Genomic DNA, 567511 nt, shown 5'->3' on the forward strand with positions numbered 1-567511 from the left:
CCCAATGCAATCCCTCCCCCCTCCCCCCTCCCCATGATAGGCCCCAGGGTGTGATGTTCCCCTTCCCGAGTCCAAGTGATCTCATTGTTCAGTTCCCACCTATGAGTGAGAATATGCGGTGTTTGGTTTTCTGTTCTTGTGATAGTTTGCTAAGAATGATGGTTTCCAGCTGCATCCATGTCCCTACAAAGGACACAAACTCATCCTTTTTTATGGCTGCATAGTATTCCATGGTGTATATGTGCCACATTTTCTTAATCCAGTCTGTCACTGACGGACATTTGGGTTGATTCCAAGTCTTTGCTATTGTGAATAGTGCCGCAATAAACATACGTGTGCATGTGTCTTTATAGCAGCATGATTTATAATCCTTTGGGTATATACCCAGTAATGGGATGGCTGGGTCATATGGTACATCTAGTTCTAGATCCTTGAAGAATCGCCATACTGTTTTCCATAATGGTTGAACTAGTTTACAATCCCACCAACAGTGTAAAAGTGTTCTTATTTCTCCGCATCCTCTCTAGCACCTGTTGTTTCCTGACTTTTTAATGATCGCCATTCTAAGTGGTGTGAGATGGTATCTCATTGTGGTTTTGATTTGCATTTCTCTGATGGCCAGTGATGATGAGCATTTTTTCATGTGTCTGTTGGCTGTATGAATGTCTTCTTTTGAGAAATGTCTGTTCATATTCTTTGCCCACATTTTGATGGGGTTGTTTGTTCTTTTCTTGTAAATTTGTTTGATTTCTTTGTAGGTTCTGGATATTAGCCCTTTGTCAGATGAGTAGATTGCAAAAATTTTCTCCCATTCTGTAGGTTGCCTGCTCACTCTGATGGTAGTTTCTTTTGCTGTGCAGAAGCTCTTTAGTTTAATGAGATCCCATTTGTCAATTTTGGCTTTTGTTGCCGTTGCTTTTGGTGTTTTAGACATGAAGTCTTTGCCCATGCCTATGTCCTGAATGGTACTACCTAGGTTTTCCTCTAGGGTTTTTATGGTATTAGGTCTAACATTTAAGTCTCTAATCCATCTTGAATTAATTTTTGTATAAGGAATAAGGAAAGGATCCAGTTTCAGCTTTCTACTTATGGCTAGCCAATTTTCCCAGCACCATTTATTAAATAGGGAATCCTTTCCCCATTTCTTGTTTCTCTCAGGTTTGTCAAAGATCAGATGGCTGTAGATGTGTGGTATTATTTCTGAGGACTCTGTTCTGTTCCATTGGTCTATATCTCTGTTTTGGTACCAGTACCATGCTGTTTTGGTTACTGTCGTCTTGTAGTATAGCTTGAAGTCAGGTAGCGTGATGCCTCCAGCTTTGTTCTTTTGACATGATTCAATTTATATGACATCCTGGAAAAGCCAAAACTATAGGGACAGAAAACAGATGGGTGGTTGCCAGGGGCTGGAGGTGGGAGAAGGGTTGACTATAAAAGGGCATGGGGAAAACTTTTAGAAATGATGGAGTATTCTATATTTTGATTGCAATGCTAATTACCCATCTTTATACATTTTTTGAAAATGCATAGAACTTTGTATTAAAAAGGATGAATTTTCCCGTACATAAAGTATACCACAATAAACTTGACTTTTAAAAATAAAATTTAAAGGTATGTAAACTGAAAAAGTGTTTAAAACAAGCATGATGAAGTATTCATATTGTTAATACATAAGCTGCATAAAAAATTATAAGACAAACAGCAGTTGTTACATAACAAAAGCAAACAATGTTTATTCTAACTGGTAATCAACTAATCAAAATTAAAGCACACTGAGATAACAGTTTCCTCATAAATTAGCACCTTTCTTATCTTCTCCCAGTACCTTTTCTAAAAGGTTAATGCAGGGCCAGGCACAGTGGCTCACACCTGTAATCCCAGCATTTGGAAGGCAAGAGGATTGCTTGAGCCCAGGAGTTTCAGACCAACCTGAGAAGCAAGATCACTTCTCTACAAAAAATAAAAACATTTTCTGGTCATGGTGGCACAGGCCTGTAGTCCCAGATACTTAAGAGGCTGAGGTGAGAGGATCACTTGAGCCCAGGGAGGTGGAGTTTGCAATGAGCTTTGATCCATGCCACTGTACTCCAGCCTAGGTGACAAAGCAAGATCCTGTCTCAAAAAAAAAAAAAAAAAAAAGAAAGAGAGAGAGAAGGAAGGAGGGAGAAAGAAAGAAAGAAAGAAAGAAAGAAAGAAAGAAAGAAAGAAAGAAAGAAAGAAAGAAAGAAAGAAAGAGAAAGAAAGAAAAGAAAAGAAAAGAAAAAGGTTAATACAGAATGCTTGTAACAGTATGTAGGGATATAAAGGCTCACACAATTTTTTTGTGAGTGTAAATTGGTTCAAATCTTCCTGGGAAGCAGTCTGGCAAGTCTATATCAGAAGATTAAGAAGTGTTCACACATTTTGTCTCAGTAATTTCACCTCTGGGAATCTATCCTAAGAAGATAAAGCAAGTTGTGAGAATAGTTTTATGTGTGAAGATAGTGGAACAAATTATTTACGGTAATAAAAAGTTTGGAACAACCTAAGTATCTGCATTAAGGTAATAGACAAATTATAGTTTATTCATATGAAGACATAGTATAAGGTAATCATTGAGAATGTTTTCGAAAAAATTTTAATGATATAAAAAATGCTTATGAAATAATGTTAAAAATAAAAATTAGTATAAAATGTGTAATCTCAACTGTCTTAAAAGTATTGATAGGCTGGGCGTGGTGGCTCATGCCTGTAATCCCAGCACTTTGGGAGGCCGAGGCAGGTGGATCACCTGAGGTGAGGGGTTCAGGACCAGCCTGACCAACATGGCGAAACCCCATCTCTACTAAAAAACACAAAAATTAGCCGGGTGTGGTCGTGGGCCCCTGTAATCCCAGTTACTTGGGAAGCTGAGGCAGGAAGAATTGCTTGAACCCAGGAAGCAAAAGCTGCAGTGAGCAGAGATCACACCGCTGCACTCCAGCCTGGGTAACACAGTGAGACTCCATCTCAGGGGGAAAAAAAGTATTAATACATAAAAAATTCAAGGGCCAGGTGCAGTGGCTCACGCCTGTAATCCCAGCACTTTGGGAGGCCAAGGCGGGCAGATCACCTGAGGTCGGGAGTTTGAGACCAGCCTGACCAACATGGAGAAACCCTGTCTCTACTAAAAATTAGCTGGGCATGGTGGCTCATGCCTGTAATCCCAGCTACTCGGGAGGCTGAGGCAGGAGAATTGCTTGAACCTGAGAGGCAGAGGTTGCAGTGAGCCAAGATCATGCCACTGCACTCCAGCCTGGGGAACAGAGCGAGACTCTGTCTCAAAAAAAAAAAAAAAAAAAAAAAAAAATTGAAGAAGACAATTTCTTACCATGGTGAATATAGTTATTTGTGGTAACTGATTTAGTTTTATTTCTTATTGGCTTCTATTTCTTCTTTAAAAGACCCCCAAAATGTTATTATGAAAGAAGCAACCTAAGATTAACAGGACTCAGCAGATATCCCTGACTTTGGGTTAACATCTTGGAAATTGACTACATTTTTGGTTTTCATCTTCAAAAACTATAAGCCATAACAGTTTGAAATAAACACAATGCTGTTAATGTTTCTAATGTATTCATTTTTCTTAGAAGTTAAATTATGGTTCTGTTTATATTCTGTAGTTAAAGTTCAAAACTTTTGAATATGATACTTAAGGCTATAAAATTGGACTGTCTAATATGGTACTCATTAGACACATTCATGGGCTATTGAGCACTTAAAATGTGGCTGGTCCTAATTGAGAGGTGCTGCAAGACACACCATATTTTGAAAACTTCCAGTGAAAAATTATAAAATACATTATTAATAATTTTTATATTTACCTGTAAAAATGACATGTATATATAGGATAAATAAAATGTATTATTTAAATTAATCTTACCTTTTTTTTTTTTTAACTTTTTCCATGCGGTTACATTAATCAGATCAGCATGCAACAGAAACCACATTAGGAAACTCAACCAAATAGGTATTTCTCTTTCTCATGTGTCTAGAGGTAGGCACTCCTGGACTGGAGTGGCAGCTTCCGGACATCATCAACCTCCAGACTCTTTCTACCTTTCCTGTTTCACCATCCTTGGGGTAGGGTTTTTCTCTTCCTGGTCACTTTCTAGTCAAAGAATGGCTACTCTGCTTCCAGCCATATGTCTGCATCTTAGGTAGAGGAAGAAAAAGAAAGTAACAAGGAGGAAAGGAGACACCTATAGTAACACAAAAAATTCTAGAAATCTTCAGCAGACTTTCACTTGTATTTCATTGGCTAGTATTATGTCAAATGATATCCGGGTTTGCAAAAATGAAAAATACAATTCTTTCTGTTTTTCCTCTTGTATTGTTGCTGTTATTATTTGTTGCTCTTTTTGTTGGCTTTGGTTTTTGTTTTTGTTTTGCTGGACACATTGCTGCAAGGATATATTAGTAAGGAAAAGGGGTTTCTAGTAGTGCCTGCCCACACTTCTTTGATTTTTTTAGTCAAAATTTATTTCAGTGGATGGTGCTGGATACACATTGAAAATTGTTACAATTTTTGTTTCCCCTTTCCCAACTTCCAGAGGGACTTTGTTTCTCCCATAAACATAGTTTTTCTTCTAGCAAAGAACAAAATAGTTGATCACATTTTGGATTTTCTTAATTACCATCACATTTCAGTCTTGCCTCTAGGGCCTTTTCATTCATTGCACACAATGCCTAAAGTCTAAGAGCTTTTCGGGGCCTAAATATTTAAGACCTGAAAATAATATATTGGTTTCTACCTGCACAAAGGAAACAGTGATATCAAAAATCATTAAATATGTAGTTAAATATCTCTACAAAATATACTTAATATATTAACTGTTAAGGTTAGTATTCATAAAATGTTATGTTTGAAATATATTTGTAGATTATGATCTCACTTTTCTGAGTATGCATGATGATTACATAGAAATCACAGCTAACCAGAAATTAAATGATTTATTCCTAGTGTTAGTGGACGTGACTATTGCCTCTCTATGTCCTTTCCAGCTGGATTATTGCTCCAAGCCTTTCACAGTATCTTTAATTCTAAATGAGTTAGTGAGTTGTGAATGGACATGTTTAAGTCATTCAGACTCATGAAATATAAGTAGAAGTGTGCTGGCCCGTTTTAGATGTAAGTAAGAAAGGATTTTGCCCTTACTGCTGCTGGCAGTCATCTATCTCAGCATCGTAAAGATATGTAGACTTAGGAAAAAGTCCACACTGTGGTGTGCAGAGCAAAGAGGCAATAAAAAATAAATAAATAAATAAATAAATAAATAAATAAATAAATAAATCTGGGCCTTCGAAAGATTAATCCACAGAATCAACCCTGAAGTCTGTCCTTTCTCTGTACTTTTGGTTATGTGTGCTAGTGTTCTCTTTAGCACTACCCCATTAAAATAAATCACATATTTAAGGTTTAAGAATAGTCCAGATCTCATAATCTCATCCTCTAGTTTGTTTGAAAGAAACTGAAGCTCACAGATTCAAGTAATTTACTCAAGCATTGCTGTATTAATTTTCCAGGGCTGCTTTTACAAAGCACCACAAACTGGGTGGCTTAGACAGCAAAAATGTATTTTCTGACAGTTCTGGAGACTAGAAGTCCAAGATCAAGGTGTGGCAGGTTTGGTTTCTTTTGAGGCCTCTCGCCTTAGCTTGCAGATAGCAAATTTCTGGCTTCTCACATGGTCTCTCCTCTGTGTGCACAAGTCCCTGGACTTTTTCTGTGTGTCCAAATTTCCTCTTCTTATAAGGACACCAGTAAGATTGAATTCGGGCCCACCCCAATGACTTCATGTTAACTTAATCACCTTTTAAAAGTTTTATCTCCAACTATTGTCACATTGGGAGGCACTGGGAGTTAGGGATTCAATTTATGAACTTTGTTGTGACACAATTCAGCCCATAACAATTACACTGGACTTTTCTTACCACAATGCTAGAGCTCAGTTTAGGATCCGCATTTCCCGACTCCCAGTTGCACTTTCTTACTGCAGTGAAAAGAATACTGAATTTCTGCATAATGTCTGTATGGAGTATGATGAAATTCTTAGCAGAAAAAAAGTAGCATTTGTAAGGGCGTGGAGGTGGGAGTTTGTGAGCAGCAGTGCTGGAAAGAATGTGGAAACTTCAAAAAGCCTGGCTAAAGTGACAACTCTAGAAGCCAATTACATAGAGAGGGAAATTTTATTTTATGATCCAGAAACAATTGAATGTACCTAGGTTATTCAATAATAGAAGACTGGTTGGGTAAATCATGATGTATCTGCTTGTATGAAATACTATGCAGCCTTAAAAATTATGAAGTTGAATATATTTCTTAACATGAAAAGATAAGTGTGATAAAATTGGGGAAAGACAGTCTCTTCAACAAGTGGTGCTGGGAAAACTGCATATCCACATGCAAAGGAATAAAGTTAGATTCTTACCTTACACCATATACAAAAATTAACTCAAAATAGATTAAAGAACAAAATTTAACACCTAAAACTATGAAACTCCTAAAAGAAAACATAAGGGAAATGCTTCGGAACATTGAATTTGGCAAGGATTTCATGGCTATGACACCTAAAGCACAGGCAACAAAAGCAAAAGTAGACAAGTAGGACTACATCAAACCTGAAAACTTCTGCATATCAAAAGAAACAATCAACAGAGTGAAAAGGCAACCTGTGGAATGGGAGAAGATATTTGCAAATTATATACCTAAGAAGGAGTTAATTTCCAGAATATATAAGGAACTTCTATAACTCTATAACAAAACCACAAATAAACTGATTTTTAAAATGAGCAAAAGACTTGAATAGATAATTCTCCAAAGACGACATACAAGTGGCTAACAAACATATGAAAAGAATGTACAGCATCACTAATCATAAGAGAAAGATAAATCAAAACCATAATTACATATCAACTCATACCCATTTGGATGGCCAATATCCGAAAAACAGAAAATAACAAATGTTGGCAAGAATACAGAGAAATTGGAATCCTTGCACACTGTTGGTGGGAATGTAAAATGGTTCAACCACTATAAAAACGGTATGGAAGTTCCTCAAAAAATTAAAAATAGAATTGCCATATGACCCAGAGATCTCACTTCTGGGTATATATCCAAAAGAATTCAAAGCAGGATTTTGAGGAGGTATTTGCACACCCAGATTTATCACAGCATTATTCACAATAGCCAAGTGGTGAAAGCAACCCACATGTCTACCAACAGATGAATGGATAAAGAAAATGTATAACAGTATACACATCTAATGGGATATTACGCTGCCTTAAGAGAGAAGGAAATTCTGTCACATGCTAACATGGATGAACCTTGAGGACATTATCCTAAGTGAAATAAACCAGTCACAAAAGGACAAATACTGCATAATTCCACTCAGATATCGAGTCTAAAATAGTCAAAATTAAACAGAAAGTTGAAAGGCAGTTGCTAAAGGCAGAGGGGACAGGGAATTAGTGTTTAATAGGGTTTCAATTTTGCAAGATGGAAAAGTCCTAGAGATCTGTTGCACAACAATGTAAATATGCTTAGCACTCCTGAAGTATATACTGAAAAATGGTAAGATGGTAAATTTAAAGTTATAAGTTTTCCACCACAATAAAATTATTCTTAAAATAGATTACATAACTATGGTATGTTCTGGTTTAAAAACATATACATATATGTATATATGCAGTTACTGGCAGTTTACACATGAAACTATTAGTACTAGATATTTATGAAAAACATTTTTCCCTCTGCTTTTTTTCTTATTTAAATAAATCTGGATAATGTGTGTGTGGAGTACTGAGAAAGGTCTCCATATCTAGGGGTAAAATGTGGGGACTTTTTCTGGCCAATCAAGCCAGCAGCAAACAGCAGGAAAGCAGACAAATTTTGGACGCAAATACAGCACCAGTCTCTGCGCTGGGCCTCTCCTCCATTCACCACAGATCTCTTAGAGCTTTTCTTCAGAGCTTGGCCCCCTGCCTGCCCACTCCCTTTAGCGATGTGTGGGGAAAGTTCCTTTTATTTTGTCCTTTCTTCCACCTTTTCCAGCCGCTGTGGAGAGCAGCGCTTTGGAGCTTGAGCACGCGCGGTGGGCAGCCAGAGCGTCTGCACACTGGGCTCGCACAGCTTCTGGGCACACGCGCCCCGGGTCAGCCGGTCGGCTGGCTCCCCACCGCCCTGGTGAAATGGTTTGTCCCCAGTCGCAAGCTGTTGGGTTGTTTGGAAATGTCTTTTCCTTGCCTGTGTCTCACCCTGAGCACATCCCCTTGCTTCTGGTAATAGCCTTATAATAATCGCACGTTCGGCACGTCCTGTGTACCGACCACTCCGGGAAAAGGAGCAGCAGGGAGGCTAGGCTAGGAGCGGCCTAATCCAGGCGCCAGACGGTCCTTCGGAGAAGGGCCCTGCCCTTTGGAGAAGTCTGAAGTTTGCTGGAAATGTTTAATGACCGTTTTCCACTAACTTTTGTCATGCAGAGCCCAGGCTCAAAAGCTAGTCATCACATTCCAGTGTGGTCAAGGAGCGGTAAGGAGTGGATCTGAGCTTTCCTGATCTCCTGGTCCCTCTCAGAGCCCCAGTCCCCACCCTCTCCAGCCCTCAGCAGAGGAGAGAAGTGGCGGGGTGCTGGGAGGGGCTGAGGCCCGTTACTGATGAGTGTGACTTGGAAATTGGACAGAAGAACTGCTTGCTGGTGTACATTTTCCCCCTCCTGCTTTAGTATAAAAAGCAGGAGCCCCCAGAAGGGAAAATACGTGGCTTTTTTTTTTTTTTTTCCTCTCTCTCGGACCTTGGAAACCAAGTGTTAAAATAAAAGCAATGCGGACGAAACTGTCCCTGAAACACTAATAAGAAAACTAATTGCAGATTCCAGGAGAAGTCTCTCTTTCAGTGCCTCTGAGTGTTGCCATTTTGCTTACAAAGAAGTGAGATAAAGGGAGACAATGAAATACGTTAAGTAGGTCATTGTGGGGGGAAAGTCTGAGTTCTAAAGCACTTTCAGTTGCTTTTAGTCTCTTGATTATACCCAATGTTGACTGATACTGGAATCTTATTTCCATGGCTGGACAGAGTTACAATTTACCTCGATTATTTATTAAGAATTGCAATGTATTGGGAGGCCGAGGTGGGTGGATCATGAGGTCAGGGGTTCGATACCAGCCTGACCAACATGGTGAAACCCCATCTCTACTAAAAATACAAAAATTAGCTGAGCGTGGTGGCGGGTGCCTGTAATCCCAGCTACTCAAGAGGCTGAGGCAGGAGAATTGCTTGAACCCAGGAGGTGGAGGTTGCAGTGAGCCGAGATCGCGCCACTGCACTCCAGCCTGGGCGACAAAGCGAGACTCCATCTCAAAAAAAAAAAAAAAAAAAAAAAAAAAAGGATTGCAATGTAAATGTCAGATCAGTAGTACAGAAATTAAGTACAGATTTGCTCTTAGGCAATTTTGCTTGTATTGGTTAACAGTACGGTAAGCAGCAAAGAAAAAGACCGCTTGAAGAGTAATTATGCAAATAGAAGCTGTTGCTATACGTTTCAAGCGGATTATTTGTAGAAAAATCTATAGTCATCTACAACAAATATTTAATTAATTTCCAGTCTTCTACTTGGCTAGGAACTTCATCAAATGAAGATGATACAATCGGCACAAATTTAGGGAGTGACACCTCTGTGTGGGATACTGTTCTGATCACCTTCTATTCACTCCATTATTGAAAGAGGAATACCCCACCCTAAATAGTATGAGATGGTGGAACACCCAGCACCCCACACTGGACAGGTGAGATTGATGGCAGTTTATGACTCACATATGCTCACAGCCTAGGGGAGGACACAGGACACCATACAGGGTCACTTGGGGTTGCACTCAGGATTATAGTGGACAAGCATGGCCTATGGGAGGCAAGCTTTGTAGCAACACAGACTGGAGTGACCCCTGGTTCCCACTGGAGGATGACTGGCTTACTTGAATAATTTCACAGGCTAACAGGGAAGTAGAAGCCCTTAGGTTGAAGATCAGGTAGAGTGCAGCTCATTTAGCTAATAGGGAAATTAGCCAGGTGAAGAGTCTTTTCCATTGGGGAAGGCATATCTGGCAAAAGCAGAATTCACAGTTAAGCTTTGGGGGCTCTAGGAAGCTCAAAGATGTTAAGGCAGCACAGGAAACTTTGGGCCTTACACTATAGATCCAAAAGAAGAGTAAGACAGTTCTTGGCTGTAAAGAGCTTGAATTCTCTAGGCTAGGTTGGGAGTGGGAGTGCCAAACTATTATACATGGTTCTAACTGTAAATGCAGGAGGACTTTTGAGCACACAGAGGAAAGTAGGTATAGTAACAGCAGCAGACACTCTTCACAGAACACATGATGCTTGGCTAGAACTTCAAGGGTGAGTAGGGTACATGGTTGAAGTGAGTCAAGTTGGGAAAGGGAAGCATTTTAGGAATGGAACAAGATGAGAACGGTCTTGCTGATGTTTCAAGACTGGCCAATTCATTTATTCAATATGTACTTATTAAGGGCCTGCTTGGGGCACAGGCCTTCCAGGGTACAGGATAAGAAAGAAACTCTAAGGACAGCATGTGCCTTGCCAGTTGGACTCTTTGGTCCAAATTGGTGGTGAACTGTATGGCAGTGGCAGCCAGGAAGCTGTTTAGCTGGGGCCTACCATTCACTGGTAGCCACAAATGTGGACTTTGGTTGTAATCTCCAATGAGGGGGAGCAACCCTAGAAATATATCAGTGGGATATAAATATATTCAATTTGTAATTATAATTGTTGTAAACACCCGAAATATACCACAATCTTAACACCCTCTTCAGCTTTTATTTTTTAATATACCAGGACTCTTAAAAAGATGGAAGTGGCCCTGGTGTCCCTTAACTTCTGGGAGGCCCTGCTAGCCAGACTGCTCCCCATCCTGCCAGAATGTGGTTGGCTCTTCTGGGCTCACCTCTGGACTCTATCTTCTCAGGTCTGCACTGAGCATTCCCATTTTTGCACTCCTAGAGCACTTTGGGCCTGTTCTCTCCTGTGGAGCATTTAGTACTTAATGATCCTGCCAACCAAACTACCCAGCATGTATGGGCAGCCACAATCAGAAAAAGAAGCTTTTAAATTACTGAAGGGAGCGCTCTGTTCTTTCCAGCACAGGGTACTCATTTTCGGGTTGTCCAGCACCAGTGTGTGCCCCCAATGATATTTATTGGAGACATGTTTCACCTCTTGTACTTGGCAACCAAAGCACAAAGATGCATACCAACATGTTCTTAGGTTTGTTCTAATTTTATATCCCAAATGGCCTGAGAGAAAAGAAAAGGGTGTTCTTTGGCTCCAGGAAACTCATTGTGACTTAACTTTATCTTCTTTAGTAAATTACTATGTACTATGTGTTACTTATTCGTAATATATCAAATAGTTTAGCTGGTAAAATATAAAGAGAAAAAACCTCACCATATGTTCAAAGTTAACAACAATAATAACAAAAGAAAACTTTTTTTTTTTTTAAAGGGGAGAAGAAAAAAGTTTGCTGGATATAATTATCACAATTGACAACAACTAAGTCCAAAAGCTACAATATAAATAGTTAAAATTCTCATGGCAAGGAATGAACTTGCCCCAAAATAAATGATTGTACAGATGAGCCCAAAATGTTCCCACACAAGTAAATTAATAGTTTGGTTTTCTAGGGGTAGATGTGCATAAACATCACATTAACCATTCTGAGGACTGTTTGCAGATTTTAAAGACAACTGTGACCACTTTCATGATGATCCCATGGATGGTGATGTTCCCAGAACTGGACATCAGGAAATCTTTAAGTATGTACTAAATCAATTAGAAGGAAATCATGCTGACTCTAGAAGGGATTAGGAGTTTAGTTGACACCTTAGTAGAAAAATGAAATATCCTGTTAATGACTCACTAAAGCATATAATGTCCTGGAACAGGGAATCACTGTACTGTACTTTCTTGCAAGAGGTGTAACGTTTGAGATGTGCTCTTTGAGACTGGAGTTATTTGGGAAATGAGTACATGAAAATCATGAGACTGAGACAAATCACCACTTACACCCTGAAGAAATTCTGACCTCATCTGTACACTGTGGTTTTCTTTGAAACCCTGAGTTGCTTTTGAACCATAATGTGTGCTTATGACCTATCAAGTAGCTATGACATGAAGCTTCAGGAGACACAAACCTTAGACATACCACAAAAATATGAGCTTAGAGGATACTATATGGTAAAGTAATGTGGGAATTGCTGAAACCCTAGTGTCAGCTCTGGATGTACTGGCACTGCTCCTTTGCTCCTGATTGGCTGAAAGATCTTTTGATCTGGTGGATGCTTGTGCCTAGGTCTATTCCACCTGGGACTAGAAGGTACCATGTGGTCCATCTTCTCTCTCACTCATAAAAAAATTCCTCTATGTAAGAGGAATTACATAAACATAACGCACGTGTAACTTCATTTTGTTTTACATGACATATTTTGCATAACTTTGTTTTACATTAAAACTTCTTTGTCATTTAACCTGAAAGGAAGTCACAATTTACCAGTTCCACTCAAAGCCAGGATTAGGGTGAGGTGAGCAAGGTACTCACCTTAGGCACATAGTTTAAGGTAATGCAGAAAATACTCAGTAATCAAGATAAAAAATATAAGTCCACATAACAGCATCTTGGTCAATGATGAACCACATGTAAAATATAAAGATACTTTAAATATATTTTATCAGTTGGCGGTCCCATAAGATTGTAGTGGACCTGAAAATTCTTATCATCTAGGGACATTGTAGCTGTCACAATGTCCTAGTGCAACAAATTACTCATGTATTTGTGGTGATGCTGGTGTTAACAAACTCACTGCACTACCAGTCATATAAAAATATAGCAACAGAATCATGTACGGTACATAATACTTGATAATGATAATAGATGACTATGTTACTGGTTTATGTATTTACTACACTATACTTTTTATCCTTATTTTAGAGTGTACTCCTTCTACATATTAAAAAACAGTTAGCTGTAAAATGGCCTCAGGCCAGTCCACCAGGAGGTATTCCAGAAGGAGGCATTGTTATCATAGGAGATGACAGCTCGATGTGTATTATCGCCCCTGAAAACCTTCCAGTGGGGTAAGATATGGAGGTGGAAGGTAGTGATATTGACGTTCCTGACTCTGTGTAGGCCAAGGCTAAGAATGTCTGTGTCTTAGTTTTTAACAACAACAAGAAAAAAAGTTTAAAAACTTTTTTTAAAGCTTTTAAAAATAGAAAAAAAAATCTTGTGAGATAAAGATATAAAGAAAATATTTTTGTACAGCTGTACAATGTGTTGTGTTTTAAGCTGTGTTATTACAAATACATCTAAAAGTTTTTTAAAATTAAAAGTTTATGAAGTAGAAAAGTTACAGCTAGCCAAGGTCAATGTATTATTGAAGAGAGAAAACTTTTAGAATAAACTTAGTGTAGCCTAAGTGATATGTGTAGACACACAGCACGTGTGCTACCACTGCCTGTAGTACTCAGTACAGTAACATAGTGTATAGGTTTGTAGCCTAGGAGGAATAGTCTATACCATAGAGCCTGGGTGTGTAGTAGGCTATAGCATTTAGGTTTCTGTGACTACATTCTATGATGTTCGCACAATGACAGAATCACTTAGTGATGCATTTCTCAGAATGTATCCCCATCATTAAGCAATCCATGACTGTATTTTAATGCAATGCTTAAAAAACCAAATTGGCAAACCATGGCTCACAGGTCAGTTGCCTATTTTTGTAAATAAAGTTTTGTTGGAATCAGGGCCAGGATTAGGGTGAGACATATGAGACAAAGTCATGCAAATGCAGGGTTAAATCCTGTTATTTAAATTTTTATAGTTTGTTCATCATTGAATTTTTTGCATTAATTTCATTTTTAAAAAACCATCTTATATATCTAAATTGCCTTCCAATCTTCCTCCCATTTCCATCAATTTAGGCAGTGACCAAGTCATCCTAGATTAATAGTTATCAATTAGTGGCTAGTGCACAAAGCTGACCCCTCACCATCAATTTTTTCTTTCTTCCTTCTTAGGTATGTGATCAAGTTCAACATTGTTCTCTCATTATCCTGTCTTTCCCAGTGCATGTGTGCGCATGCACACACACACACACACACACACACACACACACTTTTTTTTTTTTTTTTGAGACAGGGTCTCACTCTGTCACCCAAGCTGGAACACAGTGACTCAATTGTAGTTCACTGCAGCCTCAATCTTCCAGGTTCAAGCGATCCTCCTACCTCAGCCTCCTGAGTAACTGGAACTATAGGAGCGCACCACCATGCTTAATTTTTTTTTTTTTTTTAATATTTAGTAGAGATGAAGTCTCGCTGTGTTGCCCAGGCTGGTCTCACACTCCTGAGCTCAAGCAATCCTCTCACCTCAGCCTCCCAAAGCACTGGGATTACAGGCATGAGTCACTGCACCTGGTCATTTTTTAAATTAGAGACTTACATATGCTGAAATGTGTTGATTTTAAGTCTAAATATCCTACTTAATTTAATGGTCTGTAAGTGGATACTTTAGTGTTGATGAAAAATACAAGAGCGTACCTGAAGTAGCTTTCAGAAAAGAGCCCAGGTTACTGATATAGCGTTCTCCTATGTGTATCTCTTTAAAATGAATAAACAGATATACTTTAAGCAGTTTTATATTAAAAATGTTTATTAAATAAATGGAAAGAGCTCCAAACAAATATAAAAAAATTAAGAGACCTGCAGCTATGGTATAGATACATTAAAAATTATCTGTGCCCAGTTCCATTTTTCAAAATGTTAATTTTTAAGTGAGCAATATTTAATATGAAAAATTGCTTGGATTTTGACAGCGTGCCTGACTGAGAGTATGCAAATTGTACACAATCCCCATGGAAATGACCTGTGACCCCTGCATTTTATTTAGGTCAGCGTGGCCAGCAGTAACCACCTTGTTCTTGTCCATGCAATTGCTGTGAGGAAAGGAAAAAAACTGCTACAATGACAGGCGTTGGGGGTTGGGAAGTGTGAGGAGCTGAGAAAGGCAAGAAGCCAGAAAGGCCTGCCCTGGGGAGCATGAAGGCTCTGTGAGCCTGCATGGTGAAAAAGAGTTCTAAATTTTCAGCGTGCCAAGTGTGGCAAGGTGAACACACGTAGCTACCTCCTTCTCCTGCTCCAACTTCATGGGGGGAACATTTTCTATTTAAAGAAAGTGCGCACTCACCAAATTGATAGAAATATAATTAGGTTTTTCCCAGAAGAGGAATTTTAGAGTGATCTTGTCTCCCTGCTTTCTGCCTTGCTCCAGCTGCAGGGCTCCCTCTATATAGAATGATGCTGAATGAGCTTTCAACACTCGAAATCGATCCTGTCATTTCTTCACTAGACCCCTGGGCTTCCTAAATGAAGTCCAAACTGCTTAGCTTGGCATTCAAACCCTATCGTGAGCTGGTCCTTGCCTTCAGTGCTGGCCTCAAATCCCAAGGTGATTTCAGCTTGACAGTCTTCTATGTAATTTTTATTTCATTTTATTTTTTATTGAGGTATAATATACATAATGTATACTAATCAACAGGGTACAACCTTATGATATTTACATATGTATGAATCTGTATATAACCACACTCAGGTCAATACACAAAACATTTTCTCTACTCCACAAATTTCTCTGGTGTCCTTCCTCGTCTGTATACCACTCCAGGTTTTCCCTGTTCTTAAACTTTATGTAAATAAAATTATATAATATGTATTATTTTATGCCTGCTTCTTTCAACATCAATGCTTGTGAAATTCATCCATGTTGTACAGTAATTTAGTTCATTCTTTCTCTCTTGCTGAGTTAGTATGTCGCTGTGTGAGTGAACCACTATTTATCCATTTTTTTGCTGCTTCTTCATATTTTTCCCTTGGCACTCAGCATTGTGGAAGGTTTGAATGCAAAGGCGTGAGGAGGCCTAGCCACTGCCCTGGAGGCACTTTCCTGAGGCCTCAGGGGACTGTCACCTGGGACAGGGTCTGACCTTCAGCCCCATAGCCTCAGCAGCCTGGACTGTGAGCTCATGAAGAGGGATCTGGTGCAACCATGTCCTTAGGACTCAGAAAATCAACACTCATTTATTTATTTATAGTGAGAAATACAACCGTCATATATTCAGGTGAACACATTTCATATATTTTTAAAGCAGTTCTGTAATATTTATGTAGCCTTTCTTGCAAGGAACTATGAACACATTTAAATAATGAGCTGCCACAACATTCTGGTAAATAGACTGTTGGAATTTACAAATGCAGAATTTGGGACAAAAGAAGGAGCTAAATGTTCTCAAGGCAAACTTGTAAGGGAAAAACACATCAGCTTTAACCATATCTCTGCTTTGCTTTATCTCAATCCCAGGAGGTAGGGCAGTCAAATGGTTAAGGCTACAGACTGGGGCCAGAGGCCTGGTTTCAAATACATGCTCTGCCACCACCTCTGTGACCTTGGGCAAGTTATAGTGCCTCCTCATGCCTCAGCTGTGCCACCTATACGAATGGGATGGTAACAGTAGTTAAATCAGCTGAGAGGCAGAGTGATTTGAAAAATGCTGGCATGTAGCAAGCAATTTAAAAAATGCCAGCTGCTATTATTGTCTTGGGCTCTGTAAATTGTCACTTTCCTCATTATCAGAAAATTAGATCACATTTAGGCATTGCTAACTACTGAGGCCTCAGCTTGAAGTCATAATGGTAAAACCATCACTTTTAAATTCCTGACGGACAAGGTATTTCTAGAGGAGAGTCAGTGCTGGCAATACTCAACGCATACACTTTTTTTCCCTTTTTAAAAAAAATCATTATTTCATAAGTTATTGGGGTACAGGTGGTATTAGATTACATAAATAAGTTATTTAGTGGATCTGTGAGATTTTGGTGCACCCATCACTCGAGCAATATACACTGCACCCTATTGGTCGTCTTTTATCCTTCACCCCCTACTCTTCCCAAGTCCCCAAAGTCCATTGTATCATTCTTATGCCTTTGCCTCCTCATAACTTAGCTCCCACATATCAGTGAAAACCTATGATGTTTGGTTTTCCATTCCTGAGTTACTTCACTTAGAATAATAGTCTCCAGTCTCATCCAAGTCACTGCGAATGCTGTTAATTCATTCCTTTTTATGCCGGAGTAGTATTCCATCGTACATATATATGCCACAGGTTCTTTATCCACTTGTTGATTGATGGGCATTGGGTTGCTTCCATGATTTTGCAGTTGTGAATTGTGCTGCTATAAACATGTGTGTGCAAGTGTCTTTTTTGTATAATGACTTCTTTTCCTCTGGGTGGATACCCAGTAGTGGGATTGCTGGGTCAAATGGTAGTTCTACTTTTAGTTCTTTAAGGCATCTCTACATTGCTTTCTATATTGGCTGTACTAGTTTACATTCCCACCATCAGTGTAGAAGTGTTCCCTGATCACCACATCCATGCCAACATCTACTGTTTTTTTATTTTTTGATTATGGCCATTCTTGCAGGAGTGAGGTGGAATCACATTGTGGTTTTGACTTGTACTTCCCTGATCACTAGTGATGTTGAGCATTTTTTCATGTTTGTTGGCCATTTGTATATCTTCTTTTGAGAATTGTCTATTCATGTCCTTAGCCCACTTTTGGATGGGATTTTTTTTTTTTCTTACTGATTTGTTTGAGTTCTTTGTAGATTCTGGATATTAGTCCTTTGTCAGATGTATAGATTGTGAAGATTTTCTCCCACTCTGTGGGTTGTCTGTTTACTCTGCTGAGCGTTCCTTTTGCTGTGCAAAAGCTATTTCTTTTAATTAAGTCCTAACTATTTATCTTTGTTTTTATTACATTTGCTTTTGGGTTCTTGGTCATGAAATCCTTGCTAAGTCAATGTCTAGAAGGGTTTTTCCAATGTTATCTTCTAGAATTTTTATAGCTTCAGGTCTTCTATTTAAGTCCTTAATCCATTGAGTTGATTTTTGTATGAGGTGAGAGATGAGGATCCAGTTTCATTCTCCTACATGTGGCTAGCCAATTATCCCAGCACCATTTATTGAAAATGTTGTCCTCTCCCCAGTTTATGTTTTTATTTGCTTTGTCAAAGATCAGTCGGCTGTAAGTATTTGGGCTTATTTCTGGGTTCTTTATTCTGTTCCATTGGTCTCTGTGCTTTCTATACTAGTACCATGCTCAACACATATACTTTTGATGGCAAATATAAGGAGATTAGAAAAATAAGACCAAATATCACGGTATCTCAAGATGTTAGAATGTTTTAAATGAATATATTGTATTAGGGACACTAGTTTGTCTGTTTTGCTTTGGCTTTTTAGAATATGGTTCTAGAAAAGCAAGGAAGGTGAAGAATTATTAAAGCTTAAGACTCCCTGGAATGTTGTTAAGGAAAGTCAGAAATCTAGGGCTACTAAGTAAAATTAATTCTACTTATTGTCCATAAATTAGGTCCTAATAAGGTAAGAAATTGCAGTGAATAGTTAAAGAATGAAAATATTTTCTCTGAATATAAAGAAAAGCCAGGGAGGCTTTACCCTCTCAATTCTATCTTATTTCTCTTTAGCTACTGTTGGATAAAAAGGAAGCAGCTCTGAGAATTGGGAGATAGAAAATACAAACAAAACCATTCATGTAATTACCTTACACAGTCTAGGCAAGGTGAATGGAACACCTGTGAATAATAGAGAATAAAGTCTTTGTAAGCATTGAACGATAAAGCCACTCAGGGGCATTTTAGCTCAAGACCAGTTAAAAGTAAAGGACAAGTGCCTGGCGAAGGATTGTCATTCCAAGCCAGAGTGACATGAATATGAAAAGTTAAAGATTAATGCCAGAAGAACCAAATGATGCCTTTAATTATTTATATATTTCAAAGGTTACTCTTAAAGAATAACTTGTTGATAAATGTGTTCAAATTACCACTCTTTTAATGAAGATAATTATTTTTAGGTAACAGAGTGAGAGAAGGAGAGAGAAAGAGAGGCAGTGGAAGGAGGGAGGAGAGAGAGAAATGAAAGAGATACACAGAAAGTCTGAGTATTTCAATGTGTTGGACTTTCAAAAACATGAGAGACCCAATGGGACTTCCTGGAAAAAGCAAATTCCAGGCTTCCAGTTCTTGGTAAGATGCAATGTTAAATACAATGAAAAGGTTGGACATGGGGACTCCTGAAATCAGATCACAGTCTTAGGACTCCCTAATTAAACCTGCCTGAAACCCCATTTTTGTTAATCTACACTGGGTTTTAAAATGTTTTAAAACACTATCAAAAAAGAAGATGTCGTATTAAAATATCCAATTTCTGGCTTCCCTCACAAACCCTGACATTCTGGCAACCTTGCAGCGTGCCTGCCTACTAAAGGTTGGCTGTACCTGAGTAGTGACAGTTCCTTTGCAGTTCAGCACAGCCCCAGTTTGGTCTGCCCTACCCACCTGTGCTACTGCTTTTTCAAAGCAAAATGTATCTGTCTGTTTGTAGAAGGAGGAATGAAACTGATGGGAATATTGTGGAATCTCTTTGGGATTAGGAATATGACATAAGGGACAGGTCTTTGCTCCACCTATCAGGTGGCATCGGTCACTTTTCACGTAGCTATCAAGGTACATATATTTGGATAACTACCTCCAGACTGAACTTCTCCAGGGCAGGGGATTCAGTCTCATTCATTATTGTGTTCCCTGTTTAGCACAGTGCATAGCATATGGTTGGTGCTTAATAAATATTTATTGAATGAATAACAGATTAGAGGACTGTAATGTTCTCCACCTCTAAATCAAGCATGAGAAAGTATCTGCTTTTAAAAAAAGTATCTCAGTTTTCTGGATATCATCTCTCCCCACCATATACCTATATACCATCCATTCATTCTGTTGACCTTTTTGGACCTGGGGAGTTCAACTCCCACTTACCAGCAAACTGGACAGGATAATCTCTGAGCCACCTCTAGACTCCCATCACTTAACATGATCCTCACAGGAAATGGGCCAAGAGTATACCAACTGACGACTAGTTGCATGACACAGAGGGAAACACAGGGGATTTATCACTTGCATATCTGAACAACACAGATTGTTTAAAATCCAGACACATTGGCTTTCACGAAGTCAATGAATAATTTTTGTATGAACCAACTGCTTTCACTTTGTTAAAAGGACACTGCTTTTCATTGTTCCAACACATAGTTGCTTGGACAGATTTTTTTTAGGATAATGATGAGGAGAGCAAAGGTTGGTTGTTCAAAAACTCTACTTATAAACTAGGGATTCCAAACTCAGTAGCCTCCAGGGCCAGGCAGGTAATGGAAATGAGTGAAGCCTGCTGGGAAAGTGAAGAGGGACAGCTGCTCCTTGCTGCAACTAACTGAAGCTATTACAGGAATCTGGACCCACTGTTTCCAGGTCTTCCAATTTTTCCAGAAAACCCAGATGCCCAGATTTATAAGGACATTTCCCAACTTAGAAAAAAAAAAAAATACAAAACAGGCCAGGTTGAGCCCAAGCCCTTAGGTTTTTGAAATCTGCTATTTAGCCAGGTAGGGCATAACATTCCCTCATGAAGGCTTTTATGGAAGGCACCTTAGTGGCCTGTGACTAGCAATAGAAGACTCCCTTCCCTTCCCCCTACCACACCACAAAGGGCCCTGGAACCCTCTGAAAGGAAATCATTGGTTTTATTTTTTTATTCCCTTGGGTTTGTTCTTAATTAGGCATGTTGGAATCTTTACAAAAAAAATAACCATATAAATGTAAAGTGTTTAACTCACAGAGTACCCATGTGAAAATGAATTAGTAGTATTAACTGGAGAAAACAACAAAACTCCCTGCAGGCAGCTGAAACTGTTCTGCGCATTAACGTATGTATGTTTGTGTGTATGTGTGTATATGTTTATTTTTACTTGTTTTAAGAATGCTTTTTTATCCAAATTGGACTTTAGTAGGCTTTTTTTTTTTCCTTCATTATAACCATGGGATAGAAATGCATCCCTTGCCCAGAGCTATTTTGTTTTGAATGTGGGGAAATGAGAAAACTTCAGGCTTTGATCCTTAGACCAGATTACTTTCTATCTCACACTGAGGTCACAGACAGGACATGTGAATGGAACAAATGCTGAGAACTTGCACTGGCCAAAATCAAGGCAGTAGTTCAGGCCCCTCTAGCTTGATTTATTTTACAGTAATAATGACAATAATAGAAACAAGGATATTATCATTTTCTTGCTGCTTGTGTGTCCTGATTTGTGGGGGGAAAAAAAGTTGTGTCTAAAAGTTAAACCATTTCTGATTTTTAAATTTTTATTTGTAAACTGGAGATATTAATAACTACCTTGAGGGATTTTTGTGAACATTGCTAAGTTTGACATCTATAAAACACCTAGAACTGTACCTAGTACATGGGAGAACTTAAAAGGTAGTAGGTAGTATTATTCTGATTTTTAAATTTTCATTTGTAAACTGGAGATATTAATAACTACCTTGCAGGATTTTTGCGAATACTGCTAAGTTTGACATCTATAAAACACACGTACACACACACACGTATATATATATGTGTGTGTATATATGTGTGTGTGTATGTGTGTGTGTATATATATATATATATAGAGAGAGAGAACCTAGTGCATAGAAGAACTCAAAGGGTAGCAGGTAGCATTATTGTTATTACTTTATACTTTCATTTGTGCTTTATAACCAGGTGTGGTCCAGGATCAGCAGTATCGGTATTCCCTGAGTACTTGTTAGAAATACAGTGCCTCAGAGCTCTTTACAGGTCTGCTGACTCAAAATCTCCATTGTAGCAAGATTTGAGGTGATTTGTGTGTTCAGTCAACCTGGACATGCACTGCTTTATAAAATGTACTTTGTACTTAGAACTTTTCACATTTTAAATGTTAAATGGTGTTCTAAAACTTGAATTATTTTATACCACCTATACAAGATTTCCTATATCTGTGTTTCATCTGTACCATTACTTATTTAATAGATATTTTGAATAGTCTCAGCAGTTTGGGAGGTCGAGGCAGGTGGATCACCTGAGGTCAGGAGTTTGAGACCAATCTGGGCAACATGGTGAAACTCTCTCTCTACCAAAAATACAAAATTAGCTGGGCTTGGTGGCGGACGCCTGTAATCCCAGCTACCCGGGAGGCTGAGGCAGGGAGAATCTCTTGAACCTGGGAGGCAGGGGTTGCAGTTAGCCAAGATGGCGCCACTGCACTCCAACCTGGGTGACAGAGCAAGCCCCCATTTTAAAAAAAAAAAAAGAAAAGAAAAAAGAAAAAAGAAGAAAAAAAAGGATAGTCTTAATTTAAAAAAAAAAAAAAAAGACCTTAGCCTGCTCCTAAAAATGATATTGTGAGTCTTATATCCTAGCTATATTCATATAATATAGCTATATTCTATATTCATATGAAATAAATAATAGACTGTGAAGTTTAAATTGTCCTCCATATACCAATAAAAGCATCCTGGGTATCACTGTGATACACACACTGTCGTTCAAGCAACAGTTTCCCAGGGGCTCACTATTTACAAGAAGATTGTTCTAAGTAGTTTAATAAAGCAATGACTCTCAATAAAATACTGGTAAACCGAATCCAGGAGCACATCAAAAAACTTATCCACCAAGATCAAGTTGGCTTCATCCCTGGGATGCAAGGCTGGTTCAACCTACACAAATCAATAAATGTAATCCATCACATAAACAGAACCAAAGACAAAAATCACATAATTAGCTCAACAGATGCAGAAAAGGCCTTTGACAAAATTCAACAGCGCTTCATGCTAAAAACTCTCAATAAACTAGGTATTGATGGATCATATCTCAAAATAATAAGAGCTATTTATGACAAACCCATAGCCAGTATCATACTGAATGGGCAAAAACTGGAAGCATTCCCTTTGAAAACTGGCACAAGACAGGGATGCCCTCTCTCACCACTCCTATTCAACATAGTGTTGGAAATTCTGGTCAGGGCAATCAGACAAAAGAAAGAAATAAAGGGTATTCAGTTAGGAAATGAGGAAGTCAAATTGTCCCTGTTTGCAGATGACATGATTGTATATTTAGAAAACCCCATCGTCTCAGCCCAAGATCTCCTTAAGCTGATAAGCGACTTCAGCAAAGTCTCAGGGTACAAAATCAATGTGCAAAAATCACAAGTATTCCTATACACTAATAACAGACAGAGAGCCAAATAATGAGTGAACTCCCATTAACAATTGCTACAAAGAGAATAAAATACCTAGGAATCCAACTTATAAGGGATATGAAGAACCTCTTCAAGGAGAACTACAAACCACTGCTCAATGAAATAAAAGAGGACACAAACAAATGGAAGAACATTCCACACTCATGGATAGGAAGGATCAATTATCGTGAAAATGGCCATACTGCCCAAGGTGATTTATAGATTAAATGCCATCCCCATCAAGCTACCAATGACTTTCTTCACAGAATTGGAAAAAACTACTTTAACGTTCATATGGAACCAAAAAAGAGCCTGCATTGCCAAGTCAATCGTAAGCAAAAGGAATAAAGCTGGAGGCATCATGCTACCTGACTTCAAACTATACTACAAGACGACAGTAACGAAAACAGAATGGTACTGATACCAAAACAGACATATAGACTAATGGAACAGAACAGAGGCCTCAGAAATAACATTACACAACTACAACCATCTGATCTTTGACAAACATGACAAAAACCAGAAATGGGGAAAGGATTTCCTATTTAATAAATGGTGCTGGGAAAACTGGCTAGCCATATGTAGAAAGCTGAAACTGGATCCCTTCCTTACTCCTTATACAAAAATTAATTCAAGATGGATTAAAGACTTAAATATTAGACCTAAAACCATAGAAACCCTAGAAGAAAACTTAGGCAATACCATTCAGGACATAGGCATGGGCAAGGACTTCATGACTAAAACACCAAAATCAATGGCAACAAAAGCCAAAATTGACAAATGGGATCTAATTAAACTAAAGAGCTTCTGCACAGCAAAAGAAACTACCATCAGAATGGGAGTAAAGTTTGCAATCTACCCATCTGACAAAGGGCTAATATCCAGAACCTACAAAGAACTCAAACAAATTTACAAGAAAAAATAAAACAACCCCTTCAAAAAGTGGGCAAAGGATATGAACAGACACTTTTCAAAAGAAGACATTCGTGCAGCCAACAGACACATGAAAAAATGCTCATCATCACTGGTCATCAGAGAAATGCAAATCAAAACCACAATGAGATACCATCTCACACCAGTTAGACTGGCAATCATTAAAAAGTCAGGAAACAACAGGTGCTGGAGAGGAGGTGGAGAAATAGGAACAATTTTACACTGTTGGTGGGACTGTAAACTAGTTCAACCATTGTGGAGGACAGTGTGGTGATTCCTCAAGGATCTAGAACTAGAAATACCATTTGACCCAGTGATCCCATTACTGGGTACATACCCAAAGGATTATAAATCATGCTACTATAAAGACACATGCACACGGATGTTTATTGCAGCACGATTCACAATAGCAAAGACTTGGAACCAACCCAAATGTTCATCAGTGATAGACCAGATTAAGAAAATGTAGCACATATACACCATGGAATACTATGCAACCATAAAAAAGGATGAGTTCATGTCCTTTGTAGGTACATGGATGAAGCTGGAAACCATCATTCTGAGCAAACTATTGCAAGGACAGAAAACCAAACACTGCATGTTCTCACTTATAGGTGGGAATTGAACAATGAGAACACTTGGAAAAAAGGGCAGGGAACATCACACACTGGAGCATGCCATGGAGTGGGGGGAAGGGGAAGGGATAGCATTAGGAGAAAAACCTAATGTAAATGACAAGTTAATGGGTGCAGCACACCAACACGGCACATGTGTACATATGTAACAAATCTGCACGTTGTGCACATGTACCCTAGAACTTACAATATAATAAATAAATTAATTAATTAATTTAAAAAATAAAAAAAAAAGAAGGAAAGCCTCTTTTTCCAATCTGAATAATCACTCCTTGGTTTTTCTCTTTTATCAATTCAAACTAGGGCCATATGATGTGACAGAAAAGATTTTATCAGTCTGATAGACCAGAGGTGTCACTTTTTAGCATGTATCTAGGCCAGATTCCTTCCTCCTTTCTTAACTTCTACCAACATCTATTGAACAACCACTGCATGCCAGCCCTAGTGCTTAGCATGGAAGACAGAGTTGAGGACAACAGTGCCCCTTCCCTAGCATCTTACCACCTGGTTGGTTGCGATAGTACAGGAAAATGTGACAAAGCTGATGGTAAAGCAACCCTTAGGACATTGTGGAGGCACAGAGTAGGTTACCTGCCCCAGACAGGGGGTCTAATCAAGGCTTCCTGGCCAGAAGTAAGGCCTTAGCTCAAACCCAAAGGACTGACAAAGGGAAGAGTCAGGGGGGCATGCTTAAAAGGGGAGATAGCCTGGGCAAAGCTGCAGACCAAGAAACAGTAAGGCACATCTCCCAGAGTCTCAGTTTCTTCATTTGTGATATGAAACAGGAAGGACAGTTACCACATTAGGTCATTTAGAGTAAAAACCCCAAGGCTTGTGTTTATATGAGAGAATTACATCTGCATATCCACATATACAGAGACAGAGGCAGTGACAAGCAATAGCTGTAGTTCCACTCCCAGATATATACCCAAGAAAAATAAAAACACAGGTCCACATAAAAATTTGTACACAAGTGTTCATAGCGTCATTATTCACAATGGCCAAAAGTGGAAACAAATCAAATGTCCATGATTTGATAAATAAAATGAGGTATATCTACACAATGCAATATAATTGAGCAATAAAAAGAAATGAAGTATTGATATGTGCTACAATATGAATTAACTTTGAAATGCTATGCTAGTGAAAAAAGCCAGAAATAAAAGGACACATACGTGATTTCATTTATATGAAATGTCCAGAATAAGCAATCTATATTCCATAGATTCTTATAGATCTATAAATCTATAGAGACACAAAGTAGATTAGTGGTTGCCTATGGCTGGAGGTGGGATGGGGGAGGGAGTGATTATTAATAGGTACTGGGTTTCTTTTTGGGTTGATAAAATGTTCTAAAGTTGATTGTGGTGATGATTGTACAATTCTTTCTTTTTTCTTTTTTCTTTTTTTTTTTTTTGAGACAGAGTCTCGCTCTGTCGCCAGGCTGGAGTGCAGTGGCACGATCTTGGCTCACTGCAACCTCTGCCTCCCGGGTTCAAGTGATTCTCCTGCCTCAGCCTCCTGAGTAGCTGGGATTACAAGCATGTACCACCATGCCCAGCTAATTTTTTGTGTGTGTTTTTAGTAGAGACAGGGTTTCACCATGTTGGCCAGGATGAGCTCGATCTCTTGACCTTGTGATCTGCCCGCCTCGGCCTCGCAAAGTGCTGGGATCACAGATATGAGCCACCACGCCCAGCCTGATTGTACAATTCTTTCAATATACTAAAAACCATTGAATTGTAGACCGTAAATGTTTGAATTGAATGGTATGTGAATTATATCTCAATAAAGCTATTTTTTAAGTGATAGCTAACACTTTCATAGTATAACCTAGGCACAGTTCTAAGTGTTGTATACATGTTAACTTATTAATTCTTACAATATCCAATGATATAGGTACTATGATGGTCCCCAGAAAAGACTGTCTAGGGTCACATGGCCAGTAAATCGTAGAGTTGTGATGCAAATCCACGGGGGCTGGCTTTGGCACACACTCACTTAATTTCCAGCCTAACTGTCCTAGCTTGGGAACCATCAAAAGCTTCAGTTTTAGATTCAGATAAACCTAGGTTCTAATCTCATCCCTGCTATTTATCAGCCAAGTGATCCTGGGCAGGCTACTGAACTCAGTTTTCTCATATGTTCAATGGAGATAATAATAGTGCATACCTCACAGGATTGATAGCACAGGGACTATCTATAGTAAGCTGTTAACAACCATGAGGTTCTTCTTTATGCAGAGTTGTCACTGGTTTGAGAACTGAAAAGCACCACCTAAAAGCAGCAGGCAGGCTAATACCAGGCAACTTGAAGAGTCAGCTTATTATTTCTGCAAAGACAGAATTTTGTTTTCTGTATGAAAATGGCCTAGTAAACTAGTGGTCTGGCATGCTACTTTTTACATAACATAACTTAAAGTCTTAAATGAGGATAAAAATATTTGCCACATGCACTAAGCATTTGAAATGTTGAAGATCTGCTTTTTATGGCATGAAAATAAGCAGAAGTGTGGGATGGAGAAAGAAATGTGTCACTTCCCCAGCACTGGCCTGCAAGGGCAGAGTGACCTTACACAAGAAGAAAAATGCCAGTAATTTCCAAACTAATCTAATTTTAAATTTCTTGATTTTTCATTTCATTATGTAGAGACATATTTATTCTTGAAAGGAAAGAACAAAAAAACCGACATTAGTGACAAAATAAGTCATATAAGTTTTGCTGGCAAACTCCTATTGCACAGTGCTACAGAGTTCATTTGCAAGACAGGGAAGCAAGTCAAAGTCCATTGCAGTTCTCTGCCCAGAATGTTTCTTTGAGCACAGTTTGTGACCGGAATTTTTTAAATTTTAAATTTGGGGTTGGCATAGTTTGCTGCGGTATGATTCAGTCTCTTCTTTCATCTCCTATAATTTTCCTCCTAACATTCAACGGACCCACTCTGGGGTTTCCATACCATGGGAAACGTGCCAGTATTCATTCTGCTGTTTAGGCCACCTTTGATTCCTCCTTTCTCCCCCATGGCCAGTGAGTAGGTACATTTGCTAGGCTTCCTCCAGAATATATCTTGCATCTTTTCACTTCTCTCTAACTCCTTTGCTATTATTTATCCAAGCCACTTACATCCACTGAAAGGACTACTGCAATAGTGTTTTAAATGTTCCGTCTACTTCCATTGTATTTCCCTACAGCCAATTCTCCATGGAGCAACAAGAGGTATCTCTAAAAATATGAATAAGATCAAACTTCTGCCTAAACCATCAATGGTCTAAATTCAAATATATGATTAGAATACTTAAAAGGTGTTCAACATCATTAATCATCAAGGAAAGTAAACTTAAAGCTACAATGTGATACTAAAGATTGAGTATACCTTATCCAAAATGCTTGGGACCAGAAGTATTTTGAATTTCAGACATTTTTAAAAGTTTGGAATCTTTGTATATACATAATAAGATATTTTGTGATGTACCAAGCCTAAACACAATATTCATTTATGTATTTTTAACAATTTTGTGCATATAACTTATACACATAGCCTGATGGTAAATTTATACAGTATTTTAAACAATTTTATGTATGAAACAAAGTTTGTGTACATCGAAAGCCAAGGTGTCATCAAAAAGCAAAGGTGTCGCTATCTCAGCCACCCATGTGGACAATCTGTGGTTGCATGGCATCACCATCATTCCTGGCTCTCAATTTATATGCTAACAATAAGTAATCATTTTCTAACATTTATTTACACATAATCACTTAACTGTAAAAAAAAGACATAATATTAATACAGTGAAAAAATAATGTGGTTTACAGAAACTAGGCAGAACAATAGCATCAACAGAATAATGTATTAACTGTTAAACAACAGCAACAACAAACAATGGCAGGCTTTCAGTCTCTACCTATGATGCTGTGTTTTGTTTAAAAGGTTACTACATACACTTTTTTTAAAGGTGAGAAGAAACATCAGAAGCACTTGAGGGACCAGCAAGTGGGTCCTCTATGGATGAGGAGGCTTTCTGCTGGATGGCTTTTAAAAATATTTCCCCCAGAGTCATCTGCCTCATTAACTATGGTTTTTGTGTTAGAAGTCTGATTTTATACATTGACATGAATTCTTATTCTGTTCTGAATGCACACTACTCTAGTCCTTCAATAAGCCCATCACAGATTTTTACCATGTCATCTATAGGTGATTTTTCTGCATGCTTTCCACTTGTGATGCCATGTCAGTGCTCAAAAAGTTTTGGATTTTGGAGAATTTTGGATTTTGAATGTTTGGATTAGGGATGCTCAACCTGTACTAGGCACCCACCAAAATAGCTAAAATTTTAAGAATTAAAAAGACTGACAATACCAAATACTGTTGAGGATGTAAAGAAACTGGAACTTTCATGCACTGCTAGTAAAAAGGAATATATGACACATTTGGAAAATTGTTTGGCTACATCTAATAAAGCTAAATATATATAATTCTACTCCTAGGCATATATCAGAATAAATGAGTGCCTATGTCTATCAAAAGTTTCAACACTATTTACACTAGCATTATTTATAATACACAAACATTGGCAACAACCTAAATGTCTACTAACAGCACAATAGATAAATGGTGATACATTTGTACAACAAAATAGAACAAGTAATAAAAAAGAATGAACTACTGGCACATCCCATAACATGGATGAATCTCCTGGATTAAGCAAGTGAAGACATACAAAAGTCTGTACTGTATGATTATATTTATTTATGTTCAAGAATAGGCAAAACTAATCTGCATTGACAGAAGGCTTTGCTAGGGACTGGGGACGGGGTGGTTAGATTGAGAAGTGGCATGAGGGAATCTTCTGAGGTCTGGAACTGTTCTATATCTTGAACTGGGCTGGATAGTTGCTTCATGAGTAGTGTGTGTGTGATTGTGTGATCAAGTTGTACAGTTTTTGTGCACACTATAATTATGAATGTTTTTCTTCAGTTATAAAAAGTCAATGGCATCCCAATGCACTTACAGTTGACTCTATAAATCATATCGTGGTCTGGCGACTGCCTTCCTTTCCTCATCTCACACTTTATTCCTCCTTGTTCTTTATGTTTTTGCTGCACAGGCCTGGCCTTCTCATTTTCCCTTACACATGCCACTCCCTAATCATTATCCTCTTTTAATTTCTTCATAGCCCCTTCCACCATTTGAAATGATTTTATCTGATTACTTGTTTATTTCCTGCTTTCTTGCTCTAGAATGTCAGCCTCATGAGAGTGGAGTCTTTGTCTGTCTTATTCACTCTCTTTTCCCAGCACGCAGAATAAGACAATTGTAGGACTCAGATATTTGTTCCATAAATTGATATGATCTTCAAATATTTGTAAACAGTAACACTGCTGAGTGTTTACAATATCGCAATATTCTTAAAAATATATCAGATGAAAATGTAGCTATTATGACCATTTTGTAAATATCTTACCTGACAGATTTATTCATTTATTTATATTTATTTAATGTAATAAATGTTTATCAAATGTTCTCTACAAGCAAGGTATTGATTTAGCTAGTATTGTCTCGGGTACAATAAAGGAGAATTGAAAATACAGCAGACAGGAGTAGTAATTTCGAACTGTGTCCTAAAGCTAGCCTAGGAGTGGAAGAAGGTCATTGTTTCATGTGAGACTGAGGGGGAAATATGGGTGGGGGATATAGATAAATTTATGGTGGAGGAAGTGGAAAATGTTGAGTTCTTACTTGATGGTTTCTGTTTCCTCCAAAGTAGGAAGCAGGATCACGTGCTAAAACAGAGAAGGCAGGAATAGGTTAGAAGACTTGAGAATCTTCAGTGCTTTCTTGTTCTTGATACATATGGGCACCTCTCCCAAATTGAAGGTTTGCAGGGTGGTGCAGTGGCAAGGCAAGGAGTGAGGGAACTAGGGGCCTTTGTAAGTCATGGAAGAAACGATATACAGAATGGGGACTCAAGAATTAAAGGCTATGAAGCCAGGAAGAATTCAGAGAAAGGAAGAGATAAAGAGGCTATTGTAATATCCAGATCAAGATGATGGAGTGGTCATACAGAGAGGGGGTCTTCTGTGTGATTCTTTTCAAGCACAGAGAAAAACATTTTAAACCAAAATCTAGACAATAATAACATGAGCATTTGGGGAAAATGATGAGTCAGGAGGGAAGTTTCATTGCTCTGTCTTGTGCAGGAAGAGGCTAGATATATGGATTAAGTACTGACTTTGTTAAAAATATATAAACCTCAGTCTGTTAAAACCACTAAATGATTAGAACTAAAATGTGTAGTTTCCAAACCCATTGAAGAAAAAGAAAAGGAATTAGGATAATCCAAAAGAAGACAAAAAAAAGGGAGGAAAAAAAGAACTTCATAAATCGGGACTATAAAATGTCAGAGATAAATTGTCAGATTTAAACTCACCTATTAATAGGTAAGACTTTTAGATAGGCTTTAGATAGGCTTTTCAAAAATCCAGGTATATATCTGTTTATAAGTTATATGCCTCAAACAAAATAACGTAGAAAGATTACAAATAAAGGGATGAAAAAAGACATACCAGAAAATTAGTGACAACAACAACAACAACAACACAAAGCTGGCCTAGCAATACTAGTGCTAGATAAAAATGGATATTAAATTAAAAGTATTTCTAGGAACCAAGGTCTTATACAGACAACAAAACTACTTACCAAGACAGTAGGACAACCATAAATTGGTTTGCCCTTAACAACAAATTTGTTATTGTGGAAGGTTTGGTAGAAGACTGGGAAATTGGCTCATTCAATATGACTCAGCCTTCTGTTTATCATGGAAAAGACTACATTTCTCAGTTTCCCTTGCATCTATATTCTTCACATGACCGAGCTTCTGCCAAGCAGAGATGTGGAAGATGAAAGCAGCTACTGTGAGGTGGCCACATGTTCTGGTGGCTGGAAGGGCAGTAGAGGTGCTCAGTTCTCTAGCGACAGTTATTGAGGAGTTCTCAGATTCTGGTGGAGTGTTGAAGTGGCTAAGTGGCAGGCAGCGGCTGGCCATGGGGTTTCTGCATGATTGTGGATGTTTCTCCTGGCTAGGTTGCTCACAGTCCGGGTAATACCCAAGCTTGGCTCCCCAGCTTCCCAGAAATTCTGTAAGCTCACTTGGATCCTGTAATAATCCTGTTCTGCTTAAACTAGCTGGAGTGTATCACAATAGGACATGACATAAGCTGTGCTAGAGGTAAGCTTCAAGCACTATAAGCATATGTGGGATTCTGAAACTCTGAGTGGGGGCAAGTGTAGAATCCTTGTAGGCTTCTTAGAGCAGGTGATAGCTGCAATATCAGCTGAAGTATGAGTTGGAATTAGCCAGGTAGAGGCAGAAAGATTAGGAAGGCTTAGAGAAAGAAGGAACAACATGTGCAAAGGTGGAACCCAGAAGTTGCAGAACTCTAATTAGTTCAGAATATCCCTTACACAGGATGAGAGGTACAGAGTGATGAAAAAGGAGGCTATGGCAGTGGCAGGGGTAATTCACAGATGACCCTGCATGCCAATTTGTAGAATGCAACTGTTGTTTTTCTTGTCTGCTCAGCACCTTGGCTGCTTCTCCTCTAATCTTCTGCTCCCCTCTTTCCACTCCAATACACACACATTTCCTTTGGGAAGCTACTGCTTCTCCACTCCAGCAGGTGATTCTGATGAACCTGTCAATCATGGTACCCTCATCCCTGATGACAGGAAAGGTCTCTTGTTCTAGATCTGACCAGTCCTGATAGCCATTCCTATGAGTATGGTGATTGGTCTAAAGTGGGGCTGTGAGTCAATTCTGACCTGTCAAAATCTTCCTGCGGATTTTTAAAATTTAGGACTGGCTCACGGAGTTGTGGATTCTGGTAGCCATTATCTGCTGTAATCCTCCCTTAATCTCCAACAAGAAAGTCTGTCTGTGATGGAAGAGACTTACGTACAGTAGAAAAAAGTAACAATGAGAAATGGAAGAGGAGATATGAGACAGAGTTAGTTTTAGCAAGGACAGGTCTCAGGATCTAGGCCCTGACATGGCCACCATATTTCCTGTAGTCCTTATGTCATGCTGATCAAAACCTGACCAACATACCTATTTATAATCAAGTTACTCATAGAATTTGTTTACGCATATTTTAGTAAACATTTCTCCTCCTCCTCTTTTCCCTCTTCTTTTGTTCATTTTTGGTTATTGTATAATATTCTATTGAATTTAAATATCTTTATCTAACTATTAGGTTATTTCCAGTATGTCAAACATTGTTGGTTTGGATTTGGACAGAAGACGAGGAGAGAGGATGTGGCATAGTGTTTGTCAGCTTCAGGGAATGGCATAGAAAAAGGAATGGAGGCGAGAAAGTACACAGTGTGTTTAAGGATTAACGAATAATCCTGTTTGGCTGGAGTCGAAGAATAGTGGGAACACAACTAGCTATAAAAATAGAGTCTCTGCTGCATAGTGTATTAATGATAGGGTAGCTGAAGATGAAAAAAGGTGTGCAAATTTGTACTATATTTATTGCTAAAAAAAAAAATAAGGAAGTTGTCATGGACAAAATCATGGGGCAGCCACATGGAAACTCCACAATGCTGTTCTAAGAGCTACAAATTACAAGTGTTGGGAAGAATTGCTATAACTATAATAATCTGACTCAGCATTGTGAGGACTTCTTTTTGTGCATTCAGTCGATTTTCTGTAGTTAGAAGGAGTTCTCAAATTCTGGTGCTAGTGTCAAAGTGGCGAAGTGGCACGCAGTGGCTGGTTATGGAGTTTCTGCAGGATGTATGATGTTTCTCCTGGCTAGGTTGTTCACAGTCCAGGTAATACCCAAGCTTGGCTCAAAACTACAGAAAATCAACTGAATGTGCTAAAGGAAGATTTGGGAAAATGAAGAATAGTTGACCAGGTGAAAAGACTAAATTTTATACAACTGTCAATTATTAAACTGATAGATTTGGTTGCAATATGTGTAGGAGGGTGTGGGTGGGGTGCTTTTTCCCTACTCCTCTGGTTTTCATGAGGAGAGATTTTCCTGGTCTCATGTCCTAACTTTTGTAAGAATATAATCTGTCATAAAGAAGGCATTCAAATCTATGAGGTAAATCATTATTTAGTAAATGATACTGAAACAATTCAATACATGCTTAGGAAAGAAATCAGAATAGATCCTCATTTTATAGTTAACATCATACCAAATCCAATACGGAATAAAAAGAGCATAACAAATCACATTATAAAATACCAGATGAAAATAGCTTTTGTAGTAGTTGTAAGTGAGAGGAAGTAAAAAGGGATCAGGGGTAGTTTCTAAACTTGAAAGTATTGAAAGAAATTTTAAAAAGAAAAGAATTAGTGCACTTGACCACACAAACATTATAAATTTCTATAAATGTTTTACTCCCTCAATTAAAACATTCTCTATAAACTTAGAATAACTTTTGCATCAATATGAAGAACAGCTTATTATGTAAAATGTTCATGCATATGAATTGAAATCAGCAGAAACTTAATTTCTAAACACCTACCCCAGGCCAGGTCCGTGCTGGATACTTTGCAAACATTCAGTTAAAAAACACTTCAAGGTGGATGTATCCAGTCAATCCAATTAGAAACTCAGGATCAGAGTTATATAGGAGTATGCCTAGTAATTCACCTCATGGGGTACCTTTTGTTTTTTCCTACAAAATAACTGTTTCTTCCTAGCCCCACAGCAGCCAGGTTCATAATTGAACCCTGATTCCCTGCAGGTACTTTTTCCCTGTGTTCAAGGGAGCCTGGCCCCTCCCCAGACTAGGAGGTGGGTTCTGAATGGTCTCAATGTGGAATGGAAAGTGTGGTTCCAGTGATTAGGAGTGGATATTTGGCAAATTCTGGTTAACAGGAGAGGGAGAAATCATCTAAGGGGCTTTGGTAAATAATTTTTTGCCCTTATAAACAGACAGTGCCTTTTTTTGTTTCTGGATGCTGTTGTGTGTAAGTGTGATACATGGAAGTCTTCACCTGAATACAGGGTGATGGAGGATGGACGAGTGGCTATCTGAAGGAAATCAGAGTTTGAATATGAACCTGGCTGAGGTGGGGCTGGGAAGAAACCGCTGTCTCATAGGCAAAAACATAAGGTGCCTCATTAGATAAGTGACTAGGCATGCCTCTACACATCTCTGGCCCTCAGTTTCTACCTGGGTCAACTAGAAATGTCCACCTTATAGTGTTTTTTTTTTTTTTTTTTTTTTAAGAGAATGTTTGCAAGTGCATGATCTCATGATCAAGTGGGTGGGGCAGAGCCACACCATCTCAGGGAAAAAGGTCTGAGCCCTAATCATACTCATCCCTTCCCCCATGCAGCTCTATTTAGGGACTTCCTCTTTTGGGAGATAGTACATTTCCTCAATATGTAGTCCTGTGGAAACTGGGTGTTCCATTGCTCACTGCCAAAGGCCTAAACAGTGCAAGTAAATTGAAGAACTGAGGTTTGAACCCATAGAACTCAAAATTCTAAATGGGAATATAACCAATTAACTAACACTTGGAAAAGAAGTTTCAGCAATTCTAAATGGGAATATAACCGATTAATTAACATATGGAAAAAAGTTTCAACCTCATTAGTAATCAAAGAAAGGTAAATTAATCAGGAATGAGAATCTGGTTTTTAAAAACTATTACATGACAAAAGATTTTTTTAAAGGTGAGTACTGCCATGCTTTGCTGGCATTTGAAAATGTAAACTCTCATAGCTCTTTAAAAATAATAACAGCAGCTATCATTTATCAAGTGCTTACTACATGGCAAGTAGTATGCAAAGCAAGCAAATGGATTTAACCCTTATTCCCGTGAAATGAGTATTATTATTATCTGCAGTTTAAGGATAAGGTTTGAAGAGACCCACTGACTTGCTGAGGTCTCACTGGTACAAAGGACCCTTTGTGGAAAGATGATTCCATAAATGAAACAAACATGTGCCAATAGCACTGGTGAAGTGCAGGCCCCCTCAAAAATATTTTTGAGAAAAAATTTTAAAGAGAATTTGACATTTCATGTTAAAAAATAAAAGCATTAAAGTAGATACCACAGGGAAACATTCATTATGAGCCATCCTCACAACCGATTTTCAGCTAGGTGTTGTATTTCTTTGAGTTTCCTAAATGAGTGGGTGGGTAGCCCCACACACTCTTATTGTTGCTGAGGGCCTCTAAGTGTCTCTCTCCAGCCCAGGGAGCCATGATTCAACCTGACGTGACTCCAAAGCCTGTGCTCGTCACAGACCACAGGGAATCGACTTAGAAAGTAATTTAGCAAATTAAATCAGTAGCCTCAAAAACATTCATATTTCTTAATCTATTGAATATTGTGACAAATTATAAAAGCTTTAAGAATAAATGCACGAAAGGCAGAGTTTCCTTGTTATAGTAAAGATCAGAAATTAATACAAATATTTAACCATAGGGACCTTGTTAAATTATGTAATGCAAACATTAAAAACAATCTTTATGAGGACGTTATAATAAAGTGGGAAGCTGTATTATACAATGTCAAGTGGGAAAAAATTGACCTATAGAATATGTATAAGAAGCAGAACTGCAAAAAGGAAAAATTTAAGTCTGTAGAGAAAAAAACAGAAAAGAAATGTGCTTAAAAATGTTAACAGAGGCTGGATCTTGGTATAATGAGTAATTTTCTCCAATTTTTTATGTTTTCTGTAATGAGGATTTTCTCTAATGAGTACTATTTTAGAGTAGAAATCATCCTAAAAATCTTTATTTTTAAACAAGGAATAAAGGCCTGGGAAGTAGTCTTTAAATAGGAAGTAAAAATTACTGAGAGATGGAGAGGCTTCCCCATGAAGATATCATGATTATGATTCCTCAGTGTCAAAGCAAAGGCTGGGAGGAAACACCCATGGCTGACCTTTACTCACAGTTTTCCAGCACCACCCAATGTCAAATATTTTGCCTCACTGTCAGACCACGTGATTCAATATTTGATTTAAGAGTCATGTTATGGTAGATTTATTCAAAATGTATATGCTCATGAAGCATCTGGATAGGTTTCATATGTTTGTGGATCATTAAGCCCCAAAATATCTAGGTGAGTGAAGAATTAAGAAGTTAATTAGCAAAATAAAATACTATAATGGAATACATCTATAAATATCATTATTATAACTTATAAAAATTCACTCCCTCTTTTTGGAAACTCCCATGATTTCTGTATCACCCAGTGGCCTCTCCTGGTTCTCCTGTGATCCTGTCTGGCTGTTTCTTCTCTCTTCTTTGAGGCTCATCATTCTGTGCTTCCCTAAAAGGTACAAGCTCATCTGGTCTGTCCCAAGTCCTGTGCTTTTCTCTCTGTACCCTCCCCTGGAGAACCTCATTTTACTCTATTCGTTGCTGCGAACCTCTGTATACGAATCACCCTTCAACAGCCCCTCACAGTTGGTACTTGATGGCTTATAAATAAGTTTAATATAAAAGTTTTCATCAGCCTTCATTTCTGAATAACAGATAATTCTTAAAAATGATTATCAAAGAATAAGCATGTAAAACAATGTGTTAACCTTTGATGACCCTTTCCACCACTCTCTCTGACAGCTGATGCTTCAGTCTTAAGATGCACAGACTGTGTCTTGCTTTCAATGTACTTCCTCTAAAGCCACTTCATCACAGTTTTAACAACTGCCAAATCAGTGTAGTACTTCAAAAAATCCATTGAGGAATACCCTATGTTGAAGAATTAACTTGGAGGGTACAGCCACTCCATTGCTTCGTAGCTGGCTAAACCTTAGTGAGGGATCACGGGTGACCCCTACTGAGTAGGATGTCCATTCCCAGGATGAATGTATGTATAAATATAACATCCCCAAATTATCCTTCCAAAGCAAACTGTGCCTTTCCTTGTAAATGGTTTAGATTGCATTTGATTCTCATTGCTTTGCCTTAACTGAGTATCAAAGCATTTGTGTTGTCATCCATCAAAAGATCTGAGACAGGGCACATCAGCCACTTCTTCCTCTTTCCCTTCCTTGGGGTCACTCTTAACTATTTTGGGCAATTCTCGCTCATCTGCACAAGCTCATTTAAGTATCTCCTTGTCTTCTATCCCCTCCCTTTATTGTGTTTGTCCAGTTGGTAGCAAATCACCAGCTCAACAAACATTTTTGAGTGCCAATTATATATGAAGAGCTGTGCTAGGCACTGAGGAGTGCAAGATGAAAGTAAAAAGAATCTTACAAAGTAATTCTGTCCCTTTCCTCTGGTTTCCAGGCCTGACCTGAGCTGTCAGCCACTATTCCCAAATACAATTGCTCTGTGGCTGGAGCTCAGTGTCAAAACCAGTAAGGAGCTAGTGCTGGTTACTTTGCTCTCAATCCCAACCTTTATTACAACTTTAACTTAGAGCTACAAACTTAGGTGTAAAAAAAGACTAAATTCAAGATTAGACATTCCAAATGCTCCCCAGCTATCCCATCCTAATGTTTGAAATGTTCTTTCTTCCACCAAATCCTCCCTCCCTCTTCCTTCCCATCTAGCAGCCTTCTCAGGCAGTAGCGTGACTTAAAACCATATAAACCATTACATTCACAGGCAACTGGCTTTCTGTGGAGCTAGGTGAAAAAAATTCAGAAACTCCCAAGATCAAAATTGGCCCATTGTTATTTGTTTACCCTTTCACAGCAAGTTAGCAAGTTTGATGATCACTATTGTTTTTCTTCATTATTAACACTGACACTGGTTTTAGCCTTTACACTAATTTTTTTGCTCCAAGTTTCAAACAAAGAGGAGCAGACATTATTCTGCATTCATTAAAAATAACCTTGTGTTTTCCTTCATGGATTTACTACTTAGTGCCATGTGAAAGCATCTTATACATAGTAAATGCATAGAACTGGTGCCATCCATTCAAGAGCAGAGAGGGTCCATGGAGCAAAGACCAGCTGATCTGGAGCTGTGAACTACACCTCCCTCCCCACTGCAGTGGCACCATCTGCAGCGTGAGGCTGGACCCCCTCCAAGTACTCACTGCTTCCTTTAGAACTCTTATGAGACTGTTTTTTGAAAGCATATTCATTCCATATGCAAAGGATGGGATACATATGCACACTAACAGCTTCTATGCATGCAAAATGTGCAGATGGGCAGAAAGAAATGAAGCAGGGGTTTGATGTTAAGACAAATTATTAACCCCAGAAATTCCTAAAAGCCACATAGGGGTCCTATAGAAAAGCAGCCTCTCTTAGAACTGGTAACTGGAACTTATTTTATATTTCAGTAACTGGTTTAGTAAAAGAGTAAGAAAAACAGCTTTTATAACTTTTTTTTTTTTGACATTGTTCCCTTTGAGAACAAACATCTGATGGTCACAGGATTTTAACCAGGAACATAGTATCATCCCCAAAATTGATCTTTCCTCCAGGGTTCCCATCACATGTGGACCACATCATTCTTAGCTGAAACAGTGCAAGAAAACTAAAATATGTGCCTCCTTCAATGAACAGCTGTGTGATTCTTTTTAGAAAGGGAAAGCAAGTAGAATTTTTAAGCAGTATACAATAAATTATAACACATTTTCAAATACTTAATATGCATGTAGTATTTATAAATACATAATAAATCTTGCAACAGATACACCAAGAGTTTTTATTGGGGTTATTTATTTCTGACTAGTTTACAGAATTAAAATGCTTAGATTTGTAGACCACATTTAGGTCTAAGGGCTTCTAGGTTTAGTCAGCATTTCTAAATGAAGATACATGGCTGACTGGATGGGGGTTTGAGAGAGCAAGTCAAGGGTAATGTCAACATTATTTGGGCAACTGGATACAAATTGATATAGGAAACAATGAAGAAATAACATGTTTCAGTCATAGCGCTGAAGGTGCTACTGAGATATCCAAATAGAGCTATTCCAAGGCAGTTGGATAGAGGGATGTCCAAGAAAGCTGTTTAGGCTTTTGGGGAGTCACTAACATATGGATGGCAGTGAAAGCCCAGAGAGTGAATGAGATTGCCCAACATGAGAGTGTAGACAGAGAAGGATCAGGATGAATTCTGAGACCCTAAGAATAAAAGAGGCCAAGGAGGATAAGAGGAAAGTTAGCAGAGAAGAGCAGAATGCTTCAAGAAGGAAGGAATGGTCAGCAGGGTCAATGCTGCCCAGTCAAATAAGGTAATGACTGAAAAGAGGAATTTAGCAATGAAAAGTTCTTCAGTGACCTTGAGGCATTGAGAGGCATTGGGGAGTGGAGTACACTGAGCCAAATTATAGTGGTAGAGGTGTGAATAAGTGGTCAGAAAAAGGAGGCAACGAGTCAAGTTTAATGATGAATGAGGACAAATGAGGGTAGGTGGAGGGATAGATTAGGTTAGATCAGTATTTCTTAACCCTGGCTGCACATTAGAATCATGTGAGGAACTTGAAAAAATTTTGATGCCTGACCCCAACCCCTGACAATTCTGACTTGATTGTTATGAGGTACAGTCTGGGTACCAAAAACATATTAAACACCCAGGTGATTCTAATGAGCAGACAGAGCTGAGAGCAACTGAGATCGGAAAATAATTTCTTTTCAGGTGGAAGTGAGTTGGTTATCTCCAAATGCTGAAGATGGGAGTCATAGAGAAAAAGCAGCTGAAAGTATATGGATGCAGAGATGATGATAGTTTATGGTTTGGGGCTCCTGAGATGGGGGCCAGGATAGTCAGCACAGGTAGGGGATAAGCCTTGGACAGGAAAAGCATTATTTTACTATGACCAGAGAAAGGGTGAAACGGGTGTGGGTGGTACTGGGGTTGAGTTTCTTCTGGCAGGAGGGCAAGGAGGTGACCTTTTAGTGCATCCTGTGTTCTCTGTGAATTATTTTAGAAAAGAGGGGGAGGCAGTGGTAAGGTTAGCATTTGGAGGAGAGTGTGGAGAGGACTTGGCAATGTCGAGTGCCTGGTTTAGGTTAGAGACCCTGAACATGTAGTGTCAGCAGGATGTGAAGCTGATGGTTCTAAACAGAACATTAAGTACAGGGTTTGCATTCTTCATGTCATGTTAGGATAATTCAAAGCTGAAAAAGTGAAGACTATGAGAAGCACTGGCTGGTGGCTGGTTGCAAACTAACCAAGGAAATCCCTTGTAAATAGTTACATTTATTATATCTAAAACAAATGAACAAACAAAAACCTTTATTGATACTAAAACTTATATCCATAATAAAGAGAATATAAACCGCATTCAACATATTTTAAATGAGTAAAAAGTAAATGCTCTATATTTTTATATTTGCTTCCTCAAAACATGGCAAGATATCCCCCTTCTGTGTTTGCAATGAGATGTTTCCAAATTCATTCACAAGCTGATTTCCCACACTTCCCATATTTGGTCTTGTCCAATACTCACTGCCTTTCTGATTTTATAACTAAATAACTGATATTTGTGCACATGCAATCTAGACATTTTGAAGTTGTTAAAAAAAAAAAAAAAGGTATGTCTATATGAGTCCATGGATAGTTGAATTTTCTGTAAGATCACTCCAGGTAGGTGAGAAGAGTAACTGCATGGTTTTCAAAGGAACTGAGAGTTTCCTGGGACACCAGACTTTCTATGTTAAAGCCTAGAGAGTCCCAGGCAAACATGAAGGATTGATCACTCTACAATATCTCCGTGTCTCTCCCTCAATAATCCTAATTCCCTTATTAGTGACAAAGTGCCCACTTTCATATGGCCTGTGAGACTAGCAGAAAACAGGATGATGTCTGGTTTGTGTGCCAGGTTTTTGGTGGGAAGCCAACATGGTGAAAGAAGACACCAATAATTGTTTGAAGAGCACAGCACCACTCTATTATCTTCCTTCTACTCTGATACGGTTTGGCTGTGTCCCCAGCCAAATTTCATCTTGAATTGTAGCTTGCATAATCCCCACATGTTGTGAGAGGGACCCAGTGGAAAGAAACTGAATCATGGGGGTGGATTTTTCCCATGCAGTTGTCCTGATGGTGAGTAAGTCTCATGAGATCTGATGGTTTTATATAGGGCAATTCCCCTACACATGCTCTCTTGCCTGCAGCCATGTAAGATGTGCCTTTGCTTCTCCTTCACCTTCCACCATGATTGTGAGGCCTCCCCAGCCATGTGGAACTGTGAGTCCATTTAACCTTTTTCTTTATAAATTACCCAGTCTCAGGTATTTCTTCCTAGCAGTATGGAAATGGACTAATACATACTCCATTTGTCTTCTTACTCTAGTGTAGTAGAGCACACACATATATTTAATTCTTGAAGTCCCTGCCCAGTTTTCTTCAGGACCATGGTTTCTTTGAGGAGGGTGTTCTGACATCTCTTGCCTCTGAGACACCTTGTTTCACCTTGAGGTTAGTATCCTAAGGCCTCTTCCCTTCTCCTACCTTTGGACCTCTGCAGTTCTTTTCTCTCATCCTCAGGTAGGATAAACTAAGTCAAGTACATACCTTAATTATCCAGCCACAGCACTTCTTGATTAAGGAACCATAAACATCTCAATACAAAAAGGGTGTTTTGCCCTTTAGAACGCCCCAGGACAATAGAGGCCTTGACTTTGGAAGAAAAACTACTTTCTTCTTCCAAAACTCTGCTTTCTTCTTCATTCCAGGATGTTCTTTGCTTAGAACCAATTTTAAAATGATCAACAGATGAAAAGTCATATTCTTGAGGTGCATAGGATAACAGATGGTACAATAGACTGAAGAAATAAGAGTTTCATCTTTATTAAATCCTCAATACATGTTTATGGATTCGATGAATAAAAGAAGACAAACTAGATTTCTTTTCTTTAATAACTGAAAAATTTATCTTTCAACTCACTGTTATTGTTTTCTGCCTTCACTGTAACCAAGCAAGTACAAATATTGCAACACTGGGTATAAAGTCATGGATCAAATCTGTAGAATATACAAGGACAAGTAAAGCAAGGTTTTTGCCATAATAATGGGCTATTACTAGTTAACAGATGTGATAAGGTGAGGAAAGAAACTTATAGAGCAAAGACCAAAAGAATATCTATTCCACAATTACATGACAAGTCAATCCAGCCATAAAATAGAAGTCATTAAGAGTTTAAGCAGAGTATCACAGAGGAAGAAAGTGTAGTGAATAAATTATGCACATCCTATGCAAAACAGAGTGAGTTCCTCTTTCCAAGGAGAATATGGTGGGTTCATATTTTGCTCATTCTGTACAGAGTCATATTCAAAAGAAGCATGAAGTTGCCTCTGGAAGCCTTGAAGATTAATGCATATCTTTACCCTTGGTGTTCCTAAAGAACCAGACCAGATACATAGCACCTTCTAGAAAGCATCCCATAAATCCTCTTCAGCCAGAGTTCTTTTCTTCAAAGCTCATTTATGGCAGCCCTTAAAAATCGCTCCTCCTTCCTTTGGTCCACACAGTGGTCCCTCTTGACCTCCTCCTTCACCCCAGTGCTACTTTCCCAGTTGTAGCTAACTGTTTGGGCTCCTGCCCCTACTTACCATTTCTGCCAGGTTGCCCTAGGATGCTGGAGAGTTCTTTATTTGTCCCCACCCCTGTTTCTCCCTACTTCCCACAAAGCAGTTTGTGGAGTGCTCTGAGAAGTGTTCCCTTTCTCTGACTGTGGTGTGAAAAAAGACCATGAAGTATTCCTGGTAAATAAAATTCTTCACTTTTTTCTATATGCATTCCTGGGTGGGGATAACTCTCTTTGAGGACAGCTTGAGTAGCTGGGGGCAGATGAGACTCAACTTGAATTACAAGTGAAATGAGGGTGAGGGGTGAAGGAGGCCTTGTTTTGCTATGGGTCAATCCACTAGGGACAGCTGCCTAACTAAAACAAGAAACCCCCAAATTCATCTATTAACAAGATTTAATCCTGTTGAATAGCAGCTCAAACAAATCTTTTTTTTTTTTTTTTTTTGCTTCATGAGGCAAGTGCTACAGTCTTCATGTTCAACTTCGTTCTTCTTGGCTTCCCACCATCCCCATGCCCATTGTCTGAGCCTTTGTAGAATGCAGTCATTTCCCCTTACCTTACACCTTGCTATGGTTGGCTCCAGGCTAGTCTGTGTTTGTACTCATAAGGTTGTTCACATACTTTGGCCCAGTTTCACCACTCCTGGAAATCTATGCCAAAGAAATAATCAGAGATGCAGACGTATATTTATACCTAATATAGATATAATAGCGGAGAAATGGATACAGCTTAAATGTCCCCAAATCAAGAAATGGTTAAACATTTTTGATAAAAGTTACGTGATGAAATATATAGCTATCAGAATTCTGATATCAAAGACTATTCAATGACAGAAAATCTTTCTGGTTTAGTTTTAAATAAAATCATACACAAAAAATTTTGAAGTATGATATTAATTTTGTGTATGTATATATACATATGTATGTGTGTGTCTACACACATGCAGACATTTGGTTGCTCCTGGATGGCCAAAATATAGGTATTTATCTTTCTGCATTTTATTATGAACACATCTGCATTTTATTGTGAACATATGTTTATTTTACAATCATAAAGAAAGAAATATGACTGTAAAATAAATGAAAAAGAAAGTAATTCTTAGCAGAGTAACTGTCTTAGTCTGTTTTCACATTGCTATAAAGATACTACCCGAGAGTGGGTAATTTATAAAGGAAAGAGGTTTAATTGACTCACAGTTCCACAAGGCTGGGAAGGCCTCAGGAAACTTACAATCAAGACAGAGGGGGAAGGAGGCACTTACTTCACAAGGTGGCAGGAGGGAGAAGTGAGAATACAGGAAAAAACTGCCACTTTTAAACCGTCAGATCTCATGAGAATTCACTCACTATCAAGAGAACACCATGGGGAGACTGCCCTCATGCTCCAATCACTTCCCTCTCTCCACACAACGGGATTGTAATTTGAGATGAGATTTGGGTGGGGACACAGAGCCAAACCATATCAGTAACTGATGTAGAAGGAAACTGGAAAGCACCCTATATGGTTAACAGTTGGGGCATGGTTAAATAAAGTCAGATATATTTGTAGGGTCCATCCCCACTGAGGTCCTTATTCCTGCCCCTGGCTCCTGAATGTGTGTGAATGTTGGAATCACTCCTTGCCTGCCTCCCTTTCCTCTCTCATGATCCTGCTGCCTGTGATGGTGCAATCATTAATCTCTTACCTGTTTCGACATGACTCTGCCAGCATTTATTCCTTATTTGGAGAAATCCCCTTCTCCTACTCTGCAGTTTAGTAGTGCTGACCCTCCTACACCCCACCAGGTGTGGTCCCCAGGAACCAGCTTTGTCAATCTGGTATTTTTTTCCCCCTGAGAACAGTGATTGGTTCACCTTAAGCAACCAGAATCCTTGCAGGCAATTTTCTTTAGGAGCCATTAGAAAAAAAACACTCGTTTTCAGGGATCAATAACTATAACGATGTTATAACCTGGAAAGTCATAAGATAAGCTGTCTTTCAGGAAAATACCCACTGTATTAGTTCTGTTTTCATGCTGTTGATAAAGACATACCTGAGACTAGGAAGAAAAAGAGGTTTGATTGGACTTACAGTTCCACATGGCTGGGGAGGCCTCAGAATCCGGGCGAGAGGCAAAAGGCACTTCTCACACGGCAGTGGCAAGAGAAAATGAGGAAGAAGCAAAAGCGGAAAGCCCTGATAAACCCATCAGATCTCATGAGACTTATTAACTATCCCAAGAATAACACGAGAAAGACCAACCCCCATGATTCAATTACCTCCCCCTGGGCCCCTCCCACACACGTGGGAATTCTGGGAGATACAATTCAAGATGGGACTTGGGTGGGGACACAGTCAAACCATATCATTCCATCCCTGGCCTCTCCAAATCTCATGTCCTCACATTTCAAAACCAATCATGCCTTCCCAACAGTCCCCCAAAGTCTTAATTCATTTCAGCATTAATCCAAAAGTCCACAGTAAGAAGTCTCACCTGAGACAAGGCAAGTCCCTTCTGCCTATAAGACTGTAAAATCAAAAGCAAGCTAGTTACTTCCTAGATACAATGGGAGTACAGGTATTGGGTAAATACAGCCATTCCAAATTGGAGAAATTGGGCAAAACAAAGGAGTTACAGGGCCCATGCAAGCCCAAAATCCAACAGAGCAGTCAAATTTTAAAGCTCTAAAATGATCTCCTTTGACTCCAGGTCTTGCCTCTAGGTCACGCTGATGCAAGAGGTAGGTGCCCATGGACTTGGGCAGCTCCACTTCTGTGGTTTTGCAGGGTACAGCCTCCCTCCTGGCTGCTTTCATAGACTGGCATTGAGTGTCTGCAGCTTTTCCAGGCACATGGTGCAAGCTGTTGGTGGATCTATCATTCTGGGGTCTGGAGGATGGTGGCTGTCTTCTCACAGCTCCATTAGGCAGCTCCCCACTAGGGATCCTGTGTGGGGGCTCTGACCCCACATTTCCCTTCTGCACTGCCCTAGCAGAGGTTCTACATAAGGGCCCTACCGCTGCAGCAAACTTTTGCCTGGGCATCAGGCATTTCCATACATCTTCTGAAATCTAGGCAGAGGTTCCCAAACCTCAATTCTTGACTTCTGTGCACCCATGCACAGGCTCAACAACATGTGGAAGCTGCCAAGGCCTGGGGCTTCCACCCTCTGAAGCCAAAGCCCAAGCTGTATGTTGGCCCCTTTCAGCCCCAGCTGGAGTGGCTGGGACACAGGGCACCAAGTCCCTAGGCTGCACACAGCACAGGACTTGGGCTGGGCCCACAAACCTACTTTTTCCTCCTGGGCCTCAGGACCTGTGATGAGAGGGGCTGCCATGAAGGTCTCTGACATGACCTGGAGACATTTTCCCCACAGTCTTGGGGAAAAACATTAGGCTCCTTGCTATTTATGCACATTTCTGCAGCCGGCTTGAATTTCTTCCCAGAAAATGGATTTTTCTTTTTTATCACATAGTCAGGCTGCAAATTTTCTGAAATTTTATGCTCTGTTTTCCTTTTAAAACTGAATGCCTTTAATGATACCCAAGTCAGCTTTTGAATGCTTTGCTTCTTAGTAATTTCTTCTGCCAGATACCCTAAATCATCTCTCTCAAGGTCAAAGTTCTACAAATCTGTAGGACAGGGGCAAAATGCCGCCAATCTCTTTGCTAAAATATAACAAGAGACGCCTTTGTGCCAGTTCCCAACAAGTTTCTCATTTCCATCTGAGACCACTTCAGCCTGGACCTTATTGTTCATATCATTATCAGCATTTTGGTCAAAGTCATTCAACAAGTCTCTAAGGAGTTCCAAACTTTCCCACATTTTCCTGTCTTCTTCTGAGCCCTCCAATCTGTTCCAACCTCTGCCTGTTACCCAGTTCCAAAGTTGCTTCCACATTTTCAGGTGATCACATTTTCAGCAATGCCCCACTCTACTGGTACCAATTTGCAGTATTAGTCCATTATCACATTGCTGATAAAGACATACCCGAGACTGGGAAGAAAAAAATGTTTAATTGGACTTACGGTTCCGCATGGCTGGGGAGGCCTCAGAATCATGGCGGGAGGGAAAAGCACTTTTTACATGGTGGCAGCAAGAGAAAATGAGGAAAAAGCTAAAGTGGAAACCCCTGATAAACCTATCAGATCTTGTGAGGCTTGTTCACTATCATTAGAATTGCATGGGAAAGACTGGATCCCACAATTCAATTACCTCCTCCTGGGTCCCTCCCACAACAGGTGGGAAATCTGGGAGATATAATTCAAGTTGAGATTTGGGTGGAAACACAGCCAAACCATATCACCCACATTGTCCATATTGAGAGAGAATGATGCCAACATAGAGATGAGAGATAATGAATAAGAAAGTCATAAAGATGTCATTTGAGCCTCTGTACTCAGCAGTAATGGAACTTATTATTTACCTCAGCTAATGAATTTCTCTTCTGCCTCCCTTTCTATCCTTCTTATCTCTATTAATTTTTTTCTGTTGTTGATTTTTTCTTAAGCTTGCTTGGGAAGGGCTTCTGTTACTTGTAACTGAAAGAACTCTGACTCAAACAGGTACCCTCCCTTGGATTTGGTGACCTGAGTTTTGGAAGGAACCACTGGCTTTTGTATGCCAAGCAAGTCTGAATTATTTTTCTAAAGAACCTCTTGACTCAGGAGGCAGGGCCTCATACAGGCCTTTTCCTTCTATTTCTGGACATTTTCTGTCTTTGTTGGCTAAAAACGTGTTTCATTCTTACCAGTAAGGAAGTGATATCAGACATGTATAACTTTTTACAGGCACTAAAAATTATATTTTGAAATCATTTTTAATGACATAGGAAAATACTTGTAATATATGACCTCAATTATTTTAAGTACATAATAGCTAATCATAGAAAAATATTAGAAGGAAATATATCAAAATATTAATAGTGGCTATATCTGAGCAATAAGATTATGGGTGATTTATATATTACATTCTCTAATTTTGTAAATGGACACAATTATTTTGTGATTAGAAAATAATGAGTTATTAAAATAAATATGTGAATTGTGATATACTCATCTAAAGGGCAATTTTGTAGTCATTGTAAAGAATACTTTGAAGGCATTTTTGGTGACATTGAAAAATACTCATGATGGAATAATTGGAAAGGTAGTCAAAACTATATATAGCACTGATTACAGATGTGGAAATAAATGTATAGGAAATGACTAGAGAAATTGCTTCAAAATACTAATACGGGTTATCTCTGGGTTGTGAGGTCATGATTAATTTTTGTTTTCTTTTTTATTTATTTTATTTTCTTTTTGAGACAAGGTCTTTCTCTGTTGTCCAGGCTGGCATGCCTGGTGCCCTGGTTGAGGCTCACTGCAGCCTCAACCACCCAGTCTCAATCAATCCTCCCATCTCAGCTTCCCAAGTAGCTAGGACTACAGGTACAAGCCACCATGCCCGGCTAATTTTTGTTGCTGTTGTATTTTTTGTAGAGATGGGATTTTGTCGTGTTGCCCAGGTTGGTCTTGAACTCCTGGGCTCAAGCAATTCACCTGCCTTGGCCTCCCAAAGTGCTGGGATTACAGGTGTGAGCCACTATGCCTGGCCTTTTTCCTTTATATGTGTTTGTGTTTTACAATTTTCAGAATCAGAATTCTTTCTTTGTAATAATAATTGTATTAGAGTTATCTAAATAAACAACTAATAGGATACACACACATGCACAAATTAGTTAATTAATTATAGAATTAACTCATGCAATTATGGAGGCTGAGAAGTCCCATGATCTACTGTGTGCAAGCTGGAGGTCCAGGAAAACTGTTGCTGTAGTTCCAGTCCAAGCCTAAAGATCCGAGAACCAGGGGAGTCAGTGGTGTAAGTCCTGGTATGAGTCTGAAGGCTCGAGAAACAGGTGCGTCAGTATCTGAGGACAAGAGAAGATGGATGTTCCAGTTCCAGAAGAGAGGAAATTCCCCCTTTCTTTGCCTTTTTGTTCTATTCAGGTCTTCAGCAGAATGGATGCTGCCCACCTGCATTGGTGAGGACAATCTTCTTTACTCAGTCCACTGATTCAAATCCTGATCTCACAGATCCTTCCAGAAATAATGTTTTACTAGTTATGTGGCTATCCCTTAGCCCAGTCAAGGTGACACACAAAGTTAATGATCGCAGTAATAACACAGTAAAATGTTACTCTGGTGGGGAATTAGTTTGAGAAGGTAATTGTTCTTCCCTGCTACCCTTTTGATATAGGATTTGGACACCTTTCATCTTCTCTTTGGGTCAGGAGCTGAAATCCCCTCTGTCTTTAGGGATCTCAGGGATCCCCTTTAGGGGTAGGGATTGCCTTTTGTGCTGTGCAGAGACTGAGACCTTTTAAAATTTTATGAGGAATGACTGTCTTCTTGAAGCAAGTTTCCCTTGCTTTATCTCCCAAGTTATCTACACACACACACACACACACACACACACACACACAGTTATTTATAAATAATTAATAATACAAATTAAAATAATTAATCATGACAAATTAAATAATTTCTCAGAAAGGGAGAAGCTAAATCTGGGAATGTAGCAAAAGAAAAAATATTTATATGATGATTTGAATGCAAACCATGTGTCTTGAACTGTAATAAGTACTTTATGTACATGAGAATATGCACATATCTTTACAAAATCCCTGTGAAATGGTATAATTATTCTCCTAATGTATACATTAGCAAAATTGGGTCTTAGAAAAATAAAATAACTTTCCCAATTTCATACAACAGGTACGTCATAGAAAGGGAATTTGAATTAAGGCACTCTTACTCAAGTGCCTATGCTGTTAATCACTATGTATATGACAAACTGTGACAATATGCACTATGATTTTTGTGTTATTAATAACTCCAATGCCTTCTTAGTTGACAGTTGGTGAAATCCTTGCAAAGGGGCTAAGGCAAAAGTCTCAGTTCCTTTTCTTTGTTAATTATCTGATTCTGCATCATTTCTTGGTGCTCATCTTTGTAACATTCCTAGGTGATGTACAGTAGAATGAAGCCTTCTTTGGATCATAGATTTTAAAAGTAATTATAGAAAAAGCTGAACTTATCTGTAATTGATTGGAGCTCAGGCTTTAAATATATGGTATTCAGCAGTGTGTGGTTTTAGATATTTCTGTTTCTATGAGCTACTGTACATATTTTGTAGTAAAAGAAGACAAGGAAATATATTGCCTAATGTGCTTGTTGTAAAGCTCTGTATACATTTTCCTGTTTCCTTTCACTTTGTTCTGTGTGACTAGGGTGTGAAGCAGTTTAAAGATGATCTCAGTTTTGGTTAGTTAGGAAGCAACATAGTGTTTAAGGCTATCTGAACAAGTTATCTCCATTTTGCCAAAATTATTGCCAGTGTGGTACCGCTTATTGAAGCCTCTGACTGGAGCCACCAGAGTTTTACCCCTGACCATTTCATATTTGTGTGAGTGGGCAGACCCACCCCAAGAATCAGAGAGAGGCAGTGGAGTCAAAGCAGGGGCCACAGAAGGAGCTGTCAGAGAGGAAGGAGAAGAACCAGGGGTTCCTCCAGTTTCACTGGAGATAAGAGAACAGAAACTTTTGAGAGGATGAAATATTTAATGGTGTTAAATGCTGAAGAGAGGTAAAGTGGTTAAAAATGAAAGAAAGAAGGCTGGATTTGGTGATTTAGTAGGCCATTTCTGGAGCACATTCAGAAGAGAGGGCAGGAGTAGAATTCAGGTTGCAATATGGTAAGGAATGATTGGGAAGTGAGTCTGAACAAACTCTTTTTTTCTTTGTTAGCCAAAAGCGGGTGGAAACTTCAGGTATGCAACAGAGCTGAGGGGAAGTGTGTGCATGCACCTGAGCATGTGTAGGAAATGTGTTTGTGGAGAAAATGAGAAAGCTGTGCAGGCTTAACAGTTGAACAGGAGGCAACACATCAAGAGAAAAAAGAGGACAATTTACCCTGTACCAGTCACAGTACTAGGGCCTCACATTATTTGTTTCATTTAATGCTTACAGCAACCTTGTGAACCTAATGAGAGAAGTGAAGCTCAGAGAAGTTAAGCAATTTGCCTGAGAGCACACAGCTATTGTTGTGACAGATTAAACAGACAGGCCTTTCTGATTCTAAAGATCTATAAGCTGTATGCATGGAGAAAAGGATTTTAGTACAGAAAGGTCCTAGAGGGAGGTGGTTGGAGTTGGAATAAAAAATATGAGTTCTTGAGACAGAGGCAAAGGAAGGTGGAATTAGAAAATGCTGTAAAGGGATTAGAACTGAATTTCATTTTATTTCTTAGATAAAAACACAGTAGACTAGGCAGCTGGCATAGGTGTTCGGCTAGGTTTCCATGAGATGTTGGTGATTCCATTGATCCATGGTGACAGAAGCACATAATCCTCTTTTTTCAATTCCTTATTGTGTCTGGTTTTGATCATTCCCCTAAATACTTCATAGAATGATTTGAAAATTGTAATACTGGGCCCTTTTATGATTGTGAACTTGCATGCTGTATTAGTTCGCTTTCATGCTGCGGATAAAGACATACTCGAAACTGGGAACAAAAAGAGGTTTAATTGGACTTACAGTTCCACATGGCTGGGGAGGCCTCAGAATCAGGGCAGGAGATGAAAGGCACTTCTTACCTGGCAGTGGCAAGAGAAAAACCAGGAGGAAGCGAATGCAGAAACGTCTGTTAAACCCATCAGATCTTGTGAGACTTATTCACTATCATGAGAATAGCATGGGAAAGACTGGTGCCCACGATTCAGTTACCTCCCCCTGGGTCCCTCTCCACAACATGTGGGAATTCTGGGAGACACGATTCAAGTTGAGGTTTGGACACAGCCAAACCATATCATCCCATCCCTGGCCTATCCAAATCTCATGTCCTCACATTTCAAAACCAATCATGCCTTCCCAACAGTCCCCCAAAGTCTTAATTCATTTCGGCATTAACAGTCCAAAGTCTCATCTGAGACAAGGCAAGTCCCTTCTGCCTATAAGCATGTAAAATCAAAAGCAAGCTAGTTACTTCCTAGATACAAGGGGGGAAGAGATATTGAGTAAATATAGCCATTCCAAATGGGAGAAATTGGGCAAAACAAAGGAGTTACAGGGCCCATGCAAGTCCAAAATCAAGCAGGGTAGTCAAATTTTAAAGCTCCAAAATGATCTCCTTTGACTCCAGGTCTCACATCCAGGTCACGCTGATGCAAGAGGTGGGCGCCCATGGTCTTGGGCAGCTCTGCCTATGTGGTTTTGCAGGGTACAGCCTCCCTCCCGGCTACTTTCATGGGCTAACATTGAGTGTCTGCAGCTTTTCCAGGTGCATGGTGCAAGCTGTTGGTGGATCTGTCATTCTGGCATCTGGAGGATAGTGGCCCTCTTTTCATAGCTCCACTAGGCAGTGCCCCAGTAGGACTTTGTGTGGGGGCTCTGACCCCACATTTCCCTTCTGCACTGCACTAGCAGAGGTTCTCTATGAGGGCCCCGCCCCTGCAGCAAACTTTTGCCTGGGCATCCAGACATTTACATACATCTTCTGAAATCCAGGTGGAGGTTCCCAGACCTCAATTCTTGACTTCTGTGCACCCACGCACAGGCTCAACACCACATGAAAGCTGCCAAGGCCTGAGGCTTCCACCCTTTGAAGCCACAGCCCAAAGTGTCCATTGGCCCCTTTCAGCCATGGCTGGAGTGACTGGGACACAGGGCACCAAGTTCCTAGGCTGCACACAGCATGGGGATCCTGGGCCCGTCCAATGAAACCTCTTTTTCCTCCTGCGTCTCCAAATCTATGATGGGAGGGGCCGCCCTGAAGGTCTCTGACATGGCGTGGAGACATTTTCCCCATGGTTTTAGGGATTAACATTGGACTCCTTGCTACTTATGCAAATTTCTGCAGCTGGCTTGAATTTCTTCTCACAAAATGGGTTTTACTTTTCTACTGCATAGTCAAGCTGCAAATTTTCTGAAATTTTATGCTCTGTTTCCCTTTTAAAACAGAATGCTTTTAACAGCACTCAAGTCACATTTTGAATGCTTTGATGCTTAGAAATTTCTTCTGTGAGATACCCTAAATAATCTCTCTGAAATTCAAAGTTCCATAAATCTCTAGGGCAGGGGCAAAATGTCACCAGTCTCTTTGCTGAAACATAACAAGAGTGGCCTTTGCTTCAATTCCCAACAAGTTCCTCATCTCCATCTGAGACCACTCCAGCCTGGGCATTATTGTTCATATCAGCATTTTGGTCAAAGCCATTCATTCAACAAGTCTCTAGGAGGTTCCAAACTTTCCCACATTTTCCTATCTTTTTCTGAGCCCTCCACACAGTTTCAACCTCTGCCTGTTACTCAGTTCCAAAGCTGCTTCCACATTTTCGGGTATCTTTTCAGCAACTGGTACTGATTGCCAATTTACTGTATTAGTTCATTTTAACACTGCTGATATAGATATACCCAAAACTGGGAACAAAAAGAAGTTTAATTGGACTTACAGTTCCACGTGGCTAGGTAGGCCTCAGAATCATGGTGGGAGGTGAAAGACACGTCTTTTTTTTTTTTTTTTTTGAGACGGAGTTTCACTCGTTACCCAGGTTGGAGTGCAATGGCACAGTCTCAGCTCACTGCAACCTCCGCCTCCTGAGTTCAAGAGATTCTCCTGCCTCAACCTCCTGAGTGGCTGGGATTACAGGCACCTGCCACCATGCCCAGTTAATTTTTTGTATTTTTAGTAGAGACGGGGTTTCACCATGTTGGCTAGGCTGGTCCCAAACTCCTGACCTCAGGTGATCCGCCTGCCTTGGCCTCCCAAAGTGCTGGGATTACAGGCGTGAGCCACCGAGCCTGACAAGAGACACTTCTTACATGGTGGCGGCAAGAGAAAAATCAGGAGGAAGCAAAAGTGGAAACCCCTGATAAACTCATCAGATCTTGTGATACTTATTCACTATCATGACAATAGCATTGGAAAGACCAGCCCCCATGATTTGATTACCTCCCCTTGGGTCCCTCTCACAACACGTGGGAATTCCGGGTGATACAATTCAAGTTGAGATTTGGGTGGGGACACAGCCAAACCATATCACATGCATTGTTCCTTTTTCCTGGAATTCCTTTCTTTATTTATTTGTGAGTATGGAGATGGACTTTACTAGTCAATTAGTAAACCAAGTGAAATAAATAATGAGATTGAATAAATCTCACCCTGGCATTTGGTCTCATGATTTCATCTAGCAAGTTGTGAGATAACATTGACTGGGGGCTGTGAAACAGAAGAATTTTAAAAGAGTCCCAAAAGATGAGCAACAAATTACAGCTGGCTTCTGTATCACCTAAGCCATTCCAGTTGAAATTCGTGACCTACTTTGTCTTACATTCTGTTGCCATAGTGCCTGGGTTAAATGTGTAATGAAAGAAAATTGATTTCCAGTGTAAATCTTAATTTTTATTGTGCCCTGCAGTGCTGCATGAATGATGCATGTGTGATAAGCCTCACATTAGAAGATTCTTGGGGGAGTTTTGAGATTTAAAGTATTATGGCCTCTATCAGTGGTTATTAAAATAATACATTTTCTGTAGATGTGTATCATTTTCTTAAAGAAGTTAGTGACTTTATGAATATCCTTAGGCACAAAGGGAACAGATTTTTCTGACTGCTTCAGAAGCAATCCCCCATTTACGCTGGTCACATAAGTGTTTCCTAAAAAGGAAAACAATATCTGTCTTGAAAAGTATAAGGTTCAAGCTCAAAGACAAATGCTTGTTCCCCAAGTGTTTTAATGCCTCATTGAGTTTAAAAATCAATTCCATAGTAAAGTACACTTTTAAAATTCTTGAAACCTTATCTTCATTAAAAAAAAAAAATCACAGCTGGCAAACATCTCCTGTCAACAGTAGCATATGTGTGTAGGGGAATGGGTGGTTGGGGGAGGAGGTCTAACCAACAATAAGGGCCAACTTCCAGCATTCTCTCCAAAAGAACACAGTTTCTTCTGAAATGATAAGACTTTATATTTTTAAATTACACTTTACATTTTTTAAATATTATTTGCATTTAAGTCTGTTTCCTTAAACTGGGGAATTTATGGGGCAGATTAAACCCCAAATCTGCTGTGTTTGGCCTACACAAAATTTGCTGTTGATTCTAGTTTTCTTTCTGTTTAATCTCTCTATTTCAGTTTGAGTGTTTTTGGAAAGGTCAGCTTTCCAGTTGTATTGACCCTACCACTATCTCATGTCCTATGCCTGGCACAATTCACTCCCTGAAGTTATTTACTTGAATCTTATAGACATTTTGATCTTGTTACCTTTGCCTTAAATCTTTTGGGTGGAGTGATACATAAATTAACAAATTATGCTGAGTACAGTTATTCATCTAGATGTTCATTTACATGTAGAAGTTGTTTATATTATTTATTTTAATAGATTCCAGATCTGTTTTGCTTTCATTTTTTGAAAGAGTATTTTAGCTTTATTGTAGGTAATGGGGGTTTCTTTCAAGTCTAGAGAGAGAAATAAGGAAGCCTGAAAGCCCTTTGAGCATCTCTCTAATTTTCCCTTTTCTAATTTATGGTTGCTGGGGAGTTATGATTTATGCTTTCCACCTCTTCTCAGTTTGCTTCCCTTGTTCTGTATATATCTATTAACTGTTTCTTTTTTCTGGGGTTTCATTTTCAAACTCCCCGAGACAGAGATTCAGGTATGGAGAGCCCAGGCCTGCTCACCAAGGTTTGCCTATTATCCTATCTGTCCAAAAATACACTAGGGAGAGCTGCAATGTGACAGGACTATGCCTGATAATTAATGCATAAGAAACTGCTTTTGGCTGCTTGCTCAATATAGGGCTTTTGTGAGCAGGCATGCAGAATCAGAGATTCCACTGCATGGAGGAGACCAGAATTCATTTGTGGTTAAGAGCATGCATCCTGGAATCATATTGCTTGGGTTCATAACTTGACTCCACCATTTACTGGCTGTGGAATCTAAATGAGTTATTTCACTAATCTGAGTCTCAGTTTCTTCATCTGACAAATGGGGATAGCAAAAACATATACCTCCTAGGGTTGCTGTAGGGATGACTCAGACAATATGTGTGAAGGACAAAGCACAGAGGTGGACATATAACAAAGACTCAATTCATGTTGGTTATCAATCAAAATAATCATGATTATTATTTGGATACTTTCACAGGTTTTGGACAGCACTTTTCATGTAGTAGCTTCTCAATAAATATTTGCTGAATGAGTACATGAACTAATGAATTAATCAAATATCAGTGGCTGAAATATGTAGTCTGGCTGAGTAAATCATTTTACAGGCGATACTTTAAAACATTATACTTAGGGACTAATATAAGTGTTCCATCTCTTTTACAATTATTCCCGTCATGAGATTTGCATTTCAAGTAGGCTTTAAAACAGAGTAGTTTTTTTTTCTTTTTTTTTTTTTTCCCTCCCCACAGTAGCCCTGGATGATCCATTTGTTATTCTGTGAAGGTCCTAGTGAAAAGCTAGCAGCGGCTTTCTATATTGGCTAGGCAACTTGCAGTGTCTGACACAGAAAAATATGTTAATTTTTAGCATGCTAGATTTTCTTTCACAAAGTCATCAGTAATCTCTTACCATATACCTGACAGCAATAAATATCATTGCTTGGGTTTTTCCCCCAATCTGGAAAGAACAAAGTGATATAATAGAAATGTTAAGCCTGAAATTCATAGATTAGACTCAGACTGGTATGGAATCAAGTACATTTGATTCCTTTAGAGTTAAGCTGTGTTGAAATGGGCAAAATATATTGTAGATCTTTGCTTGGGTAGAATTTATTACCCACTTCTCTTTCTGTTTCTTAGCACATTGTGTACCCTGCTTGTCCAGTGTGCCACAGCTATATATGCCACATACAAGTGATCCTTAGGTCTTGCTGCTTGCTTTTCAAAGGGAACTAGGTAGCTCTGGTGCAAGAAAACACTGCTTCAGTACTCCAAGCGTGCTACCTTCATAACTGTAATTGTTGCCATTACCAAAAATGTTGTATCATAAGTATTATTCCCTATCATATTTCTCTAATTTACCCCCATGAAAGTAATTTAAAACTCCTATTTTAGATTATCTTCTGTTATCTGTAGTTATCTGTAGCTTTAAAAAATGTATTAATTTTTTTCTACTAGTTCTTTTATTATATCAATTGTAACATTTATATCCACTCAACATTTCAAACTTTTATCTTTCCTATTTTAGTTGTTAAAATATTTTTCTCAGGCATAATTCTTTTAAATCTCATCATTATTGTTTCTCCTTTTCTTCTTTTAAAAGAAAGATGATTGTTGTCTCTTTGGATCTTTTAGTTTTCTGAGTTTTTTTTTTTTTTTTTTTTTGATGGAGTCTTGCTCTGTTGCCAGGCTGGAGTTGGAGTGTAGCGGCGCACTCTTGGCTCACTGCAACCTCCGTCTCCTGGGTTCAAGTGCTTCTCCTGCCTCAGCCTCCTGAGTACCTGGGGACTACAGGTGTGCACCACCATGACAGGCTAATTTTCGTATTTTTAGTAGAGATGAGGTTTCACCATGTTGGCCAGGATGGTCTCGATCTCTTGACCTTGTGATCCATCCACCTTGGTCGCCCAAAGTTCTGGAATTACAGGCATGAGCCACTGTGCCCAGCCTCTGATTTTTATCTTTTATCTTCTTTTTATATCCTTTGTTTGTTTATAAATAGGCAGAAGAAAATCTAGTTATAGAGACAGATCCAAAAAGTTTTATTTATGAATTGGTCACAGATGGAGAAGGAAAAAAATAATTAGTGTTGAAACCCACCATTTTAACCAGAGCAAATGGGTTTAAAAGAATGCAACTGAGATAGGAAAAACTGGGGGAGGAGTATGTTGTAAGAGAAAAATAATACTTTCTTTTTCTATCACTACCATGTAATAAAAAGCATTTTTAACATCAAAAAAGACATAAACCCAGATATTTTTAAATGAATACCTTTGATTTTCTGAAAAATTCAATAGATGGTCTGTTTTCTTTTTCATTTTGTGGTGAATTAATGAAAACTTCTGGCATTAAGGAATACTTGCAGTAGATAATGGAAGGATTTATATTTCAGGAAAACTCACTCTGGTACCTGTATAGAGAATAGATTGGAAAATATTGAAGACAAAAGCTCAATTAGGACTAGTAATAGGAAGCTGTGGAGGTAGATTACAATTTGAATACTGTGAGGAAGAAAGGTATCTACAAAACTGTTGATAAGGAGGCTGGAGGTTGAGGAAGTTGTGCCTAATGCACTGGTGTGTTCTCAGTAATGAAAAGCAGCATTTGCTGGGAGTGATGTGGTGGAAATTTTTTTTTTTTTTTTTGAAGAAAAGATAATGTGTTGAGTTAAAAATGGAATCCAGCTGTTTTAATAGGCATACTTAAATCTTTCTGAGCTTCAGAGAAGGAGTCCTGCCTAGCCAACTTGTTCTTAGTAATATGTTTTATTTAGCATGGCTTTGGAAGCCACAAAACTCTATATGTTTATTTGAAATAAAATAGTAAGTAACTTGTAAGTGTATTAGACATATATTAAATATTACCTTCATCAATAAGATCATGAGTTTCTTAAAAACAAGAGTCCCATTTTCTTCCTACAGAGGTGGCCTACTGTTAAGTGAAAAGAGCCCACGCCTTGGAGAGCCACACCGCAGATCTACCACCCTCAGGCTCTTCATCTGCAGTGGCGGTAATGACGCGCACGTCATAAGATTCTTCAAGATATTTGGTGAAATAAAGGATGTGTAAAGGAGAAGGGATTTTACATGAGTTAGCTATACCTTTCTCTTCTTTCTCCTTCAATGTACTCAGTCCAGGGTACGTACAGAGGGCACTAATGGCGTGGGGCCAGAAGAGCTTTTAATTTTGGAATTCTGAAGAACTGAGAACTCATGACTCTGTCATCAGCTCTGAAGTGGAATATAAATAAAGTTTTGTCACTTTTTTTAAAGCACCCACTAAACTACAAATCCCTTCTCTCTCCTCGAGGTGGACGGGTCACGTGGCTTTCCAGGAATCCGGAAGTCTGGTCCGCTCCCCCAATCACGCCCGGAAGCCTAGCTAGCGGCGCCAGGTTGGCCATTCCTGGGGAAGCTTGCTCTCCGCCAAGCCGGGTCCCGCCTCCGCGCGCCGCGCTGACGGGTCGTTAGCGGATACGGCGGCCGCAGGGGCGGAGTCAGGGGCTTTTGCCCGCCTTGGCAGCCGGCTGTACCTTCCAAGTTCTCGCCTCCTGCTCCGTCATGGCTCCCAAAGGCAGCTCCAAACAGCAGTCCGAGGAGGACCTGCTCCTGCAGGATTTCAGCCGCAATCTCTCGGCCAAGTCCTCCGCGCTCTTCTTCGGGAACGCGTTCATCGTGTCCGCCATCCCCATCTGTGAGTGCTGGGAGCGAGGCTGGTTTGGGAGGCCGCGGGCGGGTCGGGCGGGTCGGGCTGGGCGGGGACGTGGCAGGACCCAGCGAGCAGGCCAGGCGCGGGTGCTGGCCAGGGGTCGGCGATCTCTCCAGCTCCCCTGAGCTCGGGGAGGCACAGAGCCTCTTCTTTGGGCACGGCGTTGTCGCCTGGGATTGTCCTGTTAAAGCACTCCGGGAGGTCACTTGTTAAAAGTACGCACGTTCCCGAGCTCCACCCCCGGAGAAGGTGGTTAACTAGTTCTGGGGTGGCGGCCCCGAATCTGTATTTAAACACACTCAAGCATACTGCCTGCTGCTCTTTTCCATACAACTGTTGCTTGCCGTTACGAAATTTTAAACTTATGTTATTACTTATTTTGGATAAATTAGTTAGGTGAGAGACCCATGAAGTAACCCACTGAATTAGAAGTGCATCTGTACGTGAGCTACTTTACACCACTGCATAATTTTCCTGGTTTTTGCAGAAAGAGAGAAATTGAAGTGCCAGGGGTTGGGGATCTACCTTGTTTAGACTTTTTAAATAATCCCACTGTACCAATTCTAGAATTCTCACTGGGCTGGGAAAGTGCAGACTTGCACAAGGTTGTTTCTAGTAGAGCTCAAGGTTCCAGAACTCTTGTCTTTTGCTGCACTGTTGTTGGGGCATTTAAAACCAAATGTATTTTTCTCTTTTGTCCTTATACAACCCAGCGTGCAATTAACGTGATGTGAAGCCATATTATGGCTCACTCATTTGACAGAGCACTGCTTGGAGTTCTGATAACAGCCACGTCAGCAAGGAAACTATGGTTTGGGACTGCACGTGGCATTTTGGAATGGCCTGTATTTAGCATGCTAGTACCTTGATGAATGAAATTTGAAGTCTGACTTGTGATTACATTGAGCCAGAGTTTGTTCTCATTTTAGAAGCAGAAATCTCATCTGAACTAGTAATAGGAAGGTGATATTTTTCAAATGTTCTGAACTGGAAGGCTTGAGACTATACTGTTAACTGGTTATCTCACTTCTGAAGATCCTCAGATACTGTATTGATTGCATAACTAATAACCTGGTATTTTACCAGGCTTAGCTTTAAATAATTTCGCAGGCTTTTGTTATGGGGTTGTAATATTTTGTTTCTTTTTGTACTTTCCCCCTATTATTTTAATTCAGGGTTATACTGGAGAATATGGCATATGGATCTTATTCAGTCTGCTGTTTTGTATAGTGTGATGACCCTAGTAAGCACATATTTGGTAGCCTTTGCATACAAGAATGTGAAATTTGTTCTCAAGCACAAGTAAGTATGTTTTTCAAGTGAAAGTACGTACTACGTGTTGTATTTTTATATGTCTTCTTACAGATCGTTTGTGTGTGTTGGTTTTAATAAGCATTAATTTGAGATATCTATGTATTAATATATGTATTTTGGGGGAAAGGAACATTGATGCTAGGAAGAATTATTAACTAACTGAAGTGGAGATAATCATTCTGACATGGCTACAGAAGATTTTGAGGGTGGAATTAGAACACTTAAGCCCAAGCCTTAATAGGAGGTTCATAGGAGAAACAAACCCACCAAGTAAATTAACATTTCAAAAGCTAAATGTAATTCTTTATGGAGAGAATTGTTCTGGGCTCTTCACATATTGTTTTTGGAAGTTAAAGAAATGATCTTTTTGTCATTATTATTATTATTATTATTTTTTTCTTGAGACTGCATCTCGCTCTGTCGCCCAGGCTGGAGTGCAGTGGCCGGATCGCAGCTCACTGCAAGCTCCGCCTCCCGGGTTTACGCCATTCTCCTGCCTCAGCCTCCCGAGTAGCTGGGACTACAGCCGCCACCTCGCCCGGCTAGTTTTTGTATTTTTTAGTAGAGACGGGGTTTCACCATGTTAGCCAAGGATGGTCTCGATCTCCTGACCTAGTGATTCCCCCGTCTCAGCCTCCCAAAGTGCTGCATTATTATTTTTTGAGCCAAGGTCTAGCTCTGTTGCCCAGGCTGCAGTACAGTGGCATGATCATGGCTCACTGCAGCCTCAACCTTCCCAGGCTCAAGCGATCCTCCCACCTCAGCCTCCCAAGTAGCTGGGACTACAGGTGCAGGCTACCATGCCCAGCTAATTTTTTTGTCGAGACAGGCCACGTTGACCAGGCTGGTCTTTTTGTTTTATTACTTTTTTAAAAAATTAAACTCTCTGTCATTTTCAATGCTAATTACATTTGTTTTCATACAAGTGTATAACATGTAAAGGATTAACATATTCTAAGATCACACATGTTGTAAAATACAGCTTTTAGAGAAGAAAACTCAAGCCTCACCACCGTAAATTGAAACATTAATTATAAGCAATTAAATATTCTAGTTTCATAGAGGTTAAAATGCAGGAGCATCTAGACTTAGGAAAGATGGGAACATTTATTATTTCTCAGTGTCATGGTCCTCATTGTCTCATTGGAAGTGGTATAAATTATTGTTTAATTGACGCCCTTTGATGTTGCTTTCACGTACACTGTGATACTTGGGTAGGGATAGCAGGATTATTTCCCTCCTTCCTTCATGGGGCCATCTAGGTGCCATATTGCTTTGGAAGTAATTTCTTAAAGGCAATTGGAATTTCACTGAGACTTGAAGTGTGGACATACTTTGTATGTGCATTATCTTTTCATCCATAGTTCTCACTCTAGTTTGGACACTGTTTATACTCATATTGCTGTAACAGCCTCCATCTGGTCTTTTAAAACAAGTTTAGGGCCCACCCTGCCATGCACTATATAAAGCACATTACCCTATGTAATCCTTATAGCATCCATATGAAGTGCAGGTATTTCCCTTGTTTTATTGAATGAAGAGTATGTATTTCTCCTTATGTGACATCATTTTTATCATGTCATTCTGATAACTCATCATGGCTTTTTTTTTTTTGAGACAAGAGTCTCACTCTGTTGCCCAGGCTGGAGTGCAGTGGCCCAATCTTGGCTTACTGCAACCTCTGCCTCCTGGGATCAAGCGATCCTCTCACATCAACCTCCCAAATAGCTGGGACTACAGGCACGCACAACTACCACGCCTGGCTAATTTTTGTATGTTTTGTAGAGATGGAGTTTTACCATGTTGCCCAGGCTGGTCTTGAACTTCTGAGGGCTCAAGTGATCCATCTGCCTCGGTCTCCCAAAGTGCTAGGATTACAGGTGTGAGCTGCCACGTCCAGCCATGGCCTCTTTTTTTAAAAATGTATTAAAGCCAAATTCTTCTAGACCTCTGGAATGCAAGTCATCTGCTTCCTTCCTATGAGTCTGGCCTCATCTTTCAGAATTAGGCTTTAACTCTTCTGCCTCGCCCTCACATCATCCTTTGACCATGTCTTGTGCCCTCCCCCATTTAGGATTAACTTACTTCCTTTCCATTCTTACCTGTGTTTTATTTTGAGACCTAGGAATCTTTTCCAGAGAACCCCTTCCTGACTTTGATCATTCCTTTGCTTTGTTGTCCCTGTGTTAGACTGTTTCAGAGAATGAGGAATAGAAACATGTTGAGATGATCTCAGTTAACAGGGATTTATTTTAAGAAATGGCCCAGAATGGCCTCAGCGGCTGAAGTGGCCTTCGCAGTTTCCTCCCTATTGTTCTGGACACAAAGGAGCTCAGGTTTCGGGGCAGCCGTTCTGATGGACCAGCAGAGAAATTGGGTTATCTTTATTATCTTTCTGCTTGGCAGCCCCTCAACCAACTGCCATTCCAGGATTCAGCTCATGTGGGCCTCCACTGTATGAGACTGTTTCTTGTGAGGCGTGGCCATTTGTGCATCGGGAAGCCCTCGCAAGTGGGCATCTTGTATGACCCATTCTTTGTAATACTCTTGGAACTCAGTCCCTTTGAGACTTACATTTTTTACTTGTTCTTCATATCATTTTTCATTCATCTCTTTAGAATCAAAGTCATGTTCTTTTTACCTTCTCATTTCTACTTTAGGCTTCTTGAAGACACCCGCCATGTCTTATTTTATACCCCTTAAAACAGTTAATGGTACATTTAGTTCAGTAAAATTTCACTGACTTACTGACTTAATAGACTCAGAGTAGAGGTTTTTTTTTAGTCATAGTTTTGGCTTTATATTAAATATGCTACTGACTTTGAAACTCCTACAGATTTGCAAGATGGTTAAGGTTCAAAGATCCCACAAGATGCTGAGTGTGGGTAGATGTTGGCTGTAGAAAGAAGATGGCTTCAGAGTCGCCAGTCTGGGTTCCAGTGCCAGCTCTGCCACTCTTAAATGTATGGCCATGGGCATAGTTTTCCCTATGTAGACTTCAGATTCCTCAGCTATAAATTGGGGATGCTAATGGAATCTCAGAGGGTGGTGAGGATTCATTATGATCATACATGTGACATGTTAAGCGTAGAGTCTGGCACATAATAAATGTTTATGTGCAGGGTTGAAGAGGTTGGGACTAAGAGAGCCCTTAGAAGTTGTTTTTGTTTTTTAAGGTGGCATAATTTAAACGATGTTTGCAAAGATGTTTTTATTTTAAGAAATCAGATAGTGTCTTTTTTTATCTTTAATTTTGGAAGTGTTCTGACATACTGATGTGAAAGAATAAAGGAAGAAAAATACAATTGATTTTATGGGTTATCTCAGTTGACTAAGTGCTAGGTCACTAGCGTGACTTTTGTTTTAGAGTATTCAGCACCGAGTGAGGTTTATTTTCTGAGAGCTCTAAGACAGAGGGGAGGGCTTCCTCTTAAGTTGCAGTAAACCTGCAGTGTGGTTGTTATGCCCCTGGTAGGTGAGGATAAAATTCTAGACTTAGAAGATAAATTGCTTAGTTATCTGGTGTAATGTCTTCATGAGGATTTGTCATGTGGATAATCGGTTGACTGTTTGCCCTAAAGACACATAGTGATAACCAACTCTTTTGAAAATGCAGTAGTTTATTCCTGTGTCCTAACACCTTGATAGTTGGGGTGTGTGTGTATATTTTTTATGTTAAGCTAAGAAAGATTTCTGCAGTAAACTGTCCATTTCTTTTCCGTTGGTCTTTTGTAGAAAAAAAAAAAGTAGTCTGATGTTAAGTTCAGGAAACACATTTATTTATTTTTAATTTTTCTTATTTTTCCTGTTCTCATAATCTGTTCTCATGAAGAAACATATTTAGTGCCTGGTCTGCTAAAGAGGTTCAGAGAGAAGAATCTGCCTTTGGAGCTGAGTGTCTCAGAAATGCAAGAAGCATATGAAAAGATAGTTTTTACATAATGAATCAAAGGAATTTGGATCTTTGGAGTAAAAAGTTCATTTTAGTGTCCTAAAGTGTCTCGTAAAAAGACAGCTGTCTGCCCCCTTAGCAGCCTTTTTCTTTAGGTTTCAGAATTGATTTCCTCTTATTGTGTGATTTTTTTTGTTTGTTTTTTTTAAAGAACTGTTTTTTCCTCTTTCCAGTTACCAATTTGTGTGGGGTAACGAGGTTTAAAAAGTAACTTTGTAAACCTTTTAAAAAATACATTATTTGAAACTGACTAAACGTTTTCTTTTTATTAATAACAATGTCAATTCTAACTCAGTTCTTGAGTGAGAGAGCTAAAGATGGAGACATAGGTAAAATCAGTTGTAATTTGTGCTTCACTTGTATCCCAGACACCCTTGTAGTTGAAGAAGGGTCGAAAACTCCTGCCTTGAGTGACCTGGGGCTTTCTGTCCATCACACCTAGCTTAAATCGTCCTTTGGAGTAAAGTTAGAAGAATAATTACTTTAAGATATTACAGCTGTTATTTCCTCTTTGTTTAAGCCTAGTTTTCATTCCTGTTATGTACTTGGAATTGAAATAATACATCATATACTAATGCCTTATGAAATTTATTTGTTGAACAGTTAGATGACAGATTAAAACAAAATGTAATTAAAATGATTCTTAACTAAATTGTGTTAATAGCATTTGACTTTATTAACCACATTGATTCCTAAACTTTGGAAAATTCTTCTTTTTAAGCAGAAATCAAAACATGTCACTAATAAATTAACCACATCTTGGACATTTCTTGAACTTTTGGCTAATGCAGTGTAATAAACTTGGACTTTCTGCTCAGCTTCTTTTCTTGAATTGTGAAATATCATTCTGTTGCCAATACGAAATATGAGTACAGAGTGTTTCTGAGAGAGTGTGATGTTCACCTCTGTAGCATATGGAAACTTTTTCTTTTTTTCTTCCAGAGTAGCACAGAAGAGGGAGGATGCTGTTTCCAAAGAAGTGACTCGAAAACTTTCTGAAGCTGATAATAGAAAGATGTCTCGGAAGGAGAAAGATGAAAGGTTTGACTCCTATTTAAAGTATGGTCGTCATAAAAGGGGATACTTTTTGAATAAAATTTTTTTTTATTTTTGCTTAAAGAATGTGGATTTTGGAATTGTCTGAGGTAAATTTTGGAATTGTAGTAGTAGTAGTAATGGAAATAGTAATAGCTGATGTTTAGAGTTTTTATTACAACCGGATACTTTTATCTGTGCTATACAATAGTTGATTTATTCCAGTAAAGAGCCCTGTGAAGTAGGTACTATTTTTATCTCCTTTTTGTACCTGAGGCAACAAAGGTACAGAAAGCCTGGGTAACTTGCCCAAGGTCCTGAATTAGTACATGGTAGATCCATGATAAGAACACAGGCAGTCTGACTTGAGAGCTTGTACTTGTAACTGTCTGCTGGAATTGAGGAGGCAACAGAGCTTTGTACAGAGCAGGCTTTGCCTGTTAATAGGTGTGCAACCTTGAACATATCGCCTAACCCCTCTGGGTCTGAAGGGTTTATGGGTTAACATGTCTATGTGGTGGTATTTCTGTTCCTGAGCTTCCCGAGGGATATCCAGTAATTAGTTATCTGTATTGGTTGGGAAAAAGAAAATAACTGGACTTTTCTCCTTTTGCCTCATTCTATGCCACATTTATTAGCCCCTAGTCCCGATTTTTTCTGCCAGCTGCTCTTAGAAGGCTTATTGGGCAATCTTAACATCTGAGTAGCAGAAGTCCCTGAGTCAACTTGTGCTGAAGAATTGCCACAGTTTAATTGTTGTGAGTCTGCTGTTTTCATGGATCTTTAGCTTTAGTATCAAGAAGGGGCTTTGTTGGAACATACTTTTTACCTCACTTTGCTCCAGAAAGACTTTTGGAGCAGTGTGAACTTGCAGTGTTAGTGTATATAATATATTTTCTGCATTTAATACGGTTTTCTTAAAGTGCATGCATATAAAACAAGTAACGCAACTTTAAAGAACAGAAACCATTTAAAAGGAAGAAAAGGTGGATGAGCAAGTACCTTAGAGTTAGTTACAGCAACTGAGCACTGAACTTAGTTGTGGGTTTCCAAGTGTCAGGGGAAGCATCTGAGGTCACATAGCTTTCATTGTCTGACGAGAAGCAGCATGCAAGTCCTTCTGAAAAGAAACTTTCCTGGCACTGGATCTTGGAAAGACTTTATCAAGTGGATCCTTATTTAAGGGACACTGAGTAACTTAATGAACAATGTCTTCTATAGTGGTTTTGGAAAGGTACCAAAACATTATTAAAATGATTATCTCTTATGGCTCCTTTATAAAACTGAAGGCACAGTATTACGACAATGGAGGCCTTTCTGCATGGAGCAGCTTTAATGAGGTCGGACTGCACAGTGTTCCAGTTGCATATTTTTTGCATAGGGTTCAAGGTTAGGGAATCTAGATCACTGTTTTAGAAAAAACCTTCTGTTGGATTTTTCATTACAATGGTGTTTCTTAAACTAGGGTATGCATAGTTACCTAAATTTCAAAATGTTTGTTACAGGTTTTAAAGGTTTTCGGTGATTAATTATGTCAGGGATAGTAAATGGGTTTCCTCTGCCGACTGCAGTCTTGGACAGATTTGGTCTGGCACTTGTTCTTGAACCGGGGTCATGTCTCGGAATCTTTTTCAGTTTAGTGTTCAGGTAGTGACTACTAGTGAATCAGTTGAAATTGGGAATGAAACCTTTGCCATTTGCCGGATTAGGTATTTCAAAGTGGGGTGAGGTGGAGGTTTCATGGATATATATAAGTGCAGAGTATCAGAACATCATACAATTTCTCTTTTCATTGGTAGAAATTTGGCTGTAAAAGCCATACTGGATACAGTTTGTACTGTATTGATTACCCTTGATAACTGGGACCAGAGCCTCTCATTAAGATCTAGTTTGTTTCCCTCTGAAAGAATTCCAGGAGATTTGATGTAAGGAGAAGGCTTATCAGCATTTCTTTGCTTAGATGTGTATTTCTCAAAGCTCTGTCTACATTCATTTGGAATATATACTCCATGCCGCTTAAAAGTACTTCAAAATATTCATTTATCCAAGGATGGAAATAAGCAGAGGAGAACGTGAGATTCATTAACATTCATTCCAGAGTGCGAGTGTGGTTTCTTCTTGATTTATGGGTGATCTGTCATTTCACATTATTTGATTGTAACTGTTGCTTGGTCTCAGCTTTTCTCTTGTAGGAAGCTCTTCCTGAAAACATCCTTAAGATATTGGGAAGTGCTCTCCCAAACCAGGTTCCCTACTAGGAAGAAAATGTCTTCTACTAGGCAGAACCGTTGGCAATGAGGGCATTTGGGGGTCCTAAATTTAAAACAGAAACAAAAAAAAAGGATATGAGTGGACTCAGAAAAAGTTCTAAAGGCTGTCAGGCTTTATACACTGATGTAACTAACATGTGGTCATATTGGGATCTAGGGAAATCTAAAGGATTGGGCCACTTCTTTCATTAAAACTTTTTAAAAAATGGTTCTTGTATTAGTCCATTTTCACAGTGCTATAAAGATACTACCTGAGTCTGGGTAATTTGTAAATAAAAGGGGTTTAATTGACTCACAGTTCTGCGTGGCTGGGGACGCCTCAAAAAACTTACAATCATGGTAGAAGGTGAAGGAGAAGCAAGTGCCTTCTACACAAGGTGGCAGGAGAGCGAGTGAGCGCAGGGGAAACTGCCATTTTTAAACCATCAGATCTTGTGACAACTCCCTCACTGTCACGAGAATGGCATGGGGAAACCACACCCATGAACCAGTCACCTCCCACCAGGTCCCTCCCTCAACATGTGGGAATTACAGTTCAAGATGAGATTTGGGTGGGGACACAGAGCCAAATCATATCACTTATTTAGGGCTTGACAGAAAAGAAGTTAGGGAGAAGCACTGTGTTGCAAGTGAGATAATTTTATCATCTAGAGTAAAGTCAGGCTGATAACCTACTTAAGCAACCTGCCTTCACTGGATCTCATGCCAGAGTCTTAAAAATGGAGGCAGTTGTCCTGAGTGTTCATTCTAGTGTGAAACCATGTTGAGACTATGCATCTTACTAGGCTGGTCTCACTGATCAGTGTTAGAATGATGTTTCCTGGAACTCCAACTCATGATTTTTAACAACTTACATTTAAACTTCTATGAAATTACAAGGTGTTTTATAGTTGATGACTATACTTAATGTAATGTCCTTCCCTTCCTCCAAACTTACAATAAATGGAAGAGTTATTAAGTTGATGGTGTCTGTAATATGGCATGTGTTGGAGACTACAGATTTCTTATGATGAGCGGAAGATGTTAATTATTAGCTTTCATTTAGCTCCTTTACAGCCAAACCTGTTGTCTTTGGATTAGTGTACATGGTGAATAAAATGTGTCAGTTACCAGTGACTTAAAGTGCTGTCCTTAGGGTTGAGGGAATGTGTCATCTGACTCCAGAGTAGGTTTCTCTTTTGAGGAGACAAAGTGTCTACAATAGTGGCCTTCAACCTTTTTGATAATGACCTACAGTAAAAAATATGTATTTTACCTTTTGACCAAATAAACTCACATGTGGACACATGCACATGTTTCATAAAACAATAATTATCCTGCTCTGTGTGATGTGCTGCTGATGTTTTTCTATTCTTTCCTGTTTCATTTTTTTAAAATGCTGGTCTCAGCCCACTCAATTAATTTCTGTGGGCATTCGATCCACTTGATTGAGTTCACATCCCACTAATGGGTCACAACCTACCCTTTTAAAAACTGCTTTACAAAGTTAATTAACCAACAAGAATAAAGGCTCCCTTATTCACAGGCATCCTCTAACTTCCTTTTGCCTGTTTGAAGGCGTAAAAGAAAAGATGGATGAAATACTAGTAAATTAGTAAGATAAACTATCAGATCAAGTAAAATAGAATAAAAAGTAAAAGAATTTTACAGACATTAAAAAGTCCTCCTAATGATTAAGTGCCTTTTTTGTTTGAATTAATAAAGATGGCTAACAATAGCCTGCTTCTGTGAGACCACAGGTAGTTTTTGTCATTGGGATTGTCTTCTGAAGGTGTGATATTGAAGTCTGATATTCGTAGGCTGTAGAAAGCCTCAAGCCCAAGGCATAGCCAAGGAACCTCCACAGGCTGCCAATCATGGAGTCTGAGTTTTAGGTAAGGGCCAAGAGAAAGACATTTGACTCAGCTGCTGATGAAAACATGCCAGTTGCCATTAATGAGTCCCTTCTTCCATAACCCTAGTTGCCTGGGAAAAATGGTAACATAACCAGTATGATGTTTTCTTCACTATCATAGAGTGAAATATTTTTTTTTCAGTGTAAGAAAGGGGAGAATTCTGACTAAATTTAATATTACATTCTTATCCTAGAACACTCCAGGAAAATCTTGTTTTATGATGAACTAGAGCCATATGCTACTTAAAGTGGTTTTTTTTTTTTTTTTTTAATCATATTTATAAGCTTGTTTGACTTGGTTCTGTCTCTCTAGAATCTTGTGGAAGAAGAATGAAGTTGCTGATTATGAAGCTACAACATTTTCCATCTTCTATAACAACACTCTGTTCCTGGTCGTGGTCATTGTTGCTTCCTTCTTCATATTGAAGAACTTCAACCCCACAGTGTATCCTTTTCAAGGTTGATTATCTTTTTTAGAAGTCTAGAAACAGTAGTTCGTTTTGGTTCTGACTTGTCTGGATATTTTAAGTGGAAAGAAAAGCTGCTCTGGGAGTCAGTCCATTAAATAGTGCCGACTTTAGGTAACTTTCTGGACATTTAAAATAACAGCTATTGGTTTAAGATTCTTTTAAGTTTATGAATTATGACTTTATGATAAAGTATTACAAAGCAGTCTATGGGAATCTGTGTCCTTGCCTACTTAAAAAAAAAGCTCCAAAGAGCCAAAGCAAACTTGTCATTTTTGATAGCTTCTGAAATAATAAGGCCCTGTATCTGCTGTTATTTTTGGGCTCAGGGGGTTGGGTGGATGGCCCATGCAGTTAAATAGGTTAATTCCAGTGTATCTTAATAGTGTTTCAAGATGCTGTTAAATTGAGCTTTTGGGCAAGAATCAGTCTTCTCTTTTTAATTTATTAAAGGTGTTATCCAGGAATGTGCAGCCAAGATTTTGGAGCCAGATACCCTCCAACGTGTACCTTTTGGGAATGCTGGAGTGGTTTGCTGAAAATTGTACAGTTGTGAGGCTGGGAGTAGCTTTGAACTTTTAGAACCTCCTTGCTGTTGCAAGCCAACTGCAGCAAAACACTGATTCGCAGGGAAGACTTATTTTTCCATTGCTCTTAGGGGGGAAAAGGAAAACAAATCTCTTTTCTCCCCATGTTCTTTGATCAGCTTTTTTCATGAAGGTAAATGGAATTCAGATTATTCTTTGTGATCGTGTGTTCTAGGTTTCTGTCTTAAGTGTTTTTTTTTAAATTGGAACACATTTCCTGTGAATGTTTTCCATTTCTTTTTGGTCTTCTGTCTGTCTTGCAAATTGTGTTTGCAGACAATGGGGCTGCACATCATTATGATTACACCAAGTGTCAGGAAGGAAGCAGTACGTTCCAAAGAGAACGGGCTCTTTATTTTGTCGAAAAACTAATTTGGAGTTACTCATTTTTCCATAACATTAAATTTCTTACAGGAACTACATCTTGTCCATAAGTGCTTCATCAGGACTCATCGCCCTCCTGTCTACTGGCTCCAAATAGACCATGTCAGCTTCACCCCCTGGCTTTGTGTCTATGGGTGGCCTGTAGTATATGGAAAAGTCACAGGGTGGTCAGGGTGGGAGACACACAAGATGTTTTCATAGTCTAGAGCCTTTAAAAAACCCAGCAGAATGTAACTCAGTATTTGTTTATTGGCTGTTTTTGACAGATTGTTGAAATTAAATGAATTCAAAGGGAAACTCAGAGTACCAGGACGTTTATTAAAAGGAAAAAAAATGTCTTGCAATGTGCTATAATCACAAGAGGAGAAAATAACTTGTTTCCTTGATCTGTCAGAGGTCACAGTAACCTGGGCCGAGCTGTTATTATTTATTATATAACAGTAGTAGGAAGTTAATAACTGGTTCTCTGTGTTCCAAGCACAATATTGCAGCTTCTTTTGAACCATAAATATCCGAATGAATCCTCTTCCCAGGGGATTGAACAGAAGCTTAATGTTTAAAAGTGTTTGAATTTGTGATCTGAAATAACGCAAAATTAAAAACATGATTTCTCCAATTTTCCAACTTGAGGAAGAGAAACTTGTGGAAAAGTTCTGCTTTTTTTTTTTTTTTTTTTTTTTTAAAAGAAGAAGGGCAGCCAAGGTAGTAACCTAAAAATAGTGCCCAGGCATATGAGAGTTGTCCTACGAGGTTGAAGAACACACTGTTCGGCTGTATGGCTTTGGCCCTGAGTGGCCAGGGAGGTCAGCTTGACCCTGCCATGTTGGTTTGACTTACTAAGACATAGGAATCATTGTTTTCCTTGACCAGGGTCTCACACCCTGGAGGAATGTTAAGTAAGAGAGAGAACCTCTTTCCTGAATACTGACATGTAAAAGACCAAAGTAATTTTTCTGAACTTCTGCAATTCTGAGAACTTTCCAAGGAATTTACAGTGATTTTAGTGCTTGTCAGCATTTTTCCATGAGGACTTTCATACATTTGACTCTTTAGTTCACAGATTCCCATTGATTGTGAGTAAAATATTTCTCTCTTTAGCCCTTGGGGATCCAGCTGAGAGGAATCTCTTGCATTTTATTACCAGTGTATGTACAGATATTTTTTGTGTGTGCCATGACTTGAAAAAGTTTGGGAAGCTCTTTAGCAATATCAGCTAAAAGGCTATGAAATCACAGGTGACAGCAGTTGTCATTCAGTAATTTCCTACAAGCAGCACCCCAAAGGAAATACAGTCCTAATCTTTAGTATCCACTTCTAAATTTAATGTGAATTTCATACATGTTATTAATTGTTTTCTTTATAATTTTATAAAAATTATCCATCAGGAGTTTAACTTCCACTTCCCATGCTATTGGATGTGTTGGGCTCCATCCAACAACTTGGAAGAAAAACGGGCAGGAATACATTTGCATAATGACCCACATCATTTTCTGCAACTGAGAATTATATTTCATCATTGCTTCCAGAAGTCTGCAATTCTTTACTTTTCGTTGGTGGATTATTATCTAGCTGCCATCACTGGATAATGTGGAGTGACTAGAGAAGTCACATTCACTGCAAGGTACAGTTAGGGTAACACTTAGGAGGTTTATTATTTTTAAAAAACTTTTCTTGAACTCCTGGCCAACATGGTGAAACCCTATCTCTACGAAAAATACAAAAATTAGTGTATTTTTTGTACACTAATTTTTGTACACACCAGATGTGGTGGCAGGCGCCTGTAATCTCAGCTACTCAGAAGGCTGAGGCAGGAGAAGCTTTAACCTGGGAGGTGGAGGTTGCAGAGAGTCGAGACCCTGCCACTGTACTCCAGCCTGGGTGACAAGGGTGAGACTCCATCTCAAAAAAGAAGCAAAAAAAACCCAAAAATTTTTCTTTACTGTTGATTTAAAAAAAAAAAAAGAGCCAGACCATAGTTTGACTGGTGGCATGGAATTTGTGTATCAAATAAATGCATTTCCTTATTTGACAAACCATCAGTGTCTACTATTTGTTACAAGAGTTGGGCCACTATCTTTTAAAATTGCTGGTGAAAACTTGCCACTAGATGGCAGTGCCTGTATAGATGGGGAAAAAAATCACCACCATTCTTGGTATAATACAGTGTGGCTTAGATGAGGTGGTGAAATAGGGGTATCAGCCTAATATTCCTAATATACTTTCTCTTGAATTAATAAACTGAAGATTTGTAGGAAAATGAGTGAGCAAAATTTGTTTCCTGTTGTGAATTTTTCCTACAGCACTCTTTTTAATCTTGATGTTTTCCAACTTTCTGTACTAATAGATACATTTCTGTGCATAAGATTATGAGGCATATACTCACAGTTCAGTAGTTTTTGTTAAGAATTTACTGTGTGAGTACTTCACTGTCAGGAATTGCAGAACCTTTTCCCCACTGCTCTCATCGTCTAAAAGTTCTGTGTGGCACACAGAGATGCGACCCACTCAGTCAGACTTAGATAGTGAAACCATACTGCAGAATTTTTGTTGTAAAAAGACCACATACCCAGCACCCTTGAAATAAAAGATTCATCTGTAACTGGGATTCAAACAGATTAAATTCCTTTGCTCATACTCTTAAATAGCACTAAAATGTTACAACATTTTCATTTACCTATTTTTAGTTCCTTCATTTTAACTTATTAAAAATCTTGGATTGATATTCTTAACCAATAAAAGTTTACTGGTAGTCCTATTTGGCATATTATTGAAACTTGGAAAGGATAATTTGAAACAAGGTTTGAAGTTCACTGAAATACAGAGATTGAATTTATACTCAATTCTTGTGAAAAGTCTTGCTTAATAAGTATGATTAAACTTTGCTTTTTGAAATTTGTCTTTTCCCTACACTTCTTTATAAGAATCCTATGATGAAGTACATAATCTTTATTATATTACATTAACCATCATTTTTCTTTTCAAATTGTTTTATTTTTAATTTTACTTTAAGTTCTGGGATACATGTGCTGATCATGCAGGTTTGTTACATAGGTATACATGTAACTATCATTTTAATATCTCACACGTAAATGCACATCTTTGTAGTTACCGATCAGATATATGTGAGGCAATGAAAGGCATTGAGCGGTTACAATAAAGGGCAGACATCAGTCCTCTGCCTATATGTACCTGCTGTGCCTTTCTGCCTGCCCTCTTTCTTTGTTTTCAGTGTGCATGCCAGTCACTGCTGCTACTGGAGACAGGATGGAAGGATACATGTATGTGTCATTTATGGAGAAAACCAATTTATAGATGTATCTATTAGAGCTCTAAGGGATTCTCTTTCACTTCCTTGAGACTCCCAAGCAGAGGAATTAATAGAAGACTAGAAGGGTCTTGGTTTAAATTTTCAGGAAGATAGAGACTAACTTCTCGTTGGCCTTTATGAATTTTCAGTATATCTATTCGCTGACTTTTCCCTGTTTGATTTCTGAGTTTGGATTAATACTTAAGTTTTTTAACTTCAACATTCTCACAATTTCTGCATAAAACTTTAAAGCCTAAAAAGAAAAAAAAAAAATCTACCTAAAGGAGCACTGACATAGAACACAAAATATTTAGGTTCCAGGCCTGGTTCTGCCATCAGCTAGCGGTGTGTGAGTTTGGGCAAGTTTTTTTCATCTATCCAGGCCTGCTTTGCTCATTTGTGAGAGGGATGGCTTTGCAGATTGCTAAGGTTCCTTCAGGCTCTGACATCTGTCTAATGACTTGGGCAGTCTCTTCATGAAGATGAAGTGACAGTTCTTAAAGTGGGAAGCCAGACACAGGGTTTCTAGTTTGCCTGAGATTTCCATATAGGGATGGCTGCTACCCAAGTTACCTTTTGGAATGATATATTCTCTGCCAGGGAATTCTTTTCGGAAGAGAAAAGAAAATTAGAGTGCGTGGAAATTTTCCTAAGGACGTAACTGAAATACATTATCTAGTATATTTACCATGACAGATTCGCATATAAAAAACTGGCTGTTCCCACAGCTAAGCCATAATATTTATATTTGGTTTTGATTTGCAAGTTTTTAAAAGTGAATTCATGAAGCCTTAACCTTAGTGCAGAGTGTTCTAAAACTCAGCGAGAAATGATATCTTCAGTAGTTAATCTCCATTGATAGACAATGTTTGGATTGCAATTTAAATCTCAGACTTTTGATCACTACTATTTCTGTTGAGTATTCAGTGCAGCTTAGCTGCCAATATAATTTTTATTTAGATGATTATTGCCTATTTTATCGCCACATATATTTTATATGTGTATATTTTACATATATGGAAAATATACATAAGCCTTAAAATGAAAGATCAGATAAAATCTATTGTGAGATTTAGTGCACAAAATGCTTTTATTACTCTAAGCAAATAAATCACATTTCCCATTAGACGGCACCTCAGCTCCTCTATACGTACAGCAGTTCACTGGATTGAATACACAATGAACAACTGAAAAAATGATCAATTTCCATCATTCTGATATTCGGGCAAAAAATTCAAACTTTGTTAGAATACAGGTGCTGGTAATCAAAAAGAAAATTTCTTGATATCTCCCACTAGCATTTTCAGATTTAGAACTTAACCATGAAATACACATTTAGAAATAATGACAGAAAATAACATTTTAAAATGATACTACAATTCTTCTGTAAACCTCAAAGTGATTTCTGTATGGGGAAGTTGCTGACCAGAAAATTAAATTAGAATTTTCTACATCCTCAGATATCCAAATAAAGTTAAAGGGCTACCTCCACACCACCCCCTTCAAGAACAAAAAACATATTTTCTCTCTTTTTACAGATATTGACACAGTATATTCTCACAATTTTTCTCAAGTGGGATATTAATGAGGGTAAGTAGCCAATAGTGGCAGGGCTAGATAGATCTCAGATTTCGAGTGCAACAAGGGTAAGCCCCATTAATCCATGCAAAGAACTTTCATGCATATAGTTTAGTGCATATAATATTATATAACCAGAAGTTCTTTAACATTTTGCTTTTCACTAGGCAAGTTAATTTACCCAGCATATTCTGAATAGTGACATAGCATTTTTTCACAAAGCCAGTGGTTGACTTTCATGTTAACAACGCTTAAAAAATACCAAACATTATGTTGAAAATCCCAGTGCTAATTAAACAATGAACATTTGCCTTTCTGGGTATTTTACAGGTTTACTTAAAAAACTGAGCATGTATTATGTTTATTTTTAAAGCTCAAATATTTAAACTTGCAGAAATTGTGCCTCCAAGCAGTTGACAGTATAAAGCAGGTTTTAATAAAATGTAGTAACAAATGAACACCTAATTGCAGATACATTGCATTTTCTTCAAAGCTAAGTTTCCGTAGCAGTGTAGCCCTCTCTTTTATAAATCAGCTGCAATGTCACTAAAGATTGGGGTATTCATCCTTTTACTGTCACTACTTGTAAGTGGATGTAACATTAGAATCCTAATAGACATTCTGGATAAGTTGTACAAGGCCATTCTTGGGGCCAAGCAACAGTAAATATTTGAAAGGTAATAAAGCCAAAATACCCAGAAATTGTAGTTTTGTTGAACAACAAATGGAACAAAACTTGTTAATATGAATGTGAAAATAGAAAAAAATATATATAAAATTCTTTCTGCTCATTCTTCCAAGCAAGACTTTTGAGTGAAGATACTGTTTTTTTTTTGTTTTTTTTTTTTTTTTTTTTTTTGCAGTGAGATATGTTTTTAATAACTATTTACTTAACAAGAATCTATTTCCTAAGAAAAATCTCTGAATTCCTTTCCTTCACTGAATTTAGTCTGTCTACTCTGTTTCTTATGCAACTCATATTGCATCTGTGGATTTTGTTCTTTTGAAAAAATATATCTGTACAGCCTTCTTTGAGTTACCAAATGCCTGAAGGTAATACATCACCCCCCGGCCCCCATATTCTTCCCATTGCATAAGCATGAGGTGTATACAGCAATGCAAGAATAGGTGACTCCAGTCCAAGATAAGAAAATAGAATGGATTTTCTTGGTTGTGAGTTTTCAGATGTGCACAGTGGTAGCAACAGCAGACACCTCAGAGAATCCAGGGAGGGACACTAGAGGTTGAGCAGCAAGCTGCTAAGTGATTGAAAAGACTGGTTAGTAACACCTTTCTGTACTGGGCACAGGCCGCTATTTTAACCATGCAGCTTCTGTGGTTCATGCATTGCCTTATGATCTATAGTCCTTCTTGCTGTAGGGCTTGTTGCGCAATATGTTATCAATCTCATTTACCACATGTGATGTCATCTTTGGGAGAACCTGAGAGCAGGAGGAGAAGTACAAAGGATATTGTTAGCAGTGTTGATCATTCTTTTTTTGTGCTCTATATTTAGCAAATTAATCTAGAATCGTGTATCTTCACAAATCACAGCTGAAATATAACGACGCCCCCATCACATTGTAACCTCCTTGAGGTCGGGGCCTTGTTGATTGCATAAATGAAGGCATAAAGGCATAAGTGAAGGCTCATAGAAATATAGAGCAGCTCTATCCAATGGAAATATAATGCAAGCCACATTTGTAATTTTTAATTTTCTATTGGATACCTTAAAAAGAACAGTGAAATAAATACACATTTTTACTCCATTATGTCCAAAACATTATTCCAACATGTAATCAATATAGAAAAGATACTTGACAGTTGTTTTTGGTACTAAGTCACATCTTGTGAACAGGTTACACTTAAAGCACATCTCTGTTTGGACTGGCCATCTTTCACGCACACAGTAGCCACATGTGGCTAGAACTATGGTACTGCACAGCACAGGTCTAGAGACTAAGAAGAGATTTATTCTGACTGGTGGTCTGAACCCTGGTGAAAGATGGCTGGGGTTTAACAGGCATCCCAGGTAGATGGAATAGCATGGAAAAACGAACTGGAGTGATAATGTACAGTGATTAGTTGTGGGGATGGTAAAACAGGATATGGATGGTAAGAACGGGATAAGAGTGTGGAAGGCCTTAAATGCCATTTTATGGAATCTCCACTTTAGGCAGTGGGGAACCTGTCAGGACGTCTGATCTAGGAGTAACCCCATCAGACACCTGGAGGTGGTTTGAAGGGTGAGTTGGAGGAGGTTGAAAGGGGACACAGATGTTAGATATGTATTACAATCCAAGCCGGGCAATAGGGCCTTAACTAGGGCAGTGGAGCAGAAAAGAAAAGTAGACCTGAGACACATTTTGGGTGATGATGGTGGTTTCAAGACTGAGTAACTAGAAGAATATTGGTGTTGATTATTGAGATTAGAAACCAAAGGGAAGTAGTTTGGGGAATAAGAAGTTGGGAGGGAGTAGGATGTGTTGAGTGTAAGGTGCCTGTGGAATATCCACCTAGGAGTGACTGAGCAGCTGCACGTGCAGCTGTGGAGCTTCGTAGTTGCCGGAGGGCTGGAGTTGAGGGTTTGTGAGTCATTTGCACCGACATGCTGATTGAAGCCCGGGGAAAGGATGAGCTCATTCAAGGCTAGCATTTATTGTGAGAAGTGGGCCAAGGGTACACATTACACCATAAGACAAGGGACAAAGGCAGACTTTCTCACTGGAAAAGTCTGACCTTGTGTGGAGACCATGGTGAAATACAATTCTGACGACCAGTTCTGAGGTTTCAACCTCATTCTCCCTTTGCTGCAATCCTGCTGGCCAAGGTGACCTTGTCTCCACTCAAGTGCTATCCTCAGAAGCCTTAGGGTTTGGCAAAATAGTAGAGCTGCCAGCCTGGGAAACTTCATTCTGGTTAATGTTTTACTGTGAAGCTGAAGAAAGAATTTGATTTCCCACTAGCTCTGGAATTTCAGTGTCCAAACAGCTAATGTGTTATTTAAAATGAGACTGTAATAATGAGACCAAAAACCTAGAAACTGGATTTGTTGGATTTTTTTTTTTTTTTTTTTTTTTGTCTAAAATACAGTGGGTTAGCCATGTGAGGAGAAAAATCCTTCATTCATTACAGCAAAACAAATTTTTGATAGGAAAGAGATTTAGACATTAGAAAAACGAAACCATAAAAGTACTCGAATAAAACAAGATGTAGTATCGCAAGACCAGAATTTTCAAGAGAAGCCCCACTTTAAAACATTGTAAACTACTACAGATTTTACAAACACCCCACAGGCTACTAGTCTTGCAAACTTGATGTTACAATGCCTGGGGTAGGTGGTGGGTGAGGGAAGGTCTGGCTAACGTTGCTGGGGCTGGCTGGACATTAGTGAAAGTCCTCCCAGGATTCGGTTCCTGTTGATCTGGAACTTGGGGGTGGAGGAGGATTTTGCTAGGCTGGGGTAGTGGTCAGTTTGTAGGCAGAGGGCCACTGCTATCGCCGAGGCTCTGAGTGGTTCAGGATGGCTGAGGATTCAGATTCCGGGGAGGTGTGGTGGGGAGTGATGAGGCCCGACTGCTGCGGAGCCTGGCCTTCTCTGAGTGAGTGATGGGGAACCTCAGAAGGGTTTTAAGGCATGTGGGGAGGATGAGGAGAGGTGGTTCTCCCACCTTTTAGGTGGGAGTGGGGAGGATGGAACCTGTGTGGGTGAAGGCTGGCTGCCTGCAACTGTGCTTTCACCTGTTGTCTCTCCCACCTATGGGGCTCTGATTTATATACGCCCCTTCATTCCTGCACGTCCTAGGCACATGGCATCCCTTGAAGCAGCTGCCTTCCCAGCCTACTAGAAATATTTTCTTACAACTACTGGTGCTCCATATTTTCCATCCTTCTGCAACCAGTCCCACCACTGCTGGGCACCCCTAGTCACCCAGTCTGCTCTTCACCATGTTGTGGGCCCAATCACAGCTTGTCTTGGGTGGACTTCAGTGAGAGGTGGAGTAGAACAGGGGAGGATTGGTAAGCCCGCAATGGTACCAGCCTTGCTGCATGGATAATGTCCCCTTTAGGATAGGCAAAACCTCATCCTGCTGCAAGCAAAAGCCTTGCTAGGGAGGAAATGTTTTGGGAAGAAAAATTACTCAAGACTTTTCCTCTGAAAGTGTCTCCTTCCCCGTCAGCTGCCTTGTCTACTTCCACAGCTTTTAAAACTCAGCCTGAGACTTGCCTCATATGCCATCCCCAGGCACTATGACTGCCCCCAGGAATGGCAGTGATCTCCCAGTAATAGCATGATAAGAATCCTCAATTCCTCCCTCTTCTGCCAAGCCATGGTGTCTCTCTTTCTCAAACCTGCAGAATCCATGCACTTCTCTCCCCCTCCATGGCCACTACCCTCATTCAAGCCACCATCGCCTCTTGCCTGGATGACTGCCCTTGCCCTTCATTCTACTTTCCATACAGCAGCCAGAGTGACCTTCAGACATTCAAACAGGAGCATGTCCCTCCTCTTAAAACCCTCCACAAGGACTTGTCACATGTAGCATGAACTGTAACCCATGGTGTCCTGCGAGACCTAGCCCTGCCTGTCTCTCCTCATCACTGCAGCTGCTGTCCCTGTGCTCAACTACATGTTGACCACATTGGCCTTAGCTGACAGTTCCTGGGAGAAGTCAAGGTCCTTCCCATCTCAGGGCCTTTCCACTGCTCTTCCCTGTCCCTGAAATGCACTTTCCTGGACTCTTCACATGCTGTGTGAAGGCATGTGAATCATTGTCAAAGAATGTAAAAAATGAAGGCATGCGAAGTCCTTGGAATAAACGTATTCCAGAGGGGCTTTTTGCAAAGACATTTAAAATAGGCTCACCCATTCCTCAGTCTCAGTAAAATAAGCATTTATTTACTTAATGGCCCTTTTCACAACCTGAAATTATTTTGTATATTTATCTGTCTCTCCTACTGGCATGTAAAAAACCCCTTGAAGGTTAGACAGTGTTATTCTTCTTTCCTGTGGGTACCTGGTATACAGTAGGCTCTCAAAGATCTGTTGAATGAATTAAGGGATAGATTTTTTAATTCACTGTTTCTCAGCCAGCACATGAGCTCTTTGAAGGCCGGGTCCTGTTGCCCATCTCAGTCCTCCCACTGCCTAACATGATGCCAGACATAGAATTAAGTGCTCCATAAATATTAGTGAAACTGAAGTCATTGGATTGAATTTCAGTTCTTTTTTGTACAAACTGTTCCGTCCCCTCATCACTGTGTACCCTTATCTTTTCCCAGAGCATAAATGAAAATGAGAGGTGGCATTCATAAGAGGGATAATTCCTCATGTAGGCACAGGGAACCTAACAATCCAGTAGGAGTTACAGGGCTGGGTATGGGAGTTGTTAGAAGCAGAGAGGCAGAGGTGATTACACAGCTGCACAGCCCGAAGAAAGGTTGGGGGAGTGGGCAGCGGATCTATGCCATTTATTCCACAGTGTGTTCTGGGCTATTTTTAAAAAGGATTTTAAATCATATTTGTCCCTACCTCCACCTGTTTCCTTTTGGGAATGGTAACAGGGCTATGTGCTTGTTGCAAGGACAGGTAGATAGGGAAGAAGCTGTGAGATAGTTCTTTTCCTCCCATGAGCAGGAGAAAAATAGACAACCTTTCTTGTTTTAGCAGGTAGTGGCAAGAATTGCGGGCAGGATCATTCCTAGGGCTTTTAGCAGGGTTGAGAGTAGGACAGACTCGACTAGCTGTGGCCTTTGGGGAAAGGTGGTGGTCACAATAGATACTAAACTCCACCCCTCTCCTTAGAGTTCCCAGGAACATCCTTTCAACCCACCCACTGCCACTACAAGCTCCCCAGAATATAGCTGCAGTCCCCATCTAGTGCCCTGAACCAGCGGCCATCCTCATGGCATAGGGAATGGGGATGGGCCTCCTAAATCTGCTTCTAGGGAGATGTGATCCTGGAAGTCCAAAATGGAATTTTGAGCCCATTTCTCTTAAAACATGGCAAATATTATTCAATAGATCTTGAGTATTAATTAAGGAACATGTGGTAAGTACCCTAGGAACTGGAAAATCAGTGGAAAAGCAAAGACGCAGGTCTCTGACCTCAGAGGGCTTGCAGTCTAGCAGGAGAGACAGGCAGTTATACTACATTATCATAAAAGTTATCATGGAAGGGGGAATACAAGATGCTCAGCAAACAGAAAGAAGAGGCTCAGCACACAGCAGGTGGGCAGTATTTGTGGAAAGAACAAATGAGTAAATGATGTATGTATATTGTCCTATGACTTAAATTTCCAAGCAAGTTAGCCAGGCTTTCATGGCGAGGCCTGGGAAGTCAGTTGCCGGGTTAACACTGGAATGCACTCTTCCACAGAAACAAACCGTCCCGAGAAATGAGCTTTGGGAATACTGCCTGTTCATAGGCAGAGGACAACCCTGGATACATGTTCTGGGAAAGTGTTCTTTGCCTTTGTTCCCCCTACTCTTGCCCCACCCAGAAGGATGGAGCGGGGCAGAGACAGACACTGCCTGGAAATAGCCTCAAAGGCACCATTAAATTCCCTGGTGTTTGTTGGAAGGGGCTGCAATACTTGCCTGAATGGCACCAAGGTTTTCAATGAGTTGTTCAGGGGTGGATGATCCCAGGAGCACAGAACTCACACCTTCATTTCTCAGGCACCACGCTGGGAGGAGAGGACACTGGGTCAGGTTATCAAAGCACTTCCAATCACTGATTAGCTTATAAACACCTGCTACAGCTGTTTGTTGCAGCCAAAATTTATTAACTCCTTTTGTGGAGGATGTACAGTGCTTCCTAGATTAAAAACCTGAGCAGCACCCCCTGTTGTGTAGAAGATTTGACAGAATCTGTCAAAGCCCACCTGGGAGGGGAGATGTGAATGCACAGAGGCGTCGGATCATGGATTGTAAGATTCTCTCCAGCACGCTCAGTTGCCCTCAAGTAGAAGCAGAAAACACAGATGCACTGCTGTCTTTCTTGCTTCTCTGTTGGTTTTCCAATTCCTAGCCTACTATATGTCCCTTAGTGAACACTCAATGCATTTGGGTTGGCTCAGGGCTTAAGGCCTTTTTGCTTTCCACATAAGGCCTCGTCACCACAACCGGGGCATTCAATCCAGCTCCCCACCCTAGAAACACATTGTTCCTGGAAACACCTAACATTGCTCACCAGCAGATGGCTCGATTCCTGTTTCTACCTTGACCCACAACCTCCTGTCTTTCCATCGTATTCATGGTCTCACTTTTCCACATCTGTTGCTTGTAGCCCTTGTAGACTCTAGGTTTCTGGTTCCTTGATTCCCACCTACCTGGCAGTCCTCTCTGGACCTCCCTTTCTTCCTAACCCAAGATTCATTCTGTGTTGATGATCTAAATTACTCTCTTATGAACCCTCACACCCTTCACTTCCTCTGCTTCCTTAGCAGATCCCCATCAGTACTGCATCTGTGTTTCTGGCTTCTACTTCAGGGCAGCTGAGCGTGCTGGAGAGAATCTCACAGTTCATGGTCTGGTGCCCCTGTGCATTCACGTCTTCCCTCCCAGCTGGCTTCAGCCAGCCTGGTCAGCCTCATTCTTGCCCTTGGTCATCTTTCTTTTCCCAAAAATGACCTTACACCTGTACTCTTAAACCATTCCATCAAACCCTGTCCCCTGACTCTTACTAGATGACCTTGTCCTAATGTCTATAGAAAATCAAGTCCCTCCATTGGAATATTCCTTAATTCCCCACTCTCCTACTGCATAAGAATCCACATCCATATCCTCCAGTTTCAGAAGAGGATGTGTGCGGTTTCTGTCAAAGACCAAACTCTGCCTTGGAGCCATCTCCTTTTTGCCTTTTCTTGGACTTGATTCATACGTGATTCCACTGCCCCCACCACCCCATTTCAAAATTTCTTACGGTGTCTTTCTGTCAACAAAACATGCTAAAATTTCTCCCATTCTAAAATAAGCTTCCTCTGACCCTTTTTACCTGCTTAGATACTTCCCCAACCTTCTTCCCCTCTTAAACTTCTAAAAGGTCAGTTCGGATTCCCTTACTGACCTTCTTCACATCCCAGTCACCTTGTTGCTGTGTCCCAAAGCTAAGGTCCCCAGGAGCCTCCTGGTGGTTACGGTGGACTTCTGAGTCCTTAGCTGTCTGGAACTCAGTGTTGCTGGACTAGATGCAGTGTCTGCTGGGCCTTCCTGCGAGATGCCCCACAGGCACCGCAAACTTCCTGCTATGATGCCTGGCCCTCTTGCATTCCCAATCACATTTGGGGGCATCACCAGCAATGTGGCTCCCCAATCTGGAAACCTGGGAGTAATCTTTAAGAACTGTCCTTTTCCAACCCCCTTTTCCCTTTTAACTGCTAAGTCCAATTAATTATTCCTCCTAAATATTCCTCTAATCAAGTGCTTTTCAAACTTTGGTATGTGTCAGAATCATCCCAAGGGCCTGTGAAACACCCACTGTTGTGGCTCACCCCCTGAGTTTCCGATTCAGAAGTTCTGGGGTGCGGTCTGTTCATTTTTAACATACTCCTAGGTAATGCTTATGCTGATGCTGCTGATCTGGGACCATGCTCTTTTGTGTTTTGTTTTTTAAACCAACTTTATTGAGGTAAAATTTACCCATCAAAAATTTTACCCATTTTAATTGTATATTAAATTTTTTTATAAATTTGCAAACCACCATTTTTAATATGCAGCCTTCACTATTTTCAATCCAGTTTTATAACATTTCCATCACCCTAATAAGATCCCTACTTCAAGTACCAGGCAACCACTGACCCACTTTTTGTCTCCAGATTTGTCTTTTCTAGACATTTCACCTAAATGGAATCAAACAGTAAGTGGTCATTTGGGTCTGGTTTTCACTTAAGCATATATTTTCTAGGTTTTTCCATGTTGCAGCATGTATCCGTACACCATTTCTTTTTGTTGCTAAAGAGTATTCCATTGTGTGGATACAGGGCTCAGTTTGACAATGACTGCTTTGGTTCAGCTGTCTTCACCACCTCAGTCACTGCTGCCCTCACTCAAGCCCTCATCATCTCTCTCCTGGAAAACTGGTTTTCCTACCTCTTGCTTGAATTATCCCCTTATATTTCCCCCATACAGCTCTCATCCAGCCAGCAGCGGTCTTTAAAAACACAAATCTAATCATATCACTTCCCTAGTTGGGCCTGAGGTTCTTAATTCTTACCTTGGAAAACCTTATTTTCTAGCCTACCTCTGCAGCTTCATGGCTCCCTACCTTGAATTTTGTGCTTCAGGAGCACTCACTTGTCTTTAAATCCTCTCCATCCCCAAGCATCTTGCTGTTTTCTCCTCTTCCTCTCCCTTCCTTCTGGGGCATATTGCTCAAGCTGTTCCTTTTGCCTGGAATGTCCTTTTGCCTCCCCCTTTCTTTTCGCCTCACTAATATCTGCTTATCATTTGAGATTTCCCAAAGGTATTGCCTGCTCCTAAAGTACTTCCCTGAATTCCAAGCTCCTAATTCCCTAATCCTCTGTTCCCTTCTCAGTATTATGACCTGTATTAAAATTATCTGTTTATTTGCTTGACTTGCCTACCAGGCTGTGAGATGTGTCTTATTTGCATTTGGATGCTCAGCCACCAGCCCAGTGTCTTGCACAAAGTAGGAACTTATTAAATGTTTGTTGAATAAACATAGGCATGGATGATTGATGGATATCCCCAAGCACATCTTCTGCCCCCATTTGGACAGCCATATTGTCAACTGATACTCTTAAGCTGTTACCATGTCCAGGCCTTTTATGGTAATCACTGAATTTCCACATGGGCAAAATACAAAATAGTGCTCTATAAAAGTACCAATCCAATCTTTCTCTCCTTTTTTTGACTGCATTGTTTCCTGCTTTGCACTGAGAACTGTTTTTGGCCTTAAAAGTAGTTCTGAGGACAAAGCCAATTCTAGGCAAATTATTGCCCATAAACTACCTGACTACGCGAGGTCATCAACAGCTGATTCCCCTAATGGGCCTCTGGGGCACAGGAGAACCCACTGGGCAGAGCTGGTCAACTCCATGGTAGCAACTGCAGCTGATTCTGGATAATTAGCACCTCTAACCAAGTGTCACCAGCAAGTATGTCCAGAGTGTTCACTAAGAACAAAGTGTGAATGCTGGCTCCACTGTACCTGTGTGACTTGGGGAGCAGGCACACAGTTGGGTTCAAGTAGTTCGCTTCCTGCTGGAGGATCTCCCCTCTCCCACACTAGCAGACCAAAGATAACACACCTGGAAATAATTTCCCTTTTGATTTTGAGAGTTTTGTGGCTATAAACAAAATTATTTATTTACAAAGAAAGAAGTGACAGGTGAGAAAGACATCTGAGGGGATAGAGGGAGGAAAAGGGGAAAAAAGCATGTATTAATTTAAACTCAGACCCCGTAAAGAAGGTACTTCATGCATATCTAATATCCAGTGAGAGTCTAAATCTTGTAAAGATTTCCTCTCTAAAAAGACAATGTTCTTCCCTACTTTTCAGGGCTAAGTTTAATACTTCATGTTGCTGTCTAAAAACCATATTTATGATTGTGCAGAATATGTTTCTCTGCATATTACTCTGATTGCATGCCATGGCTAAGAGCAGACAGAATTTCAAGTTTTGCATGTCTACTCTTTGCAAGAACATTATCATCTTTATTAGCACTCACTGAGCACCTACTTTTTGCTTTATATATATAATTTCCCTTTACTCAACTGGTTTGTAAGATATGTACTATTATACCCATTTCACAGATAAGAAAATTGTTATCAGGTTAAGTAACTTGCCTATGGTCAAATAGCTAATATGTTTTACTGTGCTTGTTAAAGCTGTAGGGTTGCTAAGTAAAAATATTAAATACATTGCTTTATTTTATTTTTTTGAAGAAAGGATTAAAGCAACAGTCATACATATACTTAGGTACATGGCATTTCCCCCTCTTTCTAAAACCACTTCCCATTTCTATCTTTCTATGACTGTTAATTGCAACTAACATTTCTCTGCCTTCCAACCTCTGAAGAGTCAAGCTACCAACAAATATTCTATTAAATTATTTTATTTGCATAAAGCTTATCTTGAGCTTTTTATCTCATTGGGTTAGTGTTTCTGATATGTCCCAATTCCTGCAATTTCTTAATCTTTAGGATTTTTTTTTTTTTTTGTCTAGAATCAGCACCCATTTTATTCCTTTCTCATAGCTACCACATGAACTCTTTTATCTCATTTCTTCATTTGTAAGTGGAGATAGTAATAGCAAAATCCTCCACTAGCATCTGTAAAATATGACTAGTAATAGTATAGACCTCAGCGGATTATTTTGATGATGAAGGAGACAAGACAGTGAGCGTGAGCCTGAGGTGCTTACCATAGAACCTGACAAACATCCCCTAGTAAGGGAACTGGAAGTCTCAGTGCTTTTCTGCCCAGTGTGTAGCCTTTGGCAGCATGTGGCTATTGAGCATGCAACATGCAACATGTGTCTAGCTTGAATTGGAATGTGCTTGCTCTAGGTGTAAAATATATGCTGGATTTCAGAGATTTGTAGAAAACAAAAGTAAAATATCTCAATAATTTTTAATATTTATTACATGTTGAAATGATAATATTTTGGCTATATTGGGTTAAAGAAAATCCATTATTAAAATTAATTTCACCGGTTTCATTTTAATGTTTTAACGTGGTCACTAGAAAATTTAAAATAAGATACAGTTATGCATCCCATAGCGACAGGGACACGTTCTGAGAAATGCATTGTTAGGTATTTTCCTCATTGTGTGAACATCACAGGGTTCTTATGCAAACCTAGTTGGTATAGCCTACTGCATATCTAGGCAATGTGGTATAGCCTGTTGCTCCTAGGCTCCAAATATGTACAGCATGTTACTGTACTGAATACTAGAGGTTGTTGTAACACATGGTGTTGTGTATCTAAACATAGAAAAGGTATAGTAAAAATATGGTATAAAATAGTATACCTGTGTAGGGCACTTCCCATGACTGGAGCTTGCAGGACTGGGAGGTGCTTTGGGTGAGTCAGTGAGTGAGTGGTGAGTGAATGTGAAGGCCTAGGATATTCTTGTACACTACCATAGACTTTGTAAACACTGTGCACTTAGGCTACACTAAATTTATTTTTAAGATTTTTCTTTCTTCAATAATTAACATTAGCTAACTGTAACATTTTTACTTTATAAACTTTTAATTTAAAAAAACTTTTGGCTGGGCACGGTGGCTCATGCCTGTAATCCCAGCACTTTGGGAAGCCAAGGTGGGTGGATCACAAGGTCAGGAGTTAGAGACCAGCCTGACCAACATGGTGAAACCCTGTCACTACTAAAAATACAAAAATTAGTTGGGCGTGGTGGTGTGCACCTGTAATCGCAGCTACTCAGGAGGCTGAGGCAGGAGAATCGCTTGAACCCAGGAGATGGAGGTTGCAGTGAGCCGAGATCACGCCACTGCCCTCCAGCCTGGGCGACAGAGCAAGACTCTGTCTCAAAACAAAAAACAAAACAAAAAAACCTTTCAACTTATTTGTAATAACATAGCTTAAAACACAAACACATTGTACAGTTGTACAAAAGTATTTTCTTTATATTGTTACAAGCTTCTTTTCATTTTTAAAAAGTGTGTTTTTAGCTTTTTAAACTTTTTTATTTGTTACAAACTAAGAGACACACTCATTAGCCTTGGCCTACACAGGGTCAGGACCATCACTATGTTCCACCTCCACATCTTGTTCCTCTAGGAAGTCTTCAGGGACAGTAACACACATGGAGCTGTCATCTCCTGTGATCAGAATTCCTCTTTTGGGAACACCCTTCAGGAGAAGGGCCTGCATGAGGCTGTTTTACAGTTAACTTTTTTTTTTTCTAGTAAGTAGAAGGAGTAACACTCTAAAGTAAAGATGAAAGGTATAGTATAGTAAATACATAAACCAGTAACATGGTCATTTATTATCATTAGCAAGTATTATGTACTGTAGATAATTGTGTGTGCTAGACTTTTAGATTACTGGCAGTGCAGTAGGCTTGTTTATACCAGCATGACCACAAACACACAAGTAATTCATTGCACTAGGACCTTAGGACAGCTACAACATCACTAGGCAATAGTAATATTTCAGCTCCATTATAATCTTATGGGTCCGCCTACATATATGTGGTCCATCGTTGACTGAAACACCCATGATTGAATGTGGTTCATGTTATCTTTCTCTCAAACAGTGCAGGTGGTTTTTCAATTGTTACCAGCAATCATGACCTTTCATGGACTCCACAGCATTAGGAGGACAATTTTTATGGCCTTCAAGAAGTTTCAGGGTGAAGCTATTTCTCTAGGATCAGCTTTTCATGTGGCAGTAGCCTTGGGCCTGTAACAGTGCTGTATCTCAGCCTCTAACCAACCCTGGCTCAGTTTTCAACAGAGACAGCAACTTGAGCTAAAAGAAATGGATGTCACTACACAGTTCACCCCTGACATCTGTGATAGTGTGTGTCATCACTGACATGTTCTCATTTAAACTATATTATAAGGGCAAGGGGAAAGAAGTAAGAAAAATTTGCTATCGTGTAGAAAATTCTGGGGAACCTCAAATAACTCACTTTATATCTAGCAGGAGTTTATGCTTCAGAGATATCTGTCCCTACAAAAGACATTTTATCATGATAAGGGTGTGGTCAGCAATAGAAAACTATGATCTCAGCAGAAGTCCCTCTACCACCCCATAGCTTAGTAATTTTCTTACCAACAGCTAGCTGAGGTAGTGTGCATCCCAGACGCTCCGCAATTGGGGAAAGGTCTTTTAGCTTGTTTTGCTGTTTTCTCCCTTCTTCACTTACAATTCTTTCTTTCAACCACTGGTAGCACTGAGGAAAAGCATAACATTGAAATGTTAATGTCTGGTAAAGATCTGATGTCAAAGAATGGTAATTCAATAAAATATGTGAACCTTATGATGATTTTCTGAATTTTTGACCCTTATGTTTCACACTGCCAGGGATGATTTCATCCAAAGAAATGTTCCTCACAATCTTGCTCCTTGTTTATTGATTCAAAGCAGATTGATTTTGACTAATATTCACCATTCAAATTGATCAGCCTGCACAGAAGTTGTTATAACCCTGATCGTGACATATAAGCACTTATATCCTAGCCTGTCCAATAGAGGAGGTCATATTTCTTATTGGGATAGCCCAATTTTAGAATGTAGCCAAAAAAAAAAAAGTGCATTTACATTTTACCAAGATCTATTATGTCTCCTTTTTATTAAGAAAACTGGGTGCCAAGCTTTCTGCTCAAAGAAAATCATTATTTTACATTTTTGTTTGACTATTTTTCTCCCCCTTGCCTTCAATTCACTGCTAATCTCTTATTCTTTTTATAATAGGGCTTTGTTGTTAGCTTCTGCAGCTTCTTCCTAGAAGCAGACATGGCATAACTGATAGACACCGAGTAGATTTTTAAAATTTTAAACTGGATAAAGACTTTGCAAATGTTATTACCTATTGTATAACTATTGAAACTTAAAAAAGTAAAGAAACTCAAAACAGGAAACTATTCTTTAAAGCCAATGAGAAGAAACTGACCCTGATCTATAGACTACAAAATGAATCTAATTTCCTCAATATAAAGAGAAAAATATTTTAGAACTTCTCAATGCCCTACTTTCCAGAAGGCTCTGCTCTTACTATGAGAAAGGGAACAACAGTCTCTTCTACATAAAGCGAGCACTAAGCAGCAACACTCAGAGGAAAAGAATATTTGTAAGAGTGTTAGTCTGTTTTAGGGAAAATAATTGAAAATCATCACACTGTGTGGCAATGTGGACTTTCTCTCTTGTGTGTATTTGCGACACAATCGCCATCGCAGATCTTTATCTTCCCAGAGGCCGCAGAATGCTCTGCAACAGGCAGTGGGCCATGGACACTGCACTCACGTGATTTCAATAGGCTACTGGCTTTTGTTTTTTGAGCATTTTTTTCATCATTCTAAGACAATATTTCCAAAGAAAAGGGTAACCATATTATGTTTTATTGTGATTTTTTGAGTTATTTTGCTGATGAGAAAAGGAGAAGGGCAAGCTGCCCATTTTGCCTCCTAAATCTCAAAGGCTTATTGGGCTGGCTCCTAACTTGGTAGCCTGCTTGGGGAGATGGCTAAAGTTTTCCCAGCCTTAGCTCTGGGAAGCCTCAGCTCCTTCAAAAAGAAGAATGGCCTGAAGCATCTCTCCAGAGATGACAGTTGGTACCAGTGGTGATGAGATGGACATTGTGAACAATGGACACTGCCTGGGGACCGGGCAGACTTCCTGGGCCAGTGCTGTCTACGTCAGAGAGTCCCTGAACTTACTTTTGGTGTCCTCCATGGGAAAAACATCACCAATCCTCACTAAAGTTTCATAACATCTTTCAGGGGACCAATATCTCTGAATGTATTCAAACAGACTAACAAAGATTAAAAACTAATAGCCAACTGCTTTTTGAACAATTGCTTCTTATTAGTATTAGCATTTCTGAGTTTCAGTATATACCATGCATGTAAAGAGTGGTTGGTTTATCAATCTTTTGTAACTTTTCTGGTTTTGAAATCTTGTATGCAGTGCATTCTCTTCCTTAGGATTGGGTTACAAGTTCTATGTATGTGTGTGTGTATATATGTATGTGTGTGTAACACACATACACACACACCATTTTCAGAGACAGACTTCCAAAAGTAAAAAAAATTAAAAAGTAAAAATCAAGCAATTATTTATTGAGTCCCTATCTCTCCATCTTCAACACCATAAATCTCATTGTTGCTTTAGCCTATGGAAATACAAGCAGATTAGGGTTTTTAAAAAGTAGATGCATAGTTTTTATACTGCTTTCCTCATACCAAAGGAAACAAAAGTGTGTTGGAAATAAACAGCTTTAACTGCTTTACAAATGAGAACGTGTTAGCAGAGATAGGAATGAGGCTTAATTAAAATATTAATTAAATATGGAAGCAAACAAGTGTGTTTTGTAGGAAGGTTGGAGGTGGGTGTGCTTGTGGCAGTAATATACCCAGCTTGCTGACTGGGCAGTAATCCATGAATCAAAAGGTGAAATCTCATCCAACCCTATTCTATCATCCCACTGCACTGCAATGATTTGATTACTTGTTGGTTTTTCTAAACCTAGCAGGTGGAAGAAGCCAGGGATGGCTTGTTGCTCATGTCAGCATCTCCAGTTCTGACACTTGTAGCTGGCAAGGAGGAGGGGCTCAGCTAATATGGTGGTCAGGGAGGAGTCAGAGAAACCAGAGTTCTGTGGGGTCAAAATAAATCTCTTCCCATTTTTCAGATTGATCATGACACCTCCTCCCCAATGCAGTGTGACTCTGTCAGCAGTCCTGTGGGACTCCACACGGCTTGTGGATTCCATATTATTTCAGGATTCACCCCTTCATATGTCTGTCCCTCTCACAAGGCCTGGAGCTACTCCTTGAAGGTTGCGACTGTCCCATTCATCCCTGTATCCTCAGCACCCAGCACAAAGTCTAGGTACATTCAGTAAATATTTGTCAATGGGACAACTGAATGAGCTTTTCTCCACAGATTAGTTGGCTATTAGTTTTATGTATGTTACAAAACTAAATTTTCTTAAAGCCTATTTCTTTGCCCTCTCCCAATGCTATGATGATTTTATAAGTCCCTGTTTCATAGGTATTGATATTGGGGTAAGAATAGTCTGTGAGACTTGCCCCAAATCCCTAATTAGTTGTTGGTTAATCTTGGATTGAACTCAGGCTGAAACTGGAGCCATGGACAGAATCAGTCACATTTCAGTTCTGAACACTGTCTAGAATAATTGAACACCCAAGATCGCTGACTATTTCTACTTAAACATCAAAGGCTTTGACTCAAAACAAAAGCAAAGTCACTATTGAGGTTGAGATCTCTAGGTAAAATGCTAGAGCTGAAAACTTGCCTTCTGAAATTTTGCCATAATGTACAATATGCTTTGTTTCTTTATATGAGCACTTGACGTACTTGGACCACCTGTCTCCCCCAACTTTGATTCATCAAGGTGTGCATGCTTCTTATTTTTTTTTTTGACAGAGGGGTACATACTTTTGTATTTTTTTTTTTTTTTTTTTTTTTTTTTAGAAAGGATCTCACTATACTGCTCAGGTTGGAGGGAAGTGGCATGATCTCAGCTCACTGCAGCCTTGACCTCCCAGGCTCAGGTGATCCTCTCACCTCAGCCTCCTGAGTATTTGGGACTGCAGGTGAGCATGATATCTAGCTAATTTTTTGTATTTTTGTGGAGATAGGATTTCACCATTTTGCCCAGGCTGGTCTCAAACTCCTTGGCTCAAGCGATCTGTCCACCTCCACCTCCCAAAGTGCTAGGATTATAGATATGAGCCACCATACCTGGCCTAAATTTTTCTAGAAAGCATTTTGCCAAGAACAGGGAGGAGCTGCCAATACATTTTATTGCACTATTTATTTCTATTTAAAAGCTGTACACCTGGTCTCTTGATCAGACTTTATTGATTTGGTTATGACTCATCAAATTAACAAAGGCTTAAGTACCTCTTATGTACTCATCAGGCTCTGTGATGGGTCAGATGAGAAGGTTTCAGTTTCTGTCCTAGATGTATTCACAAATCATTACTTAGTAACATGGGAAGTGTTTTTTTGTTGGGGTTCCACTCCTGTCAATGATTTCCTTACAAGCTATGTCTTTACTGCCTTCTAATGGAAAATGCCATGATGAAGTGGTGCATAACCTGAGCTGATCATAGTACCTTACCCTTTTAGCCACTGTCATTGGTCTCACAGGGTGGCACATGACCTAAGCTTGGCCAGTCTTCTCTGGACTGAAGTTGGTAAAGAAAAGATCGCTTTTATCTTAGGTTACATGCCTTTAGAAATGCAAACCTGCAACCACCAGTTTTCCTGCTCCTGGCGTCATGGAGGAGACCCATTTGTAGTATAAGAAAATGACACCGACAAGCAGAGAGAACTAGAGAAGATGGAAAATCCTAACAATGTACAAGTTCATGGATGGAGTCATTGCTGAGGCCACTCCATATTTCCCAAGGATGTCTTTGTGAACCAATAGAGTCCCCATTCTCTGATCAGGTTAGTTTTCATTGAGTTTTGTTACTTGCAACCAGAGAATTAGAAGACTCTGTAAGAAGCGTTCATGGAATAATAGAGAAGGTACAAATAGCTCATTTTTGTAAAGTTAAGGACAGTCTTCATAGAGAAGAAGACAACCAAGCTTTGCCTTTAACAATAAGAAGGGGTTCCACAGGAGAATGAAAAGAAGGACATTTCTGGGAGGCAAAGGAGAGTACAGTGCATTTGCATGGAAAATGAAGTAGTATGATATGGGAGACACAAATGAAAAAATAGGCTCAACTTAGATCCCAAAGGAGTTTCCTTGAATGCTTTATTGCGGAGTTATGGCTTTGTCCTATAAGCAATAATTGGGAAATCATTAGAGGATTTTAAGCAGAGTTATGATATGGTCAGATTAACATCTTAAAAAGATTAAGTGGTCACAATGGTGGGTTGTTGAGGAAAGGGAAGGAAATCAGAGGCCAGATGGGAGGCTACTATAGTAAATCTGACAAGAAATGATGAAGATCTAAACAAGGGCTGTGCACAAGATGGATCTCAGAGTCAAGATAGAGTCTGGAGGATTTGGTGCCTTGTTGAACAGGAATAAGGAAGGAAAGGAGGCAGTCTGAGATAATGCCTTGGCTTCTGACCAAGATAACCAGATGGATGGGTGGAGGCACTGTTAAGCAAGAAGGAATGGCAGGTTCTGGGGCTGAGGATAGATTCCATTAGGCATGACTGATGCCCATGGGACTTCTACTTGGAGATGTCTAATAGACACAAAGAAGGAGTGCTGTGCAGTTCAGCAGTGAAGTCAGAGCTGATAACACAAATTTAGAAATCATTGTTAGAGTAGTGGGGCCAGATGAGGGGGCCCAGAAAATCCAGAAAAAGTAGTATTACCTTCTAAAAGAGCTCTAGATAGGTATTTTTTATGCTGATTTAATTTATCCTTCAACTGCAGTTCAATACTACAACAGATGCAAAATATTAACATCTTAATCTTATTAGTATAACAATAGCCAATGTGAAACACAAACTACTTATTCTCTTTTAGGGTGAGATGAATGTTACCAATTTATTTATCTACTTGCCCAGATATCTATCTTTTAATTTAACTTTCCTTCCTTCCTTCCTTCCTTCCTTCCTTCCTTCCTTCCTTCCTTCCTTCCTTCCTTCCTTCCTTCCTTCCTTCCTTCCTTCCTTCCTTCCCTTCCTCCCTTCCTCCCTCCCTCCCTCCTTCCTTTTTTCTTTCTCTTTCTTTCATGGTATCCTCATTCACTCCTAAGGTTGCTCTGATACCTGCCTCCTTCACTTTTTATTTTTTGTTTTTTTGCTCTGGAAACTATACTCAAGTGGCTTTCCTAAGTGCACATACATTACTCCGAAAGCACTCAGGCTGATAATGTAGAGCCTTGAGAGTCTGCAGACCTCTAAAGAAGCATACTTTGTGATCAGCCACCTTTCATCTGTTGAGAGCTCTTAATGTTTATTGTTAAGGATGTTCCAGTAGATACAGAGTTGACTTTATAAAAGTCAGCAATAGAAATATTTCCCAAACTGCTTTTGGGCTTAGCCACCTTCAAACATTTGTTACTCTTTCTTTTTTTTTTTCTTTTTCCTTTCACTAGTGAATTTGTGAAAGCTTTTTCAGCTGTTTGCAAGCTTTTCTCAGTGATGAAGGTTAGACAATCATGCACTCCAAATACAGCATAGCTACTTCTTTCTCCTTTAAAAACCTGGGTTTAAAGAGTAATAAAGATGTCTTTGAGGGAGATAATTAACTGAAAGCCAGGAGACCTGGGTTCTAATATCAGCATTTTCTGTTATGAGTTTATGGTCTTGGATTGTTATTTAAGGTCTTCATGTTTTAGTTTCTGCATCTGAAAAGGGTCTGCCTCTCAGCAGGTTATTGTGAGAACAAACACTCAGCCTATATAGAAATGCTTGGAATTTGTCAGCAAGCCTCCGAAAGAACATGTGACACCATGCTTAGCTCAACTGACTAAAAGTCACCTGTATCCATTCTGTTTGTGAGAATAAAAGTTGTTGAATGAAAACACTTAGCTCAGTGCTTGGCACATAGTAGGTATTCAGTAAAATTGTAATGATCAGTGCTTCCCTTCTTCCAATTCCTTCCTTCTTCACTCCCTTCTTGCCTTCCTCTTTTTATACTTCTTTCCTAAGATGCTTTTAGTTTGTCTTTGTTGACTTGTTAGACTTGTTTCAGAACAATCTTTAATTTTTAGAAGAGAGACCTTATTTAATATTCTGGGATAATTGTTTTTTATAATAATACAAAACTAGAAATAGGACCATGTCATCGTGCTTTAGGAGATATTTATGTTGTATTATTTTAGAGAACAAACAAGCAAAAGCTCAACTGTTACACACAGAAAGGAAAGTCAAAGGCCTAGAGCCTTGAAAATATTCTGATTAGGGAAGCTCATGGTGGCCACAGCCACAGTGATTAAAGGATTGGTGGTTCAGACTTGACTTGAGCTGTTTTCCCAATAATTTAGCGCTGATGGAGGCAAGAGGTTGCGTAAGGCTTATACTTCCTCATAGAAGGACTCTGGTTTATCTGATTTCTTTAAATGCCTGTATTTTCTCTCCCTTGACAATACAGAGTAATTTGTGATTCTAATGTTATTACACATTCTCTCAAGTTTTAAAAACAGGCATGTTGTTATTAATAAGGAGAGATGTTTGGAGTACTCTCCAATAAATTAGTCATCAAGATGTCCTGAATGGAGGTAATTTTGTGTCGATGATCTTGAATATCTTTTTGCTTCAGAGCAGAATTTAAACTGCTTTAAGTGACAGAAGCTTTGCTATGTATCTGTCTCCTGAAGTCTCCCCTTCCAACCCACTGCCCCCAGCACACACTAAAAAGTGTCAAACATACTCAGCTACAACTGTTGGCCTTATATGGATTAAGCCTCTATGGCTTACATTTTATTTTGTAAGTTACATTTTATCAGTTTCAAATGATGGAATGTTTTCTTTAATATATGAATAAATAACAATGTAGGAATTTGAGCCCTGCAAGTCCAATCAGGTCATTGTGCACTTTTTCCCCAGTCCCCAGAGGAAGAGAATATTCGACGCAGGCGGATTACGAAGGGCTGACTGATACATGGCCAGGAGCCGAAACCTCCAGAAGGCTCAGAGGAACCTGCCAGAGGGCACTGGCCCGGACAACACAGTCTGCCTGAGCTGGGAAGCCCTAGGCTGTTGCAGAGCTGTTCTTATCAATCTTCCCTCCTTCCTAGCCCGAGGCTTTTTTCTAGACATTGAGAAAAATACCTTCAGTGAAGCCCTGGAACTTTCAGGCACCCCATTTCCGTATTTTCCTGAGATGATTCCACAGGCAAGTGGAGACCACGTCATTGCACCAACCCCTACAGAAGAAAAAACTGAGAAAGCTGCTTGTGCAAATTGGGATCAAAAGTTGGGGGGGAGGGGGACGGTGGTGTTTAAATAGAATTTGGTAGGTTATAGGGAAAAACTGTCCAGATAAATGAGTTAATATCGGCATGCATTTTTTCCATTACAATTTAGGAGCTTACAAATTGTGTTTCATTCTTTCATCAACCAATTAAACATGGACTGTCAGTTCTTGGGAGTGCATATAAGAAAGCCTGAAAAATGTGGTTCATCCATGAATTTTTGTTGTCCATTGAGTGCCTAACATAGTGCCTGGTACACAGCAGGAGCACACACCTGGTACACAGTAAGCACTCAATAAGTGAGAGCAATAATAACAATTGTTGTTGAATTTTTATCTTTATCTCCTTTTCCCAGAATTTTCCTGCTCATATGAACCTCTAATTTTTAGGAAGAAAATTATCTCTGGAAACTTTTGATAAATAAGCCTGAAAATGTGGCTTATTCGTCTTTTCCTAATGTCTAAATTTCCTGGGTATATGTTATATATATATTTCTCCCCTCTCTCTGAAGGCATTAGTTCTACCTACACAAAGTGATCGTGCCCGACTTAGTAGTTGTTGAATTTCCCAATTCTCACTCAGTGCCAGGGCTAGGGTAGTAGATACAGATGTATATATCCACGATATTTTTGAAAGGTAGTCATTGTTTACTCGAGCAAGCACCAATGAAAAATGAATTTATTCATTGGTTGTTCCCTTTATTCAGTATGCATTTTTTTGAACACCTGCTGAGTACAGCTGAAACACCAGTCACAATTTACAACTCTGCTTGGCTTTCATCAGTGATACCTTGTAGACTAGGTGCAGATTCTGCTACATTTTGATTCTGCTACAATCTCTGGAATGCATGGTTCTTACAATGTCTGTGTTAATTAGGGACATTTAGGAAAGCATTTCAGTAACACTGTTTTTATTTCTTCCCCCCAATCAGTGATCTTTCTCTTGTTAAAAATACCCAGTAGCTTTTATTCTGAAGATTACCTATTTTGTGGTAGAGCTCTGGCAGCTGGACCTCCACTTTCTCTCTCTGGAAAAGATGGTATTCAGCTTGTTCACAGACTGGTGGGATCATATTGAACTGTCTTGCTACAGAATAGGCTTCCTAGGGAGGAATGAGATTACAACTGAATTTATACTGATGAGAAATGAGGCTTCACTGTAATTTGTATGCATGAGAAATGTTTACTTTGGTGAAATCAGTACAAACCAAGAAACATGTAGGATGCCAAATAATAAGCAAATTTGTCACCACCAATTTCACTAAGAGCAATATGAAATGTAGGAAACCCTTATTAATTTTTTGGGAGGGTTTGGATTGAGTTAAGTCCAGGGCAAATTAGTCAAAGTGTGAATTATACACTATGATAAAGAAAATGTAGTTTAACTATTTTTAAGTTCCTAAAGAAATAAGACTTAGACTAACATATAAAAGTATCTTTAACTAGCTTGGTATAAACAATGTAGTTAATACAGTTTTTTATAAGAAAACTAGAATACTCTGTTAATATATCTCCATAGCTGTGAAATTCACTTTGTCCTCTTGCCACCAGGGAACACTGTATTCTCTGTTGTATTCTGAATGGATGAGCTCCGGCTCCAATATCCATCTCTATAATGATGGAATTGGTTCTAGAATTCCAGTACCATAGTGATTGTGAGAAAAGTTTGCAAAAGATCTTGCAATTTATGCATGGCATCTGAAAAGCAATAATAAGGTACTCAATAACCATTTAAAAATAGAAATTAAATTACCATTATCTCCATAGCACTCCACCTCGAGGTGCCCCAGTACATCGCCATGCCTTGGTTTATCACATGTGTCATGGCTCGGACAATTTCTATGGAAAGTCAAACAGACAACATTTCATGAATTCATCTACTTTTCAAAGTTATGTGATTTTTACCCCTCTAGCCAAAGCCTAGAAGCTTAATGCAGTTATTTGTTTGATTAATAAAATTAGTCTAATATTGGTGACAACATTATTGTCTGACACGAAATATTGATGGTTTGGAGGCTGATGGTACTTTTAGGTACACTGACATTCCATTTTCCATTTGCAGCAACAACACTAAATGGTATTGAAAATATAATGACCACTTTAAGTTCTTCCTTTACTTTTATTGCTTGATGATTCCTGGCCTAATAAAGAATACACGATTCACCTTTTTAAGAGCCTGGGTACCTTCCTCACTAAAGTGAGAAGTAAGAGAAGGTATCTGCTTTGACTTTGCAGAATGTAAGGTCACTGAGGGTGAAAGGCCTGTCTCTGTATATTGGACTTGCAGAGCATGGCCGCACACAGAATGGGTCTCTAAGAGAGGTGACTCAGCGACAGTGTGTTTAGCAGAAAGATAAACATATTAAATGCTGAACAAACAGCTGAAGCCACAGGGGCTCACAGCTTGCAATGACACACCCTGTCCTTGATCACTTTGAACCAAAATTTGTCCTAAGACACCCACATAATTGATTTCATTGGGGCCTGTTTGTGGTCCCACCCGGTGTGCTCATCAGCCTCATGCAGCTGAACATCACATTTCCTAAACAGGAAAATGAATCCCTTCCCCAGAGGATGGAGCTGAGCAAATCCTCTTGGCACCAGCCGGATGTGTTGCGGAACAAGAGAGCGTGGAGACCCTCAGTTTAATTTAGTTAAAATTTACAGACGGGGTTGGATTTCTTTCTCAAAGCAGGTCAGTTAAACACTCAGGATGCCAGGTCACTCGACATTTTCAAATGGTCACGTGCCTTGGGCTTTTCTATTTCTCAGTAATACCAGTCAGTTAAATGCCCTTCAAAAGAACCAAATCCTTGTCTCAAAGTAGAGTTGCAGTAGATGTATTCTTTTTTATTATTATTATTTCTCATGAGCAGGCACTGTCTAAATCGATAGGGAACAGGATTTGAATGAAATGGCCAGAGTCAGAGTCTTAGCTTCTTTGCTTGTTTGGCTTGTGTAAATTATTTTTAATCGCCCTTGATTTCTTTGTTTGGAAGATGGGAATGCTTTCATTCACCATTGTGTGTCCAACAGAGATAAAAGCTGGCTTTATAAGCAAACGTTTTCTTTCTTGGAGAAAGACTCTAGAGTATCAAATTATTGCCCAGCAACTAAAACTATGAAGTTCATTCTCCATTTATAAAACATATGATTAAAAACGTGTAAGGAACCGCTTTTCTTCTCTTTTACTGTACAAATGGAGATGCGTGCCTATCATAAACATTTCTAAAAGTTGAAGACAATGATATGAATCTCCGCCCCAGATGAATTTTCTCTTTGGATGTCTCCATCACTGCACCAGCTCCCTTTCCCTTCATATCCTGTGTCATTCAGAGCTGGGAGTTCAGTCAATCAACAGTATCTATTAGGTGTCTGCTGTCCTGGGTGCTGGAGATATTGTGGTGAATCAAACATGCTGGTAAACATAGAAGAAGTTAACAGAAAATAAACTGGACCTGGCCTCTCCCTTAACTCTGTCTCTGCCATCAAGTAAGACAGGTACAGAGTGCTGACAGGTGGCTTGGGCAGGTGGGAGTCCTTGACAAGAGCAGTGAAGATGGAGTGGAAGTTGTGACTCTTCCTGCACACTCATTCAATTATACAACACACAGGTGTTACAAGCTTAATATTTGCCAGTCACTGTGCTGGTTGCTGGGTTCATCTGTGAGTAGAACAGACACAAACTTCCTGGACTCAGAGTTTCAAGTTGAGTGGGAGAGACAGAGAGGTAAATAAGTAAGTCATTATAAAATGTAAAGTGTTATAAAGAAAATAACATAGGGGACTGGGACAGGAAATGAAAGAGAAGACATATTTAGTGGAGTAAGCAAGGTCTCACTAAAGAGCAATCATGTTTAGGCATAAAAAAGCAAACAGGAGCCATCCATGTGAAGAACAGTGGAAGAGCATTCGAGGTAGATGGTATAGTATGTGCCAAGGCCCTGAGGAAGGACAGAGCTTAGCGAGTCCCAGCAATGGGAGGGAAGGAGGACGGGGGTGCAAGATAAAGTTGGCAGAGGGCAAACCATGTCATTTGTATGTTATTCAAGGTTTAATGACGCCATTAACATTTTATCAGGTAAGGGGATGGTAGAATATAGTTTGCATTTCAGAACACTGTCTCTATGCTGTGGAGAATCATTAGTAACAGGGAGGACTGGAGGAAGTAGGAAAAGCTTGAGGAAGGTATTGCTATATTCTAGGCAGGAGATGAGGGTGATTTGTAATAGGGTGGTGGTGGCAAACATAGAGAGAGGTGGATGTATTCAAAATATAAGTTGAAGGCAGAATCCACAATACTTACAGATAGATGGGGTGTGGTGAGGGAAAGGGAGGAATTAAAGCTGTTTCCCAGATATCTGGTTGTTTACAGAGATAAGGGAGACTCAAGGAGGAACATGTTTGGGCGAAAAATCAAGGGTTCTTCTTTGGACATGCAAAAAATGGAGATGCATGTGAGATACAAAAGGGGAGATGTTGAGCAGATATTTAATAGTTGGATAAATAAGACACTGAACAATCTGGGCCGGAGGTGGTATATACATTTATTAGTTACCAATCTATTGATTATATTTAAATTCATGAAAATGGATGAGCCTTGTAAGGAAAGTCTATAGAGAGAAAAGAGAAGAGGTTCTGATGGCCAGCCCAGGGGTTAGAGACAGGACCCATGCAGGATGCTGGGTAGGAGGGGCCAGCCAGAGGGGCAGGAAGGAAGCCAGCACACAGGGACGTGTCAGACCAAGAGCAGAGGGCACTTCAAGAGGGAGCTGTGCCCACAGGATGGAATGCTGTGGACATTCATGTCAGAACAGCCCCAAACAGTATCCACAGGATTTGGCCACATGTAGGGAGATCACTGCAGACCGTGAGAAGAGCAGCTTCAGTGTCAGTGATGTGATGGGATCAAGCAAGGCTGGAGCCATTGGAGCCACTCAGTGGAAGAATGAGTGGAAGAAGGAGAGGCCTTAAAGACAATGCATTCAATAAGTTTGGAAGAGAAACAGGACACGAGCTGACGGGACATTCAGGGTCACAGGACATTAAGCCTGTGTGCCATTTGGAGTGACCTAGGAAGAGGGAGTTATTGATGAAATGGACTGGGGGCTGGGAAGGAAGAGGGAGGGAGACTTGATAAAGGGAGAGGGAGGAGGGGCAGAGCCCTCATAGGTGGGAAGGACACTTCTGTCAAGATGATGGGACCCAGGGAGGTTTGTAGAACTCATCATGGGAAGACATGGGAGCACCTGTTTGATGAATTCTAGTCTCAATAAACTGTGAACCAAGTGTACAAGGAGGCGTGAGATGTGTAGGAGAAATGAGAAAAACGTGAGGAGAGCCTCTGCAAGGCACTCCAATGGCCATGTCTTTTTGTTCCTGGTAGTTTTTTCCTCACTGTTTAGCTTTTGACTCTGAAGAGAAAAGCTTGGTGGAATTGGGAAAAGAGAACTCTGTGAGTTCTTGTCCTGGAAGGAGGCTGCAACATCAAAACTAGGGAGAAATTGCAGGAGAACCAAGAGGCTGCAGTTTTGGAGATTCATGTTGCCATGAATTAAAATTTAATTCTATTTCAGAGAAAAATTTGTTTAGCTTACTAACAGGAAAGAACCATACTGATGGCTGAGGTGGGTTTTTACATGATTTGAATAATTAAGAACACTAGAGGGCAGCATTGCTGAAAGGAAAAATCAACTGTCTTCTAGATACTGCTGTTTTAAGCGTATAACATGGAGATGCATTTTAAAAGCCTCCTAGGCAGAGTAACAATTCTGAGTGGGGAAAGGATGTTAGAAAGGTAGTTTAGTGCACCGCGCCAGCTGCCTCTGGGAAAGGAGACTCAGACGAATGTGATTAAACCTGATAACCCAGTACTGAATGTGACTCTCCTGCTCTGGACTCCTTCCCCAGTTTTCTAGAAGCCTTAACCCCAGTGGTTCGCAACTCCAACTGCATATTAGAAACACCTGGAGTGGGGGATTTACAACTACCCATGCCCAGGCTCCACTGAAATTCTGTTATATTAGAATCTCTTGTGGGTGAGGCCCCAGCATCAATGATAATTTAAAAACTCATCCCAGATGATGATTCTAGTGTGCAGCCAGGATTTAGAACCAACGCGCTTGTCTACACCAATGGTCTCGGGGTATAGCTTCTGGACTAGCAGCAGCAGCAGCACCTGGAAACTTGTTACAAATGCAAATCCAAGGGCCTCACCCCAGACCTAGTAAATTACAAAGTCTGCATCTGTGTTTTAAGTAGCCTTTCGAGTAATGCTGATACACACTGCTTTATACTATTCCCAAGCAAGCCATTTCAATGGGTACGAACGTCTTCCTACATTTCTGCCTTTGCTTTTTTATCTAATCCAAGTGCTTCATGCTATAATCTTTAGTTATTTGCCTTAGTACATAAGCGAGGAGCTAGTATGATATCTATGCTGTCTCTCTCTCTCTGTCTCTCTCTCTCTCTGCTATGAATCAGAACCACCTGGGAAGTTTGATAAAAATGCTGAGGTCCAGGTCCTAGCCTCCTTCAATGAGCCAGGGCCTTTGCATTATTTTCATTAGCTCTCAATCACAAACTTTTAGAAAAACTGACTAAACTATTGAAAGACTTTGTGAAGTCCTCCCTCTGCACTCCTTTCCAAGTGGAAATAATCATTATTCTTTAACCTAGTGGTGCCTCCCCAGGGCTCACCCGCCACAGGCAGCTCTCGCACAGACTCCCTGTATCCTTAGCACACAGGTGGCTCCCTATAAATGCTGCAAGTCCATTTTGTTTCCTTGAGTACTGCATTTCCTTCTGTAAATTGAGAAATGATATGGATGTTGTGAAATTCTTTCAAAGCTTGACATGGGATAATGGGTGTAGAATAATTTGTGAATTTGAAACAGTAACACAAACTGAAAATGGCCCAGGTTTCTTCTCAAGTAGGCCCAGATTCTAACATTTTGGGGACAGTTGTTTCAGTAATGTAGGCCATCCATCTTTTTGAAAATATGCATTTTATGTCAAAGAAATTAATATAACTATTTGTTCTGAGTGAAAACAATTTTGGTTGATCAATATTTTAATTTTCTAAATTGGATCAGATGCCAAAAGTGGTAGCTCACATTAAACTTTTTTCCCTGCAAAATGTTCCCTAGAACTTTGAAAATTGTAAGCAAATAGTTGTACTGCATGAACAATAAGCCATAGGAGTAAAGATAAACATATCTTTATTAGAAATGAGTGTTTTAATCATATAAAATTTACGCAAATTAATCTGGCCATAGAGACAAAAAGACAAAAGCAAAAGAAACCTTAGAGGTAATCCAGTGCAGTTTCTTCTCATTCTAGATGAGGAAACAGGTTAGGAGTGAAGTTTTTAGGCATAATTAAAAGCTTGAATATTATTAACAATTATAAATATTTTAAATATGCTTGCAAAATGCTAAGAAAAACATGCAAAATAATAATTGTATTATTTAGTGAAATTACATGTAGTTTTGTTCTTAATTTTTCACATTTCCAGTAAACATGTGTTATACTTTTATGTAAAAAAGAAAGATTATCTAACAAGCAAAGGCACCACTTTAAACACTAACATGTTATATATTTAACCAAATGAAATTGCTATTTTTAGAGCCCCATAATAGTTTAATATTGGCAGTATCCTATGGTTCAACCCAGATGATATCAGATTTTTTTTTTTAAGAGGCAAGGATCAAGATGGAGGCTAGAACACTGGTATAATGCAAGAATTTGGTTTCATCAGAGGAATTGCTGTTAACACTAATAAAAAATAGGCCTAGACCTAGGCACAATTTTTACTTCAGATCAGCTTTTGTGATTTATCTACCTTAAGTTGTTTGTTTATTTAACTTCAGAAGCTTGTGGTGGTGGTGGTTTATAATTGTGCTTCTTTGAAGCTTAGAGGAATCCTCTTGAATCTTGATCAGTCCTTCATCTTCTGAGCTGTGGAGAATCCTCTCAGCTTGATGCCTGGAGATAGAGGACTACCATTCTTCAGAGGACTGGAAACTTATCATCATAAATGAAATGATGTCATCCTTAGTATGGATCATGAGTCACATGTCTTAAAGGTTTGCTGACTGTCTAAGGACAGCCTGGTTCCATTTGCCTTACAGAGCATGTCCTAGGATGCAGAAGACATTGGTTTTTTTGGCCCCATCACAGTCACTAACCTTTGACATCTCTTGTCCTTGCTGAGATCTCAGTTTCTTCAATGCAAATGAGCAGATTGATCTTAATTAAGCATATACTGAATCTTGACAATAATTGTTTAGGTGGGAATATTTGAATCCCATTTTGTTGAGGAAGAACCTGAGACTCAGAAAGATAAAATCACTTGTGCCAGGTCTCAGCAGATAGTCTATAGACTCTGTCTAGTTTTGAAGTTCTGTGATCAGTCATCGTGAGAGGCTCTGTGCATAGTGCATTGAGGGAGAAGACAGTTTTGGGAGAGAAAACTAACAGGGCATTTACTTAATTCACCTCATTGTGTGTTTATGAACATGTGATGCCTTGCGTGGTTATATCCATCCATCCCTTTGCATTTAATACACAGATGGCTATAGTTCATGATGAGTATAAATGACTTGGGAAATATGATCTCTCTTTTTGTTTTGTTTTTTTTTTTTTTTTGAAGAAAGACTAAAATCTGAAGACTCTTTGAAAAGAAAGGCAAAAAAGGGCTGGTATGTGCATCTGATCTGTAAAGCTTAAAGAAAGAGTAGTATTCACAGGGCAGTTTATAGGGAATATGCTTTCTGGATCAGGGCACTGGCCAAACTGATTCTGAATCAGAACGGAACAGATTCAAGAGACTAGAAAGGAATTCACACACTGAGCCAAGTCAATAAAACCTCTTCTATCTGGAGAAATTGAACCTTCTTTAAAACTCTGGCCCAAGAATGGAGCTTTATGTCTCTGAAGGCAATGCATTTTCCTCCACCCCGTAGCTACCCTGAGAGAACCCTCCCTAAAGAGCTCATGGTCCTCAACCTCTCCTCTCTGTCACACACTAGTTTTCCCTGACTCTAGACAGTTTGAAGTGAGACTTTGATATTGCCCAAATATGATTTCAGAACCTTATTCTAAAATGTGAAATAGGTTATTGAAATGGGACACTTTTAGTCTCACTTTTAGCTCAAGTCCAAAGGCTCTGAACAGCAACTGTTGTTTTTAAGTACCCCTGAGTTCCAAAGTGAAGAACTAGACCACCTATGCAGGAGACCATGGTGAAAAATGGTCATCTTTAGCCCAGCCTTCACCTTGAAACAAATAAATGAGTGAAAAAAACCCTTTTAGAACTGATCAATAAATTCAATAAGGCTGCAGGACACAAAATCAGCATATGAGAATCAGTACCATTTCTATACAATAGCAACAAACTAGCTGAAAAAGAAATCATGAAAGCAATCATTTACAATAGCCACAAAAAATTAAATACCAAGTGGTATGGTTTGGATGTTTGTCCTCTCCAAATCTCGTGTTGAAATGTGATTCCCAGTGTTGGAGGTGGGTCCAGGTGGGAAGTGACTGGATCATTGAGTGGATCCCTCATGAACGATTTAGCATCATCTCCTTGGTGATAAGAGAGTTCTCACTCACTCAATTCACATGAGAGCTGGTTGTTTAAAAGAGTCTGGGATCTCCTTTTTCTCTCTCTCTTGCTCTCTCTAGCCTTGTAATACACCGCCACCCCCCCCCCGCCCCTGGCCTTCCACCATGATCATAAACTCCCTGAGGCCCTCACCAGAAGCAGATGCCAGCACCATGCTTTCTGTACAACCTGCAGCACCATGAGCCAATTAAACCTCTTTTCTTTGTAAATTACCTAGCCTCAAGTATTTCTTTATAGCAATACAAAAATGGCATAATACACCTAGAAATAAATTTAAGAAGGTAAAAAAATCTCTACAATTATGAAACTCTGATGAAAGAAATGGAAGAGAACACATTAAAAATAGGAAGACATCTCATGTTCACAAACTGGAAGAGTTAATACTGTTAAAATGACTATACTACCCAAAGCAATCTATACATTCAATGTAATCCCTATCAAAATTCCAATTACATTCTTTGCAGAAATAGAGAATATGATCCTAAAATTTATATGGAACCACAAAAGACCCAGAATAGCCAAAGCAATCTTGAGCAAAAAGAACAAAGCTTGAGATATCACACTACCTGACCTGAAAATATACTACAAAGATATAGTAACTAAAATAGTGTGATACTGGTATAAAAACAGACACATAGATCAATGGAATAGACTAGAAATAAATTCACATATTTACAGCCAATAGATTTTTGACAAAGGTTCCAGGAACATTCACTGGGGGAAAGGGAAGTCTCTTCAATAAATAGTTCTGGGGAAACTGGATATCCATGTGTAGAAAAATGAAACTATATTCCTATTTCTCATCATGTACGAAAATCAACTCAAAATGGACTAAAGACCCAAATGTAAGACCTGACCTGAGGCTATGAAACTACTAGAAGAAAACAGGAGAAATGCTTCAGGAAATTGGTTTGGACAAAGATTTTATGGGAAAGACCTCAAAAACACAAGCAACAAAAACAAAAATAGACAAGTGGAATTATATTAAACTAAAAAGCTTCTGCACAGCAAAGGAAGTAACCAACAGTGTAAAGAGACAACCTACAGAATGGGAGAAAATATTTGTGAATTATTCGTCTAACAAGGGATTAATTTTCAGAATATACAAGGAACTCAAAACAACTCAGCAGCAAAAACAAACAAACAAAAAAACAACAAGAAAACCCCCAAATAATCCAATTTAAAAATGGGCAAATGATCTGAATAAATATTCCTCCAAAGAAGACATACAATTGGCCAACAAGGAAGACCTTGTCCCTAAAAGAACAAAAACAAGGCATAAGATACCATCCCACCTATTAGACTGGCTGCCATCAAAAAGACCAAAAAAAAAAAAAAAAAAAAAAAAAAAATGCTGGCAAGAATGTGGAGAAAAGGAAAATCATATGCTGTTGGTAGGAATGTAAATTAGTACAGCTATTATACAGAATAGTATGGAGGTTTCTCAAAAAACTAGAACTAGAACTGCCATATGATCCATCAGTTTCACTACTAATTATATATCCAAAGGAAAGAAAATCATGTGTTGAAGAGGTATCTGCACTCTCATGTTTACTGCAGCACAATTCACACTAGCCAAGATATGGAATCAACCTAAGTGTTCGTCAACAGATGAAATGATAAAGGAAATGCGGTATAGATACACAATGGAATATTATTAAGCCATAAAAAAGAATTAAATACTGTCATTTGTGGCAACATGGATAAGCCTGGTGGACATTATATTAAGTGAAATAAGCCAGGTGCAGAAAGATAAATACTCATATTTATCCCACTCATATGTGGAAACTAAATCAGTTAATCTCATAGAAGCAGAGAAAAGAATAGTGGTAACTAGAGGCTGGGATGAGTGGGAGGGAAAGGAGAATAGGGAGAGTTTGGTTAATAAACACAATATTACTTTTAAGTAGCTTTGTAGGGAGACTATAGTTAACAACTGTTTATTCTGTATTTTCAAATAGCTAGAATAGAGTACTTTGAATGTTTCTAACACAAAGAAATGATAAATGTTTGAGGTGGTGGATATGTTAATGACAGATTTGATCATAACACATTGTATATGGGTAGCAAAATATCACACTGTGCTCCATAAATATGTAGAATTTTTATGTGTCAACTAAAAATAATAATAAGAGAATAAATAAATGGAGGTTGAGAGATTATTTGGTCTTATTTGAGTTTTGTGGTATTGCCCCTGTGATCTTTCCCTCCGCCTCTACCTTTCACCTCATCTCTAAGTAAATAAAACTTTGGAACCTAAAATTCCCATTTGTAGAACTTGCAAGTAAGAACGGTTCCCTGAATTGAGAGCCTGACCTTGCTGTGACTTCTCCCAGACAGACACAGGCTGTCCTGGGAACTCTGCTCACTCCTTGTACAACTCTCCCTACACAGGGGAAGCTATGTGATGCTGTATCCTCTTAATATTATTTCTTGCTCCACCAGACATGTACTCTTTAATCCTAGCAAGACAGCAGTTGTTCACCTTACATTTAGATAAAAATGGCGAAGTGACTTGCCCAAAGCAATGAGAGAGCTTTCTACTCTATCCTCATGATTTCCCTGTAATTCTTTTATCACCACCCCCAGTTTTTCCAGCTTCTCACCTAGACTTACCACTGCCTGCTGACATGCTCCAAGAAATAATTATGTAGAATACGGTTCACAAAATTGCACCTTTTCTTTCAACATAATCTAAATATGGCCCCACCATTTTCTACTAAAACCTGGTGATTCCAAGTAATCAGTTTGCTGTGTTTGGTTAATGCTAAATGGTAGTAATTAAAGAGGTTATTCTATTCTGACAAAAGTGAGGTGGCATCCACAATGAGTATAGAGTACAATGCTGTTATTGCATATGTCAAATTTTACAGGATTTGTCAATAGTGCAATGAATTCGAATTCATTTAAAAAAACTCAAAATGAAAGTAAACTCATCACTTTAAATTTTATCTGGAGCATCGCAATGAACAAATTTAAACAAACAAACAAACCTAAGTGAACTGAAATTACAGGACTGTGCAACTTTCCTAGATACCTAACTTATATCTTCGTTTGTGAAGCTAAAAGTTTTATCATTACTACGTTGTAGGACACTGGTCCTCTAAGCATCCTGGGGGTTCCTTTGGCAATGTTACTGAACTCAGTCTGTAAAAAAGGAATTTTTATAGTTTGAACATGGGTCTTACCTGGATATGGGATATTTCCGTGACACAAATGAAAATGTTAAAATTTGAAAAAGAAATCTTTGTCCTCCTAAAATTTGTAAAGTTTTGCTCTTGTCACCTAAGTTTTTGATTCACCTTGACTTCATCTGTGTATGTGTGTATCTGTGTGTGTGTGTGGTGTAAGGTAGGGATCTGGTTTCATTTTTTTTCATATTATAGGACATAGAATGCCACTTTTTCCATGTCCATTTATTGAATAGTCCCTTCTTTTCCCACTGATGTTCTAGACTACTTTGTCAAATATCAATGTTTTATAAATGCTAGTGACTGTTTCTGGAGTGTCCATTACAGGGACGTATATTATATTACATCAATTTCTCCCATAGCCAGTACCTTTCTTAATTACTGAGGTTTCATAATGAGTGCTGGTACTGTGATAGGGCACGTCCTTCCCTTCCACTTTACCCATTTTCAGGAGTCATTTGGCTCTTCTTGGCCCTTTACCCTTTCGTATATATTTCATAATTAGCTTATCAAATTATTTTAAAAGCTTGCAAGGATTTTGGTTGGAATAGGACACATTTAGCAGAACTGGCATCTGATATGGTTTGGCTGTGTCCGCACCCAAATCTCAACTTGAATTGTATCTCCCAGTATTCCCACGTGTTGTGGGAGGGACCCAGAGGGAGATAATTGAATCATGGGGGCTGGTGTTTCCCATGCTATTCTCATGATAGATAAGAAGTTAATAAATGTCACGAGATATGGTAGGTTTATCAGGGGTTTCTGCTTTTGCTTCTTTTGCTTTTGCTTCTTCCTCATTTTCTCTTCCTGCCACCATGTAAGAAGTGCCTTTTACCTCCCGCCATGATTCTGAGACCTCCCCAGCCCTGTGGAACTGTAAGTCCCATTAAACATCTTTGTCTTCCCAGTCTCGGATATGTCTTTATCAGCAGCATGAAAATGGACTAATACAGCATCTTTAAGGTACTAAGTCAGGCCAGGCGTGGTGGCTCATGCCTGTAATCCCTGCATTTTGGGAGGCTGAGGCGGGTGGATCACCTGAGGTCAGGAGTTCAAGACCAGCCTGGGCAACATGGTGAAACCATGTCTCTACTAAAAATACAAAAATTAGCCAGGCATGGTGGCACATGCCTGTAATCTCAGATCCTCGGGAGGCTGAGGCAAGAGAATCCCTTGAACCTGGCAGGCAGAGGTTGCAGTGAACCAAGATCGCACCATTGTGATCTCCAGCCTGGGTGACGGAGCAAGACTCGTCTCAAAAAACAAAAAAAAAAGGTACTAAGTCTTCCTGTCCATGGATTTAGGATATATCTGCATTTATTCAATCTCCTATAATGTCTTTCAGTAAAGTTTTATAAATTTCTTCATATACTCCTTGCACATCTTTTAAAATCTTTTTATTCCTACTTACTTGATATTCTAAAAAATATTCTAAATGGTTTCTTCTTGCCTGTACAGGCTTTTTGGACTCTCCTTTTCCCTTCCTTTTGTTTCTGTGGAGGTAAATAGCAGTTCCCTGAGGAGCAGAATGGAAGCTGACTGGGGAATCTCATGCATTATTAATGTTTTTCCCTGATCATACTGGTGTTCTGTATTGAGGGTAATTATATTTTAGAAATCAAAGAAGCAGATGACAATGACAGCCTCTAGTAGAGATGGAAAGGCCTACTTTAGGACATTTGCCTGGTTAGAAGGTTATCTTATCTCTGTATGAGACTCAACTGCTGCAGTGTATGCTAGTACATTGATATGTAGTCAGTGAAGCCCCTCAAATTCTATCATAGAACATGGTCAAGATAGTTTTGACCTAGAAAAATTTCAAAGCAGGTGTTACCAGTTACTCATCACTGCTATTGATGATGATACTTCCACAAACATCTGATTTTCAATAACCTGATTTTTCCAGTGAATGTACCAGAATGAATGATCTACAAAATGTATACAGAAATACATAAGGAAAATAACCTACTCTGTAAGTTTATTTGATAGAGCCCATTTATTCTAACTTTAGAATAGTTAAATGAGACTTTTTTATGTATCAGAAACAATTAATAAACCTAATCAGCAACATGTGGAAAGATATAAGTTGTTGTTACCCTTCATTTAACTATAATATATAAAAATGTCTAAAGATAATATCTTTAAGAATTGTTAGTTTTTTATTTGCGATTCTCTTGAGCTTTGGGTTGCAGTTTCTCTTATGGAGAAATCAAGATACCTCTAACTTCTTGATGTATTGAATAATTAGGTTTTTTTTTTTTTCTTTTTAAATGGAGTAACTTGTTGAAAACTCAGTTGGAAGTCTTAAATTGTAAAAGATTTATCTGCTCTTGTCACTGGAAATGCAGTCACATGGTGCTTTAGGAATGATTGTTCCAACAAATCACTGAGAACTAATCTTTTATCTAACCCTCCACGCTGCTATTCCCAGGCTGGTTGCCCTTGTGGCACTGGTGTGGCTGTCAGTGACATGTGAGGCCATGTGCTTCCTTGTACCTATTCAGCCAGGCCCTCTGTTTCACCATTCCAAGAAAGACTCCTGAGATTTACTCTGACTGGGCTGTTCCTGTCACATGAACCAATGACTCTAGCCAAAGAGGGGGAAAAAAAGGATCATTTAGCTTACAACCCAGAGCCTACCTCACAACCAAGGAGTGGCAAGGAGAGAGTAACGCAGCCTTCCTCTGGGTCAACTGGCAATCTTGGAAAAGAGTCACCCCCATATGAAATTTGGGCACCTGAAAAAGCAGGGTGGCTGCTGGGTAGACAACCAACAATTTCTACTCTGCTTAGATTGGGTCTTGTGGATCACACCAGGGAGCTGGGTTCCTAGGTCACATGGCAACAGAGGGACAGAGAGGGCATGAACTCTATTGAGTGCCTACCTTGTGCTTGGCTTGGCTCTGTGCTGGGAATTTTTCCATTATTGCATTTATGTTTTGCTACAGCCCTATGAGGTGGTATTACATTCCCACTTTATGTTTGAAAAAATCAGGTTCAGGAGAATGAAAATTTGATGAAGCCAGTTTTAAATTTCTCTCTAAAACCAGCCCCACCCACTAGCCCCCAAGCTGAAGCAGAATGAAGCAAAATATCTTTATCCCTTTTTCTTCATCCACATTTGTATTTCATGCAAACTCTTTTGATTATGCAATTTGAAGCACATAGAGGGTTAACAATATGAAGGGACCTCAAAAATTTCATGGAAAAAGGAAATTAAAAGATAATAATAAAAAGTGTAAATTTTATTTCTCAACTTAAGCCCCATCAAGTTCAAGGCACTTTTGTAAGCAATGGTACCAGCCATTTAGTTCACCCCTAAAGAACTGAGGGTCCTAGACATTTACTATATCAATACAGTCTTTTCACATTATTAACTAAAGAAAAATGGGTCCCCTTTAAAGATTATTTTTAAGATTAAGAAACAAAAAAAGAACTCAGAAGGAGCCAAATCAGGACTACAAGATGGATCCCTCATGATTTCCCATCAAAACTCTCGCAAAATTGCCTTTGTAAGAGCAGGAGCATTTTCATGATGGAGAAGGACTCCTGGTAAAGCTTTTCCAGGTGTTTTTCTGCTAAAGCCTTAACTAACTTTCTCAAAAACACTCTCATAATAAGCAAATGTTATCATTCTTTGGGCCTCCAAAATGTCAACAAGCAAAATGCCTTGAGCACACCAAAAAGCTGTTGCCATGACCTTTGCTCTTGACCAGTCTGCTTTTTCTTTGACTGAACCACTTGCATCTCTTGGTAGCCATTGCTTTGATTTTGCTTTGTCTTCAGGATCATACTGGAAAAGCCATATTTATCCCCTGTTACAGTTCTTCAAAGAAATGCTTCAGCATCTTCATTCCACTTGTTTAAAGTTTCCATTGAAAGCTCTGCTCTTGTCTGCCGCAGCATTGTGTGCAATGGTTTTGATACCCACGGAAAGAAAACTTTGCTCAATTTCAGTATTTCAGTCAGAATTGTGTAAACTGAACCACTTGAGATATCTATGGTGTTGGATATTCTTTCCACAGTTAATCATCAGTCTTCTTTAATTAGGTCATGTATTAGTCCATTGTCATGCTGCTGATAAAGACATACCTGAGACTGGGCAATTTACGAAAGAAAGAGGTTTATTGGACTTATGGTTCCACATGACTGGGGAGGAAGACATGCAGGAGCAAGTCACATCTTACATGGATGGCAACAGGCAAAGAAAAGAGAGATTGTGCAGGGAAACTCCTGTATTTAAAACCATTAGCTCTCATGAGACTCATTGACTCTCATGAGAACCTCACAGGAAAGACCTGCCCCATATTCAATCACCTCCCACCAGTTTCCTCCCATAACACGTGGGAATTGTGGGAGTTACAATTCAAGAGGAGATTTGGGTGGGGACGCAGTTGAACCATATCAGGGCATAAGCAAGATGAATTTTTCTTCTTGCAAACTGATGTGTATGGTTTGCTGCTGTGGGCTTCATCTTCAACATTGTCTTGTCCCTTCTTAAAATGAGTTATCCATTTGTAAACTTCTGGTTTCTTTGGGGGCATTGTCACTATGAACTTTTCATAAAGCATCAATAATTTCACCATTCTTTCACCCAAGCTTCACTGTAAATCTGATGTTTGACTTGTTTCAATTTTAGCAGAATTCATGTCGCTTTGACAGGGGCTCTTTTCAAAGTGACGTCTTATCCTTCTTAGTGCTTCAAACTAGATATTGTTTAGACATGCTATACCAAGTTAGTATGAGTTTATTTTGGCACAAAATAAATATGCAGTCCATGCACAGTTTTTTCATAATACACATTTTTCCACAAACTTTTTGAAGACCCTTTGTATCTATATCAATTGAAGAAACAAGCCTTTGGGCCTATCGGAATGTGACGTATTAGGCAACATACTCACTAAAAATAGTTTTCCTAATGTTCATTGAGTTGCTAAAAAATAAATTTAACCAAACCCAACCAGTTCTTCATGGCATCTAATATTTCTATATTCATTAGTGGAACAGTTATTTTTATACTTGGAAGCATCTGTCATTGCATTGCAGACATCTGACTCAAGTCTTAAATTTCTGATCTTTTAAATTGTGTAAATGTCATCCTTATTGGTCAGACAGACGGATGTGGAATCTTGACATATAACTTCTTATTCTATGATCCTGTCTGGAGATTTTTATTTATACAACTGTCTGTGTATCAGCTTCTTGGGACAGGCTTTTAACTATTTTAAAAGGAATTCTGTCTTGTAGATGAAGGAATAAAGCAAGAATCTTGGCAGAGGATTGATAAGAGTAAAAAAATATTTACCCTAATGAGATTTTCTACTGGTAAATCCAGTTTCATGCTGTGACAGGAAGCAATCTTCATTGCTCCTTTAATAGTATAGAGCTGGCCTTCCTTCCTGGTTGTGTCATGGCACATGTCTGGAAGGAGATGCTTTCTTCATGTTAACGATATTAAAACCTCCACTTAGTTCATGCAGCTCACTGGCAGTCTCAAATGCATTTTAGTTCTGTAGCACTTATTTATATTTGTCAGATATCTGGTAACAACCAAAAGGCAAGTTTAAAACTTGATATGTTAGAATAAACTGCTTTTTAAGTTTTTCAACAGTGAATTACCCAGCCAGGAGGAGTTTAATATTTTAAATATTAAAGTTAATATTTTAAAATACAGCATCTGTCACTCTATATGTTAAAATGTGAGGCTGGCCCAGTAGTGGCTGGGCAACTGTCACTGCAAGGGCCATTACAGAAGAGGCTGTCCTGTCTCCATGGGTGTTCCCTAGGATGCCCCCTTTTATTTTCCTTATACCTATTTCACTGTTCCACACATTGTCTGGTTGTATCTGGGGCCCTTAATCTCTTTGGGGCTTTCCTTGATGTTTCTGAGGCTCTTCCCCATTCCCCATACAATGTTGGCTGTTTTCCCTTATTTTCTCCTTTAGAATCTTCTACTAAGGAATGACGCATCAAAGTTTATCATGGTAAGATATTGCTTCTACTACATGACCCATTAAAGTGGCTACAAAAACAAATATATAGTTTTGGGTTTATCATAAAAATGTATGCAAACATTGTATATCACGTATATTAGCCCATTTTCATACTTCTATGAAGAAATACTTGAGACTGGGTAATTTATAAAGAAAAGGAGGTTTAATGGACTCACAGTTCCACATGGTTGGGGAAGCCTCACTCTTATGGTGGAAGGCAAAGGAGGAGCAAAGGCACATCTTACATGGTGGCAGGCAAAAGAGCATGTGCAGGGAAACTGCCCTTTATAAAACCATCAGATCTCATGAGACTTATTCACTATCACGAGAACAGCACAGAAACACCTGCCTCTGTGATTCAATCACCTCCCACCAGGTCTCTCTCAAGACACATGGGGATTATGGGAGCTACAATTCAAGATGAGATTTGGGTAGGGACACAGCCAAACCATATCACCATAAGAAAGAAATTGATTTAAAACAATAATAATATTTTTCTTTACAAATCTTCACAAATATCATGCCTTTACAAAACTGATATGGAGAAAAATGTCACATGTTTACTCTGTGGCTTCTTCAACTCACCTCCTGCCTCCTAAACCCACCTCTTACACACACAAACACATTTCCTTGTGCTTCAGGGGAAACACCTACCTGGTTGTGAGGCAAAGGGCAGTAGGAAGGAGTCAGTGACAGAAAATGTGTAATGTATTGTCCTTCTCAGGGACTACACATTCATCAGGCACTGTTAGTTCAGCCTAACTCTTTATGGTCTGAACTTTTGTGTTATCTTCATGAGACATTTTGAGACGTTCCCTTACATTAATACTAAGGGTCTTTTATCTTCTGGGGTATTAAAAAGGACAGTTAACACATATGGCACCTTCAATGTGCCTAGTAATGTTCTAAACACTTTACATGTTAACTACTTTATTCCTTACAGTGATCTTATAGAATAGGGTTATTGTTATTCTTATTTCGCACATGAGGAAACTGAGGCACAACAAAGGTGGGTAAATTGTTCAAGGTTACCCAGCTAGTGATGGAGCTGAGATTTGATAGCAGGCAGTCTGGCTCTAGTCTGCTGTTGTTCACAGAGAACACTTCAGCAAGTTAGAAATCAGCAAACTTAGTATTCCATGGTGTGTATGTATCACATTTTCTTTATCAAGCCTATCATTGATGGGTATTTAGGTTGATTCCCTGTCTTTGCTTTTGTGAATAGTGCTGCAATGAACATATGTGTGTATGTATCTTTATAAAAGAATGATTTATATTCCTTTGGGTACATACCCAGTAATAGGATTGCTGGGTTGAACGGTATTTCTGCCTCTATGTCTTTGAGAAATTGCCACACTGTCTTTCATGATGGCTGAACTAATTTACATTTCCACTAATGGTGTAAAAGTATTCCTTTTTCTTCACAACCTCACATACCACAGAATACTATACAGCCACAAAAGGAAGGAGATAATGTTCTTCACAGGGACATGGATGGAGCTGGTGGCCATTATCTCTAGCAAACTAATGCAGAAGCAGAAAACCAAATACCATTTATATGTGGGAGCTGAATGATGAGAACACATGGACACACTGCAGGGAACAATAGACAATGGGGACTGTTGAAGGGTTAAGGATAGGAGGAGGGAGAGCATCAGGAAGAATAGGTAATGGATGCTGGCCTTAATACCTGAGTGATGGGATGATCTGTGCAGCAAACCACCATGGCACACATTTACCTATGTAAAAAACATGTACATCCTACACATGTATGCCTGGACCTAAAATAAATTTGGAAAAAAAAAGAAAAAACATTGGCAAACTTGCCTGTAACCAGCAAGGTAGATCAAGAAGCTTTGACAGAACATAACAGGTTACATTGAAGGAATGAAATGTTAACTCTTGAATGTCTTTGGGAACCCACGGGAACCATATTCTTCTTCCTGAGGTCATTTACTTCATACAGTGTGTGTGACTACATGGCACTCCTCTGTGACACAGCAATGTGAAAAGTCTCTTTTCCCTACTTGGCCTTCATTGCCTTGAAACTTTCATACGTGAATCTCTTTCAACACAGGAATTTGACAGGACAGATATAGAACAGTGGAGAAAGAGGTCATTAGTTCCCAAGCTATCCTTCAGTCATAAGCTATTGTCTACAATAAAGCGGGAAAAAGTAAGTGCTGAGTAGAGAAGGAGGCACCATGCAGAATAGGTGAGAAAGGAGGTTGCTTAAATTTAACTCAGGGCATTAGGATCACTTCCCAGGGAAAAGTCTAGAGAAACACTGGTCGACCTAAGAGCCGTGCTCTTCCAAATTTTTTATTATGCTTCCCAATCAGTCAGAAAAAAAGGGCATAAATAACAAATAATGCTAGTAATGAATTATAAGTCATAGAACAAAATCAAAGTCTATGAGTTCATATTGATATAAATAAACAAATAAATGGGGAAGGAAAGAGAGTTCTTTTTTACAGTAGAATGCCAATCTGCCTCCTTCCCCTGCAAACGTTGAAAGTGTGATGGAAATAGAAAACCACCTTGGCAAGCACAACAGCGCTGGTTTCAGGCAAGAATCACTGATGAATGCTAAAATTAAGCATCATCCTGATGAGAAACAGGATATTTGCATAGTTTCAAAGTATCTTCCCCAAAGACACTTATTAATTACTAAAGGAAAAATAGTAACTTTACAATGGAGAAGCCTCATAGGTACCACCATAAAACCAAGTGATCAAAGTTAACATCATCAGTAATGGGAAAACTAGACATTCTGCACCCTCTAGCATGATGTATTGGGAAGGATACAAAATTATTTCGGTGGTCCTCCTGCCAAAAGTGCTTAATCTGAATTTAATCACTAGAAAATGCCTGAAAAACTCCAACTGAAGGACATTCTACAAAGTAGTCAATAGTCTTGTAAAGTGTCAGAGTTATAAAGACAAAGCCTGAAGAGCTGATCCAGCTTACAGGAGACTAAAGACACATGATGAGTAGCTGCAACGTGTGATCTTGGCCAGAAAAGGATATTAATGGGCAGCTGGAGAAACATGAATAAGACTCAGATTATATAATATTATTGTGTTAATGTTAATCTCCAGGTTTTGATAATTCTAAATGGTTACAGAAGATATTAACATTTGGGGGAATCTGGGTGAGGGGCATATAGACATTTTTTGTGCTATTTTCCTTACTTTTTATGTCTGACATTATATCAGTGGAAAGTTTAAAAATGGACAAATATAATACAACAAATAGAAACTTTAAAAAGGATAATATAATTTCAATGAAGGATTCATTTTTTAAAAAAGAAAAAGGATGCTGTAAAATAGAAATGGTAATATTTTCTTCCTATCCTGCAGTGGATTATCTGGCACAGCCCACTTTGGTGGTTACTGAGGAAGAAGTCAGGCTCCCTACAGCTTGTTTAGGAAGAGGTGGGTGGGGCTCTGGTGTGGGCATATTTCTGGAGGGATCTGGTGAGAGATGAGTTGGCATCTGATCAAGCAATCTGGGCTAGAAAAACTAGCATTGGTTGTGTGTTTCTAAACCCTAAGGACTGTGTCTGGACTTTGACAGCCACAATCATATTTAATACTGCCCACTCAAAACCACTGGTATTTTTATCGCATTTGTGTGGTTACTGCTTTCCTCTTTAGCTTTGTCAAAGTAATACATGCACAGTGTTTAAAGCGTCAATGCTCAAAGGCTTGTAACAAAAAGCAGCAGTCCCTTGAACTCTTTCCATGCACTGCAGCAGGAACTACTTCCAACTTATGTAGCTGTGCACTCTGGTATTAATTTCTGTATTTCTCAATAATATTTATGTATTGCTCTCTTAGTTCAGCTTTTTGAGACATTATCTATTGACCTCTCCTGGAGGTGAAAGCTTTAGCTTCCTCTCATATATCCTTCAACACCCACTATCTTATTAATATATTCATATCTCAACTTTGGGTTAAGTTCATATTTCGTGTTTTCAATTTTTTAGTGGCTTAAACATTTTATTTCTTCCAGCTTTGGAGTTGTTGGACTCAGCTGGGTGTTGCTTGTGACTCCTCCTGCAGTTGTAGTCATACAGAAGCTGAGGTAGGAGTATCCGAATTTCTTCCCTAACATATCGGGTGCCTGGGCTGGGATGGTTGGAACAACTGAAGATTGGCTAGGTACTTCTCTGTATATATGGTGTCTCCATATGGCAGTTCAGGGCTTAGAGAGTGAGTGCTAAAAAAGAGTGCAATGAAAACTGCCAACTTCTTAGTCCTGGGCCCCAAACTAATGTAACATCACTTGTGTCTTATTGTTTTGGTTAAAGCTGTTACAGAGCATGTCCAGATTCAAGGGGAGGGACTTGTACTTCAGAATGAGCAAGTAAAAGAAGTAACCAATCTGTTAGGGCTTTTATCTTCTTTTTTATTCTTTATAGCACTTAACGTGGTCCTGAGTTTATTGTAAGTAAGAAACAATTTACTTTTATTTTTTGAAATGGAATGTACCCATCACCAACCAAATTAGAGGTGATATAGTTAGTATTTATTAACATACATTTTTATAGGAGCACTAGGGCTAGGAGTCAGAATTCTGGAGAATTGGATTCTAGTTCTAGTTCCTCCAATAATTAGCTATGAGACCTGAAACAAATGACTTACATTCTTGTCTGTGTCTTGATGTTTTAAAAGAAGATGGTGTAATTAAATTTAGCCAAATTACATTCCAGAATCGAATAATTTCTCTGATACTATGCAGTGCTAATCAGGACACTTAGAGTTCTCTATCTGGTTCTGTTCTTTTTATTGCTTCCTAATTTTATCACCTCCTATTTTTTCATCAAGGAATAATTTTAGATAGCTAGCATGTATTAAATATTAATTATTTATAGAGTACTGTGGCCCTATAAGAGGAGTAAGAAGACCTCCAAGGCCAAATAAAGGCAATATAAGAAAACAAATTACAGGCTAATTTTGTTTATGAATATAGGCATAAAAGTCCTAAATTAAATATTAGCTTACCAGATAATAGTATGATATTTAAAATGATAAAATAATACATCATGAGCAAGTTAAGTTTATCTCCAAATGTAAGTATGATTCATTGTATTTTCATTTTTATGACTAAGTATTTAATATCCATGGCTGAGCAAAGTAGTCTATAATGATTGTATCTCCTTTCTCCCATATATTTTCATGTTACCTTTCATTAACAATTGCTTTATTAATTTAGTTTGATTTGGAGCTACAGCCAAGTCTTCCATACTTTGTGCAAAATATCTCTCAATACAGTTTTCCACATGGTCAAGCTGATAAGAAACTCAGTTCCCTTTTGTTTTCTTGGCAACATTTCTTCTAGAGCCCTCCATTGTCTTGTTGCAGTCTCTGCTGGTCACTTTCTGTGCCATAAGCTGTCCTCTTGGCATTTCCCTTCCCATCATCTGGAAAATTCTTCTCCTCCCTTTAATGAATTGGATCCCATGGCTTCCACTTTGTGACTTTATTCTCTCATTTTTTCTTTATTCTCTCATTAAAAAAAAAAAAGAAGAATAAAGCACTAAAATTGTGCTTGAACAGTGCTTGTTAAAATTTTTCCTGGGACAGTTAATTTTCTCCTAAGAGATATTCTGTCTTCTGCATGGGGAGGGTGTGACCTGGCTGCTGGTGATCTGGACATGGGTGAGAGAAGGGGTCTGGGGTCTCAAGTCTCATAGTCTTTTTATTTGCAGCCTGGCTCCACCTTGCTCTGTGCCTGGTATCTCTCAGCTTAGAGCCTGTCAACTCAATGTCTCCAGTTAATGAAACTCCTCTTCCTCCGTTGGAGGAGAAAGGCAGGACACTGACTGCAGACCTGGGGACATGGAGCTTTAGTAGCTCTATATCCTCTTTTAAAGAACTACCTTGTTCCTACTTCCTGCCTCACCCACATCTTCTGTGGCACTGGTTTCTCTAATAGATGAACCATCCTGAGGTTGTGTGGTACATATTAACTTGTTTCTCATCTGCAGGCACTTAAAAAATCTTTCCTCAGTTCTGCTAAGTCATATAATCCTCCATCCCTTTTCCATTTTCATACATATTGGTCTAGGTTTTCAGTTTACTGACACTTTCGTGAGAAATGAAGTTTCTGTTTCTGTTTCTTTGTCTCTGTGTTGTGTATTGGGTAGCTTTTTATTTTTTAAAAGGAAAAGGTAGAAGCATTTGTCCTGCTAATTCCAGGTGTTTTTTCTTACTTTTTTCCAAATGAGGAAACTGCGAGTCAGAGGCGAAGTGGCTTTCGCTCACCCACTCACTCCTTACTTCACCAGAACTCGCTTGTCAATGTTGTTAAAGATTTCCACATTGTTAACACCAATAATGTTCAGTCTTCATCTTACTTGACCTATCAGTAGCATTTGATATAGTTGATCCCTTCTTTCCTCCTTGATGTGATTTATTTCTTTCTTTCTTGAACACTACACGCTTCTTCCCATCCTCTCAACCTCCTAATATTGGAGAGTCCCAGAGCTCAGTCCTTAGTCCTTTCTTTCTATATCTTCTTTTTTTTTTTCCCGCTTTTACTACTTGTGTGATTTCATCAGTTCTTAAAGGTTTAAATACCATTCACATGCAGACAGCTCCCAAATTTATGTCCCCATCCCAAGACGGAGTCTCAGCTTTGGTGTCTAACTCCCTACTCAGCATCTTCACTTGGCCACCTAATAAACATTTCAAACTCAAGATGACTAAACTCAAATCCCTGAGCTTCCCCACAACTGGCTCCATATCAGCTTATGATCCCCATATCAACTAATGGCAACTCCATTCTTTTGGTGACTCAGGCCTAAAACCTTGGAGTCATTCTTCACTCTTTTCTTTCCATCACACTCATATCTAATTCACCAGGAACTTCTGTTGCCTCTCATTTCATTATTTATCCAAAGTTAACCACATTACACTTCCACGGCTAGCACCCTCATCTGAGCCTTATTCTCTCACCTAGATTGCTATAATAATTTTTAACATGTCTCCCTGCTTCTACATTTGCCCCTATAATGTATTCTCAATCCAAGGGAGGAGGTATCCTTTTGAAATGTAAATCAAGTCACATCACTTTTTTGTCAAAAATTCAGAGAGCCCCAAAAGATCTGGCCTCTCTTATCTCTCTAAACTCATCTTCTTCTACCTTCCCCGTTCCTTACTCTGCTGCAGCCACATCAATGTCCTTGATGTTCCTCAAATATGACAGAAGGCTTCCATCTCAGGGCCTTTGCACTGTTTCTACAGCCAGAAGCAGTCTCCTTATCTCTCTTCTGGCTATTCACTTGACTTCTTCAAGTCCTTGCTCAAACCCTACCTTCTCAATGGCCAACTCCAACTTCCTAAGCATTCCCATTCTCATTACCCTGCTTTAGTTTTTCTTTTATTCATAGCACCTATCAACATCTAATATTCTATATAATTTAACTTTTTGTTATTTTATTGTTTCTTATCTCTCCTGACAGAAAAAATGTGCCCAACAGGGTTTGGGATCTTTGTCTATGTTGTTCTCTAATAAATCCTGTGTATGCTGTGGTATACAGTAGACACTCAATAAATATTAGTTGGGTATGAATAAATGCACAAGCCAGGTTTTGCACCTGAGTGTTTATACTATGTCATGTTCTTCTGTGGGTCATCTGAGTACTATATGGTGACACTTAAAATGCATTGTGTAGGTTTTTTGAGACAGGGTCTTGCAACATTTGATCTCTGCTCAGGAAGAGAGTAGGGAAAATGGGTGAGAGAAACCAAATTTCATTCTTTCTTCTTACCCATTTTTTTTTTCTTTTTTTATCTCCCTTTTTTGGCTTTTTGTTAATTTTTGTGTGAATTCTTTTGTCAGATGGGTTAATCTTCTATCTCATTAGATAAAAACATTCATTTTAAAATGGTAATTGGGTTTGTTTCATTACCAAACTTGCTTCTAATTTCAAAGGCAATGATACAATGCTTTCCTTTTTGCCCTTAATACAGAAGAATACTAGTAATACTAAGCTTTCTTTCCCTTCCTACTGCTTCTGTGTACGAACTGTTCCATCCACTGGCCCTCAGAAACAAATAAAATGGTTTTCTGGAATAAGCAAGTAAAGTATCTTATTTAATTATCAGCAATTCTGTATGGTTGGCTTCACTGAAGCTAGGCACAACATAAGCTTTCCCTTTTGAATTTAAAACAAATACATAAAACTTAACATGGGGATACATTTAGAGATGATGGGTAAATTCCAAATTGCAGAGGTTGAGGCTTTTGTGGCATATATTATTTTCCGGTATTTGAACATTAACAAATAATTACTCACCAAAGTTGAAGTGACACCTCAAAAGTGTTCGGATTCCCAAGGAGGGTATGTGGGGTAGAGTTGTGGTGGAGTATGAGGGATGTCTTTGTATAATCTATGAATTTTATACAGGGAGCCAAGTGCCTTATTCCGTAATTTATGGAGACTTGAATCTTAAGCACACAAGGTTTCCCTAAACTTCCAGTTATATTGGACTTAATGGTATTTTCTTATAAAGGAAACACATTTGTTTCTGAAACTAAGAGTTAAATTTTTTTTGGCATGTGCATGTGTAATTTAAGTCAGATAGATTTAAACTTAGGTATTTAAACATGTGTAACAAGCATAACTAATGATAATGTAATCCTTCAGCTTAATATTTTAAATCTCCTACTGGTCCTTAATATTCAGTAGAGCAAGTATCCTCTGGCCTTGATGAAAACTCTGTTATATGGTAATACAGTGTCCTAAAGTCATTTTAAGTCATAAGCACATCCTCCAACAATCTCAATCAAAACTTTAAACTCAAACTCTTTTTTTTTTTGCCCAAGCTGGGACCTGTTTAGGCTAGAAGACTACAGGAGTGTCAGGTACGTTTGGTTTATCTATTTCTTTATTTTCTCCTTCAAACCTCTGTCCTCCAGCCTTCATCCTCCAGAAGGCCCTGAAGGGAAGGACCCAAGATGACCCCACACAGGAGACATTCATAAGTACCTTCCCTACCAGTCCCAGGAGGTCAGCACTCCCCCAGTGGTGCCACCAAGGCAGAGAGTCAGCCCTCCTCTTCACCCCTAGATTTTCCAGTCACACAACAGCTCCAAGGCCACCATGTTCCCCAGTCATGGGGTCATGTTTCAAATCATCTGAAAGGCCTTGAAACCCCCATCCCAACCAGGGTGGCAATGAAGAGGCAGCTTTCTCCTGTGCTGGGGTGGATGGAGCTCACAAGCACAGCTTTCTTCATACATACCCTTCTCACTAGATCCCCTTTACTCCCATCTCTCAACTTTTATATTTTTAAAACCAGTGAGGAGCTCCAGAGTCACTGAACAGAGAGTAGGGGAAGAGGAGAAGGGAAGGCTTCTCTTTGCAGAAGAAAACCAACTCCTAAAGAAAGAGGAGCTGATGGAATCAGGAAAGCACCATCTCACAGCCCTCCTTGTAAAAGAGGATGCAGGCAGGGATCCTTGGTGGATGCCAAAATGCGGTTGTGGGGGACAGCCTATTCACATAGTCTCAAATAATCACATTCTAGGTTGTTTGTTAATTATAAAGTTAAAGAGGTACTGTCACAGTGGAGAAACCTGGCAGACATCACTTTAATCGAGTGATCGACCTGAACAGGACCAGCAATGGGATGCAACAACCCTCCTGAGCCCTCAGAAAACAGTGTGGAGAATACTATGGAATAGTACACAGACATTAAAAAAAAAATGAAATCATGTCCTTTGCAGCAACATGGGCGGAGCTGGAGGCCATTATCCTAAGTGAAATAACTCAGAATCAGAAAATCAAATACCTCATGTTCTCACTTGTAAGGAGGAGCTAAACAAGGGGTACACAAGGACATGAAGATGGAAATATTAGACACGGGGGACTCCAAAAGAGGGGAGGGTGGCAGGGAGATGAGTGTTAAGAAACTACCTATTGGGTACAATGTTCACTATTTGGGTGATCAGTTCAGTAGAAGCCCAAAGCTCAGCATTATGTAATATACCCATGGAATAAACCAGCACATGTACCCCCTGAATCTAAAATAGAATAAATAAAAAAATTAACAGTCATGACAATAAATGTACTGCAGGATTCACGCCCCCTCCAAAAAAGCAAAACAAATAAATCCTATAAAGGACATTTTAGAAAATTTGAATATGACTTGTATATTCTTGAATGTGATGATTGTGTTATGGTCATATAGAAGAATGCCTTATTCTCAGGAGATACTAGAGAAAATATTGATGGGTGAAATGTCACAATAGCAGAGAACAAGAGAGGAAAAAATAAAGGCAAAATGTGGCACTATTTGGTAAAAGTATTGGGTATTTATTCTTTCACCATTTCTATAAGTTTTTAATTTCTCAAAATAAACAGCTAGGAGGAGAAAGAGCTATGGAACAAGCTCTCGCACACTTCATTTGAAAGTACAAATGGAGAACTGGCATCTCACTCTAAAATTTCATTTCAATTGTGTCTTGGTGTCTGGCTGAAACTTCGATTATTATATTTTCCGGGGCTTATATATTCCTAAAAGTGTAAACATATGTAACAACAACAACCTCAAAATATTTGTGCAGGACAATTACAATTTGTAACATGTTTCCACTTATCTCATTTTGTCTTCACGACAATCTTGGAAATAGCTAGAATATTTTTATTCTCCCAGTGTACAATGAAAAACTGAGAAGTTGAAAGTCTGAGCAACTCAGTTAAGTTTATATGCCTAAGACTAGCACCCTCATCTTTTGATTGCAGACCTCATATTTTTTCAGGACACATATTAAACATTCAGGAGGGGGGTTAACAAAACCACTTACTCTCTTATTATTAATACTTCCTTTTGTACAGAGAGTAAGAGAGAGACTTGAGGGTGTTTGTTTATCCCCGGCTGTCTGAGAATTTTCGATTAGCCTGACACAGGTGGCTCTGCCCACTGCATTCAATCAGCATGCCAGTAAACCCTCAGAGTGTGTTACTGCTAAGTAACGTTAGTCTCCAAGTCCTCTGCATGTCCTTGCTGATCTGCTGCAGCAGATCGAGGAACTTACAGAAATGAATTCTCCTGAGATCCAGTCAACATCCCCTCAGAATATGGAGTTAGATTTTGTCACAACTCCAAATATCTTTCAGAGAAATGACAACTCACAGAAGGAAGTGCACATGAGTCATAAACCCACAGCCCCAGAATACTAAGCAGCTGTTTTTCACCTGACAGCTGGGGTGAGCAGAAGCAGTCTCTGTTCTCCCTCTCCCTCTCTCTCTCTTTTTTTCTTAACTAAAAACAACTTAAGGGAAAAAGAAGAAGAAGGAGAGAAAAGTACCCTTTTGGAGCTTGGTGAAGTCCACAAACTTGTTGTGAGAAGGTACAATAGTCCCCCAAACATTTGACCCACCTTGTTTCTCCTTTTTCAACTTACTAATGATATAGATTGAATCTCTTCTGCCTTCAATGTTGAGTAAAGATGTCATGAAAGAAAAAAACGGTGGTGGGGGGGACAGAAAATAGAGGAAGTAGTTAAATTGCATAGCATGTAAGCATACCCTTCTTTAGAATCTTCCCTTGAAACCAGGACTTTATGGAATAAGGTTGGGAATCATTGATTTCCAAAGAAAGCAAAAAATAAAACACCAGATGAGTACAATTGTTTTTCTGGAGTATAGTTTTCTTTAAAGCCAGCTCTTTGTATATTTTCTGCAGCCTTGGCCATTGTAACTTCTCAGTAGTTCTAGTAAAGATAATTTTTCTAAAGCTCTTGTTCTTTCTATGGAACTCAGTTGGAAAAGATCATTTGTTAACCAGGGCTCTGTTCCTGATAGATGCATATCAGAATGATCCACAGTCAGAACTTTGTGGGCCTCTGTTAATGCTGGAAATTTTTCAACAGGCCTGGAGGATTCGCCGGCCTGAGGCAACATGTCAATGACTGAGAGTGGTGAACTCTGTAATGTGCCTTTATTGTATTACTTAAGATTATTCAGTTCTGCTCAAGAAAGTAAGTGAAACAAAGAAAGAGGATAAATGAAACTGGGTGGAGATGCAAGTAGCTTGTGAGACATAGGCAGAATTTATAGGATGAGCATGGTAAAACTAAGTGGATTAGTAACCCCTGAGTCATAGTAGCCATCAACAAAGTAGAGAATGTGCAAGCTGAACACAGATAGGAGGGAGGAATGGAAAGACGTGATATTGACAACATATCCATATGCATATGACACCAAACAGTTGAAATATATTAAATATAAATATATAAAATATGAGAACTTAAGTGAAGTCTTCAGTCAGTCACCTCTAGGATAACCTGGTAGTAGACTTGGAGACTACAATTGCATCAAGGTAATTTCCTGCATAAAAAATTTATAGCAGTACTATGCAAACCGTAACAATAACAAAAATGGTAGCCCTAAATTTCGCATATTTACTAGACAACATGCTAAGCATTTTGTAGATATTATCTCAAATAATCCTCGCAATAACCCTATAGAGCAGATATTATTACCTACATTCTACAGATAAGAAACCTGAGGACAAGAGAAGTTCAATAACTTGCCTAAGATCAATTGGCTCGTAACAAAAAGAGGATTTGAACTGAGGTCTGACTCTTAAAGCCATACCCTCTTTATTTTGGAGGAGGCCGAGTTATTTCCAAGCCCCCTCCCCACTGCCCACCATTTCCTCCTGTTAGACCTTATTTGGTCATCCTAACTAAAATCTATCCCTATAACCTCCTAGCCCCCTCCCAGGATTAATTTGTTTCTACATTCTATTAACACCATCTAATATAACTTTCTCACTAACTTCTTGTCTGTCTCCCCAACAAGAAATGTGATTTTTCTAAGGATAGGATTTTCATTTGATTATTAACTTCTGCTTCTCAAAGTGCCCAGAACAGTACTTGAATAGTAAATATTCAGTGACTATCAACTGAATGAATGAGTTAATCCTATTATTGATTTTTTTTTTTTCTAGAGACATCTTTGAAAATAAAGTCACAGGCACAAGATCACCTTTCAGGCTGAATAGATTAACCCTGGAAAATTTATGATTAGGGGCATAAAGAGCTTCAGAGCAAAATTTTAGGAGAAAAAAATGGGCTATAAGAAAATTACGCTGCCAACTCCACAGCTTGAATCTTACAGGACTTCACCAGATCCTCTGCAGTCCTGCAGCTTGGCTATCTCCATTAGATTTTCATCATATTATAACCTCAGGGCCTTGGACTTCTCCCATGATTATCTCTGAGAAGAGATCCAGAGAAAGGAGAGTTTTACATGCCTTACCTAGGGTATTCTAGAAATGGGGCTTATGTTTGTGTGCCCCAGCTGTGGGTGTGGTGCTGTAACCACATTAACTCATTCAGATGGTGCTTTATGTTTCCTCTGTTTTCAGGTGAGGAAAGTGAGCCTCTGTGGGGATAGTAGCTTGTCCCGAGTGTACAGTCTGATAGGTAGTAAAGCCAGAATTTGAAGTTGTGTCTGTCTAATGCCCTAGTCCACTCTGCAGAAATACTGTTCCAATGAGGAGGTCCACCATGAACAGAAACATGGAATTTTCTAAACAGATGAACTGGAGACGAAAAGAACTGAAGTGAACCCAGCTGTCGCCCATGGTTATATTTCTTATGATGGATGAAATAAATTTGTCTTTTTATGACACAGTTTTTTTGGTCTGTAAAGGATAAAACATCAGCTAAATAGGCCTGAAGTATCAAGAAAATTTTTGATGAATTTGCAATTAAAATGGAAACAAAACTGCATTTTAAAATGGAAACACTTTTTTTTTTTTTTTTTTTTTTTTTTGCCACAAGCTTGGCTGGGTTTGGCTCATCTTCTTGGACATGAAAATCATTTTCTCCAAATTAATTTCTTGAAAACTCAACTGTCCCAGCCTTTCAAGCCAGGGGGTTAAATTGATGTGATGTACACCAGAGGCCTTGGGAACATCCTGGCCAAGGTAATAAATGAAATGCATTAAATAATCTTAATTGATATAGTAATACTCAGGGGGCAACTGTATTGCCAAAGAATTGTCCCTTTATTCATTTCTGCTCATTTAGATATCAATCACACTTCTAAAGAGAGATGCAGCACATCTGGATGCTACTGCAATTGCAGATGAGAAACAGCATGTAAGTGTCCTGGGGCTGTTTGGCAACAACCTGTCAACATCTCCTTGAAATATGTTGAACCAGGTACTAGAATGTTTATAGAGGTTAGGAAACCAACATAGGTTTTCAATCAGAGGAAAATGAAGTTAGAGCTATTTAACTTTGGAGCTTTATTCATTCAATCATTCAAACACTTGTTCAGTCCTTCATCCATCCAACCAATAAATATTTATTGAGCACCTACTAGGTGCCTGAGGCTCTGTTAGACTGGGAATATAGTTTATGAGCCTGTGTGGTCAAGTACAGTAGCTAACTAGCCACATGTGGGCTATTGAACACTTGAAATGTGACTGATCCTAATTAAAATTGTCTACTGAGCAGTTGAAATGTGTTGCTTCAAATTAGGGTGTACACAACTGATTATACAAAGACTTAGTAGGGAAAAAAAAATGTAATATATGCCATTAGGAACTTTTGGATACTCATAGATTGTGTTGAAGTGATAAGTTTTGATATATCACATTAAATAAAATATAATAAATAACCTCACCTGTTTCTTTTTACTTTTTTTTTTTTACTTTAAGTTCAGAAGTGCCATGTACAGGACGTGCAGGTTTGTTACATGGGTATACATGTGCCACGGTGGTTTGCTGCACCCATCAACCCGTCATCTAGGCTTTATGCCCCACATGCATTAGGTATTTGTCTTAACGCTCTCTCTCCCCTTGCCCCCGACCCCCCGACAGGCCCCGGTATGTGTTGTTCCCCTCCCTTTTTACTTTTTTAATGTAGCTAATAGAAAATTTAAATTATATATATATGGCTTGCATTATATTTCTATTGGACAGTGCTGTAATATTTGCAGAGGATTTCTTCCTTCTATATCATGTTTTTTCGGATAGCTTGAAGGTAACTTTCAGGGAAGATAATAAAAGACAGACGTGGAAGGGCTGATCTATTGTGGGGTAAATGATGTTTCTAGGTTTTAGGTGGTTAATTTTTGTTTTGAAAACTTTTTACTTTGGAAGTTATATATCTAGGTCCAGTATTTTGGAACTGTCAAACTGTAGAAAATTTGGGATACTGTAATGTTTTTTGCTTTCTGGCATTTTCTGAGTTGTCATTGGATATCCTGAATCCCTGAATATCCATAGATGGCTACTTTCACATGACAACACTAAAAAAGATGGCTTAGAAAGAAATACTTATGAAATGGGTTATTTGACAAGATGATACTATGGGAATAAGTGAAGCTAACTTTGGTCTTGCTTCTCTTATTTGAAATGAAGACATATGGGCTGCTTTATGTCTGCACTGATCTGCTAGCAGGAAAAAATAAATAACTGGAACTGTAATCAGTATGGAAATAATATTTAATGACTCAGGAATTCTGTAAGAATAATCAGTTTTGGCAAAAAGCTCTATGTGAAAAGTAAGGACTCAATTCCAAGTGTTTTCAAAATCAAATACTAACTAAAATTTAATTTAATTTAAAAATCATATTCTTAGATCAACAAGTTAGTGTGTCCCCTCTTTTTGCTTTTGTCTACAAGGGGAACAGGCTTACACTCTCCTTTCATGACCACAGTGAGGCTCAATCTCTTCTTCCTGGAGCAGTGAGAACAGTATAGGTAGAGATATTAGCCTGGTGTTTGGGAATGACAGAAAATCAAACAAACAAACAAACAAAAAACTCCTCATACAGGTCCCTGGACACGCAAATGCTCTTTGTCCATCCATGTCCAGACTGACTCTATTGCCTGAACTTTTTCTTGTCTAATGAGCTCGAGAGAAGATTTTGAAATACATATTAGGGATTTGTGGAAGTGAGAGAATTAAGGATATGAGCTTCATAGAGCATAAAAAACTGTCAGTGACTCTACTGGGAGGAACCCAGACCCATAAGAAGGAAGAAATGGGATGTGGGGCTGATTTTTTTCTAGGACTGGAAAACATGCCATCGTTGCCAGATATTGTAGCAGAGACAGATGGCATGACAGATGCTGTGAAAGAAAAATGACTTACTACTAGGTGAACCAGAAAAAATAAACAAGAGGGACAGAGGAAAAAGTACACAAGCTCCCCTCTGTTGTCAGGAACATCTTCCCACAGCCTGAAAATGTCTAACTGTATTCCATGGGGTTGCAGATTGCGAATGGAGTGTCTCACCCCTTTCTCCACTGATTGCACCTTTGGAATTTACAGCCATTCTTTTGAGAGGACTCACTTTTTGTCTATTGATTTTCTAAGAAATAAGGGAAGGAAACAACTAATTGGATATATGATGCCAATATATTATAAAGATGCTGCAGTTAATCTTTTTCTGGCTCAAATGGTTGCTATACGATATGTAGAAACTGGCTGAAACTCATCTTGGTTTATTTTTAAAATGTTCCCGATTAACATCATTTCATGGTAGAAATCACATGAATGCAATTGGCATTTTAATAATGTTTAAATGGAAGTTGTTTAAAACGTGTCTTAGCGATGCTCATTGTGGGCACACACATGACCCTTGACATTTGCATAGGTTATGACTGGAGACTCTCAGTGTCTCCAAGTTCTTGAACACTACTCTACTCGGTAATCAGTGACAAATAAGAGCAAGCACTGAGTTGGGTTGAACTCATTTGAAAGTGCTATGTCCCCTTATGTCAGCATGTGTTGTGACTCCATGGAGTTGACAAATAATAGTTGAAATCAATAAAAATGATTTACAAACGCTAAGGGTCTATAGTATTAATACATGTAGATTTAATATATAAATACGCAACAATATATACTTGGCAACCATTGTTTTGTCACTTAAACAGAAATGGATGCAAGTGAGCCTAAAATAGCCAATGTGAGTTGCTGAAACAAGAAAAAAGTAATATCATTTGATATTAAGGATTTTTCTGCCACTACCAAAAAATAAAAAGGTTGGACAACTATCTAGTGATGATTTTTTTCACCACATTTGAAAAATAAATTGAATAATTAATTAAAGCCAATAGAATATCATTGACTAACAGAGTTACTGCAGTGTTTTCAAGGGTAATTTGACTATAAATAACATTTGACTTCTGTCATGTTTTTAGAAACACTAATAGTCTTCCGAAGGTATACCCCCATTGTACATGTACAGCTTTATTCCCATACATACACAGTATGATTTACAAAATTGTTGCAAAGGTGACTCTCAACAACATGGAATCCAGAACTAACACAGGCACCTTATTTTTCCCCCATTTTTAGGGTGCCAAATGTACCCAAATCCACCTGACAGTCCTGTCTCTTTATTTCCTATTGCTTCTTTATTTCCCAGATCAGTACTTTCCCCTGGCACAGTAAAGTAGAAAAGACTATATGTATAGATGTGTTCCCAGAGACTTACATCAAACTCTGATTGTTCCAGTAGACCCACCTTGGAACAAATGAGTGTACTAAGTTTGAGGATAAACATTTTCTGAAAGCTAGAAAAAACTCACATGGATGCTATTTCAATCTGGAACAAGTCCTGCATGAGGAGCTGCCTGTGGAATGTCCCTGCTAGGTCCTCCCAGAAGAATAAGCCTCAAAACTTGATTGGCCTGCTTGGGTGAGTCTCCTCTTGCTGGTGAGGGGAAGCAGGCTACATTCCAGCATGAGGTGGTTGATTGCTGCTGTGCTACAAAATGCCATGTGCCTTGACCTTATCAACAAGTGGCAAATCTCCATTGTTTGACACTCTTCATTATGCTTCTGAACTTGGAAAATGACTCATGATAAAATAGCTTCCCATTCCGCTTTGTGGAATTGTATATAAGAAACTACTTGGGGAAAATGTAAATTTTCTCTGATTCCCACAAAGGCTAAACAATGTTGTGAACTCCACCAGACAGCAGCAATTATTTTTTAAAACACTTTGAAGATTTCTTTTAATAAATTTCAACATATTATAAATATTGATACAAGAGACATCATTATCTTGTTGGTGTCATATAGTTTGACTCCTAATTGAGGATTTCCTCTTTCTTCTATAAATGTAATGCAAATTATGTTTTCTGTTTGAGAGACTCCTACAATATATTCCAAAAATAAAAGGCAGAGGTAAGATGGGGAAAAAAATCCTTAAAAATCTTAGATGTTCTGCTATCCTGTACATGGTATAGTTGCAAAGAACACTGTCTAAAAGAGGAAAATAGTCACTAGGCACCTAAAATGTGAAGCAATTCCAGTCTTTCATAGACCTCACTAAATGGCATTTTACTTGACACTTTTGCAGACTAAATAACTTTAGTGCTCTGTTTTCATGTGTCATTAAGAATTGTATGACTGGAACACTTCTGCACTGCTGGTGGGAATGTAAACTAGTACAGCCACTATGGAAAACAGTGTGGAGATTCCTTAAAGAACTAAAAGTAGAACTACCATTTGATGCAGCAACCCCACTACTGGGTATCTACTTAGAGGAAAAGAAGTCATTATTTGAAAAAGATACTTGCACATGCATGTTTACAGCAGCACAATTCACAATTGCAAAAATCCTGGAACCAACTCAAATGCTCGTCAATCAATGAGTGGATAAAGAAACTGTGAGATATATATATATATATGATGGAATACTACTCAGCCATAAAAAGGAATGAATTAATAGCATTTGCAGTGACCTGGATGATACTGGAGACTATTATTCTAAGTGAAGTAACCCAGGAATGGAAAACCAAACATTATATGTTCTCACTGATATGTGAGAACTAAGCTATGAGTACACAAAGGCATAAACATGCTACAATGGACTTTGGGGACTTGGGGGGAAGAGTGGGAGAGGGGCGAGGGATAAAAGACTACAAATATGGAGCAGTGTATTCTGCTCGAGTGATAAGTGCACCAAAATCTTACAAATCACCACTAAAGCACTTACTCACGTAACCAAGTATGACCTGTACCCCAATAACTTATGGAAAAATAAGATAAAAAATAAAAAAGAGTTGTATGACATCATATTATCCTTGCAATAAATACTTCTTATGCTTATGATTTGCTTTATCAAACACCTAATCTTTGCTTTGACAAAAAATATGCAGTTTTATGTCATTTCCATGGAAAATTTCCAACACTGATACTGTTTATAATAAACTCCTAATTTTACCCAGATTCAAGAAAGAAGAAAACTCTAGGAGAAAGTTAGATATAAGAATATATATATTTTACATTTCTCTGTAGTTGAGAACGAGATAAATGGCAAGGAAAATAATTTCCATAACTTTTTTATGGTCAGAAATACAACCTAGAAAAATTTATAATATGGCAATCATTTATACTTTTCCATTACTATAACCCTTCTATAACCCTATAACAAGAAGAATCACTCTTTACAGAATCTGGTTTATTACAACATCCTGCCTTTTGAATCATCAAGGACAAAGTTACCTTCAGTGTAATCTCATGTGAATCAAACTATTCTAATTATTTTAAAAGTGGTAATCCATGTCATATTGTTCAAATAACCAGAATATTCATTTTTGCTATTTTTCTCAAATATCTTCATTCTCAGTCACCTCAGGTAAGTGATAACCCATGTGATTTTAAACTTCAGTTAACTGGAACATTCTTTTCAATTCATCTTCATCCTCTCAAACTATCTTCTGCCTCAAACATCCTAGCAAGTTCCGTAAATAAATGTAAATTGAAGAAAATCTGGTTTTAGAAACATTCTGAAAGCTTCCACAGGAAGAAGCTTAAACTGTGGTCCTCAAACAGTTATAACAGAAAGGCGATAAAATGTTGCAGCTCCTTGAGAATCAACAATCAAACTGCAATGAAATCTTATTTTGAAGCAGTTACTGCTGTGGAATCCCTGCTGGTGGCACCACTGAGCATTGCTACCACAGACTGGAAACTAATCAGACTTAGAGCCATTATAAAATAGGAAGACCCTCAAAGGATTTACTGTGAAATGATGATGGCTGAGTTATAAAGCCCCTTTCCAATTAACTTTATTGTTTTAGTTGATGAAATCATGAAAGTGAAATGAACCTGGAAAAGGTGAGCACTGTAACCAGCGGGAGCCACAAACCCAATGCCTTCAACTGCTTTAAAATAAGAAGATGCAGCAGACAGAGCATTGGTTTTGGGGGTAAATGCTGAGGCCAAAAGGCATCAGTCAGAAATATTTTTTTTTTCCACATTCAGTTCAATCAGTCTGAATACAATTCATTTCCTACTGTGAGCAGAGTAAGTCCTCAAACTGAATCAAGAATTCTAGAGTATTTTATTAAAGTTCTTAACTTACCTTCCATGGGAGTGTTACTGTCTGGTCGATTAGCAAAGACCACATCCACATACTCCAGCTGCAGCCTCTGGAGGGAGCCCTTCAATCCTGGGAGCAGAAGCAGGAAACAAACCCCAAAATCTAAATATGAGCAGTATTCAAAGAGTTGAAGTTTGGTTTCTTTCAAGAATTTACTTTAAAAAAAATAGAATTGGAATAGTTTCAAAAATGCTTTGAATACAATGATTGTTAATTGACCCTAGAACGTCTTAAAATTACATCAAGGGCTGACTTCCCCCAACAAGAAAAGTCTTAGAACTTTTTCAGGAATATTATCACTCTCACAGGAAAATACATACTTAGGAACGACCTTCACAGTGACTTGTATGCGGCAATATCCAGAAGCAAAATTTAGAAAAAAAGCAGGTTCTTTCCAACAGTTAGTGTTTTTCTTCTTGAACAATGCAAATTAATGTTTATGTTTTGGATCACTTAATAGGCTTATAGTGAGCCAGAGATACATTTATTACACATAAAACTCATTTGAATGGTTTAAATCAGAAATAAATGACTGCCCCAACTCCATCTTAATGTAAATTGTTGGTTTTAATAGTAATATAAAGGGGTTAGCAAATGAAGCCTTTGCTCAACATTTTACTAATTGGAATAAAGTTTAAGGAACATAAAATATAGCTGAGCTCTAACATTTCTATTATTCCCCATTTTGGGGGAAGAAACAAAAACACTAGAAGCTATAAAGACTGAAGAGGTAATATAAAGGAGAGAATAAGAACTTGAAAAGGGAGTCAGGAACCAACAGCCTATGTTTCAGCCCTAACCATTTGGTCGCATTTCTATGAATACTCAGAAAAAAATTAATTTTAGTAAAATTAATACTTCCCTGAAATAGAACATATTGTATATAATATTATGCAATCAAAAGGATGACAGTGTTTGAGAATCATGTTATCCCATTTCCATGGGGCACAGCATTTAGCATTCTCTTATCAGCCTCTTTAATTCCTCAGGGAGACCAGAGGCTTTACTCTCTTTATTATAGACATAAAATTAATTGCATGTTAAATGAGGCTCTTATAAATTTAAATTTGGTTCATTTCAATTTGATTTTTCATACTGGTTTATCAGCCAGCCACAATTAGTTTTCTGACAGGAAAATGGAGTGCTTGAATATTGTTCCGGAAATATTTTGCATCCATTGAGAAAGGACTGTCTGTGATGGCAGCTTATTAAAAGCTTTGATGAAGAGATTAGGGCAGACAGATGTTATGAGGTCTAATGCCTGCTCTTATAAACCTTCCGTGATGCTCAGGCACAGGGTATCACCAGCTATTTCAAGAAACGGTGTGAAATTAAATTAACGTGAAAAAATATCACGATATGAGCCACTTTTGGGAACAGTTGTATGCAGGGAAGAGGTAAGGAAAGGACAGGAATACTAAGTAAACAAATAACAGTATATCACAAGGTTTGAAAGGTTGGAAATCTGCACCCTAGCATGCTTGGGACCCCACTTGGGTTCTCTGACCTTTTTTTGAGACTCAATTCTCTAGTCTGCAGTGGGCCAATACTGCACAATACTGACACCTTCAGAATTGCTGTTCCTGGGAGAGCTGTGTAACACAGTCTACAGAACCACAATGTGAAATTTTACCGTGGTGTTCACATCTGGAAAGTTCCAGGGGGAAGACAGCAAAAGACCAAATGCCAAAAATTTGCACTAGACCCCCTGTTTTGGAGAGGGGCATTTAATGACAGTTCTGGCCTGTGCTTGGCAGACGAAATAAGTATCTTGTTTTCTGACAATGGCCCTCTCTCCCTGTTCTCTTCTAAACAGCTCAGTGTGGGCTGAGAGTAACTAGCAGAAGAAGCTACAAATAACCTGGCACTGTTACAGCACTGTGTGATGAGGCATGTCACAGACAGGTGTGACTTTTTGTCATTTATTATTCCATCCCATGAGCATGTATTGAGTCCCAATTTCATCCTGAGACTGTGCCAGGCTCTCAGCGTTTAAAGATGCACAGACACAGTCTTCATCCCAAGGAGCTCTAACAGTGCATATTGAGAGCATCTATTGGCACAGGTTCCTTGTTCAAGGTTGTAATGTGTACCTGGAAGTAATGATATGGACTTGATACTAAGGTCAGCCTCATGGTATTTGGTCATTCCCACCTCTTTAATTCTTTCTCTGAAAAGCACTCTTTCTTGATATTTGGCAAGAAATTCAAGTATCTGAGGCCAGTGATCCCTCCTCTGACTTTGAAGTGGAATGAAAGGAAATTGTCCCTCCAAAGGACACTATCCACTCACTTTACAAACCTCAATCACATAAAGTCTTGTAATCCATGGTATGAACTTTGGATTCTGTGTGAGATTTAAAGACACTGGTAGGGGAGGTTCCAGTGAGGAGGAGATTAAGCAGGGGAAATAATATGATCAGATTTCCATTTTGAACCGATGGCTGCACCTGCTGAGAGGGACCTGAAGGCACAAGAGTGAAGGCAGGCACAGCCACTGCAGCCCATCCAGCTCAGACAAAGTTAGTGAGAGGTGTATAAATTTGAGACAAGTGGTGTAAGTAGAAATACACGGACTTGCTGGTGTGCTGCATATAGGGTGTGGAGGTTAGAGTAAAAAAGAATGACTCCTAGATTTGGGGCCTGAGAAGTGAAGTGACTGTTACTAAATGGGGCAGTCAGGGGGAAAGCTAACCGGAGGTGGTCGGGAGCCAAGTTTAGTCTAAGCAGCACCTCAGTCACTACATGGAGCTCTTGGCAGCTGGATGGACCAGTCTGGCGTTCAGAGGAGGTGACGCACAGGGTCTGGGATTCAGGGTACTGATTTGGGTTGTCCTGAATGACCCTGTGATATCCCTTAGCCTCTCTGAGCCTCAGTTTCCTCATCTGTCCAAGGACGAAATGGTGCTAGCTGATCTTCCTGCTTTGGTCTTTCATGTGACTACAAACCAAAGCAGGTATTCCTGCTTTTTCATTAAGATATGTTTCATGAGTATCTCCTTCAGAGTCATTTACATTTAGTTTCAAAAAAACAAGTCATCGTGTTCTATCTCCATTTAGCAAATGTTTGTTGAGCACTGGCTTCGGGCCAGGTATTGTTTTAAGTTTAAGTAGACATGCAAAAATGCATTAACCTTGGCTCCAGAAGGGCAGCTGGGCAGCCAATCTTAACCTAAGGAGTTAAGTGCTCCAGTGCAGTAAATGCACTTGCTGAAGGCAATTTGACCTTAGCCTGTCCCTCTGCACTAACCCAGCACCTGTGGGAGGGGAAAACAGGAGAAACAGCAGAAATGCTCCCTGACCTTGAGGAGATAATTAGAAGTAAACCAGCAATTTCTCAAAAGTTCACAGGAAAATAAATTACTTAAAGAAAATAGTTTTCAAGTGACTACAGTAAAAAAAAAAAAAAAAAAAAAATCTAAGTCCATTTTTCTTTTAGGTTCCAAAGTTTAACAAGAACCATAATGTTTAGAAGGTAACCTTAATTCAATTTAAGCATATTTCACAGGTTTCTAAAGAAATATGCTTATTCCAGACAGTCAGCAGATTGGCACAGTTAGAGGTGGATGGGGTGTTCGGTGTTGCAGGTTTGTGTGGAAGCAAGGAAATCAGTAGTTTGGAGATTCTGCAAGGGTTCTATTTAAGCATGCTGTGTCGTCACCTTTTACACCTACCACGCACTTGCTTTTCTATCTAGCTTGCAAAAAAAGTTGCCTTAAATAATATACATTGTTTATATAATTTCTAGTTTTTTCTCAGCAGACCTATCGTCATAATTTGAGACATCTGCTTCTTTTTTTAAGGCTGAGTTGTATCGGAATCATATTCAGCATGTGGCTGTGCCTCCTGTTATGAAACATGGTTATCCTCGATGGGTGATGTACGTTTACATGAATGTAGTACACGGAAAAAAAATCCTGTGGCAAATCCATTTGTTCAGAAATGTATTCTTTAATTGAAAAATCACAGATTGTCTTTTTCTTTTAAAGTTCATAGAGTTTAACATTTGTTATTAATTTAAAAGTTTCAAGCAGAGCTTTCTCAGATTATTTCCGTCTCCTACTCCAAAAACAATGGCAGTGGATTTGTGTTTTGAATTGCATAACAAAACTGTTTATCTGAAAGGCAAATGTAGAGTCAGACACAGCTTTTGGCTGTTGGAATACACAAGAGATTTACTTATTCTTAGTGACCTACCAAACTATTTCTTTTCGTTTACATTAGGCACTAAAGGAACGTGTTTTATTTTTTATTTATTTATTTATTTATTTATTTATTTATTTATTTATTTATTTTTTCTGTAGAGACAAGGGTCTCACTATGATGACCAGGCTGGTTTCAAGCTCCTGGCCTCAAGCCATCCTCCCGTCTCAGCCTCCTAAATCGTTGGGATTACAGGCATAAGCCACCATGCCGAGCCAGCACCAAAGGAATCTGCTCTGCTCCATTCCAACATTGGCTCAAATTGGGGTTTAACAAATGTTTGTGGAATGGTTGAATGAGTAAACTGGATTTTAGAACCCGAGGGGACTTTGGGATTCTAAATGAGTGTAATCAATCCACTAGTGAAATTTCTTCCTCCTCCTTGTGAATCTAAGGAGAGTATTACACCTAAGCAGATCTAAGTCAAGAACTTTGGGCTCATTAAAAAGGCCTTTCAGCATGAACTCTTTCAAACATACATTATGCACAAGTCAAGCTCATCGTATACTCTGTAAACTAATTCAGGTGGTTCAGGTCAGCCAGCACAGAAGTGGCCTGAACTCTGTATCAATTTGAACTTTCTGTCTTATCCTCTAATAGTACTTTTCAAATTTAATTTGTATACAAATCTCCAATGTCGAATGAGGTCACCTTCATCACAGAACCAAGTACTAGTGAAATCCAAGGATAATGACTTGTAAACTCTTATAAACTTTATTTTGGGTCTCATCTCATGTCCTTGCTTTTCTGCAAAATTCACTCAATTCCCTAATTTCAGCCTGCCTAGAAAATACTTTGAGCTAATTCTCTTGTAATCACAAAGCTTTATCTTTGGCAGAAACTATGGACTGTAAAATCACCACCAACAACAACATAATAACAAATGATCTCAATTCTTCTTCCATCTCAAAAGTTTGAAATTTTGTGTTAAAGTTTGAATCTGGGTCAGCTTGAATTTCAGCTGAACTGGTTTATCCATCCTCAGAGATTAGTTCCTAAGAGAATTCCTGACTGATTTAAAGGTGGAGGGAATTTAAGGTATTTCTATTATGTCATATAAGGCTTGAAAAAATGCTTATTTGCGGGCAGATCACCTGAGGTCAGGAATTTGAGACCAGTCTGGCCAACATGGTGAAACCCCATCTCTACTAAAAATACAAAAAAATTAGCTGGGCGTGGTGGCGCATGCCTGTAGTCCCAACTACCTGGGAGGCTGAGGCAGGAGAATCACTTGAACCCTGGAGGCGGACGTTGCAGTGAGCCGAGATCATGCCACTGCACTCCAGACTAGGTGGCAGAGTAAGACTCCGTCTCAAAAAAAAAAAAAAAAAAAAAAAAAAGTAAAGAAAAAAAGAAGAAAGAACCCTGAAATTATGTACACACTCTGGTAAATATTAGAGCCATGGAGATTCAGTGATGAGTATAGTAGCATACCTTCTCCTTTCTTTTTCTCTTCGATTTTGTATTTCTTTGTTAATTGCCAGTGTCAACCATTTTCTGAATCTCTCTTTTCTAATTAATTAGATTAAAAAGAAAAGAACAAAAAACAAGAACTTTTCTGGCAGCAAACTGCTGCCCTGTTCATTCAGCATGGTTCTGTAAGCTGACTGGGTGATTTGTCACTGACAAACTCCATGGAAGAGAACACAAGTCATGAGGGCAAGTGCTGGAGCAGGAATGCTAGGGCAGTAACAGTTTTGAGAGGCAGGTTAGCTTTGACTTTACAATGTCAAATGGGACACTAAGGCCTGAGAAAGGACGCTGTTTGGGTGAGGAATCTGGAGGTTTTTCTGAGGGCTAGAAGTTTGTCATTGATCGTGGCTGTTTCAGAATGTCACTACTTAGTAGTATCCTTATCCACAGAATGAAGACTAGCAGTTGTACTTATAAGGACAAGGATGATGACAAAAATAACATGTATTAAGTGCTTATTATGTGACAGACATTGTGCTCAATGTGAATTATATAATTTTTATCCCCATATAGTAACCCTTATATTTATAGTCTATAGTTAAGAAGACAGAGGTTAGGTAGGTTAAGGAACTTGCACAAAGTCACTAGCTCATAAATGACAGAGTTGGAACTTGTACAAAGGTCTGTCTGACTTCAAAGCACATATGTTTAAAATTATATTTAAAAATAGTCAGTGAGAGATACCAAACCTATATAAAGACTTTGGAGACAATGGGGTGATGTAATTATTATGGTATATATCTATGTACACACACACAAACATGCACACACATATGGTTCACACTGGCAATCGAGAAAGAATACATATATATACACACACACACACACACACACACACTTTGAGATCTGGCTTCAAAAGTCTTCATTTTAAATTCAGTGATTGAATACTGAAACTATTTTTTTTTCTGTTGTAAGTCTAAGATATTTCAATGTAGTTTTGTTTATAGGTCAATAAAGATCATCAGCTTCCAAGTTGGAATAAAAATACTCGAATGAAACATTATCTCTTAGGTTCATGGAGAGAAAAAAGTTCACAATGAAATGACAGCCTGGGAGAAAATATTTGCAATACATACAACCAAGCAAACAGTGACCATCACTAGTATACAAAGAGTTCCTGCAAATTATTATGACCAAGACAGACAAATCAAAAGAAAAACAGCCTGACAACATGAAGAGTGAATTTCCAGAAAAAGAAGAACAAAATTATTAAAAGAAGCTCAAACTCACCAATAAATAAATATATACATAAGGAGACAAGATCAACTCATCTAACAGGATGGCATATTCCTTTTAGAAAGTAATTTTGTGTTAAAATTTGTATAATTCTTTGACTTAGAAATGCCACTCTGGAATCTACCTCATTTACCTAAGGATGGTCACTTGTATAATTCTTTATGACGCTAAAAACTGAAAATAATCTGTAAGTTATATATTTTAATTGAGAAAAAATCAAGACTTAAGTTAATATTTGTAGCCTGGTTCTACTGTTTATATATATATTTAAAATATAAGCAAGTGTTTGGATGGATGGATAGATAGATAAGTCAGTACAACCATAGAGAAAAGGTGAAGAAGATATATACAGATTCTCAAACTCTAGGATGGGATGAGACTGGATGAGCAAATGGAGAAGCTGGCTTCCTTATCTATTTTTATTTTTGAAGTGGTGAGATTAGAGCACATTTTACATTTCTGGTGATGTTAGTATTTCGTAAATGAAATTATTTTTTAAAAAGGAGAAAAATCACTTGTTTCAATGATCAATCATGAACCTAAAGCTACAAAGTTCTTGGATTTTTTTAAAAAATACAGATAGTTCACAACTTACAATGGTTTGACTCAGGGTTTTTCAACTTTATGACGTTGTGGAAGTGATATGCATTTAGTAGAAACTGTACATCCAGTTTCCATACAACACTCTGTTTTTCACTTTCAGAACAGTATTCAATAAATTATTAAAACATGTGACACTTAATTTATTATAAAATAGGCCTTATTATAAAATATGATTTGTGTTAGATGGTTTTACCCAACTGTAGGGCAACGTAAGTGTTTTAAGCATATTTAAGAAAGGCTAGGATAAGCTATGATGCTTAGTAGGTTAGGTGTATTAAATGCATTTTCAGCTTAAGATATTCTCAATTTAAGATAGGTTTGTTGAGATGTAATCCCATCATAAATTGAGGAGCATCTGTACTTCACAAACTAGTATAAACTCTTAACATTTTTCTTTACTGCAAAAAGTATAAGTATAAAATTTTATAATATATAGACAAGCAAGAAATAAACAAAAATTACTCACAATTCTCACAATCTTCACGATTAAGTAGAGTAGTAGTACTTTATTACATAATGGTTCTTGTTGACTGTTTTATTTCCTGTTTATTTCTAAATTACACAAAATGTTGAGTGCCTTGCAAATGTAATGCACCAGGAATCAATTACCTAGTGGTAATTTTCTATACATTTTTCTATGCATATGTATATACCCTTCTAAAACAGTAGAGTATACTACTCAGTGATGAGTGCACTAAAGCCTTAGAGGTCACTACTATACAATTCATTATGTAACCAAAAACCACTCGTACCCCAAAAGCTATTGAAATAAAAAATATATGTATTTGAAAAAAAAATCTAAACAATAATAAAATAAAAACTAAAAAGCATAGTAGTCTTAACATTTGTCTACACAAAAATTTGCACACAAATGTTCATAGCAGCATTATTCAGAGTAGCCAAAAAGTGAAAACAAGCCAAATGTAGTTTAACTAGTAAATGGATAAGCAAAATGTGGCTATCCATGTAGTGAACTATTACTTGGCAAAGAAAGGGGTAAAATACTGACATGTGCTACAACATGAATGAACATTATGCTAAGTGAAAGAAATCAGTTACAAAATATCATATATCATGGGATCTAATTTACATGAAATATGCAGAATTGTCAAATCTATAGACATAAAAAGTAGATTGGTGGTTGCTTGGGACTCTGGGAGGGGGTGAGGTGGTGATAGGAAGTGACTTCTAGTGAGTATAAAGTTTATTTTAGGGGTGACAAAAATGTTTTCACATTAGATTAGGGTGTTTGGTGTACAACTCCGTAATTATACTCAGAACCAATGAAATGTACACTTTAAATGGGTAAACTTTTATGATACGTACATTATATCTCAACAAAGCTCTTTCAAAAAATCTGTGGGAATGTTTTATTAATATTAGTAATAGCTGAAAATGAGAAGAGTTCTATACAATTTTGCCTTTTCCTTTCGAGTTCCCAGTCTCCCCTCTATATCCCTGCATTCCCTATATTTAACCCCAAGAAGAAACTTGGTTGATTGTGGTACTTTTCATATAGAACATTTTCCTCTTCCAGTGTATTCTGAACTTGTTTGGTTGAGACCTTTCTTGAACGAGGGGCCCACAGCCAAAAATAAAATTGAAGCAGAAGCACCCACCTTCAATAATATGCTTTCTTGACAGCCCTCTTTCTGTTTCAGCTCTGCCAAGAAAAAGAAGCAAGTAACTTTGAATGAGAGTGTGCTTTCTTTTCTTCTCTAAATCTCTGATCTGAAATGCTAGTTTTGTACCCTGTTCTTATCAAATTCTGCACCACTGGAGGCTGAGAAGTCTGGTGGGCAACACACTGAACCCCTTTCCTTTGGAGACCTCAGTAGATGAATTATCCACGACGGTCACCATGCCTCTATCATGCTCAGCACCAGGCTCCAGTAAACAGCAACTCAGCCACGTACACTCTGTCCATATTTAACTCAAGACAACTGTACAACCTTTTCACCTTGTTCTTAACCAATCTAAAGAAAATAAAAGGCTTGACATAGGTTTGTGAGCTTATTGTAAGATTGCCAGGCTGCTGAAGTTTCTTTGTTAGCTTTTCTGATAAAGGAATCAAATTTGGAAGTGTCTTTGACTTCCAAAATAAATTTTAAAACTAAATTAAAATGCGATGAAGCAAATGTTCCTTAAATTAGTATCTCCAGAAGACAGACCCTTAATCATAAGGACTTTTGCCTTCCCAATTCTCAAGCTCTGGCCAATTTGAATGAAATATGGTACTTGAATTTTAAAGTATTGATAACATGTTTCTTCATCTTCAATACCTTTGGCAGCTTCTTTTTAAATATAATATTTACCATTCACTTTTGTGAATGTTTTCTTATTTGGTATTTTTAATAAATATATTAGTAATACTGTAGGTAGTATTCTACTACATATTCTATGATATAATGGTTCTTGCAGACTGTCTTATTTCCTGCAAGGTTTTGTGGCATTGCAAAAGCACTGAGCAATGGCACTGTGAATCAAAACACAGGCAATGAAAATCCGCATTTCTCATAGGCATGATGTTGCTTTATTTTTGTACAGATTACTACAGGAATACAAATTTAAATTCATCTTTCTGTCTTCATATCATTATAAATAGGCTCAAAACCAACAACAAAACAGAGTATATGTTTGCAAGTGTGTATATACACATATACATTTTGATTAGAAGGTTCCTAAAGAAGAATTGGCCTCTGCCTCCAATTAAAAAAATTCCCTATCAATTATAGGAAGGTAAATAAGGTTTTGTTTGTTTTTGCTTTTTGTTAAAACTCCAGCATTTTTTTTGGTTATGATTTCTGTCTCAAAGATGGAAAAGCACAGTACCAATGATTGCTCTGGTATATGGAATAGCTTGCTGTCTTCTTACATGTTTGTCAAAAGGCCAGCCTTCTAAGTCCTGCTGAATAATGTAAGTATCAGTTCAAATGCCAGCAGGCCCATAAGAAGCCAATTCATTCCATGAAATCTTCTCTGCATCCCACAACAGAGAGCACATTTCTCTTTCATTTGGCCTGACAGCGAGTGATACAGGTAGCTCCGTGTTATTCTCCAATGAGATGGTCCTTTTGATCAGCACTTTCAGAGCCCTCTGCAGAAATGATCAGAGACTTAGACATGGAGCCAGACAAGATATTTTTATCTTTGCATTCTGTAGAAGTCTCTGAGTTTTGGCAGATTTGAGTGACTTTTCTTCTGTGATGCTTCATGCCTATTTTCCTTTCCTGAATTTTGAACTCTATTTTGGAAATGATTCTAAGTATGAGACTGGTATTTGAAAAATCTACATTAATCACTTAGTAACAAGTGACCACATGCTTTGGACTAAATTTCTTTGGGAGTACCTTGCTGAAATTAAATCTTAGGCTAATTGGTATTTCCTTAGTATGAGAAAAAAAAAATCCTCTCTCTAAGCCAATTAATCTTAGTATGTTATATGTAATATAACTGCTTAACAGCAAAAAAGCAGGAACTACTAGTGGTTTTCTCTTTAGTAGGAAAAATAACTTACTTTCCACCCCAGTAGAGTTTGGTTGTTATGACCAGACTGGACCTCCTGTATATGAAACAGACAAACACAGAGAAGTAGTAAATAAATACAGGTTATTGTACCGAGTCATATTATTATAATAGCACCAGAAAGAATTTGTTATTGTACCTCACATTTTAAAAATTGGTAAAGAGGTAAATTTGTTAATCCATCTCACTGAAATAAAGACAAAGGGAAGCTAGTGAGGGGGGACTCAAAGTTGGATCCTAGAGGAAGAGGCTGAATGGAAATGATCTTTGCCTGGAGGAGGTGGAGGGCAGTGATAACAAGTCAGATTGAGAACTGACAGCAAGTCCAGGTGGACATAGCAAAGTGAAGGTGAGTGGTGGGCCAGCATGGAGGGTCAGAAATGGCGTGTGGGGATGGAAGTGAAAGGACTGAGGGGATGAATTGCTTTAGTAGGTCAAATGAACAAACACCAATGAACACGTGTATTCAGCATCTGGCCTAACGCTGATTGCATACGAACTCCTCCCAGGAGGACTCCACTCTCTGCCAAGGAACATGGACCCTTGTGGCTCTGGGTTATTATCCCTTCTAACATCACGTTAACAGGCAGGAACTGACTACATAGAAATCTAAATGATGAAGTGAATTATAATAGTAAATATTTAGAACAAACAGGAAAAAAATGTCTTTGAGTGTCTTATTAAATGGAAATGACATTTTAGGAAAACAGTCCTAAAATCCTTAGCTCAAGGTTCTACCATTTTACTGCTAAGGGAATGAAATGTGCAAATCTCATCAGCAAACTTATTACCTTCTGAAAGCCACAACCAAGGGCAGGAAATGCAATCCTAGTATTATGATCATGGAATAAAAAATATGTCTTGAGAACTACAGGGATACAATAAAATTGGGAAACAGATCTCAGTGCAATTTGGTTTCTCTCAGTATGTAATTTGATCTCACTGGTCTAGAAAAAAAAATCATTTGAGATTCAAAGGTTAAGGCCAATCTTCAGGAGCACTTGAAATAAGGCATTTATAATTCTATCATCTGTAAAGTCAACGCCTCAGGGCTCTCGGGTATAAAAGCCTAGTATGATTAATGATAACCAACGGGGAATGACGGTGACAACTCTGACAACTTGGTTGCAACAAGAAAAATTTGTTGAAAATGTTAGCAGCCCCATCCCACTGAAGTTAATCCCCCCAAAAGTAATTTGAATCACTGTAATGGAAGGTCGATAAATACATGTACCTGGAGATCACACAACCTGAAAGGGCTGATGTACTTTCCAGGTTAATACATCAACCTCATGATAACTATTATAATAGCAATCTGCCACAGGCGAGCCTGGTCTCCTTTAGCACTTTCAACCTTCAACAAAAAGCTGGATAGAATATTATAAAAACTGAATGCAGTCCTTTTGATTATTGAAAGCTGCACATTCTATACAAACACTGCTACAGACTTAGTTTTTCAAAGTTAGGCTTCCTGTAAAACATTTGGCCTATAAGGGTATGCACACCAACATATATGTTCAAAGAGCAAGAGTAGACAGCAGCCTGGCAAATTATCACTGACTCCCACAGAGGCTATTAGAGCAACTCTTCTGAGTGTGTAGAGAATGATAATGCATTTTACAGTGATATAGCACAGCCTTCAAAATGCTTTTGCACACCTTATCTCACTCTGTCAGCATGACACTTCATGAACTGTTATGCTGTCCATTTTACAGGTGGTTAAACTGAGGATCAGAGAAGTGTAATAACTTGTCCTGGATAACATAGCTAGCAAGTGGTAACGCCAGAACCAGAAGTCAAGTGTGCTAGTCGAAACAGCTTTCATAGGCTCAAAGCTATGATGCTATGGTTTATCTTTTCACCAGTCTCATGGGGGCAACTGTGAACTAATATAAACATTCTGGAGTATAATTATAGCTTGAGTTTTTATTTGCAAGAATGAAAGGCAGTTTGTGGAATATGCATGGCAATCTATTTTCTACAAAAGGTATATAAAATAGGTTCCGCAGCTACGGAGAGTGATCATTTAATGTTCTCTGAGTGTTAAGAAAGAAAATAGCTACTGCGCTGATGCTTTCCCTTCTTCCTTAGATGTACTCCAGCAGCCTACACCTTGTTGCAGACCTCACTGTACTATTAGTGGAATTATCTCCAAGGTTTCTGTTATAATTGAATCATGTACCCCAAAAAGATATGTTAAAGTCCTAACCCACACAACCTCAGAATGTGAGCTTATTTGGAAATAGGATCACTGCGGATATAATTAGTTAATAGGTAGACTAGGCCGTTATCCAATATGACTGGTGTCTTTATCAGAAGACACACAGACACATGGGAGGAGAGCTGAAGTGCTGCAGCCGCAGGCCAAGGAATGCCCAGGATGGCTGGCAACCGCCAGAAGCTAAGAGGAAGCGAGGAAGAACTCTAAACTTTAGCCAGAATGTCAGAGGGAGCACGGCCCTGCCAACCTTGAAGTCAAACCTTGATTTTGGATTTCTGGCCTACAGAAACATGCAAGAATAAATTTCTGTTATTTTAAGATACCCAGTTTCTGGTCCTTTGTTGCAGCAACCATAGGGAATGGATACAGTCCCTATTTAGGCAGTGATGGGTGAACCAATACTTTGAGTGGGAAGATAACTCAGGCAAGGTGAAGGACTGAGTGGGAACATGAATGCTTTCCCATACATAAGGTGGAATATAGTTTTCTATTAACATCCTTACAGTTCCCTGGGGTGGGAGAGAAGGAAAAGGGAGGAGAAAGTAGGTCATCAAAGTTTATTTGTTCATATCTCTATAAATGTTTGCTTTTCCATTTCCACAGGGCCCTCTATTCCTACCAAAAGTTTGTCTCAGAGTGGGGAGTAAGCAGCCTTAAAAATACATTCAGGTCTGTTTCACCTTCTTAGTTTCGCTTCCTAGAGAGAGTTTAAATCATGTGTGCAAAAGCATAATAAAACCACTTTTGAACTCTTTGAGAATGTCCATCTTCCCTAGACTAAATTTTAGAAAATACATGCTAAGTGTTGAAGCATGAGTACACAGCTCTTTGCACAGTTGTCTTCACTAATACAATTACGCTGTCACTTATTTGGTAATCAGCAGATATTATGCCAGGGCAGAGGAGGACCCCAAATTTGTCCAGTAATCTTTGCTGAGCTTTGCTTAATTCTGTATTCGTGCGGGGGAAGTAGTGGCTGTTGTGGCTGAAATCTATAGTGAAATGGGGAAGTATTACCTCCCCACTGTCCATAGATGTTATAGCTTCCCTTATTACCACTGTCTTTGGCTACAGAAGGTGATGGAAAGGGACAGGTCAGCATAGCCATTGTGTTTCTCAAGGATAGCAGATGAAGCACTTTTCTGAATACCCAGATAACAGGGTTCCTGGGCACACAGGAGAGACGCTGACTAAATGTGTTCAGATAAGAAAGCTTTGGGGTATTTATCCCAAAGTCTTCTTGTTTCATCATTTCTTTGCATCCAGAGTTAATAAAATAAACAGCAAACATAAATGCATGTGTGTGGGGGGATAGTTTCCTGTCAAGTTACTTCCTACAATAGATTAGCACAAATGGCAGTCAGAAGCCATGAAATTGTCACCTTTTTATGCACAAATATTTCATGAACATCCCCTCCTTCTCTGCTCAACTCTTTGGTAATTCATTGTGATCAATGACTAGTCACTGATCTAGTCATTGACTAGACTAATTTTTGAAGCGCCAGAAGTGAACTTGCCGGCATTTATTTTCAAGCCACTATAAATGATTGCTTTACCAACAGTTGATTTTTTTTGACAGCCTTTTGGTCAGATGTCATATAATTTTATTTTTCCTTCTCTGGTGCAAAACAATATCTTTTTAAAAACAAACAAATAATTATGGTAAATGCAATACCTCCAGCCTTTCTTCTTGATGATGCTCCCCAGAATCACTTCAGCCCTGGAGAGGGAAACAGATAATGTCTTAGGATGCAGTGTCCTGGAAAAGCAAGAGTCAATCCAGAACACAAGAACCATTCCTTGTTTGAACTCTCAGTGCCTACATATCCCGAAAATAGAAGCCGCTCTCGGCTGGTAGCACAGTTTCCGCTGTTTCTGCTTGTGCCTGCAGAATCCTGCTCCGGAGCATTCCAGAAGCACCTGCCAAATCCTGACACGCTGGCAGGAGACCGCCTGCAGTCCTGATACTAAGCAGCAGCAGTCATTTTGCAGTTTGGTGTTTTTGAACCAATGATCCCATATATAAATGTCTTGCTTGGTAGTGTCCAAAGGAGGTCAAAGTTTTCCTTCTAATTGCTATGAAGCAATTCAATTGTGACCATGGAGAACAATGAGACCTCACATTGCTTAGATAGAAAATATTGGCTCTCAGGTATAAATTAAAAACGATGTTGTGGGTTTAGATGTCCCACATAGAGACCACTCACGTACAGAACATCCTAGGTTCCAGTGACCAACTTTGTCATAGGAGCAAAACAGAGGAAGACATAACGTAGTGTCCTTCCTGCCCCTAAGGCTGGGTTGCAGAGGCATACTGAAGGCATCCACTGTCCTCTCCTCTTCCACCTACCCAGGCTGGGACCTGAGATTGAGTAGACAGATGTTCTATGTCCCTCCCAGTATGACCAACATTGTCAGAAGCAGCTGGGCTCTCAGAGGCTTAGTGAATGGGAGATCAGTGGAATTAGCACCTTGCCCATTAGGATGCTGTGGAGAGGAGTCATGGCTAATCATTATTGGTTTTAACTGAAAGTTCTGTCTTTGTTAGAGTGTATAGCTTGCAATAAGCTATGATGCAGGTTAGCTGTGGAGTATGCCCCAAAGAGACAAGCATTGAGTCTTGCATTGGTGTGTTGTTTTTGCTTCTCCCGATCTCTCTGTTACCTTTTACAACCTTGCATTTCACAGTGGAAACCTATCTCAATTATAGACTGACAATCAATAATTAATCAGAGCAATTATCCTCACAGGAGTAATACAAACAGGACTCTAACAGACTTGCTACTTACTTCTCCCTTTTTCTACCTTAGTGCCATTTGGTACTAAGCAGGATTCCACAAGAAGAAAACAATGGAAAGGGGTAGAAGGCAGAAAGGAGCAAGACCCTATAACCTTTACTTTCTCTCCTTGGATTCAACAGAAAGCGTCAAGAATGTGAGCTATGAACCTCCTTGATGGTCCTTAAACATATACATGTCTTGAAAAGGAGGAAACTCATGCAAAGAAAATGCACTGGGACCATCCACTGATCATCCTGATTCAGCAAGTCCAGCAATTTGATTGTAATTCTCACCTGGAAGGAGGTGAATTAGGCCTGCAGGTGATTATACCTCACAGTCCAGTTAGAAAATTGCAGAGCTGTTCAAACAGCTGGGCAGCTATTTAGTTTCCTTGGTTCTAAGAGCTGGACATCCATCTTCCCAGTAGGAGGCCAGGGAGTCCCAGATCTATTCTGAAATGTGCTGGTTAGGCTGGGACCTGGACGGCATGAACCTTCAGGCCTGGCCTGGCCCATTTCCTATGTGTTCTAGTTTAACAAGCCCTGTCTCAGGGCTCCAAATCTGCCTTGGATTCAAAGGAAGGTTGCAGTTGGATGTGACTCCTTTCACAAACGAAGCAAGGACTCTCTACAACCCTTCCTGTCCTCAGAATGGGCTCTGAGATCCCCTCTTACAAAAGATAACAGATTCTTTGGCATCTTGGGGGATCCTGACTTTGACGTCTGATCTTCCTGTAATGCTAGTGTAGGGACAGGGAGGTAAACAGGAAAAGCTTCTGCTTCCCTGCAAGGAGGATGTCCCAGCTCCTCAGGGGCTGAAGAACTATGAGATATGGTTATGAAATAACGACACTAACTTTTGAGCAACCATTTTGGAACCTGTTCATTCATTTGGTCACTCATGTATTCAACTAATATTTCTCAGTCTCCACTGCCACCACTCTGGCACCAGACTCTGCTGTCCCTCACATAGACATGGCAATTGCTTCCTGGTCATATACCTCTTCAGCCCATTCTTCATACAGAGACCAGAAGCAGGAAGGTTTGGGTGAGCAGAGAGTTCCAGAGACAGTCAGTATCCCCAATTCTAGTAATGGTGGTAGAGGGCAGAGCAGAGCCATCAACACGTGGAGAAAGGACAGAACCTTTTCACCAACATGTTGGAAATGGTTTGATTCTTTTGGTGCTACAGATGCCATTTGAGCGACACAAACAGGTACTGACTTACTTTCCAGCAGCATAGACTTCAGCAGTATCAAAGAGGTTAACACCACTTTCATAGGCGATTGTCATCAGCCGTTCAGCAACCTGCAAGGGGATGGGAAGGTCAGTCAGAAAAGTCAAGTGCTTTCCAAACCTGGAAGCAACTTTGAGTCCTCTACTGATCTTTAGGAACACTGACCTCTCACTAACCACTCCTTATTTTTCTTAGTTTTAGTGAAGAGAGGGAAAGAAAGAAGGCTCAGCCAGTATCCTTAGGACTGAAGTATTCTTTCCTTCAGACATAGGGCACTGAGGAGTTACGTGAAGGCTGGGATTTAGCCTGACCAAAGTGGATAGATTTGTGTTTCTCACTCTTCTGGGAAGAGCTGGTTTGACAACATTCTTTATGGCATCTTAATCTTTCTGACAGAGGGGGGCCATTTGTATCACTGGTGACTCCATTCCTCAACTCTTTTCTCCAAGTCATAAGTTTTGGCAGCTAGGTGACTCCTGACCTGAAGGCTTGTGACTTTTTTCTTGATGCTGAGACAGAGCTGTGACTGTTATAAAATTCCTGCCACCCACAGTTCAGCAAAATCTCAGGCACCATCGTAGAGCAGCCATTGAATCAACACAGAGAGGGGGCAGTGTGCCTTTGACTCACCAGGAACCCAGTTCCTCACTGTTCTGCCTGCAAACAGACCTCAAATCTCCTTGTTCCTTGCTTTGTGCTGCTGAACGCAAGCAGTGAGTATGACAGAAGAGTAGAGAATAGCTATACACAGCTTAAGGAATAGCCAGAGAGGGATAGCCACAAACAACAGTGGAGAGGGGCCATTTTTTCATTTTGCCAATTGACTTACTAGTCATTTGGAAAATTACACACCTCGCAAATAATTATAATTGATTTTTCCATTATGTTTTAATGGCAGGCTGAAGTTGCTTCATCAGCATTTCCAAAATGAACTATTTTTCTGTTTGCTATAAAAATTAGCCTACCAAGAAAAATGTTAAGTTAGCAAAATGGAGTCCATCCAGTTTCTTTAGCATAATAGTATGCTATTAATGCTTTTAATTTAGTACCATTAAAACATTTATCTTGTATTCCTATAATTTTTAAATTATATCCTAACTGGAGATTAAAAGTTAAGACAAGTTTTCCCCATTATGACTGTTCTATTTTTAACCATTATTGTGCATGTATTTTATGTTAGCCTGTGTTATGTCATATGACATACTGGTATATTATTATTGGAAAATGTACACAAATCTTATCTAGAGAGTTTTTTTTAAGATAAGATGGAGAATTCTGCATGGAGACTTAAACTAAACGATGACAGAGATGTTTCCCAATCATTGGACTTGAAGGCCTGAATGTGAAATAATGAAAAACATCACCAACTAAGTCTGAAGAGTGGTTTCTGGCCTTGAGGGTGCTACTTACTAGATAGATAAATCTGGGCAAACCATCTGACCTCTCTGTAGATTCAGCCTCCTCGTTTGCAAAATGGGGATGATTTTGTTCAGCTATCTCCTCCTCCTGCATGAAGCCCAGAGGCCTCAGGCAAAGCTGACCTCACCTCCCTCTAGCGGGGGCCTGGGGGGCCTACGAGTGAGTTACTCAGGAAGGGTCATGTGACACACCCTGGCCAATGAGATATGAGGAGAAGTTTGCTGGGGACTTCTGGGAACATTTTTATTTGTTCCTACTGAGTTTCTAGGAGCAACACCCTTACCCTGGAATTACAGTTCTAATTGAAGCCTGGGATTCCGGCAGCTGCCTTTCTGCCTGAAGAAGCAGTTGATACACAAAGCCCCACGGGCCAAGAGACTCTCTGGGAAGCAGATTGGGAGTCACTGACAGAGGCAGCCCTGAAGCTTGCTCTTTGTCTGCACTTCTAGCTTAAAAGTCAAAATAATTTTTCTTTTATGGGTTAACCTGATTTGAGTTGGGTTTTTGATACCTACAGTTAAGGGCACCTTAACTACCTTACAGATAAAAAAAAAATCAATAAAACTCTGAAAATTAAGGCTGTAAGATGCTAATATGCTCTCATCATTATTTTAAAGAAATAATTATTCATATCAGTAACATCTATCTTTATTTTATGATGAAGCCAAATCATCTTTGAGAGGCACCTTACAGAGTTTGGTGTTTGTATCCTTTTGATAATATCCCTGCCAAATGGTAATTCAGTAAATGAACTCTCCCAGTGATGGGGACATCCCCACCTCCTGAGACAGTGTTGACAATGATGTAATTGTCAACAATTAACTCAGCACACTGTAGTATGGCCAGCCCTAGTATTCCATATTTGCATGTACTTTGTGTTGAGATTATTTGAAGCCAGAGAGAAAGCAGAAAAATCGAGGTAGGTCAACTCATTGCTATTGATCCGCATTTTTGCTACATGGAAAGCACTGAGCTCAAAGAATTCTATAATGGGTGAGACTAACTCTGGCTGTGTCTCCCTTCTTCTCTTTGCTGGTATTCTCTCTTCAAGGACCCACGGAAAGCCACAGATGCTCTCTGGAAGTACAGTAGCTATTTACCTGGTCTGCATCTGAGGTGAGCGCTTCAGCAGCCATTCGTGACAGCTTTATTGTAGTTTTTAGACTTGAAATTTTGAAATTATTCATCTCAGAGGTCAGCCCTGCACACTACAACCCGGGCAAGCTTGGCTCATTGCAGCAGAGAGCAGACACTGTGAAGAGGAGAGTGAAGACTAGGGGGAAATAATGCACTTTACTTGGCCCCTCTGCTCAGAAAGGGTACATATTTTTGTCCTTTTCCCTTCCAAGCACCATCCAGTCAGTAGTAGGTAATACATGTGCTGGATACAGAGGATTATTAACTGTAGGCCTCACTCCCTGCTTGCCACCTATTGTGTATGAGACTTCAAGTCCGTAGCTTGTGCTCTGCTTTCTGTGGCTTTGCCTTTGTGCCTCTTCCATACACCCCTTCCTGGTACCGGTCAGAGAGAGCCCTGTAGTAGACTCTGGGATGTGCCCTCAGGTTCTCCTTTGGAACTGAAGGACTTATTCCCTGAGTTGCTGTGAATGCTGCCATTAAATGGCCTTCCTCTGTCAGCCCTCTCTGGAAATTGCACTTGGCTAGAGAGAGTCACCTAGCCCAAGGTCAGACCTGCTTCCTGATCAGCCTCTGGTCCAATGATTGGTCAGTAAAAGGACATAAAGGCCCAATCCTTTATGTTGTGCCAGACTGAGACAACTCTGCAGAACCATCTCAGCTTCGGAGATCCCCATGGAGTTGGCTGAGGTCATTGTTGAGGCTGCATCATGACCCAAGTTCTCTGTCTGCCCAGTGCTGCTTTCTTCCCTGCCCTGTGCTGATCCTGAGAACACTTCCTAATAACTGTCCTGCAGGCTACTCTCTAGCTTAAAGTCTGCATCCCAGGGGAGCCTCCATGAGGCAAGCCCTCTAAGGTGACATGTGCCCAATACAGGGAACAGGCATTAGGACAGACAAGAATAGACAGTTAAGACTTGTCTCTCAGATCTGCTAAATAACACTGGTGATTTTGGGAGCTGTGGAGAAAAACCTCCGTTTCCCAAGTGTCTTGTTAGGAATGATGGTAAGCACTACCTTTGTAAAGGGCTTATTCTGGGCCAGGTACCCCACTAAGTCCTTTACAGGCATCATCTCGTTAACCTTAACCACCATCCTGCTGAACAGAGGGTATGAGCATTTTATTGATGTGGCCGCTGTTAATACACGCAAATGTTAGTAAACCAGGTCGGTCAATGGTAGAGTGCGACTGGATCCCGCTCAGATACACTATCCCTGACTCTTCTTGCAAGTAGACAAGGAAGGATCAGAGGGACTCAGGGCATTGCCCTCAGGGGAGTTCTTGGTGCTCAACGCCTGCATACCTCACTTGTGCCATGAAGGTAGTCCTTAAAGGAAACAATAAAAATGTCACTTTGGTAAGTACTGTTTTAACTGTGTAAATGATCATCTAAAGGAATTTTATGGTAAATATAATTACCATAGTTGCCATTTATTGAGTGTCTGCTACCTGCTAGTCAGAGGACTATATAAACGTCTGACAAGCATGATGTGTTAATCCTTTTAACAGACCGTGAAGGTTAGCATTAGCATCTCATTTTATATAGGATGGACTGAGGCTCAGAGAGGTTAGATTAAGTTGCTCAAGGCAGGTGACCAACTGTTCAGTTTTCCTAGGACTGAGAGGGTTTCTGCAACATGGGCTTTCAATACTATAATTGAGAAACTTCTGTGCAAACTGAGACAAGTTAGTCATCCTAGTTGCAGCTAAAAATAAACAAATAAATGAAGCAAAATCACATCACAGCAATACAATCTTTTCGTAAAGTGACTAATGTTTATTCCAAATTGTTTCATTCTCTAACTGTTCAACCTGCATGTATAGTGTACAGCTTCAAGGGCTATTAATAGTCTAAATGGAAAAAATACAACAGGCAAAATAAAATCAACAATAATCTCTGAGGCAATTTAACCATTTCCTGTGATTTAAACCTTATCCTTGTAGAATGTCAGAGTCCCAGGAAGAGGACTCCCGCTATACAGCTGTCTCTGCATTTTCTTTCATCAGCATAATACAGGCCAAAGGTAACTTACCTCATCTGAAATTTGACCTCCAAATGTCACCCATGTTCCTAGAAAAGAATAAATATTTGCATATTATTCATCATTGTTTTTCTAATATTGTGCATAATAAGGGAATTTCTTACCTTGGGACTACCTCAATAGGTTGTATGGGTAGTTCACAAAGGTACCTGGATGAGGGGCACATGTGGGCTGTGGTCTAGTTTGTCTTCTTCTCACTAAGGATTCCAGAAGGGGTCTGCATCCCTCTGGAGAAAGGGGTGCCGTTTCTTTACTGAAAGCTACCGTACACGCTATTGGCAGCCCTATCCTAGAAGATGCTTTCTCTTCTGCTATAGGACTATGGATGCTAGTGTACAAGACGCATTCTTGCTCTCACTGAGCTAAGAAGCCACATGTTCTGAAAGTGAAGATAAGACCTTGGGTTATGGTTATGGTTCTCCCCTTCTTCACCTCCAAATAGTGGCTGTATTTTATTCATTGTTACTTTTCAAAAGAAACCCTCTTAGAGGTCTTTCCAGTGCCCACTTACAAGACTCAGGAGGTGACACTTAACGTGCCTCTTCTGTCAAGACCTGCCATTCCAGAATGGAAATCTCCATTGGTTTGGGTGAGAGTGGAGAGAGCAGCAGAAGTAAGCTTTGGGAAGGCAAGGGAAGAAATGCACACTCGGTAGCCAAAGACGTTTGAAACTTTGTAAAGCAGAAGGGAAGCTGAAGTGGAGTGAGCACTTGCTATGCTGGTCTCCACTCACCTCATTTATTCATACCATCCTTTATGGATAGATCCTCCTAAAAGGAGAATTTATTCCCTTCCCTTCCCTTCATAAAGGAGGGAATGAATTCTTCTGATTCCTAATTACATGCCACGTAAAAGCATTGCACTCACGTGTGAGGAACAGTGAGATGATTGGCCCAGTTCCTGTCTCCCAGGAGCTCACGGTTTATAAGACCATTTGACAAATGCTATGACTGAGGCAAACACAAGGCAAAAAAAGGGAGTGCTCTATTTAGATTGGAGGGTGGTGGCATTGAAGGAAGACTTCCTAGAAGAGGTGACAGCTAGGTCGAGTCTCACAGGAGTTAACTGAACGAAGAAGAAATGGACAGACGTTCTAGGGAGAGGCAAGAGCATAGGCCAGGAAAGGATGTGGGAAACTCCAGAGAGTACTTATGAGCAGAGGTCTACACCATCAGGCCATGAGATGAAACATGGGAGCACAGGAAGGGATGGCAGGAGTGAGAGCAGTAGGGCCTGGGCACAAGTGATATTTGGGAGGGATACAAAGAAATGTGGTTGAAAATGCATATTTTGCATTTCATAATAACAGTCCTGGTTACCATTTATGGAACACTTTCCAAATGCCAGACAGTATACTAAGAAGCTTACCAGATCACTTTATCCTTATTTCCAGATGAGGAATCGAAAATTAACCAACTTGATAAGTGAAATACCCAGGATTCCCCAAACATGACTGGCTTCAAGAAGGGTATCCTTTTCAGCACACCACCCTGCCTTATTAGACCATTTCCAAATTAATTATGGCTCTTGGATTTCATACTTCATAGAAATACATTGATATAATTGTGCCTTTTCTCTTACTTCTCAGGGACTAAAATAAAAGTAGGGTATAGATTGTTTTACTTTTATACTCTATGTATCCAGAGGTTGCAGATGGGCAGCCACAGGGTGCCTTGTTTTGCTTGATTAGAATGGTGTTGATCCACTTGGTATTTTAATAAATTTTGAATAAGTTGCCAACATTTAAACAATTAGAAGATTTTTCTTGAAATGTTTTGATTTCCAGCTGCCTTTGACAGTGAAGGGTTGATGTCCTCACCAGGTAGACAGCCCCTAAATCAGAGGACTCTGCCCTCTCAGTTAAAGCCTCCACATCTTCCTATTGTATTCCCAGCACTGAAATCAGAGAGTAGTAGCTTTTTACCACCATGTGTTTACTGATATTTTTCTTACTGTAAAAAGAAGAGGAAAATGAACTTGTACATCTCCTAAAAAACAATTATTATAAGAAAAAAATAGGAGCATACCTTTTTTGGGGGGAGGGGTGGGGGGTGGATGGGAAGAGTATCCAACCAAAGAATGTTTGCAAAGAAAAATTACATCTTAAGGCACCATAAAAAAATATGTCAGCCTTGACTACTACACAGAAAAGATGGGTGTTGGAAAATTTAATGGACTGAAGAAATGGCAGCATTTGTTTTTGAACGAGAATAAGTGAGCTGCTGTGAAATATAGTTCTTTATTAAGTGAAAAAATTGCCTGGGCATCAAAACCTTTTTACAGACAGCACAGTTTATAAGAGTCTCTTTTGAATGCTGCAGAAATTATGTGTCTAACGAGCAACTTTGTAGCTTGGTAGGTTAAAAATAAGATTGAGAACTGTCAGGACAAGTTAATTTATGGGTGGCATTTTCTCTTGCGGCAAATGAGAACACAGATATAAAGAATAGCACACTGTTAACTATATTTATTTGTGGTGTGGTGAGAATTCTGAATGGGTCAAGGAATTTCAGAATTAGGAGCCCATGAAAGGCAAAACATCAGGAAATGGCTATGTTATGAAAAAGGTCTCAGACCATTTGGATGTAGAATGCATTGGCCAAAGTCACCAAGTGTTACTACAGATGGAGCTCTCAGGATGGGTGGAGTTAATGTCAGGCCTGTCAAGCAACAGCCCATAGGTGGCACTATTTTGTAGGGACACTATCCCTAAGTCCATTAATTTCCTCATTCATCAGAAATCCCTTTGGGCACAAAGCTAAAATGGGAGAAGTCATGGATTCAGTAACTAATACCACAAACTGGCTATTCTTCTATGTCTTTGAGCAAAATCAGGTCAACATTTGCTTAATGAATTTGCTGGCTTACTTGCACTGTGGTGCAGAAGAGATTTTTTAACTGTTAATGTAATCACAGGGGATAGCCCTATCTCTGCTTAGCAGTGGCAGACTCTACCACTTATCTGTATCTTTTGACAATTTTTCTATAGGTGCAGTCGCAAGTATTGCACAAATGTCTCATTTGTGAGCTTTTCTCAGTCCTGATAAAGTTAACTTTTTGGGAAGTTCATTTGTAAAGGAATAATTTCATCTACTTTCCTACGTTGCGATCAGTTTCCAGAAATGAAGATGATACCCTAAAATTTATTCTCTAAAACTATGCCATTGAAAACCAAATTCTAAAAATGTTCTCAGACTTCAAACTTTATGAAAATAAACTAACATTATTTAGCTTACCTTTCCTATTTTTTGATAGTACCTGTGTTGGGCTATGATTTGACATTATCAAACTGTAGTACAAAAATGATACTGAAGTCTATTTGAAGTCTAAGTAGAACAATGCTGAAAGCCAGGATTGTACATACATTTTGGAGGAGGTGATTCTAGATATAAGAATCATTTACAGTAATTCCATCCATGTCAGGAAGAGCCTACGTTTAGGAGTAGTTCAACTCCAAAATTAATCTGAGAAAACTACCAACTACCCGCCTGGCTTAAGTGTTTAAGGCTGTATTCTGTGCATCACAGTGAAAAATACAGGGCCCAAAACATGTTTTGGTACAGAAAAAAAGATGTGAGGTTTCTGATTCGAAGTCAAAGCAGTAATGAATTATGAAATAAAAATATAGCAATAATTAAATGTTTCCTTTTTCAATTAGTTTTAAAAATTTAATATAAAATAGCATATGAATATCATATAAATTTACATTGTTACATACCTATACCATAACTTAATAAGAATAAAGTGTTTGCTTCCATTTCTAGGAGTTTGTCTTTTTTTTTTTTTTTTTTTTTTTTTTGAGACGGAGTCTTGCTCTGTCGCCCAGGCTGGAGTGCAGTGGCCAGATCTCAGCTCACTGCAAGCTCCACCTCCCAGGTTTATGCTATTCTCCTGCCTCAGCCTCCCGAGTAGCTGGGACTACAGGCGCCCGCCACCTTGCCCGGCTAGCTTTTTGTATTTTTTAGTAGAGACGGGGTTTCACCGTGTTAGCCAGGATGGTCTCGATCTCCTGACCTCGTGATCCACCCGTCTTGGCCTCCCAAAGTGCTGGGATTACAGGCTTGAGCCACCGCGCCCGGCCGGAGTTTGTCATTCTTACATTCAGGTTATTTTGTTCATGATGACTACCTCCTTGGCTCTTTTGACACTTGCTACTCATTTGTTTTCTAGCTATTTGTTTATAGAGTTTGTATCTTTTACTAGAGAGTAAGCTCTCTGAGGGCTACAGTTTTATTTCATTCTTCTTTGCATCTCCACAGCCCTAGAATAGAAGTGGGTTCTTCGTACACGGTCAGTAAATGTTGGTTAAATTGAATTACATTGCCTTTTTGACTGCTATTAATCTTTAAAATTTTGGGATAATTTCCTACCAAACAAACATCTTTATTATGACTTATACAAAAATGAATAATGCTCATCAATAATCTTTAGTTCTTCTAGTCTCTAGATGATTTAAAAGTTTCTCCCTATCCCTGGGTACCCACCCAGCTATGCCCCTCTGTGGAAAAAGGCCAAGGGAAACTCTTTCTCCTTGGCTGAAATGCCTCCAGCAAGGGAATGGGTAGGTGGTCCAGTGCAGGTGGGGTCTACCGACTGCCCCTGAGGAGGAGTTGCCTCTCACAGACAGGACACATCCCCATCCAGCCTTCTAGACAGAAGAACTCTGTTTCTATGATTTTATTTTCTACTATGCTCCACTCCAGAAGAACTAAGGTGACTTGTTAGTTAATATGATTCTCAAAAACCCTCTGTGACAGTTTTCTTAACCATATATCTGCCTCTAATGAGCACATGCTTTCCTGAGACCTAGGATGGCATACAATTATTTCACTGTGTAATCTCAAATTAGCGGGATGTTATTTACAAGATGATTTTACTAAACTGACAATTGTTATTTCTAACCTTTTAAAAGAAGGGGGAGTATAAAGATAACTCTTTGAACTATTTTGTGTCTTCTGATTAAACCCCTTTTATGCACCAAGGAATATTTGCTTTGAAAACCTCTGTTAGGTCCCTTGGAGTACATCTACCATAGCATAGAAAAATGATGGAGGAGGCCGGGTGTGGTGGCTCCTGCCTGTAATCCCAGCACTTTGGGAGGCCGAGGCGGGCGGATCACGAGGTCAGGAGATCAAGACCATCCTGGCGAACACGGTGAAACCCCGTCTCTACTGAAAATACAAAAAAATTAGCCGGGCGTGGTGGCGGGCGCCTGTAGTCCCAGCTTCTAGGGAGGCTGAGGCAGGAAAATGGCGTGAACCCGGGAGGCGGCGGAGCTTGCAGTGAGCGGAGATTGCGCCACTGCACTCCAGCCTGGGCGACAGAGCGAGACTCCGTCTCAAAAAAACAAAAAACAAACAAACAAAAAAACAAACACAAAAAAGAAAAATGATGGACGAAAGGTAGAAAGAAGAAAACTGCCCACCCACACACATCTATCTTGGTTACATCATTATCTTTTGGTGATTATCAGGCTAATTGCTTCCTGCATATTCATTCAAAAAACATGTTTATCATTTAAATGACTGCCTTGTTTTGAGTATAAAGGATATTTAGACATTTAGATGAGATCATTTTGATATCTTACCTCACCGTAGTGCAATTATCAAAACCAAGGAATTAACATGGGTACAGTACTAACACAACAGACCTTTTTGGAATTTCATTGTCTTTTTTTCTCTTCCAGGATCTTCTGCAGCATCCAACATTGCATTTAATTGTATTTTTTCTTAACTGACTCCAATCTGTGACAGTTCCTCTGTCTGTCTTTCATGGTGTAGACACTTTTAAGAGTACTAATCAAGTATTTTGCAGAATGTCCCTTAATTTGGGTCTAAATCATCTTAAGATTATAAAGTTGGTGATTTCCTTTTCTATATTGCAGGTTGGTCAGCCTATGGTTTGAATATATTATTATAGCTATCAAGAAGATAATATATGAATGCAATTGTAATATTAATATTAATTATGCCACAGTTAACATTTCCTCACTCTTTCATTCAACAAGTATTTATTGAGTCTACCATGTGCCAGGTATTGTACTTAGTTTATCAGGATGCAACAGTGAGCAAAACTGGTAATTATTTCTCCCATCATGAAACAGATATATGGTAAAGAAAAAGGAATAACAAAAATAAGTTAAATATATAGTATTTATAAATGTTAATTTTACAAATAAAATGTAAAATAAAATACATAGTGTTTACTGATGAATGTTAGAGAATCAGTTTTATAAAGCAGGGATAGAGCATAAGAAATGTCTAGGGATCAGTATGGAAATTTTAGATAGGGTGGCCAGATAAGATTCACTAAGAAAGGAGCTTTCAAGAAAAGACCTAAAGAAAGTGAAGGGGTTCACCAGGCGCTTATCTGGAGGGAGAGTGTTCCAGTTGCGGGGAGCAGTGAGGTAGGGGCTTGCTCAGCATGAGCAAAGACAAGGAGGAAGCCAGTGTGGCAGAGAAGAGAAGGCGAGGTTCATGGGGACCAGATCATGTCATGTCAATCATAGGAAGGACCTAGGAAAGGCTAATGAAGAAGTTTGAATACAGAAGTGACATAATCTGACTTTCTTTTAAAAGGAACACTCTGCTATTGTGCTAAGGATAGACTGCAGAGGCGAGGCTGAAACGTGGGGGACCAGTTAGGAGGCTGTTCCCATAATCCAGGGGAGACATGACAGTGGTTTGGTCCAAGGTGGTGGTAGTGAGGATGATGAGGAGTGGTTGAATTTTGGATAAATTTTGAAGGGGAGGCAATAGTATTTACTGATGTAAAAGGATGTAGGGTGTGAGAGAAGGTGAAACCTCTAGGAGAACACCAAGGTCAAGGCGTGGGAGAATGGAGAGCCAATTCAACACATTTCAATATGGATTTAATAATTTTAAGTTGGTAAACAGAGCGTATGTGAACTTCAGCTTAATATAGTCAAGACTGACCAAATGTAGTCATAATTGAGAGATATTTCATCTGTTTTGAGGTGTTAATCTGTTACATCGCTAAATAATTTAAGATAAGAGATTCAAACCCTAGGTCACATTGACATTAAGCAATACACCAGGCAAAGTTAACATGTTCAATATCTCAGTTGTATAGAGTAACCCCCAAAAAGGAGTGGAACTGGAGGTGGGAACATTCCTCTAAATTGTATATCCAGCAAGAAATAGGTGTAAGTCCAAAACTAGAGTTGATGCGGAGGAGGGAGTCCTAAGCTTTTGGCCACCACCTGAGATCCTTAAGCTCCAGGTTATTACCCGGGTGAGCACTTTCTCCTCTGAGCTATGGTCTGAGCCTTCCACTGAAAATGTGAACTTCCCCATGCCTTTTTGTCCAAATTCTACTTACTCTTCAGGACCCAGAACTCCAGCTTCAGAGTCCAGTGCTGCTAAGCTGTAGCTTCTTAGCACTTCCCCTGGTGAGTTAAAGTATGTCTTGCTACATCACTAGAATTTTTTAGGTTCTGTTGCATTAACTCTGTGGCTCTGAGAAACCTCCAACGTCTTGATTTCTTGTTTCCTTATGCACAAAATTAGGAACCTTGAGCTTCCTTCATCTCTATTATTTCATGAGTCTATGGTTTTTCTTCGAAAGGATAGGAAGTCATTCCATTTACTCTTCTCCTACCACTTTGAACTAACTGCTGTTACCATATTGACCACATTATATTGTAACTACATAGTTTATTTTTGCCTATGACTTCCTCATTAGACTGCAACTGTCCTGGGATCAGGGACTGAGTTTAAGTTTAATTAAAATTTTAAATTTTAGCCATTGCCCTGGAGCCAGGCACAGGGTAGGTGGGTAATAATTGTTTGTTCAATCAGTAAGCATTCTCACCCTTACTAAGAAAATTTGTGGAACATTGGTCGTTTTCTTCACTACCTTGAACAAGAGGTTTTTAACCACAACTGTGCATTTGAATATCCTGGGGAGATTTAAATGGTACTGCTGACCTGATTCCTCACCAGACCCCAATTAAATCAGAATCTCTGGCAATGGAATCCTGGCATCAGTATTTTTAAAAGATCCTCAGATAATTCTAATCGCAGTCAGGGTTGAGAAGCACAGTTTAGATTCTTCTCATACTAGTAGCATCTCATCCTTTTCCTTTGTGTTTTGTTTTTGTTTCAGAGAAGAGTCTTGCTCTGTCACCCAGGCCAGAGTGCAGTGGTACAATCTCGACTCACTGCAACCTCCGCCTCCCAGGTTCAAGCAATTCTCCTGCTTTAGCCTCCTGAGTAGCTGGGATTACAGGTACATGCCACCATGCCCAGCCAATTTTTGTATTTTTAGTAGAGACGAGGTTTCACCATATTGGCCATATTGGTCTTGAACTACTGACCTTGTGATCTGCCCACCTCAGCCTCCCAAAGTGCTGGTATTACAGACGTGAACCACTGCACCCAGTCCATCCTTTTCTTTACACCCTGACTTGCCTTTCTTCTTCTTTTACTCAAGTTGTGCCATCTCCATTTTCCAGAGGTTAAATGACATGCCCAAAGTTTAAATAACTAATAAGTGGTGGAGTAAAAGTTGGGATTTAAATCCAGCAGACATGCTCCTGCGCCCTGGCAATCACGAGACGGTGTAGAGAGGGCGCTGTTATTTCAATAAGAGAGGTAAGTTACATAGTTACCTTAACCTTCTTTACTTCATGCAGAATCAAAACAAAACAAACAGAACCAAATTCTTAGAAATCTGGCCTGAGGGGAAGGCCCATGATGGTGCTGAGAGGTAAAGACAGGTGATGGAGGTGAAGAATTGGCTTCCTGCCCTTGGCACTCTCTACTAATTGAAGGGCATGGAATGAAGATACCCTCTTGCTGGTGAGGCTTAGAGTGAAGGACTAAGTAAGTAGGGGGACATCAGGAGGCTTGGGCTGGAATTCTGACTCCACCACTCTCTAGCAAGATGGGATGGTAATGGTAATAATCACAACTAGTTCACAGGATTTTTAGGAGAATGCAGTGAAATTAATTTCCTAAGTGCTTACCAGCCTCCATCATAGCTTCAGCATTAATTCCCAATCTCAGATCAACAGGTCTTACTCTTCAGGGTGTGTTCAAATCCCCCAGAACCCCCACACAGATTCTTATTCTGCAGATATGAGCTGCAACTGGGGCATCTGTATGTTTATCAAGCATCCCATATGATTTGGAGGCAAAACAATGCTCTGAGCAACCCTACTGTGGCCACTAAGATAAACTGCATGAAGACCTGTGTCTGGGTGCCTGGACGTGTTCTTTTTCAAATGACGCAGACAAAGCATTCTTCCTTGTTCTGGCTTGCATCTGTCAGTATTTCACACAGAGCCTGGCCCTTATTTTTGGATCCAAGCTGCAGCCTGGTCTTTCATTTTTGGCTTCTAGCATGTTGCTAATGAGCATCTGGCCAGAGTTGACAAATGTGATAGCAACTTAGCCTTTTCTTTTTTACTTTCATTACCTTTTCTTGCAAGAACCACCCAGGTCCTCAAGGTGGTGGGGGTGGGATGCTTTCACACCTGCCCTTTACAGAAGAGCTTGAAATAGCAATAAAAGTAGGTAAGGAAATGGTAAAGGCCAGGAGAGGTAAAGGTGGGCCTCCTCATGCAGGTGAAGTGTAAGCAGCATCTCCATTTACAAGTAAAAAATAATGTGTGTGTGTGTGTGTGTGTGTGTGTGTAAGGACTAAATATTACTTAGAACCCTTTCCACTATTTAAAGTTGCTGTGTCAGCACTTAATAAAATAGGAATCTACGGCCAAATGAGAAAGACATCCTCAGCCTCCACGATGTAGATCCGTCATGCTTTTCTATCTCCTTCGGTGCTAGGTTCTTTACATACATCAGCTCTAATCCCTATCACAACTGCAGGGTCCGAATGATTCCATCTATTTTCCTCACCTGAGGAAATAAGGAAGTGACAGTGAGTGATAAGAAGTGACTTGCCACAGCTGCTTAGCGGGTGCTCCACAGCCCCATGCTGATTCCTGGTGATGATGCTCCTTTACCTCCCCGCAGCTCCTGTGCTCTGCTCCAGCCAAATGGTATGGCCCGGCGTTTGCTCTAAATGCTTGTAACAGCATCCTGCTTTACAATCTGCCCATGTTCTTCCCTCTGCTGAATGCCTTCCCCACTAACCTTCCTTCCCTATGGTAAGCTTTGTGTTCCCATTGTTTAGCGGAACAACACACACTGGGGCCTGCTGAGGGGTTGGCGGTGAGAGGGAGAGTATCAGGATAAATAGCTAATGCATGTGGTGCTTAATACCTAAGTGATGGCTTGATAGATGCAGCAAACCACCATGGCACACGTTTACATATGTAACAAACCTGCACATCCTGCACATGTATCCCGGAACTAAAAATGAATTTTTTTTTAAAAAGCTTTGCACCTATCTCTGCCCCAAAACTGGCTGTCTAGATGAAGAACTCTGTATGTTTGCCTTCACTGCCCTGGACCACCTCCCTGCTCTCAGATTCTCTCAGTCCCACCTAAGATCAGAATTTATCTCAGGTTTTTTGCCATCTGAAGAGCATTGCCTCCAACCTCATGCACAGAACCATCCTCGACTTTTAGCCCTAAAACCCTTTTAAGAACTCTGGATCAGGGCAGAGAGCTGGGCAACAATGACACGTGATCACGGTTGAAGGGATCCTCAGGCAGGCTGTCTGCAGCTGGGAGGGCAGAGGGAGAGGGGAGTCCAGTCTTTCATTAGGAAAGGCTGGGGGGGGGGCGGTGGGGGACTGGCTGGCTGAGCCTCCCAGAAAAATCTGTGAGAATTGGAGGCTGACCTTCCAATGCCTGTGCATAGCTTGAGGTTTTGAGGGTTAAACGTCCGGGATTGATTAAAGTTCCTCATGATGCTTATAGAGATGTACAGATATTTGATATTTCTTTCTTTCTTAGATTTAAGATTTATGTATTTCAGTGCCAAGGGATACTGCTAGCTCCATTTTGTTTTAAGATTTGTTTCAGGGCAAATCTGTATAGAACCATTTTGTTCTGTTTCTCCATTAATCTGATCAGTACAGTTTAAAGACAAGGAAATGACATTGGAAATAGGATGAACGGTGGGGATGTGAAGTTTAGAAGAGGCAGTTCTGTGTAATAAAGCAGACTGCAAGGATTGACATTGCTCTCTAGAGGCTGTGTGGGCAAAACAGGAATGAAATTTCGGTGCACTAAATCTAACCCTAGAAACAATGACCTACTCTCCATACTTGGATGTTAGAATTTATGATATGTAGTAACTTAAATTAATGACTTAATCTCCTTAAATTTCCTGATGTATGTATGACACCCCCAAACTGATTAAGTTAGCACCTTGAGTCTCATAGGAAAATTTAAAATAAAATAAAGCCAAAAAGTCCTTAGATAAATTTTTTCTTCTCTAAATATTTTAGTTTTTTGACCCACATTATTGAAATAAATATTATTACTTTTATAATCAGAAGCAAAATTTATTTTAAAAATATTCTTGTTACTAGAAAATCTGTTGATGAACAAGAGTTTCCACAAATCATAGCTCTTTCTACGTTTTGGAGATGAAAAAGAGGCACTGTTCACATTTTCTTAATATTTTGTCCTAAATGTCTTGGTCAAAATTCCTCATATTTTCTCCTGCTGACATTTTAAATGTTTAAAATTATTTCTCACAATCAAGTTTCCAGGGCTGTTAAAACCAATAGGCATTACTATGCCTTAGTCATTTTGTTTTTTGAAGAACTCCTGTAGTAAATGTATTGAATAGTTAATGTAGATAAAATAATACAGTCTTAGAATAAAATTAGACACCTTCCATGTGACACTAGGATTAAATGGCAATTTCTGATTTTTAAAGCAAATTTAAATATTTTCAATATCTTCTTCTAAAATAGGAACTATTATTAAGATTGAAAATTTTTTTCCGGTGAAATATTTGTGCAGTGTCTAGAATATAGTATATGTTTAAATATATATTTTTATTTCTTTTTTATTTATCTTTTGGTTTTCCACAGTAAGTTACTATGAATAAGAAGTCTCTGGAAAAGCACTACTGTCAAGAAGTTTGAAAGTCAATGTGACCTCCTTTATACTTTCTTTTATCTGTGAAAAGCTAATGTCAAATCTTTATCTTTGTGCAGGGATATATTTTTTGATGGTTCAGTGAATTGTTCTCCCCCAAACAGTAATAATTTTGAGTAACTCTGGTTCTATCTGTACATAAAAAACACAGTGTGTGCTGATAGACCTGTCAGAATCTGCTGGGAAATACATTTTAATTGCATAGCAAGGCAAAGAAACTCTCTTAGTGAAAACAAGACAATACGTTGTAAAAAAGAATGAAAAATATATGGCAGCAGTCCTTTCAAATTCTTCCTCTTGAGGTATGTGTGAACTTCATGACATTTCGAGTATTAAATATCATTAATAAAAACTCAAGAGGAATATAAAATGATTCATGTGCTTTTGAATAAGTTTTTAAAATACAGAAAAATTAAAACTGAGGGAATATATAAGGGATAATTTAGCAAAAACCCAAAGATTTAAAAAGTTCCCAACCATATTACACTCAAATTTACCCAGTTTTCATGTTTCTCTGTAGATTTACAGATTTACATATAGGATTAGCTTATTTTACCTGTACCTGATAGATACCAACTGATTTCAGCTTAAAAAAAAACTATAATGTCCTTTTCCTAAAGAAAATTTATAGCTGTACCAAGTGGACAGGATATTTTTGCATCACCCATAGGACTATGCATAGATTCTCTTTTTATGCACTGACTCTTAGTCTATTTCTAAGTCTATTTCTTCCCTTTGCAGTAATTATATGCAGAAATTTAACATGTCAAAGAAGAAAATGGAGCAATAGTAAATCATAAAACTATGTTGGTACATCTTCAATCTTGGGAGATTGCACTTAGTCCAAATTCTACAGAGTCATTCTCCTTTGAAATGATAGACTATAAATTAATTATGGTTCAGGAAAAGCAAAGAATAGCTCCTAGCAGCCTGGCCTGAAGACAAGTTTCCGTTGCAAGAATGCTGGTATTTCCAGCCAGGCTTTGGCATGGAGGTGATGATGTTATAACCATAGTTCCGATTGTACAGGAATGAAGTGACTCTCCTAACAAGCTGCATGAAAAGTTATCCAGAAATTTAGGTAACTAGAGACATCAAAGAATATAAATGTTATATTTGTATCTCAACAGTATTTTGGATTATTCTCAAATATACAAGGCGGGCCTTCTTGAGACATTTACAAGATTACCAACATCTCGGGATGAACTCTGTGTCCCCAGAGACTATATAAAACCTGGCATAGAGGAGGTGCTTAAGCAATGTTATATGAATGATAGAATTCAAGAACAGCAGAGGAGAAGTGATGAGCAGAGAAGTAATGTCCAGTGAATTCGTGTATTGCCTGCAGCTGCTTTTTTCTTAATTAATTCATTGCTTGGAAATAAGTTAATCTAAATGAATCCATTCCTGGCCTTTATGTAAATTAGTGGTCTGGGTACTCACCAGCCACCACACCTGAATACACAATGGGAGAGCATTTTGGAGGGTGGCTGGGAGGTCAGCATTGATCCAGGGAGTTATGACAGTAGAATAAAGCTTGCATTTGCCATCTTAAAGCACTGATGGCATCCATTTCTCCTCCTGCTGGCACCAGGGTCCCTGGCTGTGGGAAACGAGGGAAATGTTCCCAGAGGGCTCCTGGAGAGCAAAGATTTCGTCTGGTGATGCTCCATTTTTCATTATTTTATGATTGGCCCAAATTTCAGGACTGCTTAAGATAAGAGAGTAGAACTTTCTGTTAACTCAGAAAGAGTATACATCTCTGGTAAAGACCATGCCATCAAAAGGCCTGTGTGTACACTGCGTGATAGTGTCAAAGTCAGATGGAGATTTTAGGGTCCACTCAGCAAGGACAGGGCTTCTGTCTGTCTTGTTCATCACTGTCTCTCCAACATCAAAATAGAGTCTGGCTTTGCAGGTTAACTATCTCCCAGACTAGGTAACACGTTCTGAAATTATTTATTTTATTTTCCAACAATTCTGAAAGGTAAGTTTTTCATCCTCCTTCCAATATGCCTGAGATTGATTATGCCCATGGATAATTAGTTCATTTTGAGACCTGTTCATCTCTAAAATGGATAATGATACCTACTCACAGTATTGTGAGAACCAAAAAATAAAAATAAAAACCACAATGATGCAAATTAATACTTTTTTTTTTTTTTAGAATTTACATTGTTCCAAGCACAGTGCTATACCCTTTATAGACATTTTCTTGTTTAAAATCCACAACCAATCTGTGATTTGAGTTTATTTGCTGGTAAGTGACTGAGCCAGGATGAGTCCAAGCAGTCTGATGACCTATCTTTTCCTTTTTTTTCTTTTTTTTTTTTTTTGAGACGGAGTCTTGCCCTGTCACCCAGGCTGGAGTGCAATGGTGCAACCTCGGCTCACTGCAACCTCCGCCTCCTGGGTTCAAGCAATTCTCCTGCCTCAGCCTCCTCAGTAGCTGGAACTACAGGCAGGTGTCACCACGCCCAGCTAATTTTTGCACCTCTAGTAGAGACGGGGTTTCACCACATTGGTCAGGCTGGTCTTGAATTCCTGACCTCACGATCCGCCCACCTCGGCCTCCCAAAGTGCTTGGATTACAGGTGTGAGCCACTGCGCCCGGCCAGCCAAAACTGTCAATGATTTCAATAGTATATGTCAGTGTCTAGAATAGTACTAGACAATAGTACTAGACAAATAGTACTAGTACAAGCCTACAACAGGTGCTCACTAAATGCTACTTTCCTTATTATCTCCAAAGAGATAATATATGAAGTAGCAGAAGTTCCACAAGAACATAAATGACTTTTTCAGAACCCACAGTGAAAGCCAAAGTCAACATTGGAATGTATCAGTTCTAACCACATACCCATCTTAACAAAGCTTAGAAAAATGTATTATTTATTATGGATTATTTTTAAGTGACACATGGAGAATGATGAATAGACTAAAACATTCAAACATTATTCAAAATTCTGAATTTTAATTGGGGATGAAATTGAAAAACAAATACCTCACCTGCTCCTTGCTTCTTGCATTGGTCACCAAAAGTGACCATCTGCCCTGCTCTCTGGCTGTGCTTGCTGCATGCTGCCTGGGAAGTAAAATGTTCCCAGGTACTCAAAGCCTCCAGTGGACTCAGTCATTGGATGAGCAAGTAACTTAGGTGGGGAGCCAGGCCACCTTTCAACTGCACAGGAAGCCAGAATTTGGAGCTCCTTATCCAGGCCAGTGATCTTCAACTGTGGCCCAATTAGGAGGACCACCTGGGAAGCTGATGTATTGCTCCAAAGCAATAGATTCTGGTTTGATTGGTCTGAGGAAAGGTCCAGGCACAGGTATTTTTTAAAAGCTCCACATGTGACTGTAATGGCAGCCAGAGATGACAACTTGTCTAAGTAGTGGGTTGGGATGTTGTAGGAAAGAACTCTATGAGGTCCCAATACAGTGAGAAGCCCTGGAGTGACAGGAAGAGAGACAATAAATATTGGTCCTAGAGGATGAAGAACAATTTGGACGGTTGAAGGTGGCCTTGACCCCAAAATGGAGATTGTAATACCTTGCAGAGTCTTTTGCCCTGATCAAATAAAGAATTACAGACTATTCCTTCAAGATTCTCTTTGATGTTTTGCCCTTCATTTTATTAGTACTATTAACCTTCTGCAAAAATCCCAGTGGCAGTAAATGACTGTAGCAAAAGAAACTTAGCAGAACTTTTTAAAATGTGAAATAAAACAATAATATCAGCAGTCTCATTTTCTGGGACAAGATTACAAGGGCCACCAATTCTGCTACAGTAAGGTGCAAGTGGGATGCATCACTTTGATGGGGTCAGGGTGGAATTTCTCCCACTGGTGTCATGCAGAATGACTAATTTATTATGGAGATCTAAAAGCTTGACTGAATGCTACTCTGAGATGGGCTACTAGATCATTATATTGCTCCTTCATATTTTATTAACTGCAGATGACTCTTGATTTTCCACTGACATGTTATGCCTGTGGCACCTAGATTCAAATAGAAATAGAAAGTGCATTCCAAAGATAAACAAAAATACAATTAGATGTATTTTTATACATCTAATTCAACATAGATTGAATACATACAGTCTATGTCACAGTTCCCTTCTCTTAGCAGAGGTAATTGAAAATCCAGTTTTCATGTGGTTCCAGTGGGTCAATTGGAAGAGAAACACAGCAGCCACTAATCCCCCTGAATAAAAGGCCAATCCTTCTTAAATTTACACTGGTTATAGAAATTACATGCGTTTAGGACACTGTGGATATCACAAACTTTCAAGAATAAACTTCAATTTAAAAAAATGTATGCAAGACAGACATTTATGTGAAACCCAAAACTATAAAAACCCTAGAAGAAATCTAGGCAATACCATTCACGACATGGCACAGGCAAAGATTTCATGACAAAAACGTCAAAAGCCATTGCAACAAAAACAAAAATTGACAAATGGAAATAAACTAGAGAGCTGCACAGCAAAAGAAACTATCATAAGAGTGAACAGACAACCTACAGAATGGGAGAAAATTTTTGCAATCTATCCATTTGACAAAGGTCTAATATCCAGAGTCTACAAGCAACTTAAACAAATTTACAAGAAGAAACAATAAACAACCCCATTAAAAAGTGGGCAAAGGACATGAACAGATATTTCTCAAAAGAAGACATTTATGCAGCCTACAAACATATGACAAAAAGCTCAACATCACTGATGATTAGAAAAATGCAAATCAAAGCACAATGAGATATCATTTCATGCCAGTTAGAATGGCCATTATTAAAAAGTCAAGAAACAACAGATGCTGGTGAGGCTGTAGAGAAATCAGAACACTTTTACACTGTTGGTGGGAATGTAAATTAGTTCAACCATTGAGGAAGACAGTGTGGTGATTCCTTAAAGACCTAGATCCAGAAATACCATTTGACCCAGGAATCCCACTACTGGGTATATGCCCAAAGGAATATAAATTATTCCATTATAGACATACGTGCACATATATGTTCATTGCAGCACTATTCACAATAGCAAAGACATAGAGTCAACCCAAATGCCCACCAATGATAGGCTGGATAAAGAAAATCTGGTACATATATACTATGGAATACTATGCAGCCATAAAAAGGAAGGAGATGTCCTTTGCAGGCACATGGATGGAGCTGGAAGCCATCATCCTCAGCAAACTAATGCAAGAACAGAAAACCAAACACCACGTGTTCTCACTCATAAGTAGGTGTTGAACAATGAGAATACATGGATACAGGGAGGGTAACAACACACACTGGGGCCTGTTGGGGGTGGGCAGGGGTAGGGAGAGCATCAGGAAAAATAGCTAATGCATACTGGGCTTAATACTTAGATGATGAGTTGATAGGTGCAGCAAACCACCAGGACATGCATGTACCTATGTAGCAAACTTGCACATCCTGCACATGTACCCTGGAACTAAAATAAAATAAAAAGACATTGACTATTAGATGGAGCAGAAGAAAATGTTGATGGGGTGGAAATTCTACAAGATAGCAAAGTTGCCATGAAAAATAGAACTGAACATGCACACAACAGAACTTGGATGAAGGTATGCCTTATTTAATTCCAAATATATTTATATATGTAAGAGCTGGTCATTAATCTCCACGTGCTAGAATCTCACTCTTGCAGATTTTGTACATTCTCCCTACATACTCTGACTTCAAACTCTTTCCCTTCTCTTCTATCTGATGTCTGTCTTCAATTCCTTCCTTATCCAGGAGGGTCAGGGTGGCTAGATGATGTGGTTCACCATTTAGAAGGTTCTCTTGCTTTATTCTCAAGTCCATTGATTCACTGTCCTTTCACTGCACCTGCCTGACAAAAACCCACATCCTTCTAAATCTGACTGTCTGGCTGCTCATCACCTATAACCGAGGTGCTGAGCTGTGCTGGAGAAAATAGCAAACTATAGAGATTGACACAGTGTAAATTACTTGTCTCTAGACCCTCATAGACCCCCAACAGTCCTCTGTTTTCTAATCAGTTTTCTCCAAAGTGTGCATTTCAAACCTGCTCCACTTTTCTCAACCTCAGGTCCTACCTCCTTTTCCTTTAACCTCAGCAGGTAACAGTGCCTCCTGCTTCACAAAGAAAATAAAAGAAGACAAATTATAACCCCCTGCTATCTGTCCCATAGCAGACACAATTGGTGCCCTGCCCATTTTCCCTGGGGCTTCCAGGTGCTTGATAACTCTCTCTGGTATGGAAACACCCCATCTCCCTCACTCTCAGGTAGGTGTGCATTCCACACTGGCTCCAGAGTCCCAGGGGAATTCCAGTTTCAGTTACCCACACTAGCACCGACTTGATTATATGCCCTTTATGACCTTCCCTTTCCAAACTCACATTTCAAAAAATCATCAAACCACCTGCCTTCAAATCCTTGTTTCAGAGCCTGCTTCAAAGAGAACATAAATTAGAACAGTACCATCTTCTCCTCCTTTCTTCCTGCCACTGTGGAAGGCTGTCCTTTCTATTCAATGCTTATTTTTCCACTTATCCTATGGATCCCATCTACTTCCTCTTTCTCAGGGACTCCACTCCACCAGTGATCACCTCTCATTACGATGTCTTTTCTTTGCCTTGAATTCTACTTTATTTCATATTAATTTTACATCCCAACTTTGATTTCCTTTTCTTCTTTGATTTGTCTATTTGCCCATTTATTTATTTTCTATTTATCTTTGACCTTTTCCTTACAGAAAATATCTAGGAACTAGCATTTTTTTCCCCACCCAATCTCAGAAACTTTGTAGTTTACTATGTTGACACCTATATTAGAGATCTTTTCCGGATATGTTATTTTAGGCTTTTAAAGGTATTTCCCTTTGTATTTTCTCTACCTGCTTTTGCCAATTTGGTCAAGCCTCATTTACCTTACTGCCCTGATAGACCTTCTGTATGGGCTGTCTGTATAGGCTCACAGTATGATGAGCTTGGCTTACAGCGCATGGGCAATTGATGTATTGCTACATTTAATCTTCTGTAAAAGTGAGAATACTCAAGTCATTGAGCCTGTCTCCCTGCCTCTATTCTCAACCCTCACCACCTTGCCATCTGCACTGTGACCAGGATGAGCTGACTGAAATGTATCTGGCCAAGTGACTCCTGGAGTTAAATGTTTTCATGACTCCCAGTCACACAATAGATAAACACCAAGCTTTGTGACATGGTTTCAGTGCTTTTCTTAATCTTTCAGAGGTTATCTTTCATCATTTTTATCCCCCATATGGCTCCCTCTCCAGGTCATACTAATTGAGGCTTCCCAGCTTCTCCTCTTCCTGAAATTTATATATTAATTCACTTAGAAAATATTTATTAAACCCCCAGTGTTCCCTCAGAGCCATGCCAGATGGTGGTGTCAAAATGGTAAATGATAGTAATGGTCTCTTTTTCCTAGAACTCTCAATCCAGTGGTAAGGCAGGCAAATACGAAAATAATCACAACCACAGGGCAACATATTGATAAGAGGGATCGTGATGGGAGCTTATAGGAAGCCTCTAGCCCAGACTTTAATGTTCAGGAAAGCAACAATCAAGTCAAAACCCAAGTGAGGAGTAAGTAGAAAATTTAACAAGATATGACTGTGGCATTCTTTCCCTTGTCAAGCTGACAGATTGCTATTCATCCTTCAACATCAGGTGGCTTCCAGAAGCACTTTCCCTACTCCCCCAAAAGAGGTGGTTACTTCTTCACCTGGGCCATTTCTATATCTTGTACCTCTATCTCTCTGCCTGTCTACTTCTATCACATTCTTGTTTAACTGTTCTTTTCCTTGTGTTCTCCTTGACCTGGCTCCTTCCCAATCTATCCTTTACTACTCTTCCTCCAGGAAGCCTTCCATGACCTCCCTTAACCCTAGCTTAGGCAGCCCTTTTACGTGTTTCCATGACACTTTATATTTCCTTCAGAGTACCGACTGTGTGGTACTGCATTCTTTCATTCATTCGTCTTTCCATAATTGAGTGGATATTGAGAAACTTTTTCTCTGTTCTAGTCATGTGTTCTGAACTGATAATCCAGCAGGAAATAAGTCAGGCTAAAAAATTAATCATCATCACACACAAGTAAAAAATGCAGGGTGTCCTTTAGGGGCACATAGCCCAAGGATCTGATCCATCCTGAGAACCACGTCTTCTCCACCCCCTAGATAGGCTCTCTGAGGGCAGGCACCTGTGTGTCGTTTCTCCCTGTTTCCCCAGCACAGCGTCTACTGCATCTTTGTAAAATCCATGAACACATGAAAAAATGACAGAAAAAGTGCCTGGTCGGTGCTTCACAGGGATGACCGAGTCAGTCACAGTGTCTAAGAGTTCACAAACTGAGATGCAGGCAACATCCGAGGCAGCAAATCCATCAGCAGGGCCAGGACAGCCAACCAGTCCTCCCTGGAAGGCACTGAAAAGGAGGGGGGCTGCTGTGCTCCTCCCTTTTGCCCTGAGGATGGTGGGGGTAGGTAATGAAGTCAGACAGAAGGTCACCTGTAGCAACATGTCTCGAGACCAGTCCTGTGTCCTCTATTCTTCAGAGAGCAGTTACAGACATTGCTGCCAAAAGAAACAGCTCAGAAAGGGCCAAAGGAAAGGCTATTGTTGAGCATAAGGTCGAGATATGGGAAGGGAGGCAAAGTAAGAGACTATGAAGAAAAATGAAGCTAATTCCAGCCACAGAACCAAGTCAAGTCCTGTCTCTTTCTTTTCAGCTAAAGAAATCCCCATGGTTAGACTGTCAGCTCCAGTTCAGCCACTGCTCATTACCTCATCACCCATTTCCTATAATTATGTGTTGGTAGCCTCTTTTTCCTCTAATTGTAATTAGTTGTCAGATATGAAATGAGTATTGATGGTATTTTCTGCTTCTCTCTCATGCAGGTCTTTCTTTGCATATTTTCATCATCCAGGTGTTAGGACAAAGCTTTTATCTGTAAATGAGTCTTAGGTCTCACTAATCCTTTGAGATTATTAAAAACATAGAAAGGAGAGAGTATATTAAAAAGGCAAAGCTGTATATTTACCCTGCAATGGAAAATTTTGTCGATTAGGCAGGTTGAATTGACTCACAAAACTCTGAGCATACCTCATGCCATAGAAAACTCTGGGAGAATTTTAATTTTCAACTATGGCTACCAATGACATAGAAATGGCTCAGATAAGCTAAAATAAGTGGGGGAAGGCATCCCAGATCCAGGAATATATTTTCTTCTTAACTATTCATGGTGGTCATCTGCTTATTACCTCAGCCACTATTTCCCCTCTTTAGGTAAGAGTTCTTTCATTTTCTTTTGAGAATGAATCACTTCCCTACTCCCAGAACGCAGTTTGGGTGGATTTAAAGTACCCTTCCCCAGTGTCAGGGTGGGTCTTGAGAGACTGAAGTCTTTGATGGTTGGCTCAGGGATGGATACATAAACCAACCAGAGCCAACAGGATGTGAGGCTTGAAGCCTCTGCAGCCCTCTTGCCAATTTCAGGACAGCTTAAGAATAGAACCAACCTGCAGCTCATAGAATTCATAGTTTGATTCCCAGATAAACCCATATGGGTCCACTGTCCAGGTAAGCCTAGAAATTCTTCCATGTGGGCCTAGAAATTTGTGGTTTTGCTAGAGCTGACGTTTTGGCTTGCTTTGAGCTGGGTTTTCTGTTGGCTTACTGTGGAAGGTTTCTGATTCATTCATACTCAATAGGCCTGAAAAGAACTGAGACTTTATTCTTTCTTCATCCAGCTGAGGCCCTTAAGGCATTCCTATGAATGTCTGCACAGTCATCCTCAGTGTGTTGGCCCCTGGAGGGTCATTCAGCCACATACGCTGCAGTTTCAGAGGTGACTGCCTGCAGCCCTGTGCTCTCCTCACCTGAGCATACCAGAGGCAGGCACAGACACAGCCCCACCCCACTGGCAGACAGGACTCAAATGATTTCTCCATTTCTTGCCTCACTGTTAGATAAACTTAATAGCATTATTGATTGAAATTACAAAACTTTCATTTGGGTTTTTATGATGCACAGAGTTTAGAAAAATAATCTTTATATAAATGTAGAATGTACAAGGCAAACCATATGAATAGACTTGTACATACACAAGATGTGCCTTTGTCAGGCTGCTGCTTAGAGTACAGGAACTATGGGGACCTCATGAAACCTTTAGGGCAGTGTGCAAAGGAGGGAAAGGCAAGCATTAGGAACTTCATTGATGGTATCCACAAAAACCAAAATGCCTGCACTCAATTGCATCCTTACTTTGAAATCTCTCATGGGGAAAGCACACCTAATCGTGGGCCAAGAGACATGGATTCTGGTCCCCATTTTTGTCTATGGAGCTTTCATAAGTCATCGTCTACCCTAACTCTGGAGATGGATGCCAGGAGTCACTCAGGTTCTGACATTTTCTAGTTCAAAAGTGAAGACATTTTCACCCAGCTACCAACCCAGAGTCATGCTGAACCTAATCATGACACCATCTGACTATTGCCTGAATGAGAGAGACACAAGGGGCCCTACACATTTGGTGCAGCCATTCTCATTTCAAGGAGGAAGCGGAAGTTCGGGACATTAAGAGATGTGGGTGACAGCAGTGGCTGTGTGTGCTTGGAGACTGGAAGTAGCTGGGCCGTAAGGGATGAAGCTGCTAGTGGAGGGGGGAGGGACAGAAAATGGGGGAGTCTGCCATCTCTACCACTGGTCTTGAACAAGACATATCGCCTCTTCCTGGCCCTGTTTTCTCATCAAGGAACTGGTGGCTGCAAGGACTAATTCTCCCTCTCATAGCAGTGATGATCTTTAGTGAGATCGTCTTTATGAATGATTAATTTCAGCAAATTACCCACATCTGGGCCTAGAGAGGACTTTTTGTTCCCCATTACTAATGGTTTTGAAACCATTTGTTTCATTTTTGAATCACAGGTTGGCAAATGAGGGCTACCTATCCCTTTGCGGCTGCGTGGAGAGAGATGAGGTGTGTGCGTGCATGTGTGCACGTGGGTTGTTTGCATGCCCAGATTGTTGAATAAACCCCTCTGTGTACAGACCCTTCTATTTTCTCTCCCTGAGTTCTCCCCTAAGCCTCAAACTCTGACAGCATGTGAAATATCAGGTTGCCAAACTCCTACCTAAGCTGTATCATCACTCCTAATAGACTCCTGGGAGCAGAGGCAAAGCCATGTGGCCAGCAGTCCCTGCTGATTTAGAGGGCAACCACTTGTCAGCAATCTCTCTCTTTCTTCCTTTCTTCCTTCCTTTCTTTCTTTTCTTTCTTTTCTTTCTTTTCTTTCTTTTCTTTCTTTTCTTTCTTTTCTTTCTTTTCTTTCTTTCTTTCTTTCTTTCTTTCTTTCTTTCTTTCTTTCTTTTCTTTCTCTCTTTCTTTCTTTCTTTCTTCCTTTCTTCCTTCCTTTCTTCCTTTCTTCCTTCCTTTCTTTCCTTTCTTCCTTTCTTTCCTTTCTTTTTTCTTTCTTTTTCTTTCTTTCCTTTCTCTCTCTCTCTCTTTCTTTCTTTCTTTCTTTCTTTCTCTCTCTCTCTCTTTCTTTCTTTCTTTCTTTCTTTCTTTCTTTCTTTCTTTCTTTCTTTCTTTCTTTCTTTCTTTCTCTCTCTCTCTCTCTCTCTCTCTCTCTCTCTCTTCTTTCTTTCTTTCTTTCTTTCTTTCTTTCTTTCTTTCTTTCTTTCTTTCTTTCTTTCCCCTTCTTTCTCTTGTCAGCAATTCTTAAGAGGGATTTTATCCATAAAATTAGGAAACTAGGAAGAAATATTTTTAGACGATTTTGGAAAAATACAAAGGTCTGCTCATTTTTTATGTGTATGCATCATGACATTTATTCAAGTTAGACTTTCCAGAAAGAGTGACATGCCTAAAGCACTCTTGTATGTTTAATATTCATACACCATTTAAATTCTATGGGTATTTTGGAGTTAAGATAGTTCACTCTGTTTGTGTTATGCAGAAAAATTGGTAAACTCTTTCAGGGAAAGCTTGCATTTTAAAACCACCTCTCAAGTGTCCTCGGAGGCACTTCATAAATATTTATTATTGCTGCTCTTATGTTGTTATAATAGGTGAGGTAGCTAGTTTATATCAGCCTAAGCAACAAGAATGGGAATCACAAAGGGTGTCATAAAAATAATACCATCCATGTTAAATATTTAATGTCGTGTTCTCCTAGTGTCAAAATATTTAGTGCAGTGAGAGCATCACTAAGGCAGAGGGAGATGAGCCAGGACTATATTCTGCACATATGAATGCATTAAAAAGAAGCCCACACAGTTTATTCTTAAGATTAACTGCTTTTGCTCTAGAAAGTTCTCTTGATTAGGGAGGAGCATAAGGCAAGACTGGCACCCAGATGTCAGGAGTCGAATGGCAGGGATACCAGCTCATCCCACCTGCCCTGAGGCCAGCCCTAAGCAGGGCAGATTCTCCTCTTTGGAGGCTTTCCAGTCCAGTTGGAAATGCCTCAGGCCAGCTCCCAGGCCTAGATCTGGGGGCGGCTACTACTACGTAGAGAAGAATCATGGCTGCTGGCACTGGGCACACTAGATATCAGTTCACACATTTTTCTATCTTCTTCCATCCAGATAAGACAATGTATTCCAACCCTGATACTGCCTCAGAACTGTCAGGGCAGCATTTTAAAAACACATGCACATGGAGCTCCTTATTCAAAAGGTCTAGGTTGAGATGGGATTATCTGAATTTTAAATTAAACAGGTAATTCCAATGTGCAGCCAGAGTTGAGAAGAAACACCTTTTGAGAGACTCGTATAAGTCCTCCAAGTTGTTAAGGAGTATTTTACTTTATGACTTTACTTCTTCAAGGATGGCATGAAGCAGCTGCCTAAAAGGACACAGAACATCTCCTTGGAATCAGTTTGCATGCCCTAGGAATTAAAGCCTTGAGGATGTGTGAAACAGGGACCCAAAGGCATGGGGGTGTTCTTTCTCTCCTTTACTGTTTAGATCCAGATCAAACCCTATCTGGCAGGGCTGCATAAATTGTCCTCTTGACCTGCGAACAGCCCAGGAAAGCTCCATTTGGATGATGGTATTTTATATTATGTTCAATATGTGCCCAGCTGAAAAATTAGCAAGTGACCACATTACTCCTCATTTGGGTCTTCCGTATCTTCCTACCTATATCCTTACAAATACTTGACTCTGTTTGGTTGGTCACATACACTTGCATGATGTTTTGAAAAAAATCAACAAAAATCATTCCTCAGGGTTCTCCAGAGAAACAGAACCAATAGGGTGTGTGTGTGTATACAGACAGAGACAGAGAGAGATGTATTATAAGGAATGGGCTCATGTGATTATGGCGGCCAAGAAATCCCAAGATCTGCAGTTGGCAAGTTAGAGACTCCAAGGAGCTAATGGTATAGCTCTGCTCTGAAAGCTGGCAGGCTTCAAGATCCAAGAAGGCTGATGTTTCAGTTTGAGTCTGAAGGCAAGAAAAGATCAATGTCCCAGCTTGAAATGGTCAGGCAGGAATTCCCTCTTATTCACAGGAGGGTAAGCATTTTTGTTTTATTCAGGCCTTCAACTGATGAGGAAAGGGCTACCCACATTAGGGAGGGCAATCGGCTTTACTCAGTTTATAGGTTCAAACGTTAATCTCATTCCAAAACACCCTCATAGGTGCACCCAAAATAACGTTTGGCTAAATATCTGGACATTCCATGGCTCAGTCAAGTTGACACATCAAATTAACCATGATGTGCCTTTTTTCATTGCAGGCATCTTGCCTGCTAGGAAGCATGCCCATTCCAGAGTGAATGTTGCAAGGTAAAGTCAGCCCCTTTCAAGCACACACAGGTGAGCTGGACATTGTGGTGTGTTACCTCCCATGAAATGAATCAGACTGGCCTACTGTTCCTAATGGGAGACTTTTTGGAGCAAGTCAGTGTGGGCAGGTGCCCCTTTCTAACTGTAGAAGCAAGAGCCCCGATGAAACAGCTCTGGGTCTAAACCCAGCCTAGACCCCATGTCACCTGTGTATGCGGTAGGTTCCCCAGTCTCCAACCACCTTTTAAGACAATCCCTGATGCTGGGCCTCTCTCTATCTCCACTCCCTACCCTACACTTCTGTCTCTTCATTGATATGCCACTGGAGGAAGTCAAAGAACTGGGCTGGGCCTCAGCAATTCATGATTTTTGACTTCAGCTGTATCCTTGCTATTACTCAGTGGACCTTTTGTCATTTCTTAGCAACTGATCATCTATTTAGTCATTCACTCAAAAATATTTTTGAATACCTGCTGCTAGCCAGATACTGTGATCTGCTCAAGGCGCAATAGGAGTGTAGAAAAATAGGCAGTCCCTGCTCTCAGGGAGCATACAGTCAGGCAGACGCCATGAGCCAGATGTCCTAAACCTGTCCAAACACCTCAGTCCTCTGTGCTTCCAGGTGATCTCAATGACAATCCTAGGGTCACCACTGTTAGAAGTTCCTAGGTCTGCATTTCCAGCCTAGAGATCTCCACAGAGTTCCCCTTGTTCTCTAGATGTCTGAAGCTGGGAGGTCACAAGCTCCTTGGTCACCACTCCCCAACAGTGCTGTCTGCCCTCACAGCTCCCTCCTGTGTCTCCTGTCTCTGAGATTTCAGCTCATCCACCTCCATGCCAAATCCAGGAATCTGGGCATCCTCCTCCACTCAGGAAGACCTCCTATTCTGTATCCAGAGATTACCAGTCCTATTTATTCTTTTCTCCTAATCACCTCCTTCCTCTACATCTTTCATACCACTGCCTCATCATCAACTCCTAATTAATTTTCCTGCCTCCAGCCTCAACCCTGTTTCCTCTATTATAGCCTTCATGTTACTTCTAATACCTTTGATCATGTCTTATTCCTGACTCAAGGTTTTCAATGGCTTATCGCAAGCTTGAGCAAGGTTTTGATAACTGTTTTTGGCATAGGATGAATTTTGTTTTCCAAAATTTAATATGAAGCACTAAAAAGAAATGAACTATCAAACTATGAAAAGACACAGAACTTGAAACTATGAAAAGAAACTTAAATGCATATTACTAAGTGAAAGAAGCCAATGTGAATGGGCTACATGCTGTATGATTCAACTATATGACATTCTGGAAAAGGCAAAACTAAGCAGACAGTAAAAAGATAGTGATTTCCAGGTGTTAGAGGAGAGGGAGGGATTGAATTGGCAAGACAGAGGATTTTTTAAAGCAGTGAAACTGGTCTGTATGATAACTATAATGGTGGATACAAGTCATTATACATTTGTCAAAACCCATAGAGTGTACAATATCAATAGTGAACCCTAATGTAAACTATGGACTTTGGTTGATAATGTTGTGGCACTGTAGGTTCATCAGAGGTAACAAATGTGCCACTCTGGTGAAGGATGCTGATAATGAGGGAGGTTATTCATGTGTAGGGACAGGGGTGTATGGGAACTCCCTGTGCTTTCTGCTCAGTTTTGTTGTGAACTTAAAACTGTGTTAAAACATAGTCTACTTTTTAAAAAAATAATAATATGAAGAAAAAGTGGAGTTGCTTTGATGGAAGCTGTGGCAGATGGAAGGAAGAGAGTGGAGAGAGATGGAGCCTTTGCTCCTCCTTGTCCCGCAAGTGTTTGTTGAGATCTGGGGACCCTTGGATTTGAAGGAATTCCAGAGACATAGAGGACAAAGCTAAATGGCTTAGCAAGGCAAACAAGGGTTCTTATAATCAGACCTAGCTTTCTTTCCAGGCTCATTTCTTGCTGTTCCCCAATACATTGTACTCATAATATTCTATAAATGTGACCTGTTTCCCCAAGTACCTCCCCTTGGTGGAGTCTCCCTCTGGAGTCGCCGTTGCTTGCATTGGTTCCTGTATTAAACCTTTTGCCCTCCCTCTCCACTTGACTTCTCCCTTCAAGTGTCAAGCCAAGTGATAACCCCTGTTCCCACATCAAGCTATCCCAAATCCCCCAGGAGACCTTCTTCGCGCTTCACTTGCCCTGTACTCTCCATTATGGCATCTGTCAGATACATTATCAGTTTGTTTTTTTGCAAGCCTAACTCCCACTGCACTATGATAAATTTGAGGGCAGGCTCCATGGTCTTGTCCTCATATCTCCTGTAACTAATGCCTGGGTTCATAAATGTTTGCTTAAGAATGAATAAACGAATGAGTGAATTAATGTAAATTCTACCATTTTTCTCTTGTAAGACAGTTCCACCTCCTACCAGATTGGGGTAAGTTTGGTCACTCTGAGTTTATTCCTTTCCCATGAGTTTTTTGACTTCAAGTATTGACAATAATGGGCAGTATATTTACAGAGCAGGCCAGCCACAGCAACCCACAGGTGGGATTGACCACATAATATTAATATGTTTTCCCATTTCTCTCCTTGGCAGAGCTGTGTTCTTTCGGATGTACCATCAGTTCACTCTCAAGTTACTTCACCTTTCTACTCCCATTTACACATTTGCTCTTAGTTCACCAAAAGGAAAATTAGCAGAGCAAGGAACTTCCAGCTGCTCCTTCTCTGGTAGAGAGGAAAGTCAGAATTGTTAGCTTTAACTATGACTTTTAGAGTATTTCAAGAAAAGACATCTATAGCTTTTTGATTTCCTGGCAGTTTTACTACTTAATTTCTAAGGCCTCAGTTGAACATGGGTAGTGACTGAACTGACATCCTAAGCCTACAGCAGTAAACCCAGCTCCATTTGGATTTGACAGCTGGGGTCTGCAGAGCCTGACAAATTATCTAAGGCTGGTGCATTATTTCTTTCTATGAATTTCTTGTCTCCTCTGGCTTATAGAGGCAGTTCAGAAAAGTTCTCAAAGAGTGCTTATTCAAGTTGTCAAGCTTTGTTACCTGTTTTGAATGAAGCCAGTCAGCCCCATGATCTTCCTTGTTTCCTCTTATTTTTCATGCAGTGTCTTATCACAAGTGTTCAGGCTCTTCGAAAAACTTGAAGCTCAAATCAGAATTTGCTGTTCCTGAATCAAGTCTGTTTCAAAGTTCGTTAAAATGCCTGCAGCTCATATACAGTCCACAGTTTTAAAAAATAAATAAATAAACAAAAACTGGAGACTGGTCTCTGGAGACTGGGACTGCACAGGCACCTGAATCTGTTATTGTCTTAAGGGCTTTCAGTTGAGTTTTCTGTGTACTTATTGACTAAACTATTTTCCACCATAGATACAAGCTTGTAAATAGTTGACCAATGCTTTCGCACTACATGTATTTCTTACTTTACATTAATAGGTAATTCCTTTCAATAATGAATACTGAACAGTTATTTACTGTAAAGATATTCTTAAAAAAATAAGGTCAGAGTGTCCCTGGTAATGAATCTCCGGGGTCTTTCAAATATGAGTAAATAGTAACAATATCAGAGCCATAAATTAAGCAAATGTCAAATTACCTTAGACTTATGGTGAACAATTACTGCCTTCACCTCCCAAGTCAGATTATTAGGAAAAAATCAGAAAAACTCAGACACTGGTGGCTTTCCATGTCTTTGAAATACCCCCTCACACATGCCAGCTCTGAATCTCACACATCCTCAGGGCTCTCGTGTTGTAGTTACTGACCCACCCTGGTGACTCCCTCTCGTTCTTTGAAAATTTTAGCTCATTTCTCACTGTCACTCTCCAATGTTAGTTTTGCTGTACTTTTCAGTGAGTTCAGTGACCCCAAAGATGATCTTCCCTGTACCTTTACCTCCAAGTTCCTTAACCTTCTCTCCTTCACTGATCTCGCCTTCTATACAACCTCCACAACTCTCTCCCAATGGACACACCATAGACTATGTCACTAACAATAACTGAACCCCTCTATAACCCCAGTTTCAAATGTTTCCCTTTTCAACCACTTTCTATCCTTCCAACCACTCTCTAATGTTTTTGCTTCAACAATTCTTTGGTCCCTCTGGGATGTATACTTTATTGATCCTATCCAGTTTTCACAGTCCCTCAGCTCCCTCATTTTAGCTCCTGGCTCATTTCCTGACTCTAGTCCTCATTTTCCTTTCTACTCAGTTTAAATGCCAACTCCACCATTAAAATGACTGCCCTACACAAGCCCTCAGCATCTTTGCCCTCCTTTTATCATCTTATTTAAAAAAACAAAAACCCACCTGGACTTGCACAGTTGAACATGGCTAGAAGAAAAACACATAACTATAGACATGGTCTCACTTCAAATTTAATCATACTGATCTTAAGTTGGTCCTTAATGCTGTCTTGTCACTGTGTGGCCTAGCCCTGGTCAATTCATTCTTCTCTCCTGCATGTCTTCTCTCCATACTTCTAACACTTCCTTCTCATCGTCACTAACAGCTGATGACTTTGCTTCTGATTCCCACTGAGAATATAAAAGCAATAGAAGAGAACTTTGACAAGATACCTCCCCCTCCACTACCCAATCAATCGCCCTGCTAGCCTCAAAGCCCATGTACTCTGCCTTCTTTCATGCACTCTCTCCTTGTGTGTGTCTCGTGTCCTCAAAAAATCATTCCAGATATTCTTGTCTCTCCTTCTGCATCATATTTTCTTCTCAAAAAGATTTCCCCATAAGTGCATAAATATGTGGTCGTTTCTTCCATGTGCAAAAGCTACCACTCTGATCCCCCTTGTCAGCTCAGTGCCACTCTATTTATCTGCTTTTCTTTATAGCAATCATCATCCAAAAGAGTAGCCTTCAGCTTGTCTCTTTGCATTCTCCCAGAGACCATTCCTATTATGCTTTAAACTCTACCATTCCACCAAAACAGACCTTGTAAAAGTCATTAATGACCTCCATGTTGCTGAACCTAATGGCCAATTCTTGGTCCTCATCTTGTTTGATGTATGAGTAGCATTTGACGGATTAGTCACTCCGTCTTCCTTGAAATGCTCATCTGGATTCCAGGACTCCATTTTCTTCTAATTGGTCTCCTGCTGCTCTGCTTGCTTTATTTTCAGCTTTCTTTGGCTCCTCCTCAGTTTCTCAATTTTTTAATGTTGGATTTCCTAGGTCTTAGACCATGTGCCTCTGTTTTCTATTCTGTCTATACGCACACCCGTAGTGCTGTCATCCAGGAGCCAGGCTTAAACAGCATCTACTTGCTGATGACTCCCAAGTTAATATATCTAGCTCCCCTTTCTAAACTTGGGTCATATGTCTATTTGCATACTTGACAATTTTTATTGCAGGCCTAATCGATATCTCAAACTTAGTATGTCCCAAATCAATCTCCTAATCTACCTAAATTTTTCTCTCATTCTGCTACCTCGTTTACTCGTACTTCCTCCTTTCTGCTGCTCAGGCAAAAAATCCTTAGAGTCATCTTTGACTTTTCTCTTTTCTGTCATCTTCCACATAGAACCCAACAGAAAATCTTCCGGATTTTCCCTTAAAAACATAGCCACAATCTGACTACTCCTCAATACCTCCTCAGTTACCATTCTGGTCTAGACTTAGGTCACAGAACAGCTCTGATTTGTGTTGAATGGCCAGAATGCCAAGGCTGCCTTTTCCTGGGCCTGAGGGATATCTGGAGGCCTCAAGCCTCCCCAAGTTTCACAGTCAGATTCCACGACTTTATGCTGTTAGAATTGCCATCTCTATTTAATCCTCTTTAAATATTGACTGGGAGGAATAACAATTTTTATTTATTAATGCATATTAATGTATGTGTGATTGTGTGTATCTCACCTTGCCCCCCCCACATATTTAAGGCAGATTGTAAAAGTATATAAAATGCATAATAATATAGAAAAGTGAGGAAATTAGGCAAAGGGAAAACAAGGATAGATAGAAAAAATTCAGGTGAATTGAGGGAGTGGTGAACTGAACCTATAAAATGCATGCCATGCAGTCCTTCATACTTGCTAAATGGGAGTGACACATGAGTCCCTTTCTCTGAGGTGTTCTTTAGCATTAGGTTGCCTTATGCTCGATGGGCCCCTGTAAGGAACCATGAACATGGTGGTTCCCTGGGAGAGGGTCATGATGGGAAGAGAAAGGCTAAAAGGAGAAGTGGGGCAATACTGGCCAGGAAGCCTCCTCCTCACCTGAGACCAGGTCCTGGCCTGGACCACAATCATCCCCTGGTGCCCTCCCCAGTCTCCCACCTTCCAGCCCACCCCCACACCACACCCTCAGTACTTACCAAGACCCAAGCAAGAAACTCTGAGTCCTGATTTTCCAAGATTCCTATAATAAAAACAAAGCAACACTTGGTCATCATTTCCTCAGGTGAAACTGTACATGCTTAAGTGAATATCGTATCTCCCTTTTGGCATGATTCTTGACAAGTCCTGGTAGAGACAGAGCCACAGATGCAGGCATATTGTCTTGAGACAAGTCTCCCTTGCATGGCCACTCAGGCACCAGGAAGCTCAAAATCTGTTCAGGCGCCGCACAGAACAAAATGTTCCTCACAGAACATAGCTTCTCAGTCCCATATTGTCTTCTTTATTAACTTGTTTACCCATTTATTGGCTTTCTCTCTCCTTCTAGAATGTGAGTTTCTTGAGGGTAAACTTTTTTACCTTATTCACCAACCATTCATTCATTATTTGTCAGCTGACCACTTCTCACTCCTTCCTCCGTTACCATCCTGGACTAGACAGTTCTGATTTGTGTTGAATGGCCTGACACACAGTGAGCCTTAATAAATATTTTTGACTTATTGACTAACAAACTGACTTCTAAAACAGAATATTACTTCTAATGGATGTGAATTATTAAAATAAATACAAAATTATCTTTTAGGTTATTTTAACTATATCCTATATTTAATATAATATACATATTTAACTCTCTCTCTATATGTGTGTGTGTATGTGTGTGTGTATATATATATATTAAACTCAAGATTACGTAAAATTACCATGGGAACATCAGATAGTTCTTTATCCCCAAAAGTTTAAGGAAAAGAAATATATTTTTGCTTTCTAAATAAGGATAGAACTAGGAGCTCTAGTATGCATTTGCCTATAAGTCTTCGTGGAAATCCAGACTCAACCCATTTTTCCGTCTTCTGACTAGCAGCTGTTAGAGAAGAAAACAAATTCTCAGAGACAGGGTGCCTCATAGCATTAGTGTAAAGGTCCAAAGTGAGCAGGTGAAGCTGAAATAACTGTAACATTGTAGAAAAGTGCGCCCTTATTCTATGATAAGAGGCTCTCATAAAAATACAGTTTCCCTTCTTGCTCCCACACCAAAGGAAACAACACAAATAAAACTTCCAAATCGGTGGCACAGCTGAACTACTCCAAGTTCTCCCTTGATTTGTCATCAGTTTTGGTTTATTTAGACTTAGCAATTAGTACTCCCATTTTGGCATCACAAGTTTTTCCACTGCTTATTAATGTTTTCTGTAAAATGCCTCCTAAGCAACACATTCAACTGCACAACATAATAAAAACTGCATAAAAATGCAAGGAGTTGAAAGACCCGGGCTTTTGACCCATTGCCACAGCTACTTGAGTGACCTTGTGGAAACTGCTCCCTTTTCTTTCTGGGGTTCAGTTTCTTCATTCGGAAGATGTAGTGTTGATGTCTATGACATTTGCCTAGCATCACTGTTTGTAGGGCCAGAGCATGAGAATGTGTGCTAAAGTGTTACACTGTAAACAAATGCAAGGCATAGTGATTTCTGGTGCTTTCTGACTCCTACCCTCCAACAGACATGGTGCTAAATTTTCCCATATGAATTGGACATGTCCAGCTGGAAGAAAACCGTTGCATAAAGAGGCATGTGGAAAATATTTTGAACAACTAAATAGGAGAAAAATAATTGGATTGTTCCAGTGAAAACACTTTATGTAAGAAATTGTTCGTTTAGTAGTTTTTCAGAAATCAATAGATGTACAGACAAAAGACTTTTCTTGGTAGTCTAAAAGTCTACTGATTTTGAAGGGTTGGAATCTAGAGCAAATGCTATATTGTAGGGAGAATTTTTTTAAAAAGTCATGGAGATACAGAGAAGAACAAGGCATGGTCCTCTACCCTCAAGGAGCCTAGAGTCCAGTGAGGGACACAGAAAAACAAACATGTAATTCCAGTAACATCAGATACATCCTACCATGGAGATCTTTGGGAACACGTGAGGTGGTGGCTTCCTCGGGCTTATATTTGCATAACTTTGTGGGTATCATGGAGAAAAGGATCTAGATAAGGGTTTTCATGTATTTTTAATGTCTTTCAGTAGGGAGAAGTGACTTGCAGAAAACTCTACAGAGCAAGACAGTTCTAAGGCTAAGTCTCTACAGTTCAGAGATTTTTCTAACAAACTCAAATAAGGCAAAGTTATATCACTGGGTACTTAGCAACATTTCGCATCCAAAATGGGGAGACTTGTCCTATTTTCCTTATGGCAGCAACTTAAGATAATGATCACTCTGTTATGGGTTTTGAAGACCAAACTTGAGAACTGTCAGCAAAAACAAACTGCAAACTAGCAAGTACTAATGGCCCATTTTCTTGCCACTGCTATTTAAACGCCCAGGATGGCCTTTCTGGAAAGAAAGCTTTACAAGATTTTAAATGTAAGAAAAATTCAATTACAGACTAATACTGCTATAGTGGTGATAGGTCCCCAGTTTGAGACTTGCTATTTTTGTTTCCCGTAACTCTTTAATACTTTTAATGCTTTTTCTAAATACCCTCATCCTCTAGAGAGAACAGTTATGAAATTCAGGTGGTCACTTTTAAAGTGAGAGGCATTTTCTCTGCATGAGATATATCTGGGTCTATATGTGCATTGCCCTAACTTTGTCCAGATGTAAGTCTCTTTGTGAGGTGTGTACCACTTAAGACACTCCCAACACAGGACGGTGCCGCTCACTTTGCAGCTGGAGAAGGTAGGAGGAACTAGCTAACTCCAATTCAGAGCATGAAATCCCAACAAGATTTCTGCTATTCCAAATGGCACGTCTGCATCGTCCTGTCGCTATCCATGTTTGTGCAGTACTAAGTGAAGATGTAGCTGTTCTCCAGTTACTCTAAGCCACTTAAAATCTGCTGTATAATAGAAACCCAAATACTTGACACATTTGATCTCATGAGTTCAGTAGCTTGTGTGGCTTTAACATCAAATAATGGCCAAGTTTGCTAATCATGCTGGGCTATAACGCATACCCTGGAACCTTCATCTCACTCATGCAGAATTTTCACAAATACCTCATAATCTTATGTGACATTGTGTAAAAAGCCAACTTTATATAATATTATTCTATTTCTTAATTCCTTAGTGTTCCCATAAGTGAGGCTACATAAAAATTCTGTAAGCATATCAAATTGCCAATTAGAATGAATTATTTTTCCATTGGATTCAAAATTGTTTCACTGCACAGGTTTAACTATTTTATCTGTGTCAGATATACCAGAAACAAGGCTCACCATGTTCATTTTTAGTATCTGCTCCTGTTCGACTCAAAATAAAGTCTCCTTTTTCTCAGGTGAACCTGAACTGCTCTGCTGCTAATATTAGAAACAAATGACATCAATGTGGAGGCACAGAACACTGAGTTTTGTCAGTCAAATTTCGGAAATCCTAAAGCATCAGTAAAGAGTTATCTGGAGAAGGGATATAGCTTCTTGAGAGCTCAAAGGTTGTGATTCCCCTTTCTTTCTGAAGGCAGACTCGCCACTCAGTGAACACATGGCTGACCTTATTTCAGGACAATAATTTGTTCCATGGCAGAGGCATTGAATGTAATTCCTAGCCTCATTTTATGGAGCATCCACTGGGCTTTTTTTGCTTTTAAGGCAATACTGGAGTAGTGAGAACTGAAATCAAGCATCACTTAGGCTCAGTATTGCAGGCCACTCTGATGCTCACAGTTTCTTTACAAGTCAAAGAGGCTTAAAGCAGATTAGTAACCCAAATTTTTTTGTTTTAAATGGCTTGTTTCTCGTTGTATGTATCTTAGACCTTATTCACAGTTTTAAACGGCTGAGAAAAGTAGCTTGCAAAAATATGTGCCTTACATTTGACCAAGCAAGAAGCATATGCATGGGGCAAAATCCCCGATTTAAAGGTTGACGTAACAGGGACAGCTGGAAAGCATATGCAAGGGGCTCCAGCAGCTGTGTCAGGCTGGCAGAAACAAGCTGGGTTTGACCTGGTTTTCATGTGGTCAGAGAATTACATCATTTGCTGTCTCACTCTATTTGAACATCTTTCTGATCCTTCTAAATCATACTCTGCCTTACCTGGAAGTTACTAATCAAATATGAGATTTGGGTTTTTTGGTTTTGGTTTTTTTTTTTAAAAGAAATGCACATTTAATAATGTACATGAGCAGAAATCATGTTCATTTTCCAGTCAGCTGGTTTTGATAGTTACAAGGTAACATACATTTTGACAGCCATGAAGGTGGCTACAAATAGTAGTAACATTTTCTTATGAGAGCACTGTTCATCATTGTTGGTAAGTAAATAATGACTCATTTGGGACTCACCAGGCATATAAATGATTTAGCCAGGCATTTTGAGGACAGACATTAACAGGTGGCACAATGAAACTTTTATTCTTACCTTTTTAAAAATAGCAACAAAGTAGAATAGGATTCTTCCAGATTCTTTGATTTAAAATTTTAAGTCATTTGTCAATTGTAAATTCCAACTAGGTCCTTATTCATTTTCTTTGGTCATATAAAACACCTGATGATCTATATCTTTCTAGAAAAGTCTAGAGAAGTATGGAAAAAAGAGACTTTCCTATAATTAATTAATTAGGTCAAAGGAGTTGTACCAAATTTTACCTACATACCAGGCCTCAGACTAGGCTGTGAGCCTGGGCTGAGTGGCGGATAGTTGCTGCTCTTATGGAGCTTATGTCATAGGAGGGCAGACAGATATTAAATAGATTAATTATTTGATTATAATATTAAATAAAAGGACAGTAGGCCCTAAATACAAAATTAGGACCCTGAGAAAACTGACCTAATATGGGTAGTTAGGAAAAGCTTCTCTAGGGAAGTAATATTGAAACTGAGATCCAAAGGAAGAGTAGGAAGAAACTTAGTGAAGAGAGGAGGGATCTGCATTTCAAACAGAGTGAACAGCATGTGCAAAGGCTCAGAGACTGGAAGAAGCATGGGTAATTGAAGAACTGAAATACGTTCCAGGCAATAGAGAAGGGGAAAACAAATAGTTGAGTGGTTCTACATGAGTCTGATGGGGTGGCAGGAGCCAGATCAAACAGTGCCTTAAACATTATGTTGCAGATTTTGACCCTTAATATGGAGTAATGGAAGACATTAGCAGGGAAAATGGGTTGAAGGGAGGTAAGAAGAGAAGCTAGAAGGCTGCTTAGTTAATCCTAATGAGAAATGGTGCTACCTTGAAATCGGATTTAGTGGAGTAGGGAGGATGGGGAAGATTCCAGATATCCCCAGCAGGTAAAATCTATAGGACTTAGTATTTTGATTGAATATGAGAGTGAAAAAAGAAGGAATAATGGGCCATTCTCATTTCTGATTTGGCCAGCTGGGTGAAGACAGGTGCTTTTTACTGAAGTAGAGTGTTCACTGGGGACATTGGGGAAACAAGGGTTTTGATTCTTTGGGCAATCTCGTGGGGACTGAACATCCTTGAGACATCCAAGGTTAATTGCCTAGAACTCAGAGTAGGGAGAGGGATTTTCTGAGTATCCAAGGTAACAGGCACCATGGGCTGGGTCAGCTGCCTAGGGAACCAATGTTCTGTTAGAGAAGAGGGCCCAGGATGGGGCCTTGAGGAGCTCCAGCACTATGGGTGATGGAGAGGAAGCTGCGTCGGCACAGAAAACTGAGAAGGAGCAGCAAAGGTGTAGGGGGAGACCAGGAAAGTGTCTGTGGAGAAGCCAAAGCAGGGGATGGTCTCAGCAGGGAGTGAGTGGGCAGCAGTGTTGAAGGCTGCGGTGAGATAGAGCACAGTGAGTGGGGTGGAGAAATTCCCTTCATGTTCAGCTTTGTGGATTGCTGTTGACTCTGTGGCAGCCATTTTAGTTGTGTCATGGATGGGAAGCCGGGCTGAGTGGGCCAAGGAGAGGAAAGGTGTAGAAATGCTGTTCACCAGATGTGTGTGACCTTGGGCAGGTTGCTTGGCTTTTTAAAGTCTCTTTCCTCATTCATAAGTGGAGGTAATCATAGCACACTACTTTTGTTGACAGTTAAGTGAGACAATATAAATGCAGTACCAGTCCTAGCATATTTCAGTGTTCAATTAGTGCTAGTTGCTTTCTGCCTTTCTTATTTCTTAGGAAAAGCTCTATTTTAAACACTGAATCTGGTTCTGGTATGGGTACAAAATCTGGTAGGAGGCTGCCTCTGTGATTTTCAAGACCCACTTCCCTGACCTAATGATCCTCTCAGTTGCCCTAATGATCTTCCAGCCTAGATGAATTTGTGCTTAGACATTACAGATAGCCTGAATCTATTATATGTGAATTGTAAATTATTTTGCTAGAAAAAGTGGGAATTAGAAAAAGTGGGAATGAGAGGACGAAGATAGATAAAAGAGGCAAGGAAGAAGGTGGCACTCTGGAGAAATGATAGAGGTCTGAGGCGTTTAGAACTGTTTCTATGATCACCAGAGCAGGGAAAATGAAGCTGTGACATAAAGTTGTGTGGATATAACCATACAAACTTGAGTGTTCTGTGGAGGTGGGCTTGAGAAGTGCCCACTCATGTCTACTTAGCCCTTAAATAAGAGCTACTCATTGCTTTTCCTGTCTCAAGCATCTAAGGCAGCAGAAAAGCTAGACATCAGTAACTCAAAAAGTCTTAAATCAGAAGAATCTGGAATGTCTGTCTCAAGGGCGTATAATTTGGGGATACATAAACTTGAATAGGAAAAATACATCTTTATTTTTCACCACGTTTTAACTGAAAGTTAGCATATCCTTCCAGTCTCAGTGTAGGCAAGAAACCCCGTAAGTCCTCATGTTACTGCTTGTGACTTTGACACCATCAAAAACTACAGGTATTTTTGTATCACTTCAGAGTTTCTTTGGAGACATCAAAAAATCATTTTCTCTCACCATTTACACTCATTACCACTTGCAAATTGTGGTATTTGACCCACACCTAGAACTTGTTAATACATTAATAAAGAAGTGCAAGTATTACTAGGTCACAGATTTGGTTTTTACATATTTTGAACTACAAATTAACTGGAATCCTGTGTATTTTATGTAATGTTTTTAAAAGCTCTTTCCACAAAATGAAGGGAAAGCCTTCTCTGGCATTCACTTAGTGATGAGAGCTGTAATTAGTTTTCACCGTAATGAGTTTTCAAAGGCAAAATAAAACAAAAAAAAAATCTGAGGTAGGAGTTCTATGCCTTTTATCTTTCTTATTCCATTTGCTGTGGGTGAATATCTCACTTTGTCTTTAGAAAGCAAAGTCAGCAATGCAGCAGAGACCGAGGAATGAGCCTGACTGAGGAGGAGGGTGATATTTAAATATACACTTAATCAAAAGTAAATGCTTTCAGCCATAATGCATTAGTCTGCCTTTCATTTTCCTTGACAGAGGAACAGAAAATTAATGCCTGTTTCTCTAAGTGCCATGTCTTTCACATCTGCGTCGGAGTGCCATCTATCACAGTGAATCTTATGCTTATTGTGTACGAGATTATTTCCCCTTTCAGACTGAGATCCATGAGGCCAGGATTGTGTCTAAGGTGTCTGCATATTCCTACCACCTAGCACAGTGCTGGGTGCATAACAGGCGCAGTGGGTGCTGTAATGCTATCGCTTCGCTGTGGATACAGACAGTATTGTTACTCACTTGTGACTTTCTTTTTGGCCAGGGAGGCTCTGTGGTTTGCCAGAAGACATGGGGCAGTTGAGTGAAATGCAATATAGTGCGGCAGTGCCTCTATCACTTACTATCAGCAAAGCCTTGGGAAATGTATGGAACCTCTCTGTGTCCCATCTGTTACATGGGGATAATAATAGAAACTACTTCATAGGGTTGTTGTGAGGATTCAATGTAAGGGTTGCAGCATTTAAGATAGTGCTTGGCACATGGTAAACGCTCTGTAAGTGCAAGCTGTTATTAGACAAACACAGGATGAATCCAAGCTCTGCTCCTGGTACTTAGGGGCAACTCATTTCACCTTATTTCAGGAGACAGATTCCTGCCTCCATAAGTGAGTTTCGAACCCCGCTTTGAGTGGAGGAACATAGTAAACATCGTGGCCTTTCTTTTAACTAGCATAGGTGTTAGGACTTCTTCTTTTAATTTTACAAGAGGCTGGAGCTCATGAACCTGCTTAGCAGGTCCTATCCCCTCTCAGACTCTTCTTGTCCTTCTACCTCTCCAGTTAACTGTGGTCACTATTCCAATGGAAGGGCCAAGTCCCAGGTCCCGAGTGTTTGCAACCTTAGAGTTTGGGGCTGGGGTGAAAGGGGGAATCCTGACCATGCTCTACTCCTATGTTCAGCCTTGACTCTACTTTTTAGTTCTAGTAACTCCAGGACTTTACACCACCCGCTGGTCACCTCATCTGAATCTTCAGTGCATATTTCAAATTCAGAACGTCAGTCTGTGGGTCAGCCTCCATCCAAACAATGAAGCTCAAACCTGCATATTTTGTCTTCTTCCTCTCCCTTGGCCTCTACAGCCAGTCAGCAAATCCTGAAGAGCCAGCAAATCCAGAAGAGCCAGCTTCCTCCAGCACCACCCTGACTTCTTCACAGTCACTACCAGGTCAGACTCTCATGACAGATAGCTCCTGGCCTGCTCTTCTGCCTCTAGATTCAATCTTGTTCTCTCTCTCTGTTTACCTCTGAGCAGCTTTACCACTTTCTTTTTATATAGCTACTATTATTCGTGCCCTGTTACCTTTCCTCAATTGCAAAGTACTCAGTTGTAGACTCCAAGCCTGATTTATATTTGTCTTCCTCATAATACTTAGTACCATGGACGTGCGACTCAATACTTCAGTGACTAAAGGAATGATCCAATAACAAAGTCTGAGAAGCCTTTCTTACCTCTCTGATGTGGAGCCCACAGTTAGATATTATTTTATTCTTCATTCTTTTATGTTTAGATTGACTATTACAATTCTGTTGTCTTATTCACTGTCATAGTAAAATAAGGCAAGAAAGAAGGCATCCATATTTTAAAAAAGGAAATAAAACTGTCTCTCATCAAAGACATGATTGTCTATGTAGAAAAAAATCCCGAAGAATCTACAAAAATCTCCTAGAACTAATAACCAATTTAGCAAGTTTGTGAGATATAAGATCGAGATATAAAAGTCAATCATATTCCTAGGAATAAATTACCAATTGGAATTCAAAATGTAAAAGAGTAATACTATTTATAATAGCACCCTCAAAATGAAATATTTGTTTATAAATTTATTAAAATATGAGTAGTCTCCGTATACTAAAAACTAAAAAACATTGAAGAAAGAAATGAAAAAGAACCTAACTAAAAAGAAAGGCATGTCATTTTCACGGACTGCATGACTCAATATGGCTAAGATGTTAATTCCCCTCAATTTGACCAAAGGACTAAATATTATCCCAATTTATATCCTAGCAAAATGCTCTGTAGACAGCAACAACATGATTAAAAATGTATATGATAAGATAAAAGAACTCAGATATTCAAAACAATGTGAAAAAGAATAAAATTGGAGGACTCATACTATCTGATTTCGAGATATAATATAAAGCTACAGTAATCAAGGCAGTGTGGCATATGTTAAAAAGAGTGAAGCACATATAAATGAAACAGAATAGACAGTAAGTGGAACAGAATAGACAGGTCAGAAATAGCGTCACATAAGTACAATTAACTAATTTTTGACAAAGATGCAAAGGTAATTAAATGGAGAAAGGATCGTTTATTCAACAAATGGTGATGGGGCAAATGAAATAATTGTTTCTATGTAAAATCATTGAACCTGGACACAAACCTCACATCTTATACAAATATTAATGAAAAGTGGATCATAGATCTAAACGTAAAATATGAAACCATAAAACTTCTAGAAAAAATGGGAGAAAATATGTGTGACTTTGGTCTTGACAAAATTTTTAGATATGGCATAAAAAAGATGATCCATTAAAAAATTAAAAATTGGACTTTATAAAAATTTAAGACTTTTGTTCTGAGAAAGATACTATTAAGAGAATGACAAAACAAGTTACGTGCTGAAAGAAAATATCTGCAAAAATCCATTTAAAAATTGCCAAAGTACTGAACAGATACTTTACCAAAGAAGATATTTGATGGCAAATAAGCATATGAAAAAAAATGCTCAACACCATTAGGAAAATATAAATTAAAACCATAATCAGATATGACTATATACTTGTTAGAAAGTATAAGATAATAAACAAACACACAATACTAAGTACTGGCAAAGATACAGAGCAAATGGGATCTCATACATTGCTAGTTGATATGCAAAATGGTACAGCCCACTTTAAAAAACAGTTTAAAGGTTTCTTACAAAGTTCAACAATCTATACCATGTGACTCAGCTATTTCATTCCTAAATATTTACCAAAGTGAATTAAAAACTTACATTCACACACAAAAAAACTGCATATAAATATTTATAGCAGTTTTATTCACAAACACCAGAGGTTGAAAGTCCCCCAGATGTCTGCCAACGGATGAATGGATTAACAAATTTGGGTACATTCATACAAAGGAATACTCCTCGGCAATAAAAGAATTAAAGACATTTTGCTAAGCGAAGGACACCAAACTCAAAAGGCTACAATATTGTATGATTCCACTTACGTGACATTCTAGAAAAGACAAACGACAGGGACAGAAAGCAGGTGTGTAGTTACCAGGATTTGGAGGTGGGGAGAGCTTGACTACAAAGTGGCAGCATGAGGGAATTTGAGAGATTATGGAACCGCTCTGAATGGGCAATAGCATGACTTTGTGCACTTATTAAACTCCATACAACTGTAGAAACACAAAAAGTGAATTTCACTCTATGCAAATTAAAAAATATCTACCAGAATGTTGGAGGGACCCAAGATGAAATACAGACTGTGATAAATGAATTTAACTGTATTACAGATTAATGGCATACCACACTGAAGGAGACGGGAGCAAAGGCCTGACAAATAATTTTGGAAACCAGTCTTTTGACTGGATATTGTAAAGCTAAGAACAACAATAACAAAAAAACTATACACAAACACGGTACTCTACCTGGCAAATTTGTTTTTCACAGGGTTATGAGTTAACAATTCTGAAACTATAGTTGAATACTAGGCTTGACAAATAAAAAATGTAGTAAGGAAGCCTTGAAGAGTAGACCCAAAACCTAAATAAAAGCAGAAGAAAACTGAAGATCTCTTGAAGCCAACATCCTTTCATTATTTAATTTCATTTTATCTACAAACGTTCTCACATTGCCAGAACATTGGTTTTGGTTTGTTTCTGTTTTTTGTTCATTTTCTTTTCTAATCCAGCACATGCTTACTCAGTAGCTACTAAGATGCATCAAAAGCTAGTAAATGACTTTGAAGTTAATGATGCTCTTTCTCTCCAGAAGAATAACATTGAATACAGTTGGCCCATGGCTACTTTGAGCCATTATAAGTGACTAATGCTTGGTCAGGCTAGTTCTGGTTTTAGTTTATCTTTATTCTTGAACCTCTACTTTGGTCTTTTTATTATTCTTCATTTTTTGGTTTGTTGTGTCTCAAAAGTGAAGGTATTGTATGTATCTCATTGCGCAGTGACCAGCAGCGAAGTGATGTCTGACTAGAGTGCCAGGCATTATGCCTTCTCATGATGACTAGGAAATACCTGCAACAAGCAGTGGGCATTGCCCTTCTAAATGCAGAGGTCCTTTGGTGCGAATCCTGATTTTATTTGATATAAAAGGAAAACTCCTTCCCATAAACACATGAAAGGGAGGAAAGGTGAAAAGATTGTCCTCTCATGATACAGTAAGGCACCAGATGAATATATTCATTAGGGCCTTAAGATAAAACCTAATTGAAGTTCTCCTGCAAATGAAATCAAAGCTACCCCTCCTTGGGCCAGGGTGAATTTTTACTACTGCAAATACGTTTTTTAATTGACTTCAGCATTTTTAATTAATCACTGTATGGCAACTATAGACTCCTATGAAATAAACTTACTTTATGCATTTGTGAATTAACCCATCCCAGAAAATTAAAGTAATTAATTCCATTTGGTTAAAATCACTGCTGATACTCTATTCAAGTTGAATGACTTGACTGGTTCTAGGCAAGATTTAGATGACAGAATTTCATAGGCTAGAGCCCAATATTGATGGTAGAGTAGCTAGTGCTCTGAGAATTCTTTGGTTTGGCCCTAAAGAAGTCAATTTTCAACTTCAGTATCACTATATAATGAGAGTGAAAATCATTATGTAAAGTAGGTGCTTTCTACACTGCGGCTGGTTATGTTAGTCACAACTCCAATTACACCTAATTTTTGGACAGTATAATGCCAAACTGAACAACTGAGTAAAGCTTTGTATCTACTTTGAATCCATTAATTAGAATGTTTAGCATCTGTAAGCACATGTCTCTGACTTTTGAAATGGAAAAGTACAACCTATTATACTATGTTTTTTCTTATTCACTTAATGTGTGAACATAAATACATTCATTATTTTGCCTATACCTGAACTCAGGTTCTTTTTTTTTTTTTTTAATGGAGATGGAGTCTCACTCTGTCACCCAGGCCACAGTGCAGTGGCACCATCTTGGCTCACTGCAATCTCTGTCTCCCAGGTTCAAGTGATTCTCCTGCCTCAGCCTCCTGAGTAGCTGGGATTGCAGGTGTGCCCCACCACACCTGGCTAATTTTTGTGTTTTTAATCGAAAAGGGGTTTTGCCATGTTGGCCGGGCTGGTCTCGAACACATGACCTCAAGTGATCCACCCACCTTGGCCTCCCAAAATGCTGGGATTACAGGCATGAGCCACTGCACCCTCTAGGTGCTTTTACACACCATCCATACACAGAAGCACAGGCAACCATTCTGAGTAGGCACTCTTGTGCCACGAGAGAGAAGGAGGTTGTGAGAGGTTAGGTAATGGGCCAGGGTCCTGCACATCCAGAAGGTTGCAGAGAGGGGCAAGGAGTATGGTGTGATATTGAAGTGTGTGATCTTCCTCTGCCCCTTGCTGCCTTCACATGATCTGTCCATCTGAAGTGACCTGATTCTTAGCTATTCCCTAGAGAAACAAGTAGGCCTAGAAGGGCCCTGAGAACTGGAATAGGGTCCCTGCTGAGTTTGGCCATTTTTGGAGGCCTAGAGAAGGAGAAAAATAAAAGTTTCTGCTGCCTGAGCTAGTTCATGCACACCTCCTCCCAGCGCCTTCCTGTTTGTTCCATGTCCCCCCGCCCCACTGCACCCCCTCCCCTGTCACTTTCCACAGTCTCTCTGTGATTGACGCCACGGCAGTGGTGGGAGTTGGTGAACTGTCACTCATCTCAGTCAGAAACAACAGAGTAAGAAAATAGAGCAGAAGGAAATTAACAACTCACATTGGTTCAAAATTTATCAGAACTTATTTCATCCTGTTTTGCAGTTTTGAAAAGATGAGAAAATGAAGTTATTTGTGTGCTCTGCTGATTGCAGATAGGAAGAGCAATGTGGCTGGAAGAGATCATGTTCACAGCTTGTGGGGTGTGGGGTTAAGTGCTTGAGAAGGGGAATGGAAAGGAACACTGGGAAGAACTGAGGTGACATTGCCTAAAAAGGCTAAATCAATAGTGACTTTCAGTACAATTCAATGAACACACTGGAGCTGCTATGAGCAAGGAGCTAAGGACATAAACTTTAATAGACCATATATCAAAGGTGGATTCATGCAATTCATGTTTATTGAGCACTGTTCTAGGTGCTAAGGTTATAGCAGTGAACAAAACAGGCCAAGTTCCTGACTCATGAGGCTTACATCCTAGTGGGGGAGACCTATGGTAAACAAGTAAACAAAGAAATAACTTCAATGAATGATAGGTGCTATGAAAGCTTAAATGCAGGAGAAAGGCAAAGAAAAGGTGGTCAGAAACAGCTTCACAGAGGAGGTGGATTTGAGCGGGGACCTGGAGGAAGGGACAGAACCAGACTTGGAAATACCTTGGGGAAGAGAATTTCAGGCAGAGAGATAACATGACCCTGAGGTAGGGACAAGGTTGAGGAGCAGAAAGCAGGTGAGTCTGGTGGAGTTTGGTGTGTGAGGGGAGAGCAGGACTAGATGAGATTAGAGAGACAGATAGAAGGCAGGTTGCTAGCGACCAGCTTAACCCCTCTCAGTCAGGACAGAGTAGATAGAAAAGATCCAAAAGCTGCTACAGACTCTGTGAAGAGTGAATAAAATGGAATTGTAAAACAGACAAGGGATTAACCTTTGCTGGAGGACTTTTAGAAGAGCACTGATACTCTGTGGATTAGGTTAGGTAACCTTCACTTGGAGCCAGGTCACACTTCCATACTGGTGAGGGTTTTCGGGTTTGGAAAATAGGCATCGCCTTGTTGTACAACTCTATGTGCCTAAACTCCCTTTCCCTATGGAATACTTCAGGGGTCTTGTCTCAGGCTCCCTACTTCCTGTCTGTACTCCTTTCCTTTTTAATGGTATTCTCTCCTGCCCCTTTGGTCCCAAGTACCTCCAGTTCTCAGGTTCTATCTCTTTTCTCTTCATCAGATTCTGCTGTGAGGAAAGTCAGAGTAACCAATTCTCACTAAAATGTAAGTGACCAACATGACAAGGTGCTGACTGGGGTGGGGAAAGAAAGACGAGACTGGCATTTCATCACTAGGATTCTCTGGATTAGGAAGAATGTGTCTTTGCATTTGCATCTGCTTGGAAAGGTTTTCTCACATGTTCTTACTCAAGATCCAGCTCCAAAATCCTCCTTTCCAAGGGGGCTTCCCTAGGAAGAGCTGGTAACTTCTTCCACTGCTGTGCTCAGAACTCTCAGTTCTGCCCTTTTCATGGTTCTTTGTGTGTTGTCTGCAAATCTGTCTCTCCCACAAGCTTGAGTGCTTCTTGAGGATAGATTTCAGTCCCTAGTGTGATGCCAGGCCATGCAGACTGACTGACCAAGGAGCTGGGCAAGGTCATAAGATCTGCATTTACTTTGACCATGATAGGCTATGGTTTTCACAGTGAGAATTGAGGTAATGCTTATTACAAGCCCCATCCCCGTCTACAGTCCTGTATTCACTATAAACTTCTATTTCTTCAATTTTATAAATATTGCTGTCTGAATTTATACCAATGTAAGATGCATTTGTTAACAAATTTCGTCTTTTAAAATGCAGATAATCCTAATAGAATTAAGCCTATTCATTTATACAACATGTATCGTGTATCTTCTACTCTATTCTCTACACTGTCCCATCACTCACACCAAGACACTATGGGCTTACAAAAAACTGCTCTTTTCTTCCATATATTGAATCAAGCTCCAAGTCGAGACTTGATAATTCTACTTTTAATAATCAATCTACAAGAAAATTTCAGAAATGTGAAATTAGGTTTATGTACAAAAAAAATGGATCATAGTAGTTATTTATAAGGTTGAAAGGAAGAAAACTATTCAATAACAGGAGACTCAAATTGTTTTATCAATAAGATGTATTACTATTTGAAATTACATTTAAAAGAGCATTTTATTAAAACAAGAAAATGCTTGCATTACCATGTTAAATGAAAAAAAGCAAGAGAAAAATTTGGTTTCAGTATGATCTTTAAAAACGCATAGATAAAAAAGCCTAAAAATAGTCACTAAAAATATAAATAGTGGTGGTCATTCTAGGTGGTAAAATAGTGCTTGATTTTTATTTCTTACATATTTATATTTTCTAAACTTTTTGTTCTGAGCACATATTGCTTTTGTGATGAGAAAACGGAAGTTACTATACTGAGAAAATAGAACCACCTCCTCTTAGTTGCTAAGGTCAGCTGTACAAAGGGAATGGGATGAGAGGGGACAGGACCACTTTATGGGTAAGACGAACCCTTGTGAAGATGGACACAGAGGGTTGGGCTGGCAGTCTGAGGGCTCTGGTCCCTGCGGTAATAACCAGAAAGACTGGATAGCAGGAGGTGGGAAGGCATAGAAGACATGTTTTGGAATGCCTTCATCTTGCCTAGGCTGAGCCTAAGATGGGACTGTGACTTCTCTGGGTTTGGACAAATGGAACGAAGCTCTTTTCCAAGACTGACTGCATGGCTCAGCAGGAGCCCCTCACTGGGCCTGCTTTTTACAGGTAGAGGGAGCTTCTAACCTCAGCAGGGTTCATATTGCTTTTGCCATTTTTTTAAGTTAAGTCTCAGTTAGAGGACTTTATCACCATCTAGCAATGTTAACTTGCCATTCATTACTAGGTGCTAAGCCTTCTAGGCTTGCCTAAAGTTTATAACTGAGCTCTCTTGAGCTTTGCTCCTGAATCTTAAGTACATCTCTTTTATAGCTGATACCTTCCTTCTTTTCATTTTCCCAAAACAGATACATGCAGCATCAAAGCCATCAAGTTGTTTTGCATGAAGTAATTTCTGGACACTTTCCTTCTGCTTCTTCCTACTCCCAGAAAAGATTTTAAGTAAAATTGAAGAAAGGGAAGTAGAGTAATGGGAGGCTGGAATCAGCAGCAAGGACCTCTGGCTTTAGGGCTGGATTCCACATGTCACTTGCACCAGGACGTACCAGGATACACTGGGATGCTGGGATAGTTGCTTAACTTCCCCAAGCCCCAGTGTCTTCATGGATAAAATGTGCATACATTTAATGCTTGCTTTAACCTATTTATTTCACAAAAAGTCGTTGTGAGATAAAGCATGTGAAAAGGTTTGCAGAGCTTTAGATTCTTTACTGACATTAGTTATTACCATGATAATAACTATTGGGATTAATAGTTTCAGAAGCTGCTGCATAAGCTGAAACAAATTGGGGACAGACAATTCATCATTTGTGTGCTGTCAAGGGGAAGAATAGCCCTTGGTTCCATGGACTGATGGACAGACTTTGTAGTAAAATCAAGTTATTCACATGGTTAAGAACTCAGTTGAAACATTTTGTGCAGCCAGTTATGCAGTAAAGAATAAAAACAGACTAAGAAAGATTTTTAATAGAAGTGGAGACAAATGTTTTGTGAAAAAGAAAATTATTATTCAGTCATTGTGCTTTGAGACCTTCACTCGAATTCAGGCCAAAAAAAAGATACTAGGAAGTAATTTCGCTTTAAAATTGTCTTTAAACTCCAATATACACATGTTTTTTTCAGGGGAAATCTCTTGCTACATCAACACTGCATGGTACTTAGGAAGAGCCATTATAATATAAAGCAAAGAATCCTAAATCTGGAGGTAGATAGGTGAATTTTGGTTCCATCTAACTGGAGGCCATGCACGTTGGTTAACCCAGGTCAGGCTCTAATTGCACCTGCACCTGTTGTTTGGTACACAATTATGCATGGGATCACCTCACCTCCTTTTTTTTTTTTTTTTTTTTTTTTTTAAATGGAGTCCCTCTCTGTTGCCCAGGCTGGAGTGCAATGGCGCCATCTCAGCTCACTGCAACCTCCACCACCAGGGTTCAAGCAATTCTCCTGTCTCAGCCTCCTGAGTAGCTGGGATTACCGGTGTGCACCACTACGTCCAGCTAATATTTTTGTATTTTTAGTAGAGATGGGGTTTCATCATGTTGCTCAAGCTGATCTTGAACTCCTGACCTCATGATCCGCCCACCTCGTCCTCCCAAATTGCTGGGATTACAGGCATGAGCCACCATGCCCGGCCCCCCTTTTCTGTTTTAAAAAGTCTCCCATTTTGGATAATAAATTATATGGTCACCCTCATCAAATCTAATTAATAGCTATGTGTCCTTGAGCCTTACACCAGAAGAAAAATAGAACTCTCTTCTGCAGGAAAGAAGAGAAAAATAGGTCAGAAGTAATTGTCTGGGCTCACCCCTTCCCCCACCTGCCCACTATGGTTAAAACTCCCCAGAGGGTAAAGAAAGAATAGAAATAACCAGAGAAGTCTGTGGGAATCTCAGACTGAGTACTTCTTCCTCAGGTCCTTGGATGCCTGGAATAATTCCAAGCCCTGGATGGAAGCTCCCCACTAGCACGGCTTGACCAGAAGGGCAACACGGCATGGTGACCAGGCTTCACTCTGGCAGCCTGGAAGTTTCCTACACTTTCTCCCACTTCCCCACACCATTTTGGGAAAAAGGAAAGAGAGGTTCCTGATAGAGAGTTTTACCTTTTAAATCAGAAGAGATGGAATTAGCTTTGAATGAAATATTTTAAGTGCCTTCTCACCAGCCATCAGCAAGAAATCAATTTTTTTCCCCATATCTAAGTAGTAGAGGTAAATATTATCCCATCTGTACTTATATCTTCAGAGCTCGGCATAGGGTCAGGAGCAGGTAAATCCTCAACAAATGTTTGTTGAATGAAGCTTCAAATCATAAAACGGACAATAAAACTCTAGACGATTTTAGTATAATTCTACCGAAATATTAAAACATTTCCTGAAATAACATTCCCAGTTATAGTTACCATAATAGGAGGAGGAAAAAACCAACAAACGAATTTAGAGAATAATCTTTGTTGACTACTGAGCCTTCAACAGTGATTAGTTTCCTTGTGGTAATAATTACAAGTTGGTCTCATATATTAAAAGGATTTAGCCTTCCTTCATGGTATTATACACAGGCTACTGCCAGAGGTAAGCTAATGTGGACTGTAGTCTCTATTGATCTTACTCAGATAAGGAAATCCCAGCATCCCAATCCTTATCAGATAAGCAAAACACATTTTGAATAATTACATATCATTGCCTCATCTGTTCTGCAAAAGGAGAAAGGAAACCACTAGATTTATCACTAAAATAGCAAGTGTTATAGGAATGTAGATTCAGTTATTGAGAACCTGTTTGTTTAGCTCTGGGCAGCTTGATGATAATTACATTAAAATTCCCCAAGACATTTTCAATGAAAAGGCTGGTAGGCCAAAAGTTATGTTTACAAAGACAGCTTATGTGAAGGTTGGGAATAGACCCATTTCTTTCTCTAAGTGAACAGAAAAATAGTCTTTAGACTAACTTGTAAATATACTGTTTCTATATTTAGAGATACTAGATTCTGATAGCACTTAATATTGGTCTCAAAGGATTATGAAACACTAAGATTGTTGCATTTCTTAATATGTTCCCACCCACAACACTTTTTCTTTACTTTTCTCTCTCTCTCTCTCTTTTTTTAAATTATACTTTAAGTTCTAGGGTACATGTGCACAACGTGTGTAATGTTCCCTGCCCTGTAACACTTTTTCTTTTCTTTTCTTTTCTTTTTTTTAAAAGTCAAACCACAATTTGCTCCTTCAAACACTACTAACTAGTGTAAAAAAAAAAAAGTTTGGAGAGATTTTGGAGAAAATCTTTGGAGAAAATCTTTGGAGAGATTTTGACCTTTTCTCTTAATGCTGCCTTACCAAGCAATCATTATTTTACAAATGTAGAGAAGAACATATTCTAGAATGATCTTTAAATTTAATTTGGCTCATTTTGGAGAAAGTACTTTGGAAAGTTGGCTGCAGGCCTTTGTTGCTGTTCTGAAAAAAGAGAAAAGGCAGATTTTATTGGGTAGCTGTAGCCTTGGTGTAGCAAACCATTAACTGAAGGGAAATTGAGTTCTAATTGTTAGACAAAGAGAATGAAAATCTAGACTCAGACCCTCATTTTGGCTTTTCCATGCACTAAATGAATGAACTTGGACATTGATGGGCCAGAACAGCCACATTCCAACACCAAGATCTATCTGTTAGCTGAGGCATTCTTAACTTGAATTTCACTGCCTCTCTATAAAAATAGAAAGAAAAAAACCTACAATTAAGACCCAGTTCAGTGATTCATTAAGTACACTTTCAATGTCAAGGACTGGTTCAATCATAGAGGATCAGATGCAGAACTGCTGGTGAAACCCAGCTTGCAGCTGGTTCATCTGGGACTTGCACAGTTTTCATATACACTTATGCATAAAGGGCCCAACATATGTGGAGAGAAGAAGAGTTAGCAATGAAGGACATTTGTTTCTGTTTGCATTCTATTTCAGTTTGAGGCTTTCTGTGTATTTACCAAAAATCCATAATTTGATTAAAGATGTTTATAGAGAAGTGGTGACTAGGTCTGAGATCCCCCATGTCAAGATACCCGAGGATTGGGCCACCTGAAAACAAGAATTATATAAACCCCCCAAGAAGGAGATTTTCTCATTAGGAAACCTAAAAGTTCAATAAGTTCTCTTCTGTGCAGTCAGTCATGGATGATTTATTGAGTAGCCTTTGGGTATCACTGTGTCAGGTTCTAAGGGTATACAGGCAGAGAGAACAAGTAAATAAGCATCATTCTGTGACATAGTGAGTATATAACAGAGCTAAGTAGGGGGTAGGATGGGAGCAGAGAAGTGGGTGAGAAACTCTGCTTGATGGTATTTGAAAGAGGCTTCCCAGGAAGAAAGGATGTGAGCTAAGACCTGAGTGAAGAGAAGGTGTTCACTAGGAGAAAAAGTGGAGACAACGTCAGAAATAAATTTGAATAGACAGCCATATCTAAACAAGAAGGTACATTATATATACATTGTGGGGACCGTTGTACAGATGAACCAGTGGGTCAGAGTAGAGCTAGGGATCCTGAAACAAAGCTAGAAAAAATCTATTAGAACTAGAGTGATAAGGGCTTGAATGTCCTGTTTAATTTGAAATGTAATCTGTAGGTGATGGAAAGCTATCAGAGAATTTAAGCAAGGATAAAGTGTCATCCAATTTGCATTTCAGGAAGATACTGACAGCAGTGTGGAGGATGGATTGGAGGAGGCTGTGATTGGAAGAAGGGAGATTAGGAGGCGATTTCAGTCATCTAAAGAAAGAAGTATCAGAGTCTAAACTAGAGCAGCTGCCTTTGATTGACAAGGGCTCTTTCTTTCTAATGAACCTGAGGCACAGTGGTGGTTACCTTTGCAGGCTGCAGGGTTTTACAGGCTCTAAACACATTGCCTGTGCACTTAGCAAATTAAGGAATACCACTCCTGGAAATATCCTCAGGAAATTTAGACATTTTAAAGCATTAACATCAAACTTTTGTAATCTTTTCTTCTGCTTTCTATATCACTGACAGATATCTTACTTTCCCCCCAGGAAGTGTTGAAAACAAATGAAAAGCTCACATATGGAAATCACATGGAAAACGAATTGTGGATTCATCTCAACTCTCAGGTGTTTAGAACTGCGGCCACCATAAAGAGGACCCCCTTATGTGGAAGGCGTGCGAGGGGGTGGTATGGCCTCGGTGGGGTGTGCAGAAGAACTAACAATGCTGGTAACTGAACTAGACGGTGGTGGTCAAAAGCCCAAAGGAAGAGTTATGGTGGAGAAGGTGGTGCAGTAATTTTTACTGCTTCTGAACTGGATGATTTCAGCTGTTTTACAATTGAATGATTTCTATTTTTCTGCTTTTAGTGATGGAAAATTCTAGTGATAAAACCTGCCCACCTCTTAAGTTTTACTTTGTGGTCTACCCTTTCAAGGCAGATTCAGTTCATCAAGAATGGCTTCCAGCTGCATTAGAAGGGTGTGTTCAGTACCCTGTTCAGTGTGAGTTTCCATCTCTAAGCAATTTGGTCATCTCTTTCTGGCAGCTCTGATCCCATAGGTTGTGTTGTCAAGACTCAGGCTGGCCACACAGATCTTCCTCTGAATAACTTTGCCATGTCCTGTAGATGCCAGCTGCTTGCACTGTAATTTAGTTTCCCCAGTTCATATTTAGGAAGACTAAAAACTCTCTAAAGAGAACACCCTGTCTTAGGCATTTCTAGCACATATTTGGTGAGAAAGCTATTGTATGGGTTCGCTGGAAACCCACAAATGGCCCAGACTTGATGTCACACATACCCCAGCCTTTCCCCAACACCTCTTTATGACACTACCGTCTGTACCCTGGAATGAAAAACTGTTTTTGTTTTTTCTAGAAAGAACATTTTCCACAATTTTTGTGGGTGGCCTTTCCATACAGCACACCTAACATGACTGAAACACCAGAGCGCGGCTCCTTGGGAACAAGTAGCCCCTGGAAGATTCTTGTATTTATTAGGATGAGGAGAAAAGGCAGGCTGCTGGTGTATCTTTTATATCCAATAAAATAATCATGAATGTAAGCTAAGCAAAAAATCAGTTGCCCAAATGTTGCCCCAAACACCAGCTAAGGCAATGTGAACAGAAGAGGGAGGCATTAAAGAGAGAGAGCTTGGTGGGTAGGAGATTGATGGGAGAAAAAAAGCAATGAGAGAACACATCTGGGTAGCCAATCATGGCAGAACACAACTGGGTGGCCATTGTGGCTGCTCAGTCCTGAACAGATTGTCCTGTTCCTCAGTGCTAGGGGACAGTCGTCTCCAAAATGGGATATGCCCCAGGAGACAACCCACTATGGTGTGGGAAGAAAATATTTGTAGCACTCATGTTTGCATCTCTAATCCCTTCTTTTAAAAATTTCTACTTTCTGTTATTTTTTAAATTAGTATAGTATTGTGTGTGTATGTGTGTGTGTGTATTTTTTTTACTGTAAGTTCTGAGATACATGTGCAGAATGTGCAGGTTTGTTACATAGATATACATGTGCCATGGTGGTTTGCTGCACCTATCAACCCACCATCTATGTTTTAAGCCCCACATGCATTAGGTATTTGTCCTAATGCTCTCCCTCCCCTTTCCCTACCACCCCCTGACAGGCCCCAGTGTGTGTTATTCCCCTCTTTGTGTCCATGTGTTCTCATTGTTTAACTCTCACTTATGGGTGAGAACATGTGGTGTCTGGTTTTCTGTTTCTGTGTGAATTTTCTGAGGATAACGGTTTCCAGCCTCATCCATGTCCCTGCAAAAGGACATGAACTTTATAGTTACTATAATATGAGCATAGTGATACATGTATATATTTTTAAAATAAATATTTGTTCATTGGAGGTGCCTGGTTTTCCTGATTAAGGCACACAATGAAAGCAATTTGAAAATATCTACTATAGTACAAACCATCCATACACTAAAGCTCTTATTTCCAAAGAACTTACATTCTAATTAGGGAGCTGACTAAATATGTTTATGTAAACAATCAATTATTAGTTGTTTTTCCCCAGATATACACACACAATGAGTGTGGCAATGGTTCTTAATGATCATGACAGATGTGGCAAAAAGAATGAGTAGAATGGCTATAACGAACAAAGAAGCTCCATTTACCCTGTAAAAGGATGGGTCCCTGTCAGCTGAGGTTGTAATTCTTGTGTGGGAGGGCTCTTAATACACCAAATTAAAGTAATTTTTAATGTCTCTATGAAAGGAAATGGGAAGGAAACATATGCATCTTCACATAGGCTGTGAGCCAAGCTGTTATAGTTTCCCAGGAGGCAGGGAGCACTGTTACATAGCATAGGAGAAATGCATTGAAAACTTCAATAATTCAATTTCTTCAGTAAGACAGCTTAATTTCCCACATGAGCCATTCCTGAGGTCTTTCTTCCAGTTAGTATTAACTAAATGTGCAGACGGTTCAGACATCTGCAAAATAAAGAGATTCAAATCTGCATGGTAGGTATCCAGGTACTCACAGTAATGTTCTTTCTATAGAGAACTTGGGCCAAGTACTTTACATATATTACCCCATTTACTCCTGATAAACAACACATGTAAGTTGCTGTCTCCACCATTTTTTAGAGGAGAACACACTGAATCATAGAGAAGTTCAGTGGCTGATTCAAAGTCTCTTAGCTAGTGAGTTTTGAAGTGGGGATTTTACATAACTCTGCCTTACTCATGATGTCATGAAGTTCTCAAATACTTTATAAAAGGAGGCCTCGCTCTGATTACCCTGTGCAGTTTCTGGTAGCTAAGTGTGTTCTCTTGCTTCAAGGAAGAGTGGCAATTACTACTCCTCAGTCCAACATTTTTACATGTACACATCAATCGTAAATACCACAGCAGGAGCCAGCAGCCAGCCCAAATGTTTTATGATTCTTACCATATGTGTTTGATTGTGTCATTACATTGCCTGTCCTAATTAAGAAGAAACACATCTGAACTGAAGTCCCTGGTTATGTGAATGCCAGAGCCACTAAAATAAAATCCTCATGAAGCTCAGATTTCCCAGCCCCAGCATGGCTTGTATAACTTCTTGAGTGATTCCATGACTGCGGTCCACCCCCAGTTTTAGAATAATTAATTGTCATTGGAAATGTTGAAAATGAATATTACTGCCAAATATATACCTAGGCAGAGAAAGCTAACCCAGAAAATTTGAGGCAGTAGGAGCACCATGCTTTATTACATAGTGTATTTGTCAGAAAGATGTAAGCCCTCTACAATGTTCTCTGGGTCCGGTAATTGGTGGAAGAGGATGGAGTCACTGGAGGCAGAAAGGAATACGTTGAATTATTGAATGATTCATCTGGCTGACTGATAATGGTGTGTCGTGATTGAGCTCTTTGGTAGATGAGGCCACACATAAGCAGAACTTGGTAAGAAATGCCTCGTACTGATTGAAAAGATGCATTGTAAGTATAGAAGGATGAAAGTGGCTGCCCTGTTGGATGTTAATATTTTGCATTTTAACTTTATAGTTTTTAAATTAAAAATGGAAACAAAATGTTGTTTCTATTTTCTTTTTAGAACTTGCATAGTCTATATGTTAAAACAGATTTATCTGAACTAGCTCTACCTACCTTCAAATAGCAAGGTTAGTGCTAACTATGCATAAAAAAACCATTTGGGGTCAGTCAACCCATCAGGATGATCAAAGGTGACTTCAGAGAAGAAAAACAAACAAGTCCTGTCCAAACAGGAGTGTTCTTAAGCCTTTCAGAGTCAGCTAAAACAAGGTTTACACAGCCAGATTGTTTCATAAGAACCTTTTGGGGTCACTGTATTGTTTAATGTTCTTATTACCAGTCACCATTATGTTGTTTCAACTTCTAAACTTCTTGGAAGTAATAATGTAGTTTGGTCTGACTATCTTTTAGAAGCACCAATCTTGGGCAGGACTGAGTAGGTATTTTCTACATATGGTAACAAGGTATGAAATAGGAAGGAAGGTGGCTGCTTTTCCTGTGCACTGGAGGAATCTGTCTCTTCACAGTCATAAGTCCGTCCCTTTATGGCTGGTCTCTTAGATGTTCTGCACATACCATTTTCAGAATACATATTTAAATCCAAAGAGAGCGAGCTTCCCAGAATGAAGCATTCTGTTTTGGAAAGGTTCACTATAAATCCAGAATCCATTGTTCCCTTAGAGGAGGAAAAATAAATACATAAATAAAATTTGCAGCACTAGCTACCTTTTGAAAACAGTACGTTGGAAACAATGGCCTTCACAAATAACAATGTCTGATTTTGAGACTGCACATTACAACACAGCTGAAAATTTATTGATTAAGTACACAAAAAGAAGAACAAGCCTTTTGTTTCAATCAATGAAAATTATACTATTGGAAAAATGATCACAACACTCTTGGGATTAAAGAGCACACGTCTACTAGTTCCATATTTTGACCAAAGAAACTTAAGAAAATTAATTTAGGGAAGTTCTACTTCATGTCTAAAGGTTATATGAAACAGAATGCACAATACCAAGAAGAGCTTGCATTTTAGAAGTTCACAAATCACCATCTCTGGTTATTTAAGAATATTTCCACGTTTGCAATGAGCTGCTTTCAATAACACTAGATGATTGACACATTAATCATTACATTCATTTATATCCTGGACCATTTCCAAGTTTGCATTGAACACTGGAGCAAGAACTCCTACTACATTCTTTCTCTGAGTTGAAGAGAGAAGAATAAAGCTGGTAAACAAAAATATGCAAAGACTGGAAATTAATCGGCACTTACAAGGACAAGTGCAACAACTGTGCTTGGGGACGTGCTGAGGGTAACATGAAGGCTGAACAGCTTAACTTTATCTATATGGGGCAAACATGTTGAACTTCTCTATGTGATTTGGCCTTAAACATTCTTTTTTTTTTTTTTTTTTTTTTTTTTTATCCCCACAGAGCTTGTCTTCACTATGTTCAATTAAGATAGGGAGTTGACAAATGGTTGTGGTGGCAGCTGCCTCCCTTGCACAAGCCAGCTGAGGAAGAGATCCCTGTTCACCTCTGCTCTGCCCAGAGTCAACACTGTGTGATAGCTCTCAGGATGAAACACCTCCGGGGCTTTTCATTTCTATCTTAGCCCAACTTCCCCCGCCACTTCTGGTCCCTACCTTTGAAAATAGACTTCACTCTTGTGGGCCCATTTTTAGAACATGGCAGAATCAACACTTGATTTATTCCAGCTCCCTCAGTACTGCTGAGCTCCATTCTAGAATATTCTAGGGGAGATGGTGAAGCTAATACAAATGGAGTTTGTATTTCCAGGTTTCTCTTCTCCAGCATAAGCCAAATCCTGTCTCTGTAAGACAACTGTGCCTTTGTATAGCACTATCTTGTTTGAACCCACTATATTCATTATTCTGATTTCAAGTGGGCAGGGTACATATTGTTCTCATTTAATGGTGTCTAATTAACACTCCAATAGTTGACTGACTTTGTAGAGAAGAAATGGAAGGGCAGAGCCAGGTCCCCAAACAGGTCATCTAATTCCAGCACTTGTGGTCTCTCCCTAACCCATGGTGTTTCTCTCAGCTGGCAAAAGAAACGTATTAAAGGTATAAAAAAAGGCTTTTATCTTTAGCATCTTCTTCCTGGTGCTGCTGTGGTAACCATTTTCAGCTTGGCAATTTAAGACAGGTTCCAATTTGTGCAGATGAATAGATTAATCACGTATTCCTTAACTAGATTTAGCTATTTCATTTTGAACATCCTGTCTTCTACCCTCCCTAGAAAGAGAGAATGGAGGAAGCCCTTGCCACTTAACCTGTCATATATTGGCTGATATTATTTAATTTATAAGCATTTATTAACACAGAGTATGTGTTCACTGATGTGCCATGCAAGAATAGTAGCATAGGAAGCAGGACTCTCACATTGAAAAAGGCTGCCCTATAGGTTGTCAGACAGAAATCTTGACTTGAAATAATTATTACAAGAAGCAGCACAGGAAGGAATAAAAAGCTGAGGGGTGCACATGGTTGCTAGGGGTTGGATTAGTAAGAGAAGGGTACACAGAAGAAGTGGGACCTGGCAGTCAGGTGGCATTTCAGCAGCAACTAGGGGGGAAGGAGGGCATCCTGAAGAGAGGGTGTGACTAGAGAAGGTGCAGAAGTGAGATGAGTGGGATGTGTTTGCTCTGAGGAATAGACATACCTAAGGGGTAAAAACTCCAAGGAGATCATCAAGTAATGCCTCCTTACAAACAAGTTCAGTCATGTTCGTCTGGATGAGTGCCATCTCCTTTAAGGAAGTCTCCTGGGAAGACAAGTTTCCACCATCCTGCCTGGTGCAAGTCTGTTCTGGAGCCCCTCTTAGAGGGGATGATCCTCCAACTCCAGTGTGATCTGCTGTTTCCCAAACCTCTGATAGAAGCACAGGAAAACTCCAGGCCTAAATGGCTTCGGTAGTAAATTCTAACAAATACTGGAGAGAAAAATAACAGCCATCCCACACAAACTCCCAGAAAATAGAAAAACAGAGAAAACTTCCACTTTATCTTACGAGGTCAACAAAACCTTGATATTAATACTAGATAAAGAAACTATGAGAAAGTAAAGTTACTGACCAATCTCACTAATGAGCATAGATGCCAAAATTCAAAGCAAAATATTAGCAAATTAAGTTCAGCAAAATATGAAAAGGATATTTCATGACCCAGTTGGATTTACATCAGGAATGTAAGGATGGTTTGAAGTTAGATAATATAAGGGGAAAAAAGTTCTTTGATCATTCCAATAGTTGCCACAAAATTATTTGCTTATATTAACATTCATACATCACAAAAAACATCTTAGTAAACTAGGAATAGAAGGGATTTTCCCTAATCTGATAAGGGTATTTCACCACATGTTATACTTGATGGTGAAATATTAAAAGCTTTCTTTTTGAGATCGGGAACAAGAAAAAGATGCTTATTATTATCATTATATTCAATGTTGTATTGACTGAAACAGTACAGTAAGGCTAGGAGTAGAAAGCATAAGCATCAGAAATTAGTAAGTGATTGATAAACTTGAACCCAGAAATAGGAGAGAGTTCTTCTGAAACGAGAGACTACTGAGTCAGTTTGCCTTGAAATCTCTCTTTTACAATAGGACACAAATTCTAGCCAGATTTTAAAAAATGTTTTGGGAGGAATAATTTAGTCATTCCTTCGTCAAATACTTGTTGAGTGCCTGTCAGATACTATTCTAACCCCTGAGGATACAGCAGTGAATAAGGGAGAGGTGTTTTTCCTACTGGATAGAGAGACTGACAATTAAAAAGGAATCAGAAACATACACCATAGAATTTCAAATGATGTTACAGCAATTGGTGGCAGGGGTGGGAGCAGGGGTAGCAGAATGGCTGGAGAGGACGACAGACCTCAGACGGTGGATTGGAAGTCCTCTCTTAGGAGGTGTCTGTGAGTGGGGCCCGAATGAGAAATCATGCTTTATACCGAGAACACTTCAATTCTTTTCTCCAAGCTAATCGATGTATTTCTTACGAGAGTGGTGGGTGTAGCCCTTAATAACAAAACACCTATTTTTGTTTCTAGAGATCAAAACATTTCTTCTTTTAACGATCCATAAATTTTTGGGCATCTGCAAACTACAGAGGTTGAAATACTAGTTAATAATGATGATCTCTGTGGAGCTCTTTTTCTCCCACGTGCCATCACTCTGCCCCTCCTCTGTGCCATCTAAGTCACATGACTTTTTGAAACAGGTAAATACAGCTGGGGTTGCTCTACTTTCAGGGAGATGTGAAGTAAAAATGTTTGCCTGGTCAATGTCTCAAGCAGGTCTGGAACCCGGTTCTGTTAGAATCATCTTTCTACTCCGTTTTATTTTCCCCATAGGTGGTAGGCTATGCTTGGAATCCTTGTCCTCTGACCCACAATTCTCCCTCCCACATCCCGTAGAGGTATTAAACCCAGGAAAAAGCAATTTCAAAGACAGCTCCTCAGTGGAGATAAATAAATGAAGCACTTTCCTCAAATTAGGGAAGTTCTTTTAGCTCTCTTCAAGCAGCACAATTTGTTGCCAAAGAGTCACCCTTTTCTGAGTCCCGCTACATTGTCTAAAATAACAAAATGAAAGGACCATAAAACAAAAGGAAAAATTTTAACAATGGGCCAGTGGGGCAAATGAAAATATTGATTAAGTACCCTTATACCGTATTAGGAATTTATCAAGTTTTAGTTAATCTCGGGTATAGATATAATTATCTTTATTTTGTAGATGAGGAAACAGGTTCAGAGGGTTAAAGTTAAGTATCTTGCCCAAGGCTACTCCAGTAGAAAATGACAGGGCTGAAATTTCAACCTGGGTATTCAAATTCCAGAAACTTTCTTGTCACTCCACCACATTACATCGTTGACCTTCAGGGACTGCTGTCACAGAATGGCTATTCCCATTATCTGTATCTCTTAAATACCCCTCCCCTGGAGCATATCCCTGTCCTACTCCCTGACAGACTAGTATCAGAAACCAAACCATACATCTAAACTGGAGGTCTGACTTAATGACACTCCCCAGCTTTAGACATTTGCAGATTGCTCTTGTTCTGGGAACACTCGCAACTGGGAAGAGTGGGGAAAGTGTATTCAATCACTGTAGAAAGAATCCACAAAGAAAGGCCCGGCGTGGTGGCTCACACTTGTAATCCCAGCACTTTAGGAGGCTGAGGCGGGCGGATCTTGAGGTCAGGAGATCGAGACCATTCTGGCTAACACGGTGAAACCCCATCTCTACTAAAAATACAAAAAAAATTAGCCAGACATGGTGGCAGGCGCCTGTAGTCCCAGCTACTTGGGAGACTGAGGCAGGAGAATGACGTGAACCCGGGAGGCGGAGCTTGCAGTGAGCTGAGATTGTGCCACTGCACTCCAGCCTGGGTGACAGAGCTAGATTCTGTCTCAAGAAAAAAGGAAGGAAGGAAGGAAGGAAGGAAGGAAGGAAGGAAGGAAGGAAGGAAGGAAGGAAGGAAGGAGGGAGGGAGGGAGGGAGGGAGGGAGGGAGGGAGGGAGGGAAAGAAAGAATCCACAAAGAAAAGTCAAGTTTCTTAGCTGCCAAGGAAAAGAGTTCAAAGACTCTCCCTCCTTTTTTTAAGATTCTAAACTAATCAAATATGCCTTTGATATAAAACCTTTCATTTTATGGACATGTTGATCTGAAAAAGTCATGAGTATGCTGCCATAAAAAAGTGTAGTTTTTTTTTTTTTCCTAAGTCAAGGAATGCTTAGACTACTAAAAATTAGCCTCTTCTCTACACAACTGACACCCCAGCATTCCTGCCTCTCCATTCCTGCCTCGCCATTCCTGCCTCTCCATTCCTGCCTCTCCATTCCTGTGTACCTACAAATTCTGCCCCGGGCTATCCCTTGGACCTGGGGTGGGTGAGAGGCACACTGCTAGTAACAATCTCTACCAGAGGCTTCTGATCTCAGCTAGAGTTGCTTTCATATGTTTGAAGAAAGCCCTTTCATTTCCAGACAGAAAAAATATGCAAGTGCCCAGTTTCCCTTTGTGTTATTATTGTTATCTTTGCCTAAACTCCAGTTGGCAAGATGGTATGTAGTTTGTCCAAAAAGGATATGTCTGTGTAAGCAGGGATCGACACGCCTTTTTCATAAATATTTTCAGCTTTGCAAGACATATGGTCTCTGTCACAACTATTCAACTTTGCCATTATAGCAAGAAGGCCATAGACAATATGTAAATTAATGGGTGTGGCTATATTCCAATAAAGCTTTATTTACAAAAGGAAGTGGTGGGCTGCATTGGTACAAGTGGCTATAGTTTGCAAACCACTAGTTATAGAATAACCATTCCCACAAGTGCACAAGTAAGTGGTCCCCACTACCTGGTACTCAGATCAACAGTATCAGCATTATCTGAGAAAACTGTTCAAAATGCAAATTATCAAACCTTGGCATGTATCTAAATCACCTGGCAGGCTTGTTAAACACAGAATGCTGGGCATCAATCCCAGTATTTCTGATTCAGTAGGTCTGGGCGGAGGTCTGACAACTTGCCTTTCTCACAGGCTCCCAGATGATAGGGATGCTGCAGCCAGGACCACACTTGGAGAATCACTGCCATAAACAGATCTCTTCCTGTACATGGGATCTCTGGTGGCAGGCATGTGGTCATAAGAATGCAGAATTGGCAGGAGCTGGTTTAGGAGCAGCAGTTGGGAGATTCAGACTTGCTTGTTCCTCTAATTGACTTCTTGCTGGGGTGAGAGTAGGACAGCCAAGGAGGCAAAAGGAGCCAAGGTCATGGCAAGGAGCTTCTGAAGCTGTTGTCACCAGGAAACTCTTCAGAGAGAAAAATTTCCAGAGAATTGGATTGTCCCTTTCACTGCAGCTGCAAATGGCCTGGGCTGGCTGCATTTGTTTCTGTCCAGGCATGGGAGAGGACAGGGGAATTCTCTGAGCCAAGTGAGAAGGACACAGGGAAAATTTACAAAGACCTTGCTTGTCATGAGAGGCTGCAGCACCACCAGACCCCACTACTTTGCTGTGATCATATACTGTCAGAATTGACTTACTAGACATGTGGCTGCGGAACTGGAGGCTTCAATGAAACATCTGGTGGGAGGAAACCTACCAAAACACCTCTACCATCACAGCCCAGTCTCTCTCACCTGCCAATACTTCCAACTCCCTGAGACTAGGAGAGCTGAGATTCTTTAATCATTAAATGCCCCTAATGTGAAAGGACAGACTTGTCAAAGCTGGAGGTTGGTGTGCAAAGAGCTTGGATACTAAACCCTCAACTGTTGTGGGCTTCTCAAGAGATTTGCTGTGCAGCTGGTGAACAGATGCTGCGGAGAGTTGGAACTGTGAGTGGAGCTGCCCACAGGATGTGATGGGCAAGTGAGGCATGCTCTTGCGTTTTCTGTTGTGAAGAACGTGAGCATAATTATTTCCATGGCCACTTGCTCAAATAGCATTTGAAAATTTACTTCAACTTCCTCTACTTTGGCCTTAGCAAGAAATAGACTATTATGCAACTCACACTTGTATCACAGGGATGCAGTCTTGGTTGGACCATACCAGAACTTCCCAAGAAGACAGGCTGAAGAGAATCAGCTCAAGGTCACAGAGTGTTGGGAAACATGGTGTTAGAATATTATTAGGATGTCTAAGGACCAGACTGGGAGAAGAAACACCATCCTTGCTATACTGCTCTTTGCTCTGTGTGACCCTTTGCTCCTTGAAAGGGCTCTCACAGTCCCAGCTCAGAGCCTTCCTGAACCTTCCAGGAACTCTGAACCTAATTTCAGTCCTCGTTCCTGTTTAAAGACCTCACTCCAATCCTATTTTAGAAGCAATTTTTTTTTTTTATAGGATTAGCTCCAGATACAAGGTTCTACTTCCTTTGATTTTTGCTGGGTCTGCAGGGTTCTGGCACCGGTTACCATATCATATGTATTTCAATTAACAGTTGCCAGGAGATCCGTGATGCCGCCCTTGGTCTTCATAAACAAGTTGACCAGACTTTTCTCAAGTATAGATAACAGAGTGACACCTTGACTATAAGACATTTAAGCCTTTTCTACAGAAATGAAACCCAGTATAAATAGCAGCGATATGTTTTTTAAATTAACAAATGGAACCTGAACTTAGAGAAGAATTTTTAAAAGTACGATAACAAATATGTGGTGAATTTTCTTTACCATTTAATTTAGTCTTCACTTTACTCTTCACTAAGAAAAATATCCAACTCGTTTCTTCTATAATGGTTTGAATTTTTTTTAAAAAGTCCATATCCTGCACACATCTCCAAGAGTGCCTGCTTGTTCACACCATTTTCAACATTCAGAGTTGCTTGGTCTAAAACACTGATTCACCCTAATGGCTTCAAGATTGCCCCTGCTTGTTAAATATGTTTATATTGTTAACAATGAAAAATCTGTATTTTTCTTCTTACATTGGTGAATCTGTATCTGTCTAGTAATTGTCCTTTCCATTTTAATTTTTGAATCTATTAAAAATGAGAATCAATCTTGAAAATCAATCACTGTAACTTAACAATAAGGAAATGGCTAAAGACATTACACTACAGCTATATAATGGAATACATGCAGCCACCAAAAATGTTTTAAAATTATACTAATGGGAAATGCCACTGGATTAAAAGATAGGACTGTACATTTTTATCTGAGAACATGAAACCCCATTAAATCTCGTGCATCACTCTCTATTCGCTCTTGATCTCTAGTCTATCCCTAGGCCAATTCTAACCTTTAGGCTTGTCTCTCTGTCCAGCTCTGTACTCATTCCCTAAGGTTCGATCACAACATTTAGCTCCCTGACTTGGCCTCAGGCAATCCATACACCACAAGGGTGGTCACTCTTTGTTTTTTTCTGGCCCGGGGCTGCTTCAGCACTCACCCAGCTCCACACCCTTTTGACTCCTGGGACCTCATACCTGTGTCAATCACCCCTGGTCACATCTGTCCTGACCCAGCCAATCTTCTAGAACACATAGTACTTTTCAATTTGAAGAAGAAAATTTGTAAGTCTACAGAGATTGTAGAGTAGCATACTGGCTTTCGAAAGGAAGGAAGGAAGGAAGGAAGGAAGGAAGGAAGGAAGGAAGGAAGGAAGGAAGGAAGGAAGGAAGGAAGGAAGGAAGGAAGGGAGGGAGGGAGGGAAAGAGAAAGGAAGGAAGGAAGGAAGGAAGGAAGGAAGGAAGGAAGGAAGGAAGGAAGGAAGGAAGGGAGGGAGGGAGGGAGGGAAAGAGAAAGGAAGGAAGGAAGGAAGGAAGGAAGGAAGGGAGGGAGGGAGGGAAAGAGAAAGGAAGGAAGGAAGGAAGGAAGGAAGGAAGGAAGGAAGGAAGAAGAAGAAAGAAAGAAAGAAAGAAAGAAAGAAAGAAAGAAAGAAAGAAAGAAAGAAAGAAAGAAAGGAAGGAGGGAGGGAAGGAAGGAGGGAGGGAGGGAGAGAGATAGAAAAGAAACAGAAAGAAAGAAAGAAAGAAAGAAAGAAAGAAGAAGAAGAAAGAAAGAAAGAAAGAAAGAAAGAAAGAAGAAAGAAGAAAGAAAGGAAGGAAGGAAGGAAGGAAGGAAGGAAGGAAGGAAGGAAGGAAGGAAGGAAGGAAGGAAGGAAGGAAAAGAGAAAGAAATCAAGCTCAGATCCTCCAGGATCAGCAAAGGATAAGGAGCTGACATGAAAGGGAAGCTGGGCCTTGCAGCCCTGGCTTTGGTTCTCAAAGATTCATTTTTCCTTTGGGACCACTCCCATTTGCTCCAAGACTGGTGGTGGTCACCATTATCTGGTAAGGGAACCTTTGAGCATCTGGCTCCAATTTGGTAAAGAAATTGGTAGATTTCCTCAGAGATGAGGTGAGGTGACTTTAAACAATGCCCTGTGTCTAATAAGTAAATCTGACCTCATTTTACACTTATATTGACAATCATGTTACAGGTAGTTAGACTGGCATGAGCAGGGCAGGAAAGGGCTCTTTCCCCACCCACTAGGAATGTCAGGTGATGGTTTGGCAATTATCACATTGCCTCTCTAAAAGTAATAAATTGGCAACCAGTACCAGGGAGACACCATTTCCTGATGGTCCAACCTGTTGCACTAAAGTGTTAATTGAATGCAGATGCCAGAGAGGTGCAACTTCCCTGTCATGTGCATTAAGAGACATAATGGCAGAGAATGACCTTCCAAGGGCACACCACTGGAAAAGGGAAGAAAGCCTCAGATGGGCATTTGTGCAACTTCCTAAACACACTGTGTGTGCTCACCTGTCAATGGCAAGGAGGGCACTGTGAATGCGGGCATCCCACCCTAAAGGAAGACTCATGGGAAAGAGTCCAGCGTATAAAGTCCTAGGATCACCGTTAAGTACCACACTTGTTCTTCAAGTTGCTCACTTGGGTCTCTTCCAAGAGTACCTTCTTTTCTTTTCTGTTCTAAAGCCTTTTAAAATAAACCTCCACTCCTACTCTGAAGTTTGCCTCGGTCTCTTTTTCTGCCTTATGCCCCTCTGTCAAATTCTTTCTTCTGAGGAGGCAAGAACTGAGGTTGTTAGAGACCTGTATGGATTTACTGCTGGTAACTTGGATACCTTCCACCAGTAACAATCATGGTTGAATTATTTGAAATACCCATTGCTTAGAAGTTTGAAGGCAGTAAGAAGAGCCATATAATTTCTTTGACCTAAAGAGGTGATTAAATATTTCATGATTTATAATCAGAAAAACTACATTAAAAAATTGAAATCCAATCTGCAGAATACAACAAATACACAAAATAGAAAGTGCTCACTTTAATGTATAGATATACTTAATGAGCTAATCACAGGGAAATCATTGCTTATGAGAATGAATAAACTTCTTCTAAAAGAGTCTAACATTCAGAAAAATGTCAAGAATGTATTTTGCCATGTGCATTTATAAAGTTATTACTTAAATTAAACTTCCTTTTCTGGTTTTACTTAAAATATTACTCTATAAAAGTTTGTCTGAGTATAATTTATTTTGCCTCTGTTTCTTCTAAATTAGGTAACTGTGCCATATCTGACATTTTATTTAATTTTGAAATAATTTTTTAAATATGCTTTTTTGAAAAGTATATTAAAATAATTATTTTTATTGTAGGCAATATCTATATCTTTAACTTGGATGCTTTTCTTTTTCTTCCATCCAACCAGATCCTCCTTTTGTCTAAAGCAGAACACAGACTGGTTTCTTCTCTGATAAGCTTCTTTCTAGGCTAATGGACTTAAAGATCTAGAAGGCACTAAACAGCCAGGCATTTTAGAGACAAGAAGTGGGGGCCATGGAGACTGTGAGAGATGTGGCTTGTTGGAGCAGACAAGATTCCCAAGGCAGCACTTTTATCATCATCATCCTCATTTCTGAGCTTCCTCAGGGCACACGCTTCTGAAACACAGGTGCCTCCCTCAAAGCCCCAGATTTAGAAAGCCCTAAAGGCACTCTGACTGGCACTTTGGCACTGGCAGGAAAAGCCAAAGTCTTAAAGAAATAAATGACATTAAGGCAAAATCTACTTGCACAAGTCTTACTGAGATTAAATTCATGAGGAGGTTGGTTAGGAGAAAAGTCCAATCCAAACAACTTTATTCTTTCTTGTTTTCTTTTCCTTCCCATGGGGCCGGCTGTTGGAAAGGTACTGAAGCAGAAAAAATAATATTCATTGCCTTTACCCTCCTACCTACGCTTTTTCACCTTCCAGGTACCCCTACACCTTCAGGTGCCCTCCTTCTCCTGCCAGCGGAACAAAACCTCTCTGAGGAATCCATTCCAAGGGAGTTTTCATAGAATGGAAGTTTTCTCAGGAGGACACGAATTCATCTAAAAGAAGAAATAGTACAAGTTCTGACGTTGCAGTTCCTATGCCTGTGTGAATATATATATGAAACAAGAAGCCTATCCCAGCACATCTTCAACTATATTCCCTGAGATCCAATGACACTGCCTACCACACGAACCGTCCCTGCCTCTAGAAAGGTCCTTGTTTCCCTTCCTTTCTTTCTACTCATATCTCATGTTCTCATTTCTTCCTAATTTGGTCTCCTAGAAACAGACTTTTTTCCTTTTGCACTCTATTTTCTTTTGGTGCATTTCTCCAAGAGCAAGTTGTTTCTGGAACAACCTTTTGTCTGAGACCCAGGACTTTTTGAGAACTAAAGGAGGGAACAGAGTGATCAAGATAGGGAAAATTGGGCTTTTCAGCAAATCATTCTTTACCATTGGGCTGCTCGGCAGCAGAGTAGAAGGACATTCAGGCAAAGAGTTCACTTCAGAGGTATTTTCTGAAAGTTGAATATACTCTCCTTAGTCACTTCATAATATCTTGTAAAAAGACAGTGGTGAAGCAAATGTTGTATCAGCTTTAGCCACTCTGGGTTTCACTATTTTCCAACAAGCTCCCATTCAGTTCTCCATTATGCATTTTTAGCAAAAGGTCAGTGCACTTATTTAATTGCAGAATAAAAAGTGTTTAATTTTATACAACCCTTTAATCTGACTTTTCAAGTAGGATACAGACCAGCCTCCAACATTTAATGTTTCCTGAATCAAATCTACTCTGGGGCTCATCCACCCTGAAAACAACCACCCAAGTACTAAACACCCTTCAAATGACATCTTGTCTAGCTGTCAGAACAGAAAAGCTCAAAGCGGCCCTGGTGGTGACAGACTGTAGCATCCCTGCCAGCGTCTGGAAACCTGGATGCCGTCAAGTGGCAGAGCTGTGAGGCTCAAAACCAGCTCAGGGGCGAAAAACGCTGTTGGAAACCATCCATCTCTGCCGATGCCTATCAAGCTGGCAAAAGAATCAAGCTGAGAATAATTTTTTTCTTTTTGGCTAGCATATTGAAATCTGTAAACCTCTTTCTGCAGAACAGAAGCTGTTGAGGTTTTATTTTTTTTGACTTGAGCCAGAGCACACGAAAAAAGCTTGAAACCTAACTTTGCCAACTATCAGGGTGGAGTGAGGAGAATTTATCTTCACAGTGATGTTATTAGAAAGAAACAAAATGGCCTGTAGGGTGACCAACTGTCCCAGTTTGCCCAGAACTGAGGAATTCCTAGGATGCCAGACTTTCAGTGCACAACTGGGATAATTCTGGGCAAACCAGGATGAGTATTTACCCTAAGGGTGGATTGAAGTGGCCTAAATTACAGTGCTAAGGAGTTTAGGCCTCATACAAAAGGGTTTCCAGGCAAGCAAAATTTTAAGGGACCATCTTTACCCAGGATGAAAACCCCTGAAGCAGATTACCCATTCATTTATATAAAAATTTTAGTGGCAAGAAATGTTGAATTGTTAAAAGTAGAAATAGAAATTCCAGATGCCAAGTTGGCCTTCAGGTCAAAGGTGAGTTGACTCTTGGGAATGTACCTACTCTTTGCTCCCACCTGTATAGCTGCTCTCTCTGAGAGCTCTGCTATACCCCCATCCCCAGTCTAACCTCTTCACACTGCCTATTTTGCAAGAGCAGCTCTCAGAAAGACCTGACAAAGGCTTTTCCTATCGGATGGCCAGTAAGCATCTTACCAGAAGTTAATAGCTAATAACCTGCTTACAGAACCAACCAACAAAGTTCAGATGTAGAAAGCACTTGAAAGATCATCTAGCCAAGGGTTGTCAAAGCCTGGCATCAGGCTGACTGTGTACAAATCACCAGAGGATGGTTATCAGTCGGTCTAAGCTAGGTTAGGCTGTGCTAACAAGCTCCACACCTCAGCGACATATAACCGGCCAACAGGCTTCTTTTTCGTTGCAGGTAGGCAGGGTGCTCTGCTTATGGTGGTCACTTGGAGATCCCAAAGTGGCTGATTGCAATGCCAGAGGGAAAAAGAACTTGGGACAGTCTCACTTTGGCAATTCCATGCTGCAGTGAGGAAGAGACACTGGCCCCCTTCTACTTCCCATTCAGTGGCCAGAACTGTTCCCATGGCCCCACCTCACCACAAGGGGGCCACAAAATGCAACTCTATTTGGTTCCCGGAAGCCAACAGGACGCAAAATAGTTGGTAAATAATGCCAACCAGTATCACAAGAAGACTAGAAAATGCAGGTTCTGTTTGGTTGGTTGGTGGTTGCTGTTGTTGTTTTAAGATGGAGTTTCTCTCTTGTTGCCCAGGCTGGAGTGCAATGGTGTGATCTCAGCTCACTGCAACCTCCACCTCCTGGGTTCAAGAGATTCACCTACCTCAGTCTCCTGAGTAGCTGGGATTACAGGCGTGTGCCACCACACCCAGCTAATTTTGTATTTTTAGTAGAGATGGGTTTCTCCATGTTGGTCAGGCTGGTCCCAAACTCCCAACCTCGCGTGATCTACCCGCCTCAGCCTCCCAAAGTGCTGGGATTACAGGTGTGAGCCACTGCGCCCAGCCTGAAAATGCAGGTTCTGGATCTTACTTCTGGAGTTATGATTCAGTGGATCTGGATGGGACCTGGAAATGAATATAGCTTTTAAATCTCCCCAAGATTTTGGAATGGGCCGTGTGTTGGGAACCTTTACAGATGAGGTGAGCTATTATACCTAGGGCCACACAGCTATTCAGGTGAAGTCAAAATGAGGTTAGGTTTCTTGATTCATGATCCAGTGTTCTTTCAACTCGGCTGCACTGTTACTTCAAAAGAGTTTGCATTTCATCTTTTTCTTTGCAGCTAAAAGAGTAAATATAATGAAACGTTAAGCATCTGTGCAAGGCTAATGCATCAGTTCTTTGAGTCTTGGGGGCCTTTCACATGTCAAATGACTGGATGGGTATTACTGGTTTTACCCAGGTCTCATCTTTTTTTTTTTTTTTTTTTTTTTCCTTTTTGTGGAGAACGGGGTCTCGCTATATTACCCAGGCAGGTCTCGAACTCCTGGGCTCAAGCTATCCTCCCGCCTCTGCCTCCCTGAGAGCTGGGATTACAGGCGTGAGCCACCGCGCCCGGCCGAGGTCTCATCTTTTCCAGGGGCCACAGGATGTGGAAGTGAGCAGAGAAGGAACTAAGTAGTAGCAGTGTGTTAGAGCCACTTCCCTGTGTTTCCTGCTTGCTAAAGCAGCTCCATTTTCCAGAACAAGATCCTTTCCTCATTTTGTGTTTCTGGCCAAGCTGATAATTGCCTTCTAGCTTGCAAAATGTCCACTGATTTAGTTCAGTGAGAAGTTCTGTAAATTTCCCTGAAGAGTCTATTAAAGAAACGTGATAAGGCTCTTGCTGACTGTGTTCACTTGGAAGACACCCATGTTAGAACCCCTGCTTGCGGGCAAGGAGATCCTAGCCTTGGTGAAGGAGTGAATGCTCTATTCTCTCTACGCTGGAGGCTTCACTTCCTTTACCACATGGTCCTGGCTCATTTCCTAGTCTCTTCAGTATCACCAGAATCCCCTCAGTATCTTCTACTGGGACTCTTCTCTAAAACTGCTGCACACTTTGGAGGCTGTCATGCTGTTCCTTCAGCCAAAAATGTTCTTTCTCCTTTTGCAGAAATTTCCATCCTTTAACCGGCCAGTTCAGATATCACCGCCTATCTGCAAAATTCCCTAATCCCAAGACTCAGTTTTAAATATTCCATACTCCTTCATCTGTGGTCTAATGGCTCTTTGGGAGCTTTTTTGGTTTGTTTTTTAATGTATTTTTAATTGACAAATGCCAGTTATGTATGTTTTTGGGACCCAATATGATGTTTTGATATACATTTGCAGTGTGGAATGATTCAATCAGGTCAATTAACAAATGCATCACCTCACATCCTTTTTTTTTTATGGTGAAAATGTTTGAAATCTACTCTTTTAGTAAATCAGAAATATTTAATTCACTATTATAATGGCTCTTTGTTTGTGGCTCTCTTCGGAAAGATTTTCTATCTCTATTATAGTGAGTTTAGTTGGAGGCTGGTGTCTCCGTCAGCAGACTATACCCCTCAAAAGCAGGGACCAGATCTATATTGTGTATTTGTACCCTTAGCATCTTGTGGTGTAATTCTTGAAACTATTTGATGTTTAATACATGTTTCAGAGAGGAAGGAAGAGAAAGTAGGTTATTTTACCTTTCTCCCTAGCTTCTAATTTCCCTAAGGCTATATTTTATTCATCTTTGAAATTATACCTCATTCCCAACCTCACCAAATTTATTAATGGCTTCACTAAACAAGTTGGGCACACTCCTGCTGCAAACATTTGCACAGGCCATTCCCTCTACCTGGAAATCTACCTGATAAGTACTCTAAAATTTTGTTCAGTCTGGAGACTGAAATCTAGTGCTAGTTTTCTATGAAATAGTTGTGTTATTTTGGAGGGCTTAGGTTTTAAGTTTTCTTAAATCTAAATTGAAAGTATTCAAAATGTCATTCAGGACTTCCCAAATAAATGCTCAGTACACCAAGGAATGCATATAGCTATCAAAAGTAAATAGCAGTCATTGTATAGAATAAAACATTCACAAACAAAATCAAGGTACACTGGAGGAGAACACGGTGAATATTTTTCTATAATCCAAACCAACTAAGAAGACAAAGCTGCCACATGTCATCTTGGTTTTCTGTCTCTTCCTGGCAATGGAAGAGAGAGGGGAAAACGCTGGAGAAGGATCAGGCTTGTTTAGAGACCTCAGCTGATGGATGGGGAGGGGTCACGGAGCAGAAAGTCAACTTGCTGCAATGTGACTGTTCAGTAGCCTCCATGTGCTTGTGGTGGGAAGCCCCATATCTAGAATTATGAGGTGTAGGAAAGGGAACTTGCAGAAAGAGGACTTAGAGCAGCCATATCCTTCTAGTTACTCAGGCTGAAACCTTGGCACTAGTCCTGACTCCTCCATTTCACATACCACATCCACCCCATTGTGAAGTAAATCTCGTCTACTCTACCTTTAGAGTATGTCTGGAAAAAAATCGTTGCTTACCACTTCTACTGCCACCACCTCTTCCCAGATCATTGAAATCACCTCGCAAGGGTCTCCCTGCCTCTCCCTGCCTCTGGCAGTGGCCAGAGTGATCTTATTAAAACACAAGTCAGATCCCATCACTGCTTTGCTCAAAACCCTCTGGTGAATTCCCATCTCCCTCCATGCAAAGGCCTGCAAGATCTGGCTCCTGCTATCTCCCTGACCTGCTCTACTTTTCTCCCCTTGTTCACTCTGTGGTTCCACAGGGACTCCCTTGCTTTTTTTTAACATGCTGGGCACACTCCTGCTGCAGGCATTTGCACAGGGCATTCCCTCTACCTGGAAATCTTCCTCAGATTATCACACGGCTCACTCCCTCACCTCCTCCAGCTCATGTGTCACCTTCCCAAGAAAGTTTTCCCTGAGTACCCTTTAAAAAAAATACAATCCCCACACCAACACCCTCATCCACCTTCCTTTTTTATCTTTACATATAGCACTTAACACCACCTAACATAGTACATGATTTCCTCATCTTATTTATCTGTTCTTCCCCAGCTAAAATGTAAGCTCCACAAGGGCAGAGATGTTTGTTGGATTTGTTTATTGCTATGTGCCCAGCACCTGGAACAGAGCTTGCAGATGTAATAGGGCCCCCACATATGTTTGTTAAATCAACCAAGCTCAGAAACAGACAGGATCCCGACTATTCTCAGTGGGACCATCACCGGCCTTCAGAGCGCTGCTGCCATGCCCCAAAGGGATTAAAACAGATGAATCAGCAAATCCCCCTCAAACTGTTCCTAGGGACTGACTGGCTGTAAGTCCCACAGGAAGCATGATCTTTGCAGGCAGGAGCCCCCACAGCTCTGGGGATTTTTCTGCAGAAACTGTCAGGACAGCCTTTGACTCCCGGAATGGTTCCCATGCCAGCTTGAGGCACTGCGGGACATTCCATTTTATCTTTTGTAGACCCTCCTCCCTCTGTTTTGGGGTGCCTGCTCCTGGCTTCTGTTGAGTCCAGCTTGGCTCTTGACCTTCCTCATTCCTGGGCTTGGAGCCACCTTAAGGCAAGAGAGAACCCAACCAATAAACATGTTTGGAGTGTCAACCCAGGCACTGTGCTGGGTTCCAGAGACCTCAAAATGAACCAGTCATGAAGCCTGCCATCTAGAACTCTATGGCCACACTGGGGAGAAGAAATGAACGCACATAGAAAGGAAAACAGGGAAGCAGGACCTGATTTAACGTTGAATGAATGACACACCACTGGAGTTCAGAGGAGGGGGTGAGGGATTTCTTGAACATAGATGCTCAGAGAAAGGTTGAGGAAGAAGGAAGGGTGTGAACTGGCCATAAAGGGCTGAGAGGAGATAGACAGGCCAACTTAAGAAACAGGCTTTCCGGAAACATCCAAACCATGCATCCATAGTTCAGTGCCCAAATTTAAGAGGAAAATTTCTGAGGTTTCCTCCAAACAAAAAGGCTGTCTGCCTCTTTTCTGGGTGGACTGTAAGGGTCAGAGAAGCTCCGCCAAATAGTGGCTTTCAATCCTACCTCCTCCACCCTTTGTTCTGGGACCATGATGGTGTCCTAGTTTACAGACCCAAATACTGAGGAGTGATCTCCATTCCTGAGCCTGGACTCTGGAGATGAAGAACTGAGTTTCTCGTCTTTAATTCTCTACCCAGGTCTGTTCCTTAGTTATGGCAAATCCATTTTCCTCACCTTCCGCTTTGTTTGCTTTTTCATTTCTGAAATGTGTTCTGAAGATAAAGGCTAACTGCATGTCCACATACACAGTAATTACCCTTGTTCAGAAAGCCAGGCGGGCCCCTCCCCACGCATACCACACCTTCCATAGCACCTCCCCAGAGACTTGCCCGTGGTATTGACACTGACAGTGTCTCTCTCCATGTGGCACTATTGGAACCAATCATTCCTGTCTGAAGAAAAGTTGAGGCAAGCCATAAAAATGGGGAAGCACACTGAGAATAAATCAGCTTTTCTCAGCACTTTCCACAAGCTTAGCTTGTTCTCGTGGAAGCTTTACTGGGCCTTTCTTTTTGTAATGAACTTGAAAAGCTATTTTCCCAGATGGGCTTGGCTAAAGTTTTCTTAGCAATCGCTCTCATATCACACCTGCAGGTATTTACCTCCTGCATGGGACCTCTTTCCAACTCACAATAGGCATTTCCTTTCTTCGGTGGTGATGAGGAAAAGGGGTTGGGGGAGGAAGTGCTGGGATCCGTGGAAGTGACTGCAGAGCTCGTTAAGCATTGCCAAGTCAGGCCTTCACCTCACATACAATACAGTCCACCAGCCCGGATTTCCTCAGTGCCCCCTCCTCTGAAGTATCCTTATCTCCTTGTCACAAGTGGCAGTGTACAACCATTGGTCTGTTTTCTCCCTGACCTGGCATTCTTCCCCAGTTTTCCACAAGCAGCACTCCGGTCTTCCCTGAGAGCTCCCTAGCTCTTGGTTCACGTGGCTCAGGAGGTGCTCATCACTCCTCTAACTCACAGATGGGCTTGTGACCTGCTCAAGCCAACCTGCTCTTCTTTCCCTCCAGCTGGAATCATTGGTCAGGAAAGGGTACATGATCCAATGTAGCCAACAAGAATTAGTCTTGAGAATTTTTTTCAGATGTGAAGAGAATGCCTCCTGGGCATTTCCATATTTTTGAAGCCAAACAGAAATGAAAAGCTGAGAAATGGAGTGATATCAAATCCTAATGCCCATGATCCAGCTGCCCTTAAAACCAGATCCATCCTTAGAATTTTCAGTTAATGACTCAGTTAACTTGCCTTATTTTGTTTAAGTGAATTGCTTCATTCTGCAAACCAACGGTTAATTATTTATTTTATTTTATTTACTTTTTTGCTATTTGACACAAAATAAGAGTCCCACTCCTAAATGGGAAAAGCATGTCCCTCCTTCTATCTACCTGTGTCCTCGATCCCATCTCCTCAAGACCTCGTTCCATTGTTACCTTCTCTCTCAACTTTAGTACCTTGAGTCTTCCTCTTCACTGACTCCTTCCTCTAGATTAAAAATTAGCCCAAGTCTCTTGCATTCTTAAAACACAACAAAACAACCCTCCCTCGGTTGTAGCTTCAACCTTTCCATACATAAGCTGTTGGCTACCCGCAGATTCTCCCTTTTCTTTCCAGCCAAGCTCATTGAAAGTCATCTGATCTCAGGGGCTTATCTCTTCTTTACCCTTATTTACCTGTATTATTCCTCAAACAACAACTGTCTAGCTTCTTTTCCCTGCACTTCATTAGAACTGTGCTCATTAAAACCACATCAACCTCCCAATAGTTTTTCCCTGTGGTTGACTTTTGGTCCTTGTTTTTTTCACTCCACTATGTGTTATAGTGTTGGCCTTGCCCTCATTTTTCATTCTCTTTCGAAATTGCCCTCCTCAGTCTTTGAACTTTGCTTTGTAGTCTTCACTGACCTTGCATCTTCTGTCTGTCTCTTAAATGCTGTACTCCATGACTCATCCTCGGCTCCTCTCCTCCTCAACATTCTTTCCTCTTGGGCATGACTTCTTCATCTACTCCAGTGCCTTCCACTGTTGCTCTCACACTGCCTCTCTCCTGCTCCTGAATTCCATCTAGGAATTTCCAACTTCCTCTGAGTACCCTATGGACCAGGTTATGGAGACCTCAAGCTGGCATAAAGCCCCACACATAGTAGATGTTCAATTAAGGATTGTTAAAAGAATAAATGAAAGGCCACATGCGGTGGTTCACACCTGTAATCCCAGCACTTTGGGAGGCCAAGGCGGGTGGATCGCTTGAGGTCAGGAGTTCAAGACCAGCCTGGCCAACATGGTGAAACCCTGTCTCTACTAAAAACACAAAAATTAGCTGGGCGTGGTAGTGTATGCCTGTAATCCCAGCTACTTGGGAGGCTGAGGCAGGAGAATTGCTTAAACCCGGGAGAGGGTGTTGCAATGAGCCAAGATCATGCCATTGCACTCCAGCCTCGGAGACAGAGTGAGACTCCAACTCAAAAAAAAAAAAAAGAATACATCTTCAATATGTAGGACACTAAACTCCAGGCATACAGACTTTCCTCCCATACTGGCAAAGTTGTGTTGTGCCTCTGTTCTTTTGCACATGGTTTTTCCACTGCTAATTTTCTTTAGGTGCCTACTTTGCTGCCTACTTTTCTTCCTAATATCAGTTCAAGTGTCACTTCCTTTGAGAGACTTTCCCTGGACAACATACACATGCGCATGTGCCTCTGCACAGACACAATTATTTTCTTTTGCTGCTGAGACCAAACACCAACTTATAATTCATTTTTAAAGAATTATAACATGTATTAACATTGTTTTGATTTGCTTACCTGTGTTTCTGTCTGTGTCACTAGAAAATGAGCAGGTTCTGGTCTATTCTCTGCCCCTTCCCAGGTTTGTAACATCAGGAATGTCATTAAACTTCTCGGAGCATCAATTTCCTCACCTAACAAATGGAGATAATAACACCAGCCCAGCTTCCATCATGAAAGTGACTGGGAGTGAGGGGCTGCATAGGGATGAGCCTCATAAACTCTACAAAGAAGGACTGTGGCCTTCTGCAAGGAACAGAGGATGAAGAAAACTGCACTCTACTTTCTGCTGTCGCTCACCAGCTCTATTAACTAGGGTCAATTTTCTTGTTTGAAGAAAGTTGGACTATGAATATGGGAGATAATGCATGTGAAATTGTTTTATAAATCATGACAGTCTAATGCAAGGCATTGTTATTTTATCATCATTTACCTTAACTAACCTACTCTGAACATAAAACCAAATCAAACAATATCAGTGCAGAGGCCAATAAAGGAAGAAGTGAGGGTGACTTACATAGTGAATATAGTCCTTGTATACTTATATCAAAGGTTTATGTTGGCTTAACATTTTAAATTGCTTTGTGTTTTCTATAATGAGAACTCACATCTATTAATCATTTATATTCAGAACATCGTGCTAGGCACTTAATCTGTATTTTTTTTTTTTTTTAAATCTAACCTTTACAACAACTTACTAAAGTAGGTATTGTTAATACCTACTTTCCTAAGCCCCACTTCATCCATAAGAAAAGCAAGGCTTAGGAAAGTTGAGTAACTAAGGCCGAACAGCCGTAAGTGGCAGAGCTGGGCATGGGACCACATCTGCCTCAATGAAACTGAAGTTTGTGCCATTCACCTCTGTATTCTACCACCTCTCACTAGTGGGAAGGGCAAAGGTGAAGCTTCTACCCATGCAACCACGAAGGCTGCTATTTCCGCTGCAATTTCCATAAGCCAATTTCCATAAGGCTTTGGACTGGAAATACCTATTGCTAGGAATTAAGCCTCAATATTGGTGTACCTTCTAAAAAATAATGTTTGACAAATAAACACTTTGTATGTGCAAACTACCATGAACAAATCAAGTTTCCCAAGCAAATAAAGTATTCTAGGGTATGACTCAAACACTGAAATAGCTCAGGAATTCATGGCCAAAATTAGTGAGGAGAAGAGACAAAAGTTAGTCTTTCGCTCCTCTCCATTCCTTTATTTCTCACAATAGACACTCAGGACAGAGTCACAGGATCAAAGAGTTTAAGAACAGGAAAGTTCTCAGAGGTAAATTCATCCTATTCTCTCATTTTCTGAGAAAACTGAGACCTAGAGAAGTTAAGTGAGTTTCCTAAGGCCACCCAGTGGGCAGGCGGCTGGCGCCTGGTCACTCCCTATGGAGTGGGGGACATGTAAGATCTAACCCATTTAATATTCACAATAACTCTATAAGGTAGGTGCTATTATCACCCTCATCTTACGGATGAAGAAACTGAGGTATAGAGAGATTGAGTGACTTATCCAGTGAAGACAGAGCCAAGAATCTAACCCTGGCCATTTGGCTCCTCTTAACCTGCTCCCCTCCAGATCTTTCATGAGCCACCCCATTTCACACAGGACAGACACAGTTGGGGAGCCAGCCCCTTACCTGGCCTGTATGGATCAGACCATTATGATCTCTGTTCTGACCAATACCTTAGGTAGGATCAATTGTTTTGTTTTTGCTTACTAGGGCCTACCACAGTGCAGGTCAGAAAGAGCCTTTGGTACAAGGCTGATGGCCATGGAGGGCCTTACATTTAGCCTTTTGGTATTCTTCTTACCCAGGCCATGCACAGTCTCAGACAGACATAGAAAAAGTGGAAACAAATTTTGCCATATAGACTGAAAACATAGCTTATCTTACAGACTGTGGGTTGTTTTTTCTTTAAAAAAATGTATTTTGTTATCCTGTGATTGACAACTATTTTACATTTCCTGTTAAAAGGATATTTACGGGATAATAAACATTTAATATGCACTTAGCTTCTGTAACTTCATTTTGCATTTCTTCCTTTTTTAAAAACAGTGAGGTCTCTCTTGAAACCCGAGAGGCCTTGACTCATCACTTCCGCGAAGTCTCTCCAAATTATCCTTTATGGAAAATGAAAATGAGATTAAGCTCCCCATTTAAGGACTGGCTGCAATAAGAGTGATTAAATCTGTCTAGATTTCATATACCCTGGCTCTCAGGATATTTCCAAGGCTTTTGTGGTGTTTTTCTCTGGCCCAGCTGTAATTGTTTTTCAGTAGATGAGATTGCTTTGTGGATTTGCCCTGTTGTGTTGAGATGAAATAACAAAAGAAGACAGTTTCAGCTGCTCAGCGGCCTTGAAATCTTGTGTTTGACCTAAGAAGCTCAGAGCTGCCTGTGTTTTCCAACTTAGGAAGCTGCTAACTGGTCATCTGCTGCCCTTGATAATTTACACATAATTTTACCTTTTCTGCTTACATGCACTTAGCCCAGAAGCATTTACTAAATGTTCTCTGTATGTCTGGCATGTGCTGATGCCTCTGCCAGTCCTCCAATAGCCAAAGTCTCATAAGAGAGAGGACCTGAGAGAGGACTTTAGCCCTAAGTGTTCATCAAGTCATCATTTAAAGTTTCTGTGGCTCTCCCAAGCATTCACAAACTATCCTGTAATGTTCTTTCATAGCCTCACCTTGGCATTCCCTAACCCCAAGGCATTCTATATTCTGGCTATACCAAATTTCCAGTTTATCTCTGAAACATCACGCTGTTTCTTTGTCTACAGTGTCCTCTTCCTGAAGCATCTTCCTCTATCTGGCAAACCCAGTTCCACAGCTTATAAATGATAGCTCACACCTGCTGAGTGTCTGCCATGTGCCAGAGTTTTTCAAATTCCCCACTTGTATAATTCAGTGGTTCTCAAAGTGTAGCACCCTGTCCACCAGCATCAGTACTACCTGGGAGTTTGCTAGAAGAGCAAATTCTAGAGTCCACCCTAGACCTATTGAATCAGAATCTCCAGAGTGGGGCCCAGCAATCTGTCTTAACAAGATTTCCAAGTGATTCTGATGCAGGCTCAAATTTGAGAACCACTATTTTAAACTTAATTCTGAAAACAACCCTATAAGGTGAATAATATTATTATCCTCATTTTACAACTGAGTTCACTGAGGGATAGAGACATTAAGTCACTTACCCAACACCACGGTGCTAGGGCCAAAGTCACACTCTTAACCACACCATATCCTACTATTCAATGTACTACTCTCAGAATTTTATTTTCTCCATGAGGAAATTCTTCTCTGCCTAAATTGCTTCTGTGTTGCCCAGTATGTTGTATCCAATCTCCATTTTCACATTGTATTATTTAATAAATAATTTTAAGTCTCTGGTTTGCCTGAGACCAGTGAGGTCCTCTAAACCAGGGACATTGCAAATAATTAATCTTTAACTGCACATGTGGTCTGGGGTAGATGGCTGATGACTATTTGCTTATAACGAACAAAAAACTAAACCGGTCACAAGGTTTTATCAACAGTTTGCTACAATAAAATTAGTTTGAAACCATTTTCAGTATTCTGTAAGGAGTAAAGATTTATGGATTCATAATCCTCATTTTATTGCCTTCTGGTTGTTAAAGTAGTTTTTGTGAGGAAAATTAGCTTGGGCTCTGCTTATATTACATTCAGAGTTAGACTGACCATTGTAATTCATTTCAGCATCTATTGGCTATACCGAGTATTTTTATATGCAAAATACTGAGAAAACTGAGGGGCAGATTTAATTGGTTTTTACTAAAATTGATTATCACTGCAGTACATTCAAGCCCCAATTCCTCTGGTTTCTTTTTCACATGAAAAAAATGTACCCTGAGTGCCCTCCCGTAAGATTGCATTTCTGTAATTTTTCAAAATCTGTTTAAGACCCTAGTCTGCAGTATCCTATTTTTCTCTAAATAGGATCATGTCTCAGGAAGTGAAAAAATGATATCAGCAGTCAAGACAGTTTCAAGAGGAAGAAATGATGCACTGGCCTGCTCAGGGTATTTCAGCAGAAAAAATAGAGTGGGGGAAGTTTGGGGATGTTAGAAGCAAACATTCGTTGAACTTTTGCTGTTTGACTTTACCCTCACAATAACCCTGTGGTAGCTTCTTTTTCAGATAAGAAAACTGAAGCTCAAGAGGTTAATATTCACAAGTTCATGGAGCTGGTAAGTGACAAGTTTAAGATTTGAACCTAGGCCCACTGCCTCCCAAGCCCACACTGTTCTCTAAGCAATTTCCTTGACCCCTTGAGGGCAGATGGTGGGTGTAGGGGAAACACACCTAAAAACAATAACCTAAGCATATCCTTAGAATGACTCTGTATGGCAGATACATCTGAATGTGTGTTCCAAGCTGGAAAATCTGGAAGTGGCCAATGCTGAGATTCATTCCTTATCTATGATAAACATCTGAGCCCCTGGTTTGTACCATGGAACACGGGGCCATCCAGGGCATTCCGGTCCTGAGTTTGGGTTAAATGAAGGATGCCAGGTAGAGGTTGTTGACTGAGAAGGCTATACAAACTGCGTGATGTTCGCAAGCCATTGCGGTTTCCCTGTGCCGCCTGCCGCCCCTGGATCGTTTGCATGTGTAAGGCGGTTCTCCTGCCCAGCCTGCCACCACAGAATGTCTCCCCTGTATGTGAGCCCTTAATAAAACCCCATGTCTCCTTTGCTGGTTCTGGGTCTCTTTGGCCTGTTTAACCTGTGCCTTCCGTATTAAGTTTAATAGAAGTTTGGCACAACAGTGGGAGAGATACAATTCAGGGAGGGCTTTAATTCTTCAATTCTGGAGCTCAGGAACCGACCCTTTGACTTCCTTTGTATCGTATCCTCTTCCCTTTCCAGTGACCCGATTCGGTTTCATACATCAGTTTGCGTTAAGACGTATTTTTGAATGAACAAACGCCACATCAGAACCCTCATCCCTCTTAGTGTCCTGGGGCATTATGAACATGTTCTCTGAGGGCTTAATTTTATAATCCTGGCACTGGACTTTTGGTATTATGGATTATTTCACTTAGGGCTAAAAAAATTTCAGGCAGGATAACACATTTCACATTATTTTATAAGTGACTGTACTTTACAACCACATTTTTAACTTTTTAGCCCTTTATCTGAAAGAGCTCTTGCTTTGGTGGACTCTCCTGCTTCCCTCTTACTATGTCCCATAAACCTCCTTCCCTGAGTAGCTTCAACAATAGAATGCCCAGATCTGCATGTTTTAGTGCGGACATCAGAGGAGCGTGTTTGCACGCAGTGAGCCAGTTGAAACTCAACTCCTCTCTTATCCTAGTGTCAAAATGTAGCTGTATTCACTGTCATAACACAAGAGGGAGAATTTTAGACCTATACGAGGAAATTGCAGCAAAAGGCACAAACTGTCCAGAGGGTGGAAAGTGAAAGAATTATTTTGTCCCTTTTTATGAACATTTTATTGTGCATGAAATTTAATCTTCAATTTCTTTCCAAAATGGAAACAACGTTAATGACGTTTAGTGTATCTTTGGCTTTTAAAAACTGACTTGTTTGGGAAGTATTTTTTATGTCTAAGAACTAATCTCCATGATGTGACAGTTGGAGTAAATTAAGAATTCACAAAAGTATCATTAAGATTGGTGTAAGATAAACAAATGACAAGATTTGAACATACATTTTAAGTTAGAAGAAACTACAGTTTTTCTTCTTAAATGACATTTGTTTAAGCTTAAGTACATCACTCATATGTGGCTAAATATACAAGGCCCAAGATTCTCTGTGGATTCTGTGTTCTGAACTGTGTCAAAGAATCTCTTCCCCTAAATTCAGGAGACTTTCCTACAGTGGAATGTGAGGTTTGGTGAGGAAGATAGGCTAGCAGTTCCTTTCTTTTTTCCTTTCTTATTTGCTGCTTCTCTCCCCTTTAAAAAAAATATTTGCAACTTTACTATGCAAGCTATGTGCTTTTGATCCACCTGGGATTGGAGAGAGTGAGAACTCCATGACCCAGTCAAGCTACTTCTATACATCTAAGAGAAATGAATACGTATGCTCACAGAAAGATACACACAAGAATGTTCATGATGGCTTTATTTATAATGACCCCAAACTGAAAACATCCCTAATGTTCATCAACAATAAAATGGATAAACTGTGGTATATTCCTACAATGGAATATCATACTGGAATGAAAAAGATCAAACTACTAGTATACATGAAAACATGGATGAATCTGAAATATATAAAAGAAGCCAGACTTAAAAGGATACCTTCTGAAAATTTCCACTTCTGTTAATTTTAAGCACAGGGAAAATTAATCTATGGTAAAAGAAATCAGAATACTGGCTACCTATGGAGAGGTGATATTGACTGGGAACAGATACGAGAAAAGCTTCTAGGGAGGCAGGGGGTGGGGGTAGAAATATTCTAGATCTTGACCTGCCTGTGGTTACATGAGCATATGAAAAATCTATCACGTTGTACATTGAAGATTTGTGCATTTTACCACATATAAATTATACATCAATGAAAGTATTAAAGAAATAAGCAAAGAAAGAGCTATAGCCAAAGCCTATGCATCCATGCTTTACCAAGGAGCTTGGGGCTATAACTATTTCAGCATTTCTTTTACTAAGGGACAAACTGTTGCAGGAGATGGAATGACATTGGGTGGTTCTCTTGTGCAAGGGGCATTGTGTTAGTAACTTTATTTTACCTTTTAATTCTTACTTCAACTTGGGAAGTATTCAGAACAGGTATTTATCATCTCTGGTACTAAATGTGAATGAGTGTGAGGTCACACCTGTTAATAAATGTCAAAGTTGGAGTTATATCCCAGACACACTGATGCCATTCTACCAAGATGCTCTTCCAAGGCAAGCTTTGTTTGCAAATAATGGTTGAAAATAACAACAAAGGGTGATGCTTTGAGAGGCCAAGGTGAGAGAATTGCTTAAGCCCAGGAGTTTGAGGCTGCAGTGAGCTATGACTGTACCACTACACTATAGCCTGGGCAACAGAGAGAGACCCTGTCTCTAAAAAACATTAAGAAAACAAAGAGTGAAACTTTCTGTAAACAACAACAATGACAAAGAGTAAAACTGTTGCTCATCATCCCTCTTGAATGAATCACCAGGTGAGCTTTATGCACATATGGACTCATTGAGATTTTGTGGGCACAGAGAACTGCTCCCTACTCAGAATATGACCTCCCAATCCTCCCACGTTTGCCAGGTAAAGTACAGAATGCCTAGTTAAATTTGAACTTCAGATCAACCACGGATATATTTTTTAATATAAATATGCCCAACGTATTGCATGGAAGACACTTAAACTGGAAAATTATTCACGGTTTATCTGAAATCCAAATTTAACTGGGCATTCTGTATTTTTATTTGCTAAATTTGGCACCTTATCCATTCCCATTCCATCTTTCCTGTGATAACTGCACATCCTAGAGCCTTTCATTTCACAAACAGGATTTAGGTTTAATTGCATAAAATCAAACATATATACAAACAAAACCTTGAAAGCAGCTTTGAGGAGGAAAGGGGACATTGTTTGTTTGGAGTTTGGGATAGGGAACGAGATCCTGTAGGGAAATTCTGCCACCTCAAATTTTTGTCTTGTTTATTTTTTGTTAAAATATCTTCCAATTTCAGAAATAGAAAAAAGGAAAAGATCTCTGATTTGTAAATGAATCTGTGACAGAGTTCCTTTGCATTTCTGGCTTATTTGCCTGCAGCATGCAAGGCAAGGAGAAGGGGAAAGAAAAGGGACTAAACACTGGGACTCTCTCAGGCCTGCCCAATGTTGCTGCTATAGCTATTTCCATTTGGCAATTTGTTAAGAAAAATGAAAAGTCTCCTCAAAATTGCCAGCTACTAAAACAGTACCAGGTACAATTTTTGAATTACCAATTTTGGGTTGGAAGGGTAGAGGGAGATTGTTTTTTCAGATTCTCCAAACAGGTTTTTCTGTGAATAAAGGATTGGTATTAAGATAGTCAGATTACTCTGAGATGCCACTTGCAGGGAGGCAAATTGTTAGAGGCACTAATAATTCATGCAAATGACTTTTATGAACTATAAATTACTACAGATTAGCCATTTTCACAATATTATGACTTTCTGCTTTTAGTGCAAGTTTTTCGCAATACTCCCGGGACCAGGTATTTTCCTTCTGTTAACTTTATGCCTATTCTCAGCAGCTAATGTTATTCTTGGGAGCTATATGGTTTAAATTTAAATGCAGCAGTCCTTTAAAATAAGACCTATGTAACCTATAACTGCATGAGAGGTCACCGTTGAGCAAAGTGGTTTCCCTGTTTGAATGTTAAGACAAAATTAAGATGCAGAGATACTGGATTCCCCTATGAACTGGATAACGATTCCAAATTATCGCTCTAAACATGGCTTAGGTGGTGATGCAGCAGTCTTTGCTGCAGGCTGGAGAATTATCCTTGTCTTAAAGGGATGGGATGCAGGGAATTCTCAATTCCTGATTTGGTTACCCCTCAAATGACCGTAAAGGGTATCATGGTGGCTGGGAGCTGGGAGCTCCATGGTATGGCTACATTTTCAGTGGGGGCCATCGCGCCTGACTTTATCAAGCCCCACAAGCTTAGGAGGTCAAAATTCTGTCCTCTATTTTCTCATTGCTTAACAAGTGATTATTGAGCACCTAGTAGGGCCCAACACTCTTCTAGGAGCCAGGGGCACAGTGATAAACAAAGCAGCCAATGTCCTTAACAGTTCCGGTGTAGAAGACAGATGACAAATGGCCATATAATGCATGATTCCAGATTTTCTTGCTTCACCATTTTCTAGCACCAGCCAGGCTTCCATACGTTCAGTTTCTGTTCAGTTATTCAAAGTTCACTCTTTTTTCACCCCATCATTTGTTTTAAACACTATAGGAGAGAAGGAGTGAACATAGTTTCAAAAAAGAAACTGCAAACCATCAGTTTGCCATTTCCCATCTTCAGTAGTCATGAAAATGCCAGATTGCATTCATATTGCACACATTGTGATATTTGCGCATCAGTTATAATAATTTTTATCAACTTTTTGAGGGCCAAAACTTCTGCTTTCTTTCATTAATTTTTATGTGTAAGGGCCAAGCGTAGGAGAAAAGATAAAGGCTAAGGAGAAGAATGTTTTCCTTCAGGCCCCAGCCTTTCTGAACCGTGAGCCCACCCCTCCAAGCCACAGTCTTTACCTCTTAGACTTCTGCAGTCTGAACAATTTTATTTCTGCAATTTTTCAAAACCTGTTTGCCTTGATTATGTCTGATCTGCATCCATTTGGATTGTATGAGGCTGTAAACTCCTCAAGTTTAGAATCTTGTTTATTTGAATTCATTTTGGAAAGGCTGAAGCCAGGACCAAATGCTTTGCAAGATAATGAGCAATAGCAAGCAAAAATTCAAGATGAAGAGGCTCAAGCCTCCAGACAAAAGGGTTTGATTTGTCCTTCTTCAAGGCCCTTTCCAAATCACTACAGACAAAAGAGCACAACACACAACCCAGCAGGAGTCTAGACTCAAAGGTAAATGATAAGAAAGTATTTGAATATGAAAGCATGCAATCACCATGATTACAGCTGTGAAAAATACCGGTGTATAAGAGCAAACACTGCAAAGGGGGTGCAACAAGCTAGGAGAATTTGGAGGCACTAAAATGCCTTATTAATGTTAACATTCTATGAGACTAAAGGGAAGTTCAGTGGCAATTAGCATTCTCCTTAGTCAAGAGGAAGATGAGCCTCTTACACATCTACTCCATTCAGAAAATAGAAACTAACACTATTGACAGTATCTATGTACCAGGCAACTTACACATATTCCATCATTAAATATCTCAACCACCTTATGAGGTAGGTACTATTACTACCAGCATCTCCATTTTTTCCATTTTAAAAATGAGGAACCAAGAGGTTAAGCAAATTGACTGGGGTTACACAGTAAGAGTTAGAACAAGGTTTAAAACCAGGCCAATTTAATCCAAAGTCCAACTCTTAAGCCCTATTCTGTCTCTGGCACAAAAAACACTTACAAAAACTAAATTTCCTCTTTCCTTTCCCCAGCTCAGATCTAAGTCCCTCAAATACTTATGCTACACTTCATTTCTGAAGAGGACAATCCACATCTTTACTAGTAATGGGTTGTGTTTGATATTTAGCTTTTTACTGGATGTCATCTCTCCTATGACCTCCCTCTGCCACTTTTTCCCTGAAAATAAGTGTGCAGGTACTTTTAATGAGATTGATTTTTGAACATTGTCTCTTTTCCCATTCAAGTGTCTGTGCTTATTTGTGTTGCAGGGTTTATTTTTTTGGAGATGTAGTTTCGCTCTTGTTGTCCAGGCTGGAGTTGGCTCACCGGAACCTCTGCCTCCCAGGTTCAAGCGATTCTCCTGCCTCAGCCTCTTGAGTAGCTGGTATTACAGGCATGCACCAACACGCCTGGCTAATTTTGCATTTTCAGTAGTAACGGGGTTTCTCCATGTTGGTCAGGGTGGTCTCAAACTCCCGACCTTAGGTGACCCACCTGCCTCAGCCTACCCAAAGTGCTGGGATCACAGGCCTGAGTCACCACGCCCAGCCTTGTGTTGCAGTTTTAAAGCACATAGAGGCATCTCCGTTGCTGTATGAGGGACACCTCCTTCAGAGTAATTCCTAATATGTGTTGTTATGAGCTGATCATCATTTGATATTCATCAAAGGACTTGGTTTCATGCTTAGCTGAGGTCTGAAGAGAGAATTTTTGACATGAAAAATGGACTGATCTTAACTAGAACGAATCACTTTACCCTGGTGTTTAAATACACCTCATTTATCACAGATATATCTCAATAGCTCTGAGAGAGTAAAGATCTATGAAAGTCTGTACTCTTAATTCTACAATTCAGTCTGAATCCAGAGGAATGGGACAGATTACCTCTGGAACTTCCTGCAGGTTGATAATCCTGTGCCCTCCTTGGCATGCCACCCCACCCTGGCAGTCTCTCTTGATATGATAAGAATTGAGTAGGTAGTGATTGAAAGGTTTTTGAGAGAGTTCCACAAAATTGTGTGGAACAGGGGAAATAAAGGTTGTTCAATTATCAAGTACATAAGCACAACGCACCTAAATCACTGCACTGAACTTATTTGTCACTAAAGTTTAGTGGCTAAAATGGAAATGGTATGATCTAGCATCATGGAGTCTTATCTTGGAGCTTTCTAGTCATTAGTTTGGGAGGAAATGGGTTAATGCTGAGATTCTGCACCATTTTATGTAGTTGCCTTGTAAACATCCCTAACTATAATACATAAGATTGCTGAGCCAGGTGCAGTGGCTCACGCCTGTAATCCCAGCACTTTGGGATGCCGAGGCGGACAGATGACAAGGTCAGGAGTTTAAGACCAGCATGGACCAACATGGTGAAACCCTGTCTCTACTAAAAAAATACAAAAATTAGCCGGGAGTGGTGGTGTGTGCCTGTAATCCCAGCCACTCAGAAGGCTGAGGCAGGAGAATCTCTTGAACTCGGGAGGCAGAGGTTGCAGTGAGCTGAGATCACGCCATTGCACTCCAGCCTGGGCAACAGAGCGAGACTCTGTCTCAAAAAATAAATAAAAAAAGATTGCCAAAGTGCAGAATTTGCAGATGTCTTACACTTATTCTTGCATTAAGCAATACGCTTGATCAGATTTAACTGGATTATTTGTGAATGAGTATGATAAAATGCTCAATTAAAATATTTTCAATTAATGATGTAATCCATTTTGGCTGGATATTCAGTCAGAGTAGGAAAAACAAATGAACAAATAAATGACTAACCAAAATGCTAAAACCTTCAAGGTTAAACGTAATAAGGCATAACCACTTGTCAAACTATGGCATTTGAATATGCTTGGCAAAGAATTATGTGTATTTACCTAATACACAATAATGTCATTAATTTCAAATGTGATCTGGGGTGAAATCAATTATTTTTCTGAGGCAACGTAATGGTTTCTCTAGCTTTAATATAATTAACTTCCCGTTGGGCACTCAGGCATTCACACTGAAGTGCCAATCACACTAAGCCATTTCCACTGCTCTTTCTGTGGCAGCTCTGGAGGCACCATCCTGACTCCCTTCTTACATGGCCAGAAAATCTGCTGCCACAGACAATGCCTGAGAAAGTTCCAAGAATGGAGCTGGGCTCATCAGGGTTGACTGCTTCTGTTCTCAGAATTGTTGTTTAATTCCTGATGAATTTATCGACAGAAGACCATACTTTATATAAATTATTCAAATTTGTATATGAGAATAAGTATTTTTTTCCAAGAGCCAGTAGATTCATAATTAAGTGTAATGGTCTAGAGAATACAACTTTCCCTTTTTTCACTCAATAATAATAAAGATAAATATAATAGCAAGAAAACAATAATAATACTTATCACTGATTATCAGTTCTGTGTCCCACACTGTTCTAAGCACCTTACATGTATTGACTCAATTCATCCTCACATCAACCAATGAACTAGTATTAGTAATAACAATACTATTATTATTTCCAATTTTCAGATGAGGAAACTGAGCTAGAGAGCCTAAGGTCATGTAACTATAAAGGATTGAAACCCAGGCAATTTGTCTGCAGCAATTCTGCTCTTCAATTTAATGCCGCCCTGCCTAAACAATAGCAGTGATATAAAGTTGTGATACTTAATCAGATGTTGACGAAGTTCACATGAGCACAGTATAGATGTCAAAGTTTTCTCTTGCATTTAACTGTTTCTTCACTCCGCTTTCCTATTTACACAATTGTTTCTCATTACAATAATAATCACATCATTCTAGAAATTTTAAAAATTATGCTTTAATTTAGAAAATTCAGAATGTATAGAAGAGCATCAATAATGAAAAATCAGCCATAATCCTTTCACTGTACACTTTTCGGTCTTAGATAGATAGATATGTGTAGATGTGCATATAGATGTTGACATCCAGATAGATATAGATGGATGTAGAGCTACAGACACAGATGTAAGCTCTATGAGAAGAGTATTATTGTCTAGTTTTTTTACTGTTGTATTTTAAGTTCCTAGAACAACGTTTGGCACAAGGTGAGGGGTTAATAATATTTGTTGAATAAATATAGACAAATAATTCACTCATTGCAGTGACTCATGCCTGTAATCCCAGCACTTTGGGAGGCCGAGGTGCGAGAATCACTTGAGCCCAGGAGTTAGAGACCAGCCTGGGCAACATAGTGAGACCCTGTCTCTACAAAAAATTTTAAAAATTTGCTGGATGTGGTGGCATGAGCCTGTACTCCCAGCTACTTGGCAGGCTGAGGTGGGAGGATCCCTTGAGCCCAGGAGGTCAAGGTTGCAATGAGCCGTAATCATGTGCACTGTCTCTGTTGCTTAGACTGCACTCTAGCCTAGGCAACTGAGAGAGACCCTATCTCAAATAAAATAAAATAAAATAAAATAAAATAAAATAAAATAAAATAAATAAAAAATTCTAAAAATATTTATTGAGAGCCTTTTCTGTTCCAGGCACTGCTCTGGGCAGTAGGGCTATCACAATGAAAAACAGTGATCCCTGCCCTCATGGAGCATCATGATAGTGGGGAGTGACTAACAATAAATAAATTTACGTGTGTATATATTATTCACACACATACACATATATACATACACATATCAAAGGGTGATAAAGTCAGGTGGTGACGAGCTTCATGGGAAAAAATGAAGCAGGGAAGGGGTATGTGGAGTAGGAATGGGGTGGCTATGTGGAATAGGGAGCCAGTGCTGATGGTTTCACCGAAGACCTGCGCTGTGAGATGAGACCTGAAACTGGGGAATAGGCAGCCATGTGGATGGCTGGGGAAGAGCAGGAAGGGAGAAACAAGTCCAAAGGCACTGGAGTAGGAGGGGCTTGGTCTGTTTGAGGAACATCCCGGGGGATGGTGTGGCAGAAGCAGAGTAAGCTGAGATGGGAAGAATGATGAGGGCAGTAAAGTTCTGGGGAATTGGGGTGTCAGAGCATGTAGGGCTATGTTAGGCCATTGTGAAGGCTTTAGCTTTGATTCTGAGTGTATTGGGAAGTCATTGGAGGGTTTTACACAGAGCAGTGATGTGAAATGACTTCAGGTTTAAAAGTATCACTGGCTGCTTTGTTGCAAGTGGGCCAAGAGGACAAGGGAGACAGTAGCAGGATCCGTTAGGAGGCTATGGCAGTAACCCAGGTGAGAGATGGCAGCTTGGGCTGGATGGTAGCAGAGGAGGAGGTGAGGAGCAGCTGGAATTCGGATACATTTTGAAGGGAGAGTTAACAGGATTTGCTGACAGATTAGATGTTAGGCAGAAGATAATATAAAGAATTAGGAATGATTCCAACATTTTGGTTTTTCTTTTTTTTTAATAAAGGGAGAGAGACAGAGTCTTGCTCTGTCACCCAGGCTGGAGTGCAATGGAACAACTGTAGCTTACTATAGCCTTGACCTCTTGGGCTCAAGCAATGCTCCCTCCTCAAGCCTCCTGAGTAGCCAGGACTACAGGCAAGTGTTACCATGCCTAGGTAATTTTTTATTTTTATTTTGTAGAGAAGGGGGTCTTGTCATGTTGCCCAGGGGGGTCTCAAACTCCTGGCCTCAAGTGATCCTCCCACCTCAGCCTTCCAAAGCACTGGGATTATAAGCATGAGCCTGTGTGCCCAGCTAGTTTAGACTTTCCTGACTGGAAGCATGAGGAAAAATTAACTGTCATTAACTGAGGTGAGGAAAGCTAGAGAAAGGCAGGCTAGGTTGGGATGGTGAGTCAGGGGTTAGGAGTTTGGTTTTGGATATTTGAAGTCTGAGATCCAAGTAGAGATGATAGATGGACAGCTGGATGTACATATCTAGAGCCCCAGAGCTGGGAGAAGAAACTCAGGCTCGATGCAATGATGTGAATAGTTGATTACAAAATTTACGTAATTTTTGAATATGGTAATATACTGTTTTTATTTAACCATATAATTTGAACATTTTCTTACCTGGTTAAATGAAATTACATAAATTTGAAATCAATAGTAACGGAACACTGAAGTTTAAGAATAGTCCTAGAAAACCACAGTTATTATCTTGTTTAATCCTCACACAAACACCATGGTATAGCTATTCTGATGCTCATTCACATGTGAAGAAATGGAGGCTCCAATGGAGTCAAATGGTCTATAGTACGTGGGAGGATAGGACACAAACTTGGATTTTCTAAGATTCTTTTTCTACCATACCACCATTGCCTTTAATATAACATTTCCAGTTCCACTTTTCTGGAACTCCGACAAATCTATAGAAAGCTCATTGCAACTAAATATCCATTAAAGATCTCAGGATCTTGCCCCAGAGTAGACTCTATAATGGCATGCTGTACATATCACATAAATGGTGATGCCCAGCTTCTAGCTAACATGATCACTTACAGATGACATAAATTCACATAATGATGCACACCACCACAGTGATGATTTCATCAGCATTACATAAGAAAATAATTCATCGTTCTCTTGGTGTCCTTGCTCAGTTTTGATCTCCTGGATCCTGGTTTAAGGTCACTGATCTTACTAATCCCAAAGCAACAACAGTCAATTGATCTGAAATGATAAACTGGGAGGAAATCATTGCTTAGTCATAGGGCTTCACCTTTTAAAATTCCTTTGACAACCAGTGGCAATGGGTTATGGGAGAGGATGGACAAGGTGTAAGATTGTTGCACATTTTCTTAAAGTCATGGATGTTTGGCCTCTGATGTTCCCTCTGAGCCACAGACTGAGGACTATCATATCATAAGGTGCTGGTGAGCTGAGGAGAGGAGAAACAGGCTAAAAATAAGGAAAAAAGGATACGCTAAGACAAAAAAGCAGATGAGTGACCGCTGGAAAAAATAATGTTTCTTTCTTTTGCAATGCAGGGGGCCACATTAGTTTTTAATGAGTACCAACAGAATGACTCAAACAGCATGATTTTGAAAGAAGTTCTGCAAGTAATATATACTCCTCTTCAGGATAAAATGAGAATGGTGCTGTGAGGCACATTCATATATTTTTAAAAAGCCCAATATTTGTTTATTTAAAAATAAATGCTTTTTTGCCAAATTATAAAAGACATTCACTCCCTTGTGCACTGTGGGACGTGCTGTGCTTAAAAGATTCATATTTTATATATAGTAGTTATACAGTTCTTTGTTGAAAAACTTTATAGGAATCCATAGTGTAAAACAATAATAATAAACTCTACTGTTTCTTGAGGGCTTTCCATTCACCAGACATGCTTCTAGATGTTTTAAATAGCAACTTTTTTAACCTTCATCGAAACCATGTTTCACTGATAGGGAAAGTGAGCTGTGTTTCCTCGCACGGGGCAATGCAGGTGGGAAGAAAGGGAGCCGGAACTCTGGCCCAGAAGCAGTTCGGGCTCTCCCTTCAATTAAAAAAAAAAAAAAAATGGAACGAGAAAAACCCTACCAGGGATCACTGAGATAATAATTTCCACAGGCATATGCAATGTTTTCTAATTTTCTTGAAAACCTCTACCCTTTCCCAAAAGACTCCCAAGGAAATTGCAGAGATGTAAGTTGATGCAAGGCTGTTTGCAGTGACTGGGAGGCAAGGTGAGGGAGGGGACTAGAAGATCATGGCCAGAGAGGAGACCTGGTGAGCGAGTAGAGCAGGTTTCCTCTGGGCTCCTGCTCTGGCTTCCCAGCTGTCCTCCCAGCAGGGCTCAGAGCACAATTCCTCCCTTCCCTTTCTCCTGCCCTCCTTGCTGTTAGCTGATGGAAGGACAGAAATGACCACCCCAAATTATGTCACGACCTTAGCTTTACTGTTGGTGGCAGAAGGGACGGAAATGACAAACCCAAATTATGTCATAACCTTAGCTTTGTTGTTGGTGATGGTGGTTTGTTTCAAGTGGAGGGATGATATGAAGTAATCAAAAAAATTCTCAAGCCTCGTTCTGCCCAAAGTTTTAATCTTTTAAAATAAATCCATCTCCAGTGAGACCTATGGTGGCTCAAAGATGAAAAGGATTCATTGATGTAAACCTGTGCTGTCTAATGAGGTAGCTACTAGCCACAGGTGGCTGCTGTTCACTCGAAACAACAATTCATTAGTATAATTAAGAAACTGAATTTTTAATATTATTTAATTTTAATTATTTACACACACAAATTATTTTAACTATGTCTGGAACAACTTGGAAACATGAATCAACTTTTCAACAGTAAATTTTATGAAATCTAAGTACAGATTAAGGATTTCTCATAAAACTTTAGCATCCAAATTGAGTTTTCCTCAGGTACAAAATACTCGCCAGATTTTGAAGATTTAGTATTAAAAAATGTATAGAATATTTCATTAATACCTTTTATATTATGATATATTGATGTGGTATCTGAATCATGATACATGATTACATATTGAAGTCATAATGCTATGGATACAGTGGGCAAATAAAATGTATTATTAAAATTAATTTCTTTTGACTTTTTAAATACAGCTACCAGAAAATTTAAATTTACATATGTGGTTTCATTATACTTCTACTGGAGAAAGTTGCTGTAGTACTCTCTATCATTTAAAAGTTTGAAATAGTATTCCAAGCATTAGACAGGCTCTGGTGGCTTTTTAAATAGGTGGAATCACATAAAGGAAAAACAGAACATTGTACTACATGTCATGCAGTCACTAAGTATGTGAAACATTACATTGTCATACAAAAAGCAAGAAACTGAATTCTTGAGGGTATCATAAAAAGTTTTCTCCTATAGCTCAAAAATTATGACTTCCTATTCTAACTGTTCCCACTTGAAAAGTTTCCACCCATTGCAGCATGAGCCCATTTTTTGACCAAAAAATGAATTCACTGTGGAAACTTTCAACACTTTTATTAAGAAGCACCAGACATCTATCCAGTCTTGGTGAGATAATCGAGTCTTAGAACAGGGGTGTGTGTGTGTGTGTGTGTGTGTGTGTGTGTGTGTGTGAGAGAGACAGAGACAGAGACAGAGAGACAGAGAGAGAGATAATGGATAATGTGTGATATGAGTACATGCTTGTGCATAACTTTGTATTTCATTGTGACTTTGGCCATAGAGATTTTGTTTGTTTCTTTCACTTCACCATTTCGAATAAAACACCCACCACATCACAACATGCCAGAGGCATCTGCCGGTTGAGTGGGAAGTTCAAGGAACTCCCTATCGCTGTAACTCTGGAAAGACAGAGCCAACTAGAGTAATTATTCTTAGGACTTACTTCTGACACCACAGTCCCTCTCTTGTAACGTGGACCTGTTTCTTTAGGATTTCATAATTGCTGGAAAGTTCGAAAGAAACATTGCTCTTCTAGCCTTTCTTTTTTAGACTACTAAAAGACACCTCTGCAGAAACTTGTGCAGTCAGTAAGGGAAGTGTACTTTGTGGAGCCAGTGATGACAAATTCCCAAGTTAATTGTAGATTCAACTTGTGCTGCATTTTATTATATTATTTGTACAGAAAGCCCAGAGAAAGAGAGCTTTGAAAGTTGCTTAATTTCTAAATTTGAAAAATAGGAGGCTTTTGGGTTTCTAAAACGTAGTGAGGAAAAAATCAGAGCACTTGGGTTTAACTGGTACCTGACTGCTGATGTCACCGCCCCTCTGTGGGGGTTCTATTGTCCCATCAGCAACTTGGGCAGATGATCCCTGCCCCCGCAGAGGTCAAAGGAAAACTTTAAACCTTAAATAAGTTCTTGAAAAAAAAAATGAAAACAGAATTTAAGTTATTTTCTGTGGTTTCCATCTTGGTCTTACTTGATGTATTTCTTTTGGAAACTGGCCTTGCAGAATGAAAGTTTTCTTGTTCACATTCATTCCTCTATAAGTTATGCATTATGACAAGTTTTCAAGCATTTCTTCTCAGTATATCTCTCATTTGGGATCACCTTCCTTCCTTCCTTCCTTTCCCCCCGCCCTCTTTCTTTTCTTTCTTTCTTTCTTTTATTCTTTTTTTATTCTTTCTTTTTTTCTTGCTTTCTCTCTCTCTCTCTTTTTCTTTCTTTTTTCATTCTTTCTTCTTTTTTTCTTGCTTGCTTGCTTGCTTTTTTTTTCTCTCTCTCTCTCTCTCCTCTCTTTTTTTTTTTTTTAACAAGGTCCCAATCTGTCATTCAGGCATGAGTGCAGTGGCATGATCATGGCTCACTGTAGCCTCGACCTCCCAGGCTATAGAAATCCTCCCACATCAGCCTCCCAAGTAGCTGGGACTACAGGTGCACACCACTGTGCCTGGCTAATTTTTGTGTTTTAGTTTTTGTAGAAACAGGGACTCCCTATGCTCTCCAGGCTGGTCTTGAACTCCTGGGCTCAAGCGATCCACCTGCCTTGGCCTCCCAAAGTGCTAGGATTACAGGGCTGAGCCACCATGGCCAACCCTGGGGTCACATTTTCTTTAGCATGAAATTACAAGCATTTTAGAATAATAAAATAATGTTATGGGAGGAAAAACAATATCTGATACTCTGAAGATTCAAAATCGAGTCCCTCAAAAGTGGCTGTAGTTGAGTATTAGAAACCTGTACGTGATATGGAATATTTCCAAACTGAATTTTGATTAAAAAGATAAATTTGCTCATTTACAAAATTAGCAAAACAATTCTAACTTTTGAGTTATAAGTATGATTTGGCTTTATTTTGTCTCTGTAAGTTAAAAAAAAAATAAAACTATGAATTTGCAGCAGTGTTTCAATTAACAAAGACCTTTCAGGTAGGTCAACATGCAGGGCTAACTGTTTTTTGTTTTGCAAGAAGGCAAGTGGAGTGTTGAATGTCAATGAGGAAACTGTCCAGGCAATGAGGACTTCTCCTTTAACTCAGTTTCAGGCCTCTGACCCTTCTCTCAGAGGGTTTGCAAGGGCCACTGCGTTTACACTTGTTAGACTGAGAATCTACACATGTGGGTCTCAAGTCAATGTCAGCAAATTATGTTAATTAAAGTAGTGGGATTCTTTGGTGAAGTATCATATGTTCTTTATAAAATACTTAGATATTTCCAATCTGCATTTGTTTCTGTTTAAATGATGGTACATGTGAATATACTTTTAAATATCTTAAACAAATTGCACTGCAGGATCCATTTGTGTGATCCATGATTAATCTTTTAGACTGAAACACAAGTCCCTATAAATCAGGCTTAACAGACACTGAAATATCGAGTGATATTATTTCAAATGTGTTATATCCCAAGGCAACTAATTAGGAATGCCTTCAATCTTTCTCTGATCTGACACTATAAATGAATAATAACCAAGCTAGTAGACTAGATTCTGGAATGGAAATCTTTCTTCTGGGTATTGAGTATGAGCTAGTATTCTTAATAAGGTCACAAATTTTGCTGGTTGGAAACTTGAATACAAAACATATTGAGTCTAACCAGATACATTGCAAGTTGTAACACCTTAGTTGTTCTGGAACTAAATAGGGACAGTTGAATATCCCCTACCTGTCTCACTGGCACTGGTCTCTTTCTTTCTTTCCTTTTTTTTTGGAGGGGAGATATACTTGATTAAGCAGGCCTGGTGAAGTTTATCTCAATTCTCCATTAGAGACAGCATCTGAGTGTACCTTTTAGCAAAGTAGAGAAACAGGAATGAGGAACCGTCTTTATTTTTTGGGACTTTAGTCTAATCCTATGGAAGTTTCTTCACATACCTTCCTTATGGCATCTTAAAGAAAGGGTAATTGATGTTTTTAATTTGCTGTGTTTGGGCCAGGTGATTTGAGTCTTTAAATGTCTTTGAGGATATTATGGGCCGGGTGTGGTGACTCATGTCTGTAATCCCAGCACTTTGGGAGGCTGAGGCGGGCAGATCACCTGAGGTCGGGAGTTTGAGACCAGCCTGATCAACATGGAGAAACCCCATCTCTACTAAAAATATAAAATTAGCCGGGCATCGTGGTGCACGCTTGTAATCCCAGTTACTCGCGAGGCTGAGGTAGGAGAATCGCGTGAACCTGGGAGGCAGAGGTTGTGGTGAGTCAAGATCACGCCAACACCATTGCACTCCAGCCTGGGCAACAAGAGAGAAACTCTGTCAAAAAAAAAAAAAAAAGATATTATGACAATACCTCTACTGTGGGGGGCCTTTCACATGCCCCCAAGGGCCCCGTGTCCTGGTATTCATTAGTCACATATCACACAAATGGCTCCTGCAGTGCAATTTGTTTAAGATATTTTTGTAACCTCTTCCCTTTGAGCATGGGCTGGACCCAATAACTCCTAGCAAATAGAATGTGGCGAGAGTAATGGATGTCACTTCTGAGATTAGGTCACAAAAAAGTGCTGGCTGCCTTCAGGCTCACCCTCTCTGGCTCTCTGGCTTGCTCACCCTGCGGGAAGCCAGCCTCCCTGTTATGAAATGCTCCCTAAAGAGGCCCATGTGGCAGGGAACTGAGGGAGGCCTCTGGCCAACAGCCAGAGAGGAGCCCGGCAACAGTCACATGAGCTTGGAAGTGGCTCTTCCTGCTGCTGAGCCCTGAGATGACTGCAGCTCAGGCCAACACCTTAACTGTGGCCTTGTGAGGGTCCCTGAGCCAGAGGACCCAGCTAAGCCACCTGGATTCCTGGTGCCCAAAAACTATGAGACATTAAATGTGGCTTGAAACTGCTAAATTTTGAAGTGATTTGTTGCACAGCAATAGACAACTGATACAACCTCCAACACTTAATATGTTCACTTGTCTGAATGTGAGCTCTTTGAGGCCAGGGTCTTGGTCGGATTCATCATTTTCTATCTGGTACCTAGCCCACTGCCTGTACATATAGGAACTCGGTAAATGTTTGAGAAAGGAAGGAAGAAAGAGGAGGAGAAAAGGATGGAGAGAGGGAGAGAGAAAAGGAAAAGGTAGGTATCAGTGAAAGCATGAAGACTCAAGCTCCAGTTCACTTGACAGAAAGCTGTGGATTAACAGTCGGCTGCTAATGAAGAACTGTCACTGAATGCACAGATATTACCTCTACTTCTAATTTAATTTTACAATTGGCAAATTGCTTCACAATCACTCGTAGCAGACTTCTCTCCTTTGGTATGTGCTACAATCATCTAAGGAGCTTTTGTCAAACGTGTGAGTACAGAATGCCAGATCCACTCTGTTAGATGTCTAGGGTGAGCCCAGGCATCTGTGCTGCTCCTGACTGAGAAGCCAGAGGCTACGCTGTCAGCACAAGGGAAGCCTACAGATGGGCTTGATGACAGGCAGCTAACTTCCCATTGTGCAGAATCCCTGAGGCAGAGGCCTGCCAGGAAACAGGGCCGGCAGCAGGAAAGGCTCAGCCGGGCTCAGGCTGACACCCTCTGCCCAAAGCCTTTTCCTGTGGTTGGAGGTCCTTTCCTTTCCAGGCTGGTCAGCTGGGGCCTGAGCAGCCAGGAGTATCACGGGAACATGGAGAAGATGCATTGGGTGTGACGCCAAGGACAGACCTGACTGAGGTACAAATGTCATAGGGAGACTTTGGTAAAGATGGCACTGTTCAGCAACTGAAGGGGCTGTCCAGGGCCGAGTAAGGATCCTGCCATTAAAGTATGGGATACTATAGAAAGGCCCAAACACAGCTGAGGATTGGGGGTGGATGAGCTTGGAGGTCCTTTTCAACTGTGTGAGCTCTGTGAGGACAATATAGTATGGCATATTCAGTGAGGCTCTGTCCCTTATAATTCCTGCAGTAGTCATTGCTTAGAATGGCCGCGACACCACAGAATGCAGAGGTTCACCTTCAGAGTTGAGGGGAAAGAGCTCTGGGCATACCTGACAACTTTGGAGGAATCTGATCAGGCATCGCAGGATCCTCCCAGCCTGTAGATAACAACAGTCTTTACAACGGGAAAGGGAGGCAGCCAGAGGAAGGAAGAGAACTAGACATTGATACGGGTCCCTGGGAGGAGCCCACAGGAGATGGGTTATTGGTAGTACTCTAGGGTGAGCTAGGGGCAGAAGTGTGGCCCAGCACAGTTGCAATATACTCCTTTACACCTCCCACTCCAGACCCTGCTCCAAGCCTCACAGCGGGCTTGAGTTGAAATGGCAGCAGGAAGCCTGGGCAGCTGCCCCTGAGTCAGCCTCACAGAGCTCAGCAGTGCAGTCCCCTCACTGGCCCTCCTGACAAATGAAAGGCCTTGAGGTGGGTAAGAGTCTTGCCTTACCAGTTGAGCTGTGCGAGACCCGTGACATTCTTTACTTCTGGGTTTACCAGGACAGTGTAGGGGGCTTCAGAACATGCCCTGAGAGACAGCCTGAGGAGGCCCCACTGGTGGGACTGGGCGGTGTGGACCTGCATGGGTGAAGACTCAAGACCAAGCGGGAGCAAGGGTGGCCCATCCCAAACTCACCTTGGCTCTGTGTGACTCTCCCTGAAAGAGGCCCTGCCTCAGAGGAAGGCAGGGAGAGACCCTGAATTGCCTGAGGTTGTTTCATACATCTACTAGAATAAATAAAAGTAAACCCAGAAGTAAAGAATGTCACGGGTCTCGCACAGCTCAGCTGGTGAGGCAAGACTCTTACCCACCTCAAGGCCTTTCATTTGTCAGGAGGGCCAGTGAGGGGACTTAGGGATTGAGTGGAGCTTCTGCCAGAACGCACTATACCAGGCCCCTCCACCTCCAAACAGGCTGGAAGACATCTCTGTGAGTCCAGAAGTTTGCACTGCCAATTAGATGCCAAATGAAGGTTAGAAAGTAAGAAGAAATTAGGGGGCAATGAACAATTGGATAGTAAGTGGTAAATTAGGGGAACTGGAGCCTTAATTAACATTAGGTGGATGCTGAAGACTGGGTGGAGCCCAGCGTGCCAGGCAGCGGGAGAGAGCCTACATCCGTGCATGCCTGTCTTCGCGTCTCTGTTGCCTCTTCCCAAGAAGCTCACATGCTCCCCTGACATGGAGCTTCCCTTATGTTGTCACAGAGTTGTCTGCTTAGCCCCGACTATTCTGTTCACTAGATTCCATGTTTGATTTCTTTGCTTACCTGCCCTGATGGATTCAGCGTGAGATACACTCAGAGTGGCCAACCAAGAAAATAACAAAAGCATTGTGTTTGCTCTGAGATTACTTGAAAAAGTCAGCAATCTTTCTTATGAGATCTTTCTAGATGCGTTCAAGTTTTCATTTCCTTTCCATACTGGATGGTCCCCAAATTAGGTTGTTCTCTCACCGCACCATCTTTTAATCTGTCTGATTCCTTCCGTGTACTACGTCCCTCCCATGACACCTGTGCAAATCTCACAGGAAACTTTTCACACACGGTGTCTCAGCTGCTGAGCCCTGCTCTCACACTCCCTGCACAGCTGGGTGAGGGCACAGGCTGCCCCTGCGCTTAGCCTAGTGCCAGGGACACAGCAAGTACTAGGAATTATTTAATTAAAAAAGATATTATTTAATGATTAACCAGAATTTTGTGACATAGTATCTCTGGCATTACACAAGCAATGCTTTCCTGAAAATTTTGGTGAATCAAAACACATTTTCATGGAGTTATATCTTAATTTCTGAAATGCTTTATTTTTATTTCTTGCTCATCTTCAGGAGGCAAAGGCTATGAAGCAATTTAGAATTCCATTTTTCCTCTTGTGACCGCTCTTGTCAAGTAAAACACTCTATAAATCAAAATCTAAATATATTCAGAACACTTCTTTTTTGGAGAAGACTTTTTTCTCTGTGAGGAAAATAATCACTCTCCTTTTTTTTTGAGACAGGGTCTCTCTCTGTTGCCGGGGCTGGAGTGCAGTGGCAGTGGTGCAATCCTCCTACATCAGCCTCTTAAGAAGTCGGAACTATAGGCATGTTCTGCCATGCCCAGCTAATTTTTTATTTTTTGTAGAGATGGAGTCTCACTATGTTGTCTAGGCTGATCTTGAACTCCCAGGCTCAATGACCCTCCTATCCCTGTCTCCCAAAGTGCTGAGATTATAGGCATAAACCACTGTGCCTGCCCTTTTCCTCTTAACTAATCTGACCAACTCAGCTTTTTATCTCATTTATCTGACATTTTAAAAACATCTGTACTCACGTGCTCAGAACTGAACCAAAGTTATCCTGACATGATCACTTGTCATTAAGGATTGTCAGAATACAATGATAAAAGACACAGGTAACAATAACATAAAAATAACAAGTCATGCATACAAATGTTGGTATATGTAAAATAGAACACTCAGCTCTGCATTTTGAAACTAGTTGGGAAAAAGATGAAAAAAATTTGAAAAGATCTGTCCTAGGCTAAGAAGAAAATCCAGACTAGACAACACCAATAGGCTAAACATACATAAGAAATAAGAACAAGGAATTACAGAGGGGAGAAAAGAACCCAGTAGAAAATGAAAATTAAATAAGAAAAACAGCTGGGCACAGTGGCTCATGCCTGTAATCCTAACACTTCGTGAGGCTGACGCAGGTGGATTGCTGGAGCCCAGGAGTTCACAACCAGCCTGCGCAACATGGTGAAATCCCATCTCTACAAAAAAATACAAAAAAGTTTGCTGGGTTTACTGGCACTTGCCTGTGGTCGCAGCTGCTCAGGAGGCTGAGGTGGGAGAATCACCTGAGCCCAGGAGGTCAAGGTGTAGTGAGGTGTGATAGTGCCACTGCACTCCAGCCTGGGTGACAGAGTGAGACCCTGTCTCAAAGAACCAGAAGAAGGAGAAAGGCAAGAAGACAAGAAGCTGGAGAATTGGTAGAAGTGGTAAGGTGGAAGAAAAGAAAAATAGAAAAGTAGAAGTGGTAAGGTAGAAGGTGACCAACTATTGCCTCATTGCTATTGATTATCTCCCTCTCATTAGAAAGTATTTGTGAAGCAGACAGGTATTTACACAGGGAACTTTGCTAATGCCTCCTCGGGGAGTTGTACTGAACTGTTTACGGGTTGGCTTTCCAACATAGGGCTGGGCCAGAGACAGGAAGGGCAGTTTCTGTTGCAGTCCATCAGTGGTGGGAACATCATGTGAATGCCCTGTCTCCAGATTTCTCACTTTTTTTTCTTCCATTTGCCCCTAAATAACCTCAGAAGAACAAATTAAATGGTGCCTCTAGACTGATTATCATTTCTGTTAGTTGATGTAATATAATGAAGTGATTGAAAATTCAGAAGCTGCATAACTAAGCGTGTGTTCCTTAACTTCCCTGTGTCTCAATTTCCTTTGTGAAGTCAGGGAAACAGAAGCTCCTGCTGCTAAACACCAGGATGCTTCTTGCATGATTTCTTATAAGGTTCTTCAATAGAGGCTGATAGCATGATGTAATAAAAGCCATTCTGTGTTCAGGTACAGCATCAAAATACAGTCAGTGGCTTGGCTTAGTACAGAGAAGAATTTCAGAGGGTCCAGAGGATTTAAATACTAATTATTCAACTGAGCTTTTGAGAATGGAGAGAACCATCAAGGATGGGTACCATGTATAGAGGCTTCTTTACATTCACTCATACCAGGCCTCAATCCTAGATACATGCTTCCTGGGAAATCACGTCCATTCCCATGGATTCAATGACAATATGGGATTTAGGTTGACAATTTCTAGTTATTTCTTCAGATCGGAGCACTCCCCCCTCCGAACTTCAGACACAGGTACAGAACTGTCTGTCTTATAACTCCACTTGGATGTCATGCAGTTATCTCACACCTTATATGTCTAAAATGGAACACAAGTTTTTTCCTCCAAAACCTGTTCCTTTACTCAGTAAATGGAACCACCATCCCCATGTCTCAGGCTAACAACCTGGGAGGAGTCCTATTTCTCAATCTCTCATGCCCAATCCACTGACAAGAAACATCAGTCCCACCCCTAACATATCTCAACCCACTGCCCTGAACCTTTGCTGACACTTCCCTGGTCTGATCACTAGCGTCTACTGCCTTAACGCTGCAACAGACCCTTGCTGGTCTGCTTCTTCTGCAGCCAAGTCAAGTTCTTTCCCAACTCAGGGCCTTTGCACATTCGATTCTCATTGTCCAGATGCTCTCCCACTTACTATCCTCTCCTTTTTAGGCCTCAGCTTCAATGTCACAGCCTCCAAAAAGCCAAACTAACCATCCTATCTAAAAGTCACTCTCTTATGACTTTCTGTCTAAACTCCTTGTTTTGTTTGGTGTTTTTTTCCCTTCATATCTCCTATCCTAGCCTACACTATTTTATTGTGTCTGTTTTTGTTGGCTTGCATATAGCAGAAAGGGGCCCTGTGTGCCCTGTTCTCCCTGTCTCCCCAATGTGTATAACAATGCCTGACCCTTGTTAGATGATTCATATGTATTTCCTAATTTAAAAATGAATGGAGGATGGACAAGAATTTTTGTAACTAATCCCCCTGTTTCTGGTTTCATTTATTTTGCCCTGCCAGTGTGAATTTAGAGAATTTTCCATGGGAAACTCACAAAAGTACCAAATTAGTTTGAAGTATACAAAGATGGGTGGATTTTAAGAAAATTTAAAGGGTACAACTTTGAAGAGCTTGGAAATGATGTTTGGAAGGAAGCTATCACTCAGAAATGATGAACAAGCTGTCCCAATTAGTTGAAATGTGAGTCTATCAAACAACCTGATGACTGGGCTTCTCCAGATTCTTTAAGTACTATTTTGATTTATTTTCTCGGGGCAATAACATACTATAATGGGCACATTTCCATATAAAATGTGCTAACTGGTGGATGAGTTTTTTATAATATGGAACTAAAGAAGTCCAAACTTACTGATTCTCTAGCTCCTCCCAATGATTTAGGTTCTCACTGATGGCAAAACCATGAGAGAAAGACAGAGGTGTCTTCTCAGAGTCTTCAGGAGTCTTCAGAGGACTCAAGCTCAGAAAGGTAACTTTTTCCTCACACTGCAAGCAATAAAGCCCTCAACTCACCTGTTAGGGCTGATTCTCGGGGTTGAAAACTGCGTTTGCAGCTGAATTGGATGTGACCAGTGATCTCATTTCTCCTGGATTATTTCAGTGTTCGCTGCTCTAGTTTTCTTTTCTCTATAGTTTCTTTTGTCTCAACACAAATACTGGATCAGAGTCTTTACCTGGTACTTGAGGCTAAACATTTTTTCCTTTTTCTTTTTGTCTTTAAAATGAATTAAAATTTGTGTTACCTTTTTTAACCTTAAGGGTAATAAATTAATAAATACATATTTTATATTTCAGGGTTTTTTCTTTACATATTTACACCACAGACCAGAAATAACTTATAAGCAAATATACTCTGAAAAGAAAATAATATCATTTAGGTTCCCTCTCTATGTCTTTGACTATCTCAGTAAGAGAGGTGGGTTTATTCTATTGCTCTAATATCAGTCTACTCACAAGTTTTTTAACAATGGCATGCTGACAAGAACAGAACTGAGTGAGCAAGATGTGTGAAAAACATCTACTGAAAACTCATCTGATAAATAAATACAAAGGCTATAACTGAAAAAAAAAAAAAAACATTTCCATAAAATTAATCAACTTCTGGATTTCTCCTAGACTCTTCCATATTTAACTACTTAATTTTTGATGATTATTGTAGCTAGCTTTGGTTGATTACTTATTATGAATAAGACAATTTATGCATATTATTGAATTTAATCCTCACACCAACCTGAAGCTTGTGATACTTGTTTTTTAGGAAAGAAAAACTGGTACATAATAAGTTTTCTCCTGATTATTAAGCATTTAAGAGACAATATCATGATCTGCACTGAAATCTTGGCCAATCACAAATTCTATGCCTCCTCCCACCAGGCGCCACTCTCTTTAGTGAAGTGTAGCTGTTCCTTATTTGTTCAGAGACATGATTCTTCTGCTGAATTTATTTCTTTGTGGACTTTCATATTACCATACTTGTCATAGACCACATATTCATCAGTACTTCATACATACAAATTATGTTATTTCCTCTGAGTTTTTCTCCTACCACATATACGTCAGTACTTCATACATACAAATTACATTATTTCCTGAGTTTTTCTCCTACCAGTTCAAAAGTAACAGGGCTTAAGCCATAGTTAATTTGCTTTATTTCCCTTTAGGTGTCTGCAAGAAGAGTTTTTTTGCTCTTCTTCATTTCCCTTTAGATGTCTGATAGAAGAGTTTTCCGTGTTCATATAGTTAATTATATCTTTTGGAGTAGCTCCAAAAGATATAATTAACTGTATGAATATGGAAAATGGCACATCAGACCATGATAGCCATTAATACATATTGCTGTGATTTCAGGTACATGCTAAATATTCATCTAATTTAAGCTTGTACGCCTCCCATTTGTTTCTTTAGAACAATGAGATGGCTCCAAAAATTAAGCTGAGCAAAATTGTATTTATTTCAATTCAGTATTCTATAGTGAGATGCTGTTCAGTAGCACAGCATAAGACATCCTCATTGATTTACTTTGCTTTCTCTTTTTGTTATCTTTTCCTTCTCTTCTTTCATATAGAGGCCGGAACTGATCATTCTTCTCTGTTTCTAGTGCAAATTTGAGTTGGTGGAAAATATTCAAACACTGTATTTCTGAATGAGTTCCGAATTGCTTCTGAAAGAGTTTCTGCCTCAAGCTGTCCCTAGCCACCAAAGTCCCAGCTGCTATACTGTCCCTCTATCTGTGCTCACTATTCAACAACTAAAAGGTTAATGCTCTGCTATAGCACATGGGCTAACTTATCAGCCCTGCATCCAATAGAATTTGTCCCAGCCAAATGTAGTCATACAAACACCTTTCTCATTCTCATTGCCTTGAATCCAAGGTTCTCAAATGGAACACTCTCAAACTAAAGCACTTTTGCTTTGTAGGCCATAATACAATGTTAACCTTGGAGATAGGTACCAGCCATAAATCCATCAATCTGCTTTAAATTTAAGTTTCATTATCTAAAATTCCAGGCTATTTGAGTTTTCCTTGTATTAAGATTACACTTGAACAAAAATAGAGTATATCCTTATTTTAATTATATGGTAAACTTATAGAATCTAGGACCATAATAAAAAAAGTAAATTAAAATGCAACTTCAAAGTGATATATTTATTTCTAAAATATCAATCCATTTCCTTCACCCCAAAACAAACATTATTAATGTAGAGATCAGGTTTTCACCTTTGTCACTAGGAAAAGGGAAATTACAAAGCCTCTTGAATCTCATCCACTGCCTGCTGAACACAGCATGCAATTAAAATACAAGTAAATAAAACAAATCATACTATTTATCTGTTTATATGAATAGTTCTCATTCCAGAAAATATTTTAAGCAACTCATTGTTATTTGGGAGGAGAATGCTTAGGGTAATTTGATTTTATTTTGGCTATTTAGAATGTGAACTCTGGGAGGAAGAGGCAATACCTTCTGGGGTACCATGCATATGCATGGATGCCCAAGAGGTTGATGTTCCATTTTCCTGGAGATAGGACGTAATGGGATCTTAGAGCTTCAGAACACAAACTTACAAACTGGTTCCATTTAGTTGTATGCTATTGTCTCAGTTTATTTCTTTTTATTTTTATCTCATTTTAAAAAATCTCTTCACTAGTGTTTCTCGAAATGTAATCCTTGGACCATGTTGCTCAGAATCACTCAGAACCCTCCCAGGCCCACTGAAACAGAATCTTTGGGTTTAGAAACGTATTATCTGATATTAAAGCGGTTAATATCCTCCCATGGATTTTTAGACATATGAGTTTGAGATTCACTGCTCTAGTTTTTAGTAAAGCCTTGTTTAAATATTTCCACCCTCTCTCAGCTGTGTGCTGAAGAGATTGTAGGTTCACCTGTGGTTATGCACATGGCAAGAATATTAAGAGGGAGGTACCCAGCATCTAAGACCTGTGGTGAGGGGTAGGCAGTCAGTAGCAGCTTTCAAAACAGGAAAATGGCTCTCGGCAGATGAGGAGAGAAGAGAGCATAAAAAAAATCAGCGCTGAGAAGTTGAGCAGTTTTTTGTCACAAAGCAAATTTCCCCTTTTCCTTAGAGAGGACCTTAGAGGACCATGTTTTATTTTGTTGAGGGAGATGATCCTGTCCTTTATAATCCTAATAGATCCTTTAGGAAGTTAGCCAGAAAGAGCTGAGCTCAAATGATAGTGATATTGAGCTCCCTGATAAAAAGACATTGTGGGGGTGGGGTATCTGTGGCCAAGGCAGGCTCCATTGAAAGAACTGAAAGGAGGGGAGGGGGTTGCTGCTAAGAGATCCTTATCAGATAGGAGACTGCCTGGGTATCAAAAGAGAAGACATGTAATCAAGATGTGGTTTTAGCAAATTACTGAATAGGAAAGTAATAATATAATCAATTAGCCAGGATCTTAACTGCTAAAAGAAATCCAGAGGGAGCCAAATGTGTCGAACTGGATCTTCACATTCTAGTAAGAAGCAGCAATACACATTTTTCTGCTTAGACGTTCTTTCTTTTCTTTAACTTCTTGGTGTTTCTTCATTTATATATTTATATAAATTAGCTGTTATGGTGCTACTATAAAGAAGTAGGCTCTTTGTATAGTCACTGGTGATTGTTCCCCGGATTTATTAAACTCTCCAATCCCAAAGATGCTGGTACCTAAACCATGATGCTTTTGATGTTATCAGAACCAAGATCAAAGTCAACCAGCCAAGGGGAGACAAAGAGGGAAGGTCTCAGCTACAATGAGAACTGGGGCCTTTCCAATAAGCCCCATACCCTCCCACAAGCTGGGGAGGCTGAAAAGGCCCTGACTCGGAAGGCCAATTTGCTGAAAGAAGCTTCTCTGTAGCCAGAGGAGAAATCCCTCCCCTCCCTCGACCTCAGGTCTGTGAGTATACTTCATGGAACCATCACAAACTCCCACATAGCTTTTTACCTGCTTAGAGCAGTCAGGTAGGGGATCTGTGGCCAGAAGCCAATCTGTTTTAAGGCCTAAACTCAAAGAGTAGACCAGCAGCAGCATCAGCATCACCTAGGAGCTGATTAGGAATACAGAATCCAGAGCCCCTCCTCAGACCTACTGAATCAGAAACTCTATTTCAACAAGAACTGAGGTGATTCCTAGGCATGTTAAAATTAGAGAAACACTAACCTAAGATACAGAGAAGAAAATACTTCAAAGCTGAAGCAACGAGAGAGCTGTATGATTAAAATCCATTTTATGCGGGAAGATCTAAGTTTCCAGCCTGGGAAGTAGAGATTGAATAAGGAGGTGAGGGTAAGGAGGCTAATACGATTTTTTATAATAACGAAAGGGTCTGTGCAAATTATGTTTCCTATGGCAGTTTTCTTCCTTAACATGTATGTAAACTTCATTGCCTCTAGTGATTATTTGTTTTGGGGAGAAGTATCTGTGTGTCTAATTCCATAGCTCACATCTATGTGCTCAGGAAGAATTCTTGTGCACCTCAAGAGGGTGAGAACATCTTGAAAAGCCCCCCACTGGACTTCCCTCTTGAAGATCCCCAGTCAGGTCAGTCAATCCCAATGTTCCTCAGCCCTGGTCATTCATTAGAAACACATAGGGAGCTTTCAAAAATTCCAACGCCCAAGCCCCATTTCCAACCAGTTCAAAGTGAATCTCTGGGTTTGTAGCTCTGTGCATGGGTATTTCTAAAAGCTCTCAGCGTCTGCTGGCCAGGCTGACTAAGCTGGTATTGGGAACTGTATGGCGTGTCATGGAGGCCATGGCTAGGCACTGAGGTTTGCCCAGAAGGAGACCCCACGTGAAGAGCTTCACTTTCTTTGGTGCACTCCCTTGGATTAAGACGATAGTCAGTGAAGCTTGCATTGATAAACTTTTCTAACTGAACATCTAAATTCCTTTAGGTCTCCCCAGTGCTGAAGTGTAGTCTACCTCCAGTACCACCTGTGGTTGAGGTGGCATAGAGGCAAAAAGAAATGCAGAAGTGAAAGGAAGTGTGGCTTCCCCACACTCACACTTTCTTTGCCATTCATCTGTTTGTTGGGGATGGAGTATTACTGAAGCCACCAGGCATTCCAAGTGGCTGAAGGTAGCACAATGAAGCTGAAGGTAGCACAAGTTCACCTGGGAGCATGGAGGTGGTGTGAGAGGTGGGAGAAGCTGCCAGGGAGTGGCTCTGGTGAGGGCGGGGGATAAACCTTTCCAGACATATCCTGGTACTGTTTTTTAAATTGATAGTTATGACCCATTAGTGTGTCATGAAATCTATTTTAAAGGTCACATCCAGTATATTAAAATAGAATAAAAGGTCACAGAATGAAATGAAATAGAATAGAAAATATCAGAGCTCAAGGTCCATCCCATATCTAAGGATAATTATTGTTTTGTGAAACTCTGGTTTATGATACAATATGTATATGTATGTATATATTAAGTCACCATACAAAATGTATTTCTTTCTATATTTTTTCTACGATTGTGTGCAAAGTATTTGAGAACCACTGGATTATATTTCTATGTAGCAGAATAACAATTAAATGTTAATGGACACAGCCTGGATGCCTGGATGCAGCATCTGTAGCACCATGACACAGATCACAGGGACAATAAGCCATGACCTCATCCTAACACAGCTCAGAGGCCCGTCGGACTCTGAGAACAACAGTAGCAAGAGTGGGGAGTGACAGCATGTGAGCAAGTGTTGAATGACATGTGTCGGGCCTCAATGGCAGTGCAAATTAAGGGGAAGTCAGGGCTTTGGCAGCGTGGTTAAGGTGATAAGAACTGAGTTTACTGGTACTGCTTTTTCTTGGAAAACTTGGAAGGCAGTCTGATGGGCTTATGTGCCTCAAGAGAACTTAACTCATCATCTAGCGCTGGGTTTTATTTTGTATGTTTCTCTCATTTGAGGGTCAATGACTTACTACCAGCTTTTGATGCTACGAATTATCCATGAATGTAGGTATGGTACTCTAAGAGAATCTAATATCTATATCCAGACATCTATATCAATAAATGGTGACTTTACATCATAAAAGAAGTTTTGTATTTTTTGCTCTCATTGAGTTTTCAAAGTGTATTTCAAATAATTAAATTTGCCATAAAAATACTTAAATGTAAAAATATGCTCCATTTTCTAGACCAATGTATTGCATAAAGGGAGGAGTGTCTCTTTTGTTTGATAATCATTTGATTAAACCAATATCTCTCTAATTACTCACCTTAGTTTTGGAGGTGGTAGAGGTGGGAGGTCTTGGAAGAGTCTAATACTTTCAGGAAGAAACAACAACAACAGTGGAATAGCCTACCATTATATTTTGGGAGGATATAACTCTACCTTGGCAACAAAGGTGGCCAATAAAGACATAGCAATAAAAGTCTGAGCAGGCACTCAAATTATAAAACCCATTTCCTCTCCTCACACTGACTTGGCCAATCTGTTGAGATGATCACAGGCCCATTGAAGACCTTGCCTGCAAAGTCCCTACATTGGCTGTTTATTTCAGATCAGCTTGTCCAAGGCAGCAGGAAAGACAGACCATCTGGAAAGGGAAGGACGTGGTCAACAGACATCAGCGGCAGCACTACCCAAGATGGGGGTTAGGAAGGATGGATGATGGCCCCCAAACTTGGTCACATGGTCCAAAGGAAAGTGTAGGTTGAGATGGAACCAGTTCCATCTGCCACGGCGCCCCTCAGCTACATCGGCCAGGACCTTGCACCTGGCATGCTCAAGAAAGGTGCTCCTGGCTGAGGATGGTGCACTGTGATGGTCTCAATGCCCCTCCCATTCGAAGAGAGGTGTAGTGGGAATTTGGCATTTAGTAGAATAATTTTTCTCTCTTTCAGAAGGAAAACTGAATTACTGCTAAGGACTTTGGGGGTTTTACTTTATTTTTTCAGCTTATCTAGAAGTCCTTTTTCATTGGGTTTTTCCTTTTACTTAAGCTGAACTGCCTTTCCTGGGAATTTCTCTGTAGTTTGACCATATGTTTTTAAAGATATACGTTACCAGTGTTGTTGGAATTTTGGTGGGGTTGAGGCCGTATTGTGGTCAGGTGACCAGGAGCACCCCAATCTTGTCTATGACACACTGCCCACCTGGCCACAGCCCCATGAGGTGCCAAGGGAGATACAGGCACAGGACAATGACTCACTGAGATGAGCAAGCAGGAGAAGCTCTCTCCGCTGCTAGCCGGGGTTTGCTGGTGCTCCCAAAAGCAGAATCATGGGAACTGGAAGCTGGGACATGGTCAGGGATACAGACCCAGTGGGTCTGTTTTGTCTCCCTTAAACTTACACTTGAAATTTACCACACTCTGGGATGTTTAGTGAAATGAAAGAAGTGCAAATGCTAGGCCAGGTGCGATGGCTCATGCCTGTAATCCCAGCACTTTGGGAGGCCAAAGCGGGTGGATCACCTCAGGTTGGGAGTTCGAGAACAGCATGACCAACATGGAGAAACCCCATCTCTACTAAACAATACAAAAATTTGCTGGGTGTGCTGGCTCATGCCTGTAATCCCAGCTACTCGGGAGGCTGAGGCAGGAAAAGGAGAATTGCTTGAACCCGGGAGGCAGAGGTTGCAGTGAGCTGAAATTGTGCCATTGCACTCCAGCCTGGGCAACAAGAGCAAAACCCTGTCTAAACAAAAAAAAAAGAAAGAAAGAAAGTATAAGATGACTGACTCCCCAAGGGAAAGTGGGCCATTGTTTTCAACCTAAAAGGAAGAAAAGAGAGTTCTGTCTCCATATGCGAAACCTTTGAGCACACAGCAAACTGACTGATGTGGCCTTGGAACTTGATCAACCAGATTTGTGAATCTTTCCTTGAAGCAGGCAGTGCCAGGAGAGGCACAGAGTTCCCCTCATCTCTGGAGGCCAGCAGCATAGATCACCCAGTGGATTGCAACACTGTTACTTGTGTACATAAGCAACATTGTTACTTGTATATGCATCACCGTCCCTACCATACAATAAACTCCTCACAATAGGATCTGCTATTAGTTCATACTGCAGTGTCTGGAACAGAGAAATAGATAATACTTGAATGTGACACAGCATAAAGAAAGAAAACAGTATTAATCAAACATGATTTATTGCTATGTTAGATATTGAAATCTATCATTGTATTTAATTGTCACAATCATTTTTTCAGGTAGGGATGGATCACTGTTCCCTTTCACACATGAGGCTGAGGAACAACTTACCTAAGGTTACTAGTGGCAAACACTAAGGGGAGAGAGAGGTGTGAACCTGGATTTGTCTGACTCTGAGACTGTGATCTTTACATTCACTGTGATTTCCTTTAAGCTTCCAGAATAGAGTGAAATGTACTATCAACCACACACAGTGAATGTACTGTCACACTCTGAATGGATGTACTATGGCTCTACAAAGGGGCCTCATCGGTAGAGAAGGCAGTAACCACTTGGCATCTCTAGGCAAAGTGAACTCTGGCTCCAGGAGGAGGAGGAGGAAGAAGGAGGAAAATGAAAAGGGAAGGATGAGAGAATAAGAAAAAAGGAGGAATGAGGAGGAAGATACATAAAGGAAAAAAGAAGAAAGTGGGGGAATAAAGAACATGAAACAAGTCAAACCATTATTATTCAGCTCTCTGATTCTTATGAGAAATGCTCCAGTCTCTCTTGGCAAATAGTGCTAAAGCCACCAGCCCTCTACTCCTCAAAATAGCAACTTCCTCACTCGAACCTGCCCCAACTTCAGTGTTCTCAGGTGATGATTTATTTCCAACTTATCTCACTTGTATATAATGCAACTTTGTTTCTAGGGGAGGAGTTATTGGTCTGTCAGGTAGAAACAGATGATTTGAATAATGTCTGTGCATCTAAATGCCATGTGAATTATGTCAACTTAGTACAATTGGCAGCAAAGGCAAAAAGTTGGGATAATAAAGTGACGACAATCGCAGTCACTTATAAAACTCTGATTTTTACTTGCCGACCAGTTCTGCACACTACAATAGCATTTTCAGTAGGTCTTATGTCTAGTCCTTGCACTTCAATTAGCTATAAACATATAACGCTGATTTAATCTGCATTTATCACAAAAATCTACTTTTGAGATTGTAGTCGTTGGATTTCTCATGTGAAACTTGCTTATAAATCTGGGCATGATTGAGCTGTGATATATCAACTCACCAAACTCCACAACTGGTTCAGCTAACTGGGCTGCCCAAGTGGGTGTCCATCTTTCCTTCCTGCTCCTTGTATTTGTTTTTCTCAAGATACAGCACTTGTTCAAAAGAAAGAACACTCCCTTAGAATCTGCAAAAGGCATCTCCAGGTTTGTCACTGGAAATTTACCATGAACACATATGTACAAATAAATCAGTCTAATTTTTCATCAATATAAAAATCAGCACCCAAATGTCTTTAATCCATGCCTTTCTGAACACGTACAATTCACGGACTGCCAAAATTAAACTCGAAATTCTCTTCAAGGTGCTGTTTAGAGTTATGGCCTATAGATTAGCTTGAAAGAGTATTTGTTGTTATTCCCCATACATCATGAAACTAATTCAGTAACAGCCATGGTATTAGCACTATGGTTAAAAGTATTGTTACTTTTTTTTTTTTTTTTTTCTTTTTCACAGAGTCTCACTCTGTTGTCCAGGCTGGAGTACAGTAGTACGATCCCAGCAAACTGCAACCTCCGCCTCCTGGGTTCAAACAATTATCCTGCCTCAGCCTCCCAAGTAGCTGGGATTACAGCCACCCACCACCACATCTGGCTAAACTTTTCGTATTTTTAGTAGAGACAGGGTTTTGCCATGTTGGCTAGGCTGGTTTCAAACTCCTGACCTCAAGTGATCCGCCTGCCTCAGTCCTCCAAAGTGCTAGGATTACAGGTGTGAGCCATCGCACCTGGCCTGTTACTCTTAAATATTTTCCAGATTCCAAAAATTAAATTAGACCAATAATTATAGTTCCTAGAATTGTAACCAACGTTTCTGACTTTTTACTCCCAAGTAGATAATCACAAATCAACTTCACAAAAATGACATCTCACAGTAAAATGTAAAATGCACAATGTTAGCCAAAAGGACCTCAAGCTATTATGTTCATATCTGTGTAATGCAAAAAAAAAAAAAAAAAAATGCAAACAATTTTATAGAATCCCACTTTGACAGTTAGCACTGTTTTTTTTAAGGCATTGTGTTCTTTCTATCTAAGCACAATTTTGACTTATTATTGTTTTATTATATAAGTTCACGTCATAAAATACCAAATGACAGGTGAAATGTTGACAGTGAAAAGAAAAATGAAAGCTTTTTTCTTGAGGTATCTCAGTGTTAGCTGAAAATGATACGTTCCAGAGTCTGGAAATCCTAACACAATTACTTCCTTATCTGGAAATCTAGACAATGTCTGGATATTGATGGATTAATATTTTTAACAAATAATTTTAGTGTTTAATATGTACTAGGCCATGCGATAGGAATAAATAGAGCTATAGTCCTCAATGGCAAGGAGCTCACAGTCAAGGGAAGACCAGACACGTATGTAAATAATTTCATACCATGTGAGGAGTAATGGAGGTGTCAGTTGATGTCGTGATTGATGTATGTATAAAGTAGTGACTCAAAGGAGGGAGTAGCCACTTTCCTTGGTTAGAGGCAGAGGTAAAAGCAAGGTAATGACAGCGGGCAAAGGGGAGGGTGTGCAAACACACAGAGAGGAAGAGGAAGCTGGAGTAGGCTCTTGTGGAATAAGCATTTTTTAGACCAAAGAATAAGGCATGATGCATCCTGGATTGAAGGAATGGCAAGGATAAAGTCACAGGGACAGGAAAATTAACAGTGTATTCAGGAAATCCACAAGAAACCAAAGGCTCCAGATGCCAGCGCGAGGGAGATCATGGAGCGCATTGTCTGTTATGCAAAGCCACTGGGGTTTTAGCCTTTAAGCAGGAAAGCAATGTGATCCGATTTGTTTCTGGAAGACCAATTTAGCAGCAGGCTTTTGCATGCATTGGGGAAAGAAGGGCAAGACTGGAGTCAAGGAAATGATCAGGGAACCAGTGCAATGATTGCAGTATTGATACAAGAAAGTCTGAGGTTGGGGAAATCCAGGTGTAATTTCAGGTTCAAGCTTAGGGCTTCACATTAAAGTCCGCATAATTCCACAGTGAGTGCTGATGGGTATAGAGGCCAGGGTCCCAAATACCAGAAAAGAATGGGTGAAAGGGCTAAGTTGTGAGAAAAAGGCCAAAACAGGAAGCTGGGACTGTGATTTCCAACCGGTGTTGATGTCTATTGGTATGAGAAAAACTTAACTGGAAAAAAAACAAAGGAAAATTAAGGATTAAATGCACATTTATTGGACAGCTTTTAGATGCTGGGCACAGTGCCAGGAAACATCATACACTTTTTCTCATTTAATTCGTAACAACCATGATGTGTTGGAACTGTTGTCCTTAACTTTCACAGATACAGAAACTGAGGCTGAGATAAAACAACTCATCACAACTGATAAGAGTAAAGCCAGGTTTTGCCCCTAGGTGCATATGACTCAAGACCATTCTGCAAGTAAGATCCAATAGGAAAGAGAAGGCCCTTCCAAGGTGGTTCCTTTATCCAAGTCCTTGATATTGAGGAGCCCACAGCATCATTCTATCAACACATTCATTTGTCAGAAAGCTTAGAGCCAGGGAGATAAATCCACTGGTCAGAGAAGGTTACCTACTGATGGTATAGCTGTCTACTTGACTCTGTATTTCTATTTCCCTGACCCTGTGCTGCCACAATGGGGAATGTTCTTTTTCCTTTACGATAAAGGGAGAAAGACACTCATTATGCCAAAACAAATTCCAAATGGATCAGGAATTTAAATGCAGAAAATAAAATCATAAAAGCTTTAGAAGAAAATTTAGTATTTAAAAATTAATCTAGAAGGGCTTTCAGGGCTTTTAAAGCATGACACAAACCCTAAAACCAAATACATTTGAATACATACAAACTAAATTTTTCTGGGAAAATATCATTTGTTTTCTGTCTGATATCTAAAAAGGTAATTTTTTTATAAAGAGCGCAAACACATCAATATGGAAAGACCAACAACTAATTGAAAAATGAACACATTCATAGAAAGTTAAGAGAAAAAAAACAAAAGTGAATTTTAAATATGTGAAAAGATGCAAATTAAAACTTCATTGACATATCACATTTTACCTGTCATGTTAGCAAATATCAAAAAGTTACTAAAGTGTGGCAAATAGGCATTCTCAAACATTATCACTAGAAGTGTATTTGGAAGCTATCTTATTCAAGGACAATTTGTCAATGTGCATGAAAATTTAAAATGGACATTCAATTTGACCCTGCAATTTTACATCTCTTATGAATATACTCATAAATGCATACAAAAATGCATGTATTGTGCTATTCAGTACAACTATTGTGTGTGTGTGTGCAGAAAAGAACTGGGAACTATTAAATATTCATTGATTTGAATTCTCTGAGTCAATTATAAAATAGCTACACAAAGAATATTCTCCTAAAACAAATGAAGCAATACACACTGATATAAGTAGATTTAATATATATTATTAAACAAAAAAGCAAGATGAAGGTCAATGTGTATAGTATGTCACCATTTTATAAGAAAAAGCTATACACGTGTGTGTGTGTGTGTGTGCTTGTCTGTGTGTGTTTGTATACTGATATGTGCATGGACTGTTAGAATGCATAGAAAACTGGCTATAGTCCAACGTGGAGGAACTCAGGACAACTAAAAGGGGGAAACTTACTTGTGACTAGGTATTCTTTTTTACTGTTTGAAGTTTTGTCCCACTGTGTGTGCATTTATTCCATCTTCCAAAGTAGAAGGAGTAGGGTAAGACAGGATGAAGGAGTGAGAAATGATGCCTAAGTGGGCTTGGATTGCAGGAGTACTACCCAGACACATTTTCCCCTCATTCCCATTTTATCTCAGGCTAGCTTCAAAGCTCCTTGAGGCTTTACCTGGTAAGGCCAACTCCACAAAGTGTTCATAAAGAAATCAAGAAAAAAATAAAGAATTTTGAGAACTGTTTCACATTTAAGTTTCTGAATAAACTTGATTGTGGAAACTAGGAAATAAACAACCATAAGATCCAGGGGAAAAATTGATCTCCCCAGAGGAAATCTCAAATCATACATAGTACTAAGTACCTAAGCATAAGGAAGTTTTCACAACAATCAACCACAATTTTATCATTACTTTAAAATTTTACCCAATGGCTTTGTATCACAATGGTCATATTTTTGAAAAGAAAACTCAGACATCTTGATCTGACTGTGCTCTGATTGCTGGATGGAAATTACTGCATCTCTAGGGTAGCTGGAGGTTTATTGAGCATGGAAGCCTTAGTCCCGTTTGGCAGGTGCAGACATTTTTCACAGCAGATATCAAGACACTCTGAAAAATTGTGCTTGTACCACAATGAACTTTGGCAAATACTGGTTGAAACTAACCCATACAGTAGGGAGAGCACTATTCTACAACAGACAAGTTCCAAGTAAATGTAATGCACAAGTTTATGGGTAAATGCGGTACAATTGAGAGGGTTAAAGGACTAGAGTATAAAGGATTTCACTTCATGAAAAGAAATTGGATGACTAAACTTGATAAAAACAATTTGGTGCAGGGGTGGGATCCTTATATGAAAGTAAGAAAATCTTGGCATCAAACTATTTATGCCTGACCTTTTAATTTGTGTGTAAACTTTCATTAATGTTTTACATTACAAAACATACCATTCAAATAAGAATTCAAACACATAAAGCCCAGAAATGAATAATTTTTTGGTAACCAAAACTCATTTTAATTAAAAAACCCACATACTATTCATGGCTTATTTTTGTATAAAATGTGTCAAGAGTCATTCCAATCAAGAGTGTTGCATCAAGTTACACCAGATATTCACATGTGATGAATGAAGGAAGGCTGCAGGGAAGTCCTGTGCATCCCAGCCTTACATATCCTGAGCTCAGGTACTTCTGACAAGAGCAGGGAGAATTTCCAGGCCACTGCTGACTTGTGTGTAGGTATAAATCCCCTTTTTAAATGTTTGTCTCGCTCATCCTGGCAGGTTTCAGAACACAACACTGTTTGGAAAATTTGACCCCCTGCTGCCCAACTTGGTTCATGAGGAATTCATCAAAACCAGGGGCTTCCAGATGTCTGGATTTCAAGGACAAGTAGGCAATCTAAAAGAATTTAGGGAATAGACATAAGATTGCTAACTTTTATTTTGCCAAATGTGGACATAGCTAACATGCAGAAAAATGCCCACCACTATCTGCTATTATCAGGGTTTCATATAAGAAAAAGCCATAGTAATACCACAAAAAAGTGAAACAAAATACTCTAAATTTTACTTTAAAAATCATTTATATGCTCTCGTTTATGTAAAATTATGTATGTGTCTATATGTCAAAATATTTTTAAAATTCTCTTAAGAAGAAATGAAAGGGTATTATTTTGTATTGAATGGTTAGCTTTAAAAAATAACTGACTCCTTTGTTTTTATTTTACTCACTTTGCCATGCACTGTTAGAATCTTCTGTCTGAACTAGCTTGGACCTCTGTCTGGCAATTGGGTACCACTGATGTGTACAATAGCCACCTCCACCACCCCTGGTTTTTTCCATTCTTCAGCTCCACTCTTCACTAGTTGTGTCTGAATACCATCCCAAATGGGACCGTGTTTCCTACTGTTAGAACATCTACACGATCGCTGGTGCTGTTAAGTGTTCAGAAAAGGATCTTAGTATAGTTTTAAATAACTGGTTAGAAAATATTGTTTGCAAGCCAGTCAATCACTTCAAGGGTCCTCGGAGCAGGTTTCCAGTGACTGATTATCAATGATGGACAAGGAGCCCCTCTCCAGCCTGAGGCCAGAGCCACATCCACTGCCCACAAGAACTTCCTCCCTGACTAAGGTGATGGCTACGCTCAGAATGAGAAGAAGGAAGTTCAGTCTCCCTACCCTGCACACAACTGTTTTTTTGTTTTTAGAAAGTCGTTTTAATAAGATATAAGGGGAACATTCCATAAGAGGAACACCAGAATAGTAACCTAGAAAAGGAATGCTAAGGGCTGAGCTATAAAGCTTGAAAGGCCTGGAAGCTTTGAGAAGGCATGCAGCGTGCCCTGGGAGGACAGAAGTGAGCTGAGGCTTACCAAAAGCACTAAAAGACAAATAAAAAAGCCTCAGGGACCACAGAAAGCATGCTGGGAGCTCTGTTCACTCAACAGAGATTTTCTTTGCATCTACCTGGGTCAGGCATTGTCTTAGGGAAATGATGAAAGAATGGTCACTGCTTGGGACAGGTGATGTAACGTGATTAGTGATAACCAGAACAGAATTTCTGAGCTGTCCTTTTGAGCTCATCTTCCTCCATTAAGTGAAAATAGTCTCAAGGTGAAAATGTCAGAAGAAATGATTCAAAGTGGAACTAAGACCTAGCACTGGGGGCAACAGAGTAAAATGCCCTTGTGGCTGTAAAAGAATTTTTTTTGGAAGCCTTCCTGACCACCTTCCACGGGTATAGATACCTGGACTGTGGAAACTGTTAGGGCTCTGAAAGCAATCATGGTAAAGAGAAGTGCCTAAAGAGGGGAAACAGGCCAATGCTGCCCTGACTTTTCTTTTTTAATAGGGAGAAATGGGTCCCGGAAACAACATTGATAAGGTGAATGCTGATTCCTAGGCTAAGGATATGCATTTAGTTGAGGGAAAGTTTATAATTTATAAATGCATTTGATCATGCATTTGATCATAAGCCATAGAACATCCAATTTCTTCACTTTTCATTGTTTCTCCCCACTTTATTATAAAAGAGGGGACGGGATATATTTTACATACTTAAGTTTGCAAAACAAGTTTTGAATTTTTTCTGTAGGCATCATTTTCAAAAATTTAATTATATTTGAGGAAATCAATGAAATGTGGGATTTCAAAGTTATTTTGGAATTAAAACTCTGTTTCATTCAGGATTCCTTTCTCTATTTACCCCATTTTCCCTGGGGTTGATTATAAACTCTGAGCTTATGTAAATGCAAGTGTTGAAAAAGGAAAACATTTACTTCTAAATTTTAACCCAGTCTGGTCTGGACTCCCTTGAAATGTGGGATTAATGGAAGGTATTCAAAGGAGAGTTGTGTCTACATCCACATCTGCTAAGAGTCTCTAGTCTCGTCTTTGTACTGTCTTCTATTGGATGGTCCCTGTGGCTCTCTTCTCTGGTGTTTCTTCTCGGCATGAGTGAAATGGCTTCATTTTTCAGCTTCTTTCTCTTCCTTAGCTAAATTCCCACATTACTTGGGACATTGAGCTGCCCTCCCTCACTCCTCTGAGGCCACAGATGGCTCCATGTGTTCCCCTTAGGATGCGCTGTCCAAGAGACCCCTTATAGTCATTCCTAATCTACTATCCAACCTATTCCCATCTCGTGCCACTGGTTCATAAGGCCCAGCTGTAGGGCAGTTCTCTCCCAGGGCTCCTTCTACTCTTGGATCTCTAAAGGTAGAAGAGTTCAGTTGATTTCCATCCTTTTCTTTGACTCTAAGAATTGTAGGAAGGCAATCATCCCCTGCTCCCCCACCCCTGCCCCAGCATCTCATTCTCTTGTTTCCCACTTCTCCATCCCCTTTCCAACTCAGAGTGCCTTTATCTTGTGTGCACATTAGGGGTTGGAGGAAGGAAGGGGAAGATGGGGACAAACTCTGTCTGATTTCAAGGCATTTCAAGTTTTCGCCCTGCCTCTTGATATTTGGATCTTTAAAGTCAAGAATCTCATGTTTTGGTCTTCAATTCCACTCACCCTGAAGATATTAGAGATCTCAAGTTGACTGGTTGAATAGAAGGTTGTCACCAGCAAAAAGATAAGTACAGCAAAAGGAAGTTTTTTTAAACCTCACCATAACTTCCCATTTAGAAAAGACCTCACTATAGAAAATTTTGATAATATCAAAAGATAGACCCATTTCCCATTTGGATACCAAATGTCTAGATATACTATAATAAGTTGGTAACCTATAGAAATAATACAAATATCAAACACCTCCATTTCAACAAGGCAAAGACTCACCAGGTAGACTGTGGAGCCAAGTGGCTTTGTTGTTGACTGAAGAACTTACTCAAAGCCTATTGAATTATAGATCAATTTCTCCCTGGAAGTAAATCCTTAATGCTGCTCTACAATGCAGTTCTATACTATACTGCACTCTACTCAGCAACTCTATTAACAATTCTACAGAGAACAGAAGATGCAGTTATGGAATTTGTACCTGGCCTACAGCTAGAAAGGACAGACAAGCTGCAACAATGAGCTGAAACTAACTTGATGAAACTCAACTCAATAACAAGTTATGTCTTATAATTAGTAGTATTTAATATAATAATAACATTACAGGATAGGGGTGACCCAGCTAAATAATAAAGGAGCACCAAATTCGTATCCAGATGACTTAACCACAATAGCAACACGTGCCAAAGATGAGACAATCCTTTGGGAAATCTAGTAGATTTGGAGGTGTTACTATAAGATCAGTGTCCAGAAGAGGTGTTTATCTCATTGTAGTTTTCCTACAAAATGACATGTTCTTTCAATCCAACCTCCAAGCTTCTGCTATAGCTCCTCCTCAAAAACATTCCACAGCTCATCACAGCCTCTAGAATGGAGCCCAAACTCTTTTTAAGTGGTACACCAAGGCTTTCATGATCTACTTCCACTATCCAGTCTCATTTACCATCGTCCTTATTTCTTATCTGCTATCCCACTGCAAACGACATGCAGCTCCCTGATAGGCCAAGGATTTTTGTGTTTTTGTTTCTTTGTCCATGTTGTTCTTGCCTCAATTTTCACTGTTATGAGGTATGGAGAAGTGTGGATAGGAAGGAACGTTGGCTTTGGGCTAGAATTTTGGGGTGGTGGGCAGGCATAGGGAAAATAATTCCACGGAGTCAGGAGTTAGACAACATGAGATCCCAGAAGAAAGTCACAGGCAAAGTTAAGAGCTATGCAGAACTGGAGAAACAAATGCTGGGCGAGTACCACAGGGAGAGATGAAAGCTATGGTAGAGATCAAGAACTTGAAATGAGGGAGATAAGCAGGAATGAAGAAAACCACCTATCTGGAATGCTTGCCACCTTTGTTGTCTTAATCATCTCCTGAAATGCTTTTAATCTTTATCTTCTCCATTTCCCCCGACTCCAAGATACAGCTGACCACTTTCTACTCTGTGCCAACCCTGTGTCTGGGATATTTCTCTAATAGATCCCGTAAGCCTAGATATTCAGTTATTTGTTCATATTTCCAATTTCCACGCTACAGTGAATGCTTGCTTGGTGATAGGGCCATGAGTTACTCACTTATGTAAGCCCCGGATCTAGCCCATAGTACTATATCCGCATCAGTAACACAAAACTTGACACACAGTACACATTATATATGGGTTAATAAATTAATGGTATATCTAACTTGTTAAATATGGCTTGAAATCATATTTCTCAAAGTATCATGCTAATATTAGCATATGGAAGTTAATATATCCTGATCTATCTCATTATGAATCATCCTTAAAAAAATACATTATTGAGAAAATGCCTTTCAAGCCATGTTCCAAGGTAGTCGTATCTACTCAAAGACAAGGCATTTGGATTGTATGACCTCAACACATGCACTCCTGTCTATTTCGGGCAGATTAAGGTGAATTCTAAGTCTCAGATCAAGAATGAAATAAAGTGACTGATATTAGCACAAAATTCTTCCCCGTCTTTCAAATATTGAATATGTCAGTGGGCTGGATCACAACCATAGAATCACGCTATTTTATCATTGCTCTTACATTTGCCTTAACCAGATTTTTAAAAATGTGTTTAATTTGGTGTAGTAAACTTTGCAAAGAGAATCCTACTTAGACACAGAGAGGTTTGCGAGCCAGCATTCCTGTCAACTGTTTCTAATCTGCTTCTCAGGGCATGGAGTCTGAGCTACAACATGAGAAATGTTGCTTCTACTCTTAATTATGTGTTCTAATGGGAGAAGACAAAAAAGACACCAAATAATTAAATAAACATATAAAGGTATACCAAGTAGTGGTCAAGGCTATAAAGAAGAATAAATGGGGTGAGGAGATAGACAATGACAGTGATTACTACTTTAAACAGTGTTTCCAGACAAGATCTCAAGGAGGAGGAAATATTTGAGCAGAGAACTGAATGAAGTACAGAAGGGAGCCACGCCAAATGCTGTGAGAAGAGCATTCCAGGTAGAGAGAACAGCAAGTGCAAAGGCCCTCAGGCAGGAGCATGCTGCAGTGAGGAAGGGTGAGACTGTGTCACAGTTGCAGTATGCTGAATGGGGAGAGTAGTGATGAGAATTGAGGTTGGAGAAGTTGCCATATGCCAGATCTCATGGAGTCAGAGTACAATGCATTGCTGAAGAATTACTGAGAATGTCATGTTTTTCATCATGAGAATCCCATTCCTTGCCATTACTACTCTTGTGCACTGAAAGCATCTGGGATCAGAGTGGGCACCTCCCTACAGGCTTGAGACATCTATATATTTGCCAGTATTCTATGATATATGGTCAGAACTCTGCCTAGGCAGAGATAACAGTTATAAGCTGGGTGTATCTGATCATCTCTCATAGCAATTTTAGCTAGAATATCCTGAGAAAATGAAGTTGTTAGGAGGTAAGGTAGGAGTTTAAGAGATGTATAGAGATGCCATGTCAAAGACAGTTAGGGGTTATAAATAAGCACATTCAATGCAATAGGGAAAAAATACAGGAAAAAAGAAATGAATAAGCAAGTCAGAGATGCAGAAGAAGGGAGCAGATCCCCAGAGTAGCTGGGTGTGACTGGTAGGGAAGCACCCAAGGCATGATACACTAACCCCTGCTTCTGAAGTTTCTAGAGCTGCCTAGTATCCACTTTAGGGGAGAACTGGCTATTCTATGACTATTTTCTTTGGAGTCCTGTAAGATTCCTGTCATCCATGGTTCATTATCTTATGGGTATCCTTTTTGTAAACCCCAACTTACTTGAGGAAGTATGAGGAGAAGTTTGTTTTGTGCAATTATAAAACCTAATTAGGTTAAATAAATAAAACATGTGCATTCCTGAGTTGGTATGGCAATTTTATTTTATTTCATTTCATTTTTTCCATTTTGTGGAGAATAAGGTCTTGCTGTATTGCCCAGGCAGGTCTCGAACTCCTGGGCTCAAGCTATCCTCTCATCTCTGCATCCCTAAGAGCTGGGATAATAGGTGTGAGCCACCATACCTGGCCAGTATGATAATTTTAATTTGGCAATATATATCTCAGACTTTCATGTTATGCTGAACCCTCACATTCTTTAATATAGAAATGTTATTTTAATGTACATTTATTAATATAGAAAATATTTTTTTAAAAACATGGAACAAGTATCCAAAGGAAAGATACGTTATTTTCTTTACTTAATTTTTAAATCTTTCTGAAATCGATTAAATAATAGTATCTACTTCCTCTTCCTAGGTCTATGAATCACATTTGCTTTAGGAGAGATTTAAAAGTAAGAGACATGTGCTTCTCAATAAAGTATAACAAAAATAGTGTCATGGATATCAGTTTATAAAAGAGAATGAACACTTCAGTGGGACCCATATCTTGCCATGGAGTAATTATGACTACTGCAAAGTTTAAGAGCTTGAGCCCTAGAGTCAGACAAAATTGGGTTTAGATCTCAGCTTTTCCACTTATCTACCTAAGAGATCTCGGAGCAGTTACTCTGAATCTTAATTTTCTCATATGTAAGACGGGAATGATAGTAGTATCCACTTCATGTGGTTTTTGTGAGGATTAAATGAGCCAGTAGGTGTAAGGTATTTCACACCATATCTGGCATACAGTAAATCCTCCATAAATGAAAGTTGTTATCCCATGTACTATGGGGCACCCTTGAGCAAATGAAGTTCAGCGCCATGATTTGCAGGAATTGTACCCTCATAAGGCCTTGCTTGGAAGAGTAAAGGGAGGGGAGAATTGAAGAGATGAAAGAGTTTGAAGAAAACCTAACGTTCTAGTGGGGTTAATAAGAAAAGGAGCTCCCATGTACTCATGCTCTCAAGAACTGGATTCCAAAGGGTCTGGACTAAGCCTCTTAGGGCAGGGACTACCCTGGTCTTTTTATTACTTGAGCATGGTAGAAAGCCTGGCCTAAGTAACACCAGTTGAGCAAATGAGTGATATTTTGATAAGGAACCATTAAAAAATGAATATGACTCTGAGGGTCTGGGAAAAGTCCCCAAACTAGCAAAGCCTAGGAAACAGGAGTGGCCTATGACTGCTGGCTCCCACTTGGTATCAGTTCTGAACTTGAGAACTCCATCAGCCAGGTGAGTGTGTGGCATCAAATTATCATCCTTGGCACAAAGTAGGTGTTCAACAGCATCTATTGAATGAGTAAATGCATGAATAAATGAGGCGTCCTCTGAAAAACCTGTTCAACATAGTCACTGAAATGGCACTGATTCACAGGAAACATACATGGGCAACATTTCCCTGGAAATGAATGAAAATTATAGAGCAAAGTCTTAATGAAACCACTTTCTACTTACATATTATGCTTCCTAATTAAAGCACATTGTAATACAGACCAATATAGAAAACACAGCTTGGCCTCTAAAGGCTTGTGAGAGCCAAACTGTTGCCAAGGACAGGATGAATTGGAATTATTTAAGAGAAAATACATGTCTATCCATTCAGCTAAAAAAGACGCTGATACAGCAGGACTTAGATTATGGTTTGAATTTTTCTATTAATTCAGACTCACATTTCTGATCACACCCTAAAAGCACACCTAATTCTTCATGTATTTTCATCAAACATATGTGCACTCCTGAGGACATGAGAGAGAGAGAAAAAAAAAAAGCAAAATAAATTACTCTGTTTTTTGACAATCTATGTGATGTTCCTTGGTTTTAAGAAGTAGTAACAATGCATAACTGAAGAAATTAAAAGCAAAGCACTCTACATGTTTGACAACGCCATGAAAATCATGGGAACTCTGCTTCTCTATCATGCTTAATAAAAGCCATTTCCATAATAATTCTCTTTTTGGTTGTTCTAAAAGCAACATGAAGCAGTAAAAAGGAAGCTTTAGACTAGAAATGCAAATTCCAGACAGTATAAAAGATGGAAAGATTGTTTGGGGCCAAGAAAAGTCAAGGTATGACAAGACTATAATAACAGGAACCCAATATGGGGTTGCCACATGAAATGTTCCTAAAGCACGTCTCCCAATATTGCACAATAAGTCATTACCATGGCAACTCAACCTTCACCGACATAAAAGAAACACCTCACATCCTCTCTTCAGAATGACACAGATCTCACATAGGATCAAGGGATTTGTTTAAAAAATACTTCTCTAATACTATTTTTAATGGCTGAAAGATTTAGGACGTGGGGGTCGATGTACAGACAGAATGAAGATAAACCAAGTACATGAATGATTGACTTAAGCATTTTTACAGTTTTATGGCATGGAGTTCTACTGGAATGATGTAAATAAATATAAATCTGTATATATTGGATAAAGGAGAAGTCTAATAAATGCAAGTGTCATTTCTCCCCTGAATACCAATGGAACAGTACAAGTATTTCATTTTTATGCTTTTTCAAAGGACACTTTGAAAACCCATTCCAGTCATTGGTCCTCAATATCTACCACTTTACCTGAAGAATCTTCCTGAAAACCACTTATATTTATACACTAATATGGGTAATAAAAGAATTAATTTCCTACATAGGTGAGCCCCAAATCTTAAAAAAAATTAAGAAGAATTTAGCAGTCAAATAATAGAAGGTAAGTCCACAACTAAGTCAAATGACCTGCTGATCAGTGCACCAAGCAGATGCTAGTAGAAAGGTGTTGCTGATGGGTGCAGATTCACCCTCTTGGAAAAATAATTTAAAATATGAGCTTCTTCTTAGCACATCAGTAGCATCATCTTCTAATAAAAGAAGAGCTGATCACTCAAAATCCAAGCAGCTTCCACTATAGTGTAATCTCGTCAGATATATGGACTTAAAAACTCTGAGGCCTTACATGGGCTAAGAGGCTCATTAGGCAAGAGATATCAGAACCCCAGAAGCACTTGGAGCAGTCAGTAATGCCTCCATCTCTTAATACTGTATTTCTAAAGGGAATTCCTTGGAAACCAGTGGTTCTGTTAAATATTAAAGGGTTCTACAGAAGCAGACAAAGGCATAAGAATCAGAATGCTTTTGTGATCATCTTAAAATCACTCTCAGGCCCCAAGTTTCCTATTGGCCTGTGTCATATATATAGTCATCTCTGGGTCTCTGTGCAAAGCTGGTTCCAGGACCTATAATGGATATAAGAAGCTCAAGTTAAGATGGTGTAGTATTTGCATATAACCTCCTGTATACTTTACATAATCTCTGATAACTTATAACACCTAATACAGTGTAAGCGCTATGTAAACAGTTGTTACACGGTACTGTTTAGGGAATCATGACAAAAAAATGTCTGTACTCATCTGGTACAGATACAACTATTCCTTTATTTTTCCCAGATATTTTCACACTGCAGTGTGTTGAATCCCTGGATGCAGAACCCATAACTACAAAGGACTGACTGTACATATTTTGAGTTCAGTCACATCAAACGTTCATTTAACATATTCAAATTTAACAAAACACACTGGGGCAGAAAAGTGAGAGGAGAATAATTAAAACCATGCTGTTGGTGGTTTCCTTCATCTAAGAACTGTTCTGGGACAAGCGTGAGCTGGGAGAATCTGCCCTTTGTGTTTGCTCAGCTGGACCCCGTCTTTTGTGACTGTCGCTGTGTGAGTGAGCGTCTCACTGGGCTGAAGGGATCCTGAAGTTATGCACTTGTTTGTGGCCCTAAATGCTGGCTACTTCACCTAGTGTTCAGCAGAAGCAACCACAGTTTGTTCCCACATTGGAGGTGGTTAAGTTGGCCTCTAGTGTGGGGCCTTCCTATTTTCAAGGGTAGTTTTTTGACACCTGGTTTTCTCGGTATGCATTGATTTTGGAACGTAACAAACAAGTAAGATGCATCTCTTAAGATCTATCTTTTAAAGTCTAGGGTATGTTAAGGGATCTTGACTTTCTGGAACCAGACTGCCTGGTTTCTTTAAAACACTGTTTTAACTTCCTAAAATTTAAAACGAAATTAAAAAACCAAAAACAAACTCCAGCTTACAAATAGAGTGAGGCCCAAAAGTTTATTTCCAAGCTGAGAGTTTAGAACTCAGAATGCATTTTGATATTAAGACAATGTTATAAATTGTATAAAAGGTATATGCACTCCCCAAATGCCCACATAAATCTTTGTTCTGAAATGTATACCCTTGCAAAGAAAAACTGGAAGCATAAGGGAAGAAGGATACAGAGCGGGAAGCCTAGTACCGCAGCTGAGAGTGCTAGAGCAGCACTGTTTGTGTTCAAATACCATCGCTCAGTAGCTTTCAGTCCTGACAAGTTGAACTCTGAGTTTGTGCGTTTTTAGAATAAGATAATAGAGTATTTGCCTCAGAGATGTGCTTGAGGATATAATGGGCCAATATTACCCATGTTGCACATAAAAAGGGCTCTGAGTTTGCTTTTGCACTGGTTCCTCTGGGTGTGATTGGCTTGCACGCCACATTTTCACTCCCTATGCTTCTCCAAACAACAGTCACTCTTGAGACAGGGAATTCAGGAATCTTAACCAAAAAACCATGCCCAGCACAGAAACATTCACTCTAAAGAATATTTTATCTAATGTGAATGAAAAGAAAGGAAAAGTGTGCACTACAGAGAGGGGTCTGGGAAAAGTTTCTCTGACTGGGATCCACCATCCACTCTTTCCTGGGCCGAGCACTTGTACTGACCTCTTCTGCTATTATTATTAGCAAACAATGTTGGAGTTTTGTCTGTTTGTTTGTAAGTGTGACCCTGGTGTCTGTAAGAGTGTGTGACACACAGTAAGCTCTCAAAGACTATTTGTTGGATAAATACATATAGAAAGAAAAAAAAAAGTAGACAAGCAAGCACTTGTGCTGGGCCAGGCACTTGCACTGATTTATTCCACTATTATTATTAGCAAATAACATGTCCTCCTCTAGTCCGGGGGTGCCTGCAGCAGGAGGCAGATGTGGACATGTGATGGTAACGAGAGGAGAACTTCCCCATGCTTCCCAAAACCCGCTGGACAGGCCAGCCCAGAGCAATAAGGACAGAGGGACCAGCGAGAGCTACTTCAGTAACATTCCTGGTACTCTCTCCTCTGCCTTCCACAATGCCAGTCTTTCACTGGACACAGTCCTGCTGTGGTAGCCTCCCACTTTCCAGATTTTCTCTGAGATCTCCCAAATGTTCTCTGTGGGAAAATGGCAAAAGAAAATGAATTATACACAGTGAGAATACCAAGATTTCTGTATGGGCCCTCACCACTTTCTCAATTCCAAGGAAGTTGTCCTCATATAAAACATATTTGGGCAAAGAACTTATTTCAGTGCATTTACGCTCATATCAATTGCTTGCACCATTCACTCATTCATTTAATAAATCTTTTGTGTAGGGTTATGTAGGTTCTAAGAGTACAGAAACAAGTAAGCCTTTGTTTATTTTGTTTAAGGAAAATTTACTTCCCTTGAGGAGCTCACAATTTAGATTAAGGAGTCAAAATAGTCAGCTTTGATTAAGGGCAGCGTGACTGAGGGTAGTTCAATTATTGACAAATCAAAATTTTTCTTATCAGTGCAGCTAGGACACAGTAGCTAAGCCTGCAGTCTACAGAGCATGTTCCCCTGACACCCTGTGCACAGCACTGTCTGATGGCCTGGGGAGTCCTCAGAGAATGTAGAAAGGAAATATAATGTATCTGAAAACACTTCATTTTCCAGTATGGACCTAGCCTTGCTTCTGCCCACAGTGTGCAGGCTGATTATGTGGACAGGATGCTCATGAAGTTGGAGAGGGCCTGTATGATCTACATTAAAACTGGACTTCATCAAAGCAGATGGTATACTTACTTGGAAACCCAGAATAGTAACATGGTACTCACAATTAAGCTATATTTCTAAGTTTTTGTTTCCTTCCATCTGGTTGAGCACTTGATTACCAGGTTATTTGGAAGAATTTTAAAGGAGAGAGGGCAAAACGGAGAATATCCAATTAAAAGATGTTGATAAGCAGAACATTTGGTATTCCTTTCACTAGTCTTAGGGAAAAAAATGTAGATATAATCAGTGCATTTCATGACATCATCTAAAGTAAGAATGCATTGAGGAAAAATTGCTTTAATGGAAGCAATATGCTAATATTGCTGGAAGGTCCTGTTTGCTCTACAATGTTATTTGCTAACTCACTCACTGTTTTCCTTCCCAGTAAATCCAAGGCGGCACGTGGGTGCAGAGTAATGGTTCCGTGTTTCAGCTCCAATGGGAACTGACTGTGAAAAGTCTGAGGGCTGGGATACACTAAAAAATTACTTGCAAGGCTATTGTAAATCATCTGTCATATAGCCATTCTTTTCCCTTCTGCCTTTTCCTGCTCTTTTGCTCTTTGTTTCTTCTCTTCCGCTAGGTGGAATTGTGGATGAGTCATCTTTTTGAGTCATTTCCTTTATTAAGTGGCAGGGTTAATGGCATCAAGATAGAGAAGAAGGAAGACAAAGCATCAAAGCTATTACTACACGTATTAATGGATGGATATACACATACATTTACACCCACAGTGAACACACATATATTCCATTACTCAAGTGAAAGACAATTAAAAGACTGTTTTTCTCTGTAAAAAAGAATTCATCTAAAGGCTGAGATATAGTAAGCCAAGTTTCTGCCAGGCAAAAATTTATAACCAAGTTATAAAAGCTTGAAAATAGCAAGACACAATGGAAACCCTGACATAATCTTAATTACACTGTCACCAGACGCAATGTTAAAATGTACATGTAAAAGTTCCTTTATAAGCCTATGAATTAGTCCTGTGGATATGTCTAGAATTATATTTCTAACTGCTGACAAACCTATCCCACTTCCGAGTGGAATAATTATTCTAGGTTCCAGATCAAAGTCAGTTCTTTTCAGTCAAGATTCTAAAAATATCTCCCTGAAACTGAAAAACACCACCAAATATTAATGGGAACAAGAATAAGAAGAATCATTCTAACAACTAACATTTACTGAGAACTTATGCTCTGGGCCCTGTGCTAGTCATTTCTCTCATCTTATCTCATATAATCATCCCAGCCTCCACCCTGTGACGGGGTTCATGTACAGGTTATTCTCCATTTGCTTCTGCTGATCCACTCTCCATCTTTCTTTACCCTGCTTTGTGCCCTGGGCTCTGACCTTCATGGATTTCATCTTTGGAGTTCCCATGTCTTCTGGCTTCTGTCAGGTTCCCAAAGTAAGATGAGAGTAAAGTCTGGTATTTCTTCTCCCAACTTGAGCTCTTTTGGCTGAGGACTGGCATTTCTCTTTGTTACCCGCCTCCTGGCAGGAGCCCTCTTCCACAGGCACTACCCTCTCTTCAGCTGCTGGCAGCTGCTCCCCTCTTCAGAGTTGGGAGCTGCTTTGCTAGCCACAGGATGCTTTACTGTCCTTTGTTGACTGCCCTTAACTCTGCCTACACTTTTATCCCATATTAAATTTTCTCAATTACTTTGAGTGTGCCATCTATTTTATGGACCCTGAAAAGTACAGTACAATCGGTTCCCATTTTATAGATTGAAAACTACTGAGACTGACCTATTATGGGACACATCCAAGATTGCACAGCTGGTAAATGCTAGAGTCAAGATTTGATCTGAGATCTTACCTCAGCCCAGGCTTTTAACCAATATGGTATACATTCTACAACAGAGTCACTACTGTGTTGATTTTCTGCAGAGGTGTCAAGAAAAGAGTCTAGGCTTCCAGCCCAGTAAAGAGCTGACTTGACTTTACCACTGCTTGGCTGGGGGTGTGTGGGGGGTGTTGGTTTTCTAAGCCACCTGGCTTCTCTGTGCCTTGGCTTCATCATCTATAAAATGCGGGAAATAAGACTTGTTCCACTTAACTCCTCAGGATTCTTGTAAGAATAAAAATGAGAAAAGAGATGTGAAACAACCTTAAAAAGATGTGACTGCTACATAAATGTAAACTAGTGTTTTTGAGTTGTACCATTTCTAACAGTATTAAGATATAGATCTCTCTGTATGTATTTATGTATATGTGTGTGCATATGCACACATGGAATTTCTCTTTTATTCATTCTACAGATTAGAATACCATTATTCTTCTATGATACAAACACGCTGTCAGGTTATCTACTATTATTTTCCCATATTTGAACGTGCAGTTCGAATTTTATATATTCTAAACATTAGGACCCCATGTTCACATTCAGCCATTCTAGAAAGTAAGAAAATTGTATTCACCATTATCAGTGCTTTGTGTAATCAGACATACCTATAACTTCAGAGAATATGATAATACAGATATGAAGATATATTTTTATAAAGTGGTTTTATCCCACATGAGTAGATAATGAGAAACATTTTCCTATAACTTCAGAGAATATGAAAATACAGACATGAAGATATACTTTTATAAAGTGGTTTTATCCCACATAAATAGATAATGAGAAACATTTTTCTTAAATGGGTTCATTTATGCTACAGTTGAGATACAAATACGTAGTAGTCATGATTGAAATAAAAATAAAAGGTTTTCTAAGGGATAGTAAAAAGATGAGGCCAGGCGCGGTGGCTGACGCCTGTAATCCCAGCACTTTGGGAGGCTGAGGCGGGAGGATCACAAGGTCAGGAGATCGAGACCATCCTGGCTAACACCGTGAAACTCCGTCTCTACTAAAAATAGAAAAATTAGCCGGGCGTTATGGCGGGTGCCTGTAGTCCCAGCTACTCCTCGGGAGGCTGAATTCGGAGAATGGCGTGAACTCGGGAGGCGGAGCTTGCAGTGAGCCAAGATCTGGCCACTGCACTCCAGCCTGTGCGACAGAGCTAGACTCCGTCTCAAAAAAAAAAAAAAAAAAAAAAAAAAAAAGACGGATTCCACTCCTTTACATCAGCTTGGAGGTAAATAGATATTTGATAATATTCCAGGACACATGTTCTTGGAAAGAGAACCAGTGTTTGTATCTGTAAAGCCTCAAGTCATGAGGAATTCCAGGGACCTCAGTAAGCAAGGTTATCCTGGTTGTGGAAGTGGTGGACGGGTGGGCTCCCAAAGAATCTCAGGGGTTTGGCTAATGCCACATCATCGAGCAGAGGCAAATCCAGAGCCCCTGAGTGCCTGAATGTGCTATAGCCTACATACCCCAGTACTCCCATCCCCTGCTTACAGATAAATGATGATGACCTCCTTTTCCACTGGCAAGGCAGGCTGGCCACCATAAGAGAAAAACAGCAGGCACTCCCACAGCACCACTGAGACAAGCCTCACCTTCCTTTGGCCGTGTTCTGACTCATTCTCTGACGCTGGAAATATCATGTAATTATTTGGTAATGCAATTGTCCTATCAACAAAGTATGTACCAGCTTCCTGCCTCTTGCTTACATGATGCCAGATTTTTTGGAGACCCAAGAAAATGTTGCAATAGAATTTTTTTTTTTTCTAGATGCAGTCTCCTTCTGTCACCCAGGTTGGAGTGCAGTTGTGCAATCTCGGTTCACTGCAACCTCCATCTCCTGGGTTCAAGCAATTCTCCTGCCTCAGCCTCCCAAGTAGCTGGGACTACAGGCATGTGCCACCATGCCCAGCTAATTTTTGTATTTTCAGTAGAGATGGGGATATCACCATGTTGGCCAGGCTGGTTTTGAACTCCTGGCCTCAAGTGATCCACCCACCTTGGCCTCCCAAAGTGCTGGGATTACAGGCATGAGTCACTGCACTCAGCCTGCAATAGATATTGAAGGGCAATTATTTGCATCTTGAGCTAAAGTCACCTATGCACTTGTCATATGTCTTTAACTTATGACCAGCTTTTAATCAGATAATAAGCATTTGGCATTGAGTGTTTTTGATGTAAAAGATCTTGGCTCAGGGCCATGGGGCTTCCTCATCCTCGGTAATCCTGCCCATACTGCTTCCTAGCTGAGTAGGCTTACGGAGGCAGCAATGCAGAATGGTGGGGAGGTTGGCCCCTGGAGTCAGGCAGGTTGGGTGGCCTTTGATAAAATTCCTTTCTGAGCCTCAGTTTACTTGCCTATAAAATGGAGATAATAGCACTAACCTCACCGGGAAGTTGGGAGCCTTATATTAGAATAAATATAAGCATTTAGTAACATGCCTGGTACATAGTAACAACCCAACGCATGTTAACACTGCCCCTGAACACTTGTACATTTTTGACACAGCACCTAACATACCAAATACATGTACTACATTTTTGCCTTTTTACTCTCACCTCCAACTCTGCCCCTCAAGTGCTCTGAACTGTGCCCAGTATATAGCATGCACTCAATAAATATTGGTTGAATGAATCAAAGGAAAGTATAGATGGGATCCCTGCCCTATAGGAGTTTACTAATGAATTGGCAGATAAGACATTTATATGCCAGATACCTAGTAATTATGCCTAGCAGAAAATAGGTGGAATGGGAGTATTAGACACAGAGGCGAGAGACAGAGAATACTTCTAACCAGATGGGGAAAGAAAGCTACATGGAAAAGGGGAACTTTGAGCTTAAATCAATACCATGAAAATGAGCCAGTGCTTAAAAAAGGAATTTCACTCCACACTCTGGTCACTCAAACACTGACAATACTTTTTCCCTCCATTTTCTGGGTTTTATCTTGATGCTTTAACATGACGACAGGCAGCTCTATTAGTCTCCTATTGCTGCTATAATAAATTATCACAAAAACAGTGGCTTACAACACTACAAACTTACTTTCTTACAGTTGTGGAGAGCAGAATCCCTAATTCAGTTTTACTGGGATAAAGTCAAGATGCAGATGGGGTTGATTCCTCCCGGAGCTTTTAGGAGAGAATCCATTTCCCTTGCCTTTTCCAGCTTCCATAGTTGCACTCCTTGGCTCTCAGCCCCTTCCTCCATCTCAAAGCTAGCAGCGTGACATCCTCAAATCTCTCACTGCTCCATCATCACATAGCCTTCTGTCTGGCTCTTCTGTAGTCAGATATCCCTCTGCTTCACTCTTGTAAAGATACCTGTGATTATGCTTAAGAATCACCCAGATAATCCAGGATAATCTCCCATCTCAAGATCCTAAATTCAATCCCATCTGCAAAGTCCTTTTCTCCATGAACGTGCACAGAGTCCAGGGATTTTGGTGGATCATTATTCAACCTACCACAGTGGCCAAGAAATAGGGGTGGGAGGAAATGTTTTCAGAACACTTGGATTTTTTTTTCTAGTCCATTTTAATATTGAATCCAGCAAATGTGCCAGTGAATTGATAATATATTATTTTTTACACTGTCTACCATTAATCAGAATTTGCTTAAATTCTTTCATTGGATTTCATTTAAATGTATAAATTTGAGCTATTGCTATTTGGTACTAATGCTGTGGAAGTATAAGACCATCGATACTTCCTGAGAAACAGAAATGTGAAGCAAAAAGACCCAGTCTGCAATACTGGGTGAGGTGCAGGGTTGAGGAGACACAAGACAGGGAAGGAAGTACTCACAAAGTGGACAAAGTCCTCAGGGCTAGTTGATCCGGCTGGAGCCAGGCTTGTGGCCATTTCTGTTAGAAGAGGCAGCTGTTAACACCTTTCCTGCCTTGAGAGAAAGTTCCACAAACCTTGGGGAGAGGGCCAAATGAGCAGTCAACATGCACCCTTTGAGCTTGCAGTAATCTTTTTCTTTATAGTAGAATCTGACCACTCAAATATACATAGAACTAATTTCATTATTATGAGATGAAGATGATGATGATGATGATGATGATGATGATGATTTTACCCAGGCTGGAGTGCAGTGGTGCTATCTTGGCTCACTGCAACTTCCACCTCCCAGGTTCAAGCGATTCTCCTGCCTCAGCCTCCCAAGTAGCTGGGATTACAGGCAAGCAGTACCACACCCTGCTAATTTTTGTATTTTTAGTAGAGACAAGGTTTCACCATATTAGCCAGGCTGGTCTCAAACTCCTGGTCTCAAGTGATCCACCCGCCTCGGCCTCCCGAAGTGCTGGGATTATGAGATATCTGACATAGCCACAATGGGCATTCATACATTCATACTTACACATTTTGGGGAAATTTTGTTGGTTTTAGCATATGAAAAGTCTCCTTCTCACTGGAACTCTCAATAGTTCATTTTTCATGTGATTTAAAACCTCTGGGAACATGTCTTCTTCAAGATAAGGATGTAGCCTTGATTTCTGTCTTAAGTTTAATACCACGTCTTCCACCAGAGGTGATGGTTTATGTTAATGTGGTCACAATACCTGTCGCCTACTTTACTCAGCAATAGCATCCACACTGCCAGTCATCTCATAAACCAATTTAACACTGCAATTGTGCATGTCAGTAAGCTCTGCTCATTCTAATAGCATCATGTTCCCATAGCTACTAATGCATTTCAAGGCAAGGTTGGGGGAGCACACGGCAGTTTAAAATTATAGATCACAGGAGAACTAAAAGTAACATAAATAAAATGTGTGATGAGTGGGGTGCTCCAAAACTGATTGCTGCCCAGGCAGGGACATGCAGCTTATGAATGGATAGCTGTCAACAGGCTGCAAAGCCTTTCTACCCAGTAAAACGAAGGGACTCAAGGGCACACTGGGGCTGAGGAAAGAGTCAGGAGTAACAAGTCACAGTTGTATTCATGTGTCCCTGAGCCCCACACCAGAGGTTTGGAATAACTTCCTCAGGAGCACCTTTGCTGCTTCTTTCTCTCACACACCAGCCATCTTCCTAAGGCATCCTTCATATTGGACCACTCACCCAGTGCTAAAGAATATGCAATGACTCCCATTGTCTTTCTGATGGAGGCCAAATTCCTCCTGTGGAAGCTTGGGCACCCCTGGCCCAGGTCTGCGCATGGGTGCAACTTGTCACATTCCCCATGCCTCTGCTCCAGGCAGGCTGGTCGTCCCTCTACTTCACACAGCCCACCTGCTCTCCCCGCTTCACTCACCCACCATCTATCCTTCAGTGGTAGGACCCAACCTCCACCTTCTCCCTGAAGCCTTCTTGATAACTCTCTGGTCAAAATTCATCTTTCCCTTTCCTATTTTCTCACAACACATACTCTTGCCTTAACTTGTCAGGGTATAAACATCAATTGGTTTTATTTTTCCTACTCACAACTTTCAACGCAACTTCTTGGAACCCTCTCTCTCTTTTCCACAGGGTGATACCTTCCATGAAGCCTCCGTTAGCTCAATTCCATTATGTTTAAATCACTTTTCTTAAAACACGTTCTAAGATTCAGCCCTGCTGCTTTTAACATGTTGACCTCACATTTCATTCATATTTCCATCTCTTTCCATCCCTGACCCTACCCTAATCCAGTGCTACTGGCACATAAAAGCAGGAGAAGAAGCGGGGAGTCTTCTGCTCCTCAAACACCATCTCCTCTTTCACTTGCACCTGCTTCTGATGTTGATCCAAGAAAATGAGGAAAATGGAGAGGAGTCTCCTTTCTGCTCTGCCCGTGGAGAGTTCCAGTCCTCCCCACATATGGGCCGTCATTGCTGCCCTGGCTCATTTTCTTGAAGCTCGACAGTGGATGCTGGTGGACAATTCTTAGGAGGTAGGACCCTTTATGAGATAAGCTGATAGCTTTTCATTTGTTTTGTTTTGTTTTGTTTTGAGATGGAGTCTCGCTCTGTTGCCCAGGCTGGAGTGCAGTGGCACAATCTCAGCTCACTCACTGCAAGCTCCGCCTCCCGGGTTCATGCCATTCTCCTGCCTCAGCCTCCCGAGTAGCTGGGACTACGGGCGCCTGCCACCCTGCCCGGCTAATTTTTTGTATTTTTTAGTAGAGACAGGGTTTCACCATGTTAGCCAGGATGGTCTCGATCTCCTGACCTCGTGATCTGCCCACCTCAGCCTCCCAAAGTGCTGGGATTACAGGCGTGAGTCACCGTGCCCAGCAGATAAGCTGATAGCTTCTTATCAACTCCTCTGGTGCATATCTAACCTGTCCCACCCAGAAGTCTGTAGCTTGGAAACTCATCTCTTTGGGCTCAGTGTTCAGGGCCTGCAGGACCAATCGGTATCCTGTTTTCACACTTCTTCATACTTCATGCCTTTGCCCCATGTCACACCACCCACCTCTCTTCTGACCCTTCCTCCACACCCTAACAGCAGCCAGTGGCTTGAAAACTATCAAGATGGCATTCCATCACCATCTTGGATTTTGAGGATGTTGTACAGTCATGGCAAGCTTTATAAGTGATTCTCTTGGAGTCTCCCTCTTGGCTTGGGGGCAGGGAGAGAAATACCCCATTCTCTTGAGGAGAATTAGTGAGGGGAGAAAGACCACTGCACTACTGCACAAAGAGGCCTCTCATTCTTTCTCCAGTTTGCTTCTTTATATTAAATTGGCGGAGTAGACGATGGAGATGGTGCCAAGATTGATTCCGCTGAAACCTCATCACTCAACAACCCCTGTTGGAGGCACTTGGCAGCTGTGTGAACAGAATGCATAGGACTAATCTCACACCCTGAATAATAGAAAACATTGCACTAGGCACTTGGCTTTCTCTTTAGTTCCTAGAATTGTGAAGGCCCACAATTCTAGAATTCTAGAACTAATTCTCTTTAGTTCCTAGAATTGTGAAGGTCCGCAATTCTAGAATTCTAGAACTAATTCTCTTTAGTTCCTAGAATTGTGAAGGCCCGCAATTCTAGAATTCTAGAACTAATTCTCTTTAGTTCCTAGAATTCTTCTGCCCTGCAATCTCTGGCTTGTAACACTTGATAATCAGGTTGATCACAAAGAGGGCAGCAGGACTGAGGACTGCCAGCCTTTACATCACTCCTTTTGTAAGTATATGCCAGATCTTTCTTTAATGCTGATCACAAAGATTGTGTGAGCTGGAGTCCATGGTTTGTAACATTCCATTTGATATATTATTTTAATTTTATTGGGCAATCTACTTTATATTGTCTAACATTGTTCTCGACTCATTTAAGCAGGTAAATTTTGTCTCCCCAATAAAGGTAAAAGCTGAAAGGAGTAGCATTCAATATTTCTTTTGCTTTATGCAGAAACCCTACCATGGTGCTATGCACAAACAGATAAAAACTAGATTTGTTGACTTGAATGGAACATGAACAGCATGGGCTTATAGGCCCTGAGAGCCAGTGCTGGCATCTGTGATGGCTTCCCACTGCCACATAAAAGCTAGAGAGGGCTGAGGCCTCTGTGGTAAAGACAACTGCAGCCTCATTCAGGCTAATAAAGCTGTATCTACATGACACTCAATATTAGTTTTGTTCATCAAACACTTAGACAAGTCAGATTTAAAATTCATATTTCCAGTGTCAGAGATATAAAACACCCATATGATTAGGTATTTGCTTTTTATTTAAAAAAAAAAAACTGATATATTGTTTATAACTCAGTATGGAGCCAGAGAGAAGTAGGTAAGACAAGAAGAAAGTAAATTTCTAACACATTTCCAGATGAAATGTTTGATTTCCAGTTTTGAAATTGGAAGGATTATTTTTTCTTTCTAGAAGAAGAAAAAGCACAAAAAATAAATAATGGGCCCCCAATTAAAAGGGAAAATAACTTTTATTGAAAATCTGAAAGCTAATGCTAATAAATTATTAGTAAAGTGTGTGTGTCAATTTTTTATTTTTATATTACATATTTCCTAAATTCTAATCTGCCATCATTTGAAAAATGCACCATCCATTTAAAAATAGCTGTTCAGAACAAAGAAACATGATGACAAAAGTTCTGATGCTTTCTAACATTAACATGATAAAACTAAAGTGTCAGAATGCTAAAGTCAGTATTGTGCTGAGCCTTCCACTCAATCCTCTTAACAACTTGTAAGATAGACACTCTCATGATCTACATTTCACTGATGAAAAGCTTGGCCAGCATCAAGAACATATAAGTGGCAGTGCTGGAATCAAACTCAAGGCTAAGCACTACAGCGGACAGCCCCAGAAGAGAAACTCCATATGTGAGAGATCTGCATCATTATCATCATGGGCTTAGCTACAGCTTCTCACTATTTCCATCCCTGCCTCCACAATTCAAGCCACCATCGTCCTCATGAACTGACTATACACTGTTTTTTATTGACCTCTCAGCTTACACTTGTGTCCCTATAGTCTATTCCTTACCAAGAAACCCGAGCAATCCTTAGGAAGCCAAAGTCAGATAATATCACTCCTCAGCTCAAAATCCTGCTCCATCTCACCCAGAATAAAATGAAAAGTCCTCACCATGGCCCACAGAGCCCTCAATATCTGGCCCATTCTAACCTTAACATTTTCTTGATTGTTCCTCAGATGCACACTTGGGCCTTTACACTTGCTTTTTTCTCTGCCTGGATTGATCTTCTCGCAGATACTCAGAAGCTCACTTGCTCACTTTCTTCCAGTCTATGACTGAAAGTTATCAAATAATGTCCCCTGCCCAACCTCTTTCAATAGCACCCTCCACAACTTTCCACCTTTTGCCCAGCTTATCTTCATAGCAAGTATCACCTCCTGACATGCTAAACATTGTTTCTTTTTCTCCTCTTCTACAATATAAGCTTTTCAAAGGCCAAGGCTATTTTGTTCACTCCCTCATCCTCAACACCCAGAACAGTGCCTGGCACAGAGTAGGTGCTTAGGGAATGTTTATTGAATGAATCAACTGACTCCAAATCATATGGTTAAGAATTCATGGCTGGGCGCAGTGGCTCACGCCTGTAATCCCAGCACTTTGGGAGGCGGAGGCAGGCAGATCACGAGGTACGGAGATCAAGACCATCCTGGCTAACACAGTGAGACCTCGTCTCTACTAAAAATACAAAAAAAAAAGTTAGCTGGGCGTGGTGGCGGGCACCTGTGGTCCCAGCTACTCGGGAGGCTGAGACAGGAGAATGGCGTGAACCTGGGAGGCAGAGCTTGCAGTGAGCCGAGATCGCTCCACTGCACTCCAGCCTGGGTGACAGAATGAGACTCCGTCTCAAAAAACAAACAAAAAAAAGAATTCATATCTATGAGCGTGATGTTCAGAGACTATATTCTGTACAGCCTTACTCTACTCTGAAAAATCAAAATTAAATATGCAGAAAGTTTGAATAACAATAGTTTAGTAATGAGACAGACCTGTCCTGTAACTCCTGCTCCATTGTAGTTGGCATGATGACATTTCAGTAATAATATGGTCAGTTGACAGCCTCCCATTTACACATCTGCACCTTCCTCGGCCCAGAGATGAACTGAGCCACCTTGGGTTCTCCTCCCTCAGAGGGGAAATGACAGCACCAGAATGATTTCACAGGCCTTAATTTTCTTTTTACAGTTGGTCCTGCACTACCAAACTCAACTTCAATTTTAATAAAATTCGCTCATGTTCCAACTCTAACTGGAAAAGCAATTTAATCATTCTTTTGAGAAATAAGTGTGCTGGCAAGGGGAACTTTTTAACCTAATAAATCATTTTCTTTTCTTGTGGAGGGAGACCAACAATAGAAAGAAAATGATGAAAAGAATCCAAACTTAAGAAGTTCTCTGTTTTCATAAAAATAATCTCTTCTGTTCTAAAATCAAATCAGTATAGTCTCTGAATGGCTAAGTCTGGAGACTCATGTCTCTTTGCAGTATGAAGCATATGTCCTCATCTTTGTCTCCATGCTTTGGCTGGCTGGTTTCTATCTTGAAATGATGCCTGAATTGTCCTTCCTGCTCTCCTCTTCCATCTCCCAAAATGTACACGAAGCAAGTAAGAATCTTAGGTCAAAAACTTAGGTAGCAAGACAAACAACATGTTAATATTTTTCTATGAATTAACTTAATTTCAACCCAGGGACTCCCTCCTACCAAGCCAACAGGAAATTTAATTTTTAGACAATATTAACTCCTTCACCACTCCCTCCACACTGATGCTGCTGAGATTGGGCCAAGGTCCCCGGGTCTTAGACTCTTAAGTGTCAGAGAATTCTGTCCATGTTTACCACATGATTATGGATGATTCTGCCCATCATTGGTCATGTGTCTATAGCTGTTCCAGACCACATGTTCCTCAGTTCTGCTGCTTTTAAGCCACACCAGGGGCTTCACAGACCTTGGGAGAGGTTGGAAATCCCTAGCTGGGGATCCAGTCTCTCCACTATCACAGGGCCATGTCCACAGGGCCATCATGTGCCTTGGACACTGTAGGGAGCAAGGCTTATGGGACCCACAGACTTTACACCGAACCAGCAGAATCTCACCTTAATCTGGGAAATGCCTTTTATTTCAAACCTGACTCTCTGTAATGGACTTAGACATCTGGGAACCAAAAACACACTTTCTGCAAATAAGAAAGCATAAGCTGCTTGCTTGAATGTAGTCAAGTGAAGAGATGCAGGGAGGAACACCACATGTTAATATCTTCAAATGGCCTCACCAAACTGGCCCCAGTATAACCAAACCAGAGGATCCCATCTTTGTTCATGCAACCTAGAAGAAAAGGTTGTAGCTCTTTGCAGGTCCGGGTGGATGGACTTGGAGTTGGGATTTCAAGTGGCCCTGCTGCCTAGGCCTGGACTATTCTGTCTCCTGGCTACTGCAGCCCTTGAAAAAAGGCCAGAGTGACTGAACATGCCACACAGGGAAGACTCAGCTCTGTCTGTGCACCACATCTGCTCAACATTCAAAATCCATGTTATTCTAAGAGTTTTGGAATAGTTATATCACTTTTGCTAATTGAGCAATACTAACCTGTAATATCAATATAAATAACATGCCCCCACATTATAGCTTCCAAACAGATACTCTCTTTTTGTTACTTTATCTGTTCACTACTTTAAGGAATACAGTTTTATAAGCCATGTTGCTTCCATCACCCCCTCTTTGTAAAGGATCAAGTGATAACTCAGGAATTGCTACCTTACGCTGACCCACATTCTGAGCAGACCAACAAAAACAAAGACTCAAGAAGTCCCTGCACAATTCTCTCCCCAGGACCCCGCACACAGCTCCACTCTCTCTTTTGCAACAACCTAGACAATGACCAGGAAATGTTTCTTGAGGACATGTGTGCTCTTTAGCGTCTAAACAGTAGGACAAATTATTACAAGCATCTTTGATTCCTGTCTCTGTTGGTTTTACATTTCTTTTCTTTTATAACCTGTGCAAATTTGACAGCCACCTTAAATTATTTTCTAGAACAAGGCTGGGTGTAAGTAGATATAACAGAAATTATGTACAACTATTAGTTTCCAGTCATTACGGCAGAATAATTTGGGGGACAGCAAGGTTGGTCAGGCTCTTCAGTAACCAAGGTCAAGAACAGATAGGATTCCTATTTCCAAAGGAAAGAAGCCCATCATGAATGTGAAGAGAAGTCTCATAGAGAATTAAGCCTGCACTGGAAAGCAAAAGGGTTGTATTGTAATGCAATCCCACAGAAGACTTTGAAGCTTATGAAAACTGGATCATTCATGCATCCATTCATCCATCCTACAAAGCTTTATTGATCACCTACTACATACCAGGCCACCGTGGTTAAAACAGGAATATTTTGGAGCCATGCACATACAAAGCTAAATAACAAGACCTATTGCAAAGATATCATATGTTCAAAGAACTTAATTTTTTTCTTGTCTCTTTGTCCCATTCTATGCTGATACTGATATTAATGATAATTTTAATGGATAGTAATTGGTGCTTCAGATATATGGTCGCTTGCAATTATGAAAACAATCTTGAAACTCTTGAAAAAGATTACCAAGTCCATCTTACAGACACTGGTAGTAAAGACAAACCAAAATAAATTGATACTAGAGTCCCTTTAGCTACTATGCCATGCTTCCACTGAGCCATTCACCCCACGACCTCATTTATGTGTGCAGCTTAGCACACATCACACACACATTCACATACTCAGTATAAATGATGGCCTAAATATGTAGGATAAATACTTGCCATAAAAATCACCTTCAAAACATCTATTACTTCTTTAAGCTTGATATTAATTTACCTATTAACACCTGATGATGCATTATTCCTCCCTTGAGGCAGATTTCTAATAGCTTGAACTGCCAAAAACAAAAAACCTCAATGGCTGCTGAACCTTCCATTAGCCTTTGGATCCTGGCATCAGTCCTAAGCTCTTTAGTGCATGTTCTTTGTACCAGCGCACTGCTCCAGTCCTGCCTCTGCCCTGGTTTTCTGGGCTGAGTAATTATGGGGGACATCCCACTGCCACATGCCAACGAGGGGAATTAAAACCTTGTTCAGAAATGTCATTTGCCAGTATTACATTCCTTTTAATCCTGAGTCACTACTGGTATAAACATATGCTGGTCAGTATAACGGAAAGTAGGCCAGAAGCTGTCTGAACTTAGAATTGAAATCAAAAGTCCAATAATTTAGACTACATAATATACCATTTAGTTCTGTTTAAGTTGTGCCTCAGCTGCTGTAACTTAAAATGGGCATAACATTGCTTGCTACCCCCTTTCAGAGTTTTTCTCAAGGATAAAAATAATAGTAGTTAAACTATTCAATCCCTTGGTTTGGATGTTGACATGAGGTAATCAGCATAAATAATGATTTTACTGGCAAAGAATGTTAGTCAGACATTCTGATAATTAGCATTTGTCTTTTGTCAAACCCTGTCCCCAAGGTATTTCTATCTTAAAATAAGTAGAGACTGTACTAATATCCTTAGCATGAATAGCAACAATCAAAATGATAAACTAACATTTTACAAATGTTCTATTTCTAAAACTAATCATTATTAAAGTAAGGCCAAATACTTCTCAGTGATACTGTCACGTGACAGTACTGCCTTTCTGCTAAGAAATGAAATTGTAAAACACTAACCTCATCACATTTGCTTCATTAATGGTCATCAATGACTTGTAATCAGGCAGAATCCATCTGCAGAATATGCAGACTTCAATTTGCTTATTTTTCTTTTCTACTGTCAATATGAACCAACATTGTCATTGTTGTATTTGCATTAGGCTCAAGCAAAATGTCTTTTCTAAGTTAGAATACAGACCCTGGTGATAATAATTTGGAAGGCAGCAAGGGTAGGTCAGGTTCTTCCCCTTACTATCCTCGATGTAGTACTAGAGGGACTTGATGTGCACTGTTCACTCTAAATACACTGCCCTGCCTATATAAAGATGACGCCACCTAGTTGAAAGTGCATGTGGAGTTACCTAGCCCTGTGAGGGGTTCTAGAGCAATATCCTCCTGTCCCTATTTTAGAATGACTTCCTTCACTATTGCATTCTAACCCATGCTTTGCTTCCCAGACTATATGTCAGGGTGGTAGCAGAGTTCACAATCAGCAAGGTCCCCCAGGGGCCATTTCCTCATTTCCATCTTATTCAAGCATGGTGTCTCTTACAGCCTCCAGGAAACAATATCTGGCCACAAGAAATTAAATTATAGGCAAAGGTTGAGTTTTAACTCTTGATTCTCCTGATTTCTGAATTCCAAGAAAACCCTTTTCCTAACTCACTTTGATTTGTAACCACTAATATTTCTCCCCAGATGTAATGCAATCTGGTACTTTTGCTTGTGTGCCAGAAGACAGTATATAGACTTAAATGATTTGAAATCAAGAGTATAACCTTCAAAGCCCAGTATTCTAGGGAGTGATAGGAGAGCTGTAGGTCTTTGGAAAGAACCAGGGAACACCCAGGTTTTTCTATTGGTGTGTGAGACAGAACTTCACAGAGGTGAAACTGCATCAGATTTAAAAGATTTGAAAATGTGTGTCATAATAAACTCCTTCTTTTCTCCTCCACAACACTGCTATGACAATGTGAACAAAGCAGGGACAGCGTGAGTTTTATGGAAGGGTTAAGGTCTATTCTGTGATGTGAACAGAGCCTCCCAGATGCACTGGGAATGCGCTGCTTCATCTCCCATGATCCCAAGTGCTAGAAAGAAGTTCTATTCCTGTATCTCACTGATTACAGTCATGAAATTTGGAGGTAGATATATTTTTTAAGTCATGAGCATTTTAATTACAGCTTGGTCTTTGTGGCTCTCCATTGATTTTCAATTAATATTCGCCCCTTAATCTAGTTTGTACTTACTTAGGTCTTGGTAACAAAAAAAGAACAACAAAAAAAAGCAAAAAGAGATACTCCCATAGGTGTTAGTGAGGGGCTGAGGGAAGCAGAGCAGATTCAGATAGTAGCTGCTGTAATATTAATTGCAAAGGCCAAGACTTTACCACACTGTAGCCACACAATGTAAATGAGAGTTTTATTTCTGATTCAAAACCCAAGCTGTAGCCTTACTCAGAGAAAATCCCCACCATACAGCATTTCCAATGATCCCATTATTCTTTTTGCTGGCTTGCTTCACCTGAACAAGTCTTACATTCTAGAAAAAGTGATGGGGATCTGATGCTAGATACTTTAGGGTTCCTTTAACTCTCCCCTCTCCCATATAACATTTTTTGCATGATATGGGTGGCAGGCTGTATAATGGCCCATGAAAGACATCTATGTCCCAATTCCTGGAACCTGCGCACATATTACCTTCTATGGTAAAAGGGACTGTGTAGGTGGAATTAATTAAGGATTCTGAAGTGAGGAGACTTTGCTGGATTACCCAGGTGGGCTCGATGTTATCACAGCAGTCCTTTAAGAGGCAGGCAGGAGAATTGAAGCAAGAAAAAAAGATGTGAAGACAGAACTGGAGGTTGGAGTGATGTGCTTTGAAGATGGAGGAAAGAGTCAAGGAATGCAGGCAACCTCTAGAAGCCGAAAAAGCCAAGGAAGTAGATTTCCAACCAGAAGCCTCTGGAGGAAAGGAGATTTGCTGACACTTTAATTTTAGACTTTGGACCTCCAGAGTTACAAAAGAATACTTTTGTGTTAGTTTAAGACACTAATTTTGTGAAAATCTGTTATTACCAGCAAGAGGAAACTAATACAGTGTGAAATTTATAGTTTTGTTTCTTAAGGATACTTGCTGTGCCCCCTTTTAAAAAATCACCTCTTGTTTTGAAACAGAACCCACAGAAGGTCCTGCTGAAGCCCTCAGGAAAAAATATCAGGTGAAATTTGGAGTTCTCTGGCAAATGTCCACTTGTTTTTCTCATTAAGGAATTATCCCGAACTTTTATGAACTAAGATCCAAGCCTCCTGATTTCCAAAAGATCGCTTCTGGAGAAACTGTATTTGAGTGAAAGTGAAACCTTAAACTCCTTCCTTGGAAATGAAATATAAGCCATTATTGAGTGAGACATTGTATGTTAGACCATGGCTTTCCCAACTCCTTCTTTCTATTTGGGTCTCTTTAGAGTAGCAGTTCATTTATTTTCTCTTCATTAAAATGAAATAAATATGTTCTTCATCAAGATGAAATCTTCTGAAATCAGGCTGCTAAGATTTCTTCTGAGCATTTTCAGTTTTTAAGGTAAATGCACAGACACCATCATGCAGATGTGCTTGTGCATATACAGGTAGGAAATTGAGTAGTGAGTCAAAAGGTTTATTTTCCTCAAATGCCTCAGAGGAATTCTTTGCTGATTCTTGAGTTGAGAGAGAGTAGCATTCGTTAAAGCCATGTTACTTACGCAGTTGATTTTTATAACAAGCTTGTTGTTGTGGTCTCAGGCCAAAGACATTAAAAAAAAAAAAACACACATAAAAACCTAGTTTAAAGAGGAAGCTAATGGAAAAGAGGAAGCTTATTAGCATGTGTTCCTGGGGAAAAATCTTGCATTTCTTATATAAGAGCTCTGTTAAACCAGATGGGCTTTCCAGTAGATGCGAACTAATCACGAGGAGCTCTGTGCTTGTAATTTCTGGAGTTGAGCCCCTCCATGGGCATTCTCCTGGAAGATGTTAATTACCCATACAGAAAACTTTTCTTGTTAATCATAGCAGTCATATACAGTTGCATTTATATTTAAACCTCCTATGTTAAAAATAAATTCTCTATAAGAATGTATCAAAAAGCAAATTAATCACAGTACAAGTTGTTAGCTTTCCTACCTGGATACTCAACTGTCATTGAAACCTATGTGTCAGATTTGGCCTTTTCATATTTCTTTAACTCAAGAAACTTCAACTGTCGCCATTATAATTTTTCGAGTTGATATCTCGTAAGAATTGCTATGTGTCAGCATAGTCATCCCCCATTACTCTAATAAATAGGTCAGGATTTTTTTAATGTTTTACAGAAATTGTTTCACAGAATGATTCAAAACATGAAAAACATTTTTTTTCTTCTAAAACAGGAAGCATGACCAGGGCATGCAGGCAAAAGGACATAGCATATTTCTGTTATTAGGCAATCTTGCTATTCTATACTGAGAAGTCTAGACTTTGACTTGGAATTGTATCCAGCACTGAATGACTCAAAGAAGAGGTATTCATCGTGTATAGGGTTTGAATGAGAGTTGTAGTTACAGTTGGGAATCAGAAAATGAAATCTAGGAGAAAACGGCTGGAACCATTCTGGAAATTAGGAAGCTGAGTCGTAGTAATGGTTTTCAAGTACCACCAACCTTATGAGGCAGAAAATTGTAGTTAACTCATTTTCATGTCAACAGAGGACAGGACAAGAAGTTATCCGTGCAGCTTTAAAGAAGCTGAGTCAACTGCAAAGAGGAATTTTGTGATGGGGAAATATTTTTTGACTCTTGGATGGTTTCGTAGTAGAACAGTCAGGCCAGATCTGATGAAGACGTGCTAGGATGAGAATGGGAGAGAATCTCCCTCCCCAGGTATCAGAAGGAAGTGGGAGTCCTCTGTATGCCACCTGTGCCTCCCTTAGTCTTGTTGCTGTGCCCTTGGTTTCTTGTTTTTTAATCTTTTATACTCATTTTCCTCCCTGACTTGACTGTTGGAGTCCAGGCAATAGACAACAATTCTGAAAACCCTCACCTTATCACTTCCTCTGAGGACTTTAGAGCTTAATGAATGATTCTGATTCTCAAAAAGAAGAGCCAAATTTTTTCATGACTGCTGTGAAAGATTACACAATATTTCTTCAGAGGCCTTTACAAGTAGTTGCTGCACAGTGCAAATTGGAAAAACAGGACAGATTTCTCATGAGGGCTAGACCAGATGGCCTGTGTGAATGCTCTCAGAGTCCTCCCTAGCTGTCGATTCCAAGAAAAAAAAACACTGCTGGGCTTCTGTTTTGGTTTCCAATCTGGGTAAATGAAAATCAACCTGCAGTAAGGAATTTTAAATGTATTTTGATTTTGACTTTCAGGAGCAAGCTTTCAAAGTAATCTCTAAATGCATGCAGGAGAGTTAAGTATGTTCAGCACAGAATGCCCAAATGAGCATTTCCTGTCCAGTGTTGACATGTGGCATTGTTCAATCATATGTGCCCATGATTTTGTAGATCTCTTCCTGAGAAGCCTGTGCTTTAGCCACTGTGATGCTAAGCACGCTATCATCTGGAAGTTGATTTATGTCCAACTTGAGAATATGTATCAGTGGAGAGCCTCTGTGGCAGCACTGTGGGGTCCTCACAGCTCTGCAGGAGATAGAGAAAGCTGGTCTGGCTCTCTCAGCACACAGCATGGCTTTGCTTCTTCCAGAGATAAGAGCTTGGGCTCCAAATTGTGCATATGTAGAGAAGGGGATTGTCCTGTCTAGAAGTGTTTCATGTGCTGTGCTTCTTTCCTGTGTTGAAAAATGGGGCCTACCCAAGAAGCTGCAATGTGGAAGCGAAAGGAGCATAAGGAACTCTGTCCTTGGAGTCAGGACCTCAGTTTGGCCTTGTGCCTCTGCCCAGCTTACTGGGTAACTCTGACGAAGGAACTGGCCAATCTGTATAAAACAAAGTGAATGGCTGGGTACGATGGCTCACGCCTGTAATCCCAGCGCTTTGGGAGGCCGAGATGGGCGGATCATGAGGTCAGGAGATCAAGACCATCCTGGCTAACACGGTGAAATCCCATCTCTACTAAAAATACAAAAAATTAGCTGGGCATGGTGCCGGGCGCCTGTAGTCCCAAGTACTCGGGAGGCTGAGGCAGGAGAATGGCATGAACCCGGGAGACGGAGCTTGCAGTGAGCCGAGATTGCGTCACTACACTTCCAGCCTGGGCGACAGAGTGAGACTCTGTCTCAAAAAAAAAAAAAAAAAAAAAAAGTGACTGTACTAGATGGCATCTTAGGTTCCCTCACCAACCATTGCTAACTCTCTTATTTCTAGTGATCACATAGTATTACTAATTCTCAATATTGAAATGAAAATTTAAAGAACTTTTGCCTTGAATTCTTCAGACTCAATCACTCTATTTCTCATTCTTAAAAACGTGAAAAACTGGTTACAAAAATGTTTTTAAGCATACAATATGATTAACTTGCAACATCAAATCTTCTTATGATGCCTAATAGCTATTTATCTGAATGGTTTTGACATTCTTCAAGAAAAAAGTATGAATTAATTGATGCTTCTGAATTCTTCTCGTAAGAGAGTTTTCTCTCCTAAAAAAGTTTTTAAAGGATACTCAAAGAAATTAAGAGTCCTATATTTTGATCAAATTCACTGAATCCAAATCTCATACTGTTCATAAAATGATGTACTGAAGATAGACTATGAATTTGATGAAAGAAATTTTAAAAATCAAAGTGAAATTTAGGAATCTGGTTTTCCTTTTGAATGTGATGGAATTTTTTTCTCCTCTCAGAACATTTCTCAAATTACCATAATGTTTGCAGAATTTTTTAAAACAGAATTTCTTTAAAATGAGTATACTTCTAAAGAGGATCATTGAGTGGATGTGGGATTAAGGACTCCATGTGTAACAACCAAATTGAAGATTGCAGCTAGAAAACTAGCCATTTCCGGAAACTCTTCAGACTCCTTCACGTGCACGTGTGCACATGCGTGCACGCACGCACACACACACACACACACACAGCCCCACAGCCCCCACATGCACTTCCAGAACCATAGAACTGGAACAATGTTTGCGTAATAACTTCCAGGAGGCTCCCTCCCCTCCTACCATTTTCTCACCATCCCATGGATGCCAGACTTCTGACTGCTGCCTTGCAGAGGTGGAATAAACTCTATGAGATTGAATCAGCAACTAATTTTTAGGAAGGCTTCTCCACCTCCCCATTCTCACCATTTTACTTTGAGGCAGAGAGGAAAGCCCATACCCATGGGTGTCAGTGGAAATGACAACGGTATTCTTTACCAAAAAACAATAACAAAAACCAAAAATAAACCAAGCAACTTGGCATTTCAAATAACCAAACTGCTCTTTTTTTCTGGACTAAAATCAAATATTTCTGTTTGAAACACAGCCACAGAGCTGACTCTCCTTTTCCTCCTCTTCAGCCCACCTATTTCCTCCCACTTTTCCCCATACGGAGACTTGCATGCACACACACACGCACATGAGCGCGCGCACACACACACACACACACTAAGTGCCTTTTACATAATGGGCTGACAAGATTGATCTTTCACTTGAATTGTTTTAATTCAAAAACTACCCACCATTCGTGGGAGGTAAAGAATGGTGACTGTGACATGTGCTTTAATAAAGAGGCTGTGAAAGGAATGGCATGGGAAAGGCATCTGGTATCTGGTCTGAGTCTTTTGCATACAGTCCTGACTCTCTATAGGAAAACAGAGAGTGCCATGGAATTTAACATAAATTTTCTTATTCCATAGCTACAACTCTTAGATTTTTTGCGGGGGGAACAACTGCCAGATTAATCCTTTCTTAACAGAACTTTGTAAGCAGACATCTTGCTTAAAAATCCTTACCAGTCCCTCCATTGCTGATGTTCCCTCGTGTCTAAATAGCTTACCCTCCATGGAGCCATATTCCAATCTCTTTTTACCACTACAAGATTCTTTCTCACCACTTCCCTGTATAAACCCTCTGAGTGGGGAAAAAAAAGCCAACCTCAATACATACTGTATTATGCCATTTATATTCTTGAAACAATAAAGTTATAGAGATGACTTGAAAATTAGTGGTTACCCAAGGTTAGAAATCGGAGAAGAGGGAGTGAATGTGGTCATAAATGGATAGTATGAGGGAGCTTTGTGATGATGGAAAAATTTTGATTGTTCATTGTGGTGGTGGTTACACAAATCTATACATGTGATAAAAAATACATAGGCATATAACATGCAGACAAAAATGAATACATGTATAACTGGTAAAACTGGAATAAATCCTACGGATTGTACCAATCCATATGGATCATCAGTTTCCTAGTTTTGCTATCATGCTGTCGTTAAGCAAGATGTTTACCACTGGGGAAATTAAGGGCATATGGAAATTCCCTGTACTACTTTTCTGTGCAAATTTCTGTGAATTTATAATTATTTCAAAAACAATTTTAATGGTAAGGTGTAGTTAACTTAAAAAATGGGGGAAAAATTGAAGTTTTTAGTGAAATTACAATGAAATTGGGCCCATCATATTCCAATTGTTCTAAAACTAAAATAACAATTTCAGAATGAGGAGGAGGAAGGTTATCAGTACAAAAGTGCTCAATTCTGAATGACAGAAACTCTGAGACCATGTCAAACACTGGTAGCTGAATCATTCTAAAAAGTTATTTTAAAAAACAGAAACCAAACCAATCAAAGAAGCGAAAACAAACCAATGTGCCTTAACTTCTGTTCGGAATGATTTGCTCTTCTTAGGATGAAAGGTTCATGTATATACCTACATCTATCATGTGAAAAATCTATCATGTATGGTAGTGGAGTGTACACCAAACTAACACAGTGTAATGAAATCTGAGATTAAAAATAGACACAAAAATAGAACAAAGGAACTTTCATGCACTAACAAAGCATAATTATGAAACTCTAAGAGTGAAAGGATGAAGACAGTTTGGTTAATGGGTACAGACATACAGTGATATAGAAGAAATAAGTTCTAATGTTTGATAGCAGAGTAGAGTGACTATAATGAACAATAATGTATTGTATATTTCAAAATAGCTAGAAGAGAGGACTTGAAATATTCCCAACACATAGAAATGATAAATACTGATGGTAATGGGTTCCCTAAATGCCCTGACTTGATCATTACACATTCTACACATGTAATATATAATATCACATGTACCCCATAAATATATACAAATATTCTGTATTGAAAAAAAAACCTCTAAGGAAAGGAAAAACCCTCTGAAGTCCTGTGTTATTTACCTACAGGACAGTCCTCAGTATAAACATTAGGTGGGATCTTGTTCTCTTGGGCTGACAGTAGCTTTGGAATGCCAGAATGTTCTAGTAAATTTTTTTTGTCTTCCACCTTCAAACAATAACCAGTTTTATGCAAGATTCTTACACAGTGATGGTGTGAATATAATAGTGGCTTTAAGCATTTTATTCTTGCAGAATTCAGATGTTTTGCACAAGTATACATTAATTCTTTCTAAAATCCCAGTTTTGTTAGTTATTGATTAATGGGTGGTAACCATAGGCTGTTATATTAGTTGGCTTTAAAAATCATAAGGCATTGTATAAGTAGAAGGCATTCTACCTATTTATCAGGGTCACAAGTAGGTCCTCAGCTGCCAGGTAGCACCATATACCTTAAAGAAGTCTCTAGGATAGCAAAATGGGTGGCAGACATAGGCACAATTACTCATGCCCGAAGATGTAATCATTAATTCTGGAACTGAAGCAGAGTTGGTAACTTCAAAATGGATCAACTAAGTTGGACCAAGCATGACTATCACCCCTTCAAAAAAAAAAAAAAAAAAAAAACTTCTTTGGAATGTCTTATAATAGACAATTATATTATTTGTTTGTTTGCTTGTTTGTTTTCTTATTTATGGTCTGTTTCCTCAACCTGTACATAAGCCCCAGACTTCACCTGGCTTCTGCACCTTTGCATACCAGTGGAGTGAGTTTCCTGATATAGAATAGGTGCCCAATAAATATTTGTTGACTATGCTGAATGGATGAGTACCTCTTCATTAAACAACATTGCTATTTGACAATTTTTGAGTTGTAGACCATTTTCAAATTCTGTTGAAAGCAGTAAACCCTTTCCTCAGAAAAATGCACAAAAAGACTTTTTAAAAATCTTCTATTGGATTTATGGATCCCCTTTAAAGCTCTGCCCATGAAAACCATTTTCAAGGATGAAACTGTGACCACAATTAGCCACTAACTTTCCATTTTAGTTATTTCAGGCATTCTTCAGATGGCTTACCTAAACCAATTATCTTCCCTATTCTATGGCATTATTTTTGTATTTTCTGCTATTTGTTATCATTAACAAATAGTCCATATATGCACATTATATTTTAGCTAAAACAATGTAAAAAAGGATAATTTAGCTAATAAAAGTTACTCCTATCATTTTTTATAAAGTATCATTTTTTATAAACTTTTATAAACTTTATAAAATTTTATACTTTAATAAGTATCATTTTTTATAAACTTTTATAAAGTTAGTCTCCTTCCCCTTTTAACCCTAAGAAAGCTTGGTATACATTTGGCATAATTTCATAATCTCCTTCATAAAGGTCACTCAGAGTAGAATCTGAAACAGAAGAGTAAGTCACATTCACACACACACAGGCAAACCTCCTGACTGTTATAGATGGAGTGGCTTGGAATATGAGCACAGGTGAAGAAGAGGCATCTTGTTTGGTTACCTTAAGAAACAAAGTATACTGAAGACTCCAGATGGCTAACTTTTTGTTAGAGAACTGTCTTTAGTTGTCAGTAATGAAAGGTGCCCAAGTGAACCTTGCTCACACCCTGAGCTTTTGGGAAGCAGAGAGTTATCACTCAACAGAGTTGAGCTGTGCCACCAGAAAAACCTTAATACTTTAAAGGAAATCTCCTGACTTCCAAAGGCCTTCATAACAGCAAACTCTTCCAACACAATCATCAAGCAACTATGAAACTCTGCCTCAAGAAATTAGTGATCTTACTTTGTATTTCTTCTGATTTACAAAAAGAAAGTTCATAGTGCTGCTAAAGTACTAGAGGTCACAATTTAAACCAACTTCTGTGATCTGCCTTAACCCTGGAGGGTCCTGTTCCTGGCGACCTTGCCCAGGAAAGCAGCTGCTCATCTCCATCTCAGTAGCTGAAATGCATGCAGAGCAGGACTGTGTCCACAGGGCAGGGGCTGTGTGTGTGCCCCAGCAGCAGCTGTAGAAAACATCAGTGGACTCAAGATTACAGTCTCATTTAGAAAACTGCCATTGTGGTGCCCCACTCTCTCCATCACAGGGATGTCAGGAAAAGCAAAGCCACTTACATAGCTGGTGCTTCAATGAGTCAGGCTGCTTACATTTGTACTGCAGCTGGGGCAAAAAGAGCTTTAGTTAAGGTTGTTTTGCTTTTTCCCACCCAAGGATGTTTTTTCTTAATGGCTCAAACATATATCAAAACAATAGTGCTTGACATTTGTGCAATGAGAAACTTTCCTGTAACTCTGCAAAGAAACTTTTTTCAAGGGCGACTTTTATAAAAATAGGTTTAAATGCTTTATTTCAGCAACACCACATGAGAAACACAGTGTTGCCTATGCATTATTTTAATTTAATTAACTTCATCCTATCCTAAAACCTGATTCCTAACAAAGACAAGAGTTAGTTAGATGTAGATAATTAACAAAATCATATCTGCAAACTGAAGTAACCAAAGTTTTTGGAAGATGTGTTGGTAGCTTCTCTCCTCTACATTCACAAACACTTTTAGAAACTAGAAGCAGAGTAGTTTTACAGAAATAAAGTCAGAGGGACTTGGTACAAAGCAAATGTAATGAGGAGGCAGGAGTCACATAATTGAATAATGAAATTTTCTACTTATCAAATGTAAGTCATGCCCCATTAGACAGAGCATCCACTATTACCAGGATGATTCCAACTATGGAAAACAACACAGAGGATGCGGAAGGTTTAAAATTTATGAGGAAACTAGTAGAACTGCAACAATTTACATTTTCTCCTTATTTCACAAGGTCTACATTTTATTTCAAGCAGTAATTTAGGCTTAAATATGGCAGTATTCAATCTAATGTACCATTGTAGGTAGTTTTTCCTGCAAGAAAGCTTCTTTAAAAAGCTTTCTATAGCATTTGTTAACTTGGTCTTTCAAAAGAAAAATAAGTTCGGGCGCAGTGTTTTAATCCTGTAATCCCAGCACTTTGGGAGGCCGAGGCGGGCGGATCACTTGAGGTCAGGAGTTCAAGACCAGCCTGGCCAACATGGTGAAAGCTCTTCTCTATTAAAAATACAAAAAATGAGCCGGGTGTGGTGGCAGGTGCCTATAATTCCAGCTACTCAGGAAGTTGAGGCAGGAGAATCGCTTGAACCCAGGAGACTCTGTCCCAGGAGTCAGAGCCCAGGTCGTGCCACTGCACTCCAGCCTGGGCAACAGAGCAAGACTCTGTCTCAAACAAAACAAACAAAAGATAAATAAGAGAGCAGTACTAGATGGGAAACTATTTCTGATAGTATAATCCCAGAAACTACAGTCTTTATCATAAAATAGAACAAACACATTTGCTATTGAAAAACTATCCTGATCTAAATACCAGTTCCAGCAGTTGTGTTTTTTTTCTGGGTACTGAAATGTACATAGTTCCTAAGATGTTCATAGGACTTTAGAATTATACAAAATGGGCCACATTTTTAAAAATCTTCTACACACACAACCACCCTGGGTTTATTCATCCCCCTAAGGAGCTATTTTAGAAGCACCTGAGAATTCTGAAGTGAGCAACCCACTGATGAGTAAGTCACTTTTCAAAACCGATGGGCTGTCTCCACTGCACCTGTATAGAACCTGGATACCCCGCGCAGAGGGAATCTTACATGCATACCTATATTTCATGCCAGTCTGCTTTGCGGTGGACTCTTTGAGAGAAATGTGATGCTGAGGCGTGAACGTCCCCAGGCTGCGCGCGATGATAGCGACCGTGCGGAATTTGGCCCGGGCTGCGTTCACCACATTGGGGGCGGTGGAGCTCTGCTTGCTTAGAAGTCGGTCCTCACCATTCCGACTCTTCAAATTGTGCTCTGTGCAGGCTATGGAGACTTGCATTGCTTCCCCAGGCAGCGCACGGTCCCTCTCAGAACCCCAGAACACAGGCAGTCACGAGAGGCTGAGCAGTTGGGGGGATTCCTGCTTTTCTTTTAAGCCCTCCTTGCTCCCCCTTCCTGGGGATGCCGTCAGAGGAGTCCTGGCGGCTGACTTCCGAGTCAAGCCCACAAAGTGGCACAAGGGGCTGCGATGCCGGAAAGAGTCCCGGGGACCCAGAGAAGTAAACAGACGGCCCCGAAGTTGTCACAGCAGCTGGAGGGAGAATCAGGCTTGCAAATCTTCCCGGGCTGTAATCTTGGCTGATTAAACAGCAAAATCCATGCAGTGGGGAGGTTTTTACAGAAGCCTAGAGCTGAGCATTCATGGTGACTGCATGCAGCCCTTCGCGGAGCCGGTCCGCGGTGTCTGAATGCGGGCTCGCTTCTGGGCGATGGCTCAAATCAGCGCAGGCTTACCGCAGGATGCGCCGCCAGCATCCCCTGGACCACAGGCAGGATGCTCAACTGGCGCGCGGAGCATCCCAAGAAGCAGCTAATCGCAAGCGGGTCCCCGCGGACTGGTGGTCTCCATCCACTCCGGCTGTCAGCTCCCTCCCGCCTCCGCTCCGGGAGGACGTGGGGGCTCCTCAAGACCCCTCCCCACTCATTCTCGAGCAAAAGCCTGGGTTACTGAGCCTGCACCAACACGGGTTTGCAGCTGCAAGGAGCAGCGGGCAGGTCCCTTTAAGGAGCTCTTTGCCTTTGTGTGCGATGGGAAGGCAAGGATCACTTGCACCAGACTCTTGCTGTAACGAATCGGGAGGGTTGCTCCATAAAAAGGGGCTCTGCCCAGACTCAGACCAAATCTGCTGCAGCACAACAGTTGGAACTGGGGGAAGACAGAGAGGGGGTGCTTCTGCCGCGGAACACGCCAGTGAATTAACACGTGAATACTCTGTGACTGGCTTGCTGAAACACAGCTCAAAATCCCTTTTATTAGCCTTGTCAGAGTTCCTTTCCTCTCTGCAAGTTATTTCTCAAGCAGATAAGTTTGAAGTTTCCTGAGATGCCACAGTGCAGATTTTTTGGAATCAACTCTGCTAACTTACTGCAAAATTTATTCTGGCTACCAGAGGAGGGACTGGGATGGGGGAGGAGCAGCAATCCAGCACCACCCAGGAGGCGGCTGCACTGGGTGTGCAGCAGGTCCACAGCACCACCCAGGAAGGTCCAGGCATGTGGCTGAGACCACATACACTGCCCATTCATCATCTGTGCCCAGCTATGAGGACAATCACTATATCCTATCTCCAGGTCAGGTGGGCAGTAAGACATCCCTGGGGACTCTGAACCCACGTGAGGCAGGAATATTTTCTGATTTGATGTCAGGTGCAAAGCAATTCCTCAATAAATGTGACTGAACCAAACTAAGCATCAATTGGCTGGTAATTTACTTTCCATTTGAAATGTATGGAAACCAAACCCTCTCGCAGATTTACTTACAATAAAATTATGGCTTCTGCAAAATCAGCTTTCTAAATGTGGTTCCCAACAGACACTGCTGTCAAGCAAAAATAACCAGTATTTAACTCAACAATATTTCTGAATACCATCACCGTATTAGTCAATGAAGACCAATATGGAGAAAAAAGGAAGCACTGTCCCCCTCCTCAAGGAACAGGCCATCTGGGAGGGAAGGACAACATATTCAGCCTTAAAGGGTCTGACTAACAATGTTGGAAGGCATATTATGACATATCTGAATGAGTGGCATGGACACTAAGTACACTAGAGAAAGTACACTGGAGAAAGTTGTTCATTTTGATTCATTCCCCACACTTCTACAAAGTCCCTGACTTTACTTGTTTCTGGGCCACAAAGATGTGGCTGAAACAGAGGCTGGGCCCTCAAGAAGCTCATGGGTGCCCAGGCGACCCTCCTAGAAGAATGCGACTTTACCTGGGACATGAAAAATGGGTTGAATTTGATTAGCAGGAGAGGAAGAAGGCAGTGATCCCAGGAGTTGCCAGGTTTGGACAGGACACACTATCTATGTGATTTAAAAAATAGCTGGTCTGGCCATTTCTTCCCAACTAAATTAAACTGTAGGAATAAAATTTTCAAGTAGAATATGTGCCTGTGTTGCGTTCTATTCTGAACATGAATTTAACATTTTATAACCTGCAGATAAGATTTAAATCAGATTATAGAACCTCATCATTCACTCTCCACAACCTTCCCACTGTTTACTTTAAAAAATAAACATATTGACTAATGTTCAGTGATTGAGAAGTAACTTTAGAATGAGTGAGTGTTGTGGAAAGGAAAAAATAAGTCTGGGACCCCTTCTTGTATGCTCAGCTCTGAGGGAGGAGTACTTGAAGCATGTCTTTACTCCCTGGATAAACAACAGTGGGCAGAGAGGAAGACAGATCATTAGAACCTTTATTTTTTCACACTCAGCCGGCTCATCAGAGATGATCAATGTGAATTGGGAAAGGAGTCAAAATGAGAAGAGGAAGAAGTGGGAGGAATCAGAAGGAACAGCTCAGAAAAGGAAAAAAAATACAGCAGTCTGGGAGGCGAGAGACAGTGAATGAATAATCATCGGACCACAGGGGTCAGGAGCCAGGAACTTCAGCTTGGACACTGGCTGAGCGGGAGGAGATGTGTGGGTGGCTCAGAGATGAGGTGGAGTGCTGTCACTTCCACAGGGAGGACAGAAGACCTTGAAGGTCTGGACGCTGTAAGCTGAAGTGGCTTTCAGCCTTGCCAAGAACTAGCAGAGCAATGCCTGAAAGCATAACCAACAGGAGAACAGGGAGTAGGTTATCAGAATGAAACATGCAAGGCAGAGTGCCTCTTAGTCACCTTTTTATCCCCCATAGGACCAAGCAGAGTGCCTTGTGCATAGCAGGCCCTCACTCTATAAATAATTGAGAGAAGGAGATAAGAAAACAAAGAAAGGAAGAGGGAGGAAGAAAGGAAGGAAGGTAGGTGGATGGGAAGATGCCATATTCTTGGATAAACTTGATTCCTTAAAAAAAGAAAGAAAGAAAATCCTGCACGTTCTAGTTTAAGCACAGCCAGCTCACTTGAAAGGAGTGTATAATTGCCCCACATTCATGTCTGCACCTCTTGTGTGTAGATGAGTGTCCCAGCCTTTAGGACATGCCTCAAAGAAAATCAAAGACCTGAGGCCAGAGGATGCTCACAGTGCCAGTCTCTTTCTGGCTGCCCACAGTGCACCTTTTCAGATCCAACACCACATGGGCATTCTGACTGCCAGCCAGCAGCTTGGTGGCTTCCCCCAGCCATGCTCCCCTTCCCAGCGTTAATGGAGCAGTCGGTCTCAGGAGCCCAGAAATTAGATAACACTTGGCTGAGAAAATGCTCATTCTTAATAAGTTTGTGCTAAGAGGCCACATGCCAATTAGACTTGGAATATATATCTTTTCATTGTCACATCATAAGGTCAGGAAAAGTCTTCACTGTTATCATTTCAGGTTTCAGTAAGACCCATAAACATAGATATAGATGTGGGTGTAAATATAGATATAGATATTGTTTTCAACTGGCTTGTGTTCCCTCCAAATTCATGTGTTGAAGCCCTAACCCCTACTACCTCAGAATGTGATTGTATTTTAAGATAGGACATTAAAGAGGTAACTGAGGGAAAGTGAGGTCATATGAGTGGGCCCTGACCCAATGTGACTGGTGTCCGTATAGAAAGAGGAGATTAGGACACAGATATGCGAAGCCCATGGGAAGGCACAGGAGAAGACGACTGTCTATCAGCCAAGGACAGAGGCCTCAGAGAAAACCAACGCTGCAAGTACCTTGATCTTGGACTTCTAGCCTCCAGAATGGTGAGGAATTAATTTTCTGTTGTTTAAGCCACCTAGTCTGTGGTTCTTTGTTATAGTAGCCATAACAAATTAAGACAGATATAGACATAGTTTGTTTTTACTTTAATTCTTATATCATTGCTCGCAAGAAACTGTTGGAGCTCACTGATGAAGGTGCCTCTAAAAGTTATTAGATCATGATAACTATCATTATTATTCCACCCTATGCAACCTATATACAAAGTTGTATTTGGAGCTTTTTTTTTTTTTTTTTTGAGATGGAGTCTCCCTCTGCCACCCAGGCTGGTGGCTCACTGCAACCTCTGCCTCCCGGGTTCAAGCAATTCTCCTGCCTCAGCCTCCTGAGTAGCTGGGATTACAGGTGTGCACAACCACGCCTGGCTAATTTTTATACTTTTAGTAGAGACAGGGTTTCACCATATTGGCCAGGCTGGTCTCAAACTCTTTACCTGATCTGCCCACGTCAGCCTCCCACAGTGCTGGGATTATAGGCGTGAGTCACCGTGCCCAGCCTGGAGCTCTTTTTTGGAGCACATTGTATATAGGATGTATAGAGTGAATGATAATGATAGTTATCATGATTTAATAATAAAGTGCTTGAAAATCACCTCTTCTTGTATCAAAAGCCACCATATAGAGGCTTTATGACTTTGTGAAATTGATTTCCTCTTGTTTTGTGGATACACTGGGGTCGTTTTTTTAAAAAATAGATATAGAGGTTGCAACATTGCACAGGGCCAAATAATCACTTACTCTTACGCTTTGCCTGAGTCTCAGCTGGTCCCTATTTGTTATGTAACATGTGGAATTCTTTGGCATTAATGTCTCCCATATTGGGTCATGGTGACAGAGCTGGTTAGGAACAGATCACAGGCTACATAGCTCATATGCCAATGCCCTGTCTCCTCATGCTCATCTTAGAGTCTTCATGGTAACTCAAAGGACTTTAGGGTGTGGAGTCAGCTGGAGTTGGTTGTGAATCCCAGCTCTACTCTGCCCCTCCTCCTGTGTGCCATTGAGCAGGATGCTTAACCTCCCTGAGCCTCAGTATCCTCAGAGAGATAAAATAGTGCAAGAACGTGGTTCTCCAGGAAAGGTGCTATCCTTATCAACTCCATTCTACAGATGAAGAAACATGACACTTAGAGAAGTTAAGTAACTTGCCTAAAGTGACACAGGCACACTCAAATTTAACTTGAGGCAGCCTACCTCCGGAGACTTGGTTCTCACCCACTGTGCACAGTGATCCTCACTGCAAGAACTTCCTTATGACAGGGGCTTTAAATCGTGTCATTTTATGAATATAGTTTAAAAGAAACCCCGATATTTTTATAAGTGATAGAAATAATTTCCATTTAAAAACAGTAAAGATTTTAGAACAACTAAATCACCTATGCTTGGTAGCTTTTGAGGATGTCTGTTATCAACATGTTCAAATACTTCATGATACTTTATTCCTGTTGCTCAAAAAAAATTTTTTTCCAATCACCTGGCAAGTTACTGATTGATTAAATTTCTTGCCAGTAAAGTCAGAACCAAACATTTTTTACTGGGTCCACTCAGAACTTATGGTTTATATTCCACTGGAAACCACAGTCAACAGGGGACAGAGAACAGTTATGCAGCCAGGCAAAATTGGGTTTATCCAAAACAGAAAAGAATGCTAATATTAGAAGAATTTAAACATGCAAGTATACAGATGACCCTGTTTTTGTGGCTATCATTTGTGATTAAAAGAAGAATCTAGGATGCAAGTTTGCTATTCATTAGAAATTCTTAAAACGTGAGTTTGAAGAGCAATTTATTATATTCTGAAAAATTGAACCAGCTATAAAAATTAGTATGGGCCCACATTTGCAGGAGTACAGCATTTTGAATAACAGGCAAAGTAAAATGGAGAGGCCATATTGGAAATACTCAAGGCTCTGCTGAATAGAACACATTTCCAGATGTCTACCCTCCTATTTCCCTGGAAAAACAGGCTCACCAGAGAACCTCCACTGAGAAACTCTGAAGGCAGGCTTAATACAGATTTTCTCACACTACCAGCCACATGTCCAGAACCACAGCATAATTAATCAAAGAATAGGTGTGCTTTCCAATTAACATTTAAACTATATCTACAGCCACTGATGATTATTTCCTGAATTTGAACACTCTGACATAGAAGACCTCTGTTATTTATCCATCACTTTATATGCTCGAGGCAAGGTGCCATAGTGTTATAGGAAGCAAGTGTGAAAAATCGGAAATTCAGGCTGGGTGCGGTGGCTTACACCTATAATCACAACACTTTGGGAGGCCAAGGCAGGTGGATTGACTGAGCTTAGGAGTTTGAGATTAGCCTGGGCAACACGGTGAAACCCTGTCTCTATCAAAAAATATAAAAAATTAGCTGGGCATGATGGCCTGTACTTGTGGTCCCAGGCACCCAGGAGGCTAAGGTAGGAGGATCACTTGAGCCTATGAGGCAGAGGTTGCAGTGAGCCAAGGTCATGCCACTGCACTCAACCTGGTGACAAAGTGAGACCCCCATCCCCCCCACCAAAAAAAGAAATTCACAATTCAGACTATTTTGTTCAGGCCTCTTCATGGTAGTTAATTTCTCACAAGCTTGTCTGGAACCTGGACATAGCACTAAGAGGAGACGGGGACACATGGTCAGTTTATTTTTTTACAAGTGTCATTATTTTTTCCTAAATTATTAGTCATTAGTATAATTTTTGCCATTGTCTTATGTTAGAACAAGATGGCATAAATATTGGCCATGTCTTTGGATAAGAGATTTTTCTAAAGACCTTAACCCACTGATAATTTGTTTTCAAAGATAAGTGGAATTATTATATTTCATCTACTGTAAAATAATGTCAACCCAAATACACATGTTTATTTTATATACCACTAAAATAAAAAATGTGGTCAGTCATGACATAATGCTTTCTTATCCCTTATTTTTTTATTTTCAATTAATCCAAAGAATCATTTTAAACTCAGTTAGACTGCCTCCCTCCAATTTCACTCTTGTACATATATAAAAGGAAAATATGACAGAAATAAATTGGTTAAAGTATTCCCAAATTTGTTTACATTCAGAATTTGAAATTATGAATGTTTTACTGAGCATTATTAATGTCCATGTCTTTCTACACAGCCATCCTTTGTGTTGATGATGTAGCATTTTTTTTGAAAGCATGCTCAACTTTTGTCTCTGAGACTTTTTTCCAATCTGGTGACACCGACTCTCAGAGTTTTGATGCACAACTTACAGGCATTAGCAACCAGATCATGACAGCTGCCTGGCCAGCGGCAGTTAAAAATGATTTCACAATTTCAGCAAAATTTTAAAAATATGCTTCAAAGAATTGATGAACTATGATGATTTCTAAAATGGTATATTATGAATTCCCATTTTATGGCAATTTAAATCTAAAATACTGCAAATTAAATGAAGGAGGGAAGGAAAAAAGAAAATGTTTTTTGAGCACCCGCTCTGCTGTAAGCACTGTGTTAAAAACTTCCACATCCATTATCTCATTTCAAAGGAAAGGGGAAAAAATAGACTTCGTGAAGCATCTGACTTAATTGCACTCAAAACTAACTATTCTACAGGTGGAGTTACATAAACATTTATCTTCACCCTTGAAAACCACAGTGAACTAGACTCTTGAAGAGCTTCCCACATAATGCTAACCTTGCATGATGGGATGGAGAAAAATATCTAACCTGAAGGTCTTGCAGGAAATAAGTTAGTAAGTCAAAATTTGTTTCTGTTCATATTTGTTCATCTTCTTTGGGTGAGAAAAGCCATTATTACATGTCTCTTTACCTCATAACATCTAATATGTTTTTATGAATAAGTGTATTTTCTCACTTCTTTTTTATTCCATTCATTTTTGAAGGAAGGGTGTTGTAAAAAGGGCAGATCCAAGATCCTATGAAATTCTATAAGAGTTAAGTACTTAAATTTGTCAGATCACAGAAAATTAATGTAGGAGACACTCTCAACTTTTTATCACAGTTAAAATGAAATGCATTTTGGGAACATAAATGTTTTATCACCTCACACCTGTTGCTATCCATCAAAAGGACAAGAGATTACAAGTATTGGCAAGGATGTGGGAACTCTTGTACTCTGTTGGTGGGAATGTAAATTAGTACAACCACTATGGAAAATGATATGGAAGTTCTTCAGCAAAGTAATAATAGAACTACTGTGTAACCCAGCAATCCCACTACTGAGTATATACCCAAGGGAGATGAAATCAGCATCTTGAAGAGATATCTGCACTCCTGTGTTTATTGCAGCACTATTCACAATAGCCAAGATGTGGAGGCAATCTGAGTGTCTGTCAATGGATGAATGGATTTTTTAAAATGTGGTATGTATACAGTAGAATATTATTTAGTCCTTAAACAGAAGAAAATTCCACCATTTGCAACAATGCAGATGAACCTGGAGGACATTATGCTAAGTGAAAAAAGCTAGAAACAGAAGAACAAATACAGGCATACCTCACCTTAATGTGTTTTGCTTTATTGCACTTCACACATATTGCATTTTTTATTGCACTTCACACATGTTGCATTTTTTATAAACTGAAAAGTTGTGGCAACCCTGCATGGAGCAAGTCAATTGGTACCATTTTTCCAATAGCACACGCTCACTTCATGTCTCTGTATCGTATTTTGATAATTCTCACATTTTAAACTTTTCATTATTATTATAGCTGTTATGTTGATCTATGATCAGTGATCTTTGATGTTACCACTGTCATTGTTTTGGGTGCCACAATCTATACCCATATAAGATGACAAATTTAATTGATAAATGTTGTGTGTGTTCTCCCTGCTCTACTGATCAGCTATTCCCTTATCTCTCTCTTTTTCCTGTGGCCTTTCTATTCTCTGAGATACAATAATATTGAAATCAGCCCAATTAATAACCCGACAATGGCCTCTCAGTGAAAGGAAGAGTCACACATATCTCACTTTAAATCAAAAGCTAGAAATTATTAAGCTTAGTGAAGAAGGCATGTCAAAAGCCGAGACAGGCTAAAACCTAGGCCACTTTTGCCAAACAGCCAAGTTGCAAATGCAAAGGAAAAGTTCCTGAAGGAAATTAAAAGTGCTTATCTAGTGAACACATAAATGATAAGAAAGCAAAAGAGCCTTATTGCTGATAGAGAAAAAGTTTTAGCGGTCTGGATAGAAGATCAAACCAGCCACAACATTCTCTTAATAAAAATCATAATCCAGAGCAAGGCCATAATTCTTTTCAATTCAAAAGACTGAGAGAGGTGGGAAAGCTACATATGAAAAGTTTAAAGCTAGCAGAGGTTGATGTATGAGTTTTAAGGAAAGAAGCCATCTCCATAACATAAAAGTGTAAGGTGAAGCAGTAAGTGCTAAATAGAAGCTACAGCAACTTACCCAAAAGATCTAGCTAAGATAATTATTAACGAAACTAAACAACATGTTTTCAATGTAGACAAAATAGCCTTCTTTTGTAAGAAGATGCCATTTAGTACTTTCATAGCTAGATAGGAGAAGTAAATGATGGTCTTCAAAGCTTCAAAGGACAGGCTGACTCTCTTAATAGGGGCTACTGCAGCTGGTGACTTTTAAGCTGAAGTCAATGCTCATCTACCATCTCCAGAACCCTAGGGTCATTAAGAATTATGCTAAATCTACTCTGCCTGTGGTCTAAATGGAACAACAAAGCCTGGATGACAGCCCATCTGTTTACAACATGGTTTGCTGAATGTTTTAAAGCCAACTTCTTAGACTTACTCCTTAGAAAAAAAGACATATTTCAAAAATTATCATTCATTGACAATGCACCTGGTCACCCAAGAGCTCTGATGGAAATGTACAAGAAGATTAATGTTGTTTTCATGCCTGCTAATACAACATCCATTCCACAACCCATGGATTAAGGAGTAATTTTCACTTTCAAGTCTTATTATTTAAGAAATACATTTCATAAGGCTACAACTGCCATACGTAGTGATTTTATGATGGATGTGGGCAAAATAAACTTAAAATCTTCTTGAAAAAAACCTCACCATTCTAGATGCCATTAAGAACATTTGTGATTTATGGGAAGATGTCAAATATCAACATTAGCAGGAGTTTGAAAGAAGTTCATTCCAGCCCTCATGGATGACTTTGATGGGTTCAAGACTTCAATGGAGGAAGTAACTACAGATATAGTAGAAATAGCAAAGAAAACTAGAATTAATAGTGGAGGCAGAAGATGTAACAGAATTGATGCAACCAATGATGGACATGAACAGATAAGGAGTTGGTTCTTACAAACGAGCAAAAAAAAGTAGTTTCTTAAGATGGAATCTACTCCTTGTAAAGATGCTATGAATATTATTGAAATGGCAACAAATGATTCAGAATATTCCATAAGCTTAGTTGATCAAGCAGTGGCAGAGTTTGAGAGGACTGGCCCTAATTTTGAAAGAAGTTTTATTGTGAGTAAGATGCTGTCAAATAGCATTGCTTGCTATAGAGAACACTTTCATGAAAGGAACAGTCAACTGATATGACAAATTTCACTGTCATCTTAAGAAATTGCCACAGCCACCCAATCCTTCAGCAACCACCATTCTGGCCAGTCAGCAGCCATCAACATCAAAGCAAAACCCTCCACTAGCAAAAAGATTACTTACTGAATGCTCAGATGTTCATTAGCACTTTTTGGCAATAAAGTATTTTTAAATTAAGATGTGTACATTATTTTTAGACATGCTATTGTATATTTAATATGACCACATTGTAATGTAAACATAACCTTCATATGCACTGGGAAACAAACAAACTTATTGGAATATTTTCTTTATTCTAGTAGTGTGAACTGAATTCACAATATCTCCAAAGTATACCTGTACTGTCTGATCTCACTTACACTTGAAATCTGAAATAGTCAAACTCATAGAAGTAGAGAGTAGAACGATGGTTGCCAGGAGCTTGGGACAAGGGAAATGTTGAGATGCTAGTAAAAGGGTACAAAGTTTCTGTTATGCAAGATGGCTAAGTTCCGGAGATCCACCAACAGCATGGTGACTGAAATTAACAATGCTGCATTGTATACTTGAAATTTGCTAAGAAATTAAATCTTAAGTGTTCTCACCAGAAAAAAATAAAAGAAAAAGAAAATGGTAACTATGTGAGACAACAAACATGTTAATTACCTTGGTTGTGGTGATTATTTCACAATGTATGCATATGTCAAATCATCAAGTTATACAGCTTAAATATATGTAATTTTACTTGTCAATTATACCACAATAAATCTGTAAAACAAAAACCCAGGAAATGTTCAATAACTTTTGACAGAACTACTTAGTGGTAGAGTTTGAGCCATCATCCAGGTATCCTGACTGATATTCAAAGATACTTTTGACTACATCACAGATAGTTATTTTTTATTTAAAACCTTCAAATCTGTCATTAAGATTTCGTCAAATAAATTTCCTAGTTAAAGGAAAAGTTCAGTTCTTACCTTATGCTCCAAGTACTGTATTTTCTGGTTTTTACAATGTCCATGTAATTACTCTTGTAAGTCAAATGAAATAAAATAAGTATTTTATTATAAAGGTATCGCAAGTTCCTAATGGAAAAATTGAGAAAGTGTAGGTAATTCTCTTAACCATGTGTGAAACTTGGTTACAGAGCAGGGAGAGAACAGGGATACATGGAAGAAAGAAGGAGAAAATGTCATTGGGTAATCCAGATTGTCAGTGTCTTCTTGGCTTTGGTGTTTATTTCCCATGCATAGTTTTGTGGTTTTTGAAATTGCTACTGTTGCTGTTCATGTATGTAGTTGAGGATTTTTCAAGGTATATATCAGTTACCCCATGCCTTTCTTTTATATTTGTCCATTTGTCTTTTCCTTTTTGTGTATCATCTATCCTTAAGTCAACTATTAATATTTGTCATCACTATCATTCATATGCATTTTTTGTTGCTTGGGTGACAAATTCTATACCTTGGTAAGGGAAAAAGGTAGAAAATTCAGCCCTCTTCATGGGACTCACTTCCTACCTGGGGAGTAGACAGATATTCATGGATGACTAGCTATATATTCTATATGTCAGAATAAGTGCAATAGCTGATACACACTTTAGAGGAAGAGAGAGAGACCACTGTGGGTTGGGGCAGTTCTAGAGACTACAGTGATGTCAGAAAAGATCTCGAGGAGGTGGAGCAAGGTGGCCAAATAGAAGCCTCCATTGATGATCCTCCCCACAGGAACACCAAATCTGACAACTATCTACACACAAAAAAAAACAGCTTCATAAGAACCAAACATCAGCTGAGAGATGGTAGTACCTGGTTTTAACTTCATATCGCTGAAAAAGGCAGTGAAGAGGGTAGGAAAGACAACTGTGAATTGCTGAAGCCACCCCTCTCCCACCCCACAGCAGCAGCTGCATGTCATGGAAAGAGAATCTGTGTGCTTGGCGGGGGAGAGTGCAGCAATTGTAAAACTTTGCACTGGAACCCAGTGTTGTGCTGTCACAGAGGAAAGCTACACAGGGCAGAACTCAGCCAATGCCCACAGAGGGAGCATTTAGACCAGGCCTAGCCAGAGGGGAATTACCCATCCTAGCAGTTGGAACTTGCTTTTTGGCAAGCCTCACTGCCAGGGGGTAAAGTGCTATGGGGATCTAAATAAACTTGAAAGGCAGTCTAGGCCATAAAGCCTGCAATTCCTAGGCAAGTCTTAGTGCTATGCTGTGCTCAGAGCCAGTGGATTTGGAGGGCATGTAACCTAGTGAGACACCTGCCAGAGCAGCTAAGGGAGTACTTTTCCTCCTCCTTCCCCACTGCCAAGCAGTGTAGCTCATAGTTCCAAAAGAGACCCCTTTTTTTCACTTGAGGAAAGGAGAGGAGAGGGAAGAGTAAAGAGAACTTTGTTTTAAAACTAGGGTATCAGCTCGGCCATGGTAGGTAGGGCAGCAGGCAGAGTTGCAAGTCCCCCTTCCCAGGACCTAGCTTCCAGATGACATTTCCAGACAAATCCTGGGCTAGGATGGAACCTGTTGCCTCTAAGAAAAGGAACTATTCCAGGCAGGATTCCCACCTGCTGACTAAAGAGTCCTTGAACCCTGAATAATCAGCAGCAGTAACCAGGTGGTATACACCAGGGGCTTGGTTAAGACTCTGAGACACGCTGGCTTTAGGTGTGGCCCAGCATATTCACAGAAGTGGTGGCTATGAGAAGAGATTGCTTCTGCTTGAGAAAAGGAGAGGGAAGAATAAAAGAGGTTTTGTCTTGCAGCTTAGGTACCAGCTTGGTCACAGTGGGAAGGAGTACCAAGCGGGCTCTTGGCGTCCCTAATTCCAGACCTTGGCTCCTGGAAAGCATTTCTGGACCTACCCTGGGCCAGAGGAGAGCTCACTGCCATGAAGGTAGAGTCCCAGGCCTGGCAGCATTCACCACAAGCAGACTGAAAACCCCTTGGGTCTTAAGGGAACACTGGTGGTAGCCTGGGAGTATTGCGCACAGGCCCGTGGTAGTGGCGAACATGGCAAGAGACTCCTCTGCCTGGGGAAAGGGGAGGGAAGAGTGGGAAAAACTTTGTCTTGTGTTTTTGTTGCTAGCCTAGTCGCAGTAGAATAGAGTGCCATCTAGATTTCTAAGGTATCTGACTCTAGGCCCTGACTCCTGGACAACAACTCTGGACCCACCTGGGGCCCAGGGGAACTCACCACCACCCTGAAGGGAAGGACAAAAGACTGCCTGGCTTTGCCACCAATTGATGGTAAAGCCTGAGGTCCTTGAGCAAACATAGGGAGTAGCCAGTTAGTGATTACAGCAGGCCTTGGGCAAGGCTCAGTGCTGTGCTGGCTCCAGGTCAGACTGAGTACAATCCCAGTGGTGGTAGCCACAGGGGTGCTGGTGTCACTCTTCCCCCAGCTCCACACAGCTCACACAGAGAGAGACAGTCTCTGTATGGGAGAAAGTAAGGAAAGAGAACAAGAGTCTTTGCCTGCTAATTCAGAGAATTCTTTTAGATCTCATGCAAGACCACCAAGGCAGTACTTCTACGAGTCTACAAGAACTACAGTGTTACTTGGCCTGAGGAGTCCCTTAATGCAGATATGGCTGCAGTGACCAAAAACTTAGATCACAACACCTAAGACTCTTTAAATACCTGAAAAACCTTCCCAAGAAGGATGGGTACAGATAAGCCCAGGCTGCAAAGACTATGATAATTACCTAACTTTTCAATGCCCAGACTCTGGTGAACATTTACAAGCATCAAGACCATGTAGAAAAACATGACATCACCAAACGAACTAAATAAGGCACCAGGGGCCAATCCTGGAGAGAGAGAGATATTTGACATTTCATACAGAACATTTGAAATAGCTGTTTTGAGGAAACTCAACGAAATTCCAGCTAGCACAGAGAAGGAATTCAGAATCCTATCAGATAAGTTTAACAAAGAAATTGAAATAATTGAAAATACTCAAGTATAAATTCTAGAGTTGAAAAATGAAGTTAACATACTGAAGAATGCATTAGAGTCTCTTAACAGCAGAATTGATCAAGCAGAGAAAAGAATCAATAAGCTGGAAGACAGGCTATTTAAAAATACACGGTCAGAGGAGACAAAAGAAAAAGAATAAAAAAGAGTAAAACACACCAACAAGATCTAGAAGATAGCCTCAAAAGGGCAAATCTAAGAGTTATAGGCCTTAAAAAGGAGATAGAGAGATAGGGGTAGAAAGTGTATTTAAAGGGATAATAACAAATAACTTCCCAAATCTAGAGAAAGATATCAATACTCAAGTACAAGAAGGCTATAGAACACCTGGCAGATTTAACCCAAAGAAGTCTACCTCAAAACCTTCAATAATCAAACTCCTAAAGGTCAAGAATAAAGAAAGGATTCTAAAAGCAGCAAGAGAAAAGAAACAAATAACATACAATGGAGCTCCAATATGTCTAGCAGCAGACTTTTCAGTAGAAGCCTTACAGGCTCAGAGAGAGTGGCATGACACATTTAAAGTGTTGACAGAAAGAAAACTTTTATCCTAAAATAGCATACCTGATGAAAATTTCCTTCACACATGTAGAAGAAATAAAGACTTCCCCAGACAAACAAAAGCTGAGAGATTTCATCATCAGTCCTGTCCTATGAGAAATGCCAAAGGGAGTTTTTTTTTTACCTGAACGAAAAAGATATCAATGAGCAATAAGAAACCATGTGAAGATACAAAACTCACTGGTAATAGTAAGTACACAGAATATTATGACTCTGTAATTGTGGTGTATAAACTACTCATATCTTAAGTAGAAAGATGAGAAGATGAAATGTTAAAAAATAATAACTACGAGAACTTTTCAAGACAGCGCAATAGTGTATAAATAGAAACAACAAAAGTTACAAAACAGAGAAACAAAATTATAGAGTTTTATTAGCTTTCTTTTTGCTTATTTTTTACTTTGTTTGTTTATACAATCAATGTTAAATTGTCATCAGTTTAAAATAATGAGTTATAAGATATTAATTGCAAGCCTCATGGAACCTCAAATCTAAAAACATACAACAGATACACAAAAAATAAAAAGCAAGAAATTAAAACATACCACCAGAGAAAATCACCTTCACTAAAAGGAAGACAGAAAGGAAGAAAAGAAGGAAGAGAAGACCAGAAAACCACTAAAAGAAATATATAACAACATGGCAGGAGTAAACCCTTATTTATTAGTAATAACATTTAGTGTAAATGGACTAAACTCTCCAGTCAAAATACATAGAGTGCCTGAATGGATTTAAAAAAAAAAAAATGTGGCTGATAGCTCATGCCTGTAATCCCAGCACTTTGGGAGGCCGAGGTGGGTGGATCACGAGGTCTGGAGATTGAGACCATCCTGGCTAACACAGTGAAACCCCGTCTCTACTAAAAACACAAAAAATTAGCCAGGCGTGGTAGCGGGCACCTGTAGTACCAGCTACTCAGGAGGCTGAGGCAGGAGAATGGCGTGAATCTGGGAAGTGGAGCTCGCAGTGAACCAAGATTGCACCACTGCACTCCAGTCTGGGCAACAGAGCGAGATTTCGTCTTAAAAAAAAAAAGGAAGCCCTAATGATTTGTTGCCTGCAAGAAATGCACTTCATATATAAAGACACACATAGACTGAAAATAATAAAGGGATGGAAAAAGATACTCCATGCAAATGGAAACCAAAAGAGAGCACGAGTAGCTACACCTGTATCAGACAAAATAGATTTCAAGACAAAAACCATAAAAAGAGACAAATAAGGTCATTATATAACGATAAAGGAGTCAACTCAGAAAAAGGATATAGTAATTGTAAATACATATGCAACCAGCACTGGAGCACCCAGATATATAAATAAATATTATTAGCACTAAAATAATATCTGAAGACTTCACTACCCCACTTTCAGCATTGGACAGATCATCTAGCCAAAAAAAGTCAACAAAGAAACACCAGATTTAATCTGTCCTATAGGCCAAGTGTACCTAATAGTTATTTACAGAGCACTTCATCAAATGGCTGCAGAATACACATTCTTCTTGCCAGCACATGGATCATTCTCAAAGATAGACCATATGCACATGTTACGCCACAAAACAAGTCTTAAAATATTCAAAAAAACTGAAATAATATCAAGTATCTTTTCTGACTACAATGGAATATGGCTAGAAATCAACAACAAGAGGAATTTTGGAAACTATACAAACACATGGAAATTAAACAATATGCTCCTGAATGACAAATAAGAACAGCATTATACTGGCACAAAAACACACATATATACCAATGGAACTAAATGTAGAACCCAGAAACAAATCCATACATCTACAGTGAAGTTACTTTTGACAAAGGTGCCAGTAACATTCATTGGGGAAAAGGACAGTCTCTTCAATAGATAGTGCTGGGAAAACTGGATATCCATATGCAGAAGAATAAAACTAGGTCATTATTTTTCTCCGTGTACAAAAATCAAATCAAAATGGATTAAAGACTTAAATCTAAGACCTGAAACTATTAAACTGCTACAAGAAAACACTGAGGAAACTCTCCGGGACATTGGACTGGGCAAAGATTTCCTGAGTAATACCACAACAAACGCAGACAACCAAAGCAAAAATGGACAAATGGGATAACATCAAGTTAAAAAGCTTTTTGCACAGCAAAGTAAACAGCCAACAAAGTGAAGAGATACTGGGAGAAAATATTTGCAAACTCTCTATCTGACAACAGATTAATAATCAGAATATATAAGAAGCTCAACCAACTTTAGAGGAAAAATTCTAATAATCTGATTTTGAAAATGGACAAAATATCTGAATCTCCAAAGGGACATATAAATGGCAAACTGGTATATGAAAAGGTGCTCTACATCACTGATCATCAGAGAAATGCAAATCAAAACTACAATGAGATACCATCTCACCCCAGTTAAAATGGCTTTTATCCAAAAGATCGGCAATAACAAATGCTAGAGAGGGTGTGGAGGAAAGGAAACCCCTACAGCTGTTGGTGGGAATGTAAATTAGTACAGCCACCATGTAGAATAATTTAGAGATTTCTCAAAAAACTAAAAATAGAGGTACTATATGATCCAGCAATTCCACTGCTAGGTATATACACAAGAGAAAGGAAATCAGTATATTTAAGAGATGTCTGTGCTCTCATGTTTATTGTAGCACTATTCACATAGTCAAGATTGGAAGCAACCTATATGTCCACCAAGAGATGGATGGATAAAGAAAATGTGGTTTGTAAACACAATGGAGTTTTATTTAGCCGTAAAAAATAAAGAAATTCTATCATTTGCAACATGGAGGTCATTATGTTAAGTGAAATAAACCAGGCACAGGAAGAAAAATTTGCATGTTCTCATTTATCTGTGGGACCAAAAATTAAAACAATTGAACTGATGGAGGCAGAGAGTAGAACGATGGTTACCAGAGGTTGGGAATTGCAACGCGGGGTGGGGAGGAAATGGGGGTGGCTAATGGATTAAAAAAATAGAAAGAATGAATACAATCTAGTATTTTATAGCACAAGCAGGTGACTATAGTCAGTAAGAATTTAATTATACATTCTAAAATAATTAAGAGTATACTTGGATTGTTTGTAACACAAAATATAAATGCTCAAGGTGATTACCTTGATGTGATTATTACACATTGTATGCCTCTGTCATAATATCCAATATACCCCATAAATATATACACGTACTATGTACCTATAAAATTTTTTTAAAAAATTTAAAAAGCAAAGAAAACATTTGGGCAGTAAGGGCAGAAAAGAACCTGGGCAAAGATAGAGAATAGGGGAGGGAGACTCTACCAGCAGAGAGAGCAGCTTCAATGGGGAGATTGAGTGGTCTATCAGGGAATAATGAGCAAACCGTGTTGGAGGGAAACTCATTTGTACAAAGGATTTATGTAATAAGTGATGCAAAACAATGTACATAAATCATCTTGGACTTGTTGAGGACAGCCTGGAATAAAGGGTCAGGTGAGAACTCCTCCCTCTAGGCAACTGGGGCAGAATGAAGGAAAAAGTTTTATCAAGGATTCTGGTCTGGGGTCAAGGGTATAAGTAGTATTTTAGGCAGATCAATCTGGTAACCAGGCATAGGGTGGCCAGGGAGTGTAAAAGACTCAAGCAGGAACACCAGAAGGAGATAAATAGAGTCAGCCAGCCATAAGGTAAAATCTGTTAAAGGAAGAACGATGCTTCTACTGTCAGTTCTAACAAGAATATAATGGGAAAATGTTCACTATGCACCATGAACTGAAAAAGCAGTCCACAAGATATGTAAAATGTAAGACTGTTTTGATGTAAGCAAAAAGTATGTATCTCTGCAGAGAACAAAAGATATACTATATACTGAAATATTATCAGTAGTTATCTGTGTGGATGGTGGGATTAGGGGCAATTTTTAGTGCCTTTATTTTGTTAGTATTGTATTTTATTTTCTGCTGCGAGTACATATCACTTTTGCATATGGAACCAAAGAAAGTCATACCCAGAAAAAAGAAATAATGCTTTCTGTAATGGGGAGCCTGTAGGTGTACATATTCTGAAGGGCAGACCAATGACTTTTTTCTGTTTATTTCACCACATCCAGTAGTGTGGGATAAATTTCACTAGGCAGACTCAGTTTACTTTTTAATAAACAAGCATCTGGGAGCAGATTATCCAGAATATGAACACTGAGCTTTGCTGACTGACGTGGAAGAATTTAGCAAGTCACATCACTGTTTATTTGATTCTCTGTAGATCTGATATGGATTGCTGTTGAGGAGTCAGGCAGGGAGTGGTCTGGTCCACTAAGGACAGCAATAATTATGCATGGAATATTAAAGGAATTTTCTGCAGTAATGACTTTGTGAATTCTATTAACCTGAGCCTTTTTAACCCTCTCTATAAAGAAAAGAGAAGTTATAGTCCATAGTTAATCAAAGTAATGTGAGCTGAGCTCCTTGGGAGCAAAGGACATGTCTCAGTCTATCACACAGCTGTGCAGAGAGGTGCTTTATGAATTCCTATTGAATGAAAAAAGGGATTTAAACCAGCCTCTGGGATAGTGACATAACTGGATGGGAATATTCTATGTAGAAATTGAATCATTATGTTAAAATGTCTAGGTTATCTCTAACAACAGTAGTGTGTCCCCAGTATTTTGCTTTTATTCTTTGCCCTTCACTCTACTTGATTTTACGTAGTTCTATGGTAATGAGGGAGAGAAAATGGGAGTAATGCAGCATGGTGTTTCTGTGTAGATGTTTGGAATATTGGCAGAGGGGTAGGAATGAGGAAGGGGCTGGAATAATGGGAAAAAATTAGCTAAAGTCAAATGCAGGAGAAGATTTGAAGACAGGCATAAAGCTTAAGCTTAATCTGCTCACTAAATTCCAAGGGGAGGTGGTTGATCAGTTTTGGGAAAAGTTCAGGGTATTATTTATATTCACAGTTTTTGTTTGTTTGTTTGTGTTTTTGTTTTTTGAGACAGAATCTCGTTTTGTCGCCAGGCTGGAGTGCAGTGATGCAATCTTGACTCACTGTAACCTCCGCCTCCTGGGTTCAAGCAATTCTTCTGCCTCAGCCTCCCAAGTAGCTGGGACTACAGGCATGAGCTACCATGCCCAGCTAATTGTTGTATATTTAGTAGAGATGGGGTTTCACCATGTTGGCCAGGATGGTCTCAATCTCCTGACCTTGTGATACGCCTACCTCGGCCTCCCAAAGTGCTGGGATTACAGGCATAAGTCACCATGCCTGGCCTCACAGGTTTTAGAGATTAGCATATGGGCATATCTTTTGGGATCTACAATCCAACTAACTATAGTCAGTTTGGGGAAAGCATGGGTCAATAGAAGAATTCTCATAAATCAAATAAGGGCAGGTGAGCCTGCCCGTACCCCACATAGAGGCCCTTTTCCCAGGGATAGCAGTGTTGGCTCAGGTATGGAGAATCACATCCACATAAAAGAATCCACATGAAAGGGTCACCAATCACCACACTCATGGTGAAAATGGAATGGCCCACTGAATCAGGGCCTCTTTGGGAGAAGTACTGACCCAGGGATAGGGAGAAAATGACACATGGCCTACTTAGGAAGTAGAAGTAGCCAGATGGAAGCTCAGGGAGTAGAATGGATGAATGGATGGAAGCAGGATGGAAACTATAGACATGCAAGTTGTGGAGAAAACAGCAAGCAATGATAAAACCCCTAAGAAATAATGGGTTTGTTATTATTTTCACCATTTTCCTAAGCAAGAGTACCCCAAGTTTTTAAATATCTTTCTTATTTGTGAAAGCTTGAACTATCATGTCCCCAGATGTAGATATTGAAATCTGGAAGTCATAGTATTAGGTGGTCCAGGGATAGAATGGCTCAAAATTCAACCAGAACTCAGGTCTCAGATTCAATTCTGAATACAGAAGATTCCAGTCATGTGACTCATGGTGAGGTCAAGGAGCTGGGAAAGACACTAAAATTCAAAAGAATTCAGTGCTTCTCATTAAAAAGAAAACCCGGAATCTGAACAACTCAAGACAGTAGTTAGGGAACCAAATAAGCTAAGTGGTCACTGAGGCCAAAGTGAATTAGACACTGAAATGGAAAGATAACTTTGAAAATGTTAAACCGAACAACTTTTTGGTTGTTCGGTTTAACAATCAAAACAAGATTTGCAGGGAATGTAAAATACTTTAATTTAATATTAAAAGACGTGGCATTGCATGAATAAATAATTTTAATACTGTGTTATAATTATTATATACATGTGTATGTATTTGTGTGTATATATAATATTATAAAGTATAATACAAAGGATAAGGAATGAATGAAAGTACATTGGAGCAAAGTTTCTACATTTTATCAGAATCAAGTTATGTTAATCTGAAGTATAATATGATAAGTTAAAGTGCATATCATAACCACTAGAACAATATCACTAAGAAAATAACTCACAGAAATATTTTTAAAAATGAACAAACTAATTAAAATATGTATTTAATACAAAAGAAGGCAAACAGGAGCTGAGTAACAAAAAGGAAAGAAGACATTTAGAAATGCAACACAGGAAACGTAAATTAAATCATATCAATGAATGCATTAAACATTCGTGGTCTAAATGAAAAGACAAAGATTGTCATGAAAAATCAAGATCCAACTATACGCTGTGTATGAGATACACCTTAGATTCAAAGAAAAATATAAATTGAAAAAAAATTGGAAAAAGATAGACCATGCAAACATAAGAGAGCTGCAATGACTATATTACTGTCAAACAAAACAAACTTTCTCTAAGATAAAAAATGTTATCAAAGATAAGGACATTTTATAAAAATAGAACAGCCAATACATTAGTAAAATATGGCAATTATAAATGTATATATGGACTTATAGACAGAGCACCAAAATACCACAAAAACAATAGACTTGAAAGGAAAAAAAGACAATTCTACACTTTTTGTTGGAGATTTTAATACCCCACTCTCAGTAACTGATAGAACAACCAGACCCTCCCCTGCAAAATTGCAATAATATTGAAGACTTGAGCAATACTATCAATCAACTCTATGTTAGTAGCAATATGCAATTGGCCCTCCCTATCTGCAGATTCAACCAACTGTGGATTGAAAATATTTGAAAACAATCAGCAATTAAAAATAGCAAGTCAACAATAAAAATACAATGCAACTATTTACATAGCATTTACATTGTATTAAGTATTATAAGTAATCTAAGATGATTTAAAGTATATGGGAGGACGTGCATAAGATGTATGCAAATACTACACTATTTTATATAAGAGATACGAGCACCAGGAGATCCTAAAACCAATTCCTGGTTGATTCTGAAGGAAAACTTTATAGAGCTCCATACCCAATGACTGCAGAATACACATTCTTTTCAATTATATATGGAATATTCTCCAAGATGGACCATATGCTAGGCCAGAAAACAAGTCTTACTATATTAAAAGGGTCGATGTTATAAAAATATATTCTTCAAACACAATGAAATTAAGTTAGAAATCTAAACCAGAGAAAAAAACTAGAAATTTTCAAACATCTGCAAATTAAATAGCACTATTCTAAATAAACCATTGGCTCAACAAAGAAATACAGAGGAAATTTAAAAATATTTTGAACTGAACGAAAATAAAATTTTAATAATTTATGGGAAGGAGCTAAGGCAGCATTCTGAGGAAAACTGATAGCTTTAAATACCTATATCAGAAAGTATCAAATCAATAACCTAAGCTGCCACCTTAAGAAACTTAAAAAGAAAGTGAAAAGTTAAACAAAATCCAAGCAAAAGAAAAGAATTTTTTTTTTATTATACTTAATGTTCTAGGGTACCTGTGCACAACGGGCAGGTTTGTTACATATGTATACATGTGCCATGTTGGTGTGCTGCACCCATTAACTCATCATTAACATTAGGTATATCTCCTAATGCTATCCCTCTCCCCTCCCCCTACCCCACAACAGGCCCCCATGTGTGATATTCCCCTTCCTGTGTCCAAGTGATCTCACGGTTCAGTTCCCACCTATGAGTGATAACATGTGGTGTTTGGTTTTCTGTTCTTGCGACAGTTTGCTGAGAGTGATGGTTTCCAGCTGCATCCATGTCCCTACAAAGGACATTAACTCATCCTTTTTTATGGATACATAGTATTCCATGGTGTATATGTGCCACATTTTCTTAATCCAGTCTGTCATTGATGGACATTTGGGTTGGTTCCAAGTCTTTGCTATTGTGAATAGTGCCGCAATAAACATATGCGTGCATGTGTCTTTATAGCAGCATGATTTATAATCCTTTGGGTATATGCCCGGTAATGGGATGGCTGGGTCAAAGGGTATTTCTAGTTCTAGATCCTTGAGGAATTGCCACACTGTTTTCCACAATGGTTGAACTAGTTTACAGTCCCACCAACAGTGTAAAAGTGTTCCTATTGCTCCACATCCTCTCCAGCACCTGTTGTTTCCTGACTTTTTAATGATTGCCATTCTAACTGGTGTGAGATGCTATCCCACTGTGGTTTTGATTTGCATTAAAAGAAAAGAATTAATGAAGATTAGAGCAGAAATCAATGAAATAGGAAAATAAGATAAAATCCATAAAATCAAAAGTTGGTTTTATGAATTATCAACACAGTTAACAAAACTTAGCTAGACTGACTGAAAACAAATTATTCAAATCAGACATTAAAAGGGGGATATAACTTTCGACCCTACACAATTAAAAAATATATAATAAAATATGAACAACTAAAAAAAACTTGAACAACTTCACACCAAAAAAATAGACAACTTAGATGAAATGAACAAATACCTAAAACAATACAAATTACCAAAACTGACTCAAGAAGATAAAATCTAAATAGACCTATAACAAGTGAAGAAATTTAGTCTTAATTTTAAATGTTTCCACAAAGAAAAGTCCAGGCTCAGAATTCACCAGTGAGTTTTCTTAAATATTTTAAGATGACATAGTAACAATCCTTTACAAACTCTTTTGGAAAACAGAAGAAGGAACAATTCTCACTTCTTCTTTAAGGTATTATTTTAATACCAAAACAACACAAAGACACCAGAAAAGAAGAAACAACAGATTGATATCACTCATGAATATAAATGTAAAAATCCTTGACAAAATATGAGCAAATCAAATCCAGCAACTTGTAAAAGGATTATAGGCCATCACTAAGTGGTCCGTAGTTTGGTTTTACACCCAAAATACAGTTAGTGTAAGGTGCCAGATTAATAGAATAAGAGGAAAAAAATGAATGATCAGCTCAATAGATGAAGAAAAAAACACTTATCAAAATCTAACACCTATTCATGATAAAACTTTTCCAAGCAAAAACTAGAGGAGAACTTCCTTAACCTGAAAGAGTGTCTCCATGAAAAATCCACAGCTAACATCATACTAAATGGTAAAAAAGACTGAATGTTTTTCCCCTAAGACAGGGAACAATGCCACTTTGCCACTTCTTTTCAACACTGTAAAGGATGTTCTAGCTAATGCAATAAAAAATAAATACAAGGAAATTAAAGATGCACAGATTTGAAAGGGAGAAGTAAAACTGTTTTTATTCATAGATGACATAATCTGTTATGTAGAAAGCCTCAAGGTATTCATTAAAAAACTACTAGAATAAATGAATTTAACAAGATCACAGAATATAAGATCAATATTTCTATATACTAGCAATGAACAATCCAAAAACAAAATTAAGAAAGATTTTTGTCATAAAAACATTAAAAAGAATAAAATACAAAGAAATAAATGTTTAAAAAGAAATACAAATTTTGCATATTGACTACTACAAAACATTGCTGAGCAATTAAAGATCTACATAATGTTCACATTCTTGAACTGGCATAGTCAATACTGTCAAGATGACAAATTCTCAACAAATTGATCTAGAAATTCAATACAATCCCTATCAAAATCCCAGCAACTGTTTTTGTAAAAATTAACAAGCTGATTTGAAAATGTATATGGAAAAGCAAGGAACTTAAATAGCCAAAACAATTTGAAAAAGAACAAAGAGAACTTGCATGATCTAATTTTAAAACTTACTCCAAAGCTATAGTCATCAACAGAGTGTGGTATTGGCAAAGGATAAGTATATAGATTAATAGGAGAGAACTAAGAGTTCAGAAATAATTTCTTACATTTATGGACTATAACTTAATCTTTGACAATGGTGCCAAGACAATTCAACTGAGAAAGCATAATGGTTTCAAAAAATAGTGCTAGGACAATTGGATATCCATATGTGAGAAAAAACTACTTAGGCCCTTCCCTCAAACCGCACACAAAAATAAACTCAAAATGAATCATAGACCTAAAGTTAAGAGTTAAAACTCTAAATCCTCTAGAAGGAAACATAGAAGAATTCTTTATGATCTTGGGTTTGGCAAAGCTATGACACCAATAAAAGAAAATATATAAAAGAAAAAAAAGGTTAATTGAACTTCCTAAAAATAAAAATTATTTTACTTTAAGTAAAACAATTACTTAAGATATCACTAAGTAAATGAAAAGACAAGCCATAGTTTCAAATCCTGTGCTTGATAAAGGACCTGTATTCAGAATGCATGGAGAATACTAATAACTCAATAGAAAGAAGATACATAACCCAACTAAAAAAACTGGATGAAAGATTTTAATAGACATTTTACCAAAGAGAATAAGTGAATGGCTAATGAGTACATGAAAAGATGTTCAACCTCATTAATTATGAAGGAAATTCAAATGAAAACCACAATGAGATGGCTCTATACACTTACTAGAATGACTGTAATAATTTTCGTTAGTACCAGGAATTAGTGAAAATGTGAAGAAACTGGAACTTTCATGCTTGCTGGTGAGAATGTAAAGTGGTACAGCCACTAGGAAAAGTAGTTCGGTAAGTCCTTAAATACTTAAATACAAATATATCATTCAACCAAGTAGCTGCACTTCTAGATATGAAAATGTGTGTCTACATAAAGACATACACATGAATGTCAAAACAACATTTTTAATAACCCAAACCAGGAAATTATCCAAAGTCCATCAACTGGCAAATGGAAAAGCAAAATGTGTTGTATTTATGGAATTCTATTCAGGATTAAAAGGAATGAACTGCTGATACATGCAACTACATGAATCATCCTCAGAAACATTATGCTAAGTGAAAGGAGCTAGACAAAAAAGACTATATATTTTATAATTCTATTTTTATGACATGTCTAGAAATGGCACACTTATAGAGACAGAAAACAGATTAGTGGTTGCTGGGGCTGGGAGTGGGAACAGGGATTAACTGCAAACAGGAATGAGGGAACATTTTTGAGGATAGGAGAATATCATAAAACTGAATTTTGATTATTGTTCCACAATTCTGTAAGTTTACTAAAATCAGTGAATTGTACATTTATTTTGAGTGAATTTTATGGTATATAAATTATACCTTAATAAAACTTTTTAAAAAACACAACAAAACAGAACATGGTTTGCTGAGAGAGAAGGTTTCTTTTTTTAAAGGCCCCAGATTTCCTTTACACGTCAGAAGCAAAGGTTGAAGGTCTGAACACAGACTTCATTACAAGCTGCAGTAGAGAGAGGTCAGAGGTCTGGGAAGTCCTAGACAGAAGCGTCAAGGCAGGATCAGAAAGAACAATGTTGCTGTGGGGTTCTTGAGAAAAGTCTGAGTATCCCGCATTACAAAGCTGAGATACAAGACATCCCTAACAAGGGTGAGGGGGAGTCCAAGGGCATCCAGAAATGTTCCCCGTTGGGCATGACACTGGGTCTGGATGGCATGCAGAGATGGCAGAGCAGCAATAGTGGAGAATGGCTGCAGAGGCAGCCTCACTGAGTTGCCCACATTGTGGGATGGGGCGACAAAGCAGTCAAGCATAAACAGGACCTCCAGAGCATCATGGAGGTCACAGAGCAAAAGCTGATACTGAGCAGGGCAAGGTTTTTAGTTAAAGATACTGGGTACAACAGAGTGTCCCAAAGACAAGGCAGGACGACTTTAGGACACACAGGTCTAGATGGGCAAGGAACAACTCAGAGGAAAGCAACAAAACCCAGGGAATGGCATAAAAGTCAGCTGTGTTAAGGACTTGGAACTTTAAACCAGCAATGCTCCTGTTTTGGTAACAGATGAGTTACCTTGAAACAGCAGGTTTAGGAGTGTTTGCTTCTCCCAGCCCTCGGCAGAACTAAGAGCTTTAGAACACGAGGACAGTCCAAAATAAAAACAAAAATCTCCTTTTGCTGCCTGCTGGCAGACATTTGCAGGGTGTGGAAAGCTCCCAGTGAGGGTTAGTGTTGTGACTTTTGATCACAAGCTTCCCAGATTGACTTGACAGAAAGAACATTTTATATCCCTAATAGTTAACTCTTCTGAGTGTAAAGGAATCTCACTTTATCAGATTAGGAACTCTCCTTGAGAGTCAGGACCCCTTAAGGGGGTCAGGGCAGAGAACAAGGTGCCCAGAGATAATGCCTAGGCCACTGTCTTCTTACCACTGGAATCTTCTCCTTATTAACCTCAGGCAAAACCCCTAGCTGCCAGGGTGTTGAAATGGTTTGCTTCTACAGCACTGAGTCACTAGATCCCAAAGGTGTTCAAAGGTTTAAACTCCAAGTATTGTTAGGTTCATTTACAGATCAATGAGTCAATTTGTGACACTTTAAGTGACATTTGAAAGAGAGATAGCATTAAACAAAAACCAATTGGAATCAGAATCATTCCATTTCCCTGCTCATCAGATTGGATTGTCTGTTATGTTCTGCATGCAGAGGGGGATTTGCCATTCTACAGCTAAAGTCATTATTTAGGCCCAGTGCTGGCTCACTCAACAGCAAGGGACATTATTTATAGCAATATGGTTGTCTGTGATAAAATCTTCCATGTCGGGGAAGGGGAGAGAGAGCACTTGGATTCCTAATGTTTTTGGCTTGGGGCTTTTAATTGAGTAGGAGAGAGTTATTTAATGTTGCATGTAGGTAAATGAGAAAAATATGTTTTTTTCCAGTAAATGATTGCCCAATTTTAATTTCCCTGTAATCATTCTTAATTCTTAACTGTCTTATAAAATTCAAAATGCTGTCATGTGGAGGAGGGAGGATATTGGGGAGTGTTGTCGCATAGGACAGAACAGGACCAAGGAGAACTGGCAGCAGGCAGGTGGATACGTATGAACGAGGGACTTGCTACGGTGTGGGCTGCTCAACAGCATATCAGGCTGCCCACCTGGAGGTTTAGTAACCTGTCCCTGGAAGTATTCAAATTGTGCCCATAGGACTAGATGACAGTTCATGATAGAAAAAAAGAGGATTTGCTTTTCTGAATGGTAGTTATGTTAGGCACGCTCTTTCAGGTAGTAAGAAACTGAAACGTACTAAAATGACCCAATCTGTTCTTCTGGCCTGTCCAGGCTTCTCCTTTCTTCTGAAAATAGCATTCCATTGTTCGGTAAGATAGACACTCCTCCCAGGCTCTGGGTGTGTATATGTGACCCAGCTCCATCAATGAGAGTGTTCCATTTCCCAAGTCACAGTGATTGGCTCAGGGTTGTTCATGTGACCCCAACCAGTCCAAAAAGACTCAATCCTGGGAATTTATTAGAAAAGAGAGACTCTCTTTCTTCTGTACTTGAAGTTAGTTAAGCCTGATGCTGCCTAGGATTATTGCAAGGAAAGGACTTGCCTGAGAATAAGTTGGAAAGTCGTTAAGGATGTAGGCTGTAGCAGACTGCTTCTGTTGGTCTCCCTAAGTTGATAGTGTCTTCTCTTTCCTATTCTGTTGTTATTCTGTCACAGTGATTCAGCTACTTGATCCCTTCTTCCACTACTGCCAGGTCTATAGGTTTAATAATTGTACAACTCCTATTCAAATTCCCTAAGAGAAAAGATTGACAGGTCCTTTCTGAGAGTGCACCAGCCAGTCACCATCCATGTGATATCCTCCAGTAAACTGTGACTCTCATACGCAGCCACCATGGATGGAAGGCGGTCTTTGTGTAAGGCATCAATCCTGAATCCAACTCCCTGTGATCATGGAGATACATTATAAAGAAAAGTGTGCTCCCTATAGTGAAAGTGCTCCACCATGACTAGTAAAAGTTTTAGACCTATAGAAAGGAACCTGCTTCAAACTTCTTTATTGTGTAAAGATATTGTAGGGTAGAAGCTGTCCTCAGAGTAGGGCTCTGGGCATGGAACAGGCAAAGCACCCTAGATCCCTCCCAAGACAATTTCCAAGGTTCTTTCTCATTTTCAGTTTCTCCAGCTCCTTTTTATTGTAAAATTCTCCTTTTAAAAGAGAAATTTTGTTTGGGGTTTTATTAACGTTGAGATGTTTCCCACGAGAATTGATAAAGGAAGTTGCTAAGCAGAAAACCCCGTGCATTTTGTTCCTTTCCTCACTTACTACCCAATTCTTGTCTCACTAAGGTCTGGAGTACAAGTTTTTCACAAGGAGAAGGAGATTTAAAAACAAAACCAAATCTAGGACACAACAGGTGTGTCTGATATGACACTGTGATTTAATCAAGTCCTGGCAGGAAAATGATGGTACACTCATGGGTCATGAGGAGAGTTTAATACAAAGACTATGGACAAGGTACAATGGGAATGTTCCTGAAGGGAAATAAAAGTATCCCTAAAACATAAGAGATAGCTGAGGCCTAGTAATTGCTGGGTCTGTTACCACCACTCAGCCTAAAGGGGCAATTGGAAGGAGTGGTCACCAGAACCCAGACACAGAGAGAGCTCTGTGGCGGGGGCCACCACAGAAACTGTAACCTTCGATGGAGGGACATAGCCTGCCCACAGGAAGAAGCTCAGAGAATAAATACCCAACTCTCTCCCTACCCTTCCTCCAATCTCCTGCCAATGGGCTGAACCCAACTAGAAGCCAGAGACCAAAGAAGAATGGGACAGACTCCTGGGGCACAAAGCAGAGTAGAAAAATGGTAGGAAGTATATCTGGAGGAGTAAATTTAAAATATTCGGCACACATGGGCTAAAAAAGTACTTAAGCTACATTTTCCCTCAAGCGGGCAAAAATATCTCAAAATCTAATAGCCCACTGATAAGTCTTCAGTGGGATGGATTAGCATAAAACAGAAGGCGATGCCTGAGGAGACAGGGAGCATCCACTCATATTGATGGGGCTAGGCTGTCCTGCCTGAGGATATCATGAAATGGGAAACCATCCCCTCCATTAAAAGCACTGCACAGTGACCCTGGGGAGTGAGGACAGTCAGAGTGTTCTGTGTAAAGTGGCACCAGCCATAAATGCTGGGCCACATCATCCTTCAGGCGTTTCCTAAGAGATAGTTAAACAGGATAGTGCCATTCTTTTTAATCAAAATGTGGAACAATATTGTGTTTGAAAAGAAGTGAAAAAATATAGAAGAGAAAGGTCAGATTTCTGGGAGCATTGTCTTGCATTTAAGATTAAATCAGGAATATAATTGGTGCTGAACACACAACACTTTTTCATTTGTTAATTTAAAATTAATCCACAAAAAGTCTAAAGAAACAAACAATTTCATGGAAATTATTCAAACTCAGCAGTCAAACTGTGGCTGCTTTTTTTCTGCCTTTTTCTATCTTTTTCTATCTTTTTTTTATCTAATGTGAAAGAAAATCATAATAGTCTTCCATCTATTAAGCATATATTTACTGAACACCTAGCACACTCTGGGTGCTGCTCCAGGTGCTAGGAACAGAAGAAACATTTCAAAATAAATAAGACCCATCTTCCCCTTAAGCAGGTTATAGTCACATGAGAAAGACAGACATAAAAACAGCTAACCACAATATAGGGTAAAATAAAATACATGCTAAAAGAAGTGCAGGTAGTCTGCTTGGGGAGTTTGGGTGCGTGCCAAGGAGAGATTCATTCTGAGAGGAAACCAGAGAAGGCTGCGTGGAGGAGGTGATGTTTACTCTGGAACTTGAAAAATGAGTCGAATATTGTCAGAGGACACATGAGCCCATTGTTAGACAGATAAAACAAGGACATTTCAGGTCAGGGTAGAGCATGAACAGAGACATGGATACATGAAGTACTGGGCAAATGCAGACCACAGCAGGCAGTGGGAGGCATTCCGAGGGAGTGGTAAAAGAGCGTATAAGAGGAAGATGGAGCAGGAGAGAGGCTCGGGTCGGAGCAGGACAGAGGCTCAGGTCAAAGCAGGAAAAACCTTAATGCCAGCTTACTGAACTCAATTCAGGAAACAGCAGGGACTCTGACGGGGGCCATATCTGGTTTGGAATAATGTTACATGCATTATCTTGAACATCACAGTCTACAGCAGTTCTATCTTATGCCTTGAGTCTGCGCCCAATTTGTTTCCATGACAGTAACATCTGTAGTGCATTCATCCCTACTGTGCCACGTTAAATCACTTCAACCTAATGATATTAATGACCTCAAACTGAAAATAAGATCTGGCTCATAGCACCCTCTTGTATAATGGAGATAGTTCACTACCAACAATTTCAGATGAAGGAGCTAGAATGAAAGTGGTTTGTTGGAACAAAGTGGCCTATAAATAGTCATACTGGGACAGATAGGCCGCGTTGCTGAAAGGCCCTCCAACTAATGGGCTGAATGCTCCATAAATCAGTGAGAGTGCAGAGAGGGAGCCCACGTGTCACCCACATAGTCAACGCGGCAGGGAAAAGAGAGGGAGCCTGCTAATTAATCTCCACATTCTGCTATTGCAACAAAATTCACTGAAGTTTCCTTTTTATCTGGGCAATTGGTATTAAAAATGAAAAGAAACAAAATCAGTCTGCCTGCTTTATATGGTATATTACCTAAGCCCAAAGGCCAAATCAGGAAATGCTTTGAGATTTTGATGTTACAGAAGGGCTGGAGGATGGAAAGGAGGTTTATGAAATCAGACCAACCATTACAAAGCTAACTCTAACTTAGGTGGATAGGAAGTCAAAGTCCCTAGCCTAACTCTCAGCAGCCAACGCTTCTTGTGCTTTCGGGCTCAGTTAAGAAAATAAAACCGAACTAAAGGTCATATTTTCAACTGTGAGCCTTTGTAACTAAATATCAAATATTGTGACGCCCTTCTGCAGAGTTCACAATGAGACTTCTCATAAGCCTGGAAAGAACTGCAAATAATCCTTGATGAGAAATAGCTGAGCTCTGCAAACACTGGTCTGAGCGGTGGCCATTGTGCAGCTACAAACACAACTCTGGGGGCCCTCTTTGCCTTAGCGTGGCTGAGCTGAGTGACATCCAAGCACAACCATTCCTCACCATCCTGGGAGAATGCTCCTGTGAGGGACAGAGTGTTTGGCAAGGGATATGCACAGAGTGGATGGCCCCATTCCTGTGGCCAGTGCCTGACCTCAAGGTGACATCCCATGAGTTAGGTTCTGGGCCAATTGAGGCATATCTGCAGAGGGCAGGTAGCTAAATAAGATCTCACTTAGCCAGAATATGCCAAAGAAATTATTCACATAAACTACATTTAACCTCTGCTGTCTTTTTATTTTTAACATTTTATCTCTTCAAAGACATAACTATTTGTCAAACCTCTTTACTAATACCTCTTGTTCATGAAAATCATAAGTTCTCTGGTTGTGAAAATCATAAGTTCTCTGGTTGCAGAGGGCATTGTGTCCTTACACATCAACCTCCAGAGGTAAGGGAAAAGAGGAACATACCTGTCTTTTGTCTCTTTTAAGAAGCCTCAGTTTCCCCTCACATCTCATCAACCAGAAATGCATCATATACCCCCATTTAAAGCCATCACATCGCTGGGGGCATGGCCTCCATGTTTGGCTTAGACCGATGGTTCTCAAACTTCAGCTGGCATCAGAATCACACAGAAGACTTGTTAAAACAGATGCCTCGTCCTCTTCCCTGGAATTTCTGATTTAGCAGTCTGGGATGCGATGGGACCTAAGAATTTGCATTTTTAACAGGTTTTCAGGTTGATGTTGACACTGCCAGCCCACATACTGACTATGTGGCTTAGACAAAGCAAGTTTCACTCTTCGGTTCAAAGAAGAAGCTGAGCCTCCCCTCAAATACATGGCTGCTTAGAAGAAAGGGAATAAAATCAGGGTTCTGTTAGCAAGGAAGAGAGTGGGTGTATGATGAATCGCAACCATCAGAATCTTCTGGGTTGGAATCCACTGAATCTGGTCTTCACAAAATGGTAATCTTTTGAGGTCTGTGTTGATTCTGGCTTCTTGCTTACCTGGTTAATAGCACTCAGTCCTGCTGCTCCTAACAGGCCCAGGGCTGGAACTAAGGCAGAGCTAACGCTGGAGATGGCCAATGGCTCATCAGCCGTGGAATCCAAAGGACTTTGTCGGGAGGGGATGTGAAAGTCTTTATTTCAGCCACGTATCTCATTCCTGTTCAGTGTCTTGAGGGGAAGTACTTCCATTTTCTGAGATAACATGGTGAAACAAAACAAAACAACTGCTAATCTTAAACTATTTCTTTAAATCGAATTAAGGCAGACTTTGTAAACACAGGCCTGGTGCAGCAACCTACCTTTTATGTGTCTTCTATGTATGCGCAATAACACCCATGGATTTAGTTAAAATTATGCTATGAATTGGGCCAAATATTACTGCTCCATGAGAATATGCAGCCATTCAATAATAGGTTAATTTGGTCTTTTCTTTGCTGCTCCTCACAAGGTAATCTTTGCTCTAAGCCCAATTTTGAATCTCATTAGTTTGGAGTTTAACTACAGGCTATGTTAGGAAAGAATGCCTAAGGTCATTTGAAAGAATTCAGAGGTGAAGTTGCTGATGAGTGAGCTTTCCTGTTCACACAGCCCAGTAGGCTGGATATGAAAGATTTTAAGACAATGCGCATTGGAAAGCTGCTGACTCTCTTCTGTCATAAGTCCCCATGGAAGCTCTTGCACTGAGAAGAAAGCCTGTCCTAAGTGCTTTGGGGATTAGGATGAGGAGTGTTATAAGTAATGCACTTTGGGCACTCAGCTTCCCACAGCCACCTTATCACCATGGGTATTTTTTCCTATACATTTGGAGTGAGCCATCAGTCACTTCTAATCTATGTGCCAATTCTAGGGAACTTGTAACTTTGAAGACAGCCTCAGAAACTTCATATATTGAAGGAAGTAAAATATATTGCATACCACATTAAAACTTTCTTTCAGCCAAAGGATATCAGCTTCTTGAAATAGAGTGCTGTCAAAAACAAATCCATTAGCTGTACCTTTCTCCTGTAGATTCAGGCAGAATAAACAATAAAAGAAACACCAAAAGAATAAACAATAAAAGAATAAAAGTGTTGGTTTATCAAATGTACCTAGTATTGCTCCACTTTCCTTTCCTCTCAGCCAGCAAATGGGGAAAAATAGCAATAAAAGATAAAAGAAAAGGCACCACTTTCAGCCGAGTGATTTGGTTCTACTATGAATGACATTAAGCGTGTACCACGGAACAGATCCACATGTGTGCTGTTTAGTGCCTGAGCACACGTTTCCTGAATCAGAGATGCCAAGGCAATACCCCAATGTCCGTATGGCCCAGTGATGCCCTCCGTCGGGGGGCCAGGTGGAGCCAGGTGCTTCTCACCTGCCATGCCCATCACGTAAGACCTCTCCATTTCCTGGGGGTCATCACAGTTCAGGAAAAAGGCCCAACTCATCAGCAGGAGGAAACTAGAACTGTCACCAGACTCGGCCAGAACAGAGGAACACGCAGCAGTCATGACCGGAAGTAACCGTTTCTTTCTCAGTCACTTCTTGAAAATTATAGGCACTTGGTCTCTGACATAGCTTTGACAGATATTCAGCAGCATTTGACCTACAATATAATTAGATCAGGAAAACTTTATAAATCTTTACAGACAGGTTTAAAATATAGTTATCAGCCTCAATTTCAATTGCACAGAACATCTCAAGGAACATACCTATGAAAATTCTGGGATTCTTCTTGTTCTTTGGCTGTACCTTTGTATTTTAGAACACACAATTAAAATTTTCCATCAGTATAAACCTACTGAATAAGCGAGTGGGAATCCCCTTTCTACATCATCCCTTGAATCCATCCATTCAAGAAAAAGGATGCCCCTCCTCTCAGGCCCAGGTCCAGACCCAGGAATGTGACTAGATGAGCAAACGCCATCAGCTCTCCTGGGAGCCCTGACAGTTACTCTCTCCAGGGGTAAATATGTTTCCATGTGTCTGCTGGCCATATAATATATACTCAGATATTCCATATAGTTTCAGTACTCTCAGAACTTGTCATATATTTGTCTGTACTAACCTTAGCCCTGGTGGTGTTGTCCTTTCCTCATTATCCTTTCACTCCACCCTGAATCCTTCATATATTTCTGTTAATAATCTTATATATTGGTAATAAGGACAATTAGACAATCGAGCATATTTACTCTCAAGTGATTTGTATTTCAGGACTTTGGTTTAAAACCCCTTGTGTGAAACTCAGGACATATTTTACCACAGAAATTACTTAAAGCCTCTATCTCATACAAGCCTACTTACATGTATATTTGCAAGCATACTCAAGTATTCTCTTTGCTGCCCATGTCTTCTAGCATCAGGTTTTTACCTGACACATACTAAGTTATTCATCAGTAACAAACTCTTCGATGAGGTGGGTATCCTATTTGAGCTTCTATTTTTCATAAAAATTCCCCTCCGGGTACCTTCCAGCTTCTTAGTTATATATCAAAGAATGGTATGAAATAAAGTTGACTTAAGAAAAACATGAGCAGATAAAAGAAAAAAATATTAAAAAGAATGCTCCCTCCCACATTCATAGAATCACTTGTCAATGTCTACCAAGATAATCAGTCTTTAAAGGAATATTCTGGTTAAAGGACATGAAAGTATTAATCTGAAGATAGCCTGGGCATCGAGAGAGATCTGACTATGACCTTTGTCACTCTTTTATCTCTGGGGTGTTTTAGCTCATCTAGCTGACAGGGCAAAATCCCCCTTTCTACATCATCTCCTGAGGCCACCCAATTGTCAGAGAGGACACCCCTTCCAGGCCCAGACCCAGGAATGTGGCCAGCTAGTCAAAATCATCAGCTCTCCCAGGAACTCTGATAACTACTCTATCAAGGGTAAAAAAGAGAATGACTTCTCACTGATGGTAAGAAGTCCTAACCCAGAAGCTACACCATACATCTGGGGACACCACATTTTTCAGAGTGGGTGCACACAAAGCTTGCTGAATGAATAAATGGTAATAGCTAGAACTATGGGTTCTGAGAGCAAAGGACCATATGGCACACAATGGGAAGAGGAGGGAAAGGAGGAGGAGGAGAAAAATAATGAAATCCCTTTTTCCTGAACACAGTTGGCCTTGGGCAAATTTATAAAACAGGCTTTGAAGAAGAATTGACTGGGATCATGATTCCTCCCCTTATAAGCTCTCTGGACTTGCCCTCCCCTTGTTAGAAAGGATGGACTGTCCCTGATGCTTTCTAGGACCAACAACTCCCTTGGTGCATTGGATTTCTTCAGCTCTTCCCTTCTCAAAATGTTTGTTCTTTCCTCTCTCCTACATTCAGTTTCTCCCTCCAAGCTTGATCAATTCTAATAGCTTTCAAAGATGCTATAAAACCTCCAATTTAGAAAAAGATCTCCCAGAGCCCGCATCCTTCTAGCCAACATGCTATTCACTCATATATAACAGGAAGTCTGTAAAAGTTAACAGTCACTCCAATCAGTTTCCCCTGACTCCATTCGAACAGCTTCCGTCAAATCATTAATGATCTTCAGTTTGCCAAATCCAGTGGTCAGTTTTTGGCTCATCTCACTAAGGTCTTACTAAAGAAGATATCCCCAAAGGTTTGTGCTCCCCTTTCTATAGTGTGGAGCCTGTGTGGACAGAAGGCTGCTGAGTTAGAGACTACATTTTCCAACAACTCTTTCTGGCCCCATGAACACATGTAGCCATGTGACTAGTCCTTGGCAATGATCAGATTGTATAAGGTCTTATAGAGCATGGAAAGGAGATTGGATTTTACTCTGAGATTGATAGGCAACTGGGTGGTTTATAGCAAAGTCGTTCTCCTCCTTGAAACTGCAAAGCTCATGTCTGGCCAGGTCCTCTGCATTTAGTTGTTGTTGTTGTTGTTGTTGTTTTAGATGGAGTATTGCTCTGTCATCCAGGCTGGGATGCAGTGGCACAACTGCAACCCCTGCCTTCCGGGTTCAAGCGATTCTCCTGCCTCAGCCTCCCTAGTATCTGGGATTACAGGCACGCACCACCATGCCCGGCTACTTTTTGTATTTTTAATGGAGACAAGATTACTCCATGCTGGCCAGGCTGATCTCAAACTCCTGACCTCAGGTGATCCACCTGCCTCGGCCTCCCAAAGTGCTGGGATTACAGGCATGAGCCACTGCGCCCAGCCTATGTTTACACTTATTCCCCCTTACCATAGATCTTTTCATGGCCAGCTACTTCTTTCCAGGTCTCTGGTCAAAGTCATTCCCATGAAGTAATCCATCCAAATAGCATCATCCCTCAAATTAATTTATTTTTCTCCATAGCACTTTTCATTGCCTAACATTATATTATATTTTCTTATTCTGACTTCAAGGTATATCAGAATCAACTGGGTACTTGAAAAAAAAAAACAAAAAAACCAACCAGATTTCTATCGAAATCTCCAAGACTTCAAGAGGTCTTAGTGCCCAGTAGTCTGCATTTAGTCAGATAATTCTAACCCAAGTGAACCAAAGATAGGTACCTGGACTCCTAATCCAGCCAAAGAGGTACTGCCTTCTACACTTGGCCACCTGGAAGATAAATGGTGCATTTTCAAAGAGGAATCTCTGTTAAGAAAGGATTCATATCACATGGAGCTTCACCTGACTTAACCAGGGGGAAAATACTATCTTGCTGGGCAGCAAGCTTGTCTACAATGTTTCTGAACTATTCTAACTCTACAAATCCTGTTCCTAAAACCGTAAAGTCAACATGTGACTTTGGGTATGTTACTTTGCTTCCATGGGCCTCCATTGTCATTTATATGCAATGAGATTATATTGAATTAGGTATTATCTCTCTTCTCAACTCCAGAAAGTCTTAACTAATGGCATTCATTCTATAGTACTTACATCTGTAAGCAATAACATGAAATAAGAGGTAAATGTTCAGAAACAGAGGGGTTTGTTACAAAAAAGAAATCTCATTACAGGCCTCCACAACTGTGTAACAACTTCCCATGGCACCAAATTGCCAGTTAAAGAAAAGTACTTTAAGAGCTATGTCTTACAGAACTACCAGGGAGTTCTGAACATTTGACCATAAACATTTCTGTGTTTGTAAATGCTAAGAACCTAGGCACTTGCAACTGTACCATAAAAAGGATATAAAAGGAAGCCACCCCAAAACAGAATAATTAAAGCAACAATGCTACATTGTAATTAGTAAACATCACAAAAGCTCAAAACTCTAGCTGCAAAATATAGAATATAGTATCATTGACACACTGATTACAACTTAACAAATAGTGCAATTTGTTAAGGCGTTCAAGGAAGAGAAATTAACAGGAGGGATAAAGTCTTCACAAGGTGATAGCATCAACAGAATATGAATTGGAAAGATAAAAGAACTGGAGAAACGGCCATCATCTCACTTATTCAGAAGACATTTGTTGAGCCAAGCACTGTGCTAGGAACTGGAGACACAGAAATGGTTATACAAGTTGGTTCTTGCCCTCAAGGAATTGAGAACTGTAAACAGACAATAGAAACACAGTTGCTGGGGACACCAAAAAAAAAAAAAAAATCTTTTTTTTTTTTTTTTTTTTTTTTTTTTTTTTGCCTCCCAGGTTCAAGCAATTCTCCTTGAAATCCCAGCACTTTGGGAGGCTGAGGTGGGCAGATCACTTGATCCCAGGAGTTCAAGGCCAGCCTGGGCAATATGGCGAACCCTGTCTCTACTAAAAAAATACAAAAAATTAGCGGAGCATGGTGGTGCGTGCCTGTAGTCCCAGCTATCTGGGAGGCTGAGGTGGGAGGATCACCTGAACCCAGGAGGTCAAGGCTGCAATAAGCCATGATCGTGCCACTGCACTCCAGCCTGGGAGACAAAGTAAGACACTATCCCCCTCTCCCCCACAAAAAAGTACTGTGGTTTGGTCTGCTGCAAGAAAGGACAGGCCAGATTCCCAGAGGAGGCGGTTCTTGAACTGAGATTTGAAGGATGAGTAAGAATTTCACAAGAATGTAAGAGAAAAATCTCTTACCAGGTACAAAAAAAAAACAAGTGAACATATTGGTTGGGTAATTTTGTTAGCATTTTTCTTTTAGCCATTGTGATCAGCTTTGAACATGAATTAGCATTGTGACTTATTTTGTCCAGCAGAATGCCACAGAAGTGACTGTGTGCCAATTGCTATCCTAGTCTTCATAAGGCTTTGCATAGTTCCATTGCTATCTCAGACCCCTGCAACCACCATATGAATGAGCTCAGGCTAGCTTTCTGGAGACTAAGCAACCACAAGGAAGAGAGCCATTCTATACCAGCCAGTAGGCAGACAGTCTGCCAAGTGACTGCAGATGCATGGCTGAGTGCAGCCAAGATCAGTCTGACCTGGCCAAGATCACTAGTTTTTTTCCCCAGTCGACCATACACTCATGAGCAAGAATAAATGGTTGTTTTAAGCCAACACATTTTGGAATGGTTTTTTATGCATTGATAGATAACTGAAAGAGCTCCCTCCAAACTGAATTTACAACGACATAGTTCTCATGCTCTAAATCAGCATCACAGATAGCCTGAAGCAAAAGGTTACACAGCACATACACAAAAAAAGTTCTTGTTATCCCTTGTTTATAAATGCTCACTACCTTTGTCACTTACCCTGCCTGTTCCTGATCAAATACAGCAGATGAAACCACAGTTATCTCACAAACACAACCTCCCAGAAGAGCCCACTAAAAAGAGAATAGGAAAAAATAGTATCCCTTTCTCTCACCTAAATACAATCTGTAATATGGCACAATATACATAAATGACTAACATAAAATGTTGGGTTTGGTTTTTTTCACTGCCTATGTTAACTTTTTTTTTTTTTTTTTTTTTTTTTTTTTTTTTTTTTGAGACAGAGTCTCGCTCTGTTGCCCAGGCTGGGATGCAGTAGCACGATCTTGGCTCACTGCAACCTCTGCCTCCCAGGTTCAAGCAATTCTCCTGCCTCAGCCTCCTGGGTAGCTGGGATTACAGCATGCACCACCACACCCAGCTAGTTTTTGTATTTTTAGTAGAGACAGGGTTTCACCATGTTGGCCAGGCTGGTCTCAAACTCCTGACCTTCTGATCTGCCCTCCTCGGTCTCCCAAAGGACTGGAATTACAGGCGTGAGCCACTGCGCCTGGCCTATATTAACTTTTAGACTAGATGTTGCTTGGTTTTGACTGTCTCATACAGCCCTTGCTCCTACTACTTGATTGTGAGTACAAATATATATTGCAAATTTTCCATGACTGCATTAAATTTGATACAAATGACCTATTGGGACAATTTAATCATCTGAGTGCCCAATTACCAGCTATGATTATAGGGGATTCAGGAAAGTTACATATTAAAAAACAGATCTCCATTGCTTCTCTATTTATGCACACTGTCGATTCATTAATTCTTTGTCTCTGTAGAAATCAGAAAATACAATTTTTCTCTCCAAGAAGAAAATGTGATTCTTTTTAAATGTTGTTAGTCTTTTTTTCTGACCAATGTTGATTAAAATAACCTATCAGTTATAATTCTATATGGATAAGAAGCTTGGCACAGAAATAATTCAACACCATGATCCTAAAAAGTCTGTTTATTCTCTTTTCTGTTGCTAAATGCCTTTCTCTGGGCTGATTTTTTACAGGGCAGGAAGGTACAGAATGTTTACAACACAGTGAGCTAAACAAAGAGCTGACCCTGCAGTCCATAGGCAAGGTTGTAAAGAAGACAAATTTTGGCTGGGCGCATTGGCTCTGTAATCCCAGCACTTTGGGAGGCCAAGGTGGGCGGATCATGAGGTCAAGAGATCGAGACCGTCCTGGCTAACACGGTGAAACTCCGTCTCTACTAAAAATACAAAAAATTAGCCGGGCGTAGTGGTGGGCGCCTGTAGTCCCAGCTACTCAGGAGGCTGAGGAAGGAGAATGGTGTGAACCAGGGAGGCGGAGCTTGCAGTGAGCTGAGATCATGCCACTGCACTCCAGGCTGGGTGACAGAGCGAGACTCTGTCTCAAAAAAAAGAAGATAAAATTTACCCATGCTCTGCTCTTGTTCGCAAATTCAAGATACTATTCGTTATGTTTCCAGTGATTCAGCTTTCAGAAGAAGATGGTTCATGGGATATAGCATCTAATTTTGCATGTTCCAAATATTACGGTAAAGGGAATTTTTCCTTAAATATATACATATGTATAATTCATATTATAAAATGGCATAGAAATACACACACATGTGCACAGACATACACATACGCACACACACACACAAATGAGTGCATGTAAAACTGGTGAAATGTGAATAAAGCCAGTAGATTATATCAATGTCAATTTCCTGGTTCTAATGTTGTACCATGTTATGTAAGATGTTATGATTAGGGGAAGGGTATGTGGTTTCTCTGAATTGTTATAGTTCTTTTAACTGCATGTGAATCTAGAATGATCTCAAAATAATATGTTTAATTAAAAAATAGAAACCTGTAAAAATAGGAAGAAAAAGAATGGGTAACATAGATAAAAATTTTAGAAGCAATCAAGCAGATCGCTAGGAGATACGTATCTTAGCTAACTCTAGAAGCTAAATTCTAAGATGGCAGGAAGGATAGTTGAGAAGCAAACTTATTTAACCACAGAATCTCTGAAACATTGGGAACTGATAGCAACAGGCTTCTGGAAATGGAGTGAAGAAGGAGTGATGGTAAATAAAAGCAGAATCTGATAATGACCGTTTTAGAAACAGTGAAATCCCTGGAGCTTCTTCCCCTTCCCTGACCTTCAGATTCTGCTTCTTTTTCTGTACATGGACAGAGGTTGAAGTCATGTTCTCTAGAGGCAATATTGCAAAGGATCTCTGTCCTGGGGACTCCTACAGCAGGCAAATGGGGTACAACCAAACTGAAAATAGCAAAATTAAGTCAATGAATTGACATGACCAATGAAGACCCCTCTACTATTTTCATCCTCTTGGCCCTCAGACCCTTGGCAGCCAAGTCTTTATCCTCCAGGCTGGAAACTAGGAGGATAACTTTGGGGAAATCTGAAAGAGGAAATACACAGAGATATTGACATTGGGGGTGTATTTATCAGGGTTAAGTCAGAAAATCAGAGCCACTAAAAGTGTATTAGGGGAGTAACGGGCTTACTCTAGGAATTAGAGCTTGCACAAGTGTGGGAAGAGCTGAGGAAGGAGGAATCTGGAAGAGAAGACTCAGAGGATTCAAGGAAGTCATTACCTACTGTGGCAGTCTGAACAGTGACCCCCAAAGAAATCCACATCCTACTCCCCAGAGTTTATGAATATGTTGCTTTACATGGCAAAAGGGACTTTGGTGGTGTAATTATGTTAAGGATCTTGAGATGGGGAGATAATCCCAGATTAGCTAGGTGGACCCAATGTTATCACAACAGCCTTTATAAAACAGAGACAAGAGGAAGAAAGTGAGAAAAGGAGAGGTGAAGACAGAACTGGAGGTTGAAGTGACACACTTTGAAGATAAAAGAAGGAGCCAGAGCCAAGAGATGGAGATGACCTTAGAAGCTAGAAAAGGTAAGGAAGTGGATTTCTCTCCTGAAGCTCCCAGGAGACACTTTGGTTTTAGACTTCTGAGCTCCAGAACTGTAAGAGAATAAATTTGTGTTGTTTTAAGCCACTAAACTTGTTGTAATTTTTACAGCAGCTCTAGGAAACACCTACAGCAACTTAAAGTATGGGTGTGGATGGAGCATGTGGGAAATGTTCAGAAAGACTGGATGTTTGGCCACCCAAGTAGAATAGTGGGTGAGGAGGTTATGGCAGGTCCATGGAAGCTACAGCCTCTGTAGAAATTGCAGTCAAGCATTTGGTGGCTGGGAGTCACTCTTGGTCCGTGGGGTCAGTGGTTAGGAGGGGAGGCTACAGCCTACTAGGCATCTCTGCATCTATATGACACATTCCCTGATTACTGTGACCTTCTGAAAGGAAAGGCTCCTGCTTTACTTCTGCTTTCTAAATTTTGTACAAGTTTTTCTCTTAGCTAAACCTAATCACAGAGAAAATGGGGTTCTGGAAAGGGTAATTCCTAATCTTAAGTAGAAGCAGTAGTGCCAAGGTGATGAAACACAACTCAACTTTAGGAGTTTCCCTACCAAAGGCTCAGATAGCTCACCTGTCAATGAAGTTCAATGTCAACAAGCCCTACTCCTATGTATAGAGCTTCCCATCAAAGTTTTAGTTTCTCACTCTTGAAAATAAGCACACTGGCCAGGCGCAGTGGCTCACGCCTATAATCCCAGCACTTTGGGAGGCCTAGGCAAGCGGATCACCTGAGGTCAGGAGTTCGAGACCAGCTTGACCAACATAGAGAAACCCTGTCTCTACTATAATACAATAAGAAATTAGCCGGGCATGGTGGCACATGCCTGTAATCCCAGCTATTCAGGAAGCTGAGGCAGGAGAATTGCTTGAACCTGGGAGGTGGAGGTTGCAGTGAGCTGAGGTTGTGCCACTGCACTCCAGCCTGGGTGACAGAGGGAGACTTTGTCTCAAAAATGAAAAATAAAAATAAATAAGCACACCATCGGCCAGGCGCAGTGACTCATGCCTGTAATCCCAGCACTTTGGGAGGCTGAGGCAGGTGGATCACGATGTCAGGAGTTCAAGACCAGCCTGCCCACATGGTGAAACCCCATCTCTACTAAAAATACAAAAATCAGCCAGGTGTGGTGGCACGTGCCTGTAATCTCAGCTACTCCGGAGGCTGAGGGAAGAGAATCACTTGAACCCAGGAGGCAGAGGTTGCAGTGAGCTGAGATTGCACCATTGCACCCCAGCTTGGGTGACAGAGCAAGACACCATCTCAAAAAATAAAAAATAAAAATAAAAATAAATTTTAAAAAAAGCACACCATGAAGGATGATCAAACATCTGGGGAAAGTCTTGAACATGAAAAATGTCAAAACACAAAAGCCAATATCAAAACAGAAAAAAAATCAACTTGAAAAAATAGAGACTGTTCACAGAGTAGAAAATATGACACAACGATAACAACTGGAATCACTGGTTTATTTAGAGTTAAGAGAAAAATATTGCATCTATGAAATATTACTGACAAGATGCTTTAGAAGAATAAACATTCAGAAAACCAAAAGAAGGTTTTAGAAATTTAAGCATGCTATCCAAAATGAAAAGCTCAACAGAAGAATTAAAGAATAAAGTTGAAAAAATTTTTCAGAAAAAAGAGTATATAAAAGAGAGAGATACAAAGCAGGAGAGAGAATATGTGACAACTAGAGAAGTAGGCAGAAAGTTCATTATCAGAATAGCAGAAGCACGTGGGAAAGGGGTAGGGTACAAAAGACCACGAATTGGGTTCAGTGTATACTGCTGGGGAGATAGGTACCCCAAAGTCTCACAAATCACCACTAAAGAACTTACTCATGTAACCAAATATCACCTGTTCCCCCAAAAGTTAGGGAAATAAAAAATTAAAAAAGAATAACAGGAGCACCAGAAAGAGAATGGAGAAAATGTAACAAATAATAATAATAGGCCGGGCGCGGTGGCTCAAGCCTGTAATCCCAGCACTTTGGGAGGCCGAGCCGGGCGGATCACGAGGTCAGGAGATCGAGACCATCCTGGCTAACACGGTGAAACCCCGTCTCTACTAAAAAAAAAAAAAAATACAAAAAACTAGCCGGGTGAGGTGGCAGGCGCCTGTAGTCCCCGCTACTTGGGAGGCTGAGGCAGGAGAATGGCGTGAACCCGGGAGGCGGAGCTTGCAGTGAGCTGAGATCCGGCCACTGCACTCCAGCCTGGGGCGACAGAGAGACTCCGTCTCAAAAAAAAAAAAAAAAAAAAAAACAAATAATAATAATAAAACGAAATAATAATTTAGGAACATTTACCAGGACTGAGGACACGAGAGTTTACAGATTGAAAGGGCCTAGCCCACAGAGCACACTGTGCAATGGATGAAAATCAGCCAACACTAAGTGATTTCATGATAACGTTTCAGAATAGCAGAGCCAAAAAGAGATTCAATAAGCTTCCAGAGATTTAAAAACAACAGCAATAGGCAAATAGGAGGGTGTCGATGTCAGAATTGCTTCATACTGCTTAATGGCAACATTGCAAGATAGAAAAGAAAGATTTTCTTCATTCCGAAAGTAAATTATTTCCAACTTATAACTTGATCCAGCCAATCCGTTCAAGGGAAAAGTAAAGACATTTTCAGACATATAAGATTTTAAAAGATTTATTTCCCCGTCACCTTTTCTTAGACACTGGAAGGTTTATTCCATCAAAATGAAGAAACAACCCAAGAAAAAGGAAAACACAGCATAAAAATAAAAATAAAAATAAATAAATAAATAAGTAAAAAGAGGAGCTTCAAAACAATAGAGTGCCGAGGGAACTCTCCCAGGTGCTAGGGAAGGGAAATGCTAGAAGAGCAGCACCACAGAAGCATGCGGCCCCAGCAGGAGCAGCATTACCCAAGAGACAGACCCTTTACCACTGAACCGAGTCTGACTACGCGCAGAATGATGTGGTCCACCCAGAAGTCAACCAAGAAAGAGAAACACTCAGACCAGGAAACAAAGGAATCCAACTCAGAAGGCAAAGAATATTCCCGGGGTGACAGCACAGCCATCCTAGGGTGTCATCTGTATAGGAGACCTTGAGAGCATGCAGTCCATAGGGCATAATGGAGGCTTCCAAGGATGGCTCCAAGAAAAAGAAATTACAGCTGGTAAATTACCTGATATGATTAACTTTATAAAACGTTGTGTTGAGAAACTATTAGGAGGTATGGGAAGATTTGCAGTAAGTATCAAGAACACTAAGGAAAGTTTAAAAGGCAATTATTAATTTCAGGAAAGAAAAAAAAGAAGGAAAACATAATCATAATGCATTATAAAGTTTGTCTTCTTGGCCAACTTCCAACTGTCAGCATTGGCACCTCTTTGCAGAAGACTTTCACAAAAGCTTCAGAGGGTCATGCTGCCTGTACACGGCAGGCTGGAAGTATTGGGGAACTAACGACCCTTGGGAGCATCCTTCAACAAGTGGCTGATAGAAACTGGTATATAAATATCCCAGCTCCCCCACCTTTCAGGTGGGATGGCACTGAATTGTGAGTTTTACACCAGTTCCCAGAGTTTCCCTCACAGAATTAAGCTCCAATTACCTATAGTGGTAACGTCTTGATAATGCACCCTCGATTACTGCCTTTTCTTCCATTTATCACTTCCTTTCCCCTCTACTGGTGTTTCCTGTGCCTCCCAAATGAATTACTTGTGCTTGAATTCTTGTCTCAGGGCCTGATCCTCGGGAACTCAGATATTACAGTTTTCAGCTGTCAATAAAACTTGGATAGGCATAGTAATGTTAACATTGAGTATATACTTAACCAAAATTTGGAGTATAATTAAATCAGGAGAATAGGTGAAGAGAAGCAGATAGGATGGTAATATAAGGGAGTTAAATCCTCATCTACTATATTAAAAACTCAATAGAATATGTCTAAATTGATTAATCAAAAGAGAGCAGTATTCACATATTATTTAAAAGCATAAAATGCTAGAAGGAACAGGTTAAAGAGTCAAAAGTGGTTGTCTCTGGGGAGAGGGAGTTGGAAGAATGAACATGTTGGAACCAGGAATTGCGTATTTTGATATATAAACCCTTTACTATTATTTGACATTTTAATAGTATTACTATTTTAATAGCATTACTACTAGCATGTACTATTTTGACATAATTTATTGAGGGAAGAAAAGAAGGAGAAAAAAGAAAGGAATGAAGGAAGTAAAAAAAAGGGAGAGGAAAAGGGCAAGATAATTTAAAAAGGAGAAAGACAAAGGAGGCCATATCTCTTAGAAATGTCAAAATGTTGTTTTATGTTTTAAGTTGCCTTTTCTCCGCTGGACTGTAACTCCTTAACCCCAAGTCTTATGTCAAATCCAAAGCTAGGAAAATTTGTTTTTGAGAACCATGAAGCCATAAAACGTGTCTATTGTAGGAAATACTTTTGGACAATGAAATACATCTTCCATTAGTCACTTAAGTTGTAAATGACCTCATTAGTGTGTATGTGTTTCTCATTCTTCTTTTTTTGATCTCCCTAACATGATGTATTTCCTGCAGCTTTCAAGTTTAAAAAGTACCTCTAGCTTGTGAAGCTGTTTTCCCCTCATCCCATCACAGGTGTTTTTCATCCCTTTTCTAAGCGAATACCCTCCGTGAGGGGAAGAGACGCAAGTCTTCATGGATTTGGGGTACAGGAGACACAAAAGATGAAGAAGATAGAGTTTGCTTTTATGAAACTTACATCCTATCCCAAGGACTGATATTAAATGAACAAATTTTAGAAATCGAGGTACAAATTATGATAAATGCCATGAATGGAATATAATTAAGGATATAATTAAGAGCATGTGCAAAAGGGTGCCATAGACAGTGTGGTGAGTGTGGGCTCTCCAAGGATTGCAGGTGCTACTGGTTGGACATTCCCAGAGGCCCCAGCGCAGAAAGCCACAGGTCAGAATGGGCTTTTCAACGTGGATGAGGTTGCAACCACCACAGAGTAGCGGCTGGAGAAGGAGACCCAGGTGAAGGGAAGGGAAAAGCAGCTTTAGTGGGAAGAGGAATGGGGAAAGGTTGGCCTCCTCTACAATTTGCTAAGGACTGACTCACTGCCTATCTGTTAAGAAGCTCCTGTGAACTACAAACAACAGAATAGATTTCCTTAACAAGCATAGAGAAATACAAACTACTACCTTTGAGTTCATTTTTCCATCTTTACATTTAACATGAAAGGCAATAAAAAGAAACACTGTGCCACCCAATGACCACAAAATACCCACGAAAGAAGCAGAACGACAAATTTTATTACGACAAACTTATTACGTAGTCCACATTTGAATTCTATCAAAAGTTTGTTGGAATGACAAACTTATTATGTATTCCACATGCAAAATAGTGTGTACCTTCAAGAGATATCTGAGTATTAAATAAAATCCTCCAAATTTATTATGGTTTTTCACACCAACACTTCTGATTAAAATACTTGTTTCTCAATAGTCTTATCTCTGAGTAAAAGTAATGATCTGCTCTTTTTTCCCCAAAGGTGTTGAAACTTAAGGAACCTTAAGTTCCTTTAATTAATTCCTAGTAGCCTCAAGTCAAGGACTTATGTGACATGAAAGCGAAGTATTATTGTAGACATTTCTCACAGTAATAACCTCACTGTCAGCTAGCTGGCTTATAGCTTGAAGATTCATGCATAATTTCATATCTCAACATATTGTTCATTTCTCACAATTTTAGATCAGAGACAAGGATGTGCCAGTGAGCTGAATCAATGACACAACAAGCAATGCCATTTAGAAAAATTACTCGTTATTCTAGAGTCAACTACTCAAAACCGGTAAGAAATTACAAACTTTCAGTCTAAACAATTAAGCTGAAAAAGGCAAACTAAAAACAAGGAGGCTATGAATCTAAAAGCTCTGACATAATTGTAGAATCATTTGAATTCTATCAAACTCTCATTTTGGATCTGAGATTAAAGGAACGTTTTTCAGGTTTTGCTATTTGTCATTTGTTAGGGTCCAAACAGTGCCTTTAAGATCTCTCTGGGCTTGTTATAAAGGATCCCATTTTTAAACATCCTGTTTTGTCTGTTTGCCCAGCCATGGACTCTCAGCTCACCTTCTTAGCTGTGGCTCTGACTTCCACCCACCCAGACCAACGGTCTCATTCATCCTCTCAGTATCAGTCTGTCAGTCATTTAGTTATCTATTCTACAAATGTCTATCCAATCCCTACTCTGGGCTAGCCCTGTTCTAGGAAATGGGTGTACAGAAAGGACAGAACAGGACAGAAAGAGCCTTGGTTCTGATGGCACCTGCACTGTGGTGGGGAAGACAAACAGGAAACAAGTAAACCAAACTATTAAGAAAGTAGCATCGGAGGTTAAAAAAAAAAAAAAAAAAAGATCAGGAATGATTTGAAAATGGGGTGAAACTTCAGATTGAGTGGTCAAGAAAGGCCTCCTTGAGAATGTGATCTCTAACCTGAAGCACAAATGTTAAGAAAACAGCCACTTGGAGGAGGTGGGTAAAGCACCTCAGGCAAAGGAAAGCACACGTGCAAAGGCCCTGAGGTGGAAGAGAAAATAAACACAGTAGAGGTAGATGCAAAAAACTTCCAATCCCCCAAATCATTGTGTTTACAAGTTACAAAACAGTATGTATAGTTGAGCGGGGTGGGGCTGTTGTATTCAAAAGCAGGAGGGCTATTCCCCAAAATGTCAATAGTAATTTCTAAAAAAAAACAAAGGCAACTTTAATTCTCGTTATTCCATTTCTTGTATTTTCTAATATTTCTTCAGTTAACACTAAGCTACTGACGTAATTAAAAATTAGCTATTCTGAAAAACCCTGTTTACTTTCTTAAGAACAATAAAATATAAATTGAAAAAAAAATGGTAATTTTATCCATTTAGTAAACTTAATTTAGACTTTTAAAATTCAAAATCTGAGATAATTCTAGACACACTGGACTGAAAATTTCATGCTATTGTCTATGAAAGTACATTATTTATTTAGAAGTAATTCAAAGAAAATGATTTATATGAGGGGCTAAAACCAATAAACTCCTTTCAAGCTACTCTTTTCTAACCTTCCTCTTCAAACATTGTGTGTACTGAGGACAGTTGTCTACATACATCCCTCCTTACCAAGAGCCTACCCCCAGTCTCTGACCCCAGTTCATTGCCTACACTCAAGAGCAATAACACTGCAATTCTGAAAAAATGTTCTTTTAACTCAGCCTTTTACTAGATCCTATTTCCAAGACTTTTGTTGTATGTATTAAATTTAGTGTGTTGAAAACAACTAAGAGGTCATGCATGCCTAACTATAAAAGCTAGAATCCTACAGCCTTAGAGTGGGTATATAATTCCAGAAAATAAACAATTCTAGTTTTAGGCAGGTCTCTGCCAGGAACCAGACACCATGGTGACAGAGCACTGGAAGCAGCCATGCCAGAGGGCAGGCAGTGGCAGCACTGGTAGACAAACAGAAGGAGGCTAGGAGATGAGGCAAGAAAAGAAGAAGTCTGCAGAATATATTCACAGAGTTTTTAGGTAAGAGGCAATGCAAAGTATCAAGTTGATGTAATCAGTAGTTTGAGGGCATGTTTGTTTTCATCAACTGTTCAGCTACTGCAGCACCCTCAAATGGCTGTTATGTTGGCAGTTCCCTCCACGGTCATAGACTTATGGCTCCCAAATTTGTCTCATCTTCATCATCATCTGAATGCTTCTCAAAATAGGGATTCTGGACACCACTTCCTGAGACCACGATTCAATAGTTGTGGGTTGAGCTTCAGAATCCATGTTCTTGCAAATCTCCACCAGGCAATGTGACTAGGTTTGGGAGGCCTAGCTTTAAAAGAGCAAAACCGAAAGGCCCTCAGTTTAGCCATGTATTCCAGAGGTGTAACTTTGCAGGAGCTGAATGGCAGTCAGCATCCAGAGCTGGTGCTCTCTTATGAAGTGAGAGATTTTCCAGCACAAAGAAACTTTTTCAAATGAGCTGAAAAGAGTTTGGCATAAGGGATGCTTTATATTTCCAACCTGGCTGATCATCAGAATCATTACAATTATTATTGTGATTATTGTTATTGTTATTATATTTTTTTAAATTCAGAGTCCCAGGCCACACCAGAGTCTGATTTAATATGTCTGGGATGAAGTCTTTGAATCTGCACTTTAACCGTCTCCAGTGGGTAGTTTAGGAACCACGAGGTTTGGGAGCAATTGCTCTAGACTGGTAGCCCTAAAACTTTAGACTGTATATACCTTTTGGGTACTAATCAAATAAGCAATGTCATAGCCCCCACCTTCAGAGATTCTGATTCTGTCGTTTGGGGAAGGACCCAGGAATTTCTATTTTTGATGAGCAACCCAAGCAGTTATCTTGCAGAGAATTCAAGAACTGTCCCTCCAGAAACACTGATCCAGAACAACCATCCATCCCATCTCCTCTGCTTCATGCCACCAAGCTAATGGTAATCTGCACCTCACAGGAACCTCTCTTTCAAAAGTAAGAAGTAAAAGAATTTGCACTAATATTTCTTTAATGTATGCCATAGTAGGCATCCACCATGATGATGTGTTTTCATAAGCTCCAGGAAGACTTATCAAAAAGGCCAAACATTTGGGTCAGCCACGTGGGTGACCAACCTCGAGGCTTCAACTGCACTGGGTAACACTGTCACCCAGGGAAGTTGAATGTGGACTGAGTTGGGAGGGAAAAGATAATCCATTACTGAAAAGGAAAGTCAAGTTTATGGCACCTTGTCAGGTACTACTTAGTCGAGCAACATGCGACTATAGCCAGAAGATAGAGATGAAGGGCAAGATTTGAGAATGAAAGAGGTAAGACACAAAATAGGTGAAATGAAGGAAGAACCATGGTTGTGGTGCCAGATATGAATGAATCAAGGTTGCTGGGTCCTCAGTCTTTTGTTGTGTAGGCCAAGTGGCACACAAGTGGATCAGCTTGATCAAAGAAGGTAAATGGTAAGCTTGAATGAGAGTAGAGAAACTGATGTTTACGAATTCAGCAGTTGCCCTTTCTACCAGCAAATAAAATTTTCTGAGGCATGACTTTGAATCTTGCACTCAAGGCTCATGGGTCAGAGTGAAACACTTAGCTGGTAAGGGATCCCCGTTCCCTCACCACAGCTATGTCACAATGTAAACATGCTGCTCTTACTCATGGCTTTTGTTTAAACCTAGAAAATTCACATTAAATGGTGCTAATATACACGAAAATAGAGAGATCACAGACAGTTATGGTCACATTTCTTATTATAGCAAACTCTGGTATATGTTGACCTTTGATGCGAGTGAAGATATCAGGAGTCTATTTTCTGGGAGAAACATTAACTCTGTATATGTGTAATTCAGCCTGCTCTGTACGTGGACCTGTGTAGCTAAATGCAACTAGAGCAAATCACACAGCCATACTGATCAGCCTCACTTTAAATTCATGACATTAATCTTTAAGAGCCCCTAGCGGTACCCAGAAATCATACTCTGCTTCCCTAGTCCTTTCATCTTCCCATTCTTCACACCTTGTCTTCCATCTTCAAACCCTCAGGACACCCCCAACCCATCCCCACTCCCAGTGTCGACCTCACTTCCTATTTTGCTAAGAAATAGAAGGCATAGGAAGCTTCTTGTCATCCTACGTATAAATGGGTGCCCATTTCCTCTTCCTTTCACCTATTCCTATGGATGAACTGTCCTACATCTAGGTAGGGTTAAGCCTTCCGCTTATGTTCCGGCTCCTAAAGTCTCTTGGGTATTTGTGGAAATTGCTGCAGCAGTTCTCTCTTCTCCTTCTTACAGTGTCAGGTTTCCTTTCTCTACAGGGTCTTTCCCATAGGCACACAGACACATTTGCCAGAATTGATCATGCTCTCTTCCTTCAAGCATGGTCCTCATCTGGTTTCCAGGACACTCCCTCTCCTGGTTTTCCTCCTTCCTCACTGTCTGTTCCTCTCACTGTTCAGTGCTAGTTCCTCTTCCTCTCCTCAACCCCAGCCCCTGGGGAATTCTTGGAATTCTTCTCTTCTCTGTCCACGCTCACTCTCGATGATCCACCCAGCCTCAGGATTATCAGAATCATCTATGAGCTGATGCCTCCCTCAGTTCCATCTCTAGCCCAGGTGTCTCTCGTAAACTCCAGAATCACATACCCAACAGCTTATGTGACATCTCTGCTTGGGGGTATAATGGTCATTTCCAGTTTTACAAGTCCAAACTGAGCTCCTGCTCTTACTCCAGCTCTTTTCCCACAGTCTTCTTTCCTCAAGAAAAGGCAGTGCCACTCTTCCAGCATGTCAGGCTCCAAACTCTGGAGCCATCCTCGACACCTCTTTTTCGTTAATTCCTCAGATTCAATCTATCAGCAAGTCTTCCCAGCTCTTTCTTCAAGAGCGATCCAGAGCCTGACCACTCCTCACTGTCTCCACTATACTTCCCCTGCCTGGGCCACCTCATTCTGCATCTGAATGGCAGCAGGAGCTTAATAACAGGCCTCTCTGCTTTTGCCCTTGCTGGTCCTCATCCAAACCTTAGCCCCGTATGCTAAAACACTCTACTCATGCCTTCTCATCTCACTATGAGAGAAAGCAAGAGCCCTTAGAATGGCCTCCAAGGCTCTACTCAACCTGGCCTCTATCACCCCATTTGTATTGTTTCTTACTTCCTGCCCTCTCCCTCCAGCCTCACCTACCTCATTGCTGGTCCTTCAATTCACTGGACACACTCCTGTTTCCAGAGACCTCTGTGTGGCTCATTTCCTATCTCCTTTGGGTCTTTATTTAGACAGCTCCTTCTCAGCGAGACCTTCCCAGACAGCCCTATTTATAATTGCAGCCCCTTGTTCTCCCATATCCTCCATTCTGGTTTTATTTTTCTTCTTCTTGGCGCTTACCAATATCTAATATGTTACATATTTAAATTGTTATAATGACAATGATTATTATTTTCTATACTCTCGGCCACTCACAAAAGCTCCACAGGAGCAGACACTTATCTGTTTTATTCATTCCCATGTGTGCTTCAAATGGTGTCTAAAACAATACCTGGCAGATTTCAGTGAAGAACTATTACTTTTTGAAAGAATCTGAGAGTTGGGCCTTGAGATTTCATACTTCTGCAAGGCACGGACCATCCTCTAGATGAGGTATAATAATCCACAGGTATAATAATCCAAGGTATCATAATCCACACGGCCTCTTAGCTCAAGGAAAGGAATTCAGAAAGGAAGGAAAAAAATGAAAGAAAACTTTCTCTACTATTTCTGTGTTTTTCTGAAAATTGAATAGTTTCATGTTCTGATTTTATTTTTAGAATGATGACTAAGGTATTCCAGTATTTCTGTATTACTACCAGCCCTTCATTCTTTCCAAATGGTTTATAAAACCTTAATAATACATTTTATTTTAAAAATCACAGTCACAGATTAAAATTCCTATACGCTTGGGGAAAATATTATTGTCTCACTTTGGAGTGAAAAACCACCTTTGCATTTTTGCCTTGTGGACATCCACAAAGATAGGAAGAGTAATTCTATGCCTTCAGCTGGCGTGGGCTTCTGTGCATTGATTAGTAGTAAAAGTTCTGGCCACATCCTTGCCCTCTTGGCCAAGCCTGAATTTAGCTGGGAAATTGTGTTTATTCTTATAGATCAAGAAACAAAAAACTAATTGGCCTCCTTGCACAAAAGCATCGGGACAGAAGCAAATAAAAGCCTGTCTAAAGGTCTAGCTCCCTGGACTTTGAAATCCAAAACAGAAGTACAAGTAAGTATCTGATATTTCTTTGTTGAAGGGCAAATTAACATTTGTCAGAATTCACTATAGTTTGATCTACATTTTAGCTTCATTTTTATATGTTCACCACCCATGTAAAATAAATCTACATTTCTACTTAACCAATGGGGGTAAGAGTCTGTATGAAGGGAGGGGTTAACAGGCAAATTATTAATCTAACTTCCTTTTTTCAGGTGGCTAATGCTTGCTATTACTTTCTAAGTAATACTATTTAGATAGTATTTAGATATTTAGACAGCTGAAGAAGTGTTTGATGTTGAGTAAGGGATACATGGGAAAATAACATTAGATTCAAAAACAATATAATTATTAATGTTGACGGAAAGAGTCAAACTCTGTAAAATATTAGAAGAGATTTATTCTGTGCCAAATACGAATGACCATGGCCCATGACACAGCCCTTAGCCTGAGAACATGTGCCCAAGGTGGTCGGGGTACAGCTTGGTTTTATACATTTTAGGAAGGCATGAGACATCAATCAAATATAAGAAATACATTGATTTGGTTCAGAAAGGCAGGAGAACTCAAAGTACAGGCTTCTAGGCTATAGGTAAATTTAAACATTTTCTGGTTGGCAATTGGTTGAGTTTATCTGAAGACCTGGGATTAATGGAAAGGCATGTCTGGTTAAGGTAAAGGATTGTGGAGACCAAGTTTTATTGTGCAGAGGAATCACTCAGGTAGCAGACTTCAGAGAGCCGGTTGTAAAACATTTCTTTTCAGACCTAAAAGAGTGCCTACCTCTTAGTTGATTATCTCCTGGAGCTGGGAAAGAAGGAAGGAAGGGAAGGAGGGAAGGAAGAAGGAAGGGAGGGGAGGGGATGAGAGCAGAGGGGAGGGGAGGGGAGGTAGATGATTCTCTACAGAATGTGTATTTTTCCCAGAAGAGACTTCGTAGGGCAATTTCAAGGCATGGCAAGGAAATACATTTTGGGGTAAAACATTTTTTATTTTCTTCCTTGTTATGCCAGAGTCAGATTGGAAAGTAAGTATGATATACAGAGTCAAATAAAACCCATCTGATGAGAATTTATGGTTTGTAGGGCATGATTCCCCAGACCCCTTAGATAGGAGTTTGGGCAAAATAAAGAATCAGAGCTTAGTCCTCATTAATATACAGGAAAAGGAAAGTAATCATATGTGATTACAAGTAATCCCAGCTTAACTGTGGTCAAAATGATGCAGGTCTTGAATATTGCTGTAATCAAACTGAAGATAAATCTGTAAGAGGAGGATGGGAAGGGTACACCTGTGCACCAGAGCAAGAGGAGGAAAGAAAGCTATCATATCCCAAATCATCAACACAGAAGTCACAAACAGATCCATCTAAGAGTAAAAGGCAGTTTTCTTCAGAAGAAAGAAAAGAGGGAGGCTGAAGACTGTTTCTCCCAACAGATCCTCAGGATTTGCTGACTCTCTAAAGTGGGTGCATACAATTTTAATGCTAACTGTTTGTGAAAGTAAACAAAGCTTTTCACTGATATATACATACAGAAGATACACAATCATATGTAATTCTCACAAACACATCCTGTGTCTACTACTTAGATCACAGAGGTTTTGACTTCTTAAGAAAAAGCACTCCCTGCATTCCTATTATTTATCTCATTATCCTTCTTGTTTACTTCATAGCACAAGCTGTATGTGTGTATTTATTTGGATGTTGACATCTTTGTTCTCTCTCTCCTTCTTGTATGTAAATTCCACTAGAAAAGCTCCTTGTCTTTATTAATTGTTTTATACCCAATGTCACTGTGTATTACACACAACAATCTATCTCTGAATAAATGCAGCCATATGTTGCTTAGTAACAGAGACTCATTCTAAGAAATATTAGTCAATTTGTCATTGTGTAAACATCATAGAGTGCACTTAAACAGACTAAATGGCATAGCGCACTACACACCTAGGCTATATGGTACATCTCAGGGCTCCTAGACTATAAACCAGTGCAGCATGTTACTCTACTGAATACTGTAGGCAATTGTAACACAATGGTAAGTATGTGTATCTAAACATAAAAAGGTACAGCACAAATATAATCTTATGAGAGCATGATCATATATGTAAGTCTGTCATTACCTGAAATGTCATTATGTGATACATGACTGTATTGTTAAATGAATACATAAATGGATACAAGGCCACAAATATGATAAAATGATGCAGTCATTAAAAAACTTAAAACTGGATGATAACAATTCTAGGTATTGTTTTGCCTTATGCTCTTTGGATGTCAAGCTTAGGTAATAAAGAATAAGCCTGTGAGCTTATCTTTACAAGTAGAACATTCAGCACCAGGCCTGAAACATAATGAAACCATCAATAAATATGTGTTAGATGTCTAACTAAATGTTTTCCCATACTATAACAACTATTGCAGTTTGGGACACAGGCTCTTCCTACATTGGAATGTGGTCTTCTCTTTTAAAAAAAAGTTTAAAATTATAACTACAGGGTTTTCAATATCTTGCCACCCAAACAAATACCTCTAGGCACAGCTGCTATTTACCAACACCCAACTGGAGAGGAAGCGAGGAGTTAACACAGTCAAAACTGGAAGGTCTCTGATACATTTCTGTGTTAATCCATTGTCTCTCTTCTCTGTACCCCTCTCTATACCCCTCATTTAAGACCTCTAGTGCCTACTGCTTTTCTGAGCCCATCTTCTTACCAGATTAGGAAATGACTCTACATCGTTTTACTCCTCCATTGATTATACTTCAGGATGAATAAGTGTTTTCCTCTCCATTAATGCATCCAACATAATTGTGTCCCATCTTTTATCTGTAACCACATGATATGGTTTAAATTTGGGTCCCTGCCCAAATCTCATGTCAAATTGTAATCCCCAAAGTTGGAGGAGGGGCCTGGTGGGAGGACATTGGATCAAGGGAGCAGATTTATCCTTTGCTGTTCTCATGACAATGAGTGAATTCTCACAGATCTGTGAGGTGTGTAGCACCTCTCCCCACTCTCTTCCTCCTGCTCTGGCCATGTAAGCTGTGCCTGCCTTCCCTTTACCTTTCACCATAATTGTAAGTTTCCCAAGGCCTCCCCAGCCATGCTTCCTGTACAGCCTGCAGAACCATGAGCCAATTAAACCTCTTTTCTTTACAAATTACTCAGTCTCAGGTGTTTCTTTATAGCAGTGCGAGAATGAACTAATACACCATAGAAAGAAAAATAGTCTTGTTCTTTTTAAAACAGAGTCTCAAACCTCTCCCTCAAAAAGACTGTGTTCAGGGCTGAGACCCCTCAGAGGCTCCCGTTTACACACACAGAAGAGGCAAATGGTGCCTCTGGGGTATATCTAGTGCCTTCTCCCCAAACTCCACGCTAGAACAACACCTTCTTTCTGTGTAGACCCTAGTCTCCGCTGGCGTTCAGGTATGCCATGGAACTCAGAGGCCGGTTTCCCTAGAATCTTGACAGTAGGAAATAACCAGCCTGCAAAGGGCCATGTGGGCATAGACAGAAAACTGGTCCCAGTGGGAGGAGAAATAGTGTGGTCAGAAGAGGACAGCGATCCTGAGAATCACATGGTGGCTGTCACTGAGGTTTTTCTCTGATCTATCCCCCATTGACTCCAACCTAGGTCAAGGGTAAGAAAGGCCTGGAACTCCACCTGAGCAAGCTATTTCATTTAATACTCTGTAAGCCTTTGGAGCCTTTCAGTGGAGGGCAACATGAGAAGGAGAGGTGCCCTCCCCACTTCCCACCTCCGAGCTCTAGCGCACCTGCAGCGGTCTCTAGTGGAGCATGATAGAACCCCGAAGAGGCAGGCTAACAAGGAGGAAGAAACAGCAGACGTTGTGTGAAGGCTGACCAGCCTTGCTTTTGACCACACATGAGATACAGGGACTTCCAGAAATGCTTGAGGAAACAACACAGAGCTGGGATCTGTAATAGTCAAATGGAGGCAAAACCATCAACTGCTGCTCCTGTGTTCAAAGCATATGGTGGGGCTGCGGACAAGAAGTGTGTGGCTTTTTGTGAATCACAACATCTAAGGTTTCAGCTACATCCCATCTCCTAACCAGCACTTGTTTCTTTTCTCCTCTCACCTTCACCTGAAGACTGTGCACTATCTGAGGGCAAGGACAGCGTCTGACTTCCCACCAACACAGTCACTGCCAAGGGGAGGGGCTCAATACAGATGTGTGGAATGGAATGAATGAACAGAGGAATGGAATTGAACCAATTAGGTACAAGAAATTATTGTGCAAAATTTTAAGGTGGAAGACATTTCTGATGTTTACTTTCAACGTATGCAAAAAGAAGGTAAGTTTAAAACTGGATCCTACCAGTTACCTGCTCTCTCTTCCCGTCCCTCTAGGATTCCGCTGCTAAATGTGCAGATAATTCCCATATTCGTTGCTGACTCAGTGTCTCTTTCAGACCTTGTATTGATGACATGGCAGAAAGGGCTGGAGGAGGAAAAGCCATGTCTAAGCAGAACAGCTCTGTACAAGGAGGTCCCTCCTTAAGCACAGTTAGCCTAAACAGCTCTGAACCGGGATGGTGTCCTAAAAGGGCATTTCTGGGATTTGGGGTGAGAACTTACCACTGTGCCTGCTAGTGGGAGCCTTGAGCCTGTTACATGAAGAGGAGAATCATTTGGTGAGTGACTGGGGTTTATATTTAAGCATCCCTGTTTATTAACTGCATGAGCAGGAACAAATTTCCTAACTCTGAGTCTCATTTGCCTTCTTTCCTGAAATATAATAATGTCGACTTTACCTACATCACCTATTGTTGAATCAAACAAAAGAATCATATACTAATTTGCCTATAAAAATAGTACACACACACTGGATTCAGACTATCCTGAGAAAAGACAATTCTCACTGAAATTGGAGAGAGATCTTTTTTAGTTGCTTGGAATTGTCCCACTTTGTTGCAACATTGATTGTGATTCCAAACACTTTTCTTTCTAAGTCGAATTTTCAGGGCCAATTAAACACCTTTGAGAACAATGTCCTTTGTCTTCGCTTTTTAAATTAGTTTCATTCTTGCAAATGGCCAGTCATTCTAGTACTAAATCAAAACGAGTTCATGTTGTAAAAGAATAAAAAAGAACTTTTTCCTTGCATTAGTTACTGATCAGCGGAATAATGGCCTACATTTGTTCACACAAAGACCTAATGGATAACTTTTTTAAAACAACATTGTGACCAAGAAGTACTTAGATTTAGAAACCATTAAATATTATAGAATAGAATAACCCAAAAGCACTTAATCATCCTGTAGCTTTGTAAAAAATCTATAGTTGGAATTCACTCTTCATATGCTTTTATTTCTATGCAATCCCTATAAGCTCCGGGCTCCGTGTTTTTTGCTTTTAGTAAATGTTTATCCCTTATGTCTGTGTCATAGTCCACCATGGTTTGATTTGCCCCAAAGTCAAAATCCTCTCTTGATCATTGTGCACAGAATTAATCAAGACCGACAGGACTATTAATGGTGCTTATCACTTACACAAGAGAGAGGAGGAGGGCTGGGTTTGGCTGCGGGGTGTTTTCTGAAACTGGAATAAAAGGATCACCGCCAAAACATGGAAAGTTGTTCACAAGCTTTGCAGATGAGCTTTTCTCTTCTTTTTTCTTTTTTTTGATTTCAATGGGTTTTTAGGGAACAGGTGGTGTTTGGTTACATGAATAAGTTCTTTAGTGGTGATTTCTGAGATTTTTGTCTGTTAACTCTGCTGATATTTCTTTTGCTGTGCAGGAGCTTTTTAGTTTAATTAAGTCCCATCTATTTCTCTTTGTTTTTGGTGCATTTGCTTTTGGGTTCTTGGTCACGAAGTCTTGCCTAAGCCAATGTCTAGAGGGGGTTTTTGATGTTATCTTCTAGAATCTTTATGGTTTCAGATCTTAGATTTAAGTCTTTGATCCATCTTGAGTTGATTTTTGTATAAGGTGAGAGATGGGGATCTAGTTTCATTCTTCTAACGTGTGGCTAGCCAATTATCCCAGCACCATTTGTTGAATAGGGTATCCTTTCCCCACTTTGTGTTTTTATTTGCTTTGTCAAAGATCAATTGACCGTATTTGGCTTTATTTCTGGGTTCTCTATTCTGTTCCACTGGTCTACGTGACAATTTTTATACCAGTATCATGCTCTTTTGGTGACTGTGGCCTTACAGTATAGTTTGAAGTCAGGTAATGTGATGCCCCTAGATTTGTTCCTTTTGCTTAGTCTTGCTGTGGCTCTGTGGGCTCTTTTTCGGTTCCACATGAATTTTTGGATTTTTTTTCTAGTTCTATGAGAAATGATGTGGTGTTTTGATGGGAATTGCATTGAATTTGTAGATTGTTTTTGGCAGTAGGGTCATTTTCGTAATACTGAATCTATGAGCATGGGATGTGTTTCCATTTGTATGTCATCCATGTTTTCTTTCAGCAGTGTTTTGTAATTTTCCTTGTAGAGGTCTTTCATGTCCTTGGTTAGGTATATTCCTATGTATTTTATTATTATTATTATTATTATTTGCAGCTATTGTGAAAGGAGTTGAATTCTTGATTTGATTCTCAGCTTGGTCGCTGTTGGTATATAGCAGAGCTACTGATTTGTGTGCATTAATTTTGTATCCTGAAACTTTGCTGAATACATTTCCCAGTTCTAGGAGCTTTCTGGATGAGACTTTAGGTTTTTCCAGGTATACAATCATATCAGCAGCAAACAGTGACAGTTTGACCTCCTCTTTACCAATTTGGATGCCCTTTATTTCTTTCTCTTGTCTGATTGCTCTGGCTAGGACTACCAGTACTAGGTGTTGAGTAGAAGTGGTGAAAGTGGGCATCCTTGTCTAGTTCCAGTTCTCAGGGTGAATGCTTTCAAATCTTCCCTGTTCAGTATCATATTGGTTGTGGGTTTGTCATAGATGGCTTTTATTATCTTAACATATGTGGCTTCCATGCCGATTTTGCTGAGGATTTTAATCATAAAGGGATGTTGGATTTTTGTCAAATGCTTTTTTTGCATCTATTGAGATGATCATGTGATTTTTGTTTTTAATTTTGTTTGTGTGGTGTGTCACATTTGTTGACTTGTATATGTTAAACCATCCCTGCATCCCTGGTTTGAAACCCACTTGATCATGGTAAATTATCTTTTCGATATGTTGTTGAACTTGGTTCACTAGCATTTTCTTTGAGGATTTTTGCACCTAAGTTTATCAGGAATATTGGTCTGCAGTTTTCTTTTTTTGTTATATCCTTCCCTGGTTTTGGTATTAGGGTGATTCTGGCTTCATAGAATGATTTAGGGAGGATTTCCTCTTTCTCTATCTTTTGGAATAGTGTCAATAGGATTGGTACTAATTTTTCTTTGAATGTCTGATAGAATTCAGCTGTGATTCGGTCTGGTCCTGAACTTTTTTTTGTTGACAATTGTTAAATTACCATTTCAATCTCACTGCTTGTTATTGTTATATTCACAGATTCCATATCTTCCTCATTTAATCTAGGAGGGTTGTTTCTCCAGGAATTTTTCCGTCTCCTCTAGGTTTTCTAATTTATGCATGTAAATGTGTTCATAGCAGCCTTGAATAATCTTTTGTATTTATGTGGTATGAGCTGTAATATCCCCCATTTCATTTCCATTGGAGCTTATTTGGATCTTCTTTCTTCTTGGTTAATCTCTCCAATGGTCTATCAATTTTATTTATCTTTTCAAAGAATCAGCTTTCTGTTTAAGTTACCTTTTGTATTTGTGTTGTTGTTGTTTGTTTCAATTTCATTTAGTTCTGCTCTGATCATCGTTATTTCTTTTCTTTTCTTTTCTTTTCTGCTGGGTTTGGGTTTGAACTGTCCTTGTTTCTCCAGTTCTGTGAGGTAAGAACTTAGATTGTCTAATTGTGCTCTTTTAGACTTTTTGATGTAGGTATCTAATGCTATGAACTTTCCTCTTAGCACTGCTTTTGCTGTATGCCAGAGGTTTTGACAGGTTTTGTCACTATTATCATTCAGTTCAAAGAATTTTTTTTTTTTTTTTTGAGACAGAGTCTCGCTCTGCCCCCGGGGCTGGAGTGCAGGGGGCGATCTCGGCTCACTGCAAGCTCCGCCTCCCGGGATCATGCCGTTCTCCTGCCTCAGCCTCCTGAGTAGTTGGGACTACAGGCGCCCACCACCGCACCCGGCTAATTTTTTTGTATTTTTAGTAGAGACGGGGTTTCACAGTGTTAGCCAGGATGGTCTCGATCTCCTGACCTTGTGATCCACCTGCCTCGGCCTCCCAAAGTGCTGGGATTACAGGCGTGAGCCACTGCGCCCGGCCCAAAGAATTTTTAAATTCCCATCTTGATTTCATTGTTGACCCAACAATCATTCAGGATCAGGTTATTTAATTTCCATATTTTTGCATGGTTTTGAGGGTTCCCTTTGGAGTTGATTTCCAATTTTATTCCACTGTAGTCTGAGAGAGTACTTGATGAAATTTCAATTTTCTTAAATTTGCTGAGACTTGTTTTGTGACCTATAATATTATCTATCTTGGAGAATGTTCCATGTGCTGATGAATAGAATGTATATTCTGCAGTTGTTGGGTAGAACGTTCTGTAAATACATCTGTTAAGTCAATTTGTTGTAGGGCATAATTTAAGTCCATTGTTTGTCTGTTGACTTTCTGTCTTGATGACCTGTCTAGTGCTGTCAGTAGAGTGTTAGAGTCCCCCACTATTATAGTGTTGCTATCTAGCTCATTTCTTAGGTATAGTAATAATTGTTTTATAAATTTGGGAGCTCCAGTGTTAGATGCATATATATTTAGAACTGTGATATTTTCTTGCTGGACTAGTTCTTTTATCATTATACAGTACTCTTCTTTGTCTTTTTTAACTGATGTTGCTTTAAAGTTTGCTTTGTCTGATAGAAGAATAGCTATTCCTGCTCACTTTTAGTGTCCATTTGCAGGGAATATCTTCTCCCTACCCTCCTCCCTTCACCTTAAGTTTATATGAGTCCTTATGTGTTAGGTGAGTCTACAGGAGATAGCAGAAATTTGGTTGGTGAATTCTTATCCATTCTGCCATTCTGTATCTTTTAAGTGGAGCAGTTTAGGCCATTTACATTCAATGTTGATATTGAAATGTGAGGTACTATTCTATTCATCATGCTTTTTGTTGCCTGAATACCTTGTTTTGTTTTGTTTTTTCATTGTGTTGTTGTTATATAGGTCCTGTGAGAATTATGCTTTAAGGAGATGCTATTCTGATATATTTTGAGGATTTGTTTCAAGATTTAGTGCTTCTTCTAGCAGTTCTTACAGTGCTGGCTTGGTAATGGCAAATTCTCTCAGTATTTGTTTGCCTGGAAAAGACTGTATCTTTCCTTCATTTATGAAGCTTAGTTTTGCTGGACACAAATCTCTTTTTTCTTTTTTTTTGAGCTGGAGTTTTGCTTTTGTCACCCAGGCTGGAGTGCAATATCGCAATCTCGGCTCACTGCAACCTCTGCCTCCCAGATTCAAACAATTCTTCCACCTCAGCCTCCCAAGTAGCTGGGATTACAGGCACCCACCACCATGTCCGGCTAATTTTTGTATTTTTAGTGGAGACGGGGTTTTACCATATTGACCAGGTCTCAAACTCCTAACCTCAGGTGATCCACCCGCCTCGGCCTCCCAAAGTGCTGGGATTACAGGCATGAGCCTCTACCAGGCCCAGCCACAAAATTCTTGACCGATAATTATTTTGATGAAGAAGGCTAAAGATAGCACCCCAATCCCTTCTATGGTTTCTGCTGACAAATCTGCTGTTAATCTGATAGGTTTTCTTTTATAGGTTACCTGATGCTTTTCCTTCACAGCTCTTAAGATTCTTTCCTTCAATATTGTGTCATTAATTTAGATTCAATGCCATCCCCATCAAGCTACCACTGACTTTCTTCACAGAATTGGAAAAAAAACTACTTTAAAGTTCATATGGAAACAAAAAAGAGCCCACACTGCCAAGACAATCCTAAGCAAAAAAAAACAAAGCTAGAGGCATCATGCTACCTGACTTCAAACTATACTACAAGGCTACAGTAACCAAAACATCATGGTACTGGTACCAAAACAGAGAATATAGACCAATGGAACAGAACAGAGCCCTCAGAAATAACACCACACATGTGCAACTATCTGATCTTAGACAAAACTAACAAAAACAAGAAATGGGGAAAGGATTCCCTATTTATTAAATGGTGCTGGGAAAACTGGCTATCCATTTGTGGAAAGCTGAAACTGGATCCCTTCCTTACACCTTATACAAAAATTAATTCCAGATGGATTGAAGACTTAAATGTAAGACCTAACACCATAAAAACCCTAGAAGAAAACCTAGGCAATACTATTGAGGACATAGGCATGGGCAAAGACTTTATGACTAAAACATCAAAAGCAATGGCAACAAAAGCCAAAATAGACAAATGGGATCTAATTAAACTAAAGAGCTTCTGCACAGCAAAAGAAACTATCATCAGAGTGAACAGGCAACCTACAGAATGGGAGAAACTCTTTGCAATCTACCCATCTGACAAAGAGCTAATATCCAGAATCTATAAAGAACTTAAACAAATTTAAAAGAAAAAATCAAACAACCCCATCAAAAAGTGGGCAAAGGATATGAACAGACCCTTCTCAAAAGAAGACATTTATGCAGCCAACAGATACATGAAAAAATGCTCATCATCACTGGTCATCAGAGAAATGCAAATCAAAACCACAATGAGATACCATCTCACACCAGTTAGAATGGCAATCATTAAAAAGTCAGGAAACAACAGATGCTGGAGAGGATGTGGAGAAATAGGGATGCTTTTACACTGGTGGTGGGAATATATATTAGTTCAACCATTGTGGAAGACAGTGTGGCAATTCCTCAAGGAAACTAGAAATACCATTTGACCTAATAATCCCATTACTGAGTATATACTCAAATGATTATAAATCATGCTACTATAAGGACATATGCATGCATATATTTATTACAGCACTATTCACAATAGCAAAGACTTGGAATGAACCCAAATATCCATCAATGATTGACTGGATAAAGAAATTGTGGCACATATACACCATGGAATACTATGCAGCCACGAAAAAGGATGAGTTCATGTCCTCTGCAGGGACATGGATGAAGCTGGAAACCATCATTCTAAGCAAACTATCACAAGGATAGAAAACCAAACACCACATATTCTCATTCATAGGTGGGAGGTGAACAATGAGAACACATGGACACAAGGCGGGGAACATCACACACTGGGGTCTGTCAGGGGGTTAGGGGCTGGGGGAGGGATAGTATTAGGAGAAATAACTAATGTAAATGACAAATTGATGGGTGCAGCAAACCACCATGACACAGGTATACCTATGCAACAAACCTGCATGTTGTTCACATGTATCCTAGAACTTAAACTATAATAATAATAACAATAAAAAGATTATTTCCTTCGTTTTTGACTTTAGATAACCTGAGGACTATGTGCCCAGGTGATTACATTTTTGTGATGAATTTCCTACATGTTTTTTGAGCTTCTTGGATTTGCACGTCTAGATCTCTAGCAAGGCTGGGAAGTTTTCCTCAATTATTCCCTCAAATATGTTTTCCAAACTTTTAGATTCCTCTTTCTCGGGAACACCAATTATTCTTAGTTTTGGACATTTAACATAGTCCTAAATTTCTTAGAGGTTTTGCTCATTTTTTAAATTCTTTTTTCTTTGTCTTTGATGGATTGGGTTAATTCAAAAACCTTGTCTTCAAGCTCTGAAGTTCTTTCTTCTGCTTATTTGATTCTATGCTGAGAATTTCCAGTGCATTTGCATTTCTCTAAATGTGTCCTTGATTTCCAGAAATTGTGACTCTTTTTTTATTTATGTACTCTATTTCACTGAAGAAGTTTCCTTTCATACCCTGTATCATGTTTTTGATTTTTTTTAAGCTGGACTTCACCTTTGTCTGGTGCCTCCTTGGTTAGCCTAATAATTGACCTTCTGAATCCTTTTTCTGGCAATTAAGAGATTTTTTTCTTGGTTTGGATCCATTGCTGGTGAGCTGGTATGATCTTTTCGGTGTGTAAAGATCCTTGTTTTGTCATATTACCAGAATTGTTTTTCTGATTCCTTCTCATTTGGGTAGAGTGTCGGAGGGAAGACCTGGGATTCAAGGGCTGTTGTTCAGGTTCTTTTGTCCCACAGAGTGCTCCCTTGATGTGGTGTTCTCCCCCTTCCCCTAGGAATGGGGCTTCCTGAGAGTCAAACTGCAGTGATTTATTTTATTTTTTGCTGTTCTGGGTCTAGCCACCCTGCAGAGCTACGGGACTCCAGGCTGGTACTGGGGAGTGTCTACAAAGAGTCCTGTGATGTGATCCATCTTCAGGTCTTGCAGCCATGGATACCAGCACCTGCTTCAGTGGAGGTAGCAGGGGAGGGAAGTGGACTCTGTAAGCATCCTTGGTTATGTTTTTGTTTAGTGTGCTGGTTTTCTGTTTGTTGGCCTCCAGACAGGAGGTAACGCTTTTAAGAGCGCATCAGCCGCAGTCCTATAGGGAGGATGCAAACTTACCCTAGGGACACCTGGTTAAGTATTCAGGTTTCTCAGGTGGTGGGCAGGGCTATAGAGCTACCAAGAGATTATAACCTTTGTCTTCAGCTACCAGGGCAGGTAGAGGAGGACCACCAGTTAGGGGCTGGAATAGGCATGTCTGAGCTCAGCCTTGCCTTTGGCAGGGCTTGCTGTGGCTGCTGTGGGGGAAGGCAGTGTGGTTGCCAGTCCAGTGGAGTTATATTCGCAGGGGGATTATGGCTGCCTCTGCTGAGTCATACAGGTCATCAGGGAAGTGGGGAAAAGCCGGCAGTCATTGGCCTCACCCCACTGTCACACAGCCCACAGTCCTAAAGGCCGGTCTACCACTCTCACTGTGCCCCCACAACAGCACTGAGTCTGGCAACCGGTGACCAGGGCTGAGAACTTGCCCCAGACCACGAGCCTCCCTGTCCAGAAAGCACGTCAATTCACAGTTTTCCCGCATCTCAGGGATCCTGCAGCAGTGATTCTGTTCCTTCAAAGGGTCTGTGGATTGTCTCAGCTTTTCTGGTATGTTCCTGTGGTAGTTCCTGGAGCAAGTTTATGATGTGAGTCTCCACATACCACTCAGTCCATCGGAGTGGGAGTTATAAGCTAGTCCTTCCTCCTATTTGCCATCTTAATCTCTAGACTGGAGATTTTCAATGCCTGATACTGGCGTTACCTGTTCCAAGTAACTGGAGGTACACAACTCCCTGTTGTAAATGGGACATTATAACCAGATTGTTTCCAGAGACACAATAACAGGTATTTGCCATCCCCTGGAGGGAGGCACAGGCATGTTAAATAACGAGCATTCTTTCTATATCAATAATAAATACCAAAGCAGCTCTGAGATTTGTACATTTTTAAAATGACAAGAAGAAAATAAGCTCTATAGTCTCTACACCCCTGGAACTCAAGTAAGAAAAGAGTTCCTGATTTTCTTTGTTCATACTAAACCATAGGGGAAATGCAATGATTTCAAAAGAACAAAAATCTCTGACAGTGAATGAGCTCATCAGGACAGGCTCTTTTTACTCAGGTCCTCAAAAAGTCTTTTTTTTTTTTTTTTGAGACGGAGTCTCACTCTGTTGCCTAGGCTGGAGTGCAGTGGCGCCATCTCGACTCACTGCAAGCTCTGCCTCCCGGGTTCAGGCCATTCTCCTGCCTCAGCCTCCCGTGTTGCTGGAACTACAGGCACCTGCCACCACTCCCGGCCAATTTGTGGGGTTTTTTTGTATTTTTTTTTTAGTAGAGAGGGGGTTTCACCTTGTTAGCCAGGATGGTCTCGATCTCCTGACCTTGTGATCCACCTGCCTCAGCCTCCCAAAGTGCTGGGATTACAGGTGTGAGCCACCGTGCCCGGCCAAGAAAGTTATTTCTAAAACTAGGGAAATAAATTGTGTTCGTATATCACTCTAGTTTCCTGACTGCATGTCTCAAAACATAATGTTACATGAAACTTTAAATCATACTAACTTTGTTGTTGCTGTTGTTGCTGTTGTTAACATATTTGGAAAAGAGAGGCCAAAGTAATAATAATCATGTCACCCAAATTAATAGCACAACATCTGGGTTGCAACTTTTACAGCTTCATCAGAACTGGAACCAGATGCACATTATCTTTGCTGACTCTGAACAATATTATTATACTTTCCTTGAATATAGCAATGGAGTCTGTTGGACGTGCAGGAATCTGCAGCATCATTACCTTGGGTGTAAAATGCTGTTTTCATGCCTTTGGCAAACATCAGTCACCTGGCCTTGACACTCTAATTTCATCTCTACAGCTTGCCTTGCCATTGTCAACAAATGGTAGTGATTACACTCACAAGGTTCCACTCTGGTTGAAAACAAAATAAGCCTCTGAAAGAATAAGCATGTGCTCCTCCAGGTTCATCATGTAAAATCTAAAATCACTTTATACTGGGGATGCTGATGGAAAGAATTCAGGTGCTGGACAAACAGATGTGGGCTTAAACTCTGCTCCACCACCCTCATGCTGGGCAACTGGCAGCAGTTTTCTCAATTTCTTTGAGAGTCAATTTCCACATCTGTCAAGCAGGGCTAAAACTACCTAATTTGTCCAAAAGTGGGGAATTTAAAGGAGAAAGTGAGTTAAAAACCCAGTGTCTGGCATTAAGTAGGGACTACTGAATGTTACTCTTGCCCCCATCCCACCCTATTTTCCCCCGGAGTCTACTCTGCCCCATTCATGCACAGAGTTAGTACTAGACAATCTTTCTTAACAACAGTTTTGTCAAATGTTATTCATTCTAGTTTGGGCGGAAAATCGAAGGACCAGATAAACAAGTTATCTAGCTTATTTCCAACCATCTCTTCAGTGCCTAGAACTGTTCACAAAACATTTAGGCACTCAGAAAACATTTGAAGAATGATGGAATGTAACTGCAAGCCCAGGTTCTGGGCATAAGTCATGGAGAGTTATAGGTTTTGTTTGACTCCCACCTCTCCCATTAATATCTGAATACATTCTGCAAGTTACCTAACTTCCATAGCTTCTCTTTTCTCATCTCAAAAAAAATGAGCTAACAGTCCCTACTTCTCAGAATTGTTATCAAGATGAAATGAAATAATGTAGAAAACATACTTAGCCTGTCATGAAGTAAGCACTCAGAAATGAGAACAATTACAATTTAGTTTCTCTTATAATAATTATGATTATCTGTTAAACAATTAACTCAGGTAATAGGTTTACAGAAAGAGTAATGCTAGAGGTGGATAGAGGAATAGACTTTTCCAAAGAAGACTGTACACCTGAAAGACCAGAGTGTGAAGATCCTGCTTGTGGTGGGCGACAGCCTGATGTGTTTGGTGCAAACACGTCAATCCCACTATCCCCTGGTGACAAGAATGAATGTTTCAACCTTTATTTATCACACTCACTGGGAAGACATGACTAGATCGGAACTTTTGAGAAATTAGAGTTTTGGCTTCAATTGAGCTGTGAAAATTTGTTAAATCATTTCATTCTGTTGCCATTGAAGAATATGATAGGGTAGTTTTCCTGATCCCCTTCAGCCTGTAGATGGAATCATTTAGCTGGGTACCCTGCCTTGAGATCACTGCAGTCAGGTAACTACCTGCTCTCAGCTGACCAAATCTCTCCATCTTCCAAAAATGAGAGCAATAACAGCAAGTTTGGGGACTGATTTTTAATGAGTCTTTCCATTTTTGTCTTGGGTGGCAAAAGAAAACACTCAGTATTCTCTATTCACACAACAATTCTAATACCAAACGTGTGGGTTTTCCACACCAGGCAGTTCTCCAGTTCTCTGTGGATGCCAACCGGATGATACTAAGTGCCTGGAATTAGCAGAGACCCCACAGATTAAGGGCTCAGTCCCACAAGACTGCCCCCAACTTCAGATGCCAATCATAAGTAGCAGTTCCCCAGACTACTCACACTTCCGGCCAACTTGGGTACAAATTGGGGGTTCCCAGAACCCCCTCCTCAGATTCAATAATTTGCTAGAACATTTCATAAAACTAAAAAGGAAATTTACTTACTTTACCAGTTTATTAAAGGATACAAATAAGATGCCAGAGAAAGAGGCACATAGGGCGAGGTCTGGAAGGGTCCCAAGCACAGGAGTATCTGTCCCTGTGAAGTTGGGGCGCATTACCTTCTGGCACATGGATATGTGCACCAACTCAGAAGCTCTCCACTTCATCATTCAGGGCTTTTTAGGGAGGCTTCATCACGTAGGCAAGATTATCAACCCAGTCTCCAGCCCCTCTCCCCTCCCTGGTAGATGGTGGATGGGCCTGAAAGTCCCAAGCTTCTAATGATGACTTAGCCTTTCTGGTGAAAGGCCCCATCCTGAAGCTATTCAGGGACTCTAAAGAGTTGCCTCACTAGAACAAAATACACTCCTGTCATTCCAGAAATTCCAAGGGTTTTAGGACCTCTGTGTGAGGAACTGGGGGCAAATACCAAATATAAATTTCTTATGTCACAGGTAGAAATAGATAAGGGATGCTGCTTATTACATATGACCGGAGTCTCTAAAACAAAGGCAGATGACATAGCTGACAAGAGTTTCCCCAACAATCCCACCCTGCATGGAGGACAGCAGAGCATCTCTCATTTTCCCCAGAAGTTACTTTAGCAATGTGGGTGTGCAGTGGCCTTGGCAGAATCTTGCAACTTATTAGAGATGGAGCTGAAGAAAGGGAAAAAGGCCAGGCAAGGTGGCTCATTCCTGTAATCTGAGCACTTTGGGAGCCTAAGGCAGAAAGATCACTTGACTCAGAAGTTCAAGACCAGTCTGGTCAACATAGTGAGACCTTGTCTCTATAAAACAAAAATTAGCCAGGCATAGTGATGCATGCCTGTAGTTCCAGCTACTCCAGAGGCTGAGGCAGATAATTGCTTGAGCACAAAAATGTGAGGCTGCAGCGAGCCATGACCCTACCACTGCATTTCAGCTTGGGTGACAAAACGAGACTGTGTCTCAGAAGGAAAAAAAAAAAAGTGAAAGAGACTGGTAGGACTCCACATTGTTTTATTTGGGTAACTAAGAATACTGGCACTTCTAACAGACACAGGAGGACAGCACCTTCCTCCTTACCCCATACTCAGCCCATCACCAGATCCTACTGGTGTTAGTTACTAAGTGAGCTGTTCAATCTGGCCCTGATCTCCTGCTTCCCCACTCGTCCCACGACATCTATTCTCCAAATAGTGGTCACAGTGTCTTTATTTTGAAACATCACTCCCCATTGTCTTAAAAGCCTTCCATGACTTCCTCACTTACCCTGTTGACACGGTCACAATTTTGCACTATTTACAAGGTGACAGGGTTTATGCTCCAGCAGCACCTCTCACCACCTTCCCTCTTGCCCTTTCCATGTGACACACTTTCAGAACCTTGCCTCCCTCAAGCTCCTCCCATCCCAGACGTGCATCCTTGCAGTTCCTGTGCCTGAAGTGCTCGCCTCCCCTCTGTGCCTACCCTTCTGATTTCAACCCAATCATCACTTCCTGGAGGTCCTCCCTGCTTAGGTCAGACCTCTGCAATAAACTCTAGGAGTCAGAAGTGTCATCCTTTGCCACCTAGTAGTGGCTGTGAGTTTACAATCTTTTGTCTGCTTGTCTCCCATCACATCCCCCACGTAGCCAGTAAGATCCAGGAGCACCTCCCACTAATCTGTTTCTGCTCCATCGTAGCTATCTCTAAAGCCTGGCCTACAGCCTGCACATAGTAGGGATTTCATAATTAGCTCCTGATTGTGGAATGACTGAAGGAGAAACAGCATTTTTTAATTCATAAAAGAAACCTACCCCATTATCTTTCATAGTATCTGAAACCATCAGTTTTGTTCCTTTGAGGATTTTCAAGTTTTCTGGAGAGATCAATAAACTGAAAATACCCCTGGGAAAGGTTAGAAAACTTTTCTCCGCTTGGACTTGAGTGTTCCAGGTGAAGAATGTACCGCCTGTTCCCTGGTCTGCGCACAGCCTCTGTTCTTTTTATCACTCCATCTCCTATAGCTGCATCTACAGGATGAATTACCACTAAAACCGGGAACCGGGAAGATGCATGATTCACTGAACTAACATGGTGGGGGATCATGAAGTTCCCTTACAAGGCTTCCTTGCACCCCAGAAAAGAGCTCATCAGTGTCATCAGATACCTGAAATCTGGAGGACAAAACTCTCTGTGCAGCCACATTAGCCAGCATCATCCTTTCCGGCCCTGATTCCCCTCCGGTTTTGACTCGAGAACCCAACTTCTTCCTCCGATTCTAGCTCCTCCTCAGAGCCTCTTCCTGTGAACAGCTCTTTCTGGGCTTTCCACATCCAGATAAGTAATTCTGTTGGGAAACCTGCCACAAGTGTGGACACCACCTGGATTGTCACCCAGATAGACGTATCCCTCAGTTTCCTGAAGTCTTTCATTTCCTTTGAGTAATCACCACAGAATTATGAGAAGTATCAAAGTAACCCAGTCTCCTGGCCATGGGTAAGTAAATTGGCTGAGTTTACCATTGCTGCATCATCTATTTCCATCTCCATGGGGCATAACATGATAGCAAGGAAAAAACTGCCCTTTGAATGCCTTTTCCACAATAGTGCTTAATTGATCATCCTGTATGTGGGCATTGGCATAGCACCTGGGGTTATTAAGCTGAGAGATTGATTTTAGAATTGAGTCAATTATATTAGGGCTGAAAGGCATCTACTTCTTTTGATAATATCCAGAAGAAGCAACTGATGATTACCCAGAAATCCAACCCATTGCATTGGGCATATATCTAAAAATAATGCATGTTTGCATATTACAAATATTAACCATTGCAGATAATTATTTAACAAATTCAAAAGTAGTAATTTGCTGGAATGCATCAGGCAGTAAGCAAACCTTGAGGACAATTTCTAATTAGTAATTCATTTTGTGACTTTTTTTGTTCTCCCCCTTTGATATATAGTTCCCCAGAGTAAGGTATGAAAATTTTCAGTCGCGATAATTTGATTCTCATTTCTGACTCCTCTTCAATATTCTCTCAGCATGGACACTCCACTGCACCCCTTTCTTCACTACCCACACTCATACTTTGAGTATGATTTGAGGACCATCTCAAATCTCTGTTTGACACCAAACACAGCCTGACAGCTTGGATTTCATTATCATTCACAAAGGAATTTTTCTCTATTTTAAAAAAATCTTTGAAATCTCCACATTGCATTTGGCCAACTCTGCTTCCTGGACCAACCCTGTGGAAAATCATACTTTGAGGTACCCATCCACTAATTTGTTCACCCCATGTCCTCTTTGAGCATGTAAAGAATAAAATAAATTTGAAAGTGGAAAGAACTTTTCCAGAAGGGCAATACCCAACCAAGAGACACTGAAGCATGGCTTCAGACGCAGGTGCCTGCCAGGGACAGTCCCAACTCACTCCCAGGGAGCCCTGTGGGGAGTAGAGAAAGCACAGGGTCTGGGATCAAAAGACACAGCTTCTAGTCTCAGTGCTGCCACTTGCTCCTGAATTTTAGGGCTATCTCGGGACCTGGTTTGGTAATGAGTGAGGTGCCATTTTAGCTAGCGTGGCTGCTCTCAGCATGGTGTCAGGAACATCATGGTGATCAATAATTATCTTTTACATGAGGAGATGAATGGATGATGTAAGTGTTTTGTAAATATCATGATGACTGGCTCTCTCTAGCATAGGCTGAGGAAATAACCTCCATCTGCTGGAGCCCTCTGACCTCCAGAAGCATAAACAGAATGCATAGAAAATCACCCAAATTTTCTGTACTACAGATACAATCCAGAATTATAACCCATGATAGTGTGAAAACTAAGAATGAGATCTGTATACATTCATATCTAACCTAAATTCTGTTCTTAACCCAACACTTCAGCAAAAGTGAAATGTACACCAAGTAAAATGGAGGCACAACTGGCTCCATAGAGCAGGGCCAAGTTCTCAGACAAAGCAAGCGGAGGCAGAGGCATTCCTGGTCAGCGAGCTGCCCATGCCCTCCTGAGCAGCAACCCTCAGCTCACCGACAGTCTCAGCCTGTGCCTTCTTCCACTCCAATTCAATAACCCAGTGCAGTTTGACAGTTTGCTTAGTGAGCAGCCATGAGGAGTGCAGATCATTGCAGATGTCCTGCAGGGAAGCCGGGAAACTGGCACAATGTATTAACGATTTAGTAGTTTTAAATAAATATTAAGGTAATAGTTTTAATATCTTTTTTTTCAGGAAATTCTCTCTAATGTGGAATGCAAGTCCACTGGTTTGAAATTAGCTCATTTGATTTTCGTCACTGCTCCAAGCCCTTATCTTTCTGCCATTCTGGAGAAACGTTTGCTATGCAATAAACAGTTTGAACAAGATGCTGAAGGCATTTAACCTTGATAAGAGAATAAACTCTTTGAAATAAATTTAGTAGACTTGCAGACACACCAATATTGAGCATGTTTGTCAGCCCCCACACAACATCCTTCCTTATGCCTCTGTGCTATGGTGGAATTTTCCAGACATTTTGTGTTCTGTTCACATCTGTGACCTGAAAGTACAGATATTTTCAGATTGCTGAAAGTATCTGTATCAACATGAACTGAAATGCATGCAGTCTATATTTTGTCTAAACTATCAAAGCCATAACACCTGTCATTAACGTTCAGGAAATATTTGGAAAATTTTTTTCTTCAAAGCATTATCTTTTTAAAGTTCATTGATGTGGGTGTTGGCTTATTAATCCAGGTAAGCACTGTACATAGACAGGAGCCCTTTCATGACCTTCTCCCTGAAAGGAGAGTATTCTCTATTATTCTGAATAAACTAAAAACAAAATACCAGTTAACATAAGTAGTCTGTTTCCCTGCCATAGTACCTTTGCACATGCTATTTGCTGTGCCTAGAGTGCCCATCCTAAACCAACTCCAACTCAACTCCCACGTTCTTCCAGAAGCATTCCCTGGCTCTTGCCCCTCTTTCCACCAAGGCAAACTGTGTCTTCTCTGCACCATTAATACCACACACACTCTGATTATGGAACTCATCATCTCTAAATGTGATTGTATACAAATTTACTTCTCCACTTGACTGTTTCTTTAAAAAAACATAAGTTTAAAAAACGTAGTATCTTATACCTCTTTTAACACTGAATACATGAATAACCCTGGATTGTTATCCATTAAAGCAGGGCTAGAAAAATACCTGTCTTTGTATTTCTTATGTTATGTATTTATATTACTATGTATTCTTAAAAATTATATACCTGAAATAGCTATCCCATAACTGAGGTTTCTCATTAAGCCTGATGGCCACTTCCAATAGGTATGAATGAGTGAGGTTTCACTATAGAACCTTTGACTTGCCCTGTGTATAGAACATGTGCCCACATAGTAAGAGTGCTGGCTAATTAGTGAACATTGTGATACCAGGGCAGGCAGTCAGGATGTAGGATTCTTGGACAGCTGACTTACACCAGAATTAACACTTTGTTCTGGTTTCTCACAGCCTGAAATTCAGCTCATTGTCAGTATGGACAAGTATTTTTTCCCTCCTTGTTAACATAAACCCTCATAACACACTCAGAGTACAACATAGAAACACCTCTTTCCCCCTCCAAGTTGTCAGATGTTCTTAGACAAGTCTGTTAATGACTCAGACGGGTCATTTGGAAATTTAAAAGCCCTTAATGAACATGCTTCCTGCTCCCCACTCTCATCCTCCTTCCTAGTCTCACAAGATGTCGTTATTTTTAACTCCGCACTGCTACAGCTGCACTTCAGAGAAAGCCAAGCTGAGATAGAGGCACAGCCCTGTTCACAGGATAGGAAGCATGGCCGTGAAAAAGGAGGAGCATCAGAAAGAAGGGGAGACATTGGGAGAGAAGTTAGAAACACTTCTCAGAGAACACAACTGTTACAAAGATCAAGTAGGAGCAGTAGCAACTCTCAGGAATGGGAAATCATGATGATCCACCCTTTCCCAAACTAGGGTGCAGGAAGTTCCCAAACTTTGGTCCCAGTCATGACCGACCAAAGAATTAGACAAGGATATAGCACAAGCCTTAGGAAACTGGTAGTTTTGCCAATTGGTGCTAGAAAAAAAATATATATATATCATGTATTCTGATGTGAACAAACCTCTAAACCAAAGTTTCTTACTTTGATACACAACTCTTAGTCTGTATTATTTCAGAAGTTTTACACTAAAGGAGCAAATCCCAAGGCCAAAAGAAGCTGAATTGTTTGGGGATTTCTTTTTCTCTTTGTGGTTCTTCTTAGTACCAGTTTTAACCTCATTTCACCCAAATAAAGGTACTTGATTTCCTCTCATTCTCTATTAAACAGAAATAGTTCTGGTTGTCAAAATTTCCTGAAGTTAGCCTGAATTATCCCATGATTGGCACCCCTGAGGCTGTGCAATGGGAAGACCTGCTTGACGACAACCAAGAAAGCCCTCTGAGCATTTCTCCTCCCTGATTTGTCTTTTTAGTCATTTTTCTATGGGCACAGCTAACATGGGTTCTATTCTTCCACCAATCTTAAAAGATAATATTTCATGTAGCAGCATAAAAGTGCATTAGATTTGTATTGTTCCTGTTTAATTTTTTTATTTCTGAAATATATATGTATCACTTGGGTTCCCACCAGAAAACAGATGGCACACTCAAATTAGGCAGTTCAAATGAGTTTATTTGCAAAGGTGTAGAAGAATTGTAAGGGTTGCTGCAGTAACCTAGGGTGAGTTGCAAAAGAGAGGAGGGAATAGCTGCCAGAACCAGGGTAGAGAGAGTCATAAAGAGTAGGCTGCCTAGAGCCCATTATCAAGGACTAACTACCTCTGGTCAAGAGACATAGTCAGCCTTAGATGATCCCCTGCAAGGAGAGTATAAATACCCAATGGGGCCATAAATACCCCAACCACATTTTCTTCTTCTCCCACCCACTACTCCTACCCACTACTCCCACCCTGCCACCTGCTGGGGCTTCCCATTGGTCAAACCAAATGATAAGGCCTCTTATTGATGTAGGCCATGCAGGTCTGCCTTCTGGGTTGCAGAGCAGGGTAGAGAAGCAGAGAGAGTGCATCTGGAGAAAGAAGATAATTGGCACAAAATAGAGTATTATTTAAAAACTAAAAATTAACACTTTATTATAACAGCTGCAAATTTACAGTCCCTCAATTTCTAGTGCCTTCCAGGGACAGACAATGTCAGGTCCTGCAAATTCTCTGATATGCTCCTTGTTGAAAATAAATGAGAACCAGAAATTCTTGATTTTTTTCTTATGTAACTCCTTTGTTTTTACTGAAACATGTTTTCCATATTTTTTCCAAGAAATAAAATACAAAAGAATTGAAATCTAAAAATAGCAGAGCAAAGTTTTGCTACTTACATAGCCAAGCAGAAAATACTGAGGAAAAACTACAAGTCTCCTTCTTTCCCATCTTTTCATAAACACTTACTGAACAATTACGATGTCCCCAGGTGGCTGCAATATGTTGAGATGCAAAGATAAATGTAAATAAACAAACTTTACCTATGCTGGGTTATCAAAAAATGGTGGTTAGTCAGTTTCAGTTAGTTAGCTTTTATTTGGTTTTGGCTTATGAAGAGTAGTTTAGAAGGCAGAACTAGCTTTAGCCTTGCCCTGATTTGGGGGTTCACTGATGTTTCTCAGCTCCTTCTCTCAACTCTTCCTCCTTAAAGTGCTTGTTTGTAGCCTTAGGAAGCCTCTCCTTGTTGCAGGGGGATGGTGATAGCAATCTAAGTGGTGTGATACCATCACACCACCAAACCCAGAAGAGAAGTGATATCTGGGTGTCACAACCACAGTACAGTTATGGGTTCATGCCGATTGAACTGGTTCAGAGCACCCTTGAGTCAGTTACTGGAGCCAAGAAAGTGAAATACTCTTAAGTCAGTGAGAGCCATCATTTGGGTTGAGTGTGAAGTCAAGCCAATCCCCATACCCTGACAATGGAGGAGAGACAGATCCCCAGGGATCTGAGAGCTGTTGGTCAAAGAAAGAGAGAATGAATGCTAGGGAACCAACCATCATCAAATAAAGATACGTGCAAATGCTCCAGAGGCCAAAAACTTAGGAGTGCCAACTCCCCAAACAGGCTTAGTGATGTTTTACCTGATTTTTGAAGGGAGAATAGGATAGGACAGTGCACAGTAAAGTAGTAAAGGGGCAAAGGTGATCCTGGCAAACAAAACAGCATGTACAAGTGCACAGAGGCATGAAAGAGCATGACGTCTTCTAGGAACAACAGGATGTTCCATGTGTCTGGATTGAAGGGCATGAGGAAAGTCTCAGATTGCAAAGATGATTGAGACTACTTTTTGCAATGGTAAAGATTTCAGGTCTTATCCTTAAATGCATTAAAGCATCTAGTCAGGGTATTGACAAGGCCAGATCCATATTTTAGAAAGTCAATGTAGGATAGACAATGGGGTTGAGAGGAGGGCAGAGTCTAAAAGCACCTGTTCAGAGGCCACTGAATTTGGGGGCAAGAGATTATGTCTAAGTGCAGAGGAAGCAGTGGGTAGTTTGGGGAGAGAGCTAGGTGTGAGAAACAATTGGACTTGATGATTGATTGGACCTGACAACCAATGTACAGGGGGAGAAAAGAAAATGAAAGTAACTCTGAATTTACCTGGGTACTAACAAGGATGTTCTGTCTCGTGCCAGGTGTTCCTACTCTTCATCTCATATTTTTTGTACAAATTCATTTTTATATTTATTAACACCATCAAATTCTATTACCTCTGAAGCTTCCACTGGCTTAATTCACACATGCAAAGCAAAGTGGAATAGTGAAATAATTTGGGGTGAAATTCAAACCACAAAATATTTTGGCTTAAATTAAAACACAGTAACCAAAATTCATACCAAGGTGGATTTTTAAATGCTTTTTCATTATCTGAATAACTGACTTATGGACACAGACATAGAACAAATATAGCTCAATCTATAAAAATTAAGCTCGAGAAATGAAACTTGGAATTTTGCCTTCTCCATGAAAATGTTCTAAGAATCCTTCTTTACCCCAGAGTTGGCAAAGAGAAGAAGTCTTTTTACAATTATCTTTTCAAGTAATTTACAAAAGTCACTTAAAAATATAATTGTCAATTACCAAGGTATTTAAGAGATATATAATTTTTGTGTTGTACATGTTGGCTATTTCATAGAAATGTTTTCTCTTGTGTTTGAATACCACAATTTTTTAAAAAATAAGAAAATCAATTGACATCTGATTCAAGTTCATCATCCTAGCTGCCCAACTTAGCTTGCCCCTTACTTTTATTCATTTATTTTTGTTGTTGTTGTTATTGTTGTTGTTGAGACAGAGTCTCATTCTGTCGCCCAGGCTGGAGTGCAGCGGCACGATCTCGGCTCATTGCAACCTCTGCTCCTGGGTTCCAACAATTCTTGTGCCTCAGCCTTCTGAGTAGCTGGGATTACAGGCATGTGCCACTACGTCCGGCTAATTTTTTGGTATTTTTAGTAGAGATGGAGTTTCACCATATTGGCCAGACTGGTCTCAAACTCCTGGCCTGAAGTGATCCACCCGCCTCGGCCTCCCAAAGTGCTGAGATTACAGGTGTGAGCCACTGTGGCCGGCCAGCTTGCCTCTTATTTCTATTCAAATGGATAGAGATAGAGAATTTATGTCAGTTCTAAACAGAGGGAAGTGTGTGTCTTCTATATGCTGGTAACTTTGAGAATGCCTATAAGATAAAATACATGTAAAACTAGATTTTAAAAGGAGCCTACCAAACCCTGAGTCATAACCCAAAAAGTAATTTCCCACCTGGGAAGTAAAGTGAATGAGACCCTGAGCCAAACCTCTACAAGTGACAGGAGCTGGAGACAAGAGAAGGCCATGCAGCAATCAGTAGAAGGGCAAATCTCAGTCCTGCGCCACCTGGGAGTGCATGACTCCTAGTAATTCAGTAAATATAGTGGTTGGAAAGTGCTCAGCTAACTTATGAATGCAATAGTCATAGAAAATAAACGTATTTGGACAAGTGAAGCTTGCAGCCTTACAGCTTAACTAAACAATAGCTGTCTTCCTACTCCCACTGACATCTTGATTTCTACCCTAAGCTCTTCTTTCCACCATGTGCCCATACCTGAAATATTGGAGAAAGACCCAAATAAGTATGATCTGAACCTATCTGCTATCACAGCAATGAGCAAAAGATGATTCCCCCTGAAGCACAAGTGAAAAACAATCACTGAATACATGAGGAAAGAAGTTTAGAAGAGGATCTGAAGAATCAAAGCAAGGAAGAATACAAAACTATAAAAGAGACTTGCTGAAAAGACAGAGTGAACTTTACAAAATATTATTTCTGTAAGATTTGAAAAAGACATATTTGATAAAAAGAAAGAATCTGGATTGGAAAAAATGCTTTCAGATAAAAACTAATTTACTTAATTTAAGGATATATCTTTGGCAGCAAATAGCCTTTGGGTACTGGAGAAAACAATGATGGAGAGTACCTTTGGGTACTGGAGAAAATGATGATTTGATGGCAGTATCAAAAAACTCTCCCAAGAAAAACATAACAATAACTTGTATTTAAGAATGTATGCGTTCCTAGCATTCTGTCAAGTATTTTGAACATGCATTAACATATCTCATTCTTTATAGTATTATTTTAAATAAGTATTATTATTTTTATTACTATTCACGTTGTATAGTTGAGGAAAATGACCCATAGGAAGGTTAAGTATGTTGCCTAGCAGCACATCATTAATAATGTGGGCTGGAGCTGAGTTTTAAACCCAATGCTATCATACACTAGAGCCCATGCTTTGGTTTCAGGAGTGAGCTCCTCTAGAGCTATCTGAATGCTATCATTAAGAGATAGATAGCATTTCTATGCTATCTAAATTATGGTAGAGCAGAGATCAACAAACTTTTATAGGGCCAGAGAGTAAATATTTTCAGCCCTGTGTACCATACAATCTCTACTGCAACTACTCAACCCTGCCACTGCAGTGGGAAAGCAGCCACAGGCAACACATTTATGGATGGTCATGAATATCTCCCAGTGAAATTTTATTTGTAAAAGCAAATGATGGGAAGAATTTGTCATGTGGGTCATACCATAGATTACCAACTGTGCACACAAAAGATGAAAAGATCATCTTTTGTGTGTATGTTAAGATATCACACCACTAATACCAAAACTTGTCAAAGATAATCTAAAAACTTTAAACAATTATCTCACTTAACCATAGCGGTAAAAAGTACAAATACAATTTTTACAAATTAAAACTTACAGCAAGTAAAACACTACTACACAGTGACCAAGTAGAGTCTATTCCAGTAATGTAAGGAGATTTTTACTCAAACTTTAAATTTTATTATTATTAAGAATATAAATAAATGATATATTATTTACTCAGGACTTTTTTTCAGAATTCAGCATTGATTTCTAATTTAAAAAATAATACCACTGGCACAGTAGGAACAAACAATATTACCTTAACATGACAGACAATATCTATGGCTAAAAAACTGTTGATGTTATAAATAAAACTACGATTAATATGCTAAGGGCGCTGAATGAACAAAGTACACAACATACAAGAACTGATAGGTAGGGTAAGCAGAGAGAAGAAAATTCTAAGAAATAACTGAAAAGAAATGCCAGGGATTCCTGCTGCAAGATGGCTGACTAGATACAGTCAGAAGGAACATCTCCCACTGAGGGACAGGGACATTAGGAAGACTGGTGCACTCCTAGCAGATCGTTAGAGAAAAGGCATTGAGAGTGGATGGAGGGAAGACACAGATGCTGGGCTGAAGGAGGAGGAAGCTGGGAACCCTGCACAGGGCTACTACACACCCAAGACTTGTTCCTGGCCCCCAGTGACTCCTGTGGAAGAGGCCAAGTGGTGAGTTGAACAGGCAAGGGGTGACCCACTCTCACCACAGGCCTCTGGAATCCCAACAGGAGGAGACTCCTCAACCATAACAGACATGTGAGTTGGCAGGGAGAGCTGCTTAGACAAGTGGTAGGAGCAGAACTCCAGCCAGTGTTGAGCCCAGAGGGTTTGGTGCGGAAGCATCTACAGTGGAGCAGGGCCAAGGACAGCCATTCCCGCAGGCTCAACTTGCTCCCATAGGAGACTTTAGCCCCAGAGAAACTGTTGGACCTAAACTCTGCAGGGCAGTCTTGCCAATGAGATGAGGCCTGTCCAACCTGAACATCCCTTGGTCTGCTGGCCTCTGCGGGGGCCCCAGGCCAATTATGCCTGCTTGCAATAAAGCACCCAGATACCTCCTGGGGGCCTAGATCATAGCTCCTGTGCTGGCAAATGCACCTGACCAGCAGAGGGCTCCAGCAAAGCAGCCCTCGTGGACATGCACTAGCCTGTCTGAGCGCTCCCCAGATTGCAGCCTCCCACATGCCACTTTACATACCTGCACTCAGCAACGGCCACCCCTCATGCGTGTATGGATGGACATTGCCTTCTGAAGTTGACCTGGGGCGATCCAGCTTGGTGGGGGGAGGGGCATCTGCCATTACTGAGAATTCAGTAGGTGGCTTTCCCCTCACAGTGTTAAGCCCTCAGGAAGTTCTGCAGAACTCACTACAGCATGGCAAAGTGGCTGTAGCCGGGCTGCCTCTCTAGATTCCTTCTCCCTGGGAAGGGCATCTATGAAAGAAAGGTAGCAGCCCCAGTCAGGGGCTTAGAGATAAAACTTTCATCTCCCTGGGACAGAGCACCCAGGGGAAGGGGTGCCTATGGGCACAGCTTAAGCAGACAAATCTTTTTGCTTGCCAGCTCTGAAGACAGCAGTGGATCTCCCAGCACAGTGCTTGAGCTCTGCTAAGGCACAGACTGCCTCATCAAGTGGGTTCATGAAACCCATGCCTCCTGACTGGGAGACACCTCCCAGCAGAGATCGACAGACACCTCATATAGGAGAGCTCCGGCTGGCATCAGGCAGGTGCCCCTCTGGGATGAAGCTTCCAGAGGAAGGAGCAGGCAGCAATCTTTGCTGCTCTGCAGCCTCCACTGGTGGTACCCAGGCAAACAGGGTCTACAGTGGACCTCCAGCAAACTCCAGCAGACCTGCAGCAGAGGGTCCTGAGTGTTAGCAGGAAAACTAACAAACAGAAAGGAATAACATCAACATCAACAAAAATGATGCCCACTCAAAAACCCCATCCAAAGGCCATCAGCATCAAAGATCAAAGGTAGATAAATCCAGGAAGTTGAGGAAAAAACCAGTGCAAAAGTGCTGAAAATGTCAAAACCACAACTCCTCTTCTCCTCCAAATGATTGCAACTCCTCACCAGCAAGGGCACAAAACTGGATGGAGAATGAATTCGACGAATTGACAGAAGCAGGCTTCAGAAGGTGGGTAATAACAAACTCCTCTGAGCTAAGGGAGCATGTTCTAACGCAATACAAGGAGGCTAAGAACTTTGACGAAAGGTTACAGGAATTGCTAACTAGAATAACCAGTTTTGAGAATAACATAAATGACCTGATGGAGCTGAAAAACACAGCATGAGAACTTCGTGAAGCATACACAAGTATCAATAACCGAATCAATCAAGTGGAAGAAAGGATATCAGAGACTGAAGATCAACTTAATGAAATAAAACGTGAACACAACAATAGAGAAAAAAGAATGAAAAGGAATGAACAAAGCCTCCAAGAAATATAGGACTATGTGAAAAGACCAAACGTACAATTGACTGGTGTACCTGAAAGAGACAAGGAGAATGGAACCAAGTTGGAAAACAGGCTTCAGGATGTTATCCAGGAGAACTTCTCCAGTCTAGAAAGACAGGCCAACATTCAAATTCAGGAAATACAGAGAACACCACTAAGATATTCCTTTAGAGAAGCAACCACAAGACACATAATTGTCAGATTCTCCAAGGTTAAAACAAGGAGAAAATGTTAAGGGCAGCCAGAGAGAAAGATCAGGTTACGTACAAAGGGAAGTCCATCGGACGAACTCTGCAGAAACCCTACAAGTCAGAAGAGAGTGGGGACCATTATTCAACATTCTTAAAGAAAGGAATTTTCAACCCAGAATTTCATATACAGCCAAACTAAGCTTCATAAGTGAAGGAGAAATAAAATCCTTTCCAGACAAGCAAATGCTGAGGGATTTTTTCACTACCAGGCCTGCCTTACAAGAGCTCCTGAAGGAATCATTAAATATGAAAAGGAAAAACTGGTAGCAGTCACTGAAAAAACAAACCAAAATATAAAGACCAATGACAGTATGAAGAAACTGCATCAATTAATGTGCAAAATAACCAGCTAGCATTATAATGACAGGATCAAATTCACACATAACAATATTAACTTTAAATGTAAATAGGCCAAAGGCCAAAATTAAAAGATACAGACTGGCAAATTGGATAAAGAGTAAAGACCCACTGGTGTGCTATATTCAGAAGACCCATCTCATATGCAAAGACACACATAGGCTCAAAATAAAGGGATGGAAGAAGACTTACCAAGCAAATGGAAAGAAAAAAAAAAAAAGTAGGGTTTGCAATCCTAGTCTCTGATAAAATGGATTTTGAATCAACAAAGATCAAAAAAGACCAAGAAGAGCATGACATAATGGTAAAGGGATCAATGCAACAAGAAGAGCTAACTAACCTAAATATATATGCACCCAATACAAGAGCACCCAGACTCATGAAACAAGTTCCTAGAGAGCTACAAAGAGGCTTAGACTCCCAAACAGTAATCGTGGGAGATTTTAACACCCCACTGTTAATATTAGACAGATCAACAGGACAGAAAATTAACAAGGATATTCAGAACTTGAACTCTGCTCTGAATCAAGCAGACCTAAGAGACATCTACAGAACTCTCCACCCCAAATCAACAGAATATACATTCTTCTCAGCACCACATCACGCTTATTCTAAAATCAACCACATAATTGGAAGTAAAACAATCCTCGGCAAATGCAAAAGAACGGAAATCATAACAAACAGTACCTCAGACCACAGTGCAATCAAATTAGAGCTCACAATTAAGAAAATCACTCAAAACCACACAACTACATGGAAACTGAACAACCTGCTCCTGAATGACTACTGGGTAATAACGAAATCAAGGCAGAAATAAATAAGTTCTTTGAAACCAATGAGAACAAAGACACAATGTACCAGAATCTCTGGGACGCAGTTAAGCAGTGTTAAGAGGGAAATACGTAGCACTAAATGCCCACATCAGAAAGTGAGAAAAATCTAAGATCAACACCCTAGCATCACAATTAAAAGAATTAGAGAAGCAAGAGCAAATTAAAAACCCAGCAGAAGACAAGAAATAACTAAGGTCAGAGCAGAACTAAAGGAGACAGAGACACAAAAATCCCTTCAAAAAAATCAGTGAATCTAGGAGCCGGTTTTTTGAAAAGATTAGCAAAAATAGATAGACCGCTACCAGACTAATAAAGAATAAAAGAGAGAAGAATCAAATAGACACAATAAAAAATGATAAAGGGGATATCACCACTGATCCCACAGAAATAACAACTACCATCAGAGAATACTATAAACACCTCTACACAAATAAACTAGAAAATCTAGAAGAAACTGATAAATTCTTGGACTTATACACCCTCCCAAGACTAAACCTGGAAGAAGTCAAATCTCTTAATAGACCAATAACAAGTTCTGAAATTGAGGCAGTAATTAACAGCCTACCAACCAAAAAAAACCCAGGACCAGATGGAGTCACAGCCAAATTATACCAGAAGTACAAAGAGATGCTGGTAGCATTCCTTCTGAAACCATTCCAAACAATAGAAAAAGAGGAACTCTTCTCTGACTCATTTTATGAGGCCAGCATCATCCTGATACCAAAACCTGGCAAAGACACAACAAAAAAAGATAATTTCAGGCCAATATGCCTGATGAACATCAATGCTAAAATCCTTAATAAAATACTAGCAAACTGAATCCAGCAGCACATCAAAAAGCTTATCCACCACAATCAAGTTGGCTTCACCCCTGGATGCAAGGCTGGTTCAACATACGCAAATCAATAAACTTAATCCATCACATAAACAGAACCAATGACAAAAACCACATGATTATCTCAATAGATGCAGAAAAGCCCTTCAACAAAATTCAACAGTGCTGTATGCTAAAAACTCTCAATAAAGTAGGTATTCATGGAATGTATCTTAAAATAATAAGAGCTATTTATGACAAACCCACAACCAATATCATACTGAATGGGCAAAAACTGGAAGCATTCCCTTTGAAAACTGTCACAAGACAAGCTGCCCTCTCTCACTACTCCTATTCAACATAGTATTGGAAGTTCTGGTCAGGGCAATCAGGAAAGAGAAAGAAATAAAGTGTATTCAAATAGAAGGAGAGGAAGTCAAATTATCTCTGTTTGCAGATGACTTGATTGCATATTTGGAAAACCCCATCATCTCAGCCCAAAAACTCCTTAAGCTGATGAGCAACTTCAGCAAAGTCTCAGGATACAAAATCAATGTGCAAAAATCACAAGCACTCCTATACACCAATAATAGACAAGCAGAGAGCCAAATCATGAGTAAACTCCCATTCACAGTTGCTACAAAGAAAATAGAATACCTAGAAATACAACTTACAAGAGACATGAAGGACCTCTTCATGGAGAACTACAAACCACTGCTCAAGGAAATAAGAGAGGACACAAACAAATGCAAAAACATTCCATGCTCATGGATAGGAAGAATCAATATCATGAAAACAGCCAAACTGCCTAAAGTAATTTATAGATTTAATGCTTTTCCCATAAAGCTACCATTGACTTTCTTCATAGAACTTGGAAAAACTACTTTAAATTTCATATGAAACCAAAAAAGAGCCTGTACAGCCAAGACAATCCTAAGCAAAAAGAACAAAGCTGGAGGCATCATGCTACCTGACTTCAAACTATACTACAAGGCAACTATAACCAAAACAGCATGGTAACGGTACCAAAACAAATATACACATCAGTGGAACAGAACAAGGTCTCAGAAATTACACCACACATCTACAACCATGTGATCTTTGACAAACCTAACAAAAACAAGAAATGGGAAAATGATTCCCTATTTAATAAATGGGGTTGGGAAAACTAGCTAGCCATATGCAGAAAACTGAAACTGGACTCCTTACTTACACCTTATACAAAAATTAACTCCAGATGGACTAAAGACTTAAACATAAAACCAAAAACCATAAAAACTCTAGAAGAAAACCTAGGCAGTACCATTCAGGACATAACCACGGGTAAAGACTTCACGACTAAAACACCAAAAGCAATTGCAACAAAAGCCAAAATTGACAACTGGCCTCTAATTAAACTAAAGAGTTTCTGCATAGCAAAAGAAACTACCATCAGAGTGAACAGGCAACCTACAGAATAGAAGAAAAAGTTTGCAATCTATCCATCTGACAAAGGGCTAATATCCAGAATATACAAAGAACTTAAACAAATTTACAAGAAAAAATCAAACAATCCCATCCAAAAGTGGGCAAAGTGTATGAACAGACACATCTTAAAAGAAGACATTTATGCAGCCAATAAACATATGAAAAAAAAAAACTCATCATAACTGGTCATTAGAGAAATGCATATCAAAACCACAGTGAGGTACCATCTCACACCACTTAGAATGGCAATCATTAAAAAGTCAGGAAACAACAGATGCTGGAGAGGATGTGGAGATATAGGAAAGCTTTTACACTGTTGGTGGGAGTGTAAATTAGTTCAACCATTGTGGAAGACAGTGTGGTGATTCCTCAAGGATCTAGAACCAGAAATACAATTTGATCCAGCATTCCCATTGCTGAGTATATACCCAAGGATTATAAATCATTCTACACACATATGTTTATTGTGGCACTATTCACAATAGCAAAGACTTGGAACCTATTCAAATGTCCATCAATGATAGACTGGATTAAGAAAATGTGGCACATATACACCATGGAATACTATGCAGCCATTAAAAAGGATAAGGTCATGTCTTTTGCAGGGACATGGATGAAGCTGGAAACCATCATTCTCAGCAAACTAACACAGGAACAGAAAACTAAACACTGCATGTTCTCACTCATAAGTGGGAGTTAAACAATAAGAACACATGGACACAGGGAGGGGAACATCACACAGTGGGGCCTGTTGGAGTGGGGGGAAAGGGGAGGGAGAGCATTAGTACAAACACATATGCATGCAGGGCTTAAAACCTAGATGATGGGTTGATGGGTGCAACAAACCACCATGGCACAGGTATACCTATGTAACAAACCTGCATGTGCTTCACATGTATCCCAGAACTTAAAGTACAATAAATTTTTGAAAAAGATTAAAAAATGAATGCACAGAGCATAAGTGAGCTGTTGGATAAATTCAAGTAGCTTAATATATGTATAATTAAAATCCCTGAAAATTGGGGGAGGTGGGAATTTTAAAAATTGAAAAAATAATGGAATGGCTAAAAGCTTTCAATTTGATGAAAACTGTAAATCCTTGGATCCAAGAAGATAAATAAACTCCAAAAGTAAGAAACTTAAAGAAAGCTATACCAAGTCAAATCATAATCAAATTCCTTGAAATCAGTGCCAAAAAGAAAATGTTAAAAAGAAGCCAAAGGGAAAAAATACATTATATTCAAAGGAAGAAACATAAGAATGACAATAGAGTTATTATGGGAAACAATGTAAGCCAGAAAATAGTGGAAGTACCAAAAGGAAAATCTTTTCAATCTATAATTCTATATTAAGTGAAAATCTATTTTTAAAACAAAGTGAGAATCAAAAAGTTTTCAGTTATAAAGGAGCTGAAATAATTCATCAACATCAGACTTGTACCACTAGAATGCTAAAGAAAGCCTTTGGTAGAAAAAAAAAAAAAAAATGGGAACCTGGTTCAATATAAAGGAATGACAAGCATGAGAAGTAGTAACTATAAGGGTTATTATAGATAAATATTACATTTTTTCTTAATATTTAACATAAAAGTAATAGCATTATATTATGGGTTCTATAACATAGACAGAGGTAAAATGTATGACAACAATTGTTCAAAAGGATGAGAGGTAAGAAACACAAGTATATTTTTAAGATTCTTTTGCTTTATGTGGTGTATTATCAATTGAAAGTTAGGTATAATAAATTAAAGATATATGAATGCTCTTCAACTTATGATGAAGTTATGTCCCAATAAATCCACTGTAAGTTAAAAAATATCATAGGTTGAAAATGCATTTAATACACCTAACCTACCAAACATCATACCTTAGCCTAGTCCACTGATATGGTTTGGCTGTGTCCTCACCCACGTCTCATCTAGAATTTTAATCCCCATAATCCCCACATGTTGAGGAAGGTACATGGTAGGAGGTGACTGGATTATGGGGGCAGTTTCCCCCATGTTTTCTCATGATAGTGAGTGAGTTCTCATGAGATCTGATGGTTTTATTAAGGGGCTCTTCTCCCTTAACTCTCTCTCATCTGCCGCCATGTAAGATGTGCCTGCTTCCCGTTTTGCCATGACTGTAAGTTTCCTGAGGCCTCCCCAACCATGTAGAACTGGGAGTCCATTAAACCTTTTTTCTTTATAAATTACCAGCCTCAAGCAGTTCTTTATAGCAGTGTGACAACGGACTAATACACCCACCTTAAACATGCTGAGAACCCTTATATTTGCCTAGAGTTGGGCAAAATCATCTAACACAAGACCTATTGTATAATAAATAGCTCATGATCTATTAAATACTGTACACTGAAAGTGAAAAACAGAATGGTTGTATGGTGGGCACTCAAAGTATGGTTTCTACTGAATTTGTATTGCTTTTGTGCCATCAAAAAATCCTAAGTCAAATCTTCATAAGTTAAGAACCATCTGTATATTAAACACCCTAAAGCAATGACTAAAATAACAAAATGGAGTTTTAACTAATAAATAAAAAAGGAAAAAAAGCATTAAAATACAATTAATCCATAAAGGAGACAGAAAAAGAGGTAAAAGGGAACACAGAATAGATAACACAAGTAGAAAACAAATACAAGAATGGTAGATTTAGATTTAAATCCAACCATATCAATAATTACATTTAAAACAATGAAATGTAATTAATTTTCATTTAATTAAACCCAATTAAAAATATGGAGATTGTCAAATTGGATAAAAAACCAAGACTCAATTGTCTCCCACCTACAAGAGAACTACTTTAGATATGAAGACACAAATAGATCAAAACTAAAAGGATTGAAAAAGATTTACTATCACAATACTAATCTAAAGAAAGCCAGATTAGCTATACTAATATTAGAAAGCCTACTTCAAAGCTAAGAATATTACTAGGGTTTTAGAAGCTCATTTCATATGGATAAAAGGGCCAATTTATTTATAAGACATAACAAACCTAAATATTTATGTACTTAATAAAAGAACATCAAAAATACATGAAACAAAAACTGATTGAATTGCCAGAAAAAGGCAAATTTACCATCACATTTGGAGAACTTAACATCTCTTTTAATATTTAATAAAACAAAGAGACAGAAATCAATATTGATATCAAAGATTTGAACAGCACTATCCACCAGTTTATCATCTGGCATTTATAAAAAACCCTACCAACAACAGCAAAACACATTATTTTCAAGTGTTTAAGGAACATTTACCAAAATAAATTATATTCTAAGCTATATTTTAAAAGTCTCAGTAAACTTTTAAAAATTCGAATCTAATCCTCTTGGAATTAGATTAAAAACTAGTAACAACAAGATCTCTTTAAAAATCCTCAAAGCGACAAGAATGTTAATGGCAATTTAAAACTACCCCAAATCATCAAAAGGTAAATAAATAAATTGCAATAGATCTATACAATGGGACACAATTCTGCAATAAAAAGAATGAACTCATGCTACAGGCAACAACATGGATGCGTCTCAAAACTATTAAGCTGAATCAAAGAAGCCAGACCAAAAAAAGAGTGTATGTGTATGATTTCATTTATATAAAGTTTTAGAAAATTCAAACTAATCTATAGAGACCAAAAGCAGATCAGTGGTGCCTGGAAATAGAGAAGGGGGACAGAGAGGAACATTCCAAAGAAAGGATGCTCTAGGTGTAAAACTTTAGATATTAGCCAACAGTAAAGAAACATTTGGAGAATCGGAGTCCTTTTCCTTCACATCAAATTCAGTCTCTTGTTTGTGAGGCTCGCCTTGGGCATCACCTGGGATTGTGCCTTTGGCTGTCTTTGTTCATGGGGATAGCATTAAATGAGGCAGGGACTACACAAGCAAATTGAGAGGTAAAAATGCAGCAAAAGCAAATGTCATCAGTAGCTGGCAGCTCTTCATTTCACATTATATCTATGGGACAAAGAAGACTTTTTTTTTTTATATATGAAAGTATTTTCAGAGACATTGCCCTTAAACCACAACAGCTGTAAGAACCCAGGCACATTTTGTCAACTTCTGACTGAGCCCCTCTGTGACATTTTCCCACTTACAAGATTGCATTGTGTGTCTTTAAATTGGATTCATAAAAAACATGGGGGTTGCATATAGGCTTTACTGACAGGAATAGCCAGTTTGAAGAACAAAAGATGAAAGAGCATTTTAAAAGTCGGTACAAGGAAGCATTCCTGTGTGTGAAGCCATTTTCCAGTGATGCTCAAGCCCCAAGGCAAGAACAGTGCTAATGTTCTGTAAAGCAAATTGGCCCTGGAATAGGAGGTTACTTTCTTCGTCAGCATTGCTGGAGTAGGTTCCCTAGTGACAGATCACAGAATCTAAGATAACTGACGTTGGAAAACCATGAACTCTTGTAAGGCTGCTGCATGAGCAAAGCAAACTCTTGCCTTGAGGCCTTTTCTGCATGTTTTACATATTCGTGATCTGATATCCTGAGGCTTCTCCTCTGTGATCTAACCAGTTGATATTTGTTTATTTCTACAAGTGAATCCATCTCTTCAAATCTCTAGCAAGGACAAACATCCTCAAGTGATGAGCCTCTGCTCCTGCATTTTGGAGGAGGTATGCCATTATATTACCACTCTGTCTTGTATTTTTATTATTTAAAAATACGCGGTGGCTCATGCCTGTAATCCCAGCACTTTGGGAGGCTGAGGTGGGTGGATCACCTGAGGTCAGGAGTTCGGGATCAGCCTGGCCAAGTTGACTAAGCCCTGTCTCTACTGAAAATACAAAAATTAGCCAGGCACGGTGGTAGCACCTGTAATCCCAGCTACTTGGGAGGCTGAGGCAGGAGAATCTCTTGAACCTGGGAGGCGGAGGTTGCAGTGAGCCGACATCACACCACTGCACTCTCCAGCCTGGGTGACAGAGCAAGACTCTGTCTAAAAAAAAAAAAAATCTTAAAAGTGCTTTCCTATTTTCTAGGCATCACCTTATTTGGCCCTCCCAAGGGTCTTATGAAGTCAGCAGGGCCAGTGTTACTGTTCTCATTTTGCAGATGAGGAACCAGGCTCAGGGAAGTTTAGTGACTTTCCCTCCATCTCATAATAAGCTACAAGACACCTAATTGTTCAATAAGTACCAGCTATGTACTTTATTTCTTGTTTATACTTTGTAAGTGACTGACTATATTTAGAAATGGTCTACACCGATTCTTTTTTTTTCTACTTTTGACGCTTCTTATGTCTCTGAGCTGTCATGAGGAACATATCAAGTTCTACAAATGAAGGATGCAATTATATTTAGAGCTAAATTATTTAATGTTTAACACAGAATAAGAAAAAAATCACAGTCTACTGGTCCCAGTGGTAAGGAAAACACAGGTTGGCAACTGCGAATCGTTTGCAGTCTACAAAGGTAGGAGGCCTGGGCACGGGGGGAGCAAGCGGAAGGAAAGTTACTTTCAAATGCTCTAGGAAGATGCCGGGGAAAACCAGCAAAAGCAATGCAGGGAAAGTGCAGTGGTGAACTTCACAGAATTCCTCAGGACTGAAGCTTTTGATTAATGAGTCCACATAACTCAGAAACTAATTGTAGTTAAACTTCTTTTGTGTATTTGTACAAATTTTCTTAAAATAAACATTTTTAAAATATTAATTGTTTTAATAATTGCTTTTGGTTTCATGTTTGGTCAAATGTTACACCTGTCAAAAAGGCCCTTCAATTCAGCGTGGGCATCAGAATCTGGAAGGTATTTGATTGGTCATCTGTTTTGTTAAAAGCCCACAAAAATGTCCCCCTCAACCCCTGACCCAACAAAATGACCTTAGCCGTGTTTGCTCTGCCCAGTAAGGCTCCCATATTGCCTGTGCATTTGCGAGACAGATGTTTCCTAACCTGTATCTGAAATGTACAAAGCATGTATCATTGTGAAATTTTAACTAACAAATTACTAAAAAGAATAAGCTTTTCTTTCCCTGAATTTCATGCCCACATTTATTTAGCCACACTGTCACATTAGTGTGCAGTAGAGATTTAAATGGCAGGAAAACAGAACAGGTGATGCAAAAGATTAGAAAGAGCAAGAAGCCCCTGTGATTTATCAATACATGAGCACTATCCCCGACACCCCTCCCCCAACGCCCCTTTAGTGAAACTCTGGGTTTGGCGATGTGATATAGCACACACCGGCCATAATAACAGCATTTTGTCCATTGTGGGAACACAGAGCTCCTTACCCACCATCCACTGTTTCTTCTGGCAATGCCAGTAGGTGGCTGCTTACTCACATGCCCTGTCTCTGGGATGAAGGAAGGCTTATGTCTCTGGGGTGGCTCCTTGGACTAGGAACAGGTGAGCTGGACTACACATGGATTCAAATCGCTCTGGACTCCTTAGCCCTGTGATCTCATCAGCTGGGCTCCAGTGACTCTCCTCTGAACCAAAAAGAGGGATTATAAGTTTACAGCTCCTAGTCAGAAACAGAAGCTGAGGATGTGTCAAATAAAGAGAGTCAGGGGACAAGTGGACTATCCAACATGGACAAAGTGTCACCAGTACTTTTAGAGAGAAGGAGAAGGGCATCCTTGGGCTTCTGGTTGGAGGAACCTGTCTGGAGTCAAGGTAGACTCCAGATCCAAAGAGACACCTTGTCAGCCAACTCCAGCAGCAGCTGCAAAGCATGGTCAGTCCCCAGGGCCCACCACGACTCACCCTCCTTCAGTGGGCAAGGAGTTCTCTGAGGAGAAGTGATCACAACTATCTGTCTGATATTCTTCCAAATTACTCAGAAAACAGTAAATTAAGTTCACTTGAAGGCAAATGGCTTTCTTCCAAGGTCTCAGGGTATAGTAGAAGAGAAAAATGCAAAATAATGCTTACAACTGAGACACCATTAAGTTGTTTTTACATTTTCAAACATACATTGTCAAATATATTTTAAAAGAAAGTTTCAGAATAGATGAAGCATATTATCCCACAATATAAATTTTTAATGTATACTGAAATTAGTAGAAGCACACGAAAGTCTGAAAGAGTATGCTACAAACTGTTTAAAACCTATGACAGGATTAAGAAGCACTTTGCTTTTCTAAATTGTAAATTTCTGTACTGTTTGCATTTTTATTTACATAAGTATGCATTTCTTTTGAAATCAGAAGAATCATTTTTTTAAATAAAATGTCAAGCCTTTGAAGAAAGTTTACCATGAAATTTTTTCTTGAACAAAGCAGGCTATGAAACAATATATTGTATAATATTGGTTTCTAAATATATGCAAATATTTATGATAAATATACCAAAAGGATGTCCACTAAAATGCCAAGAAATTAATTTCTGAGGGAATGAATTGTAGGTGATTTTTTTTCCACATTTCCAAAATTTTCTAGAGTGATGACAGTTATAATCAGAAAAAAAAAAAATCCACAATGAGATAAACCATAAAACATAAACTTACCAAGGGAAGCTGGGAAAAGACGTATCCAAGTAGGTAATCTTGAGATGCCCAAAATATTAATAGAAATTTACCAAGGGAATGGGAGAACTCTCTCTGAGGGAACAGCATGTGAAAGGACATGAAGCTATAAAAGAGAATGAATGGTGTATTGCTCTGCCCACTAAGTGTCACATATTGCCTGTACATTTTGGAGACAGAAACCTCTGTCTCCAAAATGCCACATAGTTCAGCATGATAAGCTTGTGAAGTGCAAAGGAGTGAAACTGATGAGAAATTAAGCTATAAATTAGGGAACCAATGAAGGGAAATGTACACTGTGCCAGCGAACCCAGACTTGAAGCTGTAAGCCAGGGAAGCCACTGAGGATTTTAAGTAGGGAAGTGACCTGATTTGATTGGCATTTGAAATCACTGGCTTCACCGCAGGTGATGGAGTAAAATGAGGCAAAACTGAAATAAGAGAGATCAGGCTTTGCAGTGGTTAAGGTAAGAAGTCATGAGGATGAACGTGGATTCAAGAGATCATTAGGAAGCAGAGCCAACAGGACTTGATAACTTGCTGGATGCACAGAGGGCAGGGGTCAGGGCTGAGGATGAGTCTGGCAGGATGCCCAGGTTTCCGATCTGAGTGGTTATGTACTCATCATACTGTTTTCCAGAAAATAGGGAGGGGGAGTTCAAGAAGCAGGATGGAATAGGGAGATAAAGAAATATCAATTATGCTTTAGACATGCTGAATAGAAGTGACTGTGAATCATCCAGGCAGAAGTATCCAGTTCACAAATATGTAAAAATGATAATATGGGTGTAGCAGTCAGAAAAGACAAATGGACAAGAGACAAAGATTTCAGAGCTATGAGTTATAAGTGGTAGCTCACTTACCAAGAATATGAGTGAGTCAACTCATGGGGAGTGTATACAGGGAAAAGAAAGCCATCCAAGTATGAATCTCTGAGGAATACCAAGTTGGAGGGTCAGTGATGAATCCAAAGATGGAGTCAAACACACTGAGATGTCCCAGCACAGTGGCTCATGCATGCAATCCCAACACTTTGGGAGGCCAAGGCAGGAGGATGGCTTGAGCCCTGGAATTCTAGACCAGCCTGGGCAACATAGGGAGAACCTGTTTCTACAAAAAATAAAAAGAAATTAGCCAGGTGCAGTGGTGCACACCTGTGGTCCCAGCTACTTGGGAGGCTGAGGTGAGAGGATCACTTGAGCCCAGGAGGTAGAGGCTACAGTGAGCTCTGATCAAACCATTGCACTCCAGCCTGGGCGACAGAGTGAGACTCCATATCCAGAAAAAAAAAAAAAAAAAAAAAGATGCTGAAAAGAATCAGAAAAACAATGCCCTAAAAGTCAAGAGAGGAGTATAAGAGGGAGGGAGGCCTCAAAGAACAAGGAGAGCCAGGCCTGAAACTTCTCCCTTAGCTATTAGTAAAAGCAGACATCACCTTGTAGAGGGCAGTGTTCCTAGACGGATGGAGACTGAAAGCTAGGGTGCAAAGAGGTAAGAGGTTGAACAGAAATGAGAAGGCGGAAGCAGGTAGGACAGGTCTAGGAAGGAGACAGGCAGCAGCTAGTGGAAGAGAGTGCAAAAGGAGAGGAGTTTCGTTTCGTTCATAAAAAGGAAATACTTGCTCAGGCTTATATTCTGAGAGGGCAGTGACAGAAGGCAGGAACAAGGAATAAAGAAGACAACAGAGGCTGCCAAGTCTGGGGAGATGTGTTCCACAGCACAGCCTGGGAGGGAGGTGTCGGCTTTGAACAGGAGGGGAACCACTGATGCTACAGAGGTGGAAGGGAATAGGACAGGAACAACGAATACAGACAATTTTGCGGATTAAAAAGCTAAATTTTGAAGGCAATACTTTAAAGATGGGCTGTAATTTCTTCCCAGAAAAAAAAAAAAGAAAAAAGGCAAGTTCTTCCGATTGGAGTCATGGAGTTGTGCAAAAGAAGGGAGCTTGAAAAGGGAGATGAAACACTAAAGTAGCAAGTGAAACAGAACTGAAGGCTCCAAGAAAAGGACCATTGGTTTGAATTGAGCCCCCCAGCAAGTCTGGTCATTGGAGACTTGCGGCCAATTGATTGGCAAAGTAAGATTTTTTCTGCACTATGCTCAGTAGCTGCTCCTATGTAGATTCAGAGAAAGAATATTTAGATTTCCCAAACTTGGGATTTGCAAGGCCAAAGGAAGGAAAGGAAGGAAATGGGGAAGATATCAGTCCCGCAGTTGCAGAGATGGCCTGTATGTGTTCGGTTATAGAGAAGTTCAGAACACACTGCCCCCAAAAGGTGCCAACGGGCATATTGGCAACTTTGAATTAAAGGTACTTGAAAAACAGCAGGTACAAGAAGATCATTCTTCCTCTTCTTAAAAATAGAAGATGAAATTCCCATCTGAAAGGTGTCCTCCTATACCAGAAAAAGAAAAAATAATACTCCTATCATCGAGGATGGGAAGTTGAGACTGAGGGAAGTCTGTGCAAACCTTGTTACACTAACCCTTATCTTCCTAGTTACTTCTCTACCCAATTAACTGCCCTAGCCCAAGCCCCTTAGCCTTGTCACATTTTCACAATTTACTAATCTTTCTCCAATTCAGTATCTAAGCATTCAACGCAAGCTGGGTCTCTGGGCCTTCATTTCCTTATGAAAGCTTCCATACCACATAAAAGTGACACTGAATACATCTGTATGTTTTTCTCCTATCTGACATCAACTTAATTCTCAGGCTAATCAGAAAAACTCTAAGAGAATAGAGGTAAAATTGTGCCTCCCCAGCTGGCTAGGGCAGAAAGTGGGCCCAGGAAATTGTTGACAATTTGGAGATGGTGAGGTGGGAAGGCGGCTATGGAGGTAGCAGGGAGATGGGTGTGGGCCTGCTGTTAGAAAAGGTGGCTGTGAGTGGAAGAAGGGATATCAGAGTCTGGAACCATAGAAGACGCTCAGCCCTGAAGACTGAAGGTCACATGAGCTGGGGAAGAGCTTTGCCAAGGTGGGTGGAGTGTCAGTGAAGGTCACTGAAGACAACTGGTGGGGACTTAGTGCGGAATAGTGGAAAGGCCTCTGGACCAGTCTTCAGGAGTCCTGGGTTTTAATTTTACCCCTGCCACTTTCTTTCTGTGTGGCCTTGAGCTTTACACCCACCCTCTCTGAGCTTTTGTCTCCTCCATGAGAACAGAGATATGGAGGTACTGTAATGTTAAATAATACGCATGAGAATTCCTGCTACTTAGTCGGTCTCCATCAGTATTGACTGGATCTGGAGCCTGGCATGTTAGACATTAGCCTGTGGAGCATAGGAGCCCAGGGATGGGAGGGAAAATGCCCCAACTAGTATGGGACAAGAGACAGAAGAAAGGGGACTGAGGAAGAAGGGGATACACTTTGGCAGGCTTCCCAGTTTTGCTTAGAACTGACCTTACTTACCTTCAGATGAAGGCAGGCAAAGAGGAGTTACCCTGAAAGATATTTCGATCACCCTACATTGCAAAGATAGACAGCTTTGTTTCACTTGATTTATGAAGACTGTTTTTAAAATCCAGCCAACTTTGTTCTTAGATACCTGTGTCCTTGAACTCATACCCTTTGGGCTGTTCCAGGCACTCTTTCCATCAATTATCTGTCTAGACAGCATATTCCATTCCTCTGTCTCCACTGGCAACTTCTTTTCAGCCTCCAAACACCTGGAGTGTCTCCTTCCTTAAGAGACTCTCCCCAGCCTGCCTCCCAGCCCTGAGAGCTCTATTGGTCTCTCTCCACTTCCTTACTAATCCCACTCTAGCCCAAAACAGAACTGGACAGAATATAAAATTCTCTTTGGTAGAACAGGGAGCCTAGAGATGCTAGAAACTGATCCAAGCCAGGCCTGACAGGGGCAGAATCAAACTGGCAGAAAACAGAACGGAAGGTAGTTGCAGAATAGAGACAGGAGAATGAAAACAGAATGAATAACCATCCTTCACCCACTTCTAATTTAAGTTATCTCTCGGTATTGTATAAACTTTGGACTGTGGACTGTCTTGGATCCTATGGGGGACAAAAAAAATAGTTTGTATATACATCACCACTTGTACAATAATAGTAATAGTATAATAATAGCTAGCACATGTATAGCATTTACTAAATGTCACAATTTGCTCTATGGTCATTGTGTATACTAACTTATTTAGAGCTCACAACAATCCTAGAAGGTAGGTATAGTTATTATCCCCATTTTACAGATGAGGGGACTGAGGGTCACCAAAATTAAATAACTTGTTGAAGGTCACGTATTTTGTAAGTGGTGGCCAAGCCCAGGTAGTCTGAATCAGTAGCACTTATAGAGCATTTATACTTATACTTTTCCTCATGTCATCTGCATACTGACTCTGGGAAGCCCAGATGACATGTATAATTATGCTCATTACCACTAACAGATAAGGAAACTGAGTCCAGGAGATGAAGTCATTGCCTGAGTTCACAGAGTCAGGAAATGGCAGAGTCAGGGACTTAGGTTCTGCACTACAAATCTGTGCAACTGGGGAGACATGAGTGAAAGAAACTGGCATCTGAGGCTGCTATGGGCAAACAGCAGGGCACAAAGCCAGGCTGGCTACTAGGTGAGCTGCTAGGGACAGCTGGGCACACGTTCAGCCAAGTCAACTTCAATGTTCAGGGGTTCTCTGGCAGCACACAAACCATGCATTGCCAGTTGTATACGGTTAGTGTAGGATTTCTGGAGTGTCCCCATTCTTTCAGGCAGTCACGAATCCTCCAGTGAATGTGACAATCCCAGCAGGGATCCTGGGTCTGGGTCCTAATAGCACCACTATACTGAATCCCATGGCCCCAGTGACCTTGCTTCCACTTTTATTCTTTGGAACCCTGTCCCTTGAGACTTATTTCCCACTCCTTCTCAAAGCCCTCACCTCCCTCAATTTGACTGTGCATCCTCCTAATTCTCCTGCCTCGTGTTTCCTTGTCTCCCTCTCGGGATTCTCTACGCCCCAACTCCACCCCTCATCGTGGGCGCTCCTCAAGGCCTCATTTCTTTCCATTCTGTATACTCTGCCCAGATGGTCTCATCTCTCTCCATGATGTCCAACATTTAGTTATTTTTGAAGTACTCCTTAAATCAATTATTGTGTGGTAAAAAATATATTAAAGGATAGAACTAAAATTCTTCTTAAGAATGAAACTGTCGGCTGGGCACATAATCCCAGCCTGTAATCCCAGCACTTTGGGAGGCTAAGGCAGGTGAATCACAAGGTCAGGAGTTTGAGACAAGTGTGGTCAACATGGTGAAACCCCGTCTCTACTAAGAATACAAAAAATTAGCTGGGCATAGTGGCAGGCGCCTATAATCCCAGCTACTCTGGAGGCTGAGGCAAGCGAATCGCTTGAACCTGGGAGGCGGAAGTTGCGGTGAGCAGAGATCGCACCACTGCACTCCAACCCTGGGCAACAGAGTGAGACTCCCCCTCCAAAAAAAAAAAAGGAATGAAATTGTCTTACTTTAAGAAGATACGTTGTTGAGACAGTTGGGCAGAAAAGATAAGACCTGACGGCAGGGGGAACCTGGAAAGGAGTAGAATATAAAGAAGGCTAAATTGATTTTCTTAAGAAAATGGAAGAAATTTGGAAAATAAGGGTGAAGGAGAAGTGTCCACCAGAGGAAAAGTAGAGATGAGTGGCATAAACTTAGGCTGAGTTGGTAGAAATGGCTGAGGGACTCTTTAAGAAGGATGCCCCTAGGTCAATGTTAGGTTATTTGCACATCTGCAGTGTAAAACCCCACAATCTCTCCTGAATTTTAATAAATTCTAGTATTAGCCAAGGATTCTCATGAGCCTTTTTACGATCTCTTCTTCACAAAATAAGCAAAATTCTGATTCAATATCTGGATAAATGAGGTACAAAATAGGAGCAGGGCCTGTGAGGTTTTAGACAATCCACAAACTAATTGGGTGAGAGGCTCCTAAATTCTTAGATATCTTGTGGAAGATATTAGACTTATGATGAGTGAGGGAATAGGGATTTTAAACCCATCTTATATAGGGACTTAAGAAACATGGATACCTCACACTAATATAATTATAAAGTTATTAAAGTTGCTCATGATAAACATTTTGAATAATACTAAAAAGTAAAAAGAAGGAATACAAATAAACTGTAGTCTACCTCCAAATACAACTAGTTTAACATTTTCATGAATAACTCTCCAATTTCTTTCCTGGTAAAACTTTTCATATAACTTAATAATCTTTTATGTACTCCAATGTCACTCCAATATTCTAAACCTATCTTTTCAAATTCCTGTCTATTGAACAACAAGCTTGACGTGTCCTAAATTGAGTTCAACATCTTTACTCCCCCTACCCCCACCTCACTGCCTTTCCTCTTTCAGGTAATGACTGAAAGACATTGTGTCCGGGGGACTCTCCTAAATGCCATTATTTTTTCCATCATGTTGGGTTACTTAATTTCTCCCCCAAATGCACTTCACACTGCTCCCTTCTAACCTCTGTCTCGTGTTGTTTTCTCTGCCCAGACTTCCTCTCTCGATAGTTTACCCATCTGTCATGGGCTGAATTTTGTTCCTCTCAAAACTCATATGTTGAAGGCTTAATCCTCAGTATGTCAGAATATGACTGTATTTGGAAATAGAGCATTTAAAGAGGTAATTCAGTTAAAATGAGATCATTAGGGTGGGCTCTAATCTAAGATGGCTGGTGTCCTTTGAAGAAGAGGAGATTACAACACAGACACACAGAGTGAAGGATGGCCATGTGAGGACACAACCAGAAGGCAGCTCTCTGTGAGCCAAGGAGAGAGGCCTCAGGAGAAACCTATCCTGCCCATACCTTAATCTCAGACTTCCATTGCCCAGGGCTGTGAGAAAATAAATTTCTGTTCCTTAGTCACCTAGTCTATGGTACTTTGCTGTGGCAACCCAAACTAATGTACTATCTTCAAGGCCAATCTCTGTTTCCACCTTCTTCATGTGACATTTCTGTTCTCCTTCCCTGGGGCCTGCATGACACTCTGCTATGGCTTATTTGCCCATCTGCTCTCCTGGGTGAGGCATGAATCCTGCCTCATTCTTCAGGACAGACGATGTTTTACTCATCTCTATCATCATCATTGCACCTAATTCAGAGCCTTGCATGTGGTAGGTGTTCAAAAAGCAGTTATTGGATTGTACTAAAAAAATTTATTGCAGAATAATTCACTTAAATATTACTGTAAAAAAGTAGAAAATGAATCATTGTAAGCAGTAATAAACATGTCATTTTTTTTTTTTATTTTTGGTATTTCCCAGGTACCAGGCATTTTCCTGTGATACTGACTACCCAAGAAAAGAAAGTTGTTAGGCAAACCAAAATAAGTGTCTAGTCTTTTAAAAGTTTAAATAGGTAAGTACCTCCCTTTTTACATGGTAACATGCTTTAAATCCACAACTAGTCAGTATGGCACAATGAAACAAGCATTGGTTTATGAGTCAGACTACTCTGGTTTCATGCTTGGCTCCACCATTTACTTCCTATGTAACTATTATCAGATTATTTCACCTCCCCAAGTCTGCTTCCTTATCTATAAAATGGAAATGTCCATAAATACTTTATAGAATTGGCATGAGGATTGAATTACAAATAAGATTAGAAAAGCTGGATTGGAATTCCAGCTTTCGACCATTTATTGACTGACTGACCTCTGACAGGTTATTTAATCCTTCTAAGCCTTCATTTCCTCAACTATAGAAGGAGGATGATGGCAATAATAGTACCAAGCTATTAAGCCTGCTGAGAGAATTACTTGGGTATCTGAGTAAATGTTCAATATATGTTAAGTGATACAATGTCAGCATTAAAGTGACTAATACAAAGACTAACACATAGATAATATACAATAAATCATATTTATTAATATTATACTAGGATGATTTACATTAAAAACATAACTATGGTCATAAATGAAAAGTATTTTCTTTATACTCAGTCAATTATACATTTTCTAAGGGAGAAGTTCAGTATTTGAAGCAATTCAATCTTTTCCTGAGCGAGAATACTTTTGAGCAACAGCATTGACAGAGCAATATGTAATCTCATCACTTTCAGTCCATTCTATCATCACCTTTGGTGCTGGGGTTACCCCTCATTGCATGCAGCCAGAACTCTACTTTACAGAGTCATTTCATGCAATGGTAGACAGGAAGATAAAACTGTTAGTGAAGCTAGCTCAGCTCCATGATAACAGCTAGCTCAGCTCCATGATAACAGCTAGCTCAGCTCCATGACAGATGCCTTCTGAGGGAGTCCAAAATGGGTGGCTTCCCCAACCCAAAACACATGCACATGGCTGGGTCCCTCCACGTGACATAACAAGAGTAATTAACCAGAAGAACGCAGGGGGTGGGGGTGGGGGGCGGTTCCAAACTAGGGAATAATAAAGAATATTTTTTAATTGTTTTTAATTTTATACAATTTTATATCCCCCCCTTCTGGAATGGGAAGAAAAGGTATAAATGGACTATAATTTTGTTTCAGAATTAGTATTTACATATATGTATAGTATTAGCATGGAACTGTAAACCCTTTTCTTAAATCTTTACTATTTTGAAAATACTGTGTCAAGCACAAAATGAAAGCTTAGTAAATATTCCTTGAATTTCAATTCATCAATTAATTCATATCTATTTCAATGACTTCAGGAAAAATAAAACTTTATATAATATTATATTGGCGATTCTCAAAGAATCACCAGAGTGGAGAAGCAGATGCTCATTACAATTACTTAGTTAAAAAATCATAATAATAAATCTTGATAAATAATTTTATTAAGTAAAAAAACACATTTATTCTGTACCTACCATATGCCAAGTAAGTTCTCAAAAAATAAAGATGAATTAGATTCTCTATCCTTTCAAGGTTGAATAGATAAATCTTTCCCCAATCCGATGGACTCTTAACGAAAAGAGAATTAATTCCAGAAGGGCTCTACTCCCTTTCTGCCACTTTCTCCCATGAAACAACGGAGCAGAAGTCAGGCTTTTGAGCATCTCTGTTGTGCAACATCTTCTCTTTTCCCCACTAGGGGTAGAAAGAGTGTCTTCTCAAGTTTGTGGGGATTTCTGGAGCAAAATCTCAGAATCAAAGAATGCTGGAGCCAAAGGTCATGGGAGAGGTCTCCTTGCCTCATAGTTCTCAACCTCAGTTTCTAAATGAGTGTGAGGGTCAATATATTCCTGCAGTTTTATGTCTAGTTGAAAACCACTGATAGAGTCTACGGTTTTCCTTTTACAGGCAAGAAAGCTGGTTCACAGGAACAGGGAAAGCTTGCCTCAAATCACAGTGGAAACTCGAATCCAGGTCTCCTTACTTCAAATACCAAACTTTCTTCACCTGGGATCCCAAGAATAGCTCTAGGAAGTCTGGTGACCCTTCCTAAAATTGTATGTAAAATTTGGACATGGGCCGGGTGCAGCGGCTCACACCTGTAATCCCAGCGCTTTGGGTGGATCATGAGGTCGGGAGTTTGAGACCAGCCTGGCCAACATGGTGAAACCCCGTCTCTACTAAAAATACAAAAATTAGCTGGGCCTGGTGGCAGGCACGTGTAATCCCAGTTACTCAGGAGGCGGAGGAAGGAGAATCGTTTGAACTAGACAGGCGGAGGTGGCAGTGAGCCGAGATTGTGCCATTGCACTCCAGCCTGGGCGACGTCCCAACTACTCGGGAGGTTGAGGCAGGAGAATGGCGTGAACCTGGGAGGCGGAGCTTGCTGTGGGCCGAGATCGTGCCATTGCACTCCAGCCTGGGTGACAGAGCTAGACTTCGTCTCAAAAAATAATAATAATAATACTTAATTAATTAATTATAACCATAAGTTCAAATTTGCATTAGCTATTTCCCAGGCAATTTTAAGAAGTGTCTGGGTATAGTGAGCAGGATTGGCCAGGTGTGACTCAGGGTTAGAACCCCACATAACGTGATTGGAGAGATGTGGTATGAGCCCCACTCTATAAGAACTCCCCAGTTTCCTCCCAAACTTTTGCCTGAAATTGCTTTGTGGGTTAACGGATTTTGTACTATTCAAATGCAGATGTCCCTGGAGAAACAACAGAAGTCATTGTCACACACAATAAAGTTGAAGTCATCATATTGCCTCCAAAAAGCTGTGGAGAAGCTGCAAGCAGATATGAAGGATGGGGAAGGGACACAGGGACTACAGGAACCCTGTGCATTGAGGGATGGGAGAGCTCCACGGAGGAAATGGCACAAAAATGGAGGCAGGTGGGCCTCAAAAACCCAAAGCACCACCCAGTTGCAGCCATGATAGAACAGCAGAAGCGTAGGGGCCCAGAGTTACCGCTGGTCCCAGTCAAGCGGCAGCGGCATGAGTTGCTGTTGGGAGCGGCAGGGTCGGGCCCTGGAGCCGGGCAGAAGCAGGCCAAGCCGGGAGCTTTGCTGGTGTTCCTCCCTTCAAGCCCCAATCATGCTGCTCTCTGGACATGAAGGGGAAGTATACTTCTTCAAGTTCTACCCCAACGGATCCACCTTTCCATCTGCAGGATTTGACCGACTGATATTGTCGTGGAATGTATATGGTGACTGTGATAACTCTGCCATACTGAAGGGACACAGTGGAGCAGTGATGGAACTGCACAACAACACAGATGGCAGTATGCTCTTCTCAGCATCCACAGATAAAACTGTGGCTGTGTGGGATAGCGAAACAGGTGAGAGGGTTAAAAGCCTAAAGGTACATACTTCTTTTGTGAATTCCTGTTATCTAGCCAGCTTGTTTGCACTAGCAGTGACGATGGCAGTTAAGCTTTGGGACATCTGGAAGAAAGCAGCCATCCAAACATTTCGGAACATGTACCAGGTGTTAGCTGTGACCCCCAGTGACCCAAGTGATCAGATTATTTCTGGTGGAATAGACAATGATATCAAGGTGTGGGACCTGCACCAGAACAAACTAATGTACACCATGACAGGCCATGCAGATTCAGTGACTGGCCTGAGCTTAAGTTCTGAAGGCTCTTGTCTTTCATCCAATGCAATGGACAATACAGTTCTTGTCTGGGACGTCTGGCCATTTGCCCCCAAAGAGAGGTGTGTAAAGATATTTCAAGGAAATGTGCACAACTTTGAAAAGAACCTTCTGAGATGTTCTTGGTCACCTGATAGAGGCAAAATAGCAGCTAGCTCAGCCGACAGGTTTGTGTATGTGTAGGATACTACAAGCAGGAGAATATTGTATAAGCTGCCCGGCCATGCTGGCTCCATCAGTGAAGTTGCTTTCCATCCTGACTAGCCCATCATTATCTCAGCATCGAGTGACAGCATCGAGACTGTGTGTGATATGGAATGGAAGACTCCAAGGCTACTTGTCTTTGAGACCTCAGACTGCATAAGTGACGTCAAATGTTTGTTGCCCAGGCTAGTACCCTCCCTTCAGATGACCATTACTGGCAAGAAACAGAGGAGGCGGTGGCCATATTCCGAAAACCACTGCTATCCCATTTCACCAGGATGACTAAGGCAAGCTCCCCGTGGCCTCTAAAATCCACCTGCCAGATTTCAGAGAGTGTTTTATTTTCTTTTTTCTTTTTCTTTTATCCTGTTTTGTAATGCCTGCCCAATGTGACAAATTTGCTGGTTGGGATTTTTTTTTTATTTAGTAATTGGCTTGTATGATATTTTCTTTCTGTATTTCTCTGTGATTTTGTATTAAAAGCCTTAAAAACAAACAAACAAACCCAAAGCACCTCTGTTTTCTGTTGATGACAGTCCTGAAGGGTAAAAATCCAAACTCACTGCAACAGATCAGAAGCCTCATGAACTGACAATTTGGCTGAGACCACTCTAAGCCCTGTGACGTTCTCCATCAAATAGTTGAGTAGGTAAATAAATAAATATTGTGGCAGCCAGAGAAACATCATGTTTCTCTGAAGAATTCCACTTGCAGACTTGAGGAAGAGTTCAACAACAAGCATCTGGTAAAGTTAGCTTGAAGCTGCCATATCTTCTAGAAGTGGAAGCTCACTGACAGATGCCCCCTCATTGGCAGCCCAAGCCCAGTCTTCCTGGTGCCTTTTTAGACCCCTGCACTGGTGGGGCTCCATGCCTCCTGATGGGAGGTTGGGCTGCTATGAGAACAAAAGGGTCAGTGGAAGCGACCACGTTGGCTAAATATCAGCCCCTCCAGCTCTTCTCGATCTCAGGCACTCTGACGTATAGGGGTAGCTAACCAGCTTTTAGAAAGAGACCTAAAAAAGGACTTAGCAGGTATGGGTCCCTGATTTCCCATTGATACTTCGACTACAGGCTGAAACAGTCAGGGTGTCAGGGAAGGGCTCACCCATTCCTTAATGAGTAAAGAAGCATGGCATTCTCTGCTGGGAGAATTTTATTTTGCTGAATAACATAGATCTTGCTAACTACCCACCCTTCTGATGACTGACTGTTCACACAGCTAAAGAGCTCCTCCTGCTGAATTCTCATCAAGAAACTGGCTGCAGAAAGCAGCTCCTCCTTATAAGCTCGGCATGTAGCCCTCTGTCAGCTACATAATGTTTCTAATTCCTACCCAAGAACAAAACACTAAAAGTTAATTATTACTTGAAGGGAACAAAGAGAGAAAATACCAAGTGTTTAGTTCCTAAAATTATTTTGAGTAAAATTGGAGATAAGAAGACTAGCCTTGAGCAGTATCTTTGTCCCCAAATGTATAATGTATTAGTCAGAGTTCTCTAGAGAACCAGAACTAATAGGAGGTAAATATAAAGAGATAATTAGAAGGAATTTGTTCCTATGATTATGGAGGCTTAAAAGTCCCATAATCAGTAGTCTGCAAACTGGAGACCCAGGAAAGTTGGTGGTGTAGTTCCAGTCCGAGTCTGAAGGCCTGAGGACCAGGAGAGCCAATGGTACATGTCACTGTCTGAGGGCAGAAGGCCAACGTCCCAGCTCAATCAATTGGACAAAGAGAGTAAATTCTGCCTTCCTCCATCTTTTGCTCTATTCAGGTCCTCAACTGATTGGATGATGGCCACTCACATCAGGAAGGGCAATCTGGTTTACACAGTCCTCTGGTACAAATGCTGATCTCATTGGAAACACCCTTACAGACATACCCAGAAATAACATTGAAACAAACATCTGGGCACCCTGTGGCCCTGTCAAGTTGACATATAAAATTAACCATCGCATACGATTTGTTGCATTTTTTTTTGGTTACATAGTGTTAATAAAACTGGATGAAACTTAGAATTAATGCTGTCATTTAAAGATGGGGAAACTGAGGTCCCTAGAGAGGTTAAGGGGCTTGACTGAGACTCCCACTGACAGTTGGATAGACCTGGAAGTAAAATCCAGATGAACTATGCTATTTTCTTTTCTACTGACAGCTGGACAGTAATTGCTCTTATTACCTGAATGATTCACAACCCATTTCCAGCTTGTTTAACATTTATAACTAATTAGTTAAAACTAGGAAGAGTTTCACTTCCAGACATTGAATTTTTTTGTGTTTTTTAGACCCTCCTCTTCCCATTGTCTTATTACACCCTCACTCCCTCATCTCAGAAACACCCTGGTTATCTCACCAGCCATCTTGATGATGGTTCTGTTGCCCTGAGAGTGAAATCAGGGCTAAGCTTGTTAAGAAGAAAAATGCTGAGTCAATTCCTACCCAACTGACAGATTTTGTGGCAGGGCCTTGTAACCAGGGTCCCTGCCCCTCTTAGATATTGACGGCAGTGAATTGAGGCATCCAACACTCAGATCTTCTTCCAGGCTTTTCTTTCTCTCCAGAGGAGAAGCCTTTTCTAAACACTTGCCAGGTGCTGTCGATGAGCCTTACATGCCTTTCCCTAGAAGCAAAATGTTTAAGGTCCACAAGTGAATAAAATATGCACACTAGCTTCTGAAAGAAACTGCCCGATGACAGAAAGACCTTTACATCCAGAGGCATTGGCAAAGTTGTGTGGGGCCACATGGGTAGATTGGAACTGCTCTAGCTTAAAAGGCATTAGATGCCCTGGGATCTCTCCATGGCTAGCAAAACCCAGCTCAGAGAGTGTTCTCAGCCTCCAGTATTCCCCTGGGACTTTCCAGGTCCTATCTCGGTCCTTTGGCCTAAGGTTTTATCCCCTTGTCTTGTCTACTCTATGACTTCACGCTGACTACCTCCGATTACCTAGAAAGGCCCCTGTCTACTCTCAGTGGCCACTTGCCACTAACCACTGACCTGGGAATAAGTAACAAATCATGTCACTATCCTCATTCCCTTTTGAAAAATGCTGTTTGATGGCCAGATGTGCTGGCTCACGCCTATAATCCCAGCATTTTTGAAGGCCGAGGAGGGTGGATTGCTTGAGGTCAGGAGTTTGAGACCAGCCCAGCCAACATGGCAAAACCCTGTCTCCACAAAAAATACAAAAATTAGCCGGGCGTGGTGGCGGGCACCTGTAATCCCCGCTACTCAGGAAGCTGAGGCATGAGAATTGCTTGAGCCTGGGAGGCGGAGGTTGCAGTGAGCTGAGATTGCACCATGGCATTCCAGCCTGGACAACAAAGCAAGACTCTCTCTCAAAACAAACAAACAAAAAAAACTGCCATTTGAATTACGCAGAAGGGCAAGGCTTCAAAATTCTGTTACGGAACTCTGCTGTCCCTCTGTCTGTCACACACTCCTCCACCCAGAGGGACTTAAGAGTGTGTTTGCTCATAGTATCTGGTTTAATAACAGCTTCTGATGAGTAGAGATCCAAAGAAAATTGTCAGGTTTATGTGTGAATCCACTGGGCATCAAATGCTAGCCTTGTTCCTAGAGATTTTTCTTGGCATATTGCCAAGAAATACAAAACCCAGTCCTGTGTGCAGTTGAAATGTATTCAGAAGGTGTGTGAGATAAGATTTCTCATTAAAGAACACCCTTGGCTGATATACACAGCCTCAAATACATTTTACTCCCAGAAATCACTTGGTCAGATTGAATAATTACAAAGATACTAGAGAAGTCTGTGATTTGTAAAAATAAGCTTACAAAATGGAATCCACTAATAGGCTAGGCATTTTTGTCACTGATTTCAAAAGAAATTTTCAGAAACTGACTGTCCAAAGAACACGGTTATGTAGGTAGAGATTAGAGGCCCCGTAGTGTTTTAACTCTCTGGAGGATGTAGGGGAAATGAAGAGCCCTCGAAATAAACACTTTGAACAGCAGAGTACGTTCACATTGGACTCTTTCTTGCGACTGGCTTCTTAAAGCAGAAAACGTTATACAAATATGAAGAACTGTCTTCAGAGAGGACATATTTCACATTCCTGCCCTTTAATGGTCCTAATGTTGTAAAATTGGATAAAGTACATATTGCCGCTAAATGAAAAGTATAAATCTCTTTCTCACTTGCTATTCCAATTTCCCTCAAGGAAATTCTTTCAAGCACTCTGCTTTATAGTTAATGTTAATTTCTCCATGGCCAAAGGACCACTGGGGAGAAATTTGTGTTTAAAATGTAGTCATATGGATTAGGATTCTTCAGGAAAGCAATTATTCAATGACATTTATAGAAGAGAGAAACCAATATAGACTATTCTCACTCTTACAATGGATGTTCCTGCAAGGGGCAATACAGGTCCAAATGATACAAATGGGAACTGATTTAAGTGTGTGTGTGTGTATGCGTGTGTGTGTATGTGTGAAGTTTCTAACTATGATCTGGTGCTCAGCGTTGACAGAAATGGTCTTCAGCAACATACTTAATCAACTATAAATTCTTATCCTTGAGTAGCTCACACAAAGGTAGACATACACAATTGGGTAAAAGCCAACTCACCCCCAAAGAGCAGTGTATGTAATTCCTGGATCAATTGAACAATTTGTTTCTCAGATGTATTCAACTGAAAGATCTGTCCTTGGATATTTATACCAAAACATACTAAAACCAACAGTCAAAGCATCGTATTAGTTAACAGGAGATTGTTCTGCTATGTGCAGCAAAAGGGAATTGAAAACATTTCCAAATCAATCACACCACATAAATTTGGCCATATGTAAGTCCAACATATGATAAACTCCTCTTGTGGTCTCGCACTTTGCTTTACATTTATTCCAATAGGACTCAATGTTTGGGGTGTGCATGCCAAGTAATGACATGAGACAGAAGTTGGGAGCAATATGTTTAACCGGAGCATGTTGGAAACCAAGGAGAGGCTGAATATTATTATATGTAACCCATGAATTGTAGTGAATGGTAGAACCAGGCTAAACTGTGCACTGCAAAACAGGTGGCAAAGTTTGGATACAATTGTCATCAGCAATTTCCAAATAACAAATAGCTGATTGATGGATAGTAGCTACCATACCAAAAATCCATATTTGCCCTTTCTGGAGCATGGCCATGATGACACTTCGTTTTGTGGCTTAAACAGGACTTGGCAATTTGCAACTAATGACATGTACCTCTAAGCTGTATCAGATGTAGTTCCAAGTATTCTTGGACAAGTATCCTTTGCAACAGAAATTGTAGCTATCAACCATAGTAGGAGCCAGAATGACAATAATTGCAGTTGTTGCTTTCTCTATGACGTCATAAAACCATAAGAATATGTAAAGTCACATTTTCAGGGAAATGTTGCACTTAGTAAAAAAAAAAAAAAAAAAAAAGTCCTTAGGAAGGGAAATCCATGACGATTGGCCCCATAGGGACAAATTGTTCAATTGATCCTAATTCCTCTCTCTTCATCCCAGTTTGGAGAAGAGATTCAGCTGAACAGAAAACACAATGTGCTTGGCCCCAAGAGAAACAGGAAGCTGGGAGGCCTTCTGAGCCCAGAGAAAAGTCAGTCTCAGGATGAGTATCCTTGGGCAGTAGAGGGAAGAAGGGCCTCTTTGGGAATATGATTGATCAGGGAACTGTACTTAAAATGAACTTTGAACAGAAACTGAAAGAAGACTATATTAGTCCATTTTCACACTGCTATAAAGAACTATCTGAAGCTGGCTAATTTATAAAGAAATGAGGTTTAATTGACTCACAGTTCTGCATGGCTGGGGAGGCTGCAGGAAAGGTACAATCATGGCGGAAGGCAAAGGACATCTTACCATGGTGGAGCAGGAGAGAAAGAGAGCAAGCGGGGGAAGCACCACATACTTTCAAAATGTCCGATCTCATGAGAACTCTATCACAAGACAGCACTAGGGGGATGGTGCTGACTATCAGAAACCACTCCCATGATCCAATCACCTCCCATCACGACCCACCTTCAACATATGGGGACTGCAATTCCACATCAGATATGGGTGAGAACACAGGGTCAAACCGTATATTTTTAAAATTATACTTTAAGTTCTAGGGTACATGTGCACAACGTGCAGGTTTGTTACATATGTATACATGTGACATGTTGCTGTGTTGCACCCATTAACTCGTCATTTACATTAGGTATTTCTCCTAATGCTATCCCTCCCTCCTCGCCCCACCCCACAACAGGCCCCAGTGTGTGATGTTCCCCTTCCTGTGTCCGAGTGTTCTCATGGTTCTGTTCCCACCTATGAGTGAGAACATTCGGTGTTTGGTTTTCTGTCCTTGCAATAGTTTGCTCAGAATGATGGTTTCCAGCTTCATCCATGTTCCTACAAAGGACATTAACTCATCCCTTTTTATCGCAGCATAGTATTCCATGGTATATATGTGCCACATTTTCCTAATCCAGTCTATCATTGATGGACATTTGGGTTGGTTCCAAGTCTTTGCTATTGTGAATACTGCCACAATAAACATATGTGTGCATGTGCCTTTATAGTAGCATGATTTATAATGCTTTGGGTATGTACCCAGTAATGGGATCACTGGGTCAAATGGTATTTCTAGTTCTAGGTCCTTGAGGAATCGCCACACAGTTTTCCACAATGGTTGAACTAGTTTACAGTTCAATCAACAGTGTAAAAGTGTTCCTATTTCTCCACATCCTCTCCAGCACCTGTTATTTCCTGACTTTTTAATGATCACCATTCTAACTGGTGTGAGATGGTATCTCATTGTGAGTTTTATTTGCATTTCTCTGATGGCCAGTGATGATGAGCATTTTTTCATGTGTCTGTTGGCTGCATAAATGTCTTCTTTTGAGAAGTGTCTGCTCATATCCTTCGCCAGCTTTTTGATGGGGTTGTTTGATATTTTCTTGTAAATTTGTTTAAGTTATTTGTAGATTCTGGATATTAGCCCTTTGTCAGACGGGTAGATTGCAAAAATTTTCTCCCATTCTGTAGGTTGCCTGTTCACTCTGAGTGTAGATTCTTTTGCTGTGCAGAAGCTCTTTAGTTTAATGAGATCCCATTTGTCTATTTTGGCTTGTGTTGCCATTGCTTTTGGTGTTTTAGTCATGAAGTTCTTGCCCATGCCTATGTCCTGAATGGTATTGCCTAGGTTTTCTTCTAGGGTTTTTATGGTGTTAGGTCTAACATTGAAGTGTTTAATCCATCTTGAATTAATTTTTGTATAATGTGTAAGGAAGGGATCCAGTTTCAGCTTTCTACATATGGCTAGCCAGGTTTCCCAGCACCATTTATTAAATAGGGAATCCTTTCCCCTATTTCTTGTTTTTATCAGGTTTGTCAAAGATCAGATGGCTGTAGATGTGTGGTATTATTTCTGAGGGCTCTGTTCTGTTCCATTTGTCTGTATCTCTGTTTTGGTACCAATACCATCCTGTTTTGGTTACTGTAGCCTTATAGTATAGTTTGAACTCAGGTAGCATGATGCCTCCAGCTTTGATCTTTTTGCTTAGGATTGTCTTGGCAATGCGGGCTCTTTTTTGGTTCCATATGAACTTTAAAGTAGTTTTTTTCCAATTCTGTGAAGAAAGTCATTGGTAGCTTAAGGGGGATGGCATTGAATCTATAAATTATCTTGGGCAGTATGGCCACTTCCACAATATTGATTCTTCCTATCCATGAGCATGGAATGTTCTTCCATTTGTTTGTGTTCTCTTTTATTTCACTGAGCAGTGGTTTGCAGTTCTCCTTGAAGAGGCCCTTAACATTTCTTGTGAGTTGGATTCCTAGGTATTCCATTCTCTTTGAAGCATTTGTGAATGCGAGTTCACTCGTGATTTGGCTCTCTGTTTGTCTGTTATTGGTATATAGGAATGCTTGTGATTTTTGCACATTGATTTTGTATCCTGAGACTTTGATGAAGTTGCTTATCAGCTTAAGGAGATTTTGAGCTGAGATGATGGGGTTTTCTAAATATACAATCATGTCATCTGCAAACAGGGACAATTTGACTTCCTCTTTTCCTAATTGAATACCTTTATTTCTTTCTCCTGCCTGATTGCCCTGGCCAGAACTTCCAACACTATGTTGAATAGGAGTGGTGAGAGAGGGCATCCCTGTCTTGTGCCAGTTTTCAAAGGGAATGCTTCCAGTTTTTGCCCATTCAGTATGATATTGGTTGTGGGTTTGTCATAAATAGCTCTTATTATTTTGAGATACATCCCATCAATACCTAGTCATTGAGAGTTTTTAGCATTAAGGGCTTTTGAATTTTATCGAAGGCCTTTTCTGTGTCTATTGAGATAATCATGTGTTTTTTGTCTTTGGTTCTGTTTATATGATGGATTACGTTTATTGATTGCACATGTTGAACCAGCCTTGCATCCTAGGGATGAAGCCAACTTGATCATGGTGGATAAGATTTTTGATGTGCTGCTGGATTCGGTTTGCCAGTATTTTATTGAGGATTTTTGCATTGATGTTCATCAGGGATATTGGTCTAAAATTCTCTTTTTTTTGTTGTGTCTCTGCCAGGCTTTGGCATCAGGATGATGCTAGCCTCATAAAATGAGTTAGGGAGGATTCCCTCTTTTTCTATTGATTGGAATAGCTTCAGAAGGAATGGTACCAGCTCCTCTTTGTAACTCTGGTAGAATTAGGCTGTGATTCTGTCTGGTCCTAGACTTTTTTTGGTTGGTAGGCTATTAATTATTGTCTCAATTTCAGAGCCTATTATTGGTCTATTCAGTGATTCAACTTCTTCCTGGTTTAGTCTTGGAGGGTGTATGTGTTCAGGAATTTATCCATTTCTTCTAGATGTTCTAGTTTATTTTCATAGAGGTGTTTATAGTATTCTCTGATGGTAGTTTGTATTTCTATGGGATCTGTGGTGATATCCCCTTTATCATTTTTTATTAACCTTAAATGTAAATGGGCTAAATGCTCCAATTCAAAGACACAGACTGCCAAATTGGATAAAGAGTCAAGACTCATCAGTGTACTGTATTCAAGAGATCCATCTCACTTGCAGGGACACATATTGGCTCAAAATAAAGGGATGGAGGAAGATCTACCAAGCAAATGGAAAACAAAAAAAAACAGGGGTTGCAATCCTAGTCTCTGATAAAACAGACTTTAAACCAACAAAGATCAAAAGAGACAAAGAAGGCCATTACATAATGTAAAGGGATCAATTCAACAAGAAGAGCTAACTATCCTAAATGTATATGCACCCAATACAGAAGCACCCAGATTCGTAAAGTAAGTCCTTAGAGACCTACAAAGAGACTTAGACTCCCACACAATAATAATCGGAGACTCTAACACCCCACTGTCAACATTTTAGACAGATCAACGAGACAGAAAGTTAAAAAAGATATCCAGGAATTGAACTCAGCTCTGCACGAAGCAGACCTAATAGACATCTACACAACTCTCCACCCCAAATCAACAGAATATACATTCTTCTCAGCACCACATCACACTTATTCCAAAATTGACCACATATTTGGAAGTAAAGTATTTCTCAGCAAATGCAAAAGAACAGAAATCATAACAAACTGTGTCTCAGACCACACTGCAATCAAATTAGAACTCAGGATTAAGAAACTCACTCAAAACCGCACAACTACATGGAAGCTGAACAACCTGCTCTTGCAAGACTACTGGGTAAATAACAAAATGAAGGCAGAAATAAAGATGTTCTTTGAAACCAATGAGAACAAAGACACAACATACCAGAATCTCTGGGACACATTTAAAGCAATGTGTAGAGAGAAATTTATAGCACTAAATGCCCACAAGAGAAAGCAGGAAAGATCTAAAATCGACACCTTAACATCACAATTAAAAGAACTAGAGAAGCAAGAGCAAACACACTCAAAAGCTAACAGAAGGCAAGAAATAAGTAAGATCAAGCAGAACTGAAGAAGATATGGACAAAAAAACTCTTCAAAACATCAATGAATCCAGGAACTGGTTTTTTGAAAAGATTAACAAAATAGACCACTAGCAAGACTAATAAAGAAGGAAAGAGAGAAGAATCAAATAAACGCCAAGCCATATTAAAGACCAAATAGAAATACCCAGATAGTCCATAAGGCAAGAATGGCTCAAGAAGGGAAATTCGAAGAGAACAAGAACAAAAACTGTTCTCTCAGTCATTCCGGACTACACTTCTTGCCAGTTCCTTCCTGAGGAGGGTCCAAACATCACTGTTGTATAAAATTAGGTTTAAAATCACTGCATAACGTTGCGTATGGTTTCCATTATATAGATTGAGCTCAAGCATTTCAACTCATTATTTTGCCATTTTCCTAAGGTCTTCAGCATAATATCCCCTGTAGATAAAGATATTGAGGCTAAATGAGCTTTATTTGTCATTTGTTGCACTCAAGATTCTGACTGTGAGGGAGAGCTTATCAGGGAAATATTCCTTTAAAAATGTTGCTTTTAGGAGCTTATTTATGTCTTAGGATACTATTAGATACAAGTGGATGATATGAAGATTTCTTAAATGTAAAAAAATCAATTTAACAGTAAATTACAATAATAAATTATATAAGATTATTTCATATGATATAGTATCAAAGTGTTCTTAGAAAGGTCATCCCTTGTCTTATTTCTACTGGAAAAGAAATTACAGTTGAAAGAACATCTTCATCAGAGTCATGGAGGCAAGAAGTGGTTCTTTCAACAAGATCTTTACAGAATGTGAAAGAAGTAACAGAAGTCCCTGGATGACTAAGAAACTGATCTGAGACTCTTGTTTATCTACCTCCCATTTCTCAGTACAAATTTCTTTGGAGCAAATGTCTACATTAGAGATCAAGATTTTGGTAATTCTGCTGTCCTAAATAGAAAAATCTCATTGTTTTCTTGAGCTGATTTCTCAACAGCATCACTAGCTTCATGTGCACGTTGATGTTACAAAAGCAAATATACTTCTAAAATTCCATTATTCAGTACATTTTGATGTATCCATGTTGTATTGCTTAACATATAAGGACCAAATTTATATTCATTTGTTGAATACACAGATTTTTATTAGATATGGTAGGTACTGTGCAAGACTCTGTGAAAAATATTTAGATGCATAAAATAATAATCACTATGTATTAGAGACTCTAAGATATACTTTTTTATATTTACACACATCTAAACTGGAATGCTTCTTACAGTCTTCTCAATTTTTAAAATTTTAAAACAGCATTCTTATTGTTGTCTCTTTAAATGATAATAGGCAGTGTGTCTATTTCTTAACAGTACACAAATTAATGGTGCACCCTTCAATTGATAGTATCTTCGGTTCGATAGATACTTTATATGCTGTATAGCTAATAGAGAACATGGTTTTTATATATTCAGGACTTACTTTTTGGGGGGTGGGGTGGAGGGACAGAATCGCGCTCTTTTACCCAGGCTGGAGTGTAGTGGCGTGATCTCAGTTCACTGCAACTTCATACTATCCTCCACATCCCAGGTTCATGCTATCCTCCCACCTCAGTCTCCTAAGTAGCTCAGACAACAGGTGTGTACCACCACACTTGGCTAATTCTGGTATGTTTTGTAGAGACAGAGTTTCACCGTATTGCCCAGGCCGGTCTCTAACTCCTGTGCTTAAGCAGTCCATCCACCTCAGCCTCCCAAAATGCTGGGATTATAGGCATGAGCCACCATGCCCAACCCAGGACTTTCAAACATATAAGAAAGTCTAGAGAGCATTCTGTCCAACCCCTCTCATTGAATAGATATCAAAAATGAGATCCTAAGAGGCTGTGCCCCAAATAACTCAGCTGTTCCATGAAAATACTAGAACTAAAGCACGGTTTTTCTGACTCTTGGCTGAATATCCTACCCCATATCACCTTATACTACAAAAATCTTATAATTCGATCTCAATCTCCACTTATTTTTGTTGTTGTTGTTGTCAAAAAGTTTGTTGAAATTGGCTGTTTCGTTTTCAATAAACACACATTTTGTATATTTCAGTGAGTTTTTCTTCAAAGTAAGCACCTTTAAAAATGGTATTTTTATTCTATTGATGTTGTCATAGCACAAAACACCCTTGGGGTTTGTTTTAGGTCATCTTCAGAGAAAGCTTATCTGTTAAAAAAAGAAACCCAATGTTCTTGCTTAAAATAGTAGTGCTGTTGCTTCCCAGAGGTTATTTCAGAAATTTCCAGAAGTGATTTGATCATAACAATAACCGTATTGCCACTGTCATGTAGTGGGTGTGACTTGGGGACCAGCTCATGCCTCATAACTGTAGATGGAATCCCCTCCTTTTCCATTCCCTACTCCTTTGGCCCTTGCAAAAAGTCTCACATGCCACCGTCTGATAGACATACCAGCCCACACATCCACACCCTCAAGCTTGGCCACCTGTGGTCTGGGGCATTGTCCACTCCTAGAGGAAGAGATCTAAAGAGGCTGTATAAGTCATTCAGTGAGGGAATACCAGGATTCTGGGTATGTAGACATGGTGGTGCAGAAAGGGGATGCAGATAGCTGGGCACGTCCCTGGGGTCCCATGGACTCTGCCTTTTTGGGGCCAGAGTAGGGTGCTGGACTTCTAGAGCAGCACGGGTCAGGGATAGAGACTTGTTGCCCTTCAGGGACAGTCTAGCACAACCAAGAGGTGCCCATGTCCAGGATGACTTCAAATGTCCTGCCACACTAAACCACTATAAACATAAACCAGTTCCTACAAATCCTAAAAAGTCTTCACAAATGTTACAGAAAAGCCCAATCATTTGCCTACTTTTTGATGGGTTTTTTTTTCTTGTAAATTTGATTGAGTTCTTTATAGGTTCTGGATATTAGCCCTTTGTCAGATGAGTAGATTGCAAAAATTTTCTCCCATTCTGTAGGTTGCCTGTTCACTCTGATGGTAGTTTCTTTTGCTGTGCAGAAGCTCTTTAGTTTAATTAGATCCCATTTGTCAATTTTGGCTTTTGTTGTCGTTGCTTTTGGTGTTTTAGACATGAAGTCCTTGCCTATGACTATGTCCTGAATGGTATTACCTAGGTTTTCTTCTAGGGTTTTGGCAAAGGATATGAACAGACACTTCTCAAAAGAAGACATTCATACAGCCAACAGACACATGAAAAAATGCTCATCATCACTTGCCATCAGAGAAATGCAAATCAAAACCACAGTGAGATACCATCTCACACCAGTTAGAATGGCAATCATTAAAAAATCAGGAAATAACATACGCTGGAGAGGATGTGGAGAAATAGGAACACTTTTACACTGTTGGTGGGACTGTAAACTAGTTCAACCATTGTGGAAAACAGTGTGGCGATTCTTCAAGGATCTAGAACTAGAAATACTATTTGACCCAGCCATCCCATTACTGGGTATATACCCAAAGGATTATAAGTCATGCTGCTATAAAAACACATGGACACGTATGTTTATTGTGGCACTATTCACAATAGCAAAGACTCGGAAACAACCCAAATGTCCATCAGTGACAGACTGGATTAAGAAAATGTGGCACATATACACGATGGAATACTATGCAGCCATAAAAAAGGATGAGTTTGTGTCCTTTGTAGGGACATGGATGCAGCTGGAAACCATCATTCTCAGCAAACTATTGCAAGAACAGAAAACCAAATACCGCATGTTCTCACTCATAGGTGGGAACTGAACAATGAGATCACCTGGACACAGGAAGGGGAACATCACACACCAGGTCCTATTGTGGGGAGGGTGTAGGGGGGAGGGATAGCATTAGGAGATATATCTAATGTAAATGACGAGTTAATGGGTGCAGCACACCAACACAGCACATGTATACATAGGTAACAAACCTGCACGTTGTGCACATGTACCCTAGAACTTAAAGTATAACAGTAATTTTTTAAAAAGCCCAATCATCTAGGAAAATTTTATTAGAAGGGGAGATGCTTAAATGGAATACAATCCTTTATCATAAAATTGTTGTCCAATTTATTCACTCCATACATCCTATCTACCTGTTCCACTAGAAATTTAGTTGAAACAGTCTGTACAATAGTATTATTACCACAAAAGCAAAGAAAATGTTTACAAACAGCTAACAAATGAAATCTGGATATGCTTTAAAAGATTTAAACCCATATAAGAAGCACAGGGGTCTTGCTGATTTTCACAAATAAGGACTGTTTTAAAGTATACCATATATTGCCTGTGTGTGTATATATATATTTTTTTAATTTTTCTAGCACAATGATAAAAATAACATGTTTACATTTATTTTGGGATTGTGTGTTCAATCTTAATTTGTTAGTATCTCTCTAGTACTATTACACAGTTTCTTTATAGGTCCTTATATTACTGTTTGTTTTCAAATGCATCCTCTGCTCCCCTGTTCCTTTTAAAAGATAAGATTTCTAGAGCCTTTTTATGTACTAAAAACTGAGCGTGTGCCTCCACAGACCTTGGGACTTTCAGAAAAAAGAAATGTGCTGCAGATGAGGCAGCACATGCACCCATGGCATGACACTGAGAATTATTTTCAACACTACACTTAACAGTAAAGCCCAGCATATCATCTGAGTCATTAGTCTTTCTCCTTACTTCTGCTGTTTATCACGGCATATTAAGTAAGGCCATTTCTCTCTTTCTCTTGTAATATATAAATGTTCACTGAACATCTGAACATGGAAAAAATGAGGGGCCCAAGCTCCAGCCAGAAATCAGGTGATTCACACACCTCAGTTCCCAACATCGCAAAAGGCTTTCTTTTGCACATAAGCACAGCCTTAGAATCCCTTACACAACTTCCAGGAACTACTTTGTGATCCAACAAGAAGGGAGAGGAGCCCTTGTGAGAACACAGTAAACAAGTCCCCATTTCAAGGAGATTCAAAATGGTGAGAATTAATCATTTACATTTGAAAAGTGATAACTAATTATTTACACTGAAAAGAAAAACCAGGATAGCTCAGAAGAACAAAAGGGAATAAAGCCACAATACAGATATAATGTTAAAGATAAATACAAATTAAAACATTAACTATAACAAAACATCATTTGCTTAGAAAAGAAAGGCAATGTAATGTAAAAGATTTGTAAGCAAATTAAGGTATTGATCAATGGAGTAAAACTTCATGCTATATTTTAGTAGTTAGGGGTATTGACTCAATATATGAAACACAGTAATGCTGATAGTGAAGACTCCTCCCTTCTTTAGTCTCCTCTGCTTTGTTTGTCTAAGCTCTGCCTCCCTCTTCTCTGAAATTGCCAGGCTGAGCACAGAGCAAGACCTTTGGTGCAGGTCTGCAAACTGCACATCCACTGACCACACACAATATCACAGGCCTGGGTCCATCAGTGAGCAGCAAACTCACCACTCCATTTCTGTTTATAGTCCAGTTTACATGGCAGTTATAATGCTCTACTCACTTACTTGCTTTCATTAGATCTTCTTTCAACATCAAAAGCATTTTAGACATCATCCCCAGGAACAAAAATGTAAACAGCAGTACAGCTTTTCAATTCTTCCTATTTAAGCACTTGTAATCCATTTCTATTCTGAATACAAGTAAAATTTATTTTCCCTTTTGCTGGGCTGACTACAAAAAGAGATGGAGTGTCTTAAAATAAAGCCCAGTGGTATAAAAAGAAGAGAAAGTTTTAATGAGAAACATATTGTAAAAAGAGTCCTGAGCCCTAGATATCCATCACTGGTACTGAGGCACAGACCAGGCTAAACAACATCTTTCTCAATTTGGGCAGGGAAAACACCCAAACTAACAAAATCCAGCCAGTTTTTCTCCCTGAACAAACATCATAATTCCTTTATAGATCTTTTGTGTTACATTTGCCTTTCTTCTAGGCAAATAAATAGCTGATGCACCAGGCATCACACTATTTGCCAGGAAAACAAAATGAATAAGAACGTGGTCTCTCCCTGCAGGCAGCTTCAAGTCTAGTGAAAGAGACGGTCATGCACACAAATAATTAAAAACAGGGAGGAATGAAGCCAATGGGACACTAATGGAAAAATGATCAATTCTTCTCAAGACAGTGGCCTCATTTGTAACATCTAAAACCTTCTCTGCTTGTATACAAAATGATGTGAGGATCAAATGGGGTATAATATATTGTGAAAGCACTTTGAAAGGTATAATCCTCTCTTATTCTCTCAAGCATTCACCTTACATTTTCTGCCTTTCTTATTTAGTCACATCTAAACTGTAAAGTTAGGCAAACCATCAACAGGCAGAGGGGAGGAGGGAGGGCAAGTCATTCTTCATATTACCCAGATTAATTCACTGTGTTTACGTAATTGATTCTGAAAGGCACCACTCCCTGTAGCCAGTGGGTTGAGAAACAGTTAGGACTAAGAAGGATAATATGCAAGACTTTGCGGTCTTGATACCTAGCATTAACTTCTGTACATTAGTATGCATCAGCATCCAGCTCCTCAGTTGGAAGACAGGATAAAAAGCAATGAATCACCTTGTAGATCATCAAGGTTGTAGCCACACTAAATGAATCTTCATGCCATGGCATCCGTGCAACATTTGGACTTGATTTATAATTCTGTACAAAGTTTGCCATTGCCACAAAGGGTAATGAATTAACAAGATAAAAGTTGACTTAAAAGTGCTACTTCATCTGTGTTTACACCCAGCAAAAGGTTATGGCTGAAAATGGATCAACAAGAACAAAGACAAAATTCATATATCTCTTATCGTAAGATTCAGCTGGCACCAGGAATATGCTCATTGTAGGAATTTAATCACCAAGACTATGATGTTTCTCAGTAACTTGAATAATAGCTGAATATACAGAAGAGTATACATCAAAATGTTTTTTGGTGAGGTAGGTATGTCCTGACATCTTTCCCATAACTGAGTTTTATTTACAAGTTACTAACTCAACTGCACTGCCAGGTAGTAATCTGATTCTTATTGATCATAACTCCTACACATTTACTGTGAGGTTGACATTGGGTAACAACCAGAGGTCCCACTGCCTGGCATGACTCAAGGTAAGGGGACTATGTAGCATTTTTTAAGTGCCATAGCTCACTAGGAAACCTAAAAAAAATTCCATAAAACAAAGACAACCTTAAGGATGCTGAATCTGAGATTTTTGCCTTGAGTTGTATTTTATAATCCCCATCTCTTTTATTGGATGATGAGGCTGTTTTATATCTGCACTGTCCAGCACAGTAGCCACTAGCCTCATATGGTTATTGAGCACTTGAAATATGGGTAATGCCACTGAGGAACTGAATTTTTAATTTACTATTATGTTAATTTAAATTAGCTACATGTGACTAGTGGCTACCATATAGGATAGCATAGTGTGAATCTTACTTTCAAATACTGTTCAATAAACCACACCTAAACTTGAGTTTTAAAAGTAATTTTCTAAACTACCTAATTATAATTCCTCTGCAATTAGTTACGGACTTCAGAGCACCGACGTTTTGTGAATTATATAATTGACTTTGTGAAATGGTCTCCCCTGTTTTTCTGATCTTATTTTTGTTTAAAACAAATATCGAGTCAATGGGGATTTTTGCTTCCTTCGGCATAAATTTGAAGCAGTTAATCAAATGAAGGAGGTGAAGAGTGGTTTTCATGCATTTGGAGCCAGCAGGGTGGGCAGATTTCTCCCCAGGCTGTCCCAGCATCAAGCTCTTTGGTGTTTTTTTTAAAAATAACCAAATGTAAGAGTTACTGAAGATGTCATGATGCTGGCTGGCAAATGGCCTCACTTTGAGTCATCAGTAGAAAATATCTGAAGGAATTTCATAGATATCACAGGTCTATGAGAGATGCTAGCAGCCACTTTATCCTTTTTAAGCAAGAGACTCCATTTCTTAATAACATCTGTGATTCTCTCCAACCTCAAAATCCAGCTGAACATACAATGAAAATAAGACAACTGTTCTCTCAAGACCATCAGGAGTAAGAAGACTGAAGGCAACTAATTAATGGAAGGTTCTGTTTTGAGACCTAGTTAGTCTTAACTTGTGCCTAGCAGAATATTTTCCACATAGCAGGTGGTCAAAATCATTATAACTGACAGATCTAAAATGGGAAGAAACATCAGATTCACATAATGCACAAAAAATAAACAGGTATAGTGATATTGCTACCATTTTCTCTGTACTCCTTGCTAAAAATTAAAAAAAAAAATCCAGTATAAATATGTCCTAAATACTTTCTATTCAATATGGCCATAGGCAATGTTTAGAAAGCCATTCTATGATTTCAAGTATGAAAGCATTTCAGATGTGAGTTCTTCAAAGGCTGTTATGTGCCCAATCCTAAAAATCAGGCATCCCACGCACAGTGTTCTGAATGTTTATTCTAAAGTCTTGTGGAGTCTTAGAATGCTTTCAATATCTAGACCAAAAAATTCAAAACCACATCATATTTAAGAATGTTATGTGAGTAGTTTTCGGTTTTGGTTTTGTTTTTAATGTAAGCAAAACATGCTATATGGATGAAAATTAAGATGCCTTGTCAATAATTCTTCATTTTCATCTGAGCTCACATACATAAGTATTTTGTAGACAAGTCAAAAACCAGTTATTTTATGTAAAGTGTAAAGTCACAATACTTTGCTTATGTGGACCAGCCTTCACAGATTATGCAGAAACCCATATGCGGGTAGAATTAAAATATCTTAAAAATATATAGACAGCTATGTTCAAAAAGAAAATATGAACAAAACTGAATTACTAGTTAGATCCAAAATCACATGAAATGGAATGAGGAAGAGTGAGGGGAAACTCCCTGTTAGCTGAGCCTATCACAAATGTCAGATAACTACATTCTTTTTCTTGACATCAGTCCTCTGGAGTGTTGGGGGCTGGATGGGAGTGGTTTGTGTGTGTGAACAAATTATTCCATCTTTCAGTTAGGTCATCAATAAAAGGAGTCATTAAAACCATTGTGAAATAAGAAAAACAAAAATGTGGTAAAGACCACAGGGTTTTTAAAAGGAAGTACACGGTGAATGATGGAGGCAGGGAGGTAATGCAGTTGATCCACAGGATTTGGTGAGCACCCCCAGGGGCCAGGCCTACCCCCACTGGGCCCTTTAATACGTCTTAAAGGGCAGACACAGCCTTGAAGGAAGGTTTTGCGCTGCTTAAAAGTAAAGGATTTGAGGTTACTCTCAGTTAATAAATTGTAGTGAAGAGATAATTGCCTCAGAAATGGAGTGGTTTAAGGAGTTGCTTTAAAGTCAGAAAAGAAAGAAAAGATTTTCTAGTTCAAGGGCTCTCTCTGAGATTTCCTTTCATGTGAATGAGAATAAGAGGACGATTTAAGTGATTCTGTAGAAGCATTTTAAAGACATAAGAGCCAAAAGCAGCTACAGTTGCTGCAGAGTTCTGCCCTTCCACCTCCTTCCTTCATGCCACAGTGACTACCTCCAGGCCTAATTAGATCAATGAGCATTTTCCCTTCTAGACAACCTCTTAATGTATGTGTGAAAACGAAAGCCAGAATGCAGTGAACAAAGCTATGCAAAACATATCCTGCTAATTTAACTTCCCCAATGTCTCTCTCAATCCATGCTTTCCTCTCCTTTCCATTCTACTGCTGTTACTCATCTTCAAGCTCTCTCACCTAGATTATTCAAATCACTTCCTATCAGTTTCCTATGCACAGATCTTCCAGTATTATCTTTTTTGGACGGTAGTTTGATCTTGTCACTTCTTACCTAAGAATCCTTCAACAGTTTCTCATGGCCAGCTTCGAAGACCTCCACTGATCTCTTTCTTCCCTGCCTCTTAACCTCATCTTCTAACACTCTCTTTGCCAGAAGGGTTGAGGGGTGGGATGAGAGCAAGGGGAAAGAGGAGGAAGAGGAGGAGATGGAGAAGAGTGGCTACCCACTCCTGAGCTCCTACTATATTATGTGTTTTATAGTTGTTCTATTATTTAATCTTCTCCAAACCCTATGAGATAGGTATTGTTATTTCTACTTCTGATGCAAACAAGTCAATATTCATAAAGGATACTTAAATGGTATAGTCACTCACCTAGCAAGACTTAAAACAAGCATTTAGTCCGGATCTGCCTGTCTCTACTTGTGCTTATTACCATCACCTTGGTTCTCTACCTCTTGGGCCTTCAGACATGCTGTTTCCTCTACATCAAATTCTCTTCTAGTCTTAGGCCACTTGTTGAACTTGTTAACTTGTTGAACTTGTTGAGCTTGTTAACTAGGGTAGCAAACCATCTATGTGACTGTTAGCAGGCTGCTTAACTTCTTCAAACCTCAGAAAACTTATTTGTAAAATTAGTTAGGGGGATGGGGTATGCAAAATTATTCCTAATATCTCCTCAGATTCTAAAATTCTGTGTACTTAGTCTTTGTATACAAAGAATGTATGTGGAGGGGCACTGCCATAATCAAATGCAAACTGAAATGTGGCATTTTGTATAATTGTACTTACTGAAGAGTTGATGGAACTTAATGGTATTTATTGGAACAATGGGCAAGCGGAGGCTAACCGCCTTATAAATAAAATACTTTATGAGTTTTTAATGTGTTCCTTATTAAAAATGCATTACTTTCCTTGCTAAATTAAATATCATTTAAAGTCAGTTTCTCTTCTTACTTTTAGTTAGATAAGATTTCTGCTCATTTTAGTCATGTGACTAAGCAGAACAAACCACTTGGTACATAGATTAATAGAGGAAAATATTCCCCTACCCCTAAGAAGTCCGAGTTTTAAAGCAAGAAGAGAGCTAAGAATAAGACACAAAGCTCCAGAAATAGAAACAACACACAACTAGGTAGCAGTAGAGTAGTGTCATTCCAAATTTCCAGATGATTGGACACCTGGAATCTTCACTACCATGAGTTTACCACAACATTAGCTCATCAAACATCTGTGCCCTCCAGACTCAATCATTAGAGGGAGTGGTGGACGTATGTAGGTTGCCTCACCATAAACTACTCCCCTCTTCTCCCACCAAGAGTATTCTGAGTCTTCATTCTCAGTCAGGCAGCTTAGGAGGGGTTGAGCACAGAAGCTACAGAAGTCATTCAGCTTCTCTCATCTCCCAGATAAGGTCAGTGGTTCAGAGATGAACAATGAAGCCAATCAAAACTAAAGAATCATAAGTCAGAGCTTCTGGGAAATGAAAGGTGCCTTTGCTTTTTCCTTCTGGGAGTGAATGAGGTAGGGTGTAACCCTGAGAGTTGTCAGCCACATGACATATTGCAGATGAGAGGAAGGCTTGAAGCTGCCACAGACCCACCATGTGGAGCTGAGAGTGAAGCCATTATCAAGAAAGAAAGTCCACAGATGCAGACAGAAAGAAACAGAGTCCTGTCCACATTGTTTGCATCTTAAATCTGAAATTTCTCCCTACCTCTGGACTGTTCAGTTGGGTGATCCAGTAAGTTTCCTTTATTATATAAGCCAGTTTGTGTTAGGTTTTCTGTTACTTGCAAAAAAAACAAGTTATATATGATAAAAAATAGTCTATACAATCCAAGGTTATCTGTAAAATAGAAGCACTTTGATAGAATGCATTTCAGTGTCTTGTTTACATGAGAGCCCAAATTTTTCTCCTGGTTAATTTCAGCATAAGAATATTTATTTGTAAACCTCAGTAGAGACGTGACTAATGAATCCTAATACCTGTTTTGGCTTTAGATCTAAGCTATCTCACCTTATCTCAAAAAGAACTTCAAAACCATATATCTTAAATTCTTAAAATCTAATAGAATGCTAGATTTTATTTTAATTATATTCTTTGGCTGTTTTATTATAGTAATACACATGTATTTGGAATAGAGGAGAGGGAAAAAATAATCCACCTTTCTAATGCCTAAAAATAACAACTGCTAATACTTGTGTGTTTTTCATCCTGTTCTTTTTGTTGTGACTTTTATAGTTTAATGGTATCCATTTTGATTGTTAAGCATAAGTTTGTATTTTCACTGAAAAATTGAACCATGGGTCAATATAAAAGATTTAATTGATGTGGAACATTCTACACACACATACGCATACACACCTCAAGCAAATAGAAATCCTGAATAAAATATAACAAAATTAATTTAAATGCAAGTTTATAACCTATAAAGGGACATCTCCAGTTGTCAAAACAAAAGGAACACTATAGTTTAAAATATACAGTAGAATAAGAGCACAATGTCTTTCTACTCTCAATCAGGGGACAGAGATGCTGTTTCATGAGACAAACATAGATAACTTATGAGTATTATTTTTAAGAATCCAGCTTTATAAGCATCATCATTTGTGGAAAACCTTTCTGTATTCTCCTCATAGGTAGGGCCAATTTCTTATGATTTTTTTCTATATGTTCATAAGTAGGAGGAAATTCAGAGATGCTGCTCAATGGATGGTAGTCAGAGTTCTGTTAAATAGGAGTTCGGAATTAAATTTTAAAATGTTCCTACATGCATATATGGGTCTTTGCTTTCTCCTGTCAAGTCTAGTGCTGTGTCTAAAGTGAGATACATTTTTCTCTCTGCTCTTATAAATAGTGGGCTCTATGTTCCTACATCCAACGGTCTTCTCCCAGTCCTCACCTTACTTGACCTAGCAGTAGTATCGAACATAGGTAATCTTTCCCTCTTTTGTTTGATCCTGACACCCTACTCTCTTGTTTCTCTCCTGCCTTTCTGCACATTCACTCTCAGTCTCCTTTGCTTGTTTCTCTTCATCTCTCCTACCTCCTCACATTGGAGAGCCTAGGCTGTAGCCCTGGAGCTTTTGTTATAAACTCTCTCTACACTTACTTGCTTATCTCATGGCTTTATGTTCTCACACTAGACTGACGACTCCAAGATTTATATATTTATATTTTGAGTGTGAATCTCCAGCCCATACTACTCCCAAGAACTTCAAACTCTTATCAACTTGACACTTTCCCTTTGTTCTCTAATAGGCATTTAGATCCAACCTGTCTAAAAACTGAGTTCCTACTCTTCTTCCCTCCAGACCCACTCCCCTGAGGTCTTTCTCATCTCATTTAAGGGCAACTTGTTGGTCCTAATTGTCTGGGCTGAGAAGCTTAAAATCATCTTTGATTATTACTTTTATTGCATACCATATCCATTTATTTTTCCAATCCTCCTGATGGTACTCTTATAATAGATCCAGAATCCAACTACTTCTCACCATTTCCATTCTGGTTTAAGCAGTTGTTACCACTTTCCTGGGCAATTATGGTAATACTTTCCTGGGCAAGTATGGTTAACCAGTAACCCTACTTCTACTTTTCAGCCTATTTTCCAACTTAGCATTCAGACAATCCTTTTAAAAATAATTCAAATCATGTCACACCCTTGATCAGAATTCACGAAAGCTTCCATCTCACTCAGACTAGAAGCCAACACCTTTAAAATGGCCTACACATTTTTGTACAATGTGTCTATTGTGCAGTAAAGAATTAATCTTGCCTGAAGAAAAATCTAGCTCCTTGCCCCCAACTCCCGGAAGTTAACCTCTAAGTCCTTGGAATGCCCTAACCAATAAAAATGTCTTTGTTTATCTGGGGACCTAAGACCCTACAAGATGGTCTAGGCTAAGTATTCAATTTATGGTGGGAGTCTTGGGCCACACTGTATCAGAATGAACTCCAGCAGGGCCAGGACTAAGGTCAAACACACAGGTAGTCAGCTGTGTCTACATGGCCAAACCCAAATAAAAACTCTGGACACCAAGGTTCAGGTAAGCTTCCCAGTTCCTGAGGGAAATAAGTACTATCCACACAACTCCACTGGGAGAGGACAACTGGAAGCTCCATTCCTGGTTCTCCTGGACCTACCCCTAGGTACCTTTTCCTGATGCTAATTTTAATCTGTATCTTTTTGCTATAATAAACCACGACCATGAGCATAAGACTTTTTTGAGTTCTACAAGTCCTTCTAGTGAATCACTGAAACTGAGAGTGTTCTTGAGGACCTCCTAAACTTGCAATTCTCCCCTTTACCTTCTTGACATCATTTCTTACTATTCTACCATTCATTCACTCTGCTTTTGACACACTGGCTGTTTTTGTTTCTTTCTACAGACTTTCACACTGGGTTTTTGCACATACTGTTCCCTCTGTCTATAATACTCTTTCCCCGGAAACTTCAATGATTATCATTTCTACCTCCTTCAGGTACTTATTCAAATGCTGTCTTCTCAGTGAGGCCTTCCTTGGCTACATTTTTTAAAATTGCGACAGCTCCCTGGCACACATACTCATCCTCCTTTTGTGCTTTGTGTTTCTCCAGAGAATTTATCCTTCTGAAGTATTATATATTTTATTTTTTATTTATTTATTTATTTTTGTTTATTAACTGACACATCCCCACTAGAATTAAATCCTTAAAAAAGCAGAGAACTTAGCCTAGATGTTCACTGCTGTATCTCCAATGCCTGGAATTGTGCATAACTCAAGGTGAGCACTCAATGGAGAGCTGTTGGATGAATCTGTGTGAGGGGTGGTTGGGGGCAGGGGGAGAAATAGGTAGATGGTTCAGTAAAACTTGATAGTGTACCAAAACCAGCAAGGCTTGACTAGTGGTCATACAAAATAGTTTTATAAAAAGAGTGTAACCAATGTATCATATAATATGCATTAGTAAATTTAGCTGCATGAACCTGTTTTTCCATCTTATATAAGAATGTGTTTTGGATTATCCAACACTTTAAATGAGACAGTCATGAGACATATTAGAGAAAATATTTAACCTATATAGGATCCAGAACCCAAGAGGTGGTGAACATTAGGTCAGAAATGGGAGGCTCTTGGAGAGGTACCTGTGAAGAAGGGGCAGAAAGAACATAGCTGGATTCTGTCCACTGTAATGAGTCTCACCCATGCTCCTGCAGGTAACCAACCCTCTGAAGTAGAAACACATGATCCTTCCACTGCCATTGCCCAGTCCCAGCAGCACTGACTACCTTTACTGAGTCAAATGGGTCAGGGTCTTGCCGAAGTGGTAGAGTAGGGCAGACTTAAGTAAGAAAACCCATGGATCTGATGATACCACCAAGGTCCAGCCTGCAACTATTAATTACCAGCAAAAGAGTGTTTCAGTTGTAGGCCAAGTAGTTGATGGGAAAGTCTGATCTATACCAAGAACGAGAAGTCTAACCAGAACCCACACTCATCCACGATTACTGAATAGACAGAGAATCCTCTGGTGCATTTATCTAGGAGGACGAATCAGCTAGGAATCCCAACAGGTAAGCTAACTCTCCACACTTGTTCCCCATAGTTTGGAAGATGGCACCTGGCTGCTATAATGAGATGATGACCCCTCCTGTAATAAGACGGAAATGTGAAATGAGGAAAAGAGTAAACTTAAAGAGGACTTGCCAGTGGGATTAAGGGACAACTGGTAGGAAAGGAAAGAAGAGCTGGTGGTAAGAGGAGTGGAGAAGGAGAGGCCCATGGCTCTGTAATATGAGTGTGTTAGACATCTTCACTACTTCTGGTGACCTTAGTCAGGCTGTAATCAGCTCAACCTCCCTCAGAAAGCACCACCTCTCAGTGGAAACAGGAATTCACACTGAATGAAAGCAATGAGTGTCTCATTCTGGTCAAGGAAACTCAAGGCCCCACTATGAATAGGGCTGGGCAGCGACACATAGAGAACTTTGTGGAGGAAAGTACAATGAGAAATCTATGTTACTTAGAGCTTTCCAGATAAACACAACTAACACGAGATGGACAAATTGATAGATAAATGGATAGATAGGGATTGACTGACTGATTGATTGATTACAAGGAACTAGCTCATGCAACTGTGGAGACTGAGAACTCCCAAAAACTGCAGTTGGCAAGCTGGAGATGCGAGAGAGCCAATAGTGTAGTTCTGGTTCAAATCTGAAGGCCTGAGAATCAGGAGGGTCAATGGTGTAAGTTTGGACCCAAAAGCCGGAAGGCTCAAGACCTGACTCAAGAAGAGCTGATGTTTCAGTTCATCTCTAAAAGCAGAAATAGACTGATGTCTCAGATCCAACAATCAGGCAGAAGACATACCCTCCTCTCCTACTCATGAGAGGTCAGCAGGTCAGCATTTTTGTTCAACTTCAAATGACTGGATGGCGCCCGTCCACAATGGGGAGGGCAGTCTGCTTTATTCAGTCCACTAATTCCAATGTTAATTTCATGCAAAAACACCTTCACAGACACACGCAGAATAATGTTTGACCAAACGTCTGGGCACCCTGTGGCCCAGTCAAACTGACACAAAATTAACCATCACAAACTTAATGAATGATTGAAGTAAATGAGCAAATTAAGGTTAAACAAGGTGGATATCTCAGGAGAAACAAACATAACAAACATACAGTGGGCTATGCCATGATGAGTATGATATGGTCACCTCAAAGCATCTTAAAATCCAAGATTTAAGGACCTATTTCCTATGAGAACAATGCCATCCTCAAGTACCACTGTCTCAAACAAGAACACCTTTGATTTTTCGTAGTGAAAGTTAGGAAGTGAGTGGTGGGGAGACTATGGATCCTGGTGAAGTGGTGTCCTGTGCCTGATATTCAGCGGCTTGTCCTCCAGTGAACATTGAAGGTTTATTTGTTAGACTCTTGCTTAATAATTTATTTATTCAGCAAATATTTATTGAGCTCTACACTAGATGTCAGATTCTGGGAATGCAGTAATTAACTATACAGATAAAATCCCTGCCCTTTTGGAATTCACATTCCAGTGAGAGAGACAGATGATACAGAAATAAATAAGTGCACCAAAAGGAAAAATAGAGGTAGAGGAAGAAAGTGCTAGCATGGACTGTTACAAAGAAGTTACAACGAGAGCTAACCCTTTGGAAAGTTATGTATAAAGATGCCCATCTTATACAATGATCATCTCTGGAGGTAATCATAGCTCTTCTTTGAAACCATAACCAGCTTCTAGATGCATGTATTGTCACTATGCACTGAGTTACAGAGTGCCATAAAATTCCAAAAGCAGGGTTAGTCACTGACCTGTTACAAACCCTTCAAATGATAAACGGAGAGCTTACTTAATAAGTTGCACGTTTTACACCCACACTCTACAATTGTCAGAGCTTCTATCTCATCTGCCTTGGCAAATTAAGAGGAATATCATGAAGGAGAAAATGTTTAAAGACAATTGGGTCAAAAGACAATTGGGTCAAAATCCATTGTCTAAAAATGTTCCATCTAGCCCACTGAGAACCTGCATCTTTCTGGAAGCTCCCACCCCTCCCACAGTGGTTTCATTAGAAGCTATAGCCAGAATCCATACTCCCATTGCTCTGAATCCAGCTGGTATCAGGCCTCTCCTTTGGCTGCCGCTTCAGCCTCTTGGGATGGTTTCCTGATCCAGCTCATTTATGGGCCCCTGACTTAGGGGCTCGACAACCCTGAGGTAACCATGTCTGCAGTCCATCAGTGCTCAGAGGGCCTTACCCCTCTTAAGGTCTGGTGACTCTCTTTTAACACTGCCACCAACACCCACCCCTCAGGGGATGTGCTGAGCACATGGACACAGGGGACAAGATTTATATAGGCTCATAAGGTCAGTAGGCCTATGAGATCCCTTAGCTTTGGGCCTAAAGTTCCACATGAAAACTTGGTAGCCCTCATTAGGTAGCTGTGGAAGACACAGTCATTGGCAAGGACACGGTAACAATATCCAGGAGACCTCCTGTAGGCCTAACAATTGTGTGGCACCACAGCGCCACCTCCCAACCCAAGGCGGACTTGCAATTAGTTGTAGTCTTTCCTTTGACCTCTTTCCTACCCTAAAATTAATTTCTCCTGAACTGTTCCAGATTGAAGGAGACCTAAAAAAAATGACAACAAAATATTGCCATCCCATACTGATCCTGTACAACTAGAGTAAAAAAATGCCACAAAGAGCATTATTGTGTGAGCTGACAAAATTAGAATACAAGGGTAGATTAAAGTATCATATTTATGTAAATTTTACCAGTATCAAATTTAAAAGTATCAAATTTATGTAAAGTTGCTAATTGTACTGGGGATAAGAAAATATCATAACTCTTAGGAGAAATTGAGGAGTAAAAAACCGTGATGTGTGAAACTTAGTTTTTAAAAGCTTGGAAAAATAAATGGGGAGGTGGGTTGTAAGGAGCGAGCATGTGAGAGCATGAACAAAAGTTAAAGCAAATGGGGCAAAATGTTAACAATATGTTAATGAATAAATAGCCCAGATGTGTTCTATATATTATTTTTACAACTTTTCCTTATATTTGAAATTATTTTCAGATAAAAATTTTAAAATAGCTCTGGCCTTAAGTACTAGGCAGTTTGTCTAAAAATAACTCCTTTACTACCTGTACTCCCACTATTAGGGATTCATTTCTTTGGATGATATATTTTGCAGACACTCTATTAAAAAAGCATCTATATTTTAAAACTTACAGAGAATTAGTTGGTAACTAGCTAAGGAGAGGAAGAGGAATCACTGGATGGGAGGTACTCGCTCTAAGTGTGAGGAGGTGACACGTGATAAGCGAAAACAAACAGTGGGAATAGAGGAGGACCATCTCCTAACCAGGTAATGAGCCAGGTCCGCAAGACCATGGTTCTGAGAATATTGACAGGCTTTGATATGGCCTTCTCCTGTGCAGTCCAGATTCACTATGTCTGCTCCATCTTAACTGTGTAACAAGGTGCCTGCACCTGAGATGGGGCTAACACCAACAGAATATTCTCTGGAAGATGGTAGGGGATGAGATGTCTACTTTTCTTTTCTTCACCAACCATGCCCAGGGGTCTGTGGTGTAGCTCAGAACTCCCTATGCTAGAAAACTCCCAGACATAGAAAATTTGCTCTATAAAATATCTAACTGGTTTAGGTTATAACAACATAGGCTTGTTATGGGATCAAGGCTTCTCAGTACCTTAGGAATATGCTGGGATTACCTTTTTAATTTTTTCACACTATACAAAATTTCCCATTGTCACAATCAAGGTAAATACATAGATTCAAATTTAAGTTCAAGTCTAGGATTGTCTGAAAAAAGTTTTCTGCTAGCAGCGTTTCAGGGAACAGAAGAGCTTCCTTTTCTTTATGAAATAGCACATCCTAGTGGCACTCACAGGCACTGTAGGGAAATTCAGGAACTGTTTTTCTCTTGGGTGAAAACATCTTTTGCCTATAGTTACTCCTCGGTCAGGAAAATCAGATTTCAAAATGCTCACTTTTTTTTCAGATGAAACCGCTGTCAACAACTTCTATATGAGAAAGCATGGATCTCTGTAACTCAGTATTGTTCTCAAGCCCCGAATTTCCAGTATTTTCATCATGCTGCATAAACAAAGCAACTTTTATCCTGGAAAACCCCAAGTGGAAATTTCAAAACAGATTGAGTATCTGCCCACCCCCCAACAATATTTCAAGTCCAAGCAGCATTCATCTCTCACTCTTGCTTAAATTCTCAGCATTTTCTATCTAAACTGACACTTTCAAAACATACTTATTTTAGAACTTCTATTCCATTCAATAGGAAAGAACACGTTCTGCTCGTTTTGAATAAGCCCCTTTCACTGCGCCTCCTCCGCTCTTCACCAGCAGCCTATTCAGGTTTCAAGTAATCACATACATCCTGAGCCCGAGCCATCTTGGTGTCATCTACTTTCCTCCAGAAATATTGATACAAGGAGAAAAACAGCTCAGAGCAAATTAGCACAGGCCCAGAGACTCACCAAAATTAGGTCATCTAAAATAAATCATGTAGACATTTTTTCATACAACCCCCTGCATGAGTAGCATTTTTCTAGGCTATTGATTTTCACAGTCACAGCCCTAGCTATTAATACTTTTCAAGCAGGTCTGAGTGTGCCAAGCGTCTCATGAAAAGGGCAGGTCACAAGAACACATGATGAAAGGGTGTTTTTGGTGGGGTTTGGGGGTCCTGGGAGGATGACAGTAAGTGCAATTTAGGAACAAATGTAATTTTCAACTTCCACGTATGTCAACCCTGTAATACTATGAAAAGGAGAAAGAGCAAGAGGGATAGTCTTTCCTGGGTATCCACTATACACCTCTTTGAGTGGATGGCATTACCCTGTGAAGTAGGGCTTTTCAGCTTCATTTTGTAGATAAGGAAGCAGGGGATGAGAGGAGGGAGGGAGGAAGCTTGTCTTTAAATCCTCCTGCTAGAATATCATGTTTGCACTGTGACAGAACCCAGAGAGGGGTTCAGGTGAAAAAATTGTTCCTACTTATCTTCAGAGTCTTCATTTAATGATCAGTGAAAACTCTCATTTATGCCGTCAAACTCTCTGCCCTGACATCTTTGAGAAAAGCTGGTAGCTGAGTGAGGTTTCTCTCTAGTTTTCCTTCCCCTGTTTTTCAATTCCATCCCTCCTGATTCTATGGATAGTCCGTAGCAATGCACCATGCTGGGATACTCAAGCTTTTCTGTTGATCAAACCTAGAAGCTTCCTTCCTATTTTCTCTTGTTTTAGGTCAGGCTTGGACTACGTCCTGTTTCTTCTTGGTCCACCATCTAGTAGCTTGGATTAGTGTGGCCACCACTCAGCAAGCACCCTTGCCTTTTAACAGAAGTCTCTGAGAACTGATGCCTGCAGTCTAGGGAGATCTTCGGACACTGGGGCAAGCTGATGGGAGAGACACTGCAAGCTGGTGGAAGTTTCAGTCCTTTTCATGTCATTCTGGCTCAAATATTTTTGTGCTAGGCACAATGCCAGGCACTGGAAATGCAGCGGTTGATAAAAGATACCTTCATATTACATTGTTTGAAGAGTTATTTATTCCAACATTTCCTGAGGCCAAGCTGATTAAATAGGAGCCCACGTGGGAGATAAAAAGAAAGAAAAATAAACACTTTCTCAATAGATCCTAATAGGAAAAGCAAAAAGAATGAAAAAGCAAGTGAGGAAAGGAGGGTGATATGTTCAGAATTATGCAATATTCAATTTTAGGTGTTTATTTTCTGTCCCTCTCTCCTTTATAGACACACACTTCTTTTTGGAAATGCTAAAGATGACTAAGTGATAGATTCCTAGGACTGGTTAAAAAGGAGTTTGGAGCAAGGGAGCACTTAGGTTCTCACTCTAGCAGGCAGTGAGCTAAGCACTTCCACATATGTGACTTTATGGATTTCTTACAATGCCACTGTGAAATAAGTTAAATTAGGTCCATTTTACAGATAGGGAAGCTGAGGCTTAGCAAGATTAAGTAGCATATTGTATCTAAGATACAGGAGAAAGGATGGGGCTAGAGCACTATTAGTAGGAAAAAGGAAAGTTCCTGCTTGCTCTTTGGTTTCTCTCCTTCCCAACTTCTGAATGGATGCACCTCAATCAAGCAACATGTATGTACCCAGCACTTTCTAAGTGCAAAGGCATTGATGGAGTATAAAATATTATAAGTTTCAGTCCTCATCCTCAAGGTCATGATGCACAATTTTGACAATAAGATACACACACACAGAAATAACTAACAATCTATATCCTGTATAGAGAAAAGATTGGTGGTCCATGCTGTGGGGCCAAAAGAGAGCCTGTGGGTTGGAGTTACCTAGGCAAGTGGGATGTGTAAGAATATTCCAGGTAGGAAAAGTAATGATGACTAGAGACTCAATGATTCCGGCAGAAGGTGGAGGGTAAGCATGCAAAGAAGCAGGACTGAGCAGGTCATAGGGCACAGTAACAACAGGGGAGCCTGGAAAAGAAGACAGAGCAGAACGGTGAATATGGCTGGATCTGCAGTATCTCCAGGTGTGTGTGTGTGTGTGTGCATGCGTGTGTGTGTGTATGTGCATGTATGTGTGTGTGTATTGGCATGTGGTGGGATGGAGGTTGGGGAGCTGGGAATAAATACGGAAAGCATGAAGAAAGCACTGGACTGAGACCGAAGAGACAGGGGTTCTAGTCCAAGCTTTGTTGCTAGCTGGAAGTGCAACTGCAGGCTACAAACTCAACATCTCTGAGCCTCAGTTTTCTTCAGCTGTAAGACCAGAAATTGGAGCAGATTATCCCTAAGGTCCATCCCATGTTAAGAATTCCGAGACTTTCCCTACTTTTCCCTTTCTTCTTTTATTGCCCTCTCTCTGCTGTCAGCTTAAGGCTTTAGAAAATGTTATCCTTAATTGGCAAATAACACTTATTTTTTCCAGAAACAATTGCTTCATTCCATGAACCTGAACAAGCCCTGTCATTCTTTAAAAAATAAAAAATAAAAAAAGAAATCTGTGTTTTTGTTATCGGAAAATTCTTAAAGCATAGCCCAAAGTGGCCAATGTGGTTTCTATTTAACCAATGTCACTTTTTTCCATTATGCACCTATTTGTCTTTACTGAGTTATTATTTGATGTGATAGTAATATTAGGGGCTCCATAGGAAAGATCCTCTAGGAACCTTACTGCTGTGTTTGCTATAAGGATATTGCAAGGATATTATTCATCACACAAAGAAGAACCTCAAAAGGAACTTCTCTCTGATTTACAGATCAGGAAAAGGTGTGCCATTACAGAGCGACTGACTTCTCTCTAACTCAAGGACCCTGTAACTTTGTAAAGGGCTCAGTTCCCCTCTTCACAATTTAATGCTGCCAGAAGGCACAGAGCCAAATACAGGTCTAATTCTTGCAACACATTGGCTTATACACAGCGTGCTCCCTCACCCTTGGCTCTCTGTTCCCTTCCCACTCTTTTGGTCTTTCTTGTCTCTGTTTTTTCCATCTTCTTTATAATTTATTTTTATCTTTCTCAATTATATGCATTTGAGTTCCTTAAATACCTCTGGAAACAAAAAGGTTTAAAAATAAATAAACACAAACAAGTAAATAAATAACCTGAGCAACTGAAGGCCTTGCTTTCTAAAGCAGGGGTCAACAAACTATGGCCTGCTGAACGAACCCAGCCTGCCACCTGTTTTTGTATGGCACACAAGCTAAGAATGATTTTTACATTTTTAATGGTTTGTAGGAAAAAATAAGATTTGTGATATGCAAAAAAATTGTATAAAATTCAAATTTCCATGTCCATAAATAAAGTTTCATTGGAACAAGGCTATGCCCACTCATTTGCATATCATCAATAGCTACATTCACCCTACATAGCAGAGGTCAGTAGATGTAACAGAGGCAGATACAAACCTGGAGTATAAAATATTTGCTATCTAGCCTTTTACAGGAAAAGTGTTGTCCCTGGATTAGAGCTTCATTTTATATCTGTTTAAGTTTAAGTTTCTCCTGCCAATGTTAGTATTATAAGATTGCTTCAAAGCTAGGTATTTGCTACATACTAACTCAGTCTAGATATTTTTGGTGTTTTTCTCATAAAACTATCCCTCAGAGTATTTTAACCTTGACTCAGGCTCATGTTTACTGTTTGGCTTAGAGTTCAGGGCTATGTAATAAAGACAATTAATTTTCAGCTTTTTAGAAGTAACTTGAAGACCCTCTTAGGTCCATTTTATAGTCACTGATAAAATGAATTTTAAAACTTCTATTTTTGCTGAGATTTCTAAGCCAACAGAAAGATCTACACAGCAACTTGGCACTTTTTATACCACATTCAATGTCCTCCAGTTCCTTTTCAATTGATGCATGTGTTTGCATATTTACTTCTTTTTTTTTTCTCCTCCTGGTCAACCTTAGTTAGAAATAAAACGAAGTCTCCATGGAAACACAACATAATGCTCTCTCACAGATGATCGAGGGACCCAAGCAGCTGGTATTGGGCTAAAGTCTGCAATGGCGTCTGACCAAATTCGGAATGGAAAACAGCTTACCCGGCTCTTCCAGACCTCTCAGAATTCTAAAGCTGAGCATGGAAACCTACACAGATTGTGAACTACCGTGGGTTGTCTTATTCTTTTATTTTCCTTCTGAGAATATTCTCTTATCCATTTCTATGTTTCACTTAAAGGGCTTCAATCCCTCCCCTACGTAGACTGATGGACAGACACAACAGAATAAGTGGGAAGAAAACCTCCATTCCCAGTGAGCAGCTACTATATTAGGCATTTCTATGTCATGACTGGCCCCCAGTGTCTCACAGTTCTAAAAGAGGCAGAGCTTAAATTTGAACTCTGATCTGTTTAACTCCAATGCCCATTTTCTTTCAACTTCACAAGAAAAAATAGAAACAACAAGGCTTAACGGAGGTTTTTTCTTTAACGTAGCCATGGTCCCCTGCCCACCCTCTTTTTCCTGAGGAGGAAAAAAAATCATAATAAAGAAGTAAGAATATGAAAATCAGCTTCTCTCTTAACCCCAACTATGTTCATACGAAATCAAGATCTAAAGCTAAGTTGGGGAGGAACCAAGAGAACCCTGGTTCTCTTTCCTAGAAATCCTTTCCAAATGGTTGAAGGAGAATGTCTTAAATAAGGATAATAAGTGAGTGTCTTAAAGGGAGAATAAATAGAGCACTAAGGACATTGGGGAGTGGGTAACGGAGAAATGTGTCAAGATGATGTGTCAGCACAAGCTCATTCTAATTTAGAGCCTTGGCTATTTCTTAGGGTTAATGATCAACTAAACTGTGCTTTTCTCCCCTCAAACTCCGATTTAGAAGCAACATTCTCCTAGGTCCCATTTCTTACTAGGGTGTGATCTGGTAGCATACACCCTTGTCCAAGGCAGTATCTGGCATCTCCAAGGTAACAGAGCCTTACCCACCAAGGCATCATAAAGAGTCATTCCAAACCTATAGTCTCAAACCATGGGGAGTATGGGATCCACATAGGTGTCTCAGAAGAGGCTGGGGGATGACTGCTCCCCTCAAGCAGGTGGGCTCCAAGCTCCCACCTTTAGCTGAGGCAGCTTTGCTTTCACCTGTCTGAAGAAAGTGTTCCTGTACTTCATAATCCTTTGAAAAACGCTTTCCTAGAACATACCTTCACCTGAACATGGGCACACAGCACAGATCTGTAATTGATATTTAAACTAGACTTTCAAGAGAGAAAGGCATGCCCTCTGAAGGTTTATGCAACAATTCATGGTAATACCACCCATCCTATGACAAAGACACGGAGGCAGACTTTTTTTTTTTTTTTAAGTGAAAGGGTCCCTCTTCCCCTTCGCCTGATCTGCGTTCACAGCACCATCACTACTACCACTGAGGGTCGAGGAAACACGAAGACAGAATGTGGGAGGACAGAGAAGCAGGCTCCTTCCAGTGACAGAGAGATTCAGGAAAGAAACAGCAGCATCTCCTCCTCATCCATCCCTCCTCATTCCATGAGCTACCATGAAAAGGTGAGCTCCCCTTCTAAAGCAGGATATGGTAGGCTGTCCTATCTTCCTTATAAATTGAGAAGAGTTCATTTCTTTTCTGCACAAGCCTTTTATTACATAAAGAGTCCGTGTAAAATACTTTGCTCTCCAGAGAGGAGCCATATCATTGCAAATTGCTGTATTAATATAATTAGCTGATAAATTAGAGCAGCAGCTACTACACTGAAATAGACCTTCAGATTGTGGAAAAATGAAATCACTGGGGACATATTGTACATGAAAAACAATCTTAAGCTGTGCAGAAGTTTTGATTTGAGCTAGGACAACTGTTCTTACAATTGCTAAATTGTTTTTTCAGTTTTCAGTACCCTTGTCCTTCTAAATGGCTTTTACTCAGTTTCTGGGCTCTTTAAAACTCCAGGCGCAGGTAAAGGAAGCACTTGTGCAGGAGCAATAATTGCTCTGAAAAGGAAAGCTTCTTCCCATCGCAGAGCAACTTATAAAGATTACACATCCAACCCTATACCAGGAAAACATTTCTCCTTTATGTTAATCTTTCATGAAATAAATAATGGCATTGGAAGTTTAGCGTACAATCAGTAATTTACCTTGGGCTACATTGATAGGGAAATAAATAAGTGCTGTCATTTCAAGGAGAACCTGAACTACTTTATTAGCTATTAGTACAGACCACATGATTCAAGTTTAGAAGAAAATAAGTCTTGAATCCCAGGCAGCATTAAAAAAAAAAATTCCACTCTTAACTTATAAATTCCCTTTCCCTTAAGAAGAATGGAGTCCCCATTCTTCATTTTGACCTGCTAAATCATCTCCCTACTCAGAGTCAAAGATACTTCTTCTGGCAGCACGTGGTTAGGAGTTTCCACAGGTGAACTTGACTGTCTTTTGCGTAACCCTCTGAGGAAAGAGAAAACTTAAAGCTAAAAAAATTTTTAAAAAGTAGAAGAAGAAGAACAACAACAACAAGGCAACCCAAGAAGAGGGCTCACTGCATTTTTCTTTCTTTTTCTTACAGGGTTTTGTCTTGCTACTTCAGTCCTTATTTCTTTAATAACAACCTTTGACATCAGTGCAGTGCCCTGGTTGGATGACTTTGCAATCAGCAGTACCTGTATGCCATGCCCGTCTCTGCTCTGGTGGTTTCCTGCAACGAAATTCCATGAACACGTAGAAACTTTTCCAGATATTTCTGTTCGGCTGCTCCACTGGGCCTCACAGGTTTGCAGGCTGCCTGAGGCTGAGTCTTGGTCACTGCTAGGTGCCATCTACATTTTAGAGCCGATTCACTGGATTTTGGCAGACCCAGCTTGGGACTAGGGATGTCTGCGCAGGCAGGTTTATACAGATGCATGTTTCAAAAACCCAAGGAAGCAAAGCTAATTGCACGGTGCTTAGCTCTAAGACTCACTGTATCTTGCTGTGAATACCTTGGGTTATCTGGCTTCAGTACGTCCCTCAAAAGGATTAGCTTGTTTTCTTTAGATCTCTCTTATCATTTTTGTAGGCGAGTAGGCTCCTACGTTCCCGACAGAGCTGTTGGTTGTGTGTCTCTGCCCAGGCCTGTGCATAAAGGAGCCTTTCGGTGGCCAATCACTTTTCTCATCCCTTTAAAGTACTCTGAGTCAAACGTAAGCAACTATGTATTGGCCCTGGGGAAAAAAAAAATATGGGAACTTTTTCCCATGTCTTTCTATTTAGGTAAAAGGAAATATTTTGGTGGGATCTGGGCCAATCTGTTTTTATAAGGACCATAAAGCCTTAGGGATGATTCATGAGTATGTAATGAGGCTTCTCTAAATTATTACATATTTTGTAATCAAATAATTTTTTATACTAGTGGCATGATTCATTTGGGTGAAAAGTCCATTAACCTCTTTCAGATGTTGCTGTCAAATGATAGAAAAATATCAAGGGGTTGTAAAAGGCAAAGGGTCCACACAAACATGGCTAACTATTTTTGACAAATGTGAAGAATAGTTCTGTGGTGCTGGAGCAACTGGATATCCATCAGCGAGGCAAAGCAAAACAACAGCAAACAAAAACAAATGAACCATTGACCTAAACCTCATCTTTATACAAAAATCAACTCAAAATTGATCATGGATTTAAATGTAAAATGTAAAACTATAAACTTGTAGGTAAAAACAGGAGAAAATACTCAGAACCTAGAGTTAAGTGAAGAATTATTAGACTTGACACCAAAAGCACAATCCATAAAAGGAAAAACTCATAAATTAGATTTCATCAACATTAACAACTTTTGCTCTATGAAATACTACATGAAGGGGATTTTAAAAAGCAAATTACATTCTGGAAGAAAATATTTGCAAACCACATATCTGACAAAAGACTTATATCTAGAGCATACCAAGAACCCTCCAAACTCAACAATAAAAACATAAACAATCGAATTGGTAAATGGGCAAAAGATATGAACAAACATTTCACTGAAGAGAATATACAGACGGCACATAAGAGCATCAAAAGATCATTAGCCATTAGAGAAATACAAATGAAAACCACAATGAGAGATCACTGCACACCTATCACAATAGCTAAAATACAAATGGTGATAACACTAAATGCTGTCAAAGATTCAGAGAAACTGGATCCCTCATAAATTGCTGGTGGGAATGTGAAATGGTTCAGCCACTCCAGAAAAGTTTCTTATAAGACTAAACATTCCAAACGTACTATAACACAGTAATCACACTGTTGGGTATTTATCCCAGAGAAATGAAAATGTATGTTCACATGAAAACTTGTACACAAATGTTTATAGCATCTTTATTTGTAACAGCCAAAATCTAGAAACAACTCAAATATTCCAAAATGGGTGAATGATTAAACTGTGGCATATTCATACTATGAAATACTAGTCAGCAAGTAAAAGGAATGAGCTATTGGTCAAAACAACAAGTTGAATAAATCTCGAGAGCCTTATGCTGAGTAGGAAAAAAAAAAAAAAAAAAGCTAATACCAAAAGGTTACATTTTGGAATCTGTATCATTCCATATATATAACATTCTTGAAATGGCAAAATTGTAACTAGAGAGGAATAACAAATTAATAATTGCCATGGGTTAGAAAAGAGGAAAAGGAAGAAGATGACTGTGGCTATGAAACGGTAGAGGTGGGATTCTTGTGATGGAACTGCTGTGTCTTGATTATGGTAGTGGTCACATCAATCAATACATGCAACAAAACTGCATGGAATTAAATATAAATACACAAAAATGAGTGCATATAATATGGGTGAAATCTGAATAAGGGCAGGGGCTTGTATCATCATCCATTTCCTGATTGTGCTATTGAACTGTGGCTAGGCAAGATACCATCATTTGGGGACACTAGGCAAAGGATATATGGAATCTCTCTATTGCTTCTTACACCTGCATGTGAATAAACAGTTATCTCAAAATGAAAAGTTAAAAAAAAAAGCAAAGAAACTCCTCACATATGGGTTTTTCCACCACATGATTCCAGCTGTGACCTTCCTCCAGCCATGACTCCTGTACATAAACTGTTCATTCGGTCTAATAGGCTTCACACTCCCACCTCCCACCTGCCCTCACATCTTACATCTTTGCTGACATGAATCTCCACACACACGCACATGCTCCCTTAAAGTTCACCTCCTCTAGGAATTCTTCCCAGCCCCTGGCACACAATTATTCGTTGAAATTCCACTTGCAATTCAGATCTAAAGCCCTCACTTGACACTTCTAAACTGCTTCACAAACATTTGCACACTGCTTGTGATTTCTGCCATATTTTTGTATAGCCTATACCATTATTTATTTACTATTTGGAGTTGCTTTTTCTACCTAAATGAATTTTTTTAGTGTTATGGACTGAATGTTTGCATTCCTCCCAAAATTCATATGTGGAAATCCTAACTTCCAGTGTGACGATATTAGGATACAGAGCCTTTCGGAGGTGAGCGAGTTGTGATCTTGGAGCCCTCAGAATGGGATTAATGCCCTTATAAGAAGAGGCCAAAGGTAGCTTGCTCTCTTTCCACCATGTAAGGACACTGGAAGGAGAGAGCAGTGGTCCTTCAACCGGGAAGAGGGCCCTTACCAAGAACCTGACCCTGCTGGCGCCCTGATCTCAGACTTCAGCCTCTAGAACTCTGAGAAATTAATGTGTGTTGTTTAAGCCACTAAGTCTATGGTAACAGCCTGAACTAAGACATTTAGTTAGGAAACATCATATGACTACCACCATAAACAGAAAAACCTTATCACTTATAATAAAATAGAATGTAGTCTGTAAAAAATGCAATCAAAATGAAGAATGTTATTACATTGCAGCTGGATATTTAGTGTCCAGAGGCTTGGAATCAGAGTCTTAACTCTTTTTATCTTTTATTGACAAAGATTTAAAAGTATTAGAGAGGTTTTAAAGATAATTTAGCACAAATCTGAGATTTTCTCTTCCCTCCTTTTTAAATAATGAGAAAAGAAGTAAAAGGAAATTGAAACAGCAATATACTATGTTTACAAAGTGAATCAGTTATTTAATGTCATATGAGTGGTACTTGTACCTCCTTTGGGAAACAAAGACATAATATGCTATCCCAGAGTATGAGATACCTCTCTTGCAAGTGTACCTCTTAACTCCCCATCCAGATTATAAGGCCTTTTAGGGAAGGGACTGTACCTGATACAAGCTTGTAAACTCCAGTTATAATGATCAGAATGATGCTTTGTGCACAGTCAACATTGCATAGAGATTAACAATTTCCTTGCTTTAATTTTAAACTCCCAATAGCTACCTTTTCTCTCATAAACCTATTTCCATTTTCACCCTAGCAGCCAAAGCCCTGAGCATGAAAGAAGAAATAAGAGCTTGTAAAGAAAAGGTCAGAAAAGCTATGAAACACACACACACACACACACACACACACAGAGTACAATGGAGTTAGGGAGAAATTAGCATTCCCAAGTAAAGTTGCACCATTGACATCACTTATGGTAGCCACCAGTTAAATCTGACTATGTGAGCCATGAAAGTGGTTCCTCCAGGGCTGAGAATACCTGGAGGTTGAGGCAGTGGTGCCAGTGGAGGGCCAAGGAAGAAACACAGGTGAACCAGGAAAGCAGTTTCTAAAACATGGGACAGGAGCCCTCTCCCATGTGTCCCTCTCTTTTTATCCTCCAAATTTGGAACTGGGCCTGGGAAAGGAGAAAGAAATGAGAAAGGCAATATTTGTCTGGAACTGAAGTTTCTTTTCATAAAGTTCCAAAAGCAGGTCAATGTCATAAAAGGCCCCAGTTTAAAGGTGGAGGATAGAAACTGTATTTAATAAGAGAACTATTTATCCCTTCGGTTGTCAATACAAATTAAGATCAATTTTAAGTTCAATGTGGTAAGACTGTAAGAAATGCCTCTGAGCAGCTGAGAAGGACAGTTAATGTCTTTCTTGCTTTCCTTCTGTGTCTCAAGAACGATGATCTTCATATTCTTTTTAGAATATTTAAGTACTGTGCAATCACATGGTCAGCAGAGTGTAGGAAAAAACAGGGCCATGTGATGAGACAGGTGCTGCCTGCCCCGTCCTGCTGATGAGGCACGGGAAGTCCGGGACACAGAAGCCACATATAGAAGCTTCCACAGCTCTGGGTGGTGGGCAGCCTTCATCTACACCTGTTCAGGATTCATAAACTGCCCAAGTGTGACCTCGGGCAGGTCTTGACCTTTCTGATCCCTTAGTTTCTTTACATGCTCAGACTTAGGTAATCTCTAAGATTCTTCTAATCTACATCTGATGTTCTGTGCATCTTAAAAAGTAATTGCTCTAATCATACTATAGAGGTGATGACCCTTCCTCCTGTGTAACTGGCGGGACTCGGAGTCCATGAATTATTCACCAGTTATGAAAGATACCAGGCCCATGAGATTTGTGTTATTCTTGGAATATAGCAAACACCTTTATAGCCTAGTTTTAAATGTTTCTTGGCTTAGGAGGTGATTTGTTGAACACTATATCTTGGACATGTCGCAGTCATCCAAGAATCGTCCAGGTCTAAAATAAAAACTGAGGCCAGAACTGGTGGGGCTAGAGGAGTGGGAATGCACTGCCACCGCTGGGGTGGAGAAGTATTGGGACCACCCAAGTCAATTTGGACAAGGGACACCAGACTACAGTCCAGAGCATATTTTTCTATTCTGATTATTTATAGGAACTTCGCCTTTCTGCTCTTGTTCACGTGTTTGCTCATTAGCGCTCTGCAGGTGATGCCGTGAGATGTCTGCCTTCTTCTCACTGGGAACCTTCTAAAGGGATTTCTCCTCCTGTCACTGCCATCTTCTCTTCACCGTTGCCAGAGCTACCTTGGGGTCTAGCTGTATGTGGTGAGACTACAGCTAAGTACAGTATGTATGTGTTGTGTTAAAAAAAACACAATGCATAAAACATTGCCTTTGCCCTCAAGGAGCTCTCAGTGGAGGAGAGGAGAGAAACCAGTAAAGATTACAAAGTGATGTGATATGAGCAAAGATAGAGGCAATCACTAAGGCTAAACCCAGTCTAGGAAAAGAGCAGAGGATCAGAGAAGATACCCTGAGACAACATCAGCAGGAAAGGTAAAGGGTGGGAGGAGTGGAGGGAGTTCTTCCAGAAATTTGCAATCCAGGCCGGGCGCAGTAGCTCATGCCTGCAATCCCAGCACTTTGGGAGGCCAAGGTGGGTGGATCATCTGAGGTCAGCAGTTCGAGACCAATCTGGCCAACATGGCGAAACCTCGTCTCTACTAAAAATACAAAAAAAAAAAAAAAAAAAAAAAAAAAAATCAGCCAGATGTGGCAGCGGGTGCCTATAATCCCAGCTACTCGGAAGGCTGAGGCAGGAGTATTGCTTGAACCCGGGGGGCAGAGGTTGTGGTGAGATCCCGCAAGTACACTCCAGCCTGGGTGACACAGCGAAACTCTGTCTCAAAAATAAAGAAGAAGAAGAAGTTTGCAGTCCATCAAGAAATCTAATGTTAAATGTCTCTATCATGCATTAGTGCTTTTCTAGACAATCCCTCACATCTCCTATTAGTCTAGATTTTCTCAGCGAATACAACACAACAGTGCTGGTAGGATAGGGGAGGGGTTGCATGTTACAGTGCATGGGAGTACAGCACATGACTAATGGAGGGCCTCTATGGAGCCAGCCTTAGCTTCTTCTCCCTGGCATCCAAAGGCAGCATCTTCAGTCTCACCTGATTCTTTTTCCTTATCCCTACTGCTTATCTATTGTATACTCCTGCATTACAGCATAAAAACAACCCCTCCCCAATGTATGATACATACACATTATAACCTTGCTTTAGAAAAAATTAGTAGGAGTGAGAGGATAGAAAAAATAACTATTTGGTACTAGGCTTAGTACCTAGATCATGAAATAATCTGTACAACAAACCCGTTACACAAGTTTACCCATGTAACAAACCTTTGCATGTACCCCCAAACCAAAAATGAAAGTTAAAAAAAGAAAAAGAAAAAGAGTGAGCACACTTATTGGTGACTAGGTCTATAGATCTCTATCTTGGTCATAGAGGGTTTGTGGGCAAGACTGGCCCTTGATATTTAACTACTATTCTGCATTGATCCCACAGTCCTCAACTAGAAAGCATCTCTGAGTAGAGCTCTGGCATTTGTAGCAAAAACTCTCCTCACCTTCTTTGGATATGATGACTCTCTTGCTCTTTATTCAAAAGTTCCCAAAAGATGCCAAAATGTAGCCTTAGTCTAAAGCTAAAGGAAGGGAAATGGTCCATGGGACCCAGATGTGCAAAAGTGCACAATGTGGCCAGAAATACCTCAAAACGTGGCAGTTAGAAGCAATGACTACTTTGGAGGAGAGGTAGGTGAGCAGTGTGGAAAGGATGGGAGATGAGGCCTCAGTCGCATTATTTAGGCTCTAGGCTCTCTTTTTCGGTAATGTTGAGCCATAGAAGGTTTGAGAGCATGATAGTATGTGGTCTCATGCTGTTAAGTCAACACTGAAGTGATGCTTCCAGGGTGCTGAGATCACCTTCTCCTTTATCCCAGTCTGCATTGGCCTGGCTTAGGGGAATTTCCACAGAGAGAGTAGAGTATGGTAGAAAAAGCACAGGCTATGAAGTTAGGAAGACTTGGGTTCAAATCTTGCCACTACAGCCCACCAGTGGGCACTTTCTGAGTCCCAGTTTCTTCCCCTGGAAACTACAGCTCATCATATTACCTAATAGGGTTGTTGTGAAAATTATAAGAAATATTGTATTTGATGTAACTAGTACAGAATAAATGGCTCAATAAATGGTGATTATTATTATAATACCTGCAATGCTGTCAGTGTCTAAGGGTTACCACAGACACTGCACAACTCCAAGGACTGCCATCCAAATTTTAACATGCGTGGATCGTGCCCCTCTAGTGTTGTACAGTGCACAGCACACACAGTTATCCGTGGGAGACTTAGACTTCTAACAAGCAATAATTTTCAGAGGACTTCAATGCTATGGGCTGCATGACTATAAAATGGTTGGGAATGGCTTTAAATATGACTTTCTCCCTTGCTAAAGAGAAATGAGAGGTTATCTGAATAATGCTTATTTGTTCTTCATCTAGCAAGAAATACCTCCATCATGCCTTAAGTGCCTACTCAGAAAGCAGTTTTGAAAGTTGCAAAGAAGTCCACATATTTTGTCACTGGTACCACATGCCCTGCCATGGGGCTCATCTATCTTCTTTGACATGTTATTTCTATGGGGTCTGTGACAAGGCCTTGGAGGCTGGGGTGCAGAATGGCACCATGAAAAGTAATTCTCAGCTACAAAAGCAAGCCTAAAATTTTATATTTTCAGTTTTGTGATATCATGCACTAAGAAGTCTCACTGGAATCATTCCATCCAAAGCAATCTCTCTCTTCATCTTCTAGGCACTTACGATGAATCTAAAACATCTAGGAGTCTAACCAGAGCTAGAGGAACTCTGAAAAATAAACTGATTTAATTATCTTGTTTTACAAATAAGGTAATAGACATCCAGATAAATTGGCACTATTAAGCAGTCATTATTGTAAGGACTGGAATAAAGTGCAAGTTCCCAGGAGCAGGGGCTTAGTGGACAAGGACTTAAATCCTTGCCTGGCAGCCTAATGCTTGTGTGATTTGAATACTCTCTGACTTAATTAGCTTTCTCTGGGGAAAAAAATGGGGAAAACAAAAGCTAAACCAGGCTGGGTGCGATGGTGCATTCTTGTAATCCCAGCACTTTGGGAGGCGGAGCTAGGAGGATCGCTTGAGGTCAGGAGTTCAAGATCAGCCTGGTCAAAATGGTGAAACTCCATCTCTACTAAAAATAAAAATAAAAAATTAGCTGGGTGTGGTGGCAGGAGTCTGTAATTCCAGCTACTTGGGAGGCTGAGGCATGAGAATCACTTGAACCCAGGAAGCAGAGGTTGCAGTGAGGTGGAATTATGCCACTGCATTCCAGCCTGGGCTGCAGAGTGAGGCTCCGTCGTGAAGAAAAAAAAAAGAAAATGAAAAAAGAAAACTAAATTAGTTTACATATTTTGAAGTCCCAAATATACCATCCTGCCTCTTGAAGTGTCATTTCACTATATAATAATTGTACATGTTTAATCACCAAAGTTCCAAGGCAAAACTGTTGAAAAAACAATCCACTGAAAAGCCCTCTGTGTGTCTCTGCTACAGAAGACAAATGAATAGTTTCACTTTGTTTACCCTATTTGTGCTAGAATGTTTTCTTTGGCTGAGAAATTTATAAAATGTAGACTACAAGCATCCCATCAACATTTTGAAATATTGTGTTCTACATGGTTTGCTTTTATAAAATCTCTATGGTTTATTCCAAGATAAACATAAACTTGAAGTAATTTCAGCATTTGACATTTTCCCAAACAGATTCAAATGTTAGTTCAAATAGAGTAACCACTGAATTTTTAGACATCACCTTTTTTAGAAACCTTGCCAGATAAAACACAACCAAGAATGAATGAATGAACAAATAAGATATCCCAAAGCCCATATTTCAAACCTCCTGGTTGATTACCTCAATTCACAAACCATGGATTCTTTCTTGGACATAATTTGAGCAAGACTGGATTTCTTATTTCCCATCCCTCCCTAAAGTAATGATAGCAAATCAGATTAAAAGAACTATTAAAGGCAGGCATCCTGACAGCAGCAAGTAAAGCTTACAGCAAGGTAAGGATACAGGAAAAATAATAGAGGAAGAAAAAACTCAGAAGCCAAAATTTAAAACTAAAATAGCAAAATGAGGCCTCCAATTTTCAAGACAGATAGCTCCATATGCTTTAATAGTCCCTGAGGATATTTTAACATAGCACAATAGCCGACATTTATTAAGATAAATGAGAGTTGTCAAGTCATTTCTTCAGGTTTAGAAAGTTAAAATAAAGCCTTGACACTTAAATTAGAAAGTTTCAGGTATTAGAAAAAATCACTTGGGTCTCCCATCCAAGTACTAACCAGGCCCAACCCTGCTTAGCTTCCGAGATCAGACAAGATCGGGCGCGTTCAGGGTGGTATGGTTTGTGTCCTTTGTAGGGACATGGATGCAGCTGGAAACCATCATTCTTAGCAAACTATCACAAGAACAGAAAACCAAACACCGCATGTTCTCACTCATAGGTGGGAACTGAACAATGAGATCACTTGGACTCAGGAAAGGGAACATCACACACCGGGGCCTATCATGGGGAGGGGGGAGCGGGGAGGGATTGCATTGGGAGTTATACCTGATGTAAATGACGAGTTGATGGGTGCTGACGAGTTGATGGGTGCAGCACACCAACATGGCACAAGTATACATATGTAACAAACCTGCACGTTATGCACATGTACCCTAGAACTTAAAGTATAATAATAATAATAAATAAATAAAAAAAGAAAAAGAAAAAATCACTTGGGTGAAAGTTTTCATTCTCTGACAATGTCCGATGAATGAGGCTTAATTGGGAATATTTCCTGCATTTAGAAATGTTATCAGGCCCATCCTCATAACTTTTTTTCCCATTAATAGCAATTTGGTGGGTTAGCAAAAAAAAAAGAAAGAAAGTCAACCAATTTGTTTTCAAGCTGCCGATTACATGTTTCTTTCCCTCAGCCATTTCTTACCTGCCTCCTCATTGGTTTGCACTCCCACAAACCCCCATGCATTCTCGTATAAGTCTAGTTGAAATGCGCATCGTAAGTGTATTTTTTCCTGATGCTTCTCTTCCCTGTCTCCCTGCCTCCTGGTGTAACTAATCACACCTTTACCTGAATTTTATAGCAGTTCCTTCACACTTCTAAGATCACACCAAAAAACTTTACTGTAGTGTTGTCTTCCCTGAACAGATCCCAGGATCATTCAGGGCAAGAAGCCCTGACTCTGCATCCCTGTATCCCCAGAACTGGAACATGGTAGATGCTCCAGCTTCCTGAATAAATTCTGTTTAATTTTCTAGTTTGATTGTTAGAAACTATTTCAATGTTACATATATGGTAATGAAAGAATGTCCTTAAATGTAAGTATATTTTTTCCTTTTTAAAAAACTAATTCTGAATGTTAACTTCATTGAAAATTCATTTAACTGAAAATACTTTTAAAACACATTCAGTACTTCTTTTGGATAAATGACCATCTGGAATGTAAAATATTGCAAACAGATTTAAGCATTTAATATTTTGCTCAACAGCAACTGGTGTTTGGATAGTCACATCGTTCAAATTACTAAGCTTGGAGACAGAAAGAGCTGACCTTTCTAACACATCCCACTTGTAGAATTGTTTGTGCTGACTCTCACCTCCTTAATCCCAGAGGTAATTAAATAATTCAACAGCCCTTTGGACAGCTTGTTTCATACTTAATGTCTATTGCTGTAATCAAATTAAATATAAAGATTAAGCTACAAAATGTACCTTAGGCTTTGTTTTTTTAAGGAAATATTTCACATGGGAGATATTTGTAATAAAAAGTCTCTTGTATACAAACCATATTTTCTTAACCTATTATTCTCCAAATTCCTCATTAATTCTGCACAAAAATGTATATATACCTTGATTGAGGATAGTGATTCAGAGAAGAATGCCAGAATATCATTGAGGATATGCAATTTTATTTAACAACATTATATTCAAAACCACGCTGTCTCCTGCTTCTGGGAGCAAAGTGATTATCTTGTCTGTTGTTATGAATCCTGGAAGTACATTATGGAAAAACCTGTGTAATGATTATATTGTTTAAATGAACACAGTGTTTTAGAAGCTCCTCTTAAAAACATGCACCTTATCTGTTCTGAAATAACAGACTGAATTAGTGAGCTCTCCTGACTCTCCGCAAGCGCTCCCTGAGCCTTGTTTCCATGTGCCTGATCCTGCCTCCTGAGACATCAGACCATGTCTGTAGCACCAGAGTCTGTGGCTGTTACCATGGAAAGGGATGGCCTTGCAGCAACTCCATCTCACAATGGAATGGAGGAGGAATAAAACATGAGCTGCCGAGAGCCTCATCCAGTCATAAGTGAGTCTCAGGGCAATGAGGAAAACTCTGACAGGTTCAAAATGAGAGCTGATGCTCATAGCCTGACATAAGGAAGGCTGCTTACTTCATCAGTGTTCCACTGCCAGGTGGATATCAGATGACCATCTACAGGTCTCTGAAGTGTCATCGGTCTTCTCAGTGAAACAGGAAAGTTGAGATCCAAACAAAGAAGCCAGAAGAGATTGACCCACCATGTGGCTCAGGAAAGGTCAGGTCAAGGGGTCCAGTTTGAGCAAGGGGAATAACATTGAAAGTAAAGGAATGCCTTGGTCTCTCCATGTTATGGAAAATAGCCAAACTCTACCTTAGAAGCTCCGTAACCCTGTTTCAAACACAGCTCTGTGGCAGAAATGGACCTGGGATTCACCATGCCCACTTCTCTTCTTTCCAAGGCATACATTTATAACTACAATTCCCAGCCTCCCTTGCAGCTGAATGTGGTCATGTGGCTGAATTTCAGTCAACGTTGCCTCTGCCTGCAGGTACCACTTACAGGCCTGGCCCACAACATGGGCCCTCCACCTACTCCTTCCATACTCCTCTCTTGATCCATATCAATGCTCAACTATGGGCCAGCTTAGAAAACAAAAGATGAAGATGATAGACTTTTCATCAGCCCAAGACCCACCTGACTGGACCCTTCCCACCCCTGATTGGACTTAGATAAGTAAGAAACAAACTTTCTCTTTTTTGAAACAAGGTGTCACTGTGCTGTCCAGGCTGGTCTCAAACTCCTGGTCTCAAGTAATCCTCCCGTATCTGCTTCCTGAGTAGCTAGGACTACCATTGTGAGCCACCACTGTACCCAGCTTGAAATAAACTTTCTGATTTCAAGGTCTTGAGGTTTCAGGATTTTGCAGCTAGGGTTACCTTTAATAAAAACAATGCACTTTACTTTGTAGAAGGCATTCACCTACAGCCTATCCACAATAAGCATTTGGGAGCCATTCCTGGATTGGAAACCAGAGCCAGATATCTGGCGGGAAGCATAGTTTAATTTTTTGGAGACTGAAGAAATATTTGGCAAGTTTCTGTTTGAAATTAGGTCACAATGTGTGTACCAATGCACAAAAAGTTCCTAATTTCTCTTGCCATGGAATGGAGGTATTTCTCTAAAACTGACACCTGATGACATTTCACATACCTGGGGAGGCTGTTGGGGAAAGTTGTGTTTCAACTGCCATCTCCAAAGAAATATGAGTAAGTGCTCCTCAAAACCGTGTTGTTTCCTCCTCCCATGCAGTAAAAACACACAATAGAATGGTAAAAATCCCTGGCAGGAAATTAGCACATGCCATTCAGTGACAACCACAGTCTACAATTTGAAAGACCCGGACAGCTATTGCTGTCTAGCTCTCAGAGCTAGGATGAGAAGGAGGTGGCCAAAGACTGACTTAAACTCAAATTCTGAAATTGAATTAAATTTATCTTATAAGGGATGCCACTTGGGTGGCTCCTCAGGCCTCTGCACTTACACAGATCTTTCGATGGAAACACCTTCTGTGGGAGAAAAGCCTGAGGAAATATAAAAATCCATAGTTTACCCTATGACACAACCCTTTGCTATCCACCCAAGTGACTTTCCAACGTTTCAGCCTCCCAGCCTTTTGATAGACAGGTGCAGGGCAAGAAGCAAAGACTTCAAATGGGAGGGGAAGACATGACTGCCACATCCTGAGTTACAGAACCTTATAGTGTGGTGGAAAGTGAAGGTGAAAAGTGAAATTACTAAAGTGGCATCTTTGTAGTGATCTATAATCAACGCAAATGAGGGGGGAGGCATTCTGTTGAGCTAAGATGTGCATCTGCAGTCTGCAGCCTGATTCTCCAGATTCAAGTACTGGCTTTATCACATACTTAACCAGCTAACGTTGGGCAGGATCATTTTTAAGGCTCAATTTCCTTCCACAAAGTGGAGATCATAAAAATAGGCATCACATGCACATGGATCACTGGGAAGGAATCAATGGAATATCTAAGGAACGTGCTAGCTATATAATAAATAATCAATAAACAGTTGTTGATATTAGGAAAAGAAGAGAGATGTCATGGACTTCGGTCAGCTCACCCAGGAAGGCTTGTTTAAGGTCAAGGAATGAAGCATGGCTGTATCTACCCCTATGTTTACTAGAAAAACAGATTAGGGGTGACCATGCTCTTAAGCCATGTTCTAAGCTGACTTAGAGCCCATGTCCAGTGCAGAAGGTAATAAAAATAATAACGAACACATAGATGGTGGTTTATAACATACAGAGTATTTTCACATATACTTTGGATCTAATCTTTAAAATCCTAGAAGATGGATAACGTAGATGTTTTCATTTCTACCATATAGATGACAAAATCAAGGCTTGGAGAGGAGAGGTGTTTTGCTAAAATCCACACAACCTGCCAGAAACAGAGCTAGGATTTAAGTCTAGGTCTTTCTATTCCAGAGACAAGAGATGGATCCACTGTGCATGGAGAGAGGAAATGTGAGACAGACAAGGTGTTTGATCCATGTTAATCAGAAAAGATTTTAAACCAGGGTATGAATGAAAATCTTAGAAGAACAAGGTTCTAACTGAAGCAAGGAGGGAAGCAGCATGTCAAGACCATTTGCTAAGGCTTGGAGAATTTTCCCAAGCTTAAGGAACTCATAGAGGGACTCTTAGCTAAAGGAAGATCAGGGAGGCAAAATAACAGAGGGCCTGATGGCACTTCAAAGGGGAATAGTAATTATGGCTTTTGCTGAAGTCCCCTTCCTATGCACTCAGCACTATGCTAAAACTTTTATGGATATTATCTCATTTAATCTTCTCAACTCTACGAATATGTAACCCTGTTATTCTGATTTTACGGGTGAGAAGACTGAGGTTCCAGGTCACATAGATTGTAAGGGGTTGAATTTAGACCTAAGTCAGTCTGACATCAGAATTTATATTAATGTGTCCCTAGTTTATATATCCATGGCAACTTACAGAGGAGGCAAGAGGCACAACGTCTCTAACTGGCTAATACCACAACTGTACAACAACGTGAAAAGTAAATGTGAAAACTTAATAAGCCAAGCTGTATAAAATACAACTAAGCTGTATAGCTAAGGCTAAATTTAAACTCATGGTATGATATCACAACACCCCAGAGAAGCAGAGTATTCAGTACATAGAGAGAGAACTAGAAAGGTTGACCTTGGATATGGAGTAGAATAACAAAGGCTCAAAGAGATAACCTGGAACATACTTGAGCATATTCAGCAGGGAGGTAGCTCAGGGAATATTTCATCCCCTTAATGGGAAAAGAAGAAAAAAAATCAAAAATTGACAGAAAATGAATAGGCAGAACCACCCTCTCCTTCACTAAAGGATATGGGTTGTAACAAGACTATGAGGTTATTGTATGAATTAAACAGAATGACTATAAAAAGCCCCTGGAAGACGGCATGATGCTTTATAAATGCTTAATAATTATGAAGGAGATGAAAGAAATAGTCCTTTGTGTATCATCTTGAGGATTTTTGTCAGATCTGAATTCCACCACTACTCATAGTTAGTGAATGTTTTCCTATAAACTGCCTCATTTATTTTAAAACTTATCCTTGTGCCCTGCTATAATAGCCATGAATTCATAGATTTTAGGTGTATGTTATACATTTCTTCCTAATAGTCATGAAAATTAATTATCAACCCATTGAAAGATTTAATTTCCACATGCCCCCAAAAATCATCTCTGGCACAATTAGAGTGCCATAGTTTGGGAAACATTGCAAGCATGTAAAGAAGCCAGACAAGGAACCAGGAGACCTGGGATCTGGGCCTAGATGATCATGCATGTCACCTTTATGAGGTAAATTGCCTCACAGGAAAGTAGGAGAACACCAGCTCTATGTTGTGTGAAGGCAAATGAGATAATGCACGAGAAGACGTTTCATAAACAAGGATACTACAAATTGTGGGTATTTGTGTTACTCTGTCTCCTTCTACTAAAGAACACTTTTTAAAAAATTAAACATCTGTCAGTAATCAACCAATCACTAAAATAACACACTCTGAAAATCAAAGAGAAGTTTTCTCCTTCTTGTACAACTTCAAAACAAAGCATCACCTCATCCCCTTTTTCTTTCAGAGATACTTCAATTGCACTGTCTCTATAAACAACACCGTGTGCCCCTTTGGTCAGGTTTATGTGATTATACCCCGCAGGCTCAAAGCTGGACAAAGCTCAAGGGATCATCTCGTCTAGTCTCATTATTTTACAGAGGAGGCACTGAGTTCTGGAGAACTTTAAAAACCTTACTTATGACCACACTACAAAATGGGATTTGAATCATGACTCCCGGCCCCCCTCAACCAATTTTCCTACTGTTACATGAGCCCATTCCCTGGAATGGCAGAGAGATCTCAGAGAAAGAGGAGCCAGAGCTTACGCTCTATCTAATTTATCAATGGCCAGTTAGGAAAGAACCCTATGGGCAAGTCAGAAGACCAAGATAGAGACACTGCCTTCTAGGTGTCCACAGTCATTCAGAAGAAACCAGGCGCGCGTGCACGCGCGCGCACACACACACGCACACACACACACGCTAAACGAAGTTTGGCTCAGTTTTGTCAAGATAACCAAAAAAGCAGTCACAGGGTTGCAGACTGAACGAACCCCTGTGCATTTGGCTGCTCCTGTGAAGTGATATGCCTGTCCAGGGATGTCCACTTCCAACTCATCACCCTGGTGGTGCAGTTACACAGGGTAATGGCAGCCTCATGCCCAAGTCAAAGGACATCATCACCATCTTTAGTGACCATGGCAACTCCAACACTCCCCAGAGGCTGCTGCTGGGACACTGTAACTTTCTCTGGCTACCTAAATCCTGTCCTGTTGATGTTCACCCTTCCACTCCTAGCCCAATCATTCAGTGGTCCAAGATTTTCTCTAACATGCAAAACAACAGAACGATGAACTAGGAGGCAATCTTTCTAGCATATAACTAAAATCACAGTAAACTACATAAAAATGTCCTCATATTCCAATATCTCTGAAAAAATACTTCTATGTGACTGCTCATACAAATATGACATGAATTACAGCCTTAGGGAGAATGTGTCTGCTCTAAGAAATAGATATCTTTTAGAAAAGGAAGAGCTTTCTCTTCAACAACAACAAAAAATGAATTAACAGTCTTTTCTAGGAAAAAAAAAATACTGGTTTGAATAATTTAGAGTTATTCCATTGTAGCTCACTTCCATCCTTCCATACTCCATCCCAGATACCATCTTACTGATGCTGTCCAGTATGTTCCAGGAACGTGGAAAAGGAGGAAAGTGGCAGAGAGAAGCACCAAAATTGGTTGAGTGTCTAATCTACACCAGATGATTTACATCATTTCATGGAATCCTTACAGCAGTCTTATGAGCTAGATTTTTTTATGCCCATTTACAGAATCAGTGTGAGCACACTCCAGAAAAGAGAGGCATCCCTACTTTTGGCATCTCCAATAACAGTCTCATGATAATAGCAAGGGCATAGATCATGCATCAGGAATGATGCTAAGACCTTTGTATAATATCATATTTACTACTGTATGTGCCCACTGCTGTTCTGTGAGCTTTACTTACTTAAGTCATTTGAGCTCCTATAACAACCCTAAGGTATTACTGCCATCATTACCCACTTTTTATAGCTGAGAAGACTAAATCACATAGCTGGTAAGTGGTAGAGCCAGGGCTTGAACCCAGAAGCCTAGCTCCAGGATCTGTGGCCTCAACCAAAACCAACTGCTTCTCTCAGGCAAGGGGCTTACCCAGAGCCTCCAGGCTGGTAAGTGGTACTGCTGAGATGCAGTCTGCTGGCCACCAGACTCCAGAGCTTCATTTTCATCACCAGGCCCAACTACACTTCACTTTGCCAAAGCTAATACCTGCATTTGATACCCAAGAGGCTCCCCCTCCTTGGGGATCTGAGGACGATTTTGCTCTATTCTTTGCATTACACACATTCTCTCTCCCCTGGACTCCTCCCCTCTGCCTAAAAACATCCACAGATCAGCTTTCTCCTACAAATTTCCCCCCAGACTCTACTACAGACTTCAACCATCATCCTCTCTCCTCCTCGGCATTGCCTCTTCTTGAGACTGGCCTGCACATACTGCCTGTCCTCTATGCCTGCCCTCTACCCAACTCCCCAGTCTCCAAAGTAGTCAAATGGCCTCCTCTCCTCCTGTTCTCCTGGCCACACTCCCAGATCCAGCCTGCAAGAAACTTTGAAGGATGCTGTCAGTAGCCTCGTGAACAGAAGCAGCTCTCTATCTTCATTTCCTGCCCCCTTTATCTGCACCTCTGCTCACTCTTCCCTATGCATGGATTGCCTTCCCCTCCCCATCTCCTCCTGCTCAAATCCTGCACATCTTCCAAGTCCATATCCAACTACTCCTAGGCCGCAAGCAACTAGAATCTTTTCAAATTTCATCTTTGTGTCACCTACAGGGCCTTGTACAAACAAGAATCTCAATCAACGGCTGTCGAATGTTTACTCACTGACCTCCAGCTTGATTCTTAACAAGAATATCTTCTTGCATAAACTTCTTGCACCAATTCAGATTCTTTCATAAACTCAGCCAAAGGCTTCTAAGCTCTTGGATCTTCTGCTGCCTGTTGGCAGGAACCAAGTCTACCAAACTCACCTGGAAAACTAACTGCCTTTTCTCACATAGAACCACATCTGGCCTTCTAGAAGCAAGTGTGAGTAAACACTTTCTTGAAAGTCAAGCAGTTTTGAGAGCAGAGAGAGAAAATATTAGGAGCGAGTCTCAGTATAACTACTGTCCTACATAATAAGAAACATTCATTAAGGTGGTAAAAATCAGTATTAAAATGCTATAGCTAAATTTTCACTCACATGTCACTTTGCCCTATTAAATGTTCCTAGTAACTCTAATTTAATAGGTTCAGTCAACTATCATTTGAAATGTGAATACAGATAGTGTTTAAAAGCTCTTTGTATACTATTTCCAAATCACTTTTCCTCAGCAGGATGGTATCCTACGAATCCTTAAAAAGCTTTTGGTGAGGACACACAAAGGTCTCTTATAAAATATTAATTGAGCACAGCAGGATGCTAGGTGCTCTTGGTGCTAGGTGAAGTATACACTTTTGTTGGGGATTTTTGGAATCATCCATCCTTAATTTTCTTCATAGGCTTTCAATGCACCATGTACAGTATGGGTTATATCTCAAGCCCTATTTTACAGAGTGTGAAAACAAAGCACATTACTCTTTCAAATCACTGCACATTATCTCATTTAAGTTTTGCAACAGTTTTTTTTGTTTGTTTGTTTTCAGATGGAGTCTTGCTCTGTTGCCCAGGCTGGAGTACAGTGGAGCAATCTCGGCTCACTGCAACCTCTGCCTGCGGGGTTCAAGCAATTCTTCTGCCTCAGCCTCCTGAATAGGTGGGACCTCAGGCATCAACCACCACACCCAGCTGATTTTTGTATTTTTAGTAGAGACAAGGTTGGCCAGGCTGGTCTTGAACTCCTGACCTTGTGATCTGCCTGCCTTGGCCTCCCAAAGTGCTGGTATTACAGGCATGAGCCACCATGCCCGGCCTACAACAGTTCTTTATAATGGTATTGGTCCCCTTTTGCAGTCAAAGAAATTGAGACCTGGAAAAGTTCATTAAATAACCCAACAATTTGTTGAGCTATAAAACTCAGTGTTAAAAATTCCATGTAAACATTATGTAGTACAGAGAAAGCAATGAGATAGGCATTCTTGAATATTGATAGTGAGAAGGTATAATGAGAAAAATGTATCCAGAAAGCAATTGGATAATATTCATTAAGAATAAATATATATATTTGCATATCTATGTATATGTATATCTGTATATGTTTATCTATACATATATATAATACATTCATCCATTAATTGAATTTCTAGAAATAGAGCCTCGGCCAGGCGCGGTGGCTCACGCCTGTAACCCAACTCTTTGGGAGGCCAAGGGGGGCAGATCACTTGAGGTCAGGAGTTCAAGACCAGCCTGGCCAACATGGTGAAACCCCAACTCTACTAAAAATACAAAAATTAGCCGGGCGTAGTGGCACCCACCTGTAGTCCTAGCTACTTGGGAGTCTGAGGCAGGAGAATCACTTGAACCCGGGAGGCAGAGGTTGCAGTGAGTTGAGTTCGCACCACTGCACTCCAGCCTGGGCGACAGAGTGAGACTCCATCTCAAAAAAAAAAAAAAAGAAAAAAAAAAAAGAAATAGAGCCTAAGAAAGTAAGCAGAAATATCGTTAAAATGATACAAAGATAATTATTGTAATATTATATCTAATAATGATAAATAGTATCTAAAAGAAGAATAGCTAAGCAATAATATGGTCATAAGATGTAGTCCTTAGAAAATGTTAAATTGTTTTTAAGACAATAAAATAGATTGTCGTAATATTAAGTGAAAAAAGGAATGATATGATCATATTCTGACTTTTACCCATAATCCAAATTCAAAATGTTGGGGAAAGCATGCCAAAATATTAACAATGGTGGCCTTTTCTGCTTTATATTTTTCTGTTTTCAAACTGTAGTACAAAGTTCAGATGTTACTTTTGTAAGTAGAAAAAAAAATGTTATTCAAAAACAATAATTTTTTTAAAAACATGCCCACAGTTACACAAGCAGTAAGAAGAAAAGCCAATCCTTTGCCTTCAACTCCAGAACTCTGGCCCCTGCCCCATCCTCCCTCGGTGTGCAGGGCCATGAACTGTCACCTTAAAAAAATCAGTATCACAGAGTTTTCAGTCAACTCTGAGATGAACAATAAATCTGTATTAAGCAAAGTATATTAGATTGTTTCACTATATAGTCATATGTAAATACAGCCCAGAAAAGGAGTCAGATCTACTTACCACAAACCTAATGTGCATTCCCTATCCTGCTGCCTGCAATTTTACTTCTTAAATATACCAGGACTGCTGAATCTCCCCCACCTCTAATGCTTTCTTCCAATCATTTAATAATACCCTTTGTTTCAAATATAAGTTACCATAGAATCTGAACATAAAGCAATCCTCAAAATCCTCAGGAACTAGAATTAACCTGATGTAAAATATTTTAATTCCATCTTTCAAGAAAGGAAAGAAGTTTGAGTTCACTGGCAATTCCTTACTGATGAACATTAACCAAAGACCCACAGAATTATTACCAATAGCAAATGTGTCATGTCTTCAAGGACTCTTCAATACATTTCATATTCTGTCTCATAAGTAATGTTTCACAGGTGGATAAAGTTGTTAATATTTTATAAGTTAATCACATTTACCTTCCACGTACAAGTTTCTAATGGAGATATCACTCACGGGCCATGCTATTGGAAGAAAGAACAATTGGAAGTCCAAGAAAATTTTCTGTGACTTCTCAACGACTGACATTTACGAATGAAAGAAAAATTTGGGTGACTTGGGGGATCGCACACTCTATCGCTTACATTAAAATTGGAAGAGATTGCACCATCAGACATTGTCACTGTGCAGGAATCTCAAGGACTCAACAGAGGAATGCAGTTCCAACATTTGAGAGGTAAAAAAGTTGCTGGTGATGAGAAAAACTGCCTTAGTTTCCTGAGCTATGCAAACATTGAACACTGTAATAAATGTATTTAATTTAAAAATAGAGGTAGTTCCAACTACACATACTCGTTTCTTCCTGGAAATACTCATGCTGCAATAATAAAGAAGGATGGGACATTTTTAATTTTTGATGATGTGAGACATACCTTCACTCTTTTTCAACCCTTTCACTAAACAAGGCAAACACAATGCTATTGTTAATCAGTGATGAATAACACTGCCCCACAGATTATCACAGGAGACATTAATTCTGGATCATGTCTAATCCAGTCTTTTCTGATTACAGAACAAAATATTATTGCTTAAGTGAAGCAGAAAAGAGCAGATATTTGCTTTTCCCCAAAAGTTTCTTGCTAAACTTGGTTACATTAACTAATAAGCCACTCTGACTTGTTAAATGTTGTTTGAATGTCAGATAATAAAGAATTCTGTGGTCTTGTATTAGTCTCTTTAAAGGGAATTTCTGGTGTATTGTAAGTCAAGGAAAATGTTATGGAAGAAAACCATTTTCAATGCTTTCCTTTGCCACTTAACTCTTTTTCCTAGAGGCTCTTTAATAATAGCTTTAAGATTTGTAGATGTGAGATATCTAATAGTTTGAAATATGAGATATGTAATGAGATACACCCCAACACTAATAAGCTCATTCAAACTTTCTTTAAATGAGACTATTCTCCTTGGGTCTTCCTCCCATGTACCCAAAATGTGAGCCCAACAGCATATACAAGAGCTTCAGACAAACCACTCTGGCCATGAATACCAAATATATTTCACAGAACAGTTCCAGAAGCTTTATTTTGTGCTAATTTTTAAACGTTGATTTTTGAATAATAGTTTAGGTTTTAAAATATCTATTTATTGCTGCCTTGAGAAAGAGAAAATGAAAGTTAGTTGAGGAGTTTTAGAGTGTATGGTACAAGTTTTTAGTCTATATGCACAAGTTAATTCAATTACTAAGTTTTTCTGTAGCGTCTCTTGGAATTAGAAATATAGACAGAAAGGCAGCTCAGAGTCCACTGGATGCTTTGATACAGGCTGCACTGCAGAATTTCAGTGCTACCATACAGTCTCTACAAAAGGAGTTTTCCATACTTTGATCAAGTAATTGGAACCATTTTTCATCTCAAATGAATTTTTATTACCATTTAATAAGATAGCTATTCTAGGCTTTATTTTCACAGTACTTTTTCTTCCAAAATTATCACTAATTCCTAAGAGATTTTTTGCACAAATTATAGAAAATAAGCATCCTTAAATTTCAGGACTCCAGACACTTTTTACTCAGTACGTTTTGCCTTGGAACACTGGGATTTGTGAAATTATCCTTCCTCTGCTTTATTTGAAGCTGAGGCTAAGAAAAGAACAGAAAGAAAACCCATAGAGATTTGCTTTACATTTATCTCTTTTTAAAAAGGTATCTTTTTCTCCTAATGTCATCTGTCTTAGACACGGGACTCAGATCCTTATATTGCTGGTCAGTATCTCCCATTCTGCATCCCTATAGCCAGCCGGACCCCTCATTCAACAAGTTCACACTACTCAACTACACACTTTCAAACAGGCAAAACAAATGTGCTTCCCTCATCCCCAAGTTCTCAGAGTAAAGGAAATGCTGAAAGATTACAAACTCTTTTTTGCAGTCATTTTGGAAGGGAGCATTTTCCTACCATCTCTGAACTCCTCTGATTTTTACTTAAGAAAAATCATAATGCTTTTTTGTGCGGTCAGCTCCTAAGCATCCACTGCCTCCCTGTAAGGGGTCTTTTCTGAATAACCATGCAGGGAACATTATTTGCCATTTGCACCAAGATCCTGCTCCTTGTGGTTACACATTCTGAAGTGCCAATCATCTCCAAGGCAATTAGAGCCGTTAAGATTTGCAGCTGCACAGGAAAAGAAATCAAAGTGCTCTCCAGAGCACCTTCGAATGGCGTCTCCCAAAGCCCACGCAGAGCAGGGGCAGCTTACCTGTGCGGCATGCCCGTGGTGCAAGCGGTGGTGTGCTCGCTGGACAGGTCGCAGAGCTTTAGGTACCAGTTCATCTCCACTTCGCGCAGCAGAGCCAGTTGACGCGCCCTGAGCTGGCTTTCCCCTGAAGGGCTAAGGCTGCTGTCTTTAGCATTTTCTGAAGCTTTCTTGGGAGATTTGTCTTTCCCTGCTACAGAAAACCCAGACTGTCTCCTTAACTTGGTGTTCTCCTCTGAGATCTGACTCCCCGCTGCCCCTGTCCGGGCTGCCAGCATCGTGGAGATTTGTGTCTTTCAAAGAAGACTGGAAGTCACTGTCATCAAAGTAATCTGAATTGATTTTTCTGCTTCTGTCTCCCTCCCTCGTCCCTGCCCACTCCACCTCTCTTAACCTTATCCTGCCACAAAGCTGTAATTGAGCCCAGTCTGTGGCTTGGGATGAAAATGTATCTCTAACCTTTCCTAATGAAGAGGTAAGGTGGCCACTACCTGCGATATCTTGAAACATGGAAATTTTAAAAACAACTCCCAACAACTTTGTAATACTGCAGTTTGGCAGTGGCTGTTTCTTCTGCAAGGCTAGGACTTTTGCTTTATTTAATAATGACAACTCTGAACCTTTGGTCATATAGATTTGGTAAATTATATTTGATAATCATGTTAGGTTATAAAAGATTTCTGGAGGCTCATTAGCCATTCCTGATTAGAGTCCCTTTGGAATTTTGTTTTCATGTGAATTTCCTCAAATAAGTTTAACAGTATCAATGCAAGGGGAAGGTTATTTCTCTTGTGTAAACCTTAACATTTTACATTTATTTTATATTTCTTTGAATGTCAGTGAACCACATAACGTATGTCAGGCACTCTTTCATTCCTAATGTGAGAATGGTAAGCCCTCATAACTGATTCAGTAACTGTCCCTCCCAGCACTTCTGACAAATGGAAGCCATGAGAATTACCTGATAATTGGGAAGACGAAGGCCAAAGTTGGTGTGAAAAAACAGAAGAGTGGGAGGGAATGGTGGGAGCCTGTATGTCCATGGATGTGTATGTGTATGTCCAGTGTATATGAAAACTAGTTTGGGAGAAAGAAAGAAAGCCAAGTTGATGGCCTATGGTTAAGATGCATGGGGTTGACCCCCACACACCCATGGATCGGACTCTGTTTTAGTTTAGGAGATAATGATGTCAGGGTCCACCTAGGGGTCTATCACAGAGTTATTTAGTGACCCGTTAAGCACTGGGTACCCTCCCCCTCAATCAACTTAAGTCTCTTCTGCATCAACTGTCTCAGTGTCTGCTGCATGTAAAGAACTTGGGAAGGTGCAGGAATTTTTCTTTCCATGACAAGACTGTAGGTTAAAAATTATAGAGGTATAGCAAGGCCTTAGAGCCCCTGAGAAGAGCAGGAGAGGAAGGAGGAAAGAAGCATGTCTTCTTAAAGAGATAGGAAAGTGCAGTTAGCTCTTCTGGAAAGTCTGTCAAGGTCTTTGAGGATCCTTATGGCTGTTAATTAACCAATATCAATATTAACCAATTATCAGCTATGTGGGCTCTTGCATATTTGGGTAAAAGCTGTTTGATATCAGTGTCCAGGATAGTCTAGGATTAGAACTGTGACCACCAACTAATGTGCAGCCTGAAGCATGTATCAAAGGAGGCAGCTGATATCAACTAGCAGGGTCAGTCCCATCTGACACTGTGGGGTCTCAGGAACTGTCAGCACCAGCAGGCGACAGCCTCTTCAACTTCTCTCTTTGCTCCCATCCCTTGAGTCATTGAGGAGTTCTGGCAACATTAAATGCATAGCAACCAGACTCCCTAAAGTGCAGACTGGAGACAATCCCCCCAGTTTAATGTTCTTGGAGATGTTTCAGTAGGGGGCTCTGCAATGGAACTGTGGAAAGGGCACTATGTTCATTCAGCCAAGGAGACACAGGGCTTCCCAATGTCCTTGGTTTGCAGGGCTGTTGTGTTTAAGAGCTCTGCTCTGGAGTCAGACTGCTTGGGTTCAAATCCTAATTCCATCATGTACCAGTTCTGCGATCCTAGACGAATTTCTTAACTCCAGTATGCTTTATTCCCTTCATCTATAAAAATAGATATAATTATCTACTTACTCCTTTCATAGCGAGGTGGGGTCTGTTTCTCAGCCCCTTGAATCTGGGTGAGCTTCATACTACTATGATGTAAAATGTGGTTGAATTGATACTATGTAACATTCACAGTTAAGTCAGAAAGACCATGCAGCTTTCACCCACCACTCTTGGAATGTTCATTCTGTAAGGAATCCGATTACCTTAACATTGCCTTGCTGGACAGCCACTTGCAGGTGCTCTGATCAGTAGCCCCAGCTGAGTTTCCAGACAACAGTTAGCTTGGGCACTATCCTTAGATGACTGCGGTCCCGGCCAACATCTGACTGCAACTGCAAAAGACATCCCAAATTACAATGACCAACTCATACCCTCCCAAATTCCTAACCCACAAAATCGTGAGCTAAATATAATGTTTGCTTTATCACTACCATTAAGTTTTGGGATTTTTTATAGTGCACAGGAGTAATGAGAACACTACTTATATCTTTATTATAAACATTTAACAATATATGTGTAAGACTTAGAACATTTTCTAGCATTATTAACATTCAATAAGTATTAATATTTATTCTCCAGGTTAGAAACCATTGCATCAGTAGAATCTAAACTTTCTGCTTCTGCTTCCCTTTTAAAAATTTGGAAAACTAAGTATTAACTTCAACACTTTTAGGTATACAAACAACATTTTTCATCATAAATTAAGTAGTCACGAGCCACATGATGACATTTCAGTCAATGACGTACTGCATACACCATGGTGGTCCCATAAGATTATAATGGTGCTGAAAAATTTTTATAACCTAGTGACATCATAGTTATCATAATGGTGTAGTACAACCATTACCTTTTCTGTATTAAGATACACAAGTACTTACCATTGTGTTATAATTACCTACAATATTTAGTACAGCAATATGCTAGACAGGTTTGTAGCTCAGTATCAATAGGCTCTACCATATAGTCTAGGTGTGGAATAGGCTATACCATCTAGGTTTGTGTAAGTGCATTCTATGATATTCCCACAAGTATGAAATCGTCTAAGGAGGCATTTCTCAGAAAGTGACCCTGTTGTTAAGGAATGCATGACCGTAGTTGCAAAGGATGCAACATCTAGCATATTGTATATAGTATTATTTTTAAATAAAGTGGTTACATCACTATCTTAAGTGTATCCAGTGAAATTTAAATCCCATAGCTATTTGATATCTATCATTATCCATTTTAAAAATTCATGAACAAGCTCTTCTTTAGCAGCTGGAAATTTAACGTTCTTCCTCTTTCTCCCTGAACTAATTTTTTCCAGTCAATTTCTCACCCAGAATTTTATTTTAATATGTAATATTTGTATGCTTGACAGTGTCTTACAGATGACCCTGTCAAATAATTTTGATGCAATGAAAGTATTAATATAAATAAAAATTTAAATTATTTTTTATGACCATAAGATTGTTATCAGATATCTTAGGGATTGTGTCATCTTGACAACTATAATCAGACATAATTGATCAAATGCAGATTTTATAAATTTTGATAAACTTTGCTTAACATAAAAATAAATTTTTTTGAAAATCTGTCTTTTAATGGCTTGTATAGGGCTGCGATATTTTTTCTGAATTAGGTCATGTGTTCATGGAGGTATGTTATTTATTGGGAGACTGAGACAGGTAGCATTAAGCATTAATTCTATTCCCTTTATGTTTTCATTTTTAAAGGTATGTGTTGTGAGAAATCTTGTTTACATAAATAACTTAATGAAAATGGAATTTTTTTATTATAGTAAAATCATTCAGTCCTTTGAATGTCTTCTCAAATATACATAAAAATCACAGTGATGTGTCATTTTTAAATGATATATGTATATTTCATTGCTGCATAATAGATGTACATCTATTCAGGGTACATGTGATAATTTAATATATTTGTTTAATCTGTAAAGATCAAATCAGTGTACGTGGGACATCCATCACCTTAAATATTTGTCTTTATGCTAGAACCATTGAAATTCTTCTCTTCCAGCTATTTTGAAATACACAATACATTACTGTATGCTATAGTACCCATACTGATCTAATACTAGATTCATGATACATTTTTAAATATAAATATAAAAATGATGATGTATCCACCCCCAGCTATGAGATGGAGAGCTTCTAGAAGGCTATGACAGAGGAGTGAAATGATCAGAGTTACATATTCGAAAGATCACTCTGGCTACGGTGCTGAGGGCAGGTCATTGGGAGTCAAAGGAAGAAGAAAGGAGGGTGATTTGGAAGCTATTGAGATGATCTCGGTGGAGATGAGGGTAGCTTAGAACAGGTTGGTGAACACCAGTGGTCAATGTGTATATATATGTTTTGCAAGTAGAAAGGATAGGACTTCCTGGTTGATTGGTACAAGAAAGGTAATACAAAAGAATAAGGGGAATTGAGAATGTCCCAAAGGATCGTGGCCTCAGCCACTTGCTAGGACTGAGAAGATGTAGGAGGATGAATATTTCTGGGTAGGTGTGGAGTAATCAAAGGGTTGTTTTGTATTTTTTCACAGATTCACCATGTTTTGATGCTCTTTATTTCTTCCTGCGGATACAAGTTTCCATCTATCATCATTTTCCACAATCTGAAGAACTTTCCTTAGCATTACATATCTAAGAGCAACAAATTCTTTTTTATCTAAAAATATCATTTTTCAACTTCATTCTTGAAGAATATTTCCTCTGGGTGTTTTTCTTTTCCTTTCAGCACTTTAAAAAATGTTTCTCATTGTCTTCTGGCCTCTATATTTTCTGATGAGAAGTCTGTGATCAGTCAAGCCACTTTGCCTTGTATGTTATGTTAGGTTTTAGGGGTTGTTTTGTTTTGCTTTTTTGTTTTCGTTTGTTTCTTTGGTTTTTGATACAGGGTCTTGCTTTGTCACTCAGGCTGGAAGCGGTCCAAACATGGCTCACTGCAGCCTCAAACTGCCAACTCAAGTGATCCTTCCAAGTCAGCACCCCAAGTAGCTGAGACACGTGCCACCACTCCCAGACTAGTTTTTATATGTTTTGTAGAGATGGGTTTTTGCCATGTTGCCAGGCTGGTCTCAAACTCCCAAGCTCAAGCAATCCACCTGCCTCGGGATCTCAAAGTGCTGGGATTACAGGCATGAGCCCACCATGCCTGGCTTAATATGTTGGGTTTGCTGGCTCTTTTCTGTGTTTTCTCTTTATCTTTGGTTTTGATCAGTTTGACAATAATATGCCTAAACTTCTCTTGTATTTATGTGCTTGAGGTTTACTGAGCTTCTTGAATCTGTAAATTTCTGTCTTTCACCAAATTTGGGAAAGTTTTGGGCACTATTTTCACAGTCTCTCTTTCTCCTCTCCCTAAGACCCCAATAACACATGTATTAGGTTTTTTAATATCGTTCCTCATGTACTTGGAGTTCTGTTCATCTTTTTCATTCTTGTTTCTTTATTCTTCAGATTAGATAATACTGCTGATCTGTCTTCAAGCTCACTTTGTCATCTCCATCCTGGTAAGTGCATTCAGTGACTTTTTAAAATTTTTCAAATAATGTATTAATTAGTTCTAGAATTGTCATCTGGTTATTTTCTATAGTTTCCATTATTCCAATGGGATTGCTTATCTTTCATTCACAGCAATTATATTTTTCTTTACCTCACTGAGTATAGTTATAAAAGCTGACTTTAAAATCCTTATCTGTTCTTTCCGTTTCTAATTCTACCAAAATTTTATTCAATCTACCTACCTGACACATGTATTTCCCTTTAAAAAATGGGATGAGGGAAATCTAATCTAAATATCTCTCCCTTGCTCAAAATCCTTCAGTGGCTCCTTTGTACCCGAGAATAATATTGAAATCCACCAAACTGATTTTAAAGACCTCCAACCTGCTTTGTCAACTTTATATCCAACTGGTTCGTTCGTCCTTCCTTCCTTCCTTCCTTCCTTCCTTCCTTCCTTCCTTCCTTCCTTCCTTCCTTCCTCTCTCTCTCTCTTTCTTTCTTTTCTTTCTTTCTTTCTTTCTTTCTTTCTTTCTTTCTTTCTTTCTTTCTTTCTGTCTGTCTGTCTGTCTGTCTGTCTTGGATTATCTTGCTTCCTTTAATGTCTACCTTGCCCCCTTTCACTTGCCCTTAGTCCACCTCTCACACACACCTTCAGCATCCTGAAGCAATGTTCAACATGATGTTAGGTTTCTCCCCTTAACATCAACAAGATATCTTAAATGCCAGTGGCAGGGCCAGAAACCTGAAATAGAAAGGTTTTGTTTTGTTTGATTTCCAGAAACTTCTGTTAAAACAGTAAGGACAGAATTCAGGTTTATGGCCCTGTGGATTCTCAGAGGCAAGTCCGACCATGCTGTTTTCTTCTCACAGATCCCACCCTTTCTTCCTGGAAAGAAGACAGCCTCGGGTCCCAATGGGTGGGGCTTTGAAGAGTCCAGGAGTGGGAATTTCTAGAATTTGGAATAGAGTGAATTTTCTGACATTTGAGTACAGGTCCCAGGGATTCTTGGAGAAGAACTTGGTCACAGAGGAGTTTGACTGACCATAAATATGAGTCCTGCAGAAGTACTTGATGATAAAAACTTGTTTAAAATCTTAGTTGCAATACATATTGATCTTGGATTTATGCAGAAAGATGCGGTCAGAAGAAATGATACATGTGTAACACTTGATGAAATTTTAAAACTTGCCCAGGAAAATGGAGTGGATTTTATTTTGTTAGGTGGTAATCTTTTTCATGAAAATAAGCCCTCGAAGAAAACATTACATACCTGCCTCAAGTTATTAAGAAAATGTTGTATGGGTGATAGTCCTGTCCAGTTTGAAATTCTCAGTGATCAATCAGTCGACTTTGGTTTTAGTAAGTTTCCATGGGTGAGCTATCAAGATGGCAATCTCAACATCTCAATTCCAGTGTTCAGTATTCATGACAATCATGATGATCCCATGGGGGCCCATGCACGCTGTGCCCTAGACATTTTAAGTTGTGTTGGGTTTGTAAATCACTTTGGACGTTCGATGTCCAAGTAGAAGATAAACATTAGTCTGGTTTTGCTTCAGAAAGGAAGCACAAAGATTGCACTATATGATTTATGATCCATTCCAGATGAAAGGCTCTATCGAATGTTTGTCAATAAGAAAGTAACAATGTTGAGATCAAAAGAAGATGAGAACTCTTGATTTAACTTATTTGTGATTACAGGAGTAAACATGGAAGTACTAACCTCAGTCCAGAACAACTTTTGGATGACTTCATTGATCTTGTTATCTGGGGCCGTGCATATGAGTGTAAAATAGCTCCAACTAAAAATGAACAACAGGTCAGACGCGATGGCTCAATCCTGCAGTCCCAGCACTTTGCCAGGCCAAGGTGGGTGGATCATATGAGGTCAGGAGCTCGAGACCAGCCTAACCAACATGGTAAAACCTCGTCTCTACTAAAAATACAAAATTATCGGGGTGTGGTACTGCATGCCTGTAATCCCAGCTACTTGGAAGGTTGAAGCAGGAGACTCACTTGAATCTGGGAGGTGAAGGTTGCAGTGAGCTGAGATCACACCATTGCACTCTAGCCTGGACAACTGAAGTGAAACTTCATCTTAAAAAAAAAAAAAAGGAATAGGAACAGCTCCAGTCTCCAACTCCCAGCACGAGCGACACAGAAGACCGGTGATTTCTGCATTTTCAACTGAGGTACTGGGTTCATCTCACTGGGGAGTGCCAGACCATCGGTGCTGGTCAGCTGCTGCAGCCCGACCAGCGAGAGCTGAAGCAGGGCGAGGCATTGCCTCACCTGGAAAGCGCAAGGGGGAAGGGAATCCCTTTTCCTAGCCAGAGGAACTGAGACACACAACACCTGGAAAATCGGGTAACTCCCACCCCAATACTGCGCTTTAAGCAAACAGGCACACCAGGAGATCATATCCCACACCTGGCCGGGAGGGTCCCACACCCATGGAGCCTCCCTCATTGCTAGCACAGCAGTCTGTGATCTACCAGCAAGGCAGCAGCGAGGCTGGGGGAGGGGCGCCCGCCATTGCTGAGGCTTAAGTAGGTAAACAAAGCTGCTGGGAAGCTCCAACTGGGTGGAGCTCACAGCAGCTCAAGGAAACCTGCCTGTCTCTGTAGACTCCACCTCTGGGGACAGGGCACAGTAAACAATAACAAACGCAGCAGAAAGCTCTGCAGACGCAAACGACTCTGTCTGACAGCTTTGAAGAGAGCAGTGGATCTCCCAACACGGAGGTTGAGATCTGAGAAGGGACAGACTCCCTGCTCAAGTGGGTCCCTGACCCCTGAGTAGCCTAACTGGGAGACATCCCCCACTAGGGGCAGTCTGACACCCCACACCTCACAGGGTGGAGTACACCCCTGAGAGGAAGCTTCCAAAGCAAGAATCAGACAGGTACACTCGCTGTTCAGAAATATTCTATCTTCTGCAGCCTCTACTGCTGATACCCAGGCAAACAGGGTCTGGAGTGGACCTCAAACAATCTCCAACAGACCTACAGCTGAGGGTCCTGACTGTTAGAAGGAAAACTATCAAACAGGAAGGACACCTACACCAAAACCCCATCAGTACATCACCATCATCAAAGACCAGAGGCAGATAAAACCACAAAGATGGGGAAAAAGCAGGGCAGAAAAGCTGGAAATTCAAAAAATAAGAGCGCATCTCCCCCGGCAAAGGAGCGCAGCTCATCGCCAGCAACGGATCAAAGCTGGACAGAGAATGACTTCGACGAGATGAGAGAAGAAGGCTTCAGTCCATCAAATTTCTCAGAGCTAAAGGAGGAATTACGTACCCAGTGCAAAGAAACTAAAAATCTTGAAAAAAAAGTGGAAGAATTGATGGCTAGAGTAATTAATGCAGAGAAGGTCATAAACGAAATGAAAGAGATGAATACCATGACACGAGAAATACGTGACAAATGCACAAGCTTCAGTAACCGACTCGATCAACTGGAAGAAAGAGTATCAGCGATTGAGGATCAAATGAATGAAATGAAGCGAGAAGAGAAACCAAAAGAAAAAAGAAGAAAAAGAAATGAACAAAGCCTGCAAGAAGTATGGGATTATGTAAAAAGACCAAATCTACGTCTGATTGGGGTGCCTGAAAGTGAGGGGGAAAATGGAACCAAGTTGGAAAACACTCTTCAGGATATCATCCAGGAGAACTTCCCCAACCTAGTAGGGCAGGCCAACATTCAAATCCAGGAAATACAGAGAACGCCACAAAGATACTCCTCGAGAAGAGCAACTCCAAGACACATAATTGCCAAATTCACCAAAGTTGAAATGAAGGAAAAAATCTTAAGGGCAGCCAGAGAGAAAGGTCGGGTTACCCACAAAGGGAAGCCCATCAGACTAACAGCAGATCTCTCGGCAGAAACTCTTCAAGCCAGAAGAGAGTGGGGGCCAATATTCAACATTCTTAAAGAAAAGAATTTTAAACCCAGAATTTTATATCCAGCCAAACTAAGTTTCATAAGTGAAGGAGAAATAAAATCCTTTACAGATAAGCAAATGCTTAGAGATTTTGTCACCACTAGGCCTGCCTTACAAGAGACCCTGAAGGAAGCACTAAACATGGAAAGGAACAACCAGTACCAGCCATTGCAAAAACATGCCAAAATGTAAAGACCATCGAGGCTAGGAAGAAACTGCATCAACTAACGAGCAAAATAACCAGTTAATATCATAATGGCAGGATCAAGTTCACACATAACAATCTTAACCTTAAATGTAAATGGACTAAATGCTCCAATTAAAAGACACAGACTGGCAAACTGGATAAAGACTCAAGACCCATCAGTCTGCTGTATTCAGGAGACCCATCTCACACGCAGAGACATACATAGGCTCAAAATAAAGGGATGGAGAAAGATTTACCAAGCAAATGGAGAACACAAAAAAGCGGGGGTTGCAATACTAGTCTCTGATAAAACAGACTTTAAACCATCAAAGATCAAAAGAGACAAAGAAGGCCATTACATAATGGTAAAGGGATCAATTCAACAGGAAGAGCTAACTATCCTAAATATATATGCACCCAATACAGGAGCACCCAGATTCATAAAGCAAGTCCTTAGAGACTTACAAAGAGACTTAGACTCCCATACAATAATAATGGGAGACTTCAACACCCCACTGTCAACATTAGACAGATCAACGAGACAGAAAGTTAACAAGGATATCCAGGAATTGAATTCATCTCTGCAGCAAGCAGACCTAATAGACATCTATAGAACTCTCTACCCCAAATCAACAGAATATACATTCTTCTCAGCACCACATCGTACTTACTCCAAAATTGACCACGTAATTGGAAGTAGAGCACTCCTCAGCAAATGTACAAGAACAGAAATTATAACAAACTGTCTCTCAGACCACAGTGCAATCAAACTAGAACTCAGGACTAAGAAACTCAATCAAAACCGCTCAACTACATGGAAACTGAACAACCTGCTCCTGAATGACTACTGGGTACATAACGAAATGAAGGCAGAAATAAAGATGTTCTTTGAAACCAATGAGAACAAAGATACAACATACCAGAATCTCTGGGACACATTTAAAGCAGTGTGTAGAGGGAAATTTATAGCACTAAATGCCCACAAGAGAAAGCAGGAAAGATCTAAAATTGACACTCTAACATCACAATTAAAAGAACTAGAGAAGCAAGAGCAAACACATTCAAAAGCTAGCAGAAGGCAAGAAATAACTAAGATCAGAGCAGAACTGAAGGAGATAGAGACACAAAAAACCCTCCAAAACATCAATGAATCCAGGAGTTGGTTTTTTGAAAAGATCAACAAAATTGACAGACCACTAGCAAGACTAATAAAGAAGAAAAGAGAGAATAATCAAATCAACGTAATTAAAAATGATAAAGGGGATATCACCACCGACCCCACAGAAATACAAACTACCATCAGAGAATACTATAAACACCTCTACGCAAATAAACTGGAAAATCTAGAAGAAATGGATAATTTCCTGGACACTTACACTCTTCCAAGACTAAACCAGGAAGAAGTTGAATCCCTGACTAGACCAATAGCAGGCTCTGAAATTGAGGCAATAATTAATAGCCTACCAACCAAAAAAAGTCCAGGACCAGATGGATTCACAGCTGAATTCTACCAGAGGTACAAGGAGGAGCTGGTACCATTCCTTCTGAAACTATTCCAATCAATAGAAAAAGAGGGAATCCTCCCTAACTCATTTTATGAGGCCAACATCATCCTGATACCAAAGCCTGGCAGAGACACAACAAAAAAAAGAGAATTTTAGACCAATATCCCTGATGAACATCGATGCAAAAATCCTCAATAAAATACTGGCAAACCGGATTCAGCAACACATCAAAAAGCTTATCCACCATGATCAAGTGGGCTTCATCCCTGGGATGCAAGGCTGGTTCAACATTCGCAAATCAATTAACATAATCCAGCATATAAACAGAACCAAAGACAAGAACCACATCATTATCTCAATAGATGCAGAAAAGGCTTTTGACAAAATTCAACAGCCCTTCATGCTAAAAACGCTCAATAAATTCGGTATTGATGGAACGTACCTCAAAATCATAAGAGCTATTTATGACAAACCCACAGCCAATATCATACTGAATGGCCAAAAACTGGAAAAATTCCCTTTGAAAACTGGCACAAGACAGGGATGCCCTCTCTCACCACTCCTATTCAACATAGTGTTGGAAGTTCTGGCTAGGGCAATCAGGCAAGAGAAAGAAATCAAGGGGATTCAGTTAGGAAAAGAAGAAGTCAAATTGTCCCTCTTTGCAGATGACATGATTGTATATTTAGAAAACCCCATTGTCTCAGCCCAAAATCTCCTTAAGCTGATAAGCAACTTCAGCAAAGTCTCAGGATACAAAATTAATGTGCAAAAATCACAAGCATTCTTATACACCAGTAACAGTCAAACAGAGAGCCAAATCAGGAATGAACTTCCATTCACAATTGCTTCAAAGAGAATAAAATACCTAGGAATCCAACTTACAAGGGATGTAAAGGACCTCTTCAAGGAGAACTACAAACCACTGCTCAGTGAAATCAAAGAGGACACAAACAAATGGAAGAACATACCATGCTCATGGATAGGAAGAATCAATATCGTGAAAATGGCCATACTGCCCAAGGTAATTTATAGATTCAATGCCATCCCCATCAAGCTACCAATGAGCTTCTTCACAGAATTGGAAAAAACTGCTGTAAAGTTCATATGGAACCAAAAAAGAGCCCGCATCTCCAAGACAATCCTAAGTCAAAAGAACAAAGCTGGAGGCATCACACTACCTGACTTCAAACTATACTACAAGGCTACAGTAACCAAAACAGCATGGTACTGGTACCAAAACAGAGATATAGACCAATGGAACAGAACAGAGTCCTCAGAAATAATACCACACATCTACAGCCATCTGATCTTTGACAAACCTGAGAGAAACAAGAAATGGGGAAAGGATTCCCTATTTAATAAATGGTGCTGGGAAAATTGGCTAGCCATAAGTAGAAAGCTGAAACTGGATCCTTTCCTTACTCCTTATACGAAAATTAATTCAAGATGGATTAGAGACTTAAATGTTAGACCTAATACCATAAAAATCCTAGAGGAAAACCTAGGGAGTACCATTCAGGACATAGGCATGGGCAAAGACTTCATGTCTAAAACACCAAAAGCAATGGCAGCAAAAGCCAAAATTGACAAATGGGATCTCATTAAACTAAAGAGCTTCTGCACAGCAAAAGAAACTACCATCAGAGTGAACAGGCAACCTACACAATGGGAGAAAATTTTTGCAATCTACTCATCTTACAAAGGGCTAATATCCAGAACCTACAAAGAACTCAAACAAATTTACAAGAAAAAAACAAACAACCCCATCCAAAAGTGGGCAAAGGATATGAACAGACATTTCTCAAAAGAAGACATTCATACAGCCAACAGACACATGAAAAAATGCTCATCATCACTGGCCATCAGAGAAATGCAAATCAAAACCACAATGAGATACCATCTCACACCAGTTAGAATGGCGATCATTCAAAAGTCAGGAAACAACAGGTGCTGGAGAGGATGTGGAGAAATAGGAACACTTTTACACTGTTGGTGGGATTGTAAACTAGTTCAACCATTATGGAAAACAGTATGGCGATTCCTCAAGGATCTAGAACTAGATGTACCATATGACCCAGCCATCCCATTACTGGGTATATACCCAAAGGATTATAAATTATGCTGCTATAAAGACACATGCACACGTATGTTTATTGCAGCACTATTCACAATAGCAAAGACTTGGAATCAACCCAAATATCCATCAGTGACAGATTGGATTAAGAAAATGTGGCACATATACACCATGGAATACTATGCAGCCATGAAAAAGGATGAGTTTGTGTCCTTTGTAGGGACATGGATGCAGCTGGAAACCATCATTCTTAGCAAACTATCACAAGAACAGAAAACCAAACACCGCATGTTCTCACTCATAGGCGGGAACTGAACAATGAGATCACTTGGACTCGGGAAGGGGAACATCACACACCGGGGCCTATCATGGGGAGGGGGGAGGGGGGAGGGATTGCATTGGGAGTTATACCTGATGTAAATGACGAGTTGATGGGTGCAGCACACCAACATGGCACAAGTATACATATGTAGCAAGCCTGCACGTTGTGCACATGTACCCTACAACTTAAAGTTTAATAATAATAAATAAATTAAAAAAAAAAAAAAAAAAGAACAACAACTGTTTTATACCTCACAACCTGGAAGCTTAGTGGTTACTTCTCTTTCCCCAGGAGAAGCTGTAAAGAAACAGGCTGGTTTTCTGTGCAATGAAGGGAGGAAAATGAATATGCAGAAAATTCCTCTTCACACAGTGCAGTAGTTTTTCATGAAGGATGTTGTTCTGGCTAATCATCCAGACATTTTTTAACCCAGATAATCGTATAGTAACCCAAACCATACAAAGCTTCTGTGTGGCGAAGATTGAAGAAATGCTTGAAAATGCTAAACGGGAACATCTGGGTAATTCTCGCTAGCCAGAGAAGCCTTTTATACCACTGCGAGTGGACTACAGTGGAGGTTTTGAACATTTCAACGTTCTTTGCCTTAATCAGAAATTTGTGGATCTGGTAGCTAATCCAAAAGACATTATCCATTTTTCAGGCATAGAGAACAAAAGGAAAAAACAGGAGAAGAGATCAACTTTAGGAAACTTACCACAAAATCTTCTTCAGAAGGAACAACTTTAAGGGTAGAAGATCTTGTAAAACAATATTTTCAAACTGCAGAGAAGAATGTGCCACTCTCACTGCTAACAGAAAGAGGGATGGGTGAAGCAGTACAAGAATTTGTGGACAAGGAGGAGAAAGATGCCACTGAGGAATTAGTGACATACCAGTTGTAAAAAACACAGCAATTTCTTAAAGAGCATCATATTGATGCCCTAGAAGATAAAATAAATGAGGAAGTATGTCATTTCAGAGAAAACAGACAAAAAAATACTAGTGAAAATGATGACATCCAGATCTCAATCAGAGGAACCTGCTTCTGCCTTTAGTGCTGATGACCTTATGAGTATAGATTTAGCAGAACAGATGGCTAATGACTCTGATGTTAGCATCTTGGCAGCAACCAACAAAGGAAGAGGTTGAGGAAGAGGTAGAAGAGGAGGAAGAGGACAGAATTCAGCATCAGAGGAAGGTCTCAAAGAGGAAGAGCAGGCATTGTTCTGGAGACTTCTACTCATAGCAAGAACTCAAAGACTACTGTGCCAGCATCTAGAAATATGTCTATTACAGATGCCTTTAAATCTACAAGACAGCCTTCCCAAAATGTCACTAAGAATTACTCAGAGGTGATTGAGGTAGATGAATCAGACGTGGAAGAAGACATTTTTCCTACCACTTCATAGACAGATCAAAAGTGGTCCAGCACATCATCCAGCAAAACATGTCCCAGAGCCAGCTATTAAAAGGGGTTGATTTTGAATCAGATGACGATGACGATGATAATCCTTTTTATGAACATTAGTTCTTTAAGAAGAAATAGTAGACAATATATTTAGTGGCACTGAGAAATTTGCAAGATACAGGAAAAATCAAAACGTTGCAAGCTAAGAGTTTACAGTTTAAGATTTTAAGTATTGCTTCCTGAGCATGACTCCATAAGTAAGAAATTTCTCAGCTCAAGGACATATGCAATAGCATTGCTTCACCTTGTTTTTTAACCAGGTAGCTATATTAAGAGCTTTGTGTAAATAACATTCTTCTTTTTGTTTTGTTTTGAGACAGAGTTTCGCTCTTGTTGCCCAGGCCGGAGTGCAATGGCACCATCGCCACTCACTGCAACCTCTGCCTCCCAGGTTCAAGCAATTCTCCTGCCTCAGACTCCCAAGTAGCTGGGATTGCAGGCACATGCTCCACCATGTCCAGCTAATTTTTTGTATTTTTATTAGAGACGACGGGGTTTCACCATGTTGGTCAGGGTGGTCTCGAACTCTTGACCTCAGGTGATCCACCTGCCTTGGCCTCCCAAAGTGCTGGGATTACAGGCGTGAGCCACCCTACCCCTAAACATCATTTTTCAGTAAAGATTAAAATAAATATACCATTTTACATTTCTGCTTCATGATCATTTAGTTTTCTACATTTAGTTTTCTAAATGTAGCTATATAAATGGTTGCATTTGGCCAAAGTTGAGGGAAAGAGCTTATTAAATGTAACTTCTTCATAATTTAATAATTTCCTAGAGGTTCTGGATTTTCTGAAAGTAAAACAAACTATGTGAACCTGTGCCTAAACTCACTGTTCATTAGTATGTATGTTTTTTTCTAATGCTTCCTAAAAGACTGAATGATTAGAAGTACCTTACAGTTTGAACAGATATGTTTTTATTAAAAGAGTAGAATAACCACACACATAAAAAAAAAATAGTAAGGAGAAAGCTTAGAGCATAAAGGCATGGAGTAGAGAATAATATTTGCTTATGTAAGTATTACTTTCCTTCTCTCCTTTCCCTTAGGCCAAAAAGAAACTTGAGGCAGGATGAAAGGATTGGAGTGGACTGGATAAGGTTTGAGTTGCCACTGGGCCTGACCTACCCTGTCCAAGGAGGCATCCAGGTGAAAGCGAATGGAAGATTATGGCAATGTAGGCCTGAGGGCAGCCTCCTTGAGTCCTGTACCCTGAGCAATTGTAGAATGTACTGCGAAACTGGGACACTTTCGAGCATGAAGAGTGCTATTAATAGTCACATAGAGACAACAGGCAAAAACTGGCAAAGTCTTCTGCAAACCAGGAGGTATAATCATCCTACACATCCCCCCAGCATGATGTGGGACAGCAGCCAAACGTTTCTCTAGCAGTGGTCCCTGCCATCAAAAGTCGTGCAGGCATGCCTGAGGAAGCCAGCAGCTGCGAAAGCTGGGGTCGAGATCAAGGGGATACAAAGGACACAAATGGGGCCCTGGAGGCCCACAGATGTGAGGGGAGAAAGTCTCATCCCAGGGGCATGGGTTAGCAGCCCTGTAGTGTGGGCCCCTGAGGACTGAGGATGGCACAGAGACCAGGTGCTCTGCCCTGGCTTAGATAATATGTAAGACCCTTAGAAACAGAGGCCACCCCTATGGAGAAGGGAGGCGAGGAGAGAATCCAAAATGACTGTTTTTACCTTCAAAGGTGACTGTTTATCTTGAATTGCCAAAATTTTTATTCGGTAATCAATGGGAATTAAGGTTTCATGAGCTACACACTGAGGAATGAGTGATGTTTTTGTATTCCTGGCTACCATGATGTGTAAAATGTAAAATTATTTCAATTTTCGTTCTAAGATGATCCACATTTGTTTCCAATGTCCCCTGTATCCTCTGAACTTGGTAGAACATCAGACTATTCCCAAGTAAGTGAAATACATACATCTTCAGATAAGCAGGTTGTAGATATAGACCATGATGGGCAGAGCCTAGCAGGAGGAGCATGAGGATACGGACCTCCACGTCTCAGCACGAGACCAGGCTGCTACATACAGTCAGAATAACAGCAATAATGATCACAATAACTAATACCCATCTAGTTTTGGATCTGAACCATTTTTACATGTATTCTCATTTCGTTCTCCATTTTTAGATGAGGAAATGGAAGCCCAGATGGGTTGTACGACTTGCTCTACTTTAAGCAGCTTTCAGGGATTCAAACCCTGATGCTGTGTTTCACTGTCCATATATTCCTTCTAGGACCCCCAGCTGCTGACTCAAGGACCACCACCCAAAAGTATAGAGAAGGGTATTTTCCTACACAAAGAGCATGGAATCCTTCCAGCCATGAAAGAACTCTGTGCATTAATTATGTTTTGAGAGATCAATTCCTTTCACTCCCACTTAATGGTATTAGTAGGTAGCACACTGGCTATTTGCTCCGCTAATACCTTGGATTTTTTCCTTACCCACCTGGTGCAGGCAAAGAAAAAAAGATTTCTTCCTTCCTGTTAATTTGCTAAACATGAATTACTGTTGGTCATCTTTATCGCCTTTTACATACTTATCACTGTGTAAGGAGTTGCTTTGTATTTTTACAGTATTTTTGCTGCATAAATATGCCACACATTTCTTTTAGAACATCATCATTGAAAGAAAACACAGTGCATCTTGGTAAGTTTTAGAACATCGCTATTTATAAAGCATGGAGCAACTCTCTCTAAAAATATTTAAGTGTTTGGCAAATAAAGAAAACACATTGAAGCCATCAGCAAAATATGTGCTAAAGGCTATGCTGTCCTTGCTATCACTGCTTTAAAGAAACATCAAGAAAAAAATAATATCCTCTGTGGGCCTCTAGCAGCCTCTTATATAAATCATCTGCTTCTTCACCACCTCTTCTCCTTTGGAAGAGACAAAGAACTGAGCATGGTCCCAAAAAGGAAAAGTAGAGAGTGTGTAAGATGAGAAGTAATTACTTTCTTGTTTTTAAACATGGACAAGTTGTGATAATGATCAGGCAACTAGAATTAATGGCATTTTGTGATCTTACAGGAAACATTCGGAATGTCAGATTATCAGTAAGCCTGGCCCAACTAGTGCCCTTTATTGCTATAATGTTCTCAAAGATCTTTTTTTTTTAAACTTGAAAGGCCCTTTACTAATAGACTCAAAGGGCATTTCTAATTTACAAAATCTATTTTGGGGGGTCCAATATCTAAATCCATTTCTCCCTTGTCAGAGTTTTGATGCTGTGATTCCTTTGGTCCAGTTCTTGTTTATGTCACATTGCCTTAGTTTCAATCCTAAGGACTGATCAATCACTCATAATTCAATCACTCAAATAAATTCAGTCACAAAAATTCAATCACTCCCAATAAAAATAACACACTGAGGCTATGTGTGACTCAGTACAAACTTAAATATTTCTTCAGCCCTACAGTGAAAAAACAAATAACGACCCACATTTTGGATGCATTATTCCTACCCTTTATACACTGATACTGCCTTGCTACCTGATAGAAAAAAAGAAAAGACTTCATTTCTCACCCACACCTGACACAGAAGAATATCATTTTGTTTAGGGTTTCAACTTGACTGAATATTTTGAAGAAACCTCTCACTAATATTTTCCAACATGATGATCACATTGCCTTGAGGGGAACCTCATTAATAAAAACCACAAATATTGGGGATGAGAAAGTAAATAGCAAAACTAAAACAATGCATGTGTTTAGGGAAACGGTTGTCTAATGAAAAGGATGCCTGAGACAGCTGTTGATCTGGAGAGGGAGAAGGTGTTTAACAGGCATCAGAAAGAGGTGGGTGGACCCGGGCTATGCTGTACATGAGCTGTGTAAACTGGGCAAGTTATTGATCCTGAGTTCCTGTGTCCCCACTGGCACAAGAGAAAAATACAGATTCAATGTTTCTTTGAGGATTACAGATATTGAATATAAAGCATCTAGCCATAGTAAGCGATAAATGAAACATCTTGTCATTCATTGTTATATTATTTCCATTGTAACACCTAGAGTGTTTTTTAAATGTGCCAAAGTATCCACACATGTTTTATTTAAATGTAATGCACACTGAAGCATTTGGCCCAATTTTTTTTTCCAGCTTCCAAAAGCTGATTTGTACAGTGGTGACCCAGTACCTGTGAAGTTTAGGCCATATCACCAGAGAACTCATTATTCCAAAATGTCAGTGGCCTGATTTAGGATACACTTTGCACAGGCTGGTTAATGGTGAGGAGACCGAAAGCATAGAGGTTCCCCTATAACTATTTAAGGCACCATAAGAGGGCTAAGGTGCTGTGAGTAGTTACGACATAAATTAGGAGAAGGCACGAGACAGGGCCAGTAGGGGCAGCAGACCTGACCACACTAAGAATGAAGCAACCGGAGGGACCCAAGCATCTGCAGGGGTGCAGACTCCTCAGAGTTGCTCACAGCACTTCCATCATTCCTGTAAGGAGTCCTGGAAAAGGCTGGGGCACATTGTGGGACTTTCAGTTGCTATGAAAAAAACAAAAAAACAAAAAAACATTGGCTCATTTTCTTTTCACACTCAGATTATCCATACACAGAGCTTTTGCTTCTCAAAGTGTGGTCCAAGAACCAGCTTCCTGGGCAGCACCTGGGAGCTTATTAGAAATGCAGAATTAGCAGGGCGTGGTGGATTATGCCTGTAATCCCAGCACTTTGGAAGGCCAAGGTGGGCGGACTGCTTGAGGTCAGGAGTTCAAGACCAGCCCAGCCAACATGGTGAAACTATGTCTCTACTAAAAATACAAAAATCAGCCGGGCATGGTGGTGCCTGCCTGTAATCCCAGCTATTTGGGAAGCTGAGGCAGGAGAATCGCTTGAACCTGGAAGGTGGAGGTTGTCGTGAGCCAAGATTGCGCCACTGCACTCCAGCCTGGGTAACAGTGAGACTTCATCAAAACAAAACAAACAAACAAAAAACATAGAATCACCCCAGACCTACTGAATCAGGATCTGTGTTTTAATAAGGTTTCTCAGTTGATTCGTATGCACATCGAAGTTTGAGGCTTTAGTCTGCACGTATGCGGAGACTGTGTGTGTGGATTGGCTGAACAGGGTGGAGAAGGCATAATTTTTGAGTAGTACAGGAAAAACTGAGACCTACAGAGTTTTGGTAACTTTTCTAAGTGCACCTATCCCTGAATGATTCCAAAATCCATGCTCTTTCACTATTATTCCATAATTTTCATTACTTGAAAAATAGCAACTCTTCAAACTTGAGCTGCATGCCTGTTAAAGACTACATATGTCTTCATCTATGGCCATACCACCCCAAACGTGCCTGATTTTGTCAAATACATATGTTCTCTATATAAAATTTCCTCCTGACAAATAGTGGTTAGCAGGATTAGTACAGATCGTCCCAGGTGGGTTGGGGGAAGGGAGAGTAGGAGTAGGGATGAAAATACAACTCAAACCAGGGCAAGTAATTTTCCCATAATGCAGCACAGACTCTTCTATTAATAGAATAAGACTATATGTGAATTCTCTTTGCCTCAAACCCTAAGACCTGCTTCTGGCCGTGAGCTTCTTAAGACACTGCTTTCTGCCTCAATGGTGCATGAAACATGCCTTCCTGTGTCTTGATGCCTATTCTGACCATAGCACCTTCTATTAAGTGCTGATGTACCATATTTAAATTTTTCCAGTGATTTCCTTTGTGAGTTATAACTAAAAAGTAACTGTGCAATGTTGGCATTAACAATGTTTGACAAACTAATCAGTTTCTTAATCCATTTTCTTCCTGAAATACAATTTTTCAAGTTTTTCATTTGTTTGTTTTTTTGAGACGGAGTCCCGCTTTGTCACCCAGGCTGGAGTGCAGTGGCCGAATCTCAGCTCACTGCAAGCTCTGCCTCCCAGGTTCACGCCATTCTCCTGCCTCAGCCTCCTGAGTAGCTGGGACTACAGGCGTCCGCCACCACGCCCAGCTAATTTATTGTATTTTTAGTAGAGATGGGTTTTCACCATGTTAGCCAGGATGGTCTCAATCTCCTGACCTCATGATCCGCCTGCCTCAGCCTCCCAAAGTGCTGGGATTACAGGTGTGAGCCACTGCGCCCGGCTAGTGTGATCTTTTAAACAGATATGCTACCCATTCCGAGCTAGGCAGACCATGTTTTATCCTTCGCAAATAGGAGGTGAGGCTGTGGAGACTGCATGGAGAGGAAGGGAGGAAGGCGGAAATTAAGCAGCCCAACTTTTCTCTCCTCTTGCCCTCTCATTCCTCTGCTGGTGCTTCCCTTGGCCAAGCCCAACAGGAAGCCAGAGGCCAAGGGAGCCACATGATAGTCTGTAGAGGTTGGACAATCAGGGCACAGAAAAGACAGAGGTTGAGAATGGATCTGCAGGAGAAACAGAATAATCAGCAAGTGGAGGATGTTCTAAAATGGCCACTGTCTCCACAGTGGATGAAAGAGCTGCCTGGGAATGGAGCTTGCCTGAAGTTGGAGGCCATGAATTTATAGTAGCACTTGCTAGTGCAGACCTGTGACTACCTCCTGGAGTGCCCAGAAGTCCAGTTGTAAGCCTGGAGAAATGGGGCGGTTTGGCTGACTTGGAGTTTTGCAGGCAGGAGAAATGAAAGCACAGTGGAGGTGAGGAATTTGACGCTGGAAAAACATCAGTGATGGACAATGGTATGTAATATTTGTGAATAAGATATTGAAAAGAGGAAGCTATTAGTAGGGAAAAAAAGTCAAATTCCTGGAAGTGAGACCTGGCGGTACACTGCTGTGTTTCTCAGTGGTCTCTGGAGAGTAAAAGCGTCTCTGAATGGACAGGAAACTGGGCCAAAACAGGGATTTATTTCTATTGCTGAGCTTCCTGTCATGAGCATCTCTTCAGGTTGTGTTGGTTTGTTTTTGTCTGGCACATCTTTTTGTGTCGGTGAACAGCAGCTTCTGCATTCCACACAGATATCATCAGACTATAAATCACAATGCCCACCTGGCTCCCGATCACACTGGTGACCGCATCGTCCAGGGCATTGTATTTTGAGCATGGCAGCATGCCATTTAACATGCTATCATATGCTCATCCAAGGAATGAGCACATAGCTAACAAATTCCAATCAGAGCCCTTCTACAGGACTGATGTGTGGACAAGGGGAGAGAGGAGACCTCTATTTCTGTTATATTGTATCGTATTGCATCATATTCTATTCTGTTCTACTGTATTGTATTGTACTGTATTGCACTGTACTGTATCCCTATGGCATTGTAAGACAAAGTCTGCAAGCCTAGGTCTGCCAAGATCCAGGGTGGCTCTCAGGTGGAGAAAGTCTATCAGAAACAGGAGGAAAAATACGAGACCAACATTCAAAAAGACAGACAAGAAGAACAGAAAGATGTAGAGATAAAAAGCCCTGACAACATCATTTGAGGTCCTCAATCCAGTAGTGTATGGATCTATCCCATTGACTGCCAGGATTAATGAGACAATGAAGTCCCTTTCATGCTGATTTTTACAGGGTTCCAACTGGTTTTTATAGGGTTTCTGCTGTTTCTCACCAAAAGGAAGCTGAGTGATACAATAGTCTGAACCTGTCACAAGTGCCTAGCTTGGTTCTGGAATTGGTTGGTTATTTAGAACTCCATGTAGGCTTGGGCTGAACCTTCCTGGTCAGAAGGACTCAGGCTGTTACCTACCCGAATCCCTCTAACTTGTTCCTCAGGCCCAGTCAAAAGTCACTCTGCCATGGAGGCCACCCAGGCCACCCAGATACCTGTGGTCATTCCACCTTTCACCTGGAGCTAATTCAATTCAGCATTGTTGAATGATGACAACATAAAGAATCAGAGACTCAGAGACTTTTCAGGCCTGATACAAATTACAGTGTGTGAAGAGCTGGTCAAGCTCCTTAATTTTACAGTTGGGTAAACTGAGACCAGACTTGCCCATGGGCACTCAACTATAAAGCACTGCAGGCGGCCAGGGGAGGGACCTAATATTTATCTAAATGTATTGAGCAATTACTATGTGCCACATTGTGAGCTTTACAAACGTCCCCTTATTTTCCAAACCACCCTGCAAAGTTGGGCTTATTACTGCCATTTTCCATATGAGGATGCCGAAGATCACAGATTTATTTTTTATTTTTTATTTTTTTATTTTTTTTTGAGCCGGAGTCTCGCTCTGTCCCCCAGGCTGGAGTGCAGTGGCGCAATCTCTGCTCACTGCAAGCTCCGCCTCCCGGGTTCACGCCATTCTCCTGCCTCAGCCTCCCGAGTAGCCGGGACTACAGGCGCCCGCCACCTCGCCCGGCTAGTTTTTTGTATTTTTGGTAGAGACGGGGTTTCACTGTGTTAGCCAGGATGATCTCGATCTCCTGATCTCGTGATCCACCCTCCTCGGCCTCCCATAGTGCTGGGATTACAGGCATGAGCCGCCGCGCCCGGCCTTTTTTTTGAGACGGAGCCGCTCCGTCGTCCAGGCTGGAGTGCAGGGGCGCGATCTCAGCTCACTGAAAGCTCAGCCTCCCGGGTTCACGCCATTCTCCTCCCTCAGCCTCCTGAATAGCTGGGACGGCAGGCGCCCGCCACCACGCCCCGCTAATTTTTTTGTATTTATAGTAGAAACGTGGTTTCACCGTGTTAGCCAGGATGGGATCACAGATTTTTTAATAACTTGCCACGGACAATTCAATGGCTGAACTGGAATGCATGCCTTGATCTCTCTGCTTCAGTGCCCTCCCACGTCTGTTTGTTTGTTTGTTTTTGAAAGAGGGTCTTGCTCTGTCACCCAGGCAGGGGTACAGTGGCATGATCACGGATTACTGCAGCTCGACCTCCAGGGCTCAAAGGATTTTCCTGCCTCAGCCTCTGGAGTAGCTGGGGCTGCAGGCAAGGCACGCACCACCACACCCGTTAATTTTTTGTATTTTTTTGTAGAGGCAGGGTTTTGCCATGTTGCCCAGGCTGGTCTCAGCCTCCTGGGCTCAAGCAGTTCACCCATCTCAGCCTCCCAAAGTGCTAGGGTTACAGGTGGAAGCCACCACACCCTGCACCCTCCTGCCTTTTTAAAATTTTGCAGTGTTAGCTCCCCATTCCAAAGATAGAATAAAAATCTGAAGAAGTTATAATATAGCTTTAATTTTAAGATATCCCAAGTAGATGCTATCTGGGTTATACTGGAAGCCGGCCTTTCCAATAATCTCTCTACCATAAAGTATTTCTCACTGTGACCTTTAAGGAATGTTTTACCATACATTATAGTCCTAAGCAGTGAAATATGTTACAAAAGCTCCAAACTTCCAAATACCTTCATCCATGAGTATGACGGAACAGGAAGGAAAGGGAAAACAAAAGACTCTGCCTGTCAAAATAAAATGTAGCTGACTTCTGCCAAAGCACTTTTTCCCAGAATGTCTAATTATTAAACCAGGGGCTGTGATAGAGAAGTCAACTATTTCATTCTCTTCACTCCTGCAAAAAGCCCTTTAGAAGCTCCATTCAGCAACAGAAGAAAAATTTCTTCTGAGGACTATGCAAAATTCCGTTTTATTTGAAAGAAAATCCTGCCATCTCCTTGGCAAGAGGTGTATGCCATGAACAGAAGATAAAACAGGGTGATCCAAACAGCCCAATTTCACCCTGGGGCCTCCAGACTTCCTCCTGGGCATGGGCCTTCCCCAGCTCAGCTTTAAAGGGCTGCCAGTTGCAAGGCACAAAATCAAAGAGCAGGCACGTTGTCCCTCTGACTCCAAGAACCCTAGATTCTTGAATGTTCATTTCTGTTATTATTAATGATAGCTAACATTTACTGAGCACTAAGCATGTGCTATGCATTATGCTATGTACTTAACGTGCATCGTCTCATTTAAATGCCACAACAGGCCAGGCACCATGGCTCATGCCTATAATCCCAGCACTTTGGGAGGCCAAGGTGTGTGGATCACTTGAGGTCAGGAGTTCGAGACCAGCTCGGCTAACATGGTGAAACCCTGTCTCTACTAAAAATGCAAAAATTAGCCAGACGTGGTGGCACACACCTGTAATCTCAGCTACTTTGGAGGCTGAGGCAGGAGAATCGCTTGAACCCGGAGGTGGAGGTTGCAGTGCAGAGATCATGCCACTGCACTCCAGCCTGGGCGACAGAATGAGACTCCATCAAAAAATAAAAAATAAAAAATAAAATAAATGTCACAACAACTCTATAAAGTAGATATCCCTGGCTGGGTGTGGTGGCTCACGCCTGTAATCCCAGCACTTTGGGAGGCCGAGGTGGGTGGATCACGAGGTCAGGAGATTGAGACCATGGTGAAACCCCATCTCTACTAAAAATACAGAAAATTAGCTGGGTGCGGTGGCAGGCACCTGTAGTCCCAGCTACTCGAGAGGCTGAGGCAGGAGAATGATGTGAACCCGGGAGGCGGAGCTTGTGGTGAGCCAAGATTGTGCCACTGCACTGCACTCCAGCCTTGGTGACAGAGTGACACTCCATCTCAAAAAAAACAAATTAAATAAAATAAATAAAGTAGATAGCCCCATTATCTTTATTTTATAAATGAGGAAATTAAGACTTGTAAAGGTAAAGTAATTTATTTGAGAGAAACATCTGTTTTGTGCCTCCGGCATGGAGCCATCTCAGGGGAGATGAGGCGGGAAGGGAAGGAAGTCAGTCTTTTAGCATCTACTATGTGACCAACACCGAACTAGGCACTTTGTTCCTTACCTCTTTTTCACCATAAGCCTGGTTTCTATAAGACAGGCCTATTTTGTGTAAGAGTTAACTAAGAACTCAGAGAAATTCAGTAACTAGACTATAGCTAGTAGATGATTGAGTGATGATTTGACGCAGATCACCTGTTCCTAACATACCTTTCTATATATACCATATGTGTATAGATTATTTGTATCCTGGCTCTGTGATACTAGCTGCATAATTTTGGGCAAGTCTCTGAGCTTTAGTTTCCCCATTTTTAAAGGAGGAATAATATTCCCTCCCAAATAGAAATTGGGAGCCAACTAACATAATGTTTGGGAACTATTACCATGTTCTATAATATTTTTTCCTATGTGCATCTCCCTCCTCTGATTTCTGTGGTGCCTGGTTGACACCCTTTTTAGATCCCTCCCTGCTCATCAATGCTTCTTAGTGGCTTATGGGAGATGTGGGGAGAGGGGGTACTATAATGTGAGTCCCTGGGGGCCTATTCATTCTGCAAAACCCACATCCTGGGGTGGACTTGTCACTCACCGGTTATGCAGTAAATGTTGATTGCTAAGGATCTCCTGCTGTCTTCAATCATGGAAACTACAAATGTCCTTGGAAACTCCCAAAACTATTAATGAGTCATTTGGCCTGCTGGTCTTCTTTGGGAGACTTCAGACTCTGCCCCTTTAGGAATTCTGGCCATAACCTCAGTCCCCTCTATAAAATACAAACTCCCAAAGCAATCCCCCACCCCCAATATCCATTATATTTTCCTCTGAAAAGCTACTTCCTTCAATAAACATGGATTAGATTTTACTTTTTTAAATTTCATTTTCACCAAAGATTTTGGAACAATATATAAAGGAAGGGATATTCATACCCACTCCTGTGGTATTCGGCCACAGTAAGAATTAGGCAGTCCCAGAGGTATAGATTTGCCTTTCTGCTCCTTAAGCCAAGTATGCATGGCCTTCTTGGTGTTCATGTGAGCCACATGGATGGGAAACCCATTGCATTAACTATGTAGTGACCAACAGTGCAGATTAGTTGGGTAGGGCATTTACAGAGAGGTATTCTAGAGGATGATGCCTGAATCAATATCACTGTGTGCATCTGGTGTTTAGATGATAAAATTTAGACCTGCATTGCTCTTCAGCTAGGCATTTTATCAGTACTTCAGTAATGTAAAAACAAAATGTCCCAAAGGATTACAAAGAATACAACATTGTTCACTCACAAGACACACAGTTTCACAAAAATTCGTTGGTTCTCAAAGCGTTTTCCTGACCAGAAGAATCGGTATTACCTGGAAACTTGTTAGAAATTAAAACTCTCAGACCTCAGAATCAGCATGTCAGCATCATTCTAGTGGCCTGATTTCATGGCATCCTATAAGAGAGATACCATGCGATCCAGTGGAAGCTATCTGCTTGCCAGGATGCCCTTCTAGAACTGAGAAATGAAGGGAAATAAACCCACAGGTGTGAGTCCCGAAGCTCCTGTGAGACAACTGGTCAACCCCGCACATAGGGAAAGTGAGAGTGGGAAGAGTCAGAGAGCACCGTGAAGGTGAGAAAGGAAGGCCGGGGCCTGCGCTGGGCCTCATTTGGGTTCAGAGCACCCTGACCAGATGGCACTGCCAGCCCTGGCAAGTTCTAAGCATCAGAAAGGCACTTAGAAAACTCTGAGGAAGAGACTTCAGAGCACAGGAGTCCCTGACGTTGGGGTTTGGGGGAAGGACAGTGGATGGCATGGAGCCTGGGGCAAAAGCCCTGGTGGCCCGGGTCTAAGCATACCACTGACCTCCGTTTGCAAACTGCCTCCACTTACTGCTAAGCACCAGCCTCTACTTTCCCTTAGGCCAGTCTTTGTACATCCCTAGATCCCAGCATGGCATTTTGCATGTAAGAAGAGCTCAATAAAGTTTGTTAACTGTTCCACACATAAATTTTACAGTTATTTTAATTAAAGGAAAAACTACACTATTTGTGGTCTAAATTAATACTACATGCTGTGGAAAGTCTGTCTGAGTCACAGGGTGATCACAGCAAGTCAACGGCAGACCTGAGATCAGGAGGTTACTAATCAGGTCCTTCTGATTCTGAACACTACCTCTTTCTACTATACCATGTGGCTCTGGGCCCATCAAAAGTCATACAGACCTGAACTTGGGAAGATTGGATTAGGTGAAACTCAAATATGGAATGGAGTCAAAAGAGGTCTCTGGTAGAAATCCCTAAAATAAAGAGTATACAACCGAACTATGGCTGCAATGGTAGGTCTCCTGGAGGAGAGGGATCATTTGACTTTCTGCAAACTGTTCATCCAGACTGCTGTGGTTTGAAGACAAATCATTTGATACTCCTCCCAGAGAAGATGGAGTCTAATTCTCCTTCCCTGATGTGGGCTGGCTTTGGCAACTCATTCCTAATAACTTGAATGTAGCAAAAGAGACACTTAGTATCATCTGAGGTAGGTTAGAAAAGCAACACAGCTCCTGCCTAGCTTTTTCTCTCTCTTGAAGGACATGTCTTGGGAGTCTCCCATCAACATATGAAAAACATCTGGCTATGCTGAAGCCACCCTACTGGGGAAATCATATAGAAATAGAGAGAGATGGCCATGAAGCACCAGTTGTTCCAGACCTCAGCTGTTTGCATCAACCACCAAACATGTGAGTAGAGAACATTCAAATAATTTCATTCCTCCACCTTCAGCTGCCAAAGCTGATATCAAGTGGCTCAGAGACAGGGTGCTCCCCCTGAGCCCTGTCTAAGTTACAGATTCTTAAGTAAAATATTGGTGTCTTTAGCCACTAATTCTTGAAGTAGTTTGTTCCATGGCATTGCATAAACTAGAACATAGTCCAAACCAAAGGAGGTAAAAGATTCCTGTCAAAAAGAGGAGGACAACTGCCAAATATTATTACTTGGAAGAATCATTTTCAGCATCTATAAATAACACATTTTTGCCTATTTTCTCCAGTAAAGGATATGACAAGTATACACATTCCTCCCTGCCAGGAACAAAAAGCCAGTAAAATAGGGGAAGTGTTTAGTGCCTATTAGAGTTGCCCATGAAATTTGAACGTGTTATTCTAAATGAGATTTTCACATTCAGTTCAAAATTACTTGAAATCAATTCAGCATTTTTTTTCCTTCCAGAACTTCTCTTTTGCTGGGATTTTACCAGATTTTCGTGTTGGAGGAAAATTTTACTTTGTAGTCTATTTGTGAATATTCTGTTAATGTTATTTGTTTGCTCTACTTAGAAAATACATTGATTTTTTTCATAGCTCTGGAATATTCTTTACTGTTCCTAGGGCCTAGCTTGTATCTCCTGTAGTTTTTGCTCCCTACTCATATTTTTCTGTTGATGCCTCTCTTAGAATAACTGACTCTCAGTTTTGGTTTCTCCACTAAACCCTCTTGGATCATTCAAGCATGCTGCCCTGTATTTTTAAGTCCTTTCTCAGCCCTGTGCCATTCAACCCCCAAGGCCCTTGACCTGGTCCAGCACCCTGAGCATCTTTTCTTTTCTGCCATCATCACTCTCCTGTCTCCATCTTCTTAATTTCTTTCATGAGTAATTACACTGATCTCCTAATTGGTCTCTTTGTTCCCAATATCTTCCTCCTGAAATCCAGGCACCACGTTGCTATATATCTTTCTAAAACACCCATCTCATCAAGTCAGGGGTTTAACACCACCAGCGTCAAGTCTAAGAGCACAATAGCCCAAGGCTATTCCTGAGCTAATCACTATCCTCCCCTCCAGGTTCGTCACCCCTTTCCTCTCCCCATAGCAAATTTTCTAGTCATAGCATTCTGCATATGGTTTCCTAAATACACCATGTTTTTCTGGGCTCCATCACATTTGAAAATAGTGCTTTCTCTCTCTTCCCCACCCTTCCTGCTGCACAATCACCTGTGGAATCCCTGTTTATCTTACAAAAATGCAACTCAGTGTTCCCTCTTCTAGGACAACTTCCCTGACCCCTCTAGAAAGGCGTTACTAGCTCCTCTACCTTGCACATGCTTCTGTTGCTGCACATGTCACAGTGAAGAAATCTGGGTATTTACAAGTTCACCTCCCCTGCTAAACCATGAGCTCCTCAGGAGAAACCGTCCTATTCATCACCTAGCACAAAGCCGTCTACACCGAAGAGGCTTACTAAATGATTTTTCAACACATACGACAGAATAAAATTAACAGCCAATCAGTGGAAGATTACCTGAATGATAGACCAAATATCTCTTTGAAAAAACAGCCTGTGGAAGCCAGCCAGGCAAATCTAAATGTATAAAGTTTCTGTCACAATAACAAAACTTAAATTTGATCCATAGCACTGTGGAAAGTGATTGAGCTGATTCAGTAAAAAGAAATTACTGGGTATATACCCAAAGGATTATAAATCTATAAAGACACATGCACAAGTATGTTTATTGCAGCACTGTTCACAATAGCAAAGACTTGGAACCAACCCAAATGCCCATCAGTGATAGACTGGATAAAGAAAATGAGGTACATATGCACCATGGAGTACTATGCAGCCATAAAAAAGGATGAGTTCATGTCCTTTGCAGGGACATGGATGAAGCTGGAAACCATCATTCTCAGCAAACTAACACAAGATCAGAAAACCAAACACCACATGTTCTCACTCATAAGTCGGAGTTGAACAATGAAAACGCATGGACACAGGGAGGGGAACATCACACACTGGGGCCTGTCGGTGGGGGGGCGGTGCGTGGGGGACTAGGGGAGGAATAGCATTAGGAGAAATACCTAATATAGATGACGGGTTGATGGGTGCAGAAAACCACCATGGCACATGTATACCTACGTAACAAACCTGCATGTTCTGCACATGTAGCTGGAACTTAAAGTATAATGAGAAAAAAAAAGAGATGAGGGCCAACTCAACATAAACCATCTAAAAAGTAAGTTTTGTTGTTAGCTCATGTAATTCTGGTTAAAATTCACAAGGATTATGAGCTCTAAGAGGTGGAAAGTCATTTCTATCTTGTCCTTAACTCTGGTCCAATCCTTTCTTAGATTACTAGGTCTGAGTTTCATGTTCAAACTTCCATAAAAATGGAATGAAGACACATGGGGCCCAAAGAAGAAAAACAGAAATTATTAAGATTTGAAAATAGGATTGATAAGAAAACATTAAAGATATTAGAGAAACAATTTCACTAGTAGGAATTACTCAAAAATATTAATTAAGAATGTGTGCAAAAGATTAGCTACAAGAAAGTTTATAGAAGCATTATTTTAAATTATAAAAAAAGAAAAACAAGTGACCAAAATAGGAGATCATATCTTTAAATATCAATACTTTTGACAGACAAGATAGGAAAGTATAAGCATGGAATTATGTTCAATGATATAGTTATTGAACTTCAGATTATAGTATATGTAGTAAAATTCTATTTTTATAAATCTACATATGTATAAATATGCATAGATAAAAGTTTGAAAGGGAATACAGCAAAATGTTGGCAATGATTATCTCTGGAATTTGATTTTTTTTTTTCATTTTTGTTCATCTACATTTTCCATGTTTTCTAAAATCATCATGTGTTGCTGTATAATTTTTAAATTTAAAATAATTTAAATTAAATGGTAGAAATTGGCACGTGTTAGCAGTGGATATAATCAGGAAACCTCTATAATCTTAGTTTCCTGGGAGCATAAAGTAAATATACCAGTGAATTAGACATAAAGCCAAAGGTAGGCTAGGGTGAATACGGGAGATCCCACAATGCCAGGCGAACACGTTGGGTCATTATTCTGTAAGCAATATGGAACTTTGAAACTTTTTCTTCACAGGAATGGCTCCAATGTAGTTGTTATTTAGACAGATACTTGACGGGTAACACTGGGCTTGGTGACTAATTGGGTTTGTAGAAAGACAGGAAAGCAGCAGGCAGTGTTTACTACTATAAGGTTTGAAGCCTAAGACATTGGGCAGAAGTGATGGGGTAAATAGGCTAGAGAAAGAGGAGAGGAAAAAAATTGCAAATGCAGAAGGAAAGCATGAGTGAGCTGGACTCTGGACTTGTGCTCCAGCAGCCATGCAACAGCTACTGTTGACTAGGGGTCCCCAAACCCCTGGAACCAGTTCCTGGCCTGTAAGGAACCAGGTCACACAGCAGGAGGTGAGCAGCGGGCAAGCCTGTGAAGCTTCATCTATATTTCCAGTTGTCCCCCATTGCTCACATTACCACCTGAGCTCGGCTTCCTGTCAGATCAGCAGTGACACAGCATTCTCATAGGAGCGCAATTCCTTTTGTGAATTGCACATGCAAGGGATCTAGGTTGAATGTTCCTTACAAGAACCTAATACCTGATCATCTGTCACTGTCTCCCATCAGCCCCTGATGGCTGTCTAGTTGCAGGAAAACAAGCTCAGAGTTCTCACTGATTCTATATTATGGTGAGTTATATAATTATTTCATTATATATTACAATGTAATAATAATAGAAATAAAGTGCACAATAAACGTAATGTGCTTGAATTATCCCGAAACCATCCCCACCACCCTGGTCCATGGAAAAATTGTCTTCCAAGAAACCAGTCCCTGGTGCCAAAAAGGTTGGGGACCACTGCTGTTGACTCTTGGGAACTTGATGTGGATTCTTTTTAGAGGACAAAAGAGTGTTAATGCATGTGAAGTTTACACAATTCTTGTAAACTTCAGATTCCCTAGACCAGTATTACATTTCAGAGACCAAATTTAACAAAGCAGCTCTGAATCCACATAAATGTCCAGTAATTTGAGATAAATAAATTAAATGAATGTTGTTGATGTTCTGTTTCAATAGTCAAATTTTCCTTTTCACAATGAAGAATTCCTGGAATGAAACCCAGAGAAATATCTGTCAAGGAATCGGAAGAAATAATATAGAAAGTAATTTCTTTAATCTCAAGTATCTAAAGCTGAAAAGGCATTAAACAATCACAAAAACTGTAGGAAAAAAAAAGCAAAGGAAAATGAGAAGCATAATACTTTAATTCTCTTTGTTGATATTTTAAGATAATTTTTTACTAATTTATTCTTTGCTCTTTTCCAAAGAGATAGCTTGTTTCATCACCTTAATGTATTTAAAGTCATTTATAATTATTTCAGAAAAGCTTTGTTGGTTCATTCCAAACTGGATTTTAGTGAGAAAGCACTGAGTGGAATGCTGATGTGTCTTCTCATTGGATCTCCAATCCAAAAATTGGTACAATGAAACTTCATTCTGTGTAATCACTAACCTCAAAGGACATGTTATTGATTAAAGCACATAAGTCTAGTTTGTACTCCAAATATTTAAAAGAATGAGAGGTGTTCAAATAGAAGAGTCTATCCACTTATTAAAAAAATAGACTAGTAGTCTATTTTACACTAGATTACTCAAGAAGAAATCTCTCAATGTTCTTTCAAAAAGCCATTTGACACTGATACTCTGTGAGGAAATGACCTACTCACCCCTCAACACTATAATGAGGACAGGCAGATTGAAATTTAGAAATTTGAATTCATTTCTTCCCTAACCTTTCCAGGAAGAGAGAAGGCTGCAGACCCAGAGATGTTCAAGCTTTGATTATGAATACTACCCAGTCCTCTTCACATAAGCCAAGCAGATAAATTCATCATCTGGATTTGAATAGAGGCTTTTTTTTTAAAGACAGAATTGCGCCCACCCAACATATGTCATCAAAGTATCAGTTTCCAAATGAGATATCAGAGAGAAAAGCTGAGAAGAAGATCTGAGAAGCATTACCCACCAGTGATAGGGAGAAATGCCTTAAGAAATGTAGCCAGGCGCGATGGCTCACACCTGTAATCCCAGCAGTTTGGGAGGCGGAGGCAGGCAGATCATCTGAGGTCAGGAGTTCAAGACCAGCCTGGTTAACATGGTGAAACCCCATCTCTAGTCTCTACAAAAATATATCTCTAGTCTCTATAAAAACACAAAAATTAGCCATGATGGAGGGTGCCTATAATCCCAGCTATTTGGGAGGCTGAGGCAGGAGAATTGCTTGATCCAGGGAAGCAGAGCCACAGTGAGGTGAGATCACACCATTGCATTCCAGCCTGGTCAACAGAGCAAGACCCTGTCTCAAAAATAAATAAATAAATAAATAAACAGAAATGGCTTATTACCATTATTCACATTCTATAGATGAGAAACTGAGTCTGTGGCACACAAAATAACTTGAAGTTGCAGAGCCAGTAAATGGCAGAATCAGAATTCAAATCCATATCGATCTCAGTCTAGACTCTGGCATGTCATTATGAGGCTTATAATATTCTCCTTATATCATTGATTCCTAATAGAGCAGTTGTACTTGAAAACACCTCAAAAGGAACACAATCCTGTAACTTTACCCAGTGCTGTAATGCTTGCCACAGACTGCATCTCTTTCCACAGCTGCATCCCTTGCCCCTGCCTAGTAGCTTCTGCTTTAGTTTGCCTCCCATTTCTCAGGACGAGAGGAATCATTGAAGTCAACACTTCTCAGGCCCATCCTGAGTGTCTGTTGGCTAGAACTTGTTGGAAGTGGCTCTCTCAGGCTCCTGTCTTTCATATGATATGCACTCTAGTTCATGGTTCCTGTATGCAGAGCAGGGATGCTGAGATTGATCCTCCTTAAGACACATACACAGGCCGGACCTTCATCTGTGCTCGACACCTCTATGCCTGCGATCACCACCTTGGCTTGGTCTAACATTCCTCAGATTCTTACAACTGGGATCCTTTAGGAGTTCAAGGTCCAAGGACCTTAGGATTGATTTTTGCCAAGCCCCCAGAAGAAGGGCAATGGAGAAAAACTCTACATGGTCATATAAGCAAAGCAACAGGGTAAATACATGCATGTTCATGGAGTTTTCATTTTATTCAAAGGCTTGGAGAAACAAAATGTGGAAAGTATCTGATAATTAGAACAATTTTATAAAAGTTAACATAGATATATTACAGACTAGAATAAAATTCATGTATATTTTTAAGATAAAACTAGAGGATCAGCAGATATGTCAGTGACCTGCTTCAGGCCAGGCTCTCCATCTCCTCACAGGGGTGCATGCCTTCTTCTCCCCCTGTGGAAGTGCCTCAGGGATGAAAGTAGAGAGAACTCTCAGGGCATGCTCAAGGCCACGACTTGTACTCCAGCCATGTGCTTTTTCTGCCCTAAGGAGTTTGCTACATGGAACCTCACAGGCAAAAAAAGGCATTGGGTGAATGATTTAGATAAGCTCTCTGCAGGAAGGACCTCTGCTTCTTTTCTCACAAAGGGAATGGAAAATTTTCAAGAGGAAATTATCGAGTGTGGACTTAAGGGAAAAGAGCCCCTAAGCTGCTCCTATTCAAGACCTGACTGAAAGAGCCAAGAAAATCCTCAAGGTTTCATACATGAATCAGCCCAACTCATCAGAAAGGGTGTCCATTTAGGGTTCTGCATTAAAAAGGACAGTTTGAGCCAGTTAATTCTTTGTTGTGAGGGGGATATCCTATGCCCTTTGGAATGTTTAGCAGCATCCCTGGATGCTACCTACAAGATCCTCAGCTGTGACAACCCAAAGTGTCTCTAGACATTGCCAGTGTGCCCAGGGTTAAAAACCACTGAGTTAGGGGAACACAGTTGTAGCTTAGCCAATAATCAAATATTTGTTTTCTTAGAGTATCTTCTGCTATAGATATATATATACACATATATAGATACATAGATATCACCTAGGACTTAGAGAGGGTGCTATGGCTATAGTAGATGGAGTAAAATTCAGGATGTGATGATTCAGATTCCTGTGCTGGCCACCATCCTCAGAACTAACACTACCTGAGCTGAGTACCTCAACAAAAGGCAGAGGGCCACGTACAGCTGCACAGGCTAGGCACTGCACAATTCCAGACAGTGCCCTTTACACAGTTTATGATGTGAATGGAGCTCCTGGAGTCGTGCAATGAAGCAGCCTTGGATGTTTCAGTGTTTCAGCCATCTGTCTCCTGTCTGTAGAAAATGTCTTGGAAGAAGGAAAAATAAAACTAGTAAACAGTATATATGGGTCAGGAAATCATGAATCACTGTCTCAGCTTTAAAATGGGATACCACTTCCAGATGGCATCACATTCTCAAAAGTTAAAACAAAGCTTCGAATCTGAAAAATCTTGTAAAAAATGTTTCTTTTTAACACTTCTGTTTTGTTGCCAGGACTCTACTTGGTTACTGGAAAGCTGTAGACAAGCTACATGGTGCAGTGGAGTGAGCTGGGGATTCCCCACGAGAAGGCTAAGATTCGAATCACATTTCTACACCTAAGAGGTGTTTTGGTCCTTTGACAAGTTACTTAACCCCTGAGCCAGTTTTCTACTGATACACTGAAGAATGTTAATAGTTACTCCTGCCCCAGAGTGTTGTGAGGATTAACAAAGAAATGATCCATGAGTGCACATATGTGTTGTAAAGGGTAAAGCAAAAAACAGATGCTGCTCAATTTGACAGACAGATGGGGTCACTCGATAGCTTGCTGAAGATTTGAGACTGTTCTTCCAGATGTCAAAGATATTTATATTTTAAAAGGTATTCATTTTTAACAGTTTTTGAAATCTTCTCACTCATGTAATTTTAAGTACAGTTGTTCACAGCTTGTATTATTTTATGCTTATAGATTATAGAGGTTATCTTATTGACAGAGAGCTAAATAGTCTAATCACTGGAATATTGAAAGAAAACAGCACTTTATAGAAACTTGTTCAAAGTTTACCCAAAAGAAGGTACAATTGTCTGCCCTTAGCTTAATAATACTTTTTTTCTAATTACAGAAGCAATATATGATCATTCATTCTTCTTTTCTCTACCGAAAAGTAAAGTCATTTAAACTCTAGAAATATGTTAACAGTTATATAATATTCTGCAAATGAATGTTCCATATTTATGAACTGTTATCTCACCAACTTTTGATTTTTACCTTATACCCATCTATTCTTTTAACTTCCTAATTATTAGAAGTAGAATTATAAAATTAAAGAATTGAATTTTTTTTTCTTTGAGACAGGATCTCACTCTGTTACCCAAGTTGGAGTTGTGCAGTGGTGAAATCACAACTCACTACAGCCTTGACTTCCCAGGCTCAAGCAATCCTCCTGCCTCAGCTTCCTAAGTAACTGCACCTACAGGCAAACACCACCATGCACAGCTAATTTTTTCTAATTTTCATAGAAAATTAACATAAGGGTCTCCTTATGTTGCCCAAGCTGGTCTCAAACTCCTGGGCTAAAGCGATCCTCCCATCTTGGCCTCCCAAAGTACTAGGATTGCAAACGTGAGCCACTGTTCCTGGCCTGAATTTTCAAAGATCCTGGCTTCAATTTGCTTTCCAGAAAGAATTACATCAATTTGCACACATTTTAGCAATATGAGAATGTACCTAAATGTTTTTAACATATTTATTCTCCTAATTTGCATATATTTGATTTATGATTTTATTAGTCATTAATATCGCTTCTTATGTTTATGTGCTCTGCATATTTATTTTATGGGGCATTTGTGTTAATAATTGATTTTTATGAATATATATTAAGTATATTAATCATTTGTCTCTCACATTTGGGTAATGGGCTTCCCAGTCTATTATTTTTTTCATTCAATATTATGTAATTTCTTAACACTAAAGAGTTTAGTTTTTATGTAATCAAAACTATTGCTATTTTTCCTTTGATTTTTTTCTATTGCTTTTAAGTTAGAAAAACTGTTTTTTATCCTGGGATCAAACAGTTAAAGTCACCTCTGTCATCTTTATGCTTTGTATAGTTTTATTATTTTTTTTTTACACCTAAAATTCACATTGGCTTACTAGGCCAAGGAAGAGAGGATTCCAAAACAGATAAATACAAACAAAATGATTTTAAAACTCCAAATTCGGCCGGGTGCGGTTTCTCAAGCCTGTAATCCCAGCACTTTGGGAGGCCGAGACGGTGGATCACGAGGTCAGGAGATCGAAACCATCCTGGCTAACAGGGGGAAACCCCGTCTCTACTAAAAAATACAAAAAACTAGCCGGGCGATGTGGCGGGCGCCTGTAGTCCCAGCTACTCAGGAGGCTGAGGCAGGAGAATGGCGTAAACCCGGGAGGCGGAGCTTGCAGTGAGCTGAGATCCGGCCACTGCACTCCAGCCTGGGCGACAGAGCGAGACTCCGTCTCAAAAAAAAAAAACAAAAAAAAAAACTCCAAATTCTTGGCTTTGAATACAAACGTAGGCTCTATAAATTCAGAGTGGAAGCAGCAATCTTGAAGGCAGGGTCCTTTAGATTTTTTAAGAGCTGAATATTTTAAGAGGTAAATAGCTTTGCGTTCAAAAAGCAAAAGCCTGAAAGACTTGGGGCCCAGATTTTAAATCATGAACCAGAAAGCAGAGAAGCACCAGAGAGATCTCATAAGGGTGGAAATAAGAAGTTTCTCTGAACTGGGAGGAGCTCAAAGACAATCACAAGAGTAGCTAGATATGGCGGGGCACGGTGGCTGGTGTCTGTAATCCCAGCACTTTGGGAGGCCGTGGTGGGCAGATCACCTGAGGTCAGGGGTTCAAGACCAGCCTGGCCAACACGGTGAAACCCCATCTCTACTAAAAATACAAAATTAGCAGGGTGTGGTGGCACATGCCTGTAATCCCAGCTACTCAGGAGACTGAGGCAGGAGAATCGCTTGGACCCGGGAGGCGGAAGTTGCAGTAAGCTGAGATCACGCCATTTTACTCCAGCCTGGGCAAGAAGAGTGAAACTTCGCCTCAAAAAATAAAAAATAAAAAATGAGTAGTGAGATGGAAGCTTACTTAAGTCTGCAAACAGCAAACTCTCCAAGGATTCAGGTTTGCAGTGCCCAGGGCCACTCGGGGCAGCCACAGTAGAGTAGAAATGGCAGCACTGTCAGTTTAAGAACAGCATCACCCACGAATGCTCCTGATGGAGTGAAAAGAGATTTGGATGCCTTCCATTGGCTTCTGAGAGATGTGCTGAAAAGATCTGAGGATCAAAGGCCAGCGTGGCTGCTGAGGGCTCGCTGCTGTTACAGCAAGGGCGGCCTGCAGCAGGGGCTATGGGATGGACAGCCAGGCTGGGTGCCAGCTGCAGTGAGGCTGGCCCAAGTCAAAAGAGGGATAGTGCCCCTCATGGAAGAATCACTGTTTCTGGGAGGACAGAGCATAGCTTCCTCAGCCGGGGACACATGGAGCAGATGCTGTGGACAGATAAATCAACCACCCACATTGGCAGTGCAAATTCCATCATAAAGAAGCCAACAGGACAGATGATGAGCTTAGATCCCGGCCTCTGTCCACCAGGGCATGCCCATGCCTGAGAGAACTTTATGGTCCCAGTGTGAAGGAAAAGTAGAGGGAATAAAAACCCTAAGAGATTGGGTTTATATGAAAAGTGACTGAATTACCTAGTAGTAACCAGATTACATTTTCTACTGGCAGAGAAAACAGAAACTTATAAGCCTTATTATTATAACTGTCACATAATGGTGTGTAAATATAAAAGGAATACATAAATATACAGTTAAGTATATTCAACATACATTATAAATATGTATAATATGGGATTAATATCTATGCCTCTTTTTCCACTGATTGGGACACCACCTTCAGCCTGTGTCAAATATGATGCATAGTGACATCTGTTTCTCAGCAGGTTGATTCCATTCATCTGTCTACTAGCTAAAATGATATTTAGCAGGTCTAGGCCCAGAAACTCAGGTTTCCTCAGTCTTGCAGCTTTCATTTTGATTGTATTCTGATTCTGTATTTTCCTGCAGTACTTTTCCCAGAAGCTGCCCACTCCCTAAATCCTGTAGGGCTTTCAGGTATCCTCCATTAATAAGCCTACATCATCCTCACATCCTCAGCACTGTGTATCTATTGATTGACAATGATCAGGGGTGTGTTGAAACCAGCTCCTACCAGACCACAAGAGCCACTCCTGTGCATCTCCTCCCAATTCCACATTCAGTAACATCACACTGATACTTTGATATTTGCTATGGTGAAAGTATTTACACCACACTAATCAGCAGATGCTACAAATGTGGACTTTTGTTTTTAGAGAGCCAGCTTGCCAGCATACCATGGATTAGAAAGTCTCTGAAAGGCCCCTAGGTCCAGGACTCTTCAACAGAACTAACTGTAACAAATGTATTAAAAATCTAAAATGAATGGTATAATTATCTGAATACTTAGTTTTACTGCATCAACACCCTCATAAAAACGTAATTTGAAAATGTGTGAGCTAAGGTGTTCTGTGTATAGTCCTTTTTTCTCTTTCTCTCCTTGATAGGCAGGATTCTTGAAGACTACTAAATATTAGATATCATCTGCATTAAAATCAGGAGGAAAATAAAGACAAGTTTTGACCTAGAAGAATGTGATACTTTGGATTGTAAAAGAGGAATAAATAACATCTTGTATCAGATTCTGTCCCAGGAGGTCTTGCGTTATTAAATATAACTGCTTCAACAATTAGTACCTCTGCCCCTGGGAGACCTTGTTCTGCTACTCCCAGAACAAGATCTGCAAAGCCAGTCAGTCAATAGCCTGTGTCAGATTAAAACCCTCTTGTCCCTCCCCTGGAAAAGCCTAGATAGGCCTGGGTTAGAATCACCGCAGACAGCCTTATCTATCTGGAGCGCAAAGCCAACCAAAGGTAGCCCTGCACCACGGGCCTGTGTGTGAGTGGGGACCTTGCACGGCCATCAGAAGATTCTGCAGGGTGGGCTCTCCATCTTTTCAGTTTCAAATATTCCTCACTCATCATGGCTCTCTATTGAGGCAGCTCCTTCAAACACCCGCACCTTTATCCAGTCTCCTATGGACCACACCTGTCCTCAAAATTCATCTCTAAAATCATAAACTAGTAGACTCAGCAAGAGTCACAGGGGTATTTTGCTTTCGTTTTCCTTTTACAGATAAGGCCCAGAGAAAGGTGGTCATTTGCCCGAAGTAACAACAGATCCCTGGCAAAGGCAGAATAGGAATTCAGGACTGCCGAGTCCCAGCCCAGGGCCCTTTCTACTGAAATTCTGCCCTTCTTTCTTCCACTATCTCCCTTGGAGGTGGCAGGAAGAAGTAGCACTCTTGGGCGAAGAGAGGCAGCACCTTTACCACCTGTGTTCTACAGCAGTCACAGGTTTTGGGGATCCCTAAATCCATGAGAATGTCAAGGGTCCCCCAGAAGCTTAACTAATCCACAAAGATTTCAGAGTTTAATTTTTAGTGTGACTATTCCTTTTAATTAACCGATTGAGTCATTTTTCTCAAGCTTTCTAATATCTCCCCCAAATAATAGCTGAATTACAAAGCCACAAAATGGAGAGTATTTAATCAAGTGCTTCCTTTTAGAAATAATTCAAGGAAAAATAAATAGGATGTCTTATGTCATTCACCTAATTGGGTTAATCTCCCAATAGGCCCTCCTTCCATTATGCAAGTAACAGAAAAGAAAACAGAATCCTCTATTTTTCAATGTGAATAATATATCGTTTCTAAACAACAGACCTTAAGGAATCATTTCACCCTCAAGCTAGCTAGCTCAAGCTTTAAAAAAAGAGTGTCACATTACTTAATTTTTTTTCAAATTTCTTTTTAGAACACACATCATAAATTCTAAAAACAGATTTTCATGTGTAGCAATACTAACACTTTAATGGAAGAATAGTTGGGTCTATGCCTTCATTTCTTTATTATTTGACTTATATTTAGATGATTCCCATCGTCTGAATGGGATAAGCTAAGCTGGTTCATTTTTATGTCGTATATAGAATTGCCAAATTACAATACTACACTCTGCGTGTGTGGGTGGGGTGTGTGTGTGTGTGTGTGTGTGTGTGTGTGTGTGTGTTAGAAGTCCCAGAATACTGTCTCCCTTACCTTACAGACAGGAGAAATGAAGTACGACGAAGTCCTGGACACACCCAAAGTCATGGAGCTAATTAGCCTCAGAGCCAGAAATAGAACCTACATCTCCTGACTCCCCAGAATGTATGCTGCTGATCATTCTCACAGAGTGAATACAGCATCCTTCATCATCAATTTCTATTAGTTGTAATTTGCTATGTGAAAATTATAGTACCATTATTTCTAATAAATATTTAGCCCTCATAATTATACACCATTATTTTATACATTGTGTAAATCAGAATAGATATACCTTGTAAGTGACTTTTCTTCACCTTTAAAATATCACAGTTGTTATAGAGCAGAGGGAATAGAGCTCAGGTTTAGGAGTCAGAAACAGAATTTAAACCCCAATTCTGTTGTTTGTAAGATTGGTAAAGTTGTGTAAGTTACTTGAGACACCTAAGTCATTTGAGACTTCATTTTCTCATCCAAAAATAGGATAATTAATAACTACTTTTGTAAAAGTAGTGCAAATCCCCAAACATAGTGTCTGGATTTGTGGGGGGGGGGGTCTTTTTGATATTTGAAATCTACCAATTTTCTGGTCTAAATTTATTAACTCATTAAATATTTATTAGGCACATTTTATATGCCAGACATTGTTCTAGGTGCTGGATATACAATAGTGAACCAGGCAGACAATATTCTGCCCTTTTTCTGGCAAAGAGAAGACAGGCAACAGATAAATAAGAATATATATAAGGAAACAATATAACATACTTAAGTAAACAACATAATGTCAGAGGATAGAAGTTCCTATGAAGGAAATAGCTAGATGTTGGAAAACCCTTGGGATGGGGAAGGGTTGTAACTTAGTGTTAAGGAAGGCCACACTGAGGGAAGAACATTTGACTTGAAACCTAAAATATGAGGTACTTTTTCTCCATGGGAAAAGCTGGAGAAAAAGCATCTCAGGTACAGGAAGAGCAAATGCAAAGAATACAAGCAAAAATAAAGTTGACATATTTAAGAAACAAGAAACGACTAGAGAATGGTCTGAGAAGACAGAGAGTTGGGCAAAGTCCAGGTCATGAGGACTTTTTAGGCTACAGAAAAGAGTTTGGATCTGATTCTGAGTGGTGAGAAGCTGTGGAAGGGTTTTAAGGAAGAGAAGGCATGATTAGGCCAAGAGCTCTCAGACTACTATATGGGAATGACTATTAGGAGACATTAATGGAGCAGAGACACCAACAGGAGGCTACTATGGCTGTCCAGAATAGAGGTCATGGTGCCTTGGACTCAGGTGATGGCAAGTAAGATGGAGAGAGGGGGCTGGATATCAGATGTGTTTCAGAGACATCACAGACAGAACTTTCTGATGAATTTGCTGTGTGATGTGGATGAACAAGAGGAATCAAGAATGACACATGAGTTTTTGGCTTGAGCAACAGGGTAATAATATTTGGAAGGAAAGGATGGTGAGCAAAGTTAAGAGGATAGAAGTCAAGAGAAGTATTCTGGACATACAAAAGTTTATCTACCCATTGCACATCCAAGTGGAAATGCTAAGTAGGTAGATGGATGTATACTACTGGAATTCTAGAGAGTTTAAAGATACAGATTTGGGTGATATTGGTATGCATATGGTACGTAAAGTCACAGAACAGGATAAAAACACCTAAGGAAACAATATATCTAAAAGAGAAAGTGGTTTAGTGCTAAGTACTCCATGACTATACGCTGGGAAGAGTGGAGAGAAGTCTGCAAAACAGACTGAAAGAGAGGGACCCCTGCCATGGTGGGAAAACTAGAAAATTGTGGTATCTCTAAAATGGAGTGAGATATTACAAAAACAGCAGCACTATCTTGTTTAAGGCATTTGATCCTTTCTATGTCAACTATACACAGTTTATAGAGAGGACGTTTCACATAGGATTCTTCACACCGTTTGCAGAACACAGTGAGAACCTATATTTGGTCCTTTCTACTTTCAAATCCTGGACACACCACTGCTGCTGTATCAGTGAGGGACTAGTTTCACTAGTTATTTCAACAGAAATAATTTAATGTAAAGAATTGTTAACTCGGCCAGGCGCCTTGGCTCACGCCTGTAATCTGAGCACTTTGGGAGGCCTAGGTGGGTGGATCACGAGGTCAGGAGATCAAGGCCATCCTGGCCAACATGGTGAAATCCCGTCTCTACTAAACATACAAAAAATTAGCCACGCATCGTGCCCATTGCCTGTAGTCCCAGCTACTCATGAAGCTGAGGCAGGAAAATGGCGTGAAGCCGGGAAGGTGGAGCTTGCAGTGAGCCGAGATCAGGCCACTGCACTCCAGCCTGGGCAAGAGAGCGAGACTCTGTATCAAAAAAAAAAAAAAAAAAAAAAACTGCCTGTAATCCCAGCACTTCGGGGGGCCGAGGCCGGCAGATCACGAGGTCAGGAGATCAAGACCATCCTGGCTAATATGGTGAAACCCCATCTCTGCTAAAAATACAAAAAAATAGCTGGACATGGTGGTGGGCGCCTGTAGGCCCAGCTACTCAGGAGGCTGAGGCAGGAGAATGGCGTGAACCCGGGAGGCAGAGCTTGCAGTGAGCTGAGATCGCACCACTGCACTCCAGCCTGGGCGACAGAGTGAGACTTTGTCTCAAAAAAAAAAAAAAAAAAAAAAAAATTGTTACCTCAATACTGAAAAATTGTCTTAGAGAAAGCAAGCACTTTTTTTTAATAAATTACTTTCCAATTTTATTTATTGTAAATATTAACATCGTTTTTGCTTAAATTATTTCTTTTTTTAAATTATTCTTTATGTTCTAGGTTACATGTGCACAACGTGCAGGTTTGTTACATATGTATACATGTGCCATGTTGGTATGCTGCACCCAGGCACATGAAAAAACGCTTAAATTATTTCTTCTTTATGTACTGTTTTATACATTCAATCTTGTAACAATATGTGATTCAATTTTTGTTAATTTTTATTAAAAATGAGTGTTTAAATAAGTTACTATGAGAATTAAAATCCATTAACACATAATGTTATGGTTAGGGCTCAGTACAAATTAGCTATTAATAAGATATTCATATGCTGAATTCCATTAATACATGCTTTAACACATTTTTACATAATACACAAGTTTATCAACCAATAAATATGCATTTAAATTCATTTTTTTAATGTGGTAAATGGAATACAATTCAGCCTTAAAAGAAGGTAAATCCAATCATTTGAAACAATGTACATTTGGAAGACATTATGCCAGATGAATAAGTCTGACACAGAAAGACAAACACTGCATGATCTCATTTATATGTAGAATCTAATAAAGTTTAACTCAAAAAAAGTAGAAAGTGAAATAATGGTGATGGGAAGGCAGGGGTCTGAGAGGGAAATAGGGAGTTGTTAATCAAAGGGTACAATGTTTCAAATAGACAGGCAAATAGGGTTTTCTGGTCTCGAACTCCTGACCTCAGGTGATCCGCCCACCTCGGCCTCCCAAAGTGCTGGAATTACAGGCATGAGCCACCGAGCCCCGCCTAAGAAAGCAAGCACTCTTAAAGGAAGCAAACACAGTAAGAAGCTACCACCTGGAGGCCTTCATGGTATGAAGGGAAGAGGTTGGAATTATTAACATGTAGAAGATTAGAGGAGGGGCTCCTTGGAGCTGAGCCTCATGCCTCTGAGGAGTAGGTACTGCTGGCTGCTGTTAGTGCCCCTGAGTTCAGAGATGAGACTCACAGGACCCAGATCGCAAGTTAGGGATATCAGCCAGCTGGTACAGGTGTCTCTGAGAGCATACAATGAAACTGGGTTCGCATGTATTAGAAAAACTGCAAACTGAACTCAACTGCTACTAAGGGTTTATAAACTCTCCTTACCAGGATAAAGATGTGTTGCTAGGATGGTGTTCTCAGAATCAGAAAGCAAGTCTTTCTCCCTTCTCCAACTACCAGGCATCCCCTAATGACAGAGTCTAGTAGAGAGCCAGCTAGCAAAGCAGAAATGGGGTTATAAGTATATATAAACTGCTAGATATCCCACTGGTACATGGATATATTATATATATATATGATATATTATATATATAAATGATATATATATCCATCTACCTATTTTATACTATATATTATATATATACACACACACACTCTCTCTCTCTAAGTTCTGGGTTACATGTTCAGAATGTGCAGTTTTGTTACATAGGTATACACATGCCATGGTGGTAGTTTGCTGCACTCATCAACTCATCACCTACATTAGGTATTTCTCCTAATGTTATCCCTCCCCTGGCCCCCCATCCCCCAACAGGCTCCTGTATGTGATGTTCCCCTCCCTGTGCCCATGTGTTCTCATTGTTCAATTCCCACTTATGAGTGAGAACATACGGCGTATGGTTTTCTGATCTTGTGATAGTTTGCTGAGAATGATGGTTTCCAGCTTCATCCATGTCCTTGCAAAGGACATGAACTCATCCTTTTTTATGGCTGCATAGTATTCCATGGGGTATATGTGCCATATTTTCTTAATCCAGTCTATTATTGATGGACATTTGTGTTGTGTCCAAGTCTTTGCTATTGTGAATAGTGCTGCAATAAATATATGTGTGCATGTGTCTTTATCGAAGAATAATTTATAATCCTTTGGGTATAAGCCCAGTAACGAAACTGCTAGGTCAAATGGTATTTCCAGTTCTAGATCCTTGAGGAATCACCACAATGTTTTCCACAATGGTTGAACTAATTTACACTCCCGCCAACAGTGTAAAAGCGTTCCTGCTTTTCCACAACCTCTCCAGCATCTGTTGTTTCCTGACTTTTTAATGATCATCATCCTAACTGGCATGAGATGGTATCTCATTGTGGTTTTGATTTGCATTTCTCTAATGACCAGTGATGATGAGCATTTTTTCATATGTTTGTTGGCTGCATAAATGTCTTCTTTTGAGAAATTTATGTTCATATCCCATGCCCATTTTTTGATGTGGTTGTTTTTTTCTTGTAAATTTGTTTAAGTTCCTTGTAGATTCTGGATATTAGCCCTTTGTCAGATGGATAGATTGCAAACATTTTCTCCCATTCTGAAATATAGGACTATGTGAAAAGACCAAATCTATGTTTGATTGGTGTACCTGAAAGTGACGGTTTTGGATCTTAAAGACAATATTTTTAATAACTGGCATAGAAACATCCTGAGAAAGCTAATCGCTTGGCTCCCTTCAATCATAAGGCAAGGTAACTCAGCCCTCTGTCTTTCCATGCAAATTTGAGAAGTGCAGCACTTTCCAACTACTGCTTTGAGTTTTAAGTCCTTTGCTGAGAAACACCAATTACTCAAAACAGAGCACACCTGTATGGTTTATTTTATTTTTCAAAGAAAAAAAAATCTCTCTATGGGTTTATCTGGAAGTATTTCAGTATTGAAATATTTTAATCAAATACCATGTGAGAAGAGGGGAGGAGATTAAGAGATTTAGAAGGCAAGACAGGCCAGTGGGGAAAGGACTGGGAAAGAACCCTTGGGGAACTGACAGTGAAGAGGAACTTGGTGAGGAGAACCAAAATCTCTTTGGAGGATTCTTCTTAAATCTTACCAAGAAGTATGCAAAGACTAGTCTAGTAAATCTCCTTACAAAATCTGCAATAAAATTTTCAACACTCACAGATGTTTTATGGACTTGGATTGTATTAATAGTAGCAAAGTAGATAATGTATGCATTGGCACAAAAGATGAAAGAAAAGCATACATTATAATAATTACGTTTTTCTCCCACTCTATCCTCCAGCCAATAGGTTTTCCTCCCAAAAGATACCAACAGATGCCATTTTTATTTGTCCTTTTACAAACATTCCACTTGTTATGTTTATTATTATCATGGATCTGTTTTATTCTTTTTATAGCTACATAATGTTCCACAATATGGCTGTGACATAATAAATTATTAATATTTAAATATGATGGGTATTTGGCTGGTTTACAATGTTTTTACTATCATAAATAATGCTAGAGTGACTTTTCTTGTATATAAATCATTTTGTACATATACAATTATAGGTATGTTAAGTCTAGAAGTAAACCTTCTAGGTTTATACCGTACACTTTGATTTTGAAAATATGGCCAAATTCTTCTAAATAAATACTGTATATTTTACGCTACCATCAGCAATGTGTTAGATGTTCTATTTCTCATATTGTGTTAGCAAACTTTTTGTTCTTTCACACTAAGTGTGAAAACTGTGATTTTATTGTAGTTACTATCTGCATTTCCCATATTATGATTGGGGTTGATTTACATTTCAAAGCTGTTAACATATACCTTATAGAGTTTATTTCTTAGGAGGACACAACAGAGCACTGCCTTAAGGTTAGGGTAATGACAGAGGCTTTCACAAATGGCCCTGTGACAGAAGTTTGAAGGATTTCATCAAAGATTTCCAACAAAGGCATAGGGTATTTCAGATTACAGCATCACCCTAGAAGTGAGAGAAAGAGGGCACTCTCGTGATGACAGCTAAACCCTTGGATGCAAAGTCCTGGGGAATGGACACAGACTCAGAGTTAGGATTCTTGGAAAGCCACCTCAAAGCTTACCAAAGTTATGGTAAGCACTCTGAGATCAGCACTGTAGACTTCGGAACATGTTACATCAGGTCTTGAATATTTCTGGTGGCGTCTCGTTATGTGAGCTTACTAGAGAGAATTTGTGTTTTAGAAAATCTCTTGTATGTTTACAAACTAGAAGTTTCATCTTTAATCCATACTTCAGGGGTAGGCAAACTATGGCCACTGGGCCAAACCTAGTCTGCTGCCTGTTTCTGTTTGGCCCGTGACCTAAGAATAGCTTTCATCTTTTAAAATAGCTGAGAAGGATTTTTTAAATCATATTTTGTGAGGTAGGAGGTGGAGCAAGCCTCCACCAATGATCCTCCTCTTAGGAACCGAGTTGAACTATCTACCACAAAAAAGTACCTTCATAAGAACCAAAAATTGGGGGAGCAGTCACAGTACCTGGTTTTAACTTCGTATCACTGAAAGAGGCACTGAAGAGGGTGGGAAAGGCAGTCCTGAATTGCCAATGCCACACCTCCCCCACCCCCAGACAGCACCCTCGTGGCACAGAGAGAGAATCTGTGCACTTGGGGGAGGCAGAGTGCAGTGACTGTGGAACTTTGCATTGGAACCCAGTGCTGCACTATCACAGCGGAAGGCAACACTGGGCAGAACTCAGTCAATGCCCATGGAGGGAGCATTTAGACCAGTCGTAACCAGAGGGGAATGGCCCATCCCAGCAGTCAGAACATGAGCTCCAACAAGCCTCACTGTAGGAGACTAAAGTGCTCTGGAGTTTTAAATAAACTTGGAAAGCAGTCTAGGCTACAAGGACTGCAATTCCTGGGCAAGTCTTCGTGTTGTGCTGGGCTCAAGTGTAGACTTGGGGGTCATGTAATCAAGTAGATATGAGCTGGGACAGCCAAGAGAGTGCTTGTGTCACCCCTCCCTCCACCCCAGGCAACACAGCTCATTGATCTGGAAGAGACTTCTTTTTTCCACTCGAGCAAAGGAGAGAGGAGAGGAGAGAAGATTTTGTCTTGCATTTTGGATACCAGCCCAGCCATGGTAGGATAGGGCGGCAGGCAGAGTTGTAAGGCCCCCTATTCCAGGCCCCAGAGTCAAAGAGAGAGAAAGAGACAGAGACAAAGATGGAGCCAGAGAGAGAGAGAGAGAGAGAGAGAAGGAGAGACAGAAAGTCAAAGAGAGAAAGGAGGAGACAGACAAAGAGGGAGTCAGAAAGAGAGAGACAAAGAAGTCAAAGAGAAAGAAAGATAGATAGAAGTAGTAAAGCAAAAACAGTGTACCCTATTCCTTTAAAAGCCAGGGTAAATTTAAAACTTATAATTGATAATTGAAGGCCTTCTCTATAACCCTATAACACTCCAATACCACCTTGTTGTCAGTGTAAACAACAGCATAGCCCAAAAGCACTGAGGCCACTAACAACCCATAGCCTTCCTATCAAAAATCCTTAACCTAGCAGGTTTCCTAATGGAATCTTAATTAATTATCATACAAAGATCTGACCAGATCTAGGAGGAACTCCCTTCAGGACAGGATAGATGTTTCTACCCAGGTGATTAAGGGAAAAAGACACAACAAGTATTCAGTAAATGATAAGGAAACTCTTGTAGAACCAGAGTTAGGAAAATTACCTAATAATTGGTCTGCTCAAATGTGCAAGCTGTTTGCACTCAGCCAAACCTTAAAGTACTTACAGAATCAAGAAGGAGTCATCTATACCAATTCTAAGTTAATATGGACTGAATGAGGTCTTATTAATAGCAAAGAATAATTGAAATCCCAAACTTACAAGGTTTTCAACAAAAGTAAAGTTTGCTAAAAATGTTAACAATGTAACATGTATTATCCTAACTTCTAATCTTATGGAAATCAGACCCTATCAGTTCCCCTCAAAGCTCAAGTCTGTCAGTGCAGGGTCACACAACTAATACCTCTACTTACAGGTTTAGGAATGGCTACTGCTACAGAAACCAGAATAGCAGGTTTATCTACTTCATGATCCTACTACCACACACTCTCAAAGGATTTCTCAGACAGTTTGCAAGAAATAACGAAGTCTATCCTTACTTTACAATCTCAAATAGACTCTTTGGCAGCAGTGACTCTCCAAAACCGCCGAAGCCTAGACCTCCTCACTGCCGAGAAAGGAGGACTCTGCACCTTCTTAGGGGAAGAGTGTTGTTTTTACACTAACCAGTCAGGGACAGCACAAGATGCCACGGCATTTATAGGAAAAGGCTTCTGAAATCAGACAACGCCTTTCAAACTCTTATACCAATCTCTAGAGCTGGGCAACGTGGCTTCTCCCCTTTCTAGGTCCCATGGCAGCCATCTTGCTATTACTCACCTTCGGGCCCTGTATTTTTAACCTCCTTGTCAAATTTGTTTCCTCTAGAATCAAGGCCATCAAACTACAGATGGTCTTACAAAAGGAACCCCAAATGAGCTCAACTAACAACTTCTACCAAGGACCCCTGGAACCACCCACTGGCCCTTTGGCCTAAAGAGTTCCCCTCTGGAGGACACTACAACTGCAGGGCCCCTTCTTCGCCCCTATCCAGCAAGAAATAGCTACAGTGGTCATCGCCCAATTCTCAACAGTAGTTGGGCTGTCCTGTTTAGAGGGGGACTTGAGAGGTGAAGCCAGCTGGGCTTCTGGGTCAGGTGGGGACTTGGAGAACTTTTCTGTCTAGCTAAAGGATTGTAAATGTGCCAATCAGCACTCTGTGAAAACGGACCAAACAGTACTCTGTAAAATGGACCAATCAGCAGGATGTAGGCAGAGCCAAATAAAGGAATAAAAGCTGGCCACCGGAGCCAGCAGCGGTAACCCACTTGGGTCCCCTTCCATGCTGTGGAAGCTTTGTTCTTTCACTCTTCACAATAAATCTTGCTGCTGCTCACTGTTTGGGTCTGCACTACATTTATGAGCTATACACTCACTGCAAGGGTCTGCAGCTTCATTCCTGAATTCAGCAAGACCCAAACCCACCAGAAGGAACAAACAACTCCGGACGTACCACCTTTAAGAGCTATAACACTCACTGTGAAAGTCTGTAGTTTCTCTCCTGAGATCAGCGAGACCACGATCCCACCAGAAGGAATAAACTCTGGATAAATCTGAATATCTGAAGGAACAAACTCCGGACACACCATCTTTTTTTTTTTTTTTTTTTGAGACGGAGTCTCACTCTGTTGCCCAGGCTGGAGTGCAGTGGTGTGATCTCAGCTCACTGCAAGCTCTGTCTCCTTGGTTCACGCCATTCTCCTGCCTCAGCCTCCCAAGTAGCTGGGACTATCACCACACCTGGCTAATTTTTTGTATTTTTAGTAGAGATGGGGTTTCACCATGTTAGCCAGGATGGTCTTGATCTCCTGACCTCATGATCTGTCCACCACGGCCTCCCAAAGTGCTGGGATTACAGGCATGAGCCACCGTGCCCAGCCCGGACACACCATCTTTAAGAGCTGTAACACTCACACAAAGGTCCACGGCTTAATTCTTGAAGTCAGCGAGACCAAGAACCCACCAGAAGGAACCAATTCCAGACACACCAGCATTCCTAGACACACTATGGGCCAGAAGGGAATCTGCTGCCTTGAAGGAAAGAACTCACTCCTGGCAGGATATATCACCTGCTGACTAAAAAGCAACTGAGCCCTAAATAAATAGGAGCAGTACCCAGGCAACACTCACTGTGGGTCTTGGGTGAGACTTAGAGATGTGCCAGCTTCAGGTGTGATCCAGCACATTCCCACCTGTGGTGGATACAGGGAGGGAGTCATTCCGCTTGATAAAAGGAGAAAGAAGAGTCACGGGGACTTTCTCTTACAGCTTAGGCACAAGCTCAGCCACAGAGGGGTAGAGCACCAAGAGGACTCCTAAGGTCCATGATCTGGATCTTCTGGTCCTAGGCCAGAAGAGAGTTTAATGGCCAGAAAACAGAGCCCCAGGCCTGCCAGTATTCACCATAAGCTGACTGAGGAGACTTGGGGAATCAAATGGACATCAGCAATAGTCAGTAGTACTAGCTGTGCACCTTGTTTGGTGGTAGCCATGGGGAGACTCCTCTACTTCTAGAAAGGGGAGGGGAGGGTGCGAAGGACTTTGTCCTGTGACTTGAGTGTCAGTATATGGCACTCCACCCAACACTAGAGCAGCAAGATACACAAAGCAAATATTATTAAAGAGAGAGAGACCCTAATACAATACAGTAAGACTGGAACATCCCACTTTCAGCATTGGACAAATCTCCCAGACAGAAAATCAACAAAGAAACATCAGACTTAATCTGTACTATAAACCAAATAGACCTGATCAATATTTACAGAACATTTCATTTAATGGCTGCAGAATACACATTTTTCTCCTCAGCACATGGATCATTCTCGAGGATACACACTACATGTTAGTCCACAAAACAAGCCTTTAAAAAATCCAAAAATAATTAAAATTATATCAGGTATCTTCTCTGACTACAATGGAATGAAACTAGAAGTCAATAACAACAGGAATTTTGGAAATTAAGTAAACACATGAAAATTAAACAATATACTCTTGAATGATCAGTAGGTTAATGAAGAAATTAAGAAGGAAATTTTAAAATTTCTTGAAACAAATAATAATGGAAACAAAACATACCAAAATGTATGGGAAACACCAAAAGCACAACTAAGAGGAAAGGTTATAGATATTAAGTGCCTATATTTAAAAAGTAGAAGAACTTCAAATAAACTACCTCACAATGAATCTTAAAGAACTAGAAAAGCAAGAGCAATCCAAACCCAAAATTAATAGAATAGATAATAAAGATCAGTGCAGAAATAAATGAAATTAAAATAAAGAAAACAATACAAAAGACCAACCCAAAAGAATTAGTTTTTTTAAAAGATAAAATCAACACACCCTTGGCCAGACTAAGAAAAAAAGAGAGAAGACCAAAATACATAAAATCAGAGACATGAAAGGAGATGTTGTAACTGATACCACAGAAATGCAAAGGGTCATTAAAGGCTACTTTGAGCAACTGTACATCAATCAATTGGAAAACTTAGAAAAAATGGGTAAATTCCTAGACACATACAACCTACCACGATTGAACAATGAAGAAATCCAAAACCTGAACAGATCAATTACAAATAATGAGATCGAACCATAATAAAAAGTCTCCCAGCAAAGAAGAGCCCAGGACCTAATGACCTCACTGCTGAATTTTACCAAACATGTAAAGAACTAGTACCAATCCTACTCAAACTATTCTGAAAAACAGAGAAGGACAACATGCTTCCAAACTCATTCTATGAGGCCAGTATGATCCTGATGCCAAAACCAGACAAAGAAACATTAAAAAATAAAAATAAAGACTACAGGCCAATATCCCTGATGAACATTTATGCAAAAGTCCTCAAACAAATACTAGCAAACTGAATTCAGCAACACACTAAAAAGATCAAATTACCCTTGTTCATAAATGATATGAATTAATATTTGGAAAAACATAAAGACTCTACCAAAAAAACTATTGGAAGTGATAAACAAATTTAGTAAAGTTGCAGGATACAAAATCAACATATAAAAATCAGGAGCATCTTTTCTATGCCAACAGCAAACAATCTGAAAAATAAAGAAAGAAAGTCATCCCATTTACAACAGCTGCAAATAAAATTAAACACCTAGGAATTAACCAAAGAAGTGAAAGAACTCTACAACACAAACTATAAAACATTGTTGCAAGAAATTGAAGAGGACACACAAAAAAATGGAAAGATATGCCATGTTCATAAATAGGAAGAATCAATATTGTTAAAATGTCCATACTCCCCAAAGAAATCTACAATCAAAATACCAATGCAATCCAAATCAAAATACCAATGACATTCTTCACAGAAACAGAAAAAACAATCCTAAAATTTATGTGGAACCACGAAAGACCCAGAATAGCTAAAGCAATCCTAAGCAAAAAGAACAAAACCAAAGGAATCACATTACCTGACTTCAAGTCATACTACAGAGCTACAGTGACCAAAAAGGCATAGTACTGACATAAAAACAGACAAATAGGTTAGTGAAACAGAATAGAGAGCCCAAAAATGAATTCATACATCTACAGTGAACTCATTTTTGACAAAGGCTACAAGAACATACATTAGGGAAAGTACAATCTTTTCAAGAGATGGTGCTGGAAAAACTGGATATGCATATACAGAAGAATGAAACTAGAACCCTATCTCTTGCCATATGCAAAGATCAAATCAAAATGGATTAAAGACTTAAATCTAAGATCTCAAACTATGAAACTACTAAAAGAAAACATTGGGGGAACTCTCCAGGACATTGGAGTGAGCAAAGATTTCTTGAGCAGTACCTCACAGGTACAGGCAACAATGCAAAAATAGACAAATGGGATCATATCAAGAGTAAAAACCTTCTGCACAGCAAAGGAAACAATCAACAAAGTGGAGAGACAACCCACAGAATGGGAGAAAATATTTGCAAACTGCCCATCTGACAAGGGATTAATAACCAGAATATAGGAGGAGCTCAAACAACTCTATAGGAAAAAATCTAATAATCCCATTTAAAAATGGGCAAAAGATCTGAATAGACATTTCTCAAAAGAAGACATAAAAATGGCAAGCAAGTATACGAAAAGGTGCTCAACATCACTGATCATCAGAAAAATGCAAATCAAAACTGCAATGAAGTATCATCTCATAGGATGGCTTTTATCCAAAAGACAGGCAATAACAAATGCCGGTGAGAATGCGGAGAAAAGGAAACTCTCATACACTGTTGGTGGGAACGTAAGTAGGTACAACCACTATGGAGAACAGTTTGAAGGTTCCTCAAATAACTAAAAATAGAGCTACCATGTGATCCAGCAATCCCACTGCTAGGTATATACCCAAAAGGAAAATTTTTTTTAAAAAAGCAATATATCAAGGAGGTATCTGTACTCCCATGTTTATTGTAGCACTATTCACAATAGCCAAGATTTGGCAGCAACCTAAGTGTCTAACAATAGATGAATGGATAAAGAAAATGTAGTACATATACACAATGGAGTACTATTCAGCCATAAAAAAGAATGAGATCCTGTCATTTGTAATATGGATGGAACTAGAAGTTATTATGTTTAGCGAAATAAGCCAGGCACAGAAAGACAAGTTTCACATGTTCTCACTTATTTGTGGGAGCTAATTACAGTTGAACTCAAGGAGATAGAGTATAGAATGATGGTTACCAGAGGCTGGTAAGGGTAGTGGGCCCAGGGGTGAGGGCAGACTGAGGATGGTTAATGAGTACAAAAATGTACTTAGATAGAATAAGTAAGATGTAGTATCTGATAGCACAACAGGGTGACTACAGTCAACAATAATTTATTGTACATTTTTAAATAACTAAAAGAGTATAAATGGATTGTTTGTAACACAAAGAAAAGATAAATACTTGAGGTCATGGATATTTTGTTTACCCTAATGTGATGTGATTGTTACATATTATATGCTTGTATCTTATGTACCCCATAAATATATACATGTACTATGTATGCACAAAAATAAAAAATAAAACAAAATAAATATTTTGTGACCTGTGAAAAGTATATGAAATCAACATATTAGTGTCCAGAAATAAAGTATAATCAGAACACAGCCATGCTTATTTATATTACACATTGTCTACAGCAGCTTTCACTCTACAATTGCAAATTTGAGTAGTTGTGACAGAAACTACATGGCCTGCAAAGCCTAAAACACTATCTGGCCCTTACAGGAAAAGTATGCTGTCCCCAGCAACTGTAGCAAATGCTGCTATTGCACTATCCTCATCCTCTTGGCCCTCTGGCGAAGACCTCTGTTGACTGCTCTCGACAATGCCAGTGGTTTCCTGTGCCTGTCTGCCTTAGGATGCTCTCTGCCACGGACCAGTCAGCCCACAGAAGTTGATGGTCCAGGAGCCACATTTAACCACTGAGGAATGGGAGTTCATGATAAATACCCGAGCTTTTCCTCTCCTTTGTATATCAATTCTGAGATGCATTCTGCACAGTTTATCAGAGTGTCCCCAGGGGAGGTGAGCCCCAGCTGCCTAAGCAGTGTCACGTTCACAGATGTACTCATATTGGTTTCCTACCCTCTATTTCTTTCCTATAGGTTCACATTGCCTCCTGGAATCTCCTTCTCAAATAAGTTCCTCTTCCCCACCCAAGTCTTAGTCTTAGGGATTGTTTTTAGGAGGGTTGCCACTCAAATTATTTCTCTCCATTTCTCCCATGAATAGAGTTTTAACTGCTGAGAGCAACCCAGCTATAGACTACAATTCCCAAAGTCTCTTCTGGCCAGCTATGGCCATGTGCCTAATTTCTCACTACTGGATTCCAAGAGGAAATTATACAGGCTACTTCTAGCTCATTTGATTAAAAAGACATGTCTGGCCCTGGACTTTTTAACTGGGCTTGGACATTTTAGGGTGCATTTCAAGCCCTAAACTGGAGTTAAAATGCACAAAGCAGCAACTCAGATTTAACCATGTGAATGAGAATGACACCCTAGAAAATGATAGAGCAACAAGATGGGAGGAACCCAGGTCCACAAATAGCTTCATGGAACCTAGTCCTAGGCCAGCTGGAATGTTTTGTGAAAAAGCAATAAACTTCTACCTTCCTTGATGCTTCATTCTACTTGGGGTCTCTTTATTATACCAATTTAACTTCAATTAATATACTAAGAAAAATTACTTAGAAAAATATAAGGAAAAATTGTTGTTCACAATAACCATAAGCTTTAAAATGCCCAATAATAAACTCAACATAAAATGTGCAAGACACAAATGAAGAAAGTTATAATATTTTGAAGTTGAAGAACTTGTAGAAACATTAATAAGTAGGCATACCATATTTTGGGTAAAAAGCTTTTCTATTTGAAGGATATGAGTTCCATAAATTTAATCTTAAATATAATGCAATGCCACTTAAATACCCAACAGTTATTTCTTAAAATAGAACCTAACTAAATAATTTAAAAATTTATCAGTTTAGAAAAAACTTTAACCAGAATTTTTTAAGATATGAGGTCTTGCTCTGTTGTCCAGGTTGGAGTGCAGTGGCACAATCATAGCTCACTGCAGCCTCAAACTCCTGGGCTCAAGCAATCCTCCTGCCTCAGCCTCCCAAGTAGCTGGGACTACAGTTGCACACCAAATTTCACTATTAACTTAAATAAAGTTAATTCACTTTATTTGTACAGACAATGTCTCATTATGTTGGCCAGGCTGCTCTCAAACTTCTAGCTTCAAGCAATCCTCTCGCCTCGGCCTCCCAAAGTGCTGAGATTACAGGCATGAGCCACTGTGCCCAGCCTAACCAGAACTTTCTGGCAAAGAATAAACATGATGACAGATGTATTGTGTCAGTGCTCATTTTCAAAAAACAGAATCTATCTAATTAGCATAAGAAGAATCATTCTAGATATGAAGTACAGTTCCAGAACCATTGGGAAAGTGAACAAAACAGAACTTAGGCTGAGTTTCCAGGAACATCTTCCAAAGCCTCAATCAGGCCACCAGAAGAGCAGCTGCGCCTTGCAGAATCAGGAAGTTCCTGGCTGCATAATGCCTCCCATTTGTCACAATCCGTATCAAGGTGGAGCCAGACCAAGGCACTCCGCCACAGTTATGGTAGAAAACTCAAATGCACCCTCCTCTGTGCTTGCCAGCAGATGGCAAAGAGCAGCCTCCAAAACACTGTGTTCCATTTTCTCCTTCCAAATATTAAATCTCAAACAGAACTGCAACTGCAAGAGAAGCTGTGCAGTGTAGCTTTTAGCCTTCTCACATTTGAAAGGAACTGGCTTAAATGTTGAACGAGCCCCTCTGCAGAAACTGCCATAGTAGAATTCCACCACAGGAGGAATCCTGCCCCTCAAAGGGACAAAAGTCAGTATCCAAAAACATGATCATCAATATATGAACATTTGGTAAAAGATAAATATGGCATCTCAAAGAAGTGAAAAAAGTATGAGCTATTTAATTAAATGAGTGTTGGAACAACTGGTAAGCCATTTATGTAATTATAAAGCTACATCTTGCATACACCATGCAGAAAGAGCAATTCCAGATGGATTAAAAAACTAAATGTTGAAAAGCAAAAGTATAAAAGTATAAGAAAAAAATATAAGATAACATTTGTATTGCCTTGGAGTGAAAAAGGCACCCTTAAGTGAGCTACAGACCCAGAAATCATAAAAGAAAAAAGACCTGACACATGTGACTGTACGATATTTAAAATTTCTATACCCTGAATGAAGCCCGCCATATTAAATTAAGATGAGTAACATACGGGGAGAAAATAGTCACAACATACACAAGATTAATAACTTCATTACCTAGAGATTACTTACAAATCAAATAAGAGAAGCTAAATAACCAATGTAAAAATTTACAAAGGATATATGGAGGTAATTATCAAAAAATACACATATAGTCATTCACCGTTTAATGAAAACAACCCCAATAGTCCCATAGACCAGCAGTCTCCAACCTTTTTGGCACCAGGGACTGATTTTGTGGAAGACAGTCTTTCCACGGACAGGAAGTGGGGTTGAGGGGGTTGGGGTGGAGGTGGAGGGATGCTTTTAGGATGACTCAAGCACATTAAATTTATTTTTAGATTCTCATAAGGATTGAGCACCCCAGATCCCTAGCATGTGCAGTTCACAATAGGGTTTGCTAGATTCTCTCCTATGAGAATCTAATGCCACTGCTGATAGGACAGGAGGTGGAGCTCAGGTGGTGATGCTGGCTTGTCTGCTACTCACCTCCTGCTGTGCAGCCTGGTTCCTAACAGGCCCCTGACTGGCACTGGTCCACAGCCTGGGACCAGTCACATAGACAGTTATTTTGGATAAACATAGAAACTGACCCTCTGGTCTTAAAGCTTAAAGCTTACATTTGTTTTATCTGAGTTCCTTCCTCAAGAAAGGACCCCTCAGGCTTCTCAAAAAGTATCAAAGAACTGAAACTCACCAGATCACAGACCCCTCATTTTGTTTCCTTACACTTCTCTAGTTCCTGTTTTCCAACACATTGTTACACTTCTTCCCTGTTATGTAAAGCCTTAAATTTTAGTGGGTCAGGGAGATGGATTTGAGACTGATCTCCCGTCTCCTTGACTGCAGCATCCAATAAAGCCTTCCTCCTTGGCAATGCTTGTCTCAGTCATTGGCTTGCTGTGCAGCCAGCAGCAGGACCTAGACCAAACTTCTGGCATTCAGTAACACTAACAACAGAGGTACATTGTAATAAATGTGTCATTAGGCAATTTTGTTATTGTGTGAACCTCATAGAGTGTACTTACACAAATCTAGATGGTACTGCCTACTGTACACTTAGGCTGTAGGGCAGAGCCTATTGCTCCTAGGCTACGAATCTGGAAAGCATGTTACTATACTGAATATTGTAGGCAATTATATCTAAACATAGAAAAGGTAATGTGTTGTACTAAGACATTATGTCACTAGGTAAATGGAACTTTTCAGACCCATTATAATCTTGCAGGGCTATTGTCTCATATACAGTTCATCATTGACCAAAACATCATTATGCAGTGCATTACTATAGTTAATACATATATTCAGCTTTACTAGTAACCAGGCATATTCAAATGCTAATAATAATTCACCATTTTCATCTACTAAAGTGACAATAGCTGGGTGTCATGGTTCATGCCTGTAATCCTAGCATTTTGGAAAGCTAAGGCAGGAGGATCACTTGAAACCAGGAGTTTAAGACCAGCCTGGGCAACATAAGGAGACCCCATCTCGACAAACAATAAAAAATTAGCCAGCCATGGTGGTGCTTGCCTGTGGTCTCAGCTACACAGGAGGTTGAAGTGGGAAGATCTCTTGAGCCTGGGAAGTCAAGGCTGCAGTGAGCCATGATCATGCCACTGCACTACAGCCTGGTTCACAGAGCAAGACTCTGTCTCAAAAAAAAAAAAAGAAAGGGACAATAATTTTAAAAAGTAATAATAATCATATTGAGGATGTCTGCTCTTACTATTCTTATTGTATATTTATTGTATATTGTATTAGAGGGCTTCATCAGAAACAGCAAAAAAATAAAAGATTAGAAATAAAAAACGACTGTCTACAAAGAAAGTCCCAAACAACCTACAAAATTTCTGATAAGAGATATCCCAGGCAAGATGACCAAAGAGGAACAGCTCCATCCTACATCTCCCAGCAAAACCAACGAAGGAGACAGGTTATTTCTGCATTGCCAACTGAGGTACCCGATTCATCTCATGGGGACTGGTTACACAGTGGGTGCAGCCCATGGAGGGCGAGCTGAAGCAGGATGGGTCATCGCCTCACCCAGGAAGCACAAGGGGTTGGGAAACTCACCCACCTAGCCAAGGGAAGCTGTGAGGGACCATGCCATGAGGGATGGTGCACTCTAGCCCAGATGCTAGGCTTTTCCCACAGTCTTCACAGCCTACAGACGAGGAGATTTCCTCAGGTGACTACACCACAAGTGCCCTGAGCTTGAAAAACAAAACTAGGAAGACACTGAGCTATCTGTGGGAGTTGTTATTATTATTTTTGGGGGTACTCCAATGGCACCTGGAACCCCAGCGACACAGAACCATTCACTCCTCTGGAAAGGAGGCTGAAGCCAGGGAGCCAAGTAGTCTTGCTCAGCGGATCCCACCCCCATATAAGATCCATTGGTTTGAAATACTAGCTGCCAGCACAGCAGTCTGAAGTGGACCTGGGATGCTCAAGCTTGGTGTGGGGAGGAGAGTCTGCCATTCCTGAGGCTTCAGTAGGTGGTTTTCCTTCACAGCTTTGTAAACAAAGTGCCAGGAAGTTCGGACTGGGCAGAGCCAACTGCAGTGCCACAAAGCCACTGTAGCCAGACTGCCTCTCTAGATTCCCCCTCTCTGGGCAGGGCATCTCTGAAAGAAAGGCGGCAGCCCCAGTCAGGGGCTTATAGATAAAATTCCCAGCTCCTTGGGACAGAGCACCTGGGAGAAGGGGTGGCTGTGGGTGCAGCTTCCGCAGACTTAAACAATTCTGCCTGCTGGCTCTGAAGAGAGCAGTGGATCGCCCAGCACAGTGCTCAAGCTCGGCTAAGGGACAGACTGCCTCCTCAGATGGGTCCCTGACCCCATGCCTCCTGAGAGAGAGAGACCTCCCCAAAAGAGTCGACAGACACCTCAAACAGGAGAGCTTCAGCTGGCACCTGGTGGGTGCCCCTCTGGGATGAAGTTTCCAGAGGAAGGAGCAGGCAGCAATCTTTGCTGTTCTGCAGCCTCTGCTGGTGATACCTAGGCAAATAGGGTCTGAAGTGGAACCCCAGCAAATTTTAGCAGACCTGCAGAAGAAGGGCCTGACTGTTAGAAGGAACTGACATCAACAAAAAGGATAACCACACAAAAACTCCACCTGAAGTTCACCAACAGCAAAGACAAAAGGTAGATAAATCACGAAGATGATGAAAACCAGTGCAAAAAGGCTGAAAATTCCAAAAACCAGAATGCCTCTTCTCCTCCAAAGGATCACAACTCCTAGCAAGGGAACAAAACTGGACAGATAATGAGTTTGATGAACTGACAGAAGTAGGCTTCAGAAGGTGGGTAATAACAAACTCCTCTAAGCTAAAGGAGCATGTTCTAACCCAATGCAAGGAAGGTAAGAACCTTGGTAAAGGGTTAAAAGAATTGCTAACTAGAGTAACCCATTTAGAGAAGAACATAAATGACCTGATAGAGCTGAAAAACACAGCACAAGAACTTCGTGAAGAATACACAAGTATCAATAGTCGAATCGATAAGCAGAAGAAACGATATCAGAGACTGAAGATCAACTTAATGAAATAAAGCATGAAGACAAGATTAGAGAAAAAAGAAGGAAAAGGAGCAAACAAAGCCTCCAAGAAATATGGCACAATGTGAAAAGACCAAATCTATGTTTGACGGGTGTATCTGAAAGTGATAGGGAGAATGCAACCAAGTTGGAGAACACACTTCAGAATATTATCCAGGAGAACTTCCCAACCTAGTGTGTTCGGAATTGGTGGGTTCTTGGTCTCACTGACTTCAAGAATGAAGCCGCGGACCCTCGTGGTGAGTGTTACAGTTCTTAAAGATGGGGTGTCCGGAGTTTGTTCCTTCAGACGTTCAGATGTGTCTGGAGCTTCTTCTTTCTGGTGGGTTCACGGTCTCGCTGTCAGGAGTGAAGCTACAGACCTTCCTGGTGAGTGTTACAGCTCTTAAAGGCAGCGCGTCTGGAGTTGTTCATTCTTCCCAATGGGTTCGTGGTCTCGCTGCCTTCAGGAGTGAAGCTGCAGACCTTCACGGTGAGTGTTACAGCTCATGAAGGCAGCATGGACCCAGAGTGAACAGCAGCAAGATGTATTGCAAACAGCAAAAGAACAAAGCTTCCACATTGTGCAAGGGGACCCGAGCAGGTTGCAGCCTGCTTTTATTCCCTTATCTGGCCCCACCCACATCCTGCTGATTGATCCATTTTACAGAGAGCTGATTGGTCTGATTTGACAGAGTGCTGATTGGTACGTTTACAATCCTTGAGCTAGACACAGAGTCACAGAGTACTAGTTAGCTAGATGCAGAGTTAGATAGATACAGAGTACCAATTGGTGCATTTACAAACCTTGAGCTAGACACAGAGTACTGATGGTGTATTTATAAACCTTCAGCTAGACACAGAGTGCTGATTGGTGCATTCACAATCCTTGAGCTAGACACAGAGTCAGAGTGTTAGTCCTCCAAGTCTCCACTAGGTTAGCTAGATACAGAGTACCAATGGGTGTATTCACAAACCCTGAGCTAGACACAGAGTGCTGATTGGTGTATTTACAAACCCTGAGCTAGACACAGAGTGCTGATTGGTGCACATACGATCCTCCAGCTAGATATAAAAGTTCTCCAAGACCCCATCCAGTTCAGGAGCCCAGCTGGTTTCACCCAGTGGATCCTGCACCAGGGCTGCAGGTAGAGCACCAGTCCCGAGCCACGCCTGCACTCTTCAGCCCTTGGACTGTTGATGGGACTGGGCCCCAGGAAGCAGGGGGCGGCGCCCGTCTGGAAGGCTCAGGCCGCGGGGGAGCCCACCACAGCGGGAGGAGCTCAGACACCGCGGGCTGCAGGTCTGGAACCCTGCCCCGCCGGGAGGCAGCCAAACCCCGGGAGAATTTGAGTGCAGCCCTGGCAGGCCAGCACTGCTGGGGGACCCAGCACAACTGCCGCAGCTGCTAGCCCGAGTGTTAAGCCCCTTACTGCCCTGGGCCACAGATGCCTGCGGAGGCTCCATGTGCGGGCCCACGGAGCCCATGCGGGCAGGAACTTACACTGGTCCGGGAGGGCAGGGCGCAGCCCCGGTTCCTGCCCCGGTTCCTGCCTGAGCCTGAGCCTCTCCCTCCACACTTCCCAGCAAGCAGAGGGAGGGGGCTCTGGTCTCAGCCAGCCCAGAGAGGGGCTCCCAGGGTGCCTTGGCAGGCTGAAGGGTCCCTCAAGCCCCGCCAGAGTGGATGCTGAGGCCAAGGAGGCGCTGAGAGTGAGGGCTGCTAGCACTTTGTCACTTATCACTAGCAAGATAGGCCAACATTCAAATTCAGGAAATACAGAGAACACCACAAAAATACTCCTCAAGAAAAGCAACTCCAAGACACATAATCATCAGATTCACCAAGGTTGAAATGAAGGAAACAATGTTAAGGGCAACCAGAGAGAAAGATAAGGTTACCCCCAAATGGAAGCCCATCAGACTAACAGTGGATCTCTCAGCAGAAAACCTACAAGCAGGAAGAGAATGGGGGCCGATATTCAACATTCCTAAAGAAAAGAATTTTCAACCCAGACTTTCATATCCAGCCAAACTAAGCTAAGCTTCATAAGCGAAGGAGAAATAAAATCCTTTGCAGACAAGCAAATCCTGAGGGATTTTGTCACCACCAGGCCTGACTTACAAGAGCTCCTAAAGGAAGCACTAAATATGGAAAGCAAAAAACAGTACCAGCCACTGCAAGAACAAACCAAAATGTAAAGACTGTCGACACTATGAAGAAACTGCATCAACTAAAGGGCAAAATAACCAGCTAGCATCATAATGACAGGATCAAATTCACACATAACATTATTAACCTTAAATGTAAATGGGCTGAATGTCCCAATTAAAAGGCACCAACTGGCAAATTGGATAAAGGGTCAAGACCCATTAGTGTGCTGTATTTGGGAGACCCATCTCATGTGAAAAGACACACAAGCTCAAAATAAAGGGATGGAGGAATATTTACCAAGCAAATGGAAAGCAAAAGAAAGGCAGGGGTTGCAATCCTAGTCTCTGATAAAACAGACTTTAAGCCAACAAGGATCAAAAAAGACCAAGAAGGGCATTACATAATGGTAAAGGGATCAATGCAACAAGAAGAGCTAACTATCCTAAATATATATGCAGCCAATACAGAAGCACCCAGATTCATAAAGCAAGTTCTTAGAGACCAACAGTGTGACTTAGACTCCCACACAATAATAGTGAGAGATTTCAACACTCCACTGTCAATATTAGACAGATCAACAAGACAGAAAATTAACAAAGACATCTACAGAACTCTCCACCTCAAATCAACAGAATGGACATTCTTCTCAGCACCACATAGCACTAATTCTAAAATTGACCACATAATTGGAAGTAAAATACTCCTCAGCAAATACAAAAGAATGGAAATCATAACAAACAATCTCTCACACCACAGTACAATCAAAATACAACTCAGGTTTAAGATACTCACTCAAACCGCACAACTACATGGAAACTGAACTACCTGCTCCTCAATGACTATGGGGTAAATAACGAAATTAAGGCAGAAATAAGTAAGTTCTTTGAAGCCAATAAGAGCAAAGACACAATGTACCAGAATCTCTGGGACACAGCTAAACCAGTGTTGAGAGGAAAATTTATAGCACCAAATCTCCACAGGAGAAAGTGGGAAAGATCTAAAATCAACACCCTAACATCATAATTAAAAGAAATAGAGAAGCAAGAGCAAACAAGTTCAAAAGCTACCAGAAGACAAGAAATAACTAAGATCAGAGCAGAACTGGAGAAGATACAGACATGAAAAACCCCTCAAAAACCCATAAATCCAGGAGCTGGTTTAAAAAAAAAAAAAAAAAAAAAAAAAAAAAAAAAAGATTAACAAAATAGATACACCACAGCCTGACTAATAAAAAAGGAAAGAGAAGAATCAAATAGATACAATAAAAAATGATAGAGGGGATATCACCACTGATCCCACAGAAATACAAACTACCATTAGAGAATACTATAAACACCTCTATGCAAATAAACTCGAAAATTTAGAAGAAATGGATAAATTCCTGGACACATACACCCTCCCAAGACTAAACCAGGAAGAAGTCGAATCCCTGAATAGACCAATAACAATTTCTGAAATTGAGGCAGTAATTAATAGTCTACCAACCAAAAAAAGCTCAGGACCAGACAGATTCACAGCTGAATTCTACCAGAGGTACAAAGAGGAGCTGGTACCATTCCTTCCGAAAATACTCCAAACAACAGAAAAAGAGGGAATTCTCCCTAACTCACTTTATGAGGCCAGCATAATCCTGATACCAAAACCTGGCAGAGGTACAATAAAAAAAGAAAATTTCAGGCCAATATCCCTGATGAACATCAATGTGAAAATCCTCAATAAAATACTGGCAAACTGAATCCAGCAGCACATTAAAAAGCTTATTCACCACGATCAAGTCGGCTTCATCCCTGGGATGCAAGGCTGGTTCAACATATGCAAATCAATATACATAATCCATTACATAAACAGAACCAATGACAAAAACCACTTGATTGTCTCAATAGATGCAGAAAAGACCTTTGATAAAATTCCACATCGCTTTATGCTAAAAACTCTCAATAAAATAGGTATCGATGGAACATATCTCAAAAGAACAAGAGCTATTTATGACAAACCCACAGCCAATATCATACTGAATGGGCAAGAGCTGGAAGCATTCCCTTTGAAAACTGGCCCAAGATAAGCTGCCCTCTCTCACCACTCCTATTCATCATAGTATTGGAAGTTCTGGCCAGGACAATCAGACAAGAGAAGGAAATAAAGGGTATTCAAATAGGAAGAGAGGAAGTCAAATTGTCTCTGTTTGCAGATGACATGATTGTATATTTAGAAAACCCTATCATCTCAGCCCAAAATCTCTTTAAGCTGATAAGCAACTTCAGGAAAGTCTCTGGATACAAAATCAATGTGCAAACATCACAAGCACTCCTATACACTAATAATAGAAAGCCAAATCATGAGTGAACTCCCATTCACAATTGCTACAAAGAGAATAAAATACCTAGGAATCCAGCTTACAAGGGATGTGAAGGACCTCTTCAAAGAGAGCTACAAACCACTGCTCAAGGAAATAAGAGAGGACTAAAACAAATGAGAAAACATTCCATGCTCATGGATAGGAAAAATCAATATCATCAAAATGGCCATACTGCCCAAAGTAATTTATAGATTCAATGCTATTCCCATCAATCTACCATTGACTTTCTTCACAGAATTAGAAAAAACTACTTTAAATTTCATATGGAAACAAAAAAGATCCCATATAGCCAAGACAATCCTAAACAAAAAGAACAAAGCTGGAGGCATCACGCTGCCTGACTTCATACTATATTACAAGGCTACAGTAACCGAAACTCCCACGGTACTGGTACCAAAACGGATATATAGACCAATGGAACAGAACAGAGGCCTCAGAAATAACACTACTCATCTACAATCATCTGATCTTTGACACACCTGACAAAAACAAGCAATGGGGAAAGGATTCCCTATTTAATAAACAGTGTTGGGAAAACTGGCTAGCCATATGCAAAAAAAAAATGAAACTAGAACTTTTCTTTACACCTTATACAAAAATTAACTCACAATCCATTAAAGATTTAAACGTATGACCTAAAATCATAAAAACCCTAGAAGAAAACCTAGGCAATACCATTCAGGATATAGGCATGGGCAAAGATTTCATGACTAAAACACCAAAAACAATGGCAACAAAAGCCAAAATAGACAAAGGAGATCAAATTAAACTTCTGCACAGCAAAAGAAACTGTCATCAGAATGAACAGGCAACCTACAGAATGGGAGAAAATTTGTGGAATCTATCCATCTGACAAAGGTCTAACATCCAGAATCTACAAGGAGCTTAAACAAACTTACAAGAAAAAAAACAAACAACCCCACCAAAAAGCAGGTGAAGGATATGAACAGACACTTTTCTTTTCTTTTCTTTTCTTTTTTTTTTTTTTTGGATGGCGTCTCACTCTGGTGCCCAGGCTGGAGTGCAGTGACGTGATCTTGGTTTGGCTCACTGCAAGCTCCTCCTCCCAGGTTCACGCCATTCTCCTGCCCCAGCCTCCCAAGTAGCTGGGACTACAGGTGCCCGCCACCATGCCCAGCTAATTTTTTTGTATTTTTAGTAGAGACAGGGTTTCACCCTGTTAGCAGGATGGTCTCAATCTCTGGGCCTCACAATCACCCACCTCAGCCTCCCAATAAACAGATACTTTTCAAAAGAAGACATTTATGCGGCCAACAAACATGTGAAAAAAACCTCATCATCACCGGTTATTAGAGAAATGCAAATCGAAACCACAATGACATACCACCTCACACCAGTTAGAATGGCGATCATTAAAAAGACAGGAAACAACAGACGCTGGAGACGATATGGAGAAATAGGAACACTTTTACACTGTTGCTTGGAGTGTAAATTAGCTCAACCATTGTGGAAGACAGTGTGGCGATTCCTCAAGGATCTAGAACTAGAAACACCATTTGACAAAGCCATCCCATTACTGGGTATATACCCAAAGGATTACAAATCATTCTACTATAAAGACACATGCAGACATATGTTTATTGCGGCACTATTCACAATAGCAAAGACTTGGAACCAACCAAAATGCCCATCAATGTTAGACTGGATAAAGAAAATGTGGCACATATACACTATGGAATACTGTGCAGTCATAAAAAGGAATAAGTTCATGTCGTTTGCAGGGACATGGATGAAGCTGGAAACCATCATTCCCAGCAAACTAACACAGGAATAGAAAACCAAACACCACGTGTTCTCATTCATACGTGGGAGTTGAATAATGAGAACATACGGGCACAGAGAGGGGAACATCACACACCAGGGCCTGTTGTGGGTCTGTTGTGGGTAGAGGGGAAGGGAGGGATAGCATTAGGAGAAACAACTAATGTAGTTGACAGGTTGATGGGTGCAGCAAACCACCATAGCACATGTATACCTACGTCACAAGCCTGCATGTTCTGTACATGTATCCCAGGACTTAAAGTATAATTTTTTTAAAAAATTCTAATATAATTATAAGTAGGTTTAGCAAAGCTGAAAAATACAAGTCAGAATACAAAAGTCAATTTTGTTTCTAAACATTATCCATAAAAAATTTGGAAATTTAAATTTTAAATAAAATGCTATATATAATAGCATCAAAAATCATAAAATATTTAGGGATAAACTTTACAAAATATGTGCACTCTTTGAATGCTAAATATCACAAAACAATGATGAAAAATTAAAGAATACCTAAATAAATGGACGAAGGTACGTGTTCATAGGTGGGAAAACCCGATACTGTTAAACAATCAATTCTCTTCAATGTGATTTATCAATTTAATGCAATCCCAATGAAAATTTCAGCTTTTTTTTGTAGAAATTGACAAGATGACTAAAATTTGTAGAGAAAAGCAAAGGACTTAGAATAGCCAAAATAATTTTGGAGAAACAAAGTTTGACGACTCTCACCACCTGATTTCAAGACAGCTTATAATGCTATAATAATCAAGAGAATGTGGTATTGGCACGAGGACATGTAGATTAACAGAACAGAATAAACAGTCCAGAAATTAACCTACATGTCAATTGAGTTCTAACAAAGGCCCAAGGTAATACAATAGAGAAAAGACAGTCTCTTCAATAAACAGTGCTTGAACAATTGGTCTTCTATATGCAAAAATTGAACATAAATTTTACCACGTATATATAAAAATTAACTCAATATGATCATACACCTAAATGCAAAATCTAAAACTGTAAAGCTTCTAGGAGAAACCAGAAGAAGAGAAGAGGAGAAGACGACGAGAGAAAATTGCTCACAACCATGGGCAAGGTAAAGCTTTCTTAGATACGATACAAAAAGCATGAGCCATAAAAGAAAAATATTACTAAATTGGACTTCATTAATATTAAGGACTACTGCTCTTTGGAAAGCATTGCCAAAAAAGTGAAAGACAAGCTACAGACTGGAAGAAAATATTCACAAACACATAAAGGACTTGTATCTAAAATATATTTTTAAAACTTTTAAAATTCAATTATAAGAAACAAAAAACACAATTTTTAAAGTGGGCATTGATGTAAATAGACACTTCACCAAGAAAAGATACCAATGACAGATAAGTACACAACAGGATGCTCAATATCATAAAAAATAAGAGAAGTACAAATTAACACTGCAATGAGATACCACTACACACATAGTAGAAAAGCTAGAATATTTTTAAGGAAAAATGAAAGAAAAAACTTACAATACCGAGGGCTAGTTCAAATGTGGAGTAACCAGAACTCTCATATTGCTAGTGGTAATGCAAAATGGGATAACCACTATGGAAAAAAAATTTGAGTATATTTTTTAAGTGAATCATACACTGATACTAGCCAGCCATCCCACTTCTAGATATTTACTTAAGAGAAATGAAAAGATGTGTCTAGAGAAAGAATATATGTAAATGTTGAGCCAGGTATGTTGTCTCTCACGTGTAGTCCCAGCTACTCAGAAGGTTGAGGTGGGATGATCACTTGAGCCCAGGAGTTTGAAGCTGCATTGAACTATGATCCTGCCACTACCTTTCAGCCTGGGCAACAAAGTGAGTCCTTGTCTCAAAAACCAAACAACAAAAACCACTATACATGAATATTTATAGTAATTTTATCTACAATTGAAAAACTAAAAACAACCCAAATGTCCCTCAGCTGGGAAATGGATAAACAAATTGTTGTATGTTCATAAAATGTAATACTACTTGGTGATAGATTGAACTACTGACACACAATATGGATATATCTCAAAAGCATCGTGCTAAGTGAAACAAGCCAGATTCAAAAAATTACATACTGTAACTTATATAACATTCCAGAAATGGCAAAACTAGATCACATCAATGGTTGCCAGAGACAAGATTTAGGGGAAGAGACTGACTACAAAGTGGCACTAAGGAAGGGTTTGGGTGATGAAACATTCTATATCTTGGTTGTAGTCTTGATTACAGGGCTGTATGTCTTTGACCAGGATCATCAACTACACACCTAAAAGGGGTAAATTTTACTAACCATAAATCAGACCTCAATAAATCTGACCTAAAACATCTGCATATATAGTGTAACTTTTTTAAATCTATAGCTTGATAAGAAATTTTTAGAAATATGTTACTGTATCCTTCCGTCTTTCGCCCTCCTTATATTTGACCTTCTCCCAATTCAGCTAGAGGCTGAAACTTGTTTTAGTGAAAATACAAAATGAAAGGAGTCAGTGTTAGGCAGAGGACTTGTATATAAAGATGTTTTAGTCTATGGCAGAGAGGAAGGCAGGAAGGCAGGGAGGGAGGCAGAGAGGGAGGGAAGGACGGAGAAAAGGAGGGAGGGAGGGAAAAAAGTCTTGAAAGCCAAGATTTATTGAGAATGAATTCTATTATCCGAAAAATTCCTTAGAAACCAAGGCTCAGCAAATTGAGCATAACATTTTCAAAATCCAAAGGTAAAGAGAATTCAAAAGGAGGAGTATTGCTGACTGAGAGAAGGAGAGAAACAGAGAAGAAACAGGTACACAATTCGATGTTCTTACGGTCATTAAAATGGAGGGGAAGGAAGGGTAGAGAGAACTCCCAGGGAGTCCCTATTCCCTGAGTGTAGCCAGAGGACACTGACAGTCTCTCGGAGGAGCCTGGCATTCAGTAGAGTGCTACATGCAGAAGAGCCCAGAATAAATGGCTGAGAACATTCAGCAGCATGAAGCTCCTGAACCCCCTAGAAAGGGTTCTGGAAACATACCTCAAAACTATAACTAGTCATTTCTCTAAAGACGGCATCAATGTCTGGGGAACTTAGGGGAAGTGCAATGGGAGGCAGACTTTCACTTTTTAGTCTGTACTTCTGTTTTGTTTCAATATTTTATTACAGTGACTATGTTATTACTTGTGTAATTAAAACCACAGTTTAAAAGAGAAATCAGTAAATACAGAAAAAAAAATGAAATTTAAATCATACATAATGCCAGCTTCCAAAAATAATCATTTTTCACATCTGATGTGTATAGTTTCAGTTTCATAGAAAATACACTTTTACATAAAATTATAATTGTCCTGTAATGTGATCTTATAACCCATTTTCTTAACTACATAGCATATTATGAACATTGTTCCACATAATTGGAATCATGAGTGTCATTTTCCAGTACAAGCTTTTAATGAAATCTCAATCACCCCTCGATCTTTTTCATGCAACATATCAAGAAAGCATTTCACCATTGAATAGCTCTTAAAATACATGTATAGTATTTCACTGTATTTGCATACCATAATTTATTTAACCAACATCCTATTGTTGAGATTTAAAGATGTTTGGGGGAAGAAACAGCAAATAAGAACAACGCTGAAGATACGTTTTTTCACACACATAAGTATTCTTTTTTTTTTTTAGAGACGGAGTCTTGCTCTGTTGCCCAGGCTGGAGTGCAGTGGCATAATATCTGCTCACTGCAACCTCTGCCTCCCAAGTTCAAACAATTCTCCTGCCTCAGCCTCCTGAGTAGTTGGGACTACAGGCACACACCACCACACCTGGTTAATTTTCTTTTGTACTTTGGCAGAGATGGGGTTTCACCATGTGTTGCCCAGGCTGGTCTCAAACTCCTAAGCTCAGGCAAAGGATAAATTTCTATCAGTGAAATTGTTGGGTTAGAACCAAGAAAAACTTTAGACTACTTGATACATATCATTAAGCTTTTTTCCAGAAAGTTTGAACCAATTTTTACCTAAACCACTATGAGAAGGCCCATTTCTCCCTTTTATACTGAGAATTACTATTTCAGTCTTTACAATGGGATCCATGAAAATCATGTCTCATTGATGTTTCCGTTTTTATTTACTAATGTTATCTTTACTTTTTCCTGTATTCATTAGCTGTTTGTATTTCTTCTTTTGTGAGTTTCTTTTTCATACCCTCTTCTCTTTGACTTCTAGAGTTAGAAGGATTTATCACTCAGGTGTTTATAGAAGAATCATAAAATGGATAAAGCAAACCCCTGTTTTGGGGGAAAGTAAATGTTTCTCATGCCAACTCTCTACAAAATGCTTGTAACATTAAATGTCAACGCAACAAAACTTTTCTTCAAGGACCAGGGAAAACATGATCCAGGCACATTGCTTGACAACAATGTAAGGATGCGAGTCTGGTAGTATTATTTTTGAAAGCTAACATTCATAAAGGTATTCCTATGGGCCAGCCACTGCAGTAAGAAACTTGTAAGCATCATCTCATATAACCCTTTCTTAATTCCATAAGATAGGTATTGATAACAAATGAGGATGTAGAGATACAGAAAGGATAGAAGTCTCAGAGATGGTAAGTGATGTGACCAAGGTATTTTATATGTCCTTCAACTGTCTCTTTTACTGACCAAACTTTTGGTCTTCTTCAAAGGACTATGTGCATCTGTCTGTTTCCTTAGCTTAAACGTAAACTCCTGAAGATGAGGCCATTTCCTCATTCTTCCACAGCACCCTCTCATCTCTCCATTTTCCTTTCCCTCTACTCCTTCCTTAGGTGGGCAATAGACTTCACCACTGGGTCACATCAAGCACAGAGCAAGGACTTGGTGGCTTTTTAAACTGAACAGTGGAATCCTCCTAACGCTTGCCATTAACAGCCAAAAAGGGCCTCATGAGTCACTTGGCCCAACCCTAGATTTTATATCCCACTCTGCCGTGGAAATGGCCACTAGCCATAAATAGGTAAATAGAGAGGCACGGTGTTTCCCTCTTTTTCACTACCCCTGTACTTTCTTTGGGAGCCGTGGGTAAGTAAATCTGCAAGCTGGTACAGTTTTACATCACAGATCCTAAGACTATCTGAAAGGTCAGCTATCCTCATCACTTCTCTCTGTATCTTGGTTACACTGACCCAAAACACCAGCCTCCAGTTCAGCAGGACATTTGACACTGTATAGTGATAGGGACCATGACATTATTAAGTGATCAAGCTTCTAAATCTGACAAACATCACATGGACCCATATTAGCCAGCTTTTAAAATGTAACAGTAATGCCTTAAGGTCAAAGCAATGTATCCATTACTGGCCTTTAACTTAGAAGTCTGAAAGGGATTACAGTTTGAAAATAAATTGAGTAAATGTAATGGCTATTTCTTCAATTTGTATTGCGATGGGTAGCATTACAATGCAGGCAAGAAATCAGGCAGACATTTTATGTGACCATCATTAGAGTTCATTATAAGCCATCCATAAATGATTCATCCAGTCTTCTCTTTACTAGTGAAAAATTAGCATCCATATGTGTTCCAGTACAGCAGGCAACTATAGGAACTCAAAGGAGCAAAATCCTAATGTGGGACAGTAGCATCTCCTAATCTATGTTTTATTAATTAAGTCATAAAAGTTATTTCAGTCCTTATTATGTGCATGGTGCAGGGTGGGAACACTTCTTCCCACTCTTCACTCCTTCCGTACTGAGGGAGCTCAAGTAGGGTAACACCTTTGGCCTACCTCCACTGCTTTACCAACACCTAAGGGGAAGTGGAGTGACACAGCCGAGCCAGATACCTTGTCCAGCATTTTCTTCAGGCATGAGCTGCCCACAAGGCATGGGAGCGTTCCCTTGCTCTCCCACGTCCCATCTGCATTATGAGGAGGCCTGCTGAGTCCTGCATCACCTGTGACTGCGTGAGGCTACTTCATTCTTGGGATCAGATTTAGGAAGCCCACTTGATTCTCACAATAAGTTACAGCTTCAACTCAGTGTTTATCACAATAAAGAAGGCGTTGTGGCCTCCCATTTGCTAATCTTTGACTTATGTTCTATTTTGCTATACACCCAGGAGGAAAAGAAGGAGATAATTTGTTTGGTGCATTCTCAATAACTGCAACATTTCATGTTTGGAATTGAAATTTTTCAATTCCAAGCCAAAAATTGAGCAAAGGCATGGAACTGGGGAAGAGCAAAATATTTAGGCAGAGAGGCATTCAATAGGGCCAGGAAATGTGTCCATGAACCTTGTGCTGTGGTAGTGAGGCAAGGTATTTGGGTCTTGGTGGTTACATTAAGTCAGCTTTACCTGTCATGTTCTGCACCAGTGGATGGAAGGCCCTAAGCCAGCAGCATGCTGTGTTGACCATGGTGGGTAGCTGTGGCCTATGGTGGCTCTGTCCACAGGCCAAAGACTGTTTCTCTAGAAGCAAGTTATCTCAGATTCTGTAATTGTGTTTAAAGTAGCCTTTATATGGCATTTATTAGAGAGCATGGCCATATTTGAAGAAGCTTCAATAAAACCACAACCACAGACTCAAATACAACTCCATGCCAGTACTGCCTAGAAACTTTAAAAATGAACAAAAACTAATCATATACAGTTCCATCTATATCTCGATTACACTGTCCCAAAACACTGACCTCCCAGTTCAACAGTCACCTGATATGCTATAGTGACATTCAGAAAGCATTTGTTAAGCACCTGTCATGTGTCAGTCTTTCTGCGAGGAATAAGAAATGCAGAGACAGACAATACAGAGCTCCCTGAGCTCAAGGTGTTCCCTTCCAAAGGCCACTACAACACAAAATGGTGAGTGCTGTCAATGGAGCCAGAGTGCTATGGTAACACCAAGAAAGGTGCCTGATGCCAATTTAGTCACCAGAGGTTGATCAGAAAGCTTCCACGGAGAAATGATATGTTCCTTGAGTCTTCAATGGCTGGAGGAAGGTAGCTGACCAAAGAGGCACAGGGAAGGGAGGAATACTCCAGGAAGAAGCAGCCACCTTTTCTCAAAGGAGATGAATTCAGGGAATGGTAAATAATCTAGCTGGAGGGAAGGGAGGCCACAAAGGGTCAGAGAAGAGTGCCAGGAAAGAAAGATAAATAAGGAACAAGGGCAGAGTGGTCAAAGGCTGCTAGGGAATTTAGCCAGGAAGTAGCAAAATTAGACACGCCTTTTAGAAAGACAATTCTGGCTACAGTGCAGAAAATAAAAGGTAGAAAGCAAGGCTGGAGACAGGTAGAGCTTAGGAGATGACTGCAGAAATCCAAGTGCATGTGATATTGGCCTAAAAGAGGGGAGTAGCCTTCGTTCTTTCATTCTTTCCCTCTCTACATTCATTCCTTCATGCAACAGGTAACATTTAAGTGCATTTAACATTCTCCAGGCACCGTTCCAGGTACTGGAAATACAGCAGTAAACAGTAGAGAGAGAGAAAAAAATAAAATGTATATATCTTTTTTTTTTTTTTGAGACAGAGTCTCGCTCTGTTGCCCAGGCTGGAGTGCAGTGGCGCAATCTTGGCTCACTGCAAGCTCCACCTCTCAGGTTCATGCCATTCTCCTGCCTCAGTCTTCTGAGTAGCTGGGACTACAGGTGCCCATCACCACGCCTGGCTATTTTTTTTGTGTTTTGTTTAGTAGAGATGGGGTTTCAGCGTGTTAGCCAGGATGGTCTCGATCTCCTGACCTCGTAATCCACCCATCTCAGCCTCCCAAAGTGCTGGGATTACAGGCATGAGCCACCACACCTGGTCTAAAATGTATATATCTAACAGAGAGAGATGAGTGTTAGAGAGAGAACCAGGGCAAGCCAGGAACAATGGTACTTGCCTGTAGTCCCAGCTACTCAGAAGGCTGAGGTAGACGGATCCCTTGAGCCCTCCTATCTTAGTGGCACAGTCATAGCTCACTGCAGTCCAGGAGGTCAAGGCTGCAATGAGCTATGATTGTGCCACTGCACTCCAGTCTGGGTGACAGAGTGAGACCTTGTTTCTAAAACCAAAACAGAGAGAGAAGAGAGAGAACCAAGATAAGAGAGACAACAATGCTGGGGCCAAGGTTGCTGATGGATGGGGTGAATAAAGAGGAAAAAGCTGGTCTGGGAGCCAAATCAAAGCTAGAATTGACAGGAATTAGCAAATAATTCGCTGGTTGTTGTGCATGTGCCATATGTGGAGTCTAGATGGAGAATGGCGGTGACAGTGGAAGGAAAAGGAATTGTGAATGATGGTTCCCAGGTTTCTGGTTTCTGGAACTATATGGCCCAAAAGTGCCACTACCACTCATAGGAAATAAAGGAGGGCTCACTGTCCCACTAGGGTTTAAAATGCCCAATTCAGTGGCGGCTCACTCCTGTAATCCTAGCACTTTGGGAGGCCGAGATGGGTGGATTCCCTGAACTCAGGAGTTCGAGACCAGCCTTGGCAACATGGTGAAACCCCGTATCTACTAAAATGCAAAAAATCAGCCAGGCCTGGTGGCAGGCACCTGTAATCCCAGCTACTCAGGAGGCTGAGGTATGAGAATTGCTTGAACCTGGGAGGCGGAGGTTGCAATGAGCCGAGATAGGTTATGCCACTGCACTCCAGCCTGGGCAACAAAGTGAAACTTTGTTTCAAATAATAAAATAAAATGCCCAATCCATGGGGCTTAGATAAATACACATAGGGGCAACTACTAATAACAATACTAATAGCTGATAGTTAAATTCTTTCTGTTACAATAACTAGTGTAACTAGCTAACAGTTGTTAAATGTTTACTATGTGCCAGGCTTAGTGCTTAGAGAGGTAAAGTAATTGACCTGGGATTACATAGCAAGAAAGCACACAATCGGCACCAAGTCATTGTTTTTCTAAAATCATTGCTGTTAGCCATTTTGCTCTACCTTCTCCAACAAGTTCTGAGACTAGGACACTAAAGTAAATTACCTGGAGTTTGTCTTCCCAATCAAGACCATCACTGAGGATGCTGGCCACTCTGTCAGTCTACTTTACACTGTGGAAAGATTTACTTTTAAACTGAAGTTGGTAAGACAAAGACAAAAACAACAATGACAACAACAACAATAAAGTAGTAAGTAATTTGTGCTCTGCCTTAAGAAACTCATGTGCTTGACCTATAAATCAATATACTCCATCTCAAAAATGGGAGCATCATGAAGAGAAACTTCAAAGATAAAGGTAGAAATCAAGGTTGATTTAGGGAGGAGGAAAAGGCCAGGTGCTGGTTAAGCTATAACTGTAATTTCTTTGCTTTGCATCTCACCATATCAATAAATGACCCAAAGAGATTGTGTCTTTCTGTTTCACACACATGTGTACCAAGCAATGGTTTCTGGGTTAGCTAGTTGCTTTTTAAAGAACAGAAACAGCATTTGCATCCCATATCCATTTTTATTCTCTTGACACCTCCTAGAATATGGCTGTCTTCTCCAACAGCACTTGTAAAAGCATTACTAAACAAAATAAAGACAGAAAGGAAAAAGGTGTATTTACTCATTCTAAACTTTTAAATGGGAAAGAAGCAGCAGGAAAGTTTTTCATTTATCTTTTTCAACTACTAGCAAGCTCAGGCAACCATTTTGACAAAATCATTTTCTACCCAGGTGGCTTTATCAAGTTAAATGATTTCCTTATTAATCAGAAATACAAAGGGCAGTAGAAGCTAGTACAATCTAATAGGATTATTTTTGGAAGTGATGTTAGGTGTCTAAATTGTAGCTTTCTAATGTGTTCCCTTTTATTTGAACATGTGCTTCAAATGTGCAAGTGTCAAATGTCTAAAGGATGTCAGCAAATCTGATGTGACAGTTAAACTCACCCCAAATTGTTGAGAGCTCTGTTCCCAGCCAAGTCATCACGAGCTATTGCCTAGTTGACAGTAATTACTACCAATTTTCAAACAACTTCCAAGCTTCCAATCTTACCACCCTATACTCTTTTCTCTACAAAGCAGCCCATTCATACTTATTGCTGTACACTATTCCATTGAGTGAGTATATCTCAGTTTATTGATCCATTCTACTGTTGATGGACATTTGAGTAGTTCAATGCTGCTGCAAATCTTCTAGTCTTCATCTTTTTGGTAAGCATACAGGCATAGTTTAGTTAGGTATATTTAGGTATATTCCTTGGAGTAAATTTGCTGAATCATGGGGTAGACAGATACACCCCATGACTCAGCAAATTCACTCCAAGGAAGTGAATATACACACATGTTCTTCTCCAGTGAATACCACAAATAACTTTTTTAAGTGACAATTGACATTGCATTTTTATTTAGCCTTACCCCATTTCCTATTCTTTCAGCAGTTTCTGCTGCTGAGCTCAAAATGGCCTGCTGAGCTTCCAGTGATTGCCTGATGGCAGCTGTGGGGTGTTCCAAGTTGTCACAGTATCAGGAGTACCTCTAACTTCTTTCTACTTCCTCCCACATCATTTCTGATACCACACAGATCTTGTAGCTTTTACTCCTACCTGGTAGTATGTAGGTGTACATGGGGATATCATATCGCCTAGTTATGTTGTAAATATCTTTCAGGGGGTTTTGGCCTTGCTATTCTGGTTACTCTATTGGGATGTGGTGTCCAGGTAGGTTCAACGACTGTATCACTGCTACCATCTTTCCAAAATCCTCTACATATCTCCCTATGTCTTCATTTGTTATGTGTCCTCATTTTTTATATACGTTATTTGAAACTTTCTATGAATACCTCTATTTTAGGCTATTTGATTTTATTCTCTGGTGTGGCAAAGATGGCTAATTGATCACTGAAGATTCATGCTCCCTTGTGGAATTGTTGATGAATATGGCTTCTCAACCAGGGGCCACATTTCCCAGCTCTCTTGCCTTAAAATGGGGCCATGTGATGACTTCTGGCCAATAGAAGGTGAACAAAAATTATCTGCGTCACTTTATGGGCCTTGATGGCTGAGTATCTTACATGCTCATGTTCTCTTCCCTAAGACTTCACACTTTCATTTCAGATGACCCCACAGGTCCTCTTCCCCTTTAGCAGGAACCGTGTATGGCTTGCATCAACGATAGCAGTATCATAAAATGAAAATAATTTGGATCACTCTTTGAGTTAAGACCCCAGCAGTAAATAGCAGGGGCACCCAAAAAATAAGACAGTTTAAAGAAGGAATTATTGAAACAAGTGGGCAAAGTTACAGGATTTAACAGAGGATGGTGAAACACCTGGGGCCAGGAACTGTAGGAAAGTGTTATCACACTCAAGTCTGGAAGAAGAAGGGGAGGGATTCACACACATGTCACCTAGTAAGAACTGTAGCCATGGGAGCGTGTCCACAGACAGAGAAATGAGCTATGAGTGAAACAACAAAGACCTGAGTGGGCCTCTCCTCTCACCTCCAGTCTCCTATTAGTGCCTCCCTTTGGCAAAAACCCACTGGAAGCTACAGGCAAAGGAGTTTATGTGATGCGGTCCATAGAGGTGATAGAGCAGAGAGGGGAAGGCAGAGAAGGGCCAAATAGAGAACATCCAACAGACTCCCTGAGGGCTGTCAAGGAAAGCAGCCTGACCAGTAACACCAGCATTCGTCTTAGTGTGTGCGAAGTGATATCTGCTAAGCCTCTAAGATTCAGAGATTGTTCCAAAAGTTAACCTGCCCTAATATAACTGGCCTATTTAGATTTTCACATTATCCTTTTTGTATCCAAACTGGTTTTCCAAAAAATATCAGGGGAAATAAATAACAGTCCCCCTAAAAATGTAAATATGTTAATTTTACCAAGATTGTTTACATAAATTGTTAATAATTCTACTTTGAAATTGTAGCTACTTACTCTGCCTGTAGATATTTGAAAGAGTTTCTCTTTACAATGGCAGCTCAAAAGGGAGGGTACTGTGTGCGGGAGGTCAGAGTAGGGGGAAATGAGAAAATAAGTCTTTTTTATTCAAAAATGCAAACATAAGGAGTAGAAAATATTATGGAAAAATAATTAAATGAATATGATGGATAAACTTTTCAAGACTTCACTCTTCCGTTTCAACTGGCGTCCTTCTTTCTGGTCCACTCTCCATCCTCTTTCCTCAATGGAAATGCCTGTTACTCTGAAGCTAGCCCCTACTATATGAAAACAGGTTCTTTGCACCTTCCTCCATTCCTGCTGTGCTCCAGGCCCCAAGCCTTTCTTCCTCATCTTACATTGACACATTGTCCCTATGCCTTGCTACATAAGTGGTTAGCTATTTTTATAACTTTATTCATCATCTATTAAAAAGATTGGGTGCCACCCAGGCAATACCATTTTGAATGGAGGAACGGACAAAAATTTTATGACAAAGATGCCAAAAGCAATTGCAGCAAAAGCAAAAATAGACAAATTAGATTTAATTAAACTAAAGAGCTTCTGCACAGCAAACACAACAGAACAAATGGAAAACCTATAGAATGGGAGAAAAATTTTGCAAACTATGCATCCAACCGAGGTCTAATATCCAGCATCTTATAAGGAACTGAAACAAATTTACAAGAAAAAAACAAAAACAATCTCATTAAAAAGTGGGCAAGTGACATGAATAGACACTTTTTTTATTTTTTATTTTTTATTTTTTTGAGACAGAGTTTCACTCTTCTTGCTCAGGCTAGAGTGCAATGGCATGGTCTTGGCTCACTGCAACCTCCACCTCCCAGGTTCAAGCAATTCTTCTGTCTCAGCCTCCCAAGTAGCTGGGATTACAGGCACCCACCACCACACCTGGCTAATTTTTGTATATTTAGTAGAGACAGGGTTTCGCCATGTTGTCCAGGCTGGTCTCGAACTCCTGACCTCAGGTGATCTGCCTGCCTCAGCCTCCCAAAGTGCTGGGATTACAGGCATGAGCCACTAGACGTGAGTCCGGCCGAATAGACACTTTTCAAAAGAAGACATACATGTGGCCAAGAAGCATATGAAAACAAGTTCAACATCACTGATCATTAGAGAAATGCAAATCGAAACTACAACGAGATACGATCTCACACCAGTCAGAACGGTTATCACTAAAAAGTCAAGGCCAGGCATGGTGGCTTACACCTATAATCCCAGCACTTTGGAAGGCTGAGGCAGGCAGATCACCTGAGGTCAGGAGTTCGAGACCAGCCTGACCAACATGGTGAAACCCCATCTCTACTAAAAATACAAAAATTTGCCAGGTGTGGTGGTGGGCACCTGTAGTACAAGCTACTCAGGAGCCTGAGGCAGGAGAATGGCTTGAACCCAGGAGGCAGAGATTGCAGTGACCTGAGACCACACCACTGCATTCCAGCCTGGGCGACAGAGTAAGATTCCATCTCAAAAAAAAAAAAAAAAAAAAAAAAAAAAAAGTCAAAAAAATAACAAATCCTCATCCTGATACCAAAACCTGACAGAGATACAAAAAAGAAAAAGAAAACTTTAGCCCCAAATCCTTGGTGAACATTGATGCAAAAATCCTCAACAAAATACTGGCAAACCGAAATTAGCAGCACATCAAAAAGCTTATCCACCATGATCAAGTAGGCTTTATCCCTGAGATGCAAGGTTAGTTCAACATATGCAAATCAATAAATATGATTCATCACATAAACAGAACTGAAGACAAAAACCACATGATTATCCCAACAGATGCAGAAAAGGCTTTTGATAAAATTCAACATGGCTTCATGTTTAAAACTCTCTGTAAAATAGGTATTGAAGGAACATACCTCAAAATAGTAAGAGCCATCTATGACAAACCCACAGCCAACACCACACTGAATGGGCAAAAGCTAGAACCATTCCCCTTGAAAACTGGCACAAGACAAGGATGTCCTCCTATTCAACATAATATTGGAAGTTCTGCCCAGGGCAATCAGGGAAGAGAATAAAATAAAGGCATCCAGGTAGGAAGAGAGGAAGCCAAACTATCCCTGTTTGCAGATGACATGATCCTATGTCTAAAAAACCCTATAGTCTCACAAATTTAGAAATTTCTATTTCTAAAAATAGAATGCTATTTGACCCAACAATGCCATTAGTGGGTATATATCCAAAGGAAAATAAAGTGCTCTATTATAAAGACACATGCAATCATATGTTAATTACACACTATTTACAATAGCAAAGACATGGAATTAACCTAAAAGTGCATCAGTGATAGATTGTATTAAAAAAAAAAAAAAGTGGTGGCCGGGCATGGTGGCTCACGCCTGTAATCCCAGCACTTTGGGAGGCCGAGGAAGGCAGATCACGAGGTCAGGAGATTGAGACCATTCTGGCTAACATGGTGAAACTCTGTCTCTACTAAAATTACAAAAAAATTAGCTGGGCGTGGTGGCAGGCACCTCTAGTACCAGCTACTCAGGAGGCTGAGGCAGGAGAATAGCGTGAACCCAGGAGGTGGAGCTTGCAGTGAGCCGAGATCATGCCACTGCACTCCAGCCTGGGCGACAGAGCGAGACTCTGTCTCAAAAAAAAAAAAAAAAAAAAACTGGTACATATGTACTGTGGAATACTATGCAGCCAGCCCTAAAAAAGAACAAGCTCATGTCTTTTGCAGGAACATGGATGGAGCTGGAGGCCATTTTCCTCAGCAAACTGACACAAGAACAGAAAACCAAATAATATATGTTCTCACTTGTAAGTGGGAGTAAATGATGAGAATACATGGACACACAGAGGGGAACAACACACGCTAGGGCCTGTCGGAGAGTGAAGGGTAGGAGGAGGGAGGATCAGGAAAAATAACTAATGGGTACTAGGCTTAATACCTGGGTGACAAAATAATCTGTACAACAAACCCCCATGACACAAGTTTACCTATATAACAAACCTGCACATGTACGCCTGAACTTAAAAGTTAATAAAATAAAATAAAATAACAGATGCTGGCAAGTTTGCAGAGAAAAGGAAACACTTATACACTGTTGGTGGGAGGATAAGT

General features: G+C 39.9%; 2 protein-coding genes, 1 long non-coding RNA gene and 2 pseudogenes across 4 annotated transcripts; 4 read left to right on the plus strand and 1 right to left on the minus strand.

Moving 5' to 3' along the window:
* Positions 1 to 59392: 59392 nt before the first annotated feature.
* Positions 59393 to 74490, plus strand: SSR3 (signal sequence receptor subunit 3). Its single transcript, XM_008008618.3, has 5 exons — positions 59393 to 59680; positions 60871 to 60997; positions 65904 to 66002; positions 70474 to 70605; positions 71629 to 74490. The coding sequence occupies exons 1-5, from the start codon at positions 59548 to 59550 to the stop codon at positions 71693 to 71695; spliced, it is 558 nt and encodes a 185-aa protein (XP_008006809.1). The 5' UTR covers positions 59393 to 59547; the 3' UTR covers positions 71696 to 74490.
* A 983-nt stretch (positions 74491 to 75473) lies between these two features.
* KCNAB1 (potassium voltage-gated channel subfamily A regulatory beta subunit 1) lies at positions 75474 to 461597 on the minus strand. Of its 2 annotated transcripts, none has more exons than XM_038002671.2 (14): positions 461139 to 461597; positions 191317 to 191360; positions 159125 to 159162; positions 154526 to 154605; positions 152194 to 152238; positions 148290 to 148334; positions 146392 to 146435; positions 137241 to 137327; positions 99814 to 99899; positions 99043 to 99163; positions 97919 to 98013; positions 90257 to 90377; positions 83085 to 83173; positions 75474 to 77925 (listed from the first exon to the last, which is right to left on the minus strand). In XM_038002671.2, exons 1-14 carry the CDS (start codon positions 461378 to 461380, stop codon positions 77836 to 77838), a joined length of 1227 nt encoding a protein of 408 aa, XP_037858599.1. In that variant the 5' UTR covers positions 461381 to 461597; the 3' UTR covers positions 75474 to 77835. The 2 variants fall into 2 exon arrangements, with proteins under 2 accessions (XP_037858599.1, XP_008006810.1); XM_008008619.3 differs by lacking the exon at positions 461139 to 461597 and adding an exon at positions 317879 to 319140.
* LOC140713537 (uncharacterized) lies at positions 377051 to 387154 on the plus strand. Its single transcript, XR_012095651.1, has 3 exons — positions 377051 to 377245; positions 385644 to 385703; positions 386966 to 387154. It is a non-coding gene; the product is annotated as an uncharacterized lncRNA (long non-coding RNA).
* LOC103241432 (U5 small nuclear ribonucleoprotein 40 kDa protein pseudogene) lies at positions 423877 to 425086 on the plus strand (annotated as a pseudogene).
* A 29193-nt stretch (positions 461598 to 490790) lies between the features above and the next one.
* Positions 490791 to 499341, plus strand: LOC103241434 (double-strand break repair protein MRE11 pseudogene; annotated as a pseudogene).
* Positions 499342 to 567511: the final 68170 nt, after the last annotated feature.

Source organism: Chlorocebus sabaeus, chromosome 15 (genome assembly GCF_047675955.1).
Source record: "Chlorocebus sabaeus isolate Y175 chromosome 15, mChlSab1.0.hap1, whole genome shotgun sequence".
Lineage (NCBI taxonomy): Eukaryota > Metazoa > Chordata > Mammalia > Primates > Cercopithecidae > Chlorocebus > Chlorocebus sabaeus.

Coding starts and splice junctions, on each gene's coding strand:
- SSR3 (XM_008008618.3), top strand. CDS start 59,548: ATGGCTCCCAAAGGCAGCTCCAAACAGCAGTCCGAGGAGGACCTGCTC. Junction 66,003..70,473: donor CGGAAGGAGAAAGATGAAAG/GTTTGACTCCTA, acceptor CTGTCTCTCTAG/AATCTTGTGGAAGAAGAATG. Junction 70,606..71,628: donor AAGAACTTCAACCCCACAGT/GTATCCTTTTCA, acceptor AATTTCTTACAG/GAACTACATCTTGTCCATAA.
- KCNAB1 (XM_038002671.2), bottom strand. CDS start 461,380: ATGCATCTGTATAAACCTGCCTGCGCAGACATCCCTAGTCCCAAGCTG. Junction 152,239..154,525: donor GAAGTCTATGCTGCTGGAAA/GTAAGTCAGTAC, acceptor TTCCCTCTCCAG/GGCTGAAGTGATTCTGGGGA. Junction 137,328..146,391: donor AAGAAAGCATATTATTGAAG/GTGGGTGCTTCT, acceptor TTCTGCTCCCAG/GATTGAAGGGCTCCCTCCAG.